This window comes from Sturnira hondurensis, unplaced genomic scaffold, assembly GCF_014824575.4.
Source record: "Sturnira hondurensis isolate 20B ecotype Veracruz unplaced genomic scaffold, ASM1482457v3 Scaffold0000465, whole genome shotgun sequence".
Classification (NCBI taxonomy): Eukaryota; Metazoa; Chordata; class Mammalia; order Chiroptera; family Phyllostomidae; genus Sturnira; species Sturnira hondurensis.
In genome coordinates, this window is record NW_028073096.1 from 632,778 (window position 1) to 1,209,493 (window position 576,716).

Here is a 576,716-nt window from a genome sequence, read left to right on the forward strand (position 1 = left end):
CCAGTTGCTGTGTTGTGATGCTGTATGTGGGGGTGGGGTCATAGAGGGAACAATGGTGCTTTCCACCATCTCTCGGGTTTTGGTCCACTCTGCCATTTCCCACAAGCAAATTGGGTGTTTCTGGTGCTGGTTCTGGGTGGGTGGGCTTGTGTTTGTTCTAGGACCCTGTGGGTCTCTCCAACAAACTCTCCTGTTAGGATGGGAGTCTCTCTCGGCACCTCACCCCCCAACAAGTGTTTTCAGTCAGTGCTTTTAGGCTTTATTTCCCAGTGCTGGGGCCCTGGGTTGTGCTGAGTGTCTCACTGCCCATTTTTTCCTAGTTTATCTGCATGTGAATGTGTGACCGTCATCAGTCAACCGCCAAGCGTGCTTTGCTAATTTCCTCCCTTCGCCTGGAGTCTGCTAGTCCTGCACCTCCTGGACTCCTGGGTCTAGCAGCCGCCACCTTTTCTCTGTCGGCTGCTGACTCCACGCCTCTTACCGGTTTGGTTGAATGGTTGTGGGACTTCCATGCAGTTCAATTTTCTGTCTGTTCTAGCTGCATTTTTGTTTCTAAATTTTTGTTGTCCTTAATTTTGGTTGTTCAAGGAAGCACAGTATTTTCACTTACACCTCTCTCTATCTTGGCCAGAAGTCTTAGGTTATTATTGATAGGTACTTATTCATTACCAATTTTCCCATACCCTGTTCCTCTCTCTCTCTGTCTACTTTTTAAAAAGATTTTATTTATTTATTTATTTATTTATTTAATAAAGAGGGGAAGGGTGGGAGAGAGAAAGGGAAACATCAATATGTGGTTGCTTCTGGTGCTCTGCCTACTGGGGACCCGGCCCACAAACCAGACATGTGACCTGACTGGGAATCAAACTGGCAACACTTTGGTTTGCAGGCCTGTACTAAATCCACTGAGCTACACCAGCCAGGGCTTTTTTTTTTTTTTGGTCTTTTTAAAGTAGTCCTTTTAGCATCTTTTTGCAATGCTGGTTTGATGGAGAAGTGTTCTTGTTGCTTTATTTATTTATTTATTTATTTATGTCTAGAAAATTCTTTATTTTGCCTTCTTTTTAAAATGAGAGCCTTGCTTTGCGGAGTAGTCTTGGTTGCAAGGCTTTGCTTTTCATTACTTGGAATACTTCATGGTATTCCCTTCTGGCTTGTAGTGTTCCTGCTGAGAAAACAGTGGATAGCTTTATCATGGCTCCCTTCTATGTTACTGTTTGTTTCTCCCTTGTTACATTTAAGATTCTCTCCTTGTCTTTAAATTTTGCCATTGTTGTTATGATGCATCTTGGAGTGGGCCTCTTTGTGTTCATCTTCATTGTGACCCTCTCTGCTTCCTGGACTTGCATGAATTTTTTCCCTCATCAAAGTAGGAACGTTTTCTGTCAAAACTTTGTCAAACAGGTTTTCTATCCCTTGCTCATCTTCTTCTCCTTCTGGTTATCCATATGATACAAATATCATTCCATGTTTTCCTGCAACTTCCTTAAACCTTCTTTGTTCTTTTGGAGTCTTGTTTTTCATTTTGTCGCATTGTCTGCGAGATTTTTTTTGCCTTGTCTTTCATCTTGCTGATTTGATCATCTGTTTTATATTGACTGCTATTAATTTCTTCCTGTGTATTCTTAATTTCAGAGATCATATTCTTCATTTCCTCCTAGCTCTTATTTATAGTTTCCATTTTTAAGATTTTATTTGTTTATTTATCTTTAGAGGGGAAGGAGAGAGGGAGAGAAACATCAATGTATGGTTGCCTTTTGTGCGTCCCCTGATGGTAGTTAGCCTGCAAGGAACCGGCCTGCATCCTAGGCATGTGCCCTGACTGGGAGTCGAACCTCGATCGTCTGGTTCGCAGGCCCGCGTTCAATCCACTGAGCTATGCCAGCCAGGACTATAGTTTCCATTTTTTTTAAACTGATGTACTATCCAGTAAGGTTCCTTGTAGTTCTCACTGAGTAACTTGAGCATCCTTATAACCATTATTTTGAACTCAATGTGTGATAGATTGCTTGCCTCTATTTCATTTCTTTCTGAAGATTCCTCCTTTCCTTTCAATTGGGAGTTGTTTCCTTGTCTCTCTATTTTAGGTGACCCCTTTTTCTTATTTCTGCATATTAGATTGGTCTGCTTTATCTCTCGTGGATTGGCCTTCTGTGGTAGGAGACCTGTGTTACTCCATGATGCAGTCTCCTTGATCTCCTGAGCTGGATGCTCTTGGGATGCCCTTTATGGCGTTTATGTGCGTTCTCTTGTTGTAACTGGGTTTGGTTGTAGTTGGGTCATTCTCTGGTAGGGTCTTCCCTCTAGCTGGCTGTCTGAGAGTCATGCAGCCTACCACATCTTGTATGTTGTTGTACTGGTGCTGCCAGAACAAACACAAAAAACAACCCAGGAAATAAAACCCATCCTTGTGGTAATAACCTGCTTTCACAACCACGCTATCTATAGCAAATGAGCAAATATTAATAAAGGTGTAAAGAGATTAAGACTATTATTCAAAAAAGGAAAAAAGGAATGAGATGACTAACTGAATGAAAACTTATTTTGAGAGTGGAGAGGGAGGAGAAATAATAAGAGTATGGAGTAGACACCAGGTGAAGAAAGAAAGAAAGAAAGAAAGAAAGAAAGAAAGAAAGAAAGAAAGAAAGAAAGAAAGAAAGAAAGAAAGAAAGGAAAATTTACACTATAATTTAAAAAGGGAGAAAGGCAAAATGGAGTAAGAAAAGGGAAGAATATATTATGAGCTTTAAAAAAATAAAAAATGATAGTGAAAAAAGGAACCAAATTGGAGAAAAGGATCTACCACAGCAATATGGTATTGAATGACTGTCCATTCAATCCCCAGTTTGCTACTCCAGCAGAAGACATGGGCCCAATCCCTCCATTTTATACAGTCCCCTGATCACCAGACATGTGGAGTTGGGTGTCACAGTTCCTTCAGTACGACTCTGTCACTCTGAGTTCTTTTTTGGCAGTGCCTCTGTGCACATACACATGTAACAAGACCCAGGGTCCTTGCTGAGTCTCAAGTTTTGTTTCAGCTACTCCTTTAGAAGAGTTTCTGTATGAACTCCACACTGCATCACCAAACCCTGAGGAGCCTTTTTTCCACGTGCTTCCCCTCCCCAAAAAGCACAGTCTCTCTTGCTCAGGGCTCTGGCAGTTTTAGATTAAGCTTCTCTCTGGATCTCTCACAGATGGCACTGAGAAGAGCCTCACAGTGATACTGTAGCACAGGCCAGTGACAGGTCACTCTCACTACTCCCTAAAATGATTCTCAGGCTCAGGCAGGACTGCTTCTACCACACTGTCTTTGCAGCCAACACTGCCCTGTCCATCTCTCTCCATCCCTGAAGCTCAAGGCTCCTGAGCCAGATTGCAGCCTCCTAAGTTAGATTCTGTCCTGTTCACGGTTCCCATAGTGCCCAGGGTCGGGGAGGCACCAGGTCTTTCCCCAGTAAGTACCACAGTCCCCAGATACTGGTTCATGGCAGCAGCGGGTGAATGGCCCTGCCTGGGGTGGAAGGCACAGAGACACATTTCAGTGTTGACGTGATTCTTCTTGAGGAGGATGTTTTAAATTCCTCAAAATGATTCTTGCCCCAAATCTGTGCAACAATAGTGGTAGAAGCTACTCTGCTAGGAGACCCCTGGTTGCCCAATCCCAAGTATCCTGTAGGTAGGAAGGATCTTGCACACTCATGCATGTGCCCCACATATTGTCTGCATACATACTTACTCATAGGATCACACACTGTCAGCCAGATTTTGAAGTTTATTGTTTCTTGCTCTGCTTGCAGTTTGGTTTAGCTGAAAGACCTGTCTGGGTCTAGAAGCAAGCAGACAGAGCTTCCAGCCACCTTAGATCCAGATAAATATTTTTCTTGCCTTTGTAATGGCTACATTACAGGGTAGGGAAAAAGTGGGTTTACAGTTGTGAGTATGAAAAACACAGAATTTATTCTTGTATTAATATTTATTAGTTATTGTATTATTTCCATATAAACAACTGTAAACTTATTCTCATACTACCTTCTATTTTCTGGAAAAAATATTATAAATACAATATTTAAAGTTAAAATGCATACTTCTTGCAATAATTAACTTCAGCATTCTTGTTATAAATTAAATATTTTTCTTCCTCTTTGATGATAAAATTTTGTGGTGGCATTTATATACCATAATCAACTTTTGATATAATTAAGCTGCTTTCATTTTAAATTAAAATTCCATGTTTTGCAACAGAAGAATAGTCAGGTATTTCCCAGGCTAGAAACTCAAATATATTTTTTATACTAATTAACAGAAATATAGATATCTGGATCTTGCAATAAATATTAATAAAAATGTCCAGTACCAAAAGGGAGAAGTCTGCTTAGGATATATGAAAATGTTTGAGCTATCAAATTTCTGGATTGTCCAAACACAATACTAAAATCTACATGGAAGAAAAAAATGAATTACCTTAGTAGAATCACCAAAGGGTAACTCCCTTCTTTTTTATATGTTCCTTTTAAATTGAATTAGTTTTTTAATTAACCCAATTTCATATCACTATTCAACTGTGATATTAAATTTAGAAAATTTAATGATGTGAAAATACTTTCACAGAAATATTATAGTGTCAACATAACATTTGAAATGTTCATATTTAAAAAGTATTAATTACATATATTACTTTATTTAAGGATTTTTACCAAGTATCATTTAAAATAAAAAATTATTTTAATTGCATAATATAATTAATAGAGTAAAAAATATGCAGCATGCCATGTGGGGAAGTATTAAAGAGCATTTATAATTCTTTGGCAAAAATTCTTCATAGTCTGTAAAAGGAAGAATTGTTTTCAGAATGAACATTAAATGACCTCCATTTTACTATTTTCAGTATATTCTGCATGGAAACAAAAATTTCAGTTTCTGCACTGCAAAAGAAACTATCGGTAAATTTGAAAAAAAGGACAAACTGAATGGAAGAATGTATTTGCCAATGGTACCTCTGATAAGGGGTTAATTTTCCAAATATATAAAGAACATATACCACTGAATAGCAGAAGACAAGCAATCCAATTAAAAATGGTTAAAGAACCTGAATAGACATTTCTTCAAAGAGGACATATAGATGGCCAATAGACATATAAAAAGATGCTCATTGTCACTAATCATCAGAGAGATACAAATTAAACCCACAGTGAAACAGCTTCGCATCTGTCAGAATGGCTATCATCAATAACTCAACAAAACACAAGTGCTGGGAGAATATGGAGAAAAGGGAACCCTAGTGCACTTTTGGTGGGAATGCGGGCAGGGATAGTCACTATGGAAAACACTACATAGTTTTCTCAAAAAATTAAAAATGGAACTGCCTTTTGACTCAGTGATCTCACTTCTAGGAATATATCTTAATGATCCTGAAACACCAATTGAAAGAATATATGCACCCCTATATTCATAGCGATGTATTTACAATAGCCATGATCTGGAAACAGTCTATGTGACCATCAGTGGATGAGTTGATAAAAAAGCTGTGATACATTTATACAATGGAATACTGTAGGGGACCAGTTTCTTTTGGCCTGGCAAATGTGACTCAGCTCTGTATGGAAAACCTACAGAAGTGAAGTGGTGGGCAGGAACCAGACCTCCAAACTGAGTTTTCCCATGGGAATCAGGCCTAGAAAATGCATACAGGTTGTTATGGTTTGTACTTGCTAAAACTCCTTCACCCTGGTCTAAAACAATAAATGTGTATTGTCTATCTTCAAGGTAATTTTCAAAGCCTGTGTGAATTTGCCCAAGGGCAGAGCTAATCAGCTCATTGCCATTCCCCTCTGCATGTTGTTTTCCTTTTCTTGACTGTACCTAAAATGTAGACAATAATATTCTATGTAATAGATAATAAATCTTTCTCTGATGTGAGACCTGAGGAAAACAATAAAAGCCTGTCTAGGCAAGGGTTGGGGTGCTCTCCTCTTGAAGGAGTGGCCAGGGCACCCATAGGCACCCTCCCCTTGAGAGAGTAGTTGTGCAGTTCCCTTTATCTCCTCAGGATTGTTGTCACCTGTGCATTCATTCTCACTGTCAGCCACAACAAGCAGATTCTGCTGGACAGGGTCCACCACAGAATACTATGTAGTTGTAAAAACAAGGAACTCTTGCCTTTTGGGACAGCATGGATGGACCTGGAGACTGTTATGTTAAGTGAAATAAACCGGTTAGTGAAAGACAAATACCATATGATCTTACTTACATATGAATTATAATGAGCAAAATAAACTGATTAACAAATAGAAACAGAGCCATGCTTATATAAAACAAACTGACAGCTGTCAGAAAGAAAGATGGAAGGGTTAACTGGCTGAAAGGAGGCAAAGGGATTAGCCAAAGAATATATATTCATAACTTATAGACACAGGCAACATTATGATGATGGATAGCCAGAGAGAAGGTGGTGCATGTGCATTGAGGGAGGTGGACAAGTTGAGGGGTGGAATAGGAACATCTCTAAGAGTGTAAAAAATAAAAATAAAGTAAAATATTTTAAAAGATTAAAAATAAAAATAATGAATAAAAATTTATTGGAATACATTACCAAAACACATTTTCCCTTAAATTTTAACAACAAACAAAATTTAAATTATTTTGTTTATTTTTCCAGACATTTAAAAAAATAAAATGAAAAAAAAACATTAAAAACTTTGTCTAGAACATGCCTTTCCTAAGCATATATAGTAGACTTTCAAAATAACACTGAAAAGAAAAAGTTGCAAGAGAGAGAGAGAGACAGGCAGACAAAGAAGGAGATTTAAGGGTTTTGTTTTCAAATCTGTATTTTGTGAAACAAAATTATGAGTATGCTCTCCAGTTCTACCCATGCTGTCATGAAGGGTAGGAGTCCTTCTTTCTTTCTTCTCTGTAGTATTTCATTGTGTAAATGTACAATTTTTTTGACTCATTCATTTACTGATGGGCTCATGGCTAAGAGAAATAAGCCAGTCAGTGAAAGACGAATACCATACGATCTCTCATATAAGTGGAACCCAGTCAACAAAGAAAAAAAGAGAAAAATAGAACCACAGACATGAAAATAAAGAACTGACAGTGGCCAGAGGGAAGGGGGAAGGAAATGATGGGGAAAGAAGTAGAAGGGTCAAGCAAAGGGACACTGAAAGAGGGCTCCTGGGCAAAGACTAGGGGAGGGACTGACTGTGGAAGTGGGTGGGGATGGAGCACTGGAGACTAGTGATTCATCTAATATAATGAACCCAGTGAAGCAAATTTGTCATCATAATTCAAATATTTTGGACAACAAATACATATCAAACGCAATTTTGTTCATTTTTTAACCAATTTCCTTACTGATAGGTGTAATGAAAAAATATATAGGAAGGAAAATCTCATATATTCCATACAGCAGTGTTTTCACTAATATGTCCCTTACTCTAAGATATTATCCCTTGCCTTAGAGCAAAGGACATAAAGGAAAGAATAAACAAATGGGATCTCATAAAAATACAAAGCTTCTGTATAACTAAAGAAAATAGCAGTAAAATTAGAAGTGAACCAAGCATATGGGAAAACATATTTGCCAATGATATCTCAGACAAGGATTAGCTCTCCAAAATATATTAAGAACTCACATGATTCCACTCCAGGAAGATAAATAATCCAGTAAAAAAAGGGCAAAGGGCCTGAATAGAAACTTCTCCAGCCCCCCCCCCATTTTTTATTTAATTATTTTTCAAGTACAGTTTTCTCTTTATTACTCCCATCCCATCCCACCCCCGAGCTCCCCCCTTACCTCCCATTTCCACCCTTCTCAGTTGTTGTCCATGTATCCTTTATATAGGTTCCTCTAAATCCCTCCCCTATTTCCCCTGAAATTCCCCCCTCCCCTCTGGTCACTGTCAGCCTATTCTTTATTTTCAGTGTCTTTGGTTATATTTTGCTTGCTTGTTTGCTTTGTTGTTTAGCTTCCTGTTAGAGGTGAGATCATATGGTATTTGTCCTTCAACACCTGGCTTATTTCACTCAGCAAAATGCTTTCCAGGTCCATCCATGATGTTGCAAAAGGTAGGAGCTCCTTCCTTCTTTCAGCAGCATAAAATTCCATTGTGTGCATGTACCATAGTTTTTTGATCCATTCATTTACTGATGGGCACCTAGGTTGCTTCCAACTCTTGGCTATTGTAAATTGTGCTGCTATGAACATTGGGGTGCATATGTTCTTTGGGCTTAGTGTTTTAGGGTTCTTAGGATACAATCCCAGCAGTGGAATTGCTGGGTCAAAAAGCAGGTCCAATTTTAGTTTTCTGAGAAAATTCCATACTGTTTTTCATAATGGTTGTACCAGCTTGCAATCCCACCAACAGTGGACCAGAGTCCCCTTTTCCCCACACCCTCTCCAACATTTGTTGTTTATTGCTTTGTTTATGATAGCCATTCTCACCAGTGTAAAGTGGTATCTCATTGTGGTTTTAATTTGCATCTCTCTGATAGCAAGCGATATTGAGCATCTCTTCATGTGACTCTGGGTCCTCTGTATGTCCTCCTTGGAGAAGGGTCTGTTCAAGTCCTTCCCCATTTTGTAATTGGGTTAGTTGTCTTCTTAGAGTGAAGTCCTCTGTATGTCCTCCTTGGAGAAGGGTCTGTTCAAGTCCTTCCCCATTTTGTAATTGGGTTAGTTGTCTTCTTAGAGTGAAGTCATGTGAGTTCTTTGTATATTTTGGAGATTAAACCTTTGTCTGAGGTATCATTGGCAAATATGTTTTCCTATACAGTTGGTTGTCTTTTTATTTTAATGCTGTTTTCTTTAGCCACGCAGAAGCTTTTTATTTTGATGAGATCCCATTTGCTTATTCTTTCCTTCATATTCCTTGCTCTAGGGGACATATCAGTAAAAATGTTGCTGTGTGAAATATCTGAGATTTTCCTGCCAATGTTCTCCTCTAGGACTTAAATGGTGTCATGGCTTATATTTAAGTCTTTTAACCACCTTGAATTTATTTTGGCCTATGATGTAAGTTGGTGCTCAAGTTTCATTTCTTTGCATGTGGCTGTCCAGTTCTCCCAACACCATTTGTTGAAGAGACTATCTTTACCCCTTTTATGATACTGCCCCCTTTGTCGAATATTAATTGACTGTAGAGAGTTGGGTTTATATCTGGGTTCTCTATCCTGTTCCATTGATCTATGTGCCTGTTTTCATGCCAGTACCAGGCTGTTTTGATTACAGTGGCCTTGTAATAGTTTAATATCAGGTATTGTGATCCCTCCTACTTTGTTCTTCTTTCTTAACATTGCAGCTGCTCTTCGGGGTCTTTTATGGTTCCATATAAATTTTTGAAATGTTTGTTCTATGTCTGTGAAATATGCCATTGGTAGTTTAATAGGTATTACATTGAATCTGTAAATTGCTTTGGGTAGTATGGACATTTTGATGATGTTAATTCTTCCAATCCATGAACACGGTATACGTCTCCATTTGTTTCTGTCTTCCTTGATTTTTTTCTTCAGTGTTGTGTGGTTTTCTGCATACAGGTCTTTTACCTCCTTAGTTAGATTTATTCCCAGATATTTTATTTTTCTTTTTGCTATATCGAATGGGATTTTTTTCTTGATTTCTGCTTCTGCTGATTCCTTGTCAGTATACAAAAATGCCTTTGATTTCTGGATATTGATTTTGTATCCCGCTGTTTTGCCAAATTCATTTATTAGTTTGAGCAGTTTTGGGGTAGTATTTTCCATGTACACTATCATGTCATCTGCAAACGATGACAGTCTTCTTTACTCCTTTCCAATTTGAATGCCTTTTATTTCCTTTTCTTGACTAATTGCTGAGGCTAAAACTTCCAATACTATATTAAGTAGAAGTGGTGAAAGTGGACAACCTTGTCTTGTTCCTGATCTTAGTGGAAAAGCTTTTAGTTTTTGCCCATTGAGTATGATGTTGGCTGTAGGTCTTTCATATATGGCCTTTATTATATTGAGGAATGCTCCCTCTATTCCCACTTTGCTGAGTACCTCTATCATAAATGGATGTTGTACCTTATCAAAAGCTTCTTCCACATTTATTGATATGACCATGTGGTTTTTGTGTCTGCTTTTGTTTATGTAATGTATTACATTTACTGATTTGCGTATATTGAACCATCCTTGCATCCCTGGGATGAATCCCCCTTGGTTGTGGCATATGATCTTTTTGATGTATTGTTGGATGCAATTTGCCAATATTTTGTTGATGATTTTAGCATCTATGTTCATCAGTGATATTGGCCTGAAGTTTTCTTTCTTTGTTATGTCTCTATCTGGTTTTGGAATTAGGATGATGCTGGATTCATAAAAAGAGTTGGCAAGTTTTTCTTCATTTTAGATTTTTTGGACTGGCCTGTGAAGAATATGTGTTAGCTCTTCCTTAAATGCTTTGTAGAATTCCCCTGTGAAACTATCTGGTCCAGGCCTTTTGTGTCATGGGAGTTTTTTGATTACTTCTTCAATTTCATTTGCTGTTATTTGTCTGTGCAGGCTTTCTGCTTCTTCTTCATTGAGTTTCGGAACATTATATTTTTCTAGAAATTTGTCCATTTCACCTAGGTTTTCAAATTTCTTGGCATACAGTTCTTCATAGTATTTCCTTACAATCCCTTCTATTTCATTGGTATCAGTTGTAATCTCTCCTCTTTCATTTCTGATTGTGTTTATTTGGGTCCTCTCTCTTCTTTTCTTAATGAGCCTACTTAAAGGCTTGTCTTTTTTGTTAATCTTTTCAAAAAGCCAACTCTTAGATTCATTAATCCTTAGAATTGTGCTTTTAGTCTCTATGTCATTTAATTCTGCGCTGATCTTGGTTATTTCCTTCCTTCTACTTGCTCTGGGCTCTCTTTGTTGTTGTTCTTTGAGTTCTTGCAGGCGTCAGGTTAGGTTGTTTATTTGAAATGTTTCTATTTTCTTTAGGTAAGCCTGTATTGCCATGAACTTCCCTCTCAGGACTGCCTTGGCCATGTCCCATGAGTTTTGGGGTGTTGTGAGTTCATTTTAATTTGTTCCCAGAAACTTTTTGATTTCTTCCCTAATTTCAATATTGACCCATTCGCTGTTTAATAGCAGCCATTCAGTCTCCATGATTTTGGGTGTTTTGGGTTTTTTCCTGTGGGATTGGTTTCTAATTTCAGTTCCTTGTGGTCAGAGAAAATGCTTGGTATGATTTCAATTTTCTTGATTTTGTTGAGGCTTGTTTTGTGTCCTATCGTGTGGTCTATCTTTGAAAATGTTCCATGTGCATTTGAAAAGAATGTGTATTTAGCTTCTTTGGGATGAAGCACTCTATGTATATCAGTCAAGTCCATTTCATCTAGGGTGTTATTTAGTGCAGCTATATCTTTGTTGATATTTTGTTTGGAAGATCTGTCCATTTTTGACAGTGAGGTGTTAAAATCCCCTACTATAATTGTGTTGCTGTCAATATCTTTCTTGAAGTCTTCTAGGATTTTTCTTATATATTTGGGTGCTCCTATGTTGGGTGCATATATATTTATGATGTTAATGTCTTCTTGGTGGATTCTTCCCTTGAGTATTATGAAGTGACCTTCTGGGTCTCTCTTTATGGCCCTTTTTTTGAAGTCTATTTTGTCTGATATTAGAATTGCTACCCCGGCTTTTTTTTCTTGACCATTTGCTTGGAAAATTTGTTTCCAGCCTTTNTTTCCAACTTGCTGATCTGATCTTATGCCTCATCAATCCTGCTTTTCATTCCTTCTACTGTGTTCTTCAGTTCCAAAATTGTATTCTTCATTTCCTCTTGGCCTTTGCTGATAGTTTCTATTTCCTTTTTCATGTTGATATAGTTTTTGGAGAGCTCATTGTAGCTCCCCTCTAGTTTCTGGTAGCTCATTGTGACCTCTTTGAATTTCCTGATAACTAGTGCTTTGAATTCAACATCTAATAGCTGACGTGCCTCTCTTTCATCTAACATTATTTCTGAGACTTCCACCTTTTCTTTCATTTGGGCATTGTTTCTTTGTCTTCCCATTGCTTATGAGACTCTTCCTGTTAGCTTCAGCTTCTTAAATTGATTTGTTCTGATTTCCTAGGTTCATGGTGTGAACTTCTGTTGTAGAATACCTGTGAAATTCAGTGGTGCAGTCTCCTGCAGGTATCTTGATACTCTCTGCTTCCACCAATCCTTTCTTTGTGTGTGTGTGATCAGCTGGAGGGGGAGGCAAAATGGTTTATGACTGCGGGAGAGTACTTTATGATATTTACAGTCACAGCCGATAGAGAAGAGACAGAAGATCTTTAGGCTATATATAGTGTTAACTGTAATCTTCAACCCAATTTGCCACTTTTAAGAAAGGATAGACCAAAGATAAGTCTCTTTATTGGGGAGGGAAGCCTTGTGAGTTGTATCCAGAAAGCAGTGAGGTTGCGGGTATTCAGATTTTGAGGTAAGGTGAGAGTAAAGAATAGTAAATAGGCATAGCGTGTGAGCAAGTAGAGTTAATCACTACAGTAATAGAATTCAGGAACCTGTAAAGTGGGTTAAGACCCGAGAGATGTGTTGTGAAGTATTTACATTAGTATAGAAAGCAAACAAACAAACACACACACACAAAAAGGGCAAGAGAAGTGAGGAAAAAGCAATAAGTTTGGGGTGAAAGGAAGAAGGACTAAAACAGGAAAAAAGAAAGGAAAGGAACAGAGTACTGAAAGATATTGCAACAATAAATTAAGAAAAATATATGATTATTGAAAAAAGTTTTTTAAAAAAAGTTTAAAAAAAAAAAACCCTCCTTCCTTGTTGGTTTCAAACTGTCCAATCTGTTTTTTCTGGTTTCGGCAGTACCCCTCTGTGGGCTGGGTTGTAGGCCCAGGTGCACACCCATGCGACAGCCAGGCTACCAGACTGGGGTGCGGGTGCCCGCCCACCCGACAGGCTGCCTGGGTCCCATGGGATCTGGTATTGGTCCTTCCCAGTCCTGTGGCTGGGTGAGAAGCAAGTCAAGCTGCATTCACAGGAGAACACCTCAGTCCACTTTCCAGTAAAAACTTCTCCAGAAGGCGTGCCTCTCAGCCCAGCCCAATCCCCAACCTGACTGGTTAGGACAATGCTCCTCTCAAATTTCCTGGGCTGGGAGGCTGGTGGGCTGGTGACCACAGAGATTGCAACTGAACACGGCCCCCTGTCCTTGCCACCCTCCCTGCACACCTAGGCAGACAGGTCTCTGCCATCCGGCCCCTCCTAGATGGTGAGGGAGGGAGCCAGCTCTTCCAAGGACCTCGCAGCCGGCCCAATGCTCGACTGGGTGCTGGGCTCCCTATGAGTCCTCCGTGGCACTGGCCACAGACGGAAGCCTCTACACCCCTAACACAGCGGCAGTGGCAGCTCCAAGGTGTTTCAGGCTGGCCGAGGGCAGCCGGCCCTGCCACTGCCGCTTTTGTCTTTACTCACAGGTGCTGGGCTCCCAATGAGTCCTCTGTGACAGATGCCCTGATGCTGGCCATAGATAGAAGTCTCTGGGCCCTGGAAGCTGCAGCAGCAGCTCCAAGGTTTTTACACGCCGGCCAGTGGCTGCTGGTCCCGCCGCTGCTGCTTTTGTCTTTACTCACAGGTGCCAGGGTCCCGATGAGTCCTCTGTGGCAGACGCCCATGTCGCTGGGCACAGATGGAAGCCTCTGGGCCCTGACCGCTGAGGCAGTCTCGGCTCCGAGGTCTTTAAGCGCCTGCCAATGGCTGCTGCCGGCCTTACTCGGGTCCCTGAGACCCCAACGACCTGTAGCTGTCTGGTTCGTCACTATCTCTGGTCTCTTATTTTCATAAATGCTGGGGAATTGTTGGTTGGGGAATTGATTGTGCTGTTCTTCAGTAAATCTGCCAGGATTTTCTCCCAGGGATATGAGAACTGGAGTCTCTCTGTCCTACTCAGCTGCCATTTTCATGAATAGAAACTTCTCCAAGGAGGACATACAGAGAGTCCAGACACATATGAAAGGATGCTCAGCATCACTAGCCACCAGAGAAATACAAATTAAAGCCACAATGAGATAGCACTTCACACTGGTCAGAGTGGCCATCATAACCAAATCAACAAACAAGTGTTGGAGAGGCTGTGGAGAAAAAGGAACCCTAGTGTTGGAATCCCACTGTTGGTGGGAATGTAGACTGCTGCAGCCACTGTACACACTATAAAGTATACAGTATACAGTATACAGAATTTATGAGAAAATTCAATACAGCCACTGAGGAAACAGCATAGAATTTTCCTCATAAAACTAAAAATGGAACTGCCTTTTAAACCTGCAGTACCACTGCTGGTATTATACCACAAGAATCCTGAAACACCAATTCAAAAGAACCTATGCACCCCAATGTGCATAGCAGCACAATTTACAATAGCTGGGTGCTGGAAGCAACCTAAATGCCTACCAGTTAGTTAATGAGTGGATAAAAAAAACAAAACTATGCTACATTTACACAATGGAATACTAGGTAGCTGGAAGAAAGAAGGCACTCCTACCCCTCACAGCAACATGGATGGAACTGGAGGATATTATGCTAAGCAAAATAAGCCAGCCAGTGAATGACAAATACCATATGATTTTACCTATAAGTGGAATGGAATCAACAAAACAGACAGGCAAGTAAAGTATAACAAGAAACATTGAAATAAAGAACAAAAATGACAGTAACCAGAGGGAAGTGGGGAGAGGGATAATGGGGGATAATAGGGGGAAGTCCATCAAGGAACATGTATAAAAGACACATCCACAAAACCAAAAAGGGTAGGTTTGAGGGTGGGAGGCAGGGATGGTGAGTCTGGGGGCAGTAGTGGGGTGAAAATGGAGATGACCGTACTTGAAGACAATAAAAAATACTTTTAATTATGCTTTTCAGACTTATAATAAAATATTTTATAATTAAGTCTTAAGAAGCCTCAAGGGCTTATTTCAATAAAATTGGATCAAGAAACAACATTTTAAGTTAAAATTAATACTTTGAGCAAATGAAAAAGAAATATTATTTAGAATGTATAATGAACTGAATCTTAGCACACTGTAACTAATTAATAAATGTCAATTTAAGAAAAACTATTTCAAAATGTATTATTTGACAGGACAGTGACTAGAAAATAATGTTCTATTCATTATTAGTTTCTTGGCTAGCATTTGTATTTCTATGTACAAGTAAAACTAAAACAAATATCAAATATGCATCATTCTTATAGCTACAAAGGGAACTGTACTGAAAATTGTTCTTTTTCAAGATTTAATTATAGTGGCCTCTAAGACTATTTTTCTGTTGTTGAAGTAAGATACCTCTATAGAAGAACATTTTTCTCTCTTGATTAAAATGAAAAAACTTCTCCCTTAGAAAATTCATTAAGCCTCAGATATAAAAAAGTGTTAAAAGAATGATCTAACATAACTCTGATTACAATATGGTTATATGTTTGGCAATTTTATGTATTATTTGCTAAATGAAACCTAAATCACCTTAAATAAAGAATGCTACACTAAATCCAAATCAGAAAAAAATTAGAAATAAAGGATCTTTGTACTACACTTTATCATGATTCTATGTTGGAATTGTAATTATGAAAACAGAAGGAGGTGCTTAACATAGTAGGTAATCACTATTAAAAGCTAAAGATACTACGTTCTTATTGATTTTATATTTGTTAATGCATCTAAATTTTTCCACCATTCCTTCATGAAAATCACATTTTCTATTTTAAAAGAATACTATTTTTATATTAAGTGTGTTTTAATTTTTAAAGTAATAAACATATTTAATCATTTAAATATTTACTCTAAATCCTTTCAGAGAAAACTACATATAAGAGCTGTCTTAAGGTTTTCTAATTCCACTGTATACAAGCCATAAGGAGTATCATTTATTAAATGCTTTCTTACTATATGCCTTTTCCTGGACTATGGGGCAACTTTGCCCTCAAGTCCTCCCATCCACCACAGATGAAAATAAACACTACCAAGATATGATCTGCTTGGGGAGGAGAGGTGGTCTGTTTCTCAGAGGAAATAGACCTGGAGCCCCTTCCTCCAGGGGCTTTCATTGGGTTGTAATACACAGGAATACAGGGCAGCAAGGATCAAACAGTAGATGACATTTCAAAGAAACCTGAGGGCTTAGTCTGAATCAGAGTCTGTCAGGAAGGGAGTTTTGCAGAAACTTTGGGTGACATTCTCATTTCCTGCTCTGACCCTTAACATATGAACGAAAACACTTTTACCAAAGCAGGTTTCACAGGATTTTTTAGGAATTCTTTCTGATGCCTGATTTCTCCCTAGATGCCACTCTAGCAAAGCAAGGAGCTGCACCCCCTCCCCATCAAGTTTTCAGGCTTAAGTGAATTAGAGCCAGGAAGCACTTCTTCCAGAGGACTCGGGCTATGTCACATAGCCAAGGGGCAAGGGTCCATTGCTCCCTCTTTGTTGCAGCCCCCCGTATCCTTCCATGATGGCCTCCCAAGTGACTGAGTCTTACTTAGGTTTCCCCCTGTGGTAAGGAATCTTACCCATCATCAACACTGACCATGCTTTGGGGGAAGCGGCAGGAAACTGAGGCAGCGTTCACTACCAGAGACAAGCTTTGTCTCCTGAGGCTCGCATTCCAGAGGTTGCTCACTCATCCTTAGCCATGGGGGGTAGTTACAATTCCTGAAACCAGGCAGAGCAGTTCCCAACACTGGGCTAAGTGTTTTACCTGTTTTATCTCATTTATTATCACCAATGGTCCGCTGAGATACTTATATTTCTCCCATTTTACAAGTGGTAAATCCAAGGTTTAGAGGTATGATGAGATATAAAAATTCAGGTCTGTTTAACTCAGATAATATATTCTAAGTCACTACTCTGTATTTTCTAAAGCATTGGATTTTTCAAGTAGTTTTTAGATTTTTGTGAACCAAGGGTGGTGTATAAATGGCACATTCCTTGATCTTAAGCCAATGAGAAACATCACCAATACTCTCAATATAAACTCAATACTCTCACAGAAACCATCTTTTCAGGTAGCTATTTAGTGTTCTCTTATGCAGACATATAACATTAATTTGATTTTTGCAACTTTTTGATATTGACTACCAATTAAAAAAACTAAATTTATTTTTGTTGTATATTTAGTTAGGTTCATATAAGAGCTTTCTCCTCTTTTTTAAGTTTTGTTTGCTTTTAAGGAAAAGACATAATGTACAATATGCAGTAGATCTGAAATTAAAAGAAGATCAAAATATCTTGTAGAAGAATTCTCAGCCATTTAATATTATATTGTTCAAAAAACTAGATAAAAGAAAAATTTAAAAATTAGTGTTATCTGAGACTTTAACAGATTCGTGTCATATGAAGATTATAATAAAATTAATATATAATATTATCTCCTACCCCCCAGAGCTCCTAAACTCTTATTATTAGCTTGAAAATTATTATTTAGAGGTTTCTGAAATTTCTTTTTAGGAGTAATTGACTTGTTTTGTTAATCTTGAAGATGGAAAGTATGAGGGTCTCATCTTCCTCTATAAGGTGAATAAATATTGTTAAATAACTATGGAATTGCTCCATATGTGGATTTCATTATATTCTTTAAATATATGAATTTTGATTGAAATTAATATATGAATACATGAGTAAATATCAACCCCAGAAAGTGTAGAAGAAGATGATTTGTATATAAGTTGTATGTGAAGATTATACAATTTTAATTTTATTTAAATTGTCTCTCTTGAGTCAGCAAGAGCTGGGTCCAATTTACTACTACTACAGCCCAACCACCATCTGACTGTGTCCTCAAAGGAAAACTCCAAGTCAAAACTACCTAGCAGAATCCAATCAATCCACAGACACAGAAGAGAAAAACCATATATTATCTTCTTAATCCGCAGACACAGGAAAGAAAATTGTACTTTCTTTTGGTTTTGAGCAACTAAATTTTAGAAGTTGTGTTATGCAACAATAAAAAATTGTAAGAAATTTAAGGATATACAGAGTCTGGCAGAAATAATGACTGTTTAAGTATAGTTGGTAGGGTAATAATAGGGGTGTAATAACTTTTAGTTTTGACTTGAACATTTCACCTAAAATGTCATATGGCATGTCTGAGTGTGATATTATTATGTTACGTAATGACACGGTTGTGATTTTGTAATAGCAGATTTTGTAATAAAAAAGGGTATTATATGTGCCAGGCCCTACATAGACTGTATTAGAATCCCTGTTACAAGACAATTTGGGAAATGAACATTTCATATGTATGCATATTAAATAATCAATTTAATTATTAATTTAAATAACTTATTGCAAGTTTCCAGGTGTGATTATGGTAACCTGGGGAGTAATCTAGGTAAGTTTATTCAACTTTTCTTCAGCTTAGTTTCCTCATGTATTAAACATGAGTAAAATATGCAGAATGAAATTGAAAACAATATATATAATATAGCTTGCACAGTACCTAGGTCATATTAGTTTGTTGATAAATTTCGTTCCTGCATACTATATTATTTTAGTCAAATATTTATATAAAATGACATCCAATAGCCTCAACAATTAAAAAATAATGAAACTTATTTAGCAAGAGCAATATTAGAACATGGGGCAAGTTTTAGAAAAGTATAGGAAAAAACAGCCTTGCCTTTGTTGAGTACCTTTGAAGAGGCAATTCTTAGGACAGACAAATTTTTATATTAAACCTTATTTAATAGCCCTGGCTGGTTTAGCTCAGTGGATTGAGCTTGGGCCTGTGAACCAGACAATCGCGGTTCGATTCCCAGTCAGGGCACATGCTTGGGTTGCAGGCCAGTTCCCAGCAGGAGCCAGTTCCCTGCAGGGGATGCATGAGAAGCAACCATACATTGATGTTTCCTTCATCTCTCCTTCCCTTCCCTTCCAAAGATAAGTAAATAAAATATTTTTAAAAAAACCTTATTTAATACTAACAACCAACCATGATGAAAACATGGCTGAAACAATAACAGTGTTTAGAATACCTTGTTTGTGAGTAACAATTGAAAATCATATGACTAAGGATAAGTGACTATTGTATTATGTGGAGAAAATAAAAGCATTAACAAACTTGAACAATAACTAGGTACATTGAATGGTAAGGTGATTTCTGTTCTCTAGGTCAAAGGAAATTCCTCACAGACTCAGTATATAAGGGATACTTCTATTTTATTGTCAGTGTTTTTGAAAGTGACTGTGAAAGAACAAATATAATAAATGTACTGTTATTGAAAAGCATTTTGTTTTCTATTTAAGTATATTGCATATAAATATATTTAAATGCAAAGAATATACATATCTAATGTCTTCCTGTTAATCATTAAATGCATTTATTGTTATCCAATTCCCAAGAAACATGGGAAGTGGCTTACAAAGTAAAAGATATAAGATGAACATTTAGAAATTGAAAACCAAGCCCAAAGGGAAAACATGGAAAGCAATATAAAAAAACCAGTTTCACCATAGCTGTTATACATTGCAACATTTGAGAAAAGTTAAATGCAGCATGTTCCCTGGCTGATATGGAATAGCTACTCGTTCTTCTTCTTCACCAATCAGAAAGGCAAAGTAGTAGAGGAGTAAAATAAACTATTAAAAGGCAATGAGAGCTGCTGAAGCGAAAACAACAGGAACTCTCCTCTCAGCAGAGAGGAAAGAACCTTGTAGAAGTGAGCTTCTGCCAAGTAATTTACTATTGAGCAACTTTCTAATTCTGGTTGATTACAAAAGACTGACTATCCTGGTTAAGTGCTTATAGAGCACGAATGCTCAGAAAAATGGAACTAGTAAATGTTTTTTAGAGATTTGAGGGGCCACAAACATGTAGTCAGTTTTTCCCTAAAAAACTGGCTACTAGGATTTTGCTGGCTACTAGGATTCTATGGGACTGACATAAAACACCTGAATTGAAAGCCCAAGAAAACCAGAGAATTTTGTTAGTTTTCTGAGACAAGGATATGATTTCTTTATATAAAAGGTGATCTTATGTAAAACCCTACAGGACCAGGGAGATCGTAACTAGAGTGGTTCTTTTCAGGACTATAACACAGCTGTGGTATAGTAAATCCTTGATTAGATTCAAATGATCAGAAGTGACTTTAGTACCTGAGAACAGGGGGCTTCCTTTTTCTGCCATACGGGGGAGTCCAACCTGAGGCCTGTGGGCCACATGCAGCTCAGGATGGTTGTGAATGCAGCCCAACACAAAATGGAAAATTTACTTAATACATTATGAGATTTTGTGTGTGTGTAATTATGTGTGGAAATATATTTAATGTGTGGCCCCAAACAACTCTCCTTCCAGGGTGGTGCATAGACACCAAAAGGTTGGACACCCCTGCAAGGGTCAGAGAGTAAATATTTTTGAATTAGCTGGCTATGCAGTGTCTTCCACCAACTTCTTAGCTATGTTAAATATTGCAAATTGCAGTCAAAGATAATATGGAGATGAATGAGTGTGGCTCTGTTCCAGCAAAACTTTATTTACAAAAACAGGAAACAGATTTGCCAACCCCTGGCCTAGGATGATCATATTACCTGGAGGCTTCAAAATCTTTATATGCAACATCAATGTCTGTCACTCACTCTAAAATTACTACTTCCACTAAATGATAGAACTGAAAACTAAGAGGGAGACAGAGAATGGAAATGAAAATCAAACAAAACAAAACAAACAAACCCCTACAGATAAGCCAGTAATTGAAGTCAGCTGAATAGGGTTTTCAAACAACTAAAAAAGGATTAAGTAGAGGAAGATGGCGGCAGAGAAGGACAAAGAGGATTCCACTTCCCCCATGCATGGGAGAAAAACCTGACGCATCTGCGGAGGAGCACAGCAAATAGCCAACAGTGCCCCAGCATATTGGAAAATAGGAGACCAGAAATTGTAGCAGAAGCTGAAAGACCAGATGGTGAGGAAACGGCTGCAGGTCAATAAGGTCTGGGGGACCAGAGCAGAGGCCACAGGCCAAGGCTGCTGCCTGCATCAGGCTGGGTGCCAGGGGCCTGGCCAGGTCTGCTGTGGACTCTTTGGGAGCTCGGGGCTGGCAGCAAGGGCCTTGGGAAAGAGCGGGGTCATCAGTTCCCTCCCTGCCTGGCCAGGTGCAGTTTGAAAAATACCAGGAGAGACCTATTTGCTTGAAGTGTCAGAGAGAGGAATGGGCACAAGGAAGCAAATAAGGGGGCCTTGATCACCTGTGGAGTCTGTGCATGACGGCTTGGGAGAATTGAGAGTTGCCCTTGCGTTCCCTTGTGGCACTGAGAAAGTTTTGCGCCCAAGCCTGTGGGATCAGGGAAGCCTGGCCAGGCACACATGCCTGCATCTCAGCCCCCAGATGGTGACTCCTGGGGGAAAAAAATTCTCTAAAAAAGGACCTGAATTTTCTCAGTGGGGCACTTTGGGAGAAGCGCCAGTCTGTATCTTGGGAGAGTGCTCGTGAGGCAGGCTGAGTACATAAAGAAGGGAGATAGGCCACACCAATTGCCCCTCAGCCTGCTGCAGCCAGTGAGACCAGAAAAAACGATTTGGCCAGCTGGAAACCAACAAGAGATTTTGTTTGTTTGTTTGTTTGTTTGTTTGTTTGTTTGTTTTAAAATAATCTTTTATTTTTTTACCTTTATTATTGTTTTATATATTAATACTTTTACCCTCTCTCTCCTTCTTTCTTGTTTTATTCCTTCTTCCTTTCTTTCCAAACTTATTGCTTTTTTGTCCCTTCTGCTACCTTTTTTTTTTTGGTTGATTGCTTTTCTCTTCCCCCGACAAGTGAGACAAAAACCGTGGAATGGGGAAAAGACCAGAGTTGGACCCAAAGAGGCGGCATCCCAACAGTAGACAGAGACAAATTTCACCTTGCTATAGCAAACAAACTACAAGTTACTGCATATTTGTATTATTTTTTTCATAATTTTCATTATTCTTATATCTTTTATTTTAATAGTATCGTTGTATTCTTCCTGTTTCTGTATAGTCTTCTTTGCCTTGGCTGGATGTACTGTATCATCTGACAGGTTTCCCCTGTCTCCTCATTCATAGTCTATTGCTAATTTACTATCCGTTACTTCACCTGTGCTCCATCAACACACTATTGAAGGTCCAATACTCCCTATTCTTGGTATATTGTAGATTCTGTCATATGATTGTTGCTCTAATACTATTGTAAATAATAGCAATTCCATACTATTGTAAATACTACACAACAGGCTTCCGAAATCTTGGCCCACATCATTGTTTCCTGAACTAAAATACTTTAGTGGTTAACTCTATTCTCTCTCACACTACACCTACTTACCACCCTTTATTCTCACCTTACCTCAGAATCTGACCTCCATCAACCTCACCGCTTTCTAGATCCAACTCACAAACCTTCTCTCCCCAACAAGAGCCTTATCTTCTTTCCATCCTTTCTAAAAAGTGGCTAGTTGGGTTGAAGATTACAGTTATCACTACACATACCCAAAGGATCTCCTATCTCTTCTCTACTGGATGCTACTGTAAATATCAAAGAATACTCTCCTGCTGTCATAAACCAGTTTTCCTTCCCCTCTAACTGATCACACAAAAAAAGAGTAGGTGAAAGTGGTGAACACCAGGATACCCACTGGAAGAGGAAACCCAAAAACAAAGGAACCACCAACAGATAACAACAAAGAAAGGTGAAGAAAAGAGTAGAAACCATACAAACCTCAATCAAAGACCTATCTGGAAATACAACTAAAGAGTAGAGAAACTACCCAGTGCAAACAACTGAACAAGGGCAAAAGAGAATCCTCAAAACCCTGTACACACAGAAGAAATAGCTTGAATACAATCTGCCCTCACCAGCACAACAAATTAAAATGGATGGTGGACAGAGGGACCATCAGTTCACCAACTGGTGGAGATGGCCCACAAAAGAAAGACCCCCAAACAACCAAAACCCAAAGACGAACTCACAGCCAATGTAAAAGACAGTCCAAGACCAGTGAGCTAGGGAGATCAAGGAGACTACACCACTGAATCTCACAGGTATTATACTATAGAAGTTCACACTATAAACCCAGGAAGCCAGAAAAAAAATCAATTTAAGAAGCTGAAGCTAATAAAAAGAGTCTAACAAACAATGGGACGAAAAAGAAGCAATCTCCAAATGAAAGGAAAGGGGGAAGCCTCAGAAAGAATGCTAAATGGAAGAGAGGCAACTCAGCTATCAGATATTGAATTCAAATCACTGAATTAAAAGGAAATTAGGAATTCCCTTTCCTGAATTATCAGGAAATTAAAAGAGCTCACAATGAGCAGCCAAAAACTACAGGGAAGCTACAATGAACTCACTGCAAACTGTATCAACATGAAAATAAAAATAGAAAATATCAGCATGGGCCAAGAGGAAATAAATAATACAATTACGGAACTGAATAACACAGCTGAAGAAATCAAAAGCAGGATCAATGAAGTAGAAGATTGGATCACCAACTTGGAAGACAAAGTAGAAAAAAACTCCCAGAAATAGCAAGAGAAAAAGAGGCTCAAAAAGAATGAATAAGGATTAAGAGAAATGCAAGACAATATGAAATGTAATAATATCTAAATAATAGGGATACCAGAAGGAGAAAAAGAAGAGCAAGGGATAGAAAATCTATTTGAAAAACTAATGATGGAAAGCTTCCCTAATTTAATGAGAGAAAAAGTCACACAAATCCAGGAAACACAGAGAGTCCCAATCAAGAGGAACCCAAAGAGGCCCACTTTAAGACACATCATCATTAAAATGGCAATATTTCAAGACAAAGAGAGAACCTTAAAGTCAGAAAGAAAGAAAAAGGAAGTAATATACAAGAGAGCCCCAATAAGGTTATCTGCTGACTTCTCAATAGAAACGCTCCAAGGAACAAGAGAATGGCAAGAAATATTCTAAATAATGAGAACCAGAGGCCTGCAACCAAGGCTACTTTACCCAGCAAGGCTCTCAATCAAGATAGAAGGCCAAATAAAGAGCTTCCAAGACAAAAGAAGTCTAAAAGAATATGCCTCCACCAAACCACCTCTACAAGAAATACTAAAAGGACTGCTTTAAAGAAAGGAAGGAAAAGAGAGACAGAGAGAAACTCTGGTACAAAAATGGCAATGAATAAGTACCTATCAATAATAACCTTAAATGTAAATGGATTAAATGTTCTAATCAAAGGATATAGAATGGCTGAATGGATAAGGAAGCATGACCCACACATATGCTGCCTACAAGAGACTCACCTCAGGAAGAAAGACCTACACAGACTAAAAGTGAAAGGCTAGAAACAAATTTTCCAAGCAAACAGCCAGGAAAAAAAAGCTGGGGTACCAATTCTCATATCAGACAAAAAGGTCTTCAAAAAAAGAGCTATAAAATGTGACCCAAAGGGTCACTTCATAATATGCAGAGGAAGAATCCACCAAGAAGACATTAACATTCTAAATATATATGCACCCAACATAGGAGCACCCATATATATAAAGAAAATCTTAGAGGACTTCAGGAAAGATATTGACAGCAGCAAAATTATAGTTGGGGATTTTAACAACCCACTGTCAAAAATGGACAGATCTTCCAAACAAAATATCAACAAAGATATTGTGGAATTGAACGATGTACTAGATAAAATGGATTTAACTGATATATATAGAGCCCTTCATCCAAAAGAAGTTAAATATACCATCTTTTCAAATGCACATGGAACATTTTAAAAGATAGACCACATGATAGGACACAAAACAAGCCACAACAAATTCAAGAAAATTAAAATGATAGCAAGCGTTTTCCCCGACCACCAGAAACTGAAACTAGAAACCAATTCCAAGGGAAAAAAAACCCAAACCCTCAATCCCGGAGATTGAACAGCATGCTGTTAAACAATGAATGGGTCAAGAATGAAATTAGGGAAGAAATCAAAAAGTTTCTGGAAACTAATGAAAATGAACTCACGACAACACAAAACTTATCGGACACAGCGAAGGCAGTCCTGAGAGGGAAGTTCATAGCAATACAGGCTTACCTAAAGAAGATAGAAACATTTCAAACAAACAACCTAACCCTACACCTACAAGAGCTCGAGAAACAACAACAAAGAGAGCCCAGAGCAAGTAGAAGGAAGGAAATAACCAAGATCAGAGCAGAATTAAATAGCATAGAGACTAAACGCACAATTGTAAGGATCAATGAATCCAGGAATTGTTTCTTCTTTTAAAGATAAACAAAATAGACAAGCCTTTAAGCAGACTCCTCAGGAAAAGGAGAGGAACAAATAAACACAATCAGAAATGAAAGAGGAGAAATTAAACTGACACCATAGAAATACAAAGGATTGTAAGAAATTACTATGAAGAACTGTATGACAAGTAATTTGAAAACTCAGGTAAAATGGACAATTTTCTAGAAAAATGTAATCTTCCAAAACTCGATGAAGGAGAAGCAGAAAGCCCAACAACAGCAGATGAAATTGAAGCAGTAATCAAACATCTCCCAACTCACTAAAGCCCTGGACCAGATGGTTTCACAGGAGAATTCTACAAAGACTTTAAGGAAGAGCTAACCCCTTTTCTTCAAAGACTATTCCAAAAATCAAAATGATGGAAGTCTCCCAAACTCTTTTTATGAAGCCAGCATCATCCTAATCCCAAAACCAGATAAAGATACAACAAAGAAAAAAACTCCAGGCCAATATCTCTAATGAACATAGACACTAAAATTATTTTAAAATATTGGCAAACCGCATCCAACAATACATTAAAAAGATCATACTTCATGATCAAGTGGGATTCATCCCAGGGATGCAAGGATGGTTCAATAAATGTAATATATCACATAAACAAAAGCAAAAACAAAAATCACATGCTCATATTAATAGATGCAGAAAAAGCTCTTGATAAGGTACAACACCCATTCATGATAAAAACATTCAGCAAAGTGGGAATAGAGAGAGCATTCCTCAATATAATAAAGGCCATATATGAGAGACCGATAGCCAACATCAAACTCAATGGGCAAAAACTAAAATCTTTTCCATTAAGATCAGGAACAATACAAGGTTGTCCACTTTCATCACTTCCATTTAATATAGTATTGGAAGTTTCAGCCACAGAGATTAGACAAGAAAAGGAAATAAAAGGCATCCAAATCAGAAAGAAGGAAACAAAACTGTCATTGTTTGCAGATGACATGGTAGTGTACATGGAAAATCCTATATACTATCCAAAACTTGCTTGACCTAATAAATGAATTTGGCAAAACAGCAGGTTACAAATTCAATATCCAGAAATCAAAGGCCTTTTTGCATACTAACAATGAAATAGCAGAAGCAGAAATCAAGAAAAAAATCCCATTTGATAGAGCAAAAAAAAAATCTGATAAAAAACCTAACCAAGGATGTAAAAGACTGTATGCAGAAAACTACACAACACTGAAGAAAGAAATCAAGGAAGACACAAACAAATGGAAACATATAACATGTTCATGGATTGGAAGAATTAATATCATCAAAATGTCCATAATACCAAAAGCAATTTACAGATTTAATGCAATACTTAATAAAGTACCAATGGCATGGGGGGTTGGGGTGGGATGGGATGAGAGTAATAGACAGAAAACTGTACTTGAAAAATAATTAAATAAATGAAAAAAACTTAAAAGTGCAAATCAAAAAAATAAATAAAGTACGAATGGCATATTTCACACACTTAGAACAAACACTTCCAAAATCTATATGGAACCATAAATGACCCCAAATAGCAGCTGCATTTTTGAGAAAGAAGAACAAAGTAGGAGGGATCATAATACCTGATACCAAACTGTATTGCAAGGCCACTGTAATCAAAACAGCCTGGTGCTGGCATAAAAACAGGCACATAGACCAATGGAGCAGAACAGAGAGCCCAGAAATAAACTGAAGTTTTTACGGGCAACTAATACTTGACAAAGGGGCCAGTAACATAAAATATAGTAAAAATAGCCAAATGATGTTGGCACAACTGGACAGCTACATGCAAAAAAATGAAATTCAAGCACCAATTTACACTATACACAAAAATAAATTCAAGGTGAATAAAAGACTTAAATATAAGCTGCGACACGATTAAAGTCCTATAGGAGAACATTGGCAAGAAAATCTCAGATATTTCATGCAGCAACTTTTTTAATGATATGTTCCCTAGAGCAAGGGACATAAAGGAAATAATAAGCAAGTTGGATCTCATCAAAATTAAAAGCTTTTGCACAGCTAAAGAAAACAGGTTTAAAATTAAATGAGAACCAACTATATGGGATAACATATTTGCCAATGATACCTCAGACAAGTGTTTAATCTCCAAAATATACAAAGAACTCACACGACTTCACTCTAAGAAGACAACTAACCCAATTAAAAAATGGGGAAAGGACTTGAACAGACACTTCTGCAAGGAGGACAGAGAGAACATCCAGAAACACATGAAAAGATGTTCAGTATCACTAGCTATCAGAGAGGTGCAAATTAAAACCACAATGAGATACCACTTTACACCGGTCAGAATGTCTCCGTAAGTGTTAAAGAGTTTGTGGAGAAGAGGGGACCCTAATCCATTTTTGGTGGGATTGCAGACTGGTACCACCATTGTGGAAAACAGTAATGCATTTTCTCAGAAAACTAAATATAGACCTGCCTTTTGACCCAGCAATTCCACTGCTAGGATTATATCCTAAGAACCCTAAAACATCAATTCAAAAGAACATATGTACCCCAATGTTCATAGCAGCACAATTTACAATAGCCAAGTGCTGGAAGCAACCTAGATGCCCATCAGTAAATGAATGTATACCAAAACCATGTTACATTTACAGAATTTAACTCTATGCAGCCGAAAGAAAGAAGGAGATACTACCTTTTGCATAAGCATGGATGGAACTTGAAAGCATTATTCTGAGTGAAATAAACCAGGAGGTGAAAGACAAATATCATATTATCTCACCGTTAACAAGAACTTGAACAACAAAACAAACAAGCAAGCAAAATATAAACAAAGACACTGAAATAGAGAACAGGCAGACAGTGACCAGAGGGGAGAGGGGAGGTTATTTCAGGGGAAAGGGTGAAGGATTTACAGAAACTAGTATAAAAGACACATGGACAACAATTTAGTTGATGGGGGTGGAAATGGGAGAGAGGTGGGGAGCACTGGGGGGTGGGCTGGGATGGGGGTAAAAGACAGAAAACTGTAGTTGAACAATTAAATTAAAAACATTAAAACAACTAAAAAAAGGAGGGGATAACAGATTGAAAGAGTAGATGAAAGTATAAATAATTTTATATGTTGATTAGAATCCAAAAAGAGAAAATATATGGAGACTCTGGATCTGAAAAGTGAAGCACATGCAGTTAAGAACTATTTAGGTCATAATAACAGAAGATTAGACACAAAAAGACAAGGAGAAATGGTAGTTAGTAAAAAGTGTGAAATTAAAAGGAAAAATAGGAAAAAAAGACAGTTCTTTCTCATGGGTAAACATAAGACTGACAGACAATTTCTCAATAGAAATAAAAAATCAGAGGGAATACATTGGGTTCTTTATAGTGCTAGAAGAAATAACTAAAAATCTTCAATCCAGGAAAATAACCTTCAAAAAGGAAGAAAAAGTTAATTTGACAAAACTCTGGTAATACTCTTATCCATCTTTTTTTTAATCTAGATTGGCTTATTATTTTGCCACTCTAAACAATACTTTGGAAGTAAACCCTATTGACAGTTACTCCCATTAATATGGTTCGGCTTAGCATACTAATTTCTAGAGACTGTACATGGAGCTGATAATCTCAGAGGATGAGAGGTTTTAAAAGGAGATGCTTCTGCATAGAATTCCATTGTATAAATGTACCATAGTTTTTTTGATCCACTCATTTATTGATAGGCACTTATGTTGCTTCTAGCACTTGGCTATTGTAAATTGTGCTACTATGAGTTTATACCCTTTGCAACAGCATGTATGGAACTGGAGAGCATTATGCTAAGTGAAATATGATGGGCAGTGAGGGTCAAATATCATATGATTTCACCTTTAACTGGAACATAATCAACAAAAGAAAAAAGCAAACACAATATAACCGAAGTTATTGAAATTAAGAACAATGTAACAATAGGCAGAGGGGAGGGGAGACGGGACAGTGGGGGAAGGGTTTTCAGGAACTACTATAAAGGACACATAGACAAAACCAAGGGGGAGGGTGGAAGAAAGGGAGGGAGGTGGGTTTGGAGGGGGTGGAGAGGAGTGGGGAGAAAATACAGACAACTGTAATCGAAAAACAAGAAAATAATTTAAAAAATACTAAAGTAAAAAAAATAAAATAAAAAGTAAATACCAGGTGATTAAAGTTGTTTTAATTTCATTATGTATATCTCAGAGAACTTCAGTGACTAAAGAATCTATTAATGTCTTCTAAGGAATCCACTCTAGGGCCAAAAATTTTAGACTGCAAAGCTAGCATTAGGTCACTCACATCTTAGAACAAACATAATCCCATTCTGTTAAAAAAATAAAAGCCAACATGAAACTGGAAAACAAAATAAAACTAGTTCTGCTTTGGTGTGTAATGTATCATAGTAAGAGAAGTAAAAAAACTTTATCTTTCCTTTAATCAGTTATTACCATGCATTTTGCTAACATAAAAATGTATCTAATTGTGCACGTATCCAATAGTTTTTTATTTATTGTATGTATATGTAATTTAAATACACACACACACACATATACGTTGTAATGTAGTGAAATAAACACAAAAGATGAAGAACACTTTGTGTGGTTAAGTTAACACTGCGGTATAATTTCTAATAGCCAGATGAATTCACAGACAGAACTCAGACCGCACGGAGAAGTAAATGTTTATCTCAGTCATATAGATTACATTATCTCTATAAGACTTCTGTGAACCAGCCTACTGTTAAGATGCCATTTCAGTATTTTCTCTCTAGTAGGGTTCTAGAATACTGGTAACTTTTTTTTGCTGTGTAAAGGAAACTGCTTGCTCTAGGATTTAGACAAGGATATAGAAAATGAACATTCTTTTTTTAAGAGATAGCTTCTTTTATTGCAGGAGAGCATTATTAATTTGATATATGTTAGGTTACAATTTGCTTGCTTATAATTTCCATTGGTCTGTAGTCTTTTTTTTTTTTACATTTTATTGTTGTTCAAGTACAGTTGTCTCCATTTTCTCCCCTCCACTTTCCCCCACACCAGCCAACCCTGTGTCCCACCTTTGATCCTACCCCCTTTTGGTTTTGTCCATGTGTCCTTTATACATGTTCCTGTAAACCCTTCCCCCTTTCTCCTCCATTATCTCCTCCCACCTCCCCTCGGGTCAGTTTGTTCTTTATTCCAAAGGCTATTTTTAAAAGTAATGATCATGTAGAGTTGCCTAGCCTTCCCTGTACATACAACTGTTACTATTAGTCTAATTCCTTGTCAGGACTGCAAACACATTTTAGCCAGTAAGTTCTGCCAAATCTTCTTGTAAGTGATATCCTTTCTCTGAGCTACATTTAAGTGTCCCCTGAGATAAGACCACTTCTAAAATCTCCACATTATTATTGTTTTCCTTAGATCCTCTGACCATATGATAATTCATGTGTTATATGCACATGAATTCCCTATGTTTTAATTCCCTATGTTTTAATTCCCTATGTTTTAATCATTTTGAGTACAAATGCTTGGTTTTCAATTAGAATATCCAAATACATACACACATGCATCCTCTATTCCTGTACAAGTTTTTTCACTCTGATCAATTTACTTTCCTCTAAGACTCTAGTGAGTAAAATTCTATTGGTGCTTTCTGGCTTATGAAATCAAAAGTTGTGAATTTTGATGTCTTTCTGATGTTTCACTAAGTCAATCATTCCAGTATAAAGGTATCTGATTTTGATATAGATGTTCAAAAATCTTGTTACAGGTTATTGATATACTGCTACAATTCCAACAATTCCAAACTCTGATGTCATTAATTTTTAGAAATAAATATATAATTTTCATAAATTATTTTCAAACAAATGGTATGTGCATTTTGGTATTGCCTGATTCAGGATTTACATTATTATTTTGCCTGGTTTTTTTTTGCAGATTTTTATTTGTTTATATCTTTTTTTCTGCCCTAAGTTCTTTTTTTTATTTTATTTTATTTATTTTTATTTTTTCCAATTTTTTATCTAATTATTTTTCAAGTACAGTTTTCTGTCTATTACTCCCATCACATACCACCCCCCATCCTCCCACCTCCCTCACATTTCCACCCTTCTCAGTTGTTGTCCATGTATCCTTTATATAGGTTCCTCTAAATCCCTCCCTTATTTCCCCTGAAATTCCCTCCCCTCTCCCCTCTGTCAGCCTGTTTTCTATTTCAGTGTCTTTGGTTATATTTTGCTTGCTTGTTTGCTTTGTTGTTTAGCTTCCTGTTAGAGGTGAGATCATATGGTATTTGTCCTTCAACACCTGGCTTATTTCACTCAGGATAATGCTTTCCAGTTCCATCCATGTTGTTGCAAAAGGTAGGAGCTCCTTCTTTCTTTCTGCAGCATAAAATTCCATTGTGTATATGTACCATAGTTTTTTCATCCATTCATTTACTGACGGGCACCTAGGTTGCTTCCAACACTTGGCTATTGTAAATTGTGCTGCTATGAGCATTGGGGTGCATAGGTTCTTTGGGATTGGTGTTTTAGGGTTCTTAGTATACAATCTCAGCAGTGGATTTGCTGGGTCAAAAGGCAAGTCCAATTTTAGTTTTCTGAGAAAATTCCATACTGTTTTCCATAATGGTTGTACCAGTCTGCAATCCCACCAACAGTGGACCAGAGTCCCCTTTCCTCCACACCCTCTCCAACATTTGTTGTTTATTGCTTTGTTTATGATAGCCATTCTCACCGGTGTAAAGTGGTATCTCATTGTAGTTTTAATTTGCATCTCTCTGATAGCTAGTGATATTGAGCATCTTTTCATGTGTCTCTGGATCCTCTGTATGTCCTCCTTGCAGAAGTGTCTGTTCAAGTCCTTTCCCCATTTTTTAATTGGGTTAGTTGTCTTCTTAGAGTGAAGTCGTGTGAGTTCTTTGTATATTTTGGAGATTAAACCTTTGTCTGAGGTATCATTGGCAAATATGTTTTCCCATACAGTTGGTTGTCTTTTTATTTTAATGCTGTTTTCTTTAGCTGCGCAGAAGCTTTTTATTTTGATGAGATCCCATTTGTTTATTCTTTCCTTTATAGTCCTTGCTCTAGGGGACATATCAGTAAAAATGTTGCTGCGTGAAATATCTGAGATTTTCCTGCCAATGTTCTCCTCTAGGACTTTAATGGTGTCATGGCTTATATTTAAGTCTTTTATCCACCTTGAATTTATTTTGGTGTATGATGTAAGTTGGTGCTCGAGTTTCATTTTTTTGCATGTAGCTGTCCAGTTCTCCCAACACCATTTGTTGAAGAGGCTATCTTTACCCCATTTTATGATACTGCCCCCTTTGTCGAATATTAATTGACTGTAGAGATTTGGGTTTATTTCTGGGTTCTCTATTCTGTTCCATTGGTCTATGTGCCTGTTTTTATGCCAGTACCAGGCTGTTTTGATTACAGTGGCCTTGTAATACAGTTTGATATCAGGTATTGTGATCCCTCCTACTTTGTTCTTCTTTCTTAACATTGCAGCTGCTATTCGGGGTCTTTTATGGTTCCATATAAATTTTTGAAGTGTTTGTTCTATGTCTGTGAAATATGCCATTGGTACTTTAATAGGTATTGCATTGAATCTGTAAATTGCTTTGGGTAGTATGGACATTTTGATGATGTTAATTCTTCCAATCCATGAACACGGTATACGTCTCCATTTGTTTGTGTCTTCCTTGATTTCTGTCTTCAGTGTTGTGTAATTTTCTGCATACAGGTCTTTAACCTCCTTGGTTAGATTTATTCCCAGATATTTTATTTTTCTTTTTGCTATATCGAATGGGATTTTTTTCTTGATTTCTGCTTCTGCTGATTCATTGTTAGTATACAGAAATGCCTTTGATTTCTGGATATTGACTTTGTATCCCGCTGTTTTGCCAAATTCATTTATTAGTTCCAGCAGTTTTTTGGTAGAGTCTATAGGATTTTCCATGTACACTATCATGTCATCTGCAAACAGTGACAGTTTTGTTTCCTCCTTTCCGATTTGGATGCCTTTTATTTCCTTTTCTTGTCTGATTGCTGTGGCTAGAACTTCCAATACTATATTAAATAGAAGTGGTGAAAGTGGACAACCTTGTCTTGTTCCTGATCTTAGTGGAAAAGCTTTCAGTTTTTGCCCATTCAGTATGATGTTGGCTGTAGGTCTTTCATATATGGCCTTTATTATATTGAGGAATGCTCCCTCTATTCCCACTTTGCTGAGTACCTTTATCATAAATGGGTGTTGTACCTTATCAAAAGCTTTTTCCGCGTCTATTGATATGACCATGTGGTTTTTGTCCTTGCTTTTGTTTATGTGGTGTATTACATTTACTGATTTGCGGATATTGAACCATCCTTGCATCCCTGGGATGAATCCCACTTGGTCATGGTGTATGATCTTTTTGATGTATTGTTGGATGCGATTTGCCAATATTTTGTTGAGGATTTTAGCATCTATGTTCATCAGTGATATTGGCCTAAAGTTTTCTTTCTTTGTTGTGTCTCTATCTGGTTTTGGAATTAGGATAATGCTCGCTTCATAAAAAGAGTTTGGGAGTTTCCCATCATTTTGGATTTTTTGGAATAGTCTGTGAAGAATAGGGGTTAGCTCTTCCTTAAACGCTTTGTAGAATTCTCCTGTGAAACCATCTGGTCCGGGGCTTTTGTGTGATGGGAGTTTTTTGATTACTGCTTCAATTTCATTTGCTGTTATTGGTCTGTTCAGGCTTTCTACTTCTTCTTCATTGAGTTTTGGAAGATTATATTTTTCTAGAAATTTGTCCATTTCACCTAGGTTTTCAAATTTCTTGGCATACAGTTCTTCATAGTAATTCCTTACAATCCCTTCTATTTCTGTGGTATCAGTTGTAATCTCTCCTCTTTCATTTCTGATTGTGTTTATTTGTGTCCTCTCTCTTCTTTTCTTAATGAGCCTACTTAAAGGCTTGTCTATTTTGTTTATCTTTTCAAAAAACCAACTCTTGGATTCATTGATCCTTATAATTGTGCTTTTGGTCTCTATGTCATTTAATTCTGCTCTGATCTTGGTTATTTCCTTCCTTGTACTTGCTCTGGGCTGTCTTTGTTGTTGTTCTTCGAGTTCTTGCAGGCGTCGGGTTAGGTTGTTTGTTTGAAATGTTTCTATTTTCTTTAGGTAAGCCTGTATTGCTATGAACTTCCCTCTCAGGACTGCCTTGGCCGTGTCCCATAAGTTTTGGGTTGTTGTGAGTTCATTTTCATTTGTTTCCAGAAACTTTTTGATTTCTTCCCTAATTTCAATCTTGACCCATTCGTTGTTTAATAGCATACCATTCAGTCTCCATGATTTTGGATGTTTGGGGTTTTTTCCTGTGGGGTTGGTTTCTAATTTCAGTCCCTTGTGGTCAGAGAAAATGCTTGGTATGATTTCAATTTTCTTGAATTTGTTGAGGTTCATTTTGTGTCCTACCATGTGGTCTATCTTTGAAAATGTTCCATGTGCATTTGAAAAGAATGTGTATTTAGCTTCTTTGGGATGAAGCGCTCTATATATATCAGTCAAGTCCATTTCTTCTAGAGTTTCATTTAATGCTGCTATATCTTTGTTGATATTTTGTTTGGAAGATCTGTCCATTTTTGACAGTGGGGTGTTAAAATCCCCTACTATAATTGTGTTGCTGTCAATATCTTTCTTGAAGTCTTCTAGGATTTTTCTTATATATTTGGGTGCTCCTATGTTGGGTGCATATATATTTATGATGTTAATGTCTTCGTGCTGGATTCTTCCCTTGAGCAATATGAAGTGACCTTCTGGGTCTCTCTTTATGGCCCTTTTTTTGAAGTCTATTTTGTCTGATATTAGAATTGCTACCCCGGCTTTTTTTTCTTGTCCATTTGCTTGGAAAATTTGTTTCCAGCCTTTCACTTTTAGTCTGTGATGGTCTTTTGTCCTGAGGTGGGTCTCCTGTAGGCAGCATATGTGTGGGTCATGCTTTCTTATCCATTCAGCTATTCTATGTCTTTTGATTGGAGCATTTAATCCATTTACATTCAAGGTTATTATTGATAGGGACTTATTCATTGCCATTTTTGTACCACAGTTCCTCTCTGTCTCTCTCTTTTCCTTCCTTTCCTTAAAGCAGCCCTTTTAGTATTTCTTGTAGAGCTGGTTTGGTGGAGGCATATTCTTTTAGACTTCTTTTGTCTTGGAAGCTCTTTATTTGGCCTTCTATCTTGATTGAGAGCCTTGCTGGGTAAAGTAGCCTTGGTTGTAGGCCTCTGGTTCTCATTACTTGAAATATTTCTTGCCATTCTCTTCTTGCTTGGAGTGTTTCCATTGAGAAGTCAGTAGCTAACCTTATTGGGGCTCCCTTGTATGTTACTTCCTTTTTCTCCCTTGCTGCCTTTAGGATTCTCTCTTTGTCTTGAAATTTTGCCATTTTAATGATGATGTGTCTTGAAGTGGGCCTCTTTGGGTTCCTCTTGAATGGGACTCTCTGTGATTCCTGGATTCGTGTAACTTTTTCTCTCATCAAATTAGGAAAATTTTCCATCATTACTCTTTCAAATAGGTTTTCTATCCCTTGTTCTTCTTCTTCTCCTTCTGGTATTCCTATTATTCGGATATTATTACGTTTCATATTATCTTGCATTTCTCTTAGTCCATCTTCATTCTTTTTGAGCCTCTTTTCCCTTTCTTGCTCTTTCTGGGAGATTCTTTCTACTGTGTCCTCCAACTCACTGATCCGATCTTCTGCCTCATCGATCCTGCTTTTCATTCCTTCTACTGTGTTCTTCAGTTCCGAAATTGTATTCTTCATTTCCTCTTGTCCTTTGGTGATAGTTTCTATTTCCTTTTTCATGTTGATATAGTTTGCGGAGAGCTCATGGTAGCTCCCCTCTAGTTTCTGGTAGCTCCCCTCTAGTTTCTGGTAGCTCATTGTGAGCTCTTTGAATTTCCTGATAACTAGTGCTTTGAATTCAATATCTGATAGCTGACTTGCCTCTCTTTCATCTAACATTATTTCTGAGACTTCCACCTTTTCTTTCATTTGGGCATTGTTTCTTTGTCTTCCCATTGCTTATGAGACTCTTCTTGTTAGCTTCAGCTTCTTAAATTGATCTGTTCTGACTCCCTAGGTTTATGGTGTGAACTTCTGTGGTAGAATTCCTGTGAAATTCAGTGGTACAGTCTCCTGCAGGTATCTTGATGTTCTCTGCTTCCACCTACTCCTTTCTTTGTGTGTGTGTGATCAGCTGGAGGGGGAGGCAAAATGGTTTATGACAGCAGGAGAGTACTTTATGATATTTACAGTCACAGCTGGCAGAGAAGAGATAGAAGATCTTTAGGCTCTATATAGTGTTAACTGTAATCTTCAACCCAATTTGCCACCTCTAGGAAAGGATAGACCAAAGATAAGTCTCTTGTTGGGGAGGGAAGGCTTGTGAGTTGTATCTAGAAAGCAGTGAGGTTGCGGGTGGTCAGATTTTGAGGTAAGGTGAGAGTAAAGAATAGTAAATAGACGTAGCGTGTGAGCAAGTAGAGTTAATCACTACAGTAATAGAATTCAGGAACCTGTAAAGTGGGCTAAGACTGGAGAGATGTGTTGTGAAGTATTTACAGTGCTATAGAAAGCAACAAACAAACAAACAAACACACAAAAAAAGGGCAAGAGAAGTGAGGAAAAAGCAATAAGTTTGGGGTGAAATGAAGAGGGACTAAAACAGGAAAAAAGAAAGGAGAGGAACAGAGTACTGAAAGATACAGCAACAATAAAATTAAAAAATATATACGATTACTGAAAAAAGTTTAAAAATAAAAGTAAAAAACAAAAACAAAAAAAACCCAACAACAAAAACTCCTTCCTTGTTGGTTTCAAACTGTCCAATCCGGTTTTTCTGGTTTCGGTGGGACCCCTCTGTGGACTGGGTTGTAGGCCCAGGCGCACACCCGCCCACCAGCCTGGCTACCAGACTGGGGTGCAGGCGCCCTCCCACCTGACAGGCTGCCTTGGTCCCACGGGATCTGGTACTGTCCTGTGGCTGGGTGAGAAGCAAGTCAAGCTACCTTCACAGAACACCTCAGTCCACCTTCCTGTAAAAACTTCTCCAGAAGGCGTGCCTCTCAGCCCAGCCCAATCCCCAACCTGACTGGTTAGGACAATGCTCCTCTCAAATTTCCTGGGCTGGCAGGCTGGTGGGCTGGCGACCACAGAGATCGCAACTGAACACGGCCCCCTGTCCTTGCCACCCTCCCTGCACACCTAGGCAGACAGGTCTCTGCCACCCAGCCCCTCCTAGATGGTGAGGGGGTCAGCCAGCTCTTCCAGGGACCCCGCAGCCGGCCCAATCCTCCACTGGGTGCTGGGCTCCCTATGAGTCCTCTGTGTCACTGGCCACAGACGGAAGCCTCTACACCCCTAACACAGCGGCAGTGGCGGCTCTGAGGTGTTTTGGGCTGGCCCAGGGCAGCCGGTCCTGCCACTGCCGCTTTTGTCTTTACTCACAGTTGCTGGGCTCCCGCTGAGTCCTCCGTGGCAGACCCCGGACGCTGGCGTTGACAGAAGCCTCTGGGCCCTGAAAGCTTCGGAAGCAGCAGCTCCAAGGTCTTTACACGCCGGCCAATGGCTGCTGGTCCCGCAGCTGCTGCTTTTGACTTTACTCTGGGGTGCCTGGCTCCCAAGGGCATCCGGCCCTGCAGCTGCCGCTTTTGTCTTTATTCACAGGTGCTGGGGTCCCGCTGAGTCCTCTGTGTCAGACGCCCCTGTCGCTGGGCGCAGGGGGAAGCCTCTGGGCCCCGACCGCTGAGGCAGCCAAGGCTCCAAGGTCTTTATGCGCCGGCCAATGGCTGCCGTCCTGCCGCCGCCGCCACCGCTGCCGCTGCCCTTGACTTTTCTCAGGGTTGCCGGGCTCCCGATGAGTTCTCCGTGGCAGACGCCCTTGTCGCTGGGCACAGACAGAAGGAAGCCTCTGGGCTCCAACCGCTGCGGCAGCCGCGGCTCTGAGGTCTTTACGCGCCGGCTAATGGCTGCCGCCGGTCTGGCCCTTGCCTGTTTTTTTGTTATTTTTTTTTAAATGAAGAATCTTATTTGAGGCCAAATAAGTGCTTTTTAATGGGAAACATAATTAATATATATTATGAAAGTTGAGTTAAGTTTTATTTTTTTCTATTTGATTTACAATGTAGATATATGTATAGAGAGGTACTGAACAACAATAAAAAATATATCATATGAATGGTAAAGAAATTATTATTTTCCTGTTTTAGATTTTCAGAGCATCATGATGAGAAAATGTTATACAATTTAAGGAATTTCAACTTAGATTTTGTGAATTTTTAATTGAATAATTTTGCCTGTTGTTAAATAAAAATATCTCTATGGCTAGCCAAAACACCACCCAATTTTTAATATCCTTCTGGAAACTCCCTTATTTCAGTCACTTTCATTTGGTACATTAACTTCAAGATATGTCTAAATTTTTAAGTCAATTCAAACATCAAGGGAAAAAGCTGAATATTCAAATAGCTCATGAAATATTTTCTTAGCTGATAAAAATTTATGAAGTTAGGAAATATTGTACAAAAGAAAATCTTTTTGAATGACTGAATAAATACCAAAACGCTGGCAATAGCCGTTAGAGTTCTGAGAGACCAAAAATGATGCAAGTTCATTTTGCACTGATGCAAAATAATGAAAAGAAATAGTGTGATCTTACTTTGGTATTATTACTCCCAAGCTTTTGTTTTCTCTCACAATCTGTAAGAAAACCATGAACTCATAAATTTTAGTGTGTGGTTTAAGAAAACAAAATTAGCACTGAGAAGACAGGAAGAAACATAGAATCACCAGGAATCCTGTTTGAATTCTCATGGCCCATCACCACTGCAGAAAGTCCATTTAGCTTCTTGTGTATTAAATGTATTAGGCATTAAATGTATTAGGAGTCTGGGACTGCAGACTGTTTGAAGTCAGTGAAGCAAGTTAGACAATTAGACATAGTTTTCCATTTGGCTTAAGTGAGTAATCACCTCATTTCCATTATACTCTTTCTTGAAATCTACTGTCATTTCATAAACTATTTTCAAAAAGAATCCTCAACCTTGAGCAGTAAGTGCATGCTTGTATTCATTTGGAGGTGACTTCATGCAGTGGGCATCATTATTTCCTTAACAGAAAAGCCAATTAAAATGTTAATTTTTTTTTCACTGCCTGGTGCTAGAATTTTGTTTGCAATGGAAAGAAGGGTCATTCTTGTGGAACCAAAGGTAATCCCATACTCTCTGCCTGCTGGATAGAATGGAAGTGATGAAATCCAGGCATATTCATTGAAATTGGGAAAATGCCACAGTTGCCTTAAAAAAGTTCTTCATCAGCTTCTATTTGTTTGTCTAAACAATTAGGGAATCCAATTTTTGAATTTCTGCAGCACTTCTAATTACTATTTTAGTTAGCAAAAAATTCATATAAACTGTTATATGTATGTACATTAATGAATTAATAATATAAGTATGAACATGAGCTTATGTGGCACATCTTACATTTAAAACTATATTTAAAAACTTGTTGGTAATTGATTCATTATTTCTCAAGCCAAGAAATATATTTAGATTAATTTACCAGTTGATTAGTGTTCACTAAGTCATAAGTAACCAGTATTAAGCATCTGGAAATATAATTTATTGCATTTTATTTTATCTCTTGAATTTATTATATCATACTATGCTTTTAGATAAACAGATGGGTCCACCCGGCAGAGTTTATACCATATAAATTCTACAGTTGGTAAAACTAGAACACAGGTTGATGGCTTTTTATGCTTAATAGGAATACATAGTAGAGCTGATAAAAATCCAAAATAAATAAATAAATAAATAAAGCCTTGCATGGCCATTTAGGAAGTATATATACCAGCTGATAAAATGCACAGAAATACAAAACTTGGTTAAGGATAAAATATATTATACAGGGAGTGAGAAAAAGTAGGTTTACAGTTGTTTGTTTGAAAAACAATGTAATGCTTAATAAATAATAATACATGAATAAACTTGTGTGTCACATACAACCGTAAACTTACTTTGGTATACATTACTATATACCAAGATAAAAGTATTTTTTAAATTAAGAATCATGTGATTCTTTAATATATGGAACATGTAATGCTGATATATTCTATATAGAGGCAGAGAAAATAAATAACATAGTATGTTGATGTAAATTAAAGTTTCTGACAATTGGAAAATAATGTTTATGAAAATGAGTATGATATCTCAAAAAGCAGAGGACTTTGCACATAATCTCTATACATGAAGGCATTAGTGATAAAGTTCAAGATCTAATTATGGTAGTCAAGATGCAAATGAATTAATGCCAGGGAAATTTTTCCCAGATTTAACGGAGAAAATTACAAATCTTTGATTACATGTGTAGTTGTTGGAAGTATGATTATATGGGCGTAGGGAACTGCAATTCAGATAAAAGTGCATTGTACACATTGCCTGCTTTGTTCCTCCTGTTTTAATCTATATTTGCATACAGTAGAGAAAAACAATGGTCAAATTTCTCTAGCTCTCTTTGGAGGGAGGCATAACTCAGTCAATTAAATGGCAGAAGACCTAAAGGATGTCCAGTGGAACAAAGAGACCCTTTTATCCTCTTCAATAAAAAATGTGTTAGAATTAATTTAAAATATAATTTTGCCATCTTGAGAAATTACCAGTTTTTATTTGTCATTTGATACTTTAAAGTTCATTATATATTATTTTACTATTATTAAGTTTCTTTTTTCATAGCAAGAATATAAAGATATGTCTTATAATGTTGAGCTTTCCCTACTGTTGATGAAGTCTAGTGTGTATTTGTGTTTGAAGAGAATTAATAATTAACCTAATTGTAACAAATTGAAACAACGTCATTTGTTTGTTGACTTATTAAAATATTTTTTTTTACTTTCATTCATACCTTTTACAGTGTTCAGTGATGTCAATATTATAGATGTTACTAAATAAGTGTAAAAGTGTTATGAATACAGAAAACTACATTAGATAAATTGACCAAAATTTGAGGAGTGATGTTAATATCAAAATATTAGAAAGCATATGTCTAATCAAAAAGGCATCTTTTGAGAAGTACTTGAGTTGTGGCTAGTGAAAAAGAAAGAACAGTTGGTACAATTACTATGTAATATCTTATAGAGAAAGATAAAATAGAACTAAGTAAATCCTGTATCATGTATGACAAATAGTGTGATCATCACTGGTCATTTAAGATATGACCAGAAGTCAGTGAAGGGAGTTGGAGATGGGTGAATGATGAACAGGAACAGAAAGAGAGTGACAGAGTGAAGAGAAAAAAATAGTACTATGGTTAGGATGACATAGACATGTTATAGACATAGACATAAAAGCAATTCACAGATGACTTTTAAAATTACATATAAAGGATAAGTGAATACTTACCCTTTACATATCATGAATAATTATGCAACACAACAGAAAGCTTTTGCATATAGATATACCTGAAACATCTCTCAGTTTTCCCTTCAGAAAATTTACAGAGAGAATATTATAATGCAGCAGGTGTGTGCTAAACATTACTGTGCAATTGTTTGAGGTTGATGAATGCAGAAAGTTGGAGAAGCAATTTGCCACTTGTGGAAGGATCAGACCAAATGTCAATTGTATGTTCTCAGCTCCCCATCAATCTTTATCAGGAAGAATTTCATGACCTGTTCCTTTATTTATTGGCTCTCCCTCTACAAACTAGACTAAGATTTTATTAGTCTTTATAGTCTTAAAATCTACCATATTTATCAATATAAACATTAATGAGTAGATGGATAGATGAAATAATCATAAATAACATTTTAAAGAAAAGAGTGAAAAGCGATATCTGTGAGGAGAGTTTATAAGTAGAATATAATTCCCTCACATTGTTTAGGAAAACAAAAGCACCACTAAAAAAAAAAAAAAAGAAAGTTCCCTGAGTTAGAAAGAATTTTATTTTTAAATAGTTTTTTGAATAATCTTACAAATATATTTTTATTTAATGATACTGTGAAATAGAATTGCCATGTATTTTGAGGTGAAATATCATTTATGGCTTGATGTATTTTAATTTGGAAATGTGCCCATTTTTCATTTGGAAAATTTAAGTTTTATCTATTACTGTCTATCTGGCTTTAAAATGAATAGATATTAGAACTAAATATTTTATGTTGAGGGTGCTTAAGATATTTAATGCTATTTGAATGATTTGAATATATATATATATGTATATATATATATCACTCAAATTAATTAAATTGGTGTGATCTTCACAAAATGTTTTTATTTTATAGACCCAACACAACCATAGTACTTTCAGTGGCCTCACTGGGTTGAAAAATAGCATAAATAAATAAACTGAGGTCTACATATGATGAAATATTGAGGTGGACAAAAGATGTTTGCAAAATATTTTTCCTAAAGTACAAATAAATGTAATTAAGCCTTTATACAAAAATACTTTTCTTGACAAATTCGTTAATTCACAAATAAAGATAAATAAGAATAGAAAAAGTTCTCAAAGATATTAGACATTTTATTGCATTTTAGTTTTATGAATTATTAAATAAACCACTTTTTTCCCACGGAGTATCTTGGCATCTAAGCTTTAGATATATTAATTGGCTCTAGACTGAACATAAAGAAATAATTTATAAGTAAAGAAATTAGATTATAGAGTCAAACTTAACAAACTAAATGAGTTTTTACTTTTAGATTAATTACAGAGTCGAAGATAAGATTTATGGAGTACTTCCTTGAAGTACTCCATTAATGAGTCTTAGCATTGAAAAATATTAGACTTTCCTCATTTGATATATATTCCATATAATTTTAAATATATTTGTACTACTTCTAACAATTGAATCATATCATTTTCCTACTTGAGCATCCATCTTCATATCTATGATAGATTCTCATTTCTTCAAGAAAAATCTTAAATGCCTCAATGTTACACTTCAGGCCCTTCACAATCTTCTGCCTTTACATTCTTCCAAGCTCATCTCTTGCCAGTGAGCTTGTTGACTGACTTACTGGTCACAACTGGTCTTTAACATATGCTACTTTTACACCTCCATTTCTGACTCTTCTAGTCTGTTTACTGTGATATAGTTTAAATACAACATATTTTCTTGAACTCATCTTTGTTCCCTCAGAATGAATACTTATTGAGTCTCTTTCATACCACTACCTATATATTTCTCTTTTCTCAACCATCATAGTCATATATATTAAAGTAAATATAGATATATGTACATATGTGTTTCATTTCATAACGTTTGAATTCCTCTAAACCTAAAAGTGCCTTTTACTTTGCAGTGCATACTCAACAAATAATTATAATTGAATAAACTCATTGAAAGGAAGAAAACACTGAACTTGTTCAGGAGATCTGCAGTCTAATTCTTGATTTTTCTCCCCACAAAGGTGTTTCATTATGGCACAACTAAGGTACTGGTGTAGAATGACACATATCTGAGCTAAAAATAGTGGTCAAATTAAAATCATCTTCATGATTGAACCACATATATTTTGGTTCACAGGCCAGTGCTCAATCCACTGAGCCACACCAGCCAGGGAAATTGAGTAAAAAATAAGTTTTTCCATGGCCATGTTTGACTTTTTTTATTGTAACTTCAAAATCACTTAATTATTTACTACTAACCTATTGACGAACAGAATAGTTATCATGTCTTAATTATCCGGGTGATATCACAAAACATGATTGAGCATTTAGAAATATAGCACTTTAGAAAACATATTAACAAATTTTTCATATATTTAAACATTTATGTTGCTATATCAATTAGTTAATGGTAATGCCCGTCTTCTTATATTTATTATTAATTTCATATAACATTCTTCAATGGACACCTATTTCTTAGCTGAAAAATACTAAGACTTGTACCTTTCTCCAAAGTATTTTTTTTAAATAGAAACAGAAGTTTCTTTTTTTTTATATTTATTTATTTATCTATCTTTAGAGGGGAAGGGAAGGAGAGAGGAAGAGAAATATCAATGTATGGTTGCTTCTCGTGCATCTCCTGCTGGGAACTGGCCCCTGCCGGGAACTGGCCTGCAACCCAGGTATGTGCCCTGACTGGGAATCAAACCACGATTGTCTGGTTCGCAGGCCCGTGCTCAATCCACTGAGCTACACCAGCCAGGGCTTCTACAAAGTATTGAAGTTAATGTTAACTTTTTTTAATTTCAAAGATATTAGTCATTTTGTGAGATTAAAATTTCACTAGTAAAAGACTAATGTTTTTTATTTCTCTATTCCATAAATGTTTAATGAGTACCTACCATGTATCAGATATAGTTTTCTAAGACTATATGCTATTTACTAAAGATATGTAAATACAATACATCCTCAACTGGAATATGTCATCATACATAATTTCCTATGATACTGCACAGTAGCTTTCAACATCATTTGTATTATTGTTATTTTCCTAGAAGTATCATCTTCTTTTCTCCACAAGAAAGATAATAGATTTTATGTAATCTTTCAACTTTATCTGTTGTAAAAATTTGAGGACAAACAGTAACATATGAGCAACTGAAGCCAAAGATGTCATCATTATTGATTTTGTTCTTAAAATATACAAAGGACTTTTTATATTCCATTGATTTATTACCTGGCTGTGTTTTACTTAAAAAACTACAATTAATTTTTAGGTCTTTGGTTTGTTTAAAGCCAAAGTGCTAAAAAATAATATTTCAGAAGGAAAAATAGATATATATGGAAAGAAAAGAAAGTTTTTGAAGGTCAATGTCTTCCGGGATAATTCCAGAATAATACTTTTGCCATTCTGAAAGTCATCAGAAGATTCCAGAGCTGGAAATTGTATTCCAAAGTACATAACAATAACCCATTAAATTGAAACACACTTTCTTTCACATCTGGAACTATACATTTGCTATTTTTGCTATAAATGTTTTTATGATTGTGTGTGCTTATTAGTTTATGTTTGGTAGATAGAGTAGCAAGCCTAAGTATCACTCTAAGAATTCAAGATAAGTTTGCCAAGTGAATGTTCTCTAGAGTATTTCATCCAGGAAGATAAAAGAGAAGGGCTTTTTCCTTTCTAAGACTGTGTAAGCACTAATGTGGGATATAAATATGAATGAGAATCAGGTTAGTGCCAGACATAATTCCTTACATCTAAACCCTTTATTCATGCTCAACACTCAACCTAGAATTGGTTACTTCCAAAAAGTCCTGTGAAAATCATTGCATTTCCTAGATCTGGAATTGGCCCATAAAGTATTAACATAATTACAGGTCTTATCCTTAGTTAAATATCAAGATTTCCTAAATTCCTGGGGGACAATTGCGTAAAGGATACAATCAAGTAACATATTAATGGAAAAAAATGACCCTTTCTCAAAAAGTATTGCAATACTTACTTTGTACAACAATAATTTGATAATCCATACTTTACACTGCTAGGGAATAGCTCAAGGAATAAAAATAATTATAATAAATATTATGTGTATGGGGAAAATGTAATTTATGTTGTATAGTAATGTACAAAGTAATTTTGTAATCTTGATGTTAAGGGAGATTGTTTACTCAATATGCACTCACTCAATTACAGACCTTTGCTTCCCATAGGAGTTATATAGGTAGAATTTATTCCTGAGGACAGGAAACTCAGGCTATATGCCTCCTATGCATGAAGACCCAAGGAATTTATACCATGACAATGCACTCTGAAGAAAGTAATAAGCCATTAAAATATCCAATTTATATAATGTATAAAGTTTCTATGTAGAACAATAATCACAGAAATATATGAGTATGAGTTTATGATAAATTGTATAAGCTCTTTATCACAGAACCCATTACAATATTAGCCTAGAAATCAATTTTATTAGTATATCTATCCTTTCTAATATCATGGTTAATAATAACAAAAATGTACTACACAAAGGCAAGTTCATTATTTTAATGTTGAGTATGTGTGTCTATGTTTCTCATATAAATTCAAGCAGTAGTGAAGATAACTTCCTTCATAAATATCTTTAGTGGAAATATGCAACATAATTTTAATATCAAGAAACTGCTCCTTGATTGCTTGAAAACTCCAACAGAAAATTGTTTTGGGGTATATTTGTGTTTTTAAATTAAAGTAGTTTAATGAAACTTTGAATATCTTAGAACAATAACCATTGACCTTAGATTTTTTAATATAATATAATCCATGCACTTAAATAAAATAAAAGGAAGAATTTTAGAATTATGTACTCAGGAGAAAAACATTTAAGTAAAATTTGTGGGCATTTATAGATTTATTTAAAAAGAGAAGACAAGGGAATTAACATTTTCAAGGCAGTTATTACTGAATTATAAAAATGTAGCTAGGCAAAGTATATTATATAAACATAGGGTAAAGTAACATACCTGTAATTTTCTTTTTTAAGTATATTTTATTGATCATGCTATTAAAGTTGTCCCAATTCCTCCCCCATTGTCACCTTCCATTCAGTTCCTCCTTCCTTCCAGTGATCCCCCACCTTAGTTCGTGTTCAAGGGATGTGCATGTAAGTTCTTTGGCTTCTCCATTGCACATACTATTCTTCACATTCCTCTTTCTATTTTGTACATACCAATCATGCTTCTAAATCATTATACCTTTCCACCCATTCTCCCCCTTCCCCCTCCCAGCTGGTAACCCTCCAAGTGATCTCCATATCTATGATTCTATTCCTGTTCTTGTTGTTTGCTTAGTTTATTTTTGTTTTTTATATTCAGTTGTTGATAGTTTTGAATTTATTGTCATTTTAGTCTTCACAGTTTTGATCTTCTTTTTCCTAAATAAGTCCCAGTAACATTTCATATAATAAGCTCTTGGTGGTAATCAACTCTTTTAGCTTTACCCTGTCTGGGAAGCACTTTATCTGCCCTCCCATTCTAAATGATAGCTTTGCAGATAGAGTAATTTTGATTGTAGGTCTTGGTTTTTGTCAGTTTGCTTCTTGGAACTTGCTTCTTGCCAGACCCATCTTGCTTACAAAGTTTCTTTTAGGAAATCAGCTGATAGTCTTATGGGAACTCTTTTGTAGGTAACTCTCTGCCTTTCTCTTGCTGCTTTTAAGATTCTCTCCTTATATTTCATCTTGGGTAATTAATTATGATGTGTCTTGGTATGGTCTTCCTTGGGTCCAAGGAAGCATTCCATTTCTTTGGAATGCTCTGAGCTTTCTGGACTTCCTGGAAGTCTATTTCCTTCACCAGATTAGAGAAATTCTCCTTTATTATTTTTTCAAATAAGTTTTGAATTTCTTGCTATTCCTCTTCTGTTTCTACCATCTCTATGATTCTTATGTTGGCCCTTTTGGAGATATCCGAGAGCCTTCTTAAACTCTCTGCATTTTTTATTGTTATTTCTTCATTTTGTTATGTTTAAGTGTTTATTTTTTCCTCAAGTTACAAATCATTGATTTGAATCCCAGCTTCCTTCCCTTCACTGTTGATTTCCTCTGGATTTTTCTTTACTTTCCTTAGTAGAGCCTTCATTTCTTCCCTTATGCTTTTGCAGGACTCAGTGAGATCTTTGAACATTCTGACCACCAGTGTTTTGAACTCTGAATCTGATGGGTTAGCTATCTCAACATCACTTAGTTCTTTTTCTAGGGCTCTGTCCTGCTCCTTCATTTAAGCCATATTTTTGTCTCCTGATTTTGGCAGCTTTCCTCCATTTGTGTACTAGCTAGAGCTGCTTTCATCCCAATTTAGCACACCTATTAAATCGCATAGGGCAGAGCTTTGGGTATTTGCCAAAGTGGAGCAACCTGTGGCTCCATGTATGGGGAGGGGTTGGTGAGAGGTCAATGTTGGGTGACTTCTGTGAGTTTGCCTGGCCTTTGCCCCATTTCCAGTAGCTCCACCCACTTACTGTATGTGACCCCTTCAGCCACTGTCCTGGTTGTGGTTCCAAGGGTGAGTAGGTTTGCATGTGTACCAGCAGTTTCTTCCACTGCCCCAGCCAGAACTTATGCAGCTTTATATTTCCTGACATTCGAATCTCGGGATGCAGGGTCTGGCCTGATTTTTATCCATCACATATGAATGTGGGGCTGCCCCTTCTGCCTTGCTGCCTCTCCACCTCTCCACTCCCAGGCTGCTGCCACCAAACCAACTTCTATCTTCCCAGACTCCCTGTCTTCATTCCTCCTAACCAACTGGATTAATATAGTTTCTTTAAATGCTTGGTTTTCAGACATCTGTACAGTTCCGGGGGGGGGGGGGGGGTTCTGAGTGATTTTCTGGCATTTCTGGGTGTTTTTCATTTTTAAGTTAGTTATGTTCCTTCTTATGGTTGTGCAATGAGGCAAGGTATGTCTACCTGTACCTCCATCTTGACTAGAAGCTCCAATATATTTGTAATTTTCATGTTAAGAAGAAACATTTTCTGTCAATGTACAAAAGAGATAATTGTCAGGTACCTTTGAAAAACACTACAGCTATTTACTTTGTTTTAATTCACTTCATTTTTATGTTGTTTTTGCTTCCAGTTGAAGAGAAGATTTGCATATCCAAATGTCTAGGAACTAATGGACAACCTACAAAAACATACAGGAAGATAAATAAGCACTCTTGGAACATAAGTTGAGAATACAGCCAAATTTTAGTTGATTAAAAAGTGGTCAATGTGTCTGTTTCATAATTATAATGAAATAGGCAATATGTATATTAGTTATTTTCCTAGAAAAAATAATAAAATAAAATAAAGTATTTATTAAAATTCATGACGACAAAAATTTATGAATATTAATTTAAAATTTTTACTATGTTGCAATTGCTGAACTTACACAATTTCATCTAAATATACCAAAAGATATTAGTATTTCTTTACATTTATGAGAAGGTACATCTAGATAATTTCTAAGTATCCTTGGGGTTATTGAATTTTATGCTCACTAATTAAGGTAATAAGCAAATGGCATTATACATTGAAGGTATTGTGTTTTGAAGCATATAATTTCTCTTTATTCTCAAAATGGGGTCATTCTTTCCTTCCCTGAATTTATTCAACCTTATCATTGAATTTACTTGTTGAAATAAGAAACAGTGAAAGCATAAAAACTTACTGAGTGTTAAATCTAAAATATTTTAGATAATATTCCTATTCAGGAAATGTCAATAATGTATTAAACGTGAGCAAACAAAACTGCTTGTAACTGAAGACACTCTTCTACACATGAGCCAGAGTAAGTTACATATTACCTATAACATCTCCAAGTTAGCAACTTCCCTCAAGCAGCAAGCATGTGAGTGTTGGATGAAAAAAGGGCAAAGTATTTGAGGGAATAAAAGTGACAAATTGGAAACCAATGCTTAAGGAAATAATTCTATTATCATTTTCATTGTTTCTGGATAGTGATAATATTTCTACTAGTCAGCCAGAAAAGTCAGGAGCTGTCTGCTCTTTAATGTATAAGCACCTTATTACATAAAAATAACATTGTCTAAGTTGAAATCTTTTAACAATATGAACAATAATAAATCAATAAACTAACAATAAAATTAAAGGGGGTTCTCACATTTCCACTTAGGGAAAAATGTATCATTTTTGAGTAAATAAAGATAATCACTAAGGTTTAGTTATTAAAGAATAAAGATTTTAATGTTTGTTCTATCATTTTTCTGCAAAAGTGAGAGCTCAGTTTTGGGCAATAACAGATTTGATCTTCTACTTTCTACTTCTGGTCCTAAAAAGAGAAGTGTGTTAGTCTTCAACTTGTAGTCGTCTAACAGGAGATTTGGAGGTGGAGATGAATAAAAACATAAATACATGGATAACTCAGAGAGACTTCTTTTGCTTTTTTTTCTGTCTTCCTGTAGTTCACAGACATAGTAGATACCAATGAGGCAACTTCGCTCCCTGGGTGCAGAAAAAACAATACATCAGCAAGGAAGTCACTGACCACAGTGACTGGCATATAAACAGAACTCCGTATTTTTCCATTCATTCCTTAATCAATTTATTAAAAACTCTATAATGCTTTGGAGGACAGCATCTTTTTTATAGATTTCAATAAAGTTATACCATAAAGTTTTAATAATAATGTTTCAAAAATTCCTCTTAAGCTCTGGCTGCTGTGGCTCAGTGGATTGAATGCCGGCCTTTGAATGAAAGTGTTTCTGGTTAGATTCCAAGTCTAGGGCACATGCCTGGGTTGCAGACTAGGTCCCCAGTAGGGGGCATGTGAGAGGCAACGGTACATTGATGTTTCTCTCCCTCTGTCTCTCCCTTGCTCTCATTAAAAATAAATACATAAAATCTTTTTAAAATTCCTCTTGAAATCCCTTTAAATATTAATAATTGCTAGATATTATGGTATGTAAAATCATTAATGATCATTATAAACCTAATGATAAAATAAAATACTTTCCAAGTCCATGGTCCTATGAGCATATCATGTTAATTCATTGGAGTTGAGAGAGGATAAAACAGATCAATTTTACCAGAAAATATTTTGTAAAATATGAAAGGTAACACAAATATTTATTTGTATTATTTATTAATTATTTGTATTGCTTCTTTCTTAATTATTCTTTAATTAAGAAACATAAAAAGGACATCACTGAAAAACAAGTGAATACCAGTGCAAAGAACCCAGAGACCTGTAATGTCTGACTACTCACTTTCCCAGTTAGTAACCAGTTTGATGATAGGATCTTTCTTTCTTTACATAATAATCAAGACTGAATTTTTACATAGGATATAACTAGTCAGAAATTACAATCACAAAATGGATATCCTTGGAAAATTCACAGTAATGGCCGATTTGCCAGCTATTAATATTGCCCACGGCATTGTATTTAACTTAAAGTGGGTAGCTATCTCTCAGAAACTTTATTAGCCATTGGAAACAGTAGAATAATAATAGCACTCTGTAATTTTATGGCTTAAAAACAAAGCATGCAACTGTCAGTTCCAGCAAGATTCTTTCCAGAGTGTGGAGAATCTAACTGTAGCCTAAGCATTCAGGTGCAGTGTCTTGTTCTTCTAGTGACTAGTAATCAGGAGCACAGAGAGACCAAATAAATAAGACAAGTTATTTCCAATTCAGTATCCAAAAGGCAAAGGAGTCATTATTGCATTCTTGGATTCTATATACACAAAAATGTTAACAGCTAAGTAGAATCTTAACTCTTAATTTGGCACCAGGGACAAATAACAAGATGTTTATTATCAAATTTGCCCTTGAGGATGTAGTTTCTAGGTGGGTGCTAAATAGATGTTGTGTTCATTTATTTAAATATTTCTGCATCAGTGGGTCTTCAACCATAATAAATTCTAAAATTGCACAAAATTTAAAAGCTAATTTTTTAACTCTTTATATTATCTAAATTGGGTGGGGAAAGTCTTGAGTCAGACAAAAATATGGTCATTCCAAGAGACTTTTTAAGGGACTTAAACATAAAAATTATTTATCAAAATCCTTATCAGCTTCCTTAAAAGCTAAATCATATATATTTTTTAAATTTGTTGATTAAGAGATGGAACTAGCCCAACCCATCCACGCAGGAAACTTAATTGTCAAGGGTTAGTCAGTTAAGTTGTATAATAGTTTGTTAGATACCTAATGAGATACCACAGACTGAAACAACAGAAACTTATTTCCTCACAGTTCTGGAAGCTGAAGTCCAAGATGAAGATGTCAACAGATTTGGTTATTCTGAAGCTTTTTTTCTTGGTTTGCAGATGGCCAGCTTCTTGTTATGTCTTCACATGGTCTTTGCCCTATGTGTGCACATCCCTGGTGTCTCCCTATGCATCTTAATCTCCTTTTGCTATAAAATCACCAGTCATGTTGGGTTAGAACCCATCCTGACAGCCTCATTTTAACTTAATTACTCTTTATTTTTTTAATATTTTATTTATTTTCAGAGAGAGGGGAAGGGAAGGAAAGAGGAAGAGAAATGTGTGGTTGTGTGGTTGTGTGGTTGCCTCTCATGTATCCCCCACTGGGAACTGGCCTGCAACCCAGGCATGTGCCCTGACTGGGAATCGAACCGTGATCATGTGTTTCGCAGGCCTGTGCTCAATCCACTGAGCTACACCAGCCAGGACATAATTACCCTTTAAAGGTCTTACCTCCAAATCAACCACATTCTGAAGTAGTGGGACTTAGAATTTCAACATATGAATTTGTGGAGACACAATTCAGTCTATTGATAGTTTGTAAGAAAGAATGGCCACTTCCATGAAAAAAATGCCAGAGACTATAAAAAGTTTTTTGTACATCTCTGATTTATTTCTGTGTTTATTACTCTCAATAAACTTTTTTTTTGCTAGTGACTAGACTGAATATCAACCCGCTGAAGAAATAAATCTTGGAAAATAAATTTAGGAATTGTGAAAAAATATCATATTGAGAAAACAAAAATTTTAATGTCTTTATTGACTTAACCAAATGACAACATCTCACAATCTGGCATAATGGTATATTTTTAAACAAATAAAAAGTCAGGACCACATTATGCATTTAAAACTGAGAAAAGTCATCATCATAGCTGTCCATCATCATATATACATCCAATGAAAACCTTTGAAAGTTCTTAAAGATGAACATATTCATTCTAGAATCCTTCTGGGGAAAGGGACTCTCCAGCTTGTGAAAAGCAGTCCTTTTCTTTGAATCTGGCAACATCTTCAATAAAATATACAGATCCATATGGTCTGGAAATAGCCTCTAGTATTTTCCTTATATTTCCAAAATGAAACCAATTTGGAAAGTGATAAATAACACACATTGTGAGAAGTTTAAATTATTTTTGTCTTTATATATATACTAGTTTTATTTGGTTTATTTTTTCCTATTATTTCATCAGATACCACAAGCCAATAAGTTATTAATCTATTTCTAAAATTATGTCATAATTCGTTGTAAAAGCAAAAGAGCCCAATGCCTTGACAAGTATACGAAAACTGTAATTTGAGGAGATACTCATATCCAGAGTGTATTTTGAGTAAATGGAATTTTATATCACAAATACATAATGAACATTAACCTTCAAATACCAGTATGCTTCTAGATTAAGAAGTATGTTTTCCCAAATTAAATGAAGAGGAGTTGGTTTAGTTAGGCTTATCCAAAAATCTCTCACAACACATATATTATTAAGTACATGCTCTAGAGAATGTGTGCATAATTCTTAGTTGTAGCCTACCCAGGTGGCTTATCCTGTTATGAATCTGATTACCCAGATTCAGGTTCTATCTGAAAGTAACTAGAGTCAGTATGAGACTCTATGATCATATGAGTCTTTGTGATCTGGAACATAGTCTTTGATAATTCTTATCAGTAATTCTGTTTTTTTCCCACTTTGCTCCTATAGAGTTTGCATTTTATTCTTCATTATTATTTCCTTTGTTATGTTTTAAATTAATTTATTGTTGTTCAAGTACAGCTCTCTGCATTTACCCTCTACCACTCCCCCCCACCCCAGCCATCCTCACCTCCCTCCCCTGATTCACCCCTCCCTGGTTTTGTCCATGTGTCCTTTATAGTTGTTCCTGAAAACCCTTCCTCCATTCCCTCCCATTATCCCCTCCCACCTCCTCTCTAGTTACTGTCAGATAGTTCTTAATTTCAGTGTCTCTGATTATATTTTGCTTGTTTATTTGTTTTATTGATTACGTTCCACTTAAATGTGAGATCGCATGGTATTTGTCCCTCACCGTTTGGCTTACTTCACTTAGCATAATTCTTTCCAGTTCCATCCATGCTGTCACAAAGAGTAGGAGCTTCTTCTTTCTTTCTGCTGTGTAGTATTCCATTGTGTAAATACACCAGTTTTTTGATACACTCATTTACTGATGACCATGTAAGTTGTTTCCAGCACTTGGCTATTACAAATTTTGCTGCTATGAACACTAGGGTGCATAGGTTCTTTTGAATTGGTGTTTCAGGGTATAATCTCAGCAATGGAACTGCCAGTTTGAAAGGCAGTTCCATGTTTAGTTTCCTGAGAAAATTCCATACTGTTTTCCACAGTGGCTGTACCAGTCTGCATTCCCACCAACAGGATAGTAATTCTGTTTTAATCATGATTTGACACTATCCTAATCCTAATCATATTGAATAATAACTTCGTTGTTAATTTTTTGCTATGTATATACTAACAGCTTTTGCGGAGATATAAATCAGATAAGCAATCTTTAGTGGCACTTATAAAAATCTCTCTTTTATAATCCTTTTACTTATTTTCATTTGTTTATGATAATATCTACTTCATCATTTTTTCCTTTCAAAAATTGAGAACATAGTTTAGGTTTAAGAAAAGAGTGGTGAATACAATCTGTTTCCAATATAAAGAAGGTCAAAATGTTTCCCCACCCCAGAATCCAAAAATCTAATATTACTTAAAATAAGAATTTTCTTTCTCACTCAAAATGAATGCCTTAAAACCAAGTCAACCCAGTGACAATTTGACTACATTGCTCTAAACCACAGAACTATGTAAGTCAGGGAACCACAAGCCAGCTTTCCTCTGGCAGGCATGAGATAGCTATCTTGGACTGATCCAATAAAAATTGTCATCAACTATTCTTTTGAGCAAAGAAATATAATGGGAGATATTACTGTCTTGGACATTATATAGTTACTTTATTTTTCCACATATCACTTTTGTATTTATTTATAATAAATTACATACAGAAAACAGTACATGTCATAAATTTTCATGTTCATAAGTGCTCATAAAGTGAACTCCATAACCATCCCCAGTGTAGAACAAGAATATGTCCAATACTTATGTTCCTTTATTGCCCTCTTCCAGTCCGTATCCCTCCGCTGATGTTTACAAGAAGAGAATGGTTCTGCTTTTTTATTCGGGGGGGGGCAGGTTGTGTCTGGATTCATTCATATTGGTATGGACAGTTGTAAATTGTGTATTTGCACTGTCCTTTAGAATTCCATAATACAAATGCATCATTATACTCAGGATGGGCATTTAGGCATTTGCCAGTTTGTTGCCATCACAAATATTGCTACTGTAAACATTTTAGTATGTTTCTTTGATGCATACATGTATACATTTTTATGGATTTATATCTAGGAGTGGAATTGCTGGAATATGAGGCATACTTTATCAAATATCACCATATTATTCCAGAGTGGTTCAAAAGAGTTGTTACTAACTAATATTGCAAATGGCAGTGCCAGAACTTCAAGTTTTATACAATCTTATTAACTTTTATAATTATTTTATGTATTTTCATTTTTGTTTATTGTTGCTCCTTTTCTTAAGCCATAAGGTAGTGCATGGTAATATGTCATGATTCTACTTTACATTTCCTTAATGACTAAAAATCTATTTTAACTAATACCCTCCCCTTCTCCTTTCCTCCAGGCCCTGGCAATTGACAGTCTATGAGTTTGATTATTTTAGATTCCTCACATAAGTAACAGCATGTAGAATTTGTCATTCTGTATCTGGTTTATTTTACTTAATATTAGTTTCTCCAGGTCCACCCATGTTTTTACAAATGGCAGAATTTCTTTTCCTTCTGAAGGCTGAATATTATTCCAGCATACGAATGTAACATAATTTGATGGACAAGTTTATGACAGACTGTGGTGATGGTTTCATGAATGTATATTTATATCCAAACTCATCAAGTTGTATATATTAAACTTTCTTTTATGATAAGCGATTTTGAGTTTCCAATGAAGAAGTCTTTGCCAATTTTGGAATTGGAAGATGCTTCACATTTCTCTCTTTTAGGGTTAACCTTTCACATTAATGTCTTTATGCTATCTGGAAATTACTTTTCCATGTGTTTGGGATCTAGCTGATTGACTGAGTACCATTCATATGAAACACCTTATTATCTCTACTTCATTGTGTCTTAGATAAAAAAACAGGCAAATATTTATAAATATTTTGTTTTTTAATTTTTATTTTTATTTAATTCTTGTTCAAGTACAGTTTTCTGTCTTATATTCCAGTTTTGTCTTTTCTCTGTATTCTATGCCATATATCATTTTTTCTACTCATGGCTTAATTATTACAGATATATAATTTTTAAAAATATTTTATTTATTTATCTTTAGAGGGGAAGGGAAGGAGAGAGGGAGAGAAATATCAATGTGTGGTTGCCTCTCATTCGTCCCCTGCTGGGAATTGGCCTGCAACCCAGGCATGTGCCTTGACTGGGAATGGAACCATGATCTTCTGGTTTGCAGGCCCATGCTCAATCCACTGAGCTACACCAGCCAGGGCAGATATATATAATTTTTAATATTTAAAGAGCACATACCACAGCTTTGTTTTTCTCTTCATGACTTCCATAATCATTCTTGGCTTTTTGCATTTGCATATAAATTTTAGACGCAATCTATTATGTTGCCTTATAAAATACACATTTTAATTTGATTTATTTGATGCCACCTATTAATATTTACAGTAAATTATGCAAGTACTTAATAAAGTTATTTCTATCATCTTAAAAGTTTTTACTATTTTTATAATACATATAATATAAATATAGTCTTGTGTCACTTAACAGAGATAATGTATAAGAATTGTATTAATAGGCAGTTTCATAGTTGTGTGAACATCATAGCTTGTACTTACACAAACCGAGATGGAATAGCCTATAATAATTAAATGTGTGATACTGTGATACGACTGGCAGTGCAGTAGGTTTACACCAGAATCACCACAAACATGTGAGTAACACATTGTGCTGCAGTGTTAGGATGACTGTGAGATCCCTAGACAATAGAAATTTTTCTGCTCCATTATAATCAATAGAAACATTATCTTATATGTGGTATGTTGTTGACCTACATATAGTTAAGCAGTGCAAGATACATAAGCAGTGCATGAAGATACTATATTAATAACATCTTCATACTGGAAATATCTCTAATATGAATCATCAGGTGAGTTGGAAAACAAATAGGATGAAAGATCACTCAGCAATAAAAACATTAACTGCTGAATCACATAACATGCACAAATCTCAGAATAATTGTGTTGAGTAAGTAAAAAATAATGCATACTGAATTATTTCATTTACATAGTATAAAACTTCAGAAAATACAAACTAGTCTACAGTGAAAGAATGCAGATCGTTGTTGCGCCTGAGGATGCTTGTGTGGCAGGGTGATTTCAAGGAGGAGAGTTACCAAGGGACATGAGAAAGCTAGTGGGGTGATAGATATGCTCATTAGATAGAAAAGAGATATGTATTTCCAGATTTCTATGATTTCCCATTACATTTATAATAAATTAGCAATCTATTTATCAGGAGGCATAGATGAATTATTCACATATGGCATGGCTAATGTTGATGCTACTCTGTCAGTGTGAATTGATTGTAATTGGGATGGGACTACCTCTCTAGTCCTTTTATTTGATACAAATATAAAAATGAATGTTGTATAATTGCCCCCCAAAATAAATACTTGAGGGTATTTTTGGTCAAATATTACCAGGCAAATGAAGACAATTATTTTACATAACTTTTCAGACTTATTTTAAAAATTGGTTGTATAGCCCCATCAGTTATTAAAATAAAATCATAATTAAGTTTTTGTGTTTTCTAATACATCAGTCTGTGATGTCATATTTTTATATCGACATATAGTTGCATGCTATTTTATGGTGAAATAATCAAGGTAAATGTGTTCCTTGTTCAGTTAAATACATGAGAAAATTAACTTACTTGCTGATCAGTATTTAATGTATACTGGCTGAAAGTGTAATTTAGTTTAAATAAAAGATGTCTTGGCACAGACAAACTTTCTTCTTGTTGCCAAGCTAAAATAGTTTTTATGTTTCTTTTCAAATAATTATAGAATACTAACTTAGCACTGAAACTATTATCAGCATATTTTATATGATAGGAGAATAAAATTCACAAAAAAATAAATTTAATTTTTGAAACCATATCTATAAAATATTGCATTTAAACATTTTTTATTTCAAAAGAGATAAAGTACTTACTATATGTTGATATTTCCTGCTATGCCACAATAATATTAACCTATTTCAAAGATGAAGAAATTAATAAATAGCAATATAGTTTATAACTACTTGACCATTATAACTTGAGTAATACATTATTATAGTTATAAGGGTTATTCTCATAACTTTTCCACATTTATTAATTTATTCATATATTTTTTCATTTTTTCAGTTATTCAATTACAGTTGTCTGCATTTTTCCCCCATTACTCTCCTCTGACCTATGCACTCTCCACCTTCTAATTTCACTCCTCCCTGCCAAATTGTCTTTGTCCATTGGTCTTTTATACAAGTTCCTTGACTTGACCCTTCCCCTTCTCTCCCTCATTATCCACCTACCCAATCCCCTAAGTCACAGTTAGTTGGTTCTTTTTTCTATGTCTCTGGTTCTATTTTAGTTACTTGTTTGCTTTGTTGATTAGGTTATAATTATAGGTGTGATCATATGATATTTATCTTTCACCAGGTGGCTTATTTCACTTAGCATAATACTCTCCAGTTCCATCCATGCTGTTGCCAAGAGTAGATGCTTCTTATTTCTTTCTGTTGCATAACATTCTATTGTGTAAATGTAACACAGTTTTTAGATCCACTCATTTACTGAGGGGCACTTAGGCTGTTTCCAGCATTTGGCTATTGTGAATAACATTGCTATGAACACTGGATTGCATAGGTTCTTTTGAACCGGTGTTTCAGGATTCTTAGGGTACAATCCCAGCAGTGGAACTGCCAGGTCAAAAGGCAGTTCCAGTTTTAGTTTTTTTGAGGAAATTCCATATTCTTTTCTACAGTGGCTACACCAGTCTGCATTCCCACCAACAGTGGATGAGGGTTACCTTTTCTCCACAAACTCACCAGCATTTGTTTGTTGATTTGTTTATGATGGCCATTCTGACCAGTGTGAAGTGGTATCTTACTGTGGTTTTAATTTGCATCTCCCTGATAAATAGTGACGCTGAGCATCCTTTCATATGCCTACAGGCCCTCTGTATATCCTCCTTGGAGAAATGTCTGTTCAGATCCTTTGTCCATTTTTTATTTGGATTGTGTGTCTTCCTGGAGTGGAGTTGTGTGTGTTCCTTATATATTTTGGAGATCAAACCCTTGTCTGAGGCATCACTGGAAAATATGTTTTCCCATATGGTTGGTTCTCTTTTCATTTCACTGTTCTTTTTTTTTTTTAGCTGTACAGAAACTTTTTATTTTGATGATGTCCCAAGTGTTTATTTTTTCTTTATGTCTGCTTCTCTAGGGACCATAATAGTAAAAATATTGCTGCATTGAATATATGACATTTTTCAGCCTATGTTCTCCTCTAGGACTTACATGGTGTCATTACTTACATTTAAGTCTTTTGTCTATTTTAAGTTCATTTTTTTCTCCAAATTTTTATTTAATTATTTTTTGAGTACAGTTTTCTGTTTATTACTCCCATCCCATCCCCCCCCCGTGCTCCACCCTCTCCCATTTCCACCCTTCTCAGTTGTTGTCCATTTATCCTTTATACATATTCCTCTAAATCCCTCCCTTATTTCCCCTGAAATTCCCTCCCCTCTCCCCTCTGGTCACTGTCAGCCTGTTCTCTATTTCAGTGACTTTGGTTATTTTTTGCTTGCATGCTTGTTTGGTTGTTAAGCTTCCTGTTAAAGGTGAGATCATATGGTATTTGTCCTTCAACACCTGGCTTATTTCACTCAGCATAATGCTTTCCAGTTCCATCCATGATGTTGCAAAATGTAGGAGCTCCTTCCTTCTTTCTGCAGCATAAATTTCCATCGTGTGCATGTACCATAGTTTTTTGATCCATTCATTTACTGACGGGCACCTAGGTTGCTTCCAACACTTGGCTATTATAAATTGTGCTGCTGTGAACATTGGGGTGCATATGTTCTTTGGGATTGGTGTTTTAGGGTTCTTAGGATACAATACCAGCAGTGAAATTGCTGGGTCAAAAGGCTAGTCCAATTTTAGTTGTCTGAGAAAATTCCATACTGTTTTCCATAATGGTTGTACCAGTCTGCAATCCCACCAACAGTGGACCAGAGTCCCCTTTTCCCCACACCTTCTCCAACATTTGTTTTTTATTGCTTTGTTTATGATAGCCATTCTCACCAGTGTAAAGTGGTATTTCATTGTGGTTTTAATTTGCATTTCTCTGATAGCAAGTGATATTGAGCATCTCTTCATGTGTCTCTGGATCCTCTGTATGTCCTCTTTGCAGAAATGTGTGTTCAAATCCTTTGTCCACTTTTTAATTGGGTTGCTTGTCTTCTTAGAGTGAAGTCATGTGAGTTCTTTGTATATTTTGGAGATTAAACCTTTGTCTGAGGTATCGTTGGCAAATATGTTTTCCCATACAGTTGGTTGTCCTTTTATTTTAAGGCTGTTTTCTTTAGCTGCGCAGAAGCTTTTAATTTTGATGAGATCCCATTTTTTTTTGTTCTTTCCTTTATATTCCTTGCTCTAGGGGACATATCAGTAAAAATGTTGCTGCATGAAATATCTGAGATTTTCTTGCCAATGTTCTCCTCTAGGACTTTAATGGTGTCATGGCTTATATTTAAGTCTTTTATCCACCTTGAATTTATTTTGGTGTATGATGTAAGTTGGTGCTCGAGTTTCATTTTTTTTGCATGTAGCTGTCCAGTTCTCCCAACACCATCTGTTGAAGGGGCTATCTTTACCCCATTTTATGTTACTGCCCATTTTGTCAAATATTAATTGACTGTAGAGAGTTGGGCTTATTTCTGGGTTCTCTATTCTGTTCCATTGGTCTATGTACCTGTTTTTATGCCAGTAGCAGGCTGTTTTGATTACAGTGACCTTGTAATACAGTTTGATATCAGGTATTGTGATCCCTCCTACTTTGTTTATTTTTTTTCTTCCAGTTCTTGTAGATGAAGTTTAAGTTATTTATTTGAAATGTTTCTATACTTTCTAGGTAAGCCTGTATTGTTATGAACTTCCCTCTCAGGACTGACTTCGCTGTGTCCCATAGGGTTTGGACTGCTATATGTTCATTTTCACTTCTTTCCAGGAACTTTTTTATTTCTTCCTTGATCTTATTCTTAATCCATTCATTGTTAAATAGCATGCTCTTCAGTCTCCATGAATTTGAATGTTTTTGATTTTCTTCTTGAGATTGGTTTCTAATTTTAAGCCCTCATGGTCCAAGAAAATATTTGATATGATTTGAACTTTCTCGAATTTGTGGAGCCTTATTTTGTGTCCTGTCATGTGCTCTATCTTTGAAAATGTTCTGTCTGCATTTAAAAATAATGCATATTTTGTTCTCTGGGGTGAAAGTTTATATATATATATAAAGTTGATATATATATATATGTATGTATGTGTGTATATATATACACACATACATACATACAGGCGAGTTCATTTTCATTTGATCTAGTGGGTGGTTCAGTGCTACAACATCCTTGTTGATTGTTGATATTTTGTTTGGAAGATCTATCCATTGTTCTTAGTGGGGTGTTATAGTGTGTTGCTGTCTATAAGTGTGTTGCTGTCTATATCTTTCTTGAAGTTTCCTTATATATTTGGCTGTGCCTATGTTGTGTGTGTGTATATATATATATATTGTTAATGTCTTTTTGATGGATTCTTCCCTTGAGTATTATGAACTGTCCTTCTGTGTTTCTTTTTATGGCCTTTGTTTTGAAATCAATTTTGACTGATATAAGTATTGCTAAACTGGCTTTTTGTTTCCTGTCAGTTTGCTTGGAATTTTTTTTCCCAACACTTCACTTTAAGACTGTAAGTCTTTTGTCCTCAGGTGGGTCTCTTGTAGATAGCATGTATGTGGGTCATGTTTTATTATCCATTTAGCTACCTTATGTTTTTGGAGTAGAGTGTTTAATCCACTCACATTTCATGTTAGTACAGGAAGGCACTTATTCATTCCAATTTTTTGTTCTATGCTTGTGTTCCTCTATCTCTCACTATACCTTCATATTCTTATAGCAGTCCCTTTAACATGTCTTGCTGGTTTGGTGGAGGTGTATTCTTTTAACCTTCTTTTGTCTGGGAAACTCCTGATTTTGCCTTCCATTTTAAATTATAGCCTTGATGGGTAGTGTAGTGGTTGCAGGCCTTTGTTTTACATTACTTGAAATACTGCTTGCCATTCCCTTCTGCTTTGTTGTTTTTCTATTGAGCTTTATTGGAGCTCCCTTGTATGTTACTATCTGTTTCTCCCTTGACACTTTTAAGATTCTCTCTTTGTCTTTAGTATTTGGCATTTTAATTATGATGTGTCTCAAAGTAGGTCTCTTTAGGTTCATCTTGATTGGGATCCTCTGTGCCTCCTGAACTCACATGCCTTTTCCCCTCTCTCAGGGAAGTTTTCTGTCATTATTTTTTCAAACAAGGTTTTTATCCCTTGCTCCTTTTCTTCTCCTTCTGGTATTCCTATGATTCAAATATTGTGTTTTATGTTGGCCCGAAGTTACCTTAAGCTATCCCCATACTTTTTTAGTCTTTCTTTTGTGCTGGTGCTGTATCTGTGTTATTTCTTTCTACTGTGTCTTCCAGCTCACTAATTCTGTTCTCTGCTTCATCCAGCCTGCTTGTGATTCCTTCTAGTGTTTTTTTGTTTGTTTGTTTGTTTCAGATATTGTGTTCTTCTTTTCTTCCAGGTTCTTGTTTATAGCTTTTATTTCTTTTTCATACTTGTAATTACTACTCAGTGCCTTGTAGTTGTCACTGAGTTCTTTGAGCATCTTTATAATCATTTTTTATATCTGATAGATTGCTTGTCTCTATTAAGGATCTGTCCATTCCTTTCAATTAGAGGTTCTTTCTTTGTCTCACCATTTTACATTTTACTTTTTGTTTGTTTCTACATCTCAGGGTTCTTTGCTTTGCCTGCCTCTCTTTGCAGACTTCTATGGAATTATGTGGGACTCAGTGGTGCAGTTTCTGTGATCTCCTTGTATGTATGCTCTGTGGAGCCCTTACTTATGTTTGTGTGAGCTCTCTTGTTGTACCTGGGTTTCTTTTTGGTGGCTTCTTTTGTTGGTGGTTTCTTCCCTAAGCAGGCTTACTGGTAGTCTTAACTCCCACATTATCTTGTATGCTATTATACAGGTGTTGGTTTACAAAGTAGTATTACACGAGAACTAAAACTATGCCAGCAAAACCCTCCTCCCATGACCACATCAGTAGTATTGACAACAATTGAACTAAGGTTAATAAAGGTGAAGAGAGATTGTGGATATTATAAAATATGACATAGGGAATATGGGATGACTAAAATAGGGGAAATGTTGTTATATGGAAAAGGGGAGGAGAATTGATAAGAGTTGGGATAGCACTGAGGCAAAGAAAGGTAAAGAGAAAAATTTTAACTTAGTAAAACACGAAGGGCAATGGGAACAATGGGGTAGGAAGAAGGAAGAGTATACTATGAGATTTACAGTAAACTTGAAAAGGTTCTGGACCAATGGGAACAAACTTGCAGAAGAACCACAGCAGATTTGATAGCAATGACAGCTGACTAAAGTTTAATAATGGTGGAATGGGATTGAGAATATTATACAAAAGCAAAAAGTAAATGTGAGATATCTACCATAAAGAAAAATAATTTTGAGAGGATGGGGGAAGAAAACTAATGAGTATATGGAGTAAATCCCAGCCTGACAGAGGAAGAAAGAAAAGAAAAAGAAATAAAATTAAATTCCTCCCTCAACTGATCAGAGGCAGGCAGAATGGAAAATGGTATAAGCAGCGGGGAGTATGAGATTTAAAGTACAAACAAGTAGGAGTTCTGTTAGAAAAGTACAGAAATAACTGTGGTATTTCACCCAGTTACTCACTGTTCATAAAAGTTGGAAAAGAGCCCTGGCTGGTGTAGCTCAGTGGATTGAGCACGGGCCTGCGAACCACATGATCACAGTTCAATTCCCAGTCAGGGCACATGCCTGGGTTGCAGGCCAGTCCCAGCAGGGGACTCACAAGAAGCAACCATACATTGATATTTCTCTCCGTTTCTCCTTCCCTTCCCCTCTAAAGATAAATAAATAAAATATTTTTTAAAGGTGGAAAAGAAATAAGACTCTTATGAGAGGGGAAAACAAATGTGAGCTGACTTAAAAAATAAGCACTTATGCAAGGTTAGATGCAGGAGAAATAGAGAATGTAAGGGATAGAAACATGGTGCATTGTGAGAGAAAATAAAGCTCACAACAATTGTAATAAAGTTCAGAAAGATGGAGAAATGAATTAAGACCAGGGAAGGGTGCTGTGTGGGATTTGGGATAACAATAATATGATTATATATTTACACACACTCTGAACAAAAAGAATAAAAAGTAGAACACCAACAGTAGTGAGTTATTTGGAATATGAGTGAAGTGAAAGAAGAAAAATTAAAATGCAATATGAAAGGGAAAAAATAAAAACATGAAAATAAGAGAAATTAAAAAAACATGCAAGATCTGATGAAGGGCAAGGTGAAATTTGTCTCAGACGTTGGTGTTCACCCTCTGACTTCTTTCTGGATCTCTCTCTGGTTATCTCTCAACTCCAGTTCTTATTATCTTACTCTTGAAAAAAAAATCCTGGCTTTTTGTTAAGCCTACCTATTCTGTTTTGCAGGGTTTCCCAGCTTCTGCACATGGTGGGAGGTTGGGCTACCATTGTTTTCCCTCTCCTGGTTCTGCAAGCATGGGTGGTTAGTCTGGGCTTTAATAATAATAGGAGCCCAGTTTCCAGCTCATGCCCTCAGAGTATTGTGTGGCCCTCATTCTCTACTCTGCACAGTTGTGCCACATTGGCACCAACTTTGTACCTCATTGATCAATCCGTGAAATGTACTTACTGGGAGCAAACCACACCCACAATCTTTCCCTTTTGGCCCAGCAGCTGCACAGGCCAGCTTCCGGCCCAGCGTGCCTTAGTACCCCTTTTGAAAAAAGTTTCTGTTGGTGCCATTGCTGCTTAGATCTGTTGCTCAGCTTTCCTCTCTTTCCACACATTCTAACTCTCTGGCAAGTCCAGAGTCTATCTGGGTCAAGGCCAGTCACAGCCTACTCTTCTCCTAGTTCCAGGTACTGCTAGGATCCTCCTCACTGTGTGGCACTGCCTTGGCCAGCAACTGCCACCCCAGCCTTGGTGTGCTGTGGCCATGTGCACTTGTTGCCTTTTCTCCCCTCTCTTCCATGACATTCTACACCCAGGTCTCTCCTGGAACCAGGTCTGGGATTTCCCCGTACTGGGAGGGGAGGCTACTGCTAGGCTGCAGTCACTGACCTGGCTCTCCTCCAATGTCGCAGCAGTAGCTATGGTTTCTAGAGCCAGGTCTGGAGACCTTCTCTGTTGGCCTATAAAACCTCCTTACCACCCATTTCGAGGCATCCTCTGCACTCTTTGGTTTTCAGACTTCACATCAGCTGAGATTCTCTTGGCTGTTCATGTGGTTTTCTGGAAGATGGACTAAATGACCCAGTTGGGTGCATGAGCAAGTTGGCTCAGCTCCGCTACTTCACCACTATCTTCCCGACTGTCTAGACATGTGCTTTCATTTGATTAGTATTCTATTGCTTGATTTTATTTTCCCCCTCAAATTCTAAAATATACCAACAGAGATATAAAACTTCCAATTATTTTCCAAAATAAATATTTTAGAAAATGCATGACATCACTATATTTGTTATAATCTTTTCTCATTTACTATATTAGATATCTTTCCAGAGTACATGAGATCTAGATATTTCTTTTTTAAGTAAATATTCATTTAGATGGCATTTCTTTTATAGGAAGCAGCATTACAGCAAACATTTATTACATTTAATTATTCGTATTAGGTTTTCTATAGGATTGATTTCACGACTGAGGGACCTAGGTCAGAGAATATGCATAGTTAACAATTAATTGAATTGATTAAATTTGAGAATCAAGCATGTGCTAGCTAGTTCTAGTCACTATTTGAGGTACTATAAGAATACAGTAGAAGACATAGATATATTTGTTTAATGATGAAACTATATTGTAGGTAGATATTATTATGGTTCTCCTTAAAGTTAAAAAAATGAACAGTCTCACCAATGGTTGATAATACTGTTAAGCTCTCTACACCATGGCCAGAGTTACTGGTAATTCTTTTTATTGTTTTTAATCTTGCAAATCTGATAGGAAAAGAGAAAATCACCATTATTATTTTATATTAATTTATCTCAATCATAAATGAGATTTGATATAGTTTTATATTTTAATTGACTAATTGTATTTCCTCTAAACTTTTGTTCAATAGTATGATAAATTTTAATATCAGTTTTGTCCTGATTCATAGCAGCTCAATTATGTTTTTATGTTTCAATTAAATATTTTTACTGTTAATTATAATATCACCATATAAAACTTTTCAAATAGTTTATATAGACTATTTCTGGCCTTTTAACTGTCTTCTTATAGTGTCTTCTCTCATAAGATATTCTCGTTCAGTTGATTTTTGTCTCAGAATTATTATTTTTTAAATCACTATGTTTGACTTTGTTGAAGATCCTATTTGAAAATCTCTGATTTATATAACTCTATGGCTGCCTTTTAATGTATTCTAAACACAAATAAACATCTAAATGACATTTTTTTCCAGTGGAACTAAAACTTGTAATTACTTCTGTGAAAATGGAGACAACTGTACTTGAGCTTTAAAAATAATTAATTTAAAAATTTAAAAGACAGTTCATACTGCTTGAACCAATCAAAATGTTATTTAAAGAACTTATGAAAAATATTTCCAGAGGGTTCTAAATTCTAACTTCAGAGTTTATTATTCTTCTCAAATTTTAATACTCTTTATGTTGGCATGGCATGCTGGTTTTTATTTCTTAAGCAATGTAAGCCATTTTTAAGGTCAACAGTGAGTATTTGATCAATATTGTGGCTCTTTGTAGGCATAATGCTGAGATTCTAACATATTAGTTAAAATAAAACTTAAAAAAACTAGACTTTTTTATCATTGTGACAGATATATAAGCCTTGAGCACTAACAAGGCACAACTAATTACTGATACAGTTGCCAAAAAGAGATTCTGACAGTCATAATATGTGAGCAAATTTGTCTTACAAGTGACAAGTCAAACAGAGGTTATTGGGAGTATTTGGCACTGCAAGTGCAGTGGGTGGAACACAGAAAGTGTCTGTCATTCATTTTCCTTTGCTGAAGTGGAAATAGCCTATCATCATCTCAGACTTCTGAGTCTTTCATGTACTCTCATATTGTTTCATTAAAAGTATCAATATTTCTTCTTACAAGTGCTTTCAAAAGGATTTGAAAAGCCAACTATTAGTTTATTTTCCTCTAAAATCCCTGATTCAATTCTTCACATCTTCAGGATTTGTCGAGTAACATAATGTTTGTCTAAATTATACACATTTATATCATGCTTTAGTCATGCCCTTCCCCTTACATCAATGAGGTGTAAATCTCACAATATTTGGTCATTGTAAGATTTCCTTATTGTGTTTCAAATCAAGAAAAATTTAAGTCATGTGAAGAAAACTGTAGGTAATTTTGTTAAAAGTAAATAACTATATATTACATTTATGAGTGTGTCTTTCAATAAGAAATTATTGTCTACAAAGCCTGTATTCAGAGTTTATATTTTTAGACTGCTGGTTCAGGTTTTTCAATGCTAAAAAAATAAAACAAAATTTTAGGTATGCATCAAAGTTTTCTAAATCTTCCCATTTCCACAGTGTTAGTAATATTCACTAAACATTAATCACTTGATAGAAAAATTTTAATAATTAATTAGTACAAAGATTGTAACTGAAACTAGTAGGTTAATTTTCAGTCACTATAAAACCAAAGCCATTTGAAAACTATAACAGAAAGCAGACACAGTGGTAGTAAAATGTGTCCATTTTGTTCCAGCCTACATCATATTAATTGCTAAACAAGTGCTCTACCTGTTTGTGAAGGTTTATTTTTGTAAACATAGGGGAATGATTTGACAGAGAGCTACACTATATATATATGCTCAGCATGTACTATGTCTTGCCTAGAATGCAATGATAATACAATGTCCCTTGCAGTATGAAAAATGACTATAAACAGACATATTTTACATAGTGAAGAAAGTTTTCACTTTATAACAAAGTAGAAGACACATTTTTCAAGCCTCAAAAAGGAGTTTGTGGCGTCGGTGATGGTAGCTGAGAGGTATCAACGTGCTGACGTGGGTCAAGGTGCTTGTGATGGTAGCTGTAATGGGAGTTCCTGGGAGGAGGGTAGCTGAGCCAGTCTGAATAATAAGATGAGGTTTGACTGTTTCAGAATGGGCAAATGAGAGGAACTTAAGACAGAAAAATGAAATCTACCATGTTTAAGTTCTTCTTTGGTAGGGTGTCCTGGTAGGTGTTGTAGTGCCCATCCCCAATCACACTTACATTCTTGTGTGTTTATGGTTTCGGAAGGATGAGATATTTCAGAACATATTTAAATCTGTAATTTATACATACAACCACACTAGTCATCAGCATATATTATTTATGCAGGCCATTTACTTTCATTTTCTTTATTAAGTAAGCTATTTATTTATCCAGAGAAAGCAGCCACTAGTAATTTTATTCTTGGTGTTTGAATAGAATCTGTTCCATCGTAATTACACAATACATGTATATTCAAGATCAGACATATTTATATCTATTTATTCTACACCTGACACCTGCAGTTGTTAGTTTTATGTATCAATCTGACTGGGATAAAGGACAACCAGATAGTTAATAAAACATTTTTTCTGGGTGTGTTTATAAGTGTGTTTGTAGACAAGATAAGCATGTAAATAAACAGACTGAATAACAAAATCACATGCTCCCTGATGTGGATGAGAATCATCCAATTCATTGAGGGCTTGAATAGAACGAAATGGGAGAGAATGAGTTAATTTTCTCTCTGATTTAGTGGAGAAATCCATCATCTGTTGTCCTCAGACATTGATGCTCCTGATTCTAAGCCTCCGGGTTCAGATTGGGATTTACGCTGTCAGCCCCCATATCCCAGCACTTCAAACTCATGCTGTATTATATCACTGGCATTTTTGGTTCTCCATGTACTCAAGGCAGATTGTGGGACTTTTCAGGCTTCATAAGTCTAAGCCTATATATATATAGGCTTCATTGTTTATGTATATATATATATATACACACACACACACACACACACACACATACATATACAATGAATTTGTATGTGTATATGTATATACATATACATTGTATATACATATACAATGATATATATACATATACACACATACATATATATATATGTATATATACACACACAGACACGTGTACATATATTCACACAAACATATGTATGTGTGCATATGTAAAATTCTGTCCAAATTAAGTCCAGCCATTGTTGATATAAAGAGAACAGTTTGCATGACATCAATGAAACCGAGGAGAGTGGATGGAGTGCGTGTGTGTGAACAATGATGACTTCACTATACTAGTCAGTGGGGGTGGCAGATGCCCTTGAGTGAGCATGTGTACTGTGTGGCCATCATATGCAAAATGACTAAGCAAGCAGAGCAACAAATCTGCCACAAATTTTGCATTAAGTCTGAATATTTCTCTGTGGAAACTATTTGGATGATTCAGAAGGCCACATCTATGGGCAACTGGTGATTGGCAGCTTCATCACAACAATGCGCCTGCTCATGCATCACATCTTGTACCCAGGTTTTCCATAAAAGATCAAATTACCTGAGTAACTTAGTCCCCCTACAGCCCAGATTTAGTGCCCTATGATTTCTGGCTTTTCTCAGAACTAAAATGGGCTTTGAAAGGGAAGAGATTTCAGACTGTTGATGAGATTCAGAAAACTACAATGGGGCAGCTGATGGCAATTGGGAGAACTGTGTGAGGTCTCAGGGTGCCTATTTTGAAGGGGAGTGAGGAGCCATTACCCCGTGTACAATGTTTCTGGTATTTTGTATCTTCTTCAATATATGTCTCTATTTTTCTTATTAAACGGCTGGATACTTTCTGGACAGATCATTTTATTTATATATTGTGTATTTTATATTTACATATAAGTATATAAATATTAATAATACAATGTTTATAATATTTATAAATATTGCATCTAATGTTTTCCTGATAACCCTGACTAATACAACTCTAAATAACATTTAAAGTGTCTTATAAATAAACATAAAGATAATAAACAATAGGAATTAAGAACTGATAGGAAGAATGGAAAATAAAAATGTGAAAAATAAGATTATAGTGAAGCAGAATGTACAAATAGTATATTTAAAAACCCAAGTATATGTATTTACTTTATGTATATCCTACTTTAATGTCTATAAATCCAAATTGGCCTGCCCATAAAAATCAAATCTGAAATACTTGCATATTTTTAAACTGTTTGCACATTTTCCAGATGTTATATATGTACCGTGACAACATTTTAGGCAAATTTTATTTTTAGTTTAGTCATCACTATGTAGTGACATGGAAGGCCCAGAAAATGTTTCTGGACCTCACCAAGAGCAACCGCTTGCCCTCTGGCCTTATAAAATGAGAATAAAAAAAAAGAAAAAAAAAAGATTCAAAAAAAAAAATGAAGAATAAAATGAGCATGATTGGGTGGTTGCTGTAAGTGATTAGAAAAAACAGAGAAGGAGAGAAAGGGAGGAGAAGGGAAAGGATATGAATAAACAGAAAAAGTAGAGAAAAACTAGAATAAATATCTATAATTATATTCTTGACTTTCTGGGATATTTGTCTATAAATAATATTTCTGAAAAATTAACATATGGCAATAGTTTCTTAGTTTAATAGAAAGTCTTATTTACCTGTTGATACAGAGTTTTCTTCTGCTTCTTCTGAGTAACTATTTTCTTTGAATATTTTCACCTAAAAACCAATTCCCTGCAATAATTTTTTTAGATAGATGACACTATCTTGCTCAAAATTATAAAAATCTACATGGAAGACATATGGAAGTTACCACAGATATTTATAATGTTTGCTTCTGAAACCAAATAAAATTTAAACAAAAATAATAACACATATAATCATGTAGGAACAAAAGAAGAAAATAGACTTCAGAAGGGAAATTTCCAAAATTTCAGTAAGAAAGGAAGTTGATTAATGAGGCTAAGCTGAACTCAATGTGCACCTAAAGCTCTGAACAAACCAGAACCCCAAAGAGTTTTTGCTTAATACATAAGGTACAACTGAAGAACTTCATATAGAATATTTAGCATTTCAATCTGATCACATTTTACTAAGCAGAAGTAATGTAACTAAGTCATCATACCTACAGCAAAAAAGGTTTGCTTTAAAAAATCTGAAAAAAATGTCAAGAGAAAACTAGATTCATTAGTTGTACACACCATAATAAAGTTTTTCTACTCTTGCATATAAGTGGTCTCTTTCAGAATGTCTGGTTCTGTTCTAAAGCAAATGTGAACAAATGTTGAGCTTTGACCACATTCACAGTTACCAGTTTACAATATTCTTTTTTTTTTTTTAGTTTACAATATTCTATGGTCACATTTAAAATACCTGTGGGAAAACACGATTGGTCATACACTTAAGGAATACTTGAAAACAAAGAAAGAATAAGTCTTCAGTAAACAACAACAAAAAATACACAGCGTTAAAAGGAAAGATACAGAAATTAACTAAAAGTGTTCAAATAATATGTTCTTTAAAAAAACTGCAAAGACAGCACATTGATAGATTAAAAGTAGAATGGTATGAAAAAGAGGAAACAAAAGATGTCTTAAAAACAAAAGATAAATCTGCAGTTAAAATTTCAACCAAAAATTGGAAATATAAAATTTAGAGATAGTCTGACTTGTTTAATAAAACAGATTCAGAAATATGTGAAAAAATAAATGTAAAATCATAAAACCAATAAATTGATGATCCAATTAATAAGATGAGCTCCAAAAAGGGAGAAATATCTTGATGAAGGAAAAGAAATTACCAAAAATTTATAACGAGAGAATCTCTCAAATTTAAAATGACATAAATATTTTTGAATTGCCTAAGTGTTACTGAATAAAATTAGAAGAAAGTTATACTTAATACATAATTTCAAAAAATCAGAATACCTAGGGAATAGGAAGAAATTAAGAATTTTCAGGATATTTTCAGTTACACAGCATTCACCCAAAACATATGTTCAAGTCCTAACTCCTAATAGTTACAAAAGTAACCTTAGTCACCTTATTTGAAAATAGGGGCTTTGCAGATATAGTCAAGTTAAGAGGATGTTGTAACTCATCATTGTGAGTGCTAATCTAATGACTAGCTTCCCTTTAAGAAAAGAAGGATTTGGACATGAAGACACACAGCCACATTAGAAGAATACCATGTCATGAGATAGGCAATGTTTGGAGTGACGCAACACAGGCCAAGAGAATGGTGTTTCCCAACGAGACGCAGAAGAAGCATTACCATGCCAACACCTTGATTTTAGACTTCAGGTCTCCAGAACTATGAGAAAATAAATGTATTTTGTTTTAAATGAATTAGTTTGTGACACTCTGTTAAGACAGCCCTAGGAAATTAATAGCCAGGGTGTCAAGAAGTGGGAATCAAGACAAACTCAAAAGTATAGAAAATGAAATTGGAATTGGATGTTAGTCAGCAATGCTGAATGGTGTGATACAGAGACAATGTATTCAAACTCTAAACACAATGTTTATCTAGAATTCTTCACTGAGGCAGTTCAGGCAAAATAAGGGTATTTTCAGATAATTAATGATTCATAAATTTAAATTCTATGTGCAATTTCTTTCTTGAGGATGTACTTCAGACAAATAAAATTACATCATAAAATGGGAAGACATGATGTCTAGAAAACAATGTTCCATATTCAGGAAGCAAATGATGAGGAGTTTAGGACAACTGTGTGCAGGTTTGGAAAGATGGAGATCATCAGAAATGAGAGTCTCTTGGGGGAAAATAGATCTATTAGTATGCTTGAAATGTTTAAGAAAAGTTGAAATTGATACCTTGATAGTGAAAAGAACAAAGCAAATGGCAAATAGAAACTCTCAGAGAACAAGCACAACAAGAAATAATTATAGTATAACTCACATGGTATTATATAAATACATATGTGTATATATTTATAGCTATACATGGTGTATATATGTGTGTTTGTATTGTTTTCATTATAAAGAGGAGGCAGCACAATGTAATCAAGTAGATAAGTCAAAGTTGGTATGTTAATATTTAGTAGTAAATCAATCATTTTGTGCAGTTTGTAAAGATCAGACTAACAGAAAAGGATTGTGTGTGTGTATACCTGTGTGCATGCACTTGGTGGAAGATTTCCCAAATTAATTGTCACAGAAACAATGTAAGGGAAAAATTGAAATAATTGGATGTGCACTGAAAATATTCAACTGCTGTTGACATAATTTTTTCTAATGGTTCAATCTTGTAGTTTTCTACGTGGTTTGAATTAATTAAATATAAATCCAAGATCCTTATGAAAAAGGGTCAGAACATTGCCTTCAAGTTTATAGCAAATGGTTTATGCTGTGGAGATTTAAAAGCCATTTCTTTGGTTCATGGTAATCTGTGGCTCCAAGTTGGTGTGATTTTCCTGTATTGTCATCCAATTCTGTTGAACTTAGATCATCTTTCATAGAATATCAAAGATCTTCCTTATATTCTTAACTTTAGTTTGGATCCTCAGTGATTCAGGGAATAATTAAAGTATTACAGAAAGAAAGTCCTGTTAAGATAAAAAAAGAAAAATAAAAAATCCTTTCCCTTCTGAGTCCATTGGGGTCCAATTTGAAATCTGAGTGGGCATATTAGGATGTAGGTAGAAATAGAAACATGTAAATAATCATGAGACAATCCAAAAAACCTTTTCTTGTTTTACCAAGCTTCCAGATGAAGTCTTATATGCAGTAATGTCCAACATGATGTCAGATAATAGCAAGCAGAGGGATGAACTGGCTAGACAAGAGATGAAGACATCACACCACTACTTGATCATTGGCATTCAAGAAATCAGAAAATGCATGTGTGCTTGGGTGAAGGCATATGTGGCTGATAAAAGAAAACTCAGTAGGCAGAAATCTGGGATGGGGTTGCATGTGTCAGCAGCAGTGGATACTATGTCATATATAGAGACAGATGAATACACTAATCTCAGCTGATGGCAGTATGAAGACTATCAAGCCAACATCCAATGACAAGGACTAAACAAAAAGAGAGCACCAGACTACCTAACCTTAACTTGTTGTTAGGAAATATGATCAAATTTTCACTATATCACTTTGAATATGAGAAAATGCAAAAACTTGTTTAAACTTAGAGTAAACTGAAGTTTAACCAAAGGAGATTTAAACAAGATAAAAAGTAGGGGATACATCTAAATTTATTTTCTACTAAGTAGCCTGGGGACTTATAAGGAAGATTAAACAACTTCTATAAAATTAAAAAAATAAGTTGACTTTGTATATCAGATTAGTGTGATTAAATTTATGACATTGTCTAGGTTATAATTTGTATAAACTCAGTTAATAGTTTTAAACAAATGACTTTTTCTCTAACTTAACACTACTTAAAAGGTTACAAGGATAAGATAAAGGAGGAAATGGCTCAATATTTCTTTTCTCTCCCTTTGTTATTATCTGTAGTTTATAAATCAAGCAAGAGAGTTGACTCAAATTAAGACACACGCAGAAAAAAATAAAAAAGCTCTTCCTCATATACGATGAAAAGTTTAACTGGCCAAAAGTAGATGAATTGACCTTTGGAATTCATACCAAACTTAGCTTGTTATCTAGGGACCCATCTTGAATCGTTGGAGGGGGCCAACTCAATTTCCATGTGGTATATACAGTTGTAAATAAATATTACTAACTGAAACTACAAAGCACATCCATTCATTTTGATCATCCTAACTGCATCTTAAATCTAATGCTTATTTCACTTTATTGTAATAACCCCTCAAGACAAATTTAATGTCTTTTCTTGAAAGAAGTAGACAATTCCTCATAAAAAGTACAAAAGAGAAAACTTACTAAAATTGCTGTAATGTATTAGTGAGTCTTAAAGTCTGCTATGTGATGTAATAAATTACCCTACAAACAAATACTTAATTTACATTAAAAAATGCCAGCACGACCTAAGTAAATGCAATGATTGCTTTATCCATTATGGTGACATAACTAAAATAAACTATCAAGCCAGAATAATTTACTTAAATATTAACAACCTGCCTGTGAATAACAATTACTGCCTTTAAATTGTTTGTTAGGAAATAAGCTTTTAGGGACCCAAAAGTAGATGGAAAGGGAGCCAAAAATTAGATGAGTACTTATTGCTACAGTAATTCTTTCTCTATTAGGAACACAACTACCAACCTGGCAAGCTTATAATACAGCTGCTAAAATGCTGTGTACTGACAACCAAGGCAATTTCCTCCTGAGACAGTTAAAGAGCTAATCTTCCCTAAATTCATTCCTACATTTTATCATCCATTAGATGATGGAGATAGAGTTTAACCTAAGATCATTGTTTGAGTTAAGATTTGTAAAAAGAGAAGGGAATGTGCAAATGCCTCCACTAGCTATAAGAACCATACTGATATGATTATGAGGTACAAACAGAGCCATATAGGAATTCATTAGAGGTTTGGTGGATTTTTTTAAACTTGTAAAGGATTGTAGTAAGGATTTTACAATGCAGGAAATATACCTCAATATAATATTGTCTTTGATAAAAAAATAAGAGGAATTTCTATACAAATGTTTCAAATAATAATGATAAAGAGTAAATTAAGCTAAAAACAATTGAAAATAGTATTTCCAGATACACACTAAAAATGGTCCTTCTATTTGTTAAAAATCTAAATTAGACAACTGGCATCATCCAAGTCTAAATTTTTGTATGTGCTGCTTCAAATTCATTACCAAGAATCACTCAGACATATTTTAACATTCATTATTAGCATTTTATTAAAAATCAGCTTATTAAAAGCTGTACATATGTACTTTTATGCCAAAGCAGAAAGTTTGTACAAACCCATAGGAGCTAGAAAAGATTGTGCTTTCTATTCATATTGATTGTACCCAAAGTTGGCAAAATATTGAATTACAAAAAGATAACAATGATATGCATAATCTTATATGGATATTTCTCCTTTCACCATGAGATTTAAAAAGAAAATATTTGAAATACTCACATCAGATTACATAGTCCATCAAATATTTAAAAACTAAAATAAGAATAGTATAATTGTGACATTTATTTGTGTGAGATAGTGTTATAATAGCAATAACCAATATATACAATTCATCCAGAATTGAATTTATGGTACAAAATTTTCACATCTACCTTATACCTATTATTATAAAGAATTTGTCTTTAAACCAAATCCTGCTTACAGTCAATAATAGCCAAAGGACAGCTATAAATCAAAACTATTTTAAGTATGTTTTGATGCTTCCTTTACTGCTTTGATATCTGTTTTTTAAAAACACACAAACACCCTGGCTGGTGTAGCTCAGTAGGTTGAGTGTGGGCCTGTGAACCAAAGGTTCTACTTTCAATTCCCAGTCAAGGCACATGCCTAGGTTGGGAACCAGGTCCTTGGTTGGGGGTGCCTGAGAGGCAACCACACATTGGTGTTTCTCTCTCTCTCCCTTTCTCTCTCCCTATTCCTCCCTCTAAAAATAAGTAAATAAAATCATTTGAAAAAATAACTTTAAAAAACACAAACACCATATTACAGAAGCTGACTAACTAGACTTACCTCTTAGCTTGTGAAATAAACATTATTTATCCATAGACTCATAACACATTCACTTGTTATGACTTCATAAGAGGAAAAAAGATAGAAAAGCTCTCAATTATGAGCTATTTAAAATGAAGATTTTACTTCTCTAACTGAATAAATGATTTTTTGTTTTTTCACCAAAATCACACCCCACCTAAAACAGTTAAACATTTTTTCTGATGAAAATATCTTCCTTTTTAGGTAATAAATTAGTAACCTTGATTTATCAACATTCTTACAAGAATGAGATTATTTGAATTTGTTTTATGTATTGTAAGAGTTCATACAAGCAGCACACACACAGATGGAACCCAGGCTTCCTGCTTTTACTCCCTATCATTTTAAAAAAGTAATCGATTCTGAAGTTTATGGAATAAATTTCAATTTGTATCATTGGTAAAATACATCAGTGTCTGGCAGATATATAAATCTATGAGGTTAACTAGACTATGAAAAATAAATGCTGAAGTGCTCATTTCTCTGTCTGCTTGACTACGAAATGATTCTCTTTCCCAGTCTACCTATTTTATTACCAATTTCTTCAGAAATAAAATGTTATAAGTAATTTTTAAAGAAATAAAAACAGGAAAACTCAACTGCTACCTATAAAATCTGTGGATATAGCAAAATAAGCTAATTGGCAATATGATTGTATATAAGGCAACAAAAATCTTTATTGACATTTATGCACATTTAGTAGGAAATAAAGCTGACAGAATCCAAGTATTTTTTCATAATTAATTTTGTACTTCAATTTCTATACTCTGAAGAACTCAAAGGTTCTTGAATAAGTGAAGAGGAAAACAATTATTTGAATATTAAATGACAATCTCAATTTCATGCTACAAATAATTACGAATTGTAGAATTTTATAATTTAATTTTACAGAAGAGGCATTTACTACACATAGGAAAGAAGTGACTGATTTTTGACTCTAACATTTAATCCCTAACATTGAACAAGTATTTTGTGTATAAATCCAATTATTTCTTAGATAAATAATACTTATATTGTATTTTGGAGGGATATGTTACTCATTTGAATTTTTTCTTCTAAATAATAATGTGGCCATTTGTTGCTCATGGAGCATGCTCTTGCCTCCATTTCTCAGCTGCCTCTACGTAGCTACTTCAGTATAATGTGGTTAATTCTGGTAAATTGGTGATAAATGGAAGGCCTATGTATCATTTCTAATCTAAAGCAGAGAAGAGCAATGAAAATTCTTGCCCTACTACGACAACCTCGGAAGTCACATAACATGTTAGAGAAAGCTGCCCTAGGGAGTCACCCACCTTCCACCAGATTTTGCATGAACCAGCAATGAATATGATAATGAATATTCTGTGGTTTGCTGATTAAATTAATACTGCAGCACAGCTTAAGCCATCCTAAGGCACTCCACAAAGTCTTCTGTCAGCTTTCTTTTCTCTCTTCCTTTACAAGAATAATATATTTCTTTTTATTTTGTATAAAGCCTAATTTTCTCAAGCTTTATATTTATAAGGGAAGTAAACTATGGAAAACACCACTCAAGTTTTCGGGCATTATCTCAAACTCAGATATATAACTCTGTCCTCATGATTATCTCCAACATTTTTCTTACAAGCCTGCATGTTCTGCCTTCCTGTCTCTTATAAAGATATATATTTTTTTTTCTTTATCTAGACCTCTAAACATCAACCCATCTCCTCTTTTGAGCTTCATACATCATCAATGGCCTAAATTCAATCACTTCTACTACCATACTGTCTTTTACCAGGTCAGTTTCAGATTTCTCCAATCCTTGCCAGCAAAGAGATTGGCAGTAGTTCCATTCAGACCTGGAGTCAATTTGAATTAAAATAGGTGAAAATGTCAGATATAAGAGCTCCTGCATTTTAAAACTATTCATGTTTGGTCATATGCTGAGTATATAATGCATTTAAAACTTGACCTACTCACCAGAAAACAGTGACTTTAATAAATTCTGTTGAGTTTGTACAAACTATCTATATAAACTTTATACTTATATTTGCTGAATATAAATGCAGTTTTATACAGGACAATTCAACGAGGCTTCAAATATCTCTCCAACTCTTTTAATCCTCTCTCTGTGATGGAGAAAGAGGTGGCTTCATTTTATTCTTTATATTGCTAGCTGTTGGCATTCTAATCCAAATAAATGACCTATATCATTTATCTCACAGAATTTAAATATTGCCACCATAGTTTTCCTTGTTGTGTCATTGTTTTTTAGAGTTTAATCAGTTTACATAGACTATAATAATTTCTTATTTTCTGATTTTACCCAATCCAAATTTAACATTGCTAGTAAAAAATATTTCTTTGGAGTTTATAACCATGCAGCTTCTGTGAACCATGCTACTACTTAGATCCTTAATATGATACCTAACTCTCTTATATAACACCTAGGGGGCTTTATAATCTGGCTCAACCTTAAATTCTAAATTGTACTTTATATATGCATTCTTTGCTTCACTTTTCATATGTAAGTAGGGTGACTATACCATATAATTTATTTTTAAAAACTGGGATACTATTGAGAAAGGGAGTAAAATATAGAAGTAACAAATGTAAATCAAATATAGCCCACACACATGAGAAGGTATGGTTAACCAAACACATAATTTTCATCTGGCCTTGTAATTTTCTATTTGTGATTAATGAATCCTTCCTCCTCTTAGAATGATTCTCATTGGAATACTATTCATACTTTAAATTCCACCATAAAGGTAACATTCTTTGTATTACTTCATTCTCCAAGCACGAAATGTGTTAGTTAAGTCTTTTTAGGTTGTAGATAATAAAATGTCAATTTAACTTGGACTATTGGGAAGTCGCCAGGTGGACCAAGACTCAAGAGTGAATGCATTAAATTGTGGGCTCCACCTCACTGAACTCTGGTCATTTTTCCTTTAGCTGTGGCTGGTTCTTTTATTCAGCAACATGAGGGGAACATAGTTTCAGGATGCAGTAAATTGTGTAGTCAAAAATGGAAACCTAGAAAGAGAGATGAGCCTTCTCCCAACATTTAGACAAAAACAACAAGGAAATTTATTAATATGCCTTAGGCTTTCTATATATTTCTGCACACTATAGTGGCTTGGCCATCAATGTCATATTTTCAATTTACATCTAAAAGGACAGGGGACATCATAATTTACTTCCACCACAATCACAATCAAGGAAGGCTTTCACCAGAAAAAGAGGAATGGGATATTAGACAAATGAAAAATAGTGATTGGGTAGTAAAAAAGTAGATCTTTTATTTGGCTATACATATTTGAATCTTAGCTCTGTGACTTTGCAGCTACCTCTCTAAGCTTTGTTTTCTTATCTATAAAATCCATTGTTTGGAAATTATGAGGTAACTTATTTTAACAACTCAGAGATTGAAACATATTTTTTATTATTGATATCAGTGTTACTCCTTTTCCTCTTGATGTATGATTGATCATATTGTGGTTTTTCAAACAAAAATATATTTATAATTGTTTTTATTTTTATTTATTTTTTTATTTAATTATTGTTCAAGTACAGTTTTCTATCTTTTACTCCCATCCCAGCACCCCCCCCCAGTGCTCCCCACATCCCTCCCATCTCCACCCCCCTTAGTTCTTGTCCCTGTGTCATTTATACTAGTTCCTGTAAATCCTTCCCCGTTTTCCCCTGAGATTCCCTCCCCTCTCCCCTCTGGTCACTGTCAGCCTGTTCTCTCTTTCAGTGTCTTTGGTTATATTTTGCTTGCTTGTTTGTTTTGTTGCTTAGATTCCTGTTAAAGGCTAGATTATATGGTATTTGTTTCACCGCCTGGCTTATTTTGCTTAGCATTATGTGTTCCAAGTCCATTCATGCCGTCTCAAGGGCAGAAGCTCCTTCTTTCTTTCTGCTGCATGTAATTCCATTGTGTAAATGTACCATAGTTTTTTGATCCATTCATTTACTGATGGGCACCTAGGTTGCTTCCAACTCTTGGCTATTGTAAATTATGCTGCTATGAGCATTAGGGTGCACACGATCTTTTGGATTGGTGTTTCAGGGTTCATAGGATATACTCCTAGTAGTGAAATTGCTGGGTAAAAGGGCATATTCATTTTTAGTTTTCTTAGAAAATTCCGTACTGCTTTCCATGGTGGTTGTACCAGTCTGCAATCCCACCAACAGTGAACTAGGGTCCCCTTTTCCCCACAGCCTCTCCAGCACTTGTTGTTTGTTTCTTTGTTTATCATAGCCATTCTGACTGGTGTAAAGTGGTATCTCATTGTGGTTTTAATTTGCATCTTTCTGATAGCTAGTGATATTGAGCATCTTTTCATGGGTCTCTGGATCCTCAGTATGTCCTCCTTGGCAAAATGTCTGTTCAAGTCTTTTGCCCACTTTTTAATTGGGTTGCTCATCTTCTTTGAGTGGAGTTGAGTGAGTTCTTTGTATATTTTGGAGATTAAACCTTTGTCTGAGGTATCATTGGCAAATATGTTTTCCCAAACCATTGCTTTTCTTTTTATCTTGATAATGTTTTCCTTAGCCATGCAGAAGCTTTTAAGTTTGATGAAATCCCATTTGTTTATTCTTTCCTTTATGTCCCTTGCTCTAGGGGACATATAAGTAAAAGTGTTGCTGTGTGAAGTATCTGAGATTTTCCTGCCAATGTTCTCCTCTAGGACTTCTATGGGGTCATGGCTTACATTTAAGTCTTTTATCCACCTTGAATTTATTTTGGTGTATAGTGTAAGTCGGTGCTTGAGTTTCATTTTTTTTTTTGCAGGTAGCTGTCCAGTTCTCCCAACACCATCTGTTGAAGAGGCTATTTTTACTCTATTTTATGTTACTGCCCCATTGGTCAAATACTAATTGACCATAGAGACATGGGTTTGTTTCTGGGCTCTCTCTTCTGTTCCATTGGTCTATGTGCCTATTTTTATGCTAGTACCAAGCTGTTTTGATTACAGTTGCCTTGTAATACAGTTTGATATCAGGTATTGTAATCCCTTCTAATTTGTTCTTCTTTCTCAAAATCGCAGCTGCTATTCAGGTTCTTTTATGGTTCCATATAAATTTTTGAAGTGTTTGTTCTATTTCTGTGAAATATACCATTGGTATTTTAATGGGTATTGCATTGAATCTGTAAATTGCTTTGGGAAGTATGGACATTTTGATGATGTTAATTCTTCCTATCCATGAACACGGTATATGTTTCCATTTGTTTATGTCCTCCTTGATGTCTGTCTTCAGTGTTGTGTAATTTTCTGCAAAAAAAATTTTCCCAGATATTTTATTTTTGTTTTTGCTATATTGAATGGGATTTTTTTTATTGATTTCTGCTTCTGCTGATTCATTGTTAGTATACAAAAATGCCTTTGATTTCTGGATATTGACTTTGTATACAGTGGTTTTGCCAAATTCATTTGCTAGGTCCAGCAGGTTTTAGGTAGAGTCTATAGGATTTTCCATGTACCCTATCATGCCATCTGCAAACAATGACAGTTTTGTTTCCTCCTTTCTAATTTGGATGCCTTTTATTTCCTTTTCTTGTCTGATCACTGTGGCTAAAGCTTCCAATACTATGTTGAATAGAAGTGGTGAAAGCTGACAACCTTGTCTTGTTCCTTATCTTAGTGGAAAAGATTTTATTATTTTCCCATTGAGTATGATGTTGGTTGTAGGTCTTTCATATATGGCCTTTATTATATTGAGGTATGCTCCCTCTATTCCCACTTTGCTGAATGTTTTTATCTTGAATGGGTGTCCTACCTTATCAAAAGCTTTTTCTGCATCTATTGATAGGATCATGTGATTTTTGTCTTTGCTTTTGTTTATGTGATGTATTATATTTACTGATTTGTGAAAATAGAACCATCCTTGCATCCCTGGGATGAATACCACTTGGTTATGGTGTATAATCTTTTTAATGTATTGTTGGATTTGATTAGCCAATATTTTGTTGAGGATTTTAGCGTCTATGTTGATCAATGATATTAGCCTGATGTTTTCTTTCTTTGTTGTGTCTTTATCTGATTTTAGAATTAGGATGATGCTGGCTTCATAAAAAGAGTTTGGGAGTCTTCCATCATTTTGAATTTTTTGGAATAGCCTATGAAGAATAGAGGTTAGCTCTTCCTTAAATGCTTTGTAGAGTCCTGTGAAACCATCTGGTCTAGGGCTTTTGTGTGATGGGAGTTTTTTGATTATTGCTTCAATGTCCTCAGCTCTTATTTATCTATTCAGGCTCCCTGTTTCTTCTTCATTGAGTTTTAGAAGATCATGTTTTTCTAGAAATTTGCCCATTTCACCTAAGTTTTTAAATTTCTTCGCATACAGTTCTTCATAGTAATTCCTTACAATCCCTTCTATTTCTGTGGCGTCCATTGTGATCTCTCCTCTTTTATTTCTGATTGTGTTATTTGGGTCCTCTCCCTTTTTTTCTTGATGAGTCTGCTTAAAGGCTTGTCAATTTTGTTTACCTTTTCAAAAAAACAGCTCACGGTTTCACTGATCTTTAGAATTGTGCTTTTAATCTCTGTGTCATTTAATTCTGCTCTGATTTTGCTTATTTCCTTTCTTCTACTTGCTCTGGGCTGTCTTTGTTGTTGTTCTTCAAGTTCTTGTAGACATAGGGTTAGGTTGCTATTTGAAATGTTTCTATCTTTTTTAGGTAAGTCTGTATTGCTATGAACTTTCCTCTCAGGACTGCTTTCGCTGTTTCCCGTAAGTTTGGGGTTGTCGTGAGTTCATTTTCATTTGTTTCCAGAAACTTTTTGATTTCTTCCCTAATTTCATTCTTGACCCATTTATTGTTTAATAGCATGCCATCCAATCTCCATGACTTGGAGTGTTTTTTTTCCTTTGGGGTTGGTTTCCAATTTCAGTCCCTTGTTGTCAGAGAAAATGTTTGGTATGATTTAAATTTTCTTGAATTTGTTGAGGCTCATTTTGTGCCCTATCATGTGGTCTATCTTTGAAAATGTTCAATGTGCAGTTTAAAAAATATATATAAGGGCTCTACATATATATCAGTTAAGTCCATTTTTTCTAGGGTATTGTTCAATTCCACAATGTCTTTGTTGATATTTCATTTGGAAGATCTGTCCATTTTTGACAGTAGGGTGTTAAAATCCCCAACTATAATTGTGTTGTTGTCAGTGTCTTTCTTGAAGTCCTCTAAGATTTTATCTATATATTTGGGTGCTCCCATGTTGGGTGCATATATATTTACAAGGGTAATGTCCTCTTGGTGGATTTTTCCCCTGAGTATTATGAAGTGACCCTCTGAGTCGCTTTTTATTGCCCTTTTTTGAAGTATATTTTGTCTGATATGAGGATTGCTACCTCGGCTTTTTTTTCTGATTTTATTTATTTATCTTTAGAGGGGAAAGGAGAGAAGGAGAGAAACACCAATGTACGGTTGCCTTTGGTGTGTCCCCTGCTGGGAGTTGGCCTGCAGGGAACCGGCCTGCAACCCAGGCATGTTCCCTGACTGGGAACCGAACCTCGATCCTCTGGTTCGCAGGCCTGTGCTCAATCCACTGAGCTACACCAGCCAGGGTCGGCTTTTTTTTTCCTTGTCCATTTCCTTGGAGAATTTGTTTCCAGCCCTTTACTTTTAGCCTGTGTAGGTCCTTTTTTCCTGGGGTGCATCTTTGTAGGCAGCATATGTGTAGGTCATGCTTTCTCATCCTTTCAGCTTTTCTGTCTCTTTTGATTGGAACATTTAATACATTTACATTTAAGGTTATTATGGATAGGTTCTTGTTCATTGCCATTTTTGTACCTGTGTTCTTCTCTGTCTCTCTTTTTTCATTCCTTTCCTTAAAGCAGTCTTTTTAGTATTTCTTGCAGAGCTGGTTTGGTGGAGGTGTATTCTCTTAGACTTCTTTTATCTTGGGAGCTTTTTATTTGGCCTTCTATCTTGATTGAGAGCCTTACTGGGTAAAGTAGCCTTGGTTTCAGGCCTCTGATTCTCATTACTTGGAATATTTCTTGCCATTTTCTTCTTGCCTGGAGCATCTCCATTGAGAAGTCAGCAGCTAACCTCATTGGGGCTCCCTTGCTAACTTCCTTTTCTCCCTTCCTTACTTACTCCCTTCATTACTTCTTTTTTCTCCCTTGCTAACTTTAAGAATCTCTCCTTGTCTTGAAATTTTGCCATTTTAATGATGATGTGTCTTGAAGTGGGCCTTTTTGGCTTCCTGTTGATTGGGACCCTCCGTGATTCCTAGATTTGTATGACTTCTTCTCATCAAATTAGGGAAGTTTTACCTCATTACTTTTTCAAATAGGTTTTCTATTTCTTGCTCTTCTTCTCCTTCTGGCATCCCTACTATTCTGATATCATTACGTTTCATGTTCTCTTGCATTTCTCTTAACCCCCCCTTCAGTCTTTCTGAGCCTCTTTTCCTTTTCTTGCTCTTTCTCAGTATTTTTTTCTACTTTGTCCTCCAACTCACTGATCTGATCTGCTTCATAGAGCCTGCTTTCGATTCCTTCCACTATGTTCTTCAGTTTAGAAACTGTATTCTTAATTTCCTCTTGGCCCTTGGTGACAGTTTCTATTTCCTTTTTTATGTTGATGTAGTTTGCAATGAGCTCATTATAGTTCCCCTGTAGTTTCTGGTAATTCGTTATGAACTTATTGAGCTTCCTGATAACTATTGCTTTGAACTCAATATCTGATAGTTGAATTGCCTCTATTTCATTTAACATTCCTTCTGAGCCTTCCTTCTTTCCTTTCATTTGGGGATTTTTTTTGTCTTCCCATTGTTTGTGAGACTCTTCTTTTTAGCCTCAGCTTCTTAAATTGATCTGGTCTGACTCCCTGGGTTTATGGTGTGAACTTCTGTGGTAGAATAACTGTGAAATTCAGTGGTGCAGTCTCTTTCGGGTGTACTGGTGGTCTCTGCTTCCACCTACTCCTTTTTGTGTGTGCATTCAGTAAGAGGGGGAGGCAAAATGATTTATGACATCGAGAGAGTATTTTATGATATTTACAGTCACTGCCAGTAGAGAAGAAATAGAAGATCTTTAGGCTACATATAGTGTTAACCGTAATCTTCAACCCAGCTTGCCACTTTTAAGAAAAGAAGAGCCAAAGGTAAGTTTTTTGTTTGGTCGGGAAGGCTTGTGAGATGTATCTAGAAAGCAGTGAGGTTGTGGGAGGTCAGATGCTGAAGTAAGGTGAGAGTAAAGGATAGTAAATAGGTATAGTGTGTGAGCAAATAGAGTTAATCACTCCAGTAATAGAATTCAGGAAACTGTGAAGTGGGCTAAGATCTGAGAGATGTGTTGTGAAGTATTTATAGTTGTATAGAACAGCTATTATTTACAATACTATTAGAGCAACAGTCATATGATAGACTCTATGTGATCTGGAAAGCATGAATAGGAGGTATAGAACTTCGGGTTGTGTGCTAAAGGAAAAAAAGTGGCATGAAGTATAGAAAATTAGGAATACACTGTGGAGGAAAAAACAGGGGAAACTTGTCAAATGTTACAATATAACCAGCCAAGGCAAAGAAGCCTGTACAGAAAGAGGAGGAATACAAAGTTACTATTAAAATATAAAAGAAGTGAGAATGAAAAAATAATAATAATACAAATATGCAGCATCTTGTGGCTTCTCTGCTATAGCAAAGTGAAATTTGTCTCTCTGTTTCTACTTTTTGGATGCCCCCTCCTTGGGTCCAACTCTGGTCTTTTCACAGTTCCATGTTGTTTGTGTTACTTGTGAGTAAAAAAAAAGGGAAAGAAAAAAGGCAGGAGATGGGAAAAGTGATAAGTTTGGAAAGAAAGGAAGAAGGAATAAAACAGGATAAAAGAAAGGAGAGGAAAAAAGTATTGAGAGATAAAACAATGATAAAATTAAACAGATAAAAGATTACTTAAAAAAAAATTTCTTCTTGGTTTCAAACTGACCAAACCAGTTTTTCTGGCTGCAGCAGGCTGAGGGACAATTGGTGTTGTCTTTCTGGGAGCCCTCTCCCAAGAGCCTACCTGGCGCCTCTCCCTACTGCCCCAAGAAGGGGATCTAGGTCTTCCTCAGAGCACTCTTTCCAGGGGGTCATCGCCATGGGCTGGGTTGCAGGGCAGGCACTGGCCAGGCTGCCTGGGTCCCATGGATTTGGGCACAGACCCATCCCAGTTCTGTGGGGGAACTCCAGGCCCTCTGCTCAACCTCAGGATTGCTGCCAGGCTGTGTGGGGAGCAGGCCAAATGGCTGACGCAAGAGAATCCTTCAGTTTACCTTCCAAAAAATTTCTCCTTAAGAAAGCCTGCCTCTCAGCACAGCCTAATCCCCCAGCCAGACCATCAGAGTGACTATCAGAGTCAGAGCCTGACACTGTGCCTCTCAATTATCTTGGGCTGCTGACCACAGAGTCCAAGGTTGATCTTGGCCTTTTGTCCTTATCACCTTCTCTGTAAACTCAAGCCAACAGGTCTCTCCTGGTGCCCAACCTTGCTTGTCTGGGGAGGGAGGGAGCTGATAACCCAGTTCTCTCCCAAGGAACCTTCAGCAGGCCCAGGGGCTCCCAAAGAGTCCATGGTAGACGTGCCAGGCTCTGGGTGCCGGTGCTGCTCCTGTCTTTGCTCCAGTCCCTGAGACTCTACTGTCCTGTAGCTGTCTCCTTACCTCTGGTTTTTCAGTGTCCGTTACAATTTCTGGTCTTTAATTTTGATATATGCTGGAGAACTGTTGGCTGTTTGCGCTGTTCCTCCATAGATAGGCTCGGATTTTCTCCCATGTGTACAGGGAAATGGAATCTACTCGATCTTACTCTTTGGCCATCTTTCCTCTGATTCTGTTTCATTTCTTTTGTAACACTATAAGATTCTCACAATCTTGGTGCATATCGTTTTCATCTTCTTGTGCCCATAACAACTAGCATGACACTCTGCACAAATTAGTTATATTTATAGTATATCCCTTTGTGCATGATACATAACTCTTAATTGCATTTTGCCTTTTCATATACCACATATTGCTCATGTTCAACTTCTCTAAGAAGTGGTCAATTTTCCTGAAACCAAGGTTTTTGCCTCATACTTTTTATCTCTCAAAGATATTAAGCAATGTACTATATACTTTAGATATGTAATAAGCTTTTTGAATAAACTTATATAAAATATGATGTACATATCATTGTGGAAGAGTCTGTCATCATCCTGTTCTCCCTTTTATAGAACTCTTGTCATAATACATATTATCTAAGCTGACAGAGAGTGCATTTCTGCAGACATCCTGTGATGCGCGTCTGTTAGTTCTGTACCTTGTGTAGGTGATGTTAACATGTCTTTAAGAAAAAGAGAAACAGAGCGTTATGGTTAGATCATTATAAATCTAAAGTAATTTAATTTTTAAAAAATTTAACTGATATGTGTTCGTATTTTCACTTAAGGAAAATATTTTTCTAATTTCCAAATTCCTATAGCCTCCTGTTTTCCATTCCCACCATCATAAAGCTGCTAACACTTCTAATTTCGATGTGTTTAAAGGAAAAAAGGGGTGAAGAGTTCATGCCGTCATTTTTATATGACACAAGTAAAATTACTCTGCTTCTTTTTCAGCACATGCAGAAGTATGAAAAGCTTCTCAGATTCCTGACAGAACTGTCATTGTTTACTATTAGCACTGTCATAGTTGTGTGCCTTGTCATTCTATACAGCAGGGCATGGGCTGGCACCCTGCCCAACGCTGATTTGCAGGAGGAAAACCTCTTGTCTTATTTTCTAGGGTAATTCCTGGGGAAAGTGTGCTCCCTAGTGTTAAGAGTGGCTTAATGGCTAGAGGGTTTCAGCTGACCAGACAGGAAAAAAGGTGGGGTGTTCAGTTCTCATCATTCTTCATTTATACCTTGTGAAGTTCTCAGGGTGTCCATCCCTCTAACTAGTTTTGTTGCAGATTTAACATTCCAGTACAAACAAAGAGATATAAACATAATTCTCACATACCAGAGATCACCTGAATATTAGATTGTTTTGTAATTTTAAAGGAGGTTGACATCTTCATGGAAAACAGTAATTAATAATTTTCCATTTATGACTCCAAAATAAAAACCTTAATTTATTCTCCTTCTTTCTTACTTGCTTAAAAATTATATCCATAGTGGAAGTAAAAGATCATTCTTTCTGTTTATTTTTATATAAAATCAATAATTTTCTCTTGTTCTTTGTAACTTTTGGTAAATACTTTACTTATATGAAAATGAAAGAGGTATTACATGATTAAAAGCTTAGTCATTAAGAGACAAAAGTAGACCGTAGACTCCACTATTGTTTCTTTTGTGTGCATGTTTCTAACTAATAGATATTTAATTCAAAATATTATCATTGAAAGACTTATTTTGCTGGAATAATTTCAGAATACAGCTTCCAGGGGTGATTTTTTACTTTATTTTTCTTTATTAAAAATATCTCTCATTGTTTTAGAGTCTTTTGAATATTATTTTTAATAAATGTGCTGTTACTTTTTCTTTCATGCATCTGCCTATGCATTTTGCTTACAGAGTAGTTTAAAGATGGAGTTTCAGTTTAACACTTGAAAAATTTATCTCTACATTTCACCATTATGGTTTCAGTGTGATATATATAAAAAACTAGAAAAAATAGGAGTTAAAACTATCTCTTGAAAATGTATTTAATTATTTTTCAAGTACAGTTTTCTGTCTATTACTCCCATCCCAACCCACCCCCCGTACTCCCCCCTCCCATTTCCACCCTTCTCAGAAGTTAAAACTATCTTGTTAAAAAGGCTAAGCATATTTTTAATTTGTTGGTAGTCAATTGTTATTTTAATAATTGGCTAATCATCTTTTTAAAAGTTAGTATGATAAACATCACTATTCCCCAAGATTCATTAGCAAATGAATTTCTTCCAGGATATATACCGCACCTTAGTTTAGGAAATTTAAAAATAAGTAATATCAAATACTGATAGAGAAATATTAGACATATCATTGTTATAAAATGAAGAGAAAGATGGTTTGTTCTAAGTTAAATTTTTCCTAGGAATATGAAATAATAATTACTGCTGTTTTAAAAAACTGAGAATATTAAATAGCATACAGGTTAGTACAATATTTTTGAGAATTCTACTCAGTCTGTATGACTAATCTTAGTTTGTGCAAGGGCCCTGAAAAAAAGACACAGTAAAATGAATTCAGATGAATTCTTTCACATTTAAGACAATATAGCAAGTAGACAAAAATTACCAATATTTACTTGTTAATTTTGGAACAGGCCATTAAAGGAATGCCTACAATTTTTATTTTTTACTGTCAGAGTTATTTACTCAGTTATTCATAAAGGCTCTCCTGTCTTTCGAATTTTCAATAATTTCTCAGCAGTTGTTAAAGAATTTGTACATTATAAAGCAGTGTGAGTATACTCAAATGAAAACACCTAATATTTTGATGTTAATAAAAATATAATGCTGTTTAAGAGTCTATGAAAGTGAGAGGCAACTTTTGCATGTAGAACTTGGTTAAGTGTTTACCTGTTTACAAGAAGTTACTGAATCAGATCATTTTCAGCCATAGCTCAGGTCTAAGAATCTATAATTTGTGAGCTGGAGTTTAAAATAAGGGAAATTTATAAACAAAACTATAATTAGTGAATAAAATTTTTGTTTATCCCAAAAAAAGCCCAAAATAATGTTTTTATCCATTGTCTGGCCCTTCCCCCCTCAAAAAAGTTACATCAATGAGTTGATGACAGATCCTCAGAATACTTAAAAAACATACATCTACAAAATTAATTATTTTAAATTTATTTTAATTGTTGTTCAAGTACAGTTTTTTGTCTTTTACTCCCATTTCAGCCCACCCACCCAGCCTCCCTCCTCCCTCCCATTTCCAGCCCCCCCCCCCAGTTTTTGTCCATGTATCTTTATACTTATTCCTATAAATTCTTCCCCCTTTCCCCTGAAATTCCCTCCCCTCTCTCCTCTGGACACTGTAAAATTAATTATTTTATTTTGCTTAAATGTGTACTTTCATGATTATTTTTTGTTACCTCTTACTTTATCAGTTAATATTTTAGTTCGGGGGGGGGAGTACTTACATGGTAGCCTTGTTTCCCATTTAGAGATAATCACTGGAGTTAGACAAATGGCAATTAAATATAACCTGTGTTACCAAAAACGTCTACATTGGAGAAGATGAACTTTCTAATACCTGCCTAAGAAGTGCACATGCCCCACCACAGTTACATAACAGAAAAGCAGAGTAAATGAATGCTTTCTGTAGGTATAAGCATACCAAGAGATGAAAAGAGAGTTACTTAGCCAAATAGCTCAGCTCACCTTTAAAACTCACCGATGAGATACGTGCAATCTGCCGGGTGAGAAGAATTAAATGAGGGGTGGCAGAGAGAGAAGCCAGGGATGTTGCTACAGTTGAGCTGGCTCCTCATTAATTTAAAAACACATAAAAAAAAAAAAAAAAAAACAGTTCTCTCCACTCTCAACAACAACACACCATGATATAAAACTGAAATTGAGCCCTGACTGGTGTGGCTTAGTGGGTTTAAACATGCTCCCACAAACCAAAAGTGTGTCACTTGGAATCCCCATGAGAGCCATACCTAGGTTGCCTCTAGGGTTGGGGGCCTGAGAGGCAATCAATGGACGTTTCTCTCACACACGGTGTTTCTCTCCCTCTCTTTTCCTTCTCTTCTCCTCTGTCTAAAAATAAATAAGTAAAATCTTCAAAAATATTGAAATCACTTGGATTTCATGAAACTACTAGACTTTTTATGTAAATATGGCCAAAGATATTATATAATAAACGTTTTTAGTGTAGAGACTTCCACGAATATTCTTGGAAACTCTTTTAAATCCATAACAAAGTCAGAGAGGACTTATACATGCTAAATATATTTTTCTAAAGCAAATTAATCACTTGACTATCAGAGATTTTTATGAGTTGGACAGTCTCACTAAATTCTAAGAGAATTCAAATGGCATAATGTGAGAGTTAAAGAAAATGTCTTTGTATTTTATTTTCAATTTCACTCATTTTTCAGAAAATGCAGTATTTGATATTTAGGTTGTTTCCAAGAAATATACTTAAACTGCCATTTTCATTTCCATTAAATGTCTATAATCCTGTGTGAAAATACTATTTTCTTTTTTTTCTGTCCAACATTTCAAGTAGCATACATTACAATTTTGTTGTAGATATTAAATCACCTTAAAATTTAATCTGCATGTCTATATCATATTCATATGATACCATGGCAGATTTTTGGCTATAGTGAGGTTGAAACTGTTTAAATACTTCTCGTTTAGGAAAGACAGTTCTTGAAATCAGGCAATAGTGTATGTTTACTGACATGGATCAATTGGCTCCAGATGTAAGGAAAAGACACGTGTGGAATATAAACAAGGCTGAACATGTCAATTTCAAAATCTGAGATGATTCAAAACTGGGAAGAATAAGCAATATACAGTTGATGACAACATTGAGATTCAGGTTGTCTCAAAGACTGGAATGTTGGATGAATACCAAGAATGTAAAATTTGATAAGGATGAATTTTAAGTTATGCCCTGGGTTTCAAAAAAGAGAATAAAAATGCAAAGTAGTGAATAGTGTAGATAGTAATTCATGGTTATAAGATCTGACTTGGATATAACCCAATAATCACGAACCAAGAGGCCACTAAAAAATATGTTGCCTTAGTATAAACTGAATGTACAGAACAGTGAAAAGAATAGGCCTTGTTTTGTAATGTTCAGTATAACTATATGAAATCCTAGGATTGATATGTGAATATAAGTTTGATGTGTGAAGATACCATTTTACAGAAAACTAAAGCATTAGATTGATAACTTGGAAGGAAGAGTATTTTTAAAGAAGAAAACACGACTCATTTTCAGTATATAAGAGCTTTCAGGGAAAGCATAAAAAATACCTTTGTCCTAATAGAGTACTTCAAAGAAAATAACTAAAAATTAATAATTTAGATAATAATTTCAGTATTTACTACTTATGTGCAAAATTAGCATTGTTGAAAGAGTTAATGACCAAAGAATATTGTCATACTTCACTGTATGAATTAATAAAGCAGTCTATCTAGTAAGATAGTAAGTTTTTATTCACAGAGGGAGTTCAGATACAAGTGTATTAATGTTTCAAATTTCATTGATTTGGCCAATGGGTTATTTCAATATCCTTCCTTATTTCTTCTGACTTTATTCACTCCTGTAATTATTTTTCACTGAAAATTAGTTCTATATAAGTCCATGTTTGTTTCCATTTTCTGAAGTGTCTTAGAAGGAATGCTTAAAATGAAGAAAACTAACTTTCCAATAAAGGATTCTCAGTGACTAGTAATTTTAAAACAGCTAGAACCAACTAATTGAAATTCTAGAACTCTTTACTCTGAAATATTCAAACTCAAAAAAAGATGTTTCCATATCATTTACCTGTTTTACCAGTAGGATACAGTTCATCATATTTTGCTTGTGATTATTTGCTTGTGACATATCATTCAAATTTTTGACTAGTGCGTCTATTATCTCAGCAGCACTATTCACCAAAACCTCATTTGCTGTGCATCTTTAAAATCTATCCTCTCTCTTCCTGGTCTAGTATTTTATTAATACAGAGGTTATGGGGTCAAATATTTGTTTCTCTCTACATTAAGAGAATGACTTCTTTCTACCTTTGGCAAAAATACACAAGGGCATCAGAAGGTTAGTAAAGGGTTAAAGTTAGAAAAACAAAATACGTTTATAAATCTGGGGTAAAATTCTTTAGGTTTTTCATTGTTAACAGTCAACTATGCATAATGGATTAGACTACTTCTGCAGTGGTCCTAATTGGCCATTAAGATGGCTTATACCATTTATTTGAATGTGCTAAGTTTGATAATAGTTTGGATACCCTGAAATTGCCTAAGGTGAAAAGGGCTTAGGTATACATAATTTATAAATTGATTGTCATGCTATCCAGATAAACTTCTATGGCCTGGAGGCTATTTGGGTGTTATTGTACCAAATACACCTCACTGAAATGCATTAACATTCTCTTTCCGGGTGCATAGTTTGCAATCCTGCATGAAATAATTTAAATTGAATAACAATAGTGAAATAATGAAAGTGATATGGATAATTATTAGGGAACAAAAAATAATATGCTGAACTTCCATGTCAAATTAATTTTGCTTAATTTTTCACATTGGATAGTTAAACATCTTTAAGGGCTTAAAATATATTGCTAGCTTTGCCAAAATAAAAATAATTTCAAGCATAACAATTAATTTGGTGAATCATATATAAAAATAAGTTTACAAAAAAGGGAATGTGTTTATACTGAGACATAAAATTAACACTCAAAATTTTTGCTTTGAGAAAAACTCCCTAATAAAACTACACCTAAGTTCAAATCTGGGGAAGAAAAAAGAATCCCTTTATTCTTTTCCTAAGTCCTTCATGTGCCAGTGGTTAGATAAATATTTAGTTGGACTTTCCTGAATGACGAAGTAAGTTCTCTTGAAAAAATATATACAAACACAAATTCTAAAAAAATGAAAGAAGTTATAAATTTTTATTTTTAGAATTTGTACACTGGAGAAAGAAATTAAGAAAGGCACAAACCAATGGAAGCATATACCATGTTCATGGTTTGGAAGGATAATCATTATTAAAATGTCCAAACTACCCAAACCAATTTATAGATTCAACATAATGCCTATTAAAGTACCAATGGCATATTTCATAGATATACAACAAACATTTCAAAAATTTACGTGGAACCATAAATGACCCAAATAGTCTCAGCAATTTGGAGAAAGAACAAAGTAGGAGGGATCACAATACCTGATATCAAACTGTATTTCAAGACCTCTGTAATCAAAACAGTCTGGTATTGGCATAAGAAGAGACACATAGATCAATAGAACAGAATAGAGAGCCTAGAAATAAACCCAAGTCTCTATGGTCAATTAATATTTGACAAAGAAGGAAGAAGAATAAAATGAGGTAAAAATAGCCTCTTCAACAAATGGTGTTGGGAGATCTGGACAGCTACATGCAAAAAAAAAAAAAAAAATGAAACTGGACACCGAATTACACCATACACAAAAATAAACTCAAGATGGATAAGACACTTAAATATAAATTATGACACCATAAAAGTCCTAAAGGAGAACATAGGCAGGAAAATCTCAAGATATTCTGCACAGCAAAATTTTTACTGATATGTGTCCTAGAGCAAGAGATAAAAAATAAAGATTAAACAAACAGGACTTCATCGAAATAAAAAGCTTCTACATGGTTAAAGAAAACATCAGCAAAATGAAAAGGGAACCAATTATATGAGAAAATATATTTGCAAATGACACCTCAGACAAGGATTTAATCTCCAAAATACATAAAGAACTCACATGACTCCACACCAGGAAGACAAACAGCCTAATTAAAAAATGGGCAAAGGACCTGAAGAAATACTTCTCTGAGGAGAACAAAGAGAGGGCCCAGAGACCTATTAAATGATGCTCAGCATTGCTATTCGAGAGATGCAAATTAGAACCACAATTAGATACCACTTCACATGAGTCAGGATGACCATCATAAACAAATCAACAAACAACAAGTGCTGGTGAATTTTCAGAGAAAAGGGAACCCTAGAGCACTGTTGGTGGGAATGTAGACAGGGACGGCCACTGTGGAAAACAGTATGAAATTCCCCCCAGAAAAACTAAAAATGAAACTCCCTTTTGACCTGGCAATTCCACTGCTAGGATTATACCCTAAGAATCTTGAAACACCAATTCAAAAGAACCTATGCACCCCGATGTTCATAGCAGCATTATTTACAATAGCCAAGTGCTAGAAGCAACCTAAGTACCCATCAGTAAATGAGTGAATCAAAAACCTGTGGTACATTTACACAATGGAATCCTGTACAGCAGAGAGAAAGAAGGAACACCTCCTACCCTTCATGACAGCGTGGATGGAACTGGAGAGCATATGCTAAGTGAAATAAGCCAGGTAGTGAAAAACAAATACCATATAATCTCATCTATAAGTGGAACTTAATCAACCAAACAAACAAGCAATTAAAATAAAACCAGAGACGTTGAAATAAAGAACAATATGGCAATAACCAGAGGAGAGAGGAGAGGTGGATAATGGAGGAAAGAAGGGGCAGTGTCAACAAGGAATATATATAAAGGACACATGAACAACACTAAAGAGGGGGGTTAGATTGAGGGTAGGAGGTGGGAGTCAGTGGATGTGGAAGAGTGGTGGGGGAAAACGAAGACAACTGTACTTGAACAGCAATAAAAATAAATTATACATTTTTATTTATTTTTAATATATTTTATTGATTATGTTATTACAGTTGTCCCATTTCACTCTTCACTCCCTTCCACCCTGCCTCCTACCTACATTCCCCCCTTTAGTTTATGTCCATGTGTCATAAGTTCCTCAGCTTCTACATTCCATACACTAGTCTTACCCTCACCCTGTCTATTTTCTACCTACCATCTATGCTACTTATTCTCTGTGCTTTTTCCCACTCTCTCCTCCTCCCAGTGCCCTGTTGTTTAACCCTCCCTGTGATCTCCATTTCTGTGGCTCTGCTCCTGTTCTAGTTGTTTGCTTAGTTTGTTTTTCTTTTTGTTTTAGGTGTGGTTGTTAATAATTGTGAGTTTGTTGTCATTTTACTGTACATCTCTTTTATCTTATTTTTCTTAGATAAATCCTTTAACATTTCATATAATAAGGACTTGGTGATCCTTTAACTCGACCTTACCTGAGAAGCACTTTATCTGCCCCTCCATTCTAAATGAAAGCTTTGCTGGATAGAGTCATCTTGGATGTAGGCCCTTGTCTTTCATGACTTGGAATAGTTCTTTCCAGCCCCTTCTTGTCTGTAAGGTCTCTTTTGAGAAATCCGCTGACAGTCTGATGGGTACTCCTTTGTAAGTGACAGTCCCCTTATCTCTTGCTGCTTCCAGGATTTTCTCCTTCTCTTTAATCTTGGGTAATGTAATTATTATGTGCCTTGGTGTATTTCTCCTTGGGTCCAACTTCTTTGGGACTCTCTGAGCTTATTGGACTTCCTGAAAGTCTATTTTCTTTGCCAGATTGGGAAAGCCCTCCTTTATTATTTGTTCAAATAAGTTTTCCACTTGTTGCTCTTTCTCTTCTCCTTCTGGTACCCCTATAATTCAGATGTTGGAACCTTTAAAGATGTCCCTAAGCCTCTCCTCATTTTTTTGAATTCTTGTTTCTTCATTCTTTTCTGTTTGGTTGTTTGTTTCTTCCTTCTGGTCCAACTTCATTGATTTGAGTCCCAGTTTTCTTCCCATCACTATTGGTTTCCTGTGCATTTTCCTTCATTTCACTTAGTATAGCCTTCATTTTTTTAATCTAATTTGAGACCAAATTCAACCAATTCTGTGAGCATCCTGATCACCAGTATCTTGAATTGTGCATTTGATAGTTTGGCTATCTCTTCGTCGCCTAGTTGTATTTGTTTTGGAGCTTTGATCTGTCCTTTCATTTTGGCCTTTTTTTTCTTTTCTTGGTGAGGAGCGGAGCCTTTGGTGTTCATCTGGGAGGGTCAATCCAGTTGCTGGGTTGTGATGCTGTATGTGGGGGAGGAGTCTAAGAGGGAACAATGGCTGTTCCTCTGCTCTCTGCTGTATTTCAGTCACTTCCCCCACTTCCCACCAGCAAATTGGGCCTTTCTGGTACTGATTCCCATGTGTGTGGGTTTGTGTACATTCTAGGATCCTGTGGGTCTCTCCAACAAACTCTCCTGTGAGTCTGGGAGTTTCTCCCAGCACCTCAACCCCCACAGGTATTTTCAATGGGTGTTTTGAGGCTTTATTTCCCAGAGCTGGGGCCCTGGGTTTCAAAGTCTGTCTTGCTTTCCAGTTTCACCTGTCTTATCTGCCTGCAAATGTGGGACTGTCTGGTTGGTCAGCCAGCCACCTTGTGTGCCACTTCCGTCCACAATCCACTGCCTGGCTGGGTCCACCTGCTGCTGCCTTAGCACCTAGGGTCTGCCAGCTGCCACTTTTGCCACCAGACCCCTCTCTGCCTGGCCGCCGGACTACGCCCCTTCTACTAATCTTGATGGATGTGTCTATTATAACTCCTTGGTTGTTGGACTTCCATACAGTTCAATTTTCTGTTGGTATTGGTTGTTTTTGTTTCTAAATTGTTGTCCTTATTTTGGTTGTGTGAGGAGGCATGGTCTGTCTACCTATACCTTTATCTTGGCCGGAAGTGCCAAATCATGCATTTTTATATTATAAAGCTTCTTAAACTCAATTGATGAAAAAAGTAAATTATTCAATATTTTGGAAATAGAAAATAGTTGTCACACTTTATGCTTCCACACACTGAACTATAGAACTGACATCAGCAACTGCTTGCTAAAGTTAGGAAAGTAACACTTATAGTCTAACTCCATTCATATGTCAGTTCCTAGAATGTCTGTCTGAGACTAAAACTGCCTAAAAACTCTATAATGCACCCCCCAAAAAAAACCAAAAACAAGACTCTAAAATCAAAATATCCAATTTCTTTTACAGCACATGAAATCATAAATACTACTATGAAAGGCTAACAAAATAATATTGGCTGAACTTAAGATTTCTTGCTACTTTTATTTTTAAATTGTTTTGAGGCTCTAATCATTCTATTTATGAAGTTGACATAATAAACTCTCTAAGGCAAAGACTATTAATATTGATAAAGGAAATATGTAATAATAGGATTTAGGTAGAGTATTTTTTAAAGACAGAAACCTATATTTATACATAAAAATTACTTTTTAAAAATATTTATTTATTTATCTTTAGAGGGGAAGGGAAGGAGAGAGGACGAGAAACATCAATGTATGGTTGCTTCTCGTGCATCCCCTGCTGGGAACTGGTCCCTTCTGGGAACTGGCCTGCAACCCAGGCATGTGCCCTGACTGGGAATCGAACCACGATCATCTGGTTCCCAGGCCCACACACAATCCACTGAGCTACACCAGCCAGGGCTCATAAAAATTATTAAATATTTCCTTACTTGTACTATTCATTAGTTACACTAAGGGAAACTATTTGTCGCTGACATCTAAAGGTAATAGTCACACATGTTTTTCCTTTCTAAGAGAACCCTAGTTTTGTTTAAAAGGACAGTATGTGTTGTGAACATGTCACACTTCCAGCCAGACTTGCTTAAAACTAGGAATAATTATTTGACCCAGTTCAGGCCAACAGGATGTAAGCAAATTAAATAAGTTAAGATCATTGTAAGCCACTGCTTTTTGGGATAAACTGACTCTGCAGGCATATGCCTTTAATTTTGTGTTTGTTTTTTGTTCTTTCCCTTTTTTCAGTGTGTTATACTGATGAAAACTTGGAGTTGGTGTGGCCATAGACCACCATAAAGGCAAAATAGGCGTAAATAGCCATAAAGAAGATGTCAGAACTGTAAATGTGAAATATCCTCCTCTTGTGGTCATTTCTATGTGAGCAGTCTTTGTACTTTCGATACCTGGTGGGGTGGCAGGAAATTGTTGGCTTAAGCCATGATCCTTAAAGGTTTCAGCTTTCTGGACAATAAAAACTAGGCTATTTTAATAATTTTTTCAGATATGAGTGCTTCGATAATTTAACTTTTGTTTATAGATGGAGGTGAGAATTTTCTGGAAGGAATAGAAAAGAGGTAGTATAAATAATATCATTGCTTTCAGAAATGATAACAAAAATCATTATTTAGTGATATATATGAAATATGGATAAAATTTCAGTTATTTTTTAGAAATGTTAAAAAATCTGAAAATCATTGGAGAACCAATCAAATATTATGACAAAGCTGTTGTAGATCCCTCTGCTTGATTCTAGAAACTGTATCTTGACCCCTTGTGGCTGAGGGTGAGGGACGACCTTTGGAAAGCAAGCCACAGGAGACAAAGCTTGTCTCTGGTGGCAAAGGCTGCCACAGTTTCCTCTCCCTGCCCCCAAAGCTTGGTCAGAAGTCAATGATGGGTAAGACTCCTCACAGCAGGGGCAACCTAAGCCAGACTCGCTCACTTGGGAAGCCTTCATGGAAGGACTGGGGGCGAGGGGGGCCTGCAACAAATAGCAATGGACTCTCGCCCCCTGGCTTTGACACAGCCAAAGTCCCCATGTTCTCTGTGAGAAGCGCTTCCTGGCTCTAATCCCCTTAAGCCTGAATACCTGTTGGAGAGAGGTGCAGCTCCTTGCCTTGCTTGAGCGGGTCCTGAGGAAAAATCTCTTATCACAAAGACTTCCTGAAAAACCTGTGAAATCTGCTCTGCTAAGAGTGCTTTCATTCATATGTTAAGGGTTTGAGCAGGAAACTCTAAAACTCTGTTTTTACAGACTCTGACTCATAGTAATCCCTTGGATTTCTTTGAAATGTTATCTACTGTTTGATCCTTGCTGCTATGTATTCCTGCATATTAAAAACCAATAAAAGGCCCTGGAAGAGGGGGCTCGAGGCCTTTTCCCCCAGAGAAACTGGCCACCAGCACACAGCCTTTTCCTTCTGGGGAGGGAAGGAAATGGCCACTTCTCCTCCCCAAACTGATCACATCATATCTCTGTCATATTCATTCTCATCTGTTGCACAAAGGGGGACTTACAGAAGTTACCCCACACAAAGCCATGGAATGAAAGAGTTAAAAATGCAAGAAAGAAAAAGTAATTGGAGAAAAATTGACCTTACCCTCAAATTAGAAAGTTCAGTTGGATGTCATAACCTATTTTTTATTATATCAATAAGATTAAGTATTTTAAGAATGAAATATGCAGTACTACAAATAACATATCAAGAAATATAATCAAAGGACCACCTATTCACAAGAAGCATTTGATCAGCTTTATTTAAAATTCATTCATTTATTAATAAATTATTCATTTTATTCATAAAGTTTTCCTTCACAAATATTAAACATGTTAACTTTTATCTTCTAGTCCCTATGGATATAGTAGAAAACCATAAAGGCAACATTTACACCCTCACTAAGCTTTTATTCCATGGGGCAGAGTAAGCTAATAAATAAGTAAATATTTTATTTATTTTAACAAAAATATAGATGCGGTGGTGACATGAACAAATGAGTGTCATCAGAAACTTGTGCAAAACAGCAAATTCTTATTTCCTATACTTATCATTGGAGCATTAGTTTGTCATCTCAACAGAAAATGTTACGTACCATATGGCAAGCATTGTGAGACATCAACAACTTATAAGAATAAACAAAAACAGCTACTACCTGAGAGTACCTCATATATATCCCACAGGGAAGAGAGGCAAGTAGTAATGAAAAAAAAAAGGTGAAATTCAATAACAAAGACAATGTTTTATTCAACAGAATACCTTGATGGGTAATTTTGATGGCTCTGTGACAAAGAGAGTTAATTTTTCATGCAGAATAAAATAAAAAGAAATTTGGAGTTTTGTTGGGAATACAGAGGCATCAATAGATGAAACTGACGGGATAAGGAATACAGACTCAGCAGTGGTGGAGTACCTGTCCCCTTAATTGAGAAGTGAGTGGTACTGGGTGAAGGATGTCTCACACGTCAATTTAAAAGATTTACTGATGTATATTAGCAGCCAATATCTCAATTTTGTCTAGCATAGTCATCTTGTAACTTAAGTGCATCACATTTACTTGTTGAAATACAGATTTGTTGGTGCCACCCAAGAGTGTCTGATTTAGATCAGAAGCAGAGTTTGAGAATTTATGTTTCTAACATGGCCCCTAGTAATCAATACTGCTAATCCAAGAAGTTCACTGATTTTGAATAACCTAAGGTTCTTCTACAGTTTGGTGTCTTCCCTCATTTTCCCTATTAATTTAAAGCACTTCCTGAGTATTTTATATTTTTCCAGTCAGTCCATATTACACACTTTCTTAATACATTTATACTTAATATACTTCTTTGACATTGTTCTTAAGCCATGTTATTCATTTATATGTATATATTTAAATTCATTTTTATATTTTATTTATATGTATATATAAATTTTCTCTCTAGCAGAGTGGCCATCTATCTGTGTAGTAGTTATCAGAATTAAAATATGTGTAAATGAATATATATCATAGGTATACTGTCAGGAACACTTTTAGTATACTTTTGCATTTTCTATTGTAGTTAATTTACAGTAATAAATGCATTAGATTATCAGATTAAAAAGTGCTTAGCCTAAAAAGTAAATAGCTGGATACTGTGATGAAATACAAGGTCTGTCCAGAAAGTATCCATCCATTTAATATGAAAAATACAGGCATTTGTTAAAGAAGATACAAGACACTAGAAACATTGTACTCAGGACAATGATGCCTCAGTCCCCTTCAAAGTAAGCACCATTGGACCGCACACAGTTCTCCCAGTTGCATCAGCTGCCCCATAGTATTTTCCTGAATCTCATCAACAGTCTGAAATCTCTTCCCTTTCAGAGTGATTTCAGTTTTGGAAAAGGCCAGAAGTCTCAGAGTACTAATTCTGGGCTGTAGAGGGGCTGATTCACTTGGGTGATTTGATGTTTCACTAAAAAACTCTGCATATTACGTGATGCATAAGGAGCCACATTGTCCTGATGAAGCTGCCAATCACCAGTTCTCCAAACCTATGGCTTTCTGAACAATCCAAATAGTTTCCACAGAGGAATATTCAGACTAAGTGCAAAATTTGTTCCAGATATTTTGCTCTGCTTACTCAGTCATTTTGAATATGATGGCCACACAGTACATATGCTCACTCAACAGCATCTGCCACCCCCACTGACTAGTATAGTGAAGTGATCATTGTTCACATACACATTCCAGTCTATTCTCTCTGGCTGCCGGGTTATGTTGTTGTCATGAAAACCATTCTCATTATATCAACAATGTTTGGACTTTTCCTAGATAGACCTTGTATATTGAAAATTGAAATTAGGCCATCTGACTTGAGAAAACCCATGCGTAACTGCCTTCTACTGACCTTTATGTGAAATAATTTCCTCTTAAATCTTGCTTTAATTTTTATTTCCAGTTAGGTGTCATAATTTCTTTATCCATTTAGACCACTTTGGGTTATTTTGTCTTTTGGTTGTGTCCTATTTTTAACCAAGACAAATGAAAAGCCGCAATGAGAGCTGAGAGAATGCATGCCCTTTGCTCCTTTTTTGCTCACCAGCATCATATGGGAACCGTCTGCCATCACAAAGATCTTCATTTCTCCTTCTCACTTTTAAACTCTGTCATCTACTTAATAATGGTGATGGATTAAAAATAAATAAAGTACATGAATCACACAATTTCTAAATGTAAAACCTATTTGCGGAGGCAGTTGTGAAAAATGAACAAACTTGTAATTAGTAACTAAAGGTGATATGAATGTTGGTGAAGAGATGTAGTACGACATAAAGATTTTACTATTTGGAGACATTTATTGACCAAGGCTCTAGGGAAACCCAGGGGTTCATGGCATTGCTCTACCAAGGAGATTAACATTCCTCCCCTCCCAGTTTGCTGTTGGATTGTTGGGGGAAGCAGAAGGAGGTAAGTCCATGTGCATTAGAAGTCAAAATGGCACAAGGGGAGGTGCTTGACTATGGAGGCCTATCAGTCTGGTTAAGGGGTGGACCCATCAAAAAGCCCAAGAAAACTTGTGAAGTTGATTGATACTTTTGAAAAATCACTTGGTCCATCTCAAACCCAAGTTAATATAATCCTAGGGGGAAAAGGAAGCACTCTCTGTCTGTTTTTGTCTCTGTCTCTGTCTCTCTCTCTCAGTAAGATACCTGCCCCATGCATTCGCCCAGTCTCTCTATCCTAGGACCTCATCATCATCCTGGTTTAGCAGGTACTGGGGCAGTAGTGGACTATGTGGGCTGTGAAGGACTGTGCTTTAATGTGAAGCAGAATATCTGGACACTGGCTTTTGTTTTGGCCTTGCTGAGGACATAGTAGGACCTTTTTCATGGTGGGACAGACAGAGAGCCAAAAGTCAAATTCCCAATGGTACATGAACTGATAATATTCTTCTGACATTTTTAATGTTCTGTAAATTTATTTCTTTATTCACAATTAAGCACATGACTTATTGGCTTACATTCATTGAGCATCTAATTGAGATTAAAAAGTTTCTGGCTAGCATGCTAACAATTTAAACTCTAATTCATTTATATATGTTCATGAGAATCACAAATGAATCACTATTTGTCCTGTTTTTTTAACTCAAAACAAAAGAGCAGTTATACTGAAAAACTATTTTTAAAATGAGCAAATATGTCAAATAAAGAAAAAGAGAGCACTGCAAACTTGTACTTCAGGCTGTAGTATTCAATTGGTCTACAAAGTTAAATGAGTTTGTGGATGTAAGTAAATTAATTTACTATACTATAAATTAATTGAGGGCTAAGACAATATTTTTTCCATACTAGTATATCCTAAGTGTCTCTGCATTTGCCTATACCTGGCACGCGAGGTATATTTATCTAATGAATAAATGATTTTCCAAAAAGTCCTGATCGAAAAATTGAGTATTTCATCAAGACTAATATATTCTTTATTTTAATAGAGAGGAACTGAAAAGTGTGAAAGGCTGGTGTACTTGAGGTTATACAGTTTTGCCATGAGAAATATAGAAGTTCATAAAACAAAATATCCATCAACTCAGTTCAATAACCAAATATTTATTTAAACCTTTCAACTATTTGGACTAAAAACATTTTATTAAATGAATTTGACATAGCATAATGTAAATAAGAACCTCTGCTTTTTCTCCACTCCATTGCCCTTACATCTTTTCTACGGCATCTTTCATTTTCTCCAGCTCAGTGACATCTCTGATGTTTGCACAGATTTTTACATTCCTTTCACAAAGTAAAAACTCTTGTGCTTCCCTCTTGAGCATTTATAGTCCATATCACATACTTTTTTTGGCTAGTGTAAAAATGGTTATTTTTAAAAAGTATTACCCTTACTCTTCCTAGGCCTGCTTAGGTATGACAGCCCACAGATGAAAAAAGGAGCCCATGGGTAGCTTCCGTTTTTTTTACTTGCCTCCTCCTTCATTCAGTAGCTTCTATTGCTGATCCCTCCATTTGACAGAAAAAGGAAAAGGAGATTAGAAGGGAGGGACAAAATCTGACAGGACTGCACAGTAGTGCTTCTGCCTCAATGCCTTTTGAGAGTTGTGGGTATGTACTGCTAACTCATAATTACATAAGGTGTTTGGGTGGGTTACCCTGATGTCTACCACTGGGAACTTTTTGGTTGGCATCAGTATCTTGGCTTAAACTGTATGATTCCTTTTAATCCCTCATTCCAGGGAAAAGCACTCAATAACCTAAATGACAAATCTCACAATCACTTTACTCTGAGATTCCTCTTTAAATGTATCTAGCATCTAATTGATCACATAGTGCTATGGTCTCCAGCCCTCAGTATTTAATTAATCATTATGTAGTATTACTTCTCTTCCTCGGGTTACTTTTTTATTAAAGTATAGTTTAGTCTAATATTAATATATTTTTACAAGATTTATTTTATTTTCCTGGAATAATATTTTTATTTGAACATTTTAATATTTTATATCCATTTGATTCCCCTGTAAAAAATCTAGATTTTAATTCAATCTGAGTATTTATATCTTGTAGAATGTTGGGCTTGGTTAATTATATTGTTTTATATTTTATATTCACCATCTTTATTTGGCTATTTTTGTAAGACTCTGATTTCAACTTTCAAGTATGCACATTCTAGTAGAAAAGATGGACATGTAAACATTGATTACAGTAGTTCCCAATCTTTTTCCCTTTAAGACTATGGTTTTGCAGACAATTAACTGTGAGCTCAGAAAGGTTTCAAAAGTCGCTTTACAAAACTACCCTTGGTAAAACGCTGTGTGTTTCACATCATCTTAAAACTACTATATAGATGGAAGTATTATGTCCCCCAAATTTCTATGCTGAAGTATAACTGTCAATATGAATGCATTTGGAGGCTAGACCCTGTGGAAAGGCTGGTTGTGATGCCGCTGTGATGGTGGAGTCCTCATGAATGGGATTAATAGCACTATAAAAGAGGCCCCAGGGAGCTCCCTAATCCCTTCGAACATATAAGGTAACAGTGAAAAGACAATTTATATGAATCAAGAAAAGGGTCCTCACCAGATACCAAATCTGCCAGTGATTTAGTCTTCAAAACACAGTCTTGGACGTCTAGACTCCAGAATTGTGAGAAATAAAAATTTCTGCTGCTTACAAAGTACCCAGTTATGGTAATTTTGTTACAATAGTTAAACACGCTAAAACAACCACCAATATATCATGTGTAACCTTAACATTGAGGTAGAGCATTCATTCATCTTACTTCAGGGCTTTAGAATTTTCTGCTCTTTGGTTGAAAAATACCTCTATAAATGATTAAACCTTATTCGCTTTGTTTATCTGCACTCCCTCTTTCTTATTACTTTGTCAAAGAGGTCTTCTCTCATCACTTTCTATAATCATATATCTGTCTCTTCTCATCCCTGTTCCTGCCTCATTACATACTGCCTCATTCCATCTGATAACATATCATTAACTGAAATTATATCTTACAGCCATTTGATTGTTTATCAGTAACTTGTCATTCTCCTTAGTGGAATAGGTTTCATGAAAGCAGAGTCTTTGTATCTTTTGGTCAACCTTACAATCCTAGGTACCTTATAGATATCCAGTGTGTGGGTATAAATGAATGAATTAAAAAATCTCAAATTTATATTGATTTTTATAATAACAAAGGTTTTTCCATGTGTACATAAGCTGGATGCATTGGGAAGCTGTTAGAAAAATAAGCTCCCTAAAGTAAATATTTTCTCTGTATTGCATTTTTATTAAACACTCTGGAGTTAAGCAAACTAGAAAGTGGAAATGGTGCCCTAGGCCAAATCACATAGTATATTATACCTGAGGGATTATAGTCAGAGAATGCACTTGTCTGTTCATTCAAAACACTATCAACAGATTTGGTTCTGTACACTTGGGATCCTTTAAAATTTCAGAAAAATTTTAAAGTTTCAGTGTGTTTTGAAAGTGGTTTTGAGGTTTCCTTTTTCCTTATATTCAACATACATTTTATATTCTATTTGGAACTATAACTTAAGTTATCTGAATATCACCGGTGTATTAAGTAGAGAAAACTTTGGCTAATTTTGACAGATTGCCATTTAATTGTGCAGACTTAAGAAAAATTAGGCACTGCACTTTTCATCTCCATATTGGGTGGCTCATTAAAACTCTCCCTCAGTGTGCCTAGTAACACCATCAGTCATAAAATTAGTGAATTTTATAATAACATTCCCAAGGAACTTTTAAGTTTAATTGTTGATTATTGTAAATAATATTATATTTAAAATATGAATTTAAACATTTAACTGTATTTGCTTCCAAAGGCTATAGAGATAAAACAAAGCAATAAGAAAACTTATTAGAAAATAACATTTAGTCCACATGAGGAGAAATTTAACAAGTTAACAATGTTTAATCTCACTGTTGGCCAAAGTCATGCAAATTATAATACTTAAAATTTATTGAAAGGATATTGTGTATGAGATATAGTTCTACAAACTTGGCAGGAATTACCTATTTTAGGAATATAAGATGCACTCCTCCAAAAAAAATTTGGGAGGAAAAGGGGGGTGCATCTTGTAGTACAAATGTAGCTTACCTGGCTTGCTGTGGTGGGGGGAGTGGAGAGGGGTCACAGGTTATTAAATATTTTACCACATTTTTTAATTCAAAATTTTTTTCTATTTTTTCTCCTGAAACCTAGGTGTATCTTATGGTCTGGTGGATCTTATAGTTCTAAAAATACAGTAACTAATTCAGTCATTATAATAATTTTATTGAATTATCATCATCATCATTATAATTTTCATTTTATCAATGAAAATTTCATAGATCATAAGTGGTGAACTTTGTACAAAAGAATCAAGAAATGCAGGTCTCAGAACACGTCCTTACCTATTATGCACTTTTGCTCTGCTCAGCTCTATTGACTTTCATCTGCTTGCATAAATGCCCTTATTAAACTAACCATTTGTTTCCCATACACTTTTGGGAAAAAGAACTTTTGTGTTTATCTCAGAGAAATGAAAACTAATGTTTACACAAAATTTGTGCTTATCAGCTTTATTTAAAATAGTCAAACATTGAAAAGAACAAATATTTATCTCAATGAATGACTAAAAAAATTGTGGTATATCCATCCATACTGTGAAATATAACAATACAAATAAATTAACTATTAATACACTCAATAATTTTGATGGCTCTTTCAAAGATATTAAGTATAAAGAGTTAATCTCAAAAGGTATATGTGAATCATACTATATGACTGGATTTTTAGATCATTCTCATTACATACTGCCTCATTCCATCTGATAACATATCATTAACTGAAATTATGTCTTACAGCCATTTGCTTGTTTATCAGTAAACAAGCAAATAGACCATTAGATCATTTAGATCATTCTCATATGACAAAATTGTAGAGAAGAATATATTAGTGGTTACCAATGTTTAAACAATTGTAAGAAGAATATATTAGTGGTTACCAGAGATTGGGAGATGGTAATGGAGGGTTGATGTGAGAGTTTTTTGTGAAAGAACAGTTTTATATATTTTCTTTCTTTAAAAAGATTTATTTATTTGTTTATTATTTTAGATAGATGAGAATGGAGGGATAAAGTGAAGAAGAGAAACATCAGTGTGTGAGAGCAACATTAATCAGTTGCCTCGGTATGTGCACTCTGGTCTGGGAACCTATCCACAATCCAGGCATGTGCCCTGATGAGAAATTGAACAGGCAACCTTTTGCTTTGCAGAATGGCACTCAACCAACTGAGCCACACTGGTCAGGTCCAACTTTATATCTTGATTTTGGTGGTGTTACATGAATCTACACAGTGATAAAATTACACAGAACTACACATGCCCACCCCATATGTACACACACACAAAGTACAAATAAAGCTGGCAAAATATGGATAAGTCCTGAAAATCATACCAAGGTAAATTTATTGGTCTTGACCTTGTACTACAGCTATGTAATGTATTGCTGTTACAGGAAATTCTGGAAAAGGTATGTCAGATCATCATCTAGGTTTGCAAATTTCTACAGATTCTTAAGTATTAAAAAGTAAAAAGTTAAGAAAAAAATCTTTGTCTTGACTGGCTTTGCCCTCGCATTTTAACTTGCATTTAGTCAATTAAACTCCTTATGCCTATATTACTTCTTTCAAAAAGCTGGGGGAAATGACATTTTCCTTCACAGGGACATTGCTAAATTGCCAAAATATATAAAATATTACCTGTGAAAGCACTTTATTTCTTTGAAAGGTGGGAGGTAACTATGGCAAATTATATTAGCCTAATAATTACTATTGCCATTTTTCTGCTACACAGAGAAGTATATTCTTATGGAAACTAAGTGAAATATACTTTTATAAGATGATGAGTTAAATGAATTTACCTAAATCTAGTTAATAAAATCAAGGAAGAGAAATTATCTAAAACAGGAGTGTTAAACTCATTTCACTAGGAGCCACATCAGCCCTGTGTTTGCTTTCAAAGGGCTGAAATAATTTCAGAACTGTAAAAATGTAACTACTCTTTCATTGTTAAGGAGTTGAAATTACATTTAGTCTATTGAAGGCAACCACAAGGCTGATGTGTCCCTTAGCGAAAATGAGTTTGACTCCCATGATCATGGGAGTCAAAAATTAAAATCTATTTTAATTTATTCCAGTTCCATCCATGATGTTGCAAAAGGTAGGAGCTCCTTCATTTTTTCTGCCTCATAAAATTCCATTGTGTACATGTACCATAGTTTTTTGGAACTGGAAAGCATTATGCTGAGTGAAATAAGCCAGGTGTTGAAGGCCAAATACCATATGATCTCACCTTTAACAGGAAGCTAAACAACAAAACAAACAAGCAAGCAAAATATAACCAAAGACACTGAAATAGAGAACAGGCTGACAGTGACCAGGAGGGAGAGAGGAGGGAATTTCAGGGGAAATAGGGGAGGGATTTAGAGGAACATATATAAAGGATACATGGACAACAACTGAGAAGGGTGGAAATGGGAGGGAGGAGGGAGCATGGGATGGGAGTAATAGAGGGAGGGGGTTAGGATGGGATGGGAGTAATAGACAGAAAACTGTACTTGAAAAATAATTAAATAAAAAAATTAGAAAAAAAACACATATAAAAAAGAAAAATCTTTAAAAAGTGAAAAAAATAAAATAAAATCTATTTTAATTTATTCTCAAGGATAATTTCCTTCATAACTATGTCACCTTTTATTACCAACACCCAAATATTACTTCCAGAAGCAAATAATATACAATGTTTGGACTAGAATATATTCATACTGATTTAAAAATCCCCATTAAGTCAATTTGTCTCATAATCATGCAGTAGCAGTATTTTTCATAGAGAAATTATTGCTATATCTATATATTGTTTGTGACAACATATGTACCACAAACAACATGAAGACTTTTACATATAACTTTCACCCAGGAGGCTTCAAATGGATCTTTTTGAATAATGTACTTTTGTTCGTGGAGTAAAAATCTGCTCAATCCCAGTGGTATCCAATTTTGAAAAATACATTAAATTAGAACCACAGGTTTTTTAAAGGGCATTTACTAAGCAAGATAGTAGTCAAGATTTATATTTATAACTAAAGTACATTACTATAATATGAATTAAAACCTGTGTGATTCAGAACATATATATGTTTTTTAATGTGAACACTTAAACATTAATGCTACCACATTATATTCACTATGATTTTGTTAGCTGTGAACATTAAAATGGTCTGAGAACTACCAGAACTAGACACAAACATAATTTTTCTTCTTACATTTTTATGAAACTGAGTCATCTCTGTTTATTCTGATTTTGAAATAAATATTGTAAATATAGTCAAAATCACTAGGTAAAATTTGCATTCATGTTAAAACAGAGCAGGTTTCTTAAAACTCATGGTAATCTGGGCAATTTTGAAATGGAAGATTTCAGGGTAGTAACTGTTTAAAGCTATATTTTTCCTGTTGTTATTTTTCATGCTCTTTCATTTTACTGAAAAAACATTCAATTATTGAACCAAAAACCAACCTGAAAATATTCTTGTCAGATAATTTACTTGTGAATAAAATCATTAGCTTAGCTAATGATGAAGAGAGGGAAAACCTTGTTAGGGCTTTTAAGGAAAAATATTTTGTTAATCTTTAACAGTTGAGATAATTGCTCCTGTAAGCAATTAAGAGGAAAGATGCGTGTTACAGAGACAGTTAACATAGACACAGTGATGCTGCACCTATCTGACAAGCATAAACCCTGCTAATTTGGGTGGCATTCATTGGAAATGCTCTTCAAAAGATACAGTGGCCTCATCTTTACTCCACAAATTCATGAGCATCTCTAGTAATGCTTCTCCGCACAATTAAAATCAGAGTTACATCGGAATAAGTGGCTCCAGAATCAACATAGGGGGGTGGTATCAAGTCAACTGATATCAGACTATACTATAAATCCATACTGACCAAAATAGTATGGTAATGACGTAAAAAGCAGACCTATAAATCAATGGAACATAATATAAAGTTGAGAAATAAACCCACAACTGTATGGTCAATCAACTAGTTGAACAACAATAAAAAATACATTTGACAAAGGAGGCAAGAACATACAATGGAATAAAGACAGTATATTTAATAAATGGTATTGGGAAAACTGAACAGGCACAGGATAAAATGAAATTAAACTACCTTCCTATACCACATACAAGAATAAAATCAAAGTGGATTAAAGACCTAAAACCATAAAGATCCTAGAGGAAAACATAATAAAATCTCTGACATTTTTTAACAGCAATATTTTTTCCGATATATCATTCTGGAAAGGGAAAGGGAAAAAGAAAAAATAAACAAATGGGACTATATCAAACTAAAAAGGTTTTGCACAGCAAGGGAATCCTTTAACAAAACAAAAAGACGACTTACCAAGTGGTAGAAGGTATTCAACAACAATACATCTAGTAAGGAGTTTATATCAAAACTGATAAAGAACTTGTACTACTCAACACCAAAAAAAAAAAATCCAATTAAAACACTGGTATACAAGTACCATGTAACTTCACTTATATGTAGAATCTGATCAACAAACTGAACAAGCAAAATAAGAACAGCTACTGACAGTTCTGACGGTGTGGAGGAAGGGGACTAATGGGATGAAGGGATTGAGGAAAAGAAGGGAAAGACCTCACTGATATGAACAACAGTGTGGCAATTGTGGGGAAGAGGCAATTCCACTTCAGGGTATATAGCTAAAAAAACCCTAAACAGTAATTTAAAATAGTATATGTTTTCACTTCTTTGTGGAATATAAAGAATAAAATAAATGTACAATAAAAATTGAAACAGACTTAATAGACACAGAGAGCAGATTAGTGGTTGCCAGAGGTAAGGGGGTTTGAGTAACTAGGTAAAAGAGGTGAAGGGATTAAGAAGTACACATTGGCAGTCACAAAATAGTCCAGGGGCTACAAAGTACAGCATAGGGAGTACAGGGAATTTATTACAATAATTATGTATGGTTCTAGGTGGATACTAGAAATATTGGGGGAGGGCACTTTGTAAAGTATGTAATCATGTAATCACTATGCTGCAGACTAGAAACTAATACTGAATAACATTAAGTGAAAACTGTAACTGAAAAGAAAAATTTTAAGAATTACCTTGGCCAATGTTAAAAGCTATGATGTTTAGGAACCATCTATAGAAATGTGGTTTGTGTTGATGGGGAATCAAGTCTGAGCAATAGTCTTGGTTTAAAAACAAATGAACAACAACTGCAACACAACAAAAATCCCACGTGATCTGAAGCACATTTCTGTAGTTTCTCCTCACTTTTCTGCAAGCATGAATAATTCCATTGAGCAATGCGTACCTTTACTTTTCACCCAGTGTTCATATAAGACTTCCAAGAGGACGATCTGCTTCTCTAAAAAACAAGAGAAAATTGACAAGGGAACCAAACTGGTTCATCCTCAAGTTGATCTTTGCAATCTGTGAATGGAAAGGTAAAGGTATTACAAGAGCAAAAACAACATAGAAAGAGAAGAAAGTTCAAGAAATTATGCTAGACAGCTTAAAGATTCATAAACAGATCTACAATAATCAAGACATGTGCTATTAAAGTGAAGTCGCACAAAATATATCAAAAGGAGGGATTAGACAGTCCAGATAGCCGCAGAAATATAGCGTATTGACTTTTGACAGAGGTGTAATAGTAGCTTAATAGAAAAAGAATAACCCCTTCAACAAATGGGCTATTCAACAAGTGAATATCTACACATTAAAAAATGTATCTCTACTTAAGTCTCACATTATATACAAAGTTAACTCATAAAGGATTATAAATCTGAATGTAATATATACAAATATGAAACTTTAGTAGATCACATAGAAGAAAATATTTGTCACCTAAGGGTCATCAGATATGATAAAATAAGTATAACCTAAAAAAAGATACATTTGACAGAACTTTTTAAAAATTGTTTTTAGAAAAGCACTATCAAGCAAATAAAAAGAGAAATTGTGGACAGAGAATATTTGCAAATAACATCTGATGAGCAAATTTTCATCAAAACATATGAAAACTTCTCAATGCTCACCATTAAAAACATGAATAATCCAATTAAAAATAAGGGAAAGACTTTAATAGATGCTTCACCTAAAAGAATATACATATGGCAAATAAGTTCGTGAAAATACATTACACATTTTTCTTCAGTACAGGAATGTGAACTATGATTCTAAGATACTATTATACTTTTATTAAGATTTTCAATGTTTACACCCTGGCTGGTGTAGCTCAGTGGATTCAGCACAGATCTGCAAACCAGAGGGTCACGGTTCAATTCCCAGTCAGGGCACATGCCTGGGTTGCAGGCTGGTTCCCTGTAGGCCAACTCCCAGCAGGGGACGCACGAAAGGCAACCATACATTGATGTTTCTCTCCCTCTCTCCTTCCGCTCTAAAGATACATAAGTAAATAAAATCTTTAAGAAAAAAAAAGATTTTCAGTATTTAAAAATGCACTTTTAAATAAATGCAATCTTAACTTGATATTAGAGGCATCCTCAAAAGCATGTGCTATTTGTGTGTTTATGTGTGTTATGAACTTAAAGAAACATAATGTAGGTTAAAATATTTACTGAGTTTTTGTTTTGCCTGATTGTACATTTAAATATTTTTATTTGATATATAATGGTTTATATATACATTATATAAAATCTATAGATTCAGGTCTGTTTGAATCTACAGAAACTCTATCAAAATGATCAGGAAAGCAATAGAAACTGCACTAAGTTTAGCTTGCAATGACAAAAATAACTGGGTAAGAACAGGTGCACAATTTCAGAAATATAAAATCACTTTTGACAGCCACTAGGAAAAATGAGAATATTACTGATTAATAAAATAACTCTAATCCACTACTCATCATTGCTTTCCTTAGAAATATTAGTGATGGAACTTTAGAGGCATGAGAAATTATAGGTCACTTTGCAAGTGGCTTCTGAATTCAAACATTGATGGCAAAGAAAAATAGATGACACAATGAAAAATTAATCTAAAGATTTAAAATATACACATTAATCCATTAAATATGTTTTCTATGAAAATGTATTGTTTTCATGAAGAGATGCTATAAATGTATTATTTCTATGAAACAACTACCTAATTACTGTTAAAATACATATTCTTAATTGTTTTTATAAGACCAATTGAATTTTATATAAAATATCTAGCTCTTGCGAACGTGTAATTTTTGCAGCAGAAACATTTTTATTAAAAAAATGTCTATCAGGAAGATGGTGGCAAGGAAACTGGGAGCAGAGCCCAGTTCTCCCTGTGCCCTGTTGGAACAACTAGCTGATCTTCTGAGGAACAAAGTGAACAGCCAACAGAATCCCAGTTTATATGAGGTTTGGAGGCAAAAAATTGCAGAGGACATTGAAAAACAGATGGTGAGGAGATTGTGTTGAGATAGTAAGATCCCTGGGATCTGTACAGAGACCAAGGCTATTGTGGCCCATGGCCCAACGCCTGCTGCAGGATACGGAGAGCAGAGTTAGATCACCAGCTTCCTCCCCTGTCAGAGCAGGGTGGGTAGCTGGGCACCAGGAGGAACCTGGATGCTGAAAGTAACTGGGGGAAATAGAGGTGAAGTGGGAGACGCACAGAGGTGGTAAAGTTCCACTGTGACTGTGGACCCAGGCACCAGAGAAATTGAGGTACTACTAGGCGATACCTGGAGAAGGGAGGAGTTGAGTGGTGTCAGATCCTGACTTGGATAGTTTCTGGACTGATTGGAAAGTGGGGTTGTGTGAAAACCCCTGCACTTGTTAAGAAGAGTGGGTAGCTGCTTTGTAAGGAACTCTCCAGCAGCAGCTCACTCACCCTGAGGGCGATTTCAGCTCTGTATGCCCAGAGGCTGAGTGAGTAGCTGAACAGAACCATGCACAGGGCTTGTCTCCAGTTCTGTGCCCAAGATGGACTCATGCTGTAGGCAGCTGAGTGGTGGATTTGAGCCTGGCAGCTCACAGAGGACCTGGGCCGAGACCGTGAAATTGTGAATATTGTGACCCAGATATGTCCCCATCCTCTCAAAACCATAAGAAGGGAGAAAATCAAAGCCTAGTCCCCCTCCTCCTGTGACATCTAGGGAGACCAGCAGAACTCACTGAACAGGCTTAAAATCGGCAGAAAGCATATTATTATTTCTTTCTTTTTGGATCCTTCTCCTCCCCCCACCCCGTTCCCCAAGTAAGACAATAAGACGTGAAGTTATGAAGGGCCCAGAGACAGGTTGAAAGGGGGAGTATAAACTGAGAAACTGAGACAAATGTCACTTTGTTATCCCATAGAGCTGACATTTTATTGTTTATGTGCATTGTTATTACCTTTTTATTATTTTACCACTTTCATTTTAATAGTATTTTTTAAATTTCTCTTCCATATATTTCATTTTTTGTTTTATTTCTCTGTTTAACTGTACTGTTTGACTAATTTTTCTTATTCTCTCTTCATTGTATTTTAATTTTCCTTTTTTCACTTCATCCGTGTTCAATAACACAGAACTCTTGATCAGGTACTTTCTTTTCTGGTTATCCAAATCATATATTTCTCATCATATTATTGTTGTTCCAGTGCTATTGTAAATAATTGTTGTTCCACAGAATTGTACATACTACACAGCAACCATCCATGGTCTTAGCCCACTTCACTTTAATTCTGAGCTTTATTATTGTTGTGGTTAACTCTATTCTCTTTCGCACTATGCCTATTTTCTATCCTTTAATCTCACTATATCTCATCATCTAACCTTGTACAAGCTCTCTGTTTTCTGAATTCATCTCACAATTATCCTCCCCTCTAACAAGAGTCTTATCTCTCCTTCACATTTTTTAAGAAGTGGCTAGTTGGCTAATATATCACAGTTAACACTATTATCCAAATAATCTCCTATCTCTTCTCTACTTGCTGGTACTTTGAATCTCATGAAATCCCAGACTCTCCTGCTGTCTTAACACATTTTGTCTACCCCCTGACACTGATCTCATACAAGAATAGGTGTGAGCTATGAACATCAGTATACCTGCTGGAAGAGAAAAACTACCAACAAAGGAACCACCAAAGGTAAAAACCCAAGTACAACAAGAGAGGCCACAGAAACAGAAGAAAGGGCAAACCTAGAGCATCCAAACAAGGAGATCAAAGAGACCACACCACTGAACCTCATAGAATTCCTACCATAGAAGTTCAATCTACAAAGATAGCTAGCAAAGCAAAGCATCAAGAATTGAAGAAACAAACAAACAAAAAAGTCACCTACAATGGTGAGACAACAAAATACAATAAAAAGGAACGGAAGACTCCCCACTAAAAGAGCTAAATGAAATGGAGGTAACTAAATCATCAGATATAGACTTCATAAATGGTTATAAAAATGCTCAAGGAACTCACAGACAACTACGAGGAACTGAGTGAGAACTGCTTCAACATGAAAAAGGGAATAGAACAAAAACCAGGAAGAAATGAACAACAAAATCTCAGAAATAAAAAGCACATTAGAAGGAATTACAAGTAGGTTGGATGAAGCAGAGGATTGAATCAGTGAGCTGGAGAACAGGGTAGAAAAACACCCCAGACAGAGAAAGAAAAGAAAAAGAGACTCAGAAAGAATGAACAGGTGGTAAGGGAGCTACAAGACAGCATGAAACATAATAATATCCATATAACAGGGTTACCAGGAGGAGAAGAGGAACAAGGGTTAGAAAACCTGTTTGGGAAAGTAATGATGGAAAACTTTCCTAATTTGATGAGAGAAAAAGTCACATAAATCCATGAAACACAAGAGAGTCCCAATCAAGAAGAACACAAAGAGGAGCACTTTAAGACACATAATTAAAATGGCAAAATTCCAAGACAAAGAAAGAATCCTAAAAGCAGCAAGAGAGAAACAGAAGGTAACATACAAGGGAGCCCTGATAAGGCTAGCTGCTGATTTCTCAATGAAAATTCTCCAAGCTGGAAGAGAATAACAGGAAATATTCCAAGTAATGAAAGCCAGAGGCCTGCAACCAAGACTACTTTATCCAGCAAGTCTCTCAGTCAAAATGGAAGGTCGAATAAGGAGCTCCGTATACAAAAGAAGAGTGAAAGAACACACCTCCCCCAAACCAGCACTGCTAGATATGCCAAAGAGACTGCTTTAAGAAGAGAAAAACACAGAGTGACAGAGAAACACACAGGCACAAAAAATAGCAATAAATAGGCACCTATCAATACTAATCTTAAATGTAAATGGATTAAATGCTCCAATCAAAAGACATACCATAGCTGAATGAATTAGGAAGCATGACCCACACATATGCTACCTACAAGAGACCCACCTCAGGACAAAAGACCTACACAGACTGAAAGTGAAGAGCTAGAAACAAATATTCCAAGCAAACAGGAAAAAAAAAAAAAAAGCCAGAGTAGCAATACTCATATCAGGCAAAATAGACTTCAAGACAAAGACCATAAAAAGATACTCAGAAGGACACTTTATAATACACAAGGGAAGGATCCATCAAGAAGACATAAGAACACGCAAATGCATAAAGAAAATCTTGGAAGACCTCAAGAAAGATATTGACAGCAGCACAATTATAGTAGGGGATTTCAACACCCCACTGTCTAAAATGGACAGATCATCCAAACAAAATATTAACAAAGATATTGCAGCATTGAATAATGTCCTAAATCAAATAACCTAATTGATATATATAGAGAGCATTCCATCCAAAGAAGCAAAATACACATTCTTTTCAAATGAACATGGAACATTTTCAAAGATAGACCACATGATAGGATGCAAAAGAAACCTAACAAATTCAAGAAAATTGAAATTATATCAAGCATTTTCTCTGACTACAAAGGACTGAAACTAGAAACCAATATCATGGAAAAAGGAAAAAACACTAAAACTCATGGAGATTGAATAGCATTCTATTAAACAATGAATGAATGGGTAAAGAATGTTATCAAGGATGTATTCAAAACATTTCTGGAAACAAATAAAAATGAACTCACAATGACCCAAAACTTATGGGAGATAGAAAAGGCAGTCCTGAGAGGGAAGTTCATAGCGATATAGGCATACTTATAAAAAATAGAAACATTTCAAATAAAAAACCTAACCCTACATCTATAAGAACAGAAGAAACAAAAACAAAGGCAGCCCAGAATAAATAGAAGGAAGAAAATAAGCAATATCAGAGCAGAATTAAATGGCACAGTGTAAAAGCAAAATTCTAAGAATCAATAAATCCAGGATGTTTCTTTGAAAAGTTAAACAAAATCAACAAGCCTTCAAGCAGACTCATCAAGAAAAAAAAAAAAAAGAAAGGACCCAAATAAACAATCAGAAATGAAAGAGTAGAAATTACAATGGATGTCACAGAAACACATTACTACAAAGAATTATATGCCAAGAAATTTGAAAACCTAGGTGAAATGGACAAATTTCTAGAAAAATAAAATTTTCCAAAACTCAATGAAGAAGAACTGAACTGAACCAGAAAGCCTGAACTGAGCAATAACATCTGAAGAAATCAAAGCAGTAATCAAAAAACTCCTGACACACAAAAGCCTTGGACCAATAGTTTCACAGGAGAATTCTGCAAAGCATCTAAGGAAGAGCTAACCCCTATCCTTCACAGACTATTCAAAAAAATTTAAGAAGATGGAAGACTGTCAAACACCTTTTATGAAGCCAGCATCATTCCAATTTCAAAACCAGATAGAGACACAACAAAGAAAGACAACTTCAGGCCAATATTGCTAATAAACATAGGCACAAAAATCCTCAGCAAAATATTGTCAAACCCCATCCAACAATACATTACAAAGATCATACACCATAACCAAGTGGGATTCATCCCAGGGATGCAAGGATGGTACAATATTTGCAAGTCAATAAACACAATATATCACATAAACAAAATGAAAGGAAAAAAACACATGATCATATCAATAGATGTGGAAAACTGTTTAATAAGGTACAGCACCCATTCTTGATAAAAACATTGAACAAAGTGGAAATAGAGGGATCATTCCTCAAAATAATTAAACTCATATATGAGAGACATACAGCCAGCATCATATTCAAAGCTCAAAATCTAAAAAACTTTCCCACTAAAATCAGGAACAAGACAAGGTTGTCCACTTTCACCACTTCTATTCAACATAGTATTGGAAGTCCTAATCACAGCTATCAGATAAGAAAAGGAAATAAACAGCATCCAAATTGGAAAAGAAGAAGCAAAACTCATTGTTTTCAGATGACATGGTAGTGTACATAGAAATCCCTATAGACTCCACCAAAAAAACTGCTTGACCTAATAAATGAATTTGGCAAAATAACGGAATACAATGTCAATATTCAGAAATCAAATGCATTTTTATACCAATAATGAAATATTAGAAGCACAAATCAGGAAAAAATCCCATTTGATATAGCAACAAGAAAAATGAACCTAAGGAATAAACCTAGGAATAAACTAGGAATAAACCTAGGAATAAACCTAACCAAGGAGGTAAAAGACCTATACTCAGAAAACTACATAACACTGAAGAAAGAAATTAAGGAAAACACAAACAAATGGAAGCATGTTCATGGAACAGAATAATTAACACAATCAAAATGTCCATATAACCCAAAGCAATGTATAGATTCAATGCAATCCCTATTAAAGTGCCAATGGCATATTTCTCAGATATAGAACAAACACTTTGAAAATGTATATGAAACCATAAATGACCCAAAATAGCTTCAGCATTTCTGAGAATGAAGAACAAAGTAGGAGGGATCACAATACCTGATATCAAACTATATTACAAGGCCTCCGTAATCAAAACAGCCTGGTACTGGCATAAGTACTGCCACATAGACCAATGAAACAGAGTAGAGAGCCCACAAATATACCCTAGTCTCTATGGTCAATTAATATTCGACCAAGGGGGCAGTAACATAAAATGGAGTAAAAAAAGCTTCTTCAACAAATGGTGTTGGGAGATCTGGACAGCTACGTGCAAAAAAAAAAAAAAAAAAAAAAAAAAAAAAAAAAAAAAAAAACCCTCAAGCACCAACTTACACAATACACAAAAATGAATTTAAGGTGGATAAAATATTTAAATATAGTTGTGACACCATTAAAGTCCTACAGGAGAACATAGGCAAGAAAATCTCAGATATTTCACACAGCAACATTTTCACTGATATGTCCCTTAGAGCAAAGGACATAAAGGAAAGAATAAACAAATGGGATCTCATAAAAAAAAAACAACAACAACAAAAACAAAAAACCTTTTGCGTGGCTAAAGAAAACAGCATCAAAATGAAAAGAGAACTGACCATATGGAAAAATATATTTGCCAATGATACCTAAGACAATTGTTTGATCTCCAAAATACAGAAAGAACTCACATGACTCCACTCTAGGTAAACAAGCAACCCAATTTAAAAAATAGGCAAAGGACTTGAACAGACACTTCTCCAAGGAGGACATACAAAGGGTACAGAGATATATGAAAAGATGCTCAGTATCACTAGCCACCAGGCAGATGCAAATTAAAACCACAAGGAGATACCACTTCACACCAGTCAGAATGGCCATCATAAACAAAGCAACAAATAACAAGTGTTGGAGAGGTTTTGGAGAAAAGGAACCTTCATGCACTGTTAGTTGAATTGCAGACTAGTACACCACTGTGGAAAACAGATGGAATTTCCTCTGAAAACTAAAAATGGACCTACCTTTTGACCAAGCAATTCCACTGCTAGGATTGTATCCTAAGAACCCTAAATCACCAATCCCAAAGAACATATGCACCCCAATGTTCATAGCAGCACAATTTACAATAGCCAAGAGTTGGAAGCAACCTAGGTGCCTGTCAGTAAATGAATGGATCAAAAAACTATGGCACATTTACACAATGGAACTTTATGCTGCAGAAAGAAAGAAGGAGCTCCTACCTTCTGCAACATCATGGATGGAACTGGAAAGCATTATGCTGAGTGAAATAAGCCAGGCATTGAAGGCCAAATACCATATGATCTCACCTTTAACAGGAAGCTAAACAACAAAACAAACAAGCAAGCAAAATATAACCAAAGACACTGAAATAGAGAACGGGCCTACAGTTACCAGAGGAGGGAGGGGAGGAAATTTCAGGGGAAATAGGGGAGGGATTTAAAGGAACATATATAAAGAATATATGGACAACTGAGAAGGGTGGAAATGGGAGGGAGGGGGGAGCACGGGGCGTGGAATGGGATGGGAGTAATAGACAGAAAACTGTACTTGAAAAATAATTAAATTTAGAAATTGGAAAAAAATAAAAATGGAACTGCCTTTTGACCCAGCAATTTCAGTGCTAGGATTTCAGTCCTAAGAACTCTGAAATGCCAATCCAAAAGAAACTCTGCACTCCAATCTTCATAGCAACACAATTTAGAATAACCATGTACTGGAGGCAACCTAAGTGTCCATCAGTAAATGAATGGATCAAAAAAGTATGGTACATTTACACAATGAAATTTTATGCAACAGAAAGCAAGAAAGTAGGAGCTCCTACCCTTCAAGACAGCATGGATGGAACTGGAGAGCATTATGTTAAGTGAAATAAACCAGGCAGTGAAAGAGAAATACCATACAATCTCACCTCTAACAGGAACCTAATGAACAAAAAGAACAAGCAAGAAAAATATAACCAAAGACACTGAAATTGAGAACAGGCTGAAAATGACCACATGGGAAAAAGGAGGGGGTAATAAGGAAAAGGGTGAAGGGTTTATAGGAACAATTATAAAGGACACACAGACAGTAACAGGGGGGTAGAAACAGGGGAAGGAAGTGGGGAGGGCTGGGGTGGTGGGAAGGGCTGGAGGGAAAAGGCAGAAAACTGTACTTGAACAGCAATAAAAAGTTAAAATAAAACAAATAAAAATAAATAAAATAAATAAAAGTTCATGATAATTAAAAAATAAACAAAAAATGTCAATTACTTTTTCTGTAATTTAGCAATTTGTAACATCAGTATTATTAACCACTGTCTTGAACTGGCATGCACAAAGGAATCATTAAATATGTTAAATATTTGAAAATGTTAGTTTTTATGCAACACCTAACCCACATTGTTAATTGACCTTAGTGTGTGAAAGTAAAATTAAATTTTGATCCAAAAAGCCAAAAGTTGGAACACAAAATTGAAACTTTTCTTTAAAAATATGTGAAACCTTTCATGTACAAAGGCAAGTACTCATTAAACTTGCTTAACTATATTTAATGTATAGCATGTTATTAGGAAAGGGGAGAAAAGTGAAACAACTAATAGGTTAAACAATAATAAATATCTTTATACAAATAAAATTTTATTGCAAATAAAAAATAGCATGTTTTCATTGAATTATAAATAATATATCTTGAAATCTTCTCAACTGTTTACACAGATTGGAACTTATTTGATCAGATAATTTTCAAGAAATATATTTTCTGCATCTAATGAAAGTTAATTATTTAAGAGGTCACAACACCTAAAACACGTAACTGTGTTTGATTCCCATTCTTAACCTTTCTCCTTCCAGTGTCCTTCACTGTTGTGGCCTTTAGGCAATGAAAACAACCAGGTTTGACTAGTTAATATGTAGAGAACAATCTCAGAATCACTACAAAGAAGGAGAGACAAGAATGGTTTTAGTTTTGGGGAAAATGATGCAAAGATGGCAATTTTTTTAAAGAAATTAAATTTCACCATAAAATTAATGTTTTATCTGCTAGGCTCTTTGGGATAAATGACCAGTTGAACAACGATATCCATATTCCCTTTTCATAAGATACAGTTGTTCCTGGAAAATAACTGCCCACATAGGAATTTCATTTACCAGCCCTCTTATTTGTCTTGAGACTACATGACTAGTTCTCACCAATGACATGAGAACTAAAGTAATATGTGTCAATTTCAGGCCAGGGTATTTTAGAAGTCAGTGTACTTTCTGTAATCTTCCATCTAATAGTTGAATGTCAATGTCCACACTGACTTTGGAATCTACCTGTTGGAGATGACAGGTATTCCATCTGCCTGAGTCTGACAAATAACTTCCCACCTCTTAACTTTCCTGATGTAGCCCCCCAAAATATAAAACATGAACAGCCTACCAAGATTTGTACTTTATCTTTATTAACCTATTGAAAGCACTCATTTATTGTTTATTTTTCTGTTACAGAAAAAACATAGAACAAAAATATTTTTAAAAATAATTTTGTTCATATTCTGAGTACCTATACAGAATGCAGTTTTTAAAAATAAATCAGAACATTTTATGGAAACTTTACAATGGTGCATTCTTTCCATATTTCCACACTTAGAAAATACATTTGTATTATTATAACTACCAATCAGATATATGCCTTAGTCAATATATAACTTATCTACAAAATGCACTAAAAACACTTTTCAAGATACTGGACTTCTGGCAATAAAGGACAATGGTCCCCAAGAGTTGGGACAATACTGTAGAACGTAGGAACAATAAAATGGCATTGCTCTAATCAAGATAGCAGAGAGTACACAAAACAAAGTAGAGTCATTCATGACAACCGATATGGCTGCCAGTCAGCCATGACATCTAAGTCAGCGAAGGCACATATGGTGAGGAGACACACCTAAGATATCTGCACATGGGATCAGAACAGCCATGTCTGCAGAGCAGAATCACCTATAGATACATTCCCGGGGAAATTCAACACTTGCCATCAGGGGTGCCAAAGCATTTATCAAAAGACCCAGAGGGGTAGAGAATACAACTTTCAAGGTATCACCCAGGCAGTTTCCAGACCACTGCAGAGCCAGTCAAGCTCCACACACAAGAGTGCTGTTCTGTGCCACGCTGATCTCCCTGGGCATCAGCTGCCACTGACTCTTCCTTGTAGGACTGAAGACTTTCTCTGCCCTGCTGCCCACCTGGCTCCAGAGATCCTCCTTGAAAGACGCTGACAACTCCCTTGCCCACTGTGCTGTTTTCCAGACATGCAGACTGAGACTCTGGGGCTCAGGTGTGTTATCTCCCCTTCATTGTTTTGTGTCTGTGTATTATATTTCTCTTAGACTGCAAGACAGTGAATAGGAAATTCTTTTATGCTGATGTTCTATTTTGAGTGAACCCACGTTCAATAAAAGCTGAGTGAATAGCATAGTTACTATGTGTGACACCTGTCTATTCCTTGATGCTGGCTTCTTAGCAGGCAGCTAGTCAAGCAATTGCCCAGCTAACCTATAGGAAAGGCTATATCACTAACATACACTTGTGACATCCAGAAATGAGGTAAGTCCCACAATTGCTCTAATGTGTATGCTGTAGCTTTGAGAGTTTTCAGGCCATGGCCCCAAGAAACTAGCCAAGAAGCAGATTCCCTGAGTTGAGATGGAGCCAAAAGTCAGAAACCAAGTAGCTAGAGTTCCCAGGACAAAGTACAGGAGAGGAGGTGGCTGCACAGAAAGAGAACTCTGGAGATGTTCAAAGAGACCCTTTGTGTATCAAGCTGAGGATGTAAGGGAAGGAGAAAAGGAGTCTCCTAAAATGATTAGGAGGAAAAGAGTATATAATTCCCAAAGGACACAGAATAGAGTTCAATTCGACCAGATTGGAAAATCTGATAATTCCTGGGTAGAGAATGCAGAGTTGTCTTGCCACAGCAATGGGAACTACTTAGTTGGAAAAAGCATTGCTTTCATTTTTCTTTGGTAATCTCAAAAGCAAGAAACAAACACATAAACTATTTACAAGTAAAACAGTTTGACAGTTTAAAGAACAGCAACCCATACGCCTATCATTACATCAACTTCACTCCTATATGATTAGGGAAGAGAAAATAAGTGTATGTCCAAATGAAGCCACATACTGAATATTTAGAAAAGCTTTATGCATAATACCTCCCCTGAAAAATCACCCAAATGCCCATCATCAGGATGAATAGGTAAACAAATTGTTATACACCTGAAATTAATGTTACCTTGTATGTCAAGGATGATTTAAAAATAAAAAAAATGATTTAAATTAAAAAAAGAAAAAGAAATGTGATTAACATCTTTAAAAAATCTGTTATACATCTATACAATAAAATGCTACTCAGAACTTCTAAAAGAATCCACTGCTGGCACATGCTACAACATGGATGAATCTCACTGTAATTATGCTTGCAAACTCATTGCTTGTTTCTCTCCAAAATGGGTCTAAGTCCACATCTAGTAATTTTTTTAAATCTTTATACGCCAATGGAAAAAATAATGAATTTTATAAAAAAATCCTATCAAGTTAGATATGCAATAATAGTTATACATCTGCTAATTGTGTTTCAATATTTATAAACACACATAGTATACTGTACATATTAGGAACTCATATATATTTGGCTGCATGCATGTGAATGGTGGCACAATTATTTTGCACTTTATAGTGACTTAATCACTATGTCTCAAAACATCTTCACTAAAAATCATTTGACAGAATGTGGTTAATCTAAACATCTTTGAAACCTTTATTGAATGTGCATGTTGTGAATGTAAAATTTCTAAAATTGGATCTCTAGTCTCTGAGAGCAGTGGTGGGACAGATGGCCATTTGTTCCATAAGGCAGTAGTTAAAGAATCTGCCTCTCAGCAACCCTCTTAAAGCTAAGGGTAAGCATCTGGTGGGTATGCATGAGGTACTATGTGGACTCCAAAGTCTGGGAGGAAAGCCACTTGGCTGTTCAAAGCTATCAAGGCTTTCTTAGAGAGCACCATATGGATCTATATTGGGATAAGGATAGCTCAGATGAAAACTGAAGAAACAAGCTAAAGTAAATTAAAAACAGAAGTTAAGTAGCATTGTGAAGAATGAAAATCAGAGGCCTAAACCTGACTTCATAGTTTTCCCCCCCCCATATTGCACTGTTCATTTCTGCCAATGCAATGCCATTTAAGGACTGACATAGTGTGGCTCATATATTCCTACATACACAGACATTTTATGACTGTTTTGTATATCAGTGACCATCTGTATGCATATTTAGTTTTCTACACATGTGTGTCATTCTGAGATCAATCATTTTATTTATAACATTTTAAAATAGAAAACAAGTCACTATTTTTATTAAAAACATTTTAGCAATTAAAATAACATGGTTCAAGTTGGTGCATCTTTAATAACTATATATACTTTTTTGTTTAAATTGAATGCCTGATTTGAGGTTATGGGAAGGAGAATTTGCAATTCTTTTAAATTTCTTCTCAATAACCTTTTACTGAGTATTTGCTATACATGATTTTGTGTTAGGCAATGAAGACATAATATACTAAGCAAGAGTATTTTACCTCTAGGATTTGGGAGTCACCTAGGATAGACAGACATGTAAAGAGACTTATCTGACATGGTGGTCAATTCCACGCCAACAAAATTTACGTGATGTTGGGAAAGCAAATATAGAGACTGGAGTGATTGGTGGAGGTCAGATGAGGTTTATGTGGAAAGGAAGGTCATCTCAGCTGGTAGTAGTTAGCCTAGTCAAGCATGTAAAACATAACATTATTTGAAGAGACACAAAAGATTAATGAAACTAAGTATTTTAGGATATTTGGTTGACCAGACAGTTTTTGGAGAACTAACTGAGGTTGAATTTGATGGGGCAGTTAGATAAAAGGTCATAACAAAAACATTCATGTTCTGCTCTGCTAATCTTGAATGTGGTAGAAGAACCTCATTTCCTTTTAATCAGGGGAAGGATAGAAACAGAATGACAATTTTGGTGCCATGGTGGAGAAAGGACCTCAAAAGATTAGATGTGAATATTGGGGGAAGTATTAATGTAGCTGGCCTTCTGGTCTTGATGTCCCCTCTAGAGAAACAAACATTCCCCCTTGCACTTTCTTCTTGGAGGTGGGTAAGCTTAGTAACAATGAAAAACTGGCTGTGAGAATCCCAGGGAACTTGGGTATAAATGCTTTTAGTCCCAGATATCAGGAAGTGGCAGGTAAAATATTCCACACACCTTTCTCCACAAACGCTTATACATAGCCTAGTGGGCAAAAGCTGACTCACCACAAGACCCAACCTGATTCCCAGACTCCGTCATTAGTCAGTGTGAATTTGTAGAACTCTTCTCAAACTAAATCTTTATGTATATATTCTAAGGTGAATATTTTAATCGGAGAGCACTGCTACTTACTAGGAATGATTTATATTTAGATGAAATAATTGTATACTCACCTTTAGTTTTAATTGTTGGTTACATGTAACAGTGGACCATGTCTCCCCACCCTGTCTATCAAGTGCCTGCATTAGTCACAAAGATATTCAGAACAACTTAGTTCTCTTAGATGTCAGTGTGGATTTCCCATTGTCTTGGACATTCACCTGCAGTTATCCCTCCATCCTCTGTTAGAATCCTCAGCCAACTGAAATCAGCCTTCTTATTTTAACCCTCATTCCTGAAGAGGTAATATTCTAAATATTCTTTCCAGGAGACAAAATATATTTTTCCTTGCCCAGTTGTCTTACCTGCTATAACATAGTTTTATTTAGAAATAAATATCATGAACATGTAAGGGCCACTGAGAGAAAAAGACTGAATTCTGTCCTAATCAGTCAGACTACTTCCATCATCTCCCAGAACTTACTCTACATACAGCCCTAATGTGCAGTAGAAATAAATGAAGTGCAAGCCACACATGCAGTTTTGAATGGTCTAGTAGTCACATTATAAAAGTAATAAAAGTCCTGGATGGTGTGGCTCAGCTGTTTGGAGCCTCATCCTGTAACAGAAGAGTTGCAAGTTCAAGTCCAGTCAGGCACATGCCTAAGTTGCAGGTTCATTCCCCAGTTCCACTGCATGTGATCCCCCTGGTCCCTGTGTATACAGAAGGCAACTAATCAATGCTTCTCTCTCACATCCATGCTTTTCTCTTTCCCTTCCTCTTCCCCTTTCTCTCTCTCTAAAAAACAATGCACAAATGTCCTTGAGTGAGGATTAAAAAAAAGTAAAAAGAAAGAAGCAAAATTAATTACAGTGTAATATTTAATTTAACCTAATATATCTAAAATGGTATCATTTAAATACATTATCAATACAAACTTATTAATAAGATACTTTACCTTCAATTTTTATAATGTCTTTGAAATTCATTGTGTATCTTACAAATGCACCCCTTTTCAATTTGGATCACACTCAGGTGATTAAGAGTCATGCTCTAGATGAAAAATAAACTTAGGAGGACATTGTCTCTACAGTTCACCCAGCTTTGCCTCCCATGCTCTTCTCCCCTTCCTAGTGCCCTCAGTCCAGTCATCAGGACCCTGCTCACATTCGGCCCCTCTGAGCCTCTGCTTTCAGGAGACACACATCCACTTTGAGGCACCTGTGTTAGCAATGTCTGGTGTGGTCCCTCTCCTGTACAGTCTCATTTTTATGGCTTAAAGCATGAAAAGTTCTTAGGAATTATATTGACTAAAGTTCTTAGAAATTACATTCCTAAGAATCAGTAGGTGAGGTGGGTTATTTGGAAATTTTCTTAAATCCTACTATTTTTTAATGCATTTACTCTAAGTTCAGGTGAACCTTGTTTGAGAGGAACAAATGTGAGAAATCTGAGCAAACAGAGTTTTCTTGGAGTTTGCAAAGTGCTTACAGCTTCATAATGTGGAAATAGTATGTTGAAGATATATTTGAATATCTTCAATGATAATATTTTCTCAACTCACCTTTCTTTCACCTCTGAGGTGAGCTTTGCTTTGCTGGCCTTGGTTCTTTAATATTTGTTATTGCTATTCAGAACAGGAATGCCACATGAAGTTGCCAGTGGAAATTAAATTTGAACATCTCCTTATTTGCTGCCTGCTTGCTTGAGGCACTTTAAAATTTTCTCTCAGCTACCATGGGTCAATGGTAAGCCCTACTGTCAGCTGAGAAGAATTTATTAGCCACAGTTCAAACCTCCAGTAAACAACACAGAGCAGCTCTCCCTCAATCAGGACATCCAAAGGACAATTTCTAAAATAATGCTATTGGGCTTCTGGGGAAAAGCAGAAGCATCAGATCCCTCTTTCTGTGGTTTGCTCTGTGTAAGTTACTCTACCTGCTTGACTAGTATAAAGGGAATGTATTTGCCACATTAGAGGAAACTCCACAGCCTCACCCTGTAAGCATTTTAGAAGGGAGAGATTTGGATTTGGCATACTTAACCTCCATTAATAGGATTATTAAAAGCACATTAACTACCCTAGGTAGGTAGTATCATTGGTTAAAACAAGGTTGCACCAAGGTTGTGGGTTTGATCGCTAGTCAGAGCACATACAAGAATCAACCAATGAATACACAAAGAAGTGGAGCAACAAACTGAAGTCTCTCTCTCTCAAAAAAAATCAATAAATTAAAAAAGAGAGAGTGCATTATCATTTCCATTCAATATTTGAGGATCTTTGTAACACGTGTCTATTTGATTATGGTTACTTAAAAATTAATTTTAAGAAGCATATCATCCAGGAAGAAAAGAATGTACTCTTTACTTAATAAAAGTCTTCTAGATTGAGGAAACTATATAATTATACTATACTGAGCAACTGAAACTTTCCATAAATAAACACCAGGCAAAGACCTTTAGTATTGGTAACAGATTATACCCCAAGTAAGACACAAACTGCCACTAAAAACTTCATTTAAAAAATATAAAGAAAAATTGGACATATGATGTCAATTTTGTCATCACCACAGTTATTACAAAATATTTTTTAAAAATTGAGAATTTTAACAGAAAAGTAAAAAGATATCATATACACAAACATAGATGTTCATACACTCCATGGAGGTTTGTTGGATGTGGGATAAAAATAGCATCTGTAATTTATAAAACATCTGCTTTTCTAAACTAGAGATAAAAGAGGGTTGTCATAGATTTTTTGCATAGAACTTCTATAGGTTTATGTACACTGTTCAAGACAACAATGGGTGGCATTTTTTCACTTTCCTTACCCTAAGAAACATATAATTATCATATCATATCTTTAATTGAGAAAACAATTTCAGAGTAGGTGGTTCCAGAAGTCTTGGATGTGGAAGAATTCAATCCAGTGCTGCATTGCCTCACCCTCCACCTCCCCTCAAATTGCAATTTATTGTAACACAGGGGCATTGCCATTGTTACAGAACAGACCCTGGGGGGTCGTGAATGATATACTACTACTGAAAGGACCTCCCACTTTTTCTCCAGGGATCCCCCCATATTAGGTTCGCTTTGGTCACCGCAAGAGGAAAGGTGTCTCTCAATGGCAGAGATTGGTGAAAAGAAAAAAATCATTTATTTAAAGGTTATATAGACTTTGAGTAATTTCTTAATGTCTTCATTAAAATAGTAAAGCTCTTTAGAATACCCATGAACAGAGACAGTTCTTCCTTCTCTTCTTTGCCCACTCTGAGGTACTGTGTCTCAGGAAAAGAAGTAGAAATCCATGATTCAGGCTCCCAGCACCATCATCTGTGTCACTGCCATGATCTCTAGTTAAACCAAAGCCATGCAGCACCTTCTCATGACCCACCAGCAAGAGTCCTTTCACCCCTTTTCTTCCAGGCAAAGTCTCTCCTGTTTCCCAAGCCATATGGCAAAAGGGAGCACCCCAAAGCCACATGGTCCCACTCTCACCTAAGCTGAATGGTCCCAACCTCTGCCTAAGCTGAGTGGTGATTCCACTCTGCCAAAGCTGTGTGATGATCTTTGTCATGGTTGCTGCATCTGGGTTTAAATCCCCGTGCAACTGTTCCTCTGCAGCCCCATTTCCAACTCCTCCCACAATCAGTTACACCTGCCAGCATCCCCGTATTCTTCCACATTTACTGGGCTGCCATAGTAAGTCTGGGCAGGCATGTCCCCATGGCATGGAGCCAATTATCTCCAAGCTCTTATGCAGGTTCTGTAACCAGAGGGAGTTGCTTCCCAGTTACATACTGGGTTGAAGTAACTCCCATCCCCTGGCTAAAAGAATGGCCACAACTATTTAACATACCCATAAAACTGGTCAAAAGTTATAGATATGTTAAATGACTGCGCCAGAGGTTAGCTGCAAAGCCATTGCTAAGCAAAATAGCTCTTAATGGCCTTGCTCCACATTTCCTGCCCCCAGCTCAGGGTGGTGGAGGTGAGGACATCACATACATATTTTTCTCTAGTATTTCCTGAACACCCTGAGTTCTGGACTCCACTACAAATTTGTATTTGGGGGCCCCCATTGGCTGCACCCTGTTACACCATCAGAGGAAATTAGGCACTGAGACTGTGTGCCAGAGAAATTTGGAAAGACAGATCAAAGAACAAATGATTTGGGTGAGATTAATGTTTCAAAACTTATTGTGTCCACACTGAGAATTCACAAAGTCATCTTCCTGAATGAATGCCTATGGAATTCTTAACAGCTATTAGGGTTTCCTTGCTCCTCCACTCCCTAGCTTTTGCTTTAGGTAAGTTACTTCATCCATAAGAACTTCAAAATATCTTCATCTTTAAAGTGATACCAATCATGGCTTCCATATATTGAATATTTCCCTTGGTCTTGCCATCATATTTGATGCTTATATAATCTATTCTATTATTTCATGAACTGCTTTATTATCCCCATTTTATGAAAGAAATAAATGAAGTTCATAAAGGTTAAAGGATTGCTCTAAGTTCACAGTTCTCCTATGGGGAAAATAAAAAATTCAAATATATATACTTTAATTTTTCTATAGTAAACTACTATATACAAATTAGTATCATTTGGGCATGCTTTCTGATTCATTTCAAGTACTAAACAGCCAAGTTTAACTAGTAACCACTGCACTGGATGAATTATTTTCTTACCATTGTCCAAAAGATTTAATCTACACAAACCTCAATGATGCTGGTTGTTTATACTCTATCTCTTTGAGCATCTAACACCACCAATTCTATTTTTTAGTAAAATCTTACAAATTTTGAAAGGCCTCAGACCATACTAAATTTCACAGATTCCCCAGATCCTCTAAAGTGGGTCAATATCTTTCTAGTGCTTCCTAACTGCATTTTGCCCTGTGTTACCACATTAAGCTGACATTTTTGCATTATAGTTGTGAAAGGATATCAAAAAAGACAGGAAAATTTCTGGGCAAGTGTAATGGGGAAACTGAGATAAGAAAATTAAACAAGGCCAAACAGTCTGAGGAACTTACAGCTAGCCAGTGTCACAAGACTTTATCTCCTTTAACCAAGGACACTGAAGAGTAAATGGTTCATACCTCTCCTCCCTAGTCAAAGAATATATAGCTTTTAAATATTCCTGGTCTGAAAAATAGAGAAGAGAGACCCAATTAATGACATTTGTGCCAACTTAACCCAAGAACAAATGATGTCAAGGGAACAAATATCAAAAAAACCCTATGAAAAGCCAGACGGACCCAAGATAAAAGTGAAACAGTATTGCAGAACAAAGAATATTCCCAAACGCCCCTATACACTAATTTTGATGCATCAGCATATTAAAAATGTGCCTGGAAAGCTGATGAATATTCTGCTGCTGAAATCTTTCCTTAAGATTCTGTCCCCTGCAGAAAACAAGATAACAAGCCCTCAGGACAAAGGCTCAATGTAGCTCACTCTGGAGTTTGTCTACGCCCATTTCTGGGCATCAACTTTTTATTTCTTCTTAAACTCTAGGGCATCCTTAGGAAACCTGCTGGTGGAAGAGCAATGGGCCATGGCAGCTCCACCTGGATTCACCCCCAATCCTGTCTCCAAGATCCTCTTTTTTTCTGACTTCCCAGTGAGCTAAAAGCAGCCCTGCCTTGGCTCACTTCAGTCTCTGTGACCTTTACTTCTCAGTGAGCTAAGAGTAGCCCTGCCTTGGTTTGTTCCTTTCCTACAACTTTTCTAGGGAGCCAAAGAAGAGCACTGCCTTGGCTCTCTCCATTACTTCTTCTACCCTAAGTCTTTCCTTTGTTTCACTGTCCCCAGCCTTAATAAATGTACTCTAAAAATTACCCACACTTGGGTTGTGAAATCTTTCCTATACAGAGTCAAAAAACCCCACACTATAGGCTCCCCTGAGGCAGATCTGCTCCAAGCCAGTCCCTGTCCCATAACATAGCTATTTTTTATTCATCACTGTCACCTACTAGATTGTGAGCTGTTGGAAGCCACAGATGGGCCTAACTGATCTACGCATACCTATTCAGTCCCTAGTACAATTTATAACATATAGTAGGTAATAGGTAACTGTCAAAACAAATGAAATCAAATTACCAGATAAGGAGAAACAGTAACACATATTTGAAAAATGATAAAAAAATAGTATATGTTATCTGGTGTTATAATGCCTCGATTTAGATGATATTTTAAAACCAATAACTAAGGTGATGCCAAACATTTCTGATATATTTACCTTCTAGGATATAATAAAATTTGAGGCTACAAATAAAAATGTCTGTGAATTTTACTGTTAGCATCCAAATTTACATTGGAAAATCCATTATTTATGGTCTTAAGTGCATGCATATTTATTTTGGTAACCTAATCATAACTCCATCACCTGAAATGACAGTTTGAGATGACTACATTATGCTAAGTAATAGAAATAACATCTATGGGGGGGTAATTTCAGCTGGATCAAGCAATCCACATATTAACAAATGAATGCAAAAGAAGCAAATAACCAATAAAGTTTATATTTCTACTCACACAAAGGAATGCAATAATTGTTATGGCCATTGACTATAAATATCATAGTCATGTGAATAGTCACTTACAATCCCTATTAGGACACCAAATAAAAAATACAATAGTATTTAAATCAATAAGAAACAGAGAATCAAGTTAATGCAATGAAATTTTGATGTCAATTGTATTTTGAATTATTCTTTTAAGAAAAACCCACAGTTTTCTTCCCCACAGGCATGCATTGAAGAAGTACTTTTGCTTCTTTTTGTTTATTAAATCAAGATTCTCCTTGAGTACTAGAACTTTTTTAAACTTAAGAAAGAAAATATAAGCTGCTTTAGAGTTTTTCTTTGTGTACTTGACATCAACATAGTAAATAAAACAGATGTGGACATCTTATGATAATAGAAATTACCTTAATTTGCCCAAGATTTATAATACTAGACATTAAAATACTAGATAGTTGATAATATATAGGATAGTATTGATCCCTACTCAGCCGGCACAGACTGGGAAGCACCGGGAGTCAAGCCTTGGCTGTTGGATTTGGTAACTGAGGGTCACCTGTGCTTTTCTTTTGGCACAGAGCCTGGGCCAGCTCTCGGCTTGGGGAACTGCGAGTTGCCCGGGCTTGCCCGAGGGCACTGGGTCTGCGCCGGCTCTGGAACAGTCTTTGGGAGTCTCCAGCTGCTGGCAGGAACCCTGGAAGAGAGCCAGTCACCATCTTCATCCCTACTCAGCCAGCGCAGACTGGGAAGCACCGGGAGTGAGGCTGTGGCTGTCGGCTAGGGAGAAATGTGAGTTGTCCTGTGTGTTCAGCCACAGCACAGGGAAAGGTCCATGCCCAAGCCTGCAAGACCAGAAAAGCCTGGCTGGGAGCACGTGCCCTCACACCAGACCAGGGCTGGAAAGCCTGGGGGGAAAATCGGTGCTCAGTGGAGCACTGGAGGACGGCTTCAGTCTGGATCTTGGGAGGGCACTGGTGAGACCAGTTGAGCTCACCGAGGCCCGAGAAAGGCCACACTAAGAGGCCCTCAGGCTGCTGCGCCTAGTGAGACCCCAAGAAAAGGTTTGACCAGCTGGAAACCAACAAGAGGAGTAGGTGGAAGTGGGGAACACCAAGATACCTACAGGAGACTGCAACACTGAATTTCACAGGTATCCTACCACAGAAGTTCACACAATAAACCCAGGGAACCAGAACAGATTGATTTAAGAAGCTGAGACCAACAACAAGAGCATCAAAAACAATGGGAAGACAAAGAAACAATCCCCAAATGAAAGAAAAGGAGGAAGTCTCAGAAAGAATGTTAGATGAAATAGAGGCAAGTCAACTATCATATATTGAATTCAAAGCACTGGTTATCAGGAAATTCAAAGAGCTTGCAACAAGCTACCAGAAACTACAGGGGAACTTGAGGAGCAACTACAATGAACTCTCTGCAAACTATACCAACATGAAAAAGGAAATAGAAACCATCAGCAAAGGCCAAGATGAAATGAAGAATACAATTTCTGAATTGAAGAACACATTAGAAGGTATGAAGAGAAGGACTGATGAGGCGGAAGACCGCATAAGTGAGCTCGAAGACAGGTTAGAAAGAATGTCCCAGACAGACCAAGTAATGGAGAAGAGAATCAGAAAGAATGAGGAGTTTAAGACAAATGCAAGACAATATGAAATGTAATAATATCCAAATAATAGGAATACCAGAAAAAGAAGGAGAAGAACAAGAGATAGAAAACCTACTTGAAAGAGTAATAACAGAAATTTTTTTCTAAGTTGAGAACAGATAAATTCACACAAATCTAGGAGTCACAGAGGGTCCCAGGCAGGTGGAATGCAAATAAGCCTACTGCAAGACACATCATCATTAAAATGGCAAAATTCCAAGACAAAGAGAGAATCCTAAAGGCAACAAGGGAGAAAAGGGAAGTAACAAACAAGGAGGTCCCAATAAGGATGGATACCGAATTCTCAAAGGAAACATTCCAAGCAAGAAGAGAATGGCAGGAAATATTCCAAGTAATGAGAAGCAGAGGCCTACAACCAAGACTACTTTACCCAGCAAGGATTTCTATCAAAATAGAAGGCCAAATAAAGAGCTTCCAAGACAAAATAAGTATAAAGAATGAGCCACCACCAAACCAGCTCTACAAGAATTACTAAAAGGGCTGGAAAGGAAGGAAAAGAGAGAGACAGAGAGGAACACAGGTACAAAAATGGCAATGAATAAGTACCTTTCAATAATAACCTTAAAGGTAAATGGATTAAAAGCACCAAATAAAAGACATAGAATAGCTGAATGGTTAAGAAAGCATGATCCACAAATATGCTGCCTACAGGCTAAAAGTAAAAGGATGAAAAAAACTTTTATAAGCAAATGGACAAGAAAAAAAAAGCCAGGGTAGCAATTTTCATATCAGACAAAATAGACATCAAATGAAGGGCCATAAAGAGAGACCCAGAAGGTCACTTCATAATACTCAAGGGAAGAATCCACCAAGAAGATATTAACATCATAAATATATATGCACCCAACATAGGAGCACCCAGATATATAAAGAAAATCCTAGAGGACCTCAAGAGAGATACTGACAGCAACACAATTATAGTACGGGATTTTAACATCCCACTGTCAAAAATGGACAGATCCTCCAAACTAAATATCAACAAAGATATTGCAGCATTAAACGACACTCTAGATTAGATTGACCTAATTGATATATATAGAGCCCTCCCCCAAAGAAGATAAATACACATTCTTTTCAAGTGCACATGGAACATTTTCAAACATAGACCACATGATAGGACACAAAGCGAGCCTCAATAATTTCAGGAAAATAGTAATCATACCAACCATTTTCTCTGATCACAAGGGACTGAAATTAGAAACCAACGCCACAGGAAAAAATCCAAACACCCAAAAGCATGGAGACTGAATGGTATGCTATTAAACAACAAATGGGTCAAGATTGAAATTAAGGAAGACATAAAAAAGCTTCTAGAAACTAATGAAAATGAACTCAAAACAACCCAAAACTTATGGGACACAGTGAGGCAGTCCTGAGAGGGAAGTTCATAGCAATACAGCCCTACCTAAGAAGATAGAAACATTTCAAACAAACAACCTAACTCTACACCTGCAAGAACTCGGGGAACAACAACAAAGACAGCCCAGAGCAAGTAGAAGGAAGGAAATAACCAAGATCAGAGCAGAATTAAAAAACATAGAGACTAAAAGCACAATTCTAAGGATCAGTGAATCTAGGACATGGTTTTTTGAAAAGATAAACAGAATAGACAAACCTTTAAGTAGGCTCATTAAGAAAAGAAGAGAGAGGACCCAAATAAGCACAGTCAGAAATGAAACAGGAGAGATTACAACTGATGCCACAGAAATAGAAGATATTGTAAGAAATTACTATGCAGAATTGTATGCCAAGAAATTTGAAAACCTAGGTGAAATGGACAAATTTCTAGAAAAATAAAATTTTCCAAAACTCAATGAAAAAGAAGCAGAAAATCTGAGCAGGCCAATAACAACAGATGAAATTGAAGAAGTAATAAAAAACTCCCATCACACAAAAGCCCTGGACCAGACGGTTTCACAGGAGAATTCTACAAAGCTTTTAAGGAAGAACTAACACATATTCTTCACAGGCTATTCCAAAAAATCCAAAAGGAAGAAAAACTCCCAAACTCTTTTTATGAGGCCATATCATCCTAATTCCAAAGCCGGATAGAGACACAACAAAGAAAGAAAACTTCAGGCCAATATCGCTGATGAACATAGATGCTAAAATCCTCAATAAAATATTGGTAAATCACATCCAACAATTCATCAAAAAGATCATACACCACAACCAAGTGGGATTCTTCCCAGGGATGCAAGGATGGTTCAATATTCGTAAATCAGTAAATGTAATACATCACATAAACAAAAGCAAAGACAATAACCACATGATCATATCAATAGATGCATAAAAAGCTTTTGATAAGGCACAACACCCATTTATGATAAAGGTACTCAGAAAACTGGGAATAGAGGGAACATTCCTCAATATAATAAAGGCCATATATGAAAGACCTACAACCAACATTATACTCAATGGGCAAAAAGTAAAACCTTTTCCACTAAGATCAGGAATAAGACAAATTTACCCACTTTCACCACTTCTATTCAATATAGTATTGGAAGTTCTAGCCACAGCAATCAGACAAGAAAAGGAAATAAAAGGCATCCAAATTGGAAAGGAGGAAAGAAAACTGTCATTGTTTGCAGATGACATGATAGTGTACATGGAAAAGCCTATAGCCTCTACCAAAAAACTGCTCAACCTAATAAATGAATTTGGCAAAACAGCAGGATACAAAGTCAATATCCAGAAATCAAAGACATTTTTGTATACTAACAATGAAACAGCACAAGCAGAAACCAGGAAAAAAATCCCATTCAATATAGCAAAAACAAAAATAAAATATCTGGGAATAAATATAACCAAGGAGGTAAAAGACCTGTATGCAGAAAACTATACAGCACGGAAGAAAGAAATCAAGGAAGACGCAAACAAATGGAAACATATACCATGCTCATGGATAGGAAGAATTAACATCATCAAAATGTCCATACTACCCAAAGCAATTCACAGATTCAATGCAATACCTATTAAAGTACCAATGGCATATTTCACAGACATAGAATAAACACTTCAAAAATTTATATGGAACTATGAAAGACCACGAATAGCAGCCGCAATTTTGAGAAAGAAGAACAAAGTAGGAGGGATCACAATACCTGATATCAAACTGTATTACAAGGCCACTGTAATCAAAACAGCCTGGTACTGGCATAAAAACAGGCACATAGACCAATGGAATAGAACAGAGAGCCCAGAAAAAAACCAACTCTCTACAGTAAATTAATATTCAGCAAAGGGGGTAATGACATAAAATGGAGTAAAATAGCCTCTTCAACAAATGGTGTTCGGAGAACTGGACAGCTACATGCAAAAAAGGAAACTTGAGCACCAGCTTACACCATACACCAAAATTAATTCAAGGTGGATAAAAGACTTAAATATAAGCCATGAAACCATTAAAGCCCTAGAGAAGAACATTGGCAGGAAAATCTCAGATATTCCACGCAGCAAGATTTTTACTGATATGTCTCCTAGAGCAAGAGACATAAAGGAAAGAATAAACAAATGGGATCTCATCAAAATTAAAAGCTTTTGCATAGCTAAGGAAAACAATATCAAGATAAAAAGAGATGCAACAGCTTGGGAAAGCATATTTGCCAATGATACCTCAGACAAATGTTCAATCTCCAAAATATACAGAGACCTCAAAGAAGGTCTACACTCAAAGAAGAGGAGCAACCCAATTAAGAAATGGGGAAAGGACTTGAACAGACACTTCTCCAAGGAGGACATACAGAGGATCCAGAGACACGTGAAAAGATGCTCGATATCACTAGCTATCAGAGAGATGCAAATTAAAACCACAATGAGATACCACTTTACACCAGACAGAATGGCTATCATAAACAAAGAAACAAACAACAAGTGCTGGAGAGGGTGTGGGGGAAAGGGGACCCTAGTTCACTGTTGGTGGGATTGCAGACTGGTACAACCACTATGGAAAACAGTATGGAATTTTCTCAGAAAACTAAAAATGAACGTGTCTTTTGACCCAGCGATTCCACTGCTAGGAGTATATCCTAAGAACCCTTAAACACCAATCCAAAAGAATCTATGCACCCCGATGTTCATAGCAGCACAATTTATGATAGCCAAGAGTTGGAAGCAACCTAGATGCCCATTGGTAAATGACTGGATCAAAAAGCTTTGGTACATTTACACAATGGAATTCTATGCTGCAGAAAGGAAGAAGGAGCTCGTACCTTTTACAACATCATGGATGGAACTGGAGAGCATTATGTTGAGCTAAATAAGCCAGGTGGTGAAAGACAAATACCATATGATCTCACCTTTAATAGGAATCTAAACAATAAACAAACAAACAAGCAAAATACGACCAATGACACTCAAATACGGAACAGGCTGACAGGGTCCAGGGAGGAGAGGGGAGAGATTCATAGGGGAAAAGGGGATGGACTCACATGAATAAGTATAAAGGCTACATGGACAATAACTAAAGTGGGGGCAGAAATGGGAGGGAGGTGGGGAGCACTGGGGCAGGCCAGGCAGGGAATTTAAAACAGAAAATTGTACTTGAATAAGAATTAAATAAAAAAATAGAATAGTATTAGTAGAACACAAAGTACCTATTACTTTTAGTACAGGTGTCTGTTATAACTATTTCTGGTTCTTTGTGTTTGGATGATACATGTAAAATTTCTTACCTAAATATGTAAAGGAAATATTGATGAACAAGAAGAGAGATTGACAGAAATGCATCAGAGTTAGGGATTTTAATACCCCATTGACTTCAATGGATGCATCTTTCAGAAAATCAACAAGGAGAGAGCAGCCTTAAACAATATACTAGATCAAATGGATTTAATTGATACCTTCAGAGCATTTCATCCCACAGTAGCAGGATACATAGACTTTTCAAGTGCACATGGAAGGTTTTCTAGGATAGATCACATGTAAGGACACAAAACAAGTCTCAATAAATTTAAGAAAGTTGGAATCATATCAAGCACAACACTATGGAACTAGAAGTCAATCACAAGAAGAACACTGAAAAACACAAAAAGACAGGGAAGCTAAACAACATGTTATTCAATAACTAATGGGTCGACAACAAGATCAAAGAAGAAATTAAAAGATACCTTGAAAAAATGAAAATGAGCACACAACAATCCAAAAATCTGTGGGGCACAAGGAAAGCAATTTGAACAGGGAAATTAAAAGCACTGTAGGCCTATCTCACAACAAGCAAACAAAAAACAAACTTTATGCTTAAATGAACTTGAAAAAGAACACCAAAGAAAACAAAACTGAATAGAAAGGACATAATAAAGATCAGAGCTGAAATAAATGAAATAGAGTGTTAAAAAAGATACAAAAGATCAGTGAGTCTAAGAGGTGTTTTTTGAAAAGATAAACAAGATTGACAAGCCTTTAACAAGATTCATCAAGCAAAAAGAGAGAGGATTCAAATAAAGAAAATCAGAAATAGACAACCTGGGCAAAATAGATAAATTCCTAGTAACATATAACCTTCCAAAACTAGGTCAGGAAGAATCAGAGAATCTGAATAAATGGATTACACCTTATAAAATTGAAGCAATAATCAAAAAACTCTAAGCAAACAAAGGACCTGGAGGGCTTCATAGGTGAATTTTACCAAACATTCTGAGAAAAACTAACAATTCTCACTCTATTTCAAAAAAAATCAAGAAAATGGATAATTTGCAAGGTCATTTTATGAAGCCAGCATTATCTTAACTCCAAAACCGGATAAAGACACTACAAAAAAAAAAAGAAGAAAAAAGAAAATTGCAAGCCAGATTTCTGATGATAGATGCTAAAATCCTCAAAAAAATTAGCAAACCAAATACAGCAATACATCAAAAAGATCATATACCATGACCAAATGGGATTTAAGCCAGAAGTGTAAGGTTGGTACAACATTTGTAAATCAATAAATGTGATTCACCATATAAACAAAATGAAAGATAATATCACTTGATCAGATCAATAGATGCAGACAGAGCATTTGATAAAACCCTTACCCATTTATGATAAAAACTCTGAGCAAAATGGGAATAGAAGGAACAGAACTCAGCATAATAAAGGCCATATGTGACAAACCCACAGCCAGCATCATACTCAACTGGAAGAAACTACAAACATTCTCCTTAAGATCAGGAAAAATACAGGGATGTCCACTTTCACCTCTCTATTCAACATAGCACTGGAAGTCCTAGCCATAGCAATCAGATAAGAAGAAATGAAAGGCATCCAGATTTGAAAGGGAAAAGTAAAACTGTCTTTATTTACAGATAACACAATACTATACATAGAGAACCCAAAGTTTCCACAAGGAACTATTAGAATTGATCAATGAATTCAGCAAAGGAGCAGGATACCAAATTAATATTTAGAAATTAGTTGCAGTTTTATATGCCAAAAACAAACTGACAGAAAAGGAATTTTTAAAAAATTTTCTTTCACTATTACTTCAAAAACAATAAAGTATCTATGAATAAATCTAACCAAGAATGCAAAAACCCATACTCAGAACATTATAATACACTGAAGAAAAAAATGAAGATACAAATAAGTGGAAGCATATACCATGTTCATGGACAGGAAGAATTAACATCATTAAAATGTTCAAACTACCCAAGGCAATCTATAGATTCAACACAATTCCTATCAAGATTCCAATGATGTATTTCACAAAACTAGAACAAATGCTTCAAAATGCATATGGAACAATAAAAGGTATGCATAACAATGGTGATCCTGAGAAAGAAGAACAAAGTTGAAGGAATCATGTTACCTAATATAAAATTGTACTATAAGTCTATAGTAATCAAATCTGCCTAGTAGTGGCATAAAAACAGGCACATAGATCAGTGAAACAGAATGGAGAGCCCAGAAATGAACCCACACCTTTATAGTCAATTAATATTTGGCAGAGGAAGCAAGCATATACGATGAGCTAAAGATAGTTTATTCAATAATTGGTATTGGGAAAATTGGATAGATTCATGCATAAAAATGAAACTTGACCACCTTATTACACCACACATGATAATAAATTCAAAATGGATTAAAGACTTAAATACTAGGGCCCAAACTTTAAAAATCCTAGAAGAAAACCATAGGCAGCAAAATCTCAAATATTTCTCATAACAAATTTTTACTGGCCTATTTCCCTAGCTAAGAAAAACAAAAGAAAAATAAACAAATGGATCTACATCAAACTAAAAAGATTATGCATAGCAAAAGAAATTATCAACAAAATAAAAAGACAAACCACAGAATGGGAGAACATATTCCTGTACACATCTGATAAAGGGTTAATACACAAAATTTACAAAGAACTTACGAAACTAATCCAATTAAAAAATGCAACATCATGGATAGAACTGGAAAGCATTATGCTGAGCGAAATAAGCCAGGTGGTGAAAGACAAATATCATATGATATCACCTTTAACAGGAATCTAAACAACAAAACAAACAAGCAAGCAAAATATGACCAATGACACTCAAATACAGAACAGGCTGACAGGGTCCAGAGGGGAGAGGGGAGAGAATCCTAGGGGAAAAGGGGATGGACTCACTTGAACAAGTATAAAGGACACATGGACAATAACTAAGAGTGAGGGGCAGAAATGGGAGGGAGCTAGGGAGCACTGGGGGGCAGGGCTGGAAATATAAGACAGAAAACTGTACTTGAACAAGAATTAAATAAAAATAAAAATAAAAAAATGGGTAAAGTACTCAAATAGATAGTTCTTCAAAAGGGACATGCAAATAGCCAATAGACATATGAAAAGATGCTCAACATCAGTAATCATCAGAAAAATGCAAATTAACACCATAAATATCACCTCAAAGGGTCAGAATGGCTATCATCAATAAATCAACAACCAAAAAATGTTGGTAAGGATGTGGAGAAAGGTGAAGGCTTTTGCACTGTCTCTGGGAATGAAGATTGGTGCAACCACTGTGTATAGCAGTATGAGGTGCCTCAAAAAATTAAAAATGGATCTGCCTTTTGACTCAGAGAACACACTTCTGGAAATATATCCAAAAAACACCATTAATTTGAAAGAACACACCCCCATGTTCATTGCAGTGGTATTTACAATTGCCAAGATACAGAAGCAGCCCAACTGTCCATCAGTAGTTGAGTGGATAAAACAACTATGGAACATTTAAATAATGTAATACTACTTGGCTGTAAATGAGAAAAAATTACATTTTGTAACAGCCTGGTTAGACCTGGAGAACATTATGCTAAGTGAAAAAAGGCACTCAGAGAAAGACCGATACCACATGATTTCATTCATGTGAGATCTAATGAACAAAATGAACCACCAGCAAAATAAAGACAAACTCATAGATAGGAAGCAGTATGGCAGCTATGGCAGGTAGGAGGAATTCAGGGAGTATAGGAATCAAGAAAAGGGTTAAAGAGCTTATGGACATGGACAAGTGTAGTGATTTGGGGGTGAGGAAATTGGGGTATAATTGGGCAAAATGACAAAGGAAAACAATACAATAAAAAATGAATATTTGTGGAGATCCAAGATGGTGGAGAAGTGAGTGGAAATTACACTACCTTCCTACTAGAACCAATCTGAAATTACAAATAAATTGTGAAGAAATCATCCAGGTCAAACAACTGAGCAATAGCAAGAGATAAGCCTTATAATCAGAGACTGACAGAAGAAACCACTTCAAACAACCTGACTGGTAGGATGTGTAGTAGAGACTCAAGAGGGGCGGCTGCATGCCTACAGCAGCAGCTGAAGTGCTGGAGGGACATTTAAGTGGCTGGTTGGATCCCCCTGAGAAGAGTAGGGTCTAAACCCTAAGCTGAGGTCCCCAGTCTAGAACATCAGAGCCCCAAAAGTACACAGACAACATCCAGCTGCACAAAGCACAGGGTCGCTCTCCGCCAGAGATGGATGTCTGGATATTCAAAGAGCCATTTAAAAGGCCAATGCATAAGTTTTCATTTGCATCCACTTACCCTGGGTTCCAGTAAAGAGGGGACGGGCAGAGTGGACTAGAGACACTTGAGGAGATGCTAGAGATGAAGGCTTTAGGAAGAAAACTGAGAGGAGAACCAGTCCTGAGTCATGGCCCTTACTGCAGTAGCCATTTTCCTACGGCAGACCATTCTCCTCCAAGCAGCAGCAGCCTAAGGGGAAACAATAACTTCATCCTCAGGAGGGACTCTGTCCCACCTGTGGTGCTCAAACCTGACTGCTGAGTACACGGTGACTAGATTAACAACTACAGGAGTCAGGCACAGACAGTAGATCACTGGAAGACTCAAACAGGCTGCTTAAAGTCAGATGGGGTCTCAATCTGACATCACCAGAGGTGGAACCAGAAAGAGAAACAGTGGTAAATACCAGATGCTACCAAGACTAAATCCACTGTGGTCTTCTCCATGATTTGTGGTATTTTCTTTCCTGCATAGCTTTTTAACATTCATTTCTTGTCCTCTAAGTTTGTGCATATTAATTCACTAGATTTTATATTATAATTTATTTCAATGCACATATTTTGCTCCTCCCTTCTTTTACCCCACTTCACTTTCTTCTATCATTTTAGTATTTTCATCTTAAATTTTGTTTTCACTCTTGCTACAACTTGTTTGCACTCTGTACTCACTATTTCTCCTACATCCAGCCTCTCAAAATCAATTTTCTTGTCAATGGTGCTCCCACATTTTTCCCCCACTCTTAAAATACCCACATTCTCTCTCCAGCTTTATCAGTCTTTGCTCCTTGGTTGTGGATAGAGTAGTTGATTCATTTTTTTTCAGTTTTTATCTCTAGATCTTCACTCCTTTTGTATTTCAAATCTCAACCCTTACTGTTCCTCTCTCCTACCCTTTTTTGTCTCAGATTTTAATTTTCCCTGTCTTAGATTGGTTTTCATTCCTCACTCAGTATTCCCTCTCCTATTATCTCAAAATAACTTCCCTTTCTTCTAGACATCTCTTAAGAATTATAACACACAATTGTAATACATGGGTAGGTTAAATTTCTTTTCAATCTTGTTTTACATCTGTCATAGCAAAAATTAATCTGGAAATCTGAAAATGTTTACTTCACTTTATTTTGAGGAGTTCTAGTGATTTACTGCTTTACATTTCAGTTTTTATACCATGGTAGATTTATTTTATTTTGATTTATTTTGTTTCCTAAACAGGGAAAGTAGAGCTAACACATGCATCACTCTGATTCACACAATTCCTACTCTAAAAAATGTTTACTGAATATTAAAACACAGTAATTTCTTTGAATGTTCAGGCAATAATATTATAATAGCCTACACTTACTTATTTTAAAAATATAGGCTGTTGGTAGTTTGCACAACATGTGCATAGTTTTATAATTATATTTATTTTTAATTATGATTCTGAAAAAATTAAAATTTCTATTTCTATACTAATGAAGGGATACAAATCTCTTGTGAGGAGACAACTGGCTAAAAAAGGTATGTAATTTCTGGCAAGCAATGCAACTTTAAAGCATATGAACATTGTTTCACATGGAGATATTTTCTTTGAATAGATTTTCTCTTTATATTAAAGACCTAATGAAATTCTTTTAATATTTCTAGTTGTATCTTGATTAACATTTTCTATTAAATATTACTCACTATAAACAAAGAATAAAACTTTCATATGAGAAAACAACCACTGAAAGAGATGTGAGGATGCTCTTAATTATGCTTCCCATTTAGAAATGGAAATAGAAGGTGAAAACACTACCCATGTTCAACAATGACTCCAGAGGAGGGAGACCCAACTGTTCTTTATTATACTTAGGGTAAAATTTTCTCAGGACCCAGTATATAGTCATTTTTGTAAAATGATCCAAATTACCTTAAAAATTGCATGTATCTGACTAGAACTAAATAATATCTTGTGCCATTTAAGTCTTGTGTGTTAATAGCATTGTTTAAGTGTTCTATAATATTATCGATTGTTAATCTAACTCATTTATCAATTACTGAACTCATTTATCAATTGATAAACTCATTTATCAATTACTAGATGTTTAAAATCCCACACTATTAGTATGGATTTATCATTTCTCCTTGCAATTATTCTATTTTGTGCTTTATTTATTTTGATTTTGCATTATTATAGACATACTAATTATATCATTATATATTTCTTTTGAGTTGACCTTTCACTATTATTATATATCCCCTTTATCTCTAACAATGTTTTTTTGCCTTAAATTATATTTATTCTAACATTAGTAAAGATATGCCACTTTATTTCTATGCTTATATGCTAGGTTTTTTTGGCCACTTTGACTTTTTCTTTTCTGCATTTTTATATCGAATATTTTCCCCGGTAAGCAAAATATTTTGTTGTAGTAGTAGTGGTTCTTGTCTGTCCAAACAAAAGTGTTTGCGTTCATTAGGGTATTAGCTTATTTACATGTAAACTAAAAGCTAGTACATTTTGGTTTAAATACAGCATCCAATTATTTATTTTCATTTATAAATTTATTGGAATTTAACTAGAATTGTCATGTTATGATTTAATTGGAATTATCTATTGAAAAAAGAGAAAAGTATACTCTTTTTCCTTCTTGGGTTTGAGTTACTACTGAATATTTTTTCAAACAATTCACATGCACCACTTCAAATCTTGTCTTCACCTCTCACTTCATCTACTGGAGAAGCAATAAACTCTCCTTCATGCAGGTATGTCCTGAACACACCGTACTTCAAATGTATGCTTCAATTTTCTCTTTTCTACCTTGGAGGTCAGAGATCACACAGAAACAACCAGGTCATGTGGATTTGTTAAATCCCATAGAGCTGTGTTTATCCACTGACAAACAGTGTTTTCAAAAATTATCTTTCATGAATAAAAGTCTTAATTGTTGTATCTGGCAAACAATACAAACTACTTAAGTGTTTGCTTTGGGTGAGGAAAAATCTACTTTAAATGGTACAAGATGAAAAAAATTGAGATAAATTATTCTAAGAGAAACTAGTAAATTATAGGTAACATTAATAGGAAATATGTCTAAAATAAGAAAATTAAAGATCTCTCTATATTTTTAATTAGCCAATAAACCTCTAGACCTTTTTAGTTTATATTTTGTTTCACATTTTGAGAATTTCAATGAAAGTGTCTAGTTATATGCACCCTATGCTATATATAGTTTTATTGTTGTCATTGGCGAAATAATTAAGAAAATTTGGGACATCTAGCTAAATGAAATAAGAAGACCATAAAAAGTAAGTTTAAAGTCAATTACACTTTAAATGTCTTAATAAAATATTTTAAACAAAGTTCACAAAGTGAATGAGCATAAGTTAGTATAACTAAAGAAAAATACAAACCTTAAGAAGGAGCAGAAATTGACTTTTCTTACAATCATTCAAAGTTAATTTGTTCTAACTACTATTTTATGTTTAACTATTATTGGACAATAACAAAATATATAAATTTTGGTTAAACATTTAATTCTTAAATTAGATATTGAGATCATCATGCATAGTGTTTTTCTCCCATCCTTAAGTCCATTCTTATGTCCTACTATTGTACTTGGAGCTTAATGGAAACTAAATAATGCAAGCTGATTGAGGAAATAAATGGATCAATATTAATTTACTAACAATTTTACATTAGATTAATTTTGTTACCTTATATCAAGAAAATAAGGTTTTATATTAGTATGTCTACTGTGTATTGAATAAAATAAAAGCAAAATATATTTAAAAGTAGTAAAGTCAATAAAAATGAAGAAGATCAAAATTAAAATAGTTCATAGGAATTCTTAGCTGGAAAGGAAAAACGCAAGAAACAATTTCTGTTTAATTTTTTACTCTTAAAAATATATTTTATTTATTTATTTTTAGAGAGGGAGAAAGGAAGGAGAGAGTGGGAGAGAAACATCAATGTGTGATTGCCTCTCATGTGTCCCCTACTGGGGACCTGGCCTACAACCCAGGCATGTGTCCTGACTGGGAATTAAACTGGTAAACCTTTGCTTCACAGGCCCATGCTCAATCCACTGAACTACACCAGCCAGGGCTGTCTACTCATCTTTTTTTTTTAGAGTTATTTATTTATTTATTTATTTATTTATTTATTTATTTATTTATCTTTAGTGGGGAAGGAGAGAGGGAGAGAAACATCAATGTATGGTTGTCTTTTGTGCATCCCCTGTTGGGAGTTGGCCTGCAGGGAACTGGCCTGCAACCCAGGCATGTGCCCTGACTGGCAATTGAACTGCGATCCTCTAGTTCGCAGGCCTGTGCTCAATCCACTGAGCTACACCAGCCAGGGCTTCTCTTTAATTTTTTAGAAACTATTTAGTTTAGGCATTTCCCCCACACATTAAGGATTTTTATGGATTGGATAAATATTGAGATTTGAAAGAATACTAAAATATGTTCCAAAAGAAACTAAGTTTTCACATTCATTTAATTGACAAGTTCATATGTGTACAATAAACTCATTGGAATCACTTTTTGATAGTACAGTAAATCATTAAATATTTTAATATATTTTACTGATCATGCCATTACAGTTGACCCATTTCTGCCCTTCATCCCCCTTCACCCTGCACACCACCTGCCATCGACATTCCCCCACTTTAGTTCATGTCCAAGCATCATAAGTTTAGCTTCTACATTTCCCACACTGCTCTTGCCCTCCCATCTATTTTTCCCCACCATCTATGCTACTTATTCTCTGTATCTTCTCCCCCCTTCTCCTCCTCCCACTCCCCTGTTGCTAACCCTCCATGTGATCTCCATTTCTATAGCTCTACTCCTGTTGTAAGTATCTGCTTAGTTTGCTTTTGTTTTAGGTGTGGTTGCTAATAACTGTGAGTTTGATGTCCTTTCACTGTTCATATTTTTATCTTTTTTTTCTTAGATAAGTTCCTTTAATATTTCATATAATAAGGGTTTGGTGATGATGAACTCCTTGAACTTGACCTTATCTAAGAAGCTCTTTATCTGCTCTTCCATTCTAAATGAAAGCTTTGCTGGGTAGAAATCTTGGATGTACGTCCTTGTCTTTCATGATTTGGAATACTTCTTTCCAGCCCCTTCTTGCCTGTAAGGTCTTTTTTGAGAAATCCGCTGACAGTCTGATGGGAACTCCTTTATAGGTGACTGTCCCCTTATGTCTTGCTGCTTCTACAGTTCTCTCCTCCATTTTAATTTTGGGTAATGTAATTATGATGTGCCTTGGTGTGTTCCTCCTTGGGTTCAACTTCTTGGGACTCTCTGAGCTTCCTGTACTTCCTGGAAGTCTATTTCCTTTGCCAGATTGGGAAAGTTCTCCTTTATTATTTGTTCAAATAGATTTTCCACTTTTTGCTCTTCCTCTTCCCCTTCTGGTACCCCTATATTTTGGATGCTGTAACATTTAAAGATGTCCTGGAAATTTCTAAGCCTCTCCTCATTTTTTTTGAATTCTTGTTTCTTCATTCTTTTCTGTTTGGTTGTTTGATTCTTCCTTCTGGTCCACTCCATTGATTTGAGTTCCAGTTTTCTTACCATCACTATTGGAAAGAAAATGAAGCATTTTGCTTCATTTCACTTAGTTTAGCCTTCATTTTTTCATTTAATTTGTGACCAAAATCAACCAGTCCTGTAAGCATCCTGATCATCAGTATTTTGAACTGTGCATCTGATAGGTTGGCTATCTCTTGGTCACTTAAAAGTATTGGCTCTGAGGCCTTGATTTATTCTTGTGTTTGAGCCATAATTTTTTGGTCAGGTTGTACCTGTTATTTAGTGAGGGGTGGAGCCTTAGGTGCTCACTGGGGCAGGCAACCCAGTCAACCCAGTCACTGTATGTGGGGGTGGGGTCAGAGAGGGAACAGTGATGCTTGCTCTGCTGTCTCAAATTTCAGTCCCTCTGCCACTTCTCACAAGTAAATTGGGTCCTTCTGGTGCAGGTTCCGGGGTAGGTGGTTTTGTGTACATTCTAGGACCCTGTGTGTCTCTCCAGTGAACTCTCCTGTGAGGCTGGGGGTCTCTCCCATCACCTCAACCCCTGCAAGTTTTTTCAATCAGTGCTTTTAAGCTTTATCTCCTATTGCTGGAGCCCTGGGTTGTGCAGTCTGTCTCACTGCCTGTTTTGCCTGGTTTATCTACAGGTGAATGTGTGTCCAGGGTCAGCCAACCACCTTGTGTTCCTCACTGTGTTGGGTCTGCTCATTTTCTCCCCGCACCAAGGTCTGCCAATCACTGATTTTTCCTGCCTTGACCCCTCCCCACCAGCCACTTACTCCGCCCCTCTTACCAGCCTGGGTGAATGGTTCATGGTGGGACATTTGTACAGTTCAATTTTCTGTCTGTCCTAGTTGTGTTTTTGTTTCTAAATCTCTGTTGTCCTTAAATTCAGTTGTGCAAGGAGACACAGTATTTCCACCTATGCCTCCATGTTGGCTCAAAATCATTAAATATTATTGATTATATGAGACCCTAGCAAAAAGAAAAGCAATAGAAGAAACATAAAGGCATGTGTAAAAAAAACATAAATAATCAAGAAATATTACAAAAATAACACAAGGATTGTCAAAGATAAACCATCTCAAGTAGGCTTGAGAGGACTTAACACAATTAAAACTCCATGTAGAAAGATTTCTGGAAACTTTTTTGAGCACTGGGAACTTTTACTTTGCACAGCATCTGTCTCTGCCATTTTTGGAGTAAACAATGTGATGAGAAATAGCACAATATTCTTCAAAATGATTTTGTAGAGACATCATATTCTTAACTGAACTTTAAAAAATTGACTTAAAAAGTGACTATGAAATAAAAACACTTGAAATTTACATTTATCTTTAAATAGCATTTACATCATCACATATAAAATATTTTATTTTGAAGAAACTAAACATATTTTGAATAAGCCTTCTAAATTTAGAATCAAAAGTTAATTTTTACTGCAAAAAATAAATTTGTAGTCCCACATTCAATATTTATCAAACTAAAAGAAACATCTGTGATTATTTTTAAAATATAAGAAAGTCAACACCAAGTGAAGAAGTATCAGCAATCACCTGTCTATCACAAAACAGTTTTCCTTTCCAAACCATACTTAATTTTGATTGAAGAAGAATTAGTATCATCATTAACTGTTTTTATTTTAGCCATTCCTCTGTCTGTCCATCAAAGGAAGAAAAATTCCTGTGTCTACAACTGAAAATAATAAATAGGTAGGGCCTCTGACCTTGCCAAGCACTAACATCTCTGTCTCCCATTTGTCATTTGATCTGAGATTGTCAGCAAACAGATGTCTCCTTTAGCCTAAGTCATACTCAGAGATCCTAGGATAGCTGTTGCTATGTTATTTGATGAAGGTATGGAAAGTGATGACAATGTGAGTGCAGGTATCCACAGTTAAGTGATTAAGATTGGGGATGAGAATGATGCATCCTCTGCTAATTTGTTAATGCTCATTGAAAAATATTTCTAGTTAAATGTAATTCCTTATGTCAAACACATTTTTACTTTAAATTGCCTCTAAGGTAACTTATAAAGAGATGATCTGTGCCTGCAATGTGCTTCTCTTTAATGTCTGAACTCTAAATGTCATTCGTGTGAGAGAATATGATAAAACATCCAAGAGCCTTGCTTCCTTAAAGGCAAATGTGTGTTATCATGACCCATACCTTCTCACAATGAATGTATGTAAAAACAGGGGGTAGTTTAATATGCTAATATTGGCTTACATAAATTCAGAATAGTCCATAAAATTTTGGATCTGAGGATGTAACATCTGGCTTTACATATTGTGTTAAGCATTTCCAGTGTGTATGTAATTGCTTCAAAAGAAGTACTAAGTATCCTGTTCCTTTAGTGTTAAAATTTTTAAACGTATTTTACATTTAATTTATTTTATATTTGCATTGGGAAATAGAGATTGATTGAAAATATATGAGCAATTTTTAAGGATAACAGTAAAATCACCCTGGCTGATGTGGCTCAGTGGACTGAGTCCTGTCCTGCAAACCAAGGGGGTGCTGGTTCAATTCCCAATCAGGGCACATGCCTGTTTTGTGGGCCAGGTCCCCAGTTGGAAGTGTGTGAAAGTCAACCACACAATGATGTTTCTCTCCCTCTATTTCTCTGTTCCTTCCCCTCTCTCTAGAAATAAATAAGTAAAATCTTTTTTTAAAAAGATAATGATAAAATATATTTTGCTTGTATAAACAACTTATTATTTAGTATATTCACATAAGAATTAAAATGAATACTAGTTAAGCTCAGAAAACATGACCATGATAACTTGCTAAATATTGTAATACTATAATTATGTTTAGCATAGTTCTCTAAAATTTATGGAAATGGAGAATATGTGAAAACTGAAACTAAGCCAATATTATCTCTAGTACTTTGATTTTGGTACAGGGAAGTCCCACTATCCTTTTAAATCTTAGTTTCTTGATATATAAAATGAAACTAATGATAGCCATCTTGAATGATTACTGCCATCACTGAAGTAATATTAATGAATCATCCACTACAATGTTTCCTCTGTATTATATGCCATAACATTATGTATATGATAAGCGAGCCCTCCTGTTATTATTTTGTACTAATGCTAAATAATCCCAAAGAGAAAAGTACATGCATATGTACATGTGTGCATATGCATGAAGGCAAATAAATAATGAATAAAGGGAAAGTCTTAATGTATTCAATGAACCTGCGTGCATTCTCAGAAAAAAATCTTTTTCTAGGTTAAAGTTGGTAAGCCCTAGGTTCTATCTGTACAGTAAATTATCAGCAATAAGTCTTAAATCTGTTATGATATTCTCCTTTTATTTTGGTGTGTAGCAGTTCCCCGAGTACTTTGCAAAAATTGCTATATAGTGTTATTTCATTCTGTAGTAAATTACAAGCTTTGCTACTTCTAAGACAAATTTAAAATTAAATTTACTACAAGTTATTTTTAAAGGGGTTAAATGGCAACTCAATGGACATATTTGGACAGCACTATCTTCTATACAGCAATTTCATTATTTCAAATAAATAAGGTTTATTTTATCTCAAATTCTGCTATATTATTTACATTTTATGATATAATCATTGAAAACATCTATTAATTTTTCCTGTAAGCTAATTTTCTTCAACTATGAGTTTATTTTAAACAATGTCACAGAACAGCTATTGGTTTTCATTAATTTCTTCTTTTAAATAATTATGTACATAATTTCTTTAACTATCCAATTGTATATGACTGATAAATTCTTGTTAAAGTCACTCCAGACACTGTAGAACACTCATGAATAATCAAACTAACCTGACTAAAATGAAACTACTAATACTCTACTGATTTCAGGGACTATTTTGTGAGTAATGGTAAGATGAGTGAGCATAAATAGTTTTTGGACAATGAAAATATTTAAAAATTACTATCAGTAATTACCATCAGGACAAAAATTTTGTGAGGAAAACCAATAAAACTGGAGAACATGTATTTAAATGGAAGCACTTGACACTCTTTAAAGCTTACTGACCTAAATTTGTTAGAATGTGTGCATATTTTGTTTGAAGTAAAGGCGAGATTACATTTATAGACATGTCAGCAATTATAAAACTTACTTAAAAATTAGGATGAAAGGTTCATACATGGCTTCAATGACATTTTTAAGCTCTGATGAGACTTTACAGGGAGCACAGAAATGCCCAAAAGTATGCAGAGTCTACTGAATCTCCAGCCAAGAACATTAAAAATGCAATCTCATGAAGTTGAATATACACTGCACTAACAATTTTTCAGAACCTTATAAAGCAGTAAGGAAGGAGTAAAGCAAAAACAGTAAATACAGAACAAGTTTGGCGGGAAACAGTATTGTTATTTTAGAGGTAAAAATGGTTGAAAAATTGTGCTAGTTCTTACTGAGAAGAACCAAGGGACTATATGCTTGGCATTGATTTCATGTTTGTTATGACAGCACACATCTGATTTCCAACAACATTGGCAGCACTTAGGGAGGTGGACATTACATGACCCTTGGTGTAATGAGCATAGAGAAAACTATGATGAACAACATGGTGAGTAATTTACTGGACAAGTATCAGAAAAATTATTATGGAATCAATAAAAATAATGCTCTTAGATAATCTCTTACTGTTAAGTAATATAAAACCTACAAAAATGACACAACAAAAACTTAGCAGATGGCAAGTAATCTTAATCAAGCAAATTAAGGGATCATACATTCAAAGATAAAATAGTAGGTTATTTGACATGCACTGTAATTACATTGGATATATTGCTTTCAATAAACATTAAAGGACAAATTAACATTAGTCGTGCCAGTTACATTTGTAAATCTGCTTGTCAGGCTTATAATTAAAATCCTAAATTATTACTGCTGCAAATTAACAGTTTTAATGTAACTCAGACATTGTAATCATCAGCGTTTAGTTGTTTTTTAAATCAATTGTCTAATACAAATTTAAACAATATTAACCTCAATAAACAGTAAATACTGAGAGTTTTTTCAGTATTGTAAGAGAAAACTGTATGAGACAGACTTCTCTGCTGAAAGTTTTTTCTCAACCAAGGAAAAAAATGGCTCTCCTAGAAAAACAGTGCAATTTTTAACAGAATAATTTCTGCCTCACCTAAAGCAGTGACTGCCTTGGAATGCAGTTGTTTGGAATCTTGCATCTTACAAAGAGCCAAGGAGATCCCACTATGTCATTTAGATGGCAAATACTGTCAAGTTACTAGATGGGTATGAGTCCTTTAGTCAGAAGGTGAGTACAGAGGCTGCCAGGCTTTCACATGCCAAGATTCCCATACTCATTGAAAACACATTGACCTGATTTAATTCTCACAATTTTGTCAATATTTTTTATTACAGCATCTCATCAGTGGGAATAGTTAAGACACTTATTAAACATTTGGAGTTTTGTCAAATTTCATATAAGGTCCTGGTATTGATGTAAATGGATGTTTTGTAGCATTTGTATTCAGTCCTCTGCTGCATAATGTATGTCTCCTCCTAAGCCAATGGTTTTGGTTTGAACAACTAAAAAACACTGCAATTAAAAAATGTGATCACAAACAACAAGGTATAATTCAACCAGACAGATTATATTAAGCTTAGTATAATAAAATTTCCCTTTAATTATTATATAATTGGTGAAGACTTGATTGTGAAATAAGTAAACTAGGAATTATATAGAAAGGTAGTGTTTTCTTATATAAAAAGTAGAAATGAATATGAAAAGTTTTCAAATCTTAGATTTAAGTGAGAACTGAAGATAGCTTTATGATAGCTATATAAAAATTATTATAGAACTAGGCATACACACAGTGTTATCAGTATTATTAAATGTCCTTTGAATAGATTATTTTACTTAAAGAAGACTACAATTCAAATATACATTTTTCATTGCACATAATTTGTATATTGCACTGTGTGCCCATCACCCAAAGTCTAGACTCCCCCTGTCACCAAATATTTGACCTCTCTTACCCTCTTCACCTTCCTCCCAAACCCCTTCCCTTCTGGTAACCACCATACTATTGCCTGTGTCTTTGAGTTCGGTTTATTTGTTGGTTTGTTGCTTCCTACATTATACCCCACATATGCTTTCTTGTCCTTTTCCGTCTGACTTATTGCACTCAGCATGATACTCTCAAGACCATCCATGCTTTCACAGTCTTCAATACAACTTTCAATATAACAAGCTCAGTGTAAATTTAGCAGTTGCGTTTCAGGGCTTTTTTTAATAGTTGGAACAAACAGAAAAATATACCAATTTATGGGGCCACTTAGAATAACAAGACAGAATTTGTAACTTTTTTCTTCAATTATAATTGCCAAATTAGATTTGGAAATAATATGGTAATATACAAATGGTAATATTACCATTTGGTAATATTACAAATGGTAATATTACCATCTGTATATGGTAATATACAGATTTGGAAATAATATGGTAATATACAAAAAAAAGCTCATCAAACTTTTTAAAAATCTTCTTAAGTGTCTACTCTCCACATTAACAGCAGTACCATTTTTATTAAACTCAAAGACATCCTTAATTTCTCAGTACTTACCCCATACTTTTGAAAATACAAATGATGGTGATGATAATAATAATGATTGTCTCACTTATTGGAAAGGATTTGGGTGAATATAAAATGAGAAAAATGAAACTATCTTTTAAACTAAAATTACTCTATAGATGTGATATATTACTTATTAGAAATTGAAGTTGTTCTCTTGTTCTTTTCTTCCCCTTATTTGAGACCTCTGAGCTTATTTAAACTGCACAATAGAAATGTAAATCAGCCATTTTATATCCAAGAGAGTTGACACACAGCATGTCATTTTCTCTGACCACTGTTTAACATACCATTTTTCATCTAGTGGATTGATCTGAAATAAGCGTTCCTTGTTGAACATCACTTTTATGTATTATAAAGTAGTGTGTGGAGATTCCAGCACAATTCCTAAGTCTTTAAAACATTCTTATTTGCCCATATTTCTACATTTTGGAGGTCTGTCTTAGATACCCTGAATCATGCACAAAAAGAAATGCTGACCATCCACTATGCACCTTTAAGAAAAATTCTATGTTTCTGTGTGTTACAAACACACTTTCACATGCTATTCTATTAGATTACATTATATTTTATTTTAGTGAAGACTAACAAGTTTGGTTATTACTTAATCACTATTAATAACCCAAATAAGGCCCACTACAACCATACACTGAGTCTCATACAGTGTAGTTTTCATTTTCCTTAGTTTATTTGTTCTTCAAGTTTACTTTGTACACTGGCCCCCTTCTCCAACTCTCATTCACAAAGAAAACTCATTTTTCTTCTCCAGAACTTCTACCTTACTTGCATTGCTCAATAATTTGGACAATCTAGTCAATTCAAAGTTTATGTATAGGGTGTATCAAAAGTATGTTTATAGTTGTGAGTGCATCAACATAGTTATTCTTATATTATTACTTATTAATTGTGGTATTATTATTTTCGATACAAACCATTGTAAATCTACTTTGCCCCACCCTGTATGTAATTATTGGCCCCATCAGTCTTACGTTTTTTGCAGAAACCTTTTGTTCAGTCATAGAGTCATCCTAGACCAAGGAGTGACAAATCAATGTGACTATTTCTTACTCCTATCCATGAACACTAGCACACACAAGTTATACAAAAGTAAGATAAAATTTAATTTAAATGTGCAAATTCATTTATACTTATGCAGATTAAAATGCCTATTCTATATTTAGAAGGTTTGTGCTCAAATTCTGAGTCTCTCATTGAAGGTGTGACATTACCTTTTTGCCTCTCTTAATTTAGTTCACAATCTATATTTCTCATTGTGGCTGCCAACCTTTGACCTTCTCACTTGTCACCCTCCATCTTACAACACTTGACGTAACATCCTACACTGGGAAAATTGTTTACGTCACTCTGTACTTATATATTAAAATAACTTTCTAGTGTCTTTTGATTCCAGACCATATATTTTCAAATAAGTCCAAAGATTTTTATTGTTAATAAAAAAACAAAACCTTAAGTAAATGTCAAAGTTTTCAATTGAGAAAGTGATAGTTGAAGCTAAGCACAATACTGACATTGTTGACAATTCTTTGGAAGTTGCAACAGCAATCAGTCAGTAATGACATGCAGGTCACAGGGATCCCAGAAGGAGAAGAAGAACAGCAAAAAATTTAAAACTGATTTGAAAAGATAATGAAAGCTTCCCTAATTTGGCAAAGGAAATACACATACAAGTCCAGGAAGCACAGATAGTCCCAAAAGTTGGACCCAAAGAGGAACACACCAAGACATTATAATTAAAGTGCCAAAGTTTAAAGATGAAGAGAGAAACTTAAAATCAGCAAGAGAAAAGCAGAGAGTTACCTACAAAGCAATTCCCATAAAACTATCAGCTGATTTCTCAAAAGAACTTTTGCAGGCAAGAAGAGGCTGGAAAGAAATATTCAAACTAATGAAAAGCGAGGACCTACAATCAAGATTACCCTATCCAGCTAAGCTATCATTTGGAATGGGAGAGCAGATAAAGTGCTTCCCAGACCAAGCCCTTAGTATATAAAATGTTAAAGGGACTTATTTAAGAAAAAGAAAAAAAATCAAAACTATTAACATTAAAATGATAACAAACTCATAACTATCAACAACTGAATCTAAAAAATAAACAAATAAAACAAACTAAGCAAACAACTGGATTATTAACAGAATAATATGGAGATCCCCATAAATATGGAGATCATTCTGAGAGTTATCAGTGGGGAGGCGGAAAGGGGAGAATGGGAGAAAAGGAACAGGCATTAAGAAGCATAATTAGTAGGTACAAAATAGACAGGGAGATGTTGAGAATAGTATAGGAAATAGAGAAGCCAAAAAACGTATATGTACAACCCATGGACATGAACTAAGAGGGGAATGCTGAAAGAAAGGAGTTACCAGGCAGAGGGGGGAAAAGAGGGAAAAAGTGGATCAACTACAATACCATAATTAATAAAATATACTTAAAAAAGAGAGATGACAGTAGAACTTCTTAACTAATTGAATTTATTGATCAAGTAAAAAAAATAGAAACCATGATGGAAAAAATCAATTTAAACATACTATTATTTATATATTGTTTATTTTAATATTTTAAATATTCACCCACAGCATAAAATACCTCTCTTATAATACCATTATAAATATATTCTTCAGAATTTAATTTTTAAGATATAGCCATCATGATGAACTCTAGTTCTTTCTTTGAAATCATGCCCTGGCTGGTGTAGCTCAGTGGATTGAGCATGGACTGCGAACCAAAGTGTTGCTGGTTCAATTCCCCATCAGGGCACAGGCCTGGGTGACAGGCCAAGTCCCCACTTGGGGGCTCACAAGAGCCAACCACACATTGATGTTTCTCTCCTTCCCTTCCTCTCTCTTTAAATATAAATAAAAATAAAATCTTAAAAAAAATAAAATCATTATGAAGATCGATCTAAAAATAAATGGGTATGTGAGGCTACGCAGGGTATTTGGAAAGAGCAGTGAATTCTGATAGCCATAACTAAAATAAGCAAACAACAATAAGAAAAATAAAGAGCAAATTAAAATAGTTTAAAATTTTTATTTATACAAACAGTTTTTACTCTCTTATCTTTTGTATTGGAATATTAACATTGCCTAAAATATAAATGTGAATTTGACACATTATAAAGTATATAAATGCAAGGTGTGATTATTAACTTTATAGATCACTAAGGAATCCTTAGGTAGCTGGTAAATTGTTAATACTGGGTGTTTCTCTGAGGCGGTTTCTGGAAGAGATTAACATTTGAGTCATTGTTAGACTGAGCGAAGATCCTTACCAATATGTGTGGGCATCATCCAATCCATTAAGGGCCTCAGTGGAACAAAAGGCAAAGGAAGGGTAAATTTGATCTCTGAGCTAGTACAGCCACTATCTCCTGCCCTCAGACATCACCACTCCAGTCCTCAAGACATGGGATTTGGACTAAATTATACCACCAATATTTCGGTTTCCCTGCTTGCAAATGGCAGATCCTGAGAATTCTTGGCCTCTATAATCTAGTGAGATAGAATTTCTGGAATAAATTCTTTATCTCTCTGTTCTGTTGCTTAGGGGAATCCCAGCTAATATACCAGGGTTTCTGATGATTAATAAAAATGTTGTAACCATTCATTCATTTTAGGGTAAAAGTACAAACCCTAGGAGTATTAGATGCATAGAACTCAAGGGTAGCTACTTATTTTAAAAGTTTCATGTTCCTCATTTTCTTGTTTTACAAATCTTTATGTAAAATTCTAACTAGAAAGATAATTTCATGTTTTCTTTAAACCATGTACTCATTTTTCATTTACATTAAGCTGACAAAAATCATATTCTATTTGATGCTCCTTCTAGACTTCAAAAAAGAAAATTCTTAAAATATGAAATGATTATGCATAAAATCATACTATTATGTTTCCTAAATGCAGAGTCACATTAGACCTATATTATTCCTAATTTCAGCATAGATGCTGATATTAAATTTTCTTCACCAAATGTGAATGACAGTTTCAGGAATTTGATATCTTCATGGAATACTTGAATTCTCCAATGCATCATTCATTGCATATATTTCTACCACGATCATCTAAATAAAACATTTACCTATTTTTCTTGTGAGGTAATTCTATTGCCCATGTTTTCAATAATATAAAATATATAAGTTCTTAGTATTCTAAAATTTTAAAATATTTTTTATCATTTTTTGTTGGAAATCTCTTATAAAAGTTGACTGGTTTTCAGGTCCCCCTTCCCAACAAAAATATGTTGTCTTTCTCTTACATTGAAATGTCTCAATATCTTTTAAAATAATCATGTGTTATTTCAAAGCTTTGACTTTAATAAAATATTGTACAAGATTTTGTGGGTTTTTTGTTCCATTTAGCCTTGTGTCAAAAGTATGTAATAACAAATAGCAGAATACACAAAAAGCAAACATCCTACAAGTATTGAATGATACATAGTCAATGATGATAAGATTATGATTTATAGCTATATGTGGCAATAACAATTTAAATTAAAGTTTTTAGATTCATCATGACATTAAAAGTCATTCCTTGTGCTTCGATCCTGTTCCTTAAAAATCATTTTATGTTTTTTATATTACCACTTGCAGTTTTTAAGACTTTTAAAAAAATTATTGAAAAATTGCTTACATTTTATCAAAATATAGATTACAAAGCATATAAAGTAAGTACTTACTTTTACTATTTCTGCTCCTTTTTAAACTAAATATTCAGCTAATAGTTTCACAATGCTGGGTATCTATTATATTTGAGGGATAAATTACATCACAATTCTTGGGCATTTTTATGTCAACTAGTATGCTTTCAGATGAGGATAGTAGCATCCTAGCTCTTAATGGTTTAAGTAAAAAAGAATTTATTACCTCACATAAATGTGCAATTACTAATTTACTGGTTTTCATCTTCAAATTCACCTCTCAGACTGGACTTTGGATGGGATTCCTTTAAGCATTTCTCCTTTATGTGGGCGTAACAATAAGCATTCTCAGCAGAGGGTGCTGGAGGGACATAGCAGAAGAGGTGGTTTCTCCCATTAGTTCTGGTGGCTGCACCACCTGCAACTGTGTAGGTAGGAGGTCATTGGTTGATGCTTTACCCCAGTGTGCCTTAGAATGCCTAGAGTACAACTTGCAGTCAGGAACAAGCATGGTGCTCACCTTCCCACATCCCACTTGATAGGAACACCAGGTATCCCAAACCTGCTGTGTGTTCTAGGCTCCTCCCTACTCCGTTTGCTTGCATGTCACTCCCTACAAATCTGTCTCCTATAGCCCGCCCAACACCGTAGCTGCCCTGGAGCAAAGACTGCTCACTGCAGACACCTTGCCTCCTCCACTGACCCCTCTACCCATCTGCACAATGGAGCACCTGGACTCTGGCTGTAGCTTATCTGTGTCCCGGAGATTGCTTCCTGTTTGCTCCTCAGCTACAGACCAGTGCTGCTCTGAGTCTCTGCCATTAATTATAAAAGGCCTCCAATGAGGCCAGAGTCCAACCTTTAGTTGGGAGTGTTCCTGCCAGAATTGTCTATACTTGGGCACACTCCACCAGCCCTAGGGAACCTTATAGCTTATCGTTACTTTTTATTATACTATGTTAATGATTTATACTAAACATCTCTTGTTTAAATCACCATTTGGCCCTGCCTGAACCCAGACTGGTACAATAACATAACAAGATATAAAGTAGAGGTTTAAGTAAAGTTCATTAGTTCAGTGGTTCTAAGGTTTCAAAGAACTACTGGCTGAATGCAAAGAGACCATGCAGTGAGGACTGTAAATAAGAAACTATATATATAAATACTAACTGTGGCCTGAAGATCAGCTACAGAAATGAAGACAATGAAGTTTAACATGTATTCATTCATGCATATATATTTATCCAATTTTCCATCTATACTAATCCACCAAAGTAATCACTCAATAATGACAAATCACAATGATATATAGGAAATTTGTGCCTTTATTATGGATCTCTTCATTTTAAGGTAAGAATGAGTATAAATTTGCTGGTATGAAGCATAGTTTTATCACTTAGGATGATAATGTTATTGTTATTGTCATGTTATAGATAGTTAACTGTGGGTATGAATATGTGGTAGGTCACAAAATAGCATCACGCATTTCCACAACCCCAGATTGCATACCTCTGTTCAATGTAAATTTGCCATCCGGGCTGCCTCGTTGACTTGCTGTGACTTGACACGTGCTCATGTGTCTCTGCAAGTTCTGAAACTAGGTCTTCAGAGGACCTGTAGTCTCCATTTTCAATCATTGGATGCCTGATATGAAAGGAAGCTGGCTGTTCTGAGTGGCTGATGAATATGAGATCACATGAAGGAGAACCCAGTTGTCCTTGTTAGCAAGTATCAACCACCAAATATGTAAGGGAGACCGTGATGTACCTTTTAACTAACTGTAGCTGCTTCAATGAACACAGGTAAAACTGAATGTGTGTGGTTGTGTGTTGCGTGGTAATGAAAAAATGTCGTGTCATGTTCTCTGATGCTGACTTAGCATCAAACTCTAGGAATTTGTATTTTCCAGAGTCCCCATTCCTATACCTTAGAGATTTAATTCTGAAAATACAGGCACTTGCTTGAGATTTAGAAGAAGAGGTGAGAGACATCGTTAATTTACAGCTGTGGCTATGAGCAGCTTTCTCGGCTGGTAGCACTCTGATTGTGCCAATCTTGTGGGCGAACAAGAAATCGCCTACTTTTTTTGTTGTTGGCAGATGAGTTAATGAATAGCAGCTTTCCTGTGATCCAGGCACTTGTTGATTTTCTGAAACCAAGCAGCAGATTCTTGAATCTTGTTTCCCAGATATTCCAACAATTATGTAAATCCTTACTTCCCTGTAGTAAAACCCTTCTTAATTGGAATAACAAGAGTGACTTCTCTTTTCATAATGGAATGGTGACGAAGATATGAAAACAAAACAAAACAAAACAAAACTATTACCCCTGGCTGGTGTGGCTTAGTGGATTGAGTGCAGGCCTATGAACCAAAGGGTTGTTGGTTCAATTCCTAGTAAGGGTACATGCCCGGGTTGTGGGTCAGGTCCCTAGCAGGGGGTGTGCGAGAAACAACCACACACTGATATTTCTCTCCATCTCTTTCTTCCACCCTTCTCCTCTGTCTAAAAGCAAATGAATAAAATCTCTTAAAAATATATTAGATGGTTATTTTTCTTGAGGTGAAAGTGATCTTTAAACTGGTTATCAAATATATACACATGTATGTATATATATTCATATGTATATATTATATACATATGTATATATGCATATATTTTATTTTACCAAAATGGAATCATGCTATGAAATTTAATATGTAATTTGATTCTTACTTAAGCTAAGCAATGTATGTCTGGGGTAATACATCTATCCAGGTCTTTTAGTTAAGTGTCCTCAGAGTCCCCATTGTATTTTATCAAGTCATTTTCCTATGACTACTTTCTGAACTACTAAACTCATCTCACTCTATCTCTCTGTCTCTCCCTCCCTTCTCTCTTTCTCTGTCTCTGTGTGTGTTCACATACATACATATATGCACACATACATGTGTATATGTATTATACATATATAAGACAGACATGTATTCTATATACATATATATATATTCTATATATATACGTATATAAATAAATATATATAATAAGAATATACACATGAGGTCGGTCCAGGAAAAGTCTACCATGTTACTATATATATAACAAGAAGAATTTGTGCAGCATCTATGTAACCTGGCAGCAAAGGAAAATGGGCTGGAATGCACATGTGTGAACAATGACGACTTCACTGTACTAGTTAGTGGGGGCAGTAAATGCTGTTGAGTTAGCATGTGTATTTTATGGCCATCACATTCAAAATGACTGAGCAAGTAGATAAATGAATCTGCCTTAAATTTTACATTACGTTTGAACTTTCCTCCATGGAAATTATTTGGATGATTCAGAAGGCTTTTGGAGATGATGTAATGAGTGCAGCACAAATAAAAATGTGGCACAAGTGCTTCAGTGATGGTTGAGGATTTGTTGAAAGTGATCCATGTCCTGGAAGGCCTTCAACAAGCAGAATACCTGAGAATGTTGAACATGTACAGGTTGAAATTAACAAAGATTGGCAACCCAGGTGACTCAGCCCCCTACAGCCCAAATTTACTACCCAATTTTGGCACTTCTGGCCTTTGAAAAAGAAAGACATTTCAGACCATCAATGAGATTCAAGGAAATATAATGGGGCAGAAGGAAATATAATGGGGCTAATGATAATTCAACAATGGATTTTGCAGTGTGTTTTGAACAGCAGAAGACATGGAAGAACTATGTGAGGTCCCAGGGTGCCTATTTTGAAGGGGACTGAGGCATCATTGTCCTATGTACAATGTTTCTTGTATCTTATATCTTCTTCAGTAAATGTCTCTATTTTTCACATTAGATGCTGGAATATTTTTTGATCAGATCTTTATTTGTATTCAAGCAATGCTTAGAAGTTGGATTACTGGATTATAGCTATATGCAATTAAATATTTATAGATTCTATTTATATTATAAAATTTAGCAGTTTACCTTTTCATTAATATTGTATAAGAATATTGTTTTATCTATAATTATAGCAGAATTATATTTTTTCAACTCTTTCACTAAGAAAGAGATATTATATAATTGCTTAAACTTTCATTCATTCTCCTGATTTGTCATGAAGTAAAATATATTTTCATAAACTTATTGACAATCTTTAATTTTTCTTCTCTGACTTGCCTAATTACATTCTTTGTAAAAATATATTCTTTAAAAAATTTATCTTTATGGTATTTTTTCATTACCATTTAGTCCCTTATAACCCCCTTCCTCCAGAAATCACCACACTGTTGTCCATGCCCATGAGTCCTTTTTCCTTTTTGCTCAGTCCTTCTACCTCCTCACCTACCTGCCTCTCCACAACTAGCTGTCATCCTGCTCCTTGTTAATGAGTCTTTCCCCATTTTTCTTGTTAGTTTAGTTTATTCATTAGATTCTACATATGAGTGAAATCACACAGCATTTGTCTTTCTCTGACTGGTTTATTTCACTTAACATGATTTTCTCCAGGTCCATCCATACTGTCACAAAAGATTAAAACTTTGGTCAACTCTTTCAATAAGAGAGGAATATTATCTAGTGCTTTAATCTATATCCATTCCCATGATTAGTCATGAAGTTAAATATATCTTCACTAGTTTATTGACAATCTCTAATTTTTCTTCAATGGCTTGCCTGGTCATATTCCTTATAAAAATATATTTCTTTTTATTATTTTTTCCAAGGAGGCTTTTGCAAATAGTGAGATTATTGATTGTTTTGAGTCTCCAAATATCTGTTTGCACTACCTCTGAGTTTCTTCTCACCTTACCAAAATGATTACCTTACTCTACTTCAAGCTTCCAATAAAACCCTATCACCTATCTGCAATCTTATCCGTAGATGTCCTTAATTTTTTCAATTTTTCTAAACAATTAACTTAAAGGTACTTCTGAGCATTTGTTTTATAGCCATTTTATTTCATTTTCACATCTGATACCACATAACATACATTTCCAATATTATCTAGACATTTAGCTTAGTTAGACATCATTTTTGTTGGAAACAGAGAAAAATTTGACTTACTTAGGCAAAATCAAGAACTGTTATATGAAAATGGGTATGCAATGGTACCCAAAAGCATGAAATATAACAAACCTTTCCCTTGTCTCATTGGGAGGGCAACTAGAGTGCACATAATGCTACAGAGATCCCTGTGAGACCATGTTGAATCTAGACTGCATGAAGGATTACATTCTTTTGAAAAATATTTTATTTATTTATTTTTATTTTTATTTTTCAGCAATAAAACCTTTATTTTTTACAATTATATTTTAATGTTTATCCTATTACAATTGTCCCAGATTTCCCCCCTTCTTCTCCCCCTCCACCCAGCCTCCCCCTCTCCCTCAGGCAGTCCCTGCACTGTTGTCCCTGTCTGTGAGTCATGCATACATGTTCTTTGGCTACTCTAGTCTATATGTATTTTACATCCCCATGACTATTCTGTAACTACCAATCTGTACTTCTTTTTTAAAATATATATATTTTATTGAGTGTACCATTACAGTTGTTCTATTCCCCCCTTCATTCCCCTCCACCCTGCACACCCCCTCACCCACCATTCCCCCCTTTAGTTTATGACCACATGTCTCAAGTTCTTTAGATTCTATATTTCCCCCACTATTCTTGCCCTCCCTCCTATCTATTTTCTACCTACTGTCTATGCTACGTTCTGTACCTTCTCCCCCTTCTCCTCCTCCCACTCCCTTGTTGCTAACCCACCATGTGTTCTTCATTTCTATGGTTCCACTCCTGATCTAGCTGTCCTCTTGGTTTGCTTTTGTTTTAGGTGTGGTTGTTAATAACTGTGAGTTTGCTCTCCTTTCACTGTTCATATTTTCATCTTCTTTTTCTTATATAAGTCCCTTTAACATTTTATATAATAAGGGCTTGGTACAGTCACCTACAGAGGAGTTCCCATCAGACTGTCAGCAGATTTTTCAAAAGAGACCTTACAGGCAAGAAGGGGCTGGAAAGAAGTATTCCAAGTCATAAAATCCAAAGACCTACATCCAAGATTGCTTTATCCAGCAAAGCTTTCATTTAGAATGAAAGGACAGGTAAAGTGCTTCTCAGATAAGATCAAGTTTAAGGAGTTCATCATCACCAAGCCCTTATTATATTTATTTATTTTTAGAGAGAGGGGAAGGAAGGTAGAAAGAGAGGGAGAGAAACATCAATGTGTGGTTGCCTCTCGCACGCCTCCTACTGGGGGCCTAGCATGCAACCCAGGCAAGTGCCCTGATTTGAAACAGAACCAATGACCACTTTGGTTCAGGGGCCAGCACTCAATCCACTGAGCTACACCAGCCAGGACAAAGAGATCACATTCTTGCTTAGATGTTTCCTTGCCTATGTTTTGAAATTTGACGTCAAGACTTTAGTTTGAGTTAACTGGATAATTTTCTGACTACAGAGAGGTAAGCATAACCTCATATACTTGATACTAAACTTTTCTCTCCATCCTAAAAAAATCACACACTACCAAAATTTCAAACCTAGTAGGAAAAGATACATGATGTTGCACATATAGTTAAAAAGACAAGACTACAACAACATGTATTTAAAATACAAAACCATATGGCTATATATATGCAAATACATGTGATGAAAAAGTTAATACTGATATAAAATATATTTTCTTGAGGACATGCAAGTCATTTTACATAATATAGTAAACATGAATTTATCATTTAATCAATTTAATCTTATAAATAATTTTATAACATTGGCATATTACCAAATAGAATATAGGTCTGACTGATTTGCTAATAAGAAATAAGTGCATAAGTGTCAATTCAGAGAATTTATAGGATATGCTTATTTTCTTACCATTAGATTTACTACTTCAGTAAATATAAGATTTTATAAACCAGTAAAATTCATTTGAACGATATTTATAGAGTCGAACATGCATAAGTAAAAAGTCTGACTCAATTACTCTTATTAAAATTTTTTCCATGAATAGATTTTTAACTGAATTGACTAAACAGCTAATTTTTGTAACAAGTGGATGCAAGTATTGAATAGAATGCAGAATATTGTGAAGGGTTTAGAAGAGGATCAAAAATAATTTTACCAAGGTCCATGAAAAACAAAACACAAGATGATGCCTTAGTATTCATTACAAAGAACATTTTGATACCAAGTTGTTTAGTTTCTGTAGGACCCTGCCCATAAGAAATGTCCTCTATTATAGCAGCACATGGGTTTTGCTTTTCAAGTAAAAGTCATTAAAGAAAAATGTGATGTTTGTTCATTAAAAGAAATACATAGCTGAACCTCTGTCTCTGTCTTATCTATATATTTTATTAATATATTCTTAACTATTTTTAAAACACATTTCTACTCGATTCCCAGAAAAGTTGATTATGTGAGCCTCTTATCTGAAAAGCACTGCCATGTGAATCAGGCCATGTTGCTCTACATGCATCACTTACATTAGGAACTTCCCATTCTTATCTGAAACTCTCACTACCCAGTTTAAGTCTCTGAGTTTCCATTTTGCTAATTGAGGTTTAAATATATCAGGATTCATATTCTCTGATTAATAAGAATAGGGGGAAAAGTTTCCTGTGTAACTAGAACAAAATATAGTAAGTATTCATCTGCATACATGATTTATTATGTGGCTATATTGAAAATTTTAACTTCAGAAAAAAATTTTAAACCATAGATAATCAGTTTTAGTGGGTAACAATTAGTGTCAAAGTAAAATGTGAGAAATAGGTAGATTTTTTCTGGACACAGAAGTCAGAAACAAAAAGTGTCAGTAATTCTACTGGAGAAAGTTGAGGAACAAAAAAGTCTCCAGATAAAACCTTAATTAGACCTTTCAGGTCTCCACATGGGCATCAAGGCCTGCAAAGAAGAGGGAAACTAGGAACCTCATGAGATACCATGAAAAAGAAATGAAAATAATGGGGCTGATGGTGAGGCCTTCAAACATCAACACCTGCAGAGCGATGAGGCGACAAGGATGTAATGTTCAGCTTCACTTTGTCACTCTGTCCGCTTTTCTCATTTCTTACATTGATTTTAAACTTCCCAATGACCACCAGTAACAAAAATTAAAGAAATTTATAAATGCTTAACACATATAATATTTAAGGGCTGTAAATACACACACATATTTATACTTATCTATATATCTATATGTAGACACATATATAAATAGATTGAATTGAATTGCAAATATATTTAAACTTTTTGTGTTAATATTTATTTTCTATTTCTATTATATTATTTTATATTGTGATTATTTATCTGAGAGCCTGAGAAAACACTGACCAAAATAACAGATACCCATTAAATATTCTTATATATTATAAGGTCTTCTCTTGATCAGAAAGATTATTTTTAATCGATATCAAATAATATGACACCCATTACTTGTGACTAATTATGTTGATAGGATTATACAAGAAAATGCAAAATTGGATCTACTAGATGAAAAATTTATCTACAGGAAAAATGGTTGATTAGATTGTAAGAATAATATACTGCCCAAATATCAGAATTTCAGAGGTTATAGGATTTGAGGATGAGTTTCCTTTCACTGGTTACCCAAAATTTTACTTTATTTTATTTTATTTTATTTATTTTCTTAAGATTTTATTTATTAATTTTTGGAGAGAGAAAGGGAGGAAGAAAGAGAAAGAGAGTAACATTGGTGTGAAAGAGAAACACCCTCAACTGGGGACCTGGCCCACAACCCACACATGTGCCTTTCCTGGTTAGCAGACCAGTGCTCAAACCACTGAGCCACACCAGCCAGGCAAAATACATTTTAAGTGGGAACCAACATTGTATTCCTCAGTTAAAGTGCAAATATTGTTATTCATTTATAGCATGCTCCATTATGGGGTGATTTTATAATGGCAGAATGAGACAATAACATCATGAGAACCCTAATCCAGATGTACTCAGTAAATGGAGTTCAGCTTGTTACCTCTTCAAAGAGCATGTGTTCTATAATGGAGGCTCGTTTTAGAGATTACATATTGAGTAAAATAAAAACAAAAGGAAAACAGTTGGATTATTTAAAGTAAATAAGGACTGAGTACCCTCACCTGCCCTAAATAATTGAAGTTTTAACTGTTCCTACCTCCCGTTTCTACCCTAAAGTTCCACTTTCATTTCCAAAGCCATGTACTTACTCATCTGAAAAACAAACCATGCATTGTAACAAATTTTTCTTTGTACTTACAACTTTCCAAGTAGCTTATTGTGTATTTTTTTTATTTTGAAAGATGAAGCTGTGCTTTATCTAAGACAAAAAGTTAATGGCCATAGTGTGGTTAGAGTAAAGTTTCCTGACAACATTCCTGTTCATTTTCACCAGATCATGGACCCTTTTCCTTTTGTTTGAAATTTGGGGAAAAGGATCACACAAATGAGTGGTAAGTGGTTATCAATCATAGTGTTATTTTATTAAAATGTGAGATATTTGTAGGAGAACTAGCAAAGCTTCAATCAACTCTAGAGACCTTCCTCAGTTGACTGGGGAGCAGACTGAATTGGGACTATAAAGTTGTTTTTCAAAAATTGTTTTCAAAAGTTCCTCAAGTTATTTTTTATGAGTAGCCAGAGTTAAGTAGAAATAATTTCAAATATATTTGTCTCTCTTACCTATTTGTTTAAATATTAACTTTAGATATATCTGTTAAAAATAAAAACATAAACCCAAATTTTATGTGGTTCTGTTTTTGTCTTTCTAAAATTATTTACACTTATTTTTTTAAAGATGTTAAGGTGAATTAATATAGAAAGTGAGGATGATGGGAATGATATCTAACACTAATTGCATATTTATTTTTCACCATTTACTCTGTTAGATATCTTTCTTGCATTAAATTATTTAATCTTCATATGAAACTATGAGGTAGGAATTATTATAATCCCTTATTTGCACATATTGAAATTGAAATGTAAATGAGAATTAAACTACTTTTCTAGAATCACATACTCAATCCACAGATTGGGATAAGACATAAATAGCCCTGGTTTTGTCACTAACATTCTTAACCAGGCCTAACAGTGTATAGATTACAAATTAAGCCATGGATGTAGCTTAATCTATAATTAATCTACAGAGATGTAGAATATTTATGAAAGTATGAAAACAAAGAATATGTTTGATGACAGATATTTTCTAAGAATGTTCACTTTTTGTCCTCAATTATATTCACCCTAGTTTATTGGCTGTTTTTCACCTTTGAACACCAGCAAACAGGATGCTGGCTGTACTTAAAGTTCATGTGCTATGTGCATTTAATGCACTGAGATCTTTACATGTCATATTCCATCCAGTCACTACAAAAGGCCTAGAAATTGGGACTATTATCACTTGCATTTGAAATGAGGAATCAAATTGGAGTTAGAGCAGTCAGCTGACCAGCCCAAGGCCACCCGGAGAGTCTGCAAATTACCCACTGAACATGCTGCTCTTCAAGCTAATCAGGAAAATCTGGGGACTACAAGAAACACAAGATTTGTGATTGAATTTGAATAGAAAATATTACCACACCCATACCTGACACAGAGACCCTTGCTGAGAAGAATAATTTGGGGAATGAGAAACATTGCTGGGAAAGCCTCTGTTAACAAAGGAAAATGCTGTAAGAGCCAGGAACACCTGGCTCTTATTTATTAGGACACCTCTGACTGCATGTGATGGAAACTAAATTTAAGCAAAATGCTTAATTTATGGAATTAAGCAAGATGTAAATAAATATGTAAAATGTTGTCCTGAGGGGAAAATGGCTGTAGCGTTCTTTTTTTCTTCTATTGCCATTTAGTTCCCTTGTGCCCTTCTCACTCCCTCAATCACCACACTGTTCATGTTCTTAAATCCCTTCAAGTCTGTCTCTGCTTGGTATCCGTATCGGTCTCAATTCTGATAAAAGAAATGGTTCTCAGGAAACCTAAGGTTTTACAGCAGCATCTGGGCATTTATTTCCCTATGAAAAGACCAACTTTTCACAGCAAGAATCTGTTATTAGCAGTGCAGCTTCTAAAATGTCTGCAATTTCCAGATTCTCTTAATGACAGTTTAAACTGGTGGCCTTCTCTGACCTTTACTCCTTCCAGCAATCTTGCAAACACAAAGTTCCCAGGCTTAAGTTCAGTTACTCTTAAAATAACAACAGCGGTTTCTATACTCCTGATAGAATGACAACTAGTACAAAATTTTAATAAAGTAAACTTTAAAACTTTTAGTAGATGTATATTGGTACTGTTTTGCAAATCACATTTACTTTTGTCAGCCTGTCAAAAGCTGTAGAGGATGATTTTTCTCCTTGATCTATCTCTAGTTTCCTCACTCCAACTCTTTGTTCCCCAAAACTCAATAGGAGACTCTTCCCTCTACTTGTGTTGAAACATTTATTAAAATTAACCTTATACCAGTTATGTAATTAAGGTCACAGCTCTTAGTAAATTATGTTCTTTGAAGGCAAGACTTGTATTTTATTTATTTTGATTCTAATAGTAATGCTTCCTGGGACATTTCCTACAGTAGGTATCTTCATGGATTTGTTTTTTGGCATTTTAATAAATTATATTAAAATGATGCTATTTCTCAAAATAATAGGATTATAAAATGCATTTTATCTATTCATTCACAAACTATTAAAACCACTACATATTCCTTTACATAAAATTTATGAAACAAGCCATTCCAGCCATTTCCTTAAAAAAGGTTGTTAGCTTCAGAAAAATCACTCTTTAATTAAGCTCTTTATAACTTCATATGTGAGAAAATAGCCCTGATATTAAATATCTATATTTTAGGTACACTGTTTATTCATAAACTTGAGCATTTCTCTTATTATTTATATATACTTTTGGATTTGTAAAAGTTTTTCATACAATAGAGATAAAAGCCTTTATCTTTCATATGAGTTATGAAACAATTAGCATTTATTATATTTTTAACTTTTACTAAGATATTTTTGCCACTTTTCCATGTTAAATTTATCAAGTAGGTAAATTTCTCTTTATACTGTCTAATGTGTCATGTTTAGAAAAGACTTTCTTGCTTGAAAGTGTTTCTAGCCACTAAAGATCTCTGCTTTCTCTCTATTCTGACCTATCTTGAGCATTCTGAGAGAATCAGTGTTGTGGATTTCCATACTATAGCAGTGCATTTTCCTGCATTCAATGTATTGTGTGTGCATTGTTGTTCAACTTCATATGGTAAACCAAGAAAACACAATTGCTTTTCTTCCTTTCATAGTAAATCATTCCACAATATTCATGGTATGGTTTTATAGGTACACCACACTTCCATGTGTTCTATCACTCCTTCCATTTCCACTGATGTGTATTTAGGTTGTTTCCCTTAATTTTCTCTTTCCTTATCCTTTCCTTTCCCTTCTTTGTTCTTTTCCTCCTCTTCCTCCATCTCTTCTTCTTTATAATTTTAATGAATGTATCCATATAGTCATCCTTTTATTTATATAGGATAGAATGTTTGAAACACAGCATTGTTGGGCAGTAGATTATTACATTATGAATATTTAAATTTTATTTTTTTTCTTTTGGACACCAATTGACTTTATTTTTTTATTTAATTCTTATTTAAGTACAGTTTTCTGTTTTATATTCCCTGCCCTGCTCCCCCAGTGCTCCCCACCTCCCTCCCATTTCCACCCCCCACCTTAATTATTGTCATGTGTCCTTTATACTTATTCATGTGAGTCCATCCCCTTTTCCCTTATGATTCTCTCCCCTCTCCTCTCTCGACCCTGTCAGCCTGTTCCGTATTTGAGTGTCATTGGTCATATTTTGCTTGCTTGTTTGTTTTGTTGTTTAGATTCCTGTTAAAGGTGAGATCATACACTATTTGTCTTTCACCACCTGGCTTTTTTCACTCAACATAATGCTCTCCAGTTCCATCCACGATGTTGCAAAAGGTAGGAGCTCCTTCTTCCTTTCTGGAGCATAGAATTTCATTGTGTAAATGTACCATGGGTTTTTCATCCAGCTATTCGTCGCAGCAAGATTTTTACTGATACATCCCATAGAGCAAGGGGCATAAAGAAAAGAATACACAAATGGGATCTCATCAAAAATTAAAAGCTTCTGCATTGCTAAGGAAAACAGTATCAAGGTAAAAAGAGAGCAACAGTATCAAGGTAAAAAGAGAGCAACAGCTTGGGAAAACATATTTGCCAATGATACCTCAAACAAAGGTTTAATCTCCAAAATATACAAAGAACTCACTCGACTCCACTCAAAGAAGATGAGCAACCCAATTAAAAAATGGGCAAAGGACTTGAACAGACACTTCTCCAAGGAGGACATACAGAGGATCCAGAGACACATGAAAAGATGCTTGATATTGCTAGCTATCAGAGAGATGCAAATTAAAACCACAATGAGATACCACTTTACACCAGTCAGAATGGCTATCATAAACAAAGAAACAAACAACAAGTGCTGGAGAGGTTGTGGGGAAAAGGGGACTCTAGTTCACTATTGGTGGGATTGCAGATTGGTACAACCACTATGGAAAACAGTATGGAACTTTCTAAGAAAACTAAAAATGAACGTGTCTTTTGACCCAGCAATTCCACTCTTAGGAGTATATCCTAAGAACTCTGAAACACCAATCCAAAAGAACCTATGCACCCTGATGTTCATAGCAGCACAATTTACCATAGCCAAGAGTTGGAAGCAACCTAGATACCCATCGGTAAATGAATATTTAAATTTTAAATGGATACCTAAACAACTTCCAAAAAACAATAGCTTTTCATTTGTAATAGTTATTGTCCTAACCACTAGTCCTTTATTCATTTGCATGCTTCTCTGTGAATTGCATGCTTCTCTGTGAATTGCATATTTATATTTTTGACATGTTTTGAGTTGATTTATTTATCTTTTTCAAATAATTTGTTTATAATGTTATCTGATTTCACCACTCTGTATGTGTTACAAATACTGGTTAAAAATCTCCTATTTTACTTTTTCTGTCATTAAAATGTCTTAACTTGATATGAATAATATTTAATGACATATTTTAATAGTTTTTGCATTGCTTCATTTATTTGAAAAGCTTTTTCAATTTATATATTATAAAAATATTTTGTATTTTCTGATATTTTAATATAATTTTAAATGTTATGAAATCTATCTTAATATTTTTTCTTTTAAAATGTTTTTGTTCATTTATAGTTGTCACCATTTCCCCCCTATTATTCTCTCCTGCCCTACCCACCCTCTCCTTCCACATTCAGTCCTCACCCCATTGTTTTTGTCCATTGGTATTTTATATATGTTCCTTGACTTGACCCTTTCCCTTCTTTCCCCATTATACCCTTCCACCCTGCCCCTTGTCACTGACAATTTATTCTTTATTTCCATATCTTTGTTTCTATTTTTCTTGCTTCTTTGTTTTGTTCATTAGGTTCCACTTATAGGTTTGATCATACGTTATTTGTCCTTCACCAGCTGGCCTATTTCACTTAGCACAATACTCTCCAGTTCCGTCCATGCTGTTGACAAAGGTAGGAGTTCCTTCTTTCTTTCTGCTGTATAGTATTCCATTATGTATATGTATCACCTTTTTTTGATCCACTTTTGTTCTGATGGGCACTTAGATTGCTTCCAGCACTTGGCTGTTGTAAATTGTGCTGCTTTGAACATTGAGATGCATGGGTTCTTTTGGATTGGTGTTTCAGGGCTCTTAGAGTATAATCCCAGCAATGGAATTGTTTGGCCAAAAGACAGATACATTTTTTTGAAGAAATTCCATAGTGTTTTCAACAGTGTCTGCAGTAGTATACTTTCCCACCAACTGTGCACTAGGGTTCCATTTTCTCCACAAATTCACCAGCACTTATTGTTTCTTGATTTGTTTATAAGAGCCATTCTGGCCGGTATGAAGTGGTGCCTCATTGTAGTTTTAATTTGTGTCTCTGTGATGACTAGTGATGCTGAGCATCCTTTCATATGCTTCTGCACCCTCTGTATGTCCTCCTTAGAAAAGTGTCTGTTCAAATGCTTTGCACATTTTTTTAATTGGATTGCATGTCTTCCTGGTATGGAGTCATGAGTGAGTTTTTGATATATTTTGGACATCAAACTCTGGTCTGAGGTGTCATTGGCAAACATATTTTCCATATGGTTGGTTCCCTTTTCATTTTGCTGATGTTTTCTTTAACCGAGTATAAGCTTTTAATTTTCATGTAGTCCCATTTGTTAATTTTTTCCTTTATATCCCTTGGTCTAGGGGACATATTGATGGAAATACTGTTTCATGGAATATTTGAAATTCCCCTGCCTATGTTCTCCTCGAGGACTGTTATGGTGTCATGGCTTAAATATAGTTAAGTGTTTTATTTATCTTGAGTTTATGTTTGTGTATGTTGTAAGTTGGTGGCCTCATTTCATCTTTTCCCATGGAGCAGTCTGATCTCCCAATACCATTTGTTGAGGAAGCTGTTTTTACTCCATTTTATGCTCCTTCCCCCTTTATTGAATATTAATTGACCATAGACACGTAGGTTTATTCCTGGACTCTCTATTCTGTTCTATTGACCTATGTGTCTCTTTTTATGCCCATACTAGGTAGTTTTGAGTAAAATAGCTTTGTAATATAGTTTGATAACAGGTAATGTGATGCCTCCTACTTTGTTCTTCATTCTCAAAATTTGCTAAGGATATTTGTGGTTATTTGTGCTTCCCTATAAATTTTAGAAATGTTTGTTCTATTCCTGGATGGTGTGGCTCAGTGGACTGAGAAGCAGCCTATGAACTGAAATGTTTGTTCTATATCTGTGAAATATGTCACTGGTGTTTTAATAGGGATTACCTTGAATCTATAAATTGCTTTGGGTAGTATGGACATTTTGATGATGTTAATTCTTCCAATCCATGAACATGGTGCATGCTTCCATTTGTTTGTGTCTACCATCATTTCTTTCTTCAGTGTGGTATAGTTTCCTGAATATAAGTCTTTTACCTTCTTGGTTAGGTTTATTACTAGGTACTTTATTTTTCTTATTGCTATATCAAGTGGGATTTTTTTTCCTGATTTATCTTTCTGATGTTTCAATGTTGGTGTACAAAAATGCCTTTGATTTCTGAATATTAACTTTGTATATCCATTGTTTTGCAAAATTCGCTTAATAAGTTGAACAGTTTTTTGGTGGAGTCTATAGAGTTTTCTATGTACACTATCATGTCCATCTGCAAACACAGTTTTGCTTCCTCTTTTCCAATGTGGATGTCTTTTATTTCTTTTTCTTTCCTGATTACTGTGGCCAGAACTTCCAAAACTATGTTGAATGGGAGTGGTGAAAGTAGACATCCTTGCTTTGTTCCTGACCTTAGTGGGAAAGCTTTTATTTTTTACCCATTGTGTATGATGCTAGCTCTCGGTCTCTCATATATGGCCTTTCTTATGTTGAGGAATCCTCCCTCTATTCCTACTTTGATGATTGTTTTTCTCATAAATTGGTGCTACAACTTATCAAATGCTTGTTTCTGCATCTATTTATACGATTATATATTTGTTTTCATTTTGTTTATGTGATTAATTGTGTTTATTGACTTGTGAGTGTTGTACCATCCTTGCATTTTGGGGATGAATTCCACTTGTTCGTGGTGTAGGAGCTTTTTATTTATTTTATTTATGTTTTAAATTATTTATTTAATTATTATTCAAGTACAGTTTTCTTTTACTTTTTAATGTATTGCTGGATTCGTTTTGCCAATATTTAGCTTGAGGATTTTAGCAACCATTTCATCAGCCACACTGGCCTGTAGTTTTCTTTCTTTGTTGTGTCTTCATCTGGTTTTGAGATTAGGATGATGCTAACCTCAGAAAAAGACTTTGGAAGTATCCCCTCTTCATGGATTTTTTGGAATTGTCTGAGAAGTATAAGAGTTAGTTCTTCCTTCATGTTTTGTAAAATTCATCTGTGAAACTGTCCAGTCCAGAGTTTTTGTGTGCTGGGAAATTTTTGATTACTGCTGAAATTTCCCTATCTGCTATGGGTCTATTCAGGCTTTCTGCTTCTTGATTCAGTTTTGGAAAATAGTTAAAGCTCAAGAAACAAACCCACACTCACAAAAATAACTCCTACCCACAATCCCACAAGCCAGTATTAATAAGAGTGTAAAGGGATTAAAACTATATAAGAAAGGAGAGCACATATGAGTTGACCTACTGAAAGAAAAATTATTTTGAGAACGTGGAGGAAGGATCAGTAATAAGAGTAAGGAATAGGAGCCATGTGAAGAGAGAAAGTAAAATATTTATCATAAATAAAAATGGGACTGAAGAAAGCTGAATGGAGTAAGAGAAAGGAAACATATAGTATTAGGTTTCAAAAGAAAAAATAAAATAAAATAGTGAAAGAGACAAAGAAAAAGGAAAAAAATAGGAACCAAATTGGAGAGAAGGATCCACCACAGTACTATCAATGACAAATTGGCTAAAATTAATATAGGTGAGATGGGAATAAGATGGAAAAAAGAAAGAAAGAAAGATAAGCTTAAGGGATGTTTAGAGGAAAGGGAAATGATTTTGAGATGATAAAGGGAGAAGGGATGCTAAGAGTGAAGAATGAAAACCAGGCTAAGACATGGGGGAATTAAAATTTGAGATAAAAAGTAAAAAAAGAAAGAAAAAGAGAGAGAAAAATAGAGAAAAAGAGAAGAATAAAGAGAAAAGGAAAACACAGGTTATGACAGGGCAAAATTAAAATTGAGGCAAAAAAGTAGGAGAGAGAAATAGTAAAATTTGACTTTTATAATACAATATTAGTGAAGATGTAGAGATAAAATTGGGGGAAAAAGCAACAACAACTACTTTATCTACAACCAATGAGCAAAGATTGATAAAGGTGAAGAGAGAATATGGGTATTTTAAGAGTAGAAAAAAGAATGTGAGATGACCACTGACAAGAAAAATGGTTTTGAGAGGCTAGATGTGGGAGAAATAGAGTGCAGAATGGAACAAGTTGAAGCAAGAGAAAAAAAACAAAATTAAAAAGAAAATAATAAGAGGAAAGAGGAATGTTAAATGGGGTAAGAGAAGAGAGGGGCAGAATATATGAATTCAAATAAAGTATAGTATAAAATCAGCGTAGTTAATATGCACAAACTTGAAGGACAAGAAATGAATGTTAAAAAGCTATACAGGAAAGAAATTATCACAAGTTATGGAGAAGACCATGGTGGATTTCATCTCGGTAGTGTCTAGTATTTATCACTATTTTTTTTCTTTATAAATCCATCCCTGGTGATATCAGATTTTGTCCCAGTTTGACCTTAGGCAGACTGCTTGGGACTTTCAGGAATCCATTGCCTGTGACTGACTCCTTCAGTTAATCTAGTCACTCTGCACTCAGTAGTCAGGCTTAAGCACCATAGGTGGACAGAATCCCTCCTGGGGTATGGACTGTTGCCTGTGGGTGTCCAACCAGCCCTCTTGAGCCTCTGCGATACATCCTACCAGTCAGGTTTCTGAAGTTGTTTCTTCTATCAGTTTCTGGTTATAAGGCTTCTCTCTCTTGCTGTTTGTTGTTCACTTGTTTCATCTGGATGATTTCTCCACAATTTAGTTGTGATTTTAGATTGTTCCTGAGAGGAGGTTAGTATAACTTCCAGTCAGTCCTCCACCATCTTTGAGTCAACCTAACTCAAATATATTTTATTAATAAACTGATGTAGGTCATTTGCAATGTTACTTTTTTAATGTGGTAAATTAACATAATAAACTAATTATAAATTATATAATATTTCTATAGATTTTTAATATTACCCAATTTCAAATGTTTTTAGTTGCAGTATCTTTATGATTTACTAACTATTAGTTTTTACTACTTATAAAAATTGTCTCTGAGGCAGGAGACAGCATAGGAACAACTCTGAGACTGTGCTGCTGTTGCTGGCCAGTGTTTAGCATCCTGGTTGCCAGGAAACACCTTTGTCACTTAGGTGGAATGAATAGTAAACCAAGGCAAAGGGGAGGAGGAAAAGTTGTCTTACCTGCTAACTCAGGGGTCCTGAGCCTGGTCTGATAATATTGCCTGGTGTTCCAACATCACAAGAAACATGTTAACAAGAAAGGGAGGAAGTTCTTGAAGTTCTATGTAGCATTTCCACTATCTGGGAAAGTCCTGAAACTGTGCTTTAATTCCAAGACCTGGAATGTCAGAGATGGTCCACAGTGCCCAAAGAAGAAGCCTATGAAACAAATTTGGTTAATTTCTATCTCTAGTCACTATCTGTTTTATGAAAGAGTTCCTAACACTTACAGAAAGAGACCATGAATAACTTTGGGAAAGTGCTCCAACATTAATTAGCTGCCTCCTGTCACGTATTTGTTTTAGAACAAGATGAACAAATGGAGTCTGGAGCAAGATAAGGATTTGGGTAACAAATCCCCACACATACCTACGTTTGGGTAGTCACATACTCCCAGGAAAGCTGGCATCACATTTACCCATTAATCAACAAGTAACTTTTTTTGCTTTTATCTCACCAACCATATAAGTCTTCAGAACAAAGGACTCATTCTCTCCTGGTGGCTTAGGGCCCTCTTAGTTCTTTGTCCACTGGTCCTCTGGCCCCCTGGGGACTTGCCACCCTAATCTTTAGCTGCTCTTACTTTTGTCATCCTGGTTTCCCCTAAAACTTTGCCTTTCACCCCAACTCTAGCTAGTCCTGTTCTCTACCATGGGAAGAGATCACTAATAAACTGATTGCACACTAATAGATTTGCTGATCTGTAATTCTTTATATTCATCAGCAAGACCAACCAGGTCTCTCCTGTCAACATCTCTATCATCAGAATCCATCAAAATAAGACTATGTTTCTTATTCTGACTTCTGCAATGAGGAACTGGAGAGTTGGATGAAGAGCCAAACCCCAGTAGATTACTTTGTGTCCCTAGTAATTCACTGAGTGGGCTTTCTCCTCATCATTTAGATAATTTCTCCCTAAAACTACAGAATATTAGAAAGATTTAATACTTTTGTTCATCTGCCCAAGTCTTTAAAATTAATACTGTATTTTTCTATGTATAATGCATACTTTTTGGCTCAAATTTTTTAGGAAAAATAAAAATGCACATTACATATTCCATGCTTATGTAAATGTTTTAATTCTTTTATTTATGCTTCTGCATTAAAAGTATAACTCTAGAAAGCAATAATGATATCCATATGTAAAATAATACCATGGAATACAACGATCACTTTTGCTTCTAAATATAATTAAATTAAAATTAAATACATTTTTCTAAAATTTTGGGCCAAAAACATGGGTGCACATTATACATGGTAAAATGTGGTGTTTATGAAGTGACATATTTAGATTTGGGGACATGCAGTTTGAAGATAGGGGCTCAGGTTACTCTAGTGACTAGGAGACCAGCTGGGAGAATGTTATTGGAACAAAGGCTAAAGATGGTGAGGCCTGAAGTAAGATGGGGGTGATGGGAAGGAGGGGTTGAGTGTCTGTACCACTGCCCAAGTCCTTCCTCTGTCCTATGGCTGACCACTGGACGACCCCTGGGGAGACAGCAGTGGTTAGGTAGCACGTGAGTAGCTCATCCTATGTTGGAGGCAGCAGTTATTATTGGCCCCTTTCCTTGCAACCAGATGCAACTTTATGGGATGTTGTTTTTATTTTTTTGTCTTTTTTTTCAGTTCTATAAAATCCAATTTATTCTCATTTCCTCTTGGGTCCATGGTTCTTTCCAGCTTACTACTATGGCAGAACTTAGCTGTAATATGAATAAAAATTTTGGACTGTAGTGATATTAAGACTTTTGCAGTATATTTCCCCCTTCATTAAAAGTAGACAACTACTTGTAGTGTGTGTGTGTTGATTTTGTTAATATGTGTTTAATTTCATGTATAATCTTTTCATAGACATAAGGTAAAACATTAGAATGGATAATGATAATTAAGTGAACTCTAAAGTCTCTAATCATTATAAGGTATGGGGAAATAGCAGTTTGAGCCATTATGCTAATTAGTCTTATGGAAACAGCAAATTTACTGTAAGTAAATGCATGCTCACAAATGCTCTTTTATGTAACATAAGAGGTAATAGCCAACACTTTTTCAATGACCTAATAAAGCAGTAGTTAGAGAACTACATGCATGACTGAAAATGTAATGTCTTAAATGCAAACTGCTAAAATGTATTTTTTTCTAAAATATATTTAGAGAACAAAAAAGAGGCTGAAATCCATGTTATTGTGGCAAAAAAAGAAATCAGCTACAACTGCCTCAAAATCAGGATCTCAACTGTGTAATAGCTTTTAAATAAGATCATTTTCTTACTCAGTATTAAGAAAATTCTTTGTAACATTTTGACATCATATTTCAGTCTTCATATTACCTAAAAGATTTACATTAATGATGCATAGATTTTAAGTTGAGAGTGTGAAGTTTTTATGAGATATAATTTTTTAAATGCTGGACTTAGATTATTCCTAAAGACAAGTAACTTTTAATTAATAGTAAATGAAATTGTTTGAGTTCTGTTTATTTGTTTATTTGTTAAGTATATGCTTTTTTCTTTTAAATTTATTAGGGTGATGGTTTTCCTGCTTTAGTCACTGCTTAAAATGCAAACTTGTTTTGCAGCAATTTTTTTCAGTCTCCTATACAGCAGGACTTTTACAGCCCCTTTTAAAAACCACAAACGTGCCAGGATCAGAGAGAAAAATCTAGGTTCAAACACAGAATTCCGTTGAGATGAAGCCAACCCACTAAAATTCCAGCTTTATATGATCTTGGTGAATGGCCATGGGTGTATTTGTGGACAGGTACTTGCCTTGTAAAAAAATTCCTTTCATAATAGATATTTGTTGTACACTAATGAAGGTAGAAAAAAATTAAATGCACCCCCCAAAAGAAAAACATTTTTTAAATATCTAAATTACAATTTATATTTTCACACTTTTCTTAAGATTCTATATCTTTGTGTCCTTTCATTTCCTGTTAGGCTACTCAATTCATTTGAGTATGTTATTTAGCCCTGGCACTTTTTATTAATAACAACATAAAAGCTTAATAAAATGATTAACACAAAACAAAACTTGAATATTATCTCAACATTTTCAAACCAAAATATTATCCAGAAGATCACTTTCAACATTCTAGATTTTTTGCCTTGTTTAGAATTTATATTAAAACTTGAAAACATTTTTGTTATTTTATTTCTTGAAAGACATTTCTACTTAGGTCTGAGTAACAAGTTAAATCAATTTAATCAAGCTTTCATAAATTTTCAATTGCATAAACATTTCAAACCATTTTTCTAAAAATATATATCACAACATAGTAAGCATTGTATCATTATTTTTGAGCTTAGAACTGATATTCTCAGGTCTTCTATATAAAATAGTTAGAAATATATTTGTGAAAATTTACATCACCTAAAAAATTTTAAAAATCAGTAATTCCCCAAATGATTGTCCAAACATGTTTACCTTAATTGTTATCCAAGTCTTTCATTAATTTTGAAATGCCTTCAACATTATGCTTCAAACTGAAATAGAGACCGTATTCTAAATAGAGGCTCTTCGTATCATAATGCACACAGGCTTTTTAGTTAGAACAACATGCGTTCAGATCTATCTCTGTCATTGATTAGTTTTTTGAATTAAAAAATAAATATTTTAAACATCAGTTTTCTTAATTTTAAAATATTGTAGGACTATCTGGTCTCAGGACCTTTACAATTATTAAGTAAAGTGAACTATATAAAATGTATGACATGTCTGAAGTACTCAGGAAATAAAATCTATTTCAAGCATATTATTTTTTTATTTTAATGAAATGACAGGCATAATGGTTTCTTACTCTATTATTTTCACATGTGAAATATGGTTCAAAGTTACAAAAGATTGGATGAAACTATCAGTATCAAAAAAAGACATGATCTCCACCAAGCTATATGTTTTTTATTAGTAATAGATTCTCCATCCTGCACTTAGTCTATTCAGAGAAAAATAATTCTATCTTTGAGATTTAAGGTATAAAACATCTAATTAAATGACTAAAGAGGTGGCTCTGTGTCCACACATTTGATTGACACCCAAGTCTTACCATTCAGTTTGGTGAGGCCATACTCCCTCACAATGAAGTACGGTAAAGTCAGAGCCCACGGTGGAAGAAACACTTTTATATTCTTAGCAGCTAAAAATAACCACTGCTACTGCCAATATATTAGTGATTTAAAATATATCAGAATCGTTAGGAATGATCTGATTACATAAAAGTTTATTAGATTCCAAGTGACAAGGGCATAACCTTGAGATTCTACAGAATCTGTTTTGGGGCCATCTGGGTTTTACAAATGAAAGAAAGATATACTTTTCTCTCATATAAAAATAAAGTGTTTGTTCTTACTCTTTAAAAGACTTAACAATAACTTTATCTTCACTATCAGGTGCCCTTTAAGTATATAACATTTTTGTATCAAATTAAAAAAAGCAATTGCCACTTACTGAGATAGAAATGGTCTAGATCCCAACATTAATAAAACTTAGCCTGTACTTTTAGCTGTGCTTTTGCTGCCAACTAGCAAATATTTTAACAAGTGGAGATAAAGCTCAGCTCTGTGCCTACATGTTAGCAGCACCTCATGGAAATACAAAGAGAGGGGGGTTACTTGGAGTTCAAATGCAAGTAAGCTTTCTCCCCCTACCAGATTAAAAGCAAGAGTAAAAGAGAAGGTCTTTTATACTAAAAAAATCAGTATATGTGAAATAAGAACTAAAAATATTATGTGTATAATAATTATTTGAAAGATTGAGTAATATTTCAGAGAATATGAAAACTATATGAAAGTCAGTCCAATTCATTCAAATATAATTATGTCAATTATATTTCACAGAAGCATGAGTTCTAGGTCCATGGTCAGTGGCTTTATTTTTTGTAATATTTCAAACTAAACTTGTCTCTGTTATACAAGTGGAAACTCTCTTCAGGATCTCATAATATATAAAGCAAATTCATGATCAAAATACATTCCTAGAACTATAATCTAATGGGCTTAAATCACCTTAAAACAGGATTGATTAATAAGTAACATGTTTTGATTTTGTATTGTATTTGCAGATCTTAGAAAATAATACTTTTGATTCAGCATGAACTTATGTTTTTGTCTTATTCCTATGAACTGAATAACCAGGCATGTATATAGATGCAATTCAGGCATTTAAAAACAGGCAACTGAAGAACATAATCAAGTAAAAAGTAGTGGTTTGATGAAAATGTTTTCTTTAGCATTAATTTGATCTTTGGTATTTAAAAAACTATTTTAATAATTATACCAAATAGAATGCATCTATTGGTACTACTAATATTTAATGCTTATTTTTGAGCTCTCTAAGCAATTTATCTACCTGAATCATAATCCAAGAAAAAATTACTAAAGGAATCATGTTATGAGGTAAGAAGATAAAAATATGTGTTAATATTTCCAGAAGCATCATTTGCCAAACTAGAAATGCTTTTTATTTGTTCTCTTACTGCTGAAATTATTTGGGTTCTGTTTATTTGTTATTTTTTATTTATTTGTTTATTTTTTCTGTTTATGTTTATTAATAAGTATTTTGCTTTTTTGTTTATTTGTATATTCTTACTGCTCTCTTATATTAAGTGGATTCGATATAAAAAGACCTATTAAAGATTGAAAAACAATTTATCCATAATAATATTTTAGGAACTAGATTTTAAACTAGGAATAGCCAATAAGTAACAATTTTATTCACATATGTCACATGCCAGTGTTGTACTAAGTAAATAGAGAAAAATGTATATTCAAATGTTCATGATTTTAAGTAATTTACTTAGTTTGAGATTCTTTAAATTAAATAGTACATTATACTTATTAATCAAAATGGTCATACACAGTACATATCTTAGGAAGATTAGTTTATTTTCACTTTCCACAGAGAGAAAAATAACAATTTTTCCATGTTTTCCTAAACAGCCAAGAAATGAAAGAGACATAAAAATCAGAATCCCTATATTTCATGTGCCCCCTAGTGTTCTTTAACAGAAATGGGGCCCATCTTGTGCTGAGCAAATGAAGGTTAGTTTTGTACTATGAAGTGTCTGGACTATAAACCATTTTCTAGTTACAAGATTATGTATTCTAGCAATTGCTAGATCGTCCCATACTTCCCATAGAGAAGGTCTTCTTCTAGTGCAGGACTGCATGTAATGAGAAAATCAGGCAGTGGTCAGAACACCTAAGCTCAGCTTATTACATAACTTCAGTTCATTTCCTATATCTTGCCTGTGTATCTTAACCTGCATCCAGCACGTCACAGGCAGTGCAAATACTGCTGGCTGAGAACTATTTTGGTGAACTTTAGGAATCGTTTGAGTAAGTTTCAATGTTCCTCTCTTCTCTGCTATCATTTATTTTTAGTCACCTTAAAGTAAACACACACACGCACAGGACATAATTTTAAGTTCATCCCTCTCTACTCCTATCTCGATGCCCTCATAGTTTAAATCTTTGCTATCTTATATTTCAGATGGTATTTGGGATTGAAGAAAAGAGAAGGGAGACACATCTAGTTTACTTTAAAAGCATGCACCAGAATGTCTTTCTATACTGCTTTTAAGGAACATGCGTAAATTTACTAAGGAGAATAGCAGCAAAAACATTGATTTTCACCATTAGCATTCAACTATGTATGCAAGTATCTAATTATGTTTCTCAGTGTCAGTTAGTTTAGGTGTACCTCTCAGTCAGCCACCTAGAAAAATTTGGGTAAAAGTAAACATACTCCCAGTAAAACTTCCAAACCCAATAGTGACTTAAAACTACACACAGACATACAACATCCCATAATTTACTAAACCCAGACCCTGGAAACAGAAGGCCCAGAGCAGGCATGCTGAAAGCTTTGAGGGCGCCTCCCCCTGTGCACCTTGACCTTCTGAACCAAAGCTGTTGGCCAATCAATCGTAAGCCTTCAGTTGTGCTCCGTTCTAAAAGCTGACATGTGAGCATTAGCTGCAGTGACAGGCTGCTCTAACTTGGCTGTCATCTGGCCCATTTTCTATACAAACCATCAACATAATTCACTCTAAAGGGCTCTGTGAGAGGGCCTAATGCTTTCTCTTTCTTCCCTTGTACAGTTCAGAATTTAGGACAGCTTATTTTAATTTAATGACCTGCACTATGATCTAATAAGGGACAGCTGTGGCAGCTAAGTCCCCAGGCTATTTATTGCCAATTAGAATGAATCCTAAATAAACTCTCTTCATTCTAAACTTGACCCATTCTTGAACAGTAGACAAAAATAACACTTAGAAAGGGAATTGTGGGGAAGCGGAAGAAACAGCCAATGGCATGTAAAAACTATGAAAGAGAGGACTCTTCAAACAAAATTAGAAGGATGAGCAGTGATAATGACATTTTGATGTGAAATAATTGCTGTTGAAATGTTGGTATTGTGGAAGATATTCATGGGGAGGAACACAAAGAAATATCGAGCTGTCAAATAAATTATACCTTGTTATTAGAGTTAAGCTAAAAATAAATGCACTTTATGTGAAGAAAATGTCTCTATTAGAATATAGAGGTTAAAGTGGCCTAGGGCATTAGATTCCAAATTGCTTTCTGTTTTCCATAAAAAATAAACATTTTCCAGAGAGATCTAAGATACCAGTATACAAATCCATATATATATAATGTGTGTGTGTCATTTAAACAAATGTCTCTTGAAAGAATATTGACTTTTACATGAGTGAAACACTCTCAGTTTATATTCTGATTATTCTCTCTCATATTAAATATAGTGCTAATCACAGCACACAAAATTGTTTTCACTACCCACACAATGGTCAGGACTCACAGTTAGCAAAACAGTATTGTGGAACCAAGGAACAAAATTTAAAAAAATTCCAAATAAAAATATAGGCATTCTTAAAGCTGATAATCAAAAGGGATTTAACAGCCTAGTAAGAAGGCAAACACATTGTTGACCCATGCAAAAGTGATTTATTATAACATTCTTCACTGTTTCCTTGGGTGCGAGGGGCATGGTGGAAAGCATAAAGAAGTAAACATCATAGTGTGTGACTGTTATACTTAAGCATAGCTGAACATTATCTTCTAAGTACTTAAGTACATTAAAAACCAATAATTTCTTAGTGCCCTTGGCAACCACTGTATATATAAATGCTATATAAAATCAAGAGGCAAAGAAACTTAGAACTTAAGTAGGTAAAGCCAGATGATTCTTCCTGATTTAGGGAAATGTAAGACCTTTTAAAAGACTCAATTTGCCAGAATTGTGTTGCAATTGCAGTATAGTTTGGGAAATGATTGTGAGGGTAGAACTAATGAGTAAATTTGTTTAAAGGAATCAGCTTTTTGTCAGTTTGTAACCACTTGCTTTGGATACACTTTGATACCTTTATTTCTCAGGTGTACCCAAGAATTAGCTGACCTTGGACTACTGTCCCAAGGTGTCTTCTGCCTTCAGGTGAAAGATACCATTGAGGACCAAGTCTTTAGACTTCTTGCAGAGAAACCCACTATCAGCCTAGTGGGGCTGAGGGCCTAGAATTTATTTGTAGTGTTTCAGCCCAAAGGATCTCTAGTGCCCTTATTAATGGGCTATATCCTTCTGAACACTCATTCTTCACATGCATGTAAGCTAATATATTAATTCTTTTGCCGTCTTTTACATTAAAAAATAAAAACTGTGAAGAAATTAAAAATGGATCATGTCTAAACAATAAAGCCTAAATACAATATTTAAGTATTCCAATCTGAATCTTAATCAGAGACTGATTTCACCAAATTATATATTCCATCAAAAAGATATCTAGTTCTCCAATCATATGTCAAAATGGACATGTCTTTGGAGAACACAATATAAAAGGTCTATGCAGAAAAGGTCCAGCCATTGTTAATATAATGACAATGATTTGCATGACATAAATGTAACCTGGCAGCCTGAGAGAGTGTACTGAAATGTGCATATGTGAACAATAATGACTAGTCAGAGGAGGTGGTAGACACCACTGAGTGAGCATGTGTACTGTGTGACTGACTCATCCAAAACGACTGAGTGGAGCGACAAATGAGCATCAGATTCTGTGTTAAGCTTTAACATTCCTCCGTGGACTATTTGGATAATTCAGAAAGCTTTTAGGATGAGGCAATGAGTGCAGTGCAAATAAAAGTATTCCACAAATGCTTTAAAGTCTCAGCAAGATGAAGACCATGTTAACTGTGTTTTTTAATTGGAAAGGTGTTGTCCATCACAAGTATACCCCTCTAGGCCAAACAATTAATAAAGAGTAGCTCAGTGATCTTCATTGGTTGAGAGATGCAGTATGATGAAAATGGCTGAAGCTATGGGCAACTGGTGATTGGCAGCTTCATCAACTCATACATCACATCTAATACAGAGTTTTTTAGTCAAACATGAAATCATCAAGTCACCCAGGTGACTCAGCCCCACTACAGCCCAATTTGGTGCCCTACAACTTGTGGCTTTTCCCAAAACTAAAATCACTTTTGAAAGGGATGCGACTTCACACTGTCAATGAGATTCAGAAAAATATGACGGGGCAGCTGATGGAGATTGGGAGAACTGTGTGAGGTCCCAAGGTGCCTAGACTGAAGGAGACTGAGACATTATTGCCCTATGTACAATGTTTCTTGTATATTATATCTTCTTCAATAAATGTCTACTATTTTTCATATTACATAGCTCAATACTTTATGGGCAGTAAAGTACTATATGGTACTTTATGTCCCTTCTATGTTGAAAACGGTACTTATGCTTCCCAAGCAAAGCTATAAGATAGATATTCCATTTGCACCTGTGATGTGTCCCTTACATACTATCAAATGGTAAAAGAAAAAAGATGAGGAGATGAAAGAAGCCCAGTTTTCAAATAACATATTGACCATAATATTGCTTAGAGTCACAAAAGGATTATACAAATCTTCAGCCATAAATGGTGTTGTCAATAGGAATCCACAGTAGTGTGATCATATTAGCCACTTAATATGGCACAACCATAGTAAGACTCCCTGCCAGTCAACTGTCTTACTTAACCCTTAACAATTCAAGAAAGGGAAATGGTGTCTTACTAGACACAGTTCAAGAAAGGGAATTGTGTCTTACTAGACACAATTTAGTAAAATGTTATCTAATCTTGCTTATTCCCTTTGGGTATTTATAGTTGTTTCTTCACAATTTGCTGCTTGTCTTGGGATCTTAGTCTAAGTAATAAGAACTTTTGTTCTTCACTGTTCCTCAAATTTGAACTAAAGTAAATTATGGATTTAAGAAGCACTTCATACAACTATTTTCTATGTTTTTACCTTGACATTAGTAATAGAAGTAAAAACATAAAATTAATGCTTTAACTTATGAAAGATGGCAATGAGTGAAGCTAGACTTCTCAAATAAGTGGAAGTAACCCCATTCTATTTAGGAGGGCTCAAAAATAAAGACTAGAGACACACACACAAATACTTGTGGTGAAATAAGATGCCAAAGCCTAATTTCAAACTGTAAATTACTCTCTGCATATTTCTTTTGTTTTGTTCCTTTTTATTAAGAAAAGTAAAAGATGAAAATAACCATAACTTTAGGTGTTAGAAATAAAAGCTTATAATTTTAAAACCTAAATTCACCCATATTCCTCCATAGATGAATGGTTTTATTATATATTCTTAATGAAATCTTAAGAAGCCATTAAATTCAAAGCTTAAAGAACATGTATAACATTTTAAAATACTTATTATATAAATTTAAGTGGAAACTAAACTAAAGATAATGTGGTCTCAGCATTGTAAAATGATGTATGTGAGGATAGAAATACATCAAGCTGTTTAAAGTGAATCTCTGTGTGGTAATATAATGGACAATTTAACTTTCTTAACAACATTAAAACTATTTTACTTCAAAGTGTATTGCAATATTGTCTTGCAGCCATTCAAGGCTGGGCAGGTTCACATGGGATTCAGGCAGATGGAAGAATATGTGCAGAGCCATGGGAATGTCTGGCGTGCCTTTATTCTGAGGTGGGGCAATCCAAGCACACCGCAAGCTGCATGTTGTACTACAGAAGTCCCAATTCCATTGTATACTAAATGCACACAAACCTGGCAGAGTGCCAATATATTATATACCAAAGCATGTTTCTGCCCATGGGGGCCCATGCTAGAGGTTACATGAATACTGCTTATCATAATCACCCATACATCTGGGTGAGGGAGCTTGACTGACTCCATTTTACCTACAAATACGTACATTTTATCATTTATATGTAAGATGAATTAATAATCAAAGTAATACACATTTAAATGTTAAAGCCCCTAACACCTTTGCATGCAAGGCACATATACAATTCTATTTTTTCACCGAACATAATAATATGTGATGCAACCTTGCTGATTATCAGACAAGTGTGACTTAAACAGTACTGTGATAACGTCTAATGGATAGAATATTAAGGCTAATGATTCCAAGCATGGATGGAGGTGCTGGGATATAGAAACTCATCTTTGCTAATACAATCAAGTATAATCTGCTAAAATCATTTTAGAGAGATATTTGACAATATTTGAGAAAGTTGAAGATTTAATAATACTAATTTTAGGTATTGTTGGGTAAATGGAGGCAGTCTGGCTTCCTCACCCAGCTGTTCGGGTAACTAAGGGGAGCAGTTTTCCCATAACCTTGAGTGGTCCTGATAAGCTTTGTCCTCATAGACTGGGTCCAATAAACTGTTCCCATAACATGAAGTGGGCTCCCATGCCCAGAATTATGCTATATTATATAATTTTCTAGCTCGAAGCCAGCTTTTTTTTGTTCTGGCATCTGAAAGGGGCTAGGGTCTCCCTGGTGGGTGTCACACTGGGGAACAGGGACCACAATGTGTGCCACACAGAGACGTGCAGAGAGACATGCTGCTTGCAGTGCTTATGGCTTACCCACCCATGAATAAAAGCATGTCAACATCCCCACAGCTCTGCTCATTTTCTTCTGTCCCTGAAGCTAGAGTGAACCTGCCTGGCATTGACAGGTTGCAATATAGGTACATATTCTTGAAAAGCAATCACACATATGAAGAGTGAGAAGTATATAACTGTTTGCTCTGCAGTGTTATTTGCAATGCTGAAAACTTGAAAATTCTACATTAGATCTCATGAAGGGAGTTAATAATTGATGTACCATAAATTTATATAAAAGGAGACATAATGGCATTTATATAAAACTTTAAAAATAGTTTATATTTTTATAGATCAATAACAAATATATACTTGATATATATCAATATATAGATAAATTTTACATCAATAACAAATATGAGCAAATATTAAAATCAACTTAAGAATAGAGGCTACATTTATAAAAGAAACAATATATTGCTTTAGAATGAACCACAAAATATAAGCTGCATAAAGGTGACACAATTGCTTCACAAATTATGTCATTATTTTATCAAAGCTAAAAATATATAGGCATCTGCTTTTGTAAATATTTGTGATACTTTCTTACAAAATAAATTTATACCATAACACTTTAAAGTTTATAGCTAAAATGAATTCATTATTAATTTTTAAATACCAGTTTATGTTTTTTAATGTTTATGCTGATAGTTTTATTCCTTATCTCACAAGAGCATTATATAGGTTAATTAGGTTTACATATAAGAAGAATCTATTTAGCATAAGTGCAATAAAATCAGAGGCTGTTTTCACTTATACTGTAAATTCAATCAAAACATCTCTTCCTGTCCTTTTGTTTTCTGTATAAAAAATGTAATTGGCACAGGTGCACACCATTACATGTCTTGAAGTCCAGCCAAAATTGCATCTAACTCAGTGCCCCAGGAAGCTTACCTTCACTTTCTTTAGCAGTGCTCCGTGACTTTCTGACAGCTGGATTGAAGACGATTCTATTTCCTTCACAGAGAACAACTCAAGCTAGTGTGATGATGATGAAAGAAAAAAATATCAGTTTACAATGACATAACAGTTTTCTAAATCATAAGAGGGGACTCCCCCCACCAAAAAAATGGAATTATGTTCTGGAGGGCAGTTCCCATGTAGTACAGGCTTCCCACACTAGGTGAGTGTTCTAGGAACCCATCTATATCAGTGCACCAGCTGACATTGTTCTGAGAAGCCAAGTTTGGGTTCAGTGAATATTTTTTGATGACTCTTTCAATGCCTTTGCCCATTCCATGATGGGTGATTCATGAGTGCACCTGCCCACACTGCGCTGAGTGTTCAGCAGTTTTTTATCCAAACCTGGCATGACCTGTGCACCCCACCCTCCAAATTCACCCGATCTTTCTTCAAGCAACTTTTTTTTGTTTCCCTAGATGAAAAAATGGAAATGGAAATGGAATGAAAATGAAAACCTTTTGCCAATGTGAAAAAGGAGAAACAAAAAAAAAATGGCAGAAGCACTAAAAGGCATCAAAATCGATAAGTTCAAAAACTGTTTGAGCAGTGGAAAAACTTCTCAATATGTGTATCATGTCAGATGGAGGGTACTTTGAAGGTGACTGAAATTTAAACATATAAGAATAAACACACAACTTTTTATCAATAAATTTTGTATTGGGGGCATCTCTCCTCTTCAAATTTTAAAATTAAATAATACTTCATAGACAGCCCAGTAAATGCATTATTCTAAGTGCTCAAATAATGAGTGCTGAAATAACTAAACCTCAAGTTTGACTTAATTTTTTTAATTTTTATTTTAATTTTTAAAGATTTTTAATTTTAATTTTATTTTTAAGATTTTATTTTCACTTTTATTTTAAATATAAGTATTTATTTGTAAATATTTTAACTATTATATTTATGTGCATTATAAATATTTGTAAATATTTAAGTATTTTTTATAAAATTTATTTTAAAATATAAATTATTGTTTTATTTTTGTTTTTATTTTTTAAAGATTTTATTTATATGGTTTTAGAGAGGGGGGAGGGGAGGAGAGGGAGAGAAGTATCAATGTGTGGTTGCCTCTTGCATGTCCTTTGCTAGGGACCTGGCCTGCAACCTAGGCATGTTCCCTGACGGGGAATCAAACCACTACCCTTTGGTTCATAGGCTGGTGCTCAATCCACTGAGCTACACCAGCCAGGACAATAAATTCATTTTAAATGCAGAAGTCCATTACAAAATCTGCTTTTGATGGTGGCCTTTCCAAAAATAGTAAGTTATAAAGATCTGAAAGGTGATTATTTTCCAACTTTAATATGGAATCAATTTCCTAAAGGAAAGCTCTCACTTTATTTTGGTAACATAAACATTATTAGTATATTTGCTTATGTTTACATTGACTTGGAATTTTACTTGTTCCAGATTGGCAGTATCCTCAAAAGTACAGGCAAAAGAGAAATAGGTTTTATAGAAAAGAGGCTTGAAGCTTAGACTGTTGAATTCTTTGCCCAAGGATCCTATAGCTGTAAGCAGTACACTTTGAATTAGAGTCCAAAGTGGCTTAGCAAGATGCTTATTGTCCATAACCTATGCTCAGTTAAGAATAGCTGGTGCCACAAGACCAGAACCAGGTATGGCCTATACACCTCTGCCTTGTCTGTGCTCAGCTCATAGAGTCCAAAAGAAACTGACAAACTCTTTGTAGAATGTAGCTGGATAGACCACCTCACTCTAGTCTGTGTGAGCCCCACAAATAGTTAAACGAAAAAGTGGCATTTATGTGTATCTGTGAGACTGCATTTCTTTCAGTTTTATAATAATAAATGATACAATTTATAACATATATTCAAACATAGCTCTAGAATCACTATTTGACAGGTAGATAGAGGATAGATAGATAAATAATTAATATTTAGATAGATATAGATATTAAATTTTATTAAATTATAATTAATTATATATTTATGTATATTATCTATCATATACATAATATGATATTTATGTATTATGTAAATAATATTTATGTATTTATGTATTAACCAGGCCCAATATGTAATATAAATGCATACCTTTTCTGAAACCTAAAATGTAAGGTCATTTTTGAGTTATGATAACAGCTTCATTTCATAAGCAATCATATTTATGTATTAACCAGGCCCAATATGTAATATAAATGCATACCTTTTCTGAAACCTAAAATGTAAGGTCATTTTTTGAGTTATGATAACAGCTTCATTTCATAAGCAATTATATTTAAAAATATAAATTTTTATTTCTTTTGTGCTTATTATTTCTATATCAATATATACTACTAGTTTTACTTTCCAAGTCCAAGTTCACCATTACTTTTTCCATTTGTTTTTTCCAACACCACCATTATTTTACAAAATGTGTATAAACTGAGTATGTAAATAGTCTATTGTATTGGAAAAGCAGGGACACAAAAGGAGACTTGTGAGAAAAGTGTTATGGTTAAAAGACTTTCTTTAAAATGAAGGATTTTAGTTCGCACTGCTATCTTTATCGTGGCAAATCCCAAAGAGCTTATATTTTGAGATAATTAAATACCAAAATAGTTTGCTAAAAGTTGTTAACTTAATCTAGCTTTTAAAAGTCATATTCAAATAAAGGCAGATAGTGCAAGTTTTCTTACACAGTGTCTATCCTCAAGTAGCTTCTTCCAGACCTTGCACTGCTTAAAATCTAGAATCTAAGTACCATTTCTAGCCATACTCCAGGTATGACTGACCACTGATTAAATTTTGCTCCAGAATCTGTAAATGAAAGTTTTCTGGGAGAAATTTTTCTTTCTAGATAGAAAGTTCAGTGGAGGGGAAAACTTCAGACTCTCCAGTGTCCCCTCTGTCAGGTACTCAGGGGTGACCACTGGAGATTTGGGAAGAAGCAGAAGGATAAGCACAGGAAGACAGCAGGAGTCTGGCTTTGGAATGACATTCTTAATTAGTAGCACCTTCCTTGGTCTACCTTCTTCAGATCTTCTGGTTCAAAGAGAAAGTAATCCCAGATACTTGAACCTATTGCTAGTCAGAGATTCTGTTGCTGGTTGTGAAATGCAATCCTAATTGATATACAAGATAATCCTTTGCCAATTTGCCACTGAGTATTAGCATTCTCGGTGTATACTCTTCCAATACTTTTCTATATAATAGACATGTGCTATAATTATTCAAGTTATATCTGTTCATATCTTTACTATACTCAACTGAAGCATGTATTTTTTTCAGGAGACAAAAATGCTAGTGTGAGCAAATAAACATTTCCTGCTGCAAACAGATGGGTGGGTCAAGGCCTGGGTGAGAGGGACAAAATTATTTTGGAGCAGACCTTCATGACAATAATAATTCTGAATCTTCTATCTATATCATTTATTTAATACCATGTTGATAAAAGAAAAATATATAGTATTATTTTTAAAGTGGTTTTTCAGCCGTGGCTGGTGTAGCTCAGTGAATTGAGTATGGGCCTGCGAACCAGAGGATAGCGGTTCGATTCCCAGTCAGGGTACATGCTTGGGTTGCAGGCAGGTTCCCTACAGGCCAACTCCCAGCAGGGGACTCACGAAAGGCAACCATACATTGATGTTTCTCTCCCTCTCTCCTTCCCCTCTAAAGATAAATAAATAAATAAATAAAATATTTAAATTGTTTTTTCAAAGATCTTGGCTCTTTTCCTATTCATTCACTGCAATCATGGCTAATTGTTGATTATTCTGGCCACATTTTTTTCCAACCCAGTGTTCCACAATGCCATAATTTCAATACAGTAAAAAGCAACTCATGCTGCACTAAGAAAAGTAGAGTTAAAGTAGCTCTCCAACCATTTCTTCCAGACATGCATTCTCCTTAGTATTCTTTTTGCTGTTACCTTTTTCTATGCTATAAATACCTCCCACCTCGTGTAGTAAATAGTTTGATGCTTTAAAAATATATTGATAAAGTTTCATGTAACAATCATCCCATCTGTGTTGAGAATGACAAGTGTGTTCTCTAATATAATAGTGATACTGTAGTTCAAATCCAGTGACTAGTTCTGGCATGTAGACTGCTCTTAATGTGTTTTTGTTGTTTGTAATGTTGACAGAGGCCACAGATTATATTGCAGCTCTATCATAATGCTGACTATGCTTTATGGTCCCTTTCCATCCCAGTTTACTTTGCAAAAGGTAGGAAGACAGACTAGCCTCACAGAATTCAGTATTCTTTCTTATTGACTCAGTTGTCTTGCTGTCATTTGTCTTGCTGTTTTCAGGGTAAAAACAGGTATGATTTTTTAAAAGTGATTACCAACTGCTATTTAACCTTTATTTATATATTTTTTCTTGTGGGTTGGAGGGGATACTGCAGAATAGTACCAAAGGTAAGTACTAAAACCTGTCACTTCTTTTTGATTTAGAAAAAATTATATTGCACCCTGGCTGGTGTAGCTCGGTGGATTGAGCGCGGGCCTGCGAACCAGAGGATCGCGGTTCGATTCCCAGTCAGGGCACATGCCTGGGTTGTAGTCCAGTTCCCTGCAGACCAGCACCCATCAGGGGACACACAAAAGGCAACCATACATTGATGTTTCTCTCCCTCTCTCCTTCCCCTCTAAAGATAAATAAATAAATAAAATCTTTAAAAAAAAAGAAAAAATTATATTGCAAATAAAAAGAATAGTGTTACTACTGACAAGCAGTTACCTAGAATTATCACTCTGGCATAGATGCTTGATATCTCTGAGGCCCAATGTATTAAATTGAACTATTTGCATTACAAATTTATGCACTTACAAAATAATGTACTTCATTTTCTACAGTAAAATCAAAGTTTACACATTTGTTAAATATGTTTAGATTTCCCCTTAGTGGAAATTCCCTACACTTATCCTTTAGGATTAATTCAGATAACCTGCATTTAAACTTTAATCCATAGTTATGTAAAACTTAGTGTGACCCATTAAATACTTATATATTTATCAAATCTACATTTTAAAGTATTTAACAAAAATATGATGGACTTTATATGTAATTAATTAATATGTTTATGAAGACTGATCTTAATGCCACCAAGAGGGATATTTCTGAAAGTACACAAAATAATAAGTATTATAAAGAATATATAAAGAACTCATGCAACTCAGCACTAGGAGGACAAGCAATCCATTTAAATAATGGGCAAAGTACCTGAATAGACACTTCTCCAAGGAGGAGACATATGGAGTACCCATAGACATGTGAAAAGATGTTCAGCATCATTAGCCATCAGGGAGGTACAAATTAAAACCACAATGAAATATCACCTCACACATGTCAGAATGGCCATCATTAATAAAGCAACAATCAAAGTACTGGTGAGGATGTGGAGAAAATGGACCTTACTTAGTGCACTGTTGGTGGGAATGCAGATTGGTGCAGCCAACCGCAGAAAACAGTATGGACTTTTCTCAAAAAATTAAAAACAGAACTGCCTCTTGCCCCAGTGATTCCACTGTTGGGAATATACCCTAAGAATACCAAAACACCAATTCAGAAGAATGTATGCATTCTTATTTTCATAGCACCACTATTTATAATAGCCAAATGCCCATCAGTAGATGAGTGGGTAAAAATATTGTGATACATTTACACAATGAAATACTACACTGCAGAAAGAAAGTAGGAACCCCCTACCTTTTTGTGACAGCATACTCTGTATGCTGTGTCATACAGTGTAATACTGGAGAATATTACACTAAGTGAAATAAGTCAGTCAGTGAAAGACAGATACCATATGATCTTACTCATAAGAGGAATCTAATGAACAAAATAAATTAATGAACAAAATAGAACCAGAGACATAAAAACATGGAACATACTGACAGTTGCCATAAGAGGAGGGTAATGGTGGACAGAAGGGGAAGTGGCTAGCTGAAGAACATATTTGAATTACCCATAGATATGGACAATGCTGTGGGGATTAACTGTGGGCGCGGGGGTGGTGGTGGTGGTGGTGGGATGGGTGGAGGAAGGCAAATGTGAAAATATTGGGACAACTGTAACAGAATAACAATATAAATAAATTAGAATTATGATTAATGCATGAAAGATTTATTATAGAATGTAACCTATTTATATTTTCATGATATTTTATTTATATCTCCTTGAAATTTATATTATAGGTCACAGATAATGGCTGAAAAAACTTTTCTTGAATAACTTTATAATTTGCTGCTCAGAATCTGTTATTGTTGGTATATTCTATTAGAATTTAATCTAAATACACAATATAATATTTTTATTTACCTATATTCCATGAGATTGAATTACTGGATTTCTCCATTCTGAATTTGACTTTGAATGCTGAGAATCCTAATAAATAATCCAATTACTATTTACAAATATATAATATGGACCACAGCCACCTCATGTTGGGCCAGTTCATGAGTGACCTTCTCTTCCCCCTTAGACTTTGTACAAAATATTTATACTGGAGACACTCTCTAGGCTCTTACTGAATCTATAAAGTAATTTAGGTTTCTATACATTGGATTTCAGTATGATAATAATTTTAAGCTTGCCAGAGTGGGAGTTTGGGCTAGGTATTCTTTGAATGGTATTGTTTTCTTATTAATTGCAACACTGCAATATATCAAACCTCTTGAGTCCATACTAAATATAACCTTACCTAAATGGAATCAAAACTCAGGTCCTATGTCAAGAAATAGCATAAGATACACTTAATTAAAAAATCAGCATGTCATTAAAAATGACAGGTGTGAACAGATTTGTTTTCTGATGGATTGAACAAGAAAAGGACAATAAAAATGAATATCTTCAAAAGCAAATAGGACGAGTTTGATATGTCATGCTGCTTCTTGCAAGATGAAATATATAGTTTGATCAAGAGCTGAAATATATAGTTTGCTAATTTCTCAAATTAGCAAATTAGCATGTTGATGAACATGTTCTATTTCTTACCTAACTATTATAAATTAGCTAATTCATAGCAAAATAAAAAAATGGGAGTAGGGGGTGGAATGGCAAAGGATGTCAAAGGCGGGAAATTAGGACAACTGTAATAAAATAACAATAAAAATGATTTTAAAAAATCTAAAGGTACACAAAATAAAATTATATTATCGAGACCAAAACAATGGCAGTAAACTTTCTATAAATAATGACATTAGACTATCATTTATTTTCCCCCAGACTAGAGCCTTAGGAAACCTGGTACTATGGTTGTTTGTCATTAATTAAAAAAAAAAACATTTTGAAAATACTGAAGAAATAAAACTAAACAGAAAATCTATACCTCAAGAATATTCATGATCATCTATGTACAAGACTTTTTCAGTGATAAAAAGAGTGTTACCTTGCTTTGTGTTTTAGATATTAGAAAATAGGTCTTCTACATGTATTGTTAAATCACCACACTGCTCCCCTGAAAGTCCATTTGGTCAACTTCCTTACCTCCTTCAATTCCTAACTCAAGCATTTCATTTTAATGATGGCTATTTTAAATTTTAATATTATTTCAAACTCTTTATGAAGCCTAACTTCTCATTGGCTTTCTTTTTTCCCTAGATAACTTACATGTGTTTATGAATCAGCCATGTGATATCTATCTGAGCAAGCTAAGACTCATAAATGTCTCAGTTTGAGGAAAAATTACATGGTCATTCTTCTTATAATGAATACTACAATAGACTTATAATTGAAATATAAATGGTTTTTAGGAAAAGTAAAAATTGAGAATTGTTCAATGAATATTGGATGAAAACCAATGTGTGCAAATTACTAAATTTGTATTGAATTAAAATCACCACAAAACATGGAATCTTAATGAACAATTTTGTCTTCTGTTACTTACCCTTTCATCTGCAGTGCTTTTAAGGATATTATAATATATTCACCTGCATCAAATTTGAGGCTTCCACCTAATGTTTACCATCAAATGTCAACAAAGGATATTCAGTTAATGATTCATGATTGATAGGATAGTAATTATCAAACTCTTAAATATTCAAAATAAATAAATGCCCAAGCAAACAAAAATAAAAAAGTAGAGCCAGTTCCTACTAACTACAGGGCAAATAGTAAAGTTTTACAACAAAAAATGCACTTTGGTTAACAAATGATTATTCTAAAAAGTCACTTCAGATATCCTTAAAATCAGTCAGAATTTTTAGTTTTATTCTACAAGTCCAATGTCCATGAAGTGATTAAACTGAAAAGAAATAAAATCAACCAAGAATTTGCTAACAAAATATTATAGAATTCTCTAACCAAATCTCTGTAGTATTATGTATTAAACTCTCCTAAAATGCAAATTTAATATTTCTAATAAGTCAGCAAAACATTTCTTATAGAACAAAAATAGATTGGGATGGAAAAACATTAATTGATAACTTACAGTCTTACTAAATTATTATCCCTATCTTTCCTCTAATAAGATATTTTCTCATATTTACCTATTTATACCCAATCATTCTTACTTTGGCTCACATTTAAACTTGAAAAAATAGCAGCAAATATGCAACATATACAGAATTACTAAAATTTTAATTTGATGTAAATACATAATATTTAGCATATAATAGTAAATAACACTATATAGTGTTGATGTATGTGTTTGAATTTTTAATTAAAAAACACATACAAATGATGCTGTTTGAAAACACAAATGAAGATTTTATACCCTTGGTTAATGCTGAGCCAACCTCTTTTCTCTTATCAGGTTCTCATAAATCTCACTAAGATTTACTTATTTTAATATAGTGTTGATTTTCATATAGGCTTTTTGGTTTAGTATAGAGAATAACAAAGTGATATTGATTTAATTCAAGCTAGGTCCATCTTCCATGACCTTGTTGCTTAACCAAGCATACTCTTCATAACTTCTAGATTAATCAATTGCAGAAGAAATCCACACTTGTTCTTAACATTTGACATACCAATGGTTAATAAAATTAACTTTATTTCTGGAAGATGTATTATATTTCCCATATGAATGTTCTATTTATTAACTTGATTTATTTAGCTGTACTACTACCATTGTGTAAAATTTATTCAATATAAATTTTAAGGAATTTCAATTTTTTCAAAGAATAAGGTGATATAGACCTGAAACAAGCCATCAGTAATGGATACTGATGAGACAGAAAATAGTAGGTACAAAGAAGCAAATATAAAATATATTGAAGAACTGACTTGATAAAACATAGTAACTGTTGTTTGATGCATAAAAATGGAAGAGGAAATAGGTGAGAACAACAGAAGCTTGTATCTTTAGTGAGTATGCTGGTAATGATTAAATGAACTGAGATTCATACCATGGGAGGTAAAATAGATTTGAAGAAAAGAAAATAAATTTGGTTTTAGATTGAAAATAAGGTACACAGCTTGGAGTAGAATTTTGCACTTTTGAAACTACTATGTGGTTGATGACTTCTATTTCTTTTGTGTTGAACTCATAGTTTAGTACCCACATTTAGAATGATTTCCTGTCAGAATGGGATACTCATTCATATCAAAGAGTAATGCTAACAGAAGTTCATATAGGTGTAAAAGGGGAAATAAATATGACAATAGTAGCACTATTCAATGAAGATTTAGCCATCTGTATTTCCTCAGTAAATGTTGAATAATTTGTATGAAAAACTACATACATATTAAATATGAAGAGCTAAAATGAAGGCTTTATTTTTGCATTCATAAAATTTAGCCTAATAAATACACAATATATATACTTCTGGTGTTGAAGAAGAGACCCTTGTGTGCTATAAGAATAACAACTTGTAAAATGTATGCTATGGCTAATACATACACTATATGTGAAGAAGGAAATGTCTTTCAGTAAACTGCCTTCTTCCCTGAAGCCAGTGCTCATGTCTTTCTAAATAGATGCCTCCTCCTTCCAAACTTCAAATGACCATTACCCTTGGATTTGAATTCTGATTCGTCATAGATGGCTATTTTTTCTAGCCTTCTATCATCAAAGGGACTGCACACTGAATTACTGATAAGACCTCACTTTTGAGTGTTCATTTCTACTGTGATCCAAGATTTCTATAACGCCTTCTCCACTTGATCCCTCAAGGATAAGTACTTGGAACTCATCTACTTAGTCTGTTATTACTTCTACATTTTTTGATAGTTTTTAAGAATCAGGCAAATTATAAATAGAGAAAGCAACTTACAACCACCAAGTAATACATGAATGTGTGTGTGTCTATATATATTCATATAAAATACATTCTATACTTTATATATTTTGTATACCCACATAATATAGAAAATATAATTTTATATTATGTAAAATATATAATAATATATACCATATTTTTTGGACTATAAGATGTACTTTTTCCCCAAATTTGGGAGGAATAATGGTTGTTAATGCTGTTATTGAGTTGCGTTTACATTTACATTGGTGAAATATTATGTTATTTATGTTATTAAGTATTTTACCACATTCTTTGCTTTAAAATTTTTCTATTTTCCTCCTCTAAAATCTAGGTGCATCTCATGGTCCAAAAATATGGTAGTCTGTATTATATAGTCTGTATTATAAGCCATTTTCATGCTGATGGCTTATTAGGATAGGCTCACTAATTATTTTATGTTTATCCCTGGTCTCAACATACTAAAAGTGCACTTTAAAATATTTGAAATTCACTGACAGGAAGGAATGCCTGACAGCTTTCTTCTGCATCCCTGCTTCCCACATGGGTCCTAATTGTCCCCAACTATAGGATCAAGTATAGGTAAATTCTGACTTTGATTAGGTTTGCAAGCAACCTCATTTTAGAGACTGGCTCCAGGATCCTCTTGAATTATTTCAACCTGTCATTTAAGGTTTCCTAAGAATCTATTAGATGTTATTTTTTTTTATTTTGGGGTGTTTTTTGTAAACTGGATGACTTAAGACAATGGTGAAAAAGACATGCCAATGTTCTCAAAGATTCATGGTTTGATGGAAGCAAAAAAGAGGTTAGAGAACCTTAATAATCTCTGGCTTGTGTGGTTCAATGAATTAAGCACTGGCCTTCAAACCAAAAGGTTGCTAGTTTGATTCCCAGTCAGGGCACAAAGTAGGGGGCACGTGAGAGGCAAACACACATTGATGTTTCTCCCTTTCTCTTTCTCCATCCCTTTCCTTTTGTCTAAACATAAATAAATAAAACCTTTTTTAGAAAAAGAACCTCAATAAAATTAAATACTGCATTTTTAAATACCTGAAAGAGAAAACAGAGTATCCCACTTTCAGGTGAAATACATGGTAGGTGCACATTTAGGGTAAAATTCAGAGGAAACAATGTCATGAAATGATTCTTAAGAGATGTGTAGGGCAGTAGGTATGGTGTTTCAAATTTCCAATTGGCTTACCTAGGTACACCTCTAAGAGACCCCTCTCATTTCTCCCAGTGTTGTCTTTTGATCTCTGAAACTGTATATCTGGTCCTAAGGTTGACTTCTGAATCCTCACTGGTTTCCTGTTAGAGACCTTATACCTAACCAGACTGTCAGTATCTATCAGCTATACATAGCCCAACAAGACCTCAGGTGATGCCTCTCTCAGCTCCTCCTTTTACTACAGACAAATAGGGGTTTACTTAGGAGAGGGAATAGTTTCATCCTTTGAATGGCAAAGTTGCAACATTCAAATTGGATGGCTTTGATTCATACTATGCCCCACCTCCTTACCAAAGAAATATGAAAGTCCTGAATTGCAGAACATTTTTGTACATCTTCAAGTGCAGTGAATCATCTTTGATTCCCAGTCTAGGCACATGCCTATGTTTTTTAATGTTATATACTCTTCCTTCTTTAACTTTTGTTACTTTTTTTTGCAGAAATTGCCCCACATCAGGGCCTAATTAAAACAGTATTTCTTCTATAAGATGTCTATTGTGTATCCTTATCCCTCTTAGCGCCACTTCTGTAGTTCCTTAGAGCAGTTTATGTTTGATAATTCCTTTTGTCATTGTCCAAATTATCACCAAATAAGTATTTGCTCTTACTGTATAGTATATGAGAGCAGGGGTTAGTCTTTATTCTTGTGTGCATTCCTGAATACCTATAAATATTCCTTGAGTCCAGTCTGTCTTTTGTTTATTGATCAAATATAAATTGTGATATATATGCATGTTTTATGTGTGTGTGTGCATTGGGTATGTTTTTAGCAGTGAAATGAGCTGAGTTACATTGTGACCTCTGGTATGGAACACAGATTTTGTTTGTTTGTTTAGTAAGTTAATGGGTAACTATCAAAATAGAGGGCATTTCCCCATTTAAATAAAAAAATATGTGACTAGAATTCTGGGCTCAAAGGAGAGAATCAAAAACTCTATAATAAATTTTGTCATTCAATATAATTATACAAAAATCACAAAGCCCTGTGCTTTTTCATATCCCAATAGTTCTTGTTCAAATGTCATTTTAAATCTCAAATCAATTTCATGTGTTAATATGGTAGAATGAAGAGGTCACATTGCTCTGTCCTTGAGGAATTACGGTTATGTCCCTATTGCTTGAAATTCCAGACTAAAAACCAAAGGGTCCCAGAATGATTAAACCAAAAAAATGTGGCTGTGCTTTCGATATTAAAAAATATCTTGTCATCAGTAGTTTATGTTTAAAACATTTTTAGAAAGGTCACACATCCCCAGGCTTCATGTCTCTGAAGAAAATAAAGGGCAAAGGCCAGAACAGTAGCTGGCTTGAGGTGGAAGAACTTATAGCACTTGCCTTCCCCAATTGTGCTAAAGACACCTAACATGAAGCACCATTTCCAGAATTGACTACACAGCACAAGGGGTTAGTAGATGTGTATTTCACAGGAAGGTTTTGTCTTTTCAGAAAAATGTGAAGGGAAAACCATCTTAAATTTAACTCCACCAGGAAAAGTATACTATGAAATAATTGTAACCTTCCTAATATCACATGTAAAGGCAAAGAACTACAGAACAATAAAGGCAAAAAGTAAAACATAGTTGAACTATTAAAGAAGGTATGCTGTTCGGCAAACACAGGAAGAACATGCTGTTCTGCTCATTATCTACCCAACTTCAGTAAAGAATGGTATGTGAATATGTTCTTGCATAATAATAATGAACTAGTCTTGATTGTCACTTTCTCAGCTTATACCCATGACCTCTAGAATATGTTTTTGAGGAACTTGACTGTTAATTTTGGATTCCAAAAGTTTGGAGATCTTGTAGAAACATTATATTTAATTGGTTTAAAAAGTATTTTCTGCCCTGACTGGTGTGGCTCAGTAGATTGAATGAGGGCCTGTGAACCAAAGGATCGCAGTTTGATTCCCAGTCTAGGCACAAGCCTGAGTTGCAGGCCAGTTCCCAGCAGGGGATGCACAAGAGGCAACCATACATTGATATTTCTCTCCCTCTCTCCTACCCTTTCCCTCTAAAGATAAATAAATAAAATCTTTAAAAATAAATAAATAAATAGTAAAAAAGTATTTTTTAATCTGTGCTGGGAAAGTTTCCTAACATTCATCTCTTTATGAAAAGAATCTAATGCTTAGAATTTCAGTAGTTTTCCATGCTGAGCTTTCACCCTATTTTTCCCATTTAAATACCCAGTAACTGTTGAAAACATAACTTCTTACCACTCCCATGGCAGTCTACAAGGAATAATAGCAATATTATTAAAAAATGAACAATAACAAAAATAGAAAAGCACTCAGTCTTTGTATTTTTTTATTTTAATTTTTATTTAATTCTTGTTCAAGTACAGTTTTCTGTTTTATATTCCCAGCCCTGCCCCCCTCAGTGCTCCCCACCTCCCTCCCATTTCCACCCCCACCTTAGTTATTGTCCATGTGTCCTTTATACTTGTTCATGTGAGTCCATCCCCTTTTCCCCTATGATTCTCCCCCCTCTCCCCTCTGAATGACACTCAAATATGGAGCAGGCTGACAGGGTCGTCTTTGTCTTTTGAATGTCTGATTAGGTGACAAATTAGTTGCCACTACTCATTTCTTTATTCAGTCACAGATGTATTCTGACATCTGCTTTCTGCTGTCATCTTCAGATCAGATCCCCACTACTTGCTGGCTTAATCTGCGCTTATCTCTGCCATTAAACAAGATTGACATGGACAGTGGCTACAGAAATCACTGATGCTGCCCGTGTTGATGTCACCTATCCCAGTCCTGCTTGCTGCATTGTTTTCTCAACATACAACCACCATAGTAGTTGGAGTCTCTTCCAATAAACGTCTTAACTTTGTTAAACAAATTAAAGGAAATGTGTGATCACCCTGTGTATTTTTGTTGTTTTGTTTGTTTTTTAGTGGTATCCCCAATACTGTGCTCCCTTTTATTATGCCCACTTTTCACTTGAACCTCTGGCCCTGAGTATATCTTGATGCTCTGGGTACCTACATAAATACAACTATATTTGCACTATTTGGAGACCATATTATCTGAAAGCCTAGGTCGTGAGGTATTTTAGATACTGCCAGCTGTCAGCTGAAACTCATTCTTGCCTTCCTCCTAAACACCTGGGTGCTCCGGTAGTTACCTTCACAGCCTTCTGTGCTTTTAGATGTGGTTATGTCTCTATGTTCTCACCAGTGGAGTATGAATAGTGATAACCAGGTTTATATCAGAAACTATATATTGAAGAGGGTAGATCTGTATGCTAGCCTAGTTTCTTGAAATCTTACCAAAAGAAATCACCCCACTCACTCTGAATTGTTACCGTATAAAGCAATTTATGTCTGAGAGATTATAAAGAGATTGTGTCTGAACAACTGAATTTTGAGGATTGTTGTTTATAGCTGCTCAGACTTATCCCATTAACACCTCATAATTTGTAACACGTGTACCCACTATCTTCAACACAACTGAATTGACTATTTATCCATATAGGATGTGTTTAAAATGAGCAGCCTAGGAAAAATTCTTGTTCCTAATCACACATGGTAGAAAGGATGTAATACAGATTATTTTACAATTTAGAAATACTTATGAATAAGTATCATTGAACTAAGATGTTTTAAATTTAAGAATGAAAGCTGGAATATAGGATATAATACCTGAAAACTGTACAGGTTATTGATGTCATTCTAACTTATTATTTAGAGAGAGAGAGACTTATTTACATGTAAGAACCAACAAAACTTTTTGGAGAGTGGAATGCAACAAAAAAGAAAGAAGGAAGGTAAATCAAAACTAGTATTCTGCATTTTAAATCCATGAAGTAATGCAGAAAGTCCCTGAAGAAATCTTTCTCTTTGATCACTTAGGAGAAAGAGGCTTCTAAAGAATAAATCATCTGCTGAAGGAAGACACAGTTTACTTGAATTTAATTCAACATAAATTATCCATATTATTTTGATTTTGTTAAAACATATGAGGAAAACTTATAAATGGTGTATACAGGAAGAACTTAGATTTTACAGAGAAATAGCTATGGTGTCTTTCTACACATTCTAAAGTGCTTGCCTTAAACAGGTACACTTTGCTGAGAGTGCTGAAGTTCATATCCATGGTGAGGACTAACTTCATTGCAGTGGGCAGGGCCTCAAGTGGGTCCTATTCATCTTCATAAATGTAAACACATCAACCCACAAAGCACACTAATTAACATAAAAACATCACCAAGGCATGAGTAAAAGTAAAACATAAACAAAACTCTACTTCTTTTTATAAGTAAACAACTGCACCAAGTTCTATTTTCATGACTCCTACTGGCTACATGCTTATCACAGTAGCACTATGACTTTAACTGCTGATAATATAATAGTTCTGAATAAACCAGAACATGTGTTTACTGAAACTTTAGCAATAGTTTTGTGGCTATGGGACAAAACTAGTGGACAGACTAGAATGGGAAAAGATCTAGTTCCTGTCTCATGAATCTGTGGATTCCAGGCCTTGACAGCCTGGATGGTGAAAAAAACCTCTGGGCATCTGAAAACTCAGAGCTCTGTCACTATCTTATGTGGCCCTTGTGACAACCCTAAGGGTAAGTTTCTCATTCCTGCTTTGCAGAAAGAAGAAACAAAAAAATGATGTTCAGATGTGCACAATTTGTGGGTATCTCATCTGGGAATAGAATCTAAAGAAGAAATGTGCTGAGTGATTTACTTGCATATCAATTCAATGAAGTATGTGAATATATTGAAGATTTGTCTACTTGTGAATAAAATGATGGGCCTTCAGGCTGATAGAATGTTCCATAAACAAAACTGCCCATTCTTAGTGTCTAGTATGCTACCAATTTCTAAGAGTTGATCATTTTTTTATTTTCTTATGTCCATTTACAATAGAAAATTGCTATATTGCATCTTTAAAAGTGTGGATTATTTTATGTATCTAAATGGGCTTGTTTAAAATTAATAATAGTATGTATTCAATTTTAAAACTTTATAGGCTTACTTTATTTTTGATATCAAATAATAAAATAGAGATTATGTATCTAACATACAATCTCACAAGAGAAAGGGCAAAGTAGCACCCTAACATTCCAAGAAGCAGTTTGGATAGCAAAGAAGATTCTTTTTCTGGAAGAAAACTTTTAGAAATTACTCTTTCTGATAAGATATAGCTCCTTAACTCTCCTTATTCCTTTGAGAAAATTTGTTTGTGATATTAGGTTCCTAGTCTGTCTACAATAATTTTGATATGGTATCTTCAACTTACTCCAAGTTTAATTAAATTTAAGGTCTCATGTTTAAACTGTCCTTTGCCAAACCCTGTTTAATAATAATAATAATAGTAATAATAATAAACTATTATCTATAACCCAAATGTTTATAGTCTGTGCCCTTAGAAAATTTCACAAGTAATTATTAACTACTGTTTGTTTCAATCAGGAAAGTCTCTAAGCATCACCCAATATGTGACCTGTAACCAAAAAGACAAAAAATAAATTTTAAAAATCTGCTCGGCTTGGGAAGGTGATTATCTTTACATCATACCAAGTTATTTAAGGGCTTGGAAAAAGAATTTGAACATTCTTAAAATTTTAAGGGGTTATGATATCTCAAGAACACATAGTTCTATTTTTGGTGATAATATTAGAATGCAGTTACATGGAGATTTTATTGTGCAGTTAGTAATAAGAGCATATACCTGAACTTTGCTTTATAAAGAGGTAAGTACCAAATAATATAAGGTAAATGTTCTTTGAGAGCATCAATCTTAACACTAATGTTACTACTACTAATGGTGATAATAAAAATTGTAATAAGAAGGCCCTGGCTGGTGTAGCTCAGTGGACTGAGCACGGGCCTGCGAACAAAAGGATCGCGGTTCGATTCCCAGCCAGGGCACATGCCTGGTTTGCAGGCCAGTTCCCTGCAGGCCGACTCCCAGCAGAGGACGCACAAAAGGCAACCATACATTGATGTTTCTCTCCCTCTCTCCTTCCCCTCTAAAGATAAATAAATAAAACTTTAAAAAAATAGTAATAAGACATTACACTTAAGAGTACTCAATATTTTCCACACAATGTTCTAGGACTTCACATTAGCTTATTCATCCTAACCTAAAACAATATTATGATATGGCTATTTCTATTATCATATTTAGCAGATGAGAAAAATGAGGCAAAAAGGATAAACGATTTTAGCAATATCATGTCTGCCCCACTCATTTTAGGGCCCTGGAAGAATCTGAATTGGAAATGGATAGCCTCCACTCCAAATGGATGGGACAGAACTACCAAGATAGTGAACTACAACAAAGTGACTGAGAAGAGGAAATGGAGGAAGGTTCCAGTAGACATATTTCCAAGCAGCACTGGAGTTATATATATGGAATAAGACCAAGAACAAGTTTGCCATTTTCTGTAGCAGGACTTGACATAGTAAACATAAAAAGATAAATAATTTACATTGAATGAGAGCCCAACTTTCTACATTTTATAGATTAAAGTTTCCTGGTAAGAGCATAGATTCTTGTCAGAGTTAGCAATGACTATTCACAGATTATGTTTTTGAAATTACTGAATTCATAATTAAATTAATTTGTACAATAGAAGTGAAAAAGTACTTTTTCACCAATTCTGCATTTTTATAATCTCAGAGTGCAAGTTAGACATAGTACAAGCACAATGATTATGACATGCAGACTTCAGTGTGATTTGTATAGGAAGTATACACCTCAGTACATCTTAGAAGCACTTTATCTGCTCTTCCATTCCAAATGATAGTTTTGCTGGATAGAGTAATTTTGGATGTAAGTCCTTGCCTTTCATGACTTCAAATAGTTCTTTTCAACCCCTTCTTGCCTGCAAAGTTTCTTTTAAGAAATCAGCTGATAGTCTTATGGGAGCTCCTTTGTAGGTAACTCTTTTTCTCTTGCCACTTTTAAGATTGTCTCCTTATCTTTCATCTTGACTAATGTAATTATGATGTGCCTTGCTGTGTGTTTCCTTGGGTTCAACTTCTTTGGGACTCTATGGGCTTCCTAGAATTCCTGAAAGTCACTTTCCTTTGCCAGATTGAAGAAGTTCTCCTGCATTATTTTTTCAAATAGGTTTTTAATTTCTTTCTCTTCCTCTTCTCCTTCTTGTACCCCTATGATTTGGATGTTGGAACGTTTAAAGTTGTTCTAAACATTCCTAGGCCTCTAGTCACATTTTTGAATTCTTATTTCTTTATTCTGTTCTGGTTGATCATTTATTTCTTCCTTCTGCTCTAAACAGTTTTCTTCCCTTCACTATTAGTTCCCCATACATTTTTCTTTATTTCACTTTTCATAGCCTTCACTTTATCCTCTATTTTCAATCATTCTCAACCATTCCTCTGATCATCTTGATTAGCAGTGTTTTGAACTCTGCATCTGATAAGTTGTTTACCTCTTCATTGCTTAGTTGTATTTTTTCTGGAGCTTTGATCTGTTCATTTATTTGGGCCATTTTTTGTTGGTGCACATGTTACATAGTAAGTGGCAGAACCTTAGGTATTTGACAGGGCAGGGCAACCAATGTAGCTGTGTTGTGGCACTGTGTGTGGGGGAAGTGTCCAAGAGGGAACAATGCAACTTGCTCAGCTCTCAGCTGGCTTTCAGTCACTTCCTCCACTTGTTCATTTTAATATGCAAGATTAGAAAATAATGAACAAATGAAATGCTATTTCTACATATAAAAATCCTGTCTATTAGAAGAAAAGGATGAAGTTGTATAACTTAATAGTAAACTGGCATTCATGGGAATTTTTAACATTAAAAAAGTCATTCACTTGTAATTTGTGTCTAAACTCTGTTGGTGATCCTTACACGAATTAAATTTTCTAATCCAAGTAGGAAGAATTTATTCTCCCTCTATATATTTTTAGATTAAAATTAAAGATAGGTCAAGAACTAAACACACAATTACCTTTAGCATTAATTTTATAGATTTGTACTAAACATTTTAAATAGTCTCTTGTACTACATGTATCATCAAACTTCAAAAATACCTATTTTTTAATTTTTTAAAGATTTTATTTATTTATTTGTAGAGAGAAGGGAAGGGAGAGACAAAGAGAGAGCAACATCAATGTGTGGTTGCCTCTCACGCACCCCCTTTGGGGACCTGGCCCTCAACCCAGGCATGTGCCCTGACTGGTTATTGAACAAGTGACCCTTTGATTTGCAAGCCATTACTCAATTCACTGAGCCATGCCAACCATGGCCTCATTTGTTAAGTTTGAAATTTCATTTATTTATATATTTATTTTGGTATTGTGATGTGTCATCTAGATGGTTGTGAACGGGTTTGTTCTGGGTGTATCCTTGAGGGTGTTTTCAGAAGAGATTAGCATTTGAAGTAGTAAACTATGCAAAGACCACCCCTATGTAGACGGGCAACATGCCATTCATTAAGGAACTGATTAGAGCAGCAGGAAGAACAAATTGTATTGCTGTCTTTTTTTAATGTTGAACATACCCATTTAATGAACAGTTTTGGTTAGAAAATAACATGATCAGCATTTATTATTAGAATTATCACTTGGTATTAACAGATGTTCTATATACAAGTCCTTAAGATCAATACCAAATTATTTCCCTATACTAAAAGCATCCATTTTTGTAGAAATCAAGAATGATGGTAAATAGCTTTAAGGTGGTTATTTAAAAAATTCTGAATGAATTCTTGATAGTAAAATTAAATTATATTAACTAAAAAAATTACATTTTTGGAGGTTAGAGCCTCCAAAAAGATTTATTTCTTTACCACAAATAAAAACAACATTTGATCCTCAGTAGATTCATAAAGGCATGTTTAATAAATCTGAATCTGTATCATGCTTATTTAGATAAAGGGAGGAAGAAGGAATGATGAGAAAGATGAGGAAGAAAGATGAAAGAAACAATTATTTTATCCATAGTTGCATTTAGTTTCATGCATGTTGGATGCAAGTTGCCTGTAAAGATATAGTTTTGTGTTACCTTTTATTAAATTTTTCAAATTTGCCTTTCTTAGGTTTTAGATATTTGATTAATCTTAATACAAACTCATCTGTTGTGAGAAAAGAATTAATGTCAAAATCTTATTAATTTTTCAAGATGATGGAGGTATTCTTAATGACAGAATTCAGGAAGAAGAAATATAAAGAATTAGAATCCATGCACCAGCTCAATGCAATCATACATTTAATGAGCCATAACTTTCATAAAAGGAAATAAAAAATGTTAATAGATTAAAGAAGTTTATCTGTATAAAATGGCACAAAATGCTTACAAACCACTTTGTTCCAATTTTGGATTCCACAAGTACCTTTCAGATCTCTAGTTTTAATCCTGAATAGTTACGTTCACTCAGAATGACTGCACTATGTAAATGAATAGTATCAATACTATTCAAAATCAACTTTTTCAATGTATTTTTGTATTTTTTGTTATGTATTTTTTGTCAAGTAGTATACTTAATTTGGGTACAATTTAGTTGATTTTCTAAAAGTAATGCCTTCTTGAATTAGCTATCTAAATAGCAATCCTAGAACTTCAAATCTTTTTTTTGTTTAAATATATTTTATTGATTATACCATTAGTTGTTCTATTCCCCTCCTTCATTCCCCTCCACCCACACACTCCCTCCCCCACCATTCCCCCCTCTTAGTTTATAACCACATGTCTCAAGTTCTTTAGATTCTATATTTCCCCCACTATTCTTGCCCTCCCCCCCATCTATTTTCTACCTACTGTCTATGCTACTTTCTGTGCCTTCTCCCCCTTTCTCCTCCTCCCACCCCCCTGTTGCTAACCTTCCATGTGTTCTTCATTTATATGGTTCTGCTCCTGATCTAGCTGTCTTCTTGGTTTGCTTTTGTTTTAGGTGTGGTTGTTAATAACTGTGGGTTTGCTGTCCTTCCACTGTTCATATTTTTCATCTTCTTTTTCTTATATAAGTCCCTTTAGCATTTCATATAATAAGGGCTTGGTGATGATGAACTCCTTGAACTTGACCTTATCTGAGAAGCACTTTATCTGTCCTTCCATTCTAAATGAAAGTTTTGCTGGATAAAGCAATCTTGGCTGTAGGTTTTTGGATTTCATGACTTGGAATACTTCTTTCCAGCTCCTTCTTGCCTGTAAGGTCTCTTTTAAGAAATCCGCTGACAGTCTGATGAGTACTCCTTTGTAGGTGACTGTCCCCTTATCTCTTGCTGCTTCTAGAACTTCAAATCTTAAAACCTGTACCAGAACCCATGGCGAGAATGTCTGAAATATGGGACTCCAGGTATATGGTTACCCAGCTGGCCACTCTACACACCAGAAATGAAGCAGATGTTTACTTGGAGGAAATGCTCTTCATGTATTATATTCTAATATAATTTTAAAATGATAGTAAGTTACTGTAAAAATATGTGAGCAGCTTAATAGAACATAGAATTATTGTTTAGACAGAACAGGGGTATTTTTACTTTGTGCAACGCATTCTAACATCTTTTCTATAGTAAATGTGACAGTCTCCACAATGCTATGCTAATAGTGAGAGAATAGTATTATAGTAGAATGACTCTTAGAGTCATAGACACTTTTCCCAGATAACTTATATTCTTTCTTATTTATTTAGTTTTATCACTTCTGCCCCTAGGATGATATTTCTATTCATTATATAAGAATATTATGAAATAGAAGATAAAATTAAAAGAAAAATATTCAATAGTTTAGATTAAAAAGTAGAAAACTGTTTTAACTATACAAATCACAAGTTGCCAGAAAAGATTATCAATACTTTACATAATTTAATATTATTGGGATTTTACAATGTAGTATTTAATTTTGTTATATAAACCAATATATTTAAATATTACTGAACTATACCCTCAATTTCATATTAATTGGGTATTCTGAATTTCTTTTAAAATAATTTTCAATTAGATAATTATTAACTTAGAGGATCTCTTACTATATAATTCCTATTGCCTCTTCATGTATAAGCAGAAATAAGTTATTTGCATTTGTTTACTTGAAATATTTCAAAATATGATATAGTATAGTATGGACATTGGAGATACTCATAAGGAAGAACTTTAAAATCTGATGCATATGATATTATATAATATTAATGATAAAGTTTCAGAAATTATGACGAAAGAAAAGTTAATTTTTATATGCTAATCTTAACACATGTAATTCATTCCAAAAGCATGCCTGCTATAAATATATGCTATCATGAGAACTATAAAGCATATAAAAAATAAAAATATATTTTCTCAAGGATCACACAGTCTTAGAAGTATAAAACAAACAGATTTAAGCAAACAGAAACAAGTTAATGTAGTGTTTAAAAAAAACGTGGAGGTCAATCAATCAGACCTCAGAGTGAGTTTTCACTCTAAAGCTCTGTACCTGATTCCATGACTCCTCTGGGAAGTCAAGCTATTTAGTTTTCAACTTCATGAGTAGCTGTGCCTTCTTCCTATGAAGCAATTGCTTGAGTACTTTGGAGGAAGTACAAGGTGTTCAAAACTATTACTTCAAAGATTAACATTTAGTGCAGAGGTCAAGAACTTGTTTTTCTAAAAGGCCAGGTAGTAACTATTTTAAGCATTATAGGGCAGAAATTCTCAACCACTCAACTCTGCCAATGTAGTAAAAAACATTCATAAACAGCACATAAACAAATGAATGTGGCTAGAAAAACCGGACTTGCAGAACAATTGACCTGGGAACTGTAGTTAGTGAATCCTTGGTCTAGTGGATTCCCCCCCAACACCATCTGTGCTGATCTGATTTTATATCCCCATTAGTTAGTTGATTATAGAGTCTCTTATGTAACTATAGTCATTCCCTAACCAGATAATTAATTTATATCTAAACTTATAGTAAACCAGGCTCCCTGATTTGTACACTGTGTTTTGAAAGCTTCTTCCCTTCTTTTATACTTTCCCTCTGTGGTTGGGAAATTAGGTTATGTCCACTTATAATACAGCAGCTTGGAGCAGAGGCTCGCTTAATCACTGAGACTGGCATCCAGTCTTAACAACAGTTGGCCATTCACCTGCAGATATCTTTGCTTAACACATAACTCTTCAAGCATTTTTCAAATATCAGACTCCTAGAATTTTCTATTTAATTCTATCACTCTTCTGCTTTCCCATAATCATTTGTCTTTACCTCCAGCTTCTCACTTGATCCCCAGATACCCATGTTTATAATTTCCAGCTATAAGTCATTTCTGCTCAAATACCAAAGCTCACCTAAAAGAATAAACCTCAAAGAATGAAGGTCTGTATTTTTTCAAAGCCTGTGCTAAGTATTCTACATGTAAAGGGGCTCTGACATGCCAATGTCAAGGTTATATGTTAAAGGTTACATCTGTATGAATTATATATTTTTCTCCCTTCATGCTCTCTCACAAGTAGACCAGATGCCATTTTGCCCAATTCCACACTATAAGGAAAGAAAGACTGGGATTCAAGGAAGCCTCAGGTCTAAGAGTAAAACATAAATTTTATATATTTGGTGAATTTCTTACTACTAGACACTAGAGAAGAAGAGGGATATGAACAGAGAGTGAGATCTTATCAGGAAGTCTGTCAGGGACATGGACTTCTCTGTTCAGGAAGCAAGGAACAAGAATAAATTAGAAAGGATTCAGCAAGCTCCCTTGAAAATGTACATCTTGCTCTCCACATAAACATATCCAAATAGCTCAACATCCCTGAGACGAGAAAAACCTAGCATGTCGGGGTTAAACACTATGTTCAAGTCATACCAATATCGACAGAAGCAGAATAAGTCACAAAGACAGTTTTATCCTTTTTTAAAATAAATAAATGGATGCTTATTTTTTCAAATGTTTTTGTATTTCTTTGGATAATCCTACAATTTTCTCATTTATTTGCTTTTGTGCTAAACAGAATTGATGAATCTTAAATGCTAAATCAATCTTACTTAGTTTAACCCTTTTTGGTCATGCTCAATTACTCATTTAAATATGTTGCTAAATTCAGTTGGTAATATTCTGCCATTATTGTTTGTTCAAATTCATGAGGGATATTATTTAATATTTTTTTCTTGCAATATCATTGCATAACATTGGAATCGGGGTTAATGTGACTTCATAAAAACAAGTTGAAGTACATTCCCCTATCTTCTATTCTTTAAAGATGTTTGTATGAGTTTTGTATTATTTATTTGGTAAATACTTAATAGAATTGACCTGTGAAGTACATCAGATATTTACTTTGGAGGAAGATATTTGATGATGAATGTAGTTTCCTTTTTGTTGTTTGATCAGGATAACATTTTATTATTTTGAAGTTTAGAAATAACTGTTCCTTGTTCTAAAAACTAAAATTACTATGTGTATAAGAAAAATAATACTTAAAATTCCTTGCCTTCTAGTAGTTATCAGTTCTTAACATTTGCATGTCTATCTTGTAATATTTTCCCATCTTATATAACATAAATTTTTAATATGTTTTAATATATTTTAATATACTTTTAAAGTGTGATTCTAATATACATGTTATAGAACAATTTGCTTTCTTCACTGTATCATGTATCATATATTTTAAGTAAAAAAAGAATTTTTATCAGTTACAATAGGCAAGGTTATGTTTCAGTAATACAAAATAACCCATTCCTATATTTCAGTGTTTTCTTTAACAGACTTAATTTTTTAAGATCTTGAATTTTTACGATGTTGGCTTTTATAATTGTATTAATACTAAATTTAGGAAATTTATCTTATTCTCCTAAATTCTAAAATTAATACATAGATTATAGTATTCCCATAACACTTCTCTTAACTTCTACAGGATATGTAATTATTTCTCCCTACCATTCTAGATACAGGCAATTCATATTATCTCACTCTTCTACTTGATCATGTTACTAACAATTTATCAATTTTATCTCTTTTATAAGAACAAATTTCTACTCTTCTTTTTTGTTCTTTTTCTTTCCTCATTGTCATTTATTTTAACATTTAATTTGATCATTTTCCACCTCATACTTGTTTTGGGCTTAATTCACTCAATATTTCTTTAAATTATTAATTTAAAATTTAGGATAATTAAATGCATACCTTTTTTTTCTAATGTAAACATTGAAAGTTATGAAATTCCCTTTATATACTACATTAGTTTTATTTCAGAATTTTGCTATGCTGTGTCTTCTGCTTCATTTTGGAACTTTTTCTAATTCCTACATGAGTTATTGAGAATCTTCTTGGTTACTTCAAAATATTTGAAAATGTTATTATTTAAAAGTATTCATTAATATAATTAATATTATGTATTAGTTATTATTATTATTACTGGATTCCAATTTAACTTTACTGTGGACAGAGAACATATATATCATTCAAAGGCACTGAAATTTACTAAAACATGTTTTGTGGTAAAGCATGAGTTTATCATAATGATTGCTTGATAGTGGTTATATAGTATTCTATATCCTTGTTTATTTTCCACTTATTCCATCAGTTACTGAGAGTGTAATATTAAAATCTCCAACTGTTAGTGGAGATTTATGTTGCAGATTATTCTATTAGCTACATAAAATATATTTATTTGGAAAAATTAAATTATAGATACAAATTTTCAAAATAAAGCATACATGTATATGTTTGTGGATATAAAAATATTAAAAATAATAAACAATTATGTCCAAATGTACTATAGTTATTAAAACTATAGTATAAATTTGAAATAAAAAGCAAATCCCATCGTGATCAGAAAACTTTGATACTTAAATATGTATTATTTTCTTCATTAGTTTTCCATCTAGAACATATTTTACATAAATAAGATTTATAACTTTACACACACTTCTATACTCTATACATGCTCCCCAAATGAGCATATTGTTTTTACTCAAAGAAATGATAGAAATGCTAACCATAAAATTAGTGCAACAACAATTTTATTCTTCCCTTCATTATACAAGGGTACACAAATGTAAGTTAAATTACCAGCCATCATTGCTGAAAGGATAAATCATAAGGATACAAAATAATAACAATAACAAAAGGAAAAATACAAATAAATAACAGAATAGCTAACAAATAAATAGTAATATAGGGATAAACTCTGCTTTGTGTATTCACAACTGTAAACCCAAATTGCAAGCGCTGTAATTTTTCTTTTTTTTCTTTCTATAATTACTGTCTTTATATCTCTTCCCTGGTTTTTTAACTTAAGACACATAAAATTTATCTATGTTAATATCATGTTTTCTTAACATCTATAAATTGTAAAAATGTGTAAAAATAATTTATTATATAGAAAATAACATAAGTTACACATGGCATTATGCCTAATAACTCATACATTCGAGACAGGCAAATCAGTTTCCATACTAGTAAATTGAAGAATGATTGATCTCCTGCTGTCTAGATATCTAGAGTCATTTTTTGTCCTAAGGGTGACAAGATGTCTCAATAGCAAATTTTCATTGCTAGTAAAATAACACAGGAACTGGAAGAGAAAGAACTCTGGTGAGAATGATTTTACTAGACAAGAAATCAAGGAAATTGCTATGGAAGAAAGAATCAAAATAACAGATGAATCTTAAAATGCAAATGAATTTTTCATGCAAAATATGTCTAGGGAAGGCCAAATAACAGCTGGACCTATACAGTATCAGAAAAGACACTTAAATCAGAGGGTGCAATAAAAGAATGTTTTGCTCTACTTATCAAATAATGACAGACTTGAGTTCTCAGACATGCACAAATATAGAAATTATATCTAAAAGAGCAGAAAAATTGAGAACATGAAGTCACATTGCAAAATGAAGGACTGGTTTGATGAGCTCTTCACCTCACAAAAGGTGGATAAATGGTGATACAGTAATGACAATAATATCTCTTTTGGAAGCACCTCAACCTGAGATCTGAGAAATTGCCAGCGTTGCTAGGAACCAATTCATATAGGCATTTATTTTTCCTTAACATAAATGTAGAATTCTCGGAGCATACCTTTTCATAGAAATATATGTTTGGAAGAATTTTTAAAAGCAATTGAAGAAAAACACGATGAGAAAAAAGGAGTCTTTATTTCTTGTTTTTTTCTTAAATGTATTTTAAACATTATTCTACTTTATAAACATTAGAAATATAGGGGATTTAGCACCATTTAATTAAATGTAGACTGTATTTAGTAGTATTATTCTTACCAAATGAGGATTAGGAGACTTGCTCTAAAAATTTCATGTTGCAAATGAGTTACTGGGAATAAGAGGCAATGTACCAATAGCATTCTATTTATAAGTTTCATCTGTATCTTTTCCCTCATCTAGTGTTCCAAAAGAGTTTGTTTAAATCTAAAATTTTTTAGGAAACTTGACTCTTGAATATTATAGTTAATCTTGGAACTTTTTATGATCATGCATGCATGAATAAACAAACATGTCCCTACTAATCTTTGCACAGCTATTACTCTGTAAATTATGAACATGTACTGTTACTTAAATCTATTTGGGCATTATAGAATATAGGAGAGGAGGGACTGCACAAAAAACAAAAAAGACTCATGGACTTGGACAACAGGGTGGTGATTGATCAGAGGGAGGAGGGAATAAGGAACAAAATGGTAATAGAAAAAATATAATAAATGTTATATATTAATAAAATAAAATGTATGCAAAAACACAAATAGAAAAAGTAAAAATTTAAACTTTTTTCACAACTATTTCTATTTTCCTAAATCCTGAGTTATGTGCATCCCAATTTGAGGGTACTATCTACTCATTTGCTGTGTTTAAGAAGGCAATAATCAGAATGGATATAGAAGATGCTTTAAATAATGTGAGCATTTGCTGAACAAGTGTCTATAAAAATAATTATCTTTATGTAAGCAGGGTGGGTTTACCATTCATTTACTGGTGCTTGGTTTTCCCATTCACACCACCACTGCCATTCAGCAGGTCAAACTACTGTAATGGGGTATTGAGCTAGAGGTCCCTGAAATGGAGATGTCCTCCATGAACCCTGTTTTGGGGGATGGAGGAAGCAATGAGTGGCCATTGAGAAGTATTCTGCATATCTATGGCAATTTGGCTAGCTTAATAATTATGTTAAAAAGCTGTGTTGCTCGCTTGGGGCAGGGGTTTGGGTGTGACTTTGACTTGTGATGTAGCCATGATATAGCTGGTGGAAGCTCACAGCGCCTGCAAAAGAGGCAGGAAGGTAGTTTGCCTTGCATCATTGGGCCACACCAGCCTGGTCTGATAATGGCGATGAAACAATGTGAGCTTTAAGAAGAATGGGCAGATGTAACACATTGTCAGAGGAGTGGGAAATAGTGTCATGACAGAAGCTCTGGGCTTTCTCTTTCTTTGCCATGTGGTTTGGGAAGGAGTAGGGTACAGAAGCACCCCTTCTGACTCTCCATGAGGTCTGGTGTGTAAGAAGCTACCACATGATTTTTGATTAAGGACTGGAGAACACCGTGGTGTAACTGATGATTCTGGGAATTGCAGAACCTTCCCAGCCTAGCACAGATTACTGGGAGAAGCCAAAGATGCTGAACTGCGACTGGGAGTGCTGAGCCTAGGACTTCTGTGTTTCTAAAAGATGGTACATCTGACTGGAATATTCTGAAACTGGCCTGGTTTGGCAAAGGGGGGCAAGACCATGTGTTTGTGGGTGTTTTAAAGGAAGTGGGACTTAACAGCAAAATTTTGCCATCATTTTAAATCTGTATAACTTTTAAATAAACAATTCCTTTCTTTTTCACCAAACTCTGTCATTAGTAATCACACTTCTTGGTGGTGGGCAATCAGATCCCTTACAACTGTTTCAGAACTACATAGGCTTGGGGTTCTATAACAGGACCACTTCCTTATCTATAATAAATGTGTGGACAGAGAGGAGGTTTACTAATTTCCTGAAAAGTTTAAAGGGAGTACATGGTGAAAATACAGGTAATATGCCGCAGCCCGCTGCAGCAAGGGTGGCCGCGAGGTGAGGCGAGGGACTTAAAAGAATGGAGAGGACCATAAGCTCTGCTGGCAAATGGCAACTTTATGCAAGGAACAGCTGTCTTAAATACAAACTGCTAACGCCTGAAGCAAGACTGCAAGGAACTAGAAACAATATTGTTTTTCAAAGTTCGTGCACTCCCTTAAGCTTATCAAAAGGGCAAGAAGTTCTCATAACCGTCTTGGAACATGACACATATGCCATAATCTTGTTATATCCTTCAAGGCTGGGAACTAGAAGGTTAGGAAAATGTCAAGGTACCCGCCGGCTCCAGGGACCAGAAACCAAGTTCATCCACCATTTTCACAGTGGAGAACTCTGTCCTTGATCCCCTTGTGACCTGGCGGGCCCCCACAGTAATAGATGACAAAAACCTCACTGACAACTTCAGCTGGACAAACTAGGAAGAAGCTCAGGGAAGACGTTCCACATCGGAAGGCCAGGGATGATTCTCCTTCTCTGTACCGGTGCCTTGGTGTGTTCTCTTGAATGACAAAAACATTTTCCAACAATTATCTCTGCTTCCGCTCCTTGGGTCTGGTCCCAGTAGCTCCTTTGTGCAAAATAGCCAAAGGGCTCAGCATTATATAAATACTAGCCAGTCCCTGTATGTAGCAATTCATCTTTTCTTTCTTTCTTTCTTTCTTTCTTTCTTTCTTTCTTTCTTTCTTTTTTTTTTTTTGCTTTTTGAAAGTTTATTGAAATGGCAGTACATTCACATAGTACAATTTTCAAAAGTTATGAAAGGATATACAGTTATCTCTCAATTCCATCCCCCCAGCCACCCACTTCCCCTCTTTTCTATTTATGTACATCCCAGGCCCAGAATTCCTTGAAAATATTACTCTATTTCTATTTAATTTGGTTTACTTTAAGTAGTCTCCCAAACTGTAAACTATAATAGTACACTGTTTTATTTTCATTTCAATTCTGTCACAATTTAAATTTATCTTTTCAGTCAAAGTCTAACTATTGCTTATTTACTTATTTATTTTACTATTTTTGCTTTTCAATGTAACAATCTTAACTTTTCAGACAAGATCAATGCCTTTAAACCAGTTATCATATGGAAGGTCATAAAAGTTTTGGAGTTAAGCTCCACTATTACAGATCTAAAGTAAGTTTAACACTAGAAAGAATTTAAACACTAAATGGCTGTGTTTTAAATGGCTTGGAGAAGCCATACACATAACATTAAAGGCAACCATTTATATTGCAATCTTTCTGCAAAGCAAGCATAAATAGTTTATTGACTTTAATATAAAGAAAGAGGATAGTATTTTAATACTAATGATATGTACTTAGAGAAAAATCAGAGGACTTTAATGGATATAGTCTTTGAAAATAAAATACTAGAAACAAATTAAATTGTTGTCACCTTCAAATTAAAAGGTACTAAAAGATAAATCTAGAACATAAATCGGACTTTCATAGAGGAATGATGCATTATTTTAGGGTAAAATTTCAAAATAGGTTCTGCAAAAAAAAAGAGAAGGAAAACAAAGGTTTTATTATAAAGAAGTTTTGAACAGTGTTTTATAATTAATCATTTTTTAAAGTTTGGCAAACAGTGCCTATCTCAATCTTCTGTTATTTATTTTCACATATATACTCCACTTGAGTCTTAAAAAATCTCACCCTCCTCCTTTAGTTCACTACATTTTTCTGAATCCTTTAGGTAGTGTAGATGTGCTTAGATGTGCTTTCTTTTAAGTTCCAAAGCAAAAGCAATTCTATGAGAATGATCATTCAAGATTGAGAGAATGATCAGTGATGGCTCTTTAAAAATGTTCTTTCAAATTGATTATTCATTTCAATTGTTACTTAACTGGTTTAAAAAGAAAGCCAAGCCCTTATTATATGAAATGTTAAAGGGACTTATCTCAGAAAAAGAAGATATGAATTGTTATATGAACAGTGAAAGGACAGCAAACTCACAGTTATTAACAACCACACTAAAGCAAACTAAGAGGACAGCTAGATCAGGAGCAGAACCATAGAAATGGAGATCACATGGAGAGTTAGCAACAGGGGAGTGGGAGGAGGAGAAGGGAGGAGAAGGTACAGAGAATAAGTAGCATACACGGTAGGTAGAAAATAGGGGGCAGGGCAAGAGTAGAATATAGAAATATAGAATCTAAAGAACTTGTGATACATGGACATAAACAAATCATAGGGGAAAGGGGGATGGACTCACATGAACAAGTATAAAGGACACATGGACAATAACTAAGGGTGGGGGGCAGAAATGGGAGGGAGGCCGCGAGCATGGGGCGGGGGGCGGACAGGGTTGGGAATATAAGACAGAAAGCTGTACTTGAACAAGAATTAAATTAAAAAATTATCAAAAAAGCTGGGGGAAGGGTGGGAGAGGGGGTGTACAGAGTGGAGGGGAATGAAAGGGGGGATAGGACAAGTATAATGGCATAATCAATAAAATATATTAAAAAAAGAAAGATAACCATTTATTCTCCATTGAAGTAGCACATTTGTTGCCTTGAAAGGTAGAAGGAAAGCAAATGTATTTCCCACATTCCATTTGTAAAAATACTAGGACTTCTGTGATATTCCACTTATAAAATAAAGCATTTATACTCCATTTATAAAATAGTTTTTTTCAATTCCACCATTTATTAGCATGCTGAAGTTATTACTGTCAATTAAACAAATTGTTTGTTTCACTGAAGAACATTGGAAGTCACAGGGCACTGTATTACTGGTAATTTTATTATTTTTATTCTTTCCTCCTGAAAGCCTTCCCTTTTACCCATCAGTTATTTCAATGGCTACTCCATCACCTCCTGCAAGACTTCTCAAATGTCATTTTATCACCAATGTTTTTCCTGACCTCTCAGCCATAAAATAACAAACTTAGTTGTATTATGAAGTGTTCTGATAAGATGTCTCTTTTCTGTGGGTTTGTTAATCAGGGGTCACGATTCCCCAGAAGNTTTTTCAATTCCACCATTTATTAGCATGCTGAAGTTATTACTGTCAATTAAACAAATTATTTGTTTCACTGAAGAACATTGGAAGTCACAGGGCACTGTATTACTGGTAATTTTATTATTTTTATTCTTTCCTCCTTAAAGCCTTCCCTTTTACCCATCAGTTATTTCAATGGCTACTCTATCACCTCCTGCAGGACTTCTCAAATGTCATTTTATCACCAATGTTTTTCCTGACCTCTCAGCCATAAAATAACAAACTTAGTTGTATTATGAAGTGTTCTGATAAGATGTCTCTTTTCTGTGGGTTTGTTAATCAGGGGTCACGATTCCCCAGAAGATACTGCACTTCACTGAGACAACTCTCAGGTCAAATACTTTTTCCAAGTCCTTTACCAAATTGGCTTTTGTTGTGTTTACCACCCCTGTGAACCTTACCCGGCATCAACAATAAACTGCTAGTTTATTGGAATGTTATTCAGACAGACATAACCTTGCTTTTGGAATCCAGTGACTGTGACTCTATCAAATTTTATGTATAAGTTGTTTCATTTTGTGATTGCTCTCATACTTCTTGAAGATTTTTTCTTTCAAACATAAATTAGTATGTCTTCATGACAGAGCATTTAAAAACTACCTACAATTTTATATGAAGTTTGGAATTCCACGTACCTACATTTATACATTTGTATATATTTGCATCCCTGTCAAATGTTATTTACATGTATATTACCATATTATTTGAGTTATTTATTTATTTGCATTTTATTTCTATATAAAGTTAATAAAATCATAGAAACTCTTAGCTTTTTAAAAAGATTTCATTTATTTATCTCTAGAGGGGAAGAGAAGGAGAGACAGGGAGAAATATCAGTGTATGGTTGCCTCTTATGCGTCTCCTGCTGGGGACTGGCCTGCAACCCAGGCATATGCCCTGACTGGGAACTGAACCAAGGTTGTTTGGTTTGCAGGCCCATGCTCAATCCACTGAGCTACACCAGCCAGGGTGAAACTTTTAGCTTTTTAAACCTTGTACATCTTAAAGTATCCTAATAATCTCTCATAATTTACTAAACAAATACATATTGTAAAAGATACAAAATAATTTTAAATTCTTCTTTAAAAAAAGGTCTAAAACCTTAAATCTAAATGTGCAGTAGTACTCAAAAAACAGAAGCATGGAGAATGCGTAACAGCAATATTAAGGAAATATTTTTAAGTGGTCTGATTTAAAAATGCATTCAAACAAAATGATTATTTCAGGAAAGTTTAATAGATTTCACACTGTATTTTAGCTCTAGTCCTCTGTGGGTGAGATTGTTTTTTCTTTCCTCTAAGGAATAACATATAGTTCTGACGATTGTAGAGTATAGTTTCCAACAGAGGAAAAAAACATTAACATAACAGCACCATTAGAATTAAAAACTTGATTAAACAAGATGTTTCCAATATCTTATATTTTATATCTTATATTTTACAAAACGAATAAGAAAATATTTGGATTAATTTTGGTACCTGGGATTTTTTAAATTGGTACTTTAAATCATTCAATGCAGAAAACAAGGGAAAAGATATACACTTGAAATCAATAGTAGGATAAGTGTGAAATTAGAAGTCAAACAGATAATGATTCAAAGTTTCCCTCAGCTGATGGTTGCTACAAAATTGTTTAAGAAATTGCTTAACCTCTTTGTGCTAAAACAAGGTCAAGACTGCTGCAGGCTTCATGGGGTAGCAAAAACAAAAACTGAAAAGAGAATAATGAAATTCTAACCCAATAAGTATGCGCTTGTATAAAAATCAGGCATGTCCTTGATTGTGGATGGGGACTCTCCAGTAGCCCTTGAGGTTCTATCTGGAAGGCTGTCATTCCAGATAGACTGCCTTTTCCACCTTAGGATGGAACTCAGAGGGACAAGGAGACATCAGGGAGTTGTGTCTACTTAGGACTATATTCATAAGCTTGGATTTATACCTTGCACTACCATTTGTTTGGTAGTGAATTTGCTGAAAAACAGATCTAGTGGACCATTTTCTCAATATTCAAAACTGGATAAGCCTGTAACAAATGGTGGCAATAATTCTTTTCTCACAGTATGAAAGTGAAGGTTAAATGAGGTATATATGTCAAAAGCTTTGTTCACCTTTGTTTCTACATAGCAACAATAAATGCTAGTTATTTTTGTGTTGATATTGTTAAAACCAATTCAACAAATTATTATAAATAGCTTCTACATGTTAAAATAGTAAGGAAACATGAATATCATTATTTATGTTAATGGTAGATGTGTAATAACTGTTCCAATCTTGTAAATAGTACCTTTTTTGAATGCTTCGTGAATTTGCATGTCATGCTTGGGAAGGGACCATGCTAATCTTCTCTGAATCATTCCAATTTGAATATATGTGCTGCCAAAGTAAGCACTAAGTAGTGTTTTAATAGACGTGCACAACTATATGCTTTTTAAAAATTCTTAATTTTCTCTTGAAACTTAAGTAATAAATATGGCAATGATTATTAAGTGCCACTGTTCTGAAACATAAAAGTGAGAAATATGATTAATTTCTAATTATTGGGTTTTATTTACAAAACATTCTTACTGGTATAGTGGCAAATTCAAAATTAAAAATAATAAATTTTAGCATCAAAAGGGTGCTTATTTTAGCAATGAAAATGTCCTGTAAAAAGACAATGAAAGCATGTTCTGTTATTTTGAGATAAAGTTAACAATGAACAACTTTTTATTGAATTCTTGCTTCTCAATAGGTTTTAAGAACATTTACCAAAATCATGGAGCTGAAAATTAATGAAGAGAGCATTATTTCAATGTCAAGCAGGGTAATATTTTGTCACTTCCCATCCTATTTATAGAGCCTTCTATCATCTTACTCTTGCTTTGCTCTCTTTCTTTTCTGATTTCCACAAGGGTTTAGATTTGAAATTATACTCCATGGTTGTGCTCCAGTAATCCAGTAAATTTAAAATTGATACTTTTATATGTTGTGATTTTACATGGTCATCCTTGATGGGAAGTTAGTTTATCCTCCATTACCTTCAAAGTGTACTTGAGCTAAGAACTCCTAGGATAAAATGTAATGTCACATATTTTACTATTAGTTTAAAAAATTGTACTCTCTTACCCTTCTCTTAGGTACTGTTAGTTTAAATGACTGTAATACTATGGTTATAAAGCCACTGCCGTAAAAATTTTACTTTATACTTTTTCTTACTAAAATTGTATTCCTTTGGACCACTTTGCAATAAGTTAATAGTATTGCCTGTCAATTTTCACTTGATTTCTGAGGTTATTATATAAAGTAAGTTTGCCTGATTCAAATTGTTTAAAATATTTTGAATCAGAGCTAGCTAAACCTCAAAAGTTAATATACCTTAAAATCTTTTTTAAGATTTTTTTCTGCTTTATGTCATACTATAATGGTTAGTCTTTCAGTAGTGAATTTGGAGTCTGTCTTTGAAAGTTATAGATTGAGAAAAAGTTGCTACAATCTCCATGAAAACCCTTGGTTTAACCATTAATATCTATCTGAAAGCAAAATTTCTTCAAAATTCAATAAAGAAATATGTAAGTAATAAATTATTTTAAAATGATCACAAAATGACTTTCCATGAATGTATTATTTAATTACAAATAACAAATATAAGATAATAAGTATAACATATAACTATTACAAGATTAATTTTATCTCATGCATATATAGTTATTTCATAAATTAGTGGGAACATAAATTAGGTAAGACATATCAAATAGTAATCTACCCATTTTATTAGCAAACCATAGTACAAAAAAATTAAATAGCTTACACGAGGTCATGGTTTTGTGTAGTGTTGGGACCAGACACTGGGTTTTAACTTTCCTATATAATGCAACCTGTAATTAAGTGTTGAATCAAGATGTGCATTTTATTGGCTGGCATATACAATTAACAGAAGGCTTGGCATTGTGATTTTGTGTCCCACCTTTGCTTCTGTTTGCATGCTTCTTATGTCAGCTGGTTAACTTAATTTTCTGAGAGGCCTGCAGTAATTTGAGGTCAGGGAGTTTTTACCAGAGCGATGTTATTTCTACTAGATTTTCGCTCCTCATTTATAGTGATCACTCTATGATCTGAAAAGTTCTTCACTAATTTGATGGATTACATGAGTTAACCAAATCCATGTTATCTTTCATTTTTTAATTAGTATCTTTAATATAAACTTATACACACAATTAAGAATAACTGGATAGATGTTATGCATTGAAAGTTTTAGTTACAGTGTTGTATCCTAAAATTCACTGTCATAATAAAAAAACAGGATCTCTCATCCCAGAAGAACAGTTTGCTTTTGGGACATACAGACACTTTTTATATGAATGCTATTTATTTTATTTTGTTTTAACTATTTCCAGAATATCTTGTCCTAAAATGAAAACTGCAGCATTTTAATGGAAAAACTCTCTATAATTCTATGATGGCTAATCTGGTACCTGTGAATTTGTAAGTTGATATTGAAATCAATGTATAAAGCTGCTGATGACCATCAACATTGAGTTTTCTATTTGTGTTGAAACTTGAGACACACAAGGACAATTTTTATTTTTATTTTTTTAATATTTTATTTATTTATCTTTAGAGGGGAAGGGAAGGAGAGAGGTAGAGAAATATCAATGTATGGTTGCCTCTCATGTGTCCCCTTCTGGGAACTGGCCTGCAACCCAGGCATGTGCCCTGACTGGGAATCAAACCACAATACTCTGGTTCGCAGGCCCGTGCTCAATCCACTGAGCTACACCATCCAGGGCACAAGGGCAATTTTTATTAAAAGATATGCAAGTGTTATTCCATTTTTCTATCCCATTCTCTCCACTTGTATACAAGATCTTCATGGCATGAACTGTTAGTCCCAATGTTATTTGTTTCCATGATGTGTATTCATTGTTACATAGAAAGATGCATAACAGCAGGTATTTGTGAATACCTAGTAAAAACTTCCTGCCCTCAAATTATTGCAGGTCCCTCAGAAAATTGAGTTAACAAGCTGGAATAAGAAGCATGCAGACAAAAGCAAAGATGGTATGAAAAAGCACAATGTCAAGCCTTCTGTTAATTTTGTATGCCAGTTAAATTAGGCTTTAAAGTGTAACAGATCTTTGAGGGTAACCTGTTCACTGGTGTGTTTAGGACCATTGGATATAAAATAGCCTTTATGATAACTTTATAGAAACAATTAATTTGGATGGAAAAGAAAACCCAGGTTATGTGAATTAAGAATAGTAGAACAAAAATGTATTGACTTATTTTATATTAAATTTCTTGGGGTGACATCGGTTAATAAAATTATATGTTTCAAGTATGCATTTCTATGACACATGACCTGTATATTGTGTGTGCACCACCCAAAATCAAATTACCTTTACTCACCATATATCCCCCTTTACCCATTAGTATCATGCCCCCGACCTGTGTTCCCCTTTGGTAACCACCATACTGTTGTCTGTGTCTTTAAGTTTTGGTTTCAATATCTCACATATAAGAGAAATCATGCAGTTTTTAACTTTTTTCTGACTGAATTATATTAGCATGATATTCTCAAGATCCACCCATGTTGTCAAAAATGTCAGTTGTTTTCTCTGAGCAGTAGTCCATGGTATGTGTATCACACCTGCGGAAGGACACTTTAGTCTGCCTGTCTTGGCCACCGTGAATGATGCTGCAATGAACCTAAGGGTGTAAATATCGTTGTGAATAAATGTTTTTGAGTTTTGGGGGTAATTCTATTTTTAATTTTTTGAGGGACTACCATACTATTTTCCATAGTGACTGTACCAGTATGAATTCCCATCAGCAGTGAATGAGGGTTCATTTTCTTCAACACCTGTTATTACCTCTCTTGATGATAATATATGTTCTAACAGATGTGAGGTGATATTTCATTGTAGTTTTGATCTGCATTTCTTCAATAGCTATGCAAGCTAAGAATTTTTCATATATCTGTCAGACATTTTTATGTCTTTTTAGGAAAAATGTCTATTCAGGTCCTCTGTTCGTTTTAAGTAGATCATTTGTTTGTTTGGTGTTGGGTTGTATGAGTTCTTTACATATTTTGGATATTAAGCCCTTGTCAGAGCTGTATGCAAATGTCTTCTACTATTTGGTTGGTTGCCCACCTTTTTATTTTGTTAGCAGTTTCTTTTTCTGTGCAGAAGCTTCTTAGTTTGATTTAGTACAAATTACTAATATTTGTTTTTACTTCTCTTGCTTTTGCGGTAAAATTCATAAAATGTTCTCTATAACCAATATGCATAAGTTTAGTACCTATATTTTCTTCTACATAATTTATTTTTCAGATCTTACATTTAGGTCTTTGATCCATTTTAATTATTTTTAATATCTTTTATTTATTATGCCATTACAGTTGCCCCATTTCCCATTTCATTCCCCTCCACCCTGCACACCCCTCCCCCCACATTACCTCCCTTTTGTTCATGTCCATGTGTCATAAGTTCTTCAGCTTCTACATTTCCTACACTGCTCTTGCCCTCCCCTGCCTATTTTCTCCCCACCATCTATGCTACTTGTTCTCTGTACGTTCTCCCCCCTTCTCCACTCCCCTGTTGCTAACCCTCCCTGTGATCTCCATTTCTGTGGCTCTTCTCCTGTTTTAGGTGTCTGCTTAGTTTGCTTTTGTTTTAGGTGTAGTTGTCAATAACTGTGAGTTTGCTGTCCTTTCGCTGTCCATATTTTTATCTTCTTTTTCTGAGATAAGTCCCTTTAACATGCCATACAATAATGGTTTGGTGATGATGAACTCTTTGAACTTGACCTTATCTGAGAAGCTCTTTATCTGCCCCTCCATTCTAAATGAAAGCTTTGCTGAATAGAGCAATCTTGGATGTAGGTCTTTGGATTTCATGACTTGGAATACTTCTTTCCAGCCCTTTCTTGCCTGTAAGGTCTCTTTTGAGAAATCAGCTGACAGTCTGATGGGAACTCTTTTGTAGGTGACTGTTCCCTTATCTTTTGTTGCTTCTAGAATTCTCTCCTTCATTTTAATCTTGGCTAATATAATTATGATGTGCCTTGGTGTGTTCCTCCTTGGGTCCACCTTTTTGGGAACTCTCTGAGCTTCCTTTATTTCCTAGAAGTGTATTTCCTTTGCCAGATTGGGGAAGCTCTCCTTTATTATTCATTCAAATAAGTTTTCCACTTGTTGCTCTTTCTCTTCCCCTATGATTCGGAATTTGGAATGTTTAAAGATGTCCTGGAGGTTCCTAAGCCTCTCCTCATTTTTTTGAATTCTTGTTTCTTCATTCTTTTCTGTTTGGTTGTATCTTTCTTTCTTCTGGTCCACTCCATTGATTTGAGTCCCAGTTTTCTTTCCATCACTATTGGATCTATGTGCTTTTTCCTTCATTTCACTTAGTGTAGCCTTCATTTTTTCATCTAATTTGCAACCAAAATCAACTAGTTCTATGAGTATCCTGATCACCAGTGTTTTGAATTATGCATCTGATAGGTTGACTATCTTTTGGTTGCTTAGAAGTATTGGCTCTGGAGCTTTGATTTGTTCTTCTGTTTGAATCGTAATTTTTTGTCAAGTCATGCCTGTTACATATGAGGGGTGGAGCCTTAGGTGTTCACCAGGGTGGGGCAACCCAGTCCCTGGGATGTGACGTTATTATGTGAGGGCAGGGTCAGAGAGGGAACAAAGGCTCTTGCTCTGCTCTCTCTCGAATTTCAGTCTCTTCTGCTGCTTCCCACAAGCAAATTGGGCCCTTCTGGTGCAGGTTCTGGGGTGGCTGGGCTTGTGTACATTCTAGAACCCTGTGGGTCTCTCCAATGATCTCTCCTGTGAGGCTGGGAGTCTCTCCCAGCACCTCAACCCCGGCAAGTTTTTTAATCAGTGCTTTTAGGCTTTATTTCCCATTGCTGGGGCCCTGGGTTGTGCAATCTCTCTCACTGCCCCTTTTTTGCCTGGTTTATCTGTGTGTGACTGTTTTTCCGCAGTCAGCCAGCTGCCTTGCACATCACAGTGGGTCTGTTCATGTCCTCCCCTCGCCCGAGTCTGCAAATCACCTCTTTTTCCTGCTGGTGACCCCTCTCTGCTAGCTGCCGATTCTGCCCTTCTTATCTGTCTGGATAAATGGTTCATTATTGTTGGATTTTGGTACAGTTCAGTTTTCTGTTTGTTATGGTTGTGTTTTTGTTTCTAAATCTTTGTTGTCTTTAAAATTAGCTGTACAAGGAGGCACAGTGTTTCCACCTATGCCTTCATCTTGGCCGGAAGTCCCATTTTAAAGATTTTTTGCACATGGAGACAAACTGAAGCCTAGTTTCATTCTTTTGCATGTGGCATCACTATTTCCCAGCATCATTTATTTAAAAAGTTTTTTCCCCTACATTGAGTGATTTGTCTCCTTTGTCAAAAATTGTTTGCCCCATATGCATGTGGATTTATTTCTGAGCTCTCAACTCTGTCCCATTGGTTGGTCTATATGTCTGTTTTTCTGCCAATATCATGCTGTTTTGACATGATTCTATATATGTAGAAAATCCTGAAGGCCCCACCAAAAAAATAATTAGAGACAGTAAACAAACACAGTAAAGCTGCAGCAAACAAAATCAATGTACAAAAATCCCCTAGAGCCCTGGCTTGTGTGGCTAAGTGGGTTGAGTGCTGGCCTGCAAACGAAAGGGTCATGGGTCTGATTCCAAGTCAGGGCACATGCTTGGGATGCTGCACAAGTCCCCAGAAGGGGGCACATGAGAGGCAACCACACATTGATGTTTCACTCGCCCTCATTCTCCCTCTCTAAAAAAATAAATAATTTTAAAAATCCACTGGATATACTAACAATGAAATTTCAGAAAAAGAAGTGAAAGAAAGATTTTTTTTTGCAATTGCCAAAAGAATAAGTTGAACAAAGGATGTGAAGGACTTATACACTGAACACTGCAAAGCATTATTTAAAAAGATTGACAAACAAAATGAAATGGAAAGATAGTTCATGTTCATGGATTGAAAGAATCAACCTAGTTAAAAGGTGCATATTATCCAAAACAATATACAGATTTAATGCACTCCCCATCAAAATCCAAATGAATTCTTTTAAAGAAATAGAAAAACAAAGGCAACCAGAAACATCATAAAATCCCAAAGCAATTCGGAGAAAAAAGGATGAAGCCAGAGATATTGTACTTCTAATTATGTTACAGGACAAACATTTTAAAATATCTGGAGAAAACTGACAGGAACTGAATGTGTTTTGGAAATTCAGGATATGATTATGAGGATAAGAAATTCAACATAGAAAAAGAATAAAAACTCAAGAAATTATAATTTCTGTGGAGTAGGCCAGGGATATCTGGGCTATATTTAAAAATTTAGTTTTGTAGAAAATGCAGTTTTAAACAGGAGTTTGGGAATTGAACCGGAGTGCAGAAACTTGAGCTCATTGATTTGCTTGGGAAAATTGGAAAAACACGGAAGCATCATGGAAATTATGAAGAAAAGAAAAATTGATCTAAAATAAATAAATTAAATGGCCAGACAGTAAAACAGAAAGCACAAAAAAATGCCATTTGATGTTTTTAATTTTTGAATGTATAATTGAATCAGTAGGAAATTACGCATATTCATCTAAATTATTCATTACGAATTATATTCATACAAATTATTCATATTCATTACACCATTCATCTAAATTACATATTTTCACTTACATTTATTAAAAGTTATATTTAACCAAAACAATTGTTTGCAATAATAGTTTCTTATATGCTGTTATGCAATGAACAGGGTAGAAAGGAAGACATTGGGTATCCTCAAAGTGTTGATAAAAAGTAAAACCACTACCTAAAAAAAATTTTTTCTAGCAATAAATAATGAAAACATATTATGTAAATATCATTTCATTACTTAGTAAAAGGGTTTTAACGATATGTGGTGCTTTCAATTAATTTCTTTTTTTCTTAACATTATAGACTTTTCATACTTCAATAATTGTGTCTACATTATAATTTTGATAGCACAATACTGTGTCATTGTACCCTAAAATGAATTAAATTATAATTTAATTATTAGATATTGGGGTAAGTTTCTCTTTTTACTCTTATAAACTTGTGATAAATATTTAGTAGAAATATTCTGGTCCACTTATCTTATTATTTCATAAAAATATTTATTTTAAATAACAAAAAAGCCCATGAATCTCACCTTATGATTGCAGCTGGTTGTTCTTTGAGAAAATATCCTGAAAATATTAGAGTTTGACACAAAAAAGGAACTCAATAAGCATTTGCTAAAAAAATAAGCTAAAATATTTGACATTAAATAACATCTATATTTACTTGCAAAATAATACCTTTATTTCCCCATGTTATTTAAAAAATAATTTCAGCTTTATTGAGGTGCAAGTAATATTTAAAGAACTCATATTCAATATGTATATGGGTTTGGACATAGGTAAATACTGTGCTCTCATCACCTGAGTGTTTTTCTCTTTTCACCCTCCTGTTAAGGATATTTTGTTGTTGTTGTTTTTAATAACTCACTGAAGCTTTGCTATGAAAGCAATCATTACTGGCAAGAGAAAGATACACTTTTATTACAGATGCTCCACTCCAGGTTTTGAGAATTGAACTTTCTCTTATAAACATCAGCCTCAAGAAACCATTATTTTTGAGGACCTACTTATGGAATTTTATGATAGTCAAGAATAATGATTACTGCGAGTGACATGGAGGAAGACCTGTTGGTAAAGAAGATAGGTACATAAGGAAAGAGAAAGAAAGACTGGAGAAGTTATGTGAAGAGAGATGTCCATGTAATTTGCCAAACCTTAAATGTGACCTGGTGAGAAAATAAAGTCTGGCCCCCAAGTGTGTTTATGTTCTGCTCCTGGTAATAATAAACATTTTTTGTTGTTAATGGAGAGTGTTTACATGCTTTTCCAGATGTATCAGGGACCCACAGCATGGTTATGCCCACTCTGTAACTCCAGCATATAAATCAGTGGCTAGAACAAAGTAGAAACTCAAACATATGGTACTCTTTATTCTATCCTGAAAGTATTGGTTTCTTTTTTAAAGATCTTATTTATTTACTTTTAGAGAGTGGGGAAGGGAGAGAGACAGAAAGGAAGAAAAATATTGATGTGAGAGAAAAACATTGATTGGTTGCCTCCCATATGCTCCCCAATTGGGGAGCAAACCCACCCCTCAACCCAGCCATGTGCCCTGACTGGTAATCAAACCAGCGACCTTTCACATTGTAGGATGATGCCCAATGAATTGAACCACACTATTTAGGGCTATTTGAACATATTTTTGTGTGGACATCTGGATTTTCCATATTGCATTAAGACTCAAGTCCTACAGGGAGCCAAAGGTCATGGTTGTCAACCACTGGCTTATCATTTTTAGTGGCTGTGTTTCTAAGATCTTATGTTTGCTAACTTTAAGCACCGACCCTGCCCCAGGGTCCTACACAGTAAGCTAAGCCTACCACCTTTGTTTTATAATCCTCTTGACCAAGACTAATAATCGGAGACAAAATAACCCTTGCAAGTTTCCTTATATAACTAGCACCACACACAAAACAAATTATAAGTAAATAATAATGTGATATTATTACATTATCATATCTCCCTCACTATCATACCACAATGTAGTCTTAATTATTATTAATTACCAATGGTATGCAATAGCAATATTACGTTAGAAGATCCAATTTTTGTCCTAATGTTTCGTGCTTATTTTACTGCTATGTATTAGTATTAGGGCATCATGATTATGGTCAAATAAATCCAAAGATAATTGCTAAAATAATTGACACCTAACAATAATTAAAGCAGTCAAGTTGAACAAAGGGTCATATAAAAGTATCCTTCAGCTAGAATGGATATATGTAAAACACAGAACCCAATCTTTTATGTATTTTCTTTTTTCTTTAGTCCATTTATCCTAACTAATCTCTAACAACCTTTTCTTCCAAGAAATTTTCACTGACCCTGGCATGTTCTTTTCATTCACCAAAGATTGACCCAGCATGACCTTAGATAAAAAAATTGTTGATTTTACAGGTTGTGAAAATTTCAGTCTTTCGTTTTCTGTGTGGGATCTCACCCTCTGTCAAACGTGCACAAACTAATGTTTCCCAGTAAATTCTAAACTAATGTTATATTATCAAAAGAACTGCACACACACTAAAAAAAAGGACTTAGTGAACTAGCAGTTATTTCCTCTTTTTCCAATATGGTTAACTCTAAATCAAATGTTTGATAAAAGTATTTTAAGTACTTTACCATTTTACCCCAAGGTAAATTAATTTATTAAAAATTTTAAAGTTGCATTAGCAAGAAAAATAAACAGTGTATTTAGCAGTTCTTGTTTTTCTTAATATCAGATAAGAAAATAAAATTCCACATTTACTTGGCTGATTTGTCAAATTTCTGCATAATTCATTAAAAGTCTCCATTAATGGTTAAAGTATATTTAATAAAAATATTTTGGTAAAATTGCATTTAATATTATACTATTATAATTGACATCACTTGATATTCATTATTTGTTGCATGAATAAAAATGTGTGTATATACATTATACATAATTGAGTAAATTTATATAGATGGTTTTATATCTAGTCAACATTATATATTTGACACTATTTTGGGGTTTATATTTCATAACAATAAAATAATTTAAAATATTAGAGGCATATAATTATATAGCTTATATAATTATAAACCATAATTACCAGTGAACTCTTGGTAGAAACTTTTGAGTGTAGCATTTTTGTCCACTTGTTTTATGAATTTCAGTTATTTATTTTGCTTCTAAATTCTTAGTTTTAAAATATAAAACATGCTGAACGTCTAGTGCTTGTGTGACTGAATTTTGTCATTGCAGTTCTATACCAGCCATTTTCAGCACTACCGGCTCTTCATTTTTGATAGGAAACAACAGCGAACTCTTATTATGGCATAACTGTAGAAGCCCATCAATACTATTATCAAACATCAAAAATAGTTTCTTCCATAGATTGGAAAAATACTGTAGAAAAGTATTTTAGTTGCTTTGAATCACATGACTCATGAAAATATGAGAACTAAGTAATGTCTTCTGGACAAACTAGCCTTAATAGCAATAACTTTCATTTATAAAAAGTGGTACAAAGAAGCCTGTGAGATTCGTTTAAACCATAAGTAAACTTTAAATAAAGGCCCAGCTTATTAAAAGCATTTTAAAATAAGCAATTTTCTTCATGAATCATCTCAGTTGTTTACTTCTGTATCATATTCTTTTAAAATTATACTGCTAGATTTCTGCTGTACATAAGCAAATCAATACCTAACCCTAAGAAAGAAGTCAGTCAGAGAAAGAAAAACATCATACGATTTCACTTATATGTGAAATCTAAAGAACAAAATACACAATGAACAAAATTTAAATAGACTAATAGAAACAGAGAGAGAAACCGGTGGTTGCCAGAGGGCAGGGGATTTGGAGGACTAGATGAAAGAGCTGAAGAGACTAAGAAGCACAAATGGGTAGTTACAGGGTAGTCATGGGGAAGTAAGTAAAGCATATTAGATTCAATAATATTGCAATAACTAGGTATGATGCCAGTTGATGTACTGAAAATATCAAGAATACTATATAAATTCTATGATTGTCTAATCACTAAGCTGTGTACCCAAAATCAATACAAAATACTATTTTTTTAAAAAACCTAAAAAATGGAATTGACCTTTCATGTGTTTTATACATCTTATGAAATCTTTAAATTATGCCTCATTCAGAATTATGTTGCAAAAAACCAACATTCCAAGATCAAATATTATTTTGATTATCTTAATAAAATAAATAATTATAGTCTATTTGAATTCTACTGTTGGAGCTTTTCCAAATACGTGCCATAAAAATTATGACAGTAGAAAGAAAAAGGCAATTAAATTATGCTCAATCAACAAAAGTATGTAGCATTTACGTTAGTAATATGATATCAAACTATGACATTGTAAATAATACATATGTGTAAACCCTGGTCCATATTGAATGTCAACAAATTCTTCTAAAAAACGAATCAATCAATGAAAATTAAGTGAACAAATAAATCAATATATATAAGAAAAAAATACTGTATTTTGTCATGTATAATGCACACCCATATTTTTGGCCCAAACTTTCGGGAAAAAAGTTTTGTTTTAATTTTTTAATGTAATTTGTATTTATTTATATTTAGATAATTGCCTTTGTGTTATAAAGGAGTCTTAGCATTTATTTTCAATCATATTATAGTACAACAAATTTTATGTAACAAATAATTACAGAACAGAAGCACAAGGTACAAGAAATTTTATGTACCAGCACCACCCATGTATAACACGCATTCTTATTTTTCCCTAAAAAATTTGGGCAAAAAGTGCATATTATTCATGACAAATTATGGTGCATATTATAATCCTCATCAAATTACATTTTTATGAATAAAATATATCTTTTTTATATGTTCTCCCTTTTTCTAAGTTTAAGTTTTATGCCATTTTTATAGATTGTAAAATCTTTTGCATTAACTTATCAGATACTGAAAATGTTAAATAAAAATAGTTTTCATCAATGTTATATATAAAGAATTTATAGTTTGAGAAGTAACAGTACTTCCTCAAAATAAAATATTTAATATATAAAATCATAAGTTTTCTTCTCTAGGACTATTTTATTTCTATCCAGATAAGGAGAACAAAATATTTATGGAACATTTATGTGCTAGTGTTTCAATTGCCTTCAATGTCACTTTTTAATTAAAACATTCAGCAATCTAAAATAAAAATTATTGTCTTCATTTTATAGTTTTATGAACCCAGAATATACAGAGATTTCTCAATGTCATCTAGTTAGTCATTAATTAAGATTCCTATGTTTCCTACTCCATTAAGATGGACAACACATTCTAGAATGGAAAGTTCCCGTGTTTTCTGCTTCAACAAGATGGATAATGTGGGGGAGCAAAAATCAGTTTTCCTCTACTCTTTGTGTTCTTGGATGAAACACCCCTGGTATTAAAAGAAAAAATAATAAAAGAAGAAAAAGTAAAAGTTCAATAACATGTATTCCTCCCAGACAGAAAGACTCAAAAAATCTGTGTAACTCCCCCAAATGGCCTAAACCATCACCTTAAATACCATCTTCAGCAAAAGTCCAACATATTGAAGGGAAGAGAGAGGTCAGTGTGGATGGTTACCAGGCAAATAACAGTAAACAAATGTAAGTTTGTTATGCAGTTCAAGATTATATCACTGTTAGGTGTTGGGTGACAGAACTGACTCACAGTGTTCAAGCTGAGATTGAGACTGTAGATCAGGGGCTTGGGAGACATCTCTGCCCAGGGTAAGAGTCCCAACCCAGTGCAAGACTGTATTGTAATATGATAGGTCAGAGTGGAAATTGCTGGAAAGCAAGGAACCCCATTTCAAGGAACCCCAAATCCAGCACAAAAACTGCTCTTTCTCTTGCCAGGAAAGGCTGGGGCCAGGGATACAGAGCTGGTAGATTAAAGCAGCCTGATATCTGAGAAGGGAAGGGCATCCTGAAGAGGGGAAATTGCCTGAGGCAACAGGCTAGAATAAACACAACCCAGTTAGGAAAAGGATGGGCAGAGAGCTCCCAGGATTGAAACCAGAGCTGGAGTTTAATAACCCACAGTCTTGGAGACACAGACCACAGAGTGCTTGAGTGAGCTGTGGGGGTTGGATGCCTGCCCAGTATGACTGGAGACTCTGCCCATGCCAGGGAAAATGGGGTAAAGACAAACATCACCATGGCTTAAAAAGCAGGACACTCCCACTGGCATCCAAAGTGCATGGGATTCTAGAAGAAAGGACTTTTAAAACAGGAAGCAGCAAAAATCTAGCTCTCTTGGCTCTCTGGCATTTGGCACTGGGTGCAGGCTCTTGGATCTTGGCTTGTGGGGCTTTGGCTTGGGACTTTTGGTTGCAAATGCACTTGTGTCACAGATGGGCACAGGTAACCAGGTTCTTGGTGATTGGGATAAAGAACCAAACCGAACACACACAGTTTATAGCAGGTAGCATGGGAGCAGGCCAACTCCAAGCACAGATTGACCTCAATGGCTGGAGAAATTCTATTCTTACAGGGCAGATTTTTCCTAGCTAGTTTTGATGAGCCTTTTTTGCACATATACAGGTAGTTGTATTACTTTAAAGCTATTGTGCATGTGGTCTTCCATGATTTTCCTTGATTGGTTACTGGAGAAGGGGTTACACAATGTTATAGAATGGACCCCCCTTTCTCCTGGGTTCTCCTGTACTAGATTCTCCTTGTCTGCCACCAGGGAATTGTAGCTCTCAGTGTCAGAGATTGGTGAAAAGGAAAGGAATTATTTATTCAAAAGTCATACAGACTTAAGAGTAATGACTTAATGTCTTTATTAAAATCCCAAAGTCCCTTAAAACATCCACAAACACACACAGTCCTTCCTTCCTCGCTTTGTCTGGTCTGGGGTACCGTATCTCAGGAAAAGAAATAGAGGTCCATGGCTCAGGTAGCCCCTGGCTCTTCCCAATAATCCGTACTCAGCTGGTAGGCCTCCCTCAGTTCCCAGCACCATCAACTGTGTCATTGCGATCTCCATTTCTTAATCCAAAACTACATTGCACCTTCTCATGGCTCATCAGCAAGAGTCCTTTTGTCCCTTTCTTTCCTGCAGCATTTTCTGCATTCTTCCAAACTGCTGACAGAGAGCTTTGCATCACTGCTACATCTTGCTTTCTGGCTTCCTAAACTTCATGACAAAGGGAGCCCCAAAGCCACATGATTCTTCCTGTCATGGCTGCCGCGCCTGGATTTAAATCCCAGCATCAATCTTTCTCTGCAGGCCCATTTCTGACTCCTCCCACAATCAGCTACACCTGCCAGCATTCCTATATTTTAAATCCAGGCAGGCATGGCTCCAAGGCATGGGGCCAACCATCTCTGAACTCTCACACAGGCTTTGTAACCAAGGGGAGTAGCCTCCCAGTTACATCCTGGGTGGAAGTCACTCCCAGCCCCCTGGCTCAAAGCATAGCCACAGCTGTTTAACATATCCATAAAACTGGTCAAAAGTTATAGATATGTTAAATGACTGTTGTAGTGGTTATTTGCAAAACTGTTGCTATTCAAAAGAACTCTCGATGGCCCTGTTCCATGTGTCCCACCCCCCAGTTCAGACTTGTGGGAGTGAGGACATCCCATATTTTTCATATTTCCTGGACACCCTGAGTTCTGGACCCCACTAAAAATCCTTCTTTGGAGGGGCCCTGGCTGCACCCCCTTACACTTGGACACTCTGAGTCTCTGGCCTTTGCTCCCCACACAGTCAGGAGTGCTTTTGGGACCAGGAGGATGCCACGGCCACCAGGAGCTTCGGCCCCACATGGTTGGAAGCCCACTCTGGAAGCAGGGTGCCACGCTGGGATGTGTTCCTCACTGGGCTCCAGCCCCTGAGACACTATGACCCAGTGCAGTGTGGCACATGGGTCCTGAACTGCTACATGGTGATTGAGAGCAGTGCACCCCAGAGGGTGACTCTGAAATCTACAAGTGCACCTTCCAGGGAAGATGGAGATCTGTTTGTGTGACTGGCTGAAGCTCCAAAAAGGACAGATAAGGGAATGGCAAGCTTCTAGGTGTGATTTTGGCTTGTAATCTTTTGACAAGCAAGAGAAGTTCTCTGGGTGTCATGGAAGGGAAGGGGTCAGAGTAGAAGTGCTCTCAGCCACCCCAAAATTGCAACCTTGTTAATAAAAACCTATTTCCTTCAACATAGATCTTCAGGTCATGTATCAAGTCAAGAAGTAGCTGAACCCCGTGCTGTATGATTACAGTTTCTGTGGTTCTTTCCAAAGCAAATTCTGAATCTTTTTTCTATAAGTTGCACCCTTTGTACATCGGCTTTACATGTTAAAGAAATACAACAATTCCTAAAACAATCCTTTGAATGACTTAAAAATAGGTATGAAAACCTTCTCTCTTCCTCTCTCTTTTCTATGTGAATTTAACCATCTTTACTTGTTCCTTCATAATTCTGAACTCCCAACTCCAGATTTATCCCAGGAAACTATGACATGAACATAGGTCTTTGCTAAAATGTCATGGAAATGACTAAGAAAGAAAGAATAAGGGTCTTTGAACTCATAAGTTTGAGAACCTTCAACATTTTCCCCACAGAAAAAAATTTTCTCACTACATTCTTAAACTAACAAGCTACAACCTACCAGCTTCAATTCTTCAAATTACATGGTATAATGTCTTCATAGCACTTATATAAAATAATTTTGTGTTCCTTCTCATTCACTTTGGTCTTTTCTCTCTGGTCCCATTTCCCATTTGGGAAATGCAAATTCTGTATCACAAATAATCTTATTTCTCTGTTTTTGGTACTTAATACCAATGTGTCTACTTGAAACATATACAAAATTAAATACATATTTACTAATTTAACGAGTCTACTAAAAATATAAGATACGATCACATCCTACCACAGTACGAGAGTTTATGTTTTAGGTTCTGCAAAGCATATAAAAAGTAGCAACTTCTTACAATTTCAGACCAAGGAATGGCACATTTAAGCTCTACTATTCTTATTGAATCCAGGGCTATTTTTCATGCAGATGGACTTAATTTGCACCAGTGTAGATAACAGTCTGCTGAAACAAAAAAGAAATGGGGTTGAATTTGCTGCCTGAAAAAAAAGAGTGAAATATTTCGGTGTAGCTTTTGTGAGGTAAGCAATAGTAAGATAAGAAAGATGTGCCCAACAGAGCTAAATAAGCATGAGAGCCTAACTGAGCTTATACAATAAGAACTGTTAAGAAGACTTCTTTCATTAATTTATTCAACATTCATTGAACATCTCCTTTATTAACTGTTGTCTTATTTGCTAGACAGCCACATAAAGATAAGGGTATTAGAAGGCTTTCTCTTGGTGCATAAATATGTAGCAGATGCTATATCATTTCAGTGGAAAATGTTCTGAAACTATGATTAACTACTAAATAACTTTTTACACTGCATTTTTCTAAGCATATAAATTTTAGTGAGTTTTTTGTCTAAAATACTTTAATAACTCTAAAGTAGAAATCCTTGTTATAATAATTTAGCTATACAGTCCTTTCTTGGAACATAAATGAATCACTTGAAGGCTCACGGAAAATAAACTTATTAGTGTTCTGCTATGTGATGTATATTTACTACTTTGTAACATTTAAGTGAAGGAAAGCTCCGGCATATATGTTTCTCTCTCTTCTCTCTCTCTCTCTCTCTCTCTCTCTCTATATATATATATATATATATATATATATATATATATATGTGTGTGTGTGTGTGTGTATAAAATCTCCCCCATCCTGTCAATGATTTACAAAATGCAAAAAAAAATTACATATTGTCTGTTATGTATACTACTACCAAGATTTTGCAAAAGCACTTTACTAAGAGAATCCCTTCTTTTCCCCATGTATACACATGTTTCCAGCACACTGACCTCCTCGCTGTACCTAGTACATGAGACCTAGGTTCCGTGGTACTTATTCTTCCCTCTGCCTCGACTGATCCCCTGCCAGATAGTCACACAGTTGACTGAGTGTCTTATCTTGGGCTTTTCCCCAAAGTCAGACTGAAAGCAGTAGCAGGAGAGTAGAAGTGTTAGATAGGTAAAGAGGAAAAGCCCAAACAAGGAAATACCATCAGGGTCACCTCTTNATTTACAAAATGCAAAAAAAAAATTACATATTGTCTGTTATGTATACTACTACCAAGATTTTGCAAAAGCACTTTACTAAGAGAATCCCTTCTTTTCCCCATGTATACACGTTTCCAGCACACTGACCTCCTCGCTGTACCTAGTACATGAGACCTAGGTTCCGTGGTACTTATTCTTCCCTCTGCCTCGACTGATCCCCTGCCAGATAGTCACACAGTTGACTGAGTGTCTTATCTTGGGCTTTTCCCCAAAGTCAGACTGAAAGCAGTAGCAGGAGAGTAGAAGTGTTAGATAGGTAAAGAGGAAAAGCCCAAACAAGGAAATACCATCAGGGTCACCTCTTAGAGCCTATTCTGCCATTTCCTCCCAAGAAACACCCAGAAAGCTCCCCAGAACCCACTGCCAAAATTTTGTAACTAGAATGCCTTGCCTCTGATTGGTTGAACCCCTGCTGTATTAGAGAAGGCTAGTGGGCACAAAGCAGAAGGACTCAAAACTAAATTCTATGTGGGATATTATTATCAAAGGTGAGTCTGTTCTTGAAGAAAAGGGTCTGTGACAATGACAACAGAAATCAGAAATGGATCAAGGGACAACAGTGACCTCTTTTCTCCTCCTGCATCCCTTCATTTACTTACTCACAAAAGACTATCTTAGTTAAAATCCCAGTGCCTCAGAGTCTTGCTTGTGTCTTTTCCTCACTGTTTTCCTCTATAGCACTTATCATCATTTAATACTTACCAGGGACCTAACTGCTTTGGAGTTTGAGGGAGGGTGGTGCTTCCTGGGTATAGGCACTATAGGAGTGCATTTTTTAGAGAACTGGAGATATAAAAAAAACCGCTAAAGTTTTTTGCTTTTCATTTTCACCATGCACAGGCTATTCTAAACAATCCATTGACACACACCTTTTCTTTAAGGGACTGATCACCCCACACTGCTTGTCCTCTATTGATTTTTTTTATTTATTCAATTAAATTCTGTCTAATTTATTGAACTGTACATTCTATGAATACATTGTTGGCTTATTTCTCATTAATGCAACCTTAGTTCTTTGTTATGTGTGTATATATAATATATAAATATATAATATATTATATATAATATATACATACACATTTGCTAGTTCTGTTGAGCAAAAAGCCTAAACAAGACCACCCCAGAAGCAACAGCAATTCTAGTGAGTAGAAACACTACTAAGTAGAAACACTGATAAATATATGTGATCAAACCACTATATTTAACTTCATCAACCAAGCTATTTTAAAATCTCAAAGTCATTTTTTTACTCTAAAATCAATAATGATGAGTTAACTTTTGTATTTCACACACCCCTTTATGATTTTGAATCAATTTCAAAATCTTCCATATTTGTATAGTTATTTACTAATCAATTTCAATGAGGTCAGTATTCAAGGTTGTTAGAATATCAAAGTGTAAAATATACCAGACATTGCTGCCTTGAATACTACACTTAACTCACATTTGCCTCCATTTTATCAATTAAATCCATCTGGAGTCTCCAGTAATAACAATTACTGCTAAAAAATCAACATTTCTAAATGTGAAAGGCTTACCTTTGACTTTTAAAAATAAATGATGGTTAGATAGTTAGATGCAAGTTAATGAATGAAGAGAGCACTTGGTCTATGCTCTAAATAATGAACCTAATATTTAAACAAGCTTACACTCCATTGACTTTTGAAATAAGAATTGTCAAGCTAGGAAGCAATAGACTTATATTAGCATGATGTTATTGAATAGACTATTTTTGCAGTTACACTCATGGAGTTGATTTTGAAGCTAGTGCATGGAAAATAGTATCTTGCATTGAAAACACATAATCTGTTGGTAACTGGAGTGATATTGTTCTGTTTTAAAATAATAAAAAGAAAAAGAAAAACTTCTATAAACCATAAAGCTATTAAGGAATTTATTATTATATCTGCTAATAAATTTACCTACCTCTCGATTTGTTTCATATAACATAAAAACATGTCTTTCTAGTTTTCTACATTTAAGTGAAATTACAACGAAATCTTTAAAAATTATCTATGATTAGCAAGTTGAAACACTTTATATAGATAGGAACAGAATAGATTGAGAAACAAATTGAAACACTTTGTATATGAATAAAACAGATTGTAAATCAAACTGAAACATTTTATATAAATATACAACATCTGTGGAAAGGCTACAACCTTAAACTGAGCAAGTACTAGAGTGTTAATATTATTTAATGACAAGGAGTGGCCACTGACCTTGGGAAAGGCTACCTAGATTTGCCCATCTAGAGAACTCCCTGCCACATGGACATTAAATACATTAGAATCTCCCATGTTTCATTTGCTTTAAGTTACCATGTTTTCATTTGTTTGACTATTTTCTCATATTCAGAATATGCTGGAGTGATCATTTTTTCTAATTGGAATGCCTCAAAGGAGGGGTGAAAAATCACATGATTAAAGCTATGTTTACTTTTAAGTTTTATTCCAAAAGAGTATCCATATTTAGCAGTTCCATTTGTTCTCATTCACTTGACTTAGTAGACTAGAAGTGTTTTCTAGAGTTGCTGAGTCTTGTATGTCATTGCAAATGTTGATGGGACACCTTCAGTGGTTATAACACTGACTGCTTACAGCCACCGCAGCCCTGCTCCTTATCTGTCATCTCAGAGGGGCGGCAGGGCAGAGAAAGTGGGAGACCTCTTGTTTTTACCGACCTGTTTGTTTTTTCTTTTTTAATTTTGAAAGATTTTATTTATTTATCTTTAGAGAGAGAGGAAAGGAGGAAGAAAGAGAGGGAGAGAAACATCAATGTGCAGTTGCCTCTCGCACGCCCCCCACTGGACACCTGGACTGCAATCCAGTCATTTGCCCTGACTGGGCATGAACCTGCAACCCTTTGTTTTGCAGGCCGGTGCTCAATTCACTGAGTCTCACCAGCCAGGACCTGACCTACTTCTTAATATATCTTTGAACTTTAAAAATATTGCAAATACTTGCATTTCCTTTTATAGGTACAGTAACATTTAAAAATTATACTCAATTTCAATTTCAGTACTCCTTCTTCACTTAAAAGTGTTGCTGCTATTTTAATAGAGTGATTTAGTTTTATTATGTTTTAAATCTGCTCATCTAGCTCTACCTATTTTTATTTTCACTTGAGTTTTTCACTATTTTCTCCAGTTTTTTAATGAATTAAAGATTTTAATAAGTTATGGCTTACTAAATCTAGAATTGAGAATTAATATAAACATAGTAACAGCTTTATGCATTTGATTTCACATATTTTACAAGTAGTATATTGTACTTAATAGACATATGTTAATGATCATATACTTGATTCTATGAATTTTAAGTGTATCATTCTGCACTTAATGCATTTCTACTAACATATACCTAACAAGCTTTTAAACTGAATCAATACAGGTTTGATCTATATGTCTTTAAATTTAAAGTTTTTATATGTCCTTTGAACACAGTTTCATATTTATGCGTTATTTTATAAGCATGCAAATTCAAATCCTGCAAAACAATATTTTTATTTTTAAGAATACCATGAACAAGCAATAATTAAAGAAAAATTTCATAGTTGTTAAAGTACAAAGCTTGACAATGAGGTGGTTCTTCACCAATGTGTTACCATTCCACCAGGAAATAATTGGTATGTTCAGGAAAAAAGGAATTCAAATAGTACAAGACATGCTGACACAGCTATTTTGTTAACAGTGAAGATTATGCCTCTCTTTTCACGTGTATGGAAAGGTGCATCTAGTTCACTGGGCACTAGAAGTAAAGCCACTCTTTTAACTGGTATTTTCTTCTCTGGGTCTAAGGTAGTTACTTCATCTTTTGAAACTAGACACTTGCTAGAGAGGTTGTAGTCATCTTTGTAAGCACAGAATCAGTGAGCCATGGTCCAAAACCTCAGGCCAAGGACTGAATTTCTAAGGTTTTCTTTCTGTTGCCTAGCCTTTGGGGAAGTTCTACTTGGAGCCCCCGTTACAATTATTTTTATATTTTCCTGATATATTAATTTCTTAGGATGTAGTAACAAAGAACTGATGAGTGGCTTAAAATAACATCTATTCTCTCAGTTCTGGAAACCAGAATTACAAAATCAAAGCATTGGTATGGCCATGGTCTCTCAAAACTCTTCAGAGGCTCCTTCCTTGTCTTGGCAGCTTATGGTGGGCTTTGTTTTTTTAATTGTTTTGTTTTTGTTTGTTTGCTTTCTTGCTTGTTTTGCTGGTGGCTGCATTACTCCGATCCCTGCCTTTGTCTTCATATGGCCTCCTGTCTTCTGTGTCTGTCTCTTTCCTCTTCTTGTTAGCATATCTGACATACTGTGTTATCACCCCACCTTAATGACCTCATTTTAGCAGTTATATCGTTAAAAAAGAACTTCGGTGTGTAGAAGGTCATATCTATAGATCTACATGTCAGGAGTGCAACACATCTTTTAGGGGAATATGATCTCACACATAATACCCAGAGTACCAACTGATAATTTTATCTCTAACAGGATTTGAGACTTTACAATTTGAGTTGGTTGCACTTGATTATCAATAGCTTGATTCAGATGATAATTTGTTTTGTATTAGTTTTTTATATTTATTAATATGGGTAAATTCATTGAGCTAGAATATATATATTAATTTCCTATCAGCAAGTTGTTGGACTGAGTCATGAAGGGTATACATGTAAGTTAGCTATGGATCTTCTACCAAAAGAGCTTACAGTTTAGTATTTTATACTATTATAAAAAGTGAGTATAAGATACTACAAATTCAAAATAAAAGTAATTTCTCTAAGAGATAGGAATAAAATGCAAAAGGAAGGAGACTATGTTAAAGAGACTCACCAGCTAACAGTCATAGTTCAAAAGGAAGGATGTTTCCTCATAGAATTCTAGCTCTGTAAATACTTGGCACCTTCCAACACATAAGTATTTTTGTCACTGTGCCATACTTAAAGCATTTCTCCTCAAGGTGTGGCCTGGACCAGTGCTATTCTGTTAAGTCCATGATAAATACAGAAAGTGTAAGTAAAATTTTGAAAGCTTTAAAGTAACTTTGGTAACAGTATGTATGGTAAATACAATCATTAATAAATGTGGGTTTGTGATTTGTATGCTCTTCCCTTCTTTTTTTTGTTCTAACAATTTGTTTTTTATTGAATTTTATACGTGTATAGTCATGATATATTGACACTTTAAATTTTTTTTTCATCTCAGATATTCTTAGATGAAAATCGTTCTCTTCATCTCTCCTAGAAAAAGACCATATTTAAATGTACAACACAATACGGCCTCAAGCCAAATCTCTTTCTTACCCACCCATCCCACAGAGACTTACCTGAAGAGAATTCAAGTGACTAGCAAGAAATTTAATTCTTTTTGTTCACATCCAGACTAGTCTAGATTGTCTAGGAAGACATCCAGGTTTAAAGATAATTACTGTTTTAAATAAAGATTTTGTCCTCATTATGCCCGGGTCTTGCAGACACTCATATATTCAAAGCAGTACAGTGTAATCGAAAGAGGACTGCTTTCCACTTTCAATTCTCCCACATCCTAGAGGAATGACCTTGGATATGTCTGCACTCTTTAAAAATTGGACAAGTCTACACTCTTTAAAAATTGCCCCCATAGGCTTTTCTTGTGTCAGCAGGATGAAATTTGACATATGAACATTTTCTGTGGTATTCAGAGTTCCTTACACATAGAAAAAATTATTACTTTATGTCAAATATGGTGTTGCTTGTTCAGGAATATGCCAATAAGAAAAATACTCCTTAAGTTAAATCTTAGGGAGAAGCAAAGACATGAAATTTTCCTGGGTCTTTCTCTAAGGATTTTTCTGGCCAAGACATTATGAAAAAAAAAAACACACACTTCACAATGTAAGTATTTTCAGTGTTTCAATAAGCTGACTTTAGGATAGACCTAGATGTATTGTTCCACACCCATTAGGGATAAATTGTAAAACTATTCAAATACCAGATATACATAAACATCTCTTCACTTTAGTAAAAGTAAAATGTTATTAAATTATAGTTATTTTTTCCAGAATGCTTTGTGGAATAAACATGATGCAACTGTTGGACTCACACAATGATACAAACAGCATACTTCAGAAACTACTGAGGAGTTCAGGCTCCCATTGGTTACCAGAGTCCCTTCATGGAGTGCTATAGTTAATATCGACTATGGTAGTTATGAAAATGTACAATAACTGGGTACAGATGTGTATGGATATAAATTGTTTTATATTTCTCTGTAAAAGCATACAGTATACTATTTTAGATCAGCCGAAGACCAAGAATTTAAACCACTATAGTTCTTGTCCCTTTGTAAACAATGCTGGCTTACTCTCCTACATGGAGATCAAACAAAAATAGCTTATTTGTTGCTCCAGTACTTACCTGCTCCTGGAAGACAAGATATGAAACAACTACATTGTTTACTTACCAAAACTAAGTTTGTCCATTTACACTTGCTTCAAGATCCTCATGTCTTTGATTTGCAAAACCAAAGCTATAATATTAAAACTTTGCCCAATCCCAAACAGCTCCGCACTTAGAGTACTTTAAAAATCACCTGCCCTATGTTAAAGTATAGCATAGAGATGCAATATAGTCAAAAAAGTAATAACAGTGTATTAATTGTTGCATAGTTACTATGTAGTGCAAAGTGGATGCTAAACCCATTGAGGGATCTCTCTGTAAGTTATATAAATGCTTAACACTTTGCTGTACACCTAAATTAATATAATATTGAATATCAACTATAATTGAAAAACATATTTTTAAAGTTTATACAAAAGTATATAAATAACTGAATTAGCACAAAATTGTTACTTATTCTAGGTTCTAAAATATCTGTAGCTACATTTTTGTAACTGCCTTACTTAGAGAATCTCCTAAGACTCTATCTTAGAAGACAGATACAGTTTTCTTCTTATGTCATAAACCTAATAATCTTAGTTTCCTTGATCAACAGGTGTTCTTCTGGTCATTTGGGTGCAGAGCAGTGAACAAGGTTTCAAAATAATTTAATTGATACAGAATTCTAGATCAATATATATTATAGTATTTTTATGCAAGCTATTTTCATGTACTCCTATTCTTCCTTTAAAATCAATATTATCATAGATATTTTAAACTGTTTTCTTGAACTTGTTCAAATTCAAATACACTGAAAGTAATTTAAAGTCCTCTTTCTTAAAAAGTTTCAATATAATTTTTAATACAGTCATTACAGTTTATACAGCCATCAAATTATGTTAGTACCTTCTTATTATTAAAAAATGATAAAAGTGACATAATGTTATGTCAATACTCATATGTGAGCACTTACACATAGGAAGCTAAGCTCAGGCATGAATCTCTCATAGCAGAAGATTGGGAACAGTTATTAGGAAACCAGATGATAAGCAGCTATGAAATGAAGTAATAATGCAGGAAGACCTCAGTCTTTAAGGTCTTAATTCTGGATAAAAGGAGCATGAAATTTGTATGTAAAAAGATGGATTGAGGAATTAGGGGAGCCACTAAATGGCCTGTCTAGTCAATAATTAGTTACATTTGTGGCCTTTGACTTATGGGAATTTAGAGATCAGAAGCCAATAGTACCAAAGAGTAATGGTTTTACAAATGTATCAAATTCAAGTAATGTTTTGCTAAGGAGAATTTGCCTATGAATCCAGTCTCCAATGACAATGTTATTATTCACAGAAGAAAATGTAAGACCAAATTAATTTCCCAACATAACAACAAAAGTTTATAGTGATAGATATAGCCTGTTTTTTAATCAAATCCTCCAATGCAGACTAGACTGCTCACATTTACACAATTTAAGAAATCCATTTGAATCGGTTTTCTATTGCTTCTCATTGTTTTAGGGAAAATATAGATTGCACATAATATTGCCTTTTTTTTCATTTTTAACATCACTGGCCTTATGTCTAATAATACAAAAATGATCTGAATGAGTGACACAATATTGAGCAGCAGCAATCTATATGAGGATCTTCTTAATTCCACAATTATCTTTTTGGGCTCCAAGGATTTCTTTGCCAGGCATTAAAATAAAGTATCCTCTTTAATTATGTGACATTTTACCTTGTGGAGCCTATGTTTGGAGAAAAAGTAAAGACAAAGACTCACACAAAATTTATTATGAAAGTTTCTAGAAGACAGAGAAGTAGATATTATCCAAAGTCACTAATAATATCATAAATTCAGATTTTTTTCACATTGGAATTAATAACATTTTAATGTCCTATTTGAACTAGACAAACATAGTTTGTAAACATACACCACATTTGTTAGAGAAATTCTGCACATATGTCTAAAATTTTTTCAGTTGAGTTATGGTTGAATAACTCATTATTTTAGGGACTCAAGAATCAGCATTTATAGAGAAGTCAGCCAATTTATTTATTCTAAAAAAAACCTGTTCAACTAATTAAAAGATGATATGATACATCCTCAACTAGGAGAAATTCTGTGTATTTTCTATTAAAAGGGAATTCAAATTCTTGCCAAAATGTTTATTATCCTTAGTTCATCATATATAGTTTTATTAATGTTAATGTACTAGTTCATTCAGGATTCTTTGAAGCTTATCATATGAGCTCTGTCTGGAAAAAGTCCAGCCATTGTCAATATAACGGCAATGCTCTAAGCAACATTGATTTAACCTGGCAGCCAGGGAGAGAGGATTGGAATGCGCATTGTGTGAACAATGATGTCTTCACTGTACTAGTCAGTGGGGGTGGTAAAACTGCTTTTGCATGTGTACTGTATGGCTGTCACATTCAAAATGATTGAGTAAAGTAATGAATTTGCATCAAATATAGCATTAAGCTTGAACTTTCCTCCATGGAAACTACTTGGATGATTCAGAAGGCTGCAGCTTTGGGCCACTGGATGAATGGTAGCTTCATCACAACACTGCACCTGCTCATGCATCATGTTTCATACAGCGATTTTTGGTAAAACATCAAATCACCCAGGTGACTCAGCCCCTCTATAGTCCATATCTGGTGCCCTATGACTGCTGGTTTTTCCCAAAATAAAATCACCTTTGAGAACTAATAGATTTCAGACTGTTTATGAGATTCAGGAAAATACAATGGGTCAGCTGATGGTGATTTTGAGAACTGTGTGAGGTCCCAAGGTGCCTGCTTTAAATGAGATTAAGGCATCATTCTCCTGTGTGCATTGTTTTTGTATCTTGCACCTTCTTCAATAAACGTCTCTATTTTTCATAGTATGTGGCTGGATACTTTATGGACAGACTTCATATATTAAACACAGTGCTTGCTACTAAAAATACATATGCTCAAAGACTTTGTCCCTGCCTGTATTGATTTCTAGATGTAAAATATGATAAATTCATTGATGAAGGTTGTTATGGGGTTTTTTGTGTGTGTGTGTCAACTTGATTGGGTGATATGCCCATGTTTAAGTCTGTAGAGTGAGCAAAACATATTGCTTTCTCTGCTATAAATAGGCCTCATCCGATAAGTTGAAAGTTTGACTAGAACAAATATTGCCCCTCTTTTGAATAAAAGGAAACTCCTTCTGAGTGCCTTTGGACTTGATTTGAAACATTAGGTTTTCCTGGGTCTCAAGAATCAGCCTTAATACTGGAGCTACACTATCAACTCTCCTGAGTCTCTAGTTTGCTGACTGCATGTCTTAGAAATTATCCACCTCCTTAATTGCATGAGCCAATTACTACTAATAAATATATATTATATCACATTAGTTCTATCTCTCAAGAGAACTCCAACTACTAAAAAGGTTTACAGGGCATATTATGAGATTATGAAAGAAAGATCATATAATGAATTATAGAATAATTATAGATAGCTTCTCAATGGATTAAAGATTAATGTAAAGCTTAATTTAAATATTTTAAATATCTATGCAAACTGTAGTCTTTTTCAAAGAAAAAATATAGTGCACTTTAGTATCTTCAAAAAATTTTAGCACCAGAAAATTCTTTCAAATAGCATTTTATTTAAAAACTACATTAAATAAGACAGATGTGACTATAGCACATCTGAATGATGTAGAGGTATGTCTAGACACCCACTCACACCTGGGACCTCCACAGAAGCTTTTTTGTAGGCCCCTAAATTTTATACAGGTTAAAAATTATGACCCCGCTTCATCAGAGAAAGGGGGTGGAAGAGGATTTTACAAAATTATATTTGATTAAAACATCATATATAATTTAAACTATCTTCCTTTAAAACAAATTATAACACCAATAATTTATAAGATAATTTTTATGAGGAGCCAGTATTTTTAAGCACAATTATTTTGCCTGTGTATATTGCTCTATCTATTCCATCTTTCACAGAAGAATTAGATAAAGCAATTAGTCATACCTGTTTTTTCCCCCTTGGGTGATGAAGAAAGAATGAAAGGTACTTTACACTTAACAGGGGAGATAAGCAGGGATGTATTTATAGAGAACTGAAGTTTCCCTTCTTCTGAAGGAGTCTCAAGAGAAACTGATTTTGAGAGATTTAAGATTGTGGAAGCAAAAAGCAGAGTTGTCCAACAAGTAGAATGTTTACAGGGCTGAGGAGAAGAGAATATTCAAAATACAATAAAAGATGACTTTTCAAACCAATGGAAAAGATGCATTTTTCAACAAGTAGGAAAACTGAGTACTCATGTGAAAGAAAAATAATAATTAGGAAATTTACTTCACATCTTCTGTTCTTTTAGTTCTTGCATTTTTTATTTTTAAATTACATTTTACTGATTTTGCCATTACAGTTGTCCTGATTTCCTTCCCTTTGCTCCCCTCCACCCAGCATGCTGCCTCCCTCAGTATTCCCCACATAGTTCAAGCCCAAGGATCATGCACATAAATTTTGGGGCTACTCCATTTCCTACATTGTACTTTACACCCCATGGCTGTTCTGTAACTATTTGTACTTCTTAATTACCTCATCTCTACACCCATTCCCACACACACCCTCCCATATGGCAACCATCAAAATGCTCTCTGTATCTGTGATTCTGTCTCTGTTCTTGTTTGCTTAGTTTGTTTTTCCAGATGCAATTGTTGATAGATATGTCTTTTTGCCACTTTATTGTTCATAATTTTTATCTTTTTAAAAAATAAGTGCCTTTAACTTTTCACATAATAATGGTTTGGTGATGATGAACTTCTTCAGTTTTTTCTTGTCTGAGAAGCTCTTTTTCTGTCCTTCAATTCTAACTGTTGACTTTGCTGGATAGAATAATATTGGCTGTAGGTCCCTCTTTTCGTGACTTCAATATCTCTTGCCAATCCCTTCTAGCCTGAAAACTTTCTTTTGAGAAGCCAGCTGACATTCTTATGGAAACTCCCCTGTAAGTAGCCAACTGTTTTTCTCTTGCTGCTTTTAAGATTTCCTTTTATCCCTGGCTGGTGTGTCTCAGTGGATTGACTAACAGTCTGTGAACCAAAGGGCCACAGGTTGTGGGCAAGGTCCCCTTGGGGGATACACAAGAGGCAACCACACATTGATGTTTCTCGCCCTCTCATCCCCTTCCTTTCCCTTTTCTAAAAATAATTACACAAAATCTTTTTTTTAATTCTCTTTTTATCCTTAACCTTTAGCATTTTAATTATGACGTGTCTTGAAGTGGTCCTCTTTGCATCCATCTTGTTTTGGACTCTGTGCTTCCTGGACTTGCATCTATATTTCCTTCTAAATTAGGAAATATTTCTTTCATTACTGTTTCAAATAGATTTCCAATTTCTTGCTATTTTTCTCCCTATGTCATCCCTATGATGTGAATGTTGGAATGCTTGAAGTTGTCCCAGAGGCTGCTTACACTACACTATCCTCATTTTTTTAATTTTTTTAAATTTTTGGCCCTGGCTGGTGTAGCTCAGTGAATTGAGCATGGGCCTGTGAACCAGAGGATTGCAGTTTGATTCCCAGTCAGAGCACATGCCTGGGTTGCAGGCCAGTTCCCAGCAGGGGACACATGAGAGGCAACCATACATTGATATAAATTCCCTCTCTCCTTCCCTTCCCCTCTAAACGATAAATAAATACAATTTTTTTAAAAATTTGTTCTAATTGGCTGTTTCATCTCTTCCTTATGTTTTAAATCATTGATTTGACTGTTGGTTTTATCCATTCTACTGTTGTTTTCCTGTAAATTGTTCTTTATTTCAATAAATTTGTCCTTAACTTCTAATTGGATCTTTTTATGCTGCTGAGGTCCTGACTAAGTTCCTTGAACAAAATTATAACCCTTGCTTTGAACTCTTCATATGACTCCTTATCTTTATGTCATTTTCTTTTTCTATAGTTTTAATCTGTTCTTTCATTTGGGTCATATTTCTTTGTATCCTCATTTTTGTTGCTTCCCTGTGTTTGTTTCCATGTATTAAGTAGAGCTGTTTTTTTTTATTTAACTCTTGTTCAAGTACAGTTTTCTTTCTTACATTCCCAGCCCTGCCCCCCCCCCAGTGCTCCCCACCTCCCTCCCATCTCTGCCCCCCACCTTAGTTATTGTCCATGCGTCCTTTATACTTGTTCATGTGAGTCCTTCCCCTTACCCCCCATGATTCTCCCCCCTCGCACTTCTGGACCCTGTCAGCATGTTCTGTATTTCAGTGTCTTTGGTTACCTTTTGCTTGCTTGTTTGTTTTGTTGTTTAGATTCCTGTTAAAGGTGATATCATATGGTTTTTGTCTTTCACTGCCTGGCTTATTTCGCTCAACATAATGCTTTCCAGTTCCCTCCATGATGTTGCAAAGGGTAGGAGCTCCTTCTTCCTTTCTGCAGCATAGAATTCCATTGTATAAATGTACCATAGTTTTTTGATAAAGTCATTGACCGGTGGGCATTTAGGTTGCTTCCAACTCTTGGCTATTGTAAATTGTGCTGCTATGAACATCTGGGTGCATAGGTTCTTTTGGATTGGTGTTTCAGGGTTCTTAGGATATACTCCTAGCAGTGGAATTGCTGGGTCAAAAGGCACGTCCATTTTTAGTTTTCCTAGAAAATTCCATGCTGCTTTCCATAGTGGTTGTACCAGTCTGCAATCCCACCAACAGTGAACTAGAGTCCCCTTTTCCCCACAACCTCTCCAACACTTGTTGTTTGTGTCTTTGTTCATGGTAGCCATTCTGACTGGTGTTAAGTGGTATCTCATTGTGGTTTTGATTTGCATCTCTCTGATAGCTAGTGATATCGAGCATCCTTTCATGTGTCTCTGGATCCTCTGTATGCCCTCCTTGGTGAAGTGACTGTTCAAGTCCTTTGCCCATTTTTTAATTGGGTTGCTCATCTTCTTTGAGTAGAGTCATGTGAATTCCTTGTATATTTTGGAGATTAAACCTTTGGCAAATATGTTTTCCCAAACAGTTGGCAAATATGTTTTCCCAAACAGTTGCTTCTCTTTTTATCTTGATACTGTTTGCCTTGGCCATGCAGAAGCTTTAAAGTTTGATGAGATCCCATTTGTTTATTCTTTCTCTTATGTCCCTTGTTCTAGGGGACGTATCAGTAAAAATATTGCTGCATGGAATATCTGAGATTTTCCAGCCAATGCTCTCCTCTAGGACTTTAATGGTGTCATGGCTTAATATTTAAGTATTTTATCCACCTTGAATTTATTTTGGTGTTTGGTGTAAGTTGGTGCTCAAGTTTCATTTCTTTGCATGTGGCTGTCCAGTTCTCCCAACACCATTTGTTGAAGAGGCTATCTTTACTCCATTTTATGTTACTGCCCCCTTTGTCGAATCTTAATTGCCTGTAGAGATTTGGGTTTATTTCTGGGCTCTCTGCTCTATTCCATTGGTCTATGTGCCTGTTTTTATGCCAGTACCAGGCTGTTTTGACTACAGTGCCCTTGTAATGCAGTTTGATATGAGGTATTGTGATCCCTCCTACTTTGTTCTTCTTTCTTAACATTGAAGCTGCTATTCGTGGTCTTTTGTGGTTCCATAAAAATTTTTGAAGTGTTTGTTCTATGTCTGTGAAATATGCCATTGGCACTTTAATAGGTATTGCATTGAATCTGTAAATTGCTTTGGGAAGTATGGACATTTTGATGATGTTAATTCTTCCAATCCATGAACACGGTATATGTTTCCATTTATTTGTGTCTTCCTTGATTAATTTATTCAGTGTTGTGTAGATTTCTGCATACAGGTCTTTAACCTCCTTGGTTAGGTTAATTCCCAGATATTTTATTTTTATTTTTGCTATATCGAATGGGATTTTTTTCTTGATTTCTGCCTCTGCTGTTTCATTGTTAGTATACAAAAATGCTTTTGATTTCTGGATATTGACTTTGTAACCCGCTGTTTTGCCAAATTCATTTATTACTTCGAGCAGTTTTTTTGTAGAGTCTATAGGATTTTCCATGTACACTATCATGTCATCTACAAACAGTGACAGTTTTGTTTCCTCCTTTTTGATTTGGATGACTTTTATTTCCTTTTCTTGTCTGATTGCTGTGGCTAGAACTTCCAATACTATATTGAATAGAAGTGGTGAAAGTGGACAACTTTGTCTTGTTCCCGATCTTAGTGGAAAAGCTTTTAGTTTTTGTCCATTGAGTATGATGTTGGCTGTAGGTCTTCAATATATGGCCTTTATTATATTGAGGAATGCTCCCTCTATTCCCACTTTCCTGAGTACCTTTATCATAAATGGGTGTTGTACCTTATCAAAAGCTTTTTCCGCATCTATTGATATGATCATGTGGTTTTTGTGCTTGCTTTCGTTTATGTGGTGTATTACATTTACTGATTTACGAATATTGAACCATCCTTGCATCCCTGGGATGAATCCCACTTGGTCTTGGTGTATGATCTTTTTGATGTATCGTTGGATGCGATTTGCCAATATTTTATTGAGGATGTTAGCATTTATGTTCATCAGCGATATTGGCCTGAAGTTTTCTTTCTTTGTTGTGTCTCTATCTGGTTTTGGAATTAGGATGATGCTGGCTTCATAAAGAGAGTTGGGGATTTTTCCCTCCTTTTGGATTTTCTGAAATAGTCTGTGAAGAATCGGGGTTAGTTCTTCCTTAAAAGCTTTGTAGAATTATCCTGTGAAACCATCTGGTCCAGGGCTTTTGTGCAATGGGAGTTTTTTGATTACTTCTTCAATTTCATCTACTGTTATTGGCCTGTTCAGGTTTTCTGCTTCTTTTTCATTGAGTTTTGGAAGATTATATTTTTCTAGAAATTTGTCCATTTCATCTAGGCTTTCAAATTTCTTGGCATACAGGTCTGCTTAGTAATTCCTTACAGTCCCTTCTATTTCTGTGGTATCAGTTGTTATCTCTCCTCTTTCATTTCTGATTGTGTTTATTTGGGTCCTGTCTCTTCTTTTCTTGATGGGCCTACTTAAAGGTTTATGTATTTTGTTTATCTTAAAAAAAAAACAACTCCTGGATTCATTGATCCTTGGAATTGTGCTTTTAGTCTCTATGTCATTTAATTCTGCTCTGATCCTGGTTATTTCCTTTCTTCTACTTGCTCTGGGCTGTCTCTGTTGTCATTCCTCGAGTCCTTGGAGGCGTCGGGTTAGGTTGTTTGTTTGAAATGTTTCTATTTTCTTTAGGTAAGCCTGTATTGCTATGAACTTCCCTCTCAGGACTGCCTTGTCCGTGTCCCATAAGTTTTGGATTGTTGTGAGTTCATTTTCATTTGTTTCCAGAAACTTTTAAATTTCTTCCCTGATTTCTAGCTTGACCCATTTGTTGTTTAATAGCATACCATTCAGTCTCCATGATTCTGGGTGTCTTTGTTATTTTCCTGTGGGGTTAGTTTCCAATTTCAGTCCCTTGTGATCAGAGAAAATGCTTGGTATGATTTCTATTTTCCTAAATTTGATGAGTCTCGTTTCGTGTCCTATCATGTGATCTATCTTGGAAAATGTTCCGTGAGCATTTGAAAGGAATGGGTATTTAGCTTCTTTAGGATGAAGGGCTCTATATATATCAATGAGGTCCATTTCATCTAGAGTGTCATTTAATGCTGCAATATCTTTGTTGATATTTTGTTTGGAAGATCTGTCCATTTTTGTCAGTGGGGTGTTAAAATCCCCTACTAGAATTGTGTTGCTGTCAATTTCTTTTTTGAGGTCCTCTAGGATTTTCTTTATATATTTGGGTGCTCCTATGTTGGGTGCACATATATTTACAATGTTAATGTCTTCTTGGTGGATTCTTCCCTTGAGCAATATGAAGTGACCTTCTGGGTCTCTCTTTATGGCCTTGCTTTTGAAGTCTATTTTGTCTGATATGAGAATTGCTACCCCGGCTTTTTTTTCTTGTCCATTTGCTTGGAAAATTTGTTTCCATCCTTTCACTTTTAGTGTGTGATGGTCTTTTGACCTGAGGTGGGTCTCTTGTAGGCAGCATATGTGTGGGTCATGCTTTCTAATCCATTCAGGTATTCTGTGTCTTTTAATTGGTGCATTTAATCCATTCACATTTAAGGTTATTATTGAAAGGTGCTTATTCATTGCCATTTATGTACCTGTGTTCCTCTCTGTCTCTCGTTTTTCCTTCCTTTTCTTAAAGCAGCCCTTTTAGTAATTCTTGTAGAGCTGGTTTGGTGGAAGCGTATTCTTTTAGACTTCTTTTGTCTTGGAAGCTCTTTATTTGGCCTTCTATACTTGATTGAGAGCCTTGCTGGGTACAATAGCCTTGGTTGTAGGCCTCTGTTTCTCATTACTTGGAATATTTCTTGCCATTCTCTTCTTGCTTGGAATGTTTCCATTGAGAAGTCAGTAGCCAGCCTTATTGGGACCCCCTTGTATGTCACTTCCTTTTTCTCCCTTGCTGCCTTCAGGATTCTCTCTTTGTCTTGGAGGTTTGCCATTTTAATGATGATGTGTCTTGCAGTAGGCCTCTTTGGGTTCCACCTGCTGGGGACTCTCTGCAATTCCTGGATCCGTGTGACTTTATCCCTCCTTAACTTAGGAAAATTTTCCGTTATTACTCTTTCAAGTAGGTTTTCTATCCCTTGTTCCTCCTCCTCTCCTTCTGGTATTCCTATTATTCGAATATTATTATGTTTCATGTTGTCTTGCATTTCTCTCAAATTCTCTTCATTTTTTCTGGTTCTCTTTCCCCTTACTTGTTCCATCTGGGAGATTTTTTCTATCCTGTCTTCAATCTCACTTATGCAATCTTCCGCCATATCGATTCTATTCTTCATACCTTCTACTGTGTTCTTCAGTTCAGAAATTGTATTCTTCAGTTCCTCTTGGCTCTTACTAATGGTTTCCATTTCCTTTTTCATGTTGGTGTAGTTTACAGATAGTTCATTGTAGCTCCCCTGTAGTTTCTGGTAGCTCGTTGTAAGCTCTTTGAATTTCCTGATAACCAGTGCTTTGAATTCCACATATGATAGTTGACTTGCCTCTACTTCATCTAACATTCTTTCTGAGGCTTCCTCCTTTTCTTTCATTTGGGGATTGTTTCTTTGTCTTCCCATTGTTTGTGATACTCTTCTTGTTGTCCTCTGCTTCTTAAATTGATCTGCTCTGGTTCGCTGTGTTCATGGTGTGAACTTCTGTGGTAGGATACACTCCGCAAGAGTTCGCCTGCCCTGGGCGTTCCTGGGTGCAGCCCGCCGCGGGAGTGCAGCCGCTTTTGTTCTCACTGGCCTTCTGGAGTCCTCGCCGATCTGCCTCAAATAAGTTTTCAATTTCTTTTTCTTCCTTTTCTCCTTCTGGCATCCCCATAATTGGGACATTGGAATGTTTAAAGTTGTCCTGGAAGTTTCTAAGCCTCTCCTTTTTGTTGTTGTTTTAATTCCTGCTTCTTCATTCTGTTCTGCTTGAATGCGTATTTCTTCCTTCTGGTCCAAACCATTGATTTTAATCCCAGTTTCCTTCTCTTCACTGTTGGTTTCCTGCACATTTTTCTTTATTTCACTTTCACAGCCTTCACTTTTCCCTCTATTTTGTGACCATAATCAGTCATTTCTGGGAGCATCCTGATTACCAGTGTTTTGAACCCTGCATCTGATAGGTTGGTTATCTCTTCATCATTTAGTTGTATTTTTTCTGGAGCTTTGATATGTTCTTTCATTTGGGCCATTTTTTTTTGTCCTGTCTCACCTGTTATGTAGTAAGAAGTGTGGAGCCTTAGGTATTTGCCAGGGTGGGGCAACCCATGTTGCTGCATTTTGGGTGCTATTTGTGGGAGAGGGATCTGAGAGAGAACAGTGCCACTTACTGAGCTCTCAGCCAGCATTCAGTCACTTCCTCCACAACCCACCAATAAATTGGACCCTTCTGCTGCTGATTCCCAGGTGAGTGGGTTTGTGCACATTCTAGGATGCTGCAGGTCTCTCCAATGAACTCTCCTGTGGGTCTGGGAATTTCTCTCACTGCCTCAACCCCTACAGATTTTTTTCAGTCAGAGGTTTTGAGGCTTCATGTCCTGGTGCTAGAACCCTGGCTTGCATAGTCTATCTCGCTGCCTAGTTGTTTCTCCCAGTTTATCTGCACACAAATGTTGGACCACCAGTTTCGCCAGCCACTGCCTTGCTGTGTGCATTCTCTCAGCCCAGCTGACCATCTCCGCCCCTCCTACTAGTCTGGATAAATGTTTCTCCTTTACCTCTTTGGTTGTCAGACTTCCATACAGTTCAATTTTCTGGAAGTTCTTGTTGCTTTTTGTTTTTAAATTTGTTGTTGTCCTTCTTTTGGTTGTGCAATGAGGCTCAGTGTATCTACCTATACCTCCATCTTGGCCGGAAGTCTCCTGGGATAGTATTTTTTAAAATTCAAGATAAACTGGCTCTGTTTCATTACCTAATATGCCTCAATTCTTCCAGTCTATTATCATAATAAGGCAGAATGACAAAACACAAATTTCAAATGCAGCCAGAGAATGAGTAAATGGAGAAGAATCAACCTGGAGAAAATATTAGTGTTGGAGTATTATGCAAAATGAACCATGCCATCCAAGCTGTCAACACAAATAACCAGAACTAGTGGAAAAGACCATGGGGAGAAGAGAAATTTTAATGAATAAGGAGTTCTTAACCTTGCAACTGGTTATAAAGAAAAATACAAGAAAACCTTTCTGAAGAAAAAGAGAATTCTTATATATTTAAATTTATAGGACTGATTTAATTTATACTGGGACTTATTTCAATTTACATCTGTAGATTGAAAATTTACAGATGTAAATTTAAATAAAAGATTGCATGAGTAAATGGCAGACTTTGGAAACCACCTGGTCAGGATATTATGAAATAGTTATGTTAGAAATGTACCTGGTTAAGTCTCTGATGGGTAATCTATTGATACCAAAACAAAACAAAACAAAACAAAAAACAAACCACAATCCTTACTTGATATATGTTCTATTTATTTAGATACAGTTTTTTAAAGGATTATGTTTTTTAAATATTAAGTCCACAAAAATATGTCCTGGTTGGTGTGGCTCAGATTGAATGCCAACTTGTGAACAAAAGGATCACCAGTTCAACTCCCAGTTATAGAGCATGTCTACATTGTGGGCCAGTAAGTGTCTCCAGTAAGTGCCTGTGAGAGGCAACTACACATTGATGTTTCTCTCCCTCTCTTCCTCCCTCCTTTTTCTTCTCTTTAAATATAAATAAATAAAAATTTAAAGTAAATAAATAAATATTAAAACACTGGGATGATTCTAGAATGAAAATATAGTCTACTGTTGTATGTGCCTAAAAAATAGCAATGATATGGGCAATGGTGACTGGGATCATCTGTTATTGATTATGGATGATCAAGTTAGTTGTCTTTCTAATTAGTAAACAAAGACTTGTATCTTGAAAGATCAACAAGGAAAGGTTTTGAGACATTTTTATTGTAATAATGTATTTAAAAGAAATTCTTGCTCTGGCCAGGTGGCTCACTTGGTTGGAGCATTATGCCAATATGCCAAGGTTGCAAGTTCAATTTCTGGTCAGGGCGCATACAAATAATCAACCAATTAATGCATGAATGAGTGAAACGAGTAGATCTCTCCCTCTCTCACTCATTCCCTCTTTCTCTAAAATAAATCAGTTAAAAATATAAAAAATAATTAATAAAAGCAGTCCTAAAACAGAATCTTTAATTTGATGGTCCAATACATTAATTAGCTATTGAGCACAAGTTATAGGTCTAAATCTGTCAATTTTATATTTAAAATAACAGAAATACAATACATTTGAAAGGCAGAATTTGGATCAGTTATTTATTGTACTGCATCAATTATTTATAGACCCAGTTACCTTCAAAACAATTCGAAGTGACAAGGACGATGAAAGCTGTCATCAGAGCTCCCAGACTCTCACCAGTAGGTGGTTGTATGCATTTTACATTTTTCACCATCAGGGTATATAAGAACTTTTACACTGAGTGTTTCCTATATTTTAATTTTTCTATACATAATATTTACAATTAAGTTTTTAAAGTATATTTTTGATTATGCTAATAGAGTTGTGCCATTTTTTCTCCCCTTATCTCTCCTTCTGCCTAGTACCCACATTCTCTCCAGCATTACCCTTTGTTTCATGTCCATGGGTCCTATATATAAGTTCTTTGGCTTCCCCATTTTCTATACTATTTTTAATATCCCCCTGCCTATTTTGTACCTACCATTTATGCTGAGTATTCCCTATACCTTTTACCCCATTTTCCCCTCCTCCCACTAATAACCTTCCATGTTATCTCTATTTCTGTGATTCTGTTCCTGTTCTAGTTGTTTGCTTTTTTTTTTTTAGGTTCAGTTGTTGATAGTTGTGAGTTTGTTGTCATTTTACTCTTCATAGTTTTGATCTTCTTTTTAACAGATAAGTCCCTTCAACATCCCATATAATAAGGACTTGGTGAAATGAACCAAACTCCTTTACCTTGACCTTATCTGGGAAGCACTTTATCTGCCCTTCCTTTCTAAAAGATAGCTTTGCTGGATAGAGTAATCTTGGATGTAGGTCATTGTCGTTCATGACTTGAAATACTTCATTCCAGCCCCTTCTTTCCTGCAAGTTTTCTTTTGAGAAATCGGCTCAGAGTCTTGCTGCTTTTAAGATTATCTTCTTATCTTTAATCTTGGCTAATGTAATTATGGTGTATCTTTGTGTGTTCCTCTTTGGGTGCAATTTTTTTGGGATTCTGTGAGCTTCCTGGACTTGTATCTATATTTCCTTCATCAGATTGGGGAAGTATTCTTTTATTAAGTTTTCAAATAAGTTTTCAATTCTTGCTCTTCCTCTTCTTCTGATACCCTAATCATTTGGACGTTGGAACATTTAAAGTTGTCTTAGAAGTTCCTAAGCCTCTCCTCATTCTTTTGAATTCTTGTTTACTCATTCTGTTCCAGTTGAATGCTTACTTCTTCCTTTTGTTCCAGATTATTGATTTGAGTCTCAGTTTCCTTCCCTTCACTGTTGGTCCCTTGTTTATTTTTCTTTATTTCACTTTGTATAGACTTCATTTCTCCCTTCATTTTGTGGCCTTAATCATTTCCCTGAGCATCCTGATTATCAGTGTTTTAAACTCTGCATCTGATACATTGGCTATCTCTTCATCACTTACTTCTTTTTCTGGACTTTTGATCTGTTCTTTCACTTGGGCCATATTTCTTTGTCTTGACACACCTGTTACATTAAAGGTGTGGAGCTTTAGGTGTTCTCTGGTGTGGGACAACCCACTTTGCTTCACTGTGGGGCTGTATGTGGGGGAGGGGTCTGAAAGGGAACAATGTCACTTGTTCAGCTCTCAGCTGATTTTTAGTCGCTTCCTCTGCTACCAACAAGCAAACTGGTGCTTCTGTTTGCAATTCCCTGGTGGTTGGCTTGTCTACATTTAAGGACTCTGTGGATCCCTCCAATAGGAGTCTTGTGAGATTGCTAGTTTCTCCCACTGCCACAACCCTCACAGGTTTTACAGTCAGTGGTTTAAGGTTTTCTTTTCCCTCACTGGAACCCTGGGTTGCATGGTCTGTCTCACTCTCCAGTTCCTTGTTTTATTTGCACTTGAATATAGGACCACACAGTCCAGCAGCTGCTTCCTTGCCACATGTGCTCCCCACCCTGGCTGCTCATCTTCATCCTTTTTACCAGTCTGAATAAATGTTTCTTCTTTAACTCCTTGGTTTTTGGACTTCCACACAGTTTGATTTTCTGACAGTTCTGGTTGATTTTTGTTTTTAAATGTGCTGTTAACCTTTTTCGGTTGTGTGAGGAAACAAAGTGTATCTACTTGCACCTCCATCTTGGCCAGAGCTCCTAGTTACAAGTTATCTTGATTCATATTGATAATGTGTCCCTTGTTGTTCATGGGGAAGCTCTGGTACTAAAAAGCGGAAGGACTGTATTTGGGAAGTAGAAGCTCTTGCACAAGACACATGTACTTTGGGGTATACATGTGGGGCTACACCAGTGGCAATTCTCTTCACTCCAGCCTTTCTTGGTCTAGATTTGGGGGTTCCCCCATCTTTGTACTATGGTAGTGTTTCCTTTTAGTAGAAGAATAGTGAAGAATTTTACTGATTTTGCACATTCAATTTGAGGTCAGATAATAAGTCTTTAGATTGTTGCTGTTGTAATCATATCCCCAGAACTGCCAAGATGAACTTCTTGTCACTATTTCTTGTGGGGAGTTTGCATTTTTATATATACACTTTAAAGTATGCATATTTTCCCAAGGTGTTCTCCCTCACACATTTTAGAGTTTGTTCATGTTTACATTTATTTAGTTTTAATGTCTTTCAGCGACATTTTGAAAATTTTTACAAAAGTTTATATGTTTGGCCCTGGCTGGTGTAGCTCAGTGGATTGAGTATGGGCTGTGGACAAAAGAGTCACTGTTCAATTCCCACTCAGGGCATATGCCTGGGTTGCGGGTTGGATCCCCAGTGGGGGCGATGTGAGAAGCAACCACACATTGATGTTTCTTTCCCTCTCTTTCTCATTTTCTTCCCCTCTCTCTAAAAATAAAATAAAAGAAATAAAATATTTTTTAAAAACTTTATACATTTGGATAGATTTATTTTCTAGGTAATTTTATAGTTTCTGTTTCTCTTTTGAGTAAATTTTATTTTATTTCATTTTTATTTAGTTATTGTTGAAAGTTTCTAATATTTTAAAATACGGTTCTAGTTTTATAATCTGATCAATTTTACTTAACTAATTATCTTGAATTTTTAATATTGACAGTCATATCTTCTGGGTATCTAGCATAATGCTATGGTAGTGACTGTAACAAATACTCTTGCTTCCCCTTATTCCTCTAATGTAACAGAATGCCCAGAATTTCACAACTAAAAAAAATTTAGCTAACGCCATTTGTTAATGACTATCATGTTTAAATCCACTCTGCTTTTTATTGTAAATGTTTTAATTTTATAAAATACATTTTACATATATTAAGATGACTACTACTTTTTATTTATTAGTGGCATACATTATGTTATTTAATTTACTAGAATGAGACAACCTGATACTTCTATGACTACCTGGTTAGGATATATTTTTTAAAACAGTGCTAAATTAAATATAGTTATATTTTTAGTTGGAAATGTTACTTTTTTGTTTTGGAAGCATTGTGAAATAATTTAAGGAATCTTATTACATTTTTTTCAAGAAGAAAATGCATAATGTTGTTGAAGAGTTTGCATAAGGTTGCAATTGCTGTTTTGTGAGTTTAGAAAGGATCTGTCTAAAAAGCTGTGACTTTAATTTCAATATTTTCAGAGGACTAAATTATTTGTAAGGAAGTTTTTTTCTTCAACTATGTATTACACTAGTAAGCGGTGCATGTGTGTGGTTTAGAATTACTTTGTTGTACTTGCACTTTCTGGTCACTTGTCCATTTAACTTAGATTCAAACATGTATTAAAATGAAAATGTCCTTCACAGGATTTTAGTCATTATTTCCCTTCAGGAGATAAGACACTCTTTTTATTTTTACTATTTTCCCCTTCTTTAGTAATACTGCCTTTTTTATGGTTTCTGAGAGTTTGCTTACATTCATTTTTTTATGGCATGTATTTCATATATTGCTCATGTTTTTTCTTTATTTTACTTGAATTTACTATAATCTTTTTTTGCTCTTCAAAGTACATGTCAACTTAATTATTTTTAGCATTTTTGTTGTATACTCAAACACTTAAGACTGTGATTTTTACTTATATACAACTAAAGTTGTATTTGACCACATTTCATATGAATTACTTTAGCTATCATTCGATTCTAAGTATTTTATAGTTTTCACTATGGCATTATTCTTTGACATATGTGTGATGAAAAACAGTTTTGATGGTGTTTGTTTCCCAATACTTGGGGAGTTAACATTTTAATTAATTATTTATGTATTTATTTACTAGTTTTTTAATAACTAGTTCTTATTTTAAGTTTAAAAAAGATTTTATTTACTTTTAGTGAGAGAGGAAGGAAAAGAGAAAGAGAGGGAGAGAAACATAAATGTGTGGTTGCCTCTCATGTGACCCCCCCCATTGGAGACCTGTTCCACAACCCAGGCATGTTCCCTGACTAGGAATCAAACTGGCAACCCTTTTGATTGCAGGCTGGCACTCAATCCACTTAGCCACACCAGCCAGGGCCTTTTTTATGTACTTATTATCAAAGGGATTACATAAGCACTAGAAATTTTTTCTAGAGTACTAAAAGAAATACTGTCAAAATTTGTCCCCTTTCTTCCCGCCTAGTTGGTCTAACCCTTCCTGGATGCGTTCACCATTCTCAGGTGTCATTCAGATTATCTATTTCACTCATTTTAAACAACATACAAGTATTTACTTTTTTAACACAAATAGAGACTTGATTTGGGATTTTTAAAAAAATATTTTAACAGTACACATAAAGATGCCATATTCAATCTAAAGCTGTGAGGTATTCTATTGTATAAACGTAGCATAAATTATTTAACTTGTCCTGTATTGGCAGGGATATAGGTAGTTTAACTGTAACACACAATGGCTGTAGTGAATGTCTTTGTGCATACAATACTATACAAATATGTAGGATGAATGCCCAGAAAGTTGCTGAGTATGTACATCGCATTTTGATAGCTATTGTTGAATTATGTTTCATGGGGGTTATAAAATGTATATTCTTTGCAGCAGAATATATTTTTAAGAATACTTTATATATTATATATATTACTTCTTATCTATTACTTTATAAATATATATGGAGGGAAGAACAAGAAAAACAGAATTGTCTTCTGAAAGGCGAGCCCTTTCTAGTGTAGGCTTCTCATGCTAGGTGAGTGTTCTAGGAACTCAACTGTATCAGTATAACAGCTGACATTGTTGTGAGAGGCTGCATTAGGCTTCAGTGAATTATTTTGAAGACTCTGTCAATGCCTTTGCCCATTTCATCATGGGTGATTTATGTACACAGTTACCCATGCCGCACTGAGCAGTCAATAGTTTTTATCCAAAAATGGCATGACCCCCTACCCCACATGCCTACTAATCCAATATTGCCCTCAGCAACTGTTATTTTGTTTCTCTAGATGAAAAAGTCTTTAAAGGGAAATATTTTGTGGATGTAGGAAAGGTAAAACAAAAAACAGCAAGGCACTAAAACGCATCAATATTGATGAGTTCAAAAACTTTTGAGTAGTGGAAAATGTCTTGATTGGTGTACTGCATCAAATGAAGAGCACTTTGAAGGTAACTGAATTTTAAACATGTAAGAATAAATACATAATTTTTATCAGTAAATTCCAGTTTGGGGGCCCCTATCTCATATATTACTGTAAACCGCCCTTTGTTTAGCTCCTCTTGGTTGTGTTTTTTCCTTTTGATTTACAAAGAAATTTATATATAAAAAATTATGCTGTATGTGATGCAAATTAATTTATTCTAAATAATTAGCATGTCTGTGACTTTATAAAATTTTCTGCTAAAACACCTTAAAACATGTATGTATTAAAATTTATTAGTGCTTTATTTGGTATATTTTATCTTTTATTTTGTACTTAGACATTCAATGTCACCATACAATTTTTAACCAAATCTACCTTTCATGCCTTATTTGTTCACATTCCAAATATTTTGCCAGTTGTTTTCATTATTGATCCATCTTGATTTATTTTAATAGAAGACATGACTAACTTTGAATATGGCAGCAAAGGAAGACATGACTCACCTCCTCACATAACCACATGAAAATTACTATTAAAATATAGAACAACCATCACCCAGAACCATCAGAAATTGAGTTGAATGGGAGTCTGACAACTATGGAATTAAAGAAACCACATCAATCCAGACAGGTATGAGGGGCACAGACTGGTAGGAGGGGTAGATAAAAATTCAGAAGGGATATCTCAGGAGCAAGGAGTCCCAGCCCCATGCCAGAACCCCAGCCCAAGATTTCAGTGCCAGGAAGATAAGTGCTGACAACCTCTGATTCCAAAAACTAGCAGGGATTGATTCAGTGGAAGAACTGCTAGGTCTCCAAGCAATTCCTCTTAAAGAACCCATATATAGGACTTCTGGCCAAGAGGGAGGCATAGTTTAGGGAAACAGAGCCTCAAAACCTCTGACTGAAAAAATTTGTGGGGGTTAAGGTGGCAGGAGAAACTTCCAGTGTCATAGGAAAGTGTGTTGGAGAGATCCACAGGATCCTAGAATGTACACAAATCCACCAACCTGGGAATCAGCACCAGAAGGGCCCGATTTGCTTGTGGATAGCAGAGAAAGTAACTGTAAGCCAACTGAGAGCCAAACAAGTGGCATTGTTCCCTCTTGGAACCCTCCCCCTCATACAGACTCACAACACAGCAACGTGGGTTGCCGCACCCTGGTGAATACCTAAGGATCTGCTCCTTAGTGTGTAATAGGTGCACCAAGACAAATATTTATATATATGGCCCAAATGAAAGAACAGATAAAAGCTCCAGAAAAAAAATATAACTAAGCTGTAAACATATAGCCAACATATCAGATGCAGAGTTCAAAACACTGGTAATCAGGATATTCACAGAAATGGTTGAATATGGTCACAAAATAGAGAAAAAAAGTGAAGGCTATTAAAAGTTAAAAAAGGAAAATGTGCAGAGAACCAATGATGGGAAGGAAACTGGGACTCAAATCAATGGCTTGCAGCAGGAGGAAGAAATAAGTATTCAAGAAGAACAGAAAAAAGAAACAATAATTCAGAAAAATAAAGAGAGGCTTAGGAAAACTTTAAACATTACAACATCCCAATCATAGGGATGCCAGAAGGAGAAGAGAAAGACCAAGAAACTGAAAATTTGTTTGAAAACGTAATGAAGGAGAACTGCCCCCATATGGCAAAGGAAATAGATATGCAAGTCCAGGAAGCTCAGAGAATCACAAACAATTTGGACCCAAGGAAACACATAGCAAGGCACAGCATAATTACATTAGCCAAGATTAAAGAAAAAGTAGAGAATCTTACAAGGAGCAAGAGCAAAAGAGACAGTTACCTACAAAGGAGTTCCCATAAGACTATGAGATAATTTCTCAAAAGAAACCTTGCAGGCTAGAAGGGGCTGGAAAGAAGTATTCAAAGTCATGAAAGGCAAAAACCTACAACCAAGATTGCTCTATCCAGCAAAGCTATCATTTAAAATGAAAGGGTAGATAGAGTGCTTCCCAGATAAAGTCAAGTAAAGGAGTTCATCATCACCAGACCCTTATTATATGAAATGTTAAAGAGACTTATCTAAGAAAAAAATTCAAAACTGTGAAGAGTAAAATGATAACAAATTCACAACTATCAACAACTGAACCTAAAATAAGAGCAAAGACAAACTAAGCAAAAAACTAGAACAGGAACAGATCCACAGAAATAGAGGTTGCATGGAGGGTTATCAGTGAGAAGGAGAAGGGAGGAGAATGGGGAAATGGTATAAGGAGTAAGAGTTATAAATGGTAGGTAGAAAATAGACAAGGGGAGGTTAAGAATAGTATGGGAAATGTGGAAGCCAAAGAACTTATATGTATGACCCATGGGCATGAACTAAGTTGGGGGAATGATAGTGGAAGGGTATTGCTGTGCAGAGAGGAATAAAGGGGATAAAAATGGGACAATTGTAATAGTATAATCAATAAAATACATTTAAATAAAAGAACACATGAACACATATGGACTAACGTACTCAGATTCCCTTCCTCTGAACTCCAATAACCAAGATGCAGCTTAAAAGGCACCAGTGGCATACTGGAAGAAACTGAAATGTCTGGCATGAAGGTGAGCGGAGACCATTGTCCCTTTTCTTACCCCCTCCCTCCCCATAGAGTCACAGAGCTTACAAGCTGATGTTATATCTGAGACTCCATCATCTTGGCTAACACTGTTTTATCTGCTCTGGAGATCCCCAGAGACTCCACAGCACTCAATTTATGGTCCCACCCAAGCTGCTTTTCCATATAAATGGTGAGTCTCCACTCATACTGCACAGCTTCCTAAATCCTCTCAAATAATTGATATCTGGCTTCAGTGAGCCCCAGGCCTGGCACTAGCAGCAGCCAGCCTAGATTTAGTTATTGGCTTCGCCTGGGAATCTTCAAGCCCAGCACAAGTGGCAGCCAACTCAGATTGCTTTAAAGTTCAGGAAGGGTTGCCCAGGACAAAACACAGGTGGGGATGGCCTTGGCCTGCACCACCTAGGAAACCCCAGGGCCAGCAAAACCAGTGGACAGCTACAGACCATGTCAAAACACCACCACCGTGCCCTAACACAGCTGATCCTCCACTGACAGTGGAAGATGGTGGTAGGTGGTCACAGCCAATCATTTCAGCTGACTGACCTGAGTAAATCCCTCCCATTGATCTGTCAATAGCAACCAAGCCTCAACTGCAAGAACAGGGTGAACTCAGTCCACATGAAGGGTGCATCTTGAATATGCAACTTGGGTAATAGGGGAGGCTGTGCCACTGGACCCTTCAGGAAATCAACTGTATTAGGCTACACCACCAAGACAGAGTCAAAACAGCTCTACCGATGGGATCCGGGGTTAACATGGTGACAGAGTAGCACGAGGAAACCCAGCTCTCGTGCATCTGGTGGAAAATCCAGACGGGTCTACCAAAGAACAGCATAATCAACCAACAGTTCCCCAACATTTATGAAAATAGGAGACCAGAGAGTGTGACAGAGGAACCAGACAGCTGCAGGTCAGCGAGGACTCCAGAAGGCGAGTGAGGACAAAAGCAGCTGCGCACCTTCGGCCTCCTAGGCTGCGGACTGCGCCCAGGCACGCCCAGGGTAGGCGACCTCCGGCAGATAGTGAGTACCGACGAGAATTCGCATGCAATGGGGGCCGGCACCATCAGTGGGAAACAGAAGTCTTGTCTGAATCCAGGGCCGGGGAGCCTGTGACGGAGTGAACGCTGGAGGCCCGGCACCCAGTGGGCCAGCAACACACTCCGTGGAAGAGAACTGACTCCCTCCTCCCCGTCTAGGCAGGCAGGTTAATACCGGGCAGAGACCTGTGGACTTAAGTTAACGTAAAGGGTGGCAACTGCGGACTCTGTGGTCGCCAGCCTGCCAGCCCGCCAGCCTGAGGGATTTGAGAAGGACACTGTCATTGCTGGTCTTTTGGGATTGGGTTGGGCTGAGAGACAGGCTTTGTGGAGAGTCTCTATTGGAAAGCTCTAAGACCGAAGCTTGCCTCACGGCCCACCCACCCAGCAGCCATCCAGGGTAGGGGTGGAAACGCCTGGGTCCCGCCACGGGACTGAGGAGGACAGTGCCAGATACCGAGGGACACAGGCAGCATCCCGGGGTTGTGCAAGACCACAGACCAATCGACAGCCTGCTCAAGCGCAGAGCCTGCATACCTGCCCTCTGAGAAGCCGAAACCAGAAAAACCGGTTTGGACACTTTGAAACCAACAAAGGAAGGGTGCTTCTTCTTCTTTTTTTTCCTTCTCTATTGCGTGTGTGTGTGTGTGTGTGTGTGTGTGTGTGTGTGTGTGTGTGTGTGTTGGATTGTTTGTTTGTGTGTTGCTTAGTTTTCTTTTAGGTGTATTATTATTTTTTTGCATTATTCTCACTCCTTTTTTTTTTATTTTAAGAATATCTTTGTATTCCACCTCTTTCTGTACAGGGTTTTTAGTCCTGGCTGGGTATACTGTACTACCTGACAGGTTCCCACTGCACTTTCCTCCACAGTGTTTTGCTGATTTTCTATACTTCACGTGGTTTCCTTTGCTACACTACCCAAGCTCTATAACCCCCATTTAGACAGATCACATAGAATCTATCACATGAGTGTTGCTCTAATATTATTGTAAATAAGAGCTGTTCTGTACAACAGTAATACTTCATAACACATCTCTTGGACCTTAGACCACCTTTCAGGTGCCTGAATTCTATTACTCTATTTACTGACGTGCTGCTCCCAGTTACTAACCTGTACTCTCACCTTACCTCAAATCTGACCACCTGCAACCACACTGCTTTCTAGATACAACTCACAAGCCCCCGCCCCCTTCTTAACAAGACACTTAATTTATGCCACCCTTTCCTAAAAGTGGTCAGCTGGGTCGAAGAATACAGTTAACTCTATACATAGCCTAAAAATTGTCTATTTCTTTTCTGCCCACTGTGTCTGTAAATAACATAAAATAATCTTTTGCTATCATAAGCCATTTTACTTCCCCCTGCAAATTATCACACATGCACAATGAAGAAAGGAGTAGGCAGAAGCAGAGAACACCAAGATACCAGCAGGAGACTGCACCGCTGACTTTCACAGGTGTTCTAACACGGAAGTTCACACCATAAACCCAGCGAACCAGAACAGGTCAATTTAAGAAGCAGAGGACAACAAGAAGAGTATCACAAACAATGGGAAGACAAAGAAACAATCTCCAAATGAAAGAAAAGGAGGAAGCCTCAGAAAGAATGTTAGATGAAGTAGAGGCAAGTCAACTATCATATGTGGAATTCAAAGCACTGGTTATCAGGAAATTCAAAGAGCTTACAACGAGCTACCAGAAACTACAGGGGAGCTACAATGAACTATCTGTAAACTACACCAACATGAAAAAGGAAATGGAAACCATTAGTAAGAGCCAAGAGGAACTGAAGAATACAATTTCTGAACTGAAGAACACAGTAGAAGGTATGAAGAATAGAATCGATATGGCGGAAGATTGCATAAGTGAGATTGAAGACAGGATAGAAAAAATCTCCCAGATGGAACAAGTAAGGGGAAAGAGAATCAGAAAAAATGAAGAGAATTTGAGAGAAATGCAAGACAACATGAAACATAATAATATTCGAATAATAGGAATACCAGAAGGAGAGGAGGAGGAACAAGGGATAGAAAACCTACTTGAAAGAGTAATAACGGAAAATTTTCCTAAGTTAAGGAGGGATAAAGTCACACGGATCCAGGAATTGCAGAGAGTCCCCAGCAGGTGGAACCCAAAGAGGCCTACTGCAAGACACATCATCATTAAAATGGCAAACCTCCAAGACAAAGAGAGAATCCTGAAGGCAGCAAGGGAGAAAAAGGAAGTGACATACAAGGGGGTCCCAATAAGGCTGGCTACTGACTTCTCAATGGAAACATTCCAAGCAAGAAGAGAATGGCAAGAAATATTCCAAGTAATGAGAAACAGAGGCCTACAACCAAGGCTATTGTACCCAGCAAGGCTCTCAATCAAGTATAGAAGGCCAAATAAAGAGCTTCCAAGACAAAAGAAGTCTAAAAGAATACGCTTCCACCAAACCAGCTCTACAAGAATTACTAAAAGGGCTGCTTTAAGGAAAGGAAGGAAAAGAGAGAGACAGAGGGGAACACAGGTACATAAATGGCAATGAATAAGCACCTTTCAATAATAACCTTAAATGTGAATGGATTAAATGCACCAATTAAAAGACACAGAATACCTGAATGGATTAGAAAGCATGACCCACACATATGCTGCCTACAAGAGACCCACCTCAGGTCAAAAGACCATCACACACTAAAAGTGAAAGGATGGAAACAAATTTTCCAAGCAAATGGACAAGAAAAAAAAGCCGGGGTAGCAATTCTCATATCAGACAAAATAGACTTCAAAAGCAAGGCCATAAAGAGAGACCCAGAAGGTCACTTCATATTGCTCAAGGGAAGAATCCACCAAGAAGACATTAACATTGTAAATATATATGCACCCAACATAGGAGCACCCAAATATATAAAGAAAATCCTAGAGGACCTCAAAAAAGAAATTGACAGCAACACAATTCTAGTAGGGGATTTTAACACCCCACTGACAAAAATGGACAGATCTTCCAAACGAAATATCAACAAAGATATTGCAGCATTAAATGACACTCTAGATGAAATGGACCTCATTGATATATATAGAGCCCTTCATCCTAAAGAAGCTAAATACCCATTCCTTTCAAATGCACACGGAACATTTTCCAAGATAGATCACATGATAGGACACAAAACGAGACTCATCAAATTTAGGAAAATAGAAATCATACCAAGCATTTTCTCTGATCACAAGGGACTGAAATTGGAAACTAACCCCACAGGGAAATAACAAAGACACCCAGAATCATGGAGACTGAATGGTATGCTATTAAACAACAAATGGGTCAAGCTAGAAATCAGGGAAGAAATTTAAAAGTTTCTGGAAACAAATGAAAATGAACTCACAACAATCCAAAACTTATGGGACACGGACAAGGCAGTCCTGAGAGGGAAGTTCATAGCAATACAGGCTTACCTAAAGAAAATAGAAACATTTCAAACAAACAACCTAACCCGACGCCTCCAAGGACTCGAGGAATGACAACAGAGACAGCCCAGAGCAAGTAGAAGGAAGGAAATAACCAGGATCAGAGCAGAATTAAATGACATAGAGACTAAAAGCACAATTCTAAGGATCAATGAATCCAGGAGTTGGTTTTTTTTTAAAGATAAACAAAATAGATAAACCTTTAAGTAGGCTCATCAAGAAAAGAAGAGAGAGGACCCAAATAAACACAATCAGAAATGAAAGAGGAGAGATTACAACTGATACCACAGAAATAGAAGGGATTGTAAGCAATTACTACGCAGAGCTGTTTGCCAAGAAATTTGAAAACCTAGATGAAATGGACAAATTTCTAGAAAAATATAATCTTCCAAAACTCAATGAAANTACGTCCCCTAGAACAAGGGACATAATGGAAAGAATAAACGAATGGGATCTCATCAAACTTTAAAGCTTCTGCATGGCCAAGGCAAACAGTATCAAGATAAAAAGAGAAGCAACCGTTTGGGAAAACATATTCGCCAATGACACCTCAGACAAAGATTTAATCTCCAAAATATACAAGGAATTCACATGACTCTAGTCAAAGAAGATGAGCAACCCAATAAAAAATTGGGCAAAGGACTTGAACAGACACTTCAAGGAGGACATACAGAGGATCCAGAGACACATGAAAAGATGCTCGATATCACTAGCTATCAGAGAGATGCAAATCAAAACCACAATGAGATACCACTTAACACCAGTCAGAATGGCTACCATGAACAAAGAAACAAACAACAAGTGTTGGAGAGGTTGTGGGGAAAAGGGGACTCTAGTTCACTGTTGGTGGGATTGCAGACTGGTACAACCACTATGGAAAGCAGCATGGAATTTTCTAGGAAAACTAAAAATGGACGTGCCTTTTGACCCAGCAATTCCACTGCTAGGAGTATATCCTAAGAACCCTGAAACACCAATCCAAAAGAACCTATGTACCCAGATGTTCATAGCAGCACAATTTACAATAGCCAAGAGTTGGAAGCAACCTAAATGCCCATCGGTCAATGACTGGATCAAAAAACTATGGTACATTTACACAATGGAATTCTATGCTCCAGAAAGGAAGAAGGAGCTCCTACCCTTTGCAACATCATGGATGGATCTGGAAAGCATTATGCTGAGCGAAATAAGCCAGGCAGTGAAAGAGAAATACCATATGATATCACGTTTAAGAGGAATCTAAACAACAAAACAAACAAGCAAGCAAAAGGTAACCAGAGACACTGAAACACAGAACATGCCGACAGGGTCTAGAGGGGAGAGGGGAGAGAATCACAGGGGAAAAGGGGAAGTCCTCACATGAACAAGTATAAAGTACTTGTTCTTGTATCAATTTCTTGAGTACAAGTATCAAGTACTCACATGAACATGGACAATAACTAAGGTGGGGGGCAGAGATGGGAGGGAGGTGGCGAGCACTGGTGGAGGTCAGGGCTGGCAATACAAGAAAGAAAACTGTACTTGAACAAGAGGTAAATAAAAGTAAATAAATAAATAAATAAATAAATAAATAAATAAATAAGTTATTTGAAAACTGTTTCCTAATTTGGCAAAGGAAATAGACTTCCAGGAAGTCCAGGAACCTCAGGGATTCCCAAAGAAATTGCACCCAAGGAGGAACACATCAAGGCACATCATAATTACACTAACCAAGATTTAAATGAAGGAGAGAATCTTGAAAGCAGTGAGGGGAAAGGAGTCAGTTGCCTACAAAAGAGTTCCCATAAGACTATCAGCTGATTTCTCAAGAGAAACCTTGCAGGCAAGAACGGGCTGAAAAGCAGTATTTGATGCCATGACCTACATCTAAGATTACTCTATCCAGCAAAGCTTTCATTTAGAATGGAAAGGCAGATAAAGTGCTTCCCAGATAAAGTCAAGTTAAAGGAATTCATCATCACCAAACCCTTATTATATGAAATGTTAAATGGACTTATCTAAGAAAAAAAATCAAAACTATGAAGAGTAAAATGATAACAAATTCACAGCTATAAACAACGGAGCATAAAATAAGAACAAAAACAAACTAAGCAAACAACTAGAACAGGAACAGAATCACAGAATTGAAGGTCACACGGAGGGTTATCAGTGGGGAAGGGGAAGTGAGGAGTAGGGGAAAAGGTACAGGAAATAAGTAGGAATAAATGGTAGATAAAAAATAGACAGGGGTGGTTAGGAATAGTATAGGAAATGTAGAAGTCAAAGAACTTATATGATTGACCCATGGATATGAACTAAGGCAGGGAATGCAGGTGTGGGGAGAGTGTAGGGTAGAGGGGAATAAGGGGGGGAAATGGGACAACAGTAATAGCATAGTAGATAAAATATATTTTTTAAAACGCTGTCCTATACAACATGGTGTAGGCCTGATTTTCTTATTCTTTCATGTTTATCTCATGAAGAATGGCTCAGCACACTTAACTGATCATAGCATACAAATGCTCATTGAAATCCTGTACTCTGAGTGATAAGTACCATAATTCAATCAATACTTTTGGGACATGTGCCAATAAAGTCCATTTTCTCCCCTTTCTTGTGATTTTGTGCACTCCGCTAGACACACAATCTCTTCCCTGCCATCTACTCTTTTCTGTTGACAGGGAGAATAGTGATCATTCAGGTGAGTATCTGATTAAGGTGGTATGACACTGAGCACTGAATGTTGATGCTATCAGTTAACATTTTGTCTTCCTTCAAAACCTTCACATTTAGATACAAGTATTTAGAAAATAGACTCCAAGTTTTAAGAAAGAAATTAAATACCACTGAGTTGTGACCCTGAGTAAAACTCTGAGCCTAAATGCCTGATTTAAATACTACAGACATCATTATCTTGCTAAAAGCTCAAGTAAGGCACTACTTACTTAAAGAATGATTTTTAATCATGAAACAGAGTTGCTGTATTTTCCCCAAAGCCTATCTGGTCTCATATCCTTATTTATAAACTCAGAAAGAGCAGAGTATGAAAACTCTTAGGTTGGGTGTAATTTCTCCACTATCAATGATTTTATCCCGTTTCTACTCTGCACTTTTCAATTTACTTCACAGTCTATAATATATACCAGTTTCATTTTTTCACACCAGCTACATGAGTTCCAAGAAAAGTTCCAACAAAGAAAGAAATATTGCACATTTTACATTCTTTATTTAACAATTCATCTACAAAAAGACCAAATGCCTTCTTCTGTTGTCACTCTGTGGATTAGAGAACTCCATTTTGCCCCTGACCTCTGGCAGAGCATTTTTGTTCTTGAGTTAGAATGAACAGTTGGGAAAGAGTAACATTTTAGCAACTTAGAAAATAAAAATCTTCAGGTGTGACCCATGGCCTCCAGAGAATGGTGGATCCAATCCTTGGTTATAATTTCTTCATTTTTCTTTTTTTTAATTTTATTTATTTATCTTTAGAGGGGAAGGGAAGGAGAAGGGGAGAGAAGTATCAATGTATGGTTGCCTCTCATGTGTCCCCTGCTGGGAACTGGCCTGCAACCCAGGCATGGGCTCTGACTGGGAATCGAACCACAATCGTGTTCGCAGGCCCGTGCTCAATCCACTGAGCTACACCAGCCAGGCCTAATTTCTTCATTTTTCCACTGTAAAGTGAGAGTAGATAGGATAAGTGAGCTGTGGGCTTTCTACAATATTTATATTGTCTACATTAAATAGTCATGGTGCCATGGTATTTAGGGTGCCGTGGGTGATAAACACACTTATGTAGGTTTCTCCCTTCCTTCCAGTGGTGTTTAAAGCTTAAACCCAATTAATGAGATTCATTGTGCTCTTCATGTAGGAGAAGCCCCATTCTAGAAGAATTCTGTTTGCCCCCTTGGGAATTCTTTACCAAATAATTTATTGAGTTGGCCAAAAAGTCTGTTTAGTTTTTTGCATAAAATAAAAGACACATTTTTCATTGTCACCAATAATTATATTGATTTGGATATTTTGAGTATGTGAGCTATTTCCCATGTGAAATAATACTGATTTTCTTAATGTCTTGATTTGATTCTATGTACTTCAACTGGTCTACCCAATCATAGAGCATCATCTAGTGAGAGATCTCCAGCATGAACTTTGCAAACTACTTTTGACATCTTCAATTAGTCACAGTACCTTCTCCATACACTGCACAAATCTCTCTTTTTTCTGTTTGCATTTCGGTTGCATTTTTACCTTCCTTGAAATATTAAAGCATAATATGCTGAAAATGTCTGTTTTTCTATCTTCAATATTAAATGACTATACAGAAGTTCGTCAATTTTGATTTTTTTCAATGCATGCTGATATGACAGCTGCCACAATACAATCTAGCAAAATTGTTTTGAATGAAGTTAAAGACACCTAAGGCTTACTAGAGCCATCTTATGAGGAAAGAATGAACTCTTGACAAACCCAATATATTACCCTTATGTAGTGATGATGAAAAGAATAGGTGGTTAAGCTCCTATGGCCTCTTATTAATGGTGAGTTGTTATCTCCAGAAGTTATTACATATCATCCTGGGTACTATTACTGTTAGGTAATAAAGTAAAAGCAAAGAGTTTAAGTCATATGTTATGAAGACACCCAGATGAAAATCTATTGTTGGATGATGATGGTTTGAATTAAGGTAATAGCAATAAAAAATGACAAGAGATGGGTAGATCCCTGCTACATTTTGGAGATAATGTTGGCAGCATTTGCAAATCATTGAGATGATAGCTTTAAAAAGGGGACACATGAAGAATGTGCCCTGGATTCTGGCTTAAACACCTCAGTAGATGGTAATATCATTTGCTGAAATGCAGAAGGCTGAGGAAGAATAACTCTTTGTGAACTTGGGGAGAAATCAATTACTCTACTTTGAGCATGTTAAGTCAAAAGTGTTAACGTGGCATCCATGTGAATAGGCAGTTGGACATATAGCTCAATGTATATAGACAAAGGATAGAGCTGTAATATTAGGAATCATGAGAAAAGAGTCTGGACCTGAGGTTACTGATTAGGGCTATGCTTCCAACGGATAGTGTGTGGACAAATAAAATGTAACATAATGTCTCTCTTTCCCTGAGTCAGTTATTGTTCTCCTTGAGAAATCTGGAGTGCTAAAAGAATAAAAGCCCACTTCCATGTTCTCACATATCAACTTTGAGAAATTTGAATATATATATGTACATATATATATTCACTCAACTTGCTCAAATATATATATATACATACTCAAATTTGAGTATGTGTGTTTGTATATATATATTCACTTGACTTGTATTGAGACATATATATAGTCTCAATACAAGTCAAGTCTCAATACAAGTCAAGTGAACAAATGGAATTTCAATAATTTATTCTATGTCTGTTGCCTGATATGTATTTACACTGAAATAATGTCAGCACTTCAAAAAATTGCTTTTTCTAGCAACATCTTGTTATAATTTTAGAGAATACTAAGAACACTCAAGAATACCATTGCATCACCCTTATATCCACACAATGTGGAAACAACCAAAATATCAATTAAAAATGACAAACAAGAGTTTATAATCTAAGTTACAATTATACTACCACAAACCTCTGCTACAAAACATGTGTGCCAAAATCAAATATACATTGTGAAGTCTAGACTTGAATTTTCATGAACAGCTGTGAAGAATTATTGTTTTATAGGGGGAAAGGAGATAGCAAGTAGAGTAAAACAAAAAGATTTCCAGATTTTAGAATCTTTAGGGCAGTATTTCATCTGTGCCAATGAGTCTTTCATTGACAACCTGCATAGTTAAAACCAGTTACTTAAGATGTTGCAAGATTAGATAAAAAATGTAATGGTTAGAAAGCGAATTCCAGAGCAAGGATGCTTTTGCCAAATAATTGAAATATATGCTGAGAGAGATTATCTAGCCTCTCTCTTTTTCAAATTGCTCAACTTTGAAATAGTTATAATATTGCCTAACTCATCTCTCTATGTAGAAATTGTATATGGAAATGTGGCTGCTCAAAACCTATCCATGAATGTTGGTTAAAAGAGATCATAACTGACTCCATCATACAACCCTAATTACACATTCCATTGAATTGATGGAATTAGTGAGACACTAGCAACTCAAGCTAGCAGAACAGAGTTTCTGAAAAGATTACTGTGTCAATTTAAGCAAATGACAGAACCTGGAGCAGAGAGATGACATATGTCATTGTCAGTGGCTCACTGTACCCATTGGGGCAAAAATTTTCAGTTAGAAATCTGTGAGTAAGCTTCCTGGGTGTATTGGCTCTCAGAAATAAAAAGGTAGAGTTGCTGTTGGAAAGCAGGAGGGCATTTTTCTGGGAACAAAAGCTGGAGCTATATTCAATTTAAAAAGGGTTCTATAACCCCCAAAGTACCATCTACTCCACGTTAAACTCTCCCTACCTTACCCCAACACCTATTCTGGTCCTGAGCATTAGAGTGAGTGCTCATGTCAAATGCAAGAACACACACTTATGATCAGACCAAGGTGCTAAGGAAATGGATCTGTGCTGGGGGACAGAGAAAGCAGTGGCCTCTTATTGATGTCAGTGCTGTTATTCTTTTCTTATGAGAAGTGTCCCTATTTCTTTTTGCTTCTTTCTGTGTAGCTTATGTGGAAAGATTGGCTTTGTTCAGTCTTCCATTTGAGAGAGCCCTTGTGTTATGAAAAAATCCTAGGTTAGTCTGCCTAAGATAGTTCTGCTTTGCACAAATGGAAATTCTCCTGCACTTTGATGAGGTTGCCCTTGGATTCATAGTGCTCTCTCTCTCTCCCTCCCACCTTTTCTCTCTATTTCTTCATAAAATGTAATTGGTAGAATTAGGATGTGATACTAACAGAAACAAATGGTCAAGTTAGGGGCAAATAAAAACCTTGTTCCCTATACTTCTTTCAGCCCCATGTGCTAAGGTACCAGTTTAGATAAACATTCTATAGTGTTCAAAGAGAGTGTGTATTTAATTGTAAGCATTCCTTTTGCATAACTCCCTTTGAACTTGTGGCAGCTTTAACATCTGAAAAACAACATATGATACCAAGATTCTACCTTCCCACTAATAAGATGGGGATATCAATGATGACTATTAAACTGCTTATGTGTAGAGAGAGCTGAGTGGCCAGTGGCATTGTACAAGAAGTGTTGATCTTATGCTGCCCATCTGGGCAGAAAATTTGGTCTGTTTTAAACACAGGGGGGTTTACCTAGAAAGTTAGGAACTCAATATGAGAAGAGGACTAGTCTAAGACACAACCACATTCTGGTAACCATTTAGAGGTTAATTTCAAAAGTCTTAGAAGCTTCTGGAAAAAAAACAGTAGGGAATTAATTTTATGTCCTTTGGAAATAATTGACTTTTAGGAGGCCACATTCTAACTGTTAAACTGCATGATTGGAACTCTCTTTCTATTGGAGACATTAGCTGTTGGACCCTGGTGACGGCAAGGGAGCAAAGTCAAATTAAGCTCAGTAGCATTATGGAAGAAGAATCAAGGCCATAGGCTACAGTGTTAGTTGAGTAGAAAAACAAAATCTGCAACAAGTTTAATTAAAATAATAAAATCCATTATTGATTTCAAAATATATGGCAACACCTAAATGGTATAATGGGATGGCTATAGGAACTTCACTGTGGACCCTGCAGAATCAACCAGCACACAGTGAGGATCCTTCTCATTTACTCATTATTACAGGAGGGAAGCCAGCTCAGGGTGGACGATTGAGGATACTGGAAGGGGGCAAGAGGCTTTGTTGGGTTAAGAATAAAAGCAAAAAAGAAAATTAAGAATGGCTTCAGACTAACAACATTGTGATTAAAAACAGAGTCATTGACTTTCTCAGTGGCTTTAATCACTTAGGAAAATATGGCCTACACAAATACTCACAAATGAGGAGTTGTTTATCTGCAGGTTGGAAATGAAAGGTTAAGCAGGTAAGTTCCCTGCATAAAAACAATCTATTTGATATTTTATTAAATTATTGTGCAAATAGCATCATTGGACTATTTTTATTCAATTGAAATAATTTGAAATAATGAATAGAGGAAATTTAATATTATACACTTAATATAAATAAATATTTAGAACACAATTATTAACATTTATATTTTATATGCAACAAGAAGTTGCAGAACGATTCTTTGACCCTGTGGTTTTGAGTTTGAGAACAAAGGGCATATGATTCTAATAACTCAAAACCTCAGGGCAGAGAGGAGGTGAAGAGAAATGGTCAGTTGACTGAGGAGAAATGGAAGCCATAAAACAAAGTGGAGTAGGCAGAAGGTTCCACAATCATTTTCCAGGTGTGCCTTAATATGGGTTTGAACTGGACCCAGTTGCTTAAAGTTTTTAAGATTACATATTTCTCCCTTTAAGTGAGGATAATTATAACTATTTCTAGTTCATAGGGTTGTTGTGAAGAGTACTTGAGATAATGTGTATAAAATGCTCAGCACAGAAGCTAGCATATAAAATAAGTGCTTCTTAAATATCAGCTGCTATGGCAAAGGCTATCAGTTGCCCATTTATTATATATACTCTCTTTCTTTTGTACTAATAGGATCATAGTATCTTGAGGAGTTGATTATGCCCACTAAAAAGTGTGTTTTTAATATATTATTCAAATAAACTTGACCATGTAAAACAGACACTACCAAGGGGATGTCATGAAATTTGTGAGTATGGCATCAAGAAAATCATTTTGCTTTGATCTTTGTTTCCTGCCTGGAATCATAGCTATGTTGTCTGATCATTACCAGCTATTTTGTGACCATGGGGAAACCTAGAAGATGAAATTTATGTGCTAAATATGATAAAACAGAAATATTGAGAGATTTTAGGTCCCTAGTGATAACATACAGCTGCCCAAAGATTACTTGATTGCCTACCTACGATAGTTAATTTTATGTGTTGACTTGGTTAGTAAATAGTACCTAGATATTTGGTCATATATTACTTTAGATATTTGTGTGAAAATATTTTTGATTAGATTAACCTGTAAGTTGGTAGACTTTGAGTAAGGCAGATTGTCCTTCATAATGTGGGTGGACCTCATCCAATTAATACATCTTTAAGAGAAAAAGACTGAGTTTCACAAGAAGAAAAAGGAATTCTTTCAGTTTTCAGACTCATATATGAACTCTTCTCTTCTCTGATCCTTAGCCTACCAGCCTGCACAAACTCGTAAGTCAATTCTTTAAAATAAATAATTAATTCTCTCTTTGTCTCTCTCTCCACATACACACAAACACCCCCACATACAATTGGTTCTGTTTCTCTGGAAAACTTTGACTAATGCACTCATTAAATAAAATTAGAATCTAATTTATTTAAATACAATTTTTTCCAGATTTCTGTAACTCAATATTGAGCACATTTTTTTTGCTCTGTGTTGAGCATTTTTATTAATTGTGATAGTGCAATCATGATCAAATTATTATGTGTCAAAGGCACTGTTTGTTTCCATGTTTAAATTATACATGGCATAAATTTGTCTCCAAACTTCAAGATGGACACAGAAGAAGGATGTGGAAACAATAAAACAGAGCAAAAAGAATTGAATTCCGTATTCAATTTCCAAAAAGCAACTACTAAAAATGGATTTTTTACTTGAGTCCACTGTCATCCTGAAATCATGGTCTTCAGACACCAGGATGACATTTGTGTGGATAAGGATAATAGATACTGAGGCAGAGACATATATTGGTATTCTCACTGTGAGCAGCTGGACACTTTCATCCATAAATCTAGGTAAGCAATGGTGAAGTGCTGGGAGCCACCCTGCCTGGTTTCAGGAGCTATAACCCCCCCCTATGGCTAAGGCTAAGTGAGCGACCTTCGGACTATAAGCCACTAAGGAGACAAACTTACCTCCCTGGCAGGAGCACCATTTCTGCTCCTTTTTTCATAACTGGCCCCCAGTGCTTGATCAGTTAGCCAATGACGGGTAAGATTCCCCAAGCGGGGAATGACCTAAGACAGACATGATCATGTGGAGGCCTCAGGGAAGGACTTGGGGGGCTATGGAGAAAGGGGGTGATGGACCCTTGCCCCTCAGCTTTGTCAAAGCCTTAGTCCTCAGTTTGTCTGCAAGAAGTCTCCAAAAATCCCTTGGCTATGTGCTTCCTCTGCCTGACATAAGCCTGAAACAATGACAGAGGGCAGTGCGGCCCTGTGTTGGAAAAGGAGGGCTCCCTGGTGATCAGACCTGAGAAAAGACATGTAAAATCCTATGAAGCCTACCTTGCTAAGAATGCTCTGAGTTAAATGATAAAGGCTGGAGCAGGCCTTTATCAATGAGTTTGTTTCCCAAACAAACAATGAGTTTGTTTCCCAAAGTTTTGTAGCCTTTTACCTGATAGACCCTGACTCAGAAGAAGACCTAATAGTTCTTTGTATACTATCTACTGTCTGATCATTACTGCCTGACAATAATTAATGAGCTGTACCTGTAGTCCTGCACAAATTAACCCCAATAAAAGCCTGTCTAGGCAAGGGTCAGCACACTGTCCCCTTGAGAGGGTGGCCAAGCTGCTCCGAGGTGCTTCCCTCTTAAGGGAGTAGCTGTGTGGTCCCTTTTTCTCCATAGGACTCAGTAGTCCATGTGAATTTGTCTCACATCTCATCCATGACACCGTGGTCACTGTGGAATGGTGCACACATCAGTGAAGCAAAACTAAGATGGTCATGAAGTTTTTCACCCTAAGTCTACCCAACGCTGCTTTAGTACAATGCTGTTGAACATACTTCACATTCTGATAATTTAATACAATATCAAAGAGTGCTATCTAAACATGTGTACACTTTAAATTCCTTGAGTGTTATTTTGCAGATCTGCACAGTATAGATTCTATTTTTAAAGTGGCTTTGTTTTGGTGGCATCTCTGATGAAACGGTCTGCCCACCTGACCTCTCTGTGTTCTTAAATATCCCTGAGAAATCTCTATGGGACCCCCTGGAGTTCTGCAGAGTTAAGATTATTTTTTAAATCTGTGATCTATGGATTTTATTGAAGATCTATGTCCTTATTCATTCTCTGAGCATTGCAAAGATTAAGATCCTACTTTTCTTGTCTCAGTTCAATGTCATGTCTACCATTAGCCTCATTCTATTTATTATTGTCTCTATATTCTATGCACAGTTGTGCTGTAGCTTCAAAAGCTTTTCTCTTTTTGCCACTTTTATAGAACAATTTATTTTTTATTTTTAATAATAGAGTGGAGAAGTAAGGTTTGCTACCCCAAAATATGCCATTTGGGGGATACAGATTATTTTTAGCTGGTTATTTTTAAGAAACAAAAGACTCAGGGAGCACTTTTGATCTTCCCTCTAACTGTCTAAAAGAATACAAACATAGGAACTTCTCCAGGAAGGAAGCTATCATCATAGACAACTAATTTAATATGAATTCATGTGATAGACAGGGAGAAACCTAGCAAGGCTCATTTGATTGAAATCCTCATTGTGTTCTATTGTGTAAGATGCTCCAGAAAACATTTATGTGCCAAACATTTGCTTTTCCTTCTCCATGTAAATTGCTTTCCTGCTCTTTGAGGCCTCAAACCATTACCCCCACCATCTGTCTCTTTAGCTCAAGATGGTACATATGCCTCACCTTTTTGACCCATTTCTCCTCAGCCCACATTTTTATGGAGCCCCCATATGTACACACATAATTATATATGATTCCTTTTTCCTATTAATCTATTTCATGTCTATTTAATTAAAAGAACAGTAAGAAGAACTAACAGAAAAAAAGAGGGGTAAATTTCCCCTCCCCAACAATGGCAAAAATGTTTACAACATGAAATGATTCACATCATAAAAATAATTTTATAAATATTTGTTGAAATGTATACTAATTGTTATATGGAAGAAATTAAGCATATCAAAGATCTAGACATACATGGTAAGCTATATCTGTGAAAGACAAGTTGACCAAAAATATTACAATAATGGATACTAGTTACTTCTTTTGGCTTTTTCAAACAATTGCATCTTTTTGCTTTTAAAGATGGTGTGAAAGGTAGCTGGCTCATTTGCAACCTTGTGCTTTTTGGGGAGGGGAGGGATTATCATATATTGAAAAATACCTTAAAGAGTAAATTTCATGCCTGAATACTTTAATGATCATATCAAAGTACCTGGCCCATTATCATATATTATTACAAAGATGTCATCTTTGAAGGTGACGGGAGCATTCATATCACCATGTTACTTTGCAATAACATAGGTAATAAATATAAGAAGGTATTAAAATGATACTGACACAGATTCATCTATTTAGACAGACTTCTAACAAAAGTACTCCATTCAATTAATTTTAAGGTGTAGTGCTAAATCTTATTCTTAGAATCTTCTAAAACAGAGGAATATAATAAATTACTCGGTAAATATAATTAAGAGACACAGGAGTTGTTTTTAGTTTGAATGTGAAGATAAAACTTAGTTTTCTGTTATCTCATCTTGGAGGTCATTGAAAAAAATTGCAAATAAAGAAAAATCCATTTTCTGTGAAATGAGACAGCTGGCAAACCAGACACTAAAGCAGATGGAGTGGCTACCAGAAAGGATATAGATAAAGCCAGCACACAAGAAAAAGTGGAGCTAATACACTGGTTGAAGAGATTCGATTCTGATGGATCCCAAGCACAGAAAGAGGAAGCACAACTCTCAGAAGCTGAGACACACATTCATTTGCAAAAACACTAAGTTATCATTGATAAAGTTTGTTCTAAGAAACAAAGGCAGAAATACATGAGAATTTTGAGGAGTGGAGTCATTTTTACAGAATGTATACTGTCGCAGTGACAGTAGGCCAGAAGGGGTTTTGCATTTGGTTTTTCACAGTGAGCAAATATTCATTTTCTTTAAGCAGGATGAAAAGAAGCATTATGAAACTCAGAAACAAAAGTGAGTTTAAGAAAATAAACAAACAATAACACTCAAAATTTCAATTACAGACATGTCCACACAACTCCCAAAACAAACCACTTGCAAATTGCTGCTAGGAGTCAAGGGGGTGGTAAAATGATCTCTTTTCAGTGATGTATAATGACAAAAGAAATCAATGCAGACTCTATGCAAAAATACTACATAAAAAAGAACAAAAATGGCATTAAGTGTTTGCAACATAGAACCTAAGAATAATAAAATATATTTTCAGGAGTATTTTTTAATTGGGGAAAAAGCAAAAAAAAAATGCAGACATGCAACAATTCTCTGAAGAGTTAGCAAGACAATCAGAGAAATGAAAGTTAAGCTAACAGAATTGAAGGCAAAAAAGTGGGCAGATAAAGAACTGTTAGTGCAGAATGATGTTTCCTTATATATGAACAAAATAGGAAAAATAACACAAGGAACTGTTAATGATAATTATTCACTAGAAGTGGATACAGTGGCTATACAAAATTTAGAGGGATACCTATCATAGCACAGTACATACAGTACTTATACTTTTTAAAATGTGAGCTGTATGACTGTAATGTATAATCAAGCCCCAAATATTTATATGTATTAATCTCATAAGCAGTTAATAGGTAGCTAGTCTAACAGGAATTTCTGGATCCCATAACATCAAAAATGTCTTTAACCTTGCTTACAACTTTTAACAGCTCTTTCTGTGGGATGTGTGGGCTTCAGTGTCCAACCTTGAAGAAATTATCTGAAAGTCAAGGCGCTAGATGAACAATGTTAATTACCCTACTTTTTACATCTTCCCTTAGCCCATACTGATAGTTTCACTCTGGCTTCCTAGGCTTCCGATTCTATATCTCTCTATTCCAAGTAGTCTCATGACAAAAAAAATTCTCCTTTGATTAATTTTAATTATTTTGTCTATCTCTCATATCTCCATCTTTGCCAGTCACTTCGACAATATCGTGTTATAACAGCAATCACCTGTGTTTTTCTCAGATGATAAAATGAGCACAGAAATACGATACCTGAAACTTTGATGTTATTAAACTATTCATTTAATAGCTTTAACAGTTTTGGTGGAGACTCTGGCGTTTTCTCTGTACAAGATCATGTCATCTGCAAACAGAAGCAATTTAGTTTTTCCTTTCCAATGTGGATGTCTTTATTTATTTTACTTACCTAATTACTCTGGCTAGGACTTTCTGTACTATTTAGGATAGAAATGATGAGAATGTACACCTTTGTTTTATTTCTAACATTAAATAAAACATTTTTTTTTACTTTTTACCATTAAATATAATGTTAGCTGTGAGATTGAAAAGATGTTGAAATAAGTTGAAGTACATTCCTTCTCTATTTCTTATTGATCATTTTCTATCATGAGAGTTTGAAATTTTGCCAAATATTCTTTTTTTTTACTTTTGCAATTGAGGAGACTACATGACTTTTTTTTCATTCTGTAATGTTGTATATCACATTTACTAATTTTCACATGTTGAATCATCTTTACATCCCAAGGATAAACCCTACTTGTTCACTGTGTTTGATCCCTCTAATGTGCCATTGAATTCAGTTTGCTAGAATTTTGTTAAGAATATTTTCATTAGAGATATTGGCTTGCAGTTATCTTGTCTTACAGTGTCTTTGTCTGGCTTAGGTATCAGGGTAATTATGGCTTTACAAAATTTACAAGTGGGACCTTGGGACCGCTCTGCCTGGTTTCAGGAATTACAACTACCCCCCAGGGCTAAGGATGAGCAAGTGACCTCCAGAATACGAGCCACAGGAGACAAAAAAAGCTTGTCTTTGGTAGCAAACGCTGCCTCAGTTTCCTCTGCCTGCCCCCAAAGCATGGTCAGAAGTCAATGATGGGTAAGACTCCTCACAGAGAGAGAGGCAACGTAAGCCAGATTTGATTACTTTGGAGGCCATCATGGAAAGACTTGGGGGGCTGCAACAAAAAGCAAGCAGTAGACCCTTGCGCCACGCCCCCCTGGTTATGTGACATAGCCCAAGTCCCCATGTCCTCTGGGAGAAGCACTTCCTGGCTCTAATCCACTTAAGCCTGAAAACCTGATGGGGAGGGATGCAGCTCCTTGCCTTGCTAGAGCAGATCTGGGGAAATCTTGCATAAGAAAGAATTTCTACAGCCTGGCTGGTGTAGCTCAGTGGATTGAGCTTGGGCCTGAGAACCAGAGGATCACAGTTTGATTCCCAGCCAACATGCTGGGACATGCTTAGGTTACAGGCCAGTTCCTGGCAGGGGACACATGATGCATTGTGTGTCCCCGGCAAAGGCAACCATACATTGATATTTCTCTCCCTCTCTCCTTCCCTTCCCCTCTAAAGATAAATAAATAAAATCTTAAAAAAAAAGAAGGAATTCCTAAAAATCCTGTGAAACCTGCCTTGCTAAGAGAGCTTTCATTCATATGTTAAGGGTCCAAGCAGGAAATCCTAAAGTTTCTACAAACCCCCTTCCTGACAGACTCTGAATCAGACTAAGCCCTCAGATTTCTTTCAAATGTTACCTACTGTTTGATCCCTGCTGCCCTATATTACTGTGTATTGCAACCTAATAAAAGCCCCCGGAGGAAGGGGCTCCAGGCCTTTTTCCTCTGAGAAACTGGCCACCTCTCCTCCCTGAGCAGATCATGTCTTGTTTACTTTCATCTGTGGCAGACAGGGGGACTTGAGGGCAAAGTCGCCCCCTCATATAAGTGTACCATTTTTTTTTCATTTTGGGGAAGAATTTGAGGATTGACCTTAATTATTTTGTAAATGTTTGGTTGAAGTAACCAGTGAAATCGAGTACTCCTGGCTTTTCCTGGTTTGGGGAGTTTTGACTATTGAGTCAATTTTCTTACTAATTAAAGGCCTATTCAAATATTCTATTCCTTCATGATTCAGTCTTGGTAGATTGTATATTTTTACAAATTTATCCATTTCATCTAGGTTATCCATTTTATTGGTGTATAAATGTTCATAGTATTTCCATACATTTTTACATTTTTTGTGGCACAAGTTATAAAGTCTCCTCTTTCATTTGTAATGTTATTCCTATATTTATCTATCTCTTTTTCCTTAATCTACATAAAGACTTGTCAGTTTTTTTTTATCTTTCCTCAAAACCAACTCTTTCTCTGATCTTTTCTGTTGCTTTTCTAGTCTCTAATTAGATTTATTTCTGCTCTAATAATTATAATTTTCTTCCTTTGCTAACTATGGGCTTAGTTAAATCTTCATTTTCTGGCTTGTTAAGGTGTAAAAAATAGGTTGACTATTTGAATTTTTTCTTTTTTCTTAATTTAGGTGTTTATTGTCTTCAATTTTCCTTTTAGTACTGCTTTACTGAATCACATAAGTTTTGGTATGATGTGTTTTTACTTCAATTTCTTTCAATATATATTTGTTTTCTTTTTGCAGCAATAGGTGGTTCAACAGTATTTTCTTTATGTCTACATTTTTGTGAATTTTCCAATTTTTCTTCCATTATAAATTTCAAGTTTTATATCATTGTAATTGAAAAAGATACTTGATATTTTTTCAATCTTACTGAAATTTTTAGGATTTGTTTTGTGTCCTGGAGAATGTTCTGTGTGCTCTTGAGAAGAATGTAATTATTTTTTGCTGCTATTGACGAAATATTCTGTATATATCTATTTACTCTATTTGGTTTAAAGGCAGAATTTTTAGTAACCAGTTTTGTATTAAAATTCTGCAAGCTACATAATTTGGCTTTGCTTAAACACATGCATACATATAATTATTGATTCCATAATTCACTTTTTGTAAACTAAATTTTTGAGAAAAAAGTGTTGTTCACACTAAAATTTTTTTATTGAAAATGAGGAAAAATTAAAGCTGAATTAACTGTAATCACATAGATTATATAGTTCACTCCACAAATAATCATTCTATACTAGAGAATGAGTATGAATACATTTAATTAGTAAACTCTAGGGCAATATATAACAAAACTGATATAATTAATGTTATGGGCCATATATTTTATTGTTAAAGCAATTTTTTGGTTTATTCATAGAATTCAGTCACCGTTTATATTGCACAGTTCTGCACACACACACACACACACAAAACAATGAAAGTAGATACTTACAAGATACTGATATCTCCTTTTAGCTTAAAACATCACAGATCAAGTCAGGCCCTAGTTAGTCTCTATTTTTTGACACACAGAAAATGTATTTCTGAATTCTCTTTCAAGTTCTACATCTTGACCTATTACTAGAGTGGCCTCCATCTTTCATTCATGGAATGGCTGTAGATACATGGATTATGTTTCTCTCCACAGGTGACTGAAAAACTTGGAAAGGTGAAACTCTTTTAGATTTTTCAAGGCCACCATAATTCTCATTTTTTTCTATTACAAGCTTCTTCTCAATAAACTCTTCAAAGAAATACCAATATTTCCATCTTTAGTGTTTGTTCATTAAACTTCCTCTTGCTACCTAGAAATAGCACAGAAACTATTACTTATCTAAGCCTTGTTCTTTGTATTCATAATTAAACCTGGGTTTTCCCTAAGTCTCCTGATGTGAGCATTGATGAGGGGAGGGTGATTCTCTTCTCCCTTCCTATTAGCAACACAGATTACTTTTTAAAGTTGAATTCACTTAATAGTGTATCATTTTTAAATGATTTGTCCTACATTAAAAACAAAAAGTTTTGCCACTTCTGCTTTGTTTATTACAATTAGGAGAAGTACAATTGAAGATATCAGAAAAAACTGGAATTATCTATTACTTTTATTGATCTTAATGCAATAATTGTAATAAGCTATTTTTTCTGCTTCAGAGCAGGTAACTGAATTTGCCTTTTTTAAAAAACATGAAATTAGAAAATCATATTGTAAATTACTTAATTCAATGTTTTTGCATTCCTTTTAGGAACCTTATTTCTTAACTCATTCTGCAAGTTAGACCATGAAAAAGGAATTATATGTAAACAGCAAAAAACAAAAAGGGGGGACTGGGAGAAGAGTATAAGACACTGGAGCAGGGTGTCAAACTCATTTTCATGGGGGCCACATCAGCTGCACAGTCACTTTCAAAGGGCTGAATGCAATTTTAGGGCTGTATAAATGTAAGTACTCTTTAACAGTTATACGAGGGTTTTGATGGTGCTGCCACCAGGTAGAAACAAGGAACCAGAGCAGATAAAACAAGGTGAAGGGCCGGATTTGGCCTGAAGACCTTGTGTTTGCCCCTCTGTGCACCACAGATTGAGTCTATAACATCTAAGACTATACTAGACATAAACAGGGGTCCTGAGAGTGAGGCTTCATATCAAAAGTCAATATAAGGTAAGGACACTGAAGAAGCTTAATGCAACAGAAAGAGCTTTTAGTTTGCTATGTCAAATATTTGGTTCAAAGGCATGTTCTATTACTTAGTGGCATGAGTTTGGGTACTTTATTTTTCTGTACAATTGAATTAACACTGATTCTATTATGGCAGATTGTGAAAATATAATGAGATTTTTAAAGCAGTTTTATTGAAGTAAAATACTACAATAAAATACACCAATTTTAAGTGTGTAGTTGGTGAGTATTAAATATATTGCAGCATATAATTACCATTACTATAATAATACAGAACTTTCCAAAATTTCCCTCTTGCCCTGGCAGTTGGTCAACTCTTCCCAATCCCAGCCTTGGGCAACTACTAATCTGCTTTTCAACAATCTGGTTGTATCTGTTCTAAATTTTATGTGAATGGAGTCATATAGTATATATGGTATCTGGTATCTGGTATCTGGTTTTGTTATTTTGTTTTAGATATTGTTATTGTATATACCCTGCTTGGTTTTTTGTTTGTTTGTTAGTTTTGCTTGTTAATTGCTGAGCATTCTATTGTATGAATATACCACAATTTGTTTATATATTAATTTTTGATAGCTGAAGGCTGTTTCCCATTTGAAGTTATTTATGAAGAAGTTGCTGTTGACATTCATATATGTCTTCCTATGGGCATGTTTTAATTTGTCTTGATTAAATAACAATAAGTGAGAATGCTGGGTTTCATGATATGTGTGTTAATCTGTATAAGTACTGAGCTGTTTTCCAAAGTAGGTCCATAATTTTGAATTTATTCTAGAAATGTAAGAGCTTTTCAGTTGCTCAATTCTCAACAACATGTGGTAAAAATATATACTTTTGAGTTGTCAGAATATTCAATTGTGGTCATAATTTACCTGTCATTAGAGATGTTGAAAATGTCATGTACTTACTTGTCATTAATGGATTTTTGACAAATTGTTTAAATCATTTGAATATTTACTTATCGAACAGTTTGCCTAATTGCTGAAAGGCATCATTCCTCATACATTTGGGATGTAAGTATTTTATGGGATGTGAGCTTTTTCAAATATTTTATTTAAGAACCTAGAATTCATAAATATTTCTAAAAAATCAGATGGATCTGATTTTGAAGGACTCATTGTAAAGGAATCTCAAAACACTTGACAAAAAATATTTATAAAGACACGGTTGCAATTAGTTTCAATGTTGTTTGATGAACCTACTTGTAAATCAATCCACTGTTCCTGAATCAAATCTAGAGGAATGTTTATAGTACTATTCACTACCATGGAAGGCACAGCAGTATCACACCAAACGTTTGCAAAATTTGCTTCCTATCATTTTTTAAAATATTGGAACATTGGACTAAAAAGAGAAGCAAATATCACAGCATTTAACAGCCCAGACCCTGGAGACACAAACACTCTTGATTACTCTTGACACCACCATTAGTAGCTTTGTGACAATTTAATTTACTGCTCAAAGTTTCAGTTTCTTCATTTTAAAAATGAAGAAATAATACTTCTTACTTCATAGAGTCATTGTGAAAATAAGAGAGACAACACATGTAAAACACTCTAGATAATAGCTGGCACACACCAAGTGCAAAAACAGTTTAGCTCATTGTTTAGAAAATTATTATCAGGTTCCATGAAAATGTGAAGCTTAAATGACAGCATAAATTATTTGTAAACCTGAGCAGGCAATGAGATTTTTAAAAACAGAATTCATTTATGTGTTTAATTTTACAAATATGTCTAAGACTTTATTTTTTCATGACATTTAAATTATTTCAAACCCCTTATCTGTCATATCTCAAGTGACTGAGATGCTACATATTAGGGTATGAAGTCAGTGGCCCTAATAACTCATCTAAACTCATCTTCCTTCTTTTTTATATAGTGTACATTCACACTTTTATTTTGTACTCCAAAAATAAAGAAAGAAGACCAAAGCTAATGTCATTTCCTAACATTTCTCATGGTTTTTATTTAGATTTTATTTAATCGAAGTGTAGAGGGAATCATTCCTTGGGGGTTATTATTGGCACCTACACAGAGCTCAGAGCAAAGGAGTTGAGTGGGTTCTGAATGTCATGCAGGAACCCAAAGAGCGGTGGGGCCAGCATCTGGAAAACCAGACTTCCGTGTCAGGGGCAGTCACTGTGGGCAACTTCTAAGGAGCTAAGGTTATGCACTTTTGGCCTGTGGACTGTGATTACAGATAAGATTAAGAGACATTTCATAAAAAACACCTGGTCAAGTTATTTAGTCTCAATTTTTAAGGGAATAAAATAATTTGTGGAAAATATTAAAACCTTTAACTAAAGATAAATTTATATATGCATATGTAGGAAAATTATGTAAAAGCGCTGCAAGTATTTAAATACTCCACATCCAATTGTGTATACATACACATAAGTACATACTGATGTACATTGCATGTATTTTGTTACTTTATGTGCCTGGTATTAGAATATGTGCTACACACTAGAATATTGGTAACATCTCTAGCCAAGTGGGATGAGGAATTCGGGCCCAGGTCAGTCCTGTCCTATTTTTATCTTCTAGTTTCTGGCCACTCTGATCTGCTTCTATATCCCTCAATGATTTAATCTCTTCCCTTAATGCCCAGACTTTTCCTCAATTCAGAGTTAATGCATTATTACCAGATTTCTTAAGCCTAGTAGCTAAAATACTCCCAAGTTAAATTGTGAGAGCATATAGACTTTATCAGCAGTGTTTACAGTGTGTAGTGACATTTACTTCCCTTCTCTTTTGCTTGAGTATTTTTAAATGTGACCACTGCTGGGGATGTTTTGTAAATGCCCCGCAGAAAAATGTCTGGCTGAAAATATTCGTGAATTCCTGTCTGTTGCTGAAATGGCAGAACTTTTAGAGTTCTGTGGCTTTAGTCAAGCAAAGAAAAACTAACTGTTGAACTAGTTTTCCCTTTGAAATCTCTGTCTGACTAAGCCTCAGCACCTTTTTCATGATTGTGCCCTTGTTTATCTTTTTTCTTCCACCCACCCAAAGTACTGCAACTGTTTAAGGGCTTCATGTCCAATTGCTCATGTTTCATTCAAACAATGGTGCTGTTTCTTTCATTCAAAGTTGTCAGGGATAACTTGATTCTATTTTTCCACATTTTAAAATTTTCATGAGAACATTTAACATGAGATCCACTTTCATAACAAAATTTTAAATGAACAATAATGTATTGTTCACTACAGCCACATGTACCATGATCTCTAAAATTTATTCATCTTTCATAATTAAAATTCTATACCCATTGAACAACACCCACATTGCATCCTTCCTATGACCCCCCACAAAAATTATTTTATTCTCTATTTCTGTGAGGTTGACCATTTTAGAAACCTCATGTAAGTGAAATTATGCAGTATTTATCCTTCTGTGACTGCCTTATTTAACTTAGCATAATGTCCTCCAGGTTCACACTGTTTTTTTTGTGTGTGTTTTGTTTTCCATCCTATAGAAGAAAAGGAAAGATCTGTAACTATCTGCTCTTAGTCGTTTGCCAACAAATGACTTTGCTAAACATTTTTATCTGCCCATACTTTATGCAGGTCTCCTACTGGGCACCTGCTTGGGTTTAACGCTCATCTAATTTCTCTAAATTATTTTCAAAGACTCAGTTAATGCTTAGGACAAAGTGCTAAGATGGAAAACGTTAAAACCAACAAAACAAACCTGGATTTAGCCTAATATAAAGGATAACTTGAAATAAATCACCAACCAAGGATAATCAGAATTTATTTTCTTCTTTCTAGCATTTTAATTTTATTCAACATATAAGACAACAATCGATCAAGTAAATGGCATTTGGTTAAAATGCCACTGAAATTTTTACTAGTGAAACAAGAACATTTTACCCTTACATTTTAATCTATAGTAAATTTTGAAAATAAGTAGTTGAAAAGCCTGATCCAGCAAAACCTCAACCAAGACAACTTCTCACGCATGATTGGTGTTTACCCTGTTGGTTGAGCCCCACTGTGAAGTCTACCAAGAATAACAGAGCCATTGATTGAATCCCTTGCTGGCAGGCCTTTCGCTGAAATTTAATTATGTTGCTTTTTGTCTACAACCTTTCCCCAAGGTTTCTGTGATATTAGAATACCTCCTTTAAGTGTTATGAAAAGTGCATTAAAGGGTTTTTTCTCTGATTATTTCATAACATAACACAGCAGTTCTTTCTGCCAGCAAGCCCACACAACTGTTTCCAATAAATGAAAGTTTTCTTTTTTACATTTTATAAAGTGTGGATTAAACATTAATTAGTCATAGCTGAGTTTCAACATTTTCAACTTCTTACAGCTAGTTCCCAAACAACACAAATAAGGTCCTATAATGTGTGAACAATTGCATAGCTTTAGGCTTCAGAAAAGGCAAGGATGCTTGGTTAAGTCAATCTTAAACTATTTTGCAATGATTTCATGCTGAGCAATTATTTATATATTCCTTAAATGATGGGGGTTTCAAAGGCATGGAGGGAGTGTGTATTTTTATAGTTAGAAAAGTTTTATTAAATGAGTATGGCTTTCTGAATTTCTTTCCTCGCTCTTCTTGAAACTCATAAAATTTAAAAAGGCCAACCAAATGCACACTAACCACAGTAGCTTCCACATCTTATGGTCACCAGTGTCAATTCTTGTCATTTTTGTTTACTATTATGGGCTTGTCACAGGCTCAGTATCTCCAAAAATAATTGAAAATGAAAACAAACTTTTGTATGTGTCCTTTTTTTCCCCAATAATGTGTCAGCCTTGGAAAATGCTCTTTTTGAAAAGAAAACAGAGCTGACATATAATTGTTGCCTTTACCCCAGCTGTTACTGACATTACATGCTGAACCTTCCTTGGAGACAGAAAACCAATTTTGATGTGACACTATGAAAAGTCACCACTGGTACTTTACAAATAGTTCAAGGTCACAGAGATTTTTCCGGAGACACCCTCAGGTAAACTTTTGGAGGGCTTTATTTTTCCTCTTGGGGAAAGCTTTATTGATTTTGCAAATTATAGACTTAAAGTGTAACAAAGGAGAAGCTATCAGGAGAAAAAACAACTTAGTACAAATCAATGCTTTTGCACTGAGTTTTAAAAAAAGCAATTCCATACAAATATTATCACTAAAAAAGAAGTTTAAATTTTGAAATCTGTATCTGGGATAGACAAACTTAATATGGTATCTTATTAATAGAACATTTGATAAAGGATTTAACTTTTAACACTGAAGTTAAATCAACTTTTTTTCATTCAAAAAAGCCTTTCATTTACAGCATTCTATCACCCACACAGACATTTGCATTTTAATGTTACTGTAACATTCATAATTTAATCAGCAATATATTACCTATCAATATTTTAATCAAACCTAAATTTTTATTATCATCAGCTCTATAAGTAGTATTGTGTAAGTTTCATTTCTAATTAGTGATTTCTGGAATAAAATTCTTATTTATTTTTTAAATATTTTATTTATTTATTTTTAGAAAGAGGAAACGGGAAGGAGAAGGAGTGGGAGAGAAAGGTCAATGTGTGGTTGCCTCTCATGTGTCCTGTACTGGGTACCTGGCCTGCAACCCAGGCATGTGCCCTGGCTGGGAATCAAACCAGAGACCCTTTGCTTCATAGGCCTGTGCTCAATCCACTGAGCTACACCAGCCAGGGTTGCTTACTTATTTTTTTAAGTTACTAAAAGTTTAAGTCAGCCAATCCTCTAAAGGATCTCAATTTAACACAAGAAAGGATCAAAACCTCAGTGGCCACAGTTTTTTTCTAAGCTTGCTGACCATCTAAGGTGCACTGGCATATACTAAAATGGTTAATGTGAGCCCAGATATTGAACTGAACGAGCCTCATGATCATGCTTTATCTCTGTTAATTCTGTATCTTTATTCTCACATTTGAATACACCAGGAAATTTATACTTACCCATATGGGTTGAGTTTATAAAGATCAATTTTTTAACAAAATTCCACTAGGACAAAAGACAGCCAGATGGGAAATAATGGACTCTTATCTATGTCCTCTTTTATAGTCATCTTTTAATAATATTCTCATTGCTTGAGACTTTAGGGCACAAAGCAAAATATTTAATTTATAGAGTTTATGATTCACATTCATATTATTTCTACTTCAGAGAAAGAGCCATATTTTATATGTTAAGTCATTTTGCTCTGTCCTAAATTGAAATAGGTAGGTAGATGGATAAGTAGATAGATAGACAGATAGACAGAGAGATAAGCTCTCCCCACCTAATCCAAGAAACAAGGTTTATAACAAGTATCTGTGATGACTAAATCCATAAGAAATAATGGCAAATACCATTTAATTTAGCAAATGCTTAATGCAGAATACAACAAAATATTATATTTGCATTTCAATAATAAATAATTACATGTTCCATAACTTACAAACATTTAATGTGTTTGTAATTATAATCATTTATCATTTTGTATGACTACATTTAAAAATTTGTATAACTACAATTAATACAAATGAAGAAACTAACCACAATAAAAATAAGATTATTTGCCCAAGTTTTTTTTATGGGAATGGACATTAAGTGAAAAGTTCAGAATTTGAACCATAAGTCTATTGGATCTATAAATATATATTTGGTACATTAAACCAAGTTACTGCATAAAATAACTTGGCAGTTACACAAATCACTTTATTAATGAGCAAGATGTGATCATTTTCATTTGAGATACAAATAGTTCTATGGAAATTGAAAACTGTACCATTTGCCTCACAGAAACCTTTAGGAGAAAATACTAGCTTTGTTACAAACTTTAAGGTCAAGATAAGGAATATTGTTACCAAGTGGGGGTCCAAGGTGGGGACAATATTTTGCCCACCCAGGGATGCCAAAAAAACCACTCTTAAAGAACAGATACACCAGGGCCTAGACTCCAGAGGATACTAATATGGTCTGGACCCCCCTACTGGGCCCAATTATCAGTGGCCAATTGGAAAGACATCTCTCAATGCCAGAGATTTGTGAAAAGGAAATGAAATGTTTATTTAATGCTATTCAGACCTAATTTCTTTGTTAAAATATCAAAGTCCTTTAGGGTATACACCTACACACACACACACACACACACTCACACACAGTGGTCCCTTCTCCCCCTGTCCTAACTCTGGGTACCATAAATCAGGAAAAGAGCACATGTCCGTTTTTCCAGCCCGCTGGTATCATCAGCTGTGTTGACGTCCAGGCAGGATCTCCAATTAATCCAAAGTCATGCAGCACCTTCCACTGGCAAGAGTTCTTTGTACTAAGTTTTCCAGTCAAAGTCTCTCTTGCTTTCTAGGCCACACAGCCAAAGGGAGCACCCCAAAGCCACATGGGCCTCTTCTACCAAAGCTGCAGGGGTCTGCACTCCACCAAAAGCACATGTCTTTCTTCTTCACCTGGCTGCAGGGATCTCCACTCTGGCAAAGCTGCATGGTTTTCCCTTTCACCTGAGAAAGAGGGGGTCTGCACTCTGCCAAAACTGTGTGGCTCCCTCTTTCATCTTGCCAAGAGAGGGTTCTCACTCTGCCTAAAACTGCATGGCTCTCTCCCCAATGGCTGCTGTGTCTGGGTTTAAGACCCATGACAATCTTCCTCTGTACCCCTATTTCTGACTCTTCCCACCATCAGTTACACCTGATAGTATTTCTGTATTATTAAAAGTTTACTGGGTTGCCATCATTAGTCTGGGCAGGTATACCCCCATGTCCTAGAGCCAATCTTCTTCAAGCTCTCACGCAGGCGCTGTAACTCAGGGGACCTGCCCCCTAGTTACATCTTGGGGAGAAGTGACTTCATCCCGCTGGCTCCAAGCCTGGCCACAGCCATTTAACATATCCAAGTGACCTGCCAAAGACTATAGATATGTTAACTGACCATGCCATGGATTAGCTGCAGGGCTGTGGCTGTACAAAACAGCCCTGCATGTTCCTGCTCCAAGTGTCCCTTCCCCCAACTCACACCTATGGGGGGAATGGGAGAGGACATCTTATATGTCTCTCCAATATTCCTATACACTTTGAGTTCTGGACACCATTCCAAATTATTGGGGGGCCCCACCCCCCCTTGGCTGCACCCTGTATCAATATGAGACATAGGAACATTGAACCAAAGCAAAATCTAGGTAAGTAGAAAAATGTAAGAAAGGTGATTCTGCAGACTATTTATTTATTTGTTTATTTATTATTTATTATGGAATATTTAATCAGTTTGTATGTCATTCTTGTGCAAGGATCATGCTAATCTTCTCTATGCCATTTCAGTTTGAGTATATGTGCAAGCACCATTTATTATTTTTCACCAATAAGGTACAATCTCATTCCTTTACAGTGTAATACACAATGTCATGTTAAGTTTATACATATATATATTATATATAATATATATAATATATATGCATGTATGTGTGTGTAAATAAATTGGGTTGGCATTATTATAATGCATTTTTCATTAAGTTATTTTTCTTTGAATCAGGGGGTCCCTAAGATTATCATTGAAGATAGAAAAAAGAATGAATCATACAGTTAATCTTACAATTTGAGAGTAAAGAGGCTTAAGGAAAGAAAATTAAGAAGGTGATTGTAATAGCTCGCGCAATATATATAATGGACCTGAACCAAAAATGTTTTATTGTGGGAAGTAAAAGAAATGGATAGGTTTAGGATCAAGACACTTAATAAGTATGATGTTGAACATTAGGAAGACTGAAGGTGATAATAATGAAATTGGGAATTCAAATGTGGAGATGATTTTTACATTAGGGAATTAAGTTATTTTTCCACATCTCTCATGATATTCAGAATATTACTTGTCCTTCAGATTAATTTTAAAATATTACTGATTCAATTACATAATTAGGATAAACAGAGTCTTTAATGTAAAAGTGTGAGAAGTTAAGTAATAAAGTGGAAAAAGAAAAAGTCTCGTCAGTTAAAAACTTCAATCTCAAATCTGCATAAATGATTTGGAGAAATTTACCCTAATAAAGACATAATTACTTTATGTAGAAAAGATGTGGTAACAATACACAGTCTGTCCAGAAAAAGTCCAACCATTATTAATATAATGAGAACTGTTTGTGTGACATTGATGTAACCTGGCAGCCAAGGAGAGTGGACTGAAATGTATATGTGTGAACAATGATGACTTCACTGTGCTAGTCAGTGGGGGTGATAGATGTGGTGAGTGAGCATGTGTACTGTGGGGTCATTGCATTCAAAATGAGCAAGTAGAGCAACATATAGGCATCAAATTTTGTGTTGAACTTGATCATTCCTCCATGGAAACTATTTGGATGACTTAGAAGGCCACAGCTATGAGCAACTAGTGATTGACAGCTTCATCATGACAATGTGCCCATTTGTGAATCTTGTCTCATGTAAAGATTTTCAGCAAAATATCAAATCACCCAGATAACTCAGTACCCCTACAAACCAGGTTTGACACCCTGTGACCTCTGACAAAAGGTTTTTACCAAAACTAAAATCACCTTTGAAAGAGAATAGATTTCAGACCATTGATGAGATTCAGGAAAATACAATGGGGCAGCTAATGGCAAATGGAAAAGCTATGTGAGGTCCCAAGGTGCCTACTTTGGAGTGGACTGAGGCATTATTGTCCTATGTACAATGTTTCTTGTATCTTGTATCTTCTTCAATAAATGTCTCTATTTTTCATATTACTTGGCTGAATACCTTCTGGGTAGGCTTCAATTATGTCTATTTTGATAGTTAAAGGAGATAACAAAGATAAAGAATATAACATGATGCCTGACAGGAAAATTTATTTAACAAATATTGAATTTATTTCTTCCTGTTATGTACTGTGAAGATCATATTTTTATTTAGATTAGGGGTTCCACAAATTTCTTATAAAAGCTCAGTGTCCCTGAGGGTTAGCTTAGGTTGTTATGATAAAGTGCCATAGGCCAGGGGCTTATAATCAACAGAAATTTATTTCTTACTGTTCTGAAAACTGAGAGTTTGAGATCAGGGTAGCAGCATGATTGGGTTCCCATGAGAAACCTCTTCTGGGTTTCAGATTGCTGTTTTCTCATTGTATCCTGACATGGTGGAAAGAGGGAAGAGCAGCTCTCTGGGGTGACTATTATAAGGCCACTAATCCTACCGATAAGGGTTCTATCTTAAGAACATAATCAATTCCTACAGATCCTGCCTCCTAACACCATGAGATTGGACGTTAAAATTTCAACATATGAATTTTTAGGGACACAAACGCTCAATCCCTTGCAGTCAAATAATAAATATCTAAACTAGCTGGCAAATACAACATTTATTGCAACTACTCAACTCTTCTGTTGTAGCACAAAAACATCCATAATAATTCATAAACAAGTATGTCTATATTCCAGTAAACTTGCATCTTAAACAGGAAGCATGCTGATTTGGCCTTTAGATAGAATTTTGTCAACTCCTAACTTGTATTTAAACTTCATGGACAAGTGAAGCTATGTGTAATTTATTTATAGGTAATGGAAAAATGATATATGTGTCTAGTAATAGATTCTTATAGTTTAGGAAAACTACATTATCATTAAGTTTCTGCTCTACACTAAACATTAATAAATTGATGTCATAAACTTAAACTCTAGATGAAAAGACTTAAAATAATTAAATATTTTTACATGTACTGTGACTCCTCAAAATAAATCAATTGACTTGACCTGGGAGAGTTGAGAGGATTCTTCAAAAAGTTAAAACCTGACTTACCTTTTAAAGAGCAAGGAAGAAGAGGAAAAGGAGAAAATGTTGGACATTAAATACAGTATATGAAAAATCAGGAAGGCATTTAATGCTGTAGTATGTTAAGAGGACAATGGGAATTTTAACATGGATGCACAAAGGGTGTGTAGGTTTGGTGGTGATAAGGCTGAAAATGTATGTTGAAGATAGATTATGAGTAAATTTTTAGACATTAAGGTTTTTAATTTATTCCTGAGATTTAATAGGGAGGAGGTAGAAATTGCACTGGTCATCTGCTTGCTCACCAAATATTTCAGATTTTCCCTCCTGGAAGAAGTTAATATTGCAAGTCCCCACCACCTTGAACTTAGATTTGTCTACATGACTTTCTTTGACCAAAGAATAAAAGCAGAAATGGCATGTGCCACTTCCAGGTGGGACCTTTAAGAACCAGGGTGTAGACATTGGTCTCTTTTTACTGCCAGAGCAATCATGAAATCATAGAAGGGAGTGGGGATGAGGTAAGTCAGGACACCTCACCTAATCTGTTACAGTTGTCTAATGGGAGAGAGAAATGAACCTTTATTTTTCCAGGCCACTAGGATATTTTAAGCCTGAGTTGTTCTCTTTTCCTCTCATAGCCTCCCTTCTTCTGACCAACATAAATGTCTTTAAACAGTGAAGTAAAATAACTGTCCAAGCAGTCATTTGAGGCCCCTATAACTTGTGATTTAGGATATATGCATTAAATTTTGTATAATATAGTTCTTTAACATTTTACAATTATTTTTAAATTTAAAAAGAAATGAAAATGCCATAATATTGGCAATCTGAAGCTCCTAATCATAGTTAGCTAATCAAATATGCTGAATTTAGCCTAAGTGTGTTAACGAACCATGGTAGTGCACATGACTACAAACTTAAATAAGCAAAGAATGTTTTAGGAAGTTATTTAATTTACACTGAACCAAAGTTGAAAAATATAATATATCTATGTTTTTCTTTCTTTGTTCACTTTAGAAAAATCCTTATAGTTCAGAGTGATATAACAAAATTAAAAATATTTTGCCAGTATGTATGATTTTTTGCCAGTATATATAATTTTATAATAAAGAAATGTATTTTTGTTGTGATCAACATGTTTGATACAAATAACATAGTCAATCTCTCCTTCACTGTGCCAGGGAAATCTTCAAGGGAGATCAGTGCTCAGCTATGTGTGTAATAGCTTAAAGAGAGATGCTAAGCAATAGTGGACATATAAATGTGGCTGTTTTAATTTATTTTCTCATATTATAAAATTAATAAGGCACCAGATATTTTATACATTGTAAATATAACTCCTAGTGTTTATGTTTTTAAAGTTTCAGTACTGAGGAGAGAATTCCCAGATCAACAAATTAAGTTATATTTCTACTCATTGACATGGGCAGACGCAATTCCATTCTTTCTTTTTACCAGTGTTAGTAGAGGGCACATCTCGGAGGAAAATAGAAATCTCTGTGCTTCAAACTGACACATTCCATTTGGTTCCCTAAAATGATTTACCTAAGCAGTTATGAGTATGACACAGTTAATTTAGCAAATACAATGGTTTATTCAGCAACATCAGCTTTTTATGAAAATACCCCACCTGCTTTCTAAAGTAAATATTGTAATATGTAAGAATAATTAAAAATTTAGATAGTGTTTGATTATAAATGGCAAAAAGTCAATAAAATAAATGTATATATACATAAAATATATATATTAAAAATGAAATGAGTAAAGAATAAGAAAAAGGTATCTGTGTTTTTCAGAATATATTTGTTTTATAATATGCAGAAACAAACCTTGATAGTCAAAGGCCAGTTGGACATTATTTTTAGCTTAAGGAATACAATGTCTTAATAAAATATGAGAACAAAACTGAAACACGCTAACATGGCCAACTCAACTCTACATAAACTCATCATTTCTGATTTAATTTTATGTTAGTCTCTGTTCATTTATTTTTATTAAACTGTATTAGCTTTCTTCATGTGTCTTTTAGAAAGTAACTTTCAATCCCACTCATGGGTATTTTCACTTGCTGTTGTCTAGAATACCCTCATAATTGACATTTCCTCGGCATTTTATTCTCAGCTCCAATGTGATATCAGAAGGATTGCTTTTGATCATTCAGAAGTAAAATTTCCTTGGTCCTTTCACTTTTATATTAGGCTATTGTATTTTCCTCATATCAATTATCACTATATAATATTATATTCATTACTTTTTATCTTGAAACCATCCGTAACAAATTTATATCACTTTTTAAATGAAAATGTGTGTGTATTTTCAGAAAGTCTAATGACACATAGTATAGGCAGATATGTAACCAGTGTGTGATGATTCAAATGTCTGCCCCATGCCTTAGTGGTGACTTGAACTGTAAATTAAAATAAGATAATTATCTTTTTTTTTGTCAGTAAAATAATGAAATAATTACTGAGGTACTTGTCCTTAAACTATTTAGAGCATCAAGATATTCAGCTATATAGATCTTACACTTTTTTGTAATGTCCATATTTACTTGTATTTATTATCTTTATGCCTAATATTTTCATTTTAGCACATTGGAAGAGAAAGTAACAGAAGGGTGGACATACCATATTTAAATGTATGTAATGAGTCATAAAGAATTCTTAATATTTAACCATCAACAAGGTATTTTTTGCCATAGTAACAATTTAGCCTGTTTTGAGGAATGCTAACTAGGCACAATTGAAGGCAAAAGCTGACATATGCTCAGAATTCATATAGTAATATTTGATCATTTTCCACTTTTGAAGCATAACATGTAGCAACTTTACATTAATTCTACTGTTTTCTGAGGTATTGAGACTGTGACAAGACACTGTCCAACTACAGTAAGACTTTAAGCTGGAGAATGGGGATAGATAAGAATTAGGTTGGGGATATCTGCTGTAGGGTTATGCTGCTCATGGTTGGCAATCTGGGGAGATAGTAGAGAGATACTAGCTAAATTTGAAATCAAATCCAGAAGACTGAGCCAGGTCCAAGGGGCAAAGAGTGTGCTGAATTTTGTAGCCTTCTGGGCTCTTGAGATGTGTCTGCTTGCTATGAAAAAGAAAATATGTTAGTTCAAAAAGGAGCTCAGAAATATAGGCTGGCTTCCAACTCCAGCATCTGTCATAAATCATGGACTTTGTGAATTACATTCAAGCCCTGTCAGACTGTGAGGTTGAAGTTTTTTAAATTATTTTAAATTAGTCTAAATTGCTTTAAGAACTAGGATTGAGTGAGGAATATGAGTGAAACAATAAAGTAAAAAATGCGGAAACTGAGAACAGAGATACTGTGAATATTAATCAGAGGATAAATGCACAACTAACTTTGAGGATGTGTACTTGGAACTAATCATGTAAATGTGTGAATGCAATGAAAAGATAAGATTAGCTCCCTGAGATCTTAAGGTTAGTGATAGAAAGCATAACAAGAGATAAACAGCAGGAGAAAATGATTTTGCAACGAAAAGCAAGAGTTAAGTAACAGATAAGATGAATTATAGCATGGTTTTGGTTTCAAATGCAGCAATGTAACTATAAAGGCATGAGTAAAGATACAGCTTTGTTAAATGTAAGAAATCACAAAGAAAGTGAACATAAATATTGAAAAAGATCTTTCAAAAAGAAACTTTTAGAGGAACATCACTTAGGAATTTTAAAGAATAAGAAGGACAAACAATGGTAGCAAAAGCCATAATAAAAAGGCACAAGTACAAATTGGTGACAAAGTATAAAAAAGAGAATTTCACTCATGGTTAGTCATCAAAACTGATGATTTGAAGGAGTAAACAAGGATAAAAACTGAGAAAAATTATTTCCTACAATTATTTGTAGGGCTATTATTAACATAAAAGTACAGTTTCTTTAGATCAATAAAGATCAGAGTTTAAAAGATTATCAAATAATTTCAAGAAGAATTACATATATATGTCACATATATAATATATATCATATATATATAATTACACATGTATAATTACAAACACACACACACATATATATATCTCAAGTGTATGTTGTCCTTATTACAAGATTGGGTATGACAGGGAACAAGCTAGAAACACAGGACGTTTAGAAAATGTGAATCAGATACACAATATTGGAACATGTTTGTGGGCTGGAAGGGAGACAACACAGGCAGAGATTGAGGAACGAATAGAGGGGGTTATGTTTAAAAGAAGGTTGGATGGCTGAGATTGAACTAAGAAGGATACTTACATGAGAACTAGTCTTAGAGAGGAACAGATGCATACCTGTCAGAGAAGAAGAAAAAGAAGAGTTAAACAAACAGGCATCAATAGGTGAAAAATAGAAAATATAAGCAGTTTTCTCCAGATAGCATTTACCTTATTATTTTAAGTAGGAAACAAGAAAAATTTTCTCTTAGGAATTGAGAATCAAAATTTATGAAATTAAGGTTAAATAATTTTCTTTGAAGAATACACGTTGAGGAATTTGATAGTGACATAATACATGATAAAAGAATTGCAGAATAACACTGGTAAATTTATTATACTCACCACTAGATTTTTTTAAAATAATCTGATAACACAGATAAATTTAATAAAATTATGAGCCCCAATTACCTTTCTCAACTCCCATTTCCTAGTTTCAAAAGCAAATATTTTAACTAATTTTGAAAAAGTCAACCAATTTTTACTTGGCAACTTTTGTTAATATATACGAATTTATAACACTATACTTCTCTTCCCTCTCCTCTTTCAAACTTAGTCCCATCAAAATTCTTGGTTCAACTGTTACTTAACTATGGATATTTAAAATCATACTTATCTTTTAGTTCTTGTTTGTATAAAATTCAAAACATTCCAAATGCCCACTTTAAAAAATGAGGACTCTGATTATCCTTTACACTTCTCTTCCTCTCCTTCTTCCCTTCAATCTTTGTAAAAGGTACATCTATTTTTATGTTGGTAAGACTTATAACATTTACCAACCTTAATTAAGTAGTCTATGATGTGTCCATTGTTGATTACAAAAGAAAAGAGTAAACATTTTATCAAGAAATTAAACTATATGAATATTGGTCACTGTAAATCCAAGTGCCATTCTTGAATTTATGATGCTTGGATCTATACCTGGGATATTATTATTACAATTGATTACAATTCTTTTTTTTAATTTACTTATTTTTATTTTTATTTAACTCTTGTTCAAGTACAGTTTTCTGCCGCCGCCCGCAGCAGCAAGGTGGTCGCGAGGTGAGGCGATGGACTTAACTTAATTAAAATAATGGAGAGGTCCAAGTGCTCCTGGCTGGCAAATGGCAAGTTTATTCAAGAAACTGCTAGCTTATATGCAGAACTACAGTGGCCCGAGAACAATGCTGTTTTACAAAAGTTTGTACATTACCGAAGGCTATCAAGAGGGCAAGATGTTCTCACATCCTGAGAACATTAGCCCACAGATAGCAGTGTCCTCAAGATTATCTCTTTCCTGGAACATGACGCACATGCCAAGACCTTGTTCTTTCCTTCAAGGCTGAGAAAGAGAAGGTCTGGAAGATGTCAAGATACCCGCCGGCTCCAGGGACCAGAAACCAAGTCCCGCCACCATTTTCACAGTGGGGGCTCTGTCCGTGATCCCCTGCGGCCTGGCAGGCCCCCACAGTTTTCTGTTTTATATTCCCAGCCCTGCTCCCCCCAGTGCTCCCCATCTCCCTCCCATTTCTGCCCCCCACCTTAGTTATTGTCCATGTGTCCTTTATACTTGTTCATGTGAGTCCATCCCCTTTTCCCCCATGATTCTCTCCCCTCTTCCCTCTGGACCCTGGCAGCCTGTTCTGTATTTGAGTGTCATTGGTCATATTTTGCTTGCTTGTTTGTTTTGTTGTTTAGCTTCCTGTTAAAGATGAGATCATAAGGTATTTGTCTTTCACTGCCTGGCTTATTTCGCTCAGCATAATGCTTTCCAGTTCCATCCATGATGTTGCAAAGGGTAGGAGCTCCTTCTTCCTTTCTGCAGCATAGAATTCCATTATGTAAATGTACCATAGCTTTTTGATCCAGTCATTTACCGATGGGCATCTAGGTTGCTTCCAACTCTTGGCTATTGTAAATTGTGCTGCTATGAACATCTGGGTACATAGGTTCTTTTGGATTGGTGTTTCAGGGTTCTTAGGATATACTCCTAATAGTGGAATTGCTGGGTCAAAAGGCACGTTTATTTTTAGTTTTCTTAGAAAATTCCATTCTGTTTTCCATAGTGGTATGCTATTAAACAACGAATGGGTCAAGATTGATTACAATTCTTTTAATGTCACTTACGCTATGCCATTAACAAGATAAAGTTATATGGTCAAGATATGAATTTCATAATGACATTCAATGAGTTGCTCAAAAATGAAACTATATTTTAGTTTGCTTTAAATTTCTACCCAACATTTTTAGAGCTGTTTGTTTGTTTGTTTTTCTGGAGTTTATAGTTGCTGCTTCATTTATTTAATGTTATTTATGTTTAATTAAATAACTTACTGTTTATTTTTAAAGAATATTTCAGGCAATTTTTAGATTTATACTATGAAGTTTTCCTTTTATTATTACCTTGTCCTGAAGATTGCAGTTCTTCTGCCATAAACTGGACTGTGAGATTTGGTTGCAGAACCTACTTTCAATAATCCCCTGAGTCACCTGACTTTCACTTGCTGGTTTTGTCCCCTCATTTTGCTAGAGTATTACTTTAGGTGATTTTCTAAGAAAAGGTTAATAAGAGACAAATTTTATATATCTTTGAATGTCTGGAAGACCTCTATTCTATCACTCTTGATCAATAATTTGAATAACAGACATTTTGGCAGAAGTGTTTTCTTCATTACTTGGACAGCATTATCGTTGCATACATTTCTTTTTGTCATGTCTAATGAAATTTTACTTAAGTTGGAGAAAATGGAGATTATAAAAAATCTGTAATGAGATAGCCTTGTGTAACTCAAATGAAGACTCTGATTTATTTATATTTTTATCCGAAATATTGCAGTTGATGCTTCTTTTTGCTCTTTCCTCAATGCAGTTAACTTCATCTTAGTAATTGGGTAATGGCATGATTTTTGTTTGTTTGGTTGGTTATATAATTATGTGTTGGCAAGTGATACAGTCTTAACAGTCTTGTGTCATTGGTTTTATACATATTAATCACAAGACACTTCCTTGCATAATGTGAATTTTGGTTAAAATAGAATGTGCATGCAAAATATGTTATATGAATTTAAATTCTATTTTGTGACAATCTAATATGCTTTGTATTTCTGGCTTATTTCATTCAACTTGGGGCAGATGGAAACTCTAGAGAAAAACTTTGTATTAGACATTAGACTCAAATTAATGAGTTTTGAAAGAACTTATCCAAATATACTCTGGAATAGCTAGTATGTATAGGAATTTGATTTAATATATGTTCTATATTATACACTATATATATTTGCTCCATATTTTAGAAAGGAAGAAGAGAGGAATAATAGTTATATTTTTGTATAAATTTATTCAGTCCCTTTTTTATTTTACTCTATAATACAATTTTATATGGAAGTAAATATGCACACTAACTAGTTTCTAACCCAAACATTGATAATAGTATTGTTGATATAACTTAAATTTCTGAATGGGGTGTAAAAGAAAGAATTTTCTCTGCCAGACTCAAGATAAATTACAGATGCACCAATTTCAATATGAAGTGGACTATCAGACTGGAGATATTTGACAAGACACCAAAGGGAAGCCACAAAGAGCAAAGGTGCAGGGATTTGTTAAAAAACTAATTTATTTTTGGCATCATGCCATCTTTGAAAATCTTTCCCCAGGCAATAAACTTTAGAAATTTTATTATCATTTCCCCAGTCTTCAGCTTCTTTGGGAATCAGATAGTTTGCCTCATCGAGGCCTGGGGCAGCCTTTGCATCTTCCTCCAGGAAAAGTCACCCTGGTTTGCAATAAAAGTCATGAGGTTAATCTGGTACTAGGAATTCTTTTCCCTAGTGATCACGATTCTTACATTAAATTAGGTATTTTTTCATTATAAATATTCCTCATTAACCTTATTTTCATTAAAGCCTTTAAAATTATAGCACATTGTGTCCCCTGTTTTCTGAGTGACGTTTTGGGCATTTATGTTGGGGCACCCTCTGCCAGAGATCCTTTGGTAGTTTAATCAGAATAAGCTCCATTTCCATCTCGCTAGAATCCCTTAGCTGTGAGGTGTGCAGCAGGTTGTTCAGATAGCCAGAACTGCCATGTGCATACTTTACAGTGTTTTATGAATGAGGAAGTTACATTTTTTAATTGACAATTTCTTTTTTTTTTTGGTTCAAATTCTGCTTCCTTTATTCCTGTATCAATACTTAATATACTGTTTATCAGTTCTTTTTATTATTATTTTTTATTTTTATTTAATTATTTTTCAAGTACAGTTTTCTGTCTATTACTCCCATCCCATCCCACCCCCCATCCTCCCCCCTCCCTCTCATTTCCACCCTTCTCAGTTGTTGTCCATGTATCCTTTATATAGGTTCCTCTAAATCCCTTCCTTATTTCCCATGAAATTCCCTCCCCTCTCCCCTCTGGTCACTGTCAGCCTGTTCTCTATTTCAGTGTCTTTGGTTATATTTTGCTTGCTTGTTTGCTTTGTTGTTTAGCTTCCTGTCTTAACAAATATTATCATTGCCATAGCATCTCTACTTCAAAAACATTCTTTTCAAAGAAGCATTACAAATTTTTTTTTATTTTGTTGATTTTGTTCCAGTTAAAGGTGAGCTTATATGGTATTTGTCCCTCACCACCTGGCTTATTTCACTTAGCATAATGCTCTCCCATCCCATAACAAATCTACAATTAATTTTACTCAAAAATAATCTCATATTTAAGTTTGTAATCATAAAATGCTTGTATAACTACACAATATAAATTATACAACCTTATACTCAAAATTTATTTTTGTGTATTTCCATGTTTCATTATATTTTAAAAAGGTAATACAAAGGAAAAGTATATAGTTTCAGAAAAGAAATGAGATTTATCCCCCGAAGAAAAGAGAAGAGACAGTGTCTAACAGTTTTATAATGTTTCCTCTTGTCTGATAGAGCATGTCACACACATTATGCCTTTTGATCACTTATCAGTCAGAATAATGTTGGCCAATCCAAAGTTACTCTAGTTTTTTTTTTTTTATTAGACACAGATTTAATGTAAGTGACCAAAGACTTGCAGTTGGAAGAGCTGAGGGAAGGAATACCAGCTTCTGCTTTTAAGCCACCAAGAATGCAGGATGTTGCATCTGATGATCCAAAGTGTCTGCAGCACCAAAGGAAAAATTATGACGTCTCAAGAAGTCGTCACTGATGACCTAGGCTACTTGACTAGAGCCATTTTGGTGCCTCTCATTGTTGGTATTTAAAAGCCTATAAATTTTAGGTTAACGTAATGTCATGTCACAACCTGCTATGTAAAGCCAAAGCCTAAGAGGCATGGCAGTGATGTGGAGTTGACAAGATGCAATCAGTCAGTGACAAAGGCTCAGCAATATTAATCAATCTTATTTTAAATATGTAGTGACACAATACATAAAGATTTAGTGAATTTGAGTGGTAAAATATAGTATATGTAAATAAATGTGTATATATAGAGAGATTAATGTAAGAAATTTTGTACAATATAATAAATACATTTTATCTCATTTAATCATTACCACAATTCTTACTTTACAGATGAAGTAATAAATTCAGAGTAGGCAATTTTTCTTGGTTCCATAGCTAATAAATGCTATGCTGGGAATTTAACTGAGTTCTTTTTGATTCCAAAATGTGTATTTTCAACCAGTGATATCTACAGATGCATATATTTCAAGGGGTGTGCAAGATGATCCATTGGGTTGAAGAAAACAAATATTTTGTTATTACCATTTATTTGTTACCCTTAAATATTTAAAAATACTTTCTTTATATACAGATTTCTATGAAGGCCTACACTTGTGCTATATAATATCTTCATGTTATGGAAGATATCCAAGGGAACAGAAGTTCTAAAACTGTGAGTTGACAGTAATGCCCATTTTTTTTCTACTATTTTTATGTCCGTATCTGCTGTGAGTTATTGTGAAGACTGTTTTTATAAAAATAAGAGGTTTAAATAGTAGAATGTTTATAATACTTTGGAATCAAATGTGCTATTTTACAAATATTTTGTACAGTTTTGAAGTCCACTGAGTAACTCATGGTGAAATAATTTAGTCTTTGAATTTAAGAATAAATTTCATAAATTTCCAGGGTTGGCTAAGGTCGAGTAAGCCTAGAACACTTTAAATGCTGGGTTAATAGAAAAAGCAACTGGCAAAATCAAGGTGATTGGGGAGTAAAGTCAAAAGTAGAAGCAACCTCTATGGTTGTTTGTACTTTCTCTCTTCATCTTGGCCTGAAGATGAGACCCCAGCAGGGTTGCGTAAGCAGCAAAACTTGGAAGAAATGTGTACTTATGGTCATCAAGGAAGATGATGGGCTGCCATAAACAAAAGAATGTGAAGGATCCTCCCTCAACAGACCATTTTACTATCCTAGTTCTGACTCAAGTGCAGTTGCAGTCACTGCGCTGCAGCAGCCAGAGCAAATGAAAGAATTTAGCTTCTATGGTATCTTGATGTTTAAGCCTAGCCTACTGGCAGGAAAATGGGGGGAAAGTTGGCTAATGAAAGCAATTAAACTAGAAATTATATTAATGAACAAAATGCAACATGGCTGAACCTCAGTGACCAAGAGAATGGTATACAGTGGAATGAAAGAGAAAAGCAGTGGCTGAATGAGGCCAGGTGAAAGGCCAAGTCAAGGACAATAGCTAGGTGTCTTGCTTGACCAGTTAGTTGGATATATGTGGCTTTTACTGAAATGGGAAACATTAAACCAGACACAAGCTGGTCTATGACATGTCACATGAAAGATAACTGACATTTCATGTAATGTTCCAATAAGTCATTCTATAACCATACAGCTCAGAAGAAACAACAGGGTTGGGAATATACATTTAGGTGCAGAAATAGTGATGGCATTTAAAGCAACAATAATAAATTTAATGAATTTGAGGGAAGAGGTGGGATGAGAATTTTTAAAAAGTCAAAAGCAATCTCTTACTAACACCAACATTTAAAAGATGATGGAGGAAACATTTCTGGCTACAGAATGTTCTTGTTTTTCTTCTCTCTCTCAACAGGTTTCCCACTCATTACCTAATATTTGATCTAGTAATTTGGTACTCTTACACAATCTCTGTGCTTATAAATCAGTCTCAAAGAATAATGGTCATGGATGACCAATATTTCTTAAAAGATAAATGAAACATTTAAGCAACCAGTGAAAAATATCTTCCTAGGATACCTCTAGAGTCCATTCTTCCATGACATTGGTTTTCTACAAGTCTATTCCCCTACGGAAGAATCACAACCCAAATATTGTTTAATCAAAGGCTGGCAGTTTGCTGCACATACTTTGTTGTGGAAATGCTGGGCTCTTTTAGTCTTTAGTCTTAGTATGCCAACCTGACAGCTTTTTAAATAATGTAGAAAAGTTCACTAAAGGAGATCAATCAGTATACCACCTGCATAAAAAAGACAGTGCATCATCGTGGTAAACAAAGTAACTAAAAAAATGTTGATACTGAGAAAAAGCTCTCATGGGTAGGCTCAATAAGACTAGAAAGAGCCTGGCTGGTGTAGCTCAGTGGATTGAGTGTGGGCCTTCGAACCACATGATCGCAGTTCGATTCCCAGTCCTGACTGGGTTGCCTGGGTTGCACATGCCTGGGTTGTAGGCCGGTTCCCTGCAGGCCAACTCTCAGCAGGGGACGCAGGGAAGGCAACCATACATTGATGTTTCTCTCTCTCTCTCCATCCCCTCTAAAGATAAATAAATAAATATTTAATGGTTAGGAAGTAAATTTTAAAAAAAGACTAGAGAGTACAGGAAAGCTAAATACAAAACAAAAACCATATAACTGGAAAGTAATAGGAAATCTCACCATGAAAGTCACACACACACACACACACAACACACACACACACACAATCATGTGCTTCAAACATTCCTTGAAAATGGCAAAACACTTTGAGTTTGAAATTACAGTTAAGGAATGAACAAATATAAAAATTACAGACATGTAGTGAAAAGGTCAACATAATAAATGTAATAACCTTCTCTTTCAGAATAAATTCTTAGGACCAAGTTAAATCTGGAGTTTAAATCATAACTTAGTACATCAGGTCCCAAAGTCCTAATGAAGTTAATTTAAGAAATACAAAATTACACATAAATTGGAACTATCATACCATACTACATAGTAATGTCTTTGTTTAAAAGCAACCCTACATGGTGTGGCTTAATGAGTTGATCATCCTCCTGTGAACCAAGAGGTCATCGGTTCCATTCCCGGACAGGACACATGCCTGTGTTGTGGGCCACATTCCTGTGGGGACATGCAAAAGGCAATCTATCAATGTTTCTTGTATACATCAATGTTTCTGTCCATTTCTCCCCTTCTTCCCTTTCTCTAAAAATAAATAAAACCTTTAAACAAACAGGGTGGGTTTGAAAAACAGCAGAAATTTGATTAATTTTTTAAGACAAGGAGCTTTTACATTATTGAAAGCATAAGTAACCACTACAATATCTACCGACTGCTAAAGTGGTAGTGTGAATACTCTTAAAAAACTGCAAGATTTCTTTTTTAAGTATATTTTATCAATTATGCTGTTACAATTTTCTCAATTTTCCCCTTTATTCCCTCTTCATCCTATACCCCCAAACCCTTCAGCATTCCTCCCTTAGTTGATGTCTATAGGTAGTATATATAAGTTCTTTGAAATCTCTGTTTCCTGTACCATTCTTAACCTCTCTGTGTCTATTTCCTTCTAAAGTCCTAGTTTCCTTCCCTTCACTGTTGGTTCCCAGTACATTTTCCTTTATTTCACTTTTTATAGACCACTTTTTCCTCTATTTTGCAACCATACTCAGCCATTTCTGTGGACATCCTGATTACCTTTGTCTTTTAAAAAATATTTATTTATTTTTAGAGTAGAAGGAAGGGAGGGAGGGAGAAAGAGAGGGAAAGAAATATCAATATGTGGTTGACTCTTATGCACCCCCTATTGGGGACCTGGCCCACAACCCAGGCATGTCCCTGACTGGGAATCCAAAATGACAACCTGGTTCTCAGGCTGGTCCTCAATCAACTGAGCCACACCAGGCAGGGCTGATTACCATTGTTTTGAACTCTGAGTCTGATAGGTTGGCTATCTCTTCATCACTTAGTTGTATTTTTTCTGAAGGTTTGATCTGTCCTTTCATTTGGGACAGTTTTTGTTGCTGTTGTTGTTGTTTTTGGTCTGGAAAGCCTGTTACAGAGTAAGGGGCAGAACATTAGATATCAGCCAGGACAGCGCAATCCTACTGGCTGTGTTGTGGCACTGTAAGTGGGGAAGGGGTCTGAGTGGGAACAATGCCACTTGCTCAGCTCTCCACTGGTGTACAGTCACTTCCTCTGTTATCCACAAGCAAATTGGGCCCTTCTGGTGCTGATTCCCAGGTAGGTGGGTTTGGGTACATTCCAGGACCCTGTGGGTCTCTCCAACTGCCACCTTGCCTGAGTCATCTCCACCCTGGCTGCCTATGTCCACCCTTTCTAATGGTCTGGATGAATGTTTCTTCTTTAACTCTTTGGCTGTTGGACCTCCATAAGTACACACATGACTTTTTTTGTGTGTATTTGAATCATTCTCTGGCATTCTTTTTTTTTTATCCCAGAAACATTCCATGTAATAGTTCTTATGTTTCTCAGTTGTATTTGGGAATGTCATTATTTATTTCTCATTTTGAAAGTTAGTTTTGCTGTATATCCAATTTTTGACACTATATTATTTTCATAAAGTTGAATATATAAACCCCACTACCTACTGGTCTTTGTTGTTTGGTTATGATCTTCCAGCTATGCAACTCTTTGACTTCACCCTACTTCCAGTTTGTGGAGTTTTGGGATGCGTAAATTACTATTTTTCTTCAAATTTGGGAAGTTGTTGACCATTATTTTTGCAAATGTTCTTTCTCCTACTTTCTGTCCTTTATTTAGACTTGCATTATAAGATAAAAGTGGCAGGCAGATTTTATTTTATAGAGCCCTTTATGGTGTCCATTGGTCTCTGAAGGTCTGCTCACTTATTTCATTCTTTAAGCTTTCTGTTCTCAGACCAAATAGCCTAAATCGATCTATCTTGAAGTTTGTGGATTAATTTTTACTGGATCAAATCTGCTGTTTCCCCTCTACTCTATATTTTTCTTTTAATCTTCATGCAATTTCAATTCTAAAATTTCTATCTTATTCTTTTTAATGATTCCTATCTTAGTATATATATTCTCTATTTGATGAGAAATCTTTTTTACTGTATTCTTTATTTCTTTAGAGATGTTTTCTTTTCATTATTTGGATATATTCTTAAAAGCTGAGTTACAGTCTTTGTCTGGTACCTTTGACATTTGGGCCTCCACAGAAGGAGTTCCTATAGATTGCTTTTATTTCTATGTATGAGCATTATTTTCTTATTGATTTGCATTCCCATATTTTTTTATTTAAAATTGAACATATTAAATAATATAATATTGTAACTCTGGAAATCAGATTCTTCTCATTCCAAGGTTTTGTTTTTTGTATTAATGGTGTTTGTTTAGTGACTTTTCTGAAATAACCTTAAAATCTGCATATTTGTCATATATGGCCACTGAAGCCACACATGACAAAATAACCAATACATACTTATTAGTTAACATAGTGGTCAACTAATTATTGGTCACATACTTCTTTACATTCTGAGAGTCATTAGTCTCACAATTTTGCCAAAATGTTCTTTGTGAATCATAGGTGTGGCTATAACACTCAATCAGGCAGTTGATACCACTTCTCCAGGCTTTGATTCCATTGAGCCTCAAGGTCTGTCACAAGTGAGAGATTACCACCTTCTCAGGTCTTTCTGACAGGTGTGTAATCCTATCCATGTCTGGGGGCTTCTTGATTCCCTCTAACAAGGTGCAGTTTGTTAAAGCTCTTATGGGCCTGTTATTACCCAGTTTCCTTTTCAGCATTTCTTGTTATACTATTGTTTTTCTTACCTCTTATCTACTATAATACTTTGAGCAGCCAAAAATAAACATTTTCCTGTAATTGTTTTAGACAAATGTCCCTAGAGAAAAAGCTTTTCACTGGATGAGCCCTGAGTCAGGTCAAATAAAACGTTCTTGCAAATGGAGTCTTTAGGGGATCCCCCCAGACATGTCAAACAATAACACCTTTCTTGGAATAAGGTTTTAAAGGAACTCCAACATTGTTCTGCCCTATCCAGTGGCTGACAGGTGACTTGCTTTCACCTTAAATGCCGCTGTTGGTTTTCAAGGCTACTGCAGAGCTGGAGAGAAGAGGGTGAAAATAGAATAAGTAAAAATGTCCCAAGGCTCACTGTTCTTACTGAAATTTATACATATTACTTGAATAAACACTTTCTAGATTGCTACAAGAATTTCATTGCTATCCAGAATTATAAAATTTTGAGTCTGACCCTCCTTTTCAAGTTATTTTTGCTGTTATATTAGAGAGAACATCTGGAGGCCCTTACTTTGCCGTTTTCACTGACATTGCCTGCCTCCTTAAATTTAAACTACATTTAGTTTAGCCAGCTCATGATACATTTTTCATAAAGGTTATTTTTCAAAAAAGATTATTAGCATTCCAATGTAAAGATATATCAAATATTCTTTGTGTTCATTAGTGAGGTAATAAATAGGTTGGTAAATCTGGTTCAAAGACAACTTAAGAAACTGGGTATCTATTTGCAAACAGTTAAAGAAATACAGAAAAGAGTTTACTAGAATGAAAACTGATTAATGCCCTGGTTATTCTCTCTATAGGACAAAAATAATTTGCATCTTTGCTGAAAAAAATACATACACAAACTAGAATGTGACTGTATAAAACCTTTGTCTAATCAAGTATACATAATAAGCCAAAGATTCACCAGCTAGAGAATTAACCTGTTACACAATGATCCACTATAGCAGTTAAGGATCTACCCTTCTAATTCTGCCTTATTTATTGAGTTTGGATAGTTTAAATATTTTTAACACTTGAAATTTTAGCTACTTATTGTTTCAAAATAAGCTATTCAAAACAATAAACCTTTCAAAACTTGGGGTTTTAAAAACAACTGCCAGTTACTTTACTTATGAATTTATAATTTAGGTGGTACTGGTGGTGCTTCATGGAGCATCAGCTGGGCCATTTGAATGAGAGCTAGAGAATCCATACCCAAGATGGTCCATTTCTCATATGACTGGGAACATTTGGCTGGCTGTTAAAACAAGAAAATCTACTAAAGATGGGTTTCTCCATGTGTCTTCAAATTCTATCCCATTAAACTGTCTAATTTTAGTCACATAGTATCCCCACTTTTTTCTTATTTGATTAGTTGTAACAAGCAGGAAGACAATCTAGATTCAAGGAGAGAAGATAGAGATTCTACCATTTAATGGAGCCTTGACTATGTTCTGGAAGTAAATGTTTGATGACAAATAATGTTAAAGAGAGTTTGAAAAATATTCACTTTCACTAACCAAATGGGTTTCTTGTGGAATTTTTGTTTTGTTTAGTGTTTTATATATATATCACTAAGTGGTGACCATCTGATTTCTGAATACATGACACAGATCAAGTCAGCCTTTTAAAATAAAACAGGTGGCAAAATAAGTTGAAACCAACTATGTCAAGAATGCCAAAAGTATAAATAGCCTAAATAATTGATGATTTTCAAATTGGTAGCTTTAAAAAGGTAAACTAGTAAATAGGTATTAAAGAATAGATGCCAGCATTTTAAGTCATTAATACAGTATTAGAACCATCTCTTTATAATTACATAAAACGGAAAAATTCAGTAACATGGGCATTTAAAATGCATGGCAAGATTACTCTACTGGCCATATTTTATTTTGAAATTATGACTGTGCCTCTAAAAAGTCTAACAAACTTTTGAAAAGTAAAAATTACTGTGAATCACCTGATTTTTGTTATCAATTCATCATTAACTTATTGAAACATTCCTTGTTGTTCTTTATTAACTCATGGATGTGGTAATGTAGTTTGGTATCACCGTAACCCAAACCAAGGTTTTGGGAACATGTCTGTTTCTTTAAAGCCCTACCACCAACATGTGGGGGAACAGCACTTAGATAGTTATTGATGTCAGAGAGGGAAAAAATGCTGCTAGATTGCTCGGCTCTCGCCCCACTTTTCAAGAACTCTCCTGTCATACTCGGAGTTTCCCCTGTTGTGGCAACCCGAACCACAGTTTACAGATAGCTGGGAGTCTTAGTTTCCAGTTCAGCCAGCCCTGCCTTGCTCTCACCGTCTGCCGCCTTGCTCTGGTCCTCTCACGTGTCGGTCACCTTGCCAAAGTCTTTTCTGCCTGCCCGGCTACCCATCTCCCTCATACCAGTCTGGCTGAATGTTTCTTTAATTCCCTGGTTGTCAGAGTTCCATGTAGTTTGATTTTCTGGCACTTCTGGTTGTCTGTTGTTTTTAGATTGGTTGTCATCCTCCTTTTGGTTGTGTGAGGAAGTAAAGGGTTTCTACTACACCTTCATCTTTGCCAGAACTCCTTCAGGATTTCCTATAAGTTATCATAAGATAAGTAATTTTGTGCTGCTGATCTTGTACTCCTTTAGTGATGAAAGGCACTATAGAAATTTCAATATGTACCGTGGAACCTGAAGTAGGCAGATCAGAATCAATGTCAAGAGAAGATGCTGGTAGTCAGAGATGGCCAATTGCTAATATTCTCTCTCTCTCTCTCTCTTTTTTTTTTACCAGAAAATACATTAAAATGGTCAAACTTCTTCTCCGTGTACTCTGAGAGGTGAGTTAACATTGCAGCAGCTCTTTTTATCATCTTTCATGTCATTTTTCAAGAAATATAAGTTTTATAAAAAACAAATATTTGTTCAAGGAATGTCACAACACCATAAGAGTTGGTGAATAGAGCTATAAAACAAGAAGAAAATCAAAAGTGCTTCCAGGCAAAAAGGTGTCAACACAATGTAAAATAAGTTTAAAACAATGTATTTAACCGTGTAATGAACACAAATAAATCTTAGAATTACCCACAAATGCTTCTATTAGACAATGCTAATATTTAGACATCTCATTAACATTGGGGGAAATAAATTGAACTTGAAAAAAAACAATCTATCCAGCATGTCTTTTAGGAAGCCAATTGAATGTAATATTTTGTGATGTCAAATTTTGGGACAATATAAAATTCTAAATGACAGTAGTCAGAAGTCTTCAACTAACTATGAAGTACACAGTGTTAATTTATTTGGTATTCCCACACATTTTATTCCTTCTGTGGACTTATATTATGGCACAGACAATTTGGGGTTCTCAATACTCTATCATGACACAGAGTACCCATACCTCATATTCTTCTATCTCATTTTAACCCTCCCTCTCACTTACCAGTACATATATTAAAGCTTTGCCCCCCTCAATCTCATTCCCTCTAGACCACAGGTGGCAAACACAAGGCCCAAGGGCCAAATCTGACCCTCCACCTCATTTTATCTGGCCCGGCACCTTGTTTCTACCTGGTGGCAGTGCTGAGCTCCTTGCCCCTAGTTAAGGAGTAGTTACATTTATACAGTGCTAAAATTGCATTTGGCCCTTTGAAGGCAACCACCAGGCTGATGAGGCTCCTGGTTAAAGTGAGTTTGACACCCTTCCTCTAGATAACTCTTTTTCTAGTGTCAATTCATAATTTCAATTCACCCTTTTTTACACAAATGTTAGAACCCAAAGTTTAGATTTGATTGTCACCTTTGTTTGTAGTAGAAATAAACTCTAAGCAAGTCATAAATCCTTTCTACATTTGTTTCCTGTTAATTTAAATGAAATTAATAATACTAACATAAAAAAGAATTACATTAAAGATGAAATGAGAAAGTGGATATAAAAACTTTTCTGTGTGTGAAGTCATTACTAGTAACATACTGCCATACTCAACTATTGATACTGATTAGGAATGATTCTAATTTAAAATTTTCAGGCATAATATTTAGTTAAAAATGGAACTGTCATGAAATTCCAGGACCTACATGAAAGATTTTGGAAAATTTCGCAGTGTTAAGAGAGATCCACTAAAACTCCAATGTGGTGGCTGAAAACAAGATGAGATCATGCATGTCATTTATTTTTCCTACCCAGTACTTTTTGAACATCTTCATTATGTTTGATTAATTTCCAGATTTATGAGCTGCCTCCTCAAGGTAGAATCCAGAAACTTCTCAAGAACTTTAATTTAAAAATGAACATCTGCAGGAAGTAAGCCCATCTAAATTTCATTTTATTCCTGAAGGAAGTAATGTCTGAGTCATAAAATTATAAGGGCATCAGTGTCCAAAAGTTCCTGGCAGAAACCAACCTTTAATCAGGCAGTGGTAGTCATGGTGCCTTCCAACATTGTTCCAAGGGGTAGTTGCCTCATTGTGTGGACTCTGAAGGACAGAATTTGGTGTTATTCATGGAAACTTAGCGTGATGGTTGTCTCATGCCAAAAATTTATGAGCTACTCATTGTTCTTTCAGTAGATATTATTACTGTTAAATCAGCTAGATTCAGCTCTTATTTCTGGCAAGAAAGAACTATGGCTAATGCATCCTTGCAGGCCAGTTTGCAGCCACTGAAATAATATTCAGAGTTGGTGCATAAGCTTCAAAGAATAAATGAGCATGGAGTAAAGGTACAACCTAGAGAGAAGCATCCAGTAACTCACTGCAGTTGAATGAAATGTGCCAGAGAAAAGAGACAAAGTATATGCTCTCTCTCTACAAAGCCTGACAGACTCCATTATCTACAGTTAAGAGACAGTGAGAGTGCGATAGAGAAAAGAAAGGCAAATATACAGATACAGAAAATGTAAAAATTATACCTAGAAAGAAACAGTGGTGTGTGTATTGTTATTTGGAGCTGACCTGGAAAGTAATCATGAATGCTGACTTAGGTCTGAGAGTGCTTTATTGTCCAAACCACAACTTCTGGGGCTAAAACACATGGTGGCCATTTAAGACATAAAATGAATCTTGGCTCCCCAAATAGAGTACAAGCAGGAAGGAGACTGAGAAAGTTGCTCCTCCCCAAGGAAGGTATATTTTCCATCTTTGAAAGTAGCCCAGCAGAACAATGGAAAAAGGAAGAGCTATAAGAAACAATGGATGACAGACATCCTTAAAAAAACAACTAAAACTTAAAGAATGTTCTCTGTCCTCAGGGTAGAGGAACTAAACAGTGCTGGTTTAGAGAGTTTTCAGGTTGCTACAGGCTAGTAAGTGGTGTTTATTGCCCACTGCTCCCCATTCTGGATGAGAGTATTTATTTCTGGATAAAATGCCTAACCCAGCACTATATTGGGAGGATGGAATGAAGAAGAGAGAAAGATTTTGTGTTTCCTTAGTGCACAAGTCTCAAGTCCCAGAGAACATTACTGTGAACTGGGCATGATTTAAAGTTTCTGGGATTTGGCTTAGACTTTTTTGTGATCTCACTTGAAAGAGAGGTTAGTTCATTCTGCATATAGAAAGAAGAATGAACTTATTTTGCAACCTAAAGAATAGACAGTAATACTTAAATATTGTGTTTGTGTTGCCCACAAATTCCCAGGGCAATGAAATAATAATCTTGCTCTCTGTATCCTAGAAGTAAGGAGTGGTCAGTTAACTTCTTCAGCCACTGAATTATAGGTGAAAATATAAGAACCATTCTTGGTAGAATAAAGAGCCAGTGTATTCCAAGTAGGGACAGTATTCCAAGTAGGGTTGTCCCATTATCACAGAACCCAGAGTGCCAGTGATACAGAGCAAAATCCACAATGACCCTTGCTGCACACAATGAGACCAAGAATAAAAATCTTTTTTTTACTTCAAGCCACTGAGATTGGGAGGTTTTTGTTTTTACCCTAGTGTAACTGTAGACCATCCTGATCAATAGAGGTATCATTACACTCACTTTCTAATCATGTTCTAGCAGACCGAGGATGTGCTACAAAGCAGAGAGAAGAAGGAGGAAAAGAGACTGATGTGAGAAAAAAAATGAAAAATATGCTTTCTTAGAACTAATATTTTGGATTGAATGTAGATAGTTAGAGCCATATATAAGCCAAATATAAGAGCCATAGCTACATAACAAGAGGACCTAACCTTGCAAATACAATGGGACATCTAAATGAAATCTTTACCTCTGTATGGAAGTGAAATAATGACTTTGGTTACAATGTAAATGTTAATTCTAATTGGCATGAATGCTCAAATCGTAAAAGAGTAACAACCAGAGCACATGTCTCACTCTTCTACTCTCTGAATACATGTATATAAAATCTACATTCACATGCATAAAAGCAACAAATACAAATTGAGATAAGATCCTTCTAAATTGGAACACATTGATAGTATTAAATTTTTTATTATAATTTGATTCATTAATTTTATCAACTATATTTTTATAGACAAGTTCAAACCTCTCCCAGACAACTTGAAACCAAGGTACACCAAGTACCTTTAAAGTCTGAACCAAGATGGTATAGACTTTAAAGTCTTCTACCTAATCACTCAACTAGATAAACCAAGCCTTTTGCTATCACTATAACAATACTCTATATTTACTTTCACTCAACAGAGTAAATATTTCCAACTTTTTGATTTAAATTATCATTTCCTTAGCAATTTTCAATGATAATACAAAGGTAAATTTATATCCATCTTTTCAGAATTTCAAGTTGTTATTTCTTCAAGCAGGTGAAAAAGGGGAAGAACCTAATTTCATTTTTTGAACAGATAAGTTTCTTAACTAAGATACAAAGTAAGTAAATAAGTATACCAAAGAAGGAAAGTCAAAGGAAATGTACCTCAATTTAAAAAAAAAAAGACAAAAAAAAGATCTTAGGAATTAGGAAATGAAGCAACTACATTATTCTGATTGAGGAAATGTCCTAGATAAAGTAAACAAAGAACTAAATGCTCATAACTCTAAATTTAAAAAAAAAAAACTCAAGCAAAATCTGATTTATCATTGTGATATATACTCTGAAAAGTGACCACTGAAGAATTTCTAAACTTGTGAATTGCACTGTTGTCTTTTGAAACATTTTCTTGTCTCTTTAACTTTCTCGTTTTAAATTTTAAACCAAATTTTAAATACTTAAACTGTATAAAGACATTGACCCACAATTATGGGATTTATTTTCTAGGTTAAATGGAGTACAAAATTATTAAGGTCCAAGCTAATGATGCAGGTGCCTATTTATGTGCTTAATCTTGGAAAACAACTCTCTCACTTTAGATGTTTTCAATTTCCTCTATTAGTCACACAGTGACTAAGACCAATTAAGTGTCAACAGAAAAAGAGGATATTATTAAGCAAAATAATTAGGTTAGGAATAAAGTTCTCTGAAGAGCAAGGACCCTACTCAGTTGGTAAAACAAAAATGGTTTTTGAGACCAGGTTTACAGGGAATTTGAATAGCAAGAATCATTATATCCAAAATGGTAAATATTAAAAATTCATTTGGGGGGAATATCTGGTATGATTTTTTAAAGAATTTATTTATCTTTAGAGGGGAAGGGAAGGAGAGAGGGAGAGAACTATAAATGTATGGTTGCCTCTCATGCATCCCCTGCTGGGAACTGGCCTGCAACCCAGGCATGTACCCTGACTAAGAATTGAGCTGCAATATTTTGGTTCACAGGCCCGCGCTCAATCCACTGAGCTATGACAGCCAGGGCTGGTATGATTTTTATAATACCAATCTGTCCAATAAAGTCCTTTTTGAAGGCTCAAGTCTTTGCTCTCACGTGCAGGCCTTTTAGGTCGGGAAGTCATTCAGTGTTCAAACCACTGTGTTATTATCTGACAAATAAAATATGCAGTATGTTTTAAAAAAGTTAGCACAGGTAATGTAGAAAAGTAGAGGTTTTGAAAAGGTGTAAATTGAAGGAAAATGGCAAATATAATGTCACATTGAGAAAAATATGCGCTTAAAATTATTTCTAGGGAGAAGGTTTCAGAGCTGAAGTCAGAAGCTTTAAAGTAAGTAGAGTTTATTTTAGAATACCAATTCTCAACCAAGGTCAATTTTGACACCTCCCACCTCCCAATCCTCAGCATTTTGTCCAATCTAAAAACATCTTTGACTGGCACAGCTAAATATAGTCCAAGGAGGCTATTAAACATCTTACCATGCTAAGAACAGTTCCTGAAAACAAACATTTTCCAACACAAAATGTCCCTGCAAGATTGAACAACTCTGTTGTAAATAGTCCCAGAATTCCAGAATTATACATTTCATTATGATTACAAACCCAAAAAGAAAAAAAAATAGTAGACTTGAGATATGTTCAGAAAAAAACATTTAAAAAATACAAAGGAAAGATCATTTTGTTCTTACTAACATTCATATAGTATTGTCTCACACCAAAATACCTGTAATGAGTATGAGTGCTTTCATTTCAGACAGACCTCATTTAAATATTTTATTTTTCTCATCATGTGCTTTTTATTTTGGCATATGTACAAAACTCTTGAATCATAGCTTTTTGTTTCTGAAAATCGACATGTTATACTTCTATTTTAACTTCTAATAAATAATTAGAAGCAACACATGGATAGTCCTATCTTATAATCTTACTGTGTAATGTAACATACATGTTTAAAAACACATACAGATGCCTACATACACATACACATATTGGTTATAGGAGAGCAAAACTAATCAGAGCCATGAAAATATTTTATGATTATTTCACTAAAAATTTGCAATTGTTTCCACAAGATTATGCTTTCATGCAAGAATTCTTTATCCTATGGAGATTAATGAGAGACAATTAAGTCAATTTATTAAATTGGAACTTTTAAAATTAGTAATACTGCTACAACATATTATCATGTCAGCAATCTGGAATAATACATGAATATGTCAAAGATATTAATGTTATAGTAAATATTATAACCACATGAACATCAACATAAAAATTAGGATGCATTTATTCATTGACAAAACAATATTGAATTAAATGGGTTTAGGAATAACCTTCTTGTAATCATGTATCAACTCAAGGTCAAGTTTTAAAGAAGAGCTTGCTACATTACACCCTACATTTTCCCCAGTGGAATGGAATGGATATTTTAATTAATTCAGGAAATATATCATTCATGGAATTATATATAAATATAAAGGAAAGTCATTAACTTATTAATCAACAGAATATAAAAACATGAAGCAGCTATACATTTCTGTAGGTAGTTAATATGTGGAAAAGAAAATTTGAAGCAAAATAAAAGCTGACACTTGTCTGGTGGAAAGATTGACATATCTTTCCCCTGAACCTATCACTGTTCTTTAGGTGGATCAGTTCATCACATTTAAGTCCAAGGGATTTTTTTTTACTTATTTTTATTGATGTTCTAATACAGTTGTCTCCATCTCCCCCACCACCTCTTTGCCCCATGCTATCCAACCCTACTTCCCACCCTCAGTCCCATCTCCCCTTGGCTCTATCCACAGGTCCCTCATTCATGTTCATTTATGTCCATTTCTCTTTTTTAAAAATATGCTCTGACAATGTCACTTGTCTAAATGCTTTCAGAGCTCAGAAATTTTATTTCAGCTAATGATAATATGGTTTTTACATAACTTGGCTTGTTTTGTAAAAATGTGCTGGATTCAAATGTGTGATGATGTGGTGAATGTCTTTTTGCTATTGCAATTAAAACACACATGTAAAGAAATGGTTGGATAGTAAAATCTCCCTAAAAGTTTTTGACAAGATGAAGTAACAGCAGAAATATGACTTTGGTCCTGGAACAAGACTAAAAAAGAACCTCAGGGGAATAAGTGAATCTGGGTTAATTTTAGTTTCCTTGCCTATAAAATTCAGTAATCATCTATATACATTCATGAAAATTAAATTAGATACTATTTACAAAGATGTAGTGTGCTATGATTGTAATAGAATGCTTGTAATAATGTTGATGCTGGTTTTAAGTTATCCAGTCTCTAAATTAAACCACAGCAAATGATTTACTTTGATGCAAATAGTAACTGCAAGAAAATTTTCATAGTGAAATTTATTTTGAAATGATTTCAATAAAGATTCTTTTTTATTGGAGCACATCCTTTTAAGAGGACAAGTCTGTAGATGAGCAGAGAAGGTTACATTTTCTTCTACCTCAGTGTTATACTGACATGAAAGCTCTTCCAGAAACAAATCACTGCAGTGAAGCATCAAAAGGAAGAAAAACCCAAGGTTATTCCACTTTGAAGATCTCTGTGGACTAAAGGATTCACGATAAACCAAGAGACAGAAAAGCAAAACCCATCAGTGGTAGCAGTCAAAAACCACTGAATTGTCCCCGTAACAATGTGACCAATTCTCCCAGGGTAAGTGCCATGTTTGAGAAGAGCAATTCTTTCCAGTTGCACAACATGAGGAAAATATTAGGTCAGAGGTGCAAGATATTTTCTTTTATTATGATCCATAAATGCAGAAATGAAAGAATGTAGCAACTCATTTTAGGAGCGGGTGAGTTTCCTTGTACCAAATTCAAATTATTTTGGTATTACTAGTATTAGTAATTATATCAACATATAATTTTACAAGACTCCAATGAGGTAGATGATAAACAAATTTGTATATCCAACAAAGCACATGGCTCCTGCAGTTCTCTCTGCCTTCAGGAGCTACAGTATTTAAATGGCATGATTCACTGACTCTCTACAGAATCATAGTTTAATGGTATTTCATAGCCATGGCACATCACATTATCTTATGTTCACAGTGTCACCACAAAAAGCCATTGCACCATGAAGTGTAACATTCTATAATGAGACATACAAACCCAATGTGATGTGACATACAAGAAAATCAATGCAGCATGTCACTTAAAGCACCCCAATTTGGAAGGAGGTGCCTATGAGCATTTTGAATGAATTTACAGATGATTCATTTCCTACATAATTCTGTATTTAATTTCTGTGCCTCTGCAGTCTTCCACAGAGAAAATAAATGTGGGAATTGCAAAGTGAGCAATTGCACAACCACATTTCTTTTTTAGAGGAAGCCATCAAATAAAATGTAAATATGTAGGAATTTAAATAAGGGCAAGTAGTTCTTTTTAAAGGGGTTTTCTCTTTGCAAAGATTGTATAAAAAGCTATCATTTCTGAAAGAAATTAGCACAATTATGACCTCTCAATATGAAAAAAATATAGCGGACTTTTTAAAAAAAACGATTATAAAATGATTAAAAGCTACAATCTATCAGAAAAGAGTACATAGAACAAGGAGTGCTGGGTAAAATTGGACACTAAAGGAATAAGCTGTTCCTCACAATTAGGTTTTTTTTGGGGGGGGTTGTTGTTTTTGTTTTTTGTTTTTGTTTTTTTTTTTGTAGAAGGAACATTTCCAGCTCCAAAGCAAGGCAACAAGTTACTATGAGAACTCTCATGGACCAAACTTCTAATACCAACTCACTGCCTTTGCATTTTGCACAAAGATAATAATAGTACTATCAAATATGTTGATGAGCAAAATCTCACATCAGTTATAATGAGTACAGGATGCATAGAGTTAATGCCAGTTAGGAATAGTGTGGGTATCAGATGGTGTATCTGGTGAAGGGAGTGTGTAACCAAGAATCACTGAACTGCAAATTTGTACAAGATGACCGGAAACATTGTGTTAGACAAGAAGATATACTTAAGGCAATTTTAGACCTTTGAGTTTATTATTTTTCAGGCTTTATGGCATCATTTTCAAGACAGAGTCAAAAAGTTTAAAAATAGATTTAAAATAGCATTAAAATGTAGTGGGGGAAGTTTCTCTAAAACTTCTTATTTATATTTATGCAAATTTAAAATCAACCCTGTATAGTTAGGGTGAATTTATGTTTTACCATCCATTTCCCTTGACTACATCCTATTTGAATTTTAAGAAGACCTGAAACATTAGCACTGCTTTGGGATTCAGCAACCAGCTATGTCTGTTTCCTTTCTCCCCAATTCTAAAACCACTTCCTTGTTTAGTGACATATCTGGCATGACATTTTTTGTGTGTATATTAGGCGTATCCTCCCTCAATGAACAAAGTTTATTTAAAAATTAAAATAAACATAAAATCTTAGAAATTGTAATTATGTTTTTGAATAAAACACAGGCAAGCTTTACACCATTATCCTTTGTATGTGTGTGTTAAAATTATTAGTGACATGTGGTCCAGCCTATCAATCTACCTAACCCTATGTGCCATGACCAGCCAGGATACTGAGATGAAAAGAGTTATTATTTACAATACAGCTATAATACAATTATTGGACCAATAAAACATTATAGTATTTCTTATGTATTACTTCCATAAGCCAAAGGTATAAGTAAATGTTATGGGCTTTTTGAACCCAGGGACATTTTCAAAGTAGAGTGGAAGCAAGGGAGGGAGCAGAGTGGTTGGGTGTTTTTGACAGGACAATATGATGCTAACCAAATATGCTCATAGACATTTTTGACAGGACCTTTACATGTGAATTACAAAGGCCTGTACAAAATTACAAGGGCCTTTACATGTGAAGCAAATGTCTCCATGGACATTTGGACAGGACCAAATGTCCTGCAAGGGTTGAAACATCACATGAGCTCTACTACATTATAAAATTTTAAGTAAACAGTACAGTATTGTTAACTATAAGGATAATATTCTAAATCAAACACTTCCAATTTTTTTATTCAGCATGACTGTGATTTTAAGCCTTGGAATAGCAACTCTCCATTATCCTGTCTCCCAGCCATTAGTAAGCACCATGTTTCTCTCTCCTTCAATGAATTCAACTATTTCAGATACTTCATATAAGGGAGATCATGCAGTATTTGTCTTTGGGTGACTTATTTACTTCACTTTGCATAATATTAAGGTTCATCCATGTTATTAGTACATGATAGGGTGTCCTTTTGTTTTTAAGGGTGAATAGTATTTAATTTATGTGTAAACATTTTCCTTATCTGATCATCAGTCTAAATATTTAAGTTTCCTTCTCTTGGCTATTGTAAATAAATACTGCAAGGAACTTAGGAATGCAAATATCTCTTTGATCCATTTTTAATTATTTTGGATAACATAATGTAGGATTGGTTGTTATATGGCAGTTCTATTTTGAATCTTTTCAGGAAACTTCATACTATTTTCCTGCATCATATTATACTCCCATCAGTAGTGTATAATGATTCCACATTCTCCATATTTTCACCAAAACACTTACTTTCTATTTTTTTATTATTTTATTTTTGTTCTATTACAGTTATCTGCATTTTTCCCTCCACCACTCCCCCCACCCTAGCCAAACCCATCTCCCTCCCTTGCTTCCACCTTCCCCCTTGGTCTTGTCCATGTGTCTTTTATAGTAGTTCCTGAAAACTCTTCCCTCCATTATCCCCTCTCACCTCCCCTCTATTTACTGTCAGATTGTTCTTAATTTCAATGTTTCTGGCTATGTTTTGCCTGCTTTTTTTCTTTTGTTAATTATATTCCTGTTAAAGGTGAAATCATATGGTTTTTGTCTCTCACTGCTTGGCTTATTTCACTTAGCATAATGCTCCCCAGTTCCATCCATGCTGTTGCAATGGGTAGGAGCTTCTTTCTCTCTGCTGCATAGTATCCCATTGTACAAATGTACCACAGTTTTTTAATGCACTCACTTAATAATGGGCATTTAGGTTGCTTTATTTTCTATTTTTTAATGACTGTCCTAACAGGTGTGAGGAGACACCACATTCTGGTTTTGATCTGCATTCCTCTGATGATTAGTGATGTTGAGCATCTTTTTCATACGGCTGCTAGTTATTCATGTTTTCTTTGGGGAAATATCTATTTAAGTCCTTTCTCACTTTTTAAAATTTAGTTATTTGCTTGTTTTGCTGTTGAGTTATAAAAGTGTCATATATTTTGGAGATTAATTTCTTATCAGATATATGGCTTTCAAATATTTTCTTCCATTCTGTCATTTGCCTTCTGACTATGGGTGGTTTACTTTATTGTGTAGAAGACTTTTAGTCTGATACTGTCTCACATGGCTATTTTTACTTTGGTTGTCTAAGCTTTTGGTGTCATAATAGGAAATCATTGCCAAGACCAATGTTATGACTCTTTCACTTTTGTTTATATATTTTCTTCTATAAATTTTACAGTTTTAGCTCTTTTTATTGTTTATGCTATTACAGTTATTCCAATTTTGTCCCTCTTTGCTCCACTCCCCCAGCCCCACCCCCCTCAGGCAATCCCCAAAACATTGTCCATGGGTCTTGCATATATGTTCTTTGAATAATCCCTTCCCCTTCTTTCAACCAGCACTCAACTTTCCCCTCCCCTCTTACAGCTGTCAGTCTGTTCCATGTTTCTGTGCTTCTCATTCTCTTTTGTTCATTAGATTCTAATTATGCATGAGATCACATGGTATTTGTCTTTGACTGTCTGGCTTACTTCACTTAGCATGATAGTATCCAGTTCCATCCATATTGTCACAAAAGATAGGAATTCCTTCTTTCTTTCTGCTGCATAGCATTCCATTGTGTAAATGTAGCACAGGTATTTAATCTACTCATCTACTGATGGGAATTTAGGCTGTTTCCAAATCTTGCTATTCTAAATAATGCTGCTATGAATATAGAAGTGCATATATTCTTTTGAATTGGTGTTTTGCTATTCTTAGGATATATTCCTGGAAGTGGAATTGTTGAATCAAAAGGCAGTTCCTTTTCAATTTTTTAAGGTAACTTCATACTGATTTCCACAGTGGCCGTAGAATCTGTACTCCCACCAACTGTTCATGAGGGTTCCCTTTTCTCCACATCCTCACCAGCACTTGTTGCTTATTGATTTATTAGTGAGAACCATTTTGGCAGGTATGAGGTGATATCTCATTGTGATTTTAATTTGAATCTCTCTGATGGCTAATGATATTGAGTATTTTTACATGTGTCTATGGACCATCTGCACATCCTCCTTGGAAAAGTGTCTATTCAGGTCCTTTGCCCATTTTTTTTAATTTTTATTTTAAAGCCATTTTTTTAAAATATTTTATTTATTTATCTTTAGAGGGGAAAGGAAGGAGAGAGGAAGGAAACATCAATGTATGGTTGCTTCTCGTGCATCCCCTGCAGGGAACTGGCCCCTGCCGGAACCTGGCCTGCAACCCAAGCATGTGCCCTGACTGAGAATCGAACCGCGATTGTCTGGTTCGCAGGCCCCGCGCTCAATCCACTGAGCTACACCAGCCAGGGCTTCCATTTTTTAATGTCTCTTCATAAAAATCTTCATTTCTCTTCATGTCTCTTAATGTATTCATGTCTCTTAATGTCTCTTCAATAAAATCTTTTTAAAAAGATTTTATTTACTTATTTTTAGAGAAAGGGGAAGAGAAGGAGAAAGTAAGGGATAGAAATATCAATGTGTGTTTGTCTCTCAAACAGCCCCTGCTAGGGACCTGGCCTGCAACCCAGCCACATGCCTTGATTGGGAATTGAACCTGAAACCCTTTGTTTTGCAGGTTCTCTTTTGATCCACTGATCTACACCAGCCAGGGCCCTTTGTCTATTTCTTAATTTGATTGTTTTTCTTCCTGGTGTTGAATCACACAAGTTCTTTATATATTTTGGAGAGCGAACCCTTGTCCGATGTATCATTGGCAAATATGTTCTCCAATGGGTCTTCTTCTCATTTTGATGACAGTTTCATTAGCTGTGCAGAAGTTTTTTTTTTAATTTGATGTAGTCCCATTTGTCTATTTTTTTCCTGTGTTTTCAATTTGGTTGCCTTTAATTTCTTCTTCTTATCTGATCACTATGGCTAGTTCTAGCACTGTTTATTAGAGTGGTAAAACCAGACACCCCTACCCAGTTTTTGATTTTAAGAGAAATGCTTTTAGTTTTTGCCCATTGAGTAAAATGTTAGCTGTAGTTTTTTCATATATGCTCTTTATTCTTTTGAGGTATGATCTCCTTATTCCCACCTTACTGAGATTTTTTATTATAAATGAATGATAGATTTTATCAAATGCTTTTTCTGCATCTGTCAATATGATCATGTGATTTGTATCTTTCATTTTGTTTATGCAATGTATCACATTCACTAATTTGTGAATATTGTACTAACCTTGCACCCCTGGGATAAATCCCACTTGATCATGGAGTATGATTTTTTTAATGCATTGCTGGGTCTGGTTTGCTTATATTATTGAGGATTTCAGTATGTTCATCAGGGATATTTGCCAATAATTTTCTTTTTTTGCTGTGCCTTTACATGGTTTTGTAATTAGCTTCATTTGAATTTTTCTCTTGAATTTTCGCAATAGTTTGAGAAGAGTAAATATCCCAAAAGTTGTGAATTGTTGTGTTTTGATTTTCATTTGTTTCCTGGTAGTTTTCCACTTCTTCCTTGATTTCATTGATGTCCCATTTATTATTTAATAACATGTTGTTTAACCTCCATGTGTTTGAATATTTTGAGGTTTTTTTACGGAGATTGTTTTCTAGTTTCATGACATTGTGATCTGACAAGATTTTTGATATGATTTCAATTTTCTTGAATTTGTTAAAACTTCTTTTGTGTACTACCATATGGTATTTCTTTAAGAATGATCCATGTGCACTTGAGAAGAATGTATATTGTGGTGTTTGGAGTTAAAATATTCTGTAAATATCAAATTAATCTATTTGATCTAGTGTGTCATTTAAGGTCGCAGTTTCCCTGTTGCTTTTTGTCTGAAAGATCTGTCCATTGGTGACAGTGAAGTGTAAAAATCCCCTACTACAACTCTGTTGTTGATATATTCCTTAAAGTCCACCAAGATTTTCTTTATGTATTTAGGTGCTCCTCTCTATTGGGTGCATATATATTTACAAGGGTTATATCTTCTTGTTGGATTGGTCCCATAGTATTATGTAGTGACCTTCTTTGTCTTTTGTCATGACCTTTGTTTTGAAGTCTATTTTATCAAATATAAGTACTGCTTCCTCAGCTTTTTATGTCTCTTGAATTTGTACAGAATATTTCTCTTTCCATCTCTTAACTTTCAATCTGTGTAAATCTTTTGTTCTGAGGTGTGTCTCTAATAGACAGCATATATATGATCCTGCTTTCTTACTTATTCAGTTAACCTATATATTTTGATTAGAGAATTAACTTCATTTACATTTAAGATCATTATCATCTTAAAAATCAATTAATTTTATACCTATTTTCCTCTCTGTTATACTTAATGCTTCTTAAACAAGTCCTTTTAACATCTGTTGCCATCTGGTTTGGTGGTAATAAACTCTGTTAGCCCTTTTTTTGTTGTTGTGTTTTGGATAGCCTTGCAGGTCAAGAGGAGCCTTTGTTACAGGTTTTTGATCTCCACTACTATGAATACTTCATGCCAAACCCTTCAGTCCTACAGTGTTTCTCTTGAGAAGTCAACTGACAGTTATGAGAACTCCCTTGTAGCTATTTCTCTCTGGCTGCATTTGAGATTCTGTGTTTTTCTTTAAATTTTGCTATTTTAATTATGCTGGGTCTTAGTGTGTGTCCTTTCAGATTTGTCTTGATTCGAACACTCTGTGTTGTTTGAACTTCTGTGACTTTTTCATTCACCAGGTTATGGAAGTCTTCTGTCATTATTTCCTCAAACAGGTTTTCTATCCCTTGTTCACTTGCTTCTCCTTCTGGTACCACTTTGATGTGGACATTGTTGCATCTCATGTTGTCCCAAAGATACTTTAGCTATCCTTGCTCCTTTAGCTCTTTTCTTTTTATTCCTCTGAATAGGTGTTTTTCCTACCTTGTTTTCCAAATCACTAATTTGAGCCTTTGCTTCATCTAAACTTTTATTAATTTCTTCTAATGAATACTTTATTTTGGATATTGAATTCTTTATTCAAACTTGTTCTTATTCATCCTTTCTATGTTCTTTTTCATATTTATGTAGTTTCTACAAAGCTCCTCATAGCTCTCACTAAGTTCCTTGAGCATCCTTATACCCATTACTTTGAACTCTATGTCTGATAAATTGCTTACTTAATTTTATATAGCTGCCATTCTAATAATTCTTCTTTTTCTTTTGTTTGGGGGTTGTTTCTATATCTCCCCACTTTAGGTGTATTTTTTATTGTTGTTTATTTATGTGTATTAGATTAATCTCCTTCAACTCCCTATCTTTGTCGGATGGCCTTAGTAGTATAAGTCCTGTGGGACCCAGTGGTGTAGTCTTTTTGATCCCCTGGACTAGAGGCTCTAGGAATTTCCTTTATGTTATTTAGTTATGGTTAAAACGACTGCATATAACTTTCAGATTCATCTGTTAAAAGATAATAGTGGTGAGGGAAGATGGCAACAAGGTAGGTAGAAGCAGAGTCCACTCCCCCCTGCAAACAGTGAAACATATAGCTGATCTACTGAGGAAGAGAGCAAACAGCCAACAGTACCCAGCATATATGAAGAAAGGAGATCAAAAATTGTAGAGGACATTGAAAACACAGGTGTGAGACAAAAAAAAACCCTTGAAACTGTGAAAATACAGCCCCCAAAAAGGCCTCTCAACAGCTGAGACAGTAAGGCAAATTCCACTTTGCTGCTACATAGAACTTACAAGTTATTGCATACTGAGTGGGTGGAAGCTGTGAACACCAAGATACCTGCTGAAAGAAGAAACCCATTAACAGGTAACAACAGAAGAAGGAGAAGGAGGGAGTAGAAGCCATACTAACTCAACCTAGGACCTATCTGGAAATGCCACTATATAGTGGAGAAATTACCCAGAACAAACAACTGAACAAGAATGAGAGATAATCATCAAAACCTTATACACATGGAAGAACCAGCTTTGATACAACCTGCCCACATCTGCAAAACAGAATACAAGAGTTGGTGGACAGAATGACCCTCAGTTAACTGTCAGAATCCAAAGATGTACATTGAGCGAACATAAATGATAGCCCAAGACCAGTGAGCTTGGGAGATCAAGGAGATGGCATCACTGAAGCTCACAGGTATTCTAACATAGAAGTTCACAACACAAACCCAGGGAATCAGAACAGATAAATTTAAGAAGAAGCTAACAAGAAGAGTCTCACAAACAATGGGAAGACAAAGAATCAATCCCCAAATGAAACGGAAGGAGGAATCCTAAGAAAGAATGCTAAATGAAATGGAGGCAAGTCAACTAGCAGATACTGAGTTCAAAGCAATGGTTATCAGAAATCTCACAGAGAATTACCAAAAACTACAATATGAACTCACTGCAAACTATATCACCACAAGAAAGGAAACAGAAACTATCAACAAGAGCCAAGAGGAAATGCAGAATACAATTTCTGAACTGAAGGACACAGTGGAAGAAATCAAATGCAGGATCCATGAAGCAGAGGATCAGATCAGTGTCCTCCTCCTTGGAAGACAAGGTAGAAAAAAAAAAAACAACCAGAATTAGCAAGACAAGGAAAACAGTTTCAAAAAGAATAAAAGGCATTAAGGGAAATGCAGGACAACATGAAATGTAATAATATCCATATAATAAGGATACCAAAAGGAGAAGAAAAAGAGCAAGGGATAGAAAACCTGTTTGAAAAAATAATGCTGGAAAAATTCCCTAATTTGATGACAAAAAGTGATAAAAATCCAGGAAACACAGAGAGTCCCAGTCAAGAGGAACCCAAAGAGGCTACTTCAGGACACATCATAATTAAAATGGCAAAATTCCAAGACAAAGACAGAATCTTAAAGGCAGCAAGCAAAAACCAGAAAGTAACATGCAAGGGAGTTTCTATAAGGCTAGCAGCTGATTTCTCAATTAAAATGCTTGAAGGCAGAAGGGAATGACACAAAATATTCCAAGTAATGAAAGCCAGAGGCCTGCAACCAAGACTATCTTATCCACCAAGGCTATCAATTAAAATGGAAGGCCAAATAAGGAGCTTTCCAGACAAAAGAAACTTCAAAGAATATACCTCCCCCAAACAAGCTCTGCAGGAGATCTTAAAGGTATTGCTTTAAGAACAGGAAGAAAAATAGTGAAAGAGAAAGGAACAGTTACAAAAAAAAGGGCAATGAATAAGTACCTATCAATAATAACCTTAAATGTAAATGGATTAAATACCCCAATCAAAAGACACAGAATAGTGGAATGGATAAGAAAACATAACCTTTGAATATGCCGCTTACAGGAGACCTGCCTCAGAAAAAAAAGATCTACAGAGACTGAAAGTGAAGGGCTGGAAAAAAACCTTCCAAACAAATGGACTGGGGGAAAAAAGCCAGGGTAGCAATACTCATATCAGACAAAATAGACTTCAAAATAAGAACCATAAAGAGAGACCAACAAGGTCACTTCATAATACTCAAGGGAAGAATCCACCAAGAAGATATAAACATAGTAAATATATATGCACCCAGTATAGGAGCACACAAATACATAAAGAAAATCTTTCTCAGACCAAAAGGAACTGAAACTAAAACCAACCCCACCCCAAAATTCTAAATACTTAAAATCATGGAGATTGAATAGCATTCTATTAAACAATGAATGGGTCAATGAGATTAGGAAAGAAATAAAAAATTTTCTGGAAACAAATGAAAATGAACTCACAATCCAAAACTTATGGAACATAGCAGACACAGTCCTGAGAGGGAAGTTCATAGAAATACAGGCCTACCTAAAAAAGATAGAAACATTTCAAATAAACAACCTAACCCTATGCTTATAAGAACTCAAGGAACAAAAACAAAGACAGCCCAGAGCAAGTAGAAGTGAGGAAATAATCAAGAGCAGAGCAAAATTAAATGACATAGAGACTAAAAGCATAATCCTAAGAATCAATGCATCCAGGAGCTGGTTCTTTAGAAAGATAATATCAACAAGACTTTAAGCAGGCTCATCAAGAAAAAAAGAAAGGACCCAAATAAACACAATCAGAAATGAAAGGGGAAAATATAACTAACACAGAAATACAAAGGATTATAAGAAATTACTTTGAAAAATTATATGCCAAGAAATTTGAAAGCCTAGATGAAATGGACAACTTTCTAGAAAAGGATAATCTTCCAAAATTCAATAAAAAAGAAGTAGAATACTGGAGGAAAGATGGTGGTGGAGAAGGACAAAGGATTTTGCTTCCCCCCACGCACAGGAGAAAAACTGGGCTGATCTGCGGAGGAGCGCAGCAGATAGCCAGCAGGGACCCAGCATATAGGAAGGTAGGACTCCAGAAATTCTAGCAGACACTGAATGACCAGACAGTGAGGAGAGGAGATGACTACAGATCAATGAGGTCAAAGGGAACAGCACAGAGGCTGCAGGCACTCTGCCGGGCTGCACCAGGGCCCCGGACTATCTGCCTTGGATTCTGGGAGCAGAGGGCTGCCAGCAAGGACCCTAGGAGAGAGCCAGTCATCAGCACCCTCTCTACCCGACCGGGTACAGATTGAAAAACACCAGGAGAGATCGGTTTGCTTGGAGTGGCAGAGAGAGGAGTGGGCATTAGGATGCAAACCAGAGAGCTTTGATCACCCGTGGAATCAGGCTGTGGTTGCCAACTTGGGAGAATTGAGAGTCGCCCGTACCAGTGTGATCCCTGTTGCACTGGCCAGAGCTAGGACTGCTGTGGACTCTGGGAATGGAGGGCTGGCAGCAAGGGCCCTGGAAGAGAGCCAGTTATGAGCTCCCTCCATAACCCAGCTGGGTGCAGATTGAAAAATGACGGGAAAGATCGGTTTGCCTATAGTGGCAGAGAGAGGAGTGGGCACTAGGAAGTAAAACAGAGAACTCTGATAACCCGGTGAGTCAGTCTGTGGTTGCTGGCTTGGGAGAATTGAGAGTCACCCTGTGCATTCCGTCAGCCCTGGGAAAGGTTCTGGCCCAAGCCTGCGAGACAAGGGAAGCCTGGCCTGGAGCGTGCACCCACACTCCAGGACAGGACTGTGAATCCTGGGGAAAATCTGCTCTCAGTGAGGCACTGGACAGTGGCGCCAGTCTGGATCTTGGGAGGGCACTGGTGAGACCGGCTGAGTTCACCAAGAAAGGAGGAAGGCCACATTAATAGCCCCTCAGGCTGCTGTAGCTAGTGTGACCAGAAGACAAGATCTGACCAGCTGGAAACCAACAAGAGGCGATTTTTTTGTTTGTTTTTTGTGTGTTTTGGGTTTTTTGTTTGTTTGTTTGTTTTTAAATAATCTTTTATTTCTTTAACTTTATTATTCTTTTTTAAAATGTTTTATTTATGCATGTTTTAGAGGGGAAGGGAAAGAGAGAGGGAGAGAAATATCAATGTATGGTTGCCTTTCGTGAGTCCCCTGCTGGGAACTGGCCTGCAACCCAGACATGTGCCCTGACTAGAAATTGAACTGTGATCGTGTGGTTCGCAGGCCTGCACTCAATCCACTGAGCTAAACCAGCCAGGGCAACTTTATTATTTTTTATCTTTCAATACTTTTACCCTCTCTCTTCTTCTTTCTTCTTTTATTCCTTCTTCCTCTCTTTCCAAACCTACCGCTTTTTCCTTCCATCTGCTGTTTTTTCTCCTTTTTTCCTCTTTTTCTTTCTTTTCTCCCCTCCCCCCGCCCCCCAGTGAGACAAAAGACTTGGAAAGGCGAAAAGACAAGAGTTGGACTCAAAGAGGGGGCATTCCAACAGTAGAAACAGAGAGACAAAATTCACTTTGCTGTAACGGAAAAACTACAAGTTATTGAATATTTCTATTTTACCCATTATTATGTCATTATTCTTACATCTTTTATTTTAATAGTATATCTGTATTCTCCCTCTCTCTGTATACTCTTCTTTTCCTTGGCTGGATATATTGTATCACTAGACAGGTTTCCCTGTCCCCTCAATCATAGTGTGTTATTAATTTACTGTCCTTTACTTCCCCTTGCCCAGCTAGCACACCATTGAAGGTCCAATACTCCCTAAGCTTGGTATACCATAGATTCTGTCATATGATTGTTGCTATAATATTATTGTAAATAATAGCTATTACATACTATTGTAAATACTATACAACACCCCTGCAGATCTTGGCCCATTTAATTGTTGCCTGAACTATAATACTGTAGTGATTAACTCTATTCTCTCTCACACTACACCTATTTGCCATCCTTTATTCTCACCTTACCTCGGAATCTGACCTCCCTCAACCTCACTCCTTTCTAGATCCAAATCACAAACCCTCCCTCCACAAAAAGAGACTTATCTTACTTTCATCCTTTCTAAAAAGTGGCTATTTGGGTTGAAGATTACGGTTATCTCTACACATAGCCAGGGGATCACCTATCTTTTTCTACCGGCTGTTACTGTAAATAACACAGAATACTCTCCTGCTGTCATAAACCACTTTGCCTCCTCCTCCAAGTGATCACACACACAGACACACACACACACACACACACAAAGGAGTAGGTGGAAGTGGAGAACACCAGGATAACGGAAGGGGTCTGCACCACTGAATTTCACAGGCATTCTGTTACATAAGTTCACACCATAAACCCAAGCAGTCAGAACAGATAAATTTAACTAGCTGAGGCTAATGAGAAGAGGCTCACAAACAATGGGAAGACAAAAAAACAACCCCCAAATGAAAGGAAATGAGGAAGCCACAGAAAGAATGTTAGATGAAATACAGGCAAGTCAACTATCAGATATTGAATTCAAAGCACTGGTTATCAGGAAGTTCAAAGAGCTCATAAAGAGCTACCAGAAACTACAGGGGATCTACAACGAACTCACTGCAAACAGTATAAACATGAAAAAAGAAATAGAAACTATCAGGAAGGGACAAGGGGAAATGAAGAACAAAATTTTCAAATTGAAGAACACAGTAGAAGGTATGAAAAGTACAATTGATGAAGAAGAAGATCGGATCAGTGACTTGGAGGACAAAGTAGAAGAAAACTCACAGAAAAAGCAAAAAAGAAAAAGAGGCTCCGAAAGAATGAAGAGGGATTAAGAGAAATGCAAGACAACATGAAACATTATAATATCCAAATAACAGGGATACCAGAAGGAGAAGAAGAAAAACAAGGGATAGAAAACCTATATGAAAAAGTAATGATGGAAAACTTTCTTAATTTGATGAGAGAAAAAGTCACACAAATCCAGGAATCACAACTAGGCCCAATCAAGAGGAAACCAAAGAGGACCACTTCAAGACACATCATCATGAAAATGGCAAAACTCCAAGACAGAGAGAGAATTTTAAAGGCAGCAAGGGAGAAAAAGGAAGTAACATACAAGGGGGTCATAATAAGGTTAGCTACTGACTTCTCAATGGAAATGCTCCAAGCAAGAAAAGAATGCCAAGAAATCTTCCAAGCAATGAGAACCAGAGGCCTGTAACCAAGGCAACTTTACCCAGCAAAGCTCTCAATCAAAATAGAAGGCCAAATAAAGAGCTTCCAAGACAAAAGAAGTCTAAAGAAATACACTTCCACCAAACCAGCTCTGCAAGAGATGCTAAAAGGACTGCTCTAAGGAAAGGAAGGAAAAGAGAGAGACAGAGAGGAACACAGGTACAAAAATGGCAATGAATAAGTACCTGTCAATAATAACATTAAACATAAATGGATTAAATGCTCTAATGAAAAGATATAGAATATCGGAATGGATAAAAAAGAATGACCCACACAAATGCTGCCTACAAGAGACCCACCTCAGGACAAAAGACCAATGCAGACTAAAAGTGAAAGGCTGGAAAAAATTTTCTAAGCAAAAGGACAAGAAAAAAAAGCCGGGGTAGCAATTCTAATATCAGACAAAATAGACTTCAAAAAAAGGGGCCATAAAGAGAGACCCAGAAGGTCACTTCATAATACTCAGGGAAGAATCCACCAAGTAGACATTAACATCATAAATATATATATGCACCCAACATAGGGGCACCCAAATATACACAGAAAATCTTAGAGGATTTCAAGAAAGATATCGACAGTAACACAATTATAGTAAGGGATTTTAATACCCCACGGTTAAAAATGGACAGATCTTCCAAACAAAATATCAAAAATATACTGTGGCATTGAACAATGCCATAGATGAAATGTACTTAACTAATATATATACAACCCTTCATCCCAAAAAAAGCTAAATACACATTCTTTTCAAATGCACACGGAACATTTTCAAAGATAGACCACATGATAGGGCACAAAACAAACCTCAACAAACTCAAGAAAATTGAAATCATACCAAGCATTGTCTCCAACCACAAGAGACTGAAACTGGAAATCAACCCCAAAGGGAAAAAGCCCAAACACTCAAAATCATGGAGATTGAATGTCATGTTATTAAACTGAATGAGTCAAGAATGAAATTAGGGAAGAAACCAAAAAGTTTCTGGAAACAAATGAAAATTAACTCACAACCCAAAACTTATGAGACACAGCAAAGGCAGTCCTGAGAGGGAAATTCATAGCAATACAGGATTACCTAAAGAAGATAGAAACATTTCAACAAACAACCTAACCCTACACCTGCAACAACTCAAGGAACAACAAAGACAGCCCAGAGCAAGTAGAAGGAAGGGAATAACCAAGATCAGAGCAGAATTAAATTGACATGGAGACTAAAACCACAATTCTAAGGATCAATGAATCCAGGAGCTAGTTTTTAAAAGATAAACAAAATAGACAAGCCTTTAAATAGGCTCATCAAGAAAAGAAGAAAGAGGACCCAGATAAATACAATCAGAAATGAAAGAGGAGAGATTACAACTGATACCACAGAAAAAGAAGGGATTGTAAGAAATTACTATGCAGAATTGTATGCCAAGAAATTTGAAAACTTAGGTGAAATGGACAAATTTCTAGAAAAATATAATCTTCCAAAACTCAATGAAGAAGAAGTAGAAAGCCTGAACAGATCAATAACAGCAGATGAAATTGAAGCAGAAATCAAAAACTCCCATCGCATTAAACCCTGGTCAAGATGGTTTCACAGGAGAATTCTACAACGTTTTTAAGGAAGAGCTATTTCACAGACTATTTCAAATAATCCAAAATGATGCAATACTCCCAAACTCTTTTTATGAAGTGAGTATCATCCTAAATCCAAAATCAGATGAAGACACAACAAAGAAAGAAAACTTCAGGCCAATGTCCTGATGAACATAGACGCTAAAATCCTCAACAGAATATTGGCAAATCGCATCCAACAACACACTATAAAGATCATACACCATGACCAAATGGGATTCATCCCAGGGATGCAAAGAAGGTTCAATATTCGCAAATCAGTAAATGTAATTCGTCACATAAACAAAACCAAAGACAAAAATCACATGGTCATATCAATAGATGCGGAAAAGCTTTTGATAAGATACAACACCAATTTATGATAAAAACACTCAGGAAAATAGGAATAGAGGGAGCATTTCTCAACATAATAAAGGCCATATATGAGAGACCTACATCCATCATCATACTCAATAAGTAAAATCTAAAACCTTTTCCACTAAGATCAGAAACAAGACAAGGTTGTCCAATTTCACCACTTCTATTCAATATAGTATTGGAAGGCTTAGCCACAGTGATCAGACAAGAAAAGGAAATGAAGGGGGTCCAAATAAGAAAGGAGGAAAGAAAACTGTCATTGTTTGCAGATGACATGATACTGTATATGGAAAATCCTATAGACTCTATCCCCAAACTGCTTGACCTAATAAATGAATTTGGCAAAACAGCAGGACACAAAGTCAATATCCAGAAATCAAAGGCATTTTTGTATACCAACAATGAATCAGCAGAAGCAGAAATCAAGAAAGACAGCTCATTCAATAAAGCAAAAAAATAAAATAAAATATCTGTGAATAAACCTAACCAAGCAGGTAAAAGACCTGTATGCTGACTACTACACAACACTGAAGAAAGAAATCAAGGAAGACACAAACAAATGGAAACATAAACCGTGCTCATGGATTGGAAGAATTAACATCATCAAAATGTCCATACTACCCAAATCAATTTACAGATTCAATGCAATACCTATTAAAGTTCCAATGGCATATTTCACAGACATAGAACAAACACTTCAAAAATTTATACGGAACCATAAAAGACCCCGAATAACAGCTTCAATGTTAAGAAAGAAGAATAAAGTAGGAGGGATCACAATACCTGATATCAAACTGTATTACAAGGCCGCTGTAATCAGAACTGCCTGGCACTGGCATAAAAACAGTCACATGGACAAATGGAACAGAACAGAGAGCGCAGAGTTAAACCCAACACTTTGCAGTCAACTAATATTTGACAAAGGGTACAGTGATATAAAATGAAGTAAAAATAGCCTCTTCAACAAATGGTGTTGGGAGAACTGGACAGCTACTTCCAAAAAGATGAAACTTGAGCACCAACTTACACCATACACCAAAATAAATTCAAGGTGGATAAAAGACTTAAATATAAGCCGTGACACCATTAAAATCCTAGAGGTGAACCTTGGCAGGAAAATCTCAGATATTTCATGCAGCAACATTTTACCCATATGTCCCCTAGAGCAAGGGACATAAATGGAAGAATAAACAAATGAGATATCATCAAAATTAAAAGTGTCTGCATGGCTAAGGAAAACAGTATTAATATAAAAGGAGATGCAACTGTTTGAGAAAACATATTTGCCAATGATACTTCAGACAAAGGTTTAATCTCCAAAATATACAAAGAACTCACACGACTCCACTCAAAGAAGATGAGCGACCCAATTAAAAAAATGCGCAAAGGATTTGAACAGACACGTCTCCAAGGAGGACATACAGAGGATCCAGAGACACATGAAAAGATGCTCGATATCACTAGCTATCAGAGAGATGCAAATTAAAACCACAATGAGATACCACTTTACACCAGTCAGATTGGCCATCATAAACAAAACAACAAACAACAAATGTTGGAGAGGTTGTGGAGAAAAGGGGACTCCAGTTCACTGTTGGTGTGATTGCAGAGTGGTACAACCACTATGGAAAACAGTATGGAATTTTCTCAGAAAACTAAAAATTGACCTGCCTTTTGATGTAGTAATTTCACTGCTGGGATTATATCCTAAAATCCCTAAAACATCAATCCAAGAGAACCTATGCACACCAATGTTCATTTCAGCACAATTTACAAAAACCAAGATTTGGAATCAATCTAAATGCCCATCAGTAAATGAATGGATAAAAAACTATGGTACATTTACACAATGGAATTCTACACTGCAGAAAGAAAGAAGGAGCTCCTACCCTTTCTAACCACTTGGATGGATCTGGAAAGCATTATGCTGAGTGAAATAAGCCAGGTATTGAAGGACAAATTCCATATGATCTCACCTTTAACAGGATCCTAAACAACAAAACAAGCAATCAATATATCACCAAAGACACTGAAATACAGAACAGGCTGACAGGGACCAGAGGGGAGAAGGGAGAAGGGAGACAATTTCAGGGGGAAAGGGGAAGGATTCACAGAAACTGGTATAAAGGGCACATGGAGAACAACTAAGCGGAGTGGAAATGAGAGGGAGGTGGGGATCATGGGGGGTGGGCTGGGATGGGAGTGGGGGACAGAAAACTACTTGAACAATAATTAAATTTAAAAAAAACTTAAAAAAAGAAGCAGAAAGCCTGAACAGATCAATAACACCTGATGAAATTGAAACAATAATTAAAAAGCTCCCAACCCACAAAAGCCCTGGACCAGATGGGTCCACAGGAGAGTTTTCTATAGCATTGATGGAGAGCTAACCCCCATCCTCCACAGATTATTTCAAAAAATTCCAGAAAATGGAAGAGCCCCAAACTCTTTTTAAGAAACCCAAATCATCCTAATCTCAAAACCAGAAAAAGACATAACAAAGAAAGAAAACTTCATGTCAATATAGTGGATGAACATAGATGCTAAAATTATCAACAAAATAGTGGCAAACTGTATCCAGCAATATATTAAAAATATCATACGCCATGACAAAGTGGGATACATCCCAGGGATACAAGGATGGTACAATATTTGCAAATCAATAAACATAATACATCACATGAACAAAACAAAAGACAAAAATCATATGGTCATATTAATAGAGGCAGAAAAAGCATTTGATAAGGTACAGCACCCATTTACAATAAAAACACTTAGCAAAGTGGGAATAGAGGGATCATTCCTCAACATGATAAATGCCAAAAATGAGAGACCTACAGCCAACATCATACTCCATGGACAAAAACTTAGAGCTTTCCCACTAAGATTAGGAACAAGACAAGGATGCCCACTTTCACCACTCCTATTCCAAATAGTACTTGAAGACCTAGCCACAGTAATCAGACAAGAAAAAGAAATAAAAGGCATCCAAATTGGAAAGAGAAAACAACTGTCACTGTTTGCAAATGACAGGATAGGGTACATAGAAAATCCTATAGACTCCACCAAAAAACTACTCAACTTAATAAATGAATTGGCAAAACAGCAGCATACAAAGTCAATACTAGAAACCAAAGGCATTTTTGGATACCAACAATGAATCATCAGAAATCCCAAAGAGAAAAAAATCTCATTTATATAGCAACAAGAAAAATAAAGTACTTAGGAATAAACCTAACCAAGGAGGTAAAAGACCTGTCCTCAGAAATCTACACAACACTGAGGAAAGAAATTAAGAAAGACACAAACAAATGGAAATATGTACCATGTTCATGGACTAGAAGAATTAACATAATCAAGATGGCCATACTACCCAAAGCAATTTATAGATTCAAAGTAATCTCTATTAAAGTACCCATGACACATTTCACAGATATAGAACAAACATTTCAGAAATTTATATGGAACCATAAAAGCCCCTGAATGGCTGCAGCAATTTTAAGAAAGAAGAACAAAGTAGGAGGGATCGCGATATCTGATACCAAACTGTATTACAAGGCCACTGTAATCAAAACAGCCTGGTACTGGCACAAAAACAGGCAAATAGACCAATGGAAAAGAACAGAGAGTCCAGAAATAAATTGAAGTATCTATGGTCAACTAATATTTCACAAAGGGGGAGAAAGCATAAAATGGAGTAAAGATATTCTCTTCAAGAAATGGTGTTGGGAGATATGGACAGCTACATGCAAAAAAATGAAACTCGATCACCGACTTACACCATACACAAAAATAAATTCAATGTGGCTAGAAGACTTAAATATAACTTGTTGAACACCATAAAAGTCCTAGAGGAAAACTTTGGCAGAAAAATCTCAGACATTCCATGCAGTAACATCTTCATGGATATGTCCCATAAAGCAAGGGATGTAAAGGAGAGAATAAACAAATGGGACCTCACCAAATTTAAAAGCTTCTGCATGGCCAAAAAATAGCATTAAAATGAAAACAGAGCCAACCGTATGGGAAAACATATTTGCCAATGACTTCTAAGACAAGGGCTTGATCTCCAAAATATATAAAGAATTCACACTACTTCACTACAGGAAGACAAACATCCCAACTAAAAAATGGGCAAAAGACTTGAACAATTTTCCAAGGAGGATACACAGAGGGCCCAGAGACATATGAGAAGATGCTCAGCATCACTAGCCATTAGAGAGATGAAAATTAAAGCCACAGTTGATACCACCTCACAGTCGTCAAAATGGCCAACATAAACAAATCAACAAACAAGTGTTGAAGAGGATGTGGAGAAAAGGGCACTCTTGTGCACTGTTGGTGGGAATAAAGACTGGTGCAACCACTATGGTAAACAGAATGGAATTTCCTCAGAAAACTAAAAATGGAACTGCCTTTTGACCCAGCAATCCCCACTGCTGTGATCATACCCTAAGAGCACTGAAACACCAATCCAAAAGAACCCATGCACCGCAATGTTCCTAGCAGCATAATTTACAACAGTCAAGTGTTGGAAGTGCCCTAGGTGCCGATCAGTAAATGATTGGATCAAAATGCTGTGGTACATTTACACAATGGGATACTACACAGCAGAAAGAATGAAGGAGCTCTACCCTTTGCAACAGCTGGATGGATCTGAAGAGCATTATGCTGAGTGAAATAAGCCAGGTGGTGATGGGCAAATACCATATGATCTTATTTTTAACTGGAATATAATTAACAAAAGAAGAAAACAGACAAAACATAAACAGATTCATTGAAATTAAGAACAATCTAACAATAGCCAGAGGTGAGGGGGGAGGAGACAGGGGGAGGGTTCTCAGGAATTACTATAAAGGACACATGGACAAAACCAAGGGGAAGGGTGGAAGCAAGGGAGGTAGGTGGGTTAGGCGGGGGTGGGGGGGAAGGAAAAAATACAGATGATGAAATTGAACAATAAAATAAATTTAATTTAAAAAAGAAATAAATAAAAATAAAAACACGTTGTCAAGAATATAAAAGTTCATACCAAAAAAAAAAAGTTGGATGTCACTGTATATTTCCTATGTGGTGTGAGTAACAGAATGAAGGTCAGATTGGAGGACATGACATCTTTGAAGCAGATGTGGAAGATTTTTTATTACCAAAAGAAAACATTTATAAAGATGTTGATCTCAAAAGCAAATTCAAATGCTGCATTTTGTACCATACTGAATTGTGTAATAAGCCTTCTCCTTTTATGTGTGAAATTGTGCTTTTATATGATGACAGTGAGATTTTATATATTTAGCCCACAGTTTTAACAGCTCCTAAATATTCATAATGCTAATTTTAAGTCACAGCATGATTTGTTAATTCTTATTACTCTGCCAAACCTTGATAAATTGGGCTAAATTTGAACCAGATTTTCTAAGCCTTGCAGGAACACATTAATTCAATATTATTATTGTCAAGCATAAAATGTTCAAAAGCTTCCAGCATCACATCACACCACTTCACAGCTGAACTGCCATTTCTCTCCCTTAAACTGAGTAACTTATCTACCATTGAAATAGTCAATAACATTTCTTTTTCTGGCATTTAACAGGGTTCATTCACTTGACCAAAACTGTAGAACAAAAAGAAAGAAAATAGAGAAAATTGTGTAAAAAAATTAATAGCTTAGTTAGTTAATAAATATAAATTCCTATTTTCAAAAAGTTAAAAATGTCAAGACAGAAGCATACCTCAGTGTTGTTGGTCCAACAGATACTAAATATGGTAAATGGCTATAAATGAGCAAAATGGAGAAATACCTGTTCTTTCTTTTGGGAACATTTTAAAGGAAGTAAACACACATTGCATTTCTGTCATTTACTATGTATTATGATTAAGTTAAAATCTATTAACATTGTCTGAGAAAATGTTATTTTCTGGAAATTTACCTGTGTTATTTCACCATTGCCATACTCTTATGGCAAAAACCTGAACCTGACTTAGATTTTGACTTTGGAGAAGAGGGAGTTTTCCTACTTTATTTTATCTGACCCTCCCCATTCCAGGGTATATTAGTCACACCTATAGTTATAAAATAAAAAAATTAAAATAATCTTGACTGTCAATAACTTGAAAAATAAATGACAAAGTTATTTCTTCAATAAGCTTCATTTCTTGTGTTATTCCACTTAGTATGAGTCTCTGAGTATCTGTCTTTATTTTTCTATCTGAGGTTCTTCTTCCAAACAGCCTTCTCTCTCATGCATCTGCATCTAATTTCCTTTTATTTACTTAAGATTTTCTAATTTGGAATTGTTTTCCCTTTTAAGCAATTCCCATTTTTCCCTCTCTCTTATCCATCTTGCTTTAATAGATGTTATCTTAAAAAATAAAAATAAAAACCTTTTTTTAGCCATACTTCTTCTGGCTACCATTTTATTTCCTTCTCATATTCAGGGAAAAAATTTTTGAAAAAAAGAAAATTCACCATCTGTGAGTCAAAGGATTGAGTGCTGGCCTGCAAAGCAAAAGGTCGCCAGTTCGATTCTCAGTCAGGACACACATGTAGGTTACAGGCCAAGTCCACAGTGGGAGGCATGCAAGAGGAAACCACACACTGATGTTTCTCTCCCTTTCTTTCTCCCTCCTTTCCCTTCTCTCTAAAAATAAACAAAATCTTTAAAAAGGGGGCTATTGGTCTTTTTCTTAAATTCCTCAATAGCATATACTTTAATATTTTTTCACATTTAAAAAAAATATCTTATTTATTTATTTCCAGAGAGAGGGGAAGGGATGGAGAAAAAGAGGAAAAGAAACATCAATGTGTGGTTGCCTCTGGCATGTCCCCCACTGAGGACCTGACCCAAAACCCAGGAATGTGCCCTAACTGGGAATCGAACCAGTGACCTTTTAATTTGCAGGCCAGCACACAATCCACTAAGCCATACCAACCAGTGCTATACTTTTATTATTTGAAAATGTTGTATTTATTAATTTGTTTTTTAATATTTTATTTATTTGTTTTTAGAGCTAGAGGAAGGGAAGGAGAAAGAGAAATAAAAATGTGAGAAAATTTTCACATTTGAGAAAATGTGAAAAAATTTTGTGATTTTTTTTCTCAATGTGAGAAAAATACATGGATAAGTTGCCTCTCCAAAGTGTTTAAACCAGGGACCGAACTCACAACCCAGGCATGGGCCCTGACAGAAATTTAAGCAAAAGACTATTCACTTTGCAGGATGATGCCCAACAAAGCCACACTAGGGATGGTTATTTTTTCAACATTTGATTAATAGGTTTATTTTTAATATATTGTGATTACGCTATTACAATTGTCCCTTTTTTTAAACCTTTATTCCTTCTCCTCCCTGCACTCCCCTACCCTCAAGTATCCCACACCTTAGTTCATGTCCATAGGTTGTACATATAAGTTCTTTGGCCTCTCTACTTCCTATACTATTCTTAACCTACTCTGTTTATTTTATGCTTACCAATTATGCTTCTGATTCCCTGTACATTTTCTCCCCTATTCTCCCCCTCCTCATTAATAATCCTTCATGTGATCTCCATTTCTGTGATTCTGTTCCTGTTCTAGTTGTGTGATTAATTTTTGTTTTTGTTACTTAGATTTAGTTGTTAATAGTTATGAGTTTGTTGTCATTTTATTGTTCATAGTTTTTATTTTCTTCAATTTCTTAGATAAGTTCCTTTAACATTTCATATAATAAGGGCTTGGTGATGATGAACTCATCTTATCTGGAAAGTACTTTATCTGCCCATCCACTCTAAATGATAGTTTTGCTGGATAGAGCAATCTTGGATGTAGGTCCTTGCTTTTCATGATGTTGTATACTTCTTTCCAGCCCCTTCTTGCCTGTAAGGTGTCTTTTGAGAAATGAGCTGATAGTCTAATGGGAACTCCTTTGTAGGTAACTCTCTACTTTCCTCTTGCTGCTTTTAAGATTCTCTTCTTATCTTTAATCTTGACTAATGTAATTATGATGTGCCTTGGTATGTTCCTCCTTGAGTCCACTTTCTCTAGCACTCTCTGAGCTTCCTGGACTTCCTGGAAGACTATTTCCTTTTCCAGATTGGGAAAGTTTTCCTTTATTATTTGTTCAAATAAATTTTCAGTTACTTCCTTTTGCTCTCCTTCTAGCACCCATATGATTTGGATATTGGAACATTTAAAGTTGTCGCAGAGGTTCCTAAGCCTCTTCTAACTTTTTTTTTTGAATTCTTGTTTCTTTATTCTGTACTGGTTGGAAGTTTATTTCTTCCTTTTGTTCCAAATCCTTGATTCGAGTCCAGATTTCCTTCCCTTCACTGTTGGTTCCCTGTATATTTTCCTTTATTTCACTTTGTGTAACCTTCATTTCTTCTTTTATTTAGTGACCAAGCTCAATTAATTTTGTGAACATTCTGATTATCAGTATTTTGAACTCTGCATCATATAGGTTGTGTATCTCCTCAGTGCTTAGTTTTTTTTCTGGAATTTTGATCTGTTCTTTCATTTGGTCCACATTTTTTGTCTCAGTGCACCTGTTATTCTGTAAGGGGTAGAGCCTTAAGTATTTGTCAGGCCAGGGCACCTTCTTTGCTGCACTGTGGTGCTGTCAGTGGAGGAGGGATCAGAGAGGGAGCAGTGCTGCTCCCTCACTTTGCTCTGCTCTAACCCCACTTTCCATCAAAGTCTACTGCGAGACTGGGAGATTCTCCTGCTTTTACAACACCCACAGTGTTTTAAAGCTTGAGGTTTTGAGTCTTAGTTTCCTGGTCAGCAAACCCTGCCTTACCCATGCAGTTCCCACCTTTCTGTGAATCCTATCCACCTGCTCAGCTGCCCATCTCCACCCCTCCAGTCTGGATAAGTATTTCATTAACTCCTTGCTAGTTGGAGCTCCATGCAGTCTGATTTTCTGGAATTCTGGTTGTTTATTATTTTTAAGTTGGTTGCTATGTTTCTTTTGGTTGTGTAAGGAAGTAAAGCATTTTGTACTACACCCCAATTTTGGCCAGAACTTCTGGGGTGCTTATTTTTCTTAAAAGATAATTTTTCAGACTTGTTTTAAGTGCATAGAAAAATTGAGCAGAGTGTACAGTGACAGATTTCTCATATTTTCTCTTCCTCTCACACACATAGAGCTTCCCCCACTGTCAATACTTAGTATCAGGTTTATATTTATTATAATTGATAAATATACATTGATACATCATTATTACTCAAAGTTCATAGTTTATATTAAAGTATACTCGATGTTATATATAAGGTCTGTCTGAAAAAAGTCTAACCATTTCTAATATAATGCACATAGTTTGTGTGACCTTAATGTAACCTGGAAGCCAAGGACAGTGAACTGGAATGTGTATGTGTGAACAATGATGACTTCACTGTACTGGTCAGTGGGGTTGCTAGGTATTGAGTGAGCTTGTGTACCGTGTGGCCATCACGTTCAAAATGACTGAGCAAATAGAGCAATTAATCTACATCAAATGTTACATTAAGCTTGAATGAGTGTTCTCTCTTCACATAAAGCTGGATGATTCAGAATGCTGCAGCTATGGACAACTGGTGATTGGCAGCTTCATCATGACAACATGCTGCTCATGTATCACATCTTGTGCAGAGTTTTCTGGCCAAATATCCAATCACTCAAGTGACTTAGCCCCACTAGCACCCAAATTTGGAGCCCTGCAACTTCTGGCTTCTCCAAAAATTAAAATCAACTTTTAAAGGGAAGAAATTTTATACTATCACTGAGATTCAGGAAAATACAATGAGACAGCTGATAGTAATTTGGAGAACTGTGTGAGATCCCAAGGTGCTACTTTGAAGGTGACTGAGGTATCATTGTCCTTGTGTACAATGTTTCTCATATCTTCTATCTTCTTCAATAACTGCCTCTATTTTTCATAGTGTGTTGCTGGATAATTTGGGGGGGGGAGACCTCATATACTATATAGGTTTTGACAAATGTATTGTCATATATCCATTATTTTAGCACCATAAAAAATAGCTTTACTCTGAAAATCCACTGCACTTGTCCTAATCAGCCTCCTACCCCCTAATCCTTAAAACCACTAATATTTTCACTATCTCTATAATTTTGCCTCCAACATTACTTTTAAACCCATTTAAATGTTTTCATCCAACTACATTAACTGAAATCACTAATTATTTTGTTAAGCAAAATACAAATTTTACAGTGGTAAGTTTTGTTAAGCAAATTTTAGTTTATTTTTTAAAAATTCTATTTATTTATTTATCTTTAGAGGGGAAGGAGAGAGGCAGAGAAACATCAATGTATGGTTGCCTTTCCTGCGTCCCCTGCTGGGAATTGGCCTGCAGGGAACCGGCCTGCAACCCAGGCATGTGCCCTGACTGGGAATCGAACCTCGATCATCTGGTTCACAGGCCTGCGCTCAATCCATTGAGCTACACCAGCTGGGGTTGTTACGCAAATTTTACAATGGTCATTTTGTTAAGCAAAATACAAAATTCACAATAGTCAGTTTATAGTGCTCAACTTGTTGGAAACCACCCTGCCTGGTTTCAGAAGCTATAACCCGCCCCCCCCCCCCGCAACATGGCTAAGGCTGAGTAAAAAGACCTTGGGACCATAAGCCACTAAGGAGACAAAGCTTATCTTCCTGACAGGGGTACCATCTTTGCCCCCTTTACTTCACCCTGCTTGGCCTTGGGCAGATAACTGATTAGCTAATGACTGGTAAGATTCAAATTGAACCCAATAAAAGGGTGGATGGGAATGGGGGGGAGCTCTACAGGCAGGGCCTCCCATATCAAGTTAGTTCAATATATCATCATTGACAGTTACTCCTACCTATATTCTTTAAAAAAACATGTATCTTGGTTTTCATAGTGCCAAATCTTTCTAGTTTTTTTCCCCTCTAAACATTTGTATTTAATCTCATTCTCTGATTTTCCCTCTTCTGACAAAATTTTAAATGTTAGGGACCCTAGGTTTGGTCTGGTCTCCTTTTCCATTCTAACTACATGGACTTTATCTTATTCAACTAAAAGATTTTAAAAAATCAGTTTGTCAAAGTTGCCAGTATTTGTATATGACTTGTATTCTTAGAAATAAGATAGAGTAAATATATTTCTCCCTATTTCTCTATTAAAGACAATTAAAATCTCTAGACATTATATATAAAACAAAGAGAATAATCTGAAAATGGACATTTTTCAAAAATGGACATTCCCTTGAGACCCTTAAGGCAACTTAAGATTCAAAGAATAACATAGAAACTTCTCCAGTTTCTCTTTTTGCTTGTCCAGACTAGACACTCAAGAAGATATCAACCTGGAAATATCACTGCATAAAGACCCAAAAAAGCCAAAGAAAGTGTTTTTTCCTGGCAAAGTACCAGGAAAGGATTGCTTTTACAACACAGAAACTTTCATAAAATCACCATGAATAAAACCGTGTCCCCACTATCACCACTGTCGGCAGAGGACTAACTGGAAACTAGACTTCTCATTTTGCCTGTCACAATACTCCCCTTTTTCTCACTGGGGTGGTTTGAAAGAATGCCAAATGGTGACCTATGACTTCATCCCCACTTGGCAGTATGGAGGCCCCCCACTCATGCCTAGAGTGTCATGGAAGCCACATGAAGAGTAGTAATGAGGTTCCCTTCCCAATCTATGAGAACTAAAGTGATCTCTTCACAGGAGGACTGCAGGGAAGCCTGAGTTATCATTCCACCCAGCGGAAATGATGTCATGCTTCTTTGTTGGCATGGTATCATAGGAGGACCACTGACACAGAAAACTTAGGGTCCAGACTCTCATGACATAATATCCAAAATGTCCAGAATACATAAAAATAACTTGCTAAGTTAAAAAACAGAAAATATAGCAAACAATATTAGAAATGAAAATCAAGAGGCATCAACACTGCGATGATTCAGATGATGAAATTATCTGACAAGGATTTTAAGCAGCACAAAGATACCTCAATGAACAATTAGGAACATTATTGAATGGAATAAAAACATAGAAAACCCTGTCAAACAAATAGAAAGTATCACCAAAGAAAACATCAAGAAGAACCACTTTGAAGTTTTAGGACAGAAAAATACAAAAGCTGAATTAAAAAATAATCTGTGAATGGTTCCCATAGAAGAATGGCAATGGCACAGAAAATAATTAACTTAAAGACAGGAGAGAAAAAATAGCACAATCTGAACAACAGAGGAAAAATAGATTAAAGAAAAATGAACAGAACCTCAGGAATCTGTAGGAATAAAACACAGGTTCTAAAATTTCATGTCATCTGAGTCTTAGGAGGAATGGAGAGAGTAGGGCTGATAATGTATTCCAATAACTAATGGCTCAGAACTTAATCAAATCTAGAAGGAAAACATACACCTACATATTCAAAAAGCTGAGTCAACCCCAAAGAGGACAAACCCAAATAAATCTATGCCAAGATACATCATAATCAAACTTTTGAAAATGAAAACAAAGAGAAATACTTTAAAAGCAGTGAGAAAAAAATATTACCTTACCTTTAACGGATAAACAATTCAAAAGGCAGTAGATTTCTCACTGCCAGAAATCAGGAAGGCCAGAGAATGTGGCACAACATTCTCAAGTACTAAACAAAAAGAACTATCTTCCTAAACAAATAAACAAGTGAAAAAAATAGACTCTGAAATTTTATTTTGTTTTAAAAATGTGTGGCCTTTGAGTGGATTTTTTGTGAGTTACAGCAGCAAGGAGCAAAACTACCCTCCTTTTCAATCTTGAATGTTGTCAAATAGCTTCAAGAGAGCTGAAATTTTTATTCTGATATATAGATTATTTTAAATTTATATAACAATATCTTAATAAAAGATCAAGACCAGTTATAGAGCATTTAATTAGAAAATAAAATATCTGTACTCAAATCCTTGTTCATCCACCTACTATCTATGTGAACTTGGTCAGAACACATCTCTGAATCTTGTTTTTTTCATCTATTAAATGGGATGATAATATTTGTTTCATATATCACAATGAGGATCAAAAAGACAACATATAAAGTAAAAGTTTTTTCAGATTACATCATTTTTATTTATAAAATATATAAAGATGTGCATCATTCAATTGTTTAAAAAATATTTAGCACAATTTTACTAAGTACAGGAAGAACAAAGATGTCAATCTCTATATTTAGGGTATATACTTAATTGAAGAGACAGACCTGCACACAGTTTATAAAGGCAACATGGTGAGGCAAAACATATTTATAAATGCAAAAATAAATTTCTATGGGAGCAACAAGGACCTTATTGTAAACACCTGCATGTAAGGCTGAGCACTGCCACTGATGTCATTGGATATATTATTAATCTCTACCAAGTTCAGTTTCCTCATTGACAACATGAGGATAAAAATGATGCATTTTCACAGAAGGTTTGTGAAGCCAAAGAAAGACAATTAATGTGAAGCATTCGGCCAAAAGTGACACATAGCATTCAACAAAATGATACAATATTATTACAGTTTTTAATGATAAAATTATTCCTCAAAAGTAGCTTTTATATTACACATGTTTTAGCAATTGCAGGCTTTCTAGAAAAAGTACATAGTGAATTATAAGTGTATTCTAACCTGATAAAGCAGGATATTGAAAGCCAGGAAGCCAGAAAACTTCAGGATAAGTTCAGTATTCTAACAGGGTAAGAATGCGATATAAATGGCAAGAGGAGTACACAGCAATTTGACTTTAGATTGTATTATTCACAATAAAGTAATGACAAGGGTGCTGAGGAATAGACTGGTCACGATAATCATAGCACTTCTTAAAGGTATTTCTGATGGCAAAGAGAATGGCACATATGGAAGTGCAGAAGCTGGAATCCGGAAAATAATTACAATGCTGTTACAAAAACCCAGAAAGCAGCAGATAAAAGGCCTGAACTAAAGAGAGGAAATGGGTAAAAATATTAGTGAAAGGGAGAAGTAGAAGAAGAAAATCTCATAATGACACAAGTGACCTTACTCATTGAGAAGAAAACACACAGCATAATGGAATACACAATAGGAATAGGTTTTCTGATCTTGACATTTTTACAACCACAAAACCCTGACCTGAAAGAGTCTGAGAACTGTGTCAAAGACCAGATCATCCATCTCAGATACTCACTGTTGTGCCAAAAAACCTGCTCCCATTCTAGGTCAAACATGGTGACTTACTGACTCTGGCTGGGAAAAACAAATATCTGCCTAATTATTGACACTTAAGAATTATGTCTTTTCTAAGGACTCAGCGAATATGATATTCAGTAATGGAAGTTCTTAATTTGTGATTTTGATATAACAAAATATTTATCCCCAACTGAATTTTGTCCACTGATGTCATTGTCTGCATGGATTCTGTCCACTTAGGCTGCATGCAATTTTCTATTATGTACTCTACATAATTGAATGATGCCTTTGGCTCTAGTTTTCCAGTGAATATCACACACAATGATCTTGAAAATACTCTTTCTTCTTCAAAACGTTTTCTAGTTCTGGACATTAATCGAATGAACTAGCCTATGTTAATCTGAAAAAATAGCAAAAAGGGTATAAATAAGATATTGAAGTCAAACAGTTTTCTCTGGCTGCACTAATTATATTAAGTGATAGCTTATTAGAATAAATATATCCCTATAAATATTATGCATGTAAGAATACACTAGCTTAGATATAATTATATTATCTAATATTTATTGAGTGTTGCAATGGGCTATACATTGTTTTACATGCTTTGAGTGTAATACTAGGTCTATCCAGAAAATTTCAGCCATTGTTAATATAAGGAGAATGGTTTGCACAACATCAGTGTAACCTGGCAGCCTAGGAGAGTGGATTGGAATATATACAAGCATGAACAATGAGGCCTTCATTGTACTCGTCAGTAGGGGCAGTAGATGCCGCTGAGTGAGCATGTGTACTATGTGGCTGTCACACTCAAAATGACTGAGCAAGTAAAGCAACAGATCTGTATCAAATTTTACATTAAGCTTGAACATTCCTCTGAGGAAACTATTCAGGTAATTCAGAAGGCTTTCAGGGACAACGCAATGAGTGAAGCACAAATAAAAATGTGACACAAATGCTTCAAAGATGGTCAAGAATCGGTTAAAAGTGATCCACATTCTGGAAGGCCTGCAACAAACAGAACACCTGAGAATGTTGAGCTTGTATGGGCTACAATCAACAATCAGTGACTGACAGTGTGAGAACTGAAATTTGATCTGGGGATTCAAAAAACTACTGTGTCCAGATTTTGGCACAAGATCTTGACATGAAATGTGTTGTGGCAAAATCCGTTCCACAGCTTCTGCTGCCAGAGCAGAAGGAATCTTGTGCTGCGGTTGCTGATGACTTGATTCAAACCTCTATCAATGAACCAGATTTCCTCAAGGAGATCATAACTGGAGATGAATCATAGGTCTACGTCTGTGATTTGGAAATGAAGGCCCAGTTGTCCTAATAAAAGTTGACTGGTTCTCCATGCCCAAAGAAGAAACAGCTAAGTCACAGCAAGATCAAGACTATGTTAACTCTATTTTTTATTAGGAAAGTGTTGTTTATTCCATCATAAAAATGCCCCTGCAGGTCAAATGACTGATAAAAAGTACTAGCTCAGTATTCTATGTTGGTTGAGAGATGCAATATAACAAAAATTGTCCCAGCTAAGGGCATGTGTACTGTGTGGTCATTGCATTCAAAATGAGTGAGCAAGTAGAGCAATGAATCTGCATCAAATTTTGCATTTAACCTAAACATTTTTCCACAGAAATTATCCAGATGATTCAGAAGGCTGCAGCTATGAACAACTGGTGACTGGTAACATTATCATGACAACATGCCTGTTCAGGTATCATGTCTCATGCAGAGTTTTTTGGCAAAATCTCAAATCACCCAGATGACTCAACTTGTCTTCATCTCACATTTGGTGCTCTGATGCTTCTGGATTTTTCCAAAACTGAAAGCTCCTTTGAAATGGAAGAGATTTCAAACCATCAATGAGGTTCAGGAAAGATGATGAGTACGACCAGATAGATGATGGCAATTCCAACAAAGAATTTTGCAGAGTGTTCTGAGCAGTGGAGTTTCCAGGGTGCCTACTTTGAATGACTGAGGTATCCTGCTCCTAGGTACAATGTTTCATGTATCTTGTATCTTCTTCAATAAACATTTCTTGTTTCATATTACATGGCTAGACACCTTGTTGACAGGCCTTGTATATTGCTTCGAAGCATAAAAGGCAAGTAATATTATTATCCCCATTTGACAGATGATTAAAGTGAAGCTTAGTTTAATGACACTGCTTAAAATCAGGATGAAATTTCATAAAATTATTGAATCTGACTCAACAACTTATTTCTAGTTACTATTATATGGTAATGTAAATTCTAATATGTGCATAACTTTAAATGCACATGTGCATGTTATCTATACTTGATGCATAAAAGCTGTTAACAATATACAACGCACCTCAATGAAGATGGTAAAATAGCCTATGAAGCCCTATTACAGAATAACACTGAAACAGAGCAAATGTCCAGCTACAGGCTGAGTTTGTTAGTTGTCTTCCTCTTGGCTGATCTTTTCATATATCTGAATTACACTGTCTGACAAATTCTACAATTCTACTTTAATGAACATTTATTAGCAATACCAATCAAATTAAATTTTCAGAAACCTCTCCATAATTTCTAAAAATAGTAAGATTCAAATTTCATTTTTCTACAGCAATAACCTTGGAAAAAACTTATAATTAGGACACTTTAAATTAGCTTAGGGAAGTATAAAATGTAATTTTCAGGTGACTCAGTTTTTTCAAAAACACTTTGACTTACTCCAGCCTGAGGTATGACTACACATAAGTGAGTGATTTAATAAGTAATATTTAAAAATCAATCTTATTACTGTAGGGCACAGGTCAACCCTGGCAGTCTACAGGCATGAATTTTTGCCCTCAGGTATGTTTTGTTTGGCCTATATAACTTTGGCCTGTCCACAGTTATAAATCTTTTGAAATAGTTGCCAAGATTTAAAAAATGGGAGATGTATAAAAAGCTCAGTTTCTGGCTTCTAAAAAGACTGAAAATCTGGCAAACTGGGCACTGTTTCTCTCATGGCAACTCTAATTCTTATGTGAATAATCTCCCAGTACTCAGTTCATGGTGATTCCATCTTTCTCTATTGTTAAAAGTTTGTTATGTTTTCCTAACAGTCAGATTGATTTATTTAAATTATTTGTGCAACTTCTGTAATCATTTGAGTCTGGAAGACTGTTCATACATCTGAATTTCACATTTTCCTAATGGTATTTTTGAGGGAAAAATTATAAGATTCCTAAGACCTAGAGTACACACATAATCTTCTAGTTATTGATTCAAACACAGATGTAAGTGCTGCTGTGAAAAAAATTGTAGATTTTCTCAAATTAGTTGACCTTCAAAGCAGGAAGATTATCAAGGTGGGTCTGATATAATCTCAGATTTTTTTTTAATTTGACAGAATTTTTTTATTTACTTCTTCATGCATTCATCAGTTGATTCTTGTATGTGCCCTATACAGAATTCAAACCAATAATCTTGGTGTATTGGGCCAACATGCTAACCAACTGAGCTATCCAGCCAGAGACTGGGACCTCTTTAAAAGCAGAGAATTTTCTCTAGCAGGTCACAAAAGAGGATGTCAGAGATAGCATTTCACTGGTGTAAATGAGCAAAATCCCTTTTGTGAAATGCTTTCCAGGCCATGTAGTAACGACCTGTGAGCAACCTATAAAGTTGATAGTGGTCCTCCACTACCACTAAGAAAAATAACAAAAACAAAATAGCAACAACAAAAACACGGGGCATTAATCCTGCAACCATAAGGAAAAGAATTCTGCCCAAACCCATGAACTTGGAAGAGGATCCTGAGTCTACATGGGAACCAGAACCATGGTTAATATCTAGACTTCATCCCACTCTGAGCAGAGAACTCAACCATATAGTGCCCAGACTTCTGACCTACAGATTCTGTGACATAAATTTTTGTTATTTCAAGTTCTTAGGTTTAGGTAATTTTTACAGCAGCAATAGAAAACTAATAGAGCATTCAACCTTTTTCCTAATTATCTTGATGTGAAAACTTAATATTAACTGTAACATTCTTTCTCCAATTAATTGCCAAGATGTGCTGTTTCTTTCTATTTTTACCTTGCTACTTTACTGACCTAGTATGATTTCCTGTCCTCCCATACTTGAAATTAGCTTGTTCTTTAGCATGGTCTTCATCTCTAGTTTTCTCTCACACACAAATACATGATGTGCATTATTTTATTTTAAATTTTCAGAAGCACTTCTAAAATTTTTAGTGAGTTATTATTGATTTACTAAAAATAAATGACTTAAGTCCTGCCTACTTTTGAAGGTTCAGTGGTACATATTCTTTCAAGGCTTCCTACAATGCAGCACCATTAGGTTTAGAAAAATGTCACTTGTTACACATCTTATATTAGACAATAAGCTCATTGGGGGTACAGTGCCTATCTGAAAATGATCATGGTATGTTCTAGAGCAATATTTCTACATTGATATATACAAACATATGATCCTGATTTCAGGTTGCTCTATAAGAATTAAAATGCAATGTTTTTATACTTTCAGTAACTATGTTAAAAATAATAGAAATATATGACTAGCCATTTAAATACACATTTTTGACCAAGTGTAGCCATTTAATGTCAGTGGTCTTATATAGACTTGTTTGCATTAATGGTCTCATCTGCATAAGTTGTACTACATTGATTTTTCTAAACAGTGAGGTCAGAAATTAAGGAGGACATAGTATGGAAGTGATGCTTCATGTCAAAAGTGAAGGTCAAATAGTATCATAGTAAAATTTAATTGAAAATTTCAGTGGAGTTTATGTGGAAAACAAAATTTAAGAATAAGAGAAGAAAAATGGTAATGAAAGACTCAAATTGTATAAATGCACTTTACTACACTATTATCACTGTTGGTGTTAACTTCGATCATCTGGCTAAGATAGTGGATTAATTAAGTATCTTATCTCCTTGAGAGCAAAGTATATTCGTAAACTTCTTGGGATTCTTCTGCATGATATGGAGACTTTTAATATGAGGAATCCCATATTTCAGAACAATTGAATTTAAATATCTAAAAGAGAGGCTTGGTCTTGTCAGAAATCTATTTATTATTTATGTCTTTCTGGTGAGTTGTTAAACTATCAGGTTTGATAATTTTATATCCAACACAGTATCTTATAACAGGTAGATATTTAATGAAACTTTATTAAAAGAATAAACTAGAAACACTTCAAATTTATTTACATATAGCATGTGTGTTATAAATATCTTAATCACTTTTCTAGTCATAAAGAGTCTTATAAGAATGTTTTATACATGATGATTCCATGTATCATTAATAATATAATGGTAAAAAGCAGAGCAGGGCCAATTGAGCCTGGGACTGATTCACTGGAGAACTTTGGGATAAGAAAATGTTTTAAAATTTTATTGTCACAGGAATTACATGGATTTTACATTTATAAGAGTTCGTCAAAGTGTTCCTCAAAAATGTAATTATTTATTGTGTTAAATTTCACTTCAATGAAGTTAATTTTTAAAAAGGAAATTTAAACCTATTTTCTAAGGTTTCTTATCAGATGACAAAGAAATACTTGAGAATATGAAAAGAAATAAGGTTAGAAAATGTTAGAGATGTCTAATTTAATATGGAAAAATGGATATATCAAAGACTGGTAGTTGGCCAGAAAAAATTATTTTTCTATTTGCCATAATAATAAAGTTTAAACAAGAAATAAGACATTATAGCTAGTGTATACATAGTGTATACATTTCTGATTTTCCTCTGTGAGTATTTACATAGCCACGTAATTAAGTCTTCATCAATTAGATTTGGAAAAAATAATGTGTGTAGCTTTTATCTTACTTGTTTACAAGAAAACTGTTCTCATGGCTTTCCCTGATTTCTTCTTTATGACCACAACAGATTGGATGTGCCTATATCTCAGCTTTTGTCATGAAGATGTAGGTAAGAATTTAGATATTTATGAAGTTATATTACTGAAGAAAACTCAATCACTGAAGCTCATTTAGACCAGAGCCTCCCAGCTTATCAGTCACCCAAGAGAGGTACATATACATGTATTTCCCTTGGGTGACTCATATATAATATTTATAAAGGCAGACTATATATATATATATGTAAACTGCTGTGAGTAGACATGATGCATGCACTAAGAAAAGGGATTGGGCAGGCAGTGAAAGACAAATACCATATAGTCTCAACTGTAAGTGGAACCTAATAACTAGAAAAACAGAATCAGAAGCATAGAAAAAAGGACTAGACTGACAGTGAGCAGACAGAAGGGGCCCGGGGGGGTAGGTAACAGGGAAGAGTTTAGTTGAGGAACATGTATAAAGGACCCACAGACATAGACAATAAGGTGGGGATGTGGGCACAGGGCTGTGGGCCAGGTAGGGGAGAGCAATGGGAAAAAAACTGGGACAGCTGTAATAGAACAACAATTTAAACAAAAGAAAGGGATTAGAGTAAAAAAATAGGAAATTAGGTAAATGAAGTGTCCAGATTATTGACAAATTTACAAATTATACAGTTTAATTGTCAGATGTATACAATTGGTTGGGGAAAAAAAGAGAATCTAGCAAAATGAAACTGTTCTAATCATTTAGAAATAAAGTGGTATGTACTAGGGCTAAGGCATGTGGCCTTAATAAACAAAAATGAAAATACCTTAAAGAAAGAACTAACACATGGTAATAAATCCTATAAAGGAATAAAAACTAATAAGCTGCAAAACTCTGATGATGTTGGTAATTTTTTGCAGAAACAGAGTCCATCCGTGTGTTTCTCTTTTACAATGAATACTTTAATGTTCTTTTCAGAGAATCTATATTCTGTTGAACTTTCCAATTAACTTCAGTAATTTTATCTTTTTAAATGAGTTGCCTGCGTGAATTACAATGTGATTCTATATCTGAATCATATTCGCTTTCTTTGGAAATTAACTTCGAATTATATCTGTTTGCTTTGTATTATTTTCTAGGAAGCAAAGAAGTGTATCTAATAGTTCCAAGTGGGGAGAAATGTTTTTTCCAAGAAGGCAACTCTGCTGTGTTAAATAATAAACAGAAGTTTCCAAGCTATCCAGAAGAAAAGAGCTTTTCTGATGTCCTGAAAAGCATGTAAATAGCTGAGAGTGAGGTTGTGTGCAAAAATATGGCAAAACTAGGGATTATAAATATCCTGAATGGTCAACACATGAAGTGACTATATTAGAAAAACTGAAAAAATATCCCTTTTCTCCCAAACTTAGTGCTAAAGCAATAGGTCAGATCCATATTATCAAATAGTAGTTTGATAGTAGGGTTCTGTATACTTTCTCTCCTGTCTGACTCATATATTTCCAGCCATGATGTGGTTTATAATGTATATTGGAGTGCACCCTCTCTTGTTTTCAACCTTCTGAGATTCCCACATTACCTGAGAAATACAGTTTAATTTCCTTGCATGGCTGTCAAGGCTTTCTAAGATCTGACTACACGTTATCATTCATTCCCTGTGAATAATACCAAAAGTTATACTCTACTTCCTGAATACCTGCTGCTTTCTTTTTTGTTCTTTTCCAGTGTATTCACCTTTTATCTTTACCTTTTGAAAAATCCTCTTATCTCTAATGATTCAAAATAAATAGCACTTCTTCGAGGATCTCCTTGTCCTATATTTAATTTTTGTTATATGCCTTATCACTTTTTTAGTTATTATATTTGGTTGTACATTGAAATTTTTTGTAAAGAACTAATCTAAAGCTTCAAATCTGAAGCATTATAAAATATTTTTGCCCTTTCTTAGACTTTCTCCCACCCTTACAAATAAAGCACAAAGAGTTTTGCTCTAAGAGAATAAACCACACATACACACTTACAGAAATAAGTTGTTATTGTTATTCTACCTCTCTAAGCAATGAACTAGAGATAAAAACAATAACAACAGCAACAACAAAATGAACTTATATTTACCAAATGGCATTCCTTTATTTATCTTAATTTCTCATGATTAAGTAGATAAAATATTTTTCAACAAATTCAATACCAATTTGTAGGTAGTGATGATAAAAAATGTCACCCTCCTAATATTGTTTTGTCTGACACATTAATAATATAGACAACTTAAATTTTCATTACATGAATAGAATAAAAAATAAAGGTATTGTTACGTATTTTGATGTATATAATGCGCACCAACGTTTTTGGCCTAAAATTTCAGGATAAAAGTACTTTGTCTAAATTTTTTAATTCAATTATTTATTTATTTATGCATATTACATATGTGTTTTTTGTGTTATAGAGGAATTTTAGCATTCATTTTTGAACACATTACAGTATAAGAAATTTCATGTAACAAATAATTACAAAATACAAAAACAGATACAGAATATTTCAGGTACTACTCATGTATAATGTGAATTCTTATTTTCCCTCAAAAATTTAGGCAAAAAGTACACAGTATACACAGCAAAATATGGTAATAATAATAATTTTAAAAGTGTTGTTTAGACTTGTTTTAGAAGGAAGTGACAATATACCTAATCCAAAGTCATTAAAGAAAAATGAGGAATTAATAGGAAATGTACTGGCTTAAAAGTTGGGGGAAAAGCCACATACATCTGGCCTTAGATGTAGCTTGATCAAGGCCTTAAATGAAATCATCACTTGTTATCTTTTTCTCTGTATTTCTCAGACTCCAAGTGGTATATCTATTGGCTTTAATTCAACAAATATCTTTTGAGCACCTGTCATATACCAGGTAGGGTGTGTGTGTGTGTATGTCTATTCATTGAAAAGTGACAAAAAAAGAGTCAGAAGGTGAAGAGGAAAAGTATTGATAAGGTCATCAGTAAAAGTTTTCAAGGAAAAAAAAACTCTGATAAAGAGAGTCTGAGCTGAGACTGAAATGCAGTTAACAAAAAAGAGTTGTGAGGATATCTCAGTGAAGGGCCTGGCAAGCAAAGGGGAGCAAGGGAAAGAATCAGAAACTGGCTAGTGCCTGGTGTGATGAGGAATATGGAAGAAGCCACCGTGGCTAGAGCAGAGTGAGCAGTGGGGAGAGGGATAGAAAATGATACCAGAAAGGGAGTTCAGATAATGAAGTAATTTTATGCATTTCAGTCACAGTAAGAATGTTTGCTTTTACTCTAAATACTAAAAACTACCAGACGGTTTTGAGCAGAGAGGTGGTGTGACTGAAAATATTGTAAATAGAACACACTGTTTTTGAGGATTTTGAATCAAATAATTACAAGACTGCAGCCAAAAGTGTAGTGTCCTTATCACAGAGAACTCAACATAAATTTCAGAAAATGAGGCTTAAGGTCATTGAGTCACCTGACTTATTTTATCTGCCCTCTTATAAAATAATTGTTGTTTCCAGGAAAGAGGATGGGAGATGATGGGAGATGATGGCACTGCACGGCCTAGCCTGGATCATGTGGCCCCAACTTTGTATATAATAGTAAAAAAAATCACCTGAAATACATAGAAATAAAATCACTGAACTAGTTAATAAAATAATGAAGATACAAGGAGTCAGTGAACTTGAAGCTAGATCAACATAAGTGATCAAACTGAAAAACAAAAAAAAGATTGAATAAAAATAACATGGGCCTCAGGGACCCTACTGATATTGTCAATAGATATCAATAGGTAATTGGTATCTAGAAGGAGAAAAGGGAGAGAATGTATCAGCAAAAGTCTTTGGAAATAGAATGGCTAAAACTTTCAACGTTTTGAGACACATATTTATAGATTCAAGAAGTTTTCTGAAATTCAAACATTAATGTAAAGAAAAACATACTTAGGCACATCATAATCAAATTTCTACAAAAAAAAAAAAAAAGGGAATATTTTGAAAATAGCCAAAGAAAGACAACTATGTTCTATAGTCGAGTGCAGTGTTCTAACATGTCAATTAAATCTCCTTACTTTTGTTTTTATTACTTTTTCTGGGCATTCTATCAACTGCTTAGACAGGGATGTTAAAATCAACTATAATTATGGGCTTATGTATACATTTCACCCATTTTACCCTAGAAAAAGACTGTATTTGACACTAGTTATTGCTTTCACTTCTATGTAGTCTAGTATCAGGATCTTCAATGTTTAAAAGACCATAACTTTATATATGTATGTATCTTTATTATTCTATATTATATTTTTATTATGAACACATACAAAAAATCTTGAACATAAAGATTAAGTATAAAGCCCTGGCTGGTGTAGCTCCGTGGATTGAGCGCGGGCCTGAGAACCACACGATCGTGGTTTGATTCCCAGTCAGGGCACATGCCTGGGTTGCAGGCTAGTTCCCAGCAGGGGACTCAAGAGAGGCAACCATACATTGATATTTCTCTCCTCTCTCCTTCCCTTCTTCTGTATGGATAAATAAATAAAATCTTTAAAAAAGATTAAGTATAAATTGTAATATCTCTGCCTTTATTGTAAATGTTTAGATAAAACCCAAATGATCTTCATAAACTGTAGAAAGTTTAAACAATACAAAGGATGTTAGTTAAAAAGTGTAATCCATCTTTGTGTTCATGTGTAATTAGAAAAAACATTGAAACATCAAACCCATATTTCTTAGAGAAGGAAAAACTAATTGTCCATAATAAGCCAGAAGAACTTTAATGGAAAATTGAGACAGAGGAATGATTTTGCATAGATTTTACAGCCTTAGTTTGCAGAGCCATTAGCAAACAGTCAAAAAGTCAAGCACCTGATAACTGTAGTACATTTACTCAATGGAATGTTACTATTCAGCTGTAAAAAAAGAAGGAAATCTTACTCTTACAACAGCCTGGGTGGGCTTGGAGAGTATCATGCTAAGTTAAATAAAACAGAGAAAGACAAGTACTGTATGATTTTACTTATAAGTGGAATCTAATGAACAAAATAAACTAACAAACAAAATTGAAACAGACTCATAGACACAAGAAACAGACTGGCAGTTTTCAGAGGGGAGGGGTTTGGAGGACTGGGTGGAAAAGGTGAAGATATTAAGCAAAAAAAAAAAAAAAAAAACCCTACCTCATAGACATAGACAATAGCATGGTGATTATCAGAGAGAAAAGGGGTAAGAGGTGTTAGAAGAGAGTGAAGGGAACATAAAATGATGATGGAACAAGATTTGACTTGGAGTGGTGAACAAACAATACAATATACTAACGGTTATTACAGAATTGTATGCTTGATATCTGTATAATTTTATTAATTGATGTCATCCCAATAAATTGAATATTTTTTAAAGTGAAGCACTTAAGTAAATAGTTCAACACAGAATTACTTATTGAAAGCTCTCGGAGGTCATGGTTAAATATATCTGCTACAGACCTAGCTTATGAATTATTTAGCACAGCATGCAAATCAATGTCATTCTGTGTGCTGGGTGCCCAAAGTGAGCAGCTGACAGCTTGGAAGAGAATGCCAATCAGGAAGGGTCACTTCATTTATATCACATTGGAATTCAGATGGTGGTTGAGAATCAGAAAAGTGAATTTATTGTTGTAAGAAAGTCAATTATCTTACAATTACTCTAGGCAGTGATGTAGAAGGTCATTTTAGGCACACCAGTTACTTCTTCATACACAAAACTATTGCTACTCATTCCCATGAATACCTAGAAAAGAAGTAATTCCATGAGGCTACTCATTGTGAAACACTGGGTTTTTACATAGCAAACAATCAACCTATGTTTCATCACAAAAACTGAGTTATTAGAAAGAAAATTTTCTGAAATTCAGGACAGGCTATTTACCTCAGTTGTTTTATTTTCTCCTATTTTACTCATTTTTTTGGAAGAATTGTTCATTTTTAATGAAATATGTCATGATATCAAAACCGTTGAGTTTATCCTTTCCTCCTGGTGACTTGACAACATAATGCTATGAAAAGGAACATAGATAACAGAATGTATACTTGACTTTAAAAATCGATGCATTTTGACTGAAGAGTATATTCATAAATCTCAAATAAAGCTAGTGTTGTTTTCTGAACTAATACATTTTTGCTTATTTACTAATAGAAATATAATCAATATTTATAATTTTATACTATGCTTTTTAAGTAAACTTATCTTAAATGAGATAAACTAAGGTGTTTTTAATCTAATTGCTCTTTATGACAACCACAGAAATAAAGTAGTTAAAAAGATGAGTTCTTCAGCACTTTTCGTAACATATTTAGTTAATAAAACAAAGAGAAAATGAATAAATTTGATATAGCTATTTGAATAAAACCTTCTGTCCTTTTTTCTTTTTCCTTTTTGGAGTAGAAGAAGGATCAGCATATCTGTTTATTGCCATCTAGCTCATATTTATGCTTGTGTCAAAGAGTAGCTTCTCCATATATTTTTAAAAAGTATTAATAAGATTAACTTTGCCAAAATATCCTGTCAAACTCTGATCCTAAAACTCTAAAGAGAATGTTATCAAGGATTAAAATACAGGGTCTCCCTAGACTACTTTTCAGTTTCTTCAGTCACTGCAAAGCACGTCCACCCAGCCTGTCCACATCTGTGTGGCACTTCATGACGATATTGGGGTTTGAAGAACATTCTACAGAGGGGGTTATGCTTATCTTTTTCCCTTTGTATTTGAGTATATTTAAGTAAATATACTCAAGTATATTTGTATGTTTAAGTAAAGGAAAAAGGAAGTTAACCTCCATAAAAGAAAGTATTTGTTTGGATAACTAACAGCAGCAGAACTTTTCTCCTAAATTCATTAAACATGAACTTTACCACCCAAAATCACTGCTGCATGCATGAATGGGTGTTTTAAAAAAAGACAACAAGGACTCAAGTGAAATCTGAAAAGCTATGAAGTGCATCTCAAAATAGTTTTGTAAATGGAATAAGTAGTGTGTCAATTTTCTACCCAGCAAAGAAGTAACACCATTTACTATATATACCCACAAAATCCAAGGAGCTGTGTGTGAGAGATTAGAAAATGAAGTGTGTATGGGTTGGTGAGAGTTAGAAACTTTGAGGCCCTTGTCCACAAGAAAGGGTGTATGGTCAGCCTTCAGAATTTAGGAATTGAACCTTGACCTGCAACACCACCTTGCTGCCTCTTATTATTTTCTGGCATTGTTTTTCTAAACTTCCGCAGCTCCCATTCTTACAGTTTTGTGTTTCTAATGAGTCAGCTTGCCTAGATTTCTCACTTTCTATATCACTCTGGTGTTTATATCTGTCTCTCATTTTCTTTCATAGCACTTGTTATCGGGTTTTGTGATGTGTCTCTGAGACATTCTTTTGGGAACCTATTCATTTGGCCAAGTTTTTTTCTGAGTGGTGGAGTATCTCATGGTTCAACCTGTCCTCTGTTCTGGTCTAGAACCATTAGAATGAATAATTTTCCCAATTCTACTTAACAATAGAAGTGCTTTCTTCCATTCAAATAGTTTTCTAGGCACTTGTGAAATATTTACATTTACCTCTGAAAAAAATTTATTTAAGAGAGTAGTATGTGTTTGTACACTCAACAATGAAGGGGGAAAAAGAACAATCTTAGCAATATCTTGAAACTTGAGGGAAATATAAATTTTTACTAAATCTTGTATCTCTATGAATCATTTATTTTTAATTTTGAAGAAGAGCTTTTATAATATTATGGTGTGAAAAATAAATTTAATAATTATATTTGTTTAAATTATGCCAGTTCATTTACATTTAAATAGCTGTACTTACTTACATCGTTACATTTACCACTAATGACATGGTAGTCTATTTAAAATAAGATTTGTTTTGATTGATTAAATTTGAAAGTAGAGAAGGAAATACTTTATTAAATTCTATATATTGTCACCATCAAATAATCTTCTAATATTTAAAGCTCTACCCCTGAGTCTGCTTCTTTGGTATATGAATGCACTTAAGTGATCCATAAGTGAGGCCAGCCCTGGGTTTAGCATTTTGATAAAAATCAGTTCAGCCTGAAACACTTCAGCACAAATGGCAAATGTTGCATAGAAAATTAATTTTAAGGACCACTTTAAGTCATGTTGCTGAGGCTGTGTGGACTTTTTTAGAATAAAATTGCCAGGGCTGCTGGAAGTGTGTCAGTAACGATATTTGTTAAACAAAATGAAGAATAGCTGGAAGAGTTAGAAGAGATGATGCTCTGAAAGCTAATTGTTCCAGAAGCTTTTAAGACAATCAAAGGATATAAAATACTGTGACAGACTTGTAAATTCATATGCATTTTCATCCATCATCCCTTTGAGAGATGGAGCACATCAAATGAGGAAGAATTGGTAATCATAGAAGTAAGCCTTCCAATTGCTCTGCTGTACTGATCCCAAATACTGTTTGCACATCTCTTAATCAACATGTTGCTTATACAGAAAAATGAAAAATGGCATACATCTATAAGGCCAGCAGAAGGATAAATGAATCCTTTTGAAAAATCTAAAAGAGAATTTTAATTTACAAGCTATCATTTGTTTAGTACAGTGGAAGTGAGAAAAGTTTAACTTGACCAAGAATAAACTACTAGTGATACAGGGTGCAGCCAAAGGGGGTGGGGGAGCTGGCAGGAAAGATTTGGAATAGTGTCCAGAACTCAAAGTGTATAGGAATATTGGAGAGATGTATTCACCCCTTCCCCCCACAGGTGTGAGTTGGGGGAAGGGACACATAGACCAGGAACATGCAGGACTGTTTTGTAAAGCCACAGCCCTGCAACTAATCCATGGCCTGGTCATTTAACATATCTATAGCCTTTGGCCGGTCACTTGGATATGTTAAATGGCTGTGGCCATGCTTGGAGGTAGGGGAATAAAATCACTTCCCCCCTAGATGGGACTGGGGGGTAGATCCCCTGAGTTACAGAGCTTGCGTGGGGGCTTGGAGAAGATTGGCTCTAGGACATGGGACCGTACCTGCCCAGACTAACAATGGCAGCCCAGTAAACTTATAATAATACAGAAATACTGGCAGGTGTAACTGATTGTGGGAGGAGTCGGAAATAGGGGTACAGAGGAAGATGGGCACCGGGGGATTTAAACCCAGACACGGCAGCCATAAGGGGGAGAGACACGAGGTTTCAGCAGAGTTAGGACTCCCCCCCCACCCCCCGCGTAGCCATTAGGAGAGAGAGAGCCACACGGGTTTCAGCAGAGTGCAGACCCTTTGTTGGCCAGGTGAAAGGGAAAACCACGCAGCTTTGCTGGAGTGGAGATCCCTGCAGCTAGGTGAAAAAGAAAGACGTGCGCCTTTGGTGAAGTGCGGCTTTGGTAGAAGAGGCCCACGTGGCTTTGGCGTGCTCCCTTTGGCTGAGTGGCCTAGAAACCAGGAGAGACTTTGACTGGAACTTGGTACAAAGAACTCTTGCCAGTGAAAGGTGCCACATGACTTTGGATCACTTGGAGATCCTGCCTGGACAGGCAGGCGACACAGCTCACAGTGCCAGCAACCTGAAAAAAACTGACGTGTGCTCTTTTCCTGATTTATGGTACCCGGAGTTGGGACAGTGGGAGAAGGGAGTGCTCTGTGTGTGTGTGTGTGTGTGTGTGTGTGTGTGTAGGTGTATACCCTTAAAGACTTTAATATTTTAAGGAAGGCATTAGGCCTGAATAGCATTAAATAAACATTTTGTTTCCTTTTCACAAATCTCTGGCATTGAGAGATGTCTTTCCAATTGGCAGCGGACAGAAGAGCCCAATGGATATTAGTGTACCGTCCTTGGGAGGGGTCCCTGTCTTCTGAAGCAGTTTTTGGCATCCCTCGGTGGGCCAAGTATTGCCCCCCCCCAACCCTTGTTCGGTAACACTAGTATATTCCATAACATGGATGAGACTCAAAGACATTAGACTGAGTGAAAAGAAATAAAATAGTAGATTATAGATCAATATAGATTATAGATTATATTGTTTTACTATATGATTATATGGAATTATGGAACATGCTAAATTTATCAAGTGACAAAAATTAAATCAATATTTACACTGTGTTGTAACTTGATAGAGTTGTGGTATAATGGAAACACTGTGTTCTATTGCTCACTGTCAAAAAAACTGGTGATTCCCAAGGCCAGATTCTTAGGAAATGGAAAGGAATTATTTATTTAAAAGTTAGACAAATTTAAAACAATGGCAGAATTCTGCCATTAAATCTGACTCTATTTAGACACACAAAAAAATCTATAAGCATATAGTCCTGCCTCGCCTTGCCAAACCATGCCAGTTAGAAGAACCATCTCTCAGGAAAAGAAATAGAAGTCTGTAGCTTAGCTAGGCAGATTCCTATTTTAACATTCCAGCTTCTCCCAGTCATCCGCGCTCAGTGAGGCTCCTGCTCTTAATTCATAACCACATGGCCCCTCCTCATGGTGGGTTGGTGGGGGTACTTCTGCATCCTTTCAAATCATGTGTCTAAGACCACTCCAAAACCACATGGTCAAAAGAGCCCCACATGGCTATGAGAGTATGGCTGCCCCATGCTTAAGTTTAAATCTTCACCCTACTCCAGGTAACCTCATTTCAGACTCCTCCCACAATCAGCTACCTCTGGTAGTACTCTGGTCTCTTAGGCTACCTCACCAGTTAAAGTCACACCCATTTCCATGGCTCAGAGCACAATATGCACAGCTATTAACATTACTAAAACACTGGCCAAGTTCCTTAGATATGCAAAGTAACTCTCAAAGTCTGTTCTTTGCTTCTCCCTCCCTGCAAGCAATGGGTGGAGGTGGGGGTGGTTTAGGGTTTCTCAGCCTACACCCCATCCTGAACCCCATTCCACATGAATTACATTGACTTACATAGGTGTATTCATTTGTCAAGTCTTTGGAATAATGAAATCTTCGTATTTCACTCAATATAAAGTATACCTTCATTAAATTATATATAAAAAACTTATAGCTGAAAAAATAGTAAACACCAGGGACAAAAATATTTTCACAAAATATAAAATATAACATTTCATTCAACAACTATTCACTGAATGCCTTTTAAGCATTAGAAACTTTGTGGGGGGCACTTATAATACATCAGTGAACCAAGTAGAATATGATCAGTGTGTGCATTGCAGCGAGAGAAACAGGAAAATAGAAAAAATAAAAGAAATAAGTAACTTTTTTTATTCCATAGTATATTAGTAAGTGAAAAATGTTATGGAAAAGTAAAAGTATATAGCAAGGTAAAGTGAATCATGAGTATTTTTTTAAATTTATTTAATTATTTTTCAAGTACAGTTTTCTGTCTATTATTCCCATGAGTGTTGATCAAAGGAGGAGAGAGCTGTTAAAATTTTAAATAGGGTGGTTAGGACAGGTCTCACAGAGTAAATGAACTACATATGAACTAAGACACACAGTGAGTAAGGCAGTTTCCCATGTGAACACTCGGGTGAAGAGCATTACAGAGAGAAAAAAACTGCAGTATTATAAAGGCATCAGGTGGGAATATGCATGGATTGTATGAGAAAGAGCAGGGAGATTAGTGTAAGTGACATGGAGTGATCCAGGTGGAGACAAGGAGGGGAAAGCTCATTAGGTCCAGATCTGCAAGTGCCTTGGAGGTAATCATAAGAACTTTGGTTTGGGGTTGGAAAAATTGGGGAGCTATTAAAGATTTTAAAAATTGCTCTGGCAAGTTGGTGGTGACAGTTGCAGAGACATTAAAGAAATAGCAATCTGTTACTAGCCATAAGTAGTAAAAGTGGTTATGCTGTGGATACCTTATGAGCATTAGTTTTGGAGTATTTGCTGGGTGATTTGATATGCAGTATGACAGAAAGAAGTCAAGTTGATTTTAAATTTTCTGGTTTATCAAATATTGGTAGAGCAGAGTAAGAATAAATATATAGATAATGTAGATGTACACACAGTAAGCCAAGGTCAAGACATGACTCAAATGTGAATTACTCTTATCACACTAGTTTGGGGCATAATGGAAAATTAGAATAATATATAATGACTAATATATTTAAAGTTAAGAAAATTGTTTTCTGTTCTGGCTCTAGCCCTCAAGAACTGAGAGATATGAATGAAGTGACTTCACCTCACTTGCTATCCCCCTATTTGCTCATCAGTTACTCAGTTAAAAGAAGATAACTACTGCTCGACTACCTCCCAGGATTGCTGTACATGTAAACAAAGAATACACAGAAAGATAAAGAAAAATAAAGGTAGACCAGAATCAAAGTTACTTTAGACGTGAACTCTAGTTTCCTTCCCAATTAAAAAAAAAAAAAGAAACCATCATCTGAAGTGTTTAAGATTATTGAATTACTGACTCCCTTTACCATGTGACAGGTAGTAGTCTACACTATGTGTTGTCATTAAATAATAAGGGCTAATGAACTAAGACCCTCCATTTGTTAAAATATTGTTCTGGTCAATAATAATGTAAAGATGATAATCAATAATTTATATGAAGTGAGTGCTTACTGTATGCCTGGCATATTGTACTAATTCTTTTATATACATTATTTTTTAAAATTACCCTATAATATAGAAACTACTACTATTTCCCCTTTTTTCCAAACTGAAGAAATTGAGACTTAGAGCATTGAGAAGCACTCTGCCTGGTTTCAGGACCTGTAAACCCTCCATGGATAAGGCTGAGTGAGCTACCTTTGGACTGTGAGCCACTAAGGAGACAAAGCTTATCTCCCTGGCAGGAGTGCTGCTTTTGCTTAATTCATCTCTGCCCCCAATGCTTGGTTGATTAGTCAATTACAGATAAGCCCCTCAGAGGGTGGGCAACCTAAGCCAGACACGATCACTTGGGAGGCCCTCAAGGAAGGACTCAGGGGGCTGCAGCAGAGAGGGAGTGATGGACCCTCACTCTCCAGGTATTCTGAAAGAGCCTGACATAGCCCCATTTCCATCTGGGGGATGGGCTTTCTGGCTCTAATCCACTTAAGCCTAAAAATCTACAACTGGGAGGGTGGTGCAGCCCTCTACGAGCGAGAGTGGATTCCAGGGGAATCGGGCATAAGAAAGAATTAGTAAAGTCCCGTGAGGCCTACTTTGCCAAGAGTGTTTTCATTCATATGTTAAGGGTCCAATCAGGAAATGAGTATGTCTCCCAAAGTTCCTGCAACCACCTTACCTGACAGACACTGACTCAGACTAAGCCCTCGGATTTCTTTGAAATGTTATCTATTGTTTGATCCTTGCTGCCTGACACTGATTGATGAGCTTTACCTGTATTCCTCTGTATTACGAACCTAATAAAAGCCACTGAGGAAGGGACTCTTGGTCCTTCTCCTTTGAGAGATTGATCACTTCTCCTGCCCAAGCAGATTATATCTGGCATGTTTTATTTTCATCCGTGGTGGACGGGGGTACTTGCACAAAAAGTTTCCCCCACATTAGAGGAAGTAGTAAGGTGCATATTAGGATTCACAGATCAGTCTGACTTTTAATCATTCTCTTTTTCTACACCCCAGATCCTATCCCCCACAGATCAGGGCTCTTTATTTCCAAAAAAAGTCACTCTAAAAGCTCAGACAACAGTTATTTACTGAAAGGATACCACAGGCAATGCTTTGGACTAGGGCAGGAAAGTAAATACTATAGGACCACATAGGGGTTTTAGTTAAGAAAACAGGAACCAAGACCATTTCTACAAGCTCTCATCTCTTGTTCCTTTGTACTGTCTACTACAAATTTATACAATATTTTCTCAAAATCTGGGGGCCTGGGTTTCTACAGGACCAAGCATTTCTAATGTCTGAATCTCCTTTCACTATATTATATATCTTATTAAAGATCTTATTGTATATTGTCTTGGTATAGAGGAAAGATAAACTTCTAACTTCATTTCTTTGACTACCATTAAAAATTAAATTCTGAGTTTAATTATTTTACAATCTTAACGCACAGGGAAAAATTCTGTTTGCAGCTGGTTTGCTTTGAGAAGTAGAAACCAACACAAAGAAGCTCAAAACCCTATAGGAATGGTAAATGCACTTAACTTCCCAAGTGAATCAATTTCAATAATTATTCTCTCCAAATAATGTTTATTTATAAATCACCATTTTGCAATTTGGTAGCTGTAATATATCTCTGTGTAAAAATGGGGGGGTTCTTATTTTTTATTTAATGACTTTTTATTGTATTTTTTTCATTGACACACTTTTAGTATATAGTATAGCTAGAGTTTTAAAAAAACTTTATAAAGTCCTTTAACTTGTTATTTAAAATATATGCCACTTTTACTCCAGGTGATATGCAATTTTATCATCTTGAACTTTGCAGTTGACTTTTTTACTATAAATGCAGAAGTTTGTATTTCACATTATTCCATTTGTAATATTTTGATGCATTATAATAATCCATTTTATTTAACATTGCTGTGCTTTTATATTGTAATCAAAGTACTGTATCATCTCTCACTCTGTTTTGTGACAGCACAACATTGGGATGACAACACTTTAAAGTGAAAAATTGACTAGAATATAGGAGAATAAAAAACTTACCATTTAATAAAAACACATAAATATAATTAAAAAGAATTAAAATTAAAGAAAATTACATCACATTATGATTATTTACTATGAAGTTCACAATATATCAATACATTACATGTAATTCTCCTCCTACTATTTATATCTTATTAACTGGATAATTTACTAACAGATAAAAATACTAAATATATGTATGTATGATGGCTATGTAATAGAAACTTTAATTTAAGAAATATTATTTCTTAAGGAAAGATGTGATATTGTTGTAGGAGGGTGCAGCCAGGGGGCCCCCCCAAAAAGAATTTGTAATGGGGTCCAGAACTCAGGGTGTCCAGGAAATATTAAAAACATGGGATGTCCTCACCCCTACAAGTCTGAGATGGGAAGATTTGGGATATGTGGGGCAGGGCCATTGAGTTGTTTTGCATAGCAACAGCTTTGCAGCTAACCTCTGGAATGATCATTTACCATATCTATAACCTTTATCTGGTTTCATAGATAGGTTAAATAGCTGTGGCCATGCTTTGAGCCAGGGAGAAGGGAGTGACTTACACCCGAGATGTAACTGTGAGGCAACTTCCCAGCCTCAGTTACAGAACCTGCCTGAGAGCTTGGAGATGATTGGCTCCATGCCACGGGGCCACACCTGCCCAGACTCACTATGGCAGCCCAGTAAAGCTGGAAGGATATGAGAGTTCTGGCAAGTGTAGCTGATTGTGGGAATAGTCGGAAATGGGGCTGCAGAGGAAGACTGGCACAGGGATTTAAATGCAGACGTGGTGGTCATTGAAGAGAAAACCACGCAGCTTTGACCAGAGTGGAGACCTCCACAGCCATGTGAAGGAGAATCGCATGCTTTTGGCAGAGTGGGGACTGCCCCCCACAGCCTTGAGAAGAATCACCACTTGGCTTTATCAGAGAATCACCAGCATTCTTGGCTTTGGCAAAGAATCACCATGTGGCTTTAGCAGAGAACCACCATGTGCTTTCTATTTCTTTTCTTGAGATACAGTACCTTGGACTGGGCAAAGGGGGAAAGAAAAACTGTGTGTGTTTGTGGATGTTGTAAGGGACTTTGGGATTTTGATGAAGACATTAAGTCATTACTCTTTAGTCGGTATAACTTGAATAAATAATTCCTTTTCACCAATCTCTAACATAGAGAACTATAATTTTCTCGTGAAGGGAAAGGCGGACCTAGTATAGGGGGACCCCAAGAGAAGGGGGGTCAACTAGGTAACATTGTGAGACCCCCCCTTCCCTGGTGGCTGATCCGGAAAAATCATGGGAGACCGCTTGTGCACTAGCTTTAAAGTAATACAACTACTTGTACATGCACAATAAAAGCCTGCCAAAACTAGCTAGGAAGGATCCTCTATAAGTATAGAGTCTCTCTAGCCCATGAGGTCAATCTCTGCTTGGAGTTGGCATGCTCCCACGCTATCTGCTATAAATTCTGGGTGTTCAGTTCAATTCTTTGTCCCAGTCACAAAGAACCTGGTTACCTATGTCCACCTGTGCCATTATTACCAATTTTTGTAATGTTACACTTGTTGAAACTATTTTTTCTTCTGGTCTTAAAATATGGTAGCTTCTACTCATGATGTGTTTTAATCATTGCTGCTCCCTGATATTCTTATTCTGTTCTACCACTAGTCAATATATTTTTGTATATTTATTTATACCCTGAGGCTATGTAGAGAAAATTATGTGACTTTAATTATTAAATAAAAAGAAATATGAATAAGCTAAAAGTGTAGTTAATGGGAGATTTTTTAAGCAATATTAGGACAATATAACACATAGACCATATCTATGCAGAAAACATTATTTAATACCTCTTAGCATGGGTAACAGCATTGCTTATGACAAAATGCTATAAGTCTGCCACTAAATTTATAAGAAGCTATTATCATTATAGAGTACTATTAATATTTATCATACTTTTAGAAATATTAAATTAATGTGAAATATAAATGTTAAATTAAATAAAATTATAACTTATTATATAAAAACAAATATATTGAATCCATCCAAAATACTAACCTAATAAAAGAAAATCAATTTTTTTTCTTAGTGACAGTGTTCAAGTTAAAGTGCTTTTTATTCCTATTTTGATTGTGCCAGGTGTCATTGTATAAATAAAGTTATAACTTGTCAAGCACTCTAATTACCTAGTGCAGCTGATAGTCTACTAAGAAGTTCTAAGAAGTTCACTTAATCTGTGACTGATTATTTCTATTGGAGCAAATATTTTTTTACTCCTTTGCCTTCACCATATGCTTTTCATTAAGTCAATATGAAAAATGATGAAAAAGTATTCTTTTTTGACTGCCAACTGGATCACCTTTTTATTAACTTTCATAACTTAAAAATTAAATATTTCTGGAATACTCTGTTTACTAGAAAATGTGTTCTATGTGAAAGCATTTGTAGATTAAAATACATTGTTATTTTTAAATAAAGCTAATAACACATTCATTTTTAAGTATATATGATCAACTGGGGTATCTAATAGAGACTAGGGTATAAAATAGAAGCTACTGTTAATTTCCTTTTTATATAACTACAGTTATATTTCTTTTACAAACTTCTAATAAAAAAGGTAAAGATGCAATGAATACACTAAAAATAAAATTATATCTATCAGAAGACGGCTCTAAAGTAACCATTGTTGAAATTACTCAACTGCTAATATAGTTGCCTTTAATCCTTCCTACAGCAGGATATATATACTAAACCAGGTATCATTATCTGTTCCCTTAATTGCCTAGAAGCCTTCACAAGTCACTGCTTCTAATATTCAGTTTTGTTATTCCCAGGGAGTTATAGGTAAGTAGGGCAGAGCATATGTGACTTTGTTGGATATTCTAAGTGTAATAAAGTTTTTATTCTTCATCTCAAGTGAAGAAAAAATCAAGTGAGCTTCACCAAAGTTGTATAATGTTCACTATTCTCATATAATAGGCAAAAGAATCTTTATTTGGATCAGTAAACTATTAGGTATACCTCTTGTATTGCCATATATAATAGTCCAAGACATGGACCCCCTCAACATGTTATCCTACATAATTACATTGGCATCCTGAAATTAAAAGTCAGCATCTTGAAGACTCCCCAAGTACAAGCACCAAGAACACACTGTCTCATGAACACCTTTGTTCATAGAAACCGTGGAAAACATCATGACTGTGGGTTTTTGAATGATAGGCTAAATATGAAATCCTAACCATAAACAGGAAAACTGTCTCTGAGCTTGGGTGGAAAAAAAAGCATGCTTGTTTTCTGGATCCACTCTGCTGTTTGGATACTAGATGTGATTTTACTAATAAGAATATCAAGAGTAAGAGGGGGTTGTAGGAAAATAAAATATGACTCATTAACTACAATTCTCAAATAAGGAACCCATTAGATGTTCTGTGATATGCCACGCAGTGAATTAAAGAATATAGTGGAAACATGCCCTAACTGGTCTTAGTAGCCACACTGTCAAGAGAGTGATTAAATCAGTGAACCAGGTTTAGAATTAAAGGATAGGAAGGGACAATAAACTGCCAAATAAAATGGAGAGGAGTCACTATGGTTGTTGAGGTCCTCTACATGCATTAGGGGCAAGACACCACTTTTGAAAGGATAAGACCCTGCTGGTATGTAGGACTTGTAGTTCACCAACATTCTCATCCAGTATATTGTAGGTAGTACATAGAATCTGAAATTTTAGTTAAGTGCACAGGTTATCTTGGGAAAAGTACTGAATAATCTATTGATTCTTCTCTAACATTAATGGTTCTTTTAATACAACAGAGATAATGGGGAAAAGTAGATAATAGCATAAGATGATTATAAACACTGAACATTTGAAGGCCAATGAGTGAAAAGGTCACATGTGATCACTGAGGTTGGAAAGGGAATCACTGGAAAGCCTGGAAGTATGTCAACACTGGGTCAACTCCATTTCCCATGAAAGAAAAGCATTGGCAAGAGAGGAGAGGTAGAACTACTGCAGCACACTCTGAAAATGTAAATAATAGTTTGATTTAAATATACATATCAGATTATGTGGAAGGCCAGAGGAAGATTAGTCTAGAAGGTCACCAAAGACAGGGAATTTCAAGCTAACAAGTTTTTTTTTCTTATTCCATTGATAATAGAGGGTTTGGGGAGTCTTTAAGTAGAAAAGAGATAAACATAAATAATCAAATCTTAAAATGATTCATCTTGAATCAAGAGAGAAGATTTGCAATCTTCCAGAAATGTAATGAAAATCTAGTTTTAAGGGGTAGCTGGAGGAAGTGGGGGAAGGAATACACATGCCAGGTGTCAGGCACAGGAATTTATGATTGACTAAATGTAGGAGAAGGACTCGAAGATGGCTAAGAATCAAACTTACAGGTTAAAGAGAATTATATTATTATCCAGGAAAAAGAATTGGAAATTGAAGAGAAATGTGGGAGAAATGATGAGACTGATTTTTATAGACTGATGACACTGTAACTCTTAGTTAAAGAATGCAAAACTTTCCTAAGTAGCTTATAGGTTAAGAGTTTATGCTCTGGAATTTGACTATTCTCCTTCAAAGTTGGGCTCCATGATTTACCAGTAATTAACCTTAGACAAATGATTTACCTTGCCCATGACTCACCTGTCTCATTTTTAAGATGAGAAAAAAACTTCCAACCAAGTTAGAGGCATAGGTAGACACACTGTGCCTCTTCACACAACCAAAATGAGGACAACTCAAGTTTTAAAAGACCAACTCAAACAAAAAAACAACCAGAACTGCCACAAAATCGAACTGTATGGAAGTGCAGCAACCAAAGAGTTAAAGAAGAAACATTCATCCATACTGGTGGCAGGGGCAGAAATGGGCAGCCGGGCAGAGAGGACTCACAGCAAGGCAGTGGCTGGCAGACCAGGCTGTCCCACATTCCAATGAGGATAACCCAGGAGGAACAACTGGGGAGTGAGACAGACCACACAACCCAGGGTTCTAGCATGGAGGAATAAAGCCTCAAAGTCTCTGACTGAAAACACCTTGAGAGTTGAGGTGGCAGCAGAAGAAACTCCCAGTCTCACAGGAGAGTTCAATGGAGAGACCCACAGGGTCCTAGAACATACACAAACCCACCCACATGGGAATCAGCACCAGGAGGGCCAAATTTGTTTGTGGGTAGCCAGGGAAGTGACTGAAAAATGGCAGAGAGTGGAGCAAGTGGCACCATTCCCTCTCTGACCCCTCCCCAACATACAGCATCAAAATGCAGCAACATGGGTTACCCCACCCTGGTGAACAACTAAGTTTCTTCCCCTTACTATATAACAGGTACACTGAGACAAAAACAAATGGCCTAAATGAAAGAACAGTTCAAAGCTCCAAAAAAATACAACTAAGTGATGAAGAGATAGCCAACCTATCAGATACACAGTTCAAAACACTGGTTATCAGAATGTTCCAAGAACTCACTGGGTAATTCAAAAGCATAAGAAAGATCCAGGCAGCAATGAAGGTCACATTACATGACATAAAGAAAAATCCACAGGGAACCAACAGTGACAAGAAGGAAACCAGGACTCACATCAATGGTTTGGAGCAGAAGGAAGAAAGAAATATTCAACCAGAACAGAATGAAGAAACAATAATTCAAAAAAATGAGGAGAGGCTTAGGAACCACCAGCACATCTTTAAACATTCCAACATCCAAATTATAGAGGTACCTGAAGGAGAAGAGAAAGAGCAACAAGTGGAAAAGTCATTTGAACAAATAATAAAGAACTTCCCCAATCTGGCAAAAAAAAACAAAAAAAAACAAAAAAACAGACTTGCAGGAAGTCCAGGAAGCCCAGAGAGTCCCAAAGAAATTGGACTCAAGAAGGAACACACCAAGGCACATCATAATTACATTAGCCAAGATTAAAGATAAGGAGATAATATTAAAAGTGTTACATTCGAAGAGCGAGTAACCAAATGTCCAGGCACTTAGAGCATTTAGATGTTATTTATTGGCCAAACTTTTAACCTGCGCAGGGGCGAACTTCCCCAACTGTGACCGGAGTCACCGTAGCTCCTCAGAGCTACAATATGGAAGTCGCGCCTGGCTTACAGACTAAAGGGTTTTTATAGAATACTGCAAGCAAGCAATATACAGAAGCAGATGTGGCTGTTAGCGATTGGTGCCATTGAACAATAGCCTCCTTACTCATTGGTGGGACCCTCTTGTTGGAAGGCAGAACATATTTTTCTTTTTTTTTCCCTCCTACTGGCCTTCCACATTCTCCTTATCTAGCTTCATGCCTGACTGGCCTTGTACACTGACTACATTCTGGGGTGGGGGCCTAACTATATCCTGTTGGAATTTCTACTTGCAGCTGGCTCTTATCGTAGCTGGCTCCTACAAAAAGCAGAAAGAGAAAAGGAGAGAGTTGCCTCCAGAGGAGTTTTCATTAGACTATCAGCTGATTTAGGAGGGATTTAGAGGAACCTATATAAAGGATACATGACAACAACAGAGAAGGGTGGAAATGGGAGGGAGGGGGGAGCATAGGGGGTGGGATCGGATGGGAGTAATAGGGAGAAAACTGTACTTGAAAAATAATTAAATAAAAAAAATTGGAGAAAAAAAAAGAAGTATTCAAAGTCATGAAAGGTAAGAACCTACCTCCAAGATTAGTTTATGCAGCAAAGCTATCATTTAGAATGCAAAGGCAGATAAAATACTTCCCAGATAAAGTCAAGTTAAAGGAGTTCTTCATCACCAGCCCTTACGATATGAAATGTTAAAGGCCCTGGCTGATGTAGCTCAGGGGATTGAGCATAGGCCTGCGAACCAAAGCATTACCGGTTTGATTCCCAGTCAGGGCACATGCCTAGGTTGCAGGCCATATCCCCCAGTATGGGGTGTACTAGAGGCAACCATACATTGATGTTTCACTCCCTTTCTCCCTTCTTTCCCCATCTCTCTAAAATAAATAAATAAACAAACAAACAAATAAATAAATAAAATCTTTTTTAAATTAAAAAAAGAGAAATGTTAAAGGGACTTATCTACGAAAAAGAAGATAAAAAATGTGAAAACTAGAACAACTAGAACAGGAACAGAATCACAGAAATGGAGATCACATGGAGGGTTACCAGTGAGTGTTATCACAGGGAGGGGGAGAGAAGGGAAAAAGGTACAGAGAATAAGTAGCCTAAATGGTGGGTAGAAAATAGACAGGGGGAGGTTAAGAATAGTATAGGAAATGTAGAATCCAAAGAATTTGTGTTTACAACCCGTGGACATGAGCTAAAGATGCGGAGGGAATGTGGATGGGAGGGGGTATGCAGGGTGGAGGAGAATAAAGGAGGGAAAATGGGACAACAGTAATAGCATAATCAATGAAATATATTTTTAAGAAAAGATGGGGGCAAACAATGGTAACTGCTTCATGTTTATTCTGTTGTGCTTTTTGAGTTTTAAGTTGGTTAATACATGCTAAGTGCTTTCAATAATACCCAGCTAATACTAAGCCCTCAATAAATGCAGGCTGTTACTAATACAATTATTTATTAGCTAGCAAGTAACCATAATTTTCTTTAACATATTCTATCTTAGATTTAGCTTCTTTCTCTTTCACTAAACCTACACTGTGTAGACTCAATTAAAAAAGAAAATCTTTTTTCATATTGCTTTCTAGCACAGGTCTGTATATAAATTAATTTATGCTCTATGCCTCATAAATATTATATGTCTACTCTTTAATAACCTTTTGACTTTCTTCCTCATACACAAAGCTAATCTAATAGAATACATTTCCCTAAAACTGTCCATATAGCTGCTAATGCTTATTGATCAAAAACATTGTTCCAGTGCTTTACAATATATTGCATTATTTTACCTGAATAAATAATGCCTTTGATACAAAAACAATTCCTGTAAAAATCATACTTAGTAAAAAGCTTTTAAAATAGATGTTTTTTTCTAGAAAATGGGAATTAAAATCAGCATATATCACTTACATAAACACCAGGGTTGCATTAGAGAGCAAGAAAAATATCTTCTGTTCTATACTCCTATAAAACTGAGTTTGTATTGTACCATGTGTTATGATATAGGTATTATGTATCAGGTGCTATGGCCATGTTGATATATATATATATATATACACACACACACACACACACACACATAGATGTCTCTTCATAGTCAATGAGATGTCACATTTCATAAACAAAAAACTAATCCAGCTTTCCTATTGTATTTCTGCAATACAGTGTGGACCCTTTACCACTCTTGATCTCCATGAAGAATTTTATTGATGCTACTAAGAGATATGCACGTGAATCAAGCCTGCTAAATGACAAATAGTAAGTAGGAGACTGAATTGCTCCAGGGATTAGTAATGGTCCCCTGACCTACAGGTCAACAATTCAAATCCAGATGCAGTTAAAAGTGGCTAAAAATTGCTATTATCTGATGTTCAATTGACAGCCAATAAGCGGAAACCTACAATCTTGGTTGAATTCCAAGTTAACAGGTGTCAGAACACAGAATCCCCCAAACAATGGCCAGTTAAAAAGTCAAAGATGAAATCAGTGTGAAACCTTACTAGTTCTGATCAGCAGAAGGAATATATTCAGTACTAACTAGTGTGATGACTGCACAATATATCATTCCTACTTCATGCATATGGGAGACCTCTTCCTTCTGTGACAATACCAGCAAAACAGTACACATGGCAACTCCTATAATAGAATATTGTCACAGAATTTACATATGCATATAAAAATGAATTTTTTACATGCACACACACACCCCACTGAAATGATGAAAAGATTCCTTACAGATTAAAATTAAACCATTATTATTACATTTTCCTATTGCTGTTCATAAAGGTTTCCTTCACAGTGAGAGTAACATTTTCTATCTCTCTTTCTTAAGATTTTACTTATTTTTAGAGAGAGGAGAAGGGAGGAAGAGGAAGAAAAACATCAATGAGTGAGAAAAACATTGATCCATTGTCTCTTGCACACCCTCAAGTGGTGACTTGACCTCAACCCAGGCACGTGCCCCGACCTGAAATTGAACCAGCGATCTTTGGTTCTCAGTCTGGTGTTCAACCCACTGTGAAGCGCTGCCAGGGCTCATTATGCATCTGTTAAAAATATATCTCAATAGTGTTATTTTCATAGTGTTGCATTATAAGTAATCATTTTTTGAGTATTTGTTGTATAAAGAATGACTACTTTTAAACATGCATCGAAAATTTGTATATATATGCATTGAGAGGATAACATTAGATCATATTTACAATAATAACAAAAAGATAAGCCTGTACCACTCCTCTTTGAGAGAACATTTATAGGATTTTTGTAAATTCCTAGTGCAACCTTACTTTAATAAATGTGGATGTATTTACATAAAGAAGAAAACTACAAACTATGTTAGTATTCTTCAAAACTAACTAATGTAAGAAGGACCTTCAAATCAAGATTACATACTTAAGTCAATAAATTATTTATTTACAACTGGAGAATATTTTCAGTCTGTTAACATATGAAATAACATTATGTATCACAAAAAATCTAGAAACTTTCACCTTTTAACTTTTGGCATATGTATACCTAAAACTATTTCACAATAAATATTTTTGAACAACTTTACACCAATTTTTATGCTTGGAACCCTAAGTTTATAAGCAAGCCATTTTTACACAAACTCCAACTTTTTCTAATAGCACATTTTTAAAAAAGAAAAATATCCAAAATTATACATTTTCTATTTTAAATCATTGATATTTATATCTACCATCAAAATAAAGATGCATCATCTGTCTGAAATTAAATGCTTTCTGCATTATAGTGGTGAAAGGAATAAAAAATATAAATAAAATTGCATATTCAAAAACCCAAGTTCAGTAATATTTCTGAATCTACTCCATTATGATTACTCCTTAAATAAAAAATGACCCATTTTACTTTTTACAATGGTCTAAATCATCTTTGTTTAACTGACATAAAAATTCATTGCTTTCCATGCCTCTTAATAAGATGATTTATTTATAAAACACCAAGAAGATATGTCCACAGGTGCTCTGTCTCCCATACTTCATAACTGATTTGCAAAAGTGCAGCTGCCATTGACCTTTTACATGACTAGAGTAGTTGATCTCACAAAGAGGCCACTTTTCCATCCCTGAATGAATTTGAGATATCTTTTTTTTTTACTTAAACAATATAAATGAATGTCTGGTCATATGTTCAATAACCTGACTTTAACATCTAGACATTTTAAAAATCTTTAGCCCTAATATTAACATTTCCCCTCTCGTTGCTAGATACAATTTCCCACTAGAGATGAATTACCTGCAAATGAAAATAAATTCTCGATTTCTATTAACCACACACACGCACACACAGACACACACAGACAAGTTCAATAGTACCACACAATGCTTAAGTACTTTCTCATTTTACTTTTTCTCTTATGTTTGTTTGTTCATACTGTGCCTCATTTCAAAAAGGTTTTACAGTGAATTACAGAAAAAGCACAAAACCAAAACACAGGTAAGTAATGACAGTTACCTAATAAAATTAAGCAATATTGAAAACTTACATGCATTCCAATTACAAAAGGCTCACTGTGCATATAATGTCACACAGATGCATGAACACATGTAGCTTCCCCCTACATACATACTATTTTTCCCTTTTTAAAAAGATTTTATTCATTTATTTTTAGAGGGGAAGGGAAGGAGAGAGGGAGAGAAATATCAATGTATGGTTGCCTGTCCTGTGTCCCCCGCTGAGAACTGGCCTGCAACCCAGGCATGTGCCCTGACTGGGAATCGAACTGTCATCATCTGGTTCGTAGGCCCGTGCTCAATCCACTGAGCTACACCAGCCAGGGCTACACACATACTATTAACACAAAGGCAGCAAGGACTTCCCAGCTCTCAGGCTTTGGGACACATTCATCCTAGGGTCCCATTATAATGGGATATTAAATGATGAAATTGGTGACATTCTTGATGATATCATACTGCTAAATTCAATAACAACATTAGAAAATAGTTCTTTACTACATCCTTGAAAACAAACAATATATACTTACTCAGCTCAGTTTGTTGAAACCTACTTGGCAGAACATGAAAAGATAAGTCTCAATAAACATTTTATTGATGATCATCTAGATGAAAGTGTCAAATCTAGATGAATGATTCTTAAACTGCAGTATATTTAAGAGTGAGCTAAGTGGTGGTTAAAATACAAGGGAGGCACCCCCCAAAATTGAATTTATTTATAAAAATTATATATTTATTCTTACACATTTAAACCAGTAACCTTCAATGTACTCTCCATTTGATGAAATACACCTACCAAGGCATTTACTCCACTGCTTAAAACAGTTTTTGAACTCATTCATTTTGATGCCATTTAGTGCTTCTGCCATTTTTTGTTTCATCTCATCCACATTGGCAAAATGTTTCCCTTTGAGGATTTTCATCCAGGGAAACAAACAAACAAGCAAACAAACAAAAAACATTACTCAAGGTGATATCAAGTGAATAGGGAGGGTGGGGCATGGGGGTCACACTGTTTGTGGTCAAAAACTGCTAAACACTCAGGGCCATGTGAGCAGGTGTGCTCATAAATCACCCATCATAAAATGGGCAAATGCATTGAGTCTTCCAAAACATTTCACTGAAGCTGAATGCAGCCTCTCACAAAAAACAGCAGCTAGTACACTGATACAGATGGGTTCCTAAAACACATAGCAGGGGAAGAGTGTACTACAAGGAGCCTGCCCTCCAGAAGATAGTATCATTTTTTGGAGGTCCCACTTTGTACCTATTCCTTGGCACTACTTGCAGAAGTTCTGACTCTGTAGGTGAAGAAGAGGGATGGATTCCATTTGTTTAGCAAGCACAACTCAAGATTCTGGTGCAAGTCTTTTGAGAACCAACTTTGAAGAAAAGCTGAGTACCCTAATGGAAGGGATGTTTGCAAAATTGCCACCCTGTCTTCTGGAATATTATTTTCAACTCATATTTTGGGAAAAATACATAGAAAAGTGTTTTCAAGCTAGTCTTGGAAATAGAGACTATATATTAATTAAAGGTAGTTTCATTATAGTCTTTGTTAGTTTTCTTTAATAACAACCCAAATGATATGAATATATTTTTCTCCATCAAGTATTTTAGTGGACCTAAAAAAATACACTTGGCTTTTCTAAATACAAGTGTGGAAGAATTTCTGTGATGCAAAATGCAATAGTAGTAAACTATCAGAAGTCAAGTTTTATCAGAGGAGAATATAAATTATTGTTTCTACAATAAACATCAGAAGATTGACATGAATGACCTCCACAGCATAAGTTGGTAACATTCCCCCTTATGATCTTTAAAACTTCTCCAATTGTCCCAAATAGATATTAACACAATTTTATTTTTTTAATTAAAAATTAAAATCCAGTAACAGTCAGTGATATTTTGATTTATAATACAAAATGTATATTTGGTCCTGGTCCCAGTTTTTAGCTCAGAAAGCTAAGAGATCCTAAAACTTTTGGAATTTTCTAAGTGATAAGAGCAGTATAGGTATGTTGATATTAATAACAAACATGTTTCAATCACACGTGACTTTATTTTAATGAGGTGACTTTTGGAAAGCTCCTAAAGATGTTCTTGTTGCCTGAGGAACCAACGTGATGATTTCAGTTTCACTACCCTTACCTCTAGGGAAGGAAGACAACTGGAAGTTCAATCCATCACCAATGGTCAATCAGTTAATTGATAATGCCTAGGTAATGAAACCTCTATAATAAAATAAAGAGGTGTTGTTTAGCGAGCTTCCAAGTTGGAAAGCCAGGATGTTTCTGTGTGTCATCATCTGGGGCCCAAAATTTCACAAAGACAAAAGCTCTTTTGTTGGGACCTTTGCACTATATATCTCTTCATCTGGTTGTTGATTCCCATCCTTCAATTTCCTTTGTAACAAATTGGTAATCTACTGAGTAAGAAGATTCCTTGAATTTTGTGAGCCAATTTATCTAATTCATCAAACAAACACAAGGAGGAACCATGGGTATCTCTAATCTCTAGCTGATTGGATAGAAACACAGATAAAAACCTGGATTTTTGACTGGAGTCTAAAGTTTGGGGGTAGTTTTATGGGATTGAGCCCTTAATCTGTGGAATGTGATTCTATCGCTGGATAGATAATGACAAAATTGAGTTGTAAGACAACCATCTGGTGTCCAAGAACTTTTTGCCAAGTATATCAGGGGGAGGAAAGGATGGGAAAATACACACTAGAATTTGGTGTCAGAAATGTAGAGTCAATATTATTCTCTATTTTCAATATCAAGGATATATATGGCTCTTGTTTAGAATCTGAGAGTTCACAGGAGCTCCATTTTAAAGTTCAATAATATATTACTAAGTTATGTCATTGTCTGATTCCATGAAAATAATGTCAGCCTCTACTATTAACAGTAAATATCAGTTTTATTTTGTTTTTAACATTGTCTATTTGCTGTTAGTAAGAAGGAAATATCAGAACCAATATCTGTTATAGTCCTGTAGTCTTAAAAAATTCCTAAAGCAAATATTTAAAAACTATTATTTGGGGAAATTCAAAACAAATAAAACATTCTAGATTTTGAAAAACAATTTTGCTGTTTAGTAACAGACTTTACATGCAACTAGATACAGCATGTATAAATACATTTTACATTTATAAATACAGGATAATAGGACATGATAACAAAACATAAATTCTTAAGTCTTTAAAATGTTTTACTGTATGGCTTCTGTGTAAACTATTGAACTTATATATATGATATATGATAAATCCCTAATATTTGATGCATTATTTGTCTGATTATTTAGCATAAGCTTCTCACATCATTAGTTGGCTAGTTTTTACAATATAAATTTTATTCATTTTCAAAAGTATAAAACTTTAATTTTTATTTACCTCATCTAACTTTGTGCCCAAAGAGTAATTTATAACATTTGAACTTCACATAGCAGTATTGACAGATACTATTGTTCATATTTTAAATATTAATTATCTCTCAAATAAAAGTAGATACAAATTTGAAAAAGTAAGATTATAATTTCTCCTCAATTAAAAAAATCTTCTGGAAGCCCTGGCTGGTGTAGCTCAGTGGATTGAGCGTGGGCCTGCAAACCACACGATCACAGTTCGATTCCCAGTCAGGGCACATTGCCTGGGTTGCAGACCAGTTCCCAGCAGGGGACTCATGAGAGGCAACCATATATTTATAGTTCTCTCCTTCCCTTCCACTCTAAAGATAAATAAATAAAATATTTAAAAATATATATTCTGGGAAATTAAGCTTTAACCTAAATCTAGAACCTGAATTAAATAAGCCTTATAACTGTCTGATCAGTCACATTCGTTTCAGCTTATGGAAAATTAATCAAGGAAGTGATAGCAAATGCTGAAACATTCTTTTTTTATTTGTAATTGTTTGTGATTTTATGTAAGAAAACAATGAAGAGACAAACACCTGCCCAAACATTATAGACTCTTGAATTCAGGCACTATCTTAGAGAACAAAGTCCAGATGGTTTCTGACTGGCTCCCTGTGCATCAGCTTATTCCCTGCTATTCCCACAAGTAAATTTTATGCTGAGCTTTCAGTGATCAGAAAATAAAATAAAATTTCTTTAATTTTACAAAGCTCTCCTTGTAGATGTCTATTGAAATGATTGGCATAATGCACTTGAGATTTCTAGGTACTATTATACACAAACATAATTGCTATTAGTCTAAAGGCCTTTAAAACATTAATAAGTAGTAAATAATTTACTTAAAATCACGATTTTGAAAATTTAAGGAATATAATTTTAAAATATACTAATTATTTACTTTAAAGAATTTTTGCACGAGCCTTACTATATATTCTCCCTATTAGTTTACATGATTGGGTCAATAAAAATACACAGTGATAATATACACATCCTGCTATATCATACATAAGCTTAAGAGGAAAATAAATAGGACAAGTACATAGAATATTGTAAACACAAAAATACAACCAAACAACCAGTGGGGTATCACTGCCAGCTGCACAAGGGCAATAACTCCAGAGATACAGTCTGGTAGAGAGGAAAATGGAATTTTTATTTACATATATATATATAAACATACATGCATGTATACATACATACATACATACATACATATACAGTAGATTATTTGATGCCCATCCCTGCTCCCACCACTGGAGGAGCAAACAGGCTGCTGGCAGATTGCTGCCCTAGTGCTTTCCTGTGGTTTCACGTGTTGGGGAGGAGCATGAGGCTTGTCAATTTGCTGCCTTCCCAGATCTGTTGTCCCTAAACTCCTCTTTTCACCATGTCGCCCCCTTCTTACTGGCCTTGTTTGTACTACCGTCAGAGCTCCTAGCCAGGTCCAAAGCACTGAGAGAGGGATGAGGGGCCTGACCCTTCCAGGGTACACTGGGGTCATAGTTGACTGGCCTAAACTGGCATGGACCACAGAAGGGTAGCAGCCACCGGGGCTTCCTGCCTGGGGAAAGGAGGTGGGAGGCTCGTCAGCATGGGACTACCTGAGCCTGCTCCCCTCCCCTTTTACAGAAGCTCACTGCACTCCAGGCCTGCCCTGAAGCCCTCTGGGAGGGGCCGTGGGAAACACCCCCAGGATACCCAGTCCCCAAGATCCAGGGCCCAGTAACTCCAGACACTGTTGTTCTGGACGGATGGCAGAATCTGAAAGAATGGCATTCTTGCATGCTCTTTTTTAAAGGGCTCTCTGCAGAATACCACATGTGGCAGAAGCAGATGGGAGAGTATGTCCCTTCTATCCAATCATTTTGTTTGGAGCTCCATCATTTCATGCCTTTTTTTGTGTGTGTTATATGCATGTCATCTTGGTTGCGGGGTGATGAAGTCATGCACTGTCTTTGGAGCTTTTCCACCTCTCTCCATTTCTTAGGGAGAGTTATCCTGTTCAAATGCCCTGCCTCTCCACCCCATTCAACACTGGACACTTGTAATCTTACAAAGGCAGATGAACGAAGGTCCCATTCTTCTGTACTATTTCCTTCTGACCAAGGAATGTGGTATTACCTAGCCCCTGGTCCAGAGGTCCCTTACCTGGTGTGAAGGGGAGCCTTCACATGAGGGAGAAAGATCTTGCAAAGTCCAGGTCAGCTGGTCGACCTTGGAAAGTGGTGTGTGTGCTATCCAAAGGATGGCATTACTGGATGAGTTGGTACCCTTGTCATGTTCAGGATGTGACAAATTTGAGAATAGTGTTAGAAGGCACAATCAAAACTGTAACAACTAAATAACAAAGGCAGGGACTAACTATACAATGTCCCTGATTTTTTTTAAATGGCCTCCTTGGAGGAAGGTATGCAAGACATGTCACATCTGTCTGAAGCCCTACTGTCTACCATAATCAACTTACATTATTCTTAAGGGAATATCATGAAATTCCCCCTTTTAACACTTCTGGACTGTTTCTGTCCAAACTGCTAAGGCACAAAAGAAAGCAGTTTTAAAGTGAAGCCAATAACCCACCCTATACTTCACTGACTCAACTGTTTAGTCCAGATAAACCATTGAGTCCCAGAAGCGACAATGCAGGTGGGCTTCTTATGAGGCTTATACCTTTCCTGAGTCCACAAGACTGTCCTTTGAGAAGGTGTTTGTTAGGGTGGGCAGGGATAGGAGGAAACTCCTGCTGGACTTTGCCAAGATGGACATCCTCACAGTAACCTGAGTCCGAGGAAGAGACCACCAATGCTGTATTGCTGCTTTGTTCAGAGGGCACCAATGCCCAGCTCCCACAGACAGCCGACGAAGATAAAACCCCACTACATTCCCTGCTTGGGTGCGACTTCCCCAGCCGCATCCTGCAGACAGGGGAACCTCACTCAGGTGCACAAACCCCAATAAAGCTCTTTATTGCCTACTTTATGGCTGATTGGCATTTCTTTCTCAGTAGAGACTAAGAAAACCTCTCATTTGGTGCCGAAACCTGGGAGGGGTTGTTGTCTGCTGAAGACTGCTCCTCTCCCTACTCCCCAAGAAAGCCTCATGGCCGTCCCACCAGTCTGGACAAAGAACCAGGGTAAGTGCCGCTGCCCTTAAGTTTCTGGTCCCTTTCTGGTCCCGGAACACTGATTCTGGGCCTGTCTGCTAGAGAGACTGCTCTCCACCAAATCGCAGTGCTGCATCGGGGTGACCCTTCCAGGAAAGGCTGCTCTCCCTCCAGTGAGAGGCTCTAGGCACCGGAGGAGACATCCCTGGGCCTAGATCCTTATTTTTACCGACTGGATCAGCAGATTGAGTTGAGGGACACCTTAAGCCCACCCCTGCCTCAGGAAAGTGGTCAGCGCAGCCCATAGGAGATACCCAAGTCTGCTTTACTAGAACTCCAGGTTCTCCCAATGAAGTCTCTACAAATCCTCCTTCCCCTCCTTCTTGCTTACGCATCCCTGCCAAAAACCCCTCCTAATTAACAAACCAAATACATCTGGAGATTCTTTGTATGTGAAATATATCGCAAAAACGGACACAATTCTCACTGTCACTTTCGCGGACTTGCCCTCCCACTGATTGCTCTACACCCATCTGTCTCTCTGCTCCCAAAAGTAGCTTTAGAGGGTTAGACAGCTGGACTGCCGGATATGGATGGCATATTCTCTGCTTCCTCTATGACCAGACAAAAAGTAAGTGCAAACTCTGGCCAGACATATATGGAGGCTGCGCCTACTACTATTGCAGGTGCCATACATGGAATACTCTCCAGTCATGGTGCTTTACCATTTATGATCCATGGGACTCTGGTGAAAATAGGGAAACTCTAGATGGGACAAGGAGTGAAGGGAAAACTCTACCAAAGCCTCTCATATTTGTATCCCCAGAGTTCCATTGAAATATACTGAACTCTTGTTTCAGAACCATGGAATACAACCCTATTAACTGATACCATATTTTTTTAATATTTTATTTATTTATTTATCTTTAGAGGGGAAGGGAAGGAGAGAGGGAGAGAAAGATCAATGTATGGTTGCCTTTTGTGCGTCCCCTGCTGGGAACTGGCCTGCAGGGAACCCGCCTGCAACCCAGGCATGTGCCCTGACTGGGAATCGAACCGCGATCCTCTGGTTCGCAGGCTCGCGCTCAATCCACTGAGCTACACCAGCCAGGTAACTGATACCATATTAACACACGAACAATCTTTGCAAACACAGATCCAACAAAGAAAATACACCAAGGAATTCACCTCTTCAATATCACTGACATAGGAAACGTCACTGACTGTTTCCTATGTGCTTTTCTTGACCACTCCCCTGTTGTGGCTGTTCCCATACCCACTCCCCTCAAGGTCACAAACCCCCTGACACCTTTTTTCCTAAATGATGTACCTCTCTTTCAAAACATAATGAACAGTCCCAAAGTATGTTACACTACCTCAGGCGCTTTCTCATGGAACCAGACCGTGCAGATATCATGAACCACTACCAGCCCCCCAGGTACGTTTTTCTCGTGCAGTGGAACGCTGCTGTGGACCATTAACTCCTCCTCAGCCTTCCCCTGCTTCCCAACTGTGCTGACCCCACAGCTTATGTGTTATGGAAAAGGAGAGCTCAGAGACTAACCAGGCATAAAGAAAAACGAGCTATCTTCCTGCCCGTGTTAGTAGGTCTAACCTTCACCACAACCCTGGCAGCAGCTAGGGTAGGTGGTACTGGGCTAACACACAGTCTCCAAGCTACTCGCCAGTTACGGGCTGAGTTGGAGCAGGTCCTTAATGCCTCAGCCATCTCTCTAGCATCCTTGCCGAGACAGATAACCTCAGTAGCCCAGGTTGCCCTCCAGAACCTCAGAGCTCTAGACCTACTCACAGCAGAAAGAGGGGGAACGTGTCTGTTTCTGCAGGAACAGTGCTGCTTCTATGTGAATGAGAGCAGCATAGTAGAATAGAATGTTAAGACCTTAAAAAGTCTCAGGGAAAAATTACACCAAGACCCCACCACTCTTGAAATAACCCCATGGTGGCATTCCCTATTTTTTACCACCCTGGACCCAGTCCTAGGGCCAGTCATAGTAATCTGCATACTATTAATGCTGGCCCCTGTTTCCTGAGATTCCTCCAGGAAAGGATCTGCGAGTCTTCCAGAATTACTTTTAACCAGATGTTGCTGCAGACACAAACCTATTCACCCCTCCCTGGCAAACTAGAAACAGCTGACCTCTAGACCCTCCTCTCTACACCCATCTGACATCAGGAAGTAGCCAGAGAACACGATGCCCCTTATCCTACCAAAGAGGTCGGAATGTTAGGGTGGGCAGGGATAGAAGGAAGCTCCGGCTGGACTTTGCCAAAACGGACATCCTCACAGTAACCTGAGTCCGAGGAAGAGACCACCAATGCTGTATTGCTGCTTTGTTCAGAGGGCACCAATGCCCAGCTCCCACAGGGAGCCAATGAAAATAAAACCCCACTACATTCCCTGCTTGGGTGCGACTTCCCCAGCCTCATCCTGCAGACCAGAGAACCTCACTCGGGTGCACAAACCCCAATAAAGCTCTTTATTGCCTACTTTATGGCTGAATGGCATTTCTTTCTTGGCGGAGCCTAAGAAAACCTCTTGGTGTTCAGTTGCAAGGTCTTTGATGAATTGATACTAAGCAGTGACAGTTTGATATCACCAGGTTGATCCAGTTCAACTCTCAAGTGAAAACAAGCTTTAAAGATAGCTAGCTGCACTAGAGTCTGATGATCATGACTGAGCATTGTGATTTTCCTTAAAATCTGATTCCCCTCCCTCAGATCAACCTCACTGGTCTCAAAAAGACTGCTATTTTCAATTTTGCCTCATCATTTGTATAAAAACAACAAGAGCAGCACTGAACACACAGGCTTTTTAAAGTTTGCTTTGCTGGAATTTCCACAAGGAACCTTCAGATTGACTCTTAACAGATAGACCTTCAGGACATAGAAGCCAAGCCTCAGAACTGCCATCTGGCCTTCCCTGCAGTACCTGTATTTCTCAAGTCCTTGAGGTTCTCATTGGTCTTAAGCTTCTTCTTTGCCATCTTTCAAGAAAGCAGCCTTTGCTCCTTCCCTGGAAAGACTGCCATGAACCACAAAACTGAACAATGTACCAGACCATTTATCTCCTGGGTTTTTGTTAGCTTCCACAGTCAATCTTAGATCCTCAAGGCTTTTTGGTAACAACTAGAGCCCACTCATGCCTCCTTCAAGCATGACATTCCAGTGAAAATCTTGGTTATTAAAACCATAGTTTGAAACTGGTATTGCCAGTTGCACACAAAGAAAATTTTATACCCTTACTAAATAAGAATGCCACATTTTAGCATGATCAGGTAAGGAAAAAATATAAAACAAAAATGAAAATCCATGTCCTTTCAATATGCACCAGAATTTTATTCTATGCCTTACATCTTTCATTAATTCTCCACTTGGTGTGAAGCTTTAACTCTCCTTAGGAAACCTCAATTTCTTTTTAAAACAGAAACAAAACAAAAATATTCAAAGCATTAAAACAGAATTCCAAAAATAAAATAAATAAGAAGGGACTAAAACTAGCCTTAGAATTTTGTCTCCCACAACCAGTCTCACTAACTGGTCACACAGATGACCACTGTCAGGTCCCAAATGGCACTATGCCCCAATTGTAGAGACAGTCTGTTAGCCAAGCTGGCTCTTACTGGCACCAGATGACTTTTTCTAAGTCCCAAATGGCATGAAGCCCCACACAGCAGAAATATGTTCTCCCCTGAGACAAATGAAATATGTTTTTACCTGAGACAAATTCTACCTAGCGCCAATGGCATGAAGTACCAATGGTAAAACCATTCTCTCCACTACCAGTACATCCATTGGTCTCCTGGCAGAGACATGACCTCTACCAACCAGTCTCATGACAGAGACATGGTCTCTTACCCTTGATGGTTCCATCAGGCACCAGACAACATTTCTGAGGTCCAAATGGCACAAAGCCACAAATGGTAGAGACACGTTTTCTTACCAAGCAGTACTGCAAATGACGTTTTCTAGGTCCCAAATGTCACAAAATCTTTAATGGCAGAGGCAGAGAATTTCCAGTTTAAACAAAACATTTAAGTTTCCCAAGTCCCCAAAAGACCAGGAGGCAAGAAACAAAACAAAACTTAAACCAAAAAAAAAATAAATTAACCCAAGCACTGACATTTCTTTGCTTTCAAAAAATTTGCACCCTTCTATGGCCTCTACACTCTTCACAATTTTTTCAGCTTTCTGTATGCCTTAAAACTTTCTACATACCTTCTGCAACCTATATAGACCTTCTTAGTCACTTAGGGATAACCATGACTCACTTTCAATCCTTGTCCTTTTTAACAATGGAATAGACCACACTCAGACTCATTATCTGGCACCTAAAAATCCCTGTCTGTGAATACATAAATAAAGTAAAAAAGCATTGTCACTTTGCATTGGGGCCTGTTCTTTTTTTCTGAAATAGAAATTTCAAATGTTCTTTCAAGTGCCAGTCCAGCTTTCCTGCTTAGCATCAATCACAGCAGCAATGTTTGAATTCTCCTCAGATTTTGTCCATCTTATTTGTGTGTGGTGGATCCAACGCATACTTCCCGCAAGCTTCAGAGAAGAGTGTGTTGTCAGTAGGACATCATAGGGGCCAATACATTACTCACTTAACTACTGTTCAGGTCTTCCAAGTCTTTAGTAAGACTTCGTTCTACAGTTGGAACTGGTGTAAAAGTTTGTCAGATGTGTAGGCAAACCTGCAATGAGCAAACTTGTGCAGAATGGATAGTGTTTGCCTTAAATGTTGTACATATTGCTTATGTACACTCATTCTTCAAATCTGGGGTGGCGGATCCCTTGAACTGAGAACTGAAAGGGTCACCCATAAACTATTTAAAAAGGGCTTAACATAAGCCCACTTCTGGGTGCTACCCTAATCTGGCAAGCAATGGGAAGAGCATGGTACCATCTCAAATGTATTTTCTGGAATATTTTTGCCAGGGTCTTCTTATTGTGTGATTCATTTTCTCTCTTTCCCATAGATTTTTATTTCCAAGATATATGTAGTTTTCATCTTATTTGCAGTGCCTGTCCAACCTTCTGATAGATCTCCAATGTGAACAATTGTCACCCTGAATACTGTGAGAAAATCAAAACCTGTAAAGTATTTCTTTAAGTAGAAGTTTCACTGCTTCGGTCACCTTCTCTGTTCTAGTAGGACTACCTATCTGGAAAAAATGCTCACGAAATCTAATAAAATTTGATATTCTCTCTGGTTTTAGATATTTGTGTAAAGTCTACTTGCCATTCCTCAAATGCCTATGACCCCTTGTATTATTCTTTCTTGTTGGGGTGTGTTCTTAGGATTGTCTTTGGCACATATTTGACAGGCTTGTGTTATCCTCTGAGCTGTCCTTTGCAAATGAGGGTCCTTCAAATATAGCCTTATGGGGTTCATCAAAACATTCCTTTCATAATGGATCCTTTCATGTAGGTTGGGTTACATGAGGATGGAATACACTAGAGCCTTAGAAATTAAAATCATATCATGGATGTTTATATTCCACATAGAATTTGGATTAGTGTTAGTGAATCCTTATTTGTGGGCTCATTCCTCATCTCATTCTGTGTAGTAAGTTTTAAATTTTGACAAATCCAAGCAAGGGACAAAAACCTCTCAGCATTGTGTTCTTGCAACTGCTTGTCTTGCTGTTTTATCAGCAGTTTGGTTTCCCTGTCTCATTTGGGAGCTGTCCCTTTGGTGTCCTGGGCAGTGCATTAAGGCAACCTGGTCCAGTTGAACCTGGTCCTTCACTGCCTCTAGCATTTGTAAAATCTCCTCTGCATACTTAACATCTTTGTTATCTGAGGTTAAGAGTCCTCTCTCCTTTCATATTGCTCCATGGGCATGAATTACCATGAAGGTACATTTGGAGTCCATGTAGGTGTCTTTCCCCGTGACAGTGCTAAGGCTCACCTGAAGGCTGTCACTTCCTCCTTTTGTGCTGAGGTATCCAGACCAGGAGCTTGGGTTTCTATTACTTTGTCTATTGAGACTACTGTGAACCCTGCTCATCATTGGCCATTGGCCATGAAGCTCCTCCCATCTATTTACAGATTCCAGAAAGGTGCCACCAATGGTTGGTCCAGTAGACTTGGCCTGCTAGAATAAAGTTGGTCAATAATTTTCAAGAAGTCATGCTGGAGGGCTGAATTTTTCTCTGTGTCTGGGAGCAGAGTAGCTGAATTCAAAGTTGTGGTAGTCTGCAAGGTAATATTTGGGTTGCCAAACAGAATGGCTTGGTATTTCTCCATGTGCCCTGTCATCAGCCAATACCCTCTTTCTGTTCCTATAGAATTGGGACCTAGTGTGGTATCAATACCATAGTAGGCTCTCCCAAAATAAGCTTCTCAGCTTCTTTTAAGTTGTCACAGGTAGCTGCTACTGCTCAAAAACATGGTGGTCACCCCTTTGTCATGTGATCTAAATTCTTTGAGAGAGAGAGAGTGTATGGGAATGTTTTGCAGTCTGGGTTAGTAAACGTAGTCCAGTCCCCTGCCTTTCATGAACATAAAATTTGAAAGGCTTCTGTAAATTGGGCAATCCTAATGCAGGAGCCAAAAACAGCTTTTTCTTTAAGGTATCAAATTTTACTTGGTAATCCCTTGTCCATTTAAAAAGTTCAGAGTCCAGTCAAAAGGCAGTTCCATTTTTAGTTTTCTGAGGAAATTCCATACTGCTTTCCACAGAGGCTGCACCAGTCTGCATTCCCACTAACAGTGCACTGGGGTTCCCTTTTCTCCACATCCTCTCCAATTTGAACAACAACAACAACAATGTTTAAAAAAGAAAAGTTCAGAGTCCAGTACTTTCAAGGAGTTGTACAGTAGTTTTGCTATAAGTGTGAAGTTTGGAATCCAAAATTAGCTGAACCCTGTAACCCCTAAGAATGTACAAGGGCGGCTTCAATTCTCCAGGATTTTTAGTGTCGAATGGTTTACTTTCTATCTGCCATCAAGCTCTTGGTACCTTGTTCCAGTGGAAATCCCAGGTATGCCACTTCCGTTTGCAAACCTGGGCCTTGTGAGGCAATACCCCATATCCCCTTTTTTGCTTCTGTGGGATCTATGCTCCCTCTTTTAGGTTAACTTTAATGGGTTGGGTGATAACCTCTTTACCCGGGAATCTATCAGCCCAAAGGATTTGATCCATCTGTTCATATATCTCAGGAGAAAAGAGTTCACCTCCAGGACCTTCTAGGCAAGTCAGGAGTGCCTTGAGCTGGAGAGCATGTCTCACTGGGACCTCTATACATAGTTGCTGCTTTTCAGGAGAAAAAGTTATTTGGGTGTGCAGTCTTCAAAGTAAATCTCAGCCCAGCAATGTCATAAGGCAGTCTGGCATCTAGAGAAAACTATGTACACTCTTTTGATCCACAAGCTGGCATTTTAGGGGCTGAAGGAATACTTGCTTCTGTAATTGTCCAGTCACTCCAGTAACTGTTACTATATTTGACCTTTCATTGGTTACTCTTATATTCAGAGCTGATTTTTAGCTACCATATCTACAAGAAAATCAAATGGCTTATTCCCTACCATGAACTATACCCAGTTGATGTAGTGGAGATATAGTGATAGGTCAGGAGATGTCCAAGGGAGCCCCTAGACATCCTGATTCATCACCAGACTCCTTTCACCTTTTTAGCATTTCCCAGTGAGGGTTTCCATCCCTACTTGCCCTTTTGAATTTCAGGCACTTCCATCTCCAGTGGCACTTCTCCTTGCAATAGGCACACTGATTGGCACCTAGTGAGCCTCTCTTTTTCTCTTTATGGTCCTGCCTCTTTCCCTTGTCTCTCTATACTTTTTCTGAGAACAATATGCCCTGCTTTATCTTCCTTGCTTCCCAGGCATTGTAGACTTTAAAGGCTATGTCTATCCACTGAGAGGGATTCATTCCTAATGCCCCATCTAAACTCTGGAGTCTCTTTCTGATATCCAGGGTAGTCTGCCCAATGAAATTCACATTCACCATCCGCACATTCTCTGGTGCCTGTTGATCAGCATCAGTGTGCTTTCTACAGGTCTGAGAGATCCTCTCTAAAAATTCAGAAGGGTCCTCATCTGTCATTTTCCTTAAAGGCTTGTATCATATTTAGGCTCTTTTGCTTAAGCACCCCTTTCTTATGTCCTTTTAGTATACACTTTCTATAATATTCCAGAAAAGATAGGCCCCATGATTTGGGGTTCAGTCAGGCTCCAACAAGGGAATTGTCCCAGCTGGGTTGGGGGTCCCATTGTGATTCTCTTGGTGGAAATGATGGACCTATTCACTAGCTTTACTTACAACCAGCCATCTGTCATCTGCTGTTAACAAGATATTGCAGAGAGCCTATACATCTTCCCATGTTGGATAATGAGTGACAAAAATGGAGGAGATAAGATCTTCCATTCTCTGAATGAAGGGTTCGATCTTTCTAATTCAGTAAGTCTGAAGTGGAAAATTGAGTATGAGCCCAATAATAGCCAGTGGGATGGTCTTCCTGAATTACTCTACCGAAGGGATATTACCTCAAATGAAACTATCTTGCTCAGCATAGGGAGGTTCCCTAGCCAAATTTGGTGCTTCGATGGGCCTTCAAGGGGGAGACCCATCCTTCCTCCTATAAGGGTGGGTCATTGCCTTTTTGGCCTCTATTTCAGAGGTAGCTTGTGATGAGGATGATGACAGAGAACTCAGGGTGTGTATGAACCTTGTGTTTCTTGATTTCATGGTATTAAGGGGGACCATTTTCTTCTTCTCCTTTTCTCCCTGTGTACTGTTAGAAAGAGGTTTCAAAGCCCCTTGCCTTCTCTGCAGCATGAAATGGACCTCTGTCTCTGGCAAAATCCCATTACACAATGACATAAATGCCTTGACATAACAGATTTAATACCATTTGTGCAACTATTGGTAATACTGTTCCAATTTCATAACAGTATAGTAATCTAGGGAATCACCCATTGGCCATCTTTTCCTACAATCTAAAATGTACATAAGCCACACAATATTACAGTAATTGACCAATACTTCCTTGTACATTGGATAATGGTTATATGTACCCCAGTAGGCTAAAATTCTATCCTATGAACTCCCTCCATAAACCAACCCAGAATGGCCCCTGCTGGCCCAGATACACACAGACCTAACCCTATGACCAAAAGAAGCCAAGCTACCTGGATACATACAAAGAAAACAGGCATTCCCAACTTCATTATCATAACAAATGCTCACAAGTAAGTTTTTCTGTCAACCGATCTCACCGTGAACCCAAGCAATGGCCTACCCCCAAATAGCCAGTTCTTGCTCAGACCCCCTGCTCATAGGGCTTGACCCTCCCTGGCTGCACTGGAGTCATAGCTGGTGGGTTGCACTGGTGAGGGCCACAGGCAGGTGACAGCCACCACTGCCTCCTGTTTGGAGAAAGGGCCAGAGGCTTGTCAGCCTTCGACTCCCAGATTCCATTAACCAGAGCTTGCTGTGTTCTAAGCTTATTCTAGAGTGCTCAGGGAGGGGCCCTGGGAAATGCTCCCATGGCCACCCAGTCCCCTAGGTCTAGCACCCAGGAATACAGACCTTATCAGTCCAGAGGTTGGGAGAATCTGAGAAAGCAGCATTCTGGTATGTGCTCTCTCCTTTTAAAGGCTGCCCCGGAAATCCCCCCACAGCAGAAGCAGATGGCAGGGTATGTCCCTCCCATCCAATCATCTTCTCAGTTTTTGGCACTTGTGTTTCATGCCTCTTTTTTGTGTTCTGTGCGAGGTGTCCCAGTTGTAGGAGTCATGAACATGTGCCATCTTTAGCACTTCTCCACCCCTCTTCATTTTCAGTGGGGAGGACCCGTTATGAAAACACACTACACATACTAAAAGGGTTACAAAGGTGGTTTTCAAACGGAAGCAATCACCTACATTTTGAGGATCAGAGAATGGATCATCATTGGGAACTGCCCTACCTAGTTTCAGGAGTTGTAACTGCCCCCCATGGCTAAGACTGAATGAGCGACCTCCAGATGCGAGCCACTAATTAGATAAAGCTTATCTCTTGCAGCAAGTGCTGCTTCTGCTTTCTCCCCAGCCCCAATGTTTGGTCAGTTAGTCCATGATGGGTAAGATCCCTCAAAGGAGGGGCAACCTAAGCCAGATATGATCACTTTGGAGGCCATCATGGAAGGACTCAGAGGGCTGCAACAAAGAGGGAGTGATGAACCCTCACCCCCTAGCTATTCTGACATAGTCTGAGTCCCCATTTCTGTCTGGGAGAAGCACTTCCTGGCTCTAATCCAATTAAGCCTGAAAACCTGTGATGGGGAATGCGATGCAGCCCCTTGCCTGACTAGAGCGAGATCTGGGGTGATCAGGGATAAGAAAGAGTTCCTAAAAATCCTGTGAAACCTGCTTTGATAAGAGTGTTTCCATTCATATGATAAAGGTTCGAGCAGGAAATAAATATGTCTCCCAAAGTTTCTGAAACCCCCTTTCCTGAAAGACACTGACTCAGACTAAGCCCTCAGATTTCTTTGACATGTTATCTACTGTTTGATCCTTGCTGTCTGTATTCTGGTGTATTACAACAGGAATAAAAGCCATTGAGGAAGGCACACTTGGCCTTTTTTCTCTGAGAAATTGGCCACCTCTCTTGCCCAAGATCATGTTTTGGTAGTGTTACTTTCATCCGTGGTGGACGACGGGGCGGGGCTTGCTGGCAAAGTTGCCCCCGCCCCCACAGATCATAACTGAGATAGCATTTATGTTTGTGTTTTAATGCAGGGGTACCCAAACCCTAGGTCATAGACTGGTACTGGTTCACAGACTATTACGAACCTGCCTCCAGGATGGAGCCTGGATACCAAAGCATAGCAATGGACTACAGCTGCAGACATACATTAAGCTCACCAGATGCTGGACTGTATTGTACTTTATTTTTTCCCTTCCTATCTTTCTTTTCCTTTCCTTCCTTGCTTCCTTCTTTCTCATTAATTTATTTTTATTGTTGTTCAAGTACAGCTGTCTCCATTCCCTCCCTATTCCAGATAAACTCTACTCCCACCCTCAGTCCTACACTGTTTTGGATTTGTCCATGTATCCTTTATATTTGTTCCTGAAATCCCTTGCCCCTGTCCCCTGCCATTATCTCCTCCCACCTTCCCTATGGTTACTGTCAGTTTGTTCTTAATTTCAATGTCTCTGATTATATTTTAATTGCTTATTTGTTTGGTTGATTAGGTTCCACTTTTAGGTGAGACCAGATGATATTTCTCTTCTACCACCTGACTTAGTTAGCTTCACATAATGCTCTCCAGACCCATCCTGGCTGTTGCAGAGGATAGAAGCTCCTTCTTTCTTTCTGCTGCATGGTATTCCATAGTGTAAATGTACCATAGTTTTTTTTATCCATTCATTTACTTATGGGCATTTAGGATGCTTCCAGCACTTGGCTATTGTAAATTGTGCTGCTATGAATATGGGGTGCATAGGTTCTTTTCGACTGATGTTTCAGTATTGTTGGGGTGTAGTCCCAGCAATGGAATCACCAGGTCAGAAGGCATTTCATTTTTAGCTTTTTTAAGGAAATCCCATACTGTTTTCCACAGTGACTATGTAACAGGGTGCAGCCGGGGGGGGGGGGGCTAGTACAGATCTGTAATGGGGTCCAGAACTCAGGGTGTCTAGGAAATATTTAAAAAATATAGGATGTCCTCACCTTCACAAGTCTGAAGTGGGGGATGGGAACATGGAGCAGAGCTATTGAGAGTTGTTCTGCATAGCAAGTTTTGAAACTAACCTCAGGCATGGTCATTTAACATATCTATAACTTTTAACTGGTTTCATGGATATGTTAAATAGCTGTGGCCACACTTTGAGCCAGGGAGATGGGAATGACTTCAACCCGTAAAGTAACTGAGAAGGAACTCCCTGTGGTTACAGTACCTGCATGATAGCATAGAGATGATAGCTTGGAGATGATTGGAGACAAGAGGCCACACCTGCCTGGACTTATTATGGCAGCCCAGAAAAGCTGGAAAAATATGGGAATGTGGGCAGGTGTAGCTGATTGTGGGAGGAGTTGGAAATGGGGCTGCTGAGGAAGACTGGGAACTGGGGCTGCGGAGGAAGACTGGCACTGGGATTTTGACCCAGGCGTGGCAGCCCTGCAAAGAGGGGATTATGCAGCTTTGAAGTAAAGAGTTGGAATCATGTGCCTTTTGGCAAGAAAGGGATTAACTGCATGGCTTTGGGGCTCCCTTTGCCATATATCTTAAAAAGCTGAAAGGCAACATGTAGCAGCAATGCATGGTTCTCTCTTAGTAGTTTTAAGGGATGCAGGAGAAACACTGAGGGAAGGAAAGGAGTGAAAGGACTCCTGCTGGTGGGCCAGGAGAAGGTGCTATGCAGATTTGGATTAAGAACTGGAGATCCTGGTGGCAACACAGCTGATGGTGCTGGCAACCGAGGGAGGCCTAATAACTGAGCATGGATTACTGGGAAAAACTGGGGGTGACGACAGCCATGGACTTCTATACTTCTCCTGAGATATGGTACCCTATGCTGGGAAAAGTGGGGAAGGAAGGACTGTGTGTGTCTGTGGGTGTTTTAAGGGACTTTGGGATTTTAATGAAGACATTAATTCATTACTCTTAAGTCTGCATAACTTTTGAATAAATAGTTCTGCTTCTTTTCACCAATCTCTGACATTGAAAGCTGTAATTCCATGGTAGCAGATAAGGAGAACCTAGTACAGGGGTCCCCAGGAGAAGGGAGTGTCTATTCAGTAGTAGTATTGTGTCCCCTCCCCCCATGGGTCTGTTTCTGTAACAGCTACACCAGTTTGCATTCTCACCAAGAGTACACTAGGGTTCCCTTTTCTCCACAACCTCAACAGAACTTGTTTGTTGATTTTGTTATGATGGCTATTCTCACAAGTGTGAAGAAATATCTCTTTATGGTTAAATTTACAACTCTGTGATGCCTAGTGATGCTGAGCATACGTTCATATGTCTCTGGGCCCTCCATCTGTTCTCCTTAGAGAAGTATCTGTTCAGGTCCTTTGCCCATTTTTTAATTGGGATGTTTGTCTTCCTGGAGTGGAGTTGTGTGAGTTCTTTTTATGTTTTTGAGATCAAACCCTTGTCCAAGGTATCATTTGCAAATATATTTCCCCTATGAATAGTTCCCTTTTAATTTTCCTGATGTTTTCTTTAGCCATGCAGAAGCTTTTTATTTTGATGAGGCCCCATTTGTTTATTCTTTCTTTTATGTCCCTTGCTCTAGAGGACATACTGGTGAAAACATTGCTTCACAGAATATCTCAGATTTTCCTGCCTATGTTTTCCTCTAGGACTTTTACGGAGTCCTGAATAAGCCTTTTACCCATCTTGCACTTATTCTTGTGAGTGGCGTAAGTTGGTGATTGAGTTTCATTTTTTTGCATGTAGCTGTCCAGATCTCCCAACACCATTGGTTGAAGAGGCTATTTTTACTCCATTAAATGCTTCTTCCCCCTTTGTCAAATATTAATTGACCATAGAAACTTGGGTTTATTTCTGGGCTCTCCGTTTTGTACCATTGATCTATGTGTCTATTCTTATGCTAGTACCAGGCTGTTTTGATTACTGTGGTCTTGCAGTATAGTATGATATTGGGTATTGTGATCCGTCCTACTTTGATCTTCTTTCTCAAAATTGCTGTAGTTATTTGGGGTCACTTATGGTTCCATACAAATTTTTAAAGTGTTTGTTCTGTATCTGTGTAATATGTCATTGGTATTTTAACAGGGATTGTGTTGAATCTATAAATTGCTTTGGGTAGTATGAACATTTTGATGATATTAATTTTTCCAATCCATGAAAATGGTACATGCTTTCATTTATTTGTCTCTTCCTTAATCTCTTCAGTGTTCTGTAGTTTTCTGACTACAGGACTTCTACCTCTCTGGTTAGGATAATCTTGGGTACTTTATTTTTCTTGTTGCTATAACAAATGGGATTTTCTTCTGATTTCTGTGTCTGAAATTTCATTGTTGGTACACAAAAAAATGCTTTTTACTTCTTAGTATGAACTTTGTATCATTTTGTTATTCCCAATTCACTGTTTAGGTCAAATGGTTTTTTGGTGGATTTTATAGGATTTTCAGTGTATACCATCATCTCATCTGCAAACAATGGCAGTTTTGTTTCCTCCTGAATTTGAGTGCCTTTTATTTATTTTTCTTGTCTGATTGCTGTGGCTAGGACATCCAATACTATGTGATATTGGACATCCTTGTCCTGTTCCTGATCTTAGTGGGGAAGCTTTTAGTTTTTCCCATTGAGTTTGGTGCTAGCTGTAGGTCTCTTGTGTATGGCCTTTATTATGCTCAGGTATGCTCTCTCTACTCCCATTTTGCTTTGAATTTTTATCATAAATGGGTGCTGTGCCTTATCAAATGCTTTTTTCCCATCTATTGATATGATGATAATTTTTATCTTTCCTTTGGTTTATGTGACATTGATTTGCAAATATTGTACTATCCTTGTTTCCCTAGGATGAATCCCACTTGATCATGGTGTATGATCTTTTTAATATATTGCCCGATGTGGTTTTCTCATATTCTGTTGAGGATTTTAGTATCCATGTTCATCAGCTATATTGGCCTGTAGTTTTCTTTTTTGTTGTGTCTTTATCTGGTTTGGGGGGTAAGGGTGATGCTAGCTTCATTAAGAGAGTTTGGGGGTGTTCCCTGTTCTTGGATTTTTTGGAATAGTCTGTGAAGAATAGGAGTTATCTCTTCTTTAAGTGTTTTGTAAAATTATTCTGTGAAACCTCCTGGTTGAGGACTTTTGTGTGCCAGGAGTTTTCTGATTACTACTTTGATTTTGTCAGCTATTATCTGCCTATTCAGGCTTTCTGCTTCTTCTTCATTCAGTTTTGCAAGATTATATTTTTCTAGAAATTTGTTCACTTCACCCAAGTTTTCAAATTTCTAGGCATATAGTTTTTCATAGTAATTTCTTACAATCCTTTGTATTTCTGTGGTGTCAGTTGTAATTTCTCCTCTTTCATTTCTGATTGTGTTTACTTGAGTCCTCTCTCTCTCTCTCTCTCTTTTTAATGAGTCTGCTTAAAAGCTTGTCAATTTTGTTTATTTTTTCCAAGAACCAAATCCTGGATGTATTGATCTTTTGAATTGTTCTTTTAGTTTCTATATCATTTAATTCTGCTCTAATGTTGCTTATTTCCTTCTCTCTAGATACTCTTGGCTGCCTTTGTTGTCATTCCTCCACTTCTTATAGATGTAGAGTTAGGTTGTTTATTTGATATGTTTTTATCTTCTTTTTAGGTAGGCCTGTATGGCGATGAACTTCCCTTTCAGGACTGCCTTTGTTGTGTCTCATAAGTTTTGGGTTGTTATGGGTTCATTTTCATTTGTTTCCAGAAATTTTTTGATTTCTTTCTTATCCCATTCTTAACTCATTCAATGTTTAACAGCATGCTATTCTATTTTCATGTATTGGAGTGTTTTCCTTGAGGTTGGTTTCAAGTTTCAGGNAGATGTAGAGTTAGGTTGTTTATTTGATATTGTTTTATCTTCTTTTTAGGTAGGCCTGTATGGCGATGAACTTCCCTTTCAGGACTGCCTTTGTTGTGTCTCATAAGTTTTGGGTTGTTGTGGGTTCATTTTCATTTGTTTCCAGAAATTTTTTGATTTCTTTCTTATCCCATTCTTAACTCATTCAATGTTTAACAGCATGCTATTCTATTTTCATGTATTGGAGTGTTTTCCTTGAGGTTGGTTTCAAGTTTCAGGCCCCTGTGGTCTGAGAAGATGCTTGATATGATTTCAGTTTTCCTGAATTTGCTGAGTCTTATTTTGTGTCTTATCATGTGGCCTATCTTTGAAAATGTTTTGTTCCATGAGCATTTGAAAATACTGTGTATTTTACTTCTTTGGGATGAAAGGTTCTTTGCAATGATGTGTGTGTGTGTGTGTGTGTGTGTGTGTGTGTGAAGTCCATTTCATCTAGGGTATTGCCCACTGCTGCAATATTCTTCTTGATAATTTGTTTGGAGTATCTATCCATTTTCCACAGTAGGGTGTTAAAATTTCCTAGTATGAGTGTGTTGCTGTCTATATATTTCTTGAAGTCCTCCAACATTTTCCTTATATATTTGGGTGTTTCTATGGGTGCATATATATTTATAATGTTTGTGTCTTCTTGATAGATTCTTCCCTTGAGAAGTATGAAGTGACCTTATGGGTCTCTTTTTATGGCCCTTGTTTTGAAGTCTATTTTGTCTGATATGAGTATTGCTACCCTGTTTTTTTTTTTCCCAGTCCATTTGCTTGGAATATTTTTTCCAACCCAATACATTTAGTCTGTGTAGGTCTTCTGTTCTGAAGTGTGTCTCTTATAGGCTGGATAGTTGAGGGTCATGTTTTCTTATCCATTCAGCTACCCTATGTTTTTTTTATTATTTAATCTACATACATTTAAGTTTATTATTGTTAGGTGCTTATTCATTGCCACCCCCCCCCCATTTTTACCTGCATTTCCTTCTCTCTCACTCTTTTTCTTCAACCTCTTAAAGCAGTTCCATTAGCAAATCTTGCAGTGCTGTTTGGTGAAGTTTTATTTTTCAATCTTTCTTTTGTCTGGGAAACTACTTATTTTATCTTCCATTTTAATTGAATACCTTGCCGGGTAGAGCAGACTTGTTTAGAGTCCTTTGTTTTTCCATTACTTGGAATATTGCTTGCCAATCCCTTCTTGCTTGGAGTATTTTCATTGAGAAATCAGCTGCTAGCCTTATTGAGACTCCCTCATATGTTACTTCCTGTTTATTCCTTGCTGCCTTTAAGATTCTCTAATTGTCTTGGAATTTGTCATTTTAATTATGCCTACAAAGAGGAGACAACCTTTTTGGATTTCTCTTGACTGGTACCCTCTGTACTTCCTGGATTTGAGTGACTTTTTCTCTCATCAAATTAGGAAAGATTTCCATCATTACTTTTCAAACAGGTTTTCTATCCTTTGCCCTTCTTATTCTCCTTCTGATATCTCTATTATACAGATATTATTACATTTCATGTTGTCCTGCAGTTTCCTTAACACCTCTTTGTTTTTTCTAGGTCTTTTTTTCCTTTTCTTGCTCTTTCTGGGAGTGTTTTTCTACCTTGTCATCCAACTCACTGCTTTGATCCTCTGCTTCATCTAGCCTGCTTTTGGTTCCTTCTGCTGTGTTTCTCAGTTCAGAAATTGTATTATTCATTTTCTCTTGGCTCTTTTTGATAGTTTCTATTACCTTTTTGTGTTAATATATTCTGCAATAAATTCCACATAGTTTCCCTCTAGTTTTTGGTAATTTTCAGTGGGCTCATTGAGCTTCCTTGTAAGCATTGCTTTGAACTCAATATCTGCTAGTTGACTTCCCTCTATTTTATTTGACATTCTTTCTGAGGATTCCTTCTTATTTTTTATTGGTGGTTTGTTTCTTTGCCTTCCCATCGTTTGTGAGACTCTTGTTAGCCTCTACTTCTTAAATTTATCTGTTCTGACTCCCTGGGTTTATGGTGTGAACTTCTACAGTAAGAGACCTGTGAGATTCAGGGGTGCAGTCTCCTTAATCTCCTGAATTTGATTGTCTTAAGATGCATTTTATTCCCTTTATGTTGGCTGTCTGGAGTAATTGGGTTTTGATTTTGGTTGGGTCATTCTTTGGTGAGTCCTTCCATCCAGGTGATTGACTGAAGGTCACTCCATGTACCATATCTTGTATGCTGTTGTTCAGGTACGGATAGGCTATACTGAAGATTCTTCTGTATGTCTGATTTTATAAATCTTCTCTCTTATTGTTGTTCAGCTGTTCATTCTGGGCCATTTCTCCCCAATTTAATTGTAATTCCAGATTGGTCCTGGGAGATTTATGTGGTTTCTATTTACTCCTCCACCATCTTGCCCTTTGTACTGTACTTTAATATGAAGGATAAACTCTGCGGAGTTTCTTTCATCCTGTCCCTGCTTAAGAAAAGATTAGACTTTTTCCATGGTGTGGTTAATGGAGATGAGATATTGGGAAGTCAGGAGGGGACCCCCCTTAATTGTACATCATCAGTAAACCATTTTACAGAGCCACATACCCTTATGCAGGAATCAGTGAATTTTTTTTCTTTAGATACCACTAGGATCCCACTTCCACCAGTAACAAAGCCAGTAGTTGATGTAAAATCACTAAATGAGTATGGGAAACAAAAGATTTTAATATATCTATGTTATAATCTATATGAGATTCTATAAAATGCTAATGTGGTTGTTCAATATTGTATCCCTGAGCGCATAGGAGTTCCACACTCAATTTCTTATTTAATTATCAGCACTTAGTGAGGTATGTGTTAGATCCTCATTTTACTTTTATATGGCTGTTCACCATCAGCTTACTACCAACAACTAAATCTGTTTGAAAAGCAGTGTATGACAACAGACCCCCTGATACTTCTTAGAATATATAGCCCTCTTCTGAATAATCTCAGCTGGAATAACATGTTTTAAAAATTAGTGAAGAATGAATTTTATAGTTCCTTTCCAAATCAAATGCAGGAAATCAATCATTTGAAAATAGTATTATTCTCTTATCTTATGAATATAGATTAAGAATTGTTTATAGAAATAATTATGTAGCAAATGAACAGTCAAGTTCTCAGCTACTATAGATAGACATAAAAAAGATAATTTCAGTAGATTAATGCATGACTTTTGGGAAATTCTAAAGAGATCTTTTTGGGGGGAATTGATTAGCACCTGCCTTTAAAGTAGAAAATTATGTTTAAATTTGAATTGTAAATTCTATCCATGTTTTATACAGATGTATAGGAAAAGTTTTTATTTTGTGAAATAGCAAAATCATTAAGCATCAACTCAGTAAAGATAGAAGTTGAAGAATTATGAAGTTTAAAACGATAGTTTATTGGGTAGTCAAAATTATTCTATATGTGTAAAATCTAATCTGAATCTAATGTATCAATCTTTGAGAAACAAACTGTTTTATAAATTCAATAATATGTAAAAACATAAATGTTTCCACAAATTTTTGTATAAAAATCTGTGGTTTAATATATAATCAGGAGCAGGTTGTCATTTAAACAGCTCTCATCAGCACTTCATTAAATTTCCAGATGAATTGTTTAATTAGCATATCTTTGTACCTACAAAACTGATATATGTGAAAATTTTGACAGGAGTATGTTTTTATTCTACATAGAAGAAATTCATGGAACACTTAGTACATAAAGGAGAATCATCCATTCCTCACAGTACTAGAAATGTCATTTTTTTTCTAAAAGACACAAGTCATATCACCATTCTGTTCACTTTGTTGTCTCATAAAGTAGAAACCAGAGAGGTTCTCAAAGCATATTCACTAATTAAGGATAAGGAACAGTTTTTGTAGGATCCAAAATTATAGAATACATTTGTGAAAACTATGATACCAGCCCTCAGGAAAAAAATCACACTATGAAAACTTTGAGAATAAATTTTGCAAAGCATGATGCATTATGCAAATAAATAACAATTACATTTAACATCAATAATCTAAATAGGAAAATGTTTTCTGAGTTATTATAAATGTCCAAAGTTTTCAAAAAACTTCATTTTAGACATACATTAAAGAATGAAAATCACAAATATTCTAAAGAAACTTGTCATTGACAATTCAAGTGAATTTGGAAAAAATATGTGGAAGAAAATGTTTAAATAACTGCTAAAGTAAATAATCTGATTCTGTTAATAAAAAAATGTATTAAGATAATAAAAATAAAGGATAATTTGCTTATAAAGAATTCACAACATTTCTCTCAGTTAATGGCCCCAAGGAAAAATGTAAACTAAGTTGCAAAAATCAGAGCAAATCATTCAGTAAAATTGGACAAACCAATCATAGTTTTCACAGGAAGAGAGAAAACTCCCAAATTTTTAAGCACAAGTTAATATTCCAAAATTCACCTATACCTCAAACCATTTGCACAGTAGTCCAGGTTTTCTATGAAGGCAGAAGTCTGAGGATCACACCCTGAAGCATAAATTTTATACCCCAAGCCTTAAATTCAAAATCTTGAGCCTTAAGTTTTGTGAGTTAAATTTTGTCACTTTTCCCCATAATCTCCAGAGGACATGGATTGTATATATGCCAAGTGTTGGGCCCTGCATTAGGTGCACTACCTCATTTTGTCCTAAGAATATTAGGTGGGCTATATCATTGTGACCATTAAACAGGCAAGAAAACTGGTTCTAAAGAATTCTATTGCTTTGTTTAAAATCACATATTTGTAAGCAGTGCAGGATAGTATCAATGATTACCTCATTCTAAAGACAATACCTTTTTTCAATATTCAACTCTGTCTTTGAGTAATAGTAAAGAAAAACAAAGTATCCTCCCATGTTTTAGTGCAGAGTTGAAAGTACAAGGTGAAAGAGAAGACAGGCGTATCACATTGAAAAGTATACTGTTTAACCTAAGAGTAGCTAGCAAATCTATTTCAACACAGATGTATGCCAGCTCATGTGGCCAAGTAACTCACTGAAATTATCTTCATAGAAAGTGTTCTATTCATATATCAGTTTGGATGCCATTAGGATTTTCTTTTCTTTTCTGCTCCAACCAAAGTCAAATCTGGAGTACTCTATTTTATTTTACTGTCTCTCATCTGCATGTGATAGGTATGGAATAAAGCATTAGTTAAATTAGTGAAGAAATATATATTTAGGACCTACTATATGCAGATCACTGTAGTAATCATTATTATAACAAAACATAAATAAAATACCTCTTTTATTCCTTGAGATCTTACTAGTCCAAAGAAATAGAAGATATCTTCTTAGATATTAATATTATTTATCAAGAATATTATTTTATAAAATATTGAATAAAAAGGAGATGCAGACAGTTTAAATAATTTACTCAGGTTTAGTTTACTAAATATAAATCAGCAGTAAAACTTGTATCTCTATCTCTTCAGTCTATAAAATTTCAATAGCACATATTTAGAGATATTAATATGCAAAAATAATTATAAAATGATTTTTGTGGAGAAAGATGGCATCTCTTAGAATATGAGACAGGTAGAAAATATTTTTGAAGGAACTCTAAATTTCTATTCATTTGAGGAATTTGCCTACTGCACACTACAATATTGATTGGCATTCACAAGCCTCTGCCTAGAATATTTTTGCGCTAAAATGCTCACAACTTCCTGTTCAATATGGGAACTATACTATTGCTAGAAGTTTTATCTTTATGTTTAAACCTGAATCTAAATAATGTTCGTCCAGTTGTTCTGAATCTTTCCTTTGGAGCCACAGCAAATGTATACAATCAAGCTTATGTGTTATCAGTTTAGTATCTGCAGCAACTAGTCATTTTCCCTATTTTCTTACTCTGTACTCATTAGTCCTATCATTCTCTTCCTAGATCTCTTATCATTACTGCCATTTTTATTTGGATATGTTCTTATCAGCCTGCACCCCATTCAAAAAATGATGTCTAGAAATGAGTACAAAATTCTATCATGATCTTCTTAAGTATTTTCTTTTTCATAGTCTTGTTTTATGGACTCAGTCCCTGATAGTGTAGTCTAAAATAGCAACCATTTCTATGGCTGCAACTTCTCATACTTGAACTTTTTGTCAAGTCGAAGATGCAGTATTTTATAGGCCACACTTCCAGGAATCCTGATGAAGCAGCAGCCACTGAGTAGAAGCCTTTTAGATGGCATAAAGCTGGTCTCCTGGGACTGTGTTGGCATTAAATTCTAATCAAAAACTTCAGCTCACCTAGTCCTCTGAATACTAATAGTTTTGTCTCTTATTTGTTATTTTGCTGTTACATGCAGTTACATTTATTCCTGATAATGTTCATTCTACAAGACTGCTACATTGAACCAGTTTCATGATTTGCTTTCTCTCTTATCTGACACTTCCCTCAACTCTGTCACAGGTGAGATAACTACACTTTCATTTCTGCCCTCAGGGGACACTATTGTTCTCAGCTGCTTCCTTTGTCTTTTTTCCAGTTAAATTTCTATTTATTCTCAATATCTACTGTATTTTACTAAAATTTTTTATCTACATAAATGGAACTTCCTCCTTTAGAGATAAGATTATTTCACTTCCTCCTATAGAAAGGTTAAAGAACCGATACATGAACTTTCTCCACTTTCCACCATTACTCATCATTTTTTCCCTTTTCCTTCATTTTCAGATAATGTGGTTACTCTCATTATAGTCAATATTAATCCTTCTTTGTCTACATTTATTCCTCTCTGGGAATTAACTTTTTAATTTATTTTTTAATTTATTTTATTTTATTTATTTATCTTTAGAGGGGAAGGGAAGGAGAGAGGGAGAGAAATATCAATGTATGGAAGAAAGAAACAACTGAACAGAAAAGAATGAAGAAACAAGAATTCAAAAAAAATGAGGAAGAGGCTTAGGAACCTCCAGGACATCTTTAAACATTCCAACATCTGAATTATAGGGGTACCAGAATGGAAAAAAGGAAGAGCAACGAGTGGAAAACTTATTTGAACACATAATAAAGGAGAACTTCTCCAATTTGGCAAAGAAAATAGACTCCCAGGAAGTCCAGGAAGCTCAGAGTCCCAAAGAAGTTGGACCCAAGAAGGAACACACCAAGGCACATCATAATTACATTAGCCAAGATTAAAAAGAAGAGAGAGAATTCTAGGAGCAGCAAGACATAAGGGGATAGTCACCTACAAAGGAGTTCCCAACAGACTGTCAGCTGATTTCTCAAAAGAGACCTTGCAGGCAAGAAGGGGCTGGAAAGAAGAATTCCAAGTCATGAAAGACAAGGACCTACATCTAAGATTGCTCTATCCAGCAAAGCTTTCATTTAGAATGGAAGGGCAGATAAAGTGCTTCTCAGATAAGGCCAAGTTAAAAAAGCTCATCATCACCAAGCCCTTATTATATGTGATGCTAAAGGGACTTATCTAAAAAAAGAAGATAAAAATATGAACAGTGAAAGGTCAGCAAACTCACAGTTATTAACAACCACACCTAAAACAAAAGCAAACTAAGCAGACACCTAAAATAGGAGAAGAGCCACAGAAATGGAGATCGCATGGAGGGTTAGCAACAGGGGAGTGGGAGGAGGAGAGGTGGGAGAAGGTATAGAGAATAAGTAGCATAGACAGTGGGGAGAAAATAGGGGGAGGGCAAGAGTAGTGTGGGAAATGTAGAAGTTAAAGAACTTATGACACATGGACATGAACTAAAGGGAGGGAATGTGGGGGGAGGAGTGTGCAGGGTGGAGGGGAATGAAATGGGAAATGGGGCAGCTGTAATGGCATAATCAATAAAATATATTTTAAAAAAGGAACAACAAACAAAGCCCAGAGCAAGTAGAAGGAAGGAAATAAGATCAGAGCAGAATTAAATGACATAGACACTAAAAGAACAATTCAAAAGATCAATAAACCCCAGAGGTGATTTTTTGAAAAGATAAACAAAATTGACAAGCTTTTAAGCAGTCTTGTCAAGGAAAAAAAGAGAGAGAACACAAATAAATAAAACCAAAAATGAAAGAGGAGTCATTACAAACCATACCACATAAATACAAAGGACTGAGAGAAAGTACTATGAACAACTCTGTGTCAAGAAAATCAACAACTCGGGTGAAATGAGCAAACACTGAAAAACATAATCTTCCAAAACTGAATTAGGAGGCAGAAAGCCTGAATAAACTGATAAGAACCAGTGAAATTAAAGCAGTAATCAAAAAAACTCCAGGACACAGAAGCTCTGGACTGAGCAGCCTCAGAAGTGAATTTTATGAAATATTTAAAAAAGAGCTAACTCCTATTCATTTCAAATTATTCCAAAAATTTCAAGAAGAGGAAAAACTCCCAAACTAATTTTATAAAGCTAATTTACCCTAATTATAAAAACAGGTAAAGACAAAACAAAGAAAACTAAAGGCTTATATTTCTGATGAAAATAGATGCTAAAATCCTCAATAAAATGTTGTCAGTCAGATCCAGCAATACATTTAAAAAATCGTACACCATAACCAAGTGGGATTCATCCCAGGGATGCAAGGGTGGTATGGTATTCAAAAATCAATAAACATAATATACCATATAAACAAAATAAAGGAGAAAAATCACATAATCCTGTCCATAGATGCTGAAAAGAATTTGATAAAGTACAGCACCCATTTATGATAAAAACCCATATAATGAACAAAAAGATAAAATATTTTCCCTTAAGATCAGGAAAAACACAAGGGTGTCTGCTTTCACTACTTTGATTCATCATAATTTTGGAAGTTATAGCCACAGCAATCAGTTAAGAAAAAAATAAAGAGCATTCAAATTGGAAAGGAGGATGTAAAACTGTCATTATTTGCAACTGTCATTATTTATAGACTACACTAAAAAACTACGTGACCTAATAAGTGAATTTGGCAAAACAGTGGAATACAAAGCCAAAATTTAGAAATCGATGGCATTTTTTGGTACATGAAAAATGAAATATCAGAAATAAAAATTAGGAAAAATCCTATTTACTACAGCAAGAAGAAAAATTAAGTACCTAGGAATAAATTTAAACAAGGAGGTAAAAAACCTGTGCTCTGAAAACTACAGAACACTGAAGAAAGAAATTAAGAGAGATACAAATAAGTGAAAACATATATTGTTTTCATGGATTGGAAGAATTAACATCATCAAAATCTCCATACTACTTAGAGCAATATATAGATTCAACACAGTCCCTATTAAAATCCCAATGACATATTACACAGATACAGAACAAACACTTCAAAAATTTAGATGAAATCATAAATGACTCCAAATAGCTACAGCAATTTTGAGAAAGAAGAGCAAAGTAGGACGGATCACAATACCTGATATCAAACTATACTGCAAGGCCACAGTAATCAAAATAGCCTGATACTGGCATAAGTACAGGCACATAGATCAATGGTACAAAACGGAGAGCTCAGAAATAAACCCAAGTCTCTATGGTCAATTAATATTTGACAAAAAAGGCAGAACCATAAAATGGAGTAAAAATAGCCTCTTTAACAAATGGTGTTGGGAGATCTGGACAGCTACATGCAAAAAAATGAAACTCAGTCACCAAGTTACAACATACACAAAAATAAACTCAGGATGAATCAAAGACAACTGTAAATCATGACACCATAAAAGTCCTAGAAGAGAACATTGGCAGGAAAATCTGAGATATTCCATGCAGCAATATTTTCACCAATATGTCCCCTAAAGCAAGGAACATAAAGGAAAGAATAACAAGTGGGGCCTCATCAAAATAAAAACTTCTGCATGGCTAAAGAAAACATCAGGAAAATAAAAGGGAACCAATCATAGGGGAAAATGTATTTGCAAAGGATACCTTGGACAAGGGTTTGATCTCAAAAACATACAAAGAACTCATACAACTCCACTCCAGGAAGACAAACATCCCAACTAAAAAATGGGCAAAGGACCTGAACAGATACTTCTCCAAGGAGGACAGACAGAGGGCCCAGAGACATATGAAAGTACGCTCAGTATCACTAGGCATGAGCGAGTTATAAATTAAAACTGCAATAAGGTATCACATCACACCAGTTGGAATGGCCATCAACAAACAAGTCCTGTTGAAGTTGCGGAAAAAAGGAAACCCTAGTACACTGTGGGTAGGAATGCAGACTGGTGCAGCCAGTGTGGAAAACATGATGGAAATTACTCAAAAGCTAAAAATGATACTGCCTTTTCACTGGGCAATTTCACTGCTGGGATTATAACCTAGGAATCCCAAAACACCAATTCAAAAGAACCTATGTACTCCAATGCTCATAGCAGCAGAGAGAAAGGAACTCCTAACACAGATTAACAAAATTTACAATGATTTTCTTCCTCTATAATGTTATTTAAACTTTATTTTTATGTAATGCATCAATTCTGCATTTGGCACATAAAAACCCTTCTTTATTAATATGTGTCACCACAAAGAGAGTGACTTTGTGCCTTTATGATGATTGTATAGCATATTAGTATTAGGCTACTTTTGTACTCAGTCTAAAAACTGTATTTAATGTCAAGGACAGAATGAGGCTTTTAAAAAAATGTCTCAGTGATATTTTACATGTTTCTCTTTATACTTCTGCTTTTCTAGTAGAATAGGATTTCACAGCCATTGATAGTAGCTACAGTCAACAGTAGGTATTCTTCATACTCTGTCACTGAAAATAACAGGCACCATTATTTTGTCAGCATGACAAACTATATCTCTTTTTTGTGTCACAGTTTATTCTTTGATAGAGTATTTAAAAGAATAAATAGGTTGTGGAAACTAGGATCCTCACACATTAAGTCAGTTGAAGAACTAAATTATAAAGCAAACTAGAAAACATGTACCATAAGGACTTCAAAATTGAAATTCCATAGTAAAGCAAAGATATCATAGTAAAATATTCTTCTTATGTTGCAAAAGATTAGTACAATCTAGTGTTAACTGTGTTACATCAACATATCACATATTAGTTTTCATGAAGAAAATCCTCTGAGTCCAAATATCATCTTCCCACAAATTCTTCCTGAATTCCCTTTTTTGAAGACATTTCTAAGTGAGTCTGAATATATGTTTCTTATGTGGGGCACAGGACCTCTATTTAGAAACTGCTGATTCTGTTTAAATTGTGCTATATAAAAATACTGTGTATGCAATGAAGATTTAAGTGTCATATGAAATGTGTGTGTGCCATTCTAAGGACACATTGAAGCTTCTTATTTTGTGCTTTTATTCCTGATTGCACATGTGACATTCACTTTCTTCAGGAGAAATATGGCTGTAATGGATATCCTTTGATTGGATGAACAGCATCATCCATCTTTATAGATGTGTGATGCCACCACCCACTTAATCTCCATATTCACAGAGCATCTCATAATAATTTAATAAAGTATCAAGACTTTGTCTCAGACCACAGTAGAAAATCTAGAGGTGGCTTGATCAACAATTTGAATCTAGAAGGCTCTCTTTTCATCTGTTTGGGCAAAGGTAATCTTGCTCTGTCATCATGCTAATGCAGTTGATCAAGGATTGAGGCTCTGCTTTTCTTGCTTCCTTAATGTTTGTGCTTTCATAAGTTTCCCATTTGAAAGAATGCAACAGAAATATCGTAACAAACCTCTTGTTGAATGGCATTCTTCTCAACTATTTGAAAAATTCACTTTTGCTTCAAGGTTTATATAGAGATAAGATCTAGAAAATCTCTCTCTCTGTCTCTCTCTCTCCTCCCACATTTATCTTTGAATTCATATACATATTTGTATATGTATACTTATATATATAAAATATAAATGCATATATTAAAAACATTTCCTTTTTCCTCACATTACCTATTATGAATGTGTGCAAATAATTTTTGTTATATATGTCATTGCAGTAGTTGTTATAGTGCAATAATAACAAAAATTGCATTCAATATTTACCATGTGATATCAAATAAATTTCAATAAATATCTGTAGAAATAGGTCTGGAAAAAACAGAAAATTTTATGTTTTTTTCAAAGAGCATGTGAGTAATAGCTAGGTCATAAAAGGAGAATTTTACACTAGCATTATAAATATGGACAAAACAACAACACAGTTCTGGGTATCTGTGTCAATCATAGACTTTGTAACAAAATATTACTGGGAATATGTTTTCAAAAGGAGTACACATATATGGACTGAAATGCTTTGTAAATGAATTCATGAGGCTCTTATTTCTCAGAAACACAGAATTAGACTGAAGAAGGGAGGAGGTGATGAGGTAATCCATACAAGGAAATTGAAAGATAGGTCAGGATTCTAGAGCAGAAAGGGAATTTATGTGGTTAAAAAAGGAAAGAGAATATTCTGAGGGAAATGTTTATTATCTTAGATGGTAATCATTGATTCCACCCTTATTTGCAGAAAACAGCTAAATCAATAAGCAATAAAAAGCATTCCTTCAATGAAAGTCCCAAATGCACATGTTGACTTTCCTTTTTATTGCCAAATTTTGTGCTTCTGTATAGCCAAATATAAAAGAAACTACAGTAAATATCATACAAGGTCTATTGGAAATAGTCTGGCCATTTTAATATAATGAGAACAGTTTGCACAACATCCATGTAGCCTGGAAGACAATGAGGGTGGACTGGAATGCACATACGTGAACAATGGCAACTTCACTCTACATCACTGGGGGGTGATAGATGCCCTTGAGTGATCATGTGTATTGTGTGGCCATCACTTTCAAAAACACTGAGCAAGCAAAGCAACAAGTCTGCATCAAAACATTTTTCATTAAGCTTGAACATTTTTCCCACAGAAACTATTCAGATGATTCAAAAGGCTGCAACTATGGACAACTGGTGATTGGCAGCTTCATCACAACAACATGCCTGCTCATGCATCATGTCTCATGCAGAGTTCTTTGGTGAAACATCAAATCACCCAGGTGACTCAGCCCTGCTACAGTCCAGATTTGGTGCCCCTGAAACTTTTGGCTTTTCTCAAAATTAAAATCACCTTTGAAAAGGAAGAGATTTCAGACTGTCAATGAGGTTCAGGAAAATACAATGGGTTAGCTGATGGCAATTGGGAGAACTGTGTGAGGCCCCAAGGTGCCTACTTTGAAAGGAACTGAGGCATCGTTGTCCTATGTACAATGTTTCTTGTATCCTCTTCAATAAATATCTCTATTTTCCATATTATGTGGCTGGATACCTTTCAGACAGACATTGTATGAAGATTTTTTTTTATTTGAAAGGCTATATACTGCTTACCCATAGTCCTTCAAACTCTGGTCTCTAATGACTATGTGAAAATTTCTCCTGTGATCAGAGTGTGTGTGATGTCCTGTCCACCAGCGATGTCATTCCTACAATTTCACTTAGTTTAATGTGTGTGTGTGTGTGTGTGTGTGTGATTGGAAAATATTACACTGACTTCCAAATTACATTTTGTCCATTTCTCTCTTCAGGAAAACTATGTAGGAACAATGTTAATGAATTATGTCTTTTCCCTTTTTGTCAATCTTGAGTATAGATCTCCTTTCTGTAGTCCATGACTTTCCTTTTTATATTATATCCAGTGTTGACTTTATGTTAAGTTTAGCATAATAAAATCTTTATTTTAATAATTATGTTCTGTATTAAAATAAAACATGAAGACCTGGCTGGTGTAGTTCAGTGGACTGAGCATGGGCCTGAGAACCAAAGGTTTGCCGTTCAATTCCCAGTCAGGGCACATACCTGGGTTGCAGGCCAGGTCCCCAGTAGGGGACACATGAGAGGCAACCATACATTGATGTTTCTCTCCCTCTCTCCTTTCCTTCCCCTCTAAAGATAAATAAATAAAATCTTAAAAAATAAAAAAATAAAGTAAAACATGAAGAAATATTTGGCCATTTTTAGCTATATATTGCAAATACTTTTAAAAGGGAGTAAATCTAATGTTGAGATTTGCACTAAAATCGAAGAACAATATAAGAATTTCTTAACAAGAATTTCAGTGACTACCAGTCCTATAGCTCTATGCTGCAAGATTACATTCATGCAGAACAATTTTAGCTTTACTTCTATCTTTTAGGAGCACTTCTAATTATTAGATAATGTGAATAAATAAAGCAAAGAAATTAAATATTGACAAATGATTTATGAAAAAGTTCTTTAGTCTGTGATATAACCTAAGAAAAATAAATTATATTCTGAATTAGCTTATATTTAGAGACTTGCATATGAGAGTAATTCTTCTCCAAAAATATACATTCTTTGTTTAGAACATCCACATATCTCCTGGACTTGGGATACTATATAACTCCATGCTTTTTAATCTTAGTTATTTTTAATAGCAAACAATTAATGAATACTCACATATGTACTTTCATTATAAATTATTTTTATTTATAAACTCTCTTTGTTTAAAGGATTTTGAAAACCACAAGTAGTAATTTTCTATTTTGCCCAAGATTCCATGGTCATATCTAATTTACAAGGATTGTCAATAAAAATAAATATCATTTTTGTATATAATTGTTCAGAAAGTTTTTCAATATCAAAACATATTATACTTTCTTTTAAATATTTTAATTGTGTTAGTGCTTGCCACACAAAAGGCAGAAACATGCCAATCTGCAGATCAGCTAGTGGTAAATAGGCAAATAGAGTATATAAGCACAACATAATGTTTGACTTAAAATTTACAACAGAGTTTTAAAATGCAAAGTAAACATTGAGTGTATGTAATAGGCAGCATATTTACTAAAAATTCATTATTTGTTTTGGCCTTACTTATATTCAATAAAGTTAATCTAAAACATTCATATATTTAATTGGTTTCTAAAAAGTAAAATAAATTTTATTAGTTTGAGAACTTAATGTTATTTACTTTAATTTTAATTTATCAAATTATATAATTAGTATCTCCTGTACAATTATCTTCCAAGGCTTTTTCAGTACAATTTGGCTTGCTTCCTATCATGAACCCATCTCACAAATGTAGTTAAAACCTTGCTGTAGTCATACAAGTTTCTTTACTATTTCCCAAATATATCATTTTTCTCTCCATTTCGTTACTGAAGTCTGTGAACATCTCATGCTGTGAATTACATTCCAATTCCTCTTGGTCAATTCATGTCATACATCCTCCTGATACATAGTTCTCAGCTTCAAGAATTCTTCCTTAGGCCATGTCTGTGTAATTTATGCCTTTATCTGCTTTCTTCTTCCTTCCCTCACCTCCACTCTGGTTATTACTCTGTTATCTATTCAGTAGGCTGAAGAGTATTGATGAGATTTAGAAACTTTCTTGTATTAGAGCATTTATCATGGGATGCTGAGCATGTACTTTCCTATCTGTCAAATACAATTGTCTCATTTATAAGATAAATATGCTGAAGAAGATCACCTTGAAGTCTCTAGACTGTGCCCAAATTCCATAATTCTAAGCAATCACGGCTTCTCAAAAGCAAGTCCATTCTTTTCTGCTTTTTGTTTTGTTCTATTTTTCCCACTGTGCCTAGTACATAATAATAAACAGTCTCAGTGAAATAGATCCTTGTGGAATGAATTGATTGCATTAATAATCTTTCTGGGAATGACTCAATGTACCAAAAAGAGTGTTGAGTGTATTTGTGTATTAAATGGGATGAGAAATGCTGTGACCCTTTCAACTCTAAAGTGTTAAATAAAGATCAAAAGCCCAGGTTTCACACAACTGAAAAGTGGAGCAGGAAAAAGTGAGCCCAGATCGCTGTTGTCACTACCAGTGCAGTATCTGCTTCAAGATCCTGATGTCCAAGAAATTTACTTCACACTATTTTAAAAAATCTAAAACAAAAAAATTTAGTACCTTCAAGAACAGATGAAAACTGAGCATCAAATACAAAATAAAACTTGCAACCTAACATTCACCAGACTCACCAGAAAAATAATACATACATACATACATACATAAAATTTAAAAAAATGAATTACTCTTCAGTTCTAGGTTTTATTCTTGTAAATTATTTTTCTCTTTAAAGCATACCATAGGGTGTGGTGGCAAATGTCAACACGATTCCAGTAAACATTACTTAATGACCAAATGGAAACATCAAAGAAAGTTCACAAAAACAAATGAAGTCTGTCATTTTTATGCCTTCCACTCTGTCATCCTCCAGTTTAATTTTTCCCCCAGCTTGAATGCAAAAAAAGCCCTGTGGCTTTGGTTAAATGTTGTATTGCTAAGAAGTTTTTTTGTGGCATGAGTAAGTTGCATCATTTTTAAGCAATCTTCCATTCCCCATGCCTCATGCTTACAGGACAGTTGAAGACAGATGGGAATGTCAGACTACAGTAAATTACACATTAATCTATGCTCCCGCTGCAATGACAGTTAACTTTCCTTGATGGGAGATGTGAAAGAGCAGTGATGTAAGTGTGTAGCTGCCCAGCTTTAAATTTTTTTTTTAAACAGAACAGGCTGACAGGGACCAGAAAGGAGAGGGGAGAGAATTTCAGGGGAAAAAGGGAAGGATTCATAGGAACAAGTATAAAGAACACATGGACAAAAACTAAAGGGGGATGGAAATGGGAGGGAGGTGGGGAACACTAGGGTGGTGGGCTGGAATGAGAATAAAAGACAGAAAATTATACTTGAACAATAATTAAATTAAAAAAACATATATTGCTAACTTCTCTCAAAAAGATGAGAGAAACTTACTAAATATATATTTCATAGTGAAATAATCTCTATTCCACAGTTACGGTTATTTCATTCAATGACATTTCCTTAGGCTTCAAACTTATTTTAGTTCCAATAAATATTATGGTAGTCTCATTTTTTTATATACCTACACTATTTTTTTCTGCTTGAATTCCATTGGATTCAAGCAGAAAAAACTAATTGAAATTTATTACTTACAAACTACAATTCATATAAAATCTTAAAGGCAATTGAACTTGTTTTATTATCATATAATCTATTGCACTGTTCTATATTTTATTGTATTTATATCAATTCTAATATGAAGTTAAATGTCATGGTTTTAGTTGAATCATATACTACATTTTACAGTAGTGATATTTTTTTAAAGATTTTATTTATTTATCTTTAGAGGGGAAGGAAAGGAGAGAAGGAGAGAAACATCAGTGTATGGTTGCCTCTCATGAGTCCCCTGCTGGGAACTGGCCTGCAACCCAGGCATGTGACCTGACTGGGAATCGAACCTCGATTGTGTGGCTCGCAGGCCTGCGCTCAATCCGCTGAGCTACACCAGCCAGGGCCTTTACAGTAGTGATATTGATTTAGTTTAATTTTTCCCTTTTGTTCAAACTATTTTTCTATTATGATTGCTATATTGAAATAACTAAGCATGTATTTTAAAATTCAATACCAAAAACTATTGCTTAAAGCAGAAAACAATTTGCAAATTTTATAAACATAATACTTTCTTGAGTCCACCTATGTATATTCCATGTATTAATCATAATAATAAGTAAAGACTAAGCATGTCTATTTTATAAAACTTAAAAAATTAGAAAAATTTTTGATAAATCAAAGCTGTTTATTTAAACTAGCATGAGTTTTGTAACTAAGCTTGCACATTGAGAACACTAGATTGAGTTTTTTAACTTTTTTAAACCTTCCAAACAGTAGCTCTTTTTGCTATTTATGACATAGAAATGCAGCCCTCAATAGAGACTGGTATAAGCCACACCAATTTGTGGCCAAAAGGTGGAATCAGATGCTTGGACAGTCTCACTTACATAACAGTTGTTAATGTTGGAAAACCTGATCAATTGCATTTAAAGACACAGATCCAGTTTGGTTATTACAAATGGAGGAGCTATTGATATGTGTAAGAATAGAATGATGACTCCCTCAAAAATGCATCCACACCTCCAAAAATGTGAATATGAAATTTTTTGGACAATGGGTCTTTGTGTTGTAATTAAGAATTATGAGATAACATCATCCTGTATTATTCAGATGGGCCTTAAATCCATTGTCACGTGTCATTACAAGAGAAAACAGATTCCACATTAGTTTTAATATTTATGTAAGTATATTTTTACATATTACTTTCACAAACATTAAGATACAGAATAATAAAAAATAGCACGTATTATATTACCAGCATCCAGAAGCTGCCATCACGTAAACTTATTTACTTACTATCAGAATGTATTATATATCCACTTCTCTTTCTCTCCTGAACATGGAGAATCAAACAGCCTATGTTTTCTAGTGATGTTTATATCCCAGTTTTCTTTTCAATTCCATTTTCTACTTCTCTTATTTGCATGTCTCTACATTCATTTAGGATATGAAATTATCATCTACAAAACACAGGGTCTTCTGTGTTTGTGGTTTCCTCATTAGAGGCAGAAATGTCTTATAACTTTGTCCTCTCCTTACTCTCGTATTATTTTTGAGATTTCAGTTTCAATTCAGATTTACAAAATAACTTGTAGTTATGTTTATTATAATTACTATCACTTAGAGCAGTGTTTCTCAGCAGCAGCATTACACCCTTTTGGAATAAGATAATATTTTGCTATTCAAAGTGTCTCATGCATTGCTAATATTATGTAAGAGTAGTAACCCTCTCTAATTTTGAAAGCTAACAAAGCCCTTATACATTTTCAAATGCCTTCTAGAGGAATGGCACTACTCCAGCTAAGAATTTCTGACATAAATTAAAATATATTTAGGTCTACCAATATGGTTTACTCATATGCGTTGACATGCCATCTTTGCATCTAGGATTTTTCTTTCTTTTTTTCAGAGTATGATAGTAGTTTACAAGTGAGAGTGTGTAATGATAAATTTCTTGAGTCTCCACTTTTTCTCATGTCTTAACTTCACCCTCATTCTTTAGTAAGCATCAGTTAAACTTGGTTTATTTTCCCTCAGCCACCTGAATGCTTTACTTCCCTGTCTTCATAAATCCTTTATTGCCAATGAGAACTCTGATACCAACTAATTCTTTTTTTCTTTGCAACTAATCAATCTCTCCCTTTTCTTGGTATTTTGAAATTCTCTATTATTTTTCCTTGTAGCTTAGAGCTTGACTACAAAGTCTACATATGTAAATTTATATTTTCTTCAGCAATCAGATATTTAATATAAAACTATGTCTTTACTTTTCCTGAATATCCCCTGGATATTAATTCTTGTATAGGTTCCTTCTGGAACAACTGCTAGACAAATGCTGGATCTTTTGGTGGTCCTTTATGGATGAACTTTGGTATTATAGTCCCTCTCTCTTTTGTGTTCTTTTATATTTTGAAAATTATTATTTGTTCAATGTGCTAGTCAATTTATTTGTATGTCCAGTCTGCTAGACAATCTATTTAATTTTTAATTTAAAAAATAACAATTTTTGTACTTAATTTTTAAAATTTTTATTTTGTATCCATTTTTTGAAATATCTGCATGTCCTTAAATCACAAGTTATCATTTACTTGCCATTTTAATCTCATTGTTGATATAAAAATACTCTTTTAAACCCCTTTTTATTTTGCTCTATTACTTATTTTTCATTTGAGAACATTCCCTCTTTTATTACTTATCTCAATTAAGACTGATCAACTTCAAATTTTGTAATTTCTCCCCAATTTGTCTTAGAAATTCATAGAACTCTTACAAATTCTTACAAGAACTCTTGCCTCACTAATGCCTCAAAATTAATAGGTATAACTATAGAAAGGACTTTTCTTTGATGTAAACATGTATTATATCATGTCTCAAAGTGCTCTCTAATATTTCTTGTTTTTTCTCTTTGACCTATTGGTTACATTAGAGTATATTGCTTAATTTTCACATACTTGTGAATTTCTCATATTTCCTGCTAATATTAATTTCTAATTTTATTCCACTGTAGTTGAAAAACATAATTTGCTTGATTTCAAACAAAGTAAAAGTCTCTCAAGGAAAAAAATTCTGTACTAATACTTGTAATCATGTTTAGTCCATTGAATGCTATCTGTCTTAGGGGACCAGAGACTTGTGTCTGTATTGTTCAAGAAGTTAATGACAAATTGACACATTTCAGAAGGTGAAGTTAACTTACCAATTTGTATTTGATTTTATTATTTATTATTTTTAGTACCATCCCACTTCCAGTATATTTATGAAGATTATCTTTTATTAGCACTAAAGGAAAAAATAATTAATTGTTAATTAACTTTGAGTTAATTGAATCAATGTAAATATCTTACAGAATATCAGGTAATGTTTGTACCATTAGCATCATGTTTTATGATGTTGTAATAGTATTATTATGGTATCTATAAATCAAAAGAAATTATTTTTTTCTGTCTTTCCAAATTTATTATTATTATTGTTGTTATTAGGGCTAAAAGTCAGTATTTTCCAAGTAACATGAAGGCTTGAAATGTGAGAAATACTATGTTCAAAATATTGGAGTTATTTTACAACACTTTATACCAATGAGTATAAATAAGCAAGCATATTGTTATGATTTTCAAATGCACAAATTGTGAGATATGAGATTAATAAGAGAAACAGTGTGACTTATTCACAGACAAAAATAAATTTTCTCAGTTCTATCATTTCTACAAGAATATCTCTTGCTTAACATTTCTGTGTCATCTACTCATGGTGAGAAGAAATATCTGTGCTTAACACTACACTCAGGCTTGCAAGATAAACACCTACTAGAAAATGTAACACTTTATGTACTCTTACTGGTAGTTTTAAAATTGACAATTGCTTATCTAGTCCTAAAGTAAAAGTGAACTTGACATATTTATAAATACCCAATTCAACACAAAAATATTATTAGTGAATATGAATGAGATTATGTTAACCCATTTTCACATCAGTCAAAATTCTGGTATTATTATGCTTAAATGATTCTAGCACTAAGCTTGCATGTGAAACTGTATGATTGATATTCTATGGTTTTTATTTAACTACATGTTATAATTTCAGGCTTTTTATGTGGCTGGTATTTTTCTCATGTTATAAAATATAATAAAATAAGAAATTATAATCCCCAATTATTTTTAAAACAATTTGTGTTCACTATTTCATCCATCACAGCATATATACACTACTTGAGCTTTATTCAAAAATATGTAATTGTTTCTAGTGTTACTTCAGGACATTCAGAAATTTCATATATTAAAAAATGCAAATCTATGCACAGACATTATAGCTATTATTGGGGACCACTCTGCCTGGTTTCAGGAATTGTAACTACCCCCCATGGCTAAGGATGAGCAAGCGACCTCCAGAATGCGAGCCACAGGGGACAAAAAGCTTGTCTCTGGTAGCAAACACTGCCTTAGTTTCCTCTCCCTGCCCCCAAAGTACGGTCAGAAGTCAATGATGGGTAAGAATCCTCACAAAAAGAGAGGCAACCTAAGCCAGACTTAATCACTTGGGAGGCCATCATGGAAGGACTCAGGGGGCTGCAACAAAGAGCGAGCAATAGACCTTTGCTCCCCCGGCTATATGACATAGCCTGAGTCCCCATGTCCTCTGGGAGAAGCACTTTCTGGCTCTAATCCACTTAAACCTGAAAACCTGGTGGGGAGGGATGCAGCTCCTTGCCTTGCTAGAGCGCTATCTGGGGAAAATTTGGCATAAGAAAGAACTAAAAATCCTGTGAAACCTGCTTTACTAAAAGTGCTTTCATTCATATGTTAAGGGTCCAAGCAAGAAACCCTAAAGTTTCTGCAAACCCCCTTCCTGACAGACTCTGACTCAGACTAAGCCCTCAGATTTCTTTGAAATGTTATCTATTGTTTGATCCTTGCTGCCTTGTATTCCTGTGTATTACAACCCAATAAAAGCCCCTGGAAGAAGGGACTCAATGCCTTTTTCCTCTGAGAAACTGGCCACCTCTCCTCCCCAAGCAGATTATGTCTTGGTAGTGTTTACTTTCATCCGTGGTGGACAGGGGAACTTGAAGGCAAAGTTGCCCCCACAGATATAGTGGACTGAATATTATCCCTCAAGAATATACACCCTCCTGAAATATGAAAATGTGACCTTATCTGTAAAAAAGTTTTTGTAGATGTAATTAGCCATAGATTGTAAAACAAAATCATTCTATATTAAAGTAGGGCCAAATTCAATGATTGGTGTCCTTATGGAAAAAAGAGAAGACACAAAGGGACACAGAATAGAAGACAATGTGAAAATGGCAGTAGAGATCATAGTGAAGCATCTACAAGCCACAGACAACTAAGGATTGACTGTAAATACTAGAAATTAGGATGGAGGCCAGCTATAGTTTCTCCCTCAAAAACCTCAGAAAGATCTAACCTTGCCCACATTTTGATCTTAGACTTCTGGCCTCCTGAAATATTTGAGAATAAGTTGGCATTGTTTTAAGTTATTTACTGTGTTATAATTTGTTGTAGCAGCAATACAATATGTATGCTATGAACATTATAGCTCTTTTACATTTCTTTAATAATTCTATTTTCTTCTAGGTGATTATTTCATTATCAGTTTTTAGAGTAGTATCCAAATAGTGTTTTGAATTGTCTTTGGTTTCTTAACAATGTAGTACCCCTGCTAATTGACATCGGAAACTATTGTCAATTAAGCAACAAATGAAGGACAGTGATTCCTTAAACTATTACAGCTTGAATAACAAATATCTTTACTTTACATAGGCAAGAAGACAAATGTGATTATTTAATATAACATCAATGACAGAAGCCAGTCCTCTCAATTCCAATGGTTAGTTTAACTACATACACTATATACAGTGCAAGTCATTCACATATTTGAGAAGCATTTAATACTGTTTCTTATTTGTCAGATATTGTGGTAAATGTCCAAGATACAAAGATTATTTTTACCAGGATAATGCAAGTACATTAAATTAAGAGGATTAAGGAGATGCCATAGAAACATGTAAAGAAATATCTGAGTTGCTTTGGGAGGTCAAGGAAGTCTTTTTAAAAAATATTTTATGTATTTAATTTTAGAGAAGGGGGAAGGGAAGGAGAAAGTGGGAGAGAAACATCAATGTGTGGTTGCCTCTCACGTATCCCCTACTGGGGACCTGGCCTGCAACCCAGACATGTGCCTGGACTGGGAATTGAACCAGCAATCCTTTGCTTCACAGGCCTGCGCTCAATCCACTGAGCTACACTTACCAGGGCAAGGAAGTCTTTATGGAGAAAATAACTTGTAACTTAAGACCTGTGACAGTTTATTTTATGTGTCAACTTTACTGGGTACAACGTGTTCCAATATTTGGTCAAACATTATTCTGAGTGTGACTGTGAAGGTATTTCTGATAGGAGAAGTCAAGAGTTAAAAAAATTGTAGCTTTAGTTATAGAGTTAATAGCCTTGGTGATTGATGCATATAGAATGCTGTCATTCCAGGAACTGGCATGTATGACTGAATTTCCCCTGACTCCAAGAGACCCAAAAGCAATTTGACCTTTTTGCTCCAGGAGAACTTCAAGCAATCAAGATGGTATCTGAGCCATTGTGCTCCAAGGACGAAACATCTGCAGACCATGATGCAGAAGAAGAATCACCAGTCAGTAGATGAAAGGGTGCTAGGAAAATTACCAGACGTCAGCTTTTATCTGATTAACCTTTTTCCCTTAATTCTAAATCACTTACCTACTTTTGTCCTAAATTCCAAATCCCTTACCTATGCTATTCTCTATATAATGGAAGAGGTTGGCTTGAGGTGAGATGTAAGATGTTTTGGCAGGTACATAACCCACCATCTTCTCACATGGCTGGCCATCTGGATAAAGCACCTGTAAAAATTCAACCCTTGTCTCTACTAATTGGTTCTGGTAGTGACAGGCAACATAAATGCTAACTTTTCTAGTTTCATTTCTAAGTGAGATTAATATTTTAATCAATAGACTTAGTAAAGCAGATTGCCCTCCCTACTGTGGGTGGGCTCCATGCAATCCACTGAAGTTCTCAATAAACAAAAGGGCTGACCTTTCCTCCAGTAAGAGAATTCTTCGTCTGACTGTCCTCAGCACGTCATTATCTTTTCCTGCAATTAGTTAAGCAAAGAGACTCTATAGCCAGGATATCTTTATATCCCATCATGACTTGTAGAAATAATGTGGCTTTTACAAATTAGTAAAGAGTTTTTGCCTTAGTTTCTCACTTAAAAATCTGTGAATACTTAAAATAGCTACCTCATACAATCAGCATGAAGTTATACAACACATATATACATACAGATGGGCATCAGATTATAATCAGTTTACCTACCAAAATCATAGCTTAGCCTAGCAACTTTATATTGAATGATTGCATATTATTTTTGCAGCATCATAAAGTCAAAAGCCATTAGATTAACTATCAAAAAGCAAGAATCATCTGTGTATGTGTGTGCATGCATATGTGTGCAAGTGTTAATAATTATTATAATTATTGTTTCCTGGTTACCTAAGAATAGCCACTTCATTCTTATTCTCAAAACATAGTTTCAGCTATAAAAATCTAGATAGATTATTTTTTTCAGGACATTAAAAATATCATTCCACATTCCTCTATTTTATCTGTGAGTCAAACAGCAGTTTTAGATAATTGCTTTTTCTTGTTCTGTATAGGTGTTTTCTTCTATGCTATAGTTTCACACAGTTTCACTGAAAGTGTTTTTCTGGTTCTTTTTAGAGCTTGAAATTGACTGAATTATTGAAATGTATAGATTGCTGTTATTAATCAGTAAAGAAAATATTCAGCCTTTTTCTCTTAAAGTATTACCTCCCCTGTGCTCTTCCTTTTATATTTCTAGAACTCAAATAAAATGTTTGCTGAACATTCTCCCTCTACTGCTTTTGTCTTTTAATCTCTCATAAATTTCATCTGATATTTTTCTGTAATACATTCTGTACAGAGTTGTTGTGGACCAGTCTGCTTGGTTATAGGAATTGTAACTCGACTCCCTGTGGCTAAAGAGGAGTCAGTGACTTCTGGATTGTGAGCCGCAGGAGACAAAGCTTGTCTCCAATAGCAAATGATGCCTCAGTTTCCTCCCTGTCCCCAAAGCATGGTCAGAAGTCCCTGACAAGTAAGACCCCTCAGAGGAGCGGCAGCCTAGGCCAGACACGACCACTTGGGAGGCCATCATGGAAGGACTCGGGGAGGCTGTGACAAAGAGGGAACAATGGACACTAGCCCCCTGGCTTTGACAAAGCCCAAGTCCCTATGTACTCTGGGAGAAGCGCTTCCTGGCTCTAATCCCCTTAAGCCTAAATATCTGATGGGGAAGGGTGCAGCTCTTGCCTTGCTAGAACATGTCCTAGGGAAAAATATGGCATCACAAAGACTTCCTGATAAACCTGTGAAATCTGCTCTGCTAAGAGTGCTTTCATATGTTAAGGGTTCGAGCAGGAAACCCTAAAACTCTGTTCCTCACAGACTCTGACTCATACTAAGCCCTCAGATGTCTTTGAAATGTTATCTACAGTTTGATCCTTGCCTCCCTGTATTCCTGTGTATTACAACCCAACAAAAGCCCTTGGAGAAAGGGGCTCCTCACCTTTTCCACTGAGAAACTGGCCACTACTCAAGGCCTTTTTCCTCTGGGAAACTGGCTACCTCTTCTCCCTAAGCAGATCATGTCTCAGTCATGTTTACTCTCATCTTATGGCACATGGGGGGACTTGTGAGGAAAGTCGCCTCCACACAGGGTCTTCTTATCTGTCTTCTAGTTTACTAATTCTCTCTTTAGCTGTGCCTGTTTTAATTTTAAAATCAATGATTGAATTTTAATTTAAATTTTTAAAATTTATATTTAAATTAAATTATTTTAATTACTGGATAATTGATTTGGTTCTTTTAACAACCTGGTAAGTATCTTGTTTGTCTTCATTCTCTAATAATTTATTTTTTTAAGTTTTAAAACTCAAACTTTTATATTATACATCAGTATATTTTATTATTTTTGTGTTACATTTTCATATCTAAAGTATTTGTAGATATAATTTTTTCTCTGCTGGTTCATACTTATGGGAATGTTATTTCTTTTGGCTTCTTGAAATATATGAATATATATATAATTATCCTTGGATAGTTATTTGTTTTAGTCTTTGAAATATATATAGGGGTAAATTTCTCAAAAGGATATCTGCATTTGCCTTTGCTAAATACCTGGTCTCTTCTAGTCCACAGTCATTTTGGCTAAATAAATGGTTTAAGTTGTTTGAGAGCTTCTGGGTATTGTGTTTAGGGCTCTAAAAACAAAATCTGTTTTCATAATTTTTTCTCTCAGTGTATTATTTTCATCTTTCCACTGCTGAGTCAGCATCAAGACAATGTTCCCTACAATTTGTTTTTTCAGTGTTTTCACCGTATTTCTTATATCCTTATTAATGTCAGTAGGCTCTTTAAATGATTCTCTACCTTGGATGGACTGCAAAGTTTTACCTGTGTCTCCCATGACTCATGAAACACTGAAAACTAACTGATGGTCAAGTGCATCAAGATGTGGAAAATTACAAAAAACCCAGTTAAAAACACCCTGTGTTTCTTAAATTTTGCCAAAAGATTTTCAAGCCCCTTTTTCTTACCTTTCCTTTGTACTATAGATATTCTTTGATTTTAATCAGACATTTTCTTAGGTATTGTTGTTGTTGTTGTTATTATTATTATTATTATTATTATCATTATTAAACTATGATGCCCAGGATGGCAGATACTATTTATTTATTTATTTACTTACTTACTTACTTACTTACTTACTTTTCTTTTTGTCTTATTTCAGAAGAACCATTCTTAGTACATAAGAAACTCAGACTTCTGTTTAATGGGTATGTGTACATCTGAATGGGTGTTAAAACATTCAAAAACTTATTGTACTAATGTTAGTATCATGATTCAAAATATTTTTGTTTTCATTTTAAAAAGCTTGAAAGACTATGACACAGTTTTTAATATCTTCAAAAGTGTTTTATGTTCCCCTTCTGAAAGCAAATTTTATTTGTTGAAAACACTTGAAAATAATTTGAAACCTATTTTGATGAGGACAGGACTGCTCAAAATGCTAAATAAAATAAACTTTAATTAAAAAGTACTTGTGACTGTGAAGTAATGATGTGGATGTTTTTAAGGCATGATTTCTAAATTGACTTATATTGACTTAATCTCTCATCATAATACTCATTTAGCCAAATAAATTTGGGTGGATTTATTTAAAAGCTTCTGTACTATGAATTGCATTTTTGCGTATTGATGCATTCAAGTAAGTGTTTTCATTTTGTTATCTTAAATGTCTAGATAAATGAGTATTCAGAAACACCTGCTTCAAAGTCATGAAACTTGAAATGGTGACACATACTAATGAATCAGTTTTCAATGCACATGTTCAATGATTTTGCATCTTAACATTTTCTACCTTTTATATTGTAAACATGGCAGATATGATTCTGTTGTTTTGAGAACTTTTTTCCTTAGGTTGTTGTTCAGGTAATTAAAGTGGTAACACCAGATGCTGATATTATATGACAACTTGTATTTTCCATTGTTATCTTCAAATTTTAGCATGTCCACAACTTAAATTTATAAAAATTATTCAAACTTTCAGTATTTAATTTAAAGAGGGTTATTTAAGTTTACACATGAAAGCATGTGGTGTGAGGATGTGACATGTCCATGTGTGTAGGGCTAAAATTGTAAATTACTTGGGAGATGAGTTGATAACTAAGTGTATTATTAATTTTACTGTCCATTTTGTGAAAAAGAATACAATCTCTAAGGATATTGCACCAAAGACACTCTGCAACAAACTATGTATAAGAATTCATCATGCTACAGTTAAATTTATGCAAGAGATATAATTATAGTTATAATAGCTAATTTAGCTATTTATAGAGAAAAAACTTTACATTTTTTAATTAAATTGATATATTAGTTAATATTAAATTTTAGTAATATATATTTTGTATTTTTAAAAAATTTATATTGGGGAGGAATCAGAAGGTCAAATTTTCAAAGGAAAACATTATTCTAATTGCTGCATGTATAAAAGAGAGATCAATGTTTTCTGGGATGGATATGCCAGGTAACTTCTAAAACTTGGTTCAAATTCTATGATGTCATATACAAAATTAAAATCTGCTGCTAAATTACTTGATGATTTTCACTTGCTCTATTCTACTGTGAGTTGGGAAGAATGTTCTCATTTTTTTCATTAGAACTGTTTTTTTTTCTGGTTTCATGACTTTCTTTCTAACATATCTTCATTCTCTAAAACAGCATGCATTTGTGTTTATTTGTCTCTGTAAACACTATGAATGATAAAAGCCACAGAGGAGCCAGGAAGTACTCAATGAATTGCTTCTGCCTCCCTTATATCTGGTTTGCTGTGATCACTAATTGCCTGTCACAGCTACTGAGCCGTGAAGCTGGCACGGCTGCTACTTCCTGTTTGGTCAAGTTGTCTCCTATTAATCTGAACCCTGTTGTTTTTTTCATTGTCTCTACTTTCTTACTCTAGACAGAATAAAAATCTATTATCTAACTGTGATATGAATGTATCAAATTTTTAATTTTTAAGAACAACAGAATGAAAAGAACTTCTCATGTAAAGTAAATCTCTCACCAGGGCGGCATGAAATTTTCTCTGCCATGCTGATTTTAAGGACTATGTCATTTTTTTCCACTATGACGTGGCTATTTTCATAGTATCAGAGACCATCTGGTGAAATTTTATAAGCAAGAACAAAATAAAAACATATAAACATGAAGGGAAAGTTCTGAAGCGAGTACGATAATAATCAGAAAGGTTTTTTTTTTGGCTTACAATTTTCTTCAAAGTGTTATGGGAAACATGAGTGTGTACACAAGTTGGTCAGCAAACTGATTTTGATTTCAAGACTGAAAGCATAATTCAGCCAAACACTGGTGCTGGGAGAAGTACATGAACACCCAAGATACAGCAAATTCACCAAAACCAAGTAGCCAAAAGAAGCAAAGAATCTTGCAGGTGGAAAACTGCTTGAGCCAAGGCTTCTGCAAAATCTTGCAAGATCAGGCTACTGACATTTTTTTTTCCTAACGTCTGCCTTCAATTTTTATTTTTAATTGAGTGGACACCAGAGTTTGGGGGAGTGGTAGTTCAGTCTGCCCGTTCATAAATCCCCAATTCAATCAATGCAACGTTTTGGAAGTGAAGTGAAATGGGCACAAGAATCATGTCAATTTTACTGGCTTTCTGATTCTGCATCAAGGTTCAACTAGAGCACCTGCACAGCTTGTGCCACATAAGGTATCTTTGTGGATTAAAACATAGAATTGAGTTGTAGGAAAAGTGACCTTGACTTGACCAGTTAAAAAGCTGAGCCATAACTTTCCAAGCACCTAAGTGTGTGTAGTATATCTCATAGAGTGGACAAACCTGATAAAGCTGTTGGAATTAATGTATATAATTCTAACTTTTAAACATTAAAGATTTTGTATAGGAAAAAATCTACTTGCCCAATTCCAACGTACTCCCATAATAAGAGCATGCTCCTGGTTCCAGCAGTGTTACCATTTGCTTATGAAGCCCTGAATTCGGAGGACATTGATGAACTTCAGGGCCATACTTTACCCAAAAGTTGAAGATATACTTTCCATTCTAATTTCTGTATTAAATTACACCCAATAAGTTTATCTCATATATTTCACCAGGTTAGGCAAAATTATAATATGGAGATCAACGAATGTAACATATAGGTGTCATAGATTAAAAATAAAGCTCTAAATTTAACAATTCTAAAGAAAAAATGATAGCTTTCCAAATTATTTCTTACTGTTCTTATAAGTTAAATTCCAAAGAAAGTTTAAAATCCCAGTCTTAAAACCCAAAGAAAGTAAAAGTCAAACTTTTACTGCCCTAAATGATCTGCCCTAAATTTGTTGTGTTGCTCCATTTCCACCAGGAGCATGGAGGGAAGTGGTCTCCCTCTTGGAGGAAGCCATTTAAGCCCTGTACTCTTTAGGACACTGTCATTCCTCTTAGCCCAGAGATACGGTACCCGTTCCCCCCACACTTACGCTCCTGTAACTGAAGAATCAATTGTCTTATATTCAAGAACTGAAGCTGCCCTCAAGTTTTCTGAAAGCTGTGATACTAGGGGCCTAGACAGGACTGCTAAACTAGCTTGAATTCTACCCAAGACCTGTGTCTGTACCCATCACCTCCTGCGGCGCTGGGATCTATTTCTATCAGCTTCCGTTTCTTTTTCTGTTCTTTTAAGAAAGAGTCAGCCATGTTCATGCTTTTTCATTTGTTTCTTTCTGGCTTTACTTCCTAGAGGTCTAGCACCACTAGTTGCATTTAAATACCCTATTTTGACATTACTTTTTTCTCTTCTTGTGTTCTGTCCCAGACCGTTCTTTTGCTAACACACTTCCTAGGTATTTCCCATAATAAAATGTATAAAATCCGGAAGTTTGGGGGCTAGCAAAAGCATCCATTATTCACATCAGGCTTTTTCACCTTTTTCTTTATTCTCCCCTCACACCATCTTACAATCAGTGTATTTTCTCACATTTAATGTTGCCAAATTTGAAATGCAGAAAATATTATAAGAGCCGCACAATGAACACCACTATATGTTTTTTGTACATTTGGCAATTGTTAGCATTTTGCTTCCTTGCTTTTTTCTTTCTATATGTATGTTTGTGTTGGTTTTTGCTGACACATTTGAGAATTATTTGCAACTGTAAAGAAACTTAATATCCAAATACTTCAATATTATCTTATATGAAAAAGTGATCTCTAAAAATCTATAATAGAATGCGTATTTATTTTATAGCATCATCTAACATATATCATGTTCAATGTTATTCAAGTGTCCCAATATTTTCCTTTACAACATTTATTTTTCATTTGTTTGTTTATTTGTGCTCTCAACCCAGGCTCCAATCAAGAATCATGGCTTGCATTTATTTTTCATGTCTCTTTTATTGCTTTTAATCTTACAGTTTTTTTACCTTTCTGTCTTTTATGAAACTATTTATATTTATTTATTTATGTTTATTAATTTCCCCACAGTTAGCTGCAGATTAAACACTTAGTACAAAAATACCAAGGCAGCTTCATTTTTAATGTGTCTCATCATCCTTGTGCCTTTCCAGAGTCCTAATTCTCATAAATTTCTTGGGCACGTTCTTTAGGGGAACAGGGATACTCACAACCCCATTCATATAAACTGGGTCATCTTAAAAGTTATTCAGTAGCTCTTTGAATGTTTTACCTAACCTTCATGGTATTTCTCTCTGAAACTCACTCACATTTTGCCAGTTCCTTAGTACAACTTCTTACGTCTTCAAGGAGACTCTGTAATTAGTATGTGTGGCTTTAAAAAATGTGCTTCTCAATAGATTATAGGCTGCATTCTTACTCCTTTCTCAGGTATACTAAATTAGTTGGGCACTAACCAATCTTGCTGATATAGTAACAAATTGAAACACCTCCTCATGTTTTAACTACTCTGTCTGAGGGATTTTAAATGGCAAGGTATTTTTTTAGTTTTTTTTCGTGCTCTTTTGTGTAGATCTAGATTTACTTGTGAAAACCTAGGTCTCTTGATATACAAGATCTTTCGAGAAGGTTTCCAACCATGTGGTATGAAAAAATAGAGACATATATTGAAGAAGATTCGATACAAGAAATGTACATAAAGCAATGACGCCTCAGTCCCCTTCAAAGTAGGCACCTTGAGACCTAACATAGTTCTCCTAATTTATATCAGCTGCCCAATCATATTTTCCTGAATCTCATCAATGGTTTGAAATCTTTTCCCTTTCAAATGTGATTTTAGTTTTAAGAAAAAACAGAAGTTGCATGGTGTGCCAAGTCTGGGCTATAGTAGGGGTGAGTTACCTGCGTGATTTGATGTTTACCCCCAAAACTGCATGAGACATGATGCATGAGCTGGCCTGTTGCAGTGATGAAACTGCCAATCACCAGTTGTCCATAGCTGCAGCCTTTTGAATCATCTGAATAGTTTCCACAGAGGAATGTTTAAGCTTAATGCAGTCATTTTGAATGAGACTATCTCACAGTACACATGCTCACTCAAGTGTGTCTACCACCCCCACTAACTAGTACAGTGAAGTCATAGTCCACACATGTGCATTCCACTCAACTCTCCTCAGCTGCCTAGATACATCGATGTCACCAAACTGTTCTTGTTATATTAACAATGGCTGGACTTTTTCTGGACAGTATGTCTATCTGCTCCTTCATGTCTCACTACAAATTTCTTAGTTAGCCCTGAGGTGGTTGTTGTTTGTTTGTTTGTTTTAGTTGAAACTGTTTCCAAAGCAGAAATAGAAAATGTAGGAATAAATCTACCCTTAATATTTTTATGGTCAGCATCATTGATGACTTCCTTCTTCTTCTACACATAAACTGGGAGGAAAATGTGGCTTATGTCAACTAGAAGCAGAGCCTGAAGAATTTGGGAGCACAAGATTTATTGAGAACATTAGAAATGGATGTATCCATAGGAAAGTTCAAAGGGTGAGTCAAAATGCAACACTATTTCTTTCTAGAGGAAAGTGGTTGGTCTTTTGAAACCTTTATTGGTGTATCCATCTTTCTCTGCAAGTCCCCACCATGGGCAAGGCAAGTAAAGGTGGAGTAGGTAGCAGAGCTGTCTGTAGTCTCCCAGAAAGATGGCTCTGGTCATTTGAGGCGAATTGTCTGGAAAATAAATGGCAAATATGAGCAGGTAGCAGCTAACTTTCACAAAGTTAAGGTCACAAAGTTTGGTCAGCAGATTTGAGCAGGGCACCAACAGCATTCTGTGCATCATTATTGGACTTAATCTTCTAGTGAGCCATTAGAGAAAGGACTTTCTTAAAATAAGAAGAAACTATCCCATACTACATCTCAGCTGATTTGACAATTCTGGTGCCACTAAAAATATGCCATTCTATCTAAGTATGCAATTGTTTTAATATTTTATTTTTATTTATCTATAGAGGGGAAGGGAAGGAGAGAGGGAGAGAAATATCAATGTATGGTTGGCTCTCATGAGTCCCCTTCTGGGAACTGGCCTGCAACCCAGGCATGTGCCCTGACTGGGAATCGAACCGCGATCCTGTGGTTCGTAGGCCCGCACTCAATCCACTGAGCTACACCAGCCAGGGTCACATGCAAAATTTTATTTAAACTTTCTAAATAATCTTTTAACACTTTGATGTAGTTACTATTATTTAATGACTTTTTCTTTCCAAATTCCATTCTCTCTGCCTAAATCCAGCCTTGGGAAGAGGCTAAATTCAGGAGTCTGCCTCATTCTACAGAAGATGGGTGGCTCAAAAAGCCTTTTCTCCTCAAATCCTTTTTGTCTGTGCCCCATAACAAAACCATAATCTTTGACCTAAAACAGACTCAAATTCTTTTCTTGAGGGAATTCATTGATTCTAGACACAATGCCAAGGCGTCCTTCCAAGAACTTTCTACGCTGGACCCCTCAAGAGCCTTCTAGAGCTGCTTAGGTGATACTTACTAAAAATGTTGCTCATCTTCAATCTATTCCATCTTGAGGGATTCCTAACATCCTGATAATAAATTCTCATTTTCCTAACAATATAGGGAATCCTCAAAAAATAAAAATGGAACTACCTTTTGACGCAGGGGTTCTACTAATGGTTATATAGCCAATAGAAACTCAAAACATTTAACTCAAAAGAATATAAGCACCCTGCCCTGGCTGGTGTAACTCAGTGGACTGAGCCCAGGCCTGTGAACCAAAGGGTCGCAATTCGATTCCCAGTCAGGGCACATGCCTGGGTTGCAGACCAGTTCCCAGCATGGGACGCAAGAGAGGGAGGCAACCATACATTGATATTTCTCTCCTTCTCCTCCCCTCTAAAGATAAATAAATAAAATATTTTTAAAAAGAATATAAGCACCCTTATGTTTATTGCAGTATTATTTACAATAGCTAAGATGTGGAGGTCACCCAAGGGCCCATCAGTAAGTGAGTAAACAAAAAAATCTGTGGTCTGTTTACACAATGGAATATTACTTGGCCATAAAAATGAACAAAATCTTACCATTTGTGACAGCATGAATGGACCTAGAGGGTACTATGGTAAGTGAAATAAGTTAGTCAGAGAAAGGTAAATACCATCTGATTTCATTTATATGTGGAATCTAGAGGAGAGACCAAAGAAAACAAAAACAGGGAACAAACTGACAGCTATCAGAGAGGAATGGTGTTAAAGAACTGGGTGAAAAGTGAAGAGATTAAGAAGTGCAAACTGGTAGTTACAAAATATTCACAGAGATGTAAAGTGCAGCATAGGAAACATAGTCCATTTATATTAATTATGTTTGATGCCAGGTGATTACTGGAAAAACAGGGTGGATCACTCTGTGAAGTATCTGATTGTACGAACTCTATGTTATATACCTGAAACTAATACAAAACAATTTTAAATTATAGTAAAAATTCTCATCTTTCTTAAGTTAACTGGATCCAATTTCAATTAATATAACAAAAGAAATTTTCTATTACATACAAGAGTCTAAGAGTTTACATAATCTAATGTTCCCCAGGTGACATAGTTATTATAGTAAGCATCATAGCTGGAATTAGAACTCAGGTATGTATAACATTTAAGGCTGACCTATTTGTCACTATGCTACCTATATTTTTATAAATATCATAAATTTTTATAGACAACAATACACAAACTACATTTGAATTATTTAATGATAAGTGTTTTACTGAGGAGAAAAAGGGAGTACATGTCTGCCTATGGTTAAGAACTTTAATAATCATCATTAAAATCCAATTGAAAATATTTCTGTTTAACAATATCACAAAGTGCCAGTGAATGATGTCAAAGATTAGGCTTCATTTCAAATAACATTAGCCTGAGTGGAACTTGCTCTGGCTTACTTGTTGTGCATCCTAGACCCCTTGAGGAACACCCTTCAGGAAAATAAATGTGATGAAGCAATGAAGGCATTTCATAGTGTGGTGAGCCAGGCAGTTCTCATTTCCCAGGAATGCTAAGGAAAAGGAGTAAAGTAGAATTCCCTATGCACCCCCTACCTCTGCATGGGTCCTAGGAAAACCAACACAGTTGCTCTTTGTCCTGACCTAGGGACGAGCCTAGCTTTCAGTAGTCCCAACTCCTTATAGACACAGTTGTGACTCAGGGACTCACATTCATATATCTTTCTGGTAATAAATTATACCTTCAAAGGCAAAGAGTCACATAGTCAAGAGAATTAATTGTGAGATTTTGCCCATCCAAACAACTTGACTGAAAAACCCATCTCTAGATTGATCTTTCTATTTCCTAAACTGCTTGTTTTATATACTACGTAACGTGAAGATTATATTATGACTATCTTAACTTATAGAACAATGTAAGGTTACTGTTTGCATAACAATCTTTCAGTGCTCATCTCTCATCCTTTCACTCAGTATAATTCTCTTCTTTCCCCAGGGATTACTAATTAACTTAATAGACTTTTATGTCAATGCTTTTACTTTGGGTTTATTCATTGCAGTAATTTTTTATTTCACTGAAATTCACATTCCATCTATCTGCCTGGGGTGCAGAGAATTTAGAGGCTAGGTAACAATCTGTTTTAGATTTGACATGCACCACATTTTAGGTAAGAATTTATTTTAAACTGGTATGATTAAAAAACTAGAATTTAAAATGGAAGAATCCAAACATTTAATGATTTCCTTCATTCAAAAGGAGGTACATTTGAAAGGCATTTTCCCCAGAGTTTGAAAACATCTTTCTTTTTTGGATGTTAAAAAGTCATTAAAACTGCCAGAGTTTTGCTGACAAAGTTGATTATGATGATGATGATGATTAAAGAAACAGGTGCAAAATTAACAACAATAATAAAATACAAAACAAATGCTCCTTTTTACTAGAGGGCATTGAGTAACAGGGTTCCCTTCTCTTCTGTATTCCAAACTCCTCCTTTAGAAAAAAGTATACTTTCTAGCCCTGGCTGGCGTAGCTCAGTGGATTGAGCGCGGGCCTGCGAACCAGAGGATCGCGGTTCGATTCCCAGTCAGGGCACATGCCTGGGTTTCAGGCCGGTTCCTTGCAGGCTAACTACCAGCAGGGGACGCACAAAAGGCAACCGTACATTGATGTTTCTCTCCCTCTCTCCTTCCCCTCTGAAGATAAATAAATAAAATCTTAAAAAAAAAAAGAAAGAAAATGTAAGATTTTTTAAAATAAAAAAAAAAAGAAAAAAGTATACTTTCTGATTCTTGTGATGGCAAGTGATGTGAAAACATCAGAGTTGTTAGAAGATGAAAAAGCTTACAGGTTTTCCAGAGCAAGGGATAGTTATGGAGTCTTAGAGATGCAGAGCTAGAGTATTTCAGAGAAGTTCAGAAAAGTAGATATGAAACAGATTATAAAATATCCCATATGCTGTATAGTGGAATTTAGATTTATTGTGCTGTAAACCCCTGAAATATCTTTAGCATTGGAATAACATAATAGCTATATTTAACTTTCAGACAGATAGCTCTTATGTCAGAGTGAAGATGAATTAGAAACACTGAAATAGGACAGAAGTTACTTAAATAACAAGAAAAATGTTAAGATGATACTAAGAAAGTGGCTATAGAAGGGGAAATGAAGGGCTGCAATTAACAATATTTTCAAGATAGAAACAAATGGATTTAGTGTCCACTTTGATACATAGAAAAAAAGAGAGAATAATGTGTTAAACCTGTTTTATTGTTCTTTTAAAAAAGATATTAGGGTGAAACCTTTCTTTGTCCTTTGGTTATCTGATTTTCTCTCAAAACTGGTTACTTTAAAAGTTGTTTGTTCTCTGAGAACTCAGAGAGTCCCAGTTTAGGGTATCTCCTACTCATTCTAAGATCTTACTGCCCTACATTTTATAGACAGGGACAAAGAACAATATAATTAAAAACTTAAGTACAAATGGGGGCCTCCAAAAAACCCAAATTATCTTCTGAAGGGAGGGCCCATTGTAATACAGGCTTCCTCTGTTGGGTGAGTGTTCTAGGAACCCATCTGTATCAGTGTACCAGCTGGCATTATTGTGAGAGGCTGCATTCAGCTTCAGTGAATTTTTTTTGAAGACTCAACATGTTTGCTCATTTCATGATGGATGATTTATGAGAGCACCTGCTAATACTGCTCTTGGTATTCAGCAGTTTTTGATAAAGATGGCATGGCCTCTGTGCCCTGCCCTCCCTTTTCACCCAATCTTGCCCCATGTGACCTTTTTTGTTTGCTTCCCAGAATGAAAAATGTCCTCAAAATAAAACATTGTGCTGATGTGGAAGAGGGGAATAAAAAATGGCAAAAGCACTAAAATGCATCAAAATCTGTGAGTTCAAAAACTGTTTTGAGCAGTGGGAAAAATGTCTCAACAGGTGTATTGTATCAAATGGAGAGGACTTTGAAAGTAACTGAAGTTTAAAGATGTAAGAATAAATACATATTTGGGTCTGCCCCTTATATGGTTCTTTTCCTTTTGGGACTTTAGATACTAATGACTTAGGTGACACATTATAAGTAAAGGGACAGATAATAATGATAACTATTTCAAGGTAAATAAAAAATACATAATTTCCTTTAACCCGCAGTTTTCCTATGATTTTTACACTGATTCTAGGTAACATCTATCTATAAACTAAGCCTCTTAAAAATCTAACACAAATGCTGTTTTTAAGTAGCTCAGGCCAGTAGCTCAATGGTTTAGCATTAAATTATATCTTATCGATTGTCTGTAAATGAATATGTATGCTGTCTAGTCACTGGGTGTTTATGTATTTACTTTGTTATTTTTTTAAGTCTGATCTTTCTGTTTCATCCTTAGTGCCTAGATCCCTGAATTGAGTCCCCTTGGGTCAATCTTCATGTACCCAAGTTTATTCAGGATTAGAATGTGGCTTATCTTTTTATTCCCTTTTGGGAATGAAAGTTGCTTCTTAGTATTAGATGTTCAAATGCCTGTATTCCTAGCATTTGCTTAGTCCATGATGAAATCAGCAGCTTTTCTTAATTGTAGATTCGTACCTTCCAAGGTACGGATGTGCCCTTAGCCATTATAAAACCCCAATTTCACACATAAGCCTTTGTCAGAACAGCCTCTTACAGTTCACCAGTGGGTCCCACTAGACTCCTTGCTTCTTACCATGATGTCTGCTAATTCTCTAACTCCCTCTCCTAGTAGCTATAGTTCAGCTTAAAAACTGTTATGAGGCTATTCTCTTAAGACTGAATGGCCTTCCCATTTCGATATTTCTTGACCTGGCCCATCACACTGGTTTGTGTGGATTCAGTATTGCAACAGTTCAAGTTTCTACCTTTCCACTCTATTTAGATCAGTACTCCAACTCATTTAACAGTCTCATATGTTTACATTATTTGACTATAAAATTATATAGAATCATCAATATGAAAAAGAAATTGCTTCGGGTCAAAACTATTTTTTCATGAAGAAATGAATATATTTTTCTTAGATCTTAGGTCTCTCTTCTCTTGTGTTTAGTTTCATTTTAAAGGAGGCCACAGAGGAATCTATTTTGTAATTTTTGGGTTCAATTATCTATACCCACTACCAAGATAGGTAATATAAGAACTTTGCTAAAAATAGAGTAAGTATTTTTAATAGCCATACACTTACAAAGACAGAGAATAGAGAACAACCACAAATTTTTTAATATTCCACCCTTAGTGAGATAGACAAAGCTAAACCTAGAACATGCATAAGTGCTGGCCAGAAATTTCCAAGAGAAATCCAGAAGGATACTCTCACAATTGAACAATAGAATGGCTCAAGAATTGGAAGCATTAGGTTGCTCCAAAGTGAAGTATCTCATAAGGCTGAAAGTGTGGGGGAAAAACACCAGTAGCACCATCAGTTGTATTATTTTTAATTTTTAAGAATAGTGATCTGTGTGCACTTCTTCAATAATGAGACTACAGAATATGCACAATACTAAATTATTTTAGAGAAGAATAAATTATTCCTATGACTTATTAGAGCTCTCATTTAAAAAGTGTTTCATACTGCCCTGGCTGGCATAGCTCAGTGGATTGAGTGTGGGCCTGCGAAACACATGATTGTGGTTAGATTCCCAGTCAGGGCACATGCCTGGGTTGCAGGCCAGTTCCCAGCAGGGAACTCACAAGAGGCAACCATACATTGATCCTTCTCTCCTTCTCTTCCCCTCTAAAGATAAATAAATTTAAAAAAAAATTTTTAAATAAAAAGTGTTTCATACTTCTAACAGTGGTTGTTAAAGTCGCATTTTTATAAGGGGGGTGCAATTGTATGATTTATTTCCTTTTTTTGAGTATCTTATTGTAAAAAAAATACAAATTAGATATGGGATATATAAAACTGAAAAAGAGAAAAAAAGGATTACACGTAAGAGGTCTTTCTCGTTGCTTTTATCTTAACTAAGAAGAGCTCTTTTGATGAAGCTGTGGGAAACAGATAGTATACCACAGCTCTTTTACCTTAAATATTAAACGTTCCTTTAAAACTCTTAGGTTTGCTTGTTTCTTTTTATTGTTTTCTACTTGTTTGCTTGATTTGCTTTCCTCCTTCCTGGGTGTTGCTTTAAGGTATTCCTAGGCTGGATTAAGCGAATTTCTGAGCCATATAAATAAACTGTTTCTCTTGGAAGATGTGTCCATATTTGTTTTCTTCAATGGTAACTGCTTAATGAAACATTTAGAAAATACTACTCCCATTGAATAACTTTTACCTGTGGCATTGCCAGAATACAAATTAAAATCTTTCTCTGTTAAATGGGGATTTCTGCAATGAAAAAGTAGTAATCCAGAGTGACCCTTCCATGGCATTCTTTAATCCTTAACGGCAGCAAATGAAATGAGACTGGATGCAGAGCAAATTGTTTCATTAGTAACATAGCGTAGAAAACCTATGAAACCATAATTTGCATTTCCTAGTAATAAGCTGTGAAATGTGATCATTTAACTCATATTTTAGACTCATAGACGCATACTATATACTCACTGGATTTTTTTTGTTTTAATAAATTCCATGTTAAAATGTAAAATTATGTTTAAATATAGTACATGGAGGTGATAAAAACAAGATTGTTAACAAAACAATACAAAACTGAAAGTAATTGATTACAGTGTTTAATTTTATAATACCTTCCCAATGGGGGCATGTATTAAGCAACAATCCTGTACTCTTTCATTTTTGTGAGTGATATATAAAATGTACTAAACCAATCAGAACAGAATAAATTTAATTATTTTGTATTATCTTTTAATTGGTTTTATTAATATTTTACACTACAAAAATGAGTGGCTCAAATTAACACTGTTACTATAATTTGTTTTTCAAAATGTACATTCTTAATTTCCAATAACTAAAAGTCTGCAATGCACACTCATCTTGATGCCAACCCTGTAAGAGATTCTTGACCACTGGAAACCAATTGAAAGAAACATAAGATATTATATAACTAAGATAAAAATTTCACTGAACATTCCCTCAACAAAGAGAAAGTGTGACATTTTTAAAAAATGAGGTGATTTTTTCATGAGAAGTATTCTATTTAAACAAAGTAGAAAAGTAACAAGGCCTTTTTCATAAGTTAAAAACTTATATTATAGCCCTGGCTGGTGTAGCTCAGTGGATTGAGCAAGGGCCTGTGAAGCAAAGGGTGGCTGGTTTGATTCCTAGTCAGGGCACATGCCTGGGTTGCAGGCCAGGTCCCCATGGAGGGACACATGAGAGGCAACTGCACATTGATGTTTCTCTCCCACTCTTTCTCCTTCCCTTCCCCCCTGTCTAAAAATAAAAATATATTTAAAAAAACAAATTATATAATATGAGCAGATGATAACTGTCAAATTTATTTCAAATGTTCTTCTAGATGTAGGATAGAGGAGAAAAGGTAAACATAGTATCTTTTCAACATTATAATAATAATATATCTTCTTACTAATTTTAATCACAGGACAGGGGTGAACAAATCAAATCTGTGAAACGCCAATTAGTCCATATAACTAGTCCTGGAGAATTGTTCTATCACCTGCTTTAGCAGCCATAGACAATAAATAAGCAAAGTGGTATGATTGTGCTTCAGCAAAACTTTATGTACAAAATTATGCATACAGTCAGATTAGGACAAATGGGTTAAAATTTATCAAATATTTATCCCAAAATAACTCCTAGGGAGTGTTACTATTAAAGAGACTCCACCATCCAAATAGGCTCTTCAACCAAATAAAATTAATATTGATAGGGGATATTCTAGGATATTCTATTCTATAAATCTTTAAGTATTATTTTAAGGGCATTTAGAGTTGCAGTCTGTGTTTGTAGCAATTAATTTAGACACTAACAGTTTTTAAAAAGTGTTTTTCTGATGTAATGTCTTATGTCTGAAAATTATCAATCCATACTGAATGAATATACAGAGAAGGAGTGACCAGCAACAGTTAAAGTTATCCGTGTTCAAATTCATTCAAAAAGATACATTTTTCTTCCATTGCCTTATCCCAAAGAATCCATACGGAATGGGCTGGTTTTATGTTATTGTTTTTCTAAATAAAAATGAATATATTCCCTTTATCAATAATCACAATTCTTGCAATTCTATCAACACAAGTTTTCATCAGTTGGGTTGTCAAAGTACTCTTAAACTAATGAAAATAACACAATATAAAGCTATAGCAATACTAACTACAATTTGCCCTGTGAAGTATAGTATATCATCTATCCTTATCACAACAGTAATAGTAATATTCTCATTTTATTCTTTATTTTTATATATATTATATTGATTATGCTATCACAGTTGTCCCATTTTCTGCCTTTATTCCCCTCTGCTCTATATCACCCCTCCCACCAGCATTACCCTCCTTAGTTCAGGTCCATGGGTTGTACAGATAAGTTCCTTGGCTTCTACATTTTCTATACTATCCTGAAGCTCCCCTTATATATTTTGTACCTACCATTTATACTTCTTATTCCCTGTACTTTTCCCCTCATTCCCCTCCCTTCCCTTCCCCACTGTTTACTCTCTATGTGATCTCAACTTCTGTGGATCTTCTGTTCCTGTTCTACTCATTGGCTTAGTTTATTTTTGTTTTTGTTTTTGTTTTTGTTTTTTAGGTTCAATTGTTGATAGTTGTCAGTTCATTATCATTTTACTGTTCATATTTTTATCTTCTTTTTCTCAGATAAGTCCCTTTAACATTTCATATAATAAGAACTTTGGTGATGATGAACTCCTTTAACTTGACCTTATCTGAGAAGCACTTTCATTCTAAATGAAATGCCCTTCCATTCTAAATGAAAGCTTTGCTGGATAGAGTGATCTCAGATGGAGGTCCTTGCATTTCATGACTTTGAATACTTCTTCCCAGCACCTTCTTGCCTACAAGGTTTCTTTTGAAAAAATCAGCTGAGAGTCTGATAGGAACTCCTTTGAAGTTAACTGTCTTTGTTTCTCTTGCTGCTTTTAAGATTCTCTCCTATCTTTCATTTTGGATGATGTAATGAGGATGTGCCTTGGTGTGTGCTTCCTTGGGTCCAACTTCCTTGGAATTCTCTGAGCTTCCTGGACTTCCTGGAAGTCTATTTCCTTTGCTAGGTTAAGAAAGTTCTCCTTCATTATGTTTCAATTAAGTTTTCAATTTATTGATCTTCCTCTTCTCCTTCTGGTACCCCTACGATTCAGATGTTAGAATTTTGAAAGTTATCCTGGAGGTACCTAATACTCTTCTCATTTTTTTTTTCTTGGAATTCTTGTTTCTTCATTCTGTTCTGGTTGAATGTTTATTTCTTCCTTCTCCGAACTGTTGATTTAATCCAAGTTTCCTTCCCTTCACTGTTGGTTCCCTGTACATTTCTCTTAATTTTACTTAGCATAGCCTTCACTTTTTCCTCTATTTTGCAACCATACTCAAACATTTCTGTGAGCATCCTGATTACCAGTATTTTGAACTATGCATCTGATAGGCTGGCTATCTCTTCATTACTTAGTTGTGTTTTTTTTCCTAGAACTTTGATCTGTTCTTTCATTTGGGCCATTTTTTTTTGTCTTGGCACTCCTGTTACATAGTAAGGAGAGCAGCCTTAGGTATTCACCAGGGTGGAAAAAATCTACATTGCTGTGTTGTGGCCCTGTATGTGGGGGAGGAGTCTGAGAGGGAACAATGCCACTTGCTTGGCTCTTGGCTGGCTTTCAGTGACTTCCTCTACTACCCACATGCAAATTTGGCCCTTCTGGTGTTGTTTCTCAGGTATGTGGGTCTGTATGTTCTAGGATCCTGTGGGTCTCTCCAACAGACTGTGATATTATCTGAGAGTTTCTCCTGCCACTGAAATCCCACAAGTTTTTTTTTTTCAGTCAGGGGTTTTAAAGCTTTATCTCCCTGTACTGGAACCCTGAGTTGCATGATTTGTCTTGCTTCCTAGTTGTTTCTCCATGTTTACCTGAATGCAAATGTTGGGCCACCCAGTACTCTATTCACCGCCTTGCCTTGAGTCCTCTCTACCATAGCTGCCCATCTCCAACCCTCCTACTAGTCTGGTTGAATGTTTCCTCTTTAATTTCGTGGTTGTTGGACTTCCATACTATTCAATGTTCTGTCAGTTCTGGTTGATTTTAAATTTATTGTTGTCCTCCTTTTGGTTGTGCAAGGAGGTAAAGTGTGTCTACCTATGCCTCTATTTTGGCTGGTAGTCAGTAATATTCTTATTTAAGAAATTAGAAAGAAAATTCTTGCGTTTAAAAATATGTTATTGCCAAACGTGACTTATCCAATAAGAAATGGCATCAAGATTTAAAATTAGAACTTCTTTGTGATTTTTAATTTTTCACATCACAAAATACTTAAAAGAATTCTACTATGAATCTGGTGCTTTATAGACAGAATTTGAATTTCCAACAACCCCACAAAATAAGTGTTAGTGTTTCTCTTATGTAACAGAGAAACTAAACCTTAGCGAGTCATGGTGGGTAGTCTTTCTTCAGGCATATAAGTTCTTCAGTTAAAAGTTTTAAGCCAGCCCTGTCCATTATTTTTGTGCATCTAGGTTAACACATCTTTGAAATACAAGAAATAATAGCCCTCAAAGGGTGTATTAACCCTCAAGAGATCACATAATCTTGATAAGTATTCTATAATTCAATCCCCACTTTGCTGTCTCCTACTGCAATGTAATTTTCCTTACTTTCCCTCTTTAACTTCAAATGCATGAAAAAACTGCAATACTGTTATTCTCCAGAGCATTTGATATCTTGCTCCCTGGCATATGTCCAGTTTGGCTCAAAAATAAACTCATAAAAATTCTCTACAGGTTTTGACATTTCTTATGTTACATGTGAATAATTTGTCCATGGTCAGAAAGTGAGCAGGACTTGAATTAGAACTTGCTATGCCTAACTCAGGAGCCATACTCTCCCTGCTAAGCCCAGCTGTAGATGAGTGAATAGAGATGTGTAGATTTATTTCAACCAGCCTAAACTAATGATTTCATTTGCAAAAAAGCAAAGGCTTGCTGAGATCAATAAAGAAGAATATGAGATTTTCTGAGTATGTGATAAAAACAGAAGTGATGATAAAAGAGATTTTTAAAATACAGACAAAATATAGAAAACTGGAAGGTTTAAATCTTTTTCATATTCAAATCATTTCATCAACATGAATGAATGGCTTAATAATGAAGAGCCTCTTTGACTTATCTTTAACAGGGAGTAATGATGCAAATTTAAAAGATGTTGACATGAACTGTAGAAGATAACCCATATATAAAAATGCCATACCTATCATTCAATTTATAATTAATTTGTATTTATCTAAATATAAAAAATATAAGAATAAAGATATCTACATTTTTACTTAATTATCTTCATATGCTTATTTTTAATAGGTTTTTTTAAAGTTTTGTCTCATTTCTAATATGCAAATACATGGGAATTTTAACTTTGTTTTGTGGGAATAAGATCTAGTTAATTGGGCAAATGAGCTGTATGAAAATTATTCTTGAAGACTTCCGGCAAAGATGAAGGTGTAGGTGGAAACACTGTACCTCCTTGCACAACCAAGTTTATGAACAACAAAGATTTAGAAACTAGAACACAACCAAAACAGAGAAAATTGAACTGTGCCAAAGTCCAACAACAACGAATCATTCATCCAGACTGTTAAGAGGGGCAGAGTCAGCGGCTGGTGGAGAGGGGTCTTGGCAAGGAAAAGTGGCCAGACCAACCCAGGTGCTCAGGTGGTGGTTGGCAGATCCCCAGTGTGGGGTGGCAATGATAAGACCCACACAAGGTGGCTGGCTGACCACGGTCACACATTCATGTGCAGATAAACCTGGTGAAAAAATGGACAATGAGAGAGACCACACAAACCAGGGCCCCAGTGCCAGTAAATAAAGCCTACAGGCACCAATTGGAAAAACTTTCGGAGGTTGAGTCCCAGGCTCACAGAGAGTTTGTTGGAGAGACCCACAGGGTCCTTGAGGGTTCACAAGCCCACACATCTGGGAACCAGCACTAAAAGGGCCCAATTTGCTTGTGGAAAGTGGCAGGGAGGACTGAAATCTGAGAGAGAGCAGAAAAAATGCCATTGCCCCTCTCTGACCCTGCCCCCACATATAGCATCACAACCAAGCAACTTGGGTGGCCCCGCCCTGGTGAACACCTAAGGCTCCACCCCTCATACATAACAGATTTGAAAAGATCAAAATATTATGGCTCAGGAAGAAGAACAGCTCAAAGCCCCAGAGCCAACACTTCTAAGAGACCAAGAGATAGCCAACCTATGAGATATACAGTTTAAGATACTGGTGATCAGTATGCTCAAAGAACTGGTTGATTTTAGTCACAAATTAGATGAAAAAATGAAGGCTACACTAAGTGAAATGAAGCAAAATGCACAAGGAACCAATAGTGATGGGAAGGAAACTAGGACTAAAATCAATTGAGTGGACCAGAAGGAAGAAAAAAACAACCAAACAGAAAAGAATGAAGAAACAAGAATTTAAAAAAATGAGGAGAGGCTTAGCAACCTCCAAGGCATCTTTAAATGTTACAAAATCCAAATTATGGGGGTACCAGAAGGGGAAGAGGAACAGCAACAAGTGGAAAACTTATTTGAACAAATAATAAAGGAGAACTTCCCCAATCTGGCAAAGAAAATAGACTTCCAGGAATTCCAGGAAGCTCAGAGAGTCCTAAAGAAGGTAGACACCAGGAGGAACACACCAAGGCACATCATAATTACATTAGCCAAGATTCAAATAAAGGAGAGAATCCTAGAAGCTGCAAGAGATAAGGGGACAGTTACCTACAAAGGAGTTCCCATCAGACTGTCAGCTGATTTCACCTTACAGGCAAGAAGGGGCTGGGAAGAAGTATTCCAAGTCATAAAAGCCAAGGACCTACATCCCAGATTGCTCTATCCAATAAAGCTTTCATTTAGAATGGGAGGGCAGTTAAAGTACTTCTCAGATAAGGTAAAGGAGTTCATCATCACCAACCCTTATTATATGAAATGTTAAACGGACTTATCTAAGAAAAAGAAGATAAAAATGGAAGGACAGCAAACTCACATTTATTAACAACTTTACCTAAAACAAAAGCAAACTAGGTGGACAGCTAGATCAGGAGCAGAACCATAGAAATGGAGATCACATGGAGGGTTAGCAACAGGGTGGGTGGGAGGAAGAGAAGGGGGAAGAAGGTACAGAGAATAAGTAGCATAGATGGTGGGAGAGGGCAAGAATAGTATGGGAAATATAGAATCTAAAAATCTTATGACACATGGACATGAACTAAAGGGAGAAATGGAGGGAGGGGATGTGCAGGGGGGAGGGGAATGAAGGGGGAAATGGGGCAACTGTAATGGCATAATCAATAAAACATAAAGAAAGAAAGAAAAAAATACTAGGGAACATAAAAAAAGAATTATTCTTTGATAGCTTTTAACAGTCAGTTTTCATGATGTTTAATGCTTATTTAGGGGGGAAAAGCATTTGCTAAATTTTAGAAAATAATATGTTGTTCAAATCTGTGATAGCCTGTTTGCTCATTTGATTTAATAATTACTAATACAAAAATATTTAAAATCTCTTATATTAATTTCATATTTTGATATTATTAGCATAAATTAAGCTTAGAATTTTCTCTTCATGGCGAATTGAAACTTAAATCACTGGGTAATTGCTATCTTTATATCTTATAATATATTTGTCTTTATCTTATAATATATTTGTCTTTACGTTTATTTTATACAATATTAGCATGGCCACAAAAGGTTCATAAAGTTAAGTAGTAATTTTTACACATTTTATTGTTAAATATTCTGTCTATTTCTTATTAACAGTATAAACAATCTTTAGTAATTTTAATACAGTGACAAACTGTCTTTAATAAAAAAACATTCAGTCCATTTGTGTTACGTGGCAGGTAGGAGTGTGTAGGCAGAGGTAAAAATAAAGGCAGGGCTCTCAGCATTATAATCTAATAAAGAACTAAATACTGGAGACTAGAATCAAAGGAAGACATGTCTAAACCATTGATTGACCCAGCAGTCCTGAACCTGGTCTGATAAGATTTCTAGGCATTCCAAACAGCACAAGCAGAACTATGATAGTGCTGGAGGAAGAGAGTATCCTTGAAATGGCTTCTGTAAGCTTCTGTAACAATCTTACTAAGATTTCCAGGTGTCCTGAACATCCCAAGATCTACAATTCAGGAGGGAAGTCCTTGAAATTCTATATACCACTTCTACTATCCTGGAAAAAAACCCTACACATACTCACATTTGGGTTGTCATAACCCCCGGGGAAAGCTGGCACCACATTTACCTGCCAATCAATATGTAAGTCCCTCACCTCCATCCCACCAATCATAGAAGTCCTCAGAACAAAGGACTGGGGCTCTTGCTACCTCTGCTCTTGTGTTTCTCCCCCACCTCAGCAAGGCCTGTTCTCTTCCACTAACACATATGACTAATATACTTCGCTTGCTTGCTAATACACTAATAGACTTGCTGATCTGGAATTCTTTGTCATGTAAGCAAGAAGAACCACGTTTCTGCTGTTAACATTTACATGGATTTTGATTGTGGTGATATTTTTACAATCTTACTTCATAATCATTGTAAGCCTGAGTTTTATGATAATATGTTCTGATGTCATAATTTATTTTGTTTTGATTAAGGTGATTTTCCCCTAAAACTCAACCTTTCTATCATTTTGGAAGACATATGACCTCTTTGTTTTGGTATTTTTTTTCTTTTATTGATTCCAGAGAGGGAGGATGGGAGGGAGAAAGAGAAGAAGAAAACATAGATGTGAGAAATATTGATCAATTGCTTGCTGCATACAACATGACCTGAAGATCAATTGCTTGCTGCAACCCAGGCATGAGCCCTGACTGGGAATCAAGACCACCACATTTCAGTTTGCAGAATAGTGCCCTACTATCTGAACCACACTGACAGAGGCTCTTTTAGTATTTTCTTAATAATTATTTATTATTTATTTAATTAAATTTTATTTTAATTGTTGTTCAAGTACCCCATCCCATCCCACCCCCCCAGTGCTCCCCACCTCCCTCCAATTTCCACCCCCCTTAGTTGTTGTCCATGTGTCCTTTATACTAGTTCCTGCAAACCCTTTCCCTTTTTCCCCTGAAATTCCCTCCCCTCTCCCCTCTGGTCACTGTCATCCTGTTCTCTATTTCAGTGCTTTGGGTTATATTTTGCTTGTTTGTTTTGTTGTTTAGGTTCCTGTTAAAGTAAGATTATATGGTATTTGTCTTTCACTGCCTGGCTTATTTCACTTAGCATAATGCTTTCCAGTTCCATCCCTGCTGTCACAAAGGGCAGGAGCTCTTTCTTTCTTTCTTTCTTTCTTTCTTTCTTTCTTTCTTTCTTTCTTTCTTTCTTTCTTTCTTTCTTTCTCTCTTTCTTTCTTTCTTTCTCTCTTTCTCTCCACTGCATAGAATTCCACTGTGTAAATGTAGCATTGTTTTTTAATCCATTCATTTACTGATAGGCACCTAGGTTCTTCCAGCACTTGGATATTGTAAATTATGCTGTTATGAACATTGGGGTGCATAGGTTCTTTTCAATTGGTGTTTCAGGTTTCTTAGGATATAATCCTAGCAGTGGAATTGCTGGGTCAAAAGGCATTTCCATCTTTAATTTTCTTAGAAAATTCCATACTGTTTTCCATAGTGGTTGTACAAGTCTACATTCCCAACAACAGTGCACTAGGGTTCCTTTTCTTGCACAGCCTCTCCAACACTGGTTGTTTGTTACTTTGTTTTTGATGGCCATTTTGACCAGTGTGAAGTGGTATCTCATTGGGGTTTTAATTTGCATCTCTCTGATAGCTAGCGATACTGAGCATCTTTTCACGTACCTTTGGATCCTCTGTATGTCCTCCTTGGAGAAGTGTCTGTTCAAGTTCCTTGACCATTTTTTGATTGAGTTGCTTGTCTTCTCAGAGTGGAGTCATGTAAGTTCTTTATATGTTTTGGAGATTAAACCATTGTCTGAGGTATCATTGAAAAATATGTTTTCCCCAACAGTTCGTTCTCTTTTTATTTTGATACTGGTTTATTTAGCCATGCAGAAGCTTTTAATTTTGATGAGATCCCATTTGTTGATTTTTTCCCATTATGTCCCTTGCTCTAGGGGACATATCAGTAAAAATGTTGCTGCATGAAATATCTGAGATTTTCCTGCCTATATTTTCCTCTAGGACTTTAATGGTGTCGTGGCTTATATTTAATCTTTTATCAACCTTAAATGTATTTTTGTGCATAATGTAAGTTGGTGCTTGACTTTCTTTTTTTATTTTTTTGCACGTAGCTGTCCAATTCTCCCAACACCATTTGTTGAAGAGGCTATTTGTACTCCATTTTATATTGCTGCCCCCTTTGTTGAATATTAATTGACTGTAAAGACTTGGGTTTATTTCTGGGCTCTGTGTTCTGTTCCATTGGTCCATGCACCTGTTTTTATGCCAGTACCAGGTTGTTTCAATTACAGTGGCCTTGGAATACAGTTTGGTATCAGGTATAGTGATCCTTCCTACTTTGTTCTTCTTTCTCAAGATTGCAGAGATATTCGGGGTTGTTTATGGTTCCATATTAACATTTATTAAAGGTGATTAACTGCACAAAACAAAAAGTTATTTTATACCTTTACCTCCTTCTAACCACACAAAAGGATTAAAATATTTTGACTGATTTTTTTCTGTCTTATTTTATGGCATAAACATTTTATTATTGTGTGCAGAGTCAGTATTTTATTAGATTTGTTCATATATTTTAAATTCACTTTGCTTGCCATTCTTTTCTGTATCTCAGCTTTTTCTTGAAAATGTTTTTTTTATTTCTCCTATATGCAGTACTTAGAAATTTCTTAAAATCTATGAATCGTAAGTAGACTCTTTAAATTTATCTGAAAGGCCTTGACTTAGCTTTTGCCTTTTTTTTCCTTTTTAAATACAGTTGGCTGAGTGTTTAATTCTAGATTAGTAGATATTTTATGTGATTACTTTGAATAAATGCTTCCATGGTCACTGCTGATAAATCAGTTATTTGCTTAACTGTCAGTTTTCTGGCAGGTAATCTGTTTCCCCTTTTCTTGCCCTTGAACTCCCATTAAGATCTCTCTCATTCTTTTTTATTTTGTGTTAATGATTCAAGGTGTCCAGTTTATGCATTGGTTTCACTACCATGTGTTTTGATGTAGTTTTAATTTTATTTATCTTCCTTAAGAGTTGTTGGAATTTGTGAATCTAAAGATTGGTGCCTTTTATCTATTTTGAAAAATTTCAATCATTATTCACTTTAAAAGTTTCCTTACTATAATCTTCTCAGACTCGATGAAGTATATATTATTTTCACTACTTATTTAACTTCGTATTTTTCTTCTCTGGATTTCTGTGTTATATCTTAACTTACTTGCAATTTCCTCTGAATTTTTTATTTTATCATAAATTTAAATTTAAATTACTATGTTTCATTTCTAGAATTTTATTCTTAATATCAAATACAACTAGCTAGTTTTGTATTTTATTTTTCAATAGCGAATTTTGAAATATTTTATTTACTTAGCATTATTAAATCATGTACTTTATAATTTATGGCCAAAAATTCCCATATCAATTTTTTAAATGACTGATTATTCTGGAATTTGTTTGAGCTTTTGCTTATTTCTTCTGAGTGGAGTTTTTTTTTCATGTGTTTTACAACTTCTGACCAATAAGAATTTTTGGGAGTAGGTTGAAGTTGCATCCCTACTAAGAAAATACGTATTACCCTCTTTCAAGCTGCCAAGGGCACATCTTAAGGGGGATCACTTTAACATAAACAATTACCTGGCCATTTTTGCATCTCATCAGTTGTTACCCAAATAATCATTTTTCTCTGGCACATTGTCAAGAATTCATAAAAAAATGATATATTTTATATTGTGGTCCAAAATCAACATAAGAAAATATCCTTACTATTTTGTGCTGTAAACTTTCACCAAGTTTATAATCATTTAAGCTTTGTACAGGGATCTGAAAACGTTTCATTAATATGGAAATTCTGATAACCAGGGGTTAGTATTTCCTCCACAGCATCCACCAACCTTAACTCTCATTTACTTCTATGGATTAGTATATGTGTGTGTGTGTATAGACACACTCATACGCAGACACACATACACACATGTATATATAGACACACACATACATATTTCATATATATGTGTCTATACTATGAGAAATTCAATGTTCTTTTTTAGGACATAATTAAACCATTATTTTTTGTATTTAATTATTTTTCAAGTACCGTTTTCTGTCTTTTATTCTCATCCCAGCCCACCCCTCTGTACTCCCCACCTCACGCCCATTTCCATGTGCCCTTTATACTAGTTCCTCTAAATCCCGCCACTTTTTCCCCTGAAATTCCCTCACCTCTCCCCTCTGATCGCTGTCCCCCTGTTCTCTATTGCAGTGTCTTTGTTTTTATTTCACTTGCTTCTTTGTTTTGTTGTTTAGCTTACTGTTTAAGGTGAGATCATATGGCATTTGGCTTTCAACACCTGGCTTATTTCACTTAGCAAAACGCTTTCCAGTTCCATCCATGCTGTTGCAAAGGGTAGGAGCTCCTTCCTTCTATCTGCTGCATAGAATTCCATTCTGCTTAGGTACCATAATTTTTTCAGCCATTCATTTACTCATGAGCTCCTAGGTTGCTTCCAACTCTTGGCTATTGTAAATTGTGCTGCCACGAACATTGGGGTGAATAGGTTCTTTCCATTGGTGTTTCAGGGTTATTAGTATATAATCCCAGCAGTGGAATTGCTGGGAATTTTTAGTTTTCTTAGAAAATTTCATACTGTTTTCCATAATGGTTGTACCAGTCTGCAATACCACCAACAGTAAACTAGAGATCCCTTTTCCCCACACCCTCCAACATTTGTTGTTTATTGCTTTGTTTATGATAGCCATTCTCACCTGTGTAAACTGGTATCTCATTGTGGTTTTAACTTGCATATCTCTGATAGCTAGCGATACTGAACATGTCTTCATGTGTCTCTGGATCCTATGTATGTCCTCCTTGGAGAAATGTCTGTTCAAGTCTTTTCCCCATTTTATAATTGGGTTAGTTGTCTTCTTAGAGTGAAGTCGAGGGAGTTCTCTGTGTATTTTGGAGATTAAAACTTTCTCTGAGGTATCATTGACAAATATGCTTTCCCATACAGTTTTTACAATAATGTTGTAAAAATAATGTTATAAAAATGTTGCCTTTTTATTGTAATACTGTTTTCTTTAGCCACACAGAAGCATTTAATTTTGATGAGATTTCATTTGTTTATTCGTTCCTTTATATTCCTTGCTCTAGGGGACATATCAATAAAAATGTTGCTGCCTGAAATATCTGATATTTTCCCGCCAATGTTCTCCTCTTAGGACTTTAATTGTGTCACGGCTTACATTTAAGTCTTTTATCCACCTTGAATTTATTTCGGTGTATGGTGTAAGTTGGTACTCAAGTTTCATTTTTATTCCATGTAGCTGTCCAGTTCTATCAACACCATTTGTTGAAGAGGGTATCTTTACCCCATTTTATGTTACTGGCCCCTTTGTCAAGTATTAATTGACTATAGAGAGTTGGGTTTATTTCTGGGTTCTCTGTTCTATTCCATCGGTCTATGTGCCTGTTTTTATGCCAGTACCAGGCTGTTTTGATTACAGCGGCCTTGTAATACAGTTTGGTATCCGGTATTGTGATACCTCCTACTTTGTTCTTCTTTCTTAACGTTGCAGCTACTATTCGGGGTCTTTTTATGGTTCCATGTAAAGTTTTGAAGTGTTTATTCTATGTCTGTGAAATATGCCATTGGCACTTTAATAGGTATTGCATTGAATCTATAAATTGCTTTGGGTAGTATGGACATTTTGATGATGTTAATTCTGACAATCCATGAACATGATATATGTTTTCATTTGTTTGTTTCTTCCTTGATTTCTTTCTTCAGTGTTGTGTAGTTTTCTGCATACAGGTCTTTTACCTCCTTGGTTAGGTTTATTCCCAGATATTTTATTTTTGTTTTTGCTATATCGAATGGGATTTTTTTCTTGATTTCTGCTTCTGCTGTTTCATTGTTAGTATGCAAAAATGCCTTTGATTTCTGGATATTGACTTTGTATCCCGCTGTTTAGCCAAATTCATTTATTAGTTTGAGCAGTTTTTTGCTGGAGGCTATAGGATTTTCCATGTATACTATCATGTTATCTGCAAACAATGCCAGTTTTCTTTCCTCCTTTCCAATTTGGATGCCTTTTATTTCCTTTTCTTGCCTGATCCCTGAGGCTAAAACTTCCAATACTATATTAAATAGAAGTGGTAAAAGTAGGCAACATTGTCTTGTTCCCGATCTTAGTGGAAAAGCTTTTAGTTTTTGCCCATTGATTATGATGTTGGATGTAGGTCTTTCATATCTGGCCTTTATTATATTGAGGAATGCTCCCTCTATTCTCACTCTTCTGGGTGCCTTTATCATAAATGGTTGTAGTACCTTATCAAAAGCTTTTGCTTGCCTACTGATATGATCATGTGTTTTTTGTCTTTGCTTTTGTTTATGTGGTGTATTACATTTACTCATTTGTGAATATTGAACCATCCTTGCATCCCTGGGATGAATCCCACTTGGTCATGGTTTATGATCTTTTTGATGTATTGTTGGATGCGATTTGCCAATATTTTGTTGAGGATTTTAGCATCTATGTTCATTAGCGGTATTGGCCTGTAGTTTTCCTTCTTTGTTGTGTCTCTATTTGGTTTTGGAATTAGAATGATGCTGGATTCATAAAAAGAGTTTGGGAGTTTCCCATCATTTCAGATTTTTGGGAATAGTCTGTGAAGAATAGGGGCTAGCTCTTCCTTAAAAGCTTTGTAGAATTATCCTGTGAATCCATCTGGTCCAGGGCTTTTGTGTGATGGGAGTTTTTTTATTACTGCTTCAATTTCATCTGCTGTTATTGGTCTGTTCATGCTTTCTACTTCTTCTTCATTGAGTTTTGGAAGATTATATTTTTCTAGAAATTTGTCCATTTTGCCTAGGTTTTCAAGTTCCTTGGAATACAGTTCTTCATAGTAATTTCTTACAATCCCTTCTATTTCTGCGGTATCAGTTGTAATATCTCCTCTTTCATTTCTTATTGTTTTTATTTGTTCCCTCTCTCTTTTTTCTAAATGAGCCTACTTGTCTATTAAGAAAAAGTCTTGTCTATTTTGTTCATCTTTTAAAAAAAACAACTTCTGGATTCATTGATCCTTAGAATTGTGTTTTTAGTCTCTATGTCATTTAATTCTTCTCTGATCTTGGTTATTTCCTTCCTTCTACTTGCTATGGGCTGTCTTTGTTGTTGTTCCTCGAGTTCTTGCAGGCATCAGTTTAGGTTGTTTGTTTGAAATGTTTCTATTTTCTTTAGGTAAGCCTGTATTGCTATGAACTTCCCTCTCAGGACTGCTTTCACTGTGTCCCATAAATTTTGGGTTGTTTTGAGTTCATTTTCATTTGTTTCCAGAAACTTTTTTATTTCTTTCCTAATTTTAATCTTAACCCATTCGTTGTTTAAAAGCGTACAATTCAGTCTCCATGTAGGTGTTTGGGGTTTTTTTCTTTGGGGTTGGTTTCTAATTTCAGTTTCTTGTAGTCAGAAAAAAATGCTTGGTAAGATTTATATTTTCTTGAGTTTATTGAGACTCGTTTTGTGTCCTATCTTGTGGGCTATCTTTGAAAATGTTCCATGTATTTGAAAAGAATGTGTATTTAGCTTCTTTGGAATGAAGGGCTCTCTATATATATCAGTCAAATCCATTTCATCTAGGGGGTTCTTTAATGTAGCTATATCTTTGTTGATATTTTGTTTGGAATATTTGTCCGTTTTGACAGTGGCGTGTTAAAATCCCCTACTATAATTGTGTTGCTGTCAATATCTTTCATGAGGTCCTCTAGGATTTTCTTTATATATTTGGGTGCTCCTATGTTGAATACACATATGTTTACAATGTTAATTTCTTCTTGGTGGAGTCTTCCCTTGAGTATTATGAAGCAACCTCTGATTCTCTTTTTTTTTGAAATCTATTTTGTCTGATATTAGAATTGCTACCCTAGCATTTTTTTTCTTGTCCGTTTGCTTGGAAAATTTGTTTCCAGCCTTTCACTTGTAGTCTGTGATGGTCTTTTGTCCTGAGGTGGGTCTCCTTTAGGCAGCATATGTGTGGGTCATGCTTTCTTATCCATTCAGCTATTCTATGTCTTTTGATTAGAGCATTTAATACATTTACATTAAGGTTTTTATTGATAGGTAGTTATTCATTACCATTTTTGTACCTGAGTTCCTCTCTATCTCTGTCTTTTCTTTCCTTCCTTAAAGCAGTCCTTTTAGTAATTCTTGTAGAGCTGGTTTGGTGGAGGCATATTCTTTTAGACTTCTTTTGTCTTGGAAGCCTTTTATTTGAACCTCTATCTTTACTGAGAGCTTTTCTGGATAAAGTAGCCTTGGTTGTAGGCCTCTGGTTCTCATTACTTGGAATATTTCTTGCCATTCTCTTCTTGCTTGGAGTGTTTCCATTGAGACGTCAGTAGCTCCCTTGTATGTTACTTCCTTTTTCTCCCTTGCTGCCTTTAGGATTCTCTCTTCGTCTTGGAATTTTCCCATTTTAATGATGATGTGTATTGAAGTGGGCCCCTTTTTGTTCCTCCCAAAAGGAACTTCCTGTGATTCCTGGATTCGTGTTACTTTTTCTCTCATCAAATTAGTAAAATTTTTCATCATTACTCTTTCAAATAGGTTTTCTATCCCTTGTTCTTCTTTTCCTTCTGGTATTCCTATTATTCGGATATTATTACGTTTCATATTGTTTTCCATGTCTCTTAATCCCTCTTCATTCTTTTTGAGCCTCTTTTCCTTTTCTTGATCTTTCTGGGAGATTCTTTGTACTGTGTTCTCCAACTCACTGATTTGATCTTCTGCCTCATCGATCCTGCTTTTCATTCCTTCTACTGTGTTCTTCAGTTCAGAAGTTGTATTCTTCATTTCCTCTTGGCCTTTGCTGATAGTTTCTATTTCCTTTTTCATGTTGATGTAATTTGCGGAGAGTTCATTGTAGCTCCCCTCTAGTTGATGGTAGCCCCCCCCCCCTATTTTCTGGTAGCTCATTGTGAGATCTTTGAATTTCCTGATAACCAGTTCTTTGAATTCAATATCTGATATCTGACTTGCCTCTTTTTTATCTAACATTCTTTCTGAGACTTCCACCTTTTCTTTCATTTGGGCATTGTTTCTTTGTCTTCCCATCATTTGTGAGACTCTTCTTGTTAACCTCAGCTTCTTAAGTTGATCTGTTCTGACTTTCTGGGCTTATGGTGTGAACTTCTTGGTAGAATACCTGTGAAATTCAGTGGTGCAGTCTCCTGCAGGTATCTTGATATTCTCTACTTCCACCTACTCCTTTCTTTGTGTGTGTGTGATCAGCTGGAGGGGGGGGCAAAATGGTTTATGACAGCAGGAGAGTACTTTATGATATTTACAGCCACAGCCAGTAGAGAAGAGGTAGAAGATCTTTAGGCTCTATATAGTGTTAACTGTAATCTTCAACCCAACTTGCCACTTTTAAGAAAGGAGGGACCAAAGATAACTCTCTTTGGGGGAGAGAAGGCTTGTGAATTTTATCTAGAGAGCAGTGAGTTTGTGGGCAGTCAAATTTCTTGGTAAGATGAGAGTAAAGAATGGTCAATATGTGTAGCATGTGAGCAAGTAGAATTAATCACTACACTAATAGAATTCAAGAACCTGTAAAGTGGCCTAAGACCCAAGAGATGTGTTGTGAACTATTTACAGTGGTATAGAAAGCAACAAACAAACATAAAAAAGGGCAGGAGAAGGGAGGAAAAAGTGAAAAGTTTGGGATGAAAATAAGAAGGACTAAGACAGGAAAAAAGAAAGGAGAGGAATGAAATATTGAAAGATAAAGCAGTAATAAACTTTTAAAAAATATACAATTACTGAAAAAAGTTTTAAAAAAAACCACCCTCCCTTTTTGGTTTCAAACTATCCAATCTGGTTTGTCTGGTTTCAGCAGGACCCCCCTGTGGGCTGGGTTGTGGGTGCAGGCACACACCCACGCTTCAGCCAGGCTACCCGACTTAGGTGCAGGTGCCCACCCACCCGACAGGCTGCCTGGGACCCACGGGATCTGGTACTGGTCCTTCCCAGTCCTGTGGCTGGGTGAGAAGCAAGACAAGTTGCCTTTGCAGGAGAACACCTCAGTCCACTTTCCAATAAAAACCTCTCCAGAAAGCCTGCCTCTCAGCCCAGCCCAATCCCCAATCCGACCCGTTAGGACAATGCTCATCTCAAGTCTTCTGGGCTGGCGGGCTGGCGGGCTGGTGACCACAGAGATCGCAACTGAACATGTCCCCCTGTCCTTGCCACCCTCCCTGCAAACCTAGGCACACAGGTCTCTGCCTGGTGCCACCCAACCCCACCTAGATGGGGAGGGAAGGAGCCAGCTCTCTTCCAAGGACCCCGCAGCTGGCCCAAGTCTCTGCTGTGTGCTGGCTCCAGATGAGTCCTCCATGGCAGACACCTTTGATGCTGGCCACAAATGGAAGCCTCTACACCCCTACCGCAGTGGCAGCAGCAGCTCCGAGGCTGTTAGGTGCCGGCGGATGGCCACTGGTCCCACTGCCACCCTTGACTTTACTCAGGGGTGCCAGGATCCCGATGAGTCCTCTGTGGCAGACATCCCTGTCGGTGGGCGCAGATGGAAGCCTCTGGGCCCTGACTACTGCGGCAGCAGCAGCTCCAAGGTTGTTAAGCGGTGGCCCAGGGCTGCCCACCCAGCAGCCTCCATCCTTACCCACGTCCCTGAGACCCCACCGACCTGTAGCTGTCTGGTCCATCACTATCTCTGGTCTCTTATTTTCATAAATGCTGGGGAATTGTTGTTTGGGAAATTGATTGCACTGTTCCTCAGCAGATCTGCCAGGATCCTCTCCCAGGGGTACAGGAACTGGAGTCGCCCCATCTCACTCCAGATTATTGATTTTTGATGGCTGCTTCTTGCCATGTTTAGCAAACCCCTAAAGAGAGCTGCATATTGACCGTGCTCATCTGTCTCCACACACTGCTGTGAGGGAGAACAAGTGAGGTGCTTTCTTTTCACAGGCAGCTTTGTAACCAGACTGCCTGATAAACTGGGGCCTTAAGGATCTGAAAAAGCAAAATTCTTCCCTAGGACATTTATCTTCCACGTCTCTTAAACAGTCCCCTCAGTAGTAGATTGACCCCCCCAGAGATTTTTCAAGGACCTTCCATTAAGAATTATATGCCATTCAGTGGGGATCAGACCAACAGCAAACTCAGATTAAAGGTGATATCTTCCCATTCAAGCCCCTTGTTTGGGAAATCCTTAAAGGAACCTAAACCAGAGAAGCAACAGTTGGAGAGTATATATTTGTAGATGCATAGAAATACAGAGACACACAGATATATGGATGTAAATGAATTATTTACTTATCACAAGAAATTATACAATTGTGAGAATTAGCTGGGCAAGCTCTAAGTCCACAGTACAAGCATTCAGGAAGGGAAGACCACCAACTAGGGTGAAATCAAGGAACTCCAGTTAAGGCTTGAAGTTAATAGTTCAAGCAGGGATGTAATTGCAGGTCAGCCACTGTGTGTCACACCAAGGAGGTGAATCAGCAGATTGGCAATGATGAGGTGGAGCAGCAGATTATAACACGATGGTTGTTTGGGTCCCAGAATGTAGAGAACTCTGCAACTGTCCTTCCATTGTTGGTAGGGTGGGAGGAGAAAGTAAATGGGAAATAAAAAATATAGAAACCACTTGGTAAGTAGCTGAGGAGTGTACTAAGTTTGTGAATAAATTGTATTTTCAAAAAATTGCAAGCCTGATGTGCAAATACCTGCATTTTTTTCACCACTTGAATGCCCCTGGGTCTCCAAACCCAGATCCTGAGAAAGTTGACTAGCCTCAAAAAACAGCAAGTTCTAGTGTTCACATTAGATGTGGCTGGCTATGGAGTACAGTGGAGGAGAAGAATCTTCCAGAAGGCTCAACCAGGTGTTCACAGAGGACGAATGTGGAGAAATAGGAGCAGATCACAGAAATAGGAGCAGTCAGAAGGTCACCAATAATTTATCCCACTGCCAAAAATGAAGTATTCATCACTCCACTTCTAAACAATCTGGTAACTGCTAAAGAGCAATGACTAGTTTTCCAAGTGAGAGTTCTTTGCTGTGGTTATCCTGTTCCTATCTGTAAATGTATATTAGAAGTGGTGAAAGCATAAACTTGACTTTGCATTTGTAGGTAATCAAATAAGTTGAAGTCTCATATGTTGTCTTAACAAAGATCTGTGCATTTTATAGGCATTTGGGGATTTTAGGTGGATGCAATATGGGAGAGGGAGGGTAAGTAGCCAAAGTGATTGTCAAGCAGCTGAGACAGCTTTCCATCTGCAGAGTGGTAAATTTTGACCTGGATTATGACTTCCAAGGATAAAGATTATATTATACTTTGTCTTCACAATTCAATTTGGTCATACAACTAAGCAATGCCCAATACTTCCTTAATAGATAATTGGCATGTACATTTTACTTGTATCTTCATTATTTATTTATCTATTCCACTACCAGAAATAAAATCTGATAGTGGCTACATATGATGATAAATTGGAGGGAATACCCTAGTGATGGCAGGGTAGTAACCAGTAATGGCTTGTATCCCTAAAAGCTTATTTAATGACACCACCTTAGCAGCACTGTCATGTCTAACTTATATATTTATAGTTGCCAGAAATAATATAGTTTCAATTCTTACTGATAAAGAGTTTTACCACAATGTCTCCAAAAATGAAAAATTTGTCATTTATCTGATTTATTTTCATCCCCTAACCTGTTTCATTTTTAGAATTTTTTGTCTACAATTTTGCTGAATTGTGCTGTTAGTCATCTGTTTGTTTTTTTAAATCTATTCTGTGGATAGCCACTTATAGCAATTTTGCTGGAATTCTTAGAAAGAACTTTTCTATCCATTAACAGCAGAACTGTGCTGAGGCAAATACCGATTCAATTATCTCATCTGGGCTGCATTCTCACATCTAATTTTGGAGACTGTCTTGTCATTAAGTTTAAGCATGGCTCATGAGTTATGTTAATTAAATTGTTCATGCAGCAAAATGTGGCCCAGGTGGCTTGTATAAGACTCCTGGTTGAAGGAGTATTAAAAGCCAACACAACTCTATGTGGACTCATATCTTCAACTAAATGGCATACATTCACTATACTCTGTCTTTCAAAATATATCTAGCTCTCTTGATTCTGTTTTCCATTTTGATTATTACTGCGTATTTCCTTGTGACATCACAGACTACAAATACCAACTTTACTAGTAAACAGGTCCTTTAAGATAATAGAACATTTGCAGAAAACAATATTAGGAATTGTACATCAGATATATCGAAATTCAGAATAAATTTTTTATGCCAGCATTTCAAAAATTCTGCTCTAGTGGTAAGAGTTCATCCAGATATAAAAATATTATATGTGAAAAAATGTAATCTAAGAAGTTTAAACAATAGAATAAAATGTAATAGGCTTTAAATGTATTAAAACACTAGTTATGGTTAAACACATTTCTGAGCAGTTGAGTCACCTGCTGTTGGATGTAGGTTACACAGAGTTTCTCAAACTTATTGGACGGTGGATCCTGTTTTCCTCAATAACCCATGTTCTGTAGCTCATAGCATTGAAAATATGGTGTGTTGCATTGTCAATAGAATTCACATTGGGCAACTGTCAAGCAAGTGTAGCTGCTTGGGATCTTGTAACCCATGGTGGTATTTTGGTCATAACATGGTTAGCAGCAACTTAATAGTTTTTTCTATTTACTCAACTCATGGAGTTATGTTGAATAAAGTCAACCCAAATAGGTCAAATCAAGTATAGTTAAGTTTATTGAGAAATGCTTAAATCATAAAAAGTCCGAAAGCTAATATTAAACTCCAAATCTGACCATCCATAAAATGTTAAGTTTCAGAAGAGCTTCCAGAGCCTTTTTGGGTCAATGACTATAGACTCAACCAAAAAAATTGCTCAAACTAATAAATGAACTTGGCTAAACAGCGGGATACAAAGTCAATATCCAGAAATCAAAGGCATTTTTGTATACCAACAATGAAGCAGCAGAAGCAGAAATCAGGAAAAAAATCCCATTTGATATAGCAAAAACAAAAATGAAATACCTGGGAATAAACCTAACCAAGGAGGTAAAAGACCTGTATGCAGAAAACTATACAACACTGAAGAAAGAAATCAAGGAAGAAACAAGCAAATGAAAACATATATCATGTTCATGGATTGTCAGAATTCACATCATCAAAATGTCCATACTACCCAAAGCAATTTATAGATTCAGTGCAATACCTATTAAAGTACCAATGGCATATTTCACAGACATAGAATAAACACTTCAAAACTTTACATGGAACCATAAAAAGACCCCGAATAGTAGCTGCAACGTTAAGAAAGAAGAACAAAGTAGGAGGTATCACAATACCGGATACCAAACTGTATTACAAGGCCACTGTAATCAAAACAGCCTGGTACTGGCATAAAAACAGGCACATAGACCAATAGAATAGAACCAAGAGCCCAGAAATAAACCTAACTCTCTATAGTCAATTAATATTCCACAAAGTGGGCAGTAACATAAAATGGAGTAAAGATAGCCTCTTCAACAAATGATGTTGGGAGAACTGGAGAGCTACATGCAAGAAAATGAAACTCAAGCACCAACTTACACCATACACCAAAATAAATTCAAGGTGATAAAAGACTTACATATAAGCCGTGAAACCACTAAAGCCCTAGATGAGAGCATTGGCAGGAAAATCTCCGATATTCCACACAGCAATATTTTTACTGATACGTCCCCTAGAGCAAGGGACATAAAGGAAAGAATAAACAAATGAGATCCCATCAAAATTAAAAGTTTCTGCATGGCTAAGGAAAACAGTATCAAGATGAAAAGAGAAGCAACAGCTTTGGAAAACATATTTGCCAATGATACCTCAGACAAAGGTTTAATCTCCAAAATATACAAAGAACTCACTGGACTCCACTCAAAGATGAAGAACAATCCAATTAAAAAAATGGGCAAAGGACTTGAACAGACACTTCTCCAAGACGGACATACAGAGAGAGGATCTAGAGACAAATGAAAAGATGCTCAGTATCACTAGCTATCAGAGAGATGCAAATTAAAACCACAATGAGATACCACTTTACACCAGTCAGAATGGCTATCATAAACAAAGAAACAAACACGTGCTGGAGAGGTTGTGGGGAAAAGGGGACTCTAGTTCACTGTTAGTGGGACTGCAGACTGGTACAACCACTATGGAAAATAGTATGGAATTTTCTAAGAAAACTAAAAATGAAGCAGCAATTGCCTTTTGACCCAGCAATTCCACTATTAGGAGTATATCATAAGAACTCTGAATTACCAATCCAAAAAAATCTATGCACCCCAATGTTCATAGCAGCACAATTTACAATAGCCAAGTATTGGAAACAACCTAGGTGCCCATCGGTCAATGACTGGATCAAAAAGCTATGGTACATTTACACAAAGAAATTCTATGCTACAGAAAGGAAGAAGGAGCTTCTATCCATTGCAACATCATGGATGGAACTGGAAAGCATTATGCTGAATGAAATAAGCCAGGCAGTGAAAGACAAATACCATATGATATCACCATTGACAGGAATCTAAACAACAAAACAAACAAGCAATAAAAATATAACCAATGACACTCAAATATGGAACAGGCTGACAGGGTCCAGAGGGGAAAGAGGAGAGAATCAGGGGAAAAGGGATTGGACTCACATGAACAAGTATAAAGGACACATGGACAATAACTAAGGTGGGGGGCAGAAATGGGAGGGAGGTGGGGAGTCCTGCGTGTGGGCAGGGCTGGGAATATAAGACAGAAAACTGTACTTTAACAAGAACTAAATAAAAATAAAACTTTTAAGAAAGTTTTTAATATTATGAAAATGAACAAAGGAAATTTTCACAAAACTTTTGATAAAAAGATTTCATATTCATCAGTTATATGTGACCAATATCAGATACAATGTATCTCATTTCCAGATTATCATTTCAAAGTTTTATTATTAAACCAAGAACTATGTGTCTTGGTCCGGGCAGGATGATAGTGTACGCTGTTGTCAAACACTCTTGATCCCTGGTCTGAGCTCAAGACAGGCTGAGTCAGAAGTTCTAAGCCTGCAACTATAGGACTGTTTCATCTACTTCTCATCACTTATTTATCTTCAGACGGGAAGGGAAGGAGAGAGGGAGACAAATATCAATGTATGGTTGCCTCTCCTGTGTCCCTTACTGGGAACTGGCCTGCAACCCAGGCATGTGTCCTGACTGGGAATTGAACCACGATACTCTGGTTCGCAGGCCTGCGCTCAGTCCACTGACCTACACCAGCCAGGGCACATTTGAGTCAGTTTCTATACAAAGTAAACATTTTTTAACATATGCATTTTAATAAATATATTCCATAAGTTAATGTAACAACAAACATAAATTTTACACAAAAATAAATAAAAGTCACTCACAAGCTTTGTTGCTTATAAAGTGATTTACTTATCTCTCTTTTCCTGAGTTTAGAGATTTACATAGAATATACAATATCGTTTATATGCAATATGTTCGTTCAGCCTTTTTTAACGTTCAGAAATCTTAAATATTACTACTAACAGTCCTCTAACAGCTCAAATCTTGAGTTATTGGTTTTTCTCTCTCTCTCTCTCTCTCTCTTCTGTCTCTCTCTGTTGTTCTCTTGCTCTCTCTATCCCTCAGCCAGAAGCTCATTGCCAGCCTTTAATAAACAAGATTTCCCTCCCTTGATTATACTCTGCAATGGAGAGATATAAAAGATCCTAAATTATTCCCTTTTTTTCAGACAAAATGCTAGGAATATATTAAATGCTCTGCATAAGTTCTGCAAGTTCTTAAACATAATTTTCCCTTTTGTTTCACATTGGCCCCTCCTCTTTCTGCTTAGACTCATGAAATAGTTCCCCCCTTTTGGTCATACACTTCAATATCTGTCACAGGCCAAGCATAAGCGATGATCGTGGCTTCCCCGACCCTATAACTATGTATTATGTTAATTAACTTGTTCTCTTTCCTAACCAGTTATTTTGCCAGGTACACTTTCTTCCTTCTGAGTGGTGTCTTAACGATTTCACTCTTAACTCATCAAATTCATTAAACAAGGAAGGCTGAGATGGCCCTATTGCTCTGACGGTCAATGTAAGCAAAACAACATCTAAGTCCATAAATGCCGCTGGGTTAAAAATTAAAATGCTAAAGACAACCACCCATAAACAGCCATCTAGGATTTAAACTGTAACAAATCAATTATTTCCTTACTTTATGTCTGCACTTTCTCTGTATAAGTCTCCACCCTACGCCTCTGTGGCAAAGCCCTCCAACTTGACACTCCCTGATTCTAAGTGTTTTTATTGTTCAAATGTACTCTTTTTTTTCCAATAAAAATTAGCCTTTATTTACATTCAGTGATTATTTGCTAACATTTTTTTGTTGTTTTTTTATCCAATTTTTTATTTAATTATTTTTCAAGTGCAATTTTCTATTACTCCCATCCCATCCCACCCCCAATCCTCCCCCCTCCCTCACATTTCCACCCTTCTCAGTTGTTGTCCATGTATCCTTTATATAGGTTCCTCTAAATCCCTCCCTTATTTCCCCTGAAATTCCCTCCCCTCTCCCCTCTGGTCACTGTCAGCCTGTTCTCTATTTCAGTGTCTTTGGTTATATTTTGCTTGCTTGTTTGTTTTGTTGTTTAGCTTCCTGTTAAAGGTGAGATCATATGGTATTTATCCTTCAACACCTGGATTATTTCACTCAGCATAATGCTTTCCAGTTCCATCTATGATGTTGCAAAAGGTAGGAGTCCCTTCTTTCTTTCTGCAGCATAAAATTCCATTGTGTATATGTACCATAGTTTTTTGATCCATTCATTTACTGACAGCACCTAGGTTGCTTCCAACTCTTGGCTATTGTAAATTGTGCTGCTATGAACATTGGGGTGCATAGGTTCTTTGGGATTGGTGTTTTAGGGTTCTTAGGATACAATCCCAGCAGTGGAATTGCTGGGTCAAAAGGCAAGTCCAATTTTAGTTTTCTGAGAAAATTCCATACTGTTTTCCATAATGGTTGTACCAGTCTGCAATCCCACCAACAGTGGACCAGAGTCCCCTTTTCCCCACACCCTCTCCAACATTTGTTGTTTATTGCTTTGTTTATGATAGCCATTCTCACCGGTGTAAAGTGGTATCTCATTGTAGTTTTAATTTGCATCTCTCTGATAGCTAGTGATATTGAGCATCTTTTCATGTGTCTCTGGATCCTCTGTATGTCCTCCTTGCAGAAGTGTCTGTTCAAGTCCTTTCCCCATTTTTTAATTGGGTTAGTTGTCTTCTTAGAGTGAAGTCGTGTGAGTTCTTTGTATATTTTGGAGATTAAACCTTTGTCTGAGGTATCATTGGCAAATATGTTTTCCCATACAGTTGGTTGTCTTTTTATTTTAATGCTGTTTTCTTTAGCTGCGCAGAAGCTTTTTATTTTGATGAGATCCCATTTGTTTATTCTTTCCTTTATAGTCCTTGCTCTAGGGGACATATCAGTAAAAATGTTGCTGCGTGAAATATCTGAGATTTTCCTGCCAATGTTCTCCTCTAGGACTTTAATGGTGTCATGGCTTATATTTAAGTCTTTTATCCACCTTGAATTTATTTTGGTGTATGATGTAAGTTGGTGCTCGAGTTTCATTTTTTTGCATGTAGCTGTCCAGTTCTCCCAACACCATTTGTTGAAGAGGCTATCTTTACCCCATTTTATGATACTGCCCCCTTTGTCGAATATTAATTGACTGTAGAGATTTGGGTTTATTTCTGGGCTCTCTATTCTGTTCCATTGGTCTATGTGCCTGTTTTTATGCCAGTACCAGGCTGTTTTGATTACAGTGGCCTTGTAATACAGTTTGGTATCAGGTATTGTGATCCTTCCTACTTTGTTCTTCTTTCTTAACATTGCAGCTGCTATTCGGGGTCTTTTATGGTTCCATATAAATTTTTGAAGTGTTTGTTCTATGTCTGTGAAATATGCCATTGGTACTTTAATAGGTATTGCATTGAATGTGTAAATTGCTTTGGGTAGTATGGACATTTTGATGATGTGAATTCTGACAATCCATGAACACGGTATATGTTTCCATTTGTTTATGTCTTCCTTGATTTCTGTCTTCAGTGTTGTATAGTTTTCTGCATACAGGTCTTTTACCTCCTTGGTTAGGTTTATTCCCAGGTATTTCATTTTTGTTTTTGCTATATCAAATGGGATTTTTTTCCTGATTTCTGCTTCTGCTGCTTCATTGTTAGTATACAAAAATGCCTTTGATTTCTGGATATTGACTTTGTATCCCGCTGTTTTGCCAAATTCATTTATTACTTCCAGCAGTTTTTTGGTAGAGTCTATAGGATTTTCCATGTACACTATCATGTCATCTGCAAACAATGACAGTTTTGTTTCCTCCTTTGCGATTTGTATGCCTTTTATTTCCTTTTCTTGTCTGATTGCTGTGGCTAAAACTTCCAATACTATATTAAATAGAAGTGGTGAGATTGGACAACCTTGTCTTGTTCCTGATCTTAGTGGAAAAGCTTTTAGTTTTTGCCCATTGAGGATAATGTTGGCTGTAGGGTTTCATATATGGCCTTTATTATATTGAGGAATGCTCCCTCTATTCCCACTTTGCTGATTATGTTTATCATAAATTATTGTTGTACCTTATCAAAAGCTTGTTCCCCATCTATTGATATGGCCATGTGGTTTTTGTATTGCTTTTGTTTATGTGGTGTATTACATTTACTCATTTGTGAATATTGAACCATCCGTGCATCCCTGTGATGAATCACACTTGGTTGTGGTGTATGATCTTTGTGATGTATTTTGGGTGTGATTTGCCAATATTTTGTTGAGGATTTTAGCATCTATGTTCATCAGCGGTATTGGCCTGTAATATTCTTTCTTTTTTGTGTCTCTATCTGGTTTTGGAAATGGGATAATGCTCGCTTCATAAAAAGAGTTTGGGAGTTTCCCATCATTTTGGATTTTTTGGAATAGTCTGTGAAGAATAGGGGTTAGCTCTTCCTTAAACGCTTTGTAGAATTCTCCTGTGAAACCATCTGGTCCGGGGCTTTTGTGTGATGGCAGTTTTTTTATTACTGCTTCAATTTCATTTGCTGTTATTGGTCTGTTCAGGCTTTCTACTTCTTCTTCATTGAGTTTTGGAAGGTTATATTTTTCTAGAAATTTGTCCATTTCACCTAGGTTTTCAAGTTCCTTGGAATACAGTTCTTCATATTAATTCCTTACCATCCCTTCCATTTCTGTGGTATCAGTTGTAATCTCTCCTCTTTCATTTCTGATTGTGTTTATTTGGATCCACTCTCTTCTTTTCCTGATGAGCTAACTTAAAAGTCTGTCTATTTTGTTTATCTTTTCAAAAAAACAAATCCTGGATTCATTGACCATTCATTGAATTGTGGTTTTAGTCTCTATGTCATTTAATTCTGCTCTGATCTGGTTATTTCCTTCCTTTATTTCTGGGTTCTCTATTTTGTACTTGCTCTGGGTTGTCTTTGTTGTTGTTCCTCGAGTTCTTGCAGGCGTCAGTTTAAGTTGTTTGTTTGAAATGTTTCTATGTTCTTTAGGTAGGCCTATATTGCTATGAACTTCCCTCTCAGGACTGCCTTCACTGTGTCCCATAGGTTTTGGGTTGTTGTGAGATCATTTTCATTTTTTTTCAGAAACTTTTTGAATTCTTCCCTAATTTCAATCTTGACCCTTTTGTTATTTAATAGCATACCATTCAGTCTCCATGATTTTGGGTGTTTTGGATTTTTCCTGTGGGGTTGGTTTTTAATTTCAGTCCATTGTGGGCAGAAAAAATGCTTGGTATGATTTCAATTTTCTAGAATTTGTTGAGGCTCATTTTATGTCCCATCCTATGGTCTCCCTTTGAAAATGTTCCATGTGCATTAGAAAAGAATGTGTATTTAGCTTCTTTGGGATGAAGCACTCTATATATATCAGTCAAGTCCATTTCATCTAGGGTGTTTTTTAGTGCAGCCATATCTTTTTTGATATTTTGTTTGGAAATTCTGTCCATTTTGACAGTGGGGTGTTAAAATCCCCTACTATAATTGTGTTGTTGTCAATATCTTTCTTGAAGTCTTCTAGGATTTTTCTTATATATATTATGTGCTTCTATGTTGGGTGCATATACATTTATGATGTTATAGTCTTCTTGGTGGATTCTTTCCTTGAGTAGTATGAAGTGACTTTCTGGGCCTCAATTAGGGCCCTTTTTTTGAAGTGTATTTTGTCTGATATTAGAATTACTGCCCCGGCTTTTTTTTTTTCTTGACCATTTGCTTGGAAAATTTGTTTCTAGCCTTTCACTTGTAGTCTGTGATGGTCTTTTGTCCTGAGGTGGGTCTCCTGTAGGCAGCATATGTGTGGGTCACGCTTTCTTATCCATTCAGCTATTGTATGTTTTTTGATTTGAGCATTTATTCCATTTACATTTAAGGTTATTATTGATAGGTACTTATTTATTGACATTTTTGTACCACGGTTCCTCTCTGTCTCTCTCTTTTCCTTCCTTTCCTTAAAGGAAAGCAGCCCTCTTAGTATTTCTTGTAGAGCTGGTTTGGTGGAGGCATATTCTTTTAGACTTCTTTTGTCTTGGAAGCTCTTTATTTGTTCTTCTATCTTGATTGAGAGCCTTGCTGGGTAAAGTAGCCTTGGTTTTAGGCCTCTGGTTCTCATTACTTGAAATATTTCTTGCCATTCTCTTCTTGCTTGGAATGTTTCCATTGAGATGTCAGTAGCTAACCTTATTGGGGTTCCCTTGTATGTTACTTCCTTTTTCTCCCTTGCCGCCTTTAGGATTCTCTCTTTGTCTTGAAATTTTGCCATTTTTATGATGATGTGTCTTGAAGTGGGCCTTTTTGGGTACCTCTTGAATGGGACTCTCTGTGATTCCTGGATTCATGTAACTTTTTCTCTCCTCAAATTAGTAAAATTTTCCATCATTACTCTTTCAAATAGGTTTTCTATCCCCTGTTCTTCTTTTCCTTCTGGTATTCCTATTATTCGGATATTATTATGTTTCATATTGTCTTGCATTTCTCTTAATCCATCTTTATTCTTTTTGAGCTTCTTTTCCCTTTCTTGCTCTTTCTGGGAGATCCTTTCTACTGTGTCCTCCAACTCACTGATCGATCTTCTGCCTCATCAATCCTGCTTTTCATTCCTTCTACTGTGTTCTTCAGTTCCGAAATTGTATTCTTCATTTCCTCTTGTCCTTTGATGATAGTACCTATTTTCTTTTTCATGTTGATATAGTTTGCAGAGAGCTCAATGTAGCTCCCCTCTAGTTTCTGCTAGTTCCCTTCTAGTTTCTGGTAGCTCACTGTGAGCTCTTTGAATTTCCTGATAACTAGTGCTTTGAATTCAATATCTGATAGCTGACTTGCCTCTCTTTCATCTGACATTATTTCTGAGACTTCCACCTTTTCTTTCATTTGGGTATTGTTTCTTTGTCTTCCCATTGCTTATGAGACTCTTCTTGTTAGCTTCAGCTTCTTAAATTGATCTCTTCTGACTCCCTAGGTTTATGGTGTGAACTTCTGTGGTAGAATTCCTGTGAAATTCAGTGGTGCACTCTCCTGCAGGTATCTTGATGTTCTCTGCTTCCACCTACTCCTTTCTTTGTGTGTGTGTGATCAGCTGGAGGGGGAGGCAAAATGGTTTATGACAGCAGGAAAGTACTTTATGATATTTACATTCACAGAGTACTTTATGATATTTACATTCACAGTGTTGCTGGGCTCCCACTGAGTCCTCTGTGGCACAAGCCCCAAGGATGGCTTTAGATAGAAGCCTCTGGGTCCTGGAAGCTGCGGCAGCAGCAGCTCCGAGGTCTTTACGTGCTGGCCAAGGGCTGCTGGTCCCGCTGCTGCAGCTTTTGACTTTACTCTGGGGTGCCTGGCTCCCGAGGGCAGCCGGCTCTGCCGCTGCCGCTTTTGTCTTTACTCACCAGGTGCCGGGGTCCCAACGAGTCCTCTGTGTCAGACGCCCCTGTCGCTGGGCGCAGGGGGAAGCCTCTGGGCCCCGACCGCTGAGGCAGCCAAGGCTCCAAGGTCTTGATGCGCCTGCCAATGGCTGCCATCCCGCCGCCACCGCCACTGCTGCCGCTGCCCTTGACTTTTCTCAGGGTTGACGGGCTCCCGATGAGTTCTCCGTGGCAGACGCCCTTGTCGCTGGGCACAGACAGAAGGAAGCCTCTGGGCTCCAACCGCTGTGGCAGCTGTGGCTCCGAGGTCTTTACGCACCGGCTAATGGCTGCCGCCGGTCTGGCCGCCTCCGTCCTTACTCGCGTCCCTGAGACCCCAACAACCTCTAGCTGTCTGGTTAGTCACTATCTCTGGTCTTTTATTTTCATAAATGCTGGGGAATTGTTGGTTGGGGAATTGATTGCACTGTTCTTCTATAAATCTGCCAGGATTTTCTCCCAGGTGTAGGAGAACTGGAGTCAGTCTGTCCTACTCCGCCGCCATTTTTTCTCATCCAACCCAAATATACTCTTAAAACTTTTAATATGCCTCAATTTATCTTTAAAAATAGTTATAGAAGACTTCATAGATGTTAAATACAAAATAATGATAATATAAACAGGAAAAGTGAGTACGCATTTATGACATAAAATGAACTCTGGTGCTTTGTTTAAGTTCTCTATGCTATGCAAGTAAAAATAAAGTTTTGTGTGTATTAATGTAAATATCAGTCTTTTGTCAGTTTATATTGTTTGTTAAAGTATTGAAAATAGCATTCTTTAATTTCCATTATTAGTTTACCTGATACTCAAAGTCCTCTAGCTTTTCTTTCTCTTACTAAACCAAAATGAGTAGACTGCTAAGTTTTTAGTGTTCGATGTCCAGAAGCTTACATAATTCGCTGTTAATTGTGAGTTATCCTATGTAACATCTAAAATTCAATAGCCTAATAGCAGACAAAGTAATTAAAAGAGGAAAATATCAAAACACTCAGATCTTCATAGAATCTGAAAGGATTTCTAATGGCCAAGAACTCATTAAAATATAAAGATTAAATGTGAAGGAAGCAACCCGATTAAAAAATGGGCAGAGGACTTGAACAGGCATTTCCCCAAGGAGGACGTACAGAGGATCCAGAGACACATGAAAATATGCTCGATATCGCTAACTATCAGAGAGATGCAAATTAAAACCACAATGAGATACCACTTAACACCAGTCAGAATGCCTAGCATAAACAAAGAAACAAACAACAAGTGTTGGAGTGGTTGTAGGAAAAGGGGACCCTAGTTCACTGTTGGTGGGATTGCAGACTGGTACAACCGCTATGGAAAACACTATGGAATTTTCTAAGAAAACTAAAAATGAACGTGCCTTTTGACCCAGCAATTCCACTCTTAGGAGTATATCCTAAGAACTCTGAATTACCAATTCAAAAGAACCTATGCACCCCAATGTTCATAGCAGCACAATTCACGATAGCCAAGAGTTGGAAGCAACCTAGATGCCCATCGGTCAATGACTGGATCAAAAAACTATGGTACATTTACACAATGGAATTCTATGCTGCAGAAAGGAAGAAGGAACTACTACCCTTTGCAACATCATGGATGGAACTGGAAAGCATTATGCTGAGTGAAATAAGCCAGGCAGTGAAAGACAAATACCATATGATATCACCGTTAACAGGGATCTAAACAAAACAATCAAGCAAGCAAAATATGACCAATGACACTCAATTATGGAACAGGCTGACAGGGTCCAGAGGGGAGAGGGAAGAGAATCATAGGGAAAAAGGGGATGGACTCACATGAACAAGTATAAAGGACACATGGACAATAACTAAGGGTGGGAGGTGGAAATGGGAGGGAGGTGGGGAGCATGGGGCGGGGGGCGGGCAAGGTTGGGAATATAAGACAGAAAGCTGTACTTGAACAAGAATTAAATAAAAAAATTATTAAATAAATAAATAAATAAATAAATGTGAAGGTGGACAAAGGCAAAGGAGGGGCTCAGCCTGTGACAGACAGCACACCTGCCCCCTTCATCCACAAGAAACCTCCACACACCAGGGTCAGTGACAAATGGCACGTGGCACTTCAGTTCACTTCAGAACAGCAAACAGCTTTGCTTCCTTTTTCTTTCCCTGAGCTCTTGGTGCCTGAGTTTGTGTACACAGATCACTTCAGCTCATTGACTGAAGAACTGTAAAAATCCAGTTGTATATTTTAAAAAAGCCACAAAGAACTTTATTGCTGCACTACTACAGCACTGCTTTTAAAGCAGTTAAGGTCCATGTAAACAAGTACTGTAAACCCAAGGTTTGGGATTAAGTTCAATAAACAAGAAATATACACACACACATACTGATACAACATCCCAAATGATTAGGTGGTATTTCCCTGTTATATAACTGAATTCTAATTTTTCTGTCTCTTCAGTAAAGAAAAAAATGGATATTAATAAAATACATATGAAATGCTAACCTAATTTCCCAAAACATGACCTCACATTATAACTGCCCTTGTCAAATGCACAGTCCAAAGCAACTGTTTCAATATTCAATGTCTGCACCTATTGTTTCTCAGAAAGTTGTGGCCCTAGTTCCCAGTGTTCTAGTGGGCAGCTCTATGCCATTGGGGAAGTAATTTAACTTCCTTGGGATTTAGTGAAATGAATAAGTTGTACTAAATGCCTTTACTAAATTATTTTTGTGCTTACAAGGAACATCTTTATTGTGAGAAGAAGCTCTGTAAAATGTATAGAGAATAAAATGACAAGTGTGATCAATTTCTATGCACAAGAGGAAAACTGACCAACACTGTCTATTATGATCAGTTTTGCGGCCTTCTCTCACTTGATCCTCTGTTTTATTCTGTCCTGTCCTGTTCTGTTCTATTCTCTTTCTATTCCATTCCATTCCATCACATCTCATTCTGTCATCCACACTCATGTGTCCTCACCAGGTATCTTGTCATCTCTACAACTTTGATATATCTGTAATATATTCTGAGCTAAACATTCTAATTTTTATTTGATAAGTTACTTATACCAAATATAATAATTATTTGATTATTGAGAAAAATTGATTTATTTGGCCCTTTTAAGTTTCCCTTATGTACCTGAACTATAGTATTACTGGGTGTATAAAACATTCAGTAAATATAAGAACAGAAATCAATGAAATAGAAAAGTATTCAATAGAAAAATATTAAAAAGATAAATTATAGTTCTCTAAATAATTAAAACTGATAAAACCATAGCAAAATTAGTGGGAAAAATGAATAATACAAATGGAAAAATCCTTAAGATACTTAAAATATTAAATATGTGAAGAATATGATCAAGAAATTTGTGTCAATACGTTTGCTAATTTAGACACAAAAAAGAAATTTCTTCATGGCAAAATTTATAAAAACTAGAACAATAAGAAACAAAACCCTAAATAACTTTACATCTTTTTCAAATTTGGAAATATTTATTTTTTAAAAGATTTTATTTACTTTTTTTTAGAGAGAAGGAAAGGGGAGGAGAAAAAGAAGGGCAAGGGAAAGAGAAAGAGAGGGAGAGAAACATCAAATTGTGATTGTCTCCCACAAGGGCCCTACCTGGGACCTGGCCTACAACCCAGGCATGTGCCTTGATTAGAAATTGAGCCAATGACACTTTGGTTCACAGGCCAGCACTCAACCCACTGAGCCATACAAGCTAGGGCTGAAATTTGAATTTTTGTTTAAAATCTCCTAAAAACATATTTCAGAACCAGACAGCTTTCCTAAAAAATTAACCTGAGTATTTAAGGAAGAAATAATTTAATATTACATAAACTCTTCCAGATAAAAAGACAAAAATATGAAAGACTTACCAACTCATTTTATGAAGGCAGCATAAATTTGATGACTAAAATTTGTCAGGGTCATTTCAAAAAGAAAGTTTCAGGATAGTCTCATTAGTCAGAAAAAAACGCTAAATATATAATATTTAAAGAAAATCACATGACAGGATGGCAGTAATTTTATGTAGATGAACAAACTAAAGAATATAATCATAATCATCTCAAATTTAGTAAAAATATTTGATGAAAATAAATTCATGCCTATTATTAAAAATTTGTTAGCAAACTCAGAACACAATCTTCCTCTTTCTCCTGTGAGCAAAGTCTTCATTGTTTAGTACAAATATTACCTCCTATATGCCAATGTCTTTCATTATTTAGTCCACAGTTAGCTCTGCTTTTTTTCAGCTCCTGTTTTCTACAATAAACATATTATTTTGCTTGCTACCTTTTTTGCACTTGCTTACATAGTACATACATTAAACTTTAAATTTTTTGTTGTATTTGCATAATTTGTCAACTAAATTATCACCTCTACTCTATGAATAATATATACATTTAGAAGATAAAATAAATGAATTACTTTGTTACTATAGTAAATAGATATGAAACTTGTCTGACACACATACTAACAAGTTAGGTTCTAGATATACAATAATAAAATATGAGGTTTGTCCCCATGAAATGCAGTCTAGCAGAGAAGACAGACTTATGAATGAAAATAAGTAAATCTAGTAGGCAAACACATATAACAAAGCAATAAAAGGAAAAAACTATCTTTGACTGAGTAGTAAGATAAGCATACATAATGTTATATTTTAACAGTATGCCCTGGGTGGTGTAATTCAGTGGATTGAGCGTGGGCCTGAGAACCACATGATCGCGGTTCGATTCCCAGTCAGGGCACATGCCTGGGTTGCAGGCCAGTTCCTGGCAGGGGACTCATGAGAGGCAACCATACATTGATGTTTCTCTCCTTCTCTCCTTCCCTTCTGCTCTAAAGATAAATAAATAAATAAATCTTTAAAAAAACAGTCTTAAGACTTTCTAATGCAATCAATTTACACTAACTGAATGCAATTAATTGGTCTCATTAACTACTTACTTTGTTCTTGAATATATAAATATGAATGAGAAGTGGTCCCCACTCTTTTCAAAACTACACTCCTTGTAAGGAAGGATGGATACTGATGAAATGTGGCAGGCACATTACAGAGATAAGAACAAAATGATCTGGGAACAAAAAGAACAAAGACAGCAGCTCTGTCTGAAGCATCAGGTAAGGATCTCCTGCAGTGACCATCCATTACTTGTTCAATCGGTATGTATCTAATCCCTTCAATGAACTGGCACTGTGTTTAAGTCAAAAAATTAAAGCAGTAAACAAAAATAGATCTGGAATATAGCATATAATCCATGTTTTTAAATATTCATTTTCAAGTGAATAGTCTGGAAGAAAATTACACACATGAGAAAAATCTTCATAGGTAATATTGGGAGTAAAAGGTCAGGTTCCAAAGTCCAAATACTAGTATTTTAGGCACTTACTAGAAAAGTAACTTTGGGCAGATTAATCTTCAATGTCTCATTATGCTCATCTTTAAAATGTGAATGATAATATTAACAGCATAGATCTTTTATGTTGTAACTTTAAAATGATTCAATACATGCCAAATATTCAACACAAATGGAAATATAGTAATTTCTGAACACAAAATTAAATAAGTCGTTTAAGGTTTTTTGAGCAAGAAATTCACACAATCCATTTGTTATTTGTGAATAAATGATGATGATGGTTTCAGCACATTAAATAATAGACTGGAAAAGTAAGAAGATATTTAAGTGACAGAAAATGATGACAAATCAGTGGCACTAGAGATGCAGAGAAGAACTCACTTAAGAACTCTATTCACACTGCTGCTCCTTTTAGGTGTAATCCCTCGTCTCTTCTCCACTTCATATTACAACTCTCTTCCTGGTTCACTTACCCCAACACCGACCGGCCTCTTCAACTGATCAGTGCTTAAAATTCATTACTATGAAAATAAAGTGAAAAATCCCCTTAAATATTTTTTAAGGTTCTCATGATCTTTCTGTCTGCTTAGCTAATACAGGCACTGACCTTTCTCCATCCTCTCAGTCACCAGCTATCCCTGCCCCACCTGTGGGACATTGTGATGTCTTATTTTTGCATCTTTGTATAGAGTGCTTCCTCACCTTGGAATGACTTGCCCATAACCCCTCCTGTCCTTATTCAACTTCCTGATTACTTAGAAATCAATTTAGATGTCATTTCTTCAAGCAAGCTTTCAATAAGTTCATGAAAAAAGACTTTAATACCCATATTAAGTAGCCAATATAACCATGTACCAGTTTATATCATAACAAAAGCAAAGCTGTATTGTAATCCCATTTCCACTATGTATATTTATCTCCAAATAAGTCATTATGCTTTCAAAGTACAGGATATGTTTTATTTATCATTTTATGTCCAGCACCTAATAAAGTACCTGGCTTGTAGTGGTCAATAAAGAAATATTTGTTGAAGAAATAAATGAAAAAATAAATCATTGAAATATTTAACAATAGATTGTGAAAATTTCACTAGAAAGTAAAAGGATGAAAATATAGCCAGATTGAAAAGTGATATCGTGCTCTCATGATAAGAAAAATAGCTATAAACAGTATATTTGTTTAAAACAGTATAATTATGCAATTCTTTACAATTATCTTACTACATTTTGTCATATATAAAATGCTGTCTAAACAGATAAAATAAAAAAGTAATTTAACACCAGTCATCAAGCAGGCAGGAGAAAAGCAAATACACACAAAAATTACAAATGCATCTATACAACAACCCCAAAGAATTTGACATTGATTATGAAATTAAAAACTAAAAACAAAATCTCTATCTATTGAGAAGGCTAGGAGTGAATCAACCACTGACACATAATAGACAAATGAAGCGCCAGTGCGTAGTATCAATCCCTTCATTTAGATGTACTTAGCCAGCATGAGGAAGGAAGCAAGAAAAGGAGTACAATATATGTAAGAAGGGAGGAGAAGAGAATATATGAGAATTCAGGGGAGGGAGCCTTGGGGAACTGGGTGTAAGAGGAGAAGGGATTAAGAAGTATGAATTGGTAGTCACAAAATATTCACAGGGATGTAAGGTATAGCATAAGGAATGTAATCAGTAATATTGCATAACTGTGTATGGTATCAGGTGGGCACTGGGAACATGGGAGAACCATTGAAAAGCGTATGATTATCTACCAACTCTACTGTCTACCTGAAACTCATATAAAATATTTTTGTAAAAAAAAGAAAATTAAAACAGATGGAGGATAACAATCCTTATATTTAATAAAAAATACATATGGCTAAAATAGTTTGAATATCTATACCTACCAAGATTCATTATCATTTTTTGTGCCATGAAAATTTCTTTGGCAGTCTGATGGATTCTATGTACATCATCTCAAAAATATTTTAANATCAGGTGGGCACTGGGAACATGGGAGAACCATTGTAAAGCGTATGATTATCTACCAACTCTACTGTCTACCTGAAACTCATATAAAATAAAAAAAAGAAAGAAAAAGAAAATTAAAACTCATAAAAAAAAGAAAATTAAAACAGATGGAGGATAACAATCCTTATATTTAATAAAAAATACATATGGCTAAAATAGTTTGAATATCTATACCTACCAAGATTCATTATCATTTTTTGTGCCATGAAAATTTCTTTGGCAGTCTGATGGATTCTATGTACATCATCTCAAAAATATTTTAATGCACAAAATAACATACATGGGAACATAAACCAATTATATTGCAATATTATTCCCTACCCTAAATTAGGTACCTTTGACACAAGGTAGAGATTATTTAAATGAAGAGCAACCATGTTCATTGAGTCCAAGATTTTATTTTGTTGCTAATATATATAAAATATACAAATGACATATTTTGCTTATCTGCATCATTGAATCAATATGAGGAGTTTTCATTGAAATAATGAGCAATAACAGTTTCTGAAATGTCCTGCTAGCATGGATCTAAGCCCCTGACAATCTGCATATCTGTCTTTATTCAATGGAATTTTAGACTCTCACCCTGCTAACTAAATTTATCTTTTGATGCCCTCTAGCACCTGAGGACACTTAAAGATTACATTGGTCCAAAACATGGCAAAAGCACTAATCCTAAGAGATGGTAAAGAAAACAGTAATATACTATTTCCAATTATAAATAACTATACAAAGTTTTTCAGTACATGGCTTATATTTTATGTGATGGGTTAGTGTGACATGTAAATAGAGTCATGCTTCTACATGAATTGAAAAATCTGTATAGTTTTATCTACATGCTTTAGATATCACTATTATTTTTTTCTATTTAGAATTTATTCATTGACATCAATATCATGCACAATTAAAAATTATAAATAGCCATATCTATTTACTCAAATTAGGCACCACTAATATAATTGAGCATATTAAAATATAGGGAAATATTGATTAATGACATAAGAAATATAAAGTTATCTTCACCTTACAGTATATACCAAGGAATAAATTTCAATAAATTATAGTAGTAAAATTACAATGAAATGCTAATAAAATACAAATAAAGGAATAAGTGCATACGTACTTACTGATGAAAATATTAAATGGCATTCTCAGTAAAACCCTTAATATAAAGAGAAAGTTGATAGCATTAATAGCTATATATATATATATATGTATATATATATATATGCTTAAAATGTAAGAATTAACATTAAGTTGGGTATATCATTTCAATGAATATTGCAATTAGAGTAACCTCACAAATAAGGTCACTTATAGCACCTGTGTCTTTCCAAAGCTTCTCTTGCAAGATTTTTTCAAGAACTCCGATAATGAGACCATCATGATGCTTTGTGAGCTCACTTTAAGAGGAGTTATTTTTATCAAGGAGTTCTGATGTTCTCTTCCTTGGTGATGTGCCATGCCTTGCTCTTAGAAGGAACTTTCATACCTATATGAAGACATATAGGTATCGTCTAAACATCCTTCCGGGGCTAATTAACATGGTACTCCACATCTCCAGATGCATATTAAACTAATCTAACAAGCTTACACTGATAGTTCCCATCCATTAGGTTTTTTTTTTTGTTTTTTTTTTTACTGCCACTGTTCGGATTGTCTTTTGCTATCTCAGATGTCTTAGTGAAGGGGACTGAAAATATGATAAAAATGTCAGTGCCCACTTCTGACAAAGTAAAGCTGGATGGGACAAAGTCTACATGCAGTTAGTGTATTTCTGAACTGCTATCTAGTACATACAGCCCCTTATTCCATCAATTTACTAATGACCTCATTCTCTTTCATAGAACAAATCAAAATTATAATTCCTATCTTTGCTAATTTATACCATTATGCCCACTCTACTTTGTATCTTGCTATGGATTTTGGTTTTCATTTTTTATTAATATGATGTTTTAATGCTTTGATTTGTGAAACTTTTATTATATATAGGCATGCAAACTTGTGTTTAATTTTTTGACAATTAAATAGGATACTAAAATTACTTTGAAGTATATTGTAAACAAAAATCATAAGAGAAATATTAAGTTAAAAATAAATAAGATAAATTTTAATTTTACCTTAAAAGATCAACTGAAAATTTAAATCACGTAGAATCATAGGCAGAAATACATAAAATAACATGGCATAGATTTGCCCATGGATTGGGTTCCGTCACTGTTCATTACCTTTTTTCAGTCTCTTTGATCAGAACATGTAAGAGATTTTTGAGAAATCTGCTGACAATCTGATGGGACCTCCTTTGTAGGTGAATGTCTCCTTATCTCTTGCTGCTTCTAGGATTCTCTCCTTCATTTTTATCTTGGCTAATGTAATTATAATGTGCCTTGGTGTGTTCCTTCTTGGATCCAACTTCTTTGGGACTCTCTGAGCTTCCTGGATTTCCTGGAAGTCTATTTCCTTTGCCAGATGGGGAAATTCTCCTTTATTATTTGTTCAGATAAGTTTTCCACTCCTGGCTGTTCCTCTTTCCCTTCCAGTACCCCTATAATTCGGATATTGGAATGTTTAAAGATGTCCTGGAGGTTCCTAAGCCTCTCCTCATTTTTTTGAATGCTTATTTCTTTCTTCTTTTCTGTTTGGTTGTTTCTTTCTTCCTTCTGGTCCATTCCCTTAATTTGAGTCCCAGTTTCCTTTCCACCACTATTGGTTTCCTGTGCATTTCTCTTCATTTCAATCAGTTTAGCCTTCATATGTTCCTCTAATTTGTGGTTAAAATCAACCAATTCCTGATCACCAGTATTTTGAACTGTGCATCTGAAAGGTTGACTATTTCTTGGTCACTTAGAATTGTGGGCTCTGGGGCTTTGAGCTGTTCTTGAGTCATAATGTTTGATCTGTTCACACCTGTTATGTATGAGGAGCGGAACCTTAGGTGTTTGGATTTCTCAAAAGAGACCTTACAGGCAAGAAAAAATTATTTCAGCTGGAAAGAATTATTTCAAGTCATGAAATCCAAAGACCTACAACCAAGATTGCTCTATCCAGCAAAGCTTTCATTTAGAATGGAAGGACAGATAAAGTGCTTCTCAGATAAGATCAAATTCAAGGAGTTCATCATCACCAAGCCCTTATTATATGAAACATTAAAGGAACTTATGTAAGAAAAAGAAGATAAAAAATACGAACAGTGAAAGGACAGCAAACTCACAGTTATTAACAAACACACCTAAAACAAAAGCAAACTAAGACAACAGCTAGATCAAGAGAGGAACCATAGAAATGAAGATCACATGGAGGGTTAGCAACAGGAGAGTGGAAGGAGGAGAGTGGGGGAAAAGGTACAGACAAAAAGTAGCATAGATGGTAGGTAGAAAATAGACAGGGGAGGGCAAGAATAGTATGGGAAATGTAGAAGCTAAAGAACTTACAACACATGGACATGAACTAAAGGGGGGAATGGTGGGGGAGGGGTTGTGGAGGGGAATGAAGGGGGGGAATAGAACAACTGTAATGGCATAATCAATAAAATATATTTTTTAAAAAAGAACATGTAAGAGATTTTAAGAATTTGTAAGAAATTTAACTCATGAAAGAAATCAATTCTTTGGGGAGTAGAAGTATCAAAAATAAATAGTAAATGCATTATCATTTTAATAGCCAGTACATTTTGAACAAAAATTTAAATAACTTTAAAATTGGTTGGATTTAGAAAATGAGAGGTATCTATTTAAGACTTCTTAGGTTTCAAAAACTTTTGGTTGTGAGCATAAATGGCAAACATAAGCCCTATTTGTATGTACTTTAAAAAAATACTACACTAATGCAAATACTTGAAAATACTTTCAAAGGTAAGCTTTTCTCCATAGCTCTAATGTGAAGGTATAAATATTTACATGGACATATATAACTGTCATACAAACATATAATATAAATCATAACAATGTTAAAACAATGATACTAAAATATATTATAAAATTGAATAGTCCCACATTAGAATACAGATTATAAATATATATGACATATCTAAAGAGTAAGATTTTTTCCTTAGAGGATTAAAACATTCCTATATATTTTTATTTAGTGTGTGACCTACTAGGCTATAAATTATAAAGCATAAACCAGTAGAAGGTGTAACTAGATTATTAGGACACTAATAATTATTAGGACACTAACAAGTTAGTTTGGATGTAAGATGAAATTTGAATTCTGTGTGTTTTATAAAATTATAAATTGTGTGAAAGTTTTTAGCATACAGACATATCCACACACCCAAACATTTATTTAACGATATCTTAAATTCCAGTATAAATATTGAAGAAAATAGTGGTGGTCAGAACTAATACAGAGGAGCAGGGATAGGAATTTGTAAAGATATCACTGTTCCCAAGACCTCCAACTTTAAACAGAGGCATTAATAGCTATAAAGGATGTGTGACAGCAGAATTTCTCAAACATTTGGCACATTGTTTGTCCCAAATCACAAAATGATGTGTAAGCATTTTGGGAAACTCTCAGGAGTAAAAGAAAACGGTTCCTACTTGCTAAAAATGTATCTCACAATTTGTCACCTTGGAAAGATTCCATTTCATTTTTTGTGAAATTTGTTTTTAAGTGTGAAGTGCAGAAATTTCCTTCACACTCCCCAGTGCATACACTTCACCTCATTTTTACAGAATTATTCACAAGAGGATGTATGTTATATATTAAACAACCAATGGATATGGTAAAACAGTTGAGTAGTTTCTCATTATAGATTTATTTATTTAGTATTTTTAAATAGAGTTATTTTAAAATTATAGAAGGATAGCCTTGTTGATACTCATTACATGCTTTTTCTTGGTACCATGTGAGACATGAACCTGCTACAGTGGTTACACTGTCATACCCTCAAGTTAATAATTGTTTAGAATATACAGCATGCAGTTTCTTGCATGTTAGTTTTTTGGGCCACATCAAGATATTCTATACTATTGATAATTACTTTAACCTGACTTTTAAAATGTAATTATTTGTCTTCTCCTGTACTGTGTCAAATTTATCCTTATAAGACAAATCATATTTTTAAGGTACATATATTATTGAAAAACAAGTGAAGAGAGTACACATGAATACACCTACAACTTCATAAAATCAGTGGTGACTGACTCTGTCAATATGATGCTAGTAGTCACAATAAAATTTTTTTTAAATGTGATGCTAGTTTCCTAAAGTTTAAAAATATCTCGAATATTGATCCCTTCAATTTCTCAGCTTAGTGCTCTAATTATTTATTACACATTTTAACACTCTAATGTATAAAGTACTCTTTGCAATGGAAACCTTAATCTCCTACTTTATTTCATACTATACATAGTGTCCAGAAGACTAGGAGACACAAAATAATTACTCAATAATACTTTTGATTGTTATATGTGATTATAATGGAGCTCCTTATGGATATTATTTTTCAAAGATTTGTTGACATAATACTCTTCTTCCACTTATGCATTTCTCTGCTTTTCTTCCACTTAGCAGCTATCAGAGTGAATTTAGTGTTAGTTCTAAATTCTACCCTTCTTCATTGTTTCATCCCAGCACATCAACTATACAAACACATTTGCATGCACACACATGTGTAGGACTGTGTTAGAAGCATTCAAAATATTTGTCTTTAGTATTATTTTGTCTGTGTTAAGTACTTTCCCTATGTGTAACATTTTTAAAGAGAGTAAAAAAGAAGGCCTTTTGAATTAATGAACAAATGTTAACAAGATTATGTATGTGACTATTATACCTGAATTTAAAAATCATATCAGTCTGTGTAAGTTAATTACCAAGGGAAAACCCTCTTTGGGGGGGGGGGTGCGTAAAAGGGCATCAGTTTGGAAGCAAAGCAAAATCAAGTAATGTGTACTTTTTTTGTTTGTTTTTTCTTATTGGGCTTGAACTTGTGCTGGGACTTCACTGAATCTCAGGAATTATCCTGACAGGTCTTCTAGAACAATCTATTGTTGGAGAGTTGTACAGTGTCACTTTTATGTACATCAACCTGTGTTCAGGCTTTTAACAATGTTTGTAGGAAAACATCTTTCTAGACATTTTTTTCAAGGAATCTATTGCATTACACTTTGTCAAATATGTGATTGAAGCAAATAATATTTTTATACAACCTTTAGTGCAATGTTATTCCCTGCAGTGAGTATCATCACAACCTACAGTTGTGAAAGTACCCTATCCTCTAAGTGTCCAACCTACTTCCCATGAAGGATTTCAGATAAATGGTACATAGGAAAGCCTTCATTTCCTTCTGGCTGCACAGGGAGTTGTTTGTATCACACATAAAAACTTATCTGTATCTAACTGTAATATTATGGCATTCAGGATAAAGTAAATGATAAATCATTTTTAATAAATGCACAATAATAAAATAACAAAAGTATTACCTTAATAAGATGTTCATAAGTGGGAAAACTCTAAAGATGTAAAATTTGGTTAAAGCTATTCAAACACACAGTGATCACATGTTCATGCATACACACATGGTTCATCTTGAACATACGCAGTTTTCCTCATTTGTAGCTATTCCTTAGACTCTAAATAGCTCTAAATCTGCTTTTGCTTACAAAAGATGTGTAGTCATTTTTAGAATTTTTTACAATCAAAGTGCACATAACTTTCACAAAAAAATAGAATATTAGAAGGAAGAAGTGAATGACATATTAGTGTATTGTCCAGTACTGTAACACACATACATAAAAGCCTTTGAAATTTTTACATGAAGAATTTTGCTTTGAAGGCACCAGACTCACCAATGAACTAACCTATATTTCACATTATTAGGGAGACTTTTTAATGAGAATAATAAGTTGGCAAATGTATCTCTGTATCTTTTCAAAAGTACATTTAATATTTACTATTTAAAAATTAACAAAAGGGTCAACAATCATTAAAAACAAAAAAGTTTTTAATGTATACTCTTTATTTGCTCATGTTATATAAAAGTCTGGCAATACTCTAAGAGGTATATTTCATCTTCTATTATTGTAAATTAATTTAAAATAATATATCTAAGCTACAGCTTCTCCATCTTTGTAATGTTGTCTACCAGAGCTTGCCTATCATTGATGAAATGATAAATATGATATGTCTCTAAATGCATCTTTACACATTAAATATAATGGAAAAAGCTGTTTACTATTTAACAAATCTTTGATATAATTAAGCTAAATTTCTTGAAAACTTTGGAGAAGTGTAGTTCCATGTGAATGCAATTTTTCATGTGTAAAAAAAGGAAAAAATAATTTGTGACCATGACCAAAAAGTGTAACAGTTACTAAATAATAAAAATTCAAAAGCTAAAAAGTACCTTCTTCTGAAAGATTACACTTCTCCTTGGCATTTTAAGAAAAAAAAAATCAGTAGTGTTACAACTTATTAAACAAATTTCAAGAAGCAAGAAACATTAAAAGAATGCTTCATTGCCATGTACTTTGTATAAGTAATTCAACTGCTTAAAATGAAAAATATGGTGAGTAGAATTTTGTGTGTCTGCACTTTGATTCTATTCTCTGCTAACCTTTTTCTGAAAAGACATGCCAGACAATATTTTCAGACAATTGTTCTCTTCAGAGGAACACTAAGAATAAGCATTTGCACTTGAAGTGTGAAGAACATTTTAATGGTGTTAGAAATAATGTTGCTTTGCTAGCTGCAGAGCTAACAAAAATAACTAAAGAAAAACAGTCCAAAATGTGGTGAAAGATACTTGGATTTATCACTGAACTCTGTCTTGTGTTTCTCAGGCTTCTTCTTTCACCAGCTGATAATAAATGTCATGTATCTCTTCATGACGTGTAAGGTTCATCACCTTTTCAAGCATGACAGATACTTCAAATAAAAGGTTAAAGATCTAAAATATTAATCCTTCACAGATGAAAAAAGTTGCTAAAACTTGGATGTTCTTTTACAATGATAAATTGTCTCAATACATATAACCAAGATATATTATATTTTTGTTTCTGAAGTAATAAGTAAAATTTAAAATATCCTGTATTAGATAATATTAATTTATCCTATTAAGTATATATTGAAAGTTTACTGAATAGCACAGTATTGTTGTTACTATTTAAAGATATATGCTCCTAAGAAACAAATTTTGCAATTGATAAGACAAGCACACACACATAGAACAATATTGTCTGAAGTGGAATATAATTAAATGCATTACTGTGAGTCATATTCCACATAGGGAGGCTGGTATAATGCAATGATGTAGAATACATGCTAAAGGTTGAGCTATTTCTCTTGCCTTATTCAGATGTTTGCAAATAGACCTTATCTTTTTGTGCCTCATTTTCTAATCTGTAAAATCAGTTTTATGGTCATTTATTTACACATGCTCCCTAAAAGATACAGTATATTTTATATCCCTGCTGAAAAACGTCCTTCCCTCTTCTTTCTTTTCTCCTTTCCTTCCTTCTTTCCTCCCTGTATCTTTGAGAAAACAGAAATTTAGAGTAGTATATCTGCAATCTTTTCTACTTAGGCTAGATATTTTCCAAAGAATCCTTCAATTCTTATTGTGTGCCTATTTTTAAATGAATGCCTATATTTCATGCTTCTGTTCTCTTGTTTTCCATTTGCATTCACACATTCCACCACCACACACGCCATCATTATTATTGCTTTAAAAAGGTGGATTTCCCAAATAGGAAAACCAAAGAGTATTCATTCATTAGGTGGGTATTCATTCCTAACTAAAAGGCTTTTAGAAATCCTGATGCGCATCTAAGTTAATAGTCTTTTAGGAGTGGGTTTGTCCACCTAAAGAGAACACACTAAGAACAAGGGGGAGGGGGAGATGTTAGTAACTCTTTAAACTGTGCATTTATAAAAGATATATTCATATTTAAAACATTTAGACTTCCCCAAGATGGAGGTACAGGTAAATACACTGCCTTCTCATACAACCAAAAGGACAAGAACAATTTTAAAAACAAAAAATAACCAGAACTGACAGAAAACCAAACTATATGGAAGTCTGACAACCAGGAAGTTAAAGAAAAAACATCCATTCATACCAGTAGGACAGGTGGAGACAGGTATTCACGATGGAGAGAACTTGTGCCAAGGTGGTAGCTAGAGGACTGGGGCAGGCAAGGCAGTGGCTGATAGAATGGGCAGTATCACATTTGCATGGGGATAAACCAGGTGGAACAACTGGGGAACAGAAAGATCATGAAACCCTGGGCTCCAGCATGGGGAAATAAAGCCTCAAAACCTTGGACTGAAAAAACCTGTGGGGGTTGATGCAGCAAGAGAAATTCCCAGCCTCACAGGAGAGTTCATTGGAGAGACCTAGAGTGTCCTAGAATGTACACAAACCCACCCACCCGGGGATCAGCACCAGAAGAGCCCAATTTGTTTGTGCATATAGGAGGAAGTGATTGAAAGCCAGCCAAGAGCTGAACAAGTGACATTGTTCCCTCTTGGACCCCTTCCTCACAAAAAGGGCCACAACACAGCAATGTGGGTTGCCTCGCCCTGGTTATTCACCAAGGCACCACCTGGTGAATAACTAAGGCTTTGCCCTTTACTATGTAACAGCCGTGCTGAGACAAAGAAATATGACCCAAATGAAAGAAAAAATCAAAGGGTCCCCCAAAATACAACTAAGCAATGAAGAGATAACCAACATATCAGATGCATACTTCAAAACACTGGTAATCAGGATGCTTATAGAAATGAGTATTCAGGAAACCAAGAGTGAAGGGAAGGAAATTGGGACTCCAATCAACAGTTTGGAGCAGAAGGAAGAAATAAACATTCAACCAGAACAAAATGAAGAAACAAGAATTCAAAAAGCTGAGCAGAGGTTTAGAAATCTGTGGGACAACTTTCAACATTCCAACATCCCAATCATATAGGTGCCAGAATGAAAAGAGGAAAAGCAAGAAATTTAACACTTATTTGAAAACATAATGAAGAATAACTTCCCTAATCTAGCAAAGGAAATAGACTTCTAAGAAGTCCAGGAAGCTCAGAGAGTCCCAAACTAGTTGGACTCAAGCAAGCACACAGTAAGGCACATCAGAATTATATTACCCATATTAAAGATCAGGAGAGAATCTTAAAAAGCAGCAAGGAAAAAGGAAATAGCTGCCTACAAAGGAGTTCCCATAAGACTATCAGCTAATTTCTCAAAAGGAAGGAAGAAGGGGCTGGAAAGAAGTATTCAAAGTCATGAAAGGCAAGGACCTACATCCAAGATTACTGTATTGAGCAAAGTTATAATTTAGAATGGAAGGGCAGATAAAGTGCTTTGCAAATAAGGTCAAGTTAAACGACTTCATCATCACCAAGCCTTTATTGTGTAAAATGTTAAAGGGACTTATCTAAGAAAAAATAAGATAAAAATATGAACAGTAAAGTGATGACAATCATCAACATCCAAATCTAAAACAACAGAAACAAAAATGAACTAAGCAAACAGCTAGAATAGTAACAGATTCACAGAAATAGATATCACATGAAGGGGTATCAGTGGGGGGAGGGTGGGGGGAAGTGGGAAAAGGTACAGAAAATAAGAAGCATAAATGGTAGGTACAAAATAGACAGGGAAATGTTAAGAATAGTAAAGAAAATGGACAAGCCAAAGAACTTATATGTATGACCCACGAACATGAACTAAGCTGGGGGGTGGGGTGATGGTGGGGAGAAAAGGGGGTTGGTACAGAGCAGAAGGGAATAAAGGGAAGAGAAAAATGAGACTACTATAATAGCATAATCAATAAAATATATTTTAAAACATTTAAAACCACGCAACCAACCATCTTTCCAGTTATCCAAGTGAGCAATCTAAAAACTCCTTTATCTTCCAAGTGGACCTCACTTCATATCCTATGCTCCCCTGTGCCTCTGAAATGTCTCATCTTTCTTATACACTGGCCAACCCTCCCCTCTCTCATGGATCAGGCTGGCATAATGTCATGAGCATCTCACTGTAATGTTCTCTCAACCAATGTTTTCTTTATAGCTCACTCTTCTAATTTACCCTGTATCTTACCATTAGAATGATCTTCCCGCACCCCACACCAAAATATACACTTTTATGCCTCAGTTTTTCTATTGCCAACAATCCAAAATAAGTAAGAATGTACTTTAAATTGGACTTCAACTCACCTTGAAATCTCTTTCTCTGAAAACTCCTCCAGTCCAATTTCCTAAATCATCTCCAATATCCACCTTATGAACCTAAACTCTAGTCAACTGAAAGTATTTCTTAGATCTGTCCATTCACATCATGGCATCACACTCACGATTGAAATGTACTGTGGATCATAGGTCCAATGGGCTCCTAGGGTGCTGGAGGAGCTTACAAATTTAACTTTTGCAACTACTCAACATAATATCTTACATTCGTACATGTGTTTAACCATTTTACATGTCATTCTAACCATTAAACTATAAACTCCTTGAGAATAAGGCTATCTCTTATCTGCCTCAATATCTAACACATGACACCTATTTGAATTTAACTTAAAAGATTCACCCTTGTTGCCCCAAGAAAAAAAATTAATTTATCTTAAAGTAACATATTCCATGTCTGTCTTTCTGTTTCTCCAAGGTACACTCTATCTCCTTGCCCATTAATTTTCTTTTCTGTAATGAAATCTGTTGGAGTTCTTCCCCCAGGGCCTTTCCAGCCCTGAGTCAGTAATCTACATGTCACACCTGACAGATGTTAGCTCAGAAAGTTTGTACAGTCTGTCATATTCGTGGTTGGTACCTTGTTGTCAACTGCCTTTCTTTTTGTTTCCTAGGGTTATTTTTTTAAGCAAATTGTTCATTTTTACTTACTAAAAAAGGAAGGCACCCTAAAGATGTCAAGAGTGACACAATAAATACACTGGAACTCAGCACCCACTTAAGAAATGTAGCATTCCCAATTCATATGAAATTCCTTTCCAGATCTGATCCTACCACCTCCCCTCCCCAGAATGAATCACTACTGTAACTTTGGTGATTATTATGGCAATGCATTTCTTTAACCTTTTCCAACTTATCTTTGTATACATATTTTGTATAAGGATCTTGTTATGTTTTTTAATTATATATAAGTGTTATGTAGCAAGTAACATTATTTTGCTGAATACTGGTATTAAGATTCATTAACATTCATGTGTGTAACTTGAGTTAGCTTACTGTCATTCTCATATACAACTTTATTGTATTAATGTATCATACTTTATTTATTATCATTTTGATGAACCCATTTTGCAATTTCCTTTATTTATTTTGAAAGTATTTTGCTAAGAATATTATTGTACTTATCTCCTTGGGTACATTTGTCTAAGTCTCTCTAGCTACAATATACATATAAAATTGATATTTGAGGTAGATATCCTTAAATTTTTTCTCTATTATGAAAATACTACCTACCAGAATTTTTATTGAAATTGTATTGATTTTTGACTAAATTCAAGGAAATTGACATCTTTTGGAGGAGGAAAGGTATAAAGGGGAAAAGAGGGGGAAAGCAAATGAACATGAATAGAGGACTCACAGGCACAGAGAATTCATAGGCATGGATCCTCTAACTGTAGGCTAACTGTAGCAGTGAGGGAGATGGGGTAGGGGTGAGCAGTGGGGAAAAAGGTGGGACAACTGTAACTGAACAACAATTAAAAAAATCTCTACCTGCCATTCCAGCAATAGTCTAACTTGCTTCCTTCTGTCTCTATATTCTGACTACTGTGTTTTTTTAATTTATTCAAAAACTGACATTACAATATTCAGATTAGTTCTTTCTTAGTATGTTCCAATAAAATACTATCATTGTCTTTACATGATACACAATTTGGTTAAATTAAATGAGACCTAAGAACCATATCTCTAAATTTTTTAAAATAATTTTATATAAAATATTTTTCTCAATTTTTATTTATGAGCTAGAGTACTATGTTGAAGTGCTATATTACTCATACTTATATATACCTAGCAAAATTGATCAATTTATTAACAATTTTACTCTAAATATTTCTTGATATTTTAAGTAAAAAATATTATTTTAGAAAATGAATTATTTTCTCCTTCAAGCCTTAGACATTTTACTTTATTTTTTCTTTTTCTGTGGCTAAAACTGAAGGACAATATTGAAGAAAAAATAGTAATGCCAGGTATCCTAATTTGATCCCAGTTTTAACCAGAATACCTCCCATGTTCCAACTTAAAAAAAATTTTTGTTTGCTATAAATTCTGAGTAACTACTGGTTGTCAGTGTAAGAAATGTTCCTTTAATTTCTAGTTAGTTCAGATTCCTTTTTTTATAGGCCATATTCATGACAAATTTTATAGAATCCCATTGATCTGATCAAAAGTTTTTATCCTGTATAAATGTGGTAGGATACATTTTTGTCTTTCTAATGTTAATCCATTCTTGAGCCTGTGGATTAACTTGAATTATTTGTAAAGGATATGTTTTATATAGTGCCACATTTTGACTTTTAATACAGTATTTGTTTCAGCTTTTTACATTTGTGTTTGTGAATGAGTGCCATATAATTATTTTAAAGACTTTGACTGTTTTGGGTATCAAGTATCTAGTTGTTTTATGAGATAAATTTGGAATACTTTTCCCATTTTCACTAACCTGGAAAAGGTTATTTGATAGAAATAATATATCTTAAATGTATCAAATAATTTACTGTGAAAACACAATCTTTTTATTTCAAAGATCAATTTTTTAAATATTGCAGTAAAATATAGATAACAATTTACCATTTCAAACATTCTTAAGTCTACACTTTCTTTTTTAAAAAACTTTTACTTATTTCTTTTTTTACAGAGAGGAGAAGGAAGAGAGGGAGTGAAACATCAATGGGTGATTACCTCTCACACACCCCCTACTGGGGACCTGGCCTAAAACCCAGGCATATGCCCTAGATTGGGAATTGAACCAGCGACCCTTTGGTTTGCAGTCCTGTGCTCAATCCACTGAGTCACCAGTTGGGCCTGAAAAGCATATACCTTGCTTTAGGGTCAGAAAACTTTTTAGGTAGAGATCCAGATAATAAATATTTGAGGATTTGCAGACCATATGGTTCTGTTGCAACTACTCAAGTCTGCTGTTGTAGTCCAAAGAAAGTCTTAAAAGATATGTAAATGAATGGCCATGGATGGGTTTCAGTAAAACTTTATTTATAAAGTGGACAGAGGGGAACTTCCGCCAAGATGCAGGCATAGGTGGAAACACTGTGCCTTCTCCCACAACCAAGTTTGAATACAACAAAGGTTTGGAGAAACAAAGACACAACCAAAGGACAGAAAATTGAATTATACGGAAGTCCGACTACATCTAACCGTTCAACGGGGACGGTAAGAGGGGCAGAGCCAGCAGCCAGCACGGTCGGGCAGGACAGGGCCCCCGACCCAGGCGCGCAGGCAGACGAGAACCAGCTGGGGTGCGGGGCAGACCACAGGCACATATTCGCGCACAGTGAGACAGACCACGCAGGCCCCAGGGGACGAGGGCTGACGGCGGTGGCACACTCGCGAGCAGTGGGACGAAACGCGTGGGCCAGGTGACGGCAACAACTGCGGCACCGGTGAGGGCCGTGGCGGCAGGCGGCAGACAGGATGCCATAGTCCCTCTTTGACCCCGCCCCCACATACAGCGTCACAACCCAGCGACTTAGTTGCCCTGCAATACCGGTGAGAGCCATAGTCCCTCTTTAACCCCGCCCCCACATACAACGTCACAACCCAGCGACTTAGTTGCCCTGTTCTAATGAACACTTTAGGGCTCTGATCCTGCTATGGAACAGGCACGAACAACCTGAAAGATGGCACAAGAAGAACTCAAAGTCCAAGAGCCAATAACTCTCAGCGACCAAGAAATTGCCAGCCTCTCAGAAGCACAATTCAGGACACTATTTATCAGGATGCTCACAGAACTGGTAGATTATAGTCACAAATTAGAGGAACAAAGTCACAAATTAGTGGAATATATGAAGGCTAAACTAATTGAAATGAAGGGAGATGCACAGGAAACCAATAGTGATGGAAAGGAAACTGGGACTCAAATCAATGGAGTGGACCAGAAGGAAGAACAAAACATCCCACCAGAAAGGAATGAAGAAATGAGAATTCAAAAAAATGAGGAGAGGCTTAGGAACCTCCAGGACATCTTTAAACGTTCCAACATCCGAATTATAGGGGTACCAGAAGGGGGAAAGAAACAGCCACGAGTGGAAAACATATTTGAACAAATAATAAAGGAGAACTTCCCCAGTCTGGCAAAGGAAATAGACTTCCAGGAAATCCAGGAAGCTCAGAGAGTGCCAAAGAAGTTGGACCCAAGAAGGAACACACCAAGGCACATCATAATTACATTAGCCAAGACCAAAATGAAGGAGAGAATCCTAGAAGCATCAAGGGATAAGGGGACAGTCACCTACAAAGGAGTACCCATCAGACTGTCAGCGGATTTCTCAAAAGAGACCTTCCAGGCAAGAAGGGGCTGGAAAGAAGTATTCCAAGTCATGAAATCCAAAGACCTACAGCCAAGATTGCTTTATCCAGCAAAACTTTCATTTAGAATGGAAGGACAGATAAAGTGCTTCTCAGATAAGGTCAAGTTCAAGGAGTTCATCATCACCAAGCCTTTATTATATGAAATGCTAAAGGGACTTATATAAGAAAAAGAAGATGAAAAATATTAACAGGGAAAGGACAGCAAACACAGTTATTAACAACCACACCTAAAACAAAAGCAAACCAAGAGGACAGCTAAATCAGGAGTGGAGCCATAGAAATGAAGAACACATGGAGGGTTAGAAACAGGGGGGCAGGAGGAGAAGAAGGGGGGAGAAGGCGCAGAAAATAGCATAGACGGTAGGTAGAAAATAGATAAGGGGGAGGGCAAGAATAGTAGGGGAAATATAGAATCCAAAGAACTTGAGACACATGGTTATAAACTAAGGGGGGAGGGGAGAATGGTGGGGGAGGGAGGGTTCGGGTGGAGGGGAATGAAGGGGGAATAGAATAACTGTAATGGTATAATCAATAAAATATATTTAAAAATAAAAAATTAAAAAATAAAGTGGACAGAGGGTCACATTAAGCCAAAGAGCTATAGTGTGCCCACCTCTGCTTTAGCATGAGCTTTACTCTCCTATCTTCACCTACCTCTATGAGACATCAAATTAGGAACTCACATATTCTTGTTAGATTCCAAACTTCCCAAGCTTTCCTTCACCAGGTTTACAATTTGAGTTTAATTTTGTTATGATTGAAAAAAATGATGCTTGGTAGCTTATTTAAGTGACTTATTTGAAAGAGAAGATTTTATGTCTAAGTGGTTAGGCTTTAGAGGATTGATTCTATTTTGATGTTCAATCTTAAACTATTGATTTATTTCTTTGAGTTTTACCTCAAATACATCCATAATGAAAAACAATGTGGAAGGTCCTGGTCATCCAGTCATATTTATTACACCTAGATGTTGAAGATATTAGAGTGCTTATATAGAGTGTCTGCATTGGATGACATCTAGGCATTTTTTCCTTTTTATTATATTTATGGGGTGACATTGGTTAATAAAATTATATTGGATTCAAGTATACAATTTCATAATATATCATCTGTATATTGTGTTGTGTGTTCACCACCCCAAGTCAAGTGTCCTTCCATAACCATTTATTCCCCCTTTACCATCTTCTAACTCCCCTCACTCCCCTTTCTCTCTTGGAATTCCCATACTGTTGTCTGTGTCTACAATGTGGGTTTTTTTCCTTAATCCCTTCATCTTTTTCACCCAGCCCCACAACATCTAGGCATTATTATAAAACTTGTCTACAATGGGTAAAACAGCACTGCTAGTGTTTTGAAAATTTAATCACAACTTAGATATTAAATCCAGATGACTCTTCCTATGTGCCCAGGGGCCTGGTATTCTCAAAAGGATGTGAAGGGATGTTAAATTTTCAAAGAAAAAACTGTGACACTCAAAACCTATCTACTTATTTATCTTTATAACTATATATTCCTGAATTGTCCTTTCAGACCCTTTTATACAAGTTTACTGAGCTCAGAAAATTTTTCTTTATTTGTCTAATTATAGGTTTTATGTTATATATTTTAATTTTTCTAGTGTTTTTCTAATTCTAGAAATTCTACTATTTAAGTATTAACTATTCTAAAGCTATCTATAATATCTCTTAATTTTTTCTCATCATTTCCATGCATTCATCTTTCTGCTCTTTCTGAAATAAATCATTGGGTTGCTTTTCTAAGTAATGTAAATTACTTTTAATATTACATAGCTCTTATTAGATTTACTTTGGCAAGCACCTTTGTCTTTGGGAATTTGAGAACAGCCTTTCCCAGAGCGTAACCTTCAGTTCCTTGCAGGAGTGTCAGACCTTTTGGCATTTCTTGGTCACAATGGAAGAAGAGTTGTCTTGGGCCACACATTAAATACATTGCAATGCATAATCACAAAAAAATCTCATATTGTTTTAAGTAAATTTATGATTTTTTGTAGGGCCACATTCATAACCATCCTAGGCCACATTCAGCCCTCCAGCTGTGAGTTGGACACCCCTGTTACACCAGAACTTCTGGAAGAAGGCAGAATTCCTGGTCATGGTGAAAACTAAATCCTTTGGAAGTAATAATCTAAAATTATATGATCTAATCCTTACTCATATAGTTCTTATAAACCGTCATTTAAATTCCAGTATCACTCTGTTCTAATACACTGGTAGTGACTCAATGTGAATATTTTTATATTGAATCTTATCTATGTACTTAACTAATTTTTAACACCACTTGATTAAACATCATTGTGTCATTCAAATCCATTTCCAAAAGTACTTAGGAAACTAAACAATATTCTCTAAATGAAAAGTCTCTACAAACAAAATGTACAAGTGAAAAATAACAATAAAAATATGTCCTTCCTAACACAAAATCTGCTTTAAGAAAACAATACAACTCCCAACCTTAATTTTCAACCTGTAAAGTATAATGCTCCAAATCAATCTAGATAAAAGCTATCAGAGCAACAGAAAAGAAATATATTTGAATTTTGTTTTTAATAATAGAAAAGTGCTATCAGTTGTGGAAGCAACAATGCATATTAATACTCTAGGATATGTCTAATTTATAAATGAGTTTACTCTTGTAGCCAGTAAAGTAGTGATTGTCACTAATATAACAATCAATCTTCAAGAAAGTAACTCTTTTGAACACTACTGAGAAAAATTAGATGCTTTGATTCCCCAAAGAACAAATACTAGCTTAGGCCCTGGCCAGTTTTGTTTCAGGACTAAAGTGTGGGGGGAGAAGTGGAAGAATTTTATTAAACTCTTCAGCTCTATATCAACTAAATGCTGTTTAGAATGTCTTTACTGTGTGACATGGTATATTCAGTATTCATACATATAAATCTTCCATCTGGTTCACATTGTAGGTGTGAAAGTTTATAGTTGAAAGACATGTACTTGGCAAAAACTTAAAATCACAGGAAGCTTTTTGAGTAAGTGAAAGGTGAGAAATTACTACAGTCAGAAGATTTGAATATCTGATTACTTCATTTTGAATTTTACAGTTTTCTTTATAGTACTTGGATCCTTTAATACGTCTAAAATCATTATCATTTTATGTTTATTTTTCAAAAAATTCTTTTGAAACATTTTGCTCACTGATGGAGAAGACTATTCCTTTATTAAAATGCTATAAAATATACAGAAAAAAACTGGTACTTTATATCTTGTAGCATATTGAGTGCATAATAAAAGGCAGCTTTAACAAGAATGTATGTCTCAAAAGCTATATTTCTTTAAATTTCAAAAATTTAAAACAAAATGTCTGTTAACACTAGAACTGAAGGGTCCACCTGAAGGCAAGCTTCTCTGAGGTCCTCTCACTCATTCAAACAGAAGGGTTCATATTCTTGCACACACAGTTGAGTCAGCCTCTTCAGGCTTCATACAATGTGCATGTGATCTCACCCACTTCTGTCTGAATGACTTCCAATCTTTAACTCCTGCTCACTCCCTAAGTGGGGAGTTAAAGAAACTCCCTAAGGTACACTTTCAACTGAATGGAGGCACACACACTCATCAGCATAGAAATGAACCAGCTATTTATAAGATTCAAATCTATTTTCTATACCAATTCTTGTACAGGTAAATGAATGAATACCTTGGAAATAATCCTCAGTTCTTTTCTTTTCCCTGACCACCTAAAGTAACCTTTCTACCAAAACACATTTTAGGGAAACATTTTAGCTCCCCTATATCTTTCACTTTTATCTCATCCTACTTAAAATTATCATCAAACCATTAGTTTAAGTTCTTATTTCTTACCTTAGTCTCCAGAAATAACCTGTATATTGATCCTTCTGACTTCAAGTCTCCTCATATATATTCACAATGGCCTCAGTTTTGTGCAACTTTAAGAGCAAAATCTGGTTATGTCGATTATATTTTTAAATGTCTACAGTATGACCTAAATAATGTCTACAGTATGACCTAAGTAATCACAAGATTAAAGACAAACTAACTGACAAATAACTAGAGGTCTTTATGTGACTATTTATAAACATGTGAAAAATATAAACAAAAACTACACAACAACTGAACATGTATCAACTGATACATGATAAATTTGTGAAGACAACACAAAGAATAGCACAAACCCCAATTTGTTGATAATAGTTTATAATCTGAGAAAATAATTAAAATTAAGACCCATTTATTATTTTAAAACTGGGTAAAGTAATTCATTAGCTTTAGATTACAGTAATCTAAATTATTATGTGCATATAAATAATACCATGGAGACCCACTGAAATTAGAGGTTTTTTGTAAAAATTCAAAATTAACCAAAATAAGAAAAATATATAGCCAAACTAGTCTGAACAAACTATTCTAAAGAATGAATGTATGAAAGGGTTTAAAAATAAAAGGTAGAAAAATATCTACCACATATATGTTAAATAAACATCAGCTGATCCAGCTATATTAATAACAGATGAATTATGATTTGGAGTAAAATCATAGTAGAAATAAGGCAGGTGTATATAATGATAAAAATCCCTTAGCAAATAAAAATATGTTATTTAAACTTATACACTTTTTTAAACTTATACACTTTTAATAGTACCTCAGAATGTATTTTACCAGAATTGAAAGAATTGCAAAAATGGTACCATCTGCCATCAGAGTGAGAAATTGTTATTTACCTCTCTCTAAGATATAACAGGCAGATCATTAAAAATAATATGAATTACAACTGCACACAGTTGTACTAGTCAAGGTTCAATCAAGGAAAAAATATAAGGAAATTTGAACAAAGACATTTTAATATTATTAATTATTAATTATTACTGAAGGGTAGCTATGAGTAAAGTTAACTCTGATGAAGATAATAATATCAGATAGAGGAGCACCTTCTACCTCTATAGCTGAGATGGAATACCTAAAGAAAAGAAATTCTGAAATAGACTCTCTAAATCCCCAAGATCCAGATTTTTCCATATCAATGTAGCTTAATACCACGAAATGTGGTAAGAGAGAACAATGTTGTGTGACCACAGCAGGGCTCCACAGGGAGAATTTGGAGTGCAGCAATTTTATCCAGCACAAAAAACAACCATCCTGTGTTGTGGAAAACAGCTCCCAAGAAGGATACACTTAGTTAGGCTCTCACATAGATCATTTCTGAAACTATAATGACAAAGCTTTATAGACTTGAGTACTAAAAACGAAATATGCCTAAGATACTCATGAATCAAGGAGAAAATTATAATAGACATTTAAAATATTTAGAGAAATAATAATAAAAAGTATTTAGAATGAACAAATAATATATTGCATCTTAAAAGTTTAGAATAAAGTTAAAACAGTGCTTAGATTGGTCGTTTAGTTTTTAAAAAATAAAACTTCATGATTAATGAGCTATATATTTACATTATAACATTCAAAAATAATTATAGAAGTAAATCAGAAAAAATAGAAAATATAGAAAATAAAAATAAAGGCAGAAAATGAGAAACTTAAATTAACTAAATAATGACTAAAATAGAAAACAATGTAAGCTTCAAAAAAGCCAAATGTTCAATTCCCTGGCAAGCTAATAATATATATATATTTTAAAGAGAAGGAGCAACAAGTAGTTATTAATGCTACTAAGTAATGACACTGGAGGACAAAAAAGAGGAGTGAAAGAGGAAGAGAGAGAAAAAGGAAAGGAAAAGGAAGAGAACAAGGAAGGGAGCTAAAAAGGGAGGAAATAGAAAAAAAGGAGAATAAAATAATTTGGTGGGATTTACTTTTCCAAACATGAAGACTTACTAGAAAATTAAAGCAGTTTGAATAATTTTGAAATGACATTGGAAGTGGACAAATAACTTAATAGAGTGAATGTAGTAAAATAATCCAAAGACTGGTCAAATATATGTAGGAAACTTGATTTATGAGAGCATAAATTGCATATTAGAGGGGGAAATGATAGATTATTTAATAAGTATTGAAGAAGTAATTGTTCATGTTTACAGAAAAAGATAAAATTAAATTAATCTCTGACATAATAAAATAATAAATCCAACTGAACTAAACACATAAATATGAAAAGCATAATTATGATTTTGGAGTAAGGAATGATCTTTTAAATGCTACTTGCAGCCCTGGCTGGTATAGCTCAGTGGATTGAGTGCGGGCCTGTGAACTAAACAATCGCGGTTCGATTCCCAGTCAGGGCACATGCCTGGGTTGCAGGCCAGTTCCCCGCAGGGGATGCTCCAGAGGCAACCATACATTGATATTTCTCTCCTCTCCTGCCCTTCCCCTCTAAAGATAAATAAATAAAATCTTAAATGCTACTTGCAAATCACATTACAAGAAAATGGTTTCATTTTAATAAAAAGGGGACCATAAAAAGATGTAAGAGACAAACCATGAATTAGTTTGGGGAGAGTGTTGCAAACTAAGCAACAATCCCCACAAAACTCCAACAAATGAATAATGATAATTTAAATATTAATCCATGGGGAACAACTGGTATCACATAATGGAAAGTTCTGTAGAAACCTCTCTCCCCAGCAAGACACTGTAAGTAATTACAATTGTTTTTTTTTTAAAGATTTTATTTATTTATTTATCTTTAGAGGGGAAGGAGAGAGGGAGAGAAACATCAATGTATGGTTGCCTTTTGTGCATCAGGCATGTGCCCTGACTGGGAATCGAACCGCGATTGTCTGGTTCACAGGCCCGCGCTCAATCCACTGAGCTACGCCAGCCAGGGCTTACACTTGTTTTTTAATTAATTAAAGTTTCTGGAAATTGTCCTAAAGCCATAGAATAAATGTTATATAATATTCTAGAAAATGTGTTATCTTGATAAGAACAGTGAGCTCTTCACTCCTGGAGCAAGAATCCACTCAGTAACTCTGGTTGAGCATGATTGAAGCTCCAATCCTAAAAATTTTGGCCAAAAAGATGTGAGTTGCTCTCTCCAGCTCTCAGCTAAAAGTTACAGTGTTATCCCACAAGGGGAACTCTACCAGCAATTTTTTTTACTCTGAATTCCTTGTTTCAAATATTATATTCCAGATGAGTGGCCAACAGCTAGCTCTTTCTTGCCATCTAGCACTACCCAGGCGCAGCAAGTTAAGAACATGAAGTCGGATCACCCTTATCCCAGCTCCTTAGTACAGCTGAGGTTCCATATCAAGAGAGAATAGCCAAGAATACCAGAGGCTACTGACCCCCATCCATAAGAAAAAATTGAAGTAAAATAAATCTCAATCCTATTTTCATACTATATAGAAAAAAAGTTGCAATGGATCATAGTCTTAAAAATAACTGTTATAACTTTTATAAGTTTTTAAAAGAAAATCATTGTGAACTTGAGGAAGCAAAAAATTCTTATTTAGAACACCAAAAGCAGCATAAAGAAAAGTTGATTAATTGGACTTCATCCAAATCTTTAAACTCTGCTCTTCTAAAGACAACATTAACACAATGGAAAGATGAGCTACAGACAGGAAAAAAAAGTTGTTTTTAATTCACATACTTAACAAAAAACACGGTAAAATAAATCCTTATGTCTCAGTAATGAGAAAGCAAATAACTCAAATAAATTTAATCAAAAGATTTTAATGGACATTATATAAGATTTAAATGAATAATAAGTACATGAAAATGTAGATTATTAGTCATTGTATTTTAATAAATGCAAGTTTATACCACAATGAGATACTTTTTATGTCCATTAGCTTCTCTAAAATTATAAGTAATGATATCACCAAATTTTGATGAGTATATCTAGCTGCTGGAACTCTCACACATTGCCAGTAAGAGTGTAAATTTGTATAAGAACTTTAGAAAACTATTTCTTATAAAGTTAAGCACCCACTTACCATCCAACACAATAATTCTACATCAAGTTACTTTCCCAAAAGAAGTAAAAAGGTATATCACAAAAAAAAAAAAAAACTGGTACACATATATTTGTAGCATTTCTATTCATAGTAGCTAAAATTCAGTGTAAGGAAAAATTTAAAAATGTGAGGGGACAGTTCTTAAACCAACACGAATAAAGAGCCATAAAAAGTAAATGCAATATGTAAACTTGGTTGGATATGGATAGAGAAAAATGTTTCCAAAATATTTGGGGGATAATTTGGAGGATTTGAATATTGACTATATATTACATGATTTTTTAAAAATCTAATGTTTGTAGTTATAAGTATAATAATGATATCCTAACTATGAAAGACAATACTATCATTCTTAGGGGAGCACCAATTGAAAAATGTTTGTACATGTGTGTATGTGTATGTAAGAGAGACAGAGAGAGAAAAAGAAATAACAAACATTGAAGTGCATGTGATGTTTAAGAATTATATGTTCATTTCACTATTGTTTCTCTATTTCTGCTTGATAGTTTTCATTAAAAATATTTAAAATAGATAACATATGTAGGTAAATTAAATCAGTAAAATTTTATCAGGTGGTCCACACCATGTTTAACAGTATAAATAAGACATTGAATATTTGAAGCAACTAAAAAATAATATTAATACAGGTTTATTATTGTTATATTAATATATAATTATATTGGTTAATATAATCCATTAATGTATGGCTTTATTGGTTTCAAAATATCTCTTGAAACTCAAATATAAATTTGTGAAAAACAAATGGTGCAGTTAAATTGTATTCATTATTTATGAACATTTAACTTATTTATATAAAAATTTAAAAAACAAAATATAAGAGTTTGAGGATACTTTAAGATACTTTTGTTGTTTGCTAATGTAAAGGAGCTGGAGAAAATATCTGAAAAATATATTAAACTTTATTATCAGTGTATAAGAAAACTTATCTAATGAGAAATATTGATATGAAAATTTGTTGGACTTTACAAAGATTGTGGTGTGTTGTCACTGGGAAAGTCTAAAATTTAAGGTTTTTTTAAAAATTTATTTTAATCTCATTTTACTTTGGCAACTTCCTACTTGCAATATGTATCTCTCCTAAGAAGGCTATAAGATGTTAAAAAAAACAGATGTTAAGAAATTTTCAAAATATCTTTCAAAATTTTCTTGATAAGTTTTATATTTTCTCCTATACATAAAATAATCACAGAGAATGAAATAAAATATCTGACAAGCTGGTAATTGAAGTAATACAATTTGGAGAAGCACTTGTACTTTTACAATCAATCTCTAGTATATACGTGTGTAGATATATGTGTGTGCTTTTAGAAATTGTGAAACGATGACAAATACTTAAAAAATCATAGTTTAACTTCAATAAATGATCTCTAATATAGGTTTTAATTTTTTTGGCTTTAAGAAAGACATATTTCTGTTCTTAAAGCTAATAGATAATCCAACTGCTTTTAAGACTAAACATATAAAACTAGAGGGAAATTTTGCAAAAGAAATAATTAATCTACTAAAAAACAAGGAAGTAAACTCATAATTTTATTAAGCAATGTGCATATATGGCCCTTTCTTGCTTAGCAGGGTACTATAATACACTAATCTTATAAATTAAAGGTACGTTAATTTAACCAAAATAGTCGACTTCATTTCAAACACGTGAAAATAATGTACATCTAATTCCACTTTAAACTTAACAGAAAGCAACCCAGGATTATTCATAAAATACATCAAACTGGTTTGCAAAATGGTCTTGGAAATGAATATGATATATCAAACTTTGGGGACCTCAGGTATTAAACATGAAAAATGTTTTTAAAAATATCATTAAATATTTCTCACTGTGGATCAAAATTTGTTTCTTTTTGATTCTGCCTTGAAGTCCTGAAAGAGTAAGCAAGGTAATATGTGAATGATAGGATATTAATAACCTTTTATATCTCCCATCTCTAAGGTATTCAAATTTTTATAGGTATGATCTCATCAATCTTCACATCATCACTTCAAAGTAGGCAGGTAAAAAGAATTATAATGACCACTTGAAAAATGAATATTGTGGAAAATTTTGTACTTTGATATAAATGAAAATGAAAAGTATGACCTTTAACAATAAGTATTATAGTTATATGTGTGGGACCGATAAGCTTTGAGATTAGTTTTGTTTTAAAATCATTAAGTCGTTAAGTAATGTCTTAGTAAAAAAAAAGTTCATCTACATTCTACTTTTAGTCTTCAATTTTTATTATATTTAACAAGAATATTTAATTGTCATTGTAAGATTTTCAGTAGGTGAAATGGTGATAACAGGAGATAAAAGGGTACAACTTTATATCATGTACTAAATATACAATCAAAAATAAATGTAAGTAAGCCCTGGCTGGCGTAGCTCAGTGGATTGAGCACGGGCCTGCGAACCAGACGATCGCGGTTCGATTCCCAGTCAGGGCACATGCCTGGGTTGCAGGCTAGTTCCTTGCAGGCTAACTACCAGCAGGGGACACACAAAAGGCAGCCGTACATTGATGTTTCTCTCCCTCTCTCCTTCCCCTCTAAAGATAAATAAAGAAATAAATGTAAGTAAAAGAATATTGTAATAAATAGGATATTTTACCTCACTAGACATAAAATTTTTTATCTAAGAATAAATGACATAGTCCTGGCTGATGTGGCTTAGTGGAATGAGAGCTGGACTATAAAGCAAAGGATTGTCAGTTTGATTCCCAGTCAGAGCACATGCTTGGGTTGCAGGCCAGGGCCCCAAGAGGGGACGTGGGAGAGGCAACCACACACTGATGTTTCTCTCCCTTTTTTTCTCCCTCTCTTCCCCTCTCTCTAAAAACGAATAAATGAAATATCTAAAGAAGAATAAGTGGCATAAGCATTCATATATCATCTAAAATATTAAAATATATTAGATATTCTCTAGTCATATATTTTATTATTGATTATTAAAACAATAAAGTTGATGGTGAAGAGTTTGGAACACATCAAAAAATTATATAATGAAATTTAGCTAAGATGGCAGAGGAGTGAGTGGAACCCACACTAACCTCCTCCAGGGCCACTCTGGAATTATAACTAAATTGTGGAGAAATTACCCAGAGAAAACAATGAACTATAGTGAGAGAAAAGCATTATAACCTTGGACAGACAGAATAACCAGCTTTGGCACAACCTGTATGGTAAGGAGTTTGGTAGAGACTTGAGAAGACTGGCTGAGTGCCCACAGGTGGCAGTGCCAGAGGGATATTTGCCAGGTTAGACCCCTCTTAGAAGAATAGGGTCTAAACCCTAAGCTGGGATCCCTAGCCTAGAACACCAGAGTCCAAAATGTATACAGAGAACAACTGGTAGCAAAAAGTGGCAGGGTTGCTCTCTGCCAGAGACAGGTGGCAGGGTTGCTCTCTGCCAGAGACAGATGGCTGGATACACAAAGAGCCATTTAAAGAGCCAATGCACAAATTTTCATTGCTGTCACTTACCTGGGGTTCCAGCAAAGGTGGAGCAGAGTGGGCTGGGAAGGCTTGAGCAGAAACCCAGTGGTGAGTCATCTCCCAAACAGCGGCAGTAATCATGCTCAGGCAGATCACTCCTCTCTGAGTGACAGCTACCTGAGGGGAAACAACAGCCCTGCTCCCAAGAGAGGCTCTACCCTGGCTTTGTGTTGCTTAAGCCTGACTGCTGAGTGCAGAGGTACTGGGTATATAACTAAAGGAGATAGCCACAGACATAAATCCCTGGCAAAAAGTGGGGAGAATGGACTAGAAATGCTTCAGGAGGGACTGAGGATGGAGGCTTGGGAGAGGGAACTGAGAGAATAACTACTGGGATCCAATTGCTAAGTCTTCTCCCATACTGCAGCAGCCATCCTGCTCAGGCAGACCACTCCCCTCTGAGCAGCAGCAGCTTGAGGAGAAACAATAGCTCCAATGCCAGGAGAAACTCTGCTCTTCCTTATGGGGCTTAAGTCTGACTGCTGAGTGCAACTAGTGACTAACAACTACCAAGAGCAGATCTCTGGCAGTCTCAGAGCAGGATGCCTAGGGTCAGATGGGGTCAACATATGACACTACAAGAGGCAGATCCAGAAAGGAAAAAAAAAAAACAGTGGTAAATAACAAAGGACAATGAGATGAAATCCATTTAACATTCATTTCTAGTGCAGTAAGTTTGTGCATACTAAGTCACTAAAATTTATACTATAGTTTATTTCTCTCCTTTCTTATATTTGTCTTAATCTCTACCCTTATTAATACTGGTTCATTTGCCATTAGTACTGAGATTACAGGGGAGAGATATTTTTTTTGGATGGGGGTTTGTTCCCTGGGCATTGTGGTTTTCTTCTGGTAGCATCTACAAAACAATATACAAGACTTGGTGGGCAGAGTGACTCTCAGTCAACCAGCTGGAGGGAAGGACCCACCAAAGAATGACCCAACAATCAAAACCCAATGACATCCAGAGAACCAACAAAAGCAGCATCACAAGAGCATCAAGTTCAGGAGATTAAGGAAACTGCACAATTCAATCTCACAGGTCTCCTACCATAGAAGTTCACACCACAAATTTAGGGGGTCAGAATAAATCAATTTAATAAGCAGAGGCTCTGCCAATTCCACCCCAGCAGCAAAAGCTGAGCTCTCAGGCCTGTACCCTTGGAATTGAGCACCCCTAACCACACTACCCAGAGGCTCTTTGCACCTGGACCCTGCATCTGGAGCCTTGCAGGGCCTACTGGTTCTCTAAGAGGAAAGCAGAGAAGCCCCCACAGAGGAGAGCTTCAGGGCTCAGGGGTGTCAGCAATCCCCAGAAAGACTTAACTAAGTAGGGGGGGCTGAACTACCCTGAAGGGACTCTGAGAGTCTCTAGGATCTAGGAAAACAAAGAGGGAGAAGGTGGTAAATGAGTTGCACCTAATTGGTGCACCTCAAGGGCTGCACAGCTGGTGGACTGATGGTGTAGGCTGGGCATTGAAGGGCACTGGGTGCCCTGCAGCAAACTGAGAAACTCAGCTGTGAAGAGCACGGCTCAGAAAGGGAGAAAGAAACCGATCCCCTCTTGGCATGCTGCATCCAGGAAGACCAGCACAATTGGCATGGCCGGGTTTTTTATTATTATTATTATTTGTCAAGTACAGTTTTCTGTCTATTACTCCCATCCCATCCCGTCCCACCACTCCCCATGCTCCTCCCTCCCTCCCGTTTCCACCCTTCTTAGTTGTTGTCCATGTATCCTTTATATTTGTTCCTCTAAATCCCTCACCTATTTCCCCTGAAATTCCCTCCCCTCTACCCCTGATACTGCCAGCCTGTTCTCTATTTCAGTGCCTTTGGTTATATTTTGCTTGCTTGTTTATTTTGTTGTTTAGCTTCCTGTTAAAGGTGAGATCATATGGTATTTGTCCTTCAACACCTGGCTTATTTCACACAACATACTGCTTTCCAGTTGTATCCATGCTGTTGCAAAGGGTAGGAGCTCCTTCTTTCTGCTGCATAGAATTCCGTTGTGTAAATGTACCATAGTTTTCGGATCCATGCATTTACTGACAGGCACCTAGGTTGCTTCCAACTCTTAACTATTGTAAATTGTGCTGCTATGAACGTTAAGGTGCATAGCTTCTTTTGGATTGGTGTTTTAGGGTTCTTAGGATATACTCCTAACAGTGGAATTGCTGGGTCAAAAGGCAGGTTCATTTCTAGTTTTCTTAGAAAATTCCATAGTGTTTTCCATAATGGTTGTACCAGACTGCAATCCCACCAACAGTGAACTAGGGTCCCCTTTTCCTACAACCACTCCAACACTTGTTGTTGCTTTGTTTATGATAGCCATTCTGACTGGTGTTAAGTGGTATCTCATTGTGGTTTTAATTTGCATCTCTCTGATAGCAAGCAATATTGAGAATCTCTTCATGTGTCTCTGTATCCTCTGTATGTCCTCCTTGGAGAAGTGTCTGTTCAAGTCCTTTGCCCATTTTTTAATTGGGTTGCTTGTCTTTTTAGAGTGCTCGTGTAAGTTCTTTGTATATTTTGGAGATTAAACCTTTGTCTGAGGAATCATTGGCAAATATGTTTTCCCATAGAGTTGGTTGTCTTTTTATTTTAATGCTGTTTTCTTTAGCTGCCAAGAAGCTTTTAATTTTGATGAGATCCCATTTGTTTATTCTTTCAGTTATATTCCTTGTTCTAGGGGACATATCAGTAAAAATGTTGCTGTCTGAAATATCTGATATTTTCCTGCCAATGTTCTCCTCTAGGATTTTAATGGTTTATCGACCTTGAATTTATTTTGGTGTATGGTGTAAGTTGGTGATTGTTACTTTTTTTTTTTTTTTCACATAGCTGTCCAGTTCTCCCAACGCCATTTGTTGAAGAGGCTATTTTTATTACATTTTATGCTACTGCCCCCTTCCTCAATTGGCAATTGACTATAGAGAGTTGGGATTATTTCTGGGCTCTCTGTTCCGTTCCAGCGGTCTTTATGCCTGCTTTTATGCCAGTACCAGGCTGTTTTGATTACAGTGGCCTTGTAATACAGTTTGGTATCAGGTATTGTGATCCCTCCTACTTTGTTCTCCTTTCTCAACATTGCAGCTGCTATTTGGGGTCATTTATGGTTCCATGTAAAGTTTTGAAGTGTTTGTTCTATGTCTGTGAAATATGCCATGGGTATTTTCATAGGAATTGCATTGAATGTGTAAATTTCTTTGGGTAGTATGGACATTTTGATGCTGTTAATTCTTCTAATCCATGAACACAGTATAGGTTTCCATTTGCTTGTGTCTTCCTGATTTCTTTCTTCAGTGTTGTGTACTTTTCTGCATATAGGTCTTTTACCTCCTTGGTTAGGTTTATTCCCAGATATTTTATTTTTGTTTTTGCTATATGGAATGGGATTTTTTTCTTGATTTCTGCTTCTGCTGTTTCATTGTTGGCATACAAAAATGCCTTTGATTTCTGGATATTGACTTTGTATCCCGCTGTTTAGCCAAATTCATTTATTAGTTCAAGCTGCTTTTTGGTAGAGGCTATAGGGTTTTCCATGTACATTATCATGTCATCTGTAAACAATGCCAGTTTTGTTTCATCCTTCCAATTTGGATGCCTTTTACTTCCTTTTCTTGCCTGATCGCTGCAGCTAGAACTTCCATTACTATTTTGAATAGAAGTGGTGAAAGTGGACAGCCTTGTCTTGTTCCTAATGTTAGTGAAAAAACTTTTAGTTTTTGCCCATTGAGTATGATCTTGGCTGTAGGTCTCTCATACATGGACTTTATTATATTGAGCAATGCTCCCTCTATTCCCAATTTGCTGAGTGTTTTTATCATAAATGGGTTTTGTACCTTATCAAAAGCTTTTTCTGCATCTATTGATATGATCATGTGATTGTTGCCTTTGCTTCTGTTTATGTGATGTATTACATTTACTGATTTGCATATATTGAACCATCCGTGCATCCCTGTGATGAATCACACTTGGTAGTGGTGTATGATCTTTGTGATGTATTGTTGGGTGCAATTTGCCAATATTTTGTTGAGGATTTTAGCGTCTATGTTCATCAGCAATATTGGCCTGAAGTTTTCTTTCTTTGTTGTGTCTTTGTCTGGTTTTGGAATTAGGATGATGCTGGCTTCATAAAAAGTGTTGGGGATTCTTCCATCATTTTGGATTTTTTGGAATACTCTGTGAAGAATAGGGGTTAGCTCTTCCTTAAAAGCTTTGTAGAATTCTCCTGTGAAACCATCTGGTCCAGGGCTTTTGTGCCATTGGAGTTTGTTTTTTTTTTAAATATTTTATTTATTTATTTATCTTTAGAGGGGAAGGGGAGGGAGAGAAACATCAATGTATGGTTGCCTTTCGTGTGTCCCCTGGTGGGAGTTGGCCTGCAGGGAGCCGGCCTGCAACCGAGGCATGTGCCCTGGCTGGGGATTGAACTGCGATCCTCTGGTTCGCAGGCCTGCGCTCAATCCACTGAGCTACACCAGCCAGGGCCCATGGGAGTTTTTTGATTACTGCTTCAATTTCATGTACTGTTATTGGTCTGTTCAGGTTTTCTGCTTCTTTTTCACTGAGGTTTGGAAGATTATAGTTTTTCTAGAAATTTGTGCATTTCACCTAGGTTTTCAAATTTTTTGTCATACAGTTCTTCATAGTAATTTTTTACAATCCCTTCTATTTCTGTGGTGTCAGTTGTAATCTGTCTTTCATTTCTCATTTTGTTTATTTGGGTTCTCTTATTTTCTTGATGAGCCTATTTAAAGGCTTGTCGATTTTGTTTATCTTTTCGAAAAAACAGCTCCTGGATCCATTTTTTCTTAGAATTGTGCTTTTAGTCTCTATGTCATTTAATTCTGCTGTGATCTTGATTATTTCCTTCCTTTTACTTGCTCTGGGGTGTCTTTGTTGTTGTTCCTCGAGTTCTTGTAGGTGCAGCGTTAGGTTGTTTGTTTGAAATGTTTTTATCTTCTTTAGGTAGGCCTGTATTACTATGAGCTTCTCTCTCAGGACTGTCTTCGCTGTGTCCCATAACTTTGGGTTGTTGTGAGTTCATTTTCACTTGTTTCCAGGAACTTTTTGATTTCTTCTGTAATTTCATTCTTGACCAATTCGTTGTTTAATAGCATGCCATTCATTCTCCGTGATTTGTTGTGTTTTGGGTTTTTTTCTTTGGGGTTGGTTTCTAGTTTTAGTCCCTTGTTTTGGAGAAAATGCTTGGTATGATTTCAATTTTATTGAATTTGTTGAGGCTCATTTTGTGTCCTATCATGTGGTCTATCTTTGAAAATATTCCATGTGCATTTGAAAAAAATGTGTATTTTCTTTGAGATGAAGGACTCTCTATCAGTTAAGTCCATTTCATCTAGGGTGTTGTTCAATGCCACAATATCTTTGTTGGTATTTTTTTGAAAGATCTGTTCATTTTTGACAGTGGGATGTTAAAATACCCTACTATAATTGTGTTACTGTAAATGTCTTTCTTGAAGTCCACTAAGATTTTCTTTATATATTTGGGTGCTCCTATGTTGGGTGCATGTATATTTGCAATGTTAATGTCTTCTTGGTGGATTCTTCCCTTGGATATTTTAAAGTGACCTTCTAGGTCTCTCTTTATGGCCCTTTTTTGAAGTTTATTTTGTCTGATATGAGTATTCCTACCCCAGCTTTTTTTTCTTGTCCATTGGCTTATAAAATTTGTTTCCAGTGCTTCATTTTAAGTGTGTGTAGGTCTTTTGTCCTGAGGTGGGTCTCTTGCAGGCAGCATATGTGTCAGTCATGCTTTCTTATCCATCCCACTATTCTATGTCTTTTAATTAGCGCATTTAATACATTTACATTTAATGTTATTATTGATAGGTACTTATTTGTTGCCATTTTTGTACCTGTGCTCCCTCTCTGTCTCTCTCTTTTCCTTCCTTTCCTTAAAGCAGTCCATTTAGCATCTTTTGTAGAGCTAGTTTGGTGAAGGCATATTTTTTTAGATATCTTTTTTTTTTGTAAGCTCTATATTTGGCTTTCTATCTTGATTGAGAGCCTTGCTGGGTAAAGTAACCTTGATTTCTGATCTCTGGTTCTCATTATTTGGAATATTTTTTGCCATTCTCTTCTTGCTTGGAGTGTTTCCATTGAGAAGTTATTAGCTAACCTTATTGGGGCTCCCTTGTATGTTACTTCCTTTTTCTCCCTTGCTGCCTTTAAGATTCTCTCTTTGTCTTGGAGTTTTGCCATTTTAATGATGATATGTCTTGGAGTGGGCCTCCTTGGGTTCCTCTTGATTGGGACTCTCTGTGATTCCTGGATTTGTGTGAGTTTTTCTTTCATCAAATTAAGGAAGTTTTCCCTCATTACCTTTTCAAATAGATTTTCTATCTCTTGCTCCTCTTCTTCTCCTTCTGGTATCCCTATTATTTGGATATTATTACATTTCATATTGTCTTGCATTTCTTTTAATCTCTCTTCATTCTTTCTGAGCCTCTCTTCCTTTTCTTTCACTTTCTGGGAGGTTTTTTTTTTTTTTTTTTGTCCTCCAGCTCACTAATCTGATATTCTGCTTTATCAATTCTGCTTTTGATTCCTTCCACTGTGCTCCTAAATTCAGAAATTGTATTCTTCATTTCCTCTTGGCTTTTGCTGATGGTTTTTATTTCCTTTTTCATGTTGATATACTTTGCATTGCGTTCATTGTAGCTCCACTGTAGTTTCTGGTAGCTCATTGTGAGCTCTTTGAATTTCCTGATAGTCAGTGCTTTGAATTCAATATCTGATAGTTGACTTGCCTCTATTTAATCTAACATTCTTTCTGCAGCTTCCTCCTTTTCTTTCATTGGGGGATTGTTTCTTTGTCTTCCCATTGTTTGTGAGATTCTTCTTGTTAGCCTCAGCTTCTTAAATTGATGTGTTCTGACTCCCTGGGTTTATGGTGTGAACTTCTCTGGTAGAATACCTGTGAAACTCAGTGGTGCACTCTCTTTCGGGTATCCTGGTGTTCTCTGCTTCCACCTACTCCTTTGTGTGTGTGTGTGTGATCAGTTGGATGGGAAGGTAAAATGGTTATGACACTGGTATTTTATAATATTTATAGTCACAGCCAGTAGAGAAGAGATAGAAGATCTTTAGGCTATATATATATATAGCCCATCAGGCCCAAGGCTCCCAAAGAGTCTGCTGTAGACCCACAGGTCACCAGGGCTCCCGAAGAGTCACTGGCAGATGCACCAGGTGCTGATCGCTGGTCACTGGCCTAGGCTGCTGGGCGTCAGCCAAGGCCACTGCTGCTCCAGTCCCAGCTCTGGTCCCTGAGACCCTACCAACATGCAGCTGTCTCCTTACCGTCTGGTTTTTCTGTGTCCATTACAATTTCTGGTCTTTTATTTTCATATATGCTGGGGTACTGTTGGCTGTTAGCACTGTTCCTCTGTAGATCGGCCAGGATTCTCCCCCACGTGTACGGGGAAATGGAATCCACTCCGTCCTACTCCATCATCAGCATCCCTCCTTGGAGTGCAACTTTTCTCTATACTGTTTCTTTAAAAAAAAAAAACCCTGTAAGATTGAAGAAAGAGATTCTGATATCTACAGGTTCTGGAAGAAGTAATGTTTGCTTGAATGTGGTAGGGTGATGATATGGGTACAGTAACTTATAGTTTTAATTTGAACATTTTACTTAAAATATTATATGGTGTGCTTGAGTGTGATATTGTCATGTTACAGAATTACATGCTTATGATTTTGTGATAAAAAAGGGGCGTTATTTGTGCTGAACCCTTTACATTGAGTTTAAAGTCATTGTAGTTTTATTTAAGCCACATGATTATATTTTAAGTACTATAAGATTGATTCCATGCTATATAAGTGAAATTTTTGGTAGTGATCTATTTCTTTCTTCCTCCCTATCCCTACTGGCCTATTTTTATTGCTTGGATTATTTTTTCTTGTCATGGTTGATTACATTTACATCCTGTTCAGATACATAATCTTATTTCTTTATTTAGATGAGTTTAATTATCAACCTCAGTCATTTTACCACATCTATTTTTATACTTCTTGAGTTTGATTCCTTTGTGGATTTCATATGGGATTGCTTAGTTAATTGGTATATAAGTAATTTTTGTTTAAGAATGTCTTTATACTTGATACTAGAACAGCAACTTTCCCGTGTATAAGAGTTTGGAGGCACACTTCCATTCTCTCAGCATAAAGTAGGCTTTTTCTAATGTCTTGCCACATAGTTCTAGAGACCTATAGGAACCTGATGTCTTGAACTTGAAGTATACTTTTAGCCCTAGTTGTCCTCTTGCTTTATATCTGCAGTCTGTTACCTTATTCTAAGTATGTCTCTATGTTGACTTCCCTGCATTTGTACTTTCATGATGTCTAATGTGCCTTTTCAATTATTGTATCCAGTTCTTTATTCATTTTATGTTTTGTCACTTCTTCAGAATTTTGACTTTTTCTGTCTTAATGTACATTTCAAGTTTCTCTTCTATTAATATTTCTGCTGCTTCAACCTTAGGTATTAGATCTGTAAATACACAGTTTAGATTTTGTAGTTATGGCCTCTGTGTGTTGTTTGATCTTTTCCTCTCATTATGCCATCTCATCTTTACATCTCTGCATTTTTATTTTTATCTAATTCATATTTTTTAATGCACAGCACAAATGCACAATTCTCTCTTTGTCAGTCTGTTTTCTTTTAGACTGTTTTACAAGCTATTCTTAGTCATTTTAGTTTTTCCTGCTATAATTCCTTGCACCATTTTTGTCCTATTTCTTCTTATCCTACTTATATTTAATAGTTATGGCTCTGTCCAGACCTTTGCATTTGATAGCTGGATGGCTTCTCCTGGACTACAAACTGGGGAAATATCAAGTAGAAGTTACCTGATATTTTCTGTCCCTGTAGGGTTGATGTGATAGGATGGCAGGCTCAGGGGGCTGACCCATGTCCTTCATACTGGGTTCTGAGATTGGCTCTCTTCTGAGATTATTTAAAGTTCCTCACATGTGGACCTCCTTCTTGCAGGCAGTTGTGTCTTCCATGCTTCTAGAAAAGCCTTGCTTACACGAAGTAGCTCATTCTCTGGAAGTAGAAAAAGCTCCTTGCTGTCTATGGTCAAATATCAGCAGGGTATGTGGAAGTTTTCACACATCAGGACTTTTCCTTACTGTACCCAGGGTCCATATACCCGTACACTGCTTCTTCCTAATTGAAGATATTATGAGGACTCTCAGATTTTGTTTACGTATTTACTCAGAATAATTTCAGGGGTGAAGAGTGGTAAGTCGAAAAATTATTAGTCAAAACAAAAAGCTCACTAGAACCCACTAGAATCTTTATTTACTTGTGTGTTCACTATTTTTAAAAATTTATGCAGTAAGGCAGAGAAAGAGAAATACCATATGATCCCACCTTTAACTGGAACGTAATCAACAAAAGAAAAAAGCAAGCAAAATATAATCAGAGACACTGAAATTAAGAGCCATCTGACAGTAACCAGAGGGGAAGTGGGAGGGAATAATTGGGAGAAAGGTTTTCAGGAACTACTATAAAGGACACATGGACAAACACAAGGGGGAGGATGGAAACAAGGGGGGGATTTGGCAGGGGTGGGGGAGTAGCAGTGGGGAAGAAATGCAGACAACTATAATTGAACAATAAAAATGCTACTAAAAAAGAAATACAACTATATTTTGAATGCTTTTAAAGTGTTTTGTATTAATTCAGATAATTAACTTAAAATTTTAATTGTATTTAGTAGAAGAAATGAAAATTAAATTAAAACAAAATATGAAGAGAATGCTCTTCACAAAAACATACAATAGCATCTAAATTAAATTCAATAAGAAGGAATGAAATATGAATTTATAAGCACGAGTAATTCTTATTAAAATTCATATCTAATTCAATCTTAAAATTATTTCCTAAATATTGCATCTGAAATAAGTAATTATCACTGTTATCCTCACCCCATTTCGTGATACTTGTTCTTCATCGTGTAAAGTTACAATGTCAAGTTTAGTAATATTTACATTAAGTTTATTAATTATGATTTGCATAGAAGCTATCGATTTTATAGCTAGATGAATTCCAAGATTACAATTAGTCACTTGACATGAATCCTTTTCATTCTTTATTTTGATATAGCTCTGAGTTGGTTGAAATTTGGCATGTTAGATTTGTAAAAATCCTCTAGCTTGGATATATCTAAGGGTTTTGGTATTTGAAACTATCTGTATTTTTACTTTGCATTTAAACACTTAGTATAATCAACAAAACAAACATGCAAAATAGAACCAAATACATAGAAATAAAGAAAAAACTGACAGTGAGAGGGTGGGGGGCAGGGGATAATGAGAAAAAGAAAAGGAGGGTTAGTCAAGGAGCATGAATTGAGGATTCAGGGCAGTGACAATGGGATGGGGTTTGACTATGGGGAAGGGGTGGAGGCAGGGGAGAGCAGCAATGGGGAAAAAGGTGAAACTGTAATTGAGTGACCACAAAAAATAAAAATTCAAAAAATTGGGGGAGCTATAACTTCTAGAATATTTTTAAGCAGACCTCTCCTATTATCTGGTTTTGAATGTGATTGTACAAAATGTAAAAACAGCTTGATATTTTTTTCCTACTTGGTGACTTTTCCTCTCTGTGTTAGATTTCTTTCTTTACCATTGAATTCATTTCCTTTCTCAGGTTAAATTGTGGAGTTGATTATTGCTGCTTTCTTCTTGGGGTCTGGAAGGTGATTTCAATCTTTAATTTCACATGTCCCTACCCTTCAGGTATTTTTTTGCTATATTATTTTTGAATGTTTCTTTTTCATTTTTTGTCACATTTGTAAGGCACATGTGCTATTGATTTTGTTGGCTCTCTTATATTTTCCTTCTATATCTATCTTATATCATAAAATCATTTTTTCTTTTCAATCTCTTCTCCTCCAGCCTGTCTACCATGTATGCAATTGCTTTAGCTCCTGTTTGTTCTGCCTTTTGTTGCTTCTTATATGTTCTTTTGTGTCTATAATATTGTTTTTTTCCCTGAGATCTGTCAGCTTACCTGTCATCTTTCTGTTTACTTATAAATCTCTTCTTAAGCACTTATATTTATTACAATTTGGCATTTCTATACTTCTCTTTCATTTTTAAAAGAGGAATTTTCAGAAAGTTCTCTGATAGAATGGAGAATTCTGGGAAATCTAATGTTTCATTGAAAATTTCTTTTCCTATGTATGTCATTCAGAAAGTATATGCTAATGTTTCTCCTTTTACATGTTTCTCACTATTTATACATAGGGTCCATATTAACTTATTTTATTCTTTTCTGGGTAAAAGGCTGTCAGTATGGGCATGAGGGGAGATAAAGTGAATATGTTTTACTTTACAATTTTGAAATAAAATTCTTTAAGTGTTTTATATCCTTTGGTTGAATATTGTTTAAGTTTTGTTTTCTTATTGTACTATATTTAATATTTGTATTGGAAATATTTTATGCAGAAAGCAAAATTGTCAAACAACTATAAGAAAACTAAATATTTTATAAATTTTCCAAAATGGTTGAGAAATCTGACATATGAAAGAAATGCATTGATATTATATTCCTTGTGAAAATGACTTTAAAGTCAATTTCTCTATAATCTTTATTTTATAACTCTGTAGCAAAAAATTTATGTGAATTTTTCTGTTGAAAAACACTGCTGATATTTTACTGTAAGTATTCTAAACAAAACATAATTACTGATTTACAAAGATCCTCACTGCATAAATATAATGTGTAAATATATTGTTGTTAAATATTCAACAATTTTAATAAAATAAATGAGTGTAGATGAACAGACTTTATGGAAGGACTCTACCAACTAAGTTAGAGTACTTTTTTTTAAAAGATTTTGTTTATTTATCTTTAGACACGGGGGGAGGGGAGAAAGAGAGGGAGAGAAACATCAGTGTGTGGTTGCCTCTCATGTGCATTCCACTGGGGAACTGGCCTGCAACCCAGGCATGTGCCCTGACTGGGAATCGAACCGCAATTGTGTGGTTCGCAGGCCCGCGCTCAATACACTGAGCTACACCAGCCAGGGCAGTTAGAGTACTTTTTAATTACGTGTTTTGAATTTATCATTATAACAAAATGCCAGAAAAGATAAACTCCTTGCATTATTAGAGCACTTAGTGACAATTTTAGAGCATCATTAACAGCAAAGACATTTAGTATAAAGACAATGTAACTATCATGCATTTTATAAAATGAAAATAGTGTTAAGAAAAATCAGCTTTGATAAATTTTCTTGATTTTTTAAAAGTTTTTTGTTGTAGCCAATGTATCTTAGATTTGTTCCTTAAAATTAGCTTTATTTTATTAACATTTTCTCTCATTGAATTTGTTATTTTTTAAATTCAAAATTAATTTTCTTAAGCTTATGTTCAACAATATCACCTTTAAAATTTAAAATGCCCTCAGGCCCTGGCTGGCGTAGCTCAGTGGATTGAGCACGGGCCTGCGAACCACAGGATTGCGGTTCGATTCCCAGTCAGGGCACACACCTGGGTTGCAGGCCAGTTCCTAGCAGGGGACGCACGAGAGGCAACCATACATTGATAATTCTCTTCCTCTCTCCTTCCCTTCCCCTCTAAATATAAATAAATAAAATCTAAAAAAATAAAAGAATAAAATATCCTCAGAACTTTTAATTTCTAAATAACATAATACATAATCATGTTGAGATTTAAGTGTTTCTTATTTGTTAGATTCTATGGGTCTGGAAGGAGCACAAAAATTGTAACAGTTCTCCCTTAACTCCACATTGTTTCGGGCATCAAAGAGCTGTTTCTGAAGAAAATGGAATGTTCTACCCTAGGGGTTTCGGAACTTCACCATAAAAGAATATACATTTGTGTTAATTATGGTTTTGACATTGTTCCAGATGTACATAATACATGACGTGTAAGCTAGGTGCCCTGTGTGTTTGTGCCTCCATATATATATATATATATATATATATATATATATATATATATATNTTATATGTTATTTTATTTATATTTTATTTTATTTATATTTTATAAATATATATAAAATATTTATAAACATATATTTATAAACATATATATATATGTTTAGAGAAAGCTCAGGAAAATATTTTACTTTGACTAATCTTCCTTTCTCATTTTGTAAAATGTTATGGCTTAAAACATGTTACCTTTTGGGGCTAATTAAAATTCTATAATTCTGGTAGATTTTTTAGTCCAATGGAGTGCCTTCTTAAAAAAACAATTTATGTGGGTAAAGACTATGTTTTATGAAAAATATACTGCAAAGATAGATTTCCCATTTTTATCAATGAACCTATTTTTTGCAACTAATAAAATTCAGAAATATCTTGATACTTTTATAGTGTAGTGTTATTGTTGGCCTTAATTATATTAAATTAAGGTTAAAGAAGCCAAAACTTTAAACTATCGATATCTCTAATTGTTCTATGCCTTAGAGAATGCAAAATAAGTGTTTTCATCCTTCAAACTGATATGAATCATATGTCAGATTTGTAGTTTGTGAAAACTTTTTAATTTTCAATTATTAAAATTGCAGCCTCTATTCACACAATATCATGTTTAATATGCTTTAAAGATAACAAATATGGTTTAAGCAAAAATAAAGGTGAATATAACTTTGAAAGAATAAAGCTATTTTTATATCAGATAATTTGGGACATAGCCTTCTAGTTTACCACCATTGTCAAAATACAAATATTAGACAGTAATGAAGTTATGGAAGAACTTTAACTAAACTTTATATTCCTTGTTAATAGTTACTTTATAAAGTTTGTTTTTAAAATGTAGGTTCACATTTGTTAGATTATAATTTATTGTTCTCAATATCTTTCTGAACAGTCTGCCATCACTTTATTAGAAAAATTAATATTTTTATCATTTCTCTCTTACTATTCTTCTGAAAAAAACCTTAAATGACAGGACATTTAAAGTCCAGTGTCTAGAATTCATTATTTTGATTTATTCTGCTTAATTAGATACACTAATTACCTAAAAATTAATACAAAAGAATATCAGAGAATAAGAAATTAACAAATTAAAGAATTTCAATACAATTAAAAGCAAAATTTATATATTTCAGAAGTCACTTCAGATTCTCAAGTTTTTCAAAGTCATCAGTACGAATATAAATTATAGTTCTGTAGTAAGAGATGTTTTAATATATTGGACAGAATTTACACTGGCTGGCTATGCATCTTGACTGTTTTAAAAATACATTTTAGCCCTGGCTGGTGTAGCTCAGTGGATTGAGCATGGGCCTGCAAACCACAGGATCACGGTTCGATTCCCAGTCAGGGCACATGCCTGGGTTGCAGGCCAGTTCCCAGCAGAGGACTCACGAGAGGAAAACATACATTGATTTTCTCTCCTTCTCTCCTTCCCTTCCCCTCTAAAGATAAATAAATAAAATATTTAAAATATATATATTTTAAACATCTATATTTTTGCTATTTTGCAAAATTTTTAGTTCGAGGAAAAGAATTAATTTTTAAAATTTAAATTATTATTCATGAGTTCACAAAATATCTTCCCTTCATTACATTTCTTTACGAATTAGCTATACCATTTTGAGAAAAGTAGATTGTTAATTTACTGTATTTTGACATTTATAATGCACACATTTTGCCCAAATTTTTTAGGAAAAATTAAGGATGTGTGTTATTCATGTGTAATGTTAATTCTGTATCTATGTAAATACTTTTACTTCTTTCAGTCATACTTATGTGTTAAAAGTGTAACCCTAGAAAACAATAATAATATCCATTTGCAAAATAATACCCTGGAATATGATAACCAGTTTTGTTTATATATATATGAATAAATAATTTATTAAAAATTAAAACAGCCCTGGCTAGTGTAGCTCAGTGGATCGAGTGTGGGCTGTGAACCAAAGGGTTGCCAGTTTGATTCCCAGTCAAGGCACACACTTGGGTTGAGGTCCAGGTCCCCAGTTGGAGCCACGTGAGAGGCAACCACACATTAATGTTTCCCTCTCTCCCTCCCTTCTCTTCTCTCTAAAAATAAATAAATAAGATCTTGAAAAAATTTTTTAAACAAAAGATTTTTTTAATGAAAGTTTGGACCAAAAATATCGGGGCACATTATACCTGAAAAAATATAGCATCTTCTGGTAGAATTTTTATAATGTGAGTGCCTTTATTTACAAGAGCCCAACTTCCATAAACTATGTCTATTAAATAGTCAAATAGAAGCAATAAATAGTATACTTTATGCATAATAGTATTCTTTATTATTATGTGATAATACAATAGTATTCTTTATCACATTATATGATTAATGCTGATTAATTTAATATCTAATTTAAATGTACAAATAAATTTAAATGAATTTAATTTTAATTTAACTTTAAGTTAGATATTTTTCTACCATCTAGACAATCTATCCTTGTATATCAAAATTCAATTTACACAGTTTAAATTCACCACTGTTACAAATTGTTTCAAAGTATTCTTATATATGTAAAGTTTCCCCTTTAGAAATATATGGTGTAGATGAGATGATGTTGCTAATGAAGTAAGGCTTCATTTGAACTTCATTTCCATAACCCATTTCAAAGAACTGAGGTTTGTAAAAATACAGGGATTTTCTAAACACTTCAGAATAATTCACAAGTTCTATTGCTGAGTTCATTTTCTAAAATTTCTTTTTAAGACTAAAATTATTACCTAAAATTAACAGTAAAATTAAACCTAAAATTATCACTTTTTCTTTGAATTCTTAATCATTAGTGTCTCAAGAGGTTTTACATTTATTAATACTCATTTGCAAAGAAAAAGTTTTATTTTATATTTCAAAGTATTCTAATTTTTTTCAGGACTCATGTTAGCTCTAGACAATTCAAAGAAGGATAGTTTTTATCAATGATACTGATTACATCAGGATTTAAATAATGTGCAAATTTTGCTTTTGCTAGAAAAATCCACATGTGTATATTTTTTGTATACACAGCTAAAGTTTATTTGTAAACCCTGTACATCATTGATTTATGTGTATACATGTTATTTCTCAGCAACTTGCTTTGTATTCTGCACTATTATATTCTTGTATGAATAAAAATATGCATGAAAGCCTTCCCTTGAGGGTTTCACTCAATTTGTTGAGGAATTCATAAATGAATATATAAATATGTAATAGACATAGTGAAATTAGACTTACACTCAATTGCTGTGGGCACACAGAATATCTGATTCTTCACAGTAGATTTTTAGATGGCTTCAGAGAAATTATCTTGTGACTTGGATATTCAAGAATGAGTTGGAGTTTAACATACAAAGAAGATGCTAAATGAAGTCTCAATCGAGAAAAAGCAATAACAAATAGCAGAAATATGAGGAAGACCTTGTCTATTATATGAACAACAAAAGATATGGATTGTCTGGCTTACAACAAAATAGTTGGTCAAACTTTATGGTAGGAAGAGTCATATAGTTTTAGGTCAGATTTGATGCTAAAGAATTTGCATTACATAGGAAATGTAAAACTTAACAGATTTTATATCAAGAAGAGAAATTACCAGATTTTTCTCTTGGGAAAATCAGTCTGGATATGAGTACAAGATGGCTTAGAAGGAGTAAAAGACACAAAGTTACATAGATAATTACAAAAATCTGTATGAAAAATCCAGAGACACATGAAAAAATGCTCAATATCGCTAGCTATGAGAGAGGTGCAAATTAAAACCACAATGAGATACCACTTTATACTGGTCAGAATGGCCATCATAAACAAAGCAACAAAAAACAAGTGTTGGAGAGGTTGTGGGGAAAAGAGAACCCTAGTTCATTGTTGGTGGGATTGCAGACTAGTACAACCACTATGGAAAGCAGTATGGAATTTTCCCAGAAAACTAAAAATGAATCTGCCTTTTGACCCAGTAATTCCACTGCTAGGATTATATCCTAAGAACCCTGAAACACCAATGAACCTATGAAAAAAAAAGAACCTATGCACCTCAATGTTCATAGCAGCACAAGTTATAATAGCCAAGAGTTGGAAGTAGCCTAGGTGCCCATCAGTAAATGAATGGATCCAAAAACTATGGTACATTTACACAATGGAATTCTATGTAGCAGAAAGAAAGAAGGAGTTCCTACATTTTGCAACAGCATAGACGGAACTGGAAAAGCATTATGTTGAGTGAAATAAGCCAGATGTTGAAAGCCAAATGCCATATGATCTCACTTTTAACAGGAAGCTAAACAACAAAACACACAAGGAAGCTAAATATAACTAAAGACACTGAAATAGAGAATAGGCTGACGGTGACCAGAGGGGAGAGGGGAGGGAATTTCAGGGGAAAAGGGGAAGGATTTACAGAAACAAGTATAAAGGACACATGGACAAAAACTAAGGGGGGTGGAAATGAGAGGGAGGTGGGGAGCACTGAGGGGGGAGGGCTGGGATGGGATTAAAAGACGAAAGCTGTACTTGAACAACAATTAAATAAATAAAATTTTAAAAAGATATTTGGTATCCATCCATGTTAGGCATCTTTTTATCTCATGCTCAATTGCAAACATCTAAATTTATATTTTATCTAACATTTTTTCATGAGGGGTACTGAATATTGAATCATACTGTACCAACAAAAATATTAATTTAATAGCCATTCCAATAAACTCCCATAAGTTACTTATGGTTTCTTTACCTGCCCTGTCTTCAAATGAAATGATCAAATTTACTATAATACAAGGGGAAGAGTAAAATGGTTTTTCCTTTAGATGTAGACTGACTAGAGGTGATGGGGAACTGCTTATAGCTTAAGTTTTCTCTGTTGAGCAGCTAATAGATGATGGCATCATTAACTCAGATAGAGATTAAATAAAAGTTAATTGCTCTGAGAGCAAACAAGTTTATTTAGAGGTTTATTCTGAGATTGTGAGAAGCATGAAAGACACATATTTAAATTGTTTAATAGACTGCTGTGTAGATAGATAGATCTTATAGATGTACATTTTAAGATAGTTTTATATTTGAGTCTATGACTAGTCTACAAAGATGCAATTGACACTGAGAAAGTGTGGTGGCCAAGACAAATATGCAGAATCCAGGAACAAAAATACTGCGAGTGAAACCACACACAGAAAGGACACATTTGAAGAGGATGCATATATAAAGTTAGTTAAAGGAACTAAGAATAAGCAGCTCAGAGAAGTGAGAATAAATTTTAAAAAGGAAAAATACATTAAAAACAAGAATAAAAATAATTTAGTAAATGTTTGCTGATCTGTGACAATCAAAGATTTAGTACTACTTTTCAAAGAAAGTGGTGATTGTGTGCATAATAATTTGATTTCTCTATTTTGTGACATCATAATTAACACATATTTGTTTAATGGAATTTGTGTGCAAAATTATTGAGTGGTAATAAATTGAAGGCTATATGAATCTACAGTACTCAATTAATGAAAAAACATTTTAACCATCTAATAGCTAACAGCCTGTTTATAATAAAAAAGAACATGATAAAAATGAGTTTCTTCACCAGTAATCAAATCTGAAATAATAAAATATTATTATGGTGATAATTTTTATAAATAAAAAAATAAATGGAATAAACAGGATTACTGGAACTGAAATGAGGATTTCTGTGGCATTTGATTACTGCCAGGAAATAACTGATTTTTTTCAGTAATCAAAATGAAAAAGGCAATCAGGAGGGTTTATAATACGTACCACCATGGGTTCTGTGATATGTGTTATTCATAATTTAACATTCTCAGGGATAATTAGCATTGTGAATACTCAGCATAAATTAATAGTTTACAAGTAAAATTGTACAAATATGCTACAGGTATAAGGGTCTCAACTATCATAAAAAGGAGACTTTTTAAAATAGTACACATGTTATATTTGATATTGTCAAAAGAGTGATTAAAACAGAAAATTTTCAAATCTGTAATGTTTTGTGCTGGAGGACAGCACTATTAAGAAAAGGAAATTAGAGTGCTCTTGAACTATTCCAAGTGTTTCTTCCAGGCAGAAAATAAGAAATATAAATGCATGCTTGGAACAAATAAAGTTACAGAACAAAGCTTTCCCCAACCCCACAGAAAGTAAAATCCCCTTTGGATGAATGTTTACTTCAGGCAATTGTCTTTTTATGAACTTCTGATATTCTAAAATTCATGATTTTGAAACAAATCACACCCAATTGCAAAATTCACTACTGTAGAACTAAACCCTTAATGAGAAAAGTACCACAATGACATTATAGTTTCAAGTTCCAGTAATTTTAAATGTCTTCTGCCTATATAACTTGAATATGGAAACTTATTCTTTAAAAGATAGTTTTCCTTTATTACCTAATTTATTACACAAAATAAAATGTCTAATATTTTAATGCCACTTGAGCTATTTTTCAGTCAAACTGTGATTTGATTTGAGAATCTGAATCTTTTATAATTTTTAATGCAAGACCTCTATTTACTGATTATAATGCAAAAAGTGAGGGAAACAGCTTAAATTTGGTTCATCTCACTGGCATTAGAGATGAGATATTATTAACTTGCTGTTTGAACAAAATGATTTCTGAAGTTACTGGCAAATCGAATATATGTAATTCATCAGATTTTTCAAGCATTCTTTTTTTAAAATTTAATTCTTGTTCAAGTACAGTTTTCTGTCTTATATTCCCAGCCCTGCCCCCCCTAGTGCTCCCCACTTCCCTCCCATTTCCGCCCCCCACCTTAGTTATTGTCCATGTGTCCTTTATACTTGTTCATGTGAGTCCTTCCCCTTTTCCCCTGTGATTCTCTCCACTCTCCCCTCTGGTCCCTGTCAGCCTGTTCTGTATTTGAGTGTCTTTGGTCGTATTTTGCTTGCTAGTTTGTTTTGTTGTTTAGATTCCTGTTAACGGTGATATCATATGGTATTTGTCTTTCACTGCCTGGCTTATTTCGTTCAGCATAATGCTTTCCAGTTTCAGAAATAAGCTCAAGCATTCTTGTCAGTATGCTATAGTTCCTTATCATTCTCAACACAGGTAATAATGAGAAACAATTGATTTTTAAATATATTTTATTGATTATGCTATTACAATTGTCCCATTTTTTCTCCCCTTTATCTCCCTCTGCACTACACCCTCTCCCTCCAGCATCGCCTCCGCCCCTTAGTTCATGTCCATGGGTTGTACAAAGAAGCTAAGTTCTTTGGCTTCTCCATTTCCCATATTATTCTTAACCTTCCCCCTGTCTATTTTGTACCTACCAATTATGCTTCTTATTCCCTATATCTTTCCTTCCATTATCCCCCTCCTCATCCCTGCTGATAACCCTTCCATGTGATCTCCATTTCTGTAATTCTGTTCCTGTTCTAGATGTTTGCTTAGTTTTTGTTTGGGGGGTTCATTTGTTGATAGTTGTGAGTTTGTTTTCATTTTACTATTCTTATTTTTTATTTTCCTCTTTTTCTTAGATAAGTCCCTTTAATATTTCATATAATAAAGGCTTGGTTATGATGAACTGCTTTAACTTGACCTTATCTGGGAAGTACCTTGTTTCCCCTTCCATTCTAAATGATAGCTTTGCTGGAGAGAGTAATTATAGGGGACTGTTCCACATGGCATGGGAAATGTAGCCCAGTTCCAATCGGAAAGGCCAGAAGGGAGCTAGATCTGATGCACAGGACTCATGCCCATGGATAGGTTCTCCCATGGGGAATCAGGCCTGCTTTATACCTGGGCTGCTGTAAGACTCGCTTTTGCTAAAACACCCTCACCCTGGATTGAGGCAGAAATGTTTACTGCATATCTCTAAAGTAACTTCTTAAAATCTGTGCTAAACCTCCCAAGTATGGAGTGTAACCAGTTCAACCACTTTTTCCTTCGACCTGTAATATCCTTCTCTTCGAAGTAATTAGCAACATTCTTTCCATTGTTATCTATAAAGGGTAATCACCTACAGCGAAACTATGCATAGTAAATGAGGACTGTCCTTGATGTAATGTGCCCAGAAAAGCAATAAAAGTCTCTCCAGGCAGGGATCAGGACCCTCTCTCACTAAGAGAGCGACCATGCCGTCCCTTTTTCTCCACAGGACTTTTGTAGCCTGTGTGAATTTGTCTCTTGCAGCCACAACACATGAATCCTGCAGGCCAGGGTCTGAATCAAGTAATCTTGGATGTAGGTCATTGTCTTTCATGACCTGGAATACTTCTGTCCAGCCCCTTCTTACCTGTAAGGTTTCTCTTTAGAAATCAGCTGATAGTCTTATGAGAATTCCTTTGTAGGTAACTATCTCCTTTTCTCTTGCTGCTTTTAATATTCTCTACTTATCTTTAATCATGGGTAATTTAATTGTTAAGTGCCTTGGTGTGTTTCTTATTGGATCTTACTTCTTTGGGACACTCTAGGCTTCCTGGACTTGCATGTCTATTTTCTTTGCCAGATTGGGGAAATCTTCCTTTATTATTTGTTCAAATAAGTTTTCAATTTCCTGCTTTTCCTCTTCTCCTCCTGGCACCCCTGTAATTCTGTTGTTAGTGCATTTAAAGGTGTCCCAAATGTTCCTAAGCCTCTCCCCATTTCTTTGAATTCTTTCTCTATTCTGTTCTGGTTAGATGTTTATTTCTTGTTTTTGTTCCTTATCGTTGATTTGAGTCCTGGTTTTCTTCCCTTCACTGTCATTTCCCTGTATCTTTTTCTTTATTTCACTTTGCATAGCCTTCATTTCTCATAGTTTTCACTATTTTCACTAGTTTTATTTTGCAACCACACTCAAGTATTTCTGTGAGCATCTTGATTACCAGTGTTTTGAACTCTGCACGTGATAGGTTTCTATCTCCTCATCGCTTAATTCTTTCTCTAGAGTTTTGATATGTTATTTCATTTGGGCCATATTTATTTGTCTTGGCACACCTGATACATTGTAAGGGAGGGAGCCTTAGGCANTCATTTCTCATAGTTTTCACTATTTTCACTAGTTTTATTTTGCAACCACACTCAAGCATTTCTGTGAGCATCTTGATTACCAGTGTTTTGAACTCTGCAGGTGATAGGTTTCTATCTCCTCATCGCTTAATTCTTTCTCTAGAGTTTTGATATGTTCTTTCATTTGGGCCATATTTATTTGTCTTGGCACACCTGATACATTGTAAGGGAGGGAGCCTTAGGCATTTGCCAGGGTCGGATTTTTGCACTGTCTATGGGGCAGGGGTCAGAGAGGGAACAATGCTGCTTGCTAGTTTACTTGACTCTGGACCCACTTTCTGTCACTTCCCTCTCTTCCCACAAGTGGAGTGCGCCCTTTCAGGTACTGATTCTTGGGTGGGTGAGCTTGTGTGCAGTTCTAGGATCTTGTGGTCTTCTCCAATGGACTCTCCTGTGAGACGGAGTTTCTCCCGCTGCTGCAATTCCCATAGGTTTCACAGTCAGAGGTTTTGAGGCTTTAATTTCCCATGCTGGAACTCTGGGTTGCATGGTCTGTCTCATTCCTCAGTTGTTCTCGGCTTATCCACACATGAATGTAAGATATTCTGGTCTGCCAGCCACTGCATTGCTGGCCACCCTCTGCATCACACTGCTGCCTGGCTGTGCCCCTCCTACCAGTCTGGATGAATGTTTCTTCCTTAACTCCTTGGTTGTCAGACTTCTATATAGTTTGATTTTCTGACAGTTCTGCTTGTTTTTTTCTTTCTAAATTGGCTGTTGTCCTTCTTATGGTTGTGCAAGGATGTGAAGCATATATATCTACACCTCCATTTTGGCCGGAATGCCAGAAACAACTAATTTTTTTAAAGCCTCTATATGTTTATATATTCTCTTTCCATCTCACTTGCTGGATTACCAAGAGGCCACTCTGGACTGATTTCAGCCTTTGGGACATTAATATTGAAGTTTTTGTGTGTTGCCACATGAAAAAGCAAAATGTGCTCTCTGACCTACGGCTCAGCGTATGCTTTGGTATGTACACAAGAGGCTCTCAGAACAGTGACTTTAGGGGGACTGAGTCTGTAGCAGCAGGAATGCCAGTATGACAAGCTTGATGAGCTATCCTTAAAACTCTGACACCAGCAAGCCAGACTTATTGTGTTTGAAATAGAACTTACACTAGAAGAAGCTATTCCCATATGAAGTTTTCAACTTTTAGAAGGAAACAAAAACATCTCTGGAGCACAAAATATTACCTAGATAAATATGTTTATTAGCATTTTTCATGTCTCTTAGAAGATGAATGTAATGAATAGTATTTGCCCCTAATATATATTTGCATGTGTATATGTTGGTACATATATGTGAGTATATACATACAGACAGACATTCCAGGCAAACCCTAACCAGCTATTGTTTCGCTATCCCATAGTTTATCATTTATTTATGGCAAATGGTTTACATTCATCTGTCCATCAGGAGAATTTTCTTAATTAAACATGAGCATTTGACTGTAACATTTTTCACATTGCCTTTGTATTCAAAAACTGCCTCCCCAAACTCTCTTTTCTTAATAGTTCATGCTCTATTTTTTAAAGAGATTCTATGATTATCACCTATGTACCCAAAGTCCTACTACTAAATTTTACAGGTAATTATGATTTTTTACAATTTTATAAAAGGAGTATCATTTAACTTTAATATAGAATTTAGGTTTAAATTTCATCATAAAACAGCCATGATAAACTCTGAAAATAGTGTATAATCCTGCACCAGCCTCCACCTCTGTGGCTTAATTCAGTCATCTGTGAACATAAACTTCAAAGGCATGGGGAAAACTTGGAAAGAGTTCAGATAATGATGGAAATAGGGAGTTTTAGATCTGGAGTGGTGCATGTGGAATCAATGCTATCTCTTAAATGCATGGAGGAAAAGAAGATAAATGATTGCAAAATACACACAGGGAAGCTTTTTAAAGAAAGAGCTATTTATTGTATTGAAAAGGAAGGTAAAAGAATGCCTTACAGTTACAAATATGTAAGTAAAAATAAAACACAAGGATGCCTTTGCCATACACCATACACATAAACACACACACAATCACACATAATGACACATAATCACACGTAACAGCAATATATTTCCCATCCTATCCAATTAAGATGAATAGTAAAACATTATGTTGTAAACTGACACATAATCAAAACTCAGTGATGTCATCTATTATTCAGACTATCTGAAGAAGTTATGAATGCTGAAATCTTTATGTTTTAGTGGCAAAAAAGATTTCTAATATTTGTATAGAATTTTTTAGATTTCAAAGCACTTTTTATGTATCTCATTAATTAATATGACAATCCTGTGAGATAGATATTTACATGCATTTGATATATGTGTAAAATTAAGATCAAAGAAGCTGTAATCAACAAAAATTCCAGTCAGTAGTTAATACCCTTGATGATAGTACCATTGGTGTAATGTTGCAAGAGAAACACATAACACAAACCTATCTTAAGAAAGATTGGGTTTTAGAAAGTTTTTCTTACATATTAATCATTAAAAGTTTAAGTTTTTGAATAGTAAGCTTCAGTTGTTTGGGGAATACATGCAAGCACACATAGATATTTTATAGTAAATCAGTGTTGCCGGATAAAGGGACCATGGGGTTGGGCACAGCCAAGCTTATAATCAAATTTAGGTTTAACACTGTATTCTTGGGTCTCATTCCCCATATTTATTTACCTTCATTGAACTGAAGCTATGCCATCTGTAAATAATTGGAAATACCTATTTCAAAGGGCTAATGTGAGGCTTAAATGAGATTATCAGTGTAAAAGGCTTTCTGCCAGCCCTTCCACAAATGCCCTTCTATTGTTTTGTGTACTTACAAATCTTCAGTCCCAGATGGACAGCGTTAGGATTTCATTTAGAGTTAGTATTAGAAACAGAGTTAGGTCTAGTAGTGTAGCTGAAGATTAAGAAATCTTTCTTTTCTCCTATTAATAATTATAATATGCAATTAGTATGTATTTTCATGAGTGACATAAAATTAAAGTTATAAGCCTCTATTAATAACCACCATATCAAAGTTGTTAAAAGATATTATTCTGAATATTGTTAATCTTGCTAATGTAGAGACACTGTCTAGTGCCAAAAACATACTGTGAAAGCTTTTCCTTAGCCTCACTCACTAAAAGGTTAGCTATAAAATATTATTTCTCCAATGTTATTGTAGGAGGAGCCAAGTGTGTTGTATAAGGGTTTATCTTAAATCACACATGTGAATGAGTAATATTTGCTTATATTCAAATAAGCTGCAGAAATCACTCCAATGCTACAATTACTGTGCTACTATTATTCTATAAGCAATAATGTAGTATAAAATAACAAATTAATAAGAACCTGATTACAATTTGCATATACCCTAAAATATCCTATATTTAGATTATTTAAATTTTATTTCTATTACTTTAACACTATGCATTTTCCAGGACTTTTGGCCATGCTATAGATGAAGGCAAAATTAATTAAACATCTACTATGAATTAAACATTATACATTAGCATTAAATTCTCACTGTATCATGTATTAGTATTTTAAGTAATAAATGAACTTAATGATTGAAGAGCTAAATTATGAGGCATGCTTATTTCTTGCTTATGTAAGAGTTTTGGATGAGTGTAAACAATACAGTATCAGCTCTCCTTCAGGCTGCTCTTTAGGAAATACTCCTTCCATTTCATGGTTCGGCAATCCCCTCATGTGAATAAATCAATTAGAAGAAAAGAGGATCTCATATTAAAGCTTTTTTAAATCAAATTTGTTGGGGTGGCTTTGGTTAATAAAATTATATCACTTTCTGTTGTACAATTCTATATATATTATTTGCTTGTTTGTTTCTTTGTTTGTTTCCTTCTTTCTTTTGAAAAAGACACCTGAAAGTTTTCTAGGTGGGTAAATCTTTACATATCAGACAAAATGTAAACAATTTTTAAGTATAAAGAAAAAGAAAGAAAGCACAAATGGAATCTTCCATTTTGAATTCACCCATGTTGGTCCCTGGGATTCTCAGATGGATATTACAATATATCCTGAGGACAGCACTGTGCTGCCAGACACAAAGGAGTTTCTCTGTTGATGCCCAGGTGGTTCCTACACCCAGCACTGCTGTAATGTGGATCATCTGGGCCTCACCCCTCAGTAGATGCTTCAACAACAACACATCAATAGATAATCCATGGAGGGATGTCATGCATTTTTGCCTTGAATAATAAGTATTCTATTCCCATCCTGTATCGAGTTCAGGGATAGGAGGCTGGGAAAGAAAGGGTAGGCCATGGAATCATAGCCACACCTCCAGTTCAGCCTGTGTACCTCTGATCTAAATATAACAACTATATATTGTATTGTGTGTTCACCACCCCAAGTCAAGTCTCATTTCATTACCATTTATCGCCCTTATACTTTCCACCTCTCCCAGCCTGCTTCCTCTCTGGTAACATGCTGTTGTCTTTGTCTTTGAGCTTGTTTTTTGTTTGTTTATTTGTTTGCTTATTTTACTTAATTCCTTCATATTTTTTACCAAGCTTGCAACCTCCCTCCCTTCTGACAGCTGTTTTGTATGGCCATCCAGGAAGTGGCACATATCACACTAGAATTCTTCTGTAAAGAACTTAGTCATATGACTATACCTAGTGCATGGAATGCTGAGAAATATTTTCTACCTTTTTCTTCAAAAAAGGAATACCTCAAGTTCGTATACTTAAATAATTTGTGGCCATAACCAGGATTTAGACCCAGGTGTATCTGACTCCAAATTCATGTGGTTTCTGAAGATTTGTGTTTCTACTACTCTCTAGCACAAAAATCTTTGTACTTTTTCTCCTTCTTCTCTATCTTTAGTTACTGAAGAAGCCAGAAAGAATAACTTTTCTGAATTCAATATCTTTAGCTTTAAAAACTTCTGCTGTAAATACCTATTTCAGATTTGATCTTCTAAGTGTGCAGAGTGGGACAGAAACAGGTCCACAAACTTCTGTGCCAAATATTAACATGAGGGTTGTCTAAAACCCAAAAGGCTATGGAGCTCCTTTTTCCCTCAAGTAAATTCCAGTATGTCTTGAGAGCAGAAATGCAAATATTTTATATTTAAAATAAGCCGAATCCAGTAATTAATTAAAATATAATATTGCTGGAGCCATGGAAATACACTTCTCAGCTGTACTTCAAGAGAAGTTGCTGTAAGCACATAGCTAACAGACAGCCCAGCTGGCACCCATCTGAATTTATCGCCACATGAAGCGCTAAAGTTACACATCCCTCAGGCTTCTCCAGTAGGGGAGTGAGCAGGGATGGTGTGCTAGCGCGAAGGCTCATCCTGCAGGCTCACAGAACTTCTCCAATGGGAAACCTTGGCTCAGAAACTTTCCATCACTATGGCCAAACTCTCTTAGGATTTCACCAGTATTAGAGACTATTCCTTCTCCTATTTCACAGCTGCTATGCCTGCCCTAGCAGGTGAAGCCTCTACTATGTATTCCTGCTCTCTGCCCTTTATTCTTTTCAAGCATTTCTCCCAATAAATTTCTTCTTTTTCTAATCCTTTTGAGCATCTGCTTCTCAAAGGACTCAACTTAGTACCCAAAATTGAGCAAAATGCTTGAAACAGAAAATACTGAAACAATCACACTAAAGCCTGAAACAAAACAAGTGTAATCATATAACTGTTATCATTTAATGCCATAAATTAGAAAACTAGGCAAAAATGAAATAAAATTTTAAAATTACAGTTATAAAAATGAAAAAGAGGTAAAAAATTAAGTCTGCTTTATATGCTATATGCCTGAGAAACTAAAGAATAATTAAAAATACTGCATGCAAAAGAAAAGTTAAAAAAGACTGCATGAAAGAAAATAAATATATATATATGCACATAAGCAATAATTAGACTAGATAATCAAAGAAAAGTTTCTGTATAAAAAATAAATATGATAAAACAACTATAAATTTAATAACACCTGTGCAAAACTTATATGAAAACAACTTCAAAATACAAGTGAAAGAAAATAAGAAATAAAAATTAAACAAAAGAAAAGCACATTCTGTTCTAGGAGAGGAAAACTCTAACCTCCAAATACAAATTCTCTGTAAGTTTATTTGCATAGTTGACATGTATCTAATAAGATGCCAAAATTTTTATAACCATCTAGGCCACTAGTTATAAAGTTAATATGGGGAAATAAATATAGTGAAGAAATATCTTAATAAAAAGAACAATGATAATCATTAGTCTTACTAGAGATCAAATTTTAAGGTATCTTGGAAAAAAGTCCAGTCATTGTTAATAAAATGAACAATTTTATTAATTGTTCATTTATTGTTCAGAACAATTTGTGTGACACCAATGTAACCTAGCATATGTGAATGATGACAACTTTATCATATTCCTCACTGGGGGTAGTAGATGCAGTTGAGTGAGCATGTGTACTGTGTGGCCATCACATTCAAAAGCACTGAGCAAGTAGAATAATGAATCTGCATCAAATTCTGGGGCAAGCTTGAACATTCCTCTACAGAAACTATCCAGATGATTCACAGGCTGCCACTATGGGCAAGTGGTAATTGGCAGCGTTATCTAATGACATAGTACCCACTCATGCATCACATCTTGTGCAGTTTTTTTGGCAAAACATCAAATCACCCAGGTGACTCAATACCCCCTACAGCCCAGACTTGGAACCCTGTGACTCTGGTTTTTCCCAAAACTCAAATCACCTTTGAAAGGGAAGAGATTTCAGACCATTGATGAGATTCAGAAAAATATGACAGGACAGCTGGTGGTGGTTAGGAGAACTTTGTGAGGTCCTCAGGTGCCTACTTTGAAGGGGGCTGAGGCATCACTATCCTATGTACAATGTTTCTTGTATCTTATATCTCCTTCAGTAAATCCCTCTACTTTTCATAGTAAATGAATGAATATTTTTTCCGGACAGACCTTGGTATAACAATTGTATGTGCAGTTGTGCTAATAAAAATCAGACAAACTAAAGCAAGTTTTTTTTTTAAGGCAAAATAGGATTGTGTGTCACACAGAAAGGGCTCCCACATTGCAAAGTTCTGATTTGCTGCCTGCTTTCATTGTAACTTACCCTGTATCTATTAGAGATTTCCAGAAGGCATTCTAACTGACTTCCATATTGCTAATTGCAGAAAACTTACCTAATTTCTTTCTCTTGGAGACACTATATCCTCCCCCTTCCTTAAATTAGAGATAAATTCTTGGCTCTAGTACATATTCTGCCAGAAGTTAAGGAGTTCTAAGGTATTAAAATGCAGTTAGAAAAAGAAAATAAAAAAAGAACTAAATTCAAAATGCCTTGTCGATACAAAGAATTAGAAGAGCGTACAATATGTGGTTGCTGAGTTTTGAGAAGTGTGTTTATGCACTTGTGTGATCTTATCCCCCTGAATATTTATTGATTAAATAAATCAATATTGATCAATATTTATTGATTCCAGCCAGTTTAAGAATTAAGATTGGGAAATTAGGGCCAATTACTGATTTGTGAAAGGAAGTAGCCAGCTGCTAGGATTCAATGACCACAATAATTTTTTGAAGTTTAACCATGCTCTCGCATACTTGGGTTCTCCCACACAGAGCCTCTAGGATTCTATCTCTGCTCTCTCTTGAGCTTAGAATGACAATCATGATAAATTGTACCATATTGTACCATATTGTGATGAAAACAAATTTCCAGTAGGGACTGGAACACAACCACTAAACTCATGCTGTGATAAAACACTTAGAAATGTACAATTGTCTTCTTTTCCTTCCCTCTTCTTTCTCTTCTGTCTCTGTTAAAAACAAAAACAAAATAACAGAACAAAATGTGTGTGGTAACAATAATCTCTTTCTAGACAAAGATTATAGTTTCAGTGATTTGATCTGTCTCTATCTATTGTATATATCTATAATCTTTCTTAATTATTTTTTAATTATTCTGTTTTAAAGTAGGAAATAAGGATTTGAAAATTATGAATGGGATACATTGTGGCATTAAGGAAGCTACAGATTTATTTAAAAAATAAATGACACCTTTTTCTTTAAAATGGACAGCTATATATTTATACAAAGTTCTCTGTGGGTATAATGCAATGGTTAACAAATTAGTAGATTTATCAAAACAGGTAATTTATTTCATTACTTAAAGACAGTCATTTTTTTAAAGATTTTATTTATTTATCCTTAGAGGGGAAGGGAAGGAGAGAAGGAGAGGAGACAAATATCAATGTATGGTTGCCTCTCGTGAGCCCCCTGTTGGGAACTGGCCCACAACCCAGGCATATGACCTGACTGGGAATTGAACCTCGATCATGTGATTTGCAGGCCCGCACTCAATCCACTGAGCTACACCAGCCAGGGCTGACACAGTCATTTTTTTAAATGGATCATGTGCCTGTTTACACATTAAGCCTGTTATTTGGTCAAAGTGAACAAAATCAGTCCTCCTAAAGGAAAAATACAATGACATGTCATTTTTATTATTAAATGTATTGCTTTCTATCATATTAGCTGTGTGGTATTCTTATTCTTTCCCAGGAGTCTGCTCAAGACCTTGGTATATGATTCCTCTGAAATAATCTCCACAATTCTGGAGGAACAGTCATAGAACTCTGAAAACACTGGAAAATCTCAAGATAAATTTCAGGCTACTGTATAGATTAATATGGATCTTCTGGCAATTTATCAAATTGAGAATCCCCCAGTTAGGTGGCTCTGAAGAGACTTCAATAAGGTAACACAATTGTTTTGTATACCTTTGGAAAACAAAATTATATTAGTTGTTGCTTTCTGATTCTTGTTTATGTATTCATTGATTCACTTATTCCACCAATAGGCATTTACTCTGAGCCTTCTGTAATATATGAGCACTAAAATACTTACATAGGAATAACAATGTTTGGAGCTCACCCTCCAGGAATTTATGATCTCATTCTTTCTATCTTGCATTCTTGCACAAGATCTCAACTTGTTTAATCTGAAGAGCTTGGGTGACTCCCAATCAAGTGTCTGGACTATACATTTTCTATACTGAATCAAATTTAAAACTGTCTGAATAATTAAATACCAACAAAAATCACAAATAATTAAAAAACATAATGGATGAGGTGAGAAAGTTACATAAAGTAGATGTTTACAAAGGCAAGGTATGCATTATGAGCTGAATTGTGTCCCTCACAAAATGTATATATAAGTCCTAACACTTCAGAATGTGACCATATATGGAGACAAGATTCTTACAGAAGTAATTTGGTTAAAATGAGGTCATTAATGTGGGCCCATATCTAATATGACTGGTGTCCTAATTAGAAGAGGGAATTTGGACACATACACACACAAAGAATAGACACAGGGAAAAGTTGGTCACCTACAAACTGGTCACCTAAGAGTACAGGCCTCAGGAGAAACCAACCCTGTCACTCCTAGATTTTGGACTTCTAGCCCCCAGAAGTATGAGCAAATGGTCTCATTTTTAAAACTGTGTATTCACACAGCAGCTAAAGAAAACAGCATTAAAATAAAAAGACAACCAACTGCATGGGAAAACGTATTTGCCAATGATACCTCAGACAAAGGTTTAATCTCCAAAATATACAAAGAACTCACACAACTTCACTCTAAGAAGACAACTAACCCAATTAAAAATGGGGAAAGGACTTGAACAGACACTTCTCCAAGGAGGACATACAGAGGATCAAGAGACACATGAAGAGATGCTCAATATCACTTGCTATCAGAGAGATGCAAATTAAAACCACAATGAGACACCACTTTACACCGGTCAGAATGGCTATCATAAACAAAGCAATAAACAACAAATGTTGGAGAGGGTGTGGGGAAAAGGGACTCTGGTCCACTGCTGGTGGGATTGCAGACTGGTACAACCATTATGGAAAACAGTATGGAATTTTCTCAGAAAACTAAAATCGGACCTGCCTTTTGACCCAGCAATTCCACTGCTGGGATTGTATCCTAAGAACCCTAAAACACCAATCCCAAAGAACATATGCACCCCAATGTTCATAGCAGCACAATTTACAATAGCCAAGAGTTGGAAGCAACCTAGGTACCCGTCAGTATATGAATGGATCAAAAAACTATGGTACATATACACAATGGAATTCTATGCAGCAGAAAGAAAGAAGGGGCTCCTACCTTTTGCAACATCATGGATGGAACTGGAAAGCATTATGCTAAGTGAAATAAGCTAAGTGTTGAAGGACAAATACCATATGATCTCACCTTTAACAGGAATCTAAACAACAAAACAAACAAGCAAGCAAAATATAACCAAAGACACTGAAATAGAGAACAGGCTGACAGTGACCAGAGGGAAGGGGGGTGCGGATTTCAGGGGAAATAGGCGAGGGATTTAGAGGAACATATATAAAGGGTACATGGTCAACAACTGAGAAGGATGGAAATGGGAGGGAGGGAGGAGCACGGGGTGTGGGATGGGATGGGAGTAATAGAAAACTGTACTTGAAAAATAATTATATAAAATTTTTAAAAAATGTGTATTCTTTTTTAAAATTTATTTTATTGTTGTTCAACTACAGTTGTCTGCATTTACCCCCCACCACTCCCCCCCTACCCCAGCCATCTCCATCTCCCTCCCCTATTTCCACCCACCCCTTAGTTTTGTCCATGTGTCCTTTATAGTTGTTCCTGAAAACCCTTCCCCACTTCCCCCATTATCCCCCCTTTTGGTTACTGTCAGATTGTTCTTGATTTCAGTGTCTCTGTTTATATTCAATGTTCATAGCAGCACAATTTACAATATCTAAGTGCTGAAAACAACCTAAGTGCCCATCAGTAAATGAATGGATCAAAAAACTATGCTACATTTACACAATGGATACTATGCAGCAGAAAGAAAGAAGGAGCTCCTACCCTTTGGGACAGCATGAATGGAACTGGAGACCATTTTGCTAAGGGAAACAAGCCAGGTGGTGAGGGACAAATACCATATGATCTCACCTATAAGTGGAACCTAATCAACAAAACAAATAAGCAAGCAAAATAAAATCATGTATTCTGTAGCATTTTGTTACAGAAGTCTTAGCAAGCTAACAGAGTGTGAAACCTAGACAGTCAGTCAAAATTAGTTATTGAGCAAATATTGTGTATGTCATTATGGTAATATAGTAGACATTAATTTACCCAGGCCTTTAGTTGCTTGGAATCTATTTCTCAAATATATAATCACACATTTGTTAATTGAAGAATACACACAACCAAATACACAGAACTGATAGTCTATGGAATTACAGCTTTTTGGTTGGTAGTTGGGAATAAAAAGTGAGAAAAGTGTAACAATTGTAATGATAGTAATAACAATAGCAGCTTTTTATATTTTGTGCCGTCTTTATGTCAGCGTGGCATTAAGCATCACAATATTTTTTTACTACAGACTTCTATTTCTGTTATAGTTGAAGACCTCAGACTCAAAAACAGTCTTTCATTCTCCCAAGATCTCATGGCTAGACACTCTAAAGGGACAGAATTGGCAGTTACTATTTTTTGAAGGTGTAACAAATGCTTTTCAAAGATCCTCCTGCTCCAAAAGAAGCCTGCTCTGCTCCCCAGGGTTCAATGCTTCTGATTAACTAGTTTTTTTTTTTATTGTTACCAAGAGCTCTGAAATGCATAGCAGCCCATCAGGGTTAGGAGGTGTCTTGGAAGGGTTTTCTTTCTCTGGCTTCTTATATTTCAGATCATTAGGAAGTCACCTTTCTTCCTTTCCAAATCCCACTCAGTCACTTGAAGATCAATCCACAATAGGCCTATCTGCCTATCTGCTCTGAAACATTAGGTAGGAATTGTTGCTAAGGTCTTTATAAGGTCACAGCCAAATATGTGAAATACGCAGGAGGACCATATAAATTTGCATAAAATATGCCTTTTAATTTGCATGTAAATGCATTGTAATTAGCATAAAAGTCTGTTATGTCTTCAGAGTATAAATTTTATAATTGTTCTTTTTTAAAGCTGTCATTTATTTTTCATGTCCCCCCCTTCTTTTCAGTTTTTTTCAAAATTTCTGCATTTGTGATGGTGCCTCCTTTCATGACCCAGTCACATTGTAATGAAGGTGCTAGTGCTTTTACATAAAAAGCTCACACAGAGAAATGCTGGCATTATCCTCTTTTTTTCTCATAAAATAATCTGCTGATATGCTTTGCTTCCCATTTCATGTCTCATAATCTAACTTTCTTAGTGATTGTTTAACCCACCACGGTTGAAGAAAAACTGCATCAGATGGAGTTAAACAGGAAAAGAAGAATTTATTCAAGACTGTTGCAATGGAGGTTAAGATTAGTACAATAGAGAGAGAGAATGAACTTTGTTGAAACAAAAAATGGGAGTATTTTTAAGTGCTAGTGTAAAAGAGCTGGAGTACTTTAGTGGGCAGGTTGGTCAATGTGATTAGGCATCTGTGTTTGCTAGCTGGTACTCCTACTCTTCTGCAGAAACCGAGGATAAATGTTCTGTCTTTCCAGATTACATTTTAAAGGGCTGGCTCCAGTTTCTTGAGAAAGACATTTCTGGTTGTAAACTGTGCAAAAAGCTGGAAGATTTTTATCTCAAATAGGCAGAGAAAGAATTTACACTTATGAGTTTTCTAAAGTTATTCTTAGAAGAGGGAAGTCAGGGTCCTGCCTTCAGAAAGACACCTGGTGTAAAGTTTAGTCAAGCTGAGGAGAATATTAAAGCTATGTTGATTGACACAGATATCCATAAACTCAAACAAATATTATATAAGCAGCCATCTATCCCCTCCTATCTCTGGACTTACTGTATCCTCTCATTAGCATCTCTGATGTGTAGAACTTTCAGTTTATTTTATTGAGGATGGAGGGAAAAGTCACAGCATGATACATACATCTGGAAGCTCAAAGCAAATAAGGAGTCTTCAAAACTATGGTAAACAAGTTCATTTACAAGAGTTCCTCGCCTACCAATTAAGAGCATTCAGGGAAGTTTTCTCATGTTAGATATCTGAGAAGGGTATTGGTCCTTTATTCTTTTTTCAGTCTTCCACAAAAAAAAAAATCTAATTATGTTAATAATGATGTCAATCAGCATTAAGCCATTATTATGAAGAAATCAATGGTTTTGATACTAACACATAGTAACATCATAAACAAGCTTTAGTCATATTACACAGAAGAGCAAAATCAGATAAAAAGAAGTGTGATGACTTTCCTAGAGTAACCCAGTTAGTGATATTTCAGAGAAATGAAATATTTCACAATTTAGTTCTAACACTTAGTATCTGTATGACTTTTTCAAATCATTCAACTTTTCTGTATCTGATTTTCCTCATCTATATGCAATGTAGGAGGTCAAGCACTGGGATCTTGACTGCTCATTCAGATAAACCAAAAAAAAAAAAAAAACCCACAAGAAAGACCTGATGGAGCAGACATAGATAAAGCCTTTATTACTCACATTACAGGAAGCACTGATGGGTGCAGATCAGCAAAGCAGAACCATGCCTCCCTCGGCCCAAAGCTCATTATAAGGAGCTCCAGACAAAGATGGCATGGGTCTAAGTTGCAAAACCTGCATGTAACCTGGAGCCACATTATATCAGCGTGTTTGTGCAGGAGGGAAAGGTCAAGAAGCAGTCACTGGGCAAGATACTGATACCCAAGGGAGATAAGGAAGAAGCCACATTTTGGTCCTCAGGACAATGCACATTCCTTTTGGCCAGGGGTTCTCTGTCCATCTTTTCTTCATGGGTGGATAGAAGAGTAATATACAGTATTGATCTCACACTCCAACCCAACCAACATTGTTTTTCCACCTCACATTTTTCATGTTAATTCTTTTGGTAGGGTACCTGTGCGATGAGCGTGTTGGCACACCATATACCACAGATATAGTAAAGGTTACACCCCAAGAGTAAAAGTGCAAGACAGAAATCAGAGACCAAAGACAAGGGAATGCCACCAGGAATCTGAAAAATTCCACCAAGTCATAAAGGTGTTAGAAACAATGACCTATATGTGATTGATTTCAGCTTCTAGAGCAATTAATACTTGGGACCCATTGTGTGAATCATCAAGAATATATATATTCCTGAGGAGGAATATATATATATATATATTTCCTGAGGAGGGGGAAAGCTTGCATCTTATCTATAATGGTAGCAGGCATCACCTTTGTCTTTCCCAACCAAACAACTACCAAGAAATGGAGAGAAAATCCAGTCCCTGGATTATGTTAGAATTGACTGCCCTTCCTTGGCCCTGTACCTGAGCCAACAGCAGTGCTCTAACTCTGTAAGAGAACCAGAACTCAGAACCAGAATTATATATATATATATATAACACTCCATATGCTGAATGGCACAGGTACTCACCCCCGAGCAGCAGTAAGTCTAATGGTGTTCAATTCTGCAGCACAACTGTCCTCATGTGAGTTACTTAATCAGATATAAGAGCTACAATATGCTTGATGTGATTAAGGTCTATTGCAGTGTTATTTGCTAGGTCCTTAAAGACTTCAAATATTAGAATTGTGCCTGGTGGGGGCAAAAAAGGGCTAGGGGGTAGAACCACCAGTTAGAATGCTTGACTCAATAGTGTGTCCCAAATGAATCCCAATTCCAAGGAACACCTCTAAGAGTATTCGGTACTCATCCTGGAATATATGGTTCTTCCCAGGTGCAACACCCAGTCCACTTAGATGGGAGATAAGGTCAACTGTATTGACCACAGGCTCACAGGGCTCCCTCTGGGATGGGATGGCCAACATCCCATTAGTAGACTGTCCCCAGTAGCCTGTAGTAGTCATTACCATTGTCTTCTTGCGTAGGGCTGCCAGCATCCTTCTCATGAGCTGAACAGTCTCATTTGCAGTTTCATTTCTGCATTCAATACATATGGGTACAGGCTGTTGTACTTCTTCTACCTGTAATGCTGACAGCCACCCCACACCATCCCAAACCACTTACATGAGCCATGGCTTGGTGGGATTAGCCTTTTCTCTCACCAGGGAAGACATTTTTTTCACATGTCTGCTGGAAGAGGGCATCAAAAATCTTCCAACCTTGCAGTCAGTCATGACGTGGTTCACAGCCTGGTTTGCAGGGTGGATCCACCACGGTAGGCCAGCAAAGGCAGCAGTGGGAAATTCAGTGCAGACCCAACAATCAGCGCCATTGGCGACAACTGCTAGCGTACCAGCCCACCATAGAAAAAAGTTTCCAGAGCAGAGTCTAAGGGTGATAAGAGATATATTTAATAGGATCTAATAGAGGCAGATCTCGGCAGTCTGCCAATACACAAACAACAGTCCGGTCTTTGGTTAATATCATTACATTAACCAATAGATGCCCGGGTGTTGGTACCATGCCCTATCTCACCCTAAGCTAAGGACCTCCTGTACTCAGGGTCTGCTAAACTGAGGCTATATAAGTTCCCTTAGGAATTGAGGGTCTGCTGTAAGTTATAACAAACAAGGGTAAGGGCTCAGGACGTTGTTACCATGGGTGCCAGCTGTAACCCTATTACAAATCCCTCAATATATTCTTTGATGTAGTAATGAGTTATTACCTTTTCAGACTATTTTCATAAATATCCTTTCATTGGTCCTGTCCCCACAAGAGCTGCCTAGACACCTGCCAGTCATTCTGTTGCCAAAAGGGCAATTATAGAGTTAGTCTTCTATCTACTGCCCAGCTATCTGTGCAAATCACTATTGGCCCTGGTTCTCAGATTATGACTCTTCAAAAGGCTCTTAACTCAGCTCATTGACTACTTTGTCCCGAGCCATTTTCCATCCATGTGTTATTTGTGCTAAGCTGATAAGCTACTGCCCTCCAGGTGGGTGGCTGACCACAGCAAGAGTCATCAGTGTAACAAGTGTCCTCAGGTACAGGGGCTTGTCCCTCTTTAATATTAGGTCCAGGTGTGATAAGGGGCATGGGGACCTCTATGCCTGCATCTTCTTAAGTAACAGGGCCCAGGAGCTGCTGTAATTCTTGGCTCAGAGGGCTGGTTGCCAGTTTTCTTCTATACTAGAGATATGCACTCCACTTTGTCAGAGTGGCCATCTGCACTATTGAGTTCTAGGAGATGACATTTACAAGGTCCTGTACCTAACTAACAGTGGGATAGATAGTATGAACTTGAACCTGAGAAAGACTGGGGATGCCTTCAGTAGCCAGGAGAGCTTGGTAAACAGCATTCACTTACTCTATCAGGTAAATTGAGCCTCTGTTCTCTTCCAGAGCTGGGACTAGAAACAAATTGGCACCTTAGTGCATCCTTGCAGTTGCCAGAGGCACCATGCATAGCCCTCAGGAGTGACATAGATGTCTAAATAATGCACCTGAGATTGATCTATGACCCCCAGTGCTTGTACAGTCTTCACTATTTGTTTGGTAGCCTTAACAGCCTGATTATGCTCTTCCCCCAATCCCAGGTGACTCCTTTGTGGGTTAGGTGGTATAATGGGTGCACTAGTGAGATAAATATGGTATAAAAACCCAGCAATACCCTAACAACCCTAAAAATTTCTGTAATTGCTTTGGCTTTTGCAGGATGGGGAAAGCTTGCATCTTATCTATAATGGCAGCAGGCATCAACTTTGTCTTTCCCAACCAAACAACTACCAAGAAATGGAGAGAAAATCCAGTCCCTGGATTATGTTAGAATCGACTGCCCTTCCTTGGCCCTGTACCTGAGCCAACAGCAGTGCTCTAACTCTGTAAGAGAACCAGAATTCAGTATGATGCGATCAGTGTAATGGTGCAGTTTCACAGATGATGGTACAGTTCATGCAGCTAAGTCTTCAGTCACAAGGCCATGGCAAACAGTAGCGCTGTGCAAGTAACACTGAAACAAAATGGTAAATGTCCACTGTCAGCCTTCCCAGGTGAAGGTAAATTGATCTTGACTCTTGGAGTATATATTTATTGAAAAGAAAGCATTAGCTAAGTCTAGTACATAATGGTACGTGCCCAGCTCATGGCTAAGCTATTCTAGGAGGCTGGCTATGTTAGGTATGGCTGCAAAGAGGGGGAATTACCTCACTTAGTTCTCTATAATCTACAGTCATGCGCAAGTTTCATCTAGTTTCTGGCCTGAACACACAGGTAAGTTTTAAGGGCTGTGTGCCAGTCTGATGATATTCACCCTAGCCAGTTCTTCTATGGCCTCCCTGTTTCCTTATGGCCACTTTGAATGTATTGTTTGGAGGCCACTACTCTATGGGAAGTGGAAGTGACCCAGGGATGTGTTTGTCATGACCTCTCAAAACGATCTTCACAACTCGTTTCCAGATGCTAAACTCTCCCATGATGGTCTGTAGGTTCATGCTAACTAGAATGTCAATTTCTAGGATATACTCTGGGATAGGGGAAAGATATACCTTATAGGAACATGTTGGTAAGTGTCCTACACCAAGTATTAATGCCGCAGTTCACACCTAAATAGATTGTCCTCCAAAGCCATCAATGTCACTTTTGGGTCCACTACACCTCTCTGGGTTACCATAAATAATAGTACATTCTACATCAGTATTGACTAAAGCCAACACTCTTTGTACATTCTTTGGGGACCAGTACATAGCAGGTTCTACATGTGGCCTCTGGTCCCCACTGGGTTCCTATAAGCAGGTCCCTAGGCCATCCCGCTATGCATAGATCTCTCACCATGGGTCATCCTCCAGATGAGAAGGAGGTAACTCCACAAGTGGGACAGCCATAAAGTCAGCCAAACAGGGGGTGCCAATGGGAGTGTCTTGGTTGGCAAATGTCCATTCCAATGTTCACACAGATGTTCCACCCGTAGACTGGAACTGTTGCTCAAGTTTCAGTTGCTGCCACAGCCTTACAAGGTCATGGCTTTTTGTCTATTTTGTCTTTATCTACCCCAGCCCTTACCACATTATTTCATGGCTGTTTGAAGGTTACCTTCACAGGGCCTTTCCACTTACTTTTTCACTGTTAGATTTTTCTCCCTTTTTCTTTCTTTGTCCTTCTTTTCTACTGGTCTTATTCCTTTCTTTTGTCTCAGTAAATTCTATCTCTCCTAAATTAGCTACTGTCTGTGCTACCTTTTGCACATAATCATCCACCTTGATCAACAAAATAGGTATCAGGGTACCAAAGTAAGCCAGGGGCACTGTCTACGTAATCTGATCCCTCATTCCTTATCATATATGGCCCTATGGGCTGTGGGTTATAGAGGGCATGTCACATGCCTAGGTCCTGGTGAACTGCTGGAGGTACAATAAATTGGTCCAGCATGGGTTACCGGGAGGTGGATCCCCCTCATTAGGCCACACTGCTCTGCAGCCAGTCATTAGCCACAAGAGGTGGTAGCTGTGTGACTGGCTTGAGCTCCATCACTGTGGAGCCTTTGTCTTAAAGAGGAGTGGGTGGTGATGGAAGACATACCTTTCAATTCATCCTATAAAAGTGCCATCAGACTCTATATCCCACAGGGGCAATAGTCACCTCAGATGCACTCGAACTTTCTGTCTAAACTTAGCAGTCATCTCTACTAGTTCAGCAGGGATATATGGCACACTCTGGTGTGCAAGCTCTGCTTGGGGAGGCAGTGTTTGAAGGCACTGTGGCACCCACAGCTGTTGAGCCTTAAACTTCTGGGTCATGATAAGATGAGTAAACTTCCTTTCTTCTACCTTTATATTCTCCCAATCTTCATCCACAATGATCTCTACTCTACATCTGAGTCACTTTCACTGTCAACCATAAGATTCCACTTATAGGGATTCCAGTCAGGCTGTGCTGCAATTGCTGGTATACTTGTATGTGGTAGACACAGCCCTCATATCCAGTGAAGCAGCACACTATGTCCTGTAATTGCTCATTGGTCTGTTTTAACTGTCTCCTTAGGGCATCCTTATTGTCGGCTAGTAAAAGACACATATCCCTTTCTAGATCAGTTCCTTTTCTAAATGCGCAGTGTGTGCCTTGACCTGTTTTTCAGTCATATTACGCAATGGTGGCAACATCAGCTGACAAATGGCAGTGGCAACATGGAGGAGGCCTTCTTTTCTACTAAGGCACAACACTCTCCTATGTGTTGCAAGGCCTATAGGATGTAAGTGGGACTTTCCGGGGACTCTCCACATTCCTCCAGTGGTTCCCATGAATCAAGAAGCTTTGTCATCTCAAGCCACATAGAATTTGCTGACAAGCCCAGCATTGGCTGACCACCGCTGGCAACCGCCACTCGGCATAGTGTCATCCACAGTCAGTGCAACTCGGGGACTTTTTTGAAATCTTCAAACCTGCCAACCATTCCAACTATAATGCAGGAGCTTGAGCTTGGAGATCACTTGATGACCACTTGTTTGGATAAACAAAAAAAAAAAACCACAAGGAGGACCTGGTGCAGCAGGCATAACCTTTATTATTCATACCACAGGGAATTCCATTGGTGGTAGATTGGCAAAGCAGGACTGTGCCTCCCCCAGCCCAAAGCTCATGCCTCCAGACAAAGGTGGCATGGGTCCATGTTTTGCAAACCTGCATGTAACCCAGAGCCGCATTACATCAATATATATGTGCAGGAGGGAAATGTCAAGAGTCAGTGGCCAACCAAGAAGCTTAACCCCCAAGGAAGATAAGGAGGGAGATACATTTTCTTCCTCAGGACAATACACATTCTTTCTAATCAGGGGCCCTCTGGCTAGCCTCCCTTCACAAGTGGTGGGAGCACCATGTTCAGCACCAACCCCACACTATAAAATGAGAATAATAAATAATACAACATTACAGGCTGGTTGGAAGAATTCATTGAGATAATAGTCTGTACAGCTACAGAAGATTCCTGAGCATGCAGAAAATACTTGCCAAACTTTATCAGTCATGATTATTTGCTGGCTAAAAGCGAGTTCTGCTTGATTCCAAAACTTAGTCATGATATTATCTACATTTTTGTATCCTCACCAATCATGTAGAGTACTTGAATCAAGTTTTTTTGTTAAACATAAAATTCTAAGGATCTAAAGGGTTGCATAATAGTTACATGTTATCTGTTTTTTCTCTGACTTTCTTTTCCATATAGATTTCTTTTAAAATCAAATTCTTTCAGACTCTAGAGTCTTTTATATCAGTTTTCCAGGTATTAAACTAATCTTTGTAGTTAACTGATTGATGTCTGAGTTTTGTTCTTTGTTCTATGATGTCCATAATAACAATAAAAAATAAGTTTTTATTGATTTTATTTATTCAACCAAGATCATGATGGCAATATATGCTCCAGCTATTATTCTCATTAAATTTATGACTCTTTACTCCTGACTCTATTTGAATTACATCCTTTCTTTTCTCCAATGCATTGTATTTTTTTTCTATATTTTTCCTTAAAAGTTTCCTTAAATCTACTTTTGAATTTATAATCCTAATTCATACCCATAGAGCATAAGGTTGACATTTTTTCCATCCTTTGTCATCTGGACATTGGGGTGTCTTTACTAACTATGGAAGTATCTGACTATCAAAACTGAATTATACTACTTTATTGATAACTTAAACAGTATTAACTTTGTTACTTGTCTCACCAAAAGTCTATTTTCTTTAAAATGTAATCTTTCAAGGAAGTAGAGTGACTAATGTTTATCCTGCATAAAACCAGCTCAAGATATTTCGAATAAATAGGTTTACACCTCAAGTGTTAGAATAACTCTGAGATACATTTTTTCAAATATTTGATACTGTTAATTTATTTTAGTGAAATGAAACACAAACTTACTGAGGGTTATCAGAGGTTAAATGCTGTCATCCTATGTCATTTTGATATTTGGGGCATTGTCCCAGTAGATCATAATTTGAGAGACAACGACTCTGCTTCTGTTTTTTTCCACCTGTTCTTACTCATGGGAACAGCTGCCATTGTTACACTTGTAAACTCTATGCTTGACAGAACTTCTGATGGAGTCTGAAAGTGAATTGTTATTTGTGGGTTTCTTTTCCTGCATGGTAAAGTTATGCTCAGATTTTAACAAAGAGTGTTAGAACATGATTTGATCGACAATAACAGTGCTTAGGAGACATCAGAGGAATTCAGTTGCACTTACAGACATCAACTTGGATTTTTTCTTTATTCTAATTGAGTGAATCATTTGTGATATACTTATTTGAATAATCTTGTTTTACACTTAAAAAGACCCTCAAAGACAAATGTAGGTGACTGGAATCCACAGTCTGTCATGTTGTGAGATGTAAGATTAACCAGGTTAGACATTTCTGCTACTTTTTGTGGAAGATAATTCCTCCTCATAAATTCACCTTCTCTCTCCTGAGTCCCTCTACACCCAATGACATACTTACTTGGAAGACAGTTGGGCTTGATTAGAAGTACATGCAAAAAAGCTTTCCCTGGGTGGGAAAGCTGTAGGTTGTCACAGGGATTGAAACAGCAGCTTTGGCCTCATTACCATCATAGGCTACCAGCTGATTCTAGGAAGAATTAGTATTCAGCATGAAATGATTTCTCTGGATGATCAAAAATAAAAGAAAATAAGTTTGAATCAAAGTACCTCTTTAACCTAATACTGTACCCAAAGACACTTCAAATTCCCTATGTCATAAATCATAAAATGGTGCCAGACATCTCACCAGTTTTCAGATATACAACTTCAGAAATATCATGTTGTGGACAATACTTATCTTACTGTGAAGTTTATTATTATTATTATTTACTATAATAAAAAGCTCAAAGTTTTCCCAGAGAGTGTGAAGTGTTTTAGACCTTTTTAGCTATACTTAAACACTATTTCAATCTTAATTTATTGAGACTACTTTAAGAAAAAAACAGAATATTAAATAGAAACTTTTGATAAGAAGAATTGTCTGAAACCCAGTAAATGTGGATGTTCTCTTGGATTCCTTTTCAGTTTCTTTCTCTTTTTGTTGTACCCTTAGACTTTCTACCTCAAGAAAAAGTCAAAGTCCAGTTTTGGAAACTTCTAAATGCCAATCCCTACTCCCTGCTAGAATTATTGATTTGCATAAATACTTCATTTCATTAAGTTGCAGAGCATTTTCTATCAGCAATATTACTTCTTAAAGTGTCTCTCCCTTTTGATTTTTGTTTCTATGGATGCAGCTCTTTCCTCTTTCACTCAAGTTTGAAATCGAGGTCATGATTTCTTTTCAGCTTCTTTCACTTGACTATGCTTCTTAAGTACCATAATTGTCATCCTTTATTTTTTGTAGACTGGAGCAGCTCTTGCCACACTGTAATTGTAAAATAAATATGTTTAGAATAAATAAATATATATTTATATTATATAATGTAAATAAATATTATATAAAATATATACAAATATATTTTTTACCTTTTGCTTGCACTGATACTCTTTTTTTGGTTACAGAAATTAAAATAGATGATCAAAGAATTTGAATGAAAATTAAAAACTTATAAAACATAAAGAAGGAAAAAGTCGATCTTTTATTCTCATCCTTCATGTGCACAGCTTTCATACCCCTCACCACGCATACACACATGGGTAACCACAATCATTAGTTTCTTATACTTCCTTCCAGAGTTTCATTTTGCACCTACAAATATATACAAATCTATTTTTATGCTCATATAACTATATATTATACCTACACATGGTATGTGCAGTACATCACACCCACTACTCTCTATCTTGCTCTCCTTTTGAAGTGTCTTGAAAATATTTCCACATTTTAATTCAGTTTCATTATTCTTTCTCTTTAAGCTGTATGCCATTTCATTATAGGGAGATAACTATGTCCTTTTCTGTTGATGGAGTTATTTCCATCTTATGCTCACACACAGGGTACTTCAATAAATAAACTTGTAGTATTTCACATTTTTACGGGTAAATTCCTAGAATGTTAAACATCTGGGAGGGCTGGGTGTTGGGTCCAAATTAATAGTGAAGGCATAATCAAATTTTTCCCCAGAAGGATGGTGACAACTTAATCCAGCAATGCAAGAAAGCACCTGTTTTTTCTATATGGTGAGTTATCAAAATATATTTTTCCTTGAATGTCTATAGAAAAATTATATTTCAATAAAATTTTAGTAAGCATTTCATCAATGAAGCCAAACATCTTTTTATGTGTTTAAGAATCATTTGAGTTTTCTTTTTGTGAACTGTCTATATTAATTAAACTATCCAAGCTTCATCTTTGTGGTGATTTTGAGCACTGCTCCTTGCCCCTAAAAAAGTTGTTTTGAGTAAATTGTCTATATTGAAGAAGTATTGATTTTCTATACTAAGTTTATTAAACTATTTTTGTTTTTGAGTTTTAAGTCAGTTAAAATGACTTTTCTCTCTTTGATATTATAGTGGGCTTTATCCATATTTTCTTTTTTTAAGATTTTATTTATTCATTTTTATAGAGGGGTAGGGGGTGAGAAAGAGAGGGGGAGAAACATCAATGTGTGGTTGCCTCTCATGTGCCCCCTTCTGGGGACCTGGCTCACAACCCAGGCATGTGCCCTGACTGGGAATTGAACTGGCAACCCTTTGTTTCATAGCCCACGCTCAATACACTGAGCTACACCAGCCAGGGCTATCCATATTTTCTTCTAGCAATTTCATGGTTTACTTATTTTACATGTAAATCTTTGATTATTAGAAACTTATTATGGTGTATAGTTATTTATGCATATATCAAATTTTATGTTTTCTCCAAATGTCTACCTAGTTATTCTGACCATTTGTTGAATAGTCTCTTTTTTCCCACAGACTTTTAAGGTCAGAAGTAAACTTTACATTATACTAAGTTTCGTTCTTATTTAAGATTTTGAAAATTTTCTAGATTGTGAATTCTTTTTAAGGCATTTTGTCCTATTATTGTTATTATTAATGTTGTTATTATTGATGCCTATATGAGATCTTTCCAGAAAGTATACAGATACATAATATGAAAAATAGAGACATTTATTGAAGAAGATACAAGATACAAGAAATACTGTACATAAGACAATGACACCCCAGTCTTCTTCAAAGAAGGCACCTTGGGACCTTACACAGTTCTCCCAATATCTCTCCCACTGTTCAAAACACTCCACGGATTCCTTTGTTGGAGTTGCCATCAGCTGCCCTGTCATATTTTCCTGAATCTCACTGAGTCTGAAATCTTCTTTTCAAAGGTGATTTTAGTTTGGGGAAAGGGGCACCAAATCTGGGTTGTAGGGGAACGGAGTCACCTGGGTGATTTGATATTTCACAAACAACTCTGAACAAAGCATGATGCATGAAGGGGTGTGTTATCATGATGAAGTTGCCAATCTTCAGTTGCCCATAGCTGAGGCCATTTTCATCATATTGCATATCTCAACCTACTAAGAACACTGAGGTAGTACTCCTTATTGTTTGTCCTGGAGGGACACACTGATGATGGACAACACCTTCCCAATAAAATAACATAGTGAACATGACCTTGATTTTGCTGCGACTTTGCTGTGCCTCCTTCGTGGAGAACCATGTGACTTCCACTGAAATGACTGAGCCTTCATTTCTGTGGGTTCATGATCATAAAACCACAATTCATCTCCAGTTATGATTTTCTTGAGGAAACCTGGTTCATTGGTAATAGTTTGAATCAAGTCATTAGCAACTGCTGCATGATGTTTCTTCTGCTCTGGTAGCAGAGCCATAGAATAATTTTGTCATGACACATTTCATGCCAAGGTCCTGCATCAAAATCTCAGACATAGTAGTTTTTGGAATTCCCATATCAGCTTCTAATTTTTGTGCTGTCATTCACTGATCTTTGTTGATTGCAGCCCATACACATTCAACATTCTCAGGAGTTATGATTGTTTCAGGCATTCTAGAATGTGGATCACTTTCAACAGATTCTCATCCATCTTTGAAGTGTTTGTGCAAAACTTTTATTTGTACTGCACTCATTACTTCATCCCCCAAATCCTTCTGAATTACCTGAATAGTTTCTGTTGAAGGACTGTTCAAGCTTAATGCAAAATTTGATGCAGTCATTTTAAATGTAACAGCCTCACAGTACAAATGTTCACTCAATGGCATCTACTGCCTCCCCCAACTAGTCTAGTGAAGTCATCATTGCTCGAGCATGCTCATTCCAATCCACTCTCCCTGACTGCCAGGTTACATAGATATCATGCAAACTTGTCTCATTACATTAGCAATGAGTGGACTTTTTCTAGACAGACCTTGTAAAACAACTTCAGGCTGAATTTCTCCTGCCTATAATATTTCCACTGCGTTCTCCTTAAGTACTTTCATAAGTCCCACCTCTTCTTAAAGAAATATTAAGACAAAAAGAACTAGAAAAAAAAAGGTTTCCAAATTTTGAAACCTCTCTTCTTCCCTCTTCTCCACCATTATACAACGTGCACTTAAAGTTAAATCACCTGGTCTTACCACTTCATTAATTATGTTTGGACCTCAAGTCTACCTGGTCAACCTATTTTTTTTCCTATAAGATCGAATTCTTATATTCATGTTTCTACTGAATAGTTCATTGGGCTAAAACATAGATACATATTCACATTGCTAATGGAAAGACAATGGTCTTTCCTCAAAGTACACTCTTCTTTCTTTAAAAAAACTTATACCATTATTCATCAAGTTGTTCAGTTCATAGGCCAAGTTTTATGATTTCTCTCTTCACAACATCTTTGGAATCTGTTTCTTTTACCATCCCCTCTACCACCTCTCAATTCAGACCTCAATCATCTGTCACCCCAATTATTTCAAGAGCTGCAAAACTTGACTCTCTAGACCACACTTGCACATTAATTCCACAATGTATTCAGCTAGTCATCTTTCCAAAGTGCATCTCTTCATTTCACTTCTTTAGTTAACATCCTATGCTGATGCTACATCCTCCAAGAAATAGAGTCTAAATGGCATGGAAGAGTGAACAAATCCTTCATGATTTGTCCTCGGCAGAACTCCCATCCTCATTTTCTCTTAGAATCTACTTATGGTAATGGTAGCTTAGTTTTATGTTCTATCTTCTTCTCTACTAACAGCTCCTTAAGAGCACATATTCTGTCTTTTTACTCCTTCTTTATCACTGAATTCTAATACATAATGCAACAGCAGAACTGTAAATAAATGGTGCTCAATAAATATCACTTAGAGAATGAAGAGATGGCAGAGAAAAATGTTTTAAAAGCCAATATCACAAACTAGCTATTCAAAGATGTGTTGCTATTGACTCAGTGATGTACTAAAAATAAGCACAATAATCCTTCTAAGCTTCAGTTATTAAGAGATGGTATTAACTAATAGAACAAAAGTGTTGGATTCAGACAGACTTGAGTAAATAAACTTTTGTCCTGTGTGATTTTCTACTTCTTAGTTATGAAATAAACTAAGCAAAAACTGTGGACTTATTTTCAAATTTACTTTCTATTAATATAGATTTTGAGGCAGCTCCATGACAAGATAAAAAAATTGATGCCAAAGAAATATTTTATTAATGAGGTAGTTTGGGGCTTCAGAGACAACAGAAAAGGGAAATAAGAAGGCATGATAGTTAATTTTATGTCAACTTAAGTGGCCACGGGATGCCCAGATTAAACATTATTTTCAGGTGTGTCTGTGAGGGTACTTTTGGGGGAGACTAACATTTGAATTTTTGGATTAAGTAAAGTAGACAGTCCTTCCTGATGTGTGGGCACCATCTAATCCTTAGAGGGCCTGAATACAAGAAAGAAGTTATTTGACCCTTTTATGTGTCTCACAGCTTAAGCTGGACACATCCATCACATCTTTTTTCTGCCTCTTAACTGGGACTTATAACCCTCCAACTCAGAATGAATTGTGCTATGTGCTTTGCTGGGTTTCTAGTTTGTAGACAGGTGATAGTGAGACTTCTTAGCTTCATAATTGTGTGTGCCAATTCCTATAATAAATACATATTATATGTATATGTGTGTATATGTGTAAGCACACATGTATTGCTTTAATTTCTCTGAAGAACCCTGAGGAATACAAAGAAAAATGTATTATTTTAGGAAAGTTAGGAGGTGGGGTGAAAGGTACATTTTTTCAGGTGCTGTGCCAGTTACTTTTCCTAGGCCTCTCTGACTTCATGCTACTATTGCAACTTGCTAGCCTCATTTTCAGAAGAGAATCAGCAAGGTGTCATAAAATTCTTGATAGCACACAATTAGTTTGCAAATAATGGAATATGTGTTAGAATAGAAATCAATCTGACTTTGGAACCTCTGTCTTTGTTCACCACAGGCTGCTTAGATACATTCCAGTGCTGAGAGCTACAGAGCTGTTCTGTATGTCCAGCTACTCTTGACTTTATACAATCAATGAAGTCTGTGTAAGGCAAGCAGCCATATTGTTATATTATTTTACCAATTGATGGAATATTATTGTTTATGAATATTTTATGGATTTTTTTGTAGATTTTATTTTTATTTTTTTATTTAATTCTTGTTCAAGTACAGTTTTCTGTCTTATATTCCCAGCCCTGCCCCACCAGTGCTCCCTACCTACCTCCCATTTACACCCCCCCCTTAGTTATTGTCCATGTGTCCCTTATACTTGTTCATGTGAGTCCTTCCCTTTTCCCCTGTGATTCTCTCCCCTCTCCCCTCTGGTCCCTGTCAGCCTATTCTGTATTTGAGTGTCTTTGGTCATATTTTGCTTTCTTGTTTGTTTTGTTGTTTAAACTCCTGTTAACGGTGATATCATGTGGTATTTGGCTTTCACCGCCTGGCTTATTCCGCTCAGCATAATGCTTTCCAGTTCCATCCATGCTGTTGCAAAGGGTAGGAGTTCCTTCTTCCTTTCTGCAGCATAGAATTCCATTGTGTAAATGTACCATAGCTTTTTGATCCAGTCATTTACCAATGGGCATCTAGGTTGCTTCCAACTCTTTGCTGTGGTAAATTGTGCTGCTATGAAGATTGGGGTGCACAGGTTCTTTTGGATTGGTGCTTCAGGGTTCTTAGGATATACTCCTAACAGTGGAATTGCTGGGTCAAAAGACACATTCACTTTTAGTTTTCTTAGAAAAGTCCATTCTGTTTTCCATAGTGGTTGTACCAGCCTGCAATTCCACCACCAGTGAACTAGGGCCTCCTTTTCCCCACAACCTCTCCAGCACTGTTGTTTCTTTGTTTATGATAGCCATTCTGACTGGTATAAAGTGGTATCTCATTGTGGTTTTAATTTCCATCTCTCTGATAGCTAGTGATATCAAGCATCTTTTCATGTGTTTCTGGATCCTCTGTATGTCCTCCTTGGAGAACTGTCTGTTCAAGTCTTTTGTCCATTTTTTAATTGGGTGGCTCATCTTCAATGCAATACCTATTAAAGTACCAATGGCATATTTCACAGACATAGAGCAAACACTTCAAAAATTTATATGGAACCATAAAAGACCCCATTACCAGCTGCAATGTTGAGAAAGAAGAACAAAGTAGGAGTGATCACAATACCTGATATCAAACTGTATTATAAGGCCACTGTAATCAAAAAAGCCTGGTACTGGCATAAAAACAGGCACATAGATCAATGGAATAGAACAGAGAGCCCAGAAATAAACCCAACTCTCTACAGTCAATTAATATTCCACAAAGGGGGCAGTAACATAAAATGGAGTAAAAACAGCCTTTTCAACAAATGGTGTTGGGAGACCTGGACAGCTACATGCAAAAAAAAAAAAAAAAAAATGAAACTCGAGCACCAACTTACACCATACACCAAAATAAATTCAAGGTGGAGAAAAGACTTAAATATAAGCCATGACACCATTAAAGCCCTAGAGGAGAACATTGGCAGGAAAATCTCAGATATTTCACGCAGCAATATTTTTACTGATACGTCCCCTAGAGCAAAGGACATGAAGGAAAGAATAAACAAATGGGATCTTATCAAAATTAAAAGCTTCTGCATGGCTAAGGAAAACAGTATCAAGATAAAAAGAGAAACAACAGCTTGGGAAAACATATTTGCCAATGATACCTCAAACAAAGGTTTAATCTCCAAAATATACAAAGAACTCACATGACTCCACTCAAAGAAGATGAGCAACCCAATTTTATGAATTATTTTATAAGAAATATTAAGAAAAATAAAAATTATAGTAAAAAATTTATAAAACAATAAAAGTTTCTAAATTTTAAGACACATATGAAAGTCAAAGGAAAAATTAACTCTACCAAGAGCCAAGGTGTCTAAGTAACAAAGCAATAAATTTCTTGTATTAGGGGTTGAGTTCTTAATGTTAATAGGTTATGCTATATTGTGAAAAAAATTGTAGCATCATTATCTTATACAAAAGCTACACCCATTCTATAGACTTTTTTAAGTTACCTGAATTCACTATCCAGGCAAAAGTGCACTAATGCAGTCAGAAAAGAGTTGGAAATTCCATTTATAATATTTAGACTGGTCTTCTGAGCATTGTATTTCACAAGTGTTCAGCATACTTTTGAAATAAGCCTTGCTACCAAAAGAATATCACATTTACTTTGTTATTATAAAACAATTCCAGAAGCATGTAGCAGCTCCTAAGACAATTTTTAATTTTATTTTTTGTATATTTAATTTAATTTGTATTGTATTTTTTCCATTACCACTTAGTCCCCTTATACCCTCCTCCCCACAGCAATCATCACACTGTTTTCCATGTACATGAGTCCTTTTTCCTTTTTGCTAAATCCCTCTATATCTTAACCTTCCCCCACTAGCTGTCATCTGGTTTCCACCTACAAGTCTGTCTCTGTTTTGCTTGTTAGTTCAGTTTGTTCATTATATTCCACATATGATTGAAATCATATAGTATTTTCCTTTCTCTGAGTGACTTATTTCACTTAACATAATATTCTACAGCTCCATCCATTTAGTTGCAAAGGATAAATTTTTCTTTTTTTCTTATAGCCAAAGAGAATTCCATTGTGTAAATTTCTTGGAAAAAACAGAGTGACTTTTAATATTAGTTCACAAATATATTTGTGTTTTATGATATTTATTACATAAGCTCAACTAATAAAAAAGTAAAAAAATAGAACTCATTGAGGCTTTCTAATTTGACTAAAAGCATGTCATTCTATGTGGTTTGTAGAGGACCTGATTTCAGACTGATAACCATTAATTTTCACTTTGTTTGATAATTCCACCACCCAAATCACCATGGTAAAATCTCCCTGAAATATATTGAATAAATAAAATCAATTGAAGGTGCAAGTAACTAATAAAATCTTTTGCTCATTATTTTAAGAGGATGTCACTAACTGACCAAAAATATATCACTTCATCAGCTTTAAATTCTTTGACAGACTAGTTAAATAAAGCATAGCTAAGTACCTGTAGCAAAGGTATGACTTTTAAAAAATGCATCCAATGAATTTAAATTCTATCTCCTCAGATGTACTATGAACACTCATTGGAAGTAAAGACTATCTTTGCATGTGTATATGAATTTCAATAACAATATTTGTTTACCTGCTCTGCTCATAGAAGTACATTATCCTGAATCTAGCCTTATTTTTACAAGTCAAAAATCAGTTTGTGGTGAAAAGTTTTAAAAAATACACCCATGGTTCATTTTATGTGAGTGTGTGGGAAAATTTTGTTTTACATTGCATTTTAAAAATGATTTGAATTGGTTTCCTTCCATGAAGAAGTGGGTGTATATTCTCTCTTCTTGAACCTGCACCCTGAGATGACTTGAGCAACATAATATAATAGAAAGTGGTGCTGTGCTGGCTTTTATGCCTTTAGACATTACATTTAGACATTGGCTGCTCCTGAACACAACAACAAAAGCCCTCGGAAAAGTCCCACATGGAGGGGACCTGACAGTAGCACACACTTGCCAGCCGTATGAAGGAGCCATCCTGGATGCAGATCCCCCTTCCACTGAGTCACCTGCCCTAATTGATACCTTGTAGAACACAAGTGAGCTGCCATTCTGCGTCCTGGCATGGAATGCAGATTAATAAGAAAACCAAATTGATGCTCTTGTTTTAATGTGAGTTTTGGGATAACTTATTACCCAGCGATAAATATTTGGAACACTTATAAAGACCAATCAGTGAACTGAGTAGTTATTTTCAAAGAAAGAGAATTAGTGCAGTATGTTATGGTCTAATCCAAGAGAATTTCTCATTTTTGTCATATATTCTGCCTACATAAGTTTCCATGGTCTTGTAGTGGAACCTGAAACTCCTGAACTGAAACATGAACCCTGATCACAGTACTTGATTTTACATTTTGTTCTTACATATCAATGCATATGCATGTATATAAGAGTTGAAAGAAAAAGTTCCAAATTAAATTACTATGTTTTTTTAGTTACTAAAATAAAATTCCTAAAATTTTCTGCTTAAAAGTAAATACAGACTATTTGTGACATAGATTAGGTAATCTAGTCAAGCAAGAGAACCTGAACCACGTCTTGAAAACAGCCGTAAACCATCTACCTGCAGGGATATCTGTGATAGATTTACACCAATTGCCCCAGCCTCATGTCCTGAAAATTTCACCATCTGAGGGATTGAGCAGAAACCAGAAGAGTTTAATGGACTTCTTAAAATACAATTATCAACATCAGCTTCATGTGAAAAATAAGGGGAAAATTTTTTCTGTGGCCCCAGAAAATTAAATGAACACATATGGGGTATGGCCAAACATCAGTACTAACACACAACTAGACAAAAATGAAAAGTTTAAGTAATTCTGATATGTAGCCAAAGCTAACCATCACTAGCCTAGTGTCTCTGCTTATACATTCTTTCTTCTGTTTCCTAAACATGCCTGGAAGTAAAGGGAGATGCAGTGGAGCTGATGGATAAAGATCTGAATTTATTTTTTCCCTTGGAGTTCTTCTTAAGCCTGGATGACTTCTTGTCCAGAGATGACAGAAGAGCAAATTGAAAATAAAGAAGGAATAAAAAAGTGGAATAAATAAAAAAGTGAAATAAAAAGACTTCTGGCCAAGATGAAGGTGTAGGTAGATATACTTTGCCTCCTCACACAGCCAAAAGAAGAACAACAAATTTAAAAACAAAAAATAACCAGAACTGCCAGAAAATCAAACTGTGTGAAAGTCTTGCAACAAAGGAGATAAAAAGAAACATTCATCCAGACTGGTAGGAGGGACGGAGACAGGCAGCCAAGGTGGAGAGGACATACAGCAAGGCAGCAGCTGGAGGAGCAGGGCAGGTAAGATGGCTGCTGGCAGACTGGGCAGTCTCATTGTTGCATGTGGATAAACCAGGAGGAACAACTAGGGAGCAAGACAGACCACGCAACCCAGGGTTCCAGTGCAGAGAAATAAAGCCTCAAAACCTCTGACTGAAAAAACCTGTGGGGGTTGAGGCATCAGGAGAAACTCCCAGCCTCACAGAATATTTCCTTGGAGAGACTGATAGAGCCCTAAAACATACACACAACAACCCAACTGGGAATCAACACCAGAAGGACCCAATTTGCTTGTGGGTGGCAAAGGAAGTGACTAACATCCAGCAGAGAGCTGAGCAAGTAGCACTGTTCCCTCTCACACCCCTCCCCTACATATAACATCACAATGCAGTGATTAGGGTTGCCCTGCCCTGGTGAATACATAAGCCTCTGCCCTTTACTATGTAACAGGTGCACCAAAGACAAAAAATATGGCCCAAGTGAAAGAAAATAACAAAGAGCCAGAAAAAAAATACAACTAAGCAATGAAAAGATAGTCAACCTATCAGATGCAGAGTTCAAAACACTGGTAATCAGCATGCTCACAAATATGGCTGAGTATACTTACAAAATAGAGGAAAAAGTGAAGGCTATGAAAAGTCAAATAAAGGAAAATGTACAGGGAGCCAACAGTGAAGGGGAAGAAATCAGGACTCAAATCAATGGTTTGGAGCAGAAGGAAGAAAAAACATTCAACTAGGAAAGAGTGAAAAAAACAAGAATTCCAAAAAATGAGGAGAGGCTTAGGAACTTCTAGGACAACTTTAAATGTTCCAACATCTGAATCACAGGGTGCCATAAGGAGAAGAGGAAGACCAAGAAATTGAGCTCCTTTTAAAAAAATTTTAAGGGAGGAAGATGGCGGCGGAGTAGGACAAAGGATTTCACTTCCATTCACGCGCCAGAGAAAAACCAGGCTGCTCTGCAGAGGAGCACGGGGAACACCCAACAGGGACCCAGCATATGGGACAGCAGGACCCCAGAGAGCATAGCGGACACTGAATGATCAGAGGTTGAGGAGAGGAGACGGACCTCAGATCAGCAAGGTACGAGGAAACAGCACAGAGGCTGCGGGCCCTTCGCAGGCGGCGGCGCCAGGGTCCTGGCAGGGCCGCCCTGATCTCTGAGAGCCAAGGGAGGGCAACAAGGACAACCCTATGAGAGAACTAGTCACCGGCATACTCTCTAACCAGCAGGGTGCAGATTGGAAAACACCAGGAGAGATCGGTTTGCCTGTAGTGGCAGAGAGAGGAGTGGGCATTGGGAAGCAAACCGGAGAACTCTGATAA

The 576,716-nt window shown here is 35.6% G+C and overlaps 1 non-coding gene and 1 pseudogene across 1 annotated transcript; both read right to left on the minus strand.

Annotated features, from left to right (window-relative positions):
* Window positions 1-228,325: 228,325 nt before the first annotated feature.
* On the minus strand, window positions 228,326-228,432 carry LOC118983869 (U6 spliceosomal RNA). The gene has a single exon (XR_005065812.1). It is a non-coding gene; the product is annotated as a U6 spliceosomal RNA (small nuclear RNA).
* Window positions 228,433-305,011: 76,579 nt separating this feature from the next.
* On the minus strand, window positions 305,012-305,109 carry LOC118983873 (uncharacterized; annotated as a pseudogene).
* Between the last annotated feature and the right edge of the window lie 271,607 nt (window positions 305,110-576,716).